Source organism: Bidens hawaiensis, unplaced genomic scaffold, assembly GCF_021521415.1.
Source record: "Bidens hawaiensis isolate Kalapana, Puna unplaced genomic scaffold, B.hawaiensis_p1.1 tig00017944_1, whole genome shotgun sequence".
In the NCBI taxonomy this organism is placed as follows: domain Eukaryota; kingdom Viridiplantae; phylum Streptophyta; class Magnoliopsida; order Asterales; family Asteraceae; genus Bidens; species Bidens hawaiensis.
The window spans coordinates 1-520,806 of record NW_027492709.1 but is presented as its reverse complement, the minus strand read 5'-3'; the positions used below and the strand labels follow the sequence as shown (position 1 = coordinate 520,806).

Here is a 520,806-nt window from a genome sequence, read left to right as displayed (position 1 = left end):
GTTCAAAGCAGGAAGATATTTGTCGGTCCTTGTTGGTGCAAGATGTCAGTAGTTCAGTGTCAAGTGTCTGTAATCGTGTTAGTTAGATTTATGTTTTGTATGTAAGCGAAGTTGCTAACAAGTTCGCTGATATGGGCGAACTTGTTAGACAAGCGAAGTTAGGAACAACTTCGCCTGAACTTACTAGGCGAAGTTGTCGCCTATATATTCAGCTAGGTTACGGCTGAGAAAAAAGTTTTTAGAGAGTTCATTCATTCAGTTTGTTATTCGTGTATTCGAGTCAGAGAGTTTGTATTCAGTGATCCTTGTATCACGTGTTTACGGTTGCAATATAACGTGTTTGTGTTTATTGTAACGTGTTTAATCGTATAGTCTTCTACGCTTGTAACGTCTTACGTAGGGATTCCGCACCTACGTAGAACGCGATATCTCGTGTAGATCCGGCTGGGAACCTACAATTGGTATCAGAGCTTTTGCTCGATTGTGTTGTTCGGGATTATCACGCGGGTGTAGAAATCGTTCCGTTCGACTATTCGCGTGAGGAGTTTTCTGAGTTTTTGTGTCATACTCATCTCCTGTAATCATAAACAACCCATAGCACCTTCATAAACCTCGTAAAATCCAGAAATCAAACCTGCATATTCATCGTGTTCATCAGGCGAAGTTGCCGTCACTGTTCGTAGGGTTTCTGCGAAGATATAAGGTTAAGCGAAGTTATCCAAAACTTAGCCTACCTTCTCAAGTTCGCTTATCTCAAGCGAAGTTACCCATAACTTCGCCTACCTCTCAAGTTCGCTTACCTTAAGCGAAGTTATACACAACTTCGCCGAACCAGGCGAATTTAAAAAGGAAGCGAAGTTCAGAATCAGCGAAGTTCAGACTTAAGCGAAGTTATCCACAACTTCGCCTACAGTACTGTTTAAAATAAAATTTTTATTTTTCGAGTTTCTTTGGGTTTCGTGAAAGATGTGTTCAATAAACATTACGGAACTAGTTAAGATGAAAGTGGAAGCGGGTTCGGCTACAAAGGCACCGAAGATGCTTAAGAAAACCGATTATGTAGCGTGGAAAGATCGTTTTGAACAATATGTCAAGTACCAAGATGCTAAGATGTGGGTGTGCATACAAGATGGTTACATTCCACCTACTGCTGAGTATGAGGGTCGTGATCAGATCAAGAAATACAAAGAGATGGAAGAAGAAGAGAAGAAAATGTATGTGGCCGAAAGCAAAGCACATGCGGCAATTACAATGGCTCTTCCACAAGAGATTCTGCACACTTTCAGAAAGTATAAAACTGCCAGAGAGCTTTGGGAAGCGCTTGAAAACCGGTTTGAGGGGAATGTGGGGATTCGTGCATCAAAGATTAAACTTCTTAAAACCCAGTTCTCGGTCTTCAAGTATCTGAAGAATGAATCACTGGATGATATCATCACTAGATATTATCATCTGATGACCGAACTCAACAATTATTCAATTGCTTACAAAGAAGATGAAATTGTTGAAAAGCTTCTTGATGCTCTCCCACCGAAATGGGAGATGTACACTGTGTTGATGAGAGAAGACAAAGACTTTGCTGACTATGACCTGGAGACAGCAGTTAACAAGCTAAGAACGTTTGAACTGAACATGGTACGAAAGGAGACACCTACCGATCAGGTTCAAGATCCGGGTATGTATGGTGCAAAGGTTAACTCAGGATCAAGTTCGAAAACTGAATCATCTGCTTATTACTCTAAGGGAGAGTCAGGCGCTAACTCAACACACGAAGGACATGTATCTCTCAACATGAACGGTGATGTGTGCTTTGTAGCTGGAGGATCAAATGCTTCTCAACCTCAAGCGACCAAGAGTAGTTTTTCCCCAAGTGTTTCAAACAACAACTACTTGAAGATGCCCATGAGTGTTAAATCTGCTGAACAGCAGTTTGCTCTCTATGCATCTTTTATTGCTTCGTATGAGAATTACATTCAGGGTAAGATTGTTGATCCTGCAATTTTGGATGAAGACTATGATCAGATCGATGCTGATGATCTGGAGGAGATGGATCTGCAGTGGCAGATGGCTATGATTGTGAGAAGGGTTAAGAGGTTCATGAAGAAGACTGGCAGGAAGTTTGTCGGTGAGATGCCAGGGTTTGATAAGTCGAAGGTTCGCTGTTACAACTGTCAGCAGAATGGCCACTTTGCAAAAGAGTGCAAAAATGAACGTGTAAAACGCAGTCAAAACAGGTCTACACAGCAGAGTGGTAGTGGTAATGATTATAGAGCCATGATTTTCAGACAGAACGGGGAGTACAACTGGAATCTGCATGTTGAAGAAGTATTTGAACAGGCCAATTTGGCAAACATCGAAACTGCAGATAGTGAGAAGGGAACTGGCGAAAATGAAGCTTACATGGCAGATGTGGCAGACCAGCTCTCCGAGGTAAGTACCGAACTCCCTTGTACTTAGTGTGAACATCTGTCTGAACAACTGACAACTATAACTGATCAGTTTGTTAGTTTGGATGCGCAATTTAAAACATTAAAAGAAGATCATCATTTCACTAAAGCTAGAGAAAATAGTTACAAAGTAAAAATTAAAGCTAGTGAGAAAGATATTAAAAGTCTTAAAGCAAAGCTTGCTGAAAAAATTCAAGTGATTGATCTTAGCTATGAAGTGCTAGAAGAGAAAACCAAACTAATAGCTGAAAGGGATAAACAGATAGCTGATCACCAGGTGAAAGTGGTGGAACTTAACAGGAAACTTGAGCAATTCAGAAATTCCTCCGCTATACTTGATCACCTAGTTAGTGATCAAGGTTTCTCAAAAAGGGGAGGAATTGGTTATCATGAAGTTCCACCACCTTTCAATCATAATTACACTTATGACCCTAGTAATCAGAAATCTGTTGATGTTGACTATGGTCAGACAGTTCCGGTTAAGGTAACGATTAAAGAACCAGAAGTTAGTAAAGGCGAAACAAGTAAGCCTGTTACTAGTGTTAAGATTTCTGCTCCGAGTCCTGTCTCATCAAACTCAGACAAGTCATCAGAGTCGAGTGAGACAAAACAAGAGGAAGTGTTACCAAAAAGTGGAGAGAAAAATAAAACACCAGAAAAGAAGTCTCCACTAAACCCGTATGTCCCACCATATGTGAGACAAACGGGCAGTAATACAGCCTCAACATCTAAGACAACTTTTGATAAGAAAGTTGAACACAGGAGTTGTTTTAGATGTAATCAATTATTACACCTAATTGCTGATTGCCCTCTGAAGCAGAGATTCAGAGGTGTGAGGCCTTCGAGAACTGAGAATAGAACTAACAGAAATGTTAAAACTGAAAACCCATCAAAATTCAGAAATTGGTCTAATTCAGGTTTTCAAAGAAATAGATCTCAGTTTTTCACTGCTAACAACCAAACCATAAGTAATAATTCATTTAATTCACGACGGTTTGGATGGCCTCATAGACAATCCACAAGAAGGTATCCTGTTAGCACTCACAGAAATTATTATGATACTAACTTTGGACAGCCAAGGTACGGGATGTATCGACCCAAGACCAATCGGTCTTGGGTCCCCAGATTTTAATCATCTGCTTTAATCGTGCAGGAACAGTTGAACAGGGCTGCCAACAATCAATGGGTTGTGGATAGCGGCTGTTCCCGGCACATGACGGGTAACAAGAAATTGTTACACGACTGGAAACCTGTTCAAGGAGGAAGAGTGAGTTTCGCAGGAGAGAGTGGTGGAAGGATCACAGGAATTGGGAATGTGACTAACGGGAAGATGACGTTAGAGAAAATAAATTTCGTTGAAGAACTGAAGCACAATCTGCTGAGTGTTTCGCAGATCTGTGACAAAGAGTACACCGTAGATTTTACAAAGAATGAGGCGATCATGCTATATCCTGGTTTCAAGATACCAGAGGATTGGATTGTTATGAAGGCTCCAAGAGTGAAGAATACGTATATCATGGATATGAGGTCGACTGAGATGGCCACAGAAGAATCGTGTCTTCTGTCAAAAGCAACTGAATCGGAGTCCGAGTTATGGCATAGGAGAATGGGGCATATTATTCTTCGGAAAATGAACTACCTTGTCAAAAATGGGCTTCTGCTGGGTGTTCCCTTGAAGAATTTCAACTTTGAAGACAAATGCTTATCATGCAAAAAGGGAAAGCAACACAAGAAATCCCATCACACCAAGAAGGTCAATTCAATTGTCAGTACCCTAGAATTACTTCACATGGATCTCTTCGGTCCCGTGAATGTAAAAAGTCTAGGTGGAACTTCATACTGCTTGGTGATCACTGATGATTACTCTCGATATTCTTGGGTGTATTTCCTGAAGTCAAAGGATGAAACAGTGCAGATGGTAAAGAATTTGATTACCAAGATTGAGAATATCATGGGGGAAACGGGTTAAATTCATCAGGAGTAACAATGGAACTGAGTTCAAGAACTATGAGATGGAGATCTTCTGCTTACAGAAGGGGATAGAACACCAATACAGCGCACCGTATACTCCGCAACAAAATGGAGTGGCTGAGAGGAAGAACAGAACGTTAATTGAAGGAGCCAGAACCATGCTGGCTGATTCGAAGCTTCCTGTGGTGTTTTGGGCTGAAGCTGTTGCAACAGCCTGTTATATCCTTAATAGAGTGTTAGCTGTTAAAAGATTAAATAAAACATGTTATGAACTTATGCATGGGAGAAAGCCCAACTTGAGTGGTCTTAAACCATTCGGATCCCCGTGTTCGATATTAAAGACAAATTCTAAATTTGGTGAAATAGCCGACGAAGGAATTTTAGTCGGATATGTTGTTGGGACTTTCAACAGACGTGTCTTTAATACATCGACCAGCAAGGTTGAGGTGGTGTGTAACACTGATATCACAAGTTACAAATCACCAAAACCAAGCACGGGACCCGCTGGGGTTTTCGACTATGATAGACTTTTTAAATCTTTTAACATACCTTATCTAGATTGTGCAGAAGTTGAGGAAAGAATTGCTACGAAGATGATTTACGATGAGGAATACAATGTTGTGCAAAGACCGCTGTATGATGAATGTCAGCCTTCCTCGTCAAATGCTGTCGATACCCCTGCTGCCTCTACTGAAGAGGAATTCATCAATCCGTTTCACTCTCAACATTAATCACCCATTGATGAGTTATCTTCGAACCTGGAAGACAATTTGCAAGTCAGTTCGGTTCCGACTACGAGAATTCACAAAGATCACCCTTTGGAGAACGTGATAGGTGATCTATCCGCCGGTGTACAAACAAGAAAAAGCTTGAATGAGCACACCTGTGTTTACACAAGCATTAAAGACACGGGCATTATCAACGAATGCTTGTACACCTGCTTCATCAGCCAGATTGAACCAAAGAACTATCAATTGGCTCTTAAGGACAGCTCGTGGGTCGAAGCCATGCAAGAAGAGTTAGCTCAGTTTAAGAAAATGGAAGTATGGAATTTGGTTGAAAAACCAAAGAATGTGCATGCGATAGGCACGAAATGGGTCTTCAAATGTAAGAGAGATGAGAAAGGGATTGTTATCAGGAACAAGGCGAGGCTGGTTGTAAAAGGTTTTAATCAGCAAGAGGGGATCGATTACAATGAGGTGTTTGCTCCTGTGGCTAGATTGGAAGCCATTCGACTGTTTTTGGCATTTGCTGCTCACAAGGAGATGAAGGTATTCCAGCTAGACGTGAAGAGTGCTTTCCTTAACGGTAAAGTCGATGAGGTTGTGTACGTTGAGCAACCTCTGGGTTTTCCTGACCCAGACTTTCCCGATCACGTGTACAAGCTAAGTAAAGCACTGTATGGACTACATCAGGCACCTCGTGCCTGGTATTCAACTTTATCAGATTACTTGCTTACGAATGAGTTTGAAAGGGGTAAGATTGATAGCACGTTGTTCTTCAAGAGAAAAGGAAGTGACTTTCTGCTGGTGCAAGTCTACGTGGAAGACATTATCTTTGCTGCATCAGACGTCGCCATGTGTCAGGAGTTTGAGGCCGTCATGAAGAAGAGGTTTGAAATGAGTGCTATGGGTGAACTAACTTTCTTTTTAGGATTGCAGGTTGATCAGAAGAAAGATGGGATGTTCATTCATCAGACGAAGTATGTCCATGATGTTCTCAAACGTTTCAAGATGGAGGACAGCACTCCATATGATACTCCAGTCTGCGTCAATCACAAATTGGGTGCTGATTCAGACAACGATGCAGACGTGGACCCAACCCAATATCGGGCTATAATAGGTTCTTTAATGTACTTAACTGCTTCTAGGCCTGATATAATGTTTGCTGTTTGTCTTTGTGCTCGCTTTCAGGCAAACCCAAAGGAATCTCACTTGAAGGGTGCGAAGAGAATATTGAGGTATCTCAAAGGAAAACCTAAGCTGGGGTTGTGGTACACAAGAGGAGGAGACTTGGATTTGGTCGCCTACACAGATTCTGATTATGGAGGGTGCAATCAGAGTCGGAAGTCTACAACTGGTGGATGTCAGTTTCTTGGTGGCAGACTAGTGTCCTGGCAATGCAAGAAGCAGACCTCAGTCGCAATTTCAACCTGTGAAGCAGAATACATGGCAGCATCCAACTGCTGCTCCCAGGTTCTTTGGATTCAACAACAGTTGCGCGATTATGGTCTGAATTTTACTCTTACTCCTATTTGCATTGATAACACTGCTGCTATCTCAGTAACTAACAATCCCGTAAAGCACAGTAAAACTAAACATATTGACATCCGTCATCATTTTATACGGGATTGTGCTGAGAAGAAACTGATTGTGCTCGAAAAGGTTGACACGTTAGATAATTTCGCTGACTTGTTCACGAAAGCGTTTGACAAAACTAGATTTCAAAACCTTGTTGAGCTGAACGGGATGATCAATCCCGAGTAACTGTGTCGTGTATTTTTGTTTAAAAAAAAAAAAAGAAAAAAAACGTCGCTATCGCTTAGAATTATGTCGGTTACTTCAGTTTGAAGGACATATCTTCGGATATGTTTGGTCCTCATTTCTACTTGTAGAATATGAGGATAGCCATTAACCAGATGACTGAAAGTGATTGGGGCGGTTTATGATGTGTTTTTATTCTTTCGCTGAAAATTAATCGATCATACTTAGTTAGAAGGACACATACTTGTATGTGGTCGGTCCAGCTGATCCATTGGATCTTCGGGATAGCCGATTACCTGAAGACTTTGATTTGGTCGGGGCGATTGAAGTTAAAATTTCTTTTTTTTTCTTTCCGGGAGATGAAATTATTTTTCAAGTCTACTACTTCGTAAGAAGTTTCTTTACTATGTTAACAGAAAATTGATCCAACCTTGGAAAGTGATAGATATACTGATTCTGTGTTCTTAACTAGTGAAGTTATTAGGCCTAAAAGACTTTAGAATAGTCATTGTATGTCATGGTAGCTTTTTATGGTGCGTAAAAGTAGAAGTGATACTAACTAAATCTACTCGATTTTATGTGGAAACTCCTTAAGAGTTGTGCATGTCTTCATACATATCTTTCCGAATGATAGGCAGAAAAGCGATTACCCAGTCATACACGAGCCCGTGAGTGTTCTGATTCCCGTGAAGATAGCGTGTCAAGACACTGCAGTGATCCAGATTCGGGACTTGCAGTTGTTTTCTACTTGAAGTTGTGTATATACATGTAAAAAAAAATGTATTCTAGAGTTCATAATGTTAATGATTCTCAATCAAGACGCAAGAAGGTGAACGGGAAGCAGAGTCTAAGATCGAAGAGTAAATACTACTTAATCAGACACTACGGGTCGAGGTCAATTCGGGGTGACTTGGGAAAAGCCAAATATGCTTTGAGAATAGATAGGAGACATCATAATCTCTGAGTAGTTGCCCACTTAAGTTTTGAGCTTAATTGAACCTAACTCGTATCACAGAAACGATGAAAACCATTTTAAGTATATTACCTGCTTACAACCTGTTTCCTTATGTCATAATACAGCTGAACACGTATCTGTGTGACAGTCACGTAATACGTATGATTCCTGTTCGGATCTTTTCTAAAACATGGTAGTCCCTGTCAAGACTGAAATTTGATCCCGTGTACTTTATTTTAAAAGTTTTTCTACTTATGTAGTTGTATTATTTTATACGTGGTTACTTGGTCTTGATCGTATCATTTAACGCTTTAAAGGAAGTTTTTAAAACTTTATTGAAAATTGTTCAAAGTATAGGGGTTTGTTTTGTAAATACCGGCGAACTTGTTCATAACTTCGCCTGGAATAGGCGAAATTATCGATAACTTCGCCTGTACTAACTTTGACCCTATATAAAGAAGTTTTAAGGTCAGACGATTCATTATTTTCCAAATTTCAGCGAACTTATCTCCGTATAACCTAAGCGAACTTATCGTTCTTCAATCTGTGTTAATCTTTTTCTCGATTCTATTCCGATTCAAGGTTTGTAGTGTTGATTTATCATATATCCTTTGTCAATCAATGTTAATCAGTGTGTGTTTCGAGCTGTTTCGTGACCTCGTCTGTCGATACCTTAATTTTCAAACTTGTTATTACGTGATAGTAATTTACTTGAACGTCTAAAACTTCATAAAATCATGTGTTACAGAGTCCTCGATCTCCAATTTCATCATCTACACGTTGTTCGATAAACCTAACTGTTGCCGATTCAAATTCGGCGAAGTTACAGTTAGGCGAAGTTATCCGTAACTTCGCCTGAGGTCTAACTTCGCCTGATAATTAATTTTGAAACAGTTTAGGAGGCGATGTTGTGGTTAGGCGAAGTTCTCTTTAACTTCGCCTGGACCATTTCACTTAACAGTTATCAGACGAAGTTCAAGGTGAAGCGAAGTTGTTTCCCAACTTCGCCCCACCTTTAACTTCGCCTGTACATAATAGATCACAACTTCGCTCATGGTAACAGGCGAACTTGTGATTTGCTTTGACGTTTATCTAACTTAGCCTGTTTGGTGCAGATATGGCTGCTGTTGCTGGAGCAGGTGGTGCAGGCGTTGATGACGGAGGTGATAACCAAAGACAGTTCTTCCCGGGTCACAACATGTATATAACATTAGACCCGGAGGCGAGCGGAGTTGATGATTTCCGCGAAATCATCACGTTTCTGTTATGCTCGCGTATATTCCACGCGATCACTACAACACTGCCGATATCCTTGCCCAACATTGAGGATTTTTGGCAGACCGTGGAATATGACTGTAGTGTCGAACCCTCGGTGATGCGTGCAACAGTCAACAATCAGATTGTTCAGTTCTCTTCTGAACAAATCCGGGCGGCTTTACGGTTTGGAAATGAGACAAGGGATGACCCGACAGAGTTTGTGGCTCCTTTCCGTGATGGAGCATTTTTGAGGATGGGATACTCTGGTCCCTTGGGGGATACGCAGAGAATGAAGGGATTTTTGCTTGACCAGTGGCGCTTTCACATGCATGTCATGATTGTATGCATGTCAGGGAGAAAGGCGGGCACTGATGGCATGGGCGCGACCATGCAGTCGGCGATGACTGCTCTGACTTACAACAAGCAATACAGCTTTAGTCAGATGGTCTTCTATGAAATTGATCGTCAGAGAAGGGCGATGGCGCGTGAGAGATTCCTCATGTATCCAAGATTCCAACAAATGATCTTGAATCATGTTGCTCCAACGTTACCTCAGCGCCGTCCGATCAGATACGTTGAAAGTGTGAATAAACGGATCAATGTAGATCTTCTAGTGAGAGGAGCAAACCTCAGCTCCGTCCTCGCCATACTCCACTGTTTGGGTACTTAATCAACCCAGGGTATGTGCCTGTTCGTGGGGACGAGTTTCGGGACCTGGCACCACAACAGGCAGGAGCACCTCAAGTTATACCTGCTGCACCTGTTGTGTCACCGGAGGAGAATGTGGACCTTGATGCTAAGTTTGGAGGTCAAGGCTACTTTGATATGGAACGGGTGGACACTGGAGAGTATGTGCAAGTCTCTGTTGAGAGGGTGTCGACTGTGAATGTTAATAGGACAGCTGCTACGGTGGCTGGTTCAGATTCTGATGATGAAGTGGCCGAAGCAAGACGGATTTTGGTAACACATGAACGGACTCATGGGAAAAGAAAGAGAGCTGATGATGACAGTGAGTCAGATTATGAAGAAGAGATACAACAGTTGATCCGGAGGTCAAGAAGGGAACGGATAGGTGCAGGATCGGGAGCCGGTGAGAGCTCTAGGGTGGTACGTTTCACTCCACCCGCACTATCTGGTATGACAATGGTTCCCTCATCATTACAGGTTACAACGCCAAGCGCTACGGATGTTCCCGTGGTGGCTACCTCCTCATCATTTGGCCTCCCACCCACTACTTTCCAACTTTCGGCTCCTTAGATCGTTTCGTTGCCGCCTCCGACTGTTACTCCAACGGAGGTCGTGGCACAATTTATTGAGTCAACTGTTGTGGCCACTGCAGGGTTATCGGTGACGATACCACCTGCGGTTACGTCTATTTCTACTTCTGAGGTCCCGGTGACATCGAAAATCCCTCCTCAGTACACTCAAGATATATCACATATGAGGTTCGATTTCGATGCAACCTTATCAGACTCAAAACGAATAGCAGCACTTGAACGGGTCGTGGCAGAACAATCAAGGATAAATCTTATCCAGACCCAGGCTATTCAACGCCTAGTTGCTGAGAATCAGATGCAGTCGTCCCTGCTGGTAGAACATGGAAAAATCATAGATGCTCTAAAGGAGTTCTTGGCATCTCAGGGGAGACGAGCTGTAAAGGCGATGAGTTGAGGACCAAGAGACGAAATGATAGAGACGATGATCCCAATGCATCGAAAGATGCAGGTGGTGAGTTGCCAAGAACTGATCAAGCTCTTGGAACTTCCACAACTCAGGGGGAGTCGACAACTGCAGCTGGTGATGATGATGTGGTGGTAGTGGAAGTTGAGGAGATGGATGATGAGTTGGTTGGTGATGATGATGTACTATCGAGTGATGAGATAGAGAAGATTGGAGAAGAGATTGTGATTGATAATGAGATTGAAGAGGGAGAGATAGTAGAAGAGAATGTGGAGCACGAGATACCAGAAGTGGATAAGGCAGATATGAGTCAACAGATTGGAAGTGATGAGACGGAATGGGAAGAGCAGCCTAGATGGAAAGAAGGCTACGCTCAGTGGTTCGTCAAAACGAAGAAACCGGCGGTCCCTACTATGTTTAAGAAGACTTACAACATTAGAGGCTATGCTGAAGCGAGAAAAGGGATTATTTGCTGTATATATGATGAGCAGTTGAGGTTCTTCGTGATTAAGAGATATGACGGTGTTCAGTATTTGAAAAGACTGTTAAGATCGTTGAATACACTGCCAGAATGTGAAGTGAAAGACTTAGCCAGATTGGGGTTGATTAACCGAAGTGATGATAATATGGCTAGAGTTATTGGGAAAATTGTGTGGAAAGAGAGTATAAAAGAGAAGAAATATGAGCTGTTGAAACCACAAAAGGGAAAACTTGTTGAAGACAAGGATAGAGGTTTGAGAGCAGATGGAAAACCTTGGATGATTATGAAGTATAAGCCGATCCGGTGCCTTAAAGAAGTGCCGATGAAACAGATGCCCATGGATGTGCTCAAAGATCTAAAGTGGTGGTATGTTGATTGTGAAACAGCTGAAGCAGTGATGGAAGACGAAGATAAACAAGATCTGCTAAGAGTTTATGATCCGATGCATCTAGTGAACTTGTCGCAAGCTAATCTGCAGGTGCTGAATGAGAAGAAAATCTTTTATATTCCTGCTTGGAAAGACGAAGAGAAGAAATATCAAAGAATTGTATCAGTTTGTGTACGCGAAGGAGTTCATGCTTGAAGATGAAGATGCAAGATCGTTGAAGATTACAAGACACATGTTTGAAGCTAAAGAGTTGAAGCTACTGCCAAGGGGGAGTCTGTTGGTGCAAGATGTCAGTAGTTCGGTTTCAAGTTTCTGTAATCGTGTTAGTTAGATTTATGTTTTGTATGTAAGCGAAGTTGCTAACAAGTTCACTAGATGTAGTCGAAAACCCCAGCGGGTCCCGTGCTCTGATACCAATTGTAGGTTCCCAGCCGGATCTACACGAGATATCGCGTTCTACGTAGGTGCGGAATCCCTACGTAAGACGTTACGAGCGTAGAAGACTATACGATTAAACACGTTACAATAAACACAAACACGTTATATTGCAACCGTAAACACGTGATACAAGGATCACTGAATACAAACTCTCTAACTCGAATACACGAATAACAAACTGAATGAACGAACTCTCTAAAAACTTGTTTCTCTGCCGTAACCTAGCTGAATATATAGGCGACAACTTCGCCTGGTAAGTTCAGGCGAAGTTGTTCCTAACTTCGCTTGTCTAACAAGTTCGCCCATATCAGCGAACTTGTTAGCAACTTCGCTTACATACAAAACATAAATCTAACTAACACAAATCTGACTCTGATGATTCATGTGTTAATATTCCATCCACGTTTGCTTGCATGGCTAAGATCAATGAGGTTAGTTCTTCTATCTCTGCTAAAGTAAATTGTGCTGAATGTGAAACTAACAAAACTAAGTTAGAATCTTTGAAAAATCACAATGATAGTTTAGTGAGAGAAATTGCTTCACTAAAGGATACTTATCAATAATCTCTCGAATCTCAAATGAGATCTCGAGAGAAGATTGAAGCTTTGTTGACAAGTAACCACGATCTCAAGGCTGAGTTATCTGTTAAAATGACAATTAATGATCAAAAGTTTCAAGAAATCTTGAAACATCGTTCGAAGATAACCGAGCTTAAGAATGAGGTTCTTGAGTTAAAGAACAAGTTGGGAAAATTTAGAAACTCTTCTATTTTGCTAAACGAAATAATTGAAGTATCTAGTAAGCAAAAAGATTCAAAGAAAGGTATAGGTTTTTTTGAAATTCCACCACCTTTTCACAATGATTATAAAGTAAATCCTTTTGCTAAAAGAGAAGAAGATGTGATTGTGAAAGAACCTGTGATTTCTGAAAAATCTAAATCAGTTAAACCTGAAACTATTAAAGCCCAATCTGCACCTCAAAAACCTCATGTTGAAAGCAACAAAGTTTTTGTTGAAAATGTTGACAAAGTAATTATTAAGGACGTGTTTGAACCAGAGGTGATACATAAAAACGAGAACATTCCAAGTTCTAATCACATTCTTTGTGAACCTCATGAATTTGATGAAGATGTGTATGGTTCACACAAGCCTCATGTGAAAAAGGAAGAACAAGTGATTGTCAAACCTGTGAAGGCAAGGAAATCAGAAAAACCAAAAATTTCTGATGAGGACTTGATGCGTTTCATCAATCCTACTACTTCTAAGCCATCATCTACTAGGCTTTTTAAGTTAAAGGGTATGAACACGATGTTCACTGAAAAAGACATTCCGATTAGTATTATCAAACCTGAACTGATCGAAAGCATCTTTTACAATGAAAATGACAAGTTAAAAGATCTTGAACGTCAATATGTTTGTGCCAAAACATCGAACTCATCAGACCCTTTAATTAAAGCAAAACAATTGTTAAAACATGCTAAAATGGTCCAGTTTGTGAAATCAACTGGAACAGATACATTGCAATGTTTTTCCAACTGTTCTAACCTTGACTTTTATATGAAAAAGAAGTCTGTATCTTTTGATGATTTAGCCAAACGTTTCACTGAAAATGTAAGTTATCAACCTTCTGCTGCATCTGTTTTTGCCAAACCTCAACATGACCGTGTGGACATGCGAAGTTGCTTTTTGTGTGGTCAAAAAAGGTCATATGGTGAGAAACTGTGGTTTGCAGAAATCTCAGAATCTTCATCCATTTGTCAAGGACCATTCGAAACCGATTCCTGTGATAAAGGAGATTCTAAAATGACCTGTGTCGTGTGATGATGATACACACATCATGTTTTCAAACGTGAAACCACGTAAGGTGATTCATGTGAATGAAACACATCGTCACGTGAAACTAAAATTTGTTCCAACTGAGCCCATATGCAAGAACGTGAATTCAAATGTCGTTCAAGTTGCTTATCTAAGACGAAAGTCTAAGAAGCCGGTAACTTATTCTCAAGTTGCTGAACAACAGTTGAAATTTGGTCAAGTTAATGATCCAAGAGAACTCAAAAGGTGCCCAAGACTGAGGCCTGGGCTGCCTTTTTGAACTAATCACTATTACTTTGTGTGTAGGGCACATCAAAGACCGTGTCTGGTGAAAATAAATATTTCCTACACTTTTAAGAGTTTTGAGATAGATGTTTATTGAATATCACTATGAATTTATTCGTATTTGAATTTTAGTGGTCCATAAAGACAACAAACTAATATGGTGTATCTATTTTAAATCTTTGCCTAATTAGTGAATACTCAAGTAAATATTCAAATAAAATAATAATTATTATTGTCATAAACGTTTAACATGCAGCATCCTGTAGGAATTTTAAATCACTAATAATTAATTGTTATGATGAGTTCTTAATGTTAATTTGGTTGGCACAAACAAATCTGATGGAGTAAAATTGAAGGCTCATTATTGGAAAACAATACAAGAACAAAATTTTAAAGAAGCCCAGATAATAACAAGTGGTGGAGGCCCACATCCATAGAGATAAGGGTTTATAAAAGATAGGCAGAAGGAATACGCAGCCAAGGGGGTTTGGACGGCTGATTGGGGGGCACCCCTGGCTCGACCAGACTAGAAATCAAGCAGCCAAGCTGGTCAAAATCTCACGGCTCAAAAAGAAAGAAGCAGGCAACCACGCAGGTGAATTAATTTAAGCTACCAGAAACACAGCTCAATTAATTTAAGCTCACAGGCTAGTAGCTCAACTATATTAATTTCTTTTTCGATGAACCGCACTTTATTTTTTATTCTTGTTTCATTGATTATTATGGTTGGCTAAACTGTTATACTGCCTGGGTTTGGATGAATACTTTTTAGACTCATTATATTTTTGGTATTGGATTATTATTGATTGGTTCATGCTTTGGTAATGTTTTTATTGTATTTGGTTGTGATGCATATGCGTATTTGGTGTTAATTTATGATCAATTTATTGTTCCATATGCGTTTTTGTGAATGTCTTTCAAGTATGGATGCATATTAGGTTGTTTACTGTGTGTTTTCAACTAGTTTATGGCTTATTGTTAACGTATTCCATAGGAGCGGTAATTGAGAGTTAGAGATACCTTATATTCTGCCACTTGAGAGACCGGGAGGTAATTTAGTGTCGTCTGTTTTGGTCTTTTGCGGGTTTGGGTAGTGATTTCACGGGAGTGAGTTACCCTAGATTCCTTTAGATTCTTACAGATCCGATTTATAACCGAACTAAATAAGAATGCCCCTTTACGCCTTAGAGTATATTGTGATTAGAGAAACCGGGAGGTGATTTAATCTTTGGGTACCTTAGCATAGTTAGGTAAGGTGAGACCGGGAGGTGATCTGAACCATTAAACCGTTAACCTTTACATGATATTTAGGGTTCTTAGGTATTGTTGGTGAGACTGGGAGGTGATCTAGCTTACTTTAGTTATTCCTTAAATTTCATATTTTTAGAATACGGTACCAATCATAAATCCAATTCCGAGAGTTTACGAGTTAACTAGTAGGATTATTTACTTAGGTAGTTGTTTCACCCTATTTGAGTTCTAAACCGATTTGTCCGTGTCTAATTTAGAGTAAGTATTATTTAGTTTATATTTAATAATTAAAAAACATAAAAATCAATTAAATCTATTTATTTAAGTTATTAGTCAAAGTCTAGTTTAGGTGTCGCTAGTGTCCTTTGGGTTCGATATCCGGACTTCATTAGGCTTTACTACAGTTGATAGGTACACTTGCCTGTCTAGTGGTCTAGCATTAGGAGAGTCTAGGTCTATAAATTTAAAACTAGAGTGTCTAGGTTAGTTTAATATTTTAATAGACCGTTTTGCACATCAAGTTTTTGGCGCCGTTGCCGGGGATACTTAGGCGATAGCGAAACTAGCGTTGATTGATCCTAATTGATTAATTGGTCTTTTGTGTCTTAAGTTGTGGTTTGTCTTGTGAGTCAGAGTCTTAGATTAAGCGTGTCTAGTCGTGTTTAGGATAATTTAATTTGTCTTTTATTTTATCGATTTAGTTAATATGTTTAATAGATCGAGTCAGTTTATGAGTATTTTATATCGAAGATGTTGGAAAGAGATGACGTTGGAAAGAGCCGAACAAGAGGAACGTGAAAGATTCCAAAAGATTAAGGATTTGGAAGTCAAGCTTGATAAGTTGATCGAAAGAGAATGACTCCGTAGGATAGAGGAACTCGAAGCTAGGTTAGAAGAGATAAGTGCTAGAATTCAAAATGAAAGTTTTTCTTACAAGGAGCAGGAAGCCTTCTATGAAACAGATGATGAACTCTGGAATAATGATGATGAGGGCGTGATAGAAGAGATGGAGTTTAAGCTACCTAGTTACACGGAGTTGAGAGAATATGCTGTTGAGGAGCCACTTGACCAGATGGAAGATGACGAAGAGAAGGAGAATGTACCATCTTGGGAGAATGAGTTTGCTGTTGAATTGGTGGGTTTACCAGTTTTTGAAGAACATGAAGAATCTGACCCTGTTGGCGATCTTATCTATTTAGAAAAACTAATCATGGGGAAGCCAACAATGGAGATTAAAATGTCATCGGAAGAAGAAAAAGAAGAGGAAGTGGTAAAAGAGGATGAGGAATCATTAGAGTTAGTTGATTCGTTAAATCCTATGAAGGTTAACAAGTCTGTGGAGGAATTAGAAAGTGGATCGCCACCGAAATCGACAAAGCCACAGAAGAGGGAGCGAAAGTGCTTGGATCAACACACTTTGAGGGTTCAAAAATGGTACATTAAGAGTTATAGGACAACACTAAAATACAAGAATTACCGTTTTCCTCATTATATGTCACGTATTAGGTTTGGTCCAGGTAAGTTTAAGTATTGGTGGCCTGACCCGTTTGAATCTTTTAAAATTCTTTTTAGTTTCACTATGTGCTTTGTATTTAAATATGTTGGACGGGTGGAATTAAACGGGTTAGACCGGGGTTGGATAAAAGAAAAGCCTCCTGATTGAAATTTCGGGAGAGAGTCTGGCTGAAGACTCTTCTATAAACTTAGCGCTTCCCGGGAGGCAACCCAGTAGTATGTTTTTATTTTATTTTATTTTTATTTTTGGTGCTTCTTGCTTTCTTGTGCTGGCTGTTTCTTGGTTTGCTTTCAGGTTGCTTCAGAGATGCTATTGGATGATTGATGATACATGGTTTGATTCAAGTGTGGGAAGACTATTTGCTTATAGATTGTCGCTTTCATTCGTAAGTGACATCTTGGTAGAGAGCATTGGAGTATGAGGCTTTCGTTCGAACTGGAGGGCACGGAACACGACTCGTAAGGCAGTATCATCAAATTTACCACGGGAGTCTGTTCCACTTTACTTATATTTGAATGTGCTTTAATTTTTGTCTTTTTCCTGTCTCATTGAGGACAATGTGACATTTAAGTGTGGGGATGGGAAACTGACATTTTTATCTAAAAAAAATAAATCAAATTCAAAATTTTAAAAAATAATAAAATTAAAAAAAATTCGAAAAAAGTCTAGAAAATTTTAACGAAAATTTTTGCAAATAATGAAAAATGATAGAAAAATTTGAGATTGGTTTTTAAAACTACTATTATATATGAGATTAAATAAAAGATAACGCACTAAGCTTGGGATGTCTCGGTAGGCCCAACTAGCTTTGATAGTCCTCTTTAGCAAATTTTATATATATCTAATAACCTGAAAAATGGTGAAACCGAATTTCGATACTTTGGGAGGATTACCATAATCTAAAAACTTTGAGATGATAAGACTTAGATGCACTCAAACCAGCACACCACCACATGTCCATCTTTTTACGAGCTTAGAAAATAGGTATATAATTTAGGGTGATATAAAAAAAGAAAAAAAAAGAAAAGAATAAAAAAAAGTATGTTATGAAAGTTATAAGTATTCCAAAAGTTGGTCCGAAAATCAAAAGAAAGAGAAAGTTATGTATTGTAAAATGCCAAAGAATCATTCTCAATAATAGAAAAAGAGGCCAAAGATGCACATACTAGATGAGACTTAGAGTTTACGTGTTACCAAGGGGATAGTGACTCTGAGGATACACTATTGGTGCTCGAAGGTTTTTAGTCAATAAATATATTTTTTTATTAGGAATATATAGGACAAAGTCCATTAGTATTTAGGGTATGCTCGTACAACCTCCACATGACCATTCATCCATCAAATTTCACCGAGGGCATCTAATTAGTATCATCAACGAGTCCTTGGCTTATGGTGATTTGTCAAACCAGTTTGCTTTGACTCTAGTTTTTCTAGCTCTCTTTGTCTGAGATGGGGTAGGTGTAGCCGTGGTTTTTGAACTTAAAACGCTTAATGCAATTGTGGGCTTGTAGGTTGGTGGCTGGTTTTAAGTGGACAACAATATCGGCAATCGCAGTTTTTGTGTTTATCTGTGCTTAAAAAAATTACCTATATGTTTTAAAGATCAGTTATGAATTATGATTCCATTGCAAAATAATTTTTTTTTCAGGGACGAAAAAGGTTTAAGTTTGGGGATATTTGATATGGTCTAAATTATACATATTATTAAATAAATATTTCCTACACTTTTAAGAGTTTTGAGATAGATGTTTATTGAATATCACTATGAATTTATTCGTATTTGAATTCTAGTGGTCCATAAAGACAACAAACTAATATGGTGTATCTATTTTAAATCTTTGCCTAATTAGTGAATACTCAAGTAAATATTCAAATAAAATAATTATTATTATTGTTATAAACGTTTAACATGTAGCATCCTGTAGGAATTTTAAATCACTAATAATTAATTGTTATGATGAGTTCTTAATGTTAATTTGGTTGGCAGGAACAAATCTGATGGAGTAAAATTGAAGGCTCATTATTGGAAAACAATACAAGAACAAAATTTTAAAGAAGCCCACGATAATAACAAGTGGTGGAGGCCCACATCCATAGAGATAAGGGTTTATAAAAGATAGGCAGAAGGAATACGCAGCCAAGGGGGTTTGGACGGCTAATTGGGGGGCACCCCTGGTTCGACCAGACTAGAAATCAAGCAGCCAAGCTGGTCAAAATCTCACGGCTCAAAAAGAAAGAAGCAGGCAACCAGGTAGGTGAATTAATTCAAGCTACCATAAACATAGCTCAATTAATTTAAGCTCACAGGCAAGTAGCTCAACTATATTAATTTCTTTTTCGATGAATCGCACTTATTTTTTTATTCTTGTTTTATCGATTATTATGGTTGGCTAAACTGTTATACTGCCTGGGTTTGGATGAATACTTTTTAGACTCATTATATTTTTGGTCTTGGATTATTATTGATTGGTTCATGCTTTGGTAATGTTTTTATTGTATTTGGTTGTCATGCATATGCGTATTTGGTGTTAATTTATGATCAATTTATTGTTCCATATGTGTTTTTGTGAATGTTTTTCATGTATGGATGAATATTAGGTTGTTTACTGTGTGTTTACAACTAGTTTATGGTTTATTTTTAACGTATTCCATAGGAGCGGTAATTGAGACTTTAGAGATACCTTATATTCTGCCACTTGAGAGACCGGGAGGTAATTTAGTGTCGTATGTTTTGGTCTTTTGAGGGTTTGGGTAGTGATTGCACGGGAGTGAGTTACCCTGGATTTCTTTAGATTCTTACATATCTGAGTTATAACCGAATTAAATAAGAATGCCCTGAATGATTTGTGCACGGGAGTGAGTTACCCTAGATTCCTGTAGCAAAAAGATTTGTGCTTCATTATTCCAACATATTCGTATGAGAAGTATGGGTAACACCGCTGAAAGCAAAAAGGTCATGCTAAAGTTTCAATTCAGAAACTTTAATTTATTAAAGGGTGAGACTGTTGAAGAGATGACTACAAGGTTTAATCATTTGATAGCTGAGATGGATAAAATGAAGTTGGAAACTTCTGAAGTTGATAAGATTTATGAGTTCTTATTCTACGTTTTCAATGGTTTTGAAGGAGAACAATTACTTCAATAATGAAGACTTGACTGCATCCAAATTTATGCAAATGATCGAAGCAAGAGAATACGACCTTAAATGTCAAAAGTCTTTAAAGGATAGTCAATATCCTACCTTTTATGGTGTAGCATGCCTCCGAGTTCAACAATTTCACCAATCACTGCATTTCTTACACAAAATGCAAGTGAAAATGCAACAACCATCTAGAGTGATCCAAGAGCATGTTTCTACGATGCTGGAAATTCTGGTTCACCAAATGTTTCGAGTTCTTCTGGAGGATCTTGAAATTCATCCACTACCAATAAATTCTCATCACAACCGACTGTCAACTTGAAGGAAGCTGAACAAAACTTTGCTTTCTTGACAACCTTCATGTCTTCCTATGAGAATTTGGTGAGTAGTAAGATAGCAACAAGTGATCTGACTGATGAGGATATGATCAAATTGATCCGGATGACTTGGAGATCATGGACTTGAAATGGAATATGGCGATGATTGTTCGTAAGTTTAAGAGATTTATGCAAAGGACCGGCAAAGATTTTCCTGCTTTGAACAAGAAATTGGGATTTGATAAGTTAAAGGTGAAATGTTACAATTGCCAAGAGTTTGGTCATTTTGCAAAAGAATGTGATAAGCCGAAAAAGGAGTATATTGGTCCTCGTGGTCAAAACCAAAGTACTTCTACACCACGAGGTAATGATGCTGAAAAGAAACCGTCGACTTCTGGGTCACAAGCAATGTTAGCTGATGGAACCGATTGGTCACAAAGACTGTTGTGTAATGATGACCAAGCCAATTTGGTCATGTTCAAGACAAATGATGTATTTCAAGATGCAAGCGGAAGTGAGCTATCATCTGATATGACACTGAATCTGACTCTGATGATTCATGTGTTAATATTCCAACCACGTTTGCTTGCATGGCTAAGATCAATGAGGTTAGTTCTTCTATCTCTGCTAAAGTAAATTGTGCTGAATGTGAAACTAACAAAACTAAGTTAGAATCTTTGAAAAATCACAATGATAGTTTAGTGAGAGAAATTGCTTCACTAAAGGATACTTATCGATAATCTCTCGAATCGCAAATGAGATCTCGAGAGAAGATTGAAGCTTTGTCGACAAGTAACCACGATCTCAAGGCTGAGTTATCTGTTAAAATCACAATTAATGATCAAAATTTTCAAGAAATCTTGAAACATCGTTCGAAGATAACCGAGCTTGAGAATGAGGTTCTTGAGTTAAAGAACATTTTGGGAAAATTTAGAAACTCTTCCTTTTTGCTAAACAAAATAATTGAAGTATCTAATAAACAAAAAGATTCAAAGAAAGTTATAGGTTTTGTTGAAATTCCACCACCTTTTCACAATGATTATAAAGTAAATCCTTTTGCTAAAAGGAAGAATCTAAATCAGTTAAACCTGAAACTATTAAAGCCCAATCTGCACCTCAAAAACCTCATGTTGAAAGCAACAAAGTTTTTGTTGAATATGTTGACAAAGTAATTATTAAGGACGTGTTTGAACCCGAGGTGATACACAAAAACGAGAACATTCCAAGTTCTAATCACATTCTTTGTGAACCTCATGAATTTGATGAAGCTGTGTATGGTTCACACAAGCCTCATGTGAAAAAGGAAGAACAAGTGATTGTCAAACCTGTGAAGGCAAGGAAATCAGAAAAACCAAAAATTTCTGATGAGGACTTGATGCGTTTCATCAATCCTACTAGTTCTAAGCCATCATCTACTAGGCTTTTTAAGTTAAAGGGTATGAACACGATGTTCACTGAAAAAGACATTCCGATTAGTATTATCAAACCTGAACTGATCGAAAGCATCTTTTACAATGAAACTGACAAGTTAAAAGATCTTGAACGTCAATATGTTTGTGCCAAAACATCGAACTCATCAGACCCTTTAATTAAAGCAAAACAATTGTTAAAACATGCTAAAAATGTCCAGTTTGTGAAATCAACTAGAACAGATACATTGCAAAGTTTTTCCAACTATTCTAACCTTGACTATTATATGAAAAAGAAGTCTGTATCTTTTGATGATTTAGCCAAACGTTTCACTGAAAATGTAAGTTATCAACCTTCTGCTGCATCTGTTTTTTCCAAACCACAACATGACCGTGTGGACATGCGAAGTTGCTTTTTGCGTGGTCAAAAAAGGTCATGTGGTGAGGAACTGTGGTTTGCAGAAATCTCAGAATCTTCATCCATTTGTCAAGGACCATTCAAAACCGGGTCCTGTGATAAAGGAGATTCTGAAACGACCTGTGTCGTGTGATGATGATACACACATCATGTTTTCAAACGTGAAACCATTTAAGGTGATTCATGTGAATGAAACACATGGTCAAGTGAAACCAAAATTTGTTCCAACTGAGCCCATATGCTAGAACGTGAATTCAAATGTCGTTCAAGTTGCTTATCTAAGACGAAAGTCTAAGAAGCCGGTAACTTATTCTCAAGTTGCTGAACAACAGTTGAAATTTGTTCAAGTTAATGATCCAAGAGAACTCAAAAGGTGCCCAAGACTGAGGCATGCGCTGCCTTTTTGAACTAATCACTTTTACTTTGTGTGTAGGGTACATCAAAGACCGTGTCTGGTGAAAACTGGATAATGGATAGTGGATGTTCTCGTCATATCACTGGAAATCTCGACCTCTTAACCAATGTGAGAAATATTCAAGGGGGTTATGTGGCGTTTGCTGGGAATTCTGGGGGCATTATAACACAAGAGGGTGAAGTTTCTAATGGTCACATTACATTTGAAAAGGTCAATTACTGTTACAAGGTGGACCATAATTTATTGAGTGTGTCGCAAATCTGCGATAACAAGTACGCCACGGTATATACTGATAAAAAGTGTCTTATTTTAAAACCGGGATACGTGATTCCCAAGGACATGGTTGTCATGCGATCACCTCGATCAAATGATATTTTTGTCTTAAATATGAGTTCTAAAGTATCAACGTCTATGAAAACATGTTTTGTCTCAAAAGCAACCGAGAAGGACTCTATTCTATGGAATCGTAGAATGGGTCACATTCATGTTCGAAAGATGAATTATTTAATGGAAAATGACCTAGTTGATGGTCTTTCTCTGAAGAACTTTAAGTTATCTAATCACTGCGTTGCGTGCAAGAAAAGCAAGCAGAAGAAAACGTCACATCCATCTAATTTATTAAATTCCATTGATACTCCTCTTGAACGACTTCATATGGATCTTTCTGGTCCTGTGAATCGTGCTAGTATCTCTGGAGACTGGTATTGTCTTGTTATCACCGATGATTATTCAAGATACTCATGGGTCTTATTTATGAGCTCAAAAGATCAAACACCTATTTTGGTACAAAAGCTAATCACTAAGATCGAATCATAATACAAGCACAAAGTGAGAAGAATTCTAAGTGATAATGGTACTGAATTCAAGAACACTGTATTAGATTTCTTTTGCATTCAAAAAGGAATTCACCGAGAATACAGTGCACCCTATGTACCACTACAGAACGGTGTTGCTGAAAGAAAGAATAGAACTTTGATTGAAGCTGCAAGAACTATGCTTGCTGATTCTAAGCTTCATGTCCAATTCTGGAATGAGGCGGTGAATACAGCTTGTTATACGCTTAATCAGGTTCTAACTATTAAACGACTCAAGAAGACAAGTTATGAGCTTTTAAACAATCGAAAGCCTAACTTAAAGTACCTGGAACCATTTGGTGTCCTTGTACGATGTTGAAGAAGGATGTGGGTAAGTTTGAAGAAAAAGCAATCGAGGGATATTTCTTGGGGTATGCTTCTCCAAAGAAGAGAGTATTTAATGTCACTTCTGGTTGTGTTGAGGAATGGTATCATGTGGACTGTCAAAAGTACACCACACCACACCAGATGAAGATTAGATTCTAGCATACTTTGACGATTATTTAGCCATTCCAAGATTTTCAAGTTCCAATGATGTTGAAGCTCCAACTGATGCGCCAACTGAAGATCAATGTGCTGCTTCTCCAGCTACTCTTGATAATATTTCCACTTCTTCTGATGATGATCAAGTTGATGAGCAAGTTATTGAACTTGACAGTGATGTTTCATCTCCTGAGCTTGGTGAACATTACACTAACTTATTTAATAGTGTTGTTGTTCCTGAGAATCCCACTCTTCAGATTCATAACAATAATCCACAGGAAAAAATCATTGGAGAACTTGATGTGGACGTTCAAACACGTCATCAAGTTGATTCGTCAGGTGAGAATAACGTATTGTGTGCTTATGCAGATTTACATTCTTCTGGAATTGTAAATGTTGCTAAATTCACTTGCTTTCTATCCCAAGTTGAGCCAACGACACCTCGTATGGTGCTTCAAGATCCTTTTTGGGTATAAGCCATGCAAGAAGAATTACAACAATTGGCATGTTTGGGTGTTTGGGATTTAATCGACAAACCCGCTAGAGTCAAGAAAGCTATTCCGACTAGGTGGGCATTTAAATGTAAGAAAGACGATCGTGGGGTGATAGTAAGAAACAAGGCACGATTAGTGGTGCAAGGTTTTCATCAGCAAGAGGGTATTGATTACACTGAAGTATATGCTCTGGTCGCAAGATTAGAGTATATTCGAATCTTTCTGGCATATGTTGCTTATAAGTATATCAAGGTCTATCAAATGGATGTCAAAAGTGTTTTTCTCAATGGTGAACTACACGAGGAAGTGTTTGTTTTACAGCCTCCTGGTTTTGAAGATCCTGATCTTCCGGACAGAGTTTACCGATTAAACAAGGCCCTGTATGGTTTACATCAAGCCCCGAGAGCTTGGTATGGCATGCTCGCTGACCATCTGACAGATAACGGCTTCAAGCGAGGGATTGTTGACTGTACTTTATTTCATAAGACTGTTGGTGATGATCTTCTCCTAGTTCAGATTTATGTCGTTGACATTATCTTTGGGTCTACAAACGACATGTTGTGTAAGGAGTTCGAGAAGTCAATGCAAACGAAGTTTGAAATGAGCTCGATGGGAGAAATGAATTTCTTTCTAGGGTTGCAAGTTCACCAGTCTGTAAAAGGAATATTTATTCACAAGACCAAGTATGTGAACGATGTATTGAGCCAATTCAAGATATCTGCCGGAAAAATCCCTTGAACTCCTCTCCCGTGGGTCACAATTTATTACCAGATGAATTGGAGGATACCGTTGATCCTACCTTCTATCGTTCTATGATCGGATCTTTAATGTATCTAACGGCTTCTCGCCCCGACATTATGTTTGTTGTTTGTCTTTTGTGCTAGGTTTCAAGCAAGTCCACGAGTGGCTCACCTAGCTGCGATCAAGCGAATTCTTCAGTATCTGAGGGGAAATCTAGACATCAGGTTATGGTACGCCAAGGACGATAACTTTGAGCTTACTGCCTTTTCAGACTCGGACTACGGAGGTTGCAAGATCAACTTCAAGTAAACCACGGCAGGGCGTCAATTCTTAGGAAACCGGCTTGTTTCCTGGCAGTGTAAGAAGCAGACAACGGTCTCTACTTCAACCGCTGAGGCAGAATATGTTGAAGCCTCGAGTTGCTGTTCCTAGATTTTGTGGATTCAACAACATCTGCGCGACTACAGTTTAAAGTTTCTTACTACTCCTATTTTGATTGATAACTCTGCCGCCATAAGTATTACAAAGAATCCCGTACAACATTCTAAAACGAAACATATCGAAATTCGATATCATTTCATACGGGATTTCTTTGAAAAGAAATTAATTGACCTTGAGAAAGTACATACTGATTTTCAGAAATCCGATCTATTTACCAAAGCCTTTGATAAAACTCGTTTTCAATTTTTGCTTGGTTTAAATGGATTGAAGACCCTTGTTGATATCTTGAAACAAGGATAACTATCTTTCTTTTCTGTTAATTTTTTCATTTTAAAATTTATTTTGTTTTAGGTTTTAGGAGGTGAAAAATAGAAAATACAAAAATATTGTGCTTTTCTTTTGTATAGATAAAACCCAAAAACATTAAATATTTTAAAAACCAAAAACATTTGAAAATTTTGAAAAATCAAAAATATTGTGATTTCTTTTCTTTACTTCATTTCTTTAAAATATTTTGAAAATCCAAAAACATTTTAAAATCTGAAAAATTCAAAAAGATTGTGCTTTTTAAGTTTGTACAGAAAAATCCGAAAATCCAAAAAGATTGTTAAGTTTTTATGTTTATAAGAAAACTGAAAAAGACAAAAAGATTGTGTTCTCTGAAAAGTATGTCAATTACTCATATTTGAAGGACATGCACTTGTATATGTTTAGTCCTGTTATTTACTTGTAAATTTTCGGGATAGCCATTCACCTGATAACGGAAAGTAGTTGGGGCGTTCGTTATGCGTTTTAGTTTATTTTCTTGCTGAAAATTATGTCAGTTATTTAAGGTTGTGAAGCATGCTTGCATGTTTTGGTTCTTTATTCACTGGTGAATTGATAGGTTAGCCATTTATTTATAGACTTAATGTAACTGGGGCGATTAAATTTATTTTGATTTATGCTCCTCAAAATTTTTTGAGTTTTTGAAGCAAAAAGAGAAAGTGATAGTACATTGATTGTTTTGACCCCATATCCAGCAAGAAATAAGCTTAAAATACTGAGTGCTTAATTGTATTGGCGCATTGATAGGTCTTAAACAAACAATTAGAGTAAAGTATGTGATATAAACATAAAGAAATGCCAAATTGAAAGAGGTGTTAGTCTCTAGCAAAAATCTCGGTGAGGATGGAAGAAATGTAATAACCTATCATACTCAAGCCTTATACTTGTTTGATCACCCAAAAATAAAATAAAGCAAATAACAAGCGTTGAGGTTCTAGAAACTGTGAGTCTTTATGCGGCTTAATCATCTGGGTATTCATATGCATGGATATTTCACTCGCTTTTAGAGCAAACCCAAAGTCATTAATATTGATCACTGCTGTACTTCGTACAAATCTAAATTACTGACTTGATCAAAATCCGTTGTTAGTCATACATTGTTCCTCCCTTGCGCGCGTCTCAATACCATTAAGAAACGGACCCCAGGGGATACAGTGTATGTAAGCCGACAGATGGACTCGTGCATACTCACTCATAGTAAAAGAAATTCAATGCATTGCTCATAAACTTTTATAAAATTCAAGTTTTGATCAACAATATAATGGTTTAAGTCAAGTTGGGGTGATCTGGCAAAAATCAAATTAAGCTTGAACCGAGATTAGAGGATGATAGTTTCTGATATTATGTTCTTTAATTGAATCATTAATCATATCACAAAAACGCTTGAAGGTTTGTTATAAGATTTAGGTGGACAACAATATCGATGACCAAATTAATGCCAGTTACAATATCGCTGAAATATAAAACTGTGATGGAAGGGCAATTTGGTCAATATGATTCTCTGCTCAAACTCGTCAAAAAAATCCAAAAATATGTACTCTTTTGAAAAATCATACAAAAACACAAAAATATTTTTCTGTTTTTACATTTTAATTTTCGGATAATTTAAATATTTCTTATTAACAAAAATTCAAAATTACAAAAAGATTTTATTTTTTATTTTTATTTTTTAAATATTATGTAATTTCTTTAAGTTAAGTGTTTTTAAGAGAAAAACACGTTAAGGTATTCAATCATCGAGATATGGGTTCTTCGGTGATTTTTTATTGGTTTTATAATTTAATTAATATTTAATTTAATTGATTAATTCATTTAATTATTTAAGTTAAAATTAAATAAGGTATTTCGTTAATATATGCATAACGAATTAGGTCATTCTAACGAATTGCATATTAATTCGTTAACCTAATTCGCTTCCGCCACTCTGTAACGAATGACTGTTAATTCGTTAAGCATATTTACACGAACTAAGGCTAATTTGTTAAGCCTATATCTTAACGAATTGGCTCGAATTTGTTAAAGCCACGTGTTAACTTAAGATAACGAATCACCTGATTCGTTATTTCAAATTTCAAACGAATCAGACGATTCGTTACCTTGGAATTCGCACTGTGTCAATATATATAGGGAAACGTGAAACGATTCGTATTCACTATTCATTGTCTTCTTCTCCATATTGTACTGTTACTCTGCTCAAATTTTCAAGAATTTTGGACCTTCGAATTTCGTTGTTTTGTTTATATCTTTGTGATCCTAAGGTATAGATGATTAAACAGCAATACATTTCGTCAAATTTGATCATGATTTGATGGGCTAATTATGTGTTTTTGCAACCGGGTTTTAAAGGTTTTTATAAACCTTAGTTTAACCTATTTTTATTAGGTTTTGAGACACCAAATCAGTATCATTGTAATTGTAATATGATTCCGAGATCTTTAGTGATCATTGCTTTGGTTTGGTATTGCTGATTATAAGTGTATTGATTTCCAATTACATATTTGACTTTTTATGTCTTGGTGATTTTAACCTTGACCAAATAAGTCAAAGATTAAGCTTAATTGGCTATTCGTTAGTGTGTAACTAATTGGAACTCATTCATGTCCAATTCGTTATATTTTTGCACGAATCAGGATAACGACTTGTATTGATAACGAATCAGATTTGCATTCGCTATTTATAACGAATTAGACCATAATTCGTTAACTTTTAATAGTTATTCGTTAGTTCTTATTCGTTAATTATTTACCTGATAGAGAAGTAGATTATTCGCTAAAATGAATTATCAATTCGTTATAACGAATTAACATATTTAACGAATGACATTTTAATTACTTTAAAATTAAAAGTTTTATAAATTGATTAATTTTAAACCTTTAATTAGATATTATATGAGTATTATTATTTATTATTTATCACTAATTCTTAGTTTATTTTCATAGTAAAATGGCCGATAACATGGAACAAGATCCTCCGGTTGCTGATCAACAACAACAGCAAGAACAAGGGTTACCATTACTTCCGTACGACACTAGGCATAACGTTTTTGCTTTTGTTGGTACGAACTTTGCGGATGAAGACTTATTTGGTGCCTTATTGACGTTCATTCGACGTTCGGCTATACACTTTGATGTGAGTTCTCGGCCGAAAGTTTATCTATGTATTATACGTCAATTCTGGAACATGGCCAAGTATGTTGATGTTGAAAACCATATTGAGGCTAGAATTAACCAAACGCCTATCACTGTTGACACTGATGTGATCCGACGAGTACTTCGGTCTGGAGATACTATTGATCACCAGTGTGAGTTTGATAAACGATTGCTCAAGGGTTTGTTTCATATATTATTCTATGGTGGTGAAATTGAAGCTTCCATGTATAACAAGAATGGATTATGCCCTACGTACAAGAACTTATTGCATGTACTAATCCATTGCTTAGGAGGACGAAAAGGTGGCTTCAATGAACGCCGGATTATGCTACAATCGGCATTTTTCGCGTTGATTCTAAATAAGCCATTCAACTTCTCAGAAATGATCTTTTATCATCTTAAGGAACAATGCCTTCAGACAACTCAACGAAAGAGATTTTTAATGTATCCTCGATTCCTCAAGTTAATTAATGAAGATTTGATTCCTAATCTTGTTATTGATCAAACATTGGTGGATGATGTGTTATCTTTGGAGCATATGTCCGCTGATACTGTACAACGGATAAAGATCTATCGGAAAGAGTCACCTCGGACCAAACGTTTGATTGGTCATCTAGTGAATCCTGATTATGTATGTCCTGAAAATGATCGCTGGTTCCACGATGATTCGGATTCCAAGCATGAGGAAGGAGAAGGTGGGAACGAGGGTGATGATGATAATGGTGATGATGGTGGTCATGATGGAGGTAATGGTGCCGGTAATGCTCCTGTCTTACAACCTGCTGAGGTTGAAGCTTCTTTAGCTGGTGCTATAGCTTCTCATCATACACGGAAAGGGAAAGGGTTGGTGAAAGAAGGATCGTCTAAGCGTTGAGTGTCGGCTGGCGCTGGCATCTCATTTGGAGTTCAACCTCCAAGGCCGTCTATTCCTCAACGACCAACGGTGCCGCTTACTACTAGCACCCCGTATCTTACATTGACGACCACGCTTACGACGGATCCAAGGCTTGGTATGATTCCTCAATCAGTTTTATCTACATTACCAAGGCCTTCAACTGCAATGTCGGTGATTTTTCTTACACCGATGATGATGCCTCCATCACCAATGTACTTTTCATTTTTTAGGCTTAACCGAGCTCAAGGTCCAGTTTAGCCTATCCCTGCTTCGTTCCATGCTATGACTCATGATCAGCAAATGGGTATGGTGTTGAGTTTCCTTCATTTGTATGAAAATCAAATGTCGGCTGATCGAATGAATCAAGAACGCTTGATGGAAAATCAAAAGAAGCTTCTAAGTTATATACCTTTCTGTCAAAAGGAAACAAAGGCCCTTCGTGAGATTGTTGAGTCTCAGGGGGTGAAAATAAAAGAACAAGAAGATCTCATTTTACAACTTACATGTAAGGATGATGAACTAAAGAAGCTCAACAATGATGACAAAGATCCAGATGCTTCGGGTACTGGAGGAAGTGAGCCTAAACAAACTCACGGCTCGACTTCTGGTGCTGGTACAAGTGCAGCTGGTGACTCGGGAAAACAGATCATCGCTTCTCATGACTATACAGCTGCTACACCCAATGAGATGATTAAGGCTGATACTGTTATTTGTGTGGATGAAAAGGGGGTGATTAGAAGCATGGTTAATGCATATGAGATTGCAGTGGGACAGTTTGTTGAAAAGTCACTAACACATGAGCAGATTGCTATTCTGCTTGGTCTGAATGATGACGAATTAACCGCGTTAAAGGCTGAGGAGGACGTTGAGGTTATGTATGATGAAGAGATCTTTATGATCCGACTGTTGAGATGAGAAAGGCGTTTACATATGAGGATGAGGAAGTTGAGATCAAGGACATGACTCCTGAGGAATACCCTGATCTGTTTCAACACACCAATGTTGATCAGGGTGCTCCATTATTTACTGAAGAAACGGTCAAAGCAGCAGAAGATCTTTTGAAGAAAATTTCCAAGGGAAAGAACGTCGTTGACACGAGATTTGATTCAAATCCTAATCCTTCTGTTGCTGATATTCAGAGTTGGTTCGCTCATCGAGACAAGAGGGCTCGTAAGATTATGTATGCACATCGATACGTTGATCATGAATTAAAGGTAGAAGCTATTGCACGTCCCAAAGCAAATAAGATGACATCTTTCAAGGCCGTGTCTAAAGTTCAAGGTGATATCATTTCTTGGCTCTTTGATTCTGAATTAAAAGTATGTATTATTAAATGGGAGAAGGGCGTTTAGTACTATGAAAGGATGTCTGATGTCCTCTCTTTGCCAAGATGGGATGTACGTACTCTTGCGTATCGTCCGTTCATTAATCATGGTGAGAACCACCACGCAAGTTGGTTTCACCAACACTTGCTGTTCGAGGTGAACAACGGTTTTAAATTTTTTAAGCCACAAATTCCCATCTGCAAGTGTATCGATGAGATCTATCAAGAACAGGTTGGAGTAAGCTGGTTCTTAAGGTAAAGCCGCCAAAGACCATGAAGCGAGTGCCGGTGAAGACTCTGAATCAACACATGTATTTATCCTTCAATCGTTGGTACTACGACAACAAGACTGGCGAGGCCGTTATTGTGCTGGTAAAGGATTAAAGATCGAGCTGATAAAGATCATTGATCCGATGTGGCTCGTAAATTTGACAGAGACCGAAAATGACGTGCTATTTAAGAATAAGATATTGAGAGAGCGTCGTGAAGACTATGACCTAGCAATGCAATTTCAACGCGTTGTTAGGGTGTGTCATGAAAATGGTATTCACGTCTACAGAAATTGGCAGACTCAGTAATTTAAAAGACAAAGAGCTCAAGACGAGGGGGTGCCTGTTAGTGCATGGTTTTGCGTCTCGAGTCTTTGTAACTATGGTTAATGTATTTATCGTTTTATATATGTAATAATTATTAAATACTTTAATGTAGTTCGTTAAGGTAGTCATCTAGTTCGTTAAGGATGTTTAATGAACTAGACTTAAGGTATGTTCCCTCCTGATTTGTTAAGGATGTTTAACGAATCAGGGGGTTTTTCGTTAAGTTTATTTCGTTTATGTATTGTAACGAAGTCGGTGTCTGGTTTGTTATGGAATGTTAACGAACCAGACCCGTCTTCTATATATAATGGTAGTTTCCACTGTTTAATTTAAGCATTGAGTTAAGATTATCGAACCTCTGCCCAATTGTTCACTCAATCTTCATCTTAATATTATACATACACATATATACAATCAATACTAATAGATATAACATGAATACATAATCATTAATATATAATCAATAGCATAATGAACTAGATCCGTTTAGTTATTATAATATATCAGATCTGAGATCTGGTTAAGGTATTCACAGGTTTATTAGTACCAAAAACAGGCAAATAATAATCCTTCACATAGAGAAGGTCTTCCATCTTGCCTTTTCAAACATGATAATTAGAACCATTCAAATTCACCATCCTACCTGTATTAGCTTCCATCGTTTAAAGAAGCCTTAACCCAAGAAAAAGAGTCGAATCTCTGATACCACTAAGTTGGGAAAAACGACCACCTAGCCACAAATGGTAAACAAAAACCGTGGAATTAATCTTCATTTGGCTAAAAATTTTCCCGACCCGAATGAATTAATGAGGATGCAAACAAATAGGGTAATTTAAAAGTAACAATGACACAATAATTTTAGTGTGGAAAACCTCTCAAGGCTTGAGTAAAAACCATGGGACTACTAGAGCCGCTTCAAATCCACTATCACCAATAATGAGCAATACAAAGTCTTCTCTAGATAAAACTAGAGGCGTACACAAAACATCATATACTTGGAACAAACAATCTTCAAGTATATGGAATTAAACTAAAAAAGAATACGAGTAAGAGATAACACCAACGAGAAAATACCCGGTCTCTAGAACGTTTCTTATCTCTTCACAAACACCAAAACTTAAGCACCCAAAAACTTCTCTTCGTCACTTGTTTTGTCGACAATAGAGAACAAAAAACCTTAAGTCTTTTCGTATTTGTGTGTAACGGCAGAAAATTTGCAATCGAAAAAACAAAACCCTTTAATTTTGCATACGGGAAGTAAAAAAAACGAAATATATATTTTTTTCCTTTTTTTTTATATTACCAAACAATAATACATGTAATAAACCCATGTATAATAATATATGTTGGGCTTTCTCATGGGCAAAAAATACCCCAACAATCAACTGGTTAGATGATGGCTAAGATAGTAAGATGGTTCAGAAGACAATGCTATGTCCACCGTAATATCAAAACTATAATAAATTTTGGCGAGAAACACTATTTACCTTCTTGTAGTCAATTAATGGTGAAATGATTCTTAAGAGTGGATGGCGTTCTTTTAGAGTGCGAGAAGGGGAGGGGTGTAATTTGGTTGAGTTGGCAGAGTGTGGGAGGGAACGAAGTGGAAGGCCGATGAAGCATGAATAAATTTAAATACTAAGTACTAAACGTCTCATACAAACACTACCTAACTCTAACCACCAGGGTCAGACCTAGGGTAGTGCGAGTCGGAAAACCGTCTTAAATATATTGTGGTTCAAACTTTCTTTTTATTCATAATCCATTTAAGTTATTTGATCTAAATTAAATTAAATTTAAAAAACAAAGAAAGTTAAAATCAAATAACACGTTAAGGCCGACGGGCCTTCCTATTTCAAGTCGATCGAAGTATTTAAATCTTTGGGACTGGCCCTGCTAACCACCACTTCTCATATCCCCGACTCTAGTCTAATGATTAGTGATGTGGGCTAAATTATATATAAATATTATAGATATTTCCTACATTTTAAATAGCTTTTGACTTTGTTTTTATTTAATATTACTCTCAATTGACTCATGTTTATAGTTTAAAGGTTTCATGAGACAACGAGTTTAAAACTAAATAAATGATTGTGTGAATGCATTGTAGGTGTCGAAGTCTTGGACTTCAAATTTTACAAGACATATGGGCTGGGCTTACGAGATAATCGAAAGAAATAAAGGAACCGTGCCCAGAAAATAAACTCATGTGGGCTTTATGATTTGTAGGAGCTAAAAATAAAAAACCCTAATATATTATAAATATAAAGAGAGCGGCATGAAACATGAGATAGGAATATATTGGAGGGTTTTTGGTTTAGACGTGGAGCTCATGGGAAAAAAGAAAGAAAGCAAAAAATGAAACACAAGGAATCAAAAAAATAATAATTTGTTTGTAGTGGCAGAAGATCGAGAAGGTGAAAAAAAAGAGAAAACCCTACACATTAATAATATTGGTGGGAATAGTTTTTGGTGTCAATTATTGGAAGGGGTCACGTGAAGCCAGAAGTAGATACGGCTACTGTGGGAGGAAGTCAACGAAGCCAAGAAGGAGATATTATTATTTTCATGAGGTGGTTACTGTCTATCTTTTTTATTTATTTTTCAATGAACAACAATAACATATATTTTATATTTGTTTCATACATTATTATGAGTAGCTAAATATTATACACTGTCTAGGTTTTGGTTGAGTACTATGTTAGATTAATGGTTTGACGAACTATTATTTGATGTTGGTTGATTTGATGTTTTGGTAAAAGATTTTAATTGGTTTGGTCATGGTATTGTTGAGTAATAAAATTTGATTATTGCTTTAATAATTAATCCACTTGTGTTTAACAGTTTTTGGTGATTGTTAGAAGCATGATTATGTTGTCTACTTTTTGTTTTCAACTTGTTTGCGGTTTATGGTCGAAATAACCGTAGGAATAATTTATAAAAGTTTATTAGATTTTATTGTCCTTTCACTAGAGAGGCCGAGAGGCAATTTAATGTTGTGTCATCTTTGTCTTTTGTGTGTTTGGGTAATAATTGCATGAGAGTGAGTTATCCTAGGTCTCTTAGATTATTGTGATACAAGTCGTGTTCAAGATAATTATTAATACCCCCTTTATATTAATATATATTGTATTCGAAGAGACCGGCATGTGATTTGGGTTTTGGGGTACCATAATATTATTAGGTAAGGTGAGACCGGGAGGTGATCCAAACCTTTAACAATTGAGCTTCACATTGTCATTAGAGTTCTAGGGTGTCGTTGGTGAGTCCAGGAGGCGATCTAGCGTACTTTAGTGGTATTTAGTGTCATATATTTAAGATATTGAATTTCAACCAAGTCAAGTTCGTTAACTATTAATTTAACTAGTAGGATTTCATTACCTAGGTAGTCGTTTCTCGCATATTAGTAAAACCCGATTTAATAATTAGAGTTTACCCATAGTGTCCTAGGTTCGATAACCGTTCTTACTTGCTAGCTACATTGTGACCGATACTCTTGTCGATTGTGTGTGGTTTTTTAGGTGAATTCGGTAAAACTTGGTTTTTAATATTATATACGCTTTTCACACATCAAGTTTTTGGCGCCGTTGCCGGGGACACTGGAAAATTCTTTGTTTAAACCGAGTTGATTATCTGATCTGTTTATTTGCTTTTTAGTTGTCATTTTTCCTTTAGGTTCCTTTACTTGCTATTTGTGCCTTTAGGTTTAGTTTTCCTTAAAAAAATAAAATAAAAAAAATAATAACAAAATAAATTAATTAAATAATTTTTTGTTTTAGTATATGCATAATACCCGTTCTCAAGACCCACCTTTATTCTCTGTGTCAAAAGATCCTGAGAGAGAGTTTCACGAGCGACTTAAATAGCCTGCAGATAGCGAGAGCGATTCACCCGACATCCAGGTACACGTCTCTACTCCTAGAATAGATATGGGCGACGTCGTTGCACCGCCGAGACAAACCGTTCATGCTAGAGCTGTTAGTGCATAGTGTCAGTAGTTCAGTATCTTGTATTTTGTATGTGCCTGTAATCGTCTTAGATTGTTTGTTTTGGGTTTGAATATGGTTTTACACAAGTTCGCCTGGGATGTAGGCGAACTTGTAGTCAAGCGAAGTTATGACAACTTCTCCTAGTATGTTAGGCGAATTTTTCGAGGTTATATAAACCTCAACTTCGGCTTGTTTTGTAGAAGTTTTTCCAGAACGTGTATTTGTGATTAGAAATCACGTGTTGAAGTGTTGCAATACAATCGCGTTTATTAGTATTGTAACGTGTGTTTGTGTTTCGGTTCAACGTATAATATATATTACGCTCGTATCGTATTACCTGGGGATTCCGCACCCTCGTGTTACGAGATACTCCTGTGTAGATCCGGCTGGGAACCTACAATTGGTATCAGAGCTTTTGCTCGTTTGTGTGGTTCGGGATTATCACACGGGTGTTAAGATCGTTCCGTTTGACTATTCGCGGAACGAGTTTAAGTTGAAATACCTATTTTTTGTGTCTTACCCATCTCCCACCATCAAATATAACCCAATACACCTTCGCATACCTCGCAATACGTCCAATTAAAACCTGCAAAAACTTGTGTTCATCAGGCGAAGTTGCCGTCATCGTTCGTAGGGTTTAAGCGAACTTATAAGGTTTAAGCGAAGTTGAGTTAGAAGCGAAGTTATGAGGAAGCGAAGTTAGGTTTAAGCGAAGTTATAGTGAGGCGAAGTTAAGAACAAGCGAAGTTGAGTGAGTGAAGTTGAGTCCAAGCGAAGTTATCATCACAGCGAAGTTAACAGGCGAAGTTGTTATAACTTCGTTGTCTGGACACTGTTTAAAAATTAAATACTTTCTTTGTTTTTCGAGTCGTGTTTCTTTCAACTATGACTTCATTAAACATTACAGAACTGGTAAAAATGGAGGTTGAAGTCGGTTCAGCAACTAAAGCTCCAAAAATGCTTAAGGGTACCGATTTCGTTGAATGGAAAGATCGGTTTGAACAGTATGTGAAATATCAAGATGCTAAGATGTGGGTTTGCATTCAAGACGGATACATTCCACCAACATCCTTGTTTGAAGGTCGTGACCAAATTAAGAAATACAGTAAGATGGAAGAGGAAGAAAAGAAAATGTATGAGGCAGAGAGTAAAGCTCACGCAGCAATAACAATGGCTCTTCCACAAGAGATTCTTCATACCTTCAAGAAGTACAAAACTGCTAGAGAGCTATGGGAAGCCCTAGAAAATTGATATGAAGGTAATGTGGGTATACGTGCTTCCAAGACAAAGCTACTAAAAACCCAATTCTATGTATTCAAGTATTTGAAAAATGAATCACTTGATGATATCATAACAAGATATTATCACTTGATGACCGAACTCAGTAATTACTCCATTGAATACAAGGAAGAAGAGATAGTAGAAAAACTTCTTGATGCTCTTCCACCGAAATGGGAAATGTACACGGTGCTGATGAGAGAGGATAAAGACTTTGCCAATAATGATTTGGAAACAGCGGTCAATAAGTTATGAAATTTTGAACTTAACATGGTTCGGAAGGAGACACCAACTGATCAGGTTCAGGATCCGGAATGTATGGTGCGAAAGTCACTCCAAGTTCAAGTTCAAAACCAGAATCCTCTGCCTACTACTCAAAGGGAGAATCAAACTCAAACTCAACTCGGGATGGTCATGTGATTCTCAATATGGATGGCGACTTATGTTTCGTAGCTGGAGGTAGTAATCCTTCAAAACCTCAAGCCACAACTGGAAATTTCTCGTCAAATGTTCCGAGCTACAACTACTCACAGATGCCCATGAGTGTTAAATCAGCTGAACAGCAGTTGGCTCTCTATGCATCCTTCATTGCATCTTATGAGAACTACATCAAAGGTAAAATAGTCGACCCTACAACATTGGATGAAGACTATGATTAGATTGATGCTGATGATTTGGAAGAGATGGACCTACAGTGGCAGATGGGTATGATAGTAAGAAGGGTAAAGAGATTCATGAAGAAAACGGGTAGAAAGTTCGTTGGAGAAAGAACAGGGTTTGATAAATCAAACGTTCGATGTTACAACTGTCAACAGAATGGTCACTTTGCTAAGGAATGTACAAATGAGAGAGTCGAATGAAGTCAGAACAGGCCTGCACAACAGAATGGGGGTAGTAGTGAAAATAGGGCTATGGTATCTAGACAGAATGGTGGATACAACTGGAATATACACGTTGAGGAAGTGTTCGAACAGGCTAATTTGGTAAACATCGAAACTGGAAGAAGTGAGAGGGAGACGGGAGAAAATCAAGCATATATGGCAGAAGTGAACAATCAGCTCTCTGAGGTAAGTTCTGAACTTCATTGTATAAAATGTGAAAATCTGTCTGAACAATTGAAAACAATAACTGATCAGTTTGTTAGTTTGGACGCACAATTTAACACGTTAAAAGAAGATCATCACTATACTAAAACTAGAGAAAACAGTTACTCGGTAAAAATAAAAGCTAGTGAAAAGGATATCAGAAGTCTTAAAGCCAGTCTAGCTGATAAAATACAAGTAATTGATCTTAGTTATGAAGTGTTAGAAGAAAAAACCAAACTAATTGCTGAAAAAGATAAACAGATAGCTGATTACCAAGTAAAAGTGGTGGAACTAAACAGAAAAATTGAACAATTTAGAAATTCTTCAGCAATGCTTGATCACATCATAAGTGTTCAACGTTCCCCAGTTAACAAAGGGGGAATTGGATTTTTTGAAGTTCCACCACCGTATAACAATAACTATACTTATAATCCTAATAATCAGCAATCTGCTAATGTTGAGATTAGTCAGACAGTTCCAGTCAAAATTTCGACTAAGAACCTGAAGTTAATAAGAGCGAAACAAGTAAGTCAATTTCTAAGGTTGAGATTTCTGTCCCTAGCTCTTTCTCATCAAATTCGGACAAGTCATCCTAATCGGGTGAGATAAAAGAAGAGGTAGTGTTACTAAAACGTGGGGAGGAATATAAGCCTGATGAAAAGAATTCTTCCCTAAACCCGTTCGTCCCACCATATGTTAGACAAACGGGTAGTAATGCAACCTCAACATCTGCAACAACTGTTGAGACGAAAGTTGAACACATAAGTTGTTTCAGATGCAATCAAGTAGGACACCTTATTGCTAATTGTCCTCTAAACCAGAGAAAATTTAGAGGTATGAAGCCTCCGAAAACTGAGATTAAAAGGAATATTAATTATGATACTGGTAAGAATGCGAACTCACCAAATTTCGGACATTGGACTAATCCAATATTTCAAAGAAATTGGTCTCATTTTTCCCCAGTTAACTACCAAACCAACAATTACAATTCAGTTAATTCACTAAGGTTTGGATGGCCTCATAGTCAATCCTCGAGAAGGTTTCCTTTCAGAACTTACAGAAATCATCCTCAAACTGACTTTGGGCAACCAAAGTACTGGATGTCGGTCATCAAATTTAATCGACCCAAGACCAGTAGGTCTTGGGTCCCCAGATTTTAATCTTTTTCTTTAATTGTGCAGGAACAGTCGAACAGGGCTGTAAACAATCTGTGGGTTGTGGATAGTGGCTGTTCCCGGCACATGACTGGTAACAAGAATTTGTTACGTGACTGGAAACCTGTTCAAGGAGGAAGGGTTAGTTTCGCTGGAGAAAGTGGAGGTAGAATCAGTGGTATAGGAACAGTGACAAATGGAAGAATGAAGTTAGAAAAGGTGAATTTTGTAGAAGAGTTGAAGCATAACTTGTTGAGTGTATCTCAGATTCGTGACAAAGAATACACGGTGCATTTTACTAAAAACGAGGCAATCGTTCTTTATCCTAGTTTCAAGATACCAGAGGCATGGGTGGTAATGAGAGCTCCAAGAGAAAAGAACACGTATGTAATGGATATGAGGTCAACTGAGATGACAACAGAAGAATCATGTCTTCTGTCAAAGGCAACTGAGTCTGAGTCAGAGTTATAGCATCGAAGAATGGGACATATACATCTTCGCAAAATGAATTACATTGTCAAGAATGGGCTAGTGCTTGGTGTTTCCTTGAAGAATTTTAACTTTGAAGATCAATGCTTGTCGTGCAAGAAGGGAAAGCAACACAAAAAACCTCATCACTCCAAGAAGGTTAACTCAATTGTTAGTACCCTAGACCTACTTCACATGGATCTCTTTGGTCCCGTGAATGTAAAGAGTCTAGGTGGAACGTCATACTGCTTGGTTGTAACCGATGATTACTCTCGATACTCTTGGGTATACTTTCTGAGGGCAAAAGATGAGACAGTTCAGTTAGTAATTAACTTGATTACCAAGGTTGAAAATATTGTTGGGAGAAAGGTTAAGTACATCAGGAGTGATAATGGTATAGAGTTCAAGAACTATCAGATGGAGATGTTCTGCTTACAGAAAGGGATAGAACATCAGTACAGCGCCCCGTATACTCCGCAACAAAATGGGGTAGCTGAGAGGAAGAATAAACGCTAATGGAAGGAGCCAGAACCATGCTGGCAGATGCTAAACTTCCCGTGGTGTTCTAGGCTGAAGTTGTTGCCACAGCCTGTTATATCCTTAATCGTGTTTTAACTGTTAAAAGATTAAATAAAACCTGTTATGAACTCATGCATGGTAGAAAGCCAAACCTGAATGGTCTTGAACCTTTTGGGTCCCCATGTACGATATTAAAGACAAACTCAAAATTTAGTGAAAAAGCCGACGAAGGTATTTTAGTCGGATATGTTCTTGGGACACCCAACAGAAGAGTCTTTAATTTATCGAACAGCAAGGATGAGGTGGTATGTAACACTGACATTACAAGTTACAAATCACCAAAGCCTAGCATGGGACCCACTAAAGCTTTCAACTATGATAAACTGTTCAAATCTTTTAATATGCCTTACTTGGATTTTGCAGAAGTTGATGAGAAAATTGCTTCACAGATTCTGTATGACGAGAAGGAAAATATTGTGCAACGTCCTCGATACGACGAAAGTCACCCTTCTCGTCAAGTGCCATTGATACTCCTGCTGTCTCTACTGAAGAAGAATTCTACAATCCATTTCACTCTCAACATCAATCGCCCATTGATGAACTCTCTTCGAATTTAGAAAACAATCTGGAAGTCGGTCCGGTTAAGACTACTGGAGAACGTGATAGGTAATCTGTCTGACGGTGTTCAAACAAGAATGAGTTTGGATGACACGGGTATCATAAATGAATGCTTGTACACCTGCTTCATCAGCCAGATTGAACTGAAGAATTATCAAATGGCTCTAAAGGATAGCTTGTGGGTCGAAGCCATGCAAGAAGAGTTAGCACAGTTCGAGAAGATGGAAGTATGGAAATTAGTTGAAAAACCAAAGAATGTAAATGCTATTGGTACAAAGTGGGTTTTTAAATGTAAGAGAGATGAGAAAGGGATAATCATACGGAACAAGGCAAGGCTGGTAGTAAAAGGGTTCAATCAGCAAGAAGGAATCGACTACAACGAAGTGTTTGCTCCTGTGGCAAGATTGGAGGCAATTCGTCTATTTTTGGCATTTGCTGCACACAAAGAGATGAAAGTGTTCCAGTTAGATGTGAAAAGTGCTTTCCTTAATGGAAAAGTCGATGAGGTGGTGTATGTTGAACAACCTCCGGGATTCCCTGACCCAGATTTTCCTGATCATGTGTACAAACTGAGTAACGCTTTATATGGGCTGCATCAGGCCCCTCGTGCCTGGTACGCAACTTTGTCCGATTACCTGCTTGAGAATGGGTTCGAAAGAGGAAAGATCGATAGCACGCTGTTTGTCAAGAGAAAAGGGGGAGATTTTCTACTAGTTCAAGTCTATGTGGACGATATCATTTTTGCTGCATCAAAAGTCACGATGTGTCAGGAATTTGAAGCAGTCATGAAAAAGAGGTTTGAAATGAGCGCCATGGGCGAATTAACTTTCTTTTTGGGATTGCAGGTAGATCAAAAGAAAGATGGGATGTTTATTCATCAAACAAAGTATGTCCATGACGTGGTCAAGCGCTTCAAGATGGAAGATAGCACCCCATTTGATACTCTAGTTTGCGTCAACCACAAACTGGGTGCTGATTCTAACAGTGATGAAGACGTTGATCCCACCCAATATCGAGCAATCATAGGTTCTTTAATGTATTTAACTACATCTAGACCTGATATTATGTTTGCAGTTTGTCTTTGTGCTCGTTTTCAGGCAAGCCCGAAGGAATCTCACATGAAGGGAGTAAAGAGAATATTGCGGTATCTCAAAGGCAAGCCTAATTTGGGATTGTGGTACACGAAAGGGGGAGAACTGGATTTGGTAGCTTACACAGATTCTGACTATGGAGGTTGCAATCAGAACAGGAAGTCAACAACCAGTGGATGTCAGTTTCTAGGAGGAAGATTGGTGTCGTGGCAGTGCAAGAAGCAGACCTCAGTAGCCATTTCCACCAGTGAAGCAGAGTACATGGCAGCATCAAATTGCTGCTCCCAGGTTCTTTGGATACAACAGCAATTGCGCGATTACGGTCTGAATTTCACTCAAACTCCTATTTGCATTGATAACACTGCTGCAATCTCAGTAACTAACAATCCCGTCAAACACAGCAAAACTAAACATATTGACATTCGTCATCATTTTATACGGGATTGTGCTGAGAAGAAATTAATTGTGCTTGAAAAGGTTGATTCTTTGGATAATTTCGCCGATCTTTTTACTAAAGCGTTTGACCGAGTCCGTTTTCAAAATCTTGTTGAGCTTAATGGGATGATCAATCCCGAGTAACCTTGTTTTCCGTTTTATTTAAAAAATAAATAAATAAAATAAAAATAAAAATAAATAAATAAAATAACATCACTATCGCTTAGAATTATGTCGGTTGCTTCAGTTTGAAGGAGACATCTTCGGATATGTTTGGTCCTTACTTCTACTGGTAGATTATGAGGATAGCCATTAACCAGATGACTGAAAGTGACCGGGGCGGTTTATGATGGGTTTTTATTCTTTCGCTGAAAAATAGTCATTCATACTTAGTTAGAGGGACACATACTCGTATGTGGTCGGTCCAGCTGATCCATTGGATTTTCAGGATAGCCGTTTACCTGAAGACTTTGCCTTGATCGGGGCGATAGAATTTAAAATTTTTTTTGGGAGATGATATAATTTTTCAAGTCTATAACTTCATAAGAAGTTTCAATACAATGTTTAAAAGAAAATTGATCCAACCATGGAAAGTGATAGGAAAACTAATTCTGTGTGCCTAACTGGTGAAGTTATTAGGCCTAAAAGACTCTAGAACAGCCATTGTAAGTTATGGTAGCTTTTTATGGTGCGTAAAAGTAGAAGTGATACAAACTAAATCTCCTCGATTTAATGTGGAGAATCATTCTGAGTTGTGCATGTCTCCATATACATCTTTCCGAATGGTAGGCAGAAAAGTGATTACCTAGTCATACACGAGCCCGTGAGTGTTCTGATTCCCGAGAAGATGGTGTGTCAAGTATCTGCAGTGATCCAGATTCGGGACTTGCAGTCGTCTATTATTTGAAGCTGTATTAATATGTTTATTCAAAAAAAAATGTTGTTAAGCCTTCTGAAGCTTATGTTGATTCAAATATCAATCAAGAGGCAAGAAAGAGAACGGGAAGAAGACTCTAACGATCGATATGTACTTACTGTTTAATCAGAAACTACGGGTCGAGGTCAACTCGGGGTGACTTGGGGAAAGCCAAATATGCTTTGAGAATAGATAGGAGGCATCACAATCTCTCATGTGATGTCCATCTAAATTTTGAGCTTAATTGAACCTAATCCGTATCACAGAAACGATGAAAACCATACTAAGTTTTATACCTGCTTACAACCTGTTTCTTTATGTCATAATACTGCTGAACTTGGATCTATGTAACAGCCACTTAATTAGTATGATTCCTGTTCGGATCTTTTCTAAAACATGCAGGTTCTCGTCAAGACTGAAATTTGATCCCGTTTATTTAATTACTAACATTTTCATTGCATATTTTGTTTAATGGTTTAAAACTTGGTTACTTGGTTCTTTGATCGTAAAGTTTAAATCTTTATCGGAGAATTTTAAAAGACTGTTGCATTTTGATCAAATTATAAGGGCCTGTTTTGTAAATAAAATAGGCGAAGTTACTGGTAAAGTAAAAGGGCGAAGTTGTTCAGGGGCGAAGTTAAGGGTAAGAGAAGTTAACCTTAACTTCGCCTGAGTATTTTCAACCCTATATAAGGTGTCATCTTGGTCAAACACTTTACAAATTTTCAAACACCCAGCGAACTTATATCACAAATAACCCTCGGCGAACTTAAAACTCGAATCGAACCTCATTATTATCTGTTTCCAATCCGTGTTAAAGGTGTGTAGGATCGGTATAACATGTAATTCATATTAATGGTGATAATCAAAGGTCTTGGTGATCCGATTTGTGACATCGTTTGTGCTAACCTTTAAACACTCGATAAACTATTTGTTTTTACGATGTTTGTAACCCATTTGGTCCTCTAACATCTCGATAGAACTATCCTTTCATGCTTTAATTCTCGAATACTTCGGAAAACACCTTGTTCGGATCAAAATAATATGCCGTTTCAGTTGCAGGCGAAGTTAGGGTTAGGCGAAGTTGTTCTCAACTTCGCCTTAGGCTTAACTTCGCCTTTTCAAAATTATTTTTTTTATCAGGCGTTCTGGATTGTTCACAGGAGAAGTTAGGGCTTAGGTGAAGTTATACCCAACTTCGCCTTAGGATTAACTTCGCTTGCTACACCTTATGTTATTTATAAGTTCTGGTTTGTTATCAGGCGAAGTTAGAGTTTAGGGCGAAGTTGTACTCAACTTCGCCATATACTTAACTTCGCCTGCACATTAGATGTTATCATAACTTCGCTCATGGTAACAGGCGAAGTTATGATCTGCTACGTCAATGTTCTAACTTAGACGGGTTGTTGTGCAGATATGGCTGCTGTAGCAGGAGCTGGTGGTGCTGGTGGTGACGAAGGTGGTGACAACAACTGACAGTTCTTTCCGGGTCATAACATGTGTATCACTTTGGATCCGGATGCTAGTGGTGTCGACGACTATCGCGAGATCATCTCCTTCTTCGTTCGCTCATGTATTTTTCACGCCATCACTACAACTCTCCCCATTTCTCTACCGAATATTGAAGATTTCTGACGAACGGTAGAATATGACTGTAGAGTTGATCCTCCGGTTATGCGCACTACAGTGAACAATCAGGTGGTGCAGTTCTCAGCATATCAGATTAGAGTCGCCTTGCAGTTCGGGGCTGAAACTACAGATGATCCAACAGATTTTCCAACTACATTCAGAGATGGTGCATTTCTACGTGTGGGCTATTCGGGTCCTTTGGGTGACACTCAAAGGAGAAAGGGTTTCTTACTAGATCAGTGGCGTTTTCTGATTCACGTAATGATAGTGTGAATGTCTGGTCGTAAAGCTGGTACTGACGATATGGGGGCAACGATGCAATCTGCTATGACAGCCCTGACTTACAACAAGCCCTACAGCTTTAGTCAGATTGTGTTTTATGAAATTGATCGTCAGAGACGTGCGGTCGCCAGGGAAAGATTTTTAATGTACCCGAGATTTTTACAGATGATTTTGAATCATGTAGCACCTACGCTACCTCAACGACGTCCTATCCGTTATGTTGAGAGTGTAAGTAAGAGAATCTTTGCGCAATGCAGGTCGTCAAGTGCTCGCAGCAAACCAGAGCTTCGTCCGCGGCACACTCCACTGTTTGGTTATTTGATGAACCCTGCTTATATTGCTCCTCAAGGAGATGAATTTCGTGACCTGGCACTGCAACAAGCTATTGTTCCACAACCACCACCTGTGGTATAGCAATCATTTCCTGCTGATCCTGTTGCAGCTCCGGAGGAACAGGTAGATCTTGAAGCTGCTTTTGGTGGCCAAGGGTTCTTTGATATGGAACAAATTAATCCAGCTGCTGAGGTTCAAGCCCCAGTAGCTGAGGTTTCAGGTGTAAATGTTTCGATGGTAGCTACGTCTGTAGCAGATTCTGAGTGAACCGACTCTGATTCCTCCGCTGATGATATTGCTGAAGCACAACAGATTCTGGTCAGACAAGAAAGAATACATGGAAAGAGAAAGAAAGACTCGGATGACAGTGAATCTGACTTCGAGGAGGAGTTAGACCAGTTGATACGACGATCGAAGAGGGTCAGAATTGGTGAGGGTTCAGGAGCTGGTGAAAGCTCACGGGTGGTTCGTTTCTCTCCACCCTCTTTATCTGGTATGACTATGGTTCATGCTTCTGTATCTGTGACAGTACCGATAATCTCCAGTGTTCCCGAGGTGACAACGTCATCATCATTTGGTATTCCACTAACCACGTTTCAGTTTTCAACTCCGGAGATTGTTTCCTTGCCACCTCCTACTGTTACTCCATCGGAGGTTGTTGCAAGATTTGTTGAGTCAACGCTGGTTGCTACTGCGGGGTTATCTGTCACAATACCACCCGCGGTCACTATTCAGCCTGCTTCTAATACTCCAGCCAGTTTGGTAATACCTCCACCTTATGCTCAAGACGTTTCTCACATGCGTTTTGATTTTGATGCTACCTTGTCTGATTCTGAAAGGATAGCTGCTCTTGAACGGGTGGTTGCTGAACAGTCAAGAATCAATCTAGTCCATACTCAAGCTATCCAGCGCCTTGTTGCAGAAAATCAGATCCAATCGTCCCTCCTTGTTGAGCACGGTAAACTTTTTGATGCTCTAAAACAGTTCTTAGCATCTCAGAGGGAGACAAGCTGCAAGGGCGACGAGTTGAGAACAAAGAAGAGTCATGATATAGACGATGATCCCAATGTATCGAAAGGTGTAGGTGGTGAGTTGCCAAGAACTGAACAAACTCTTGGGACTTCCACATCTCAGGGGGAGTCAACTGGTACGGAAGGTGGATCAGGTGGTGAAGACGTCGTGGTTGTGGATGATGAGGAAATGGTTGATGATGATGATGTGGATGATGATGATATGTTAACTACTGAGGAGATTGAAAAGATAGGAGAACAGATTGTGATTGATAGTGAGATTGAAGAGGGAGAGATTGTGGATGACAGTGTAGAACATGATATTCCAGACGTTGATAAGGTGAATGTGAGTCAAGATATGGATGTGTCAGATGAGTCTGAGTGGGAAGAGCAGCCGAGATGGAAAGAAGGCTACGCTCAGTGGTTTGTAAAGACAAAGAAGCCAGCAGTTCCAACCATGTTCAAAAAGAGTTACAATATCAAAGGGTATGCTGAGTCGAAGAAGGGTATTATTTGCTAGCTGTATGATGAGCAGTTGAGGTTATTTGTGATTAAACGCTTTGATGGGATTCAGTACTTTAAGAGGATGTTGAGATCTCTCAATACTTTGCCTGAGTGTGAGGTGAAGGATTTGGCTAAACTGGGATTGATTAATAGGAGTGATGACAATATGGCCAGAATAATTGGGAACATTGTGTGGAAAGAAAGTGTGAAAGAGAAGAAGTTTGAATTTTTAAAGCCGCAGAAAGGGAAGTTAGTTGAAGATAAGGAAAGGGGAATGCGAGTTGATGGCAAACCTTGGATGGTGATGAAATATAAGTCGGTTCGGTGTTTGAAAGAAGTGCCGATGAAGACAATGTCCAAGGATGTCTTAAAGAATCTCAAGTGGTGGTATGTTGATAGCCAAACAGCTGAAGCTGTTATGGAAGTTGAAGACGAGAAGGAGATTCTGAGAGTGTATGATCCCATGCACTTGGTAAATTTGTCTCAAGCCGACTTGCAGGTGCTAAACGATAAGAAGATATTCTATATTCCTGCATGGAAAGATGAAGCCAAGAAGTACCAGAGGGTGGTCTCTGTATGTGTAAGAGAGGGCGTTCATGCTTGAAGACGGGTGACATGAGATTTTTGGGATTACTAGACACGAGAATGAAGATAGAGATATGAAGCTACTGCCAAGGGGGAGTCTGTTGGTGCATAGTGTCAGTAGTTCAGTATCTTGTATTTTGTATGCGTCTGTAATCGTCTTTGATTGTTTGTTTTGGGTTTGAATATGGTTTTACACAAGTTCGCCTGGGATGTAGGCGAACTTGTAGTCAAGCGAAGTTATGACAACTTCGCCTAGTATGTTAGGCGAAGTTGTCGAGGTTATATAAACCTCAACTTCGGCTTGTTTTGTAGAAGTTTTTCCAGAACGTGTATTTGTGATTAGAGATCGCGTGTTGAAGTGTTGCAATACAATTGTTTTTATTAGTATTGTAACATGTGTTTGTGTTCCGGTTCAACGTATAATATATATTACGCTCGTATCGTATTACGTGGGGATTCCGCACCCTCGTGTTACGAGATACTCCTGTGTAGATCCGGCTGGGAACCTACAAGAGCCAACGATGGCATCGTGGGAGCCCGATCTGCAATTGTCCGACCTGCTGCGACTAATACTCAAAACTAGCAAATTCCCTCTCACGTCATGAATTCTATCTCCAATTCTGTTCAGTTCAACGGCTTGGATGACGAAGATGCTCTGGGGCACCTGTCCCGATTGGTGCGGATCTGCGAAACTTTTAATATTAATAATATCTTCTGACGTCATTCATCTTAACTTATTCCCATTCTCACTTTCCGGTCGTGCTGCTACATGGTTTGACTCTCTTCCAAATGCCTCAATCTCCATATAGGCCGACTTTCAATCCAAGTTCCTTAGGAAGTATTTCCCTCCATCGAAAGTCGGGCGTCTACGCGAGCAAAACCGTTCTTTTCATATGGACCCCGATGAGTCCTATTATTCCGCGTGGAAGCGTTTCCAAACTCTTATTATTCGTTATCCTCAGCATGGCCTAAACGATTGGGATGTGGTTGAAAAGTTCTATAACGGTCTTACTCCCGAAACCCAACAATGGTTCAATACCGCCGTCGGAGGAAACATGCTCGATAAACTCACCATATTGGAGGCTGAAGAAATGTTCGAGAGCATTGCATTAGGGGGATCAGCATACACCGAGTAGAAGGTCTGTCTCAGTTTCCAAGGCCGCAGCCATCTCAGCATCACGTGGAGTGCATCATGTTGATCAGAATGCGAGTGTGTCGGTAGATGTGGAGGCATTGAAGAGGGAGATCAAAGAGCTTAAGTTGCAAGCTCGTAGGTGCGAGATATGTCGTGGAAATCACGAGACAGCCGATTGTTCCGTTGATTCGCAGGAGGAGGTAGATTTTCTTGCTAATCAAAACCGTTTCTTCAATTCAGGGAGGCGGAACAATAATTCTAACTCTAATTGGCGGGCAGGTATCTCCGGTTATCAGCAACGTCAGAATCTGTTCGAAGAACCCGCCCCCGAACATGCTCCTGTACAAAATAGTACTTCCAAGATCGAGGAGATGTTGGCTATCCAATCTCAATTGTTAAATCAACTCTTACAAAATGATGCCAACACCAAATCCACTCTTTTGCAGCATAGGACATTTATGAAGAGACAACAGGTTGCATTTCATAATCTTGAGGCTAAGTTTGGTGAGTAGACTGCTAATATTGATTAATGACCCTCAGGGAGTCTTCCAAGTAACACCGTCCCTAATCCCGGTCCCACTTAATCAAAACCATTTCAAAATGCTCAGGCTAATGCGGTGACCACCCGAAGTGGGCGAGGTGTCGTTAGCGGTACACCAAGAGAGGATGAGGAAGTTGACGAGGAGTTGGAGTTAGAGACACCGCCTGATAAGGTGAACCAGAGGCGAGTCTCAGCAAGTACCTCACGGTCAGGCGGTGCGTCAGTTGAGAAGGAGATGCAGGTTGAACAGGAACCGGTGAGCGTCTATAAGCCAAAACCGCCATATCCCGGTCGTCTGGTGAAGAAGAATGATTCGGAGCAGTACTCTAGGTTTGTCGACATGCTTAAGAAGCTCCATGTGAACATTCTGTTTATTGAAGCTCTCGCGAACATACCAAAACACGCCATGTTTCTGAAAGATTTGCTCACTAATAAGAAGAAACCTGAGGAGTTTTTTATTGGTACTCTTAGTGAGGAGTGTTCTGCCGCCGTACAGAACAAGCTTTACCATTCCTTTCTTGATTGGTAATCTTCATGTTAGCAATGCTTTACCCGACCTCGGTGCAACCATTAACCTCATGCCCTATATAGTGTTTTCCAAACTTAACATGGGAGAGCTGCTCCCCACCTGAAAGAGTATCCAGCTGGCAGACCGATCTGTGAAGTTCCCAAGGGGCATTGTGGAGAACATGTTGGTGCAGGTGGACAAATTCATCTTTCCGGTCGACTTTGTCATTCTCGATATGGATGAGGACTCGAAAGTTCCGCTCATCCTCGGTCGTCCTTTCCTCGCTCTCATCGATGTTGCCGACGGCAAATTGACTCTTCAAGTTCATGATGACACGGTCACATTCGACGTACAGAAATCCATGAGGCATACTCAGCATCATGATGACACTCTCTTCTTCATCGACACTTTCATGATGCATGTAGGCGACTATCTTGTGAAGGTCTGCGAGAGAGACACGTCCGACACCCAGATCATCGATGTGGAGAATCAATCATTCGAGATGACATAATTTGATTTTGGGTTGCAGCAGCTAGAGGAGCAGCAGTTACCTGAGACTGGAGGACACGAGCCGATCATGAGTTCCAAAATCTTTTCTAATGTCCTTGCGGTTGAAGAGCGAGATTTTCCGATCGAAAAACCATCTGTAGTGAACCCCATCCTTAGAGCTAAAAGATTTGCCATCTCACCTTGAGTATGCGTTTTTAGGGGAGGGTCTCAACTTCCCGTCATCATCTCTTTGAGTTTGGAGACGGAGGAGAAGGAGAAGTTGATGGTTGTTCTGAAATCTTATAAGCATGCCATCGCATGGAAGCTTAGGGATATGAAAGGTATAAACCCGTCATTCTATGCACATCAAATCTTTATGGAGGACGAGTTTAAACCTGTGGTACAGCCGCAGAGGAGGCTTAACCCGAACATGCAGGAGGTTATCAAGAAGGAGGTTTTAAGTTGCTCGATGCTGGTTTGATTTTTCCGATCTCTGACTCCGCATGGGTTAGTCCAGTCCAGGTGGTCCCTAAAAAGGGCGGTATGACAGTTATCACGAATGAAAGGAATAAGCTCATACCAACACGGACTGTAACGGGGTGGCGAGTTTGCATCGACTACCGCAGATTTAACGAGAAAACAGGAAATGACCACTTCCCGCTTCCATTCATCGATCAGATGCTTGAGCATTTGTCAGGACAACAGTTCTACTGTTTCCTTGATGGTTTTTCCGGTTATTTCCAGCTCCCCATCACCCTGGGTGATCAGGAGAAGACGACATTTACATGTCCTTTGGGCACATTCGCGTACCGACGCATGCCATTTGAGTTGTGTAACGCTCCAGCTACATTTCAGTGGTGCATGGTGGCCATTTTCCATGAGTTAATCGAGGATTCCAAGGAAGTCTTTATGGATGATTTTTCTGTCTTTGGGAATTCCTTTGATGACTGTTTGTGTAACTTAGATCGAGTGCTCGCTAGATGTGAAGAGACAAACCTTATGCTTAATTGGTAGAAATGTCACTTTATGGTTCGTGAGGGTATTGTTTTAGGTCATAAGATTTCTAGTGCGGGGATTGAGGTAGATAGAGCTAAGGTAGACACCATTTCCAACTTCCACCGCCCACGTCTATGAAGTATATTTGTAGTTTCTTAGGTCATTCGGGATTCTATCGCCGATTTATTAAAGATTTCTCGAAAATCTCCCATCCGATGGCCCAGCTTCTAGAGAAAGATGGGTTGTTCGATTTTAGTGAGGAGTGTTTGAGGGCCTTTGAGTTGATAAAGGAGAGGTTAGTGAGTGCTCCTATTCTTGTTGCTCCCAATTGGACTCTTCCATTTGAGATCATGTGTGATGCGAGCGATTTTGATGTTGGATACGTGTTAGGGAAGCGTCGAGAGAAACGTTTTCATCCCATCTATTATGCTAGCAAGACCCTTAACGATGCTCAGGAGAGCTACACCACGACAGAGAAGGAGCTTCTTGCGGTTGTTTTCGCGTGTGATAAATTCCGTTCCTATCTCGTGCTTTCAAAGACTATCATTTTCTCTGATCACGCGGCTCCGTGTTACTTGTTCGCTAAGAAAGATGCGAAGCCTTGACTTCTTTGTTGGATCCTTTTGCTTCATGAGTTCAATATAGAAATTAAAGATAAAAGAGGAGCTAAAAATGTTGCGGCCAACCACTTGTCACGGCTAGAATGTTCTGACATGGACAAGACCCGGGAACAAGGAATTGGTGATGATTTCCCGGGTGAGACTCTACTGTATGTAAAGGTGAGTGATGAGGGGTTTCCATGGTTTGCTGATCTTGCTAATTATCTATCCTCTGGTGAGTTAGTGTCCGGTTTGACATATCAGCAAAAGAAGAAGTTCTTTGCAGATATCAAGTTCTACATTTGGGAGGATCCGTACTTATTCCGTATTGGCACAAATTAGGTGATTCGAAGATGTGTTTTTGGTGATGAAGCTCGTAGTATTCTTCGCCATTGTCATTAGGGCCCGACTGGTGGTCATTTTGTTGTGACTTATACCGAAAAACGCGTATTTGATGTGGGATTCTATTGGCCGACTATTTTTCGTGATGCACATGAGTTTGTTCGTTCGTGTGACGCCTGTCAGAGAGCCTGTAACATCTCATCCCGAAATGAGATGCCCCAAAACCCCATCTAGGTGGTTGAGATCTTCGATATATGGGGAATTGATTTTATGTGTTTGTTTCCTATGTCTAGAGGGAACAGATACACAATCGTTGCTGTCGACTACGTGTCCAAATGGGTGGAGGCTCAAACCTTAACTAGAAATGACGCGCAAGTTGTAGTGGGATTCCTTCGAAAACTCTTTGCTCGATTTGGTACTCCTAAGGCCCTGATCAGTGATCGGGGTACCCACTTTTGTAATGCTCAGATGGATAAGGTTCTGAAACGTTATGGGGTCACCCATCGACTTTCTACGGCCTACCATCCTCATACTAGCGGTCAAGTGGAAAACACCAATTGTGGTATTAAGCGGATCTTAGAGAAAACAGTAGGGAACAGTCGCGGGGACTGGGCTGAAAAGCAAGATGATGCACTTTGGGCCTTTCGTACTGCATTCAAAACGCCTATCGGGACAACTCCCTTTCGGCTAGTTTATGGAAAGGCATGTCATCTTCTTGTTGAGTTAGAACATCGTGCGTATTAGTCTTTAAGAGCCGTAAATCTTGATTTATCTGCGGCGGGAAAGAGTCGGTTTCTTCAAATTCATAAGGTTGAGGAGCTACGGAATGAGGCATATGAAGGAAGTCGGGGGTATAAGGAGCGGACAAAGGAACGTCATGATAAACATATTAAGGGTCCCAAAGAATTTACCTGTGGGGATAAGGTTCTTCTATATAATTCCCGGTTGAAGTTGTTTCCGGGTAATTTAAAATCCCGATGGGCTGGTCCGTTTGTTGTGAATGAGGCATTTTCTTATGGGGCAGTTGAGATAGAGGCTGGCGATGGACATTCTTGGAAAGTGAATGGACATAGACTGAAGCATTATGTTGGAGGTCCACTTGGTGATCAAGAGGAGGAGGCTATCCACCTTGATCCGCCTGGAGAGTAGAGGAGGAGAGCACACTCGGGACTTTGCCCGAGTTGTAGAGTTTGTATAAAACTTAGTTGCATTGTTTTCTTTTATTTTTATTTTTATTCTTGTTTATTTTATTTTTCTTAGAGTCTGTTTTAGTCCTTAGAGTCTGTCTGATGTCTGCTTTGGGTTGTTTTGAGTTTTATATCGCAGGATTGGATTTTCTCGTTCGTACTCAATCTCCATTCGGACGAGGAGTTTCTGAGCCTATCTTATTGTAGAGGACACCCGGAAGTTGCGTCTCGAATGAAATGCTCTACGGTCGCCTTGGAACGAGACTTTTGAAAATAACTGCATTATTACTAGGGGAGTCTGTTCCACTTTATTGTTTTATTTGCTTAAATTTTTTTATTCTGCTTTATTTTCTGTCGTTTTCTATTCCTACATTGGGGGAAATGTAGATTTTAAGTGTGGGGATGGGAACTGATGTTTTCTTTTGGTAAAAAAAAAAAGATGAAAAAAAATAAGTTTCAAAATTTTCAAAAAAAAAATTACAAAAAAAATAAAAATTTAAAAAAATAAAAAAAATCCCCAAAAATATTACAAGAGTTTTGAAATGTCCCTTGCAAATTTTTTTATGCATTAAAAGGAGATGATATTATTACCGATGAATTTTGACAACACTCTTGAATGTTTATAGAAAATTTAAAAGAAAAAAGATTTTTTAAATCAACACATATAATGGGATGTGACTAAACGGGTAGACTCCGTAATTGATGTGTCATTAGGCTTAGCCCATTAAGAATGAAATGACAGTATGCTTGTAGACTTAATTGAACTTAAATTGCTTGATTTTTGTGTGATATATGTTAAAAAAAAATGGGATGAAATGTCGGGTCATACTCAAGCCTTATGTTTAGTTTGATCGTAAAATTATTGTTTTATAAAAATCTGAATAGACTAATCATACGATGCTTGGGTAGGTTTAACGTTAGGGTATGCCTACGTAGCCTGTGATATATACATAAATTTCATACTTCTAGTTTTAGTGGTTAACACTTCATAGGCGTATGGTTTTAAAACATTAAATCCAGTATTGATGGGATGCCTCAGGGCTAGGAGACCATGGGTCTATATGCAGTATATCATCTCGGTATTCATATCTCCTAAGTGGATTTATGAATATTTACAAAGAGCTAAAAGATCAAACCCGCAGTTTTTCTGCCAAACATAAGTCATTAAAATTGATCATATAGTACTTCAAAGTACAAAATACACTACTGGCTTGATTATCCAAGCTGTTAGCCATATGGGGTCCCCTTGCTCGCATCCAATTACCATTAAGAAACGGACCACAAGGGACACGCCATATGTAAGCCTATAGATGAATTCGTGCATATTCACTATGGTGATGGACTTTGGGGTATTGTTTGATAACGGGGGTATGTTATGTAGTGGGGAACACTTACTAGTTAGTTACTTAATACATACCTTAATCATATCTAAGGTTGCCTGGTTTAAGCTTGGATAGTTAAACAATATCCTTGATTGTCTTTAGCTATTCTTAAAAAAATGGTATAACATGTTTTGATTAACTAGATATAAGGTTTAAGTCAAGTTGGGGTGGCTCGGTTCCGGTAAAATCATATAAAAAAAATTGTTTCAGTTGGGGTCCCACTAGATCATATAAACTAATAAACTTGTCGCATCTTACTTGTCTCGGAAAGTATTAAAGGGCATGGGTTTAGGTGGACAGCAATACTAGCAATCAACCGAATTTATCTTATTAAGTAAATTTCGATAAGTGGATAACTACTTGTTTGTCAGAGTTTAAAGTGGATAAGTATTCGACAATCGTGATTAATGTGTTTGATAGTTTTTTAATAATGAAAAAAAAAATCAAGAGTTGTGGGTTTATATTATGTATCTCGGTTATGATCTTGTGCAGACTACTTTTTCAGGGGCGAAAAAGATTTAATTGTGGGGATATTTTATATGGGCTAAATTATATATAAATATTATAGATATTTCCTACATTTTAAATAGCTTTTGACTTTGTTTTTATTTAATATTACTCTCAATTGACTCATATTTAAAGTTTAAAGGTATCATGAGACAACGAGTTTAAAACTAAATAGATTATTGTGTTAATGCATTGTAGATGTCGAAGTCTTGGACTTCAAATTTTACAAGACATATGGGCTGGGCTTACGAGATGATCAAAAGAAATAAAAGAACCGTGACCAGAAATTAAACTCATGTGGGCTTTGAGATTTGTTAGAGCTAAAAATAAAAAACCCTAATATATTATAAATATAAACAAAGCGGCAGGAAACATGAGATAGGAATATATTGGAGGGTTATTTGTTTGGACGTGGAGCTCTCGAGAAAAAGAAAGAAAGCAAAAAGGAAACATAGAGAATAAAAAAATAATAATTTGTTTGTAGTGGCAGAAGATCGAGAAGGTGAAAAAAAAGAGAAAACCCTACGCATTAATAATATTGGTGGGAATGGTTTTTGGTTGACAATTATTGGAAGGGGTCACGTGAAGCCAGAAGCAGAAACCCTACTGTGGGAGGAAGTCAACGAAGCCAAGAAGGAGATATTATTATTTTCGTGAGGTGGCTACTATCTATCTTTTTTATTTATTTTTCAATGAACAACAATAACATATATTTTATATTTGTTTCATACTTTATATGAGTATCTAAATATTTTAAATTGCCTAGGTTTTGATTGAGTACTATGTTAGATTAATGGTTTGACGAACTATTATTTGATGTTGGTTGATTTGATGTTATGGTAAAAGTTTTTAATTGGTTTGGTCATGGTATTGTTGAGTAATAAAATTTTGTTATTGCTTTAGTAATTATTCCACTTTTGTTTAATAGTTTTTGTTGATTGTTAGCGCATGGTTAGGTTGTGTACTTTGTGTTTTCAACCTGTTTGCAATTTATGGTCGAAATAACCGTATGAATAATTTATAGAAGTTTATTAGATTTTATTGTTCTTTCACTAGAGAGCCGGGAGGCAATTCAGTGTTGTGTCATCTTTGTCTTTTGTTGGTTTGGGTAATAATTTCACGGGAGTGAGTTATCCTAAGTCTCTTAGATTATTTTGATACAAGTCGTGTTCAAGTTAATTATTAATACCCCCTTTATATTAATATATATTGTATTCGAGGAGACCGGAATGTGATTTGGGTTTTGGGGTACCATAATATTATTAGGTAAGGTGAGACCGGGAGGTGATCCAAACCTTTAACAATTGAGCTTCACATTTTCATTAGAGTTCTAGGGTGTCGTTGGTGAGGCCGGGAGGCGATCTAGCGTACTTTAGTAGTCTTTAGTGTCATATTTTTAAGATATTGTTTTTCGACCAAGTCAAGTTCGTTAACTAGTAAGATTCCATTACCTAGGTAGTCGTTTCTCGCATATTAGTAAAACCCGATTTTTTATAAAGTTTTGTTTTTAGTTTAATTTATAATTAGTTAAGTTTTATTAGTTTTATTAATATAAAAAAAATTCTAAAAATTTAAACAAAAGTCTAGGTTAGTAATCTTTTAGGTTTAATAATTAGAGTTTACCCATAGTGTCCTAGCTTCGATAACCGTTGTTACTTGCTAGCTACATTGTGACCGGTACACTTGCCGATTGTGTGTGTTTTTTTAGGTGAATTTGGTAAAACTTGGTTTTTAATATTATATACGCTTTTCACACATCAATTAGCATCCAACATCAACTGGGTCATTAATAATTATAATTGACCATGAGGCCTGCCGCTACGCCGACCCAACTATAAAATTATCTCAACAATGAAGGAGGTGATTAGAGGTGTAAAAAACCTAAACCCGAAATTACATGCGGTCAATATACCAAGAACCAAGATTTTCAATAACTATTTTTTAGTACTCGGACACAACCCTGCCCATAGGGTACAGATAGTGTATGACTTATAGTACCAAAACCCGTATCCGTAACTGGACCCAATCTTCAGCAGATCATACCCGAAACTCGGAACCGGTCTCCTACTCGGTACTGGGTTTTTCAAAAGGCTGAAGCTGGGTTTTTCAATTACCCAACTTATAACCGAAAATTACTCGGAAGATATCCGAATATGTGCAATCCCTTAAAAGAATTCACTCTATAACTGAAAAATACCCAAAAGTTATATGCAAAATACATGAAAAATGTGGCAAAAAAAAAAAACCGCTCTTTAAAAAATGCTTATTTATACCCAAAAAATACCTAAAAATAGGGTATTAACATACCCAGGCATAGGGTACTCGGTTCATATCCTACCCGGAACCGGTAACACTGGGTATGGATTTTCATGCTAATACCTGACCTGACCCGGGTATGACCAGTACCCGATTTTCCAATACCTAGCTATACCCGAGGTCGGTTCCATCGTTATTTGAAAACCCCAATTTGTGCACCTCTAGAGGTCTTATTGTTGGTCGAACCAAAATCAGTTGTGGTTTTAGTTTTGATGCACATATCATGGGTACATGTAATGTTTTTTTTCTTGACCTTATGGTGATTATGAAGATGGGGGTTTGGATCAAATACATATGAAATTAACGTGCTAATTGTGAGAATCAAGTAATGTATTTATATATACAAGTAGAGTAATTACATAATTACTCTATGATGTTATTACGTAATTACTCTACTTGATTCTCACAATTAGTGTGTTAATTTATTTAAACATATTTATGTTGATCGTTTGTCATCATGAAATCTGTTAACCATTATTTCTGATAGAGATGGTCGTTTTACTTCTCGCTTTTTGAATTCTCTTCAATCGGCTTTGGTAATTCACGTTTGGATCTAAAATCTGATGGTCCAGAATTAGTACAATCGGCTTTCTGATAGATTCTCTTCAATCGGCTTACTGAAAGATATCGGTTCCTATCTATCATCCGCAATCCGATGGTCAGTCCGAATGGACGATTCAAACTCTAGAAGACATGCTCCGCTCTTGTGTCCTCGACTTTGGTGGCAATTGGGAGACTCGTTTACCTCTCATCGAGTTCTCGTATAACAATAGTTTTCTTTCAAGCATTGGTATGGAACCTTTTCAAGCCCTTTACGGTCGTAAATGTCATTCCCCTATTTGTTGGAATGAAGTCGGAGAATCTCAAATCACCGGTTCAGAATTAGTACAAGAAACGACCGTTCTTATTGCTCAAATTTGTCAAAATCTTCTCGCCGCTCGTAGCCGCCAAAAGAGTTACGCGGATTAGAGAAAGAAACCTCTTGAATTCGATATTCGCGTCCAGTTCTACTCAAAGTATCCCCGTGGAAGGGAGTAGTTAGATTTGGAAAGAAAGGAAAACTAGCTCCGTAATTTGTTGGTCCTTTTGAAATTCTCGATAGAGTTGGTCCTGTTGCTTATAGACTTAAACTCCATCTCGAACTCTCCAATGTTCACCCGGTGTTTATGTATCAAACCTCAAGAAATATCTTGCCAAGTGTAATCTCCACATACCCCTCGATGAAGTTCGTATCAATAAGACCATGAATATTTTCTGAAGAACCCGTTGAAGTCATGGACCACATGGACAAAGTCACCAAACGAAGCTGCATACCCTTGGTTAAACTCCGTTGAGATTCTAAACAAGGCGCAAAGTTTACTTGGGAACGTGAAGACCAGATGAACTGAAGTATCCTCACCTCTTCATTACAGCTAATTCTCCAATTTCGGGAAAAAATTCTCAAAAGTAGGGGATGCTGTAACAATCTGAACTTTCATAAATTGTTTTGATAGGCGTTACCCGACCCATTTCATGTGTTTATTTAAGATTTTCACCAAAAATAAGTGTATGATTTAGTTTAGTACACATTTTTAGCATTAAAATATGTTTTTGGACCAGTTGGAAGGGTTTTACATGGTTAAACATGATTTCTTTTAATCAAACATTAATTTAAACATGTTAAAAACAAATCAAAACAAGTTCTCACCTCAAGTTCTTGGCTAGTTTTAAAAAGTTTTGGTAGAGAAAAGTATGGAGTATGTGTGTGTATAGAGATATTTTGAATAAGAATGAGTTTAGAATTGCTTAAATGTGAAGGAAAAACAAGGGTGCCCCTAGATATTTTGCAACTAGGGGTGGGTCCATTGCCCCTTTTCTATCTTTTTCTAGCTTACGTGCTAATATGATCAATTTTGAATCTATTTTAAGCACGGGTTCAGTTTTTGACAAGAAAAATAGTTCGGGTGCAGTAAACAGCGCAAAAACATGTGTTTTTGTCTAAACTTTGCTAATTAAAGAAAGTGTACTACTTTATTATAAAAAATCCTAAATATTTATATAATTTACTTAAAACATCTTGAACAAATGTTTCATAAGTCTTTTTCGACTTGACGAATGATACAACTTTTGTTTTGGTAGTATCGATCGCTTTTAATATCATAGTGTATTGTTAAGCAGAATTCCGTTTAAGTAGTTTTCCACATATTATGTGTCACACCCCGAAAATCATAATTTAAACAGCAGAAGGCTTTGACCAAATCATTCGGGTTGTGACAGACGCCGATAGCCAATCATAATAAATAAAATATTACATTAGACAAAAGTTGGACTTTTATTCATAAAGTTGCCTTTTATTCATATCAGAGCTCCACGTGTCATAGACACGGTTTTATTACATGCACAGATTTTTATACATTCAAACACCGCGCCATCTCTTTTCCCATTCTTCGTGAAGCCCTTATTTGCCTGAAAAACATATTAAAAACGTTTGTCAACACGAATGTTGGTGAGTTCTCTTTATTTTATGAAAATATCCTTTATATTATATTTTTAATAGTCCTCAACCATTATACCATAATGATTGATTCTTTATGAAAACATAGCATTTTATTTCTTAAACAAATCGTATTGTTGTAAACGAGCAAAAAATACAACAAGTGTATGACTATCAAGATTGATAACTCGAAACCTACCAAACTCAAAATATTCCCACTTTTAACCCAAGGCGATTGGAAGTGGGGGACGTCACCCTGATAGATCTACCAATATTTCTATGCCCTTATTAATTCGGTTAACAGTTATTTAGCCAGATTGACTCATCCAACTTAGCACGGTTTGTAAAATAAAATGCGTTTAAAACTTTAATAAAATAAATCAAGCAATTATCTGATCATTAGTTTAATAAAAATCCATTTAACATCAAAACCCACTTATCAAAATAATCCGTGTTCTTCCCAAATCACTAAATTATGCACAAATAGCAACAAATGCAAATCTCCAATCACCTTTAAAAATCAAGAGGGGTCCTCATCATGCGTATAATGCATGTATATGAGTTTTAAACACTCCTCACACACATGCATTCATACTCACGGCCACATACATACACACATGCATTCACCAAAGTTTAAATTTTAAGATCAATCTCAACCTATATGTGTGAAATCTCATTTATTCAAACTTGGATAATCAATAACTAACTACATTTACCTTGAATTTTGAAGAAAATAGTAAGATGATGAAAGAAATATCTTGTGTGTGGATGTTTCTTAGCTTGATTCTTGCTTCCTATAATGCTTAATCTCCCATGGTGGTGAATGGGAGTGGTGGTGGTGTCGTGAGATATATGGAGTGGGAGAGGGAGAGTAGTGTTGTGATGTGTATAATAGGTTTGAAAGGTGGATTAGGTTGGTGGTTTACAACAAATTAATCTAGTAGTAAATAGTAATAATATTAGGAGCTTCCTTGTTAGTTTAGGATTGAATGAAATGGAGGTGAGGGGGGTGAGGTGGCCGGATTAGGGGGGTGGGGTGAAAGGGTTGGGTTGTTAAACAAGGTCCCATGTTTCGTGTAACATCCCGAAATTTCAAATAATAATATTTAATATATTTATTGTAATGATGGAAAGGTTTACTTGAGTTGGTAAAGAAATAATAAAATAATAAAGATGGAAATATAAGTAGGCTAATTAGAGGGAATTAATTATGGACCAAAAAGGAAAGATGTGCTTTAGGTCCATTGGCTTAAGGGAGTATAAATACCCCTTAAACCCTAATCCTTTCCATTTTCATCCATTTTACACCATAGCCTACACCATAAAACACACACTTAAGCCAAAGACACCTCCATAGCCGGCGACCAAGATCCGAACCCAAAAATCAAGCCTAGTAAATATTAGATCTTCAATTATACAAGCAAGAAACAAGTCCAAGTTCACGTGTTAAAGCAAACCGTAGATAGAAGTGAATCGAAAAGGTACGTTTTAGCGTAAAGGTTACATTTTTTTAGTCCATTTATCCTAAGGGATTGTAACAAAGGCAAATCAGCCATCCTTATGCAATAAAAATGTGATCGTGATGATAAAAATGGACTTAAACAACTTGTTAGTTAAAGTCCTAACTAAAACGGGTTTACAATCGATAAAGGCTTAAGCTTTATACCTAAAATGGGTTAGATCTTGAGGATGTAATAATATTGGATGTAAAACGGTTAAGGAGAATGGAAGTGGTAGTTAAAAATTATGATATGGACCGTTAACAGTTGCATGAGCTAAGAAAGGAAAGTAAGATTGGAAAAGCAAGCTGAAAGCATCAGACCCTGGGTTCTCTGTTTAGAGTTCTCGGTCATGATGTTCTCAGTCACTCGAGTTCTCGGTGACCAGAGTTCTCGGTCAACATGGGTTCTCGGTCAACACGATTTGTCGGTGACCTGAGTTCTCGGTCAAACATAAGTTCTCGGTCAAACATAAGTTCTCGGTCAAACGTGGGTTCTAGGTCCTGAGGGTTCTCTGCGTTGAGTTCTCGGCCACTCAATTCTCTATTAGGCTTTGGGCCTGATCCCAGTTGGGCCAGAGGCTATAATGAATAGTGGGCCTGATCTAACCAGTTGGCCCATCTGTGCAAATTAAACAAACAAGCCTAATTTAGCAAGAACCTTGATTAACTAAAATACCAACTTAATTAATTATATGGTTAATTAACAAATATATATTTAAACAGTTAGCCGTGCATAATTAAAGAAAGGGATTACACTTGGCTCTGAGCGTAACTGGATCCAGGTGAGTTTCTAGCCCCATTTTAGTTATGTTTCCGGGTATGTGTGCATACTCGATGTGATTAGTTAATACACTTACCTTAAGTGGTAAGTGTATGTTTTATATAATTTATGTATGAATAAATGCTTGTCGGTGCGTGAATGATCTTCGGGTATTGCACGTACCGCCAGGTGATGGTTGAAGATATGAATGTTGTATATGATGAATGAATGATGTATGAACATATGAAACTTATATTTATATATAAAGAAAGGTAAGGCATGATAGTATGGAAGAAAGGGTGACCGGACCCTAATAATATCCGAGGATGGAGGGCACCAGACCCTAGTAATATCCGAGGAACAAGGGCAACCGGACCCTAATAATATTCGAGGATGAAGGGCACCGGAACCTAATAATATCCGAGGAAGAAGGGCAACCGGACCTTATAATATCCGAGGATGTAGGGCACCGGACCCTAATAATATCTGAGGTATGTAGAGGAAATGCTCTTTATAACGTATGGTTTGTTATTAATGTATATGCATGAATGATGAACATGTTAAGTATGTAATGCGTACCTTCGGGCATATGTTCATGTATGAAAAGTAGGTTAATTGATTAACTAGAACTCACTCAGCGTAGCTGACTTTTAGTATGAACGCATGTGAGTAGGATGAGGCAGCTAGCTTGAGCAGGGCACATGGCAAATGAATAAAGAAGCGGGCATCTGAAGACACAAGTTGTTTTTATGACCTTATGTTTATTTTGAAAGACAAGAATGTTTTTAGACATGTTATGAATTATTATATAATGTTTTCTGAAAGTTTTAATATTCCGCGAAAGTTTTATTCAACTATGATATTGAGAACTGTGTTTATGAGTAAATCCAACGTCCAAAGTAGGGCACTAGTAACGGGGCCTTACAAGTTGGTATCAGAGCAAAGTTTAAGAGATTTAAGCATCCTACATGCTTAGACTCGAACAGAGAATGGGATTAAAGTAAGAAAAGAAAGAACATGTGTCACTCAAGCAAGCTCTGTAAGGGTAAAGGTATGATTGAATAATGTATGTTAACGTTAACTTAATTGTTAAAGAAGGGATATGTGAATGTTAGAGATAGGATTAATTGATTATCTGATTGATTGACTGTTTAAAAGTAGAACTTAGCACAAATAGACTCATAAAGGGAAGTGTATAGGACACTGAAAGTAACGTGATCAGCTAATCACAACTGGCCATTGTTATTACCTGTTAGCCTTACTATCCTTGTACTAAATAGTTTCTTGAGTGATAACGTTTGTGTTTCCCTTCCAGAATACGATGGCTGGAGCTAGGGAAGTTGTTGGAACAGGAGGTCGCACTGGACGTCGTGGCAGGCCACGTACTGTCCGGCCACCATCTGTGGAATCAGCCTCTAACACAGGAGAGGAAGGAAGTGCAGCAGAGCGGAAACCGAGCAACAACGAAGGGCATCAACTTGATCTTGCAGTTCAAGCAGCTATTGTTCAAGCTGTAGCCGTTGCTGTGAAGAACTAGATGTAGGTTCCCAGCCGGATCTACACGGAAGTATCTCATACTACGTAGGTGCGGAATCCCTACGTAAGACGATACGAGCGTTAGATGCGATATACGTTAAAACCAAGCACAAATACACGTTACAATACTCAAAAGACACTTTGTATTGCAACCCTTCAACACGTGATGTTCAATCACAATTACACGTACTGGAATCACTCTCTAAGACAAGCCGTAACTGAGGAATATAAAGCCTTCGACAACTTCGCCTAACAGACTAGGCGAAGTTGTCAATAACTTCGCTTGTCCAAAAGTTCGCTTATATTAGGCGAACTTGTGAGACAACCTATACAAACCAAAACAAAACAAACTAACACGATTACAGACACTAGATACTGAATTACTGACATAATGCACCAACAGACTCCCCCTTGGCAGTAGCTTCATATCTCTATCTTCAATCACTTGTCTTGTAATCCCAAAAATCTCGAGTCACTCGTCTTCAAGCATGAACGCCTTCTCTGACACAAATGGAAACTACTATCTGATATTTCTTGGCTTCATCTTTCCATGCAGGAATATAGAATATCTTTTTCTCGTCTAGCACCTGCAGGTCAGCTTGAGACAAATTTACCAAGTGCATAGAATCATACACTCTCATCACCTCTTGTTCATCTTCATCCTCCATAACCGCTTCAGCTGTTTGACTATCGACATACCACCATTTCAGATTCTTTAAGACATCCTTGGGCATTTGTTTCATCGGCACTTCTTTTAAACACCGGATAGGCTTATACTTCATTACCATCCAAGGTTTGCCATCAGCTCTCATTCCTCTGTCTTTATCTTCAACAAGCTTCCCTTTCTGCGGCTTTAACAACTCGAACTTTTTCTCTTTTATACTTTCTTTCCACACGATCTTCCCAATAATCCTAGCCATATTATCATCACTCCTGTTTATCAACCCCAACTTGGCCAAATCCTTCACCTCACACTCAGGCAAGGTATTCAACGATCTCAAAAACCTCTTGAAGTACTGAATCCCATCGTAACGTTTAATCACAAATAGCCTCAACTGCTCATCATACAACCAGCATATAATCCCCTTCTTCGATTCAGCATACCCTTTGATTTTATAACTCTTTTTAAACATAGTTGGAACCGCTGGCTTCTTTGTCTTTACGAACCATTGAGCGTAGCCTTCTTTCCATCTCGGCTGCTCTTCCCGTTCAGTCTCATCACTTCCCATATCTTGACCCACATTTGACTTGTCAGCATCTAGAATTTCATGTTCTACATTATCCTCCACAATCTCTCCCTCTTCAATCTCACTGTCAATCACAATCTCGGCTCCTATCTTCTAAATCTCTTCAACCGGTAACACATCGTTGTCACCTACAATATCGTCATCCAACATCTCCTCATCATCCACTACCACCACATCATCACCCCCTGATCCACCTGTTGCACCAGTTGACTCCCCCTGAGATGTGGAAGTCCCAAGAGTTTGTTCAGTTCTTGGCAACTAACCACCTGCACCTTTCGATGCATTGGGATCATTGTCTTGATCATTTCTCTTCTTCGTCCTCAACTCATCGCCCTTGCAGCTCGTCTCCCCCTGAGATGCTAAGAACTGTTTTAAAGCATCAAAAAGTTTACCGTGCTCAATCAGGAGGGACGACTGAATCTGATTTTCTGCAACAAGGCGCTGAATAGCGTGAGTCTGGATCAGGTTGATTCTTGACTGTTCTGCCACGACCCTTTCAAGAGCTGCTATCCTGTCTGAGTCAGATAAAGTTGCATCAAAATCAAATCTCATATGAGAAATGTCTTGAGCATACGGTGGAGGGATTCCCAAGGTAGCTGGAACGTCAGAAACAGGCTGAAAAGTAACCGCAGGTGGTATTGTAACAGATAACCCTGCATTGGCAACCAAGGTCGACTCAACAAATCTTGCAACAACCTCCGATGGAGTAAGAGTAGGAGGTGGCAACGAAACAATTTCTGGAGCCGAAAACTGAAAAGTAATGGGTGGAAAGCCAAAGGAAGATGATGTAGTTATCACGGAAACACCCGAGGTGATCGAACCTGTTACAGTCATCTATGCAGGGACCATAGTCATACCAGATAAGGCGGGTGGAGAGAAACAAACCACCCTCGAGCTTTCACCAGCTCCCGAGCCTTCACCTGTTCTGACCATTTTCGATCGACGAATCAACCGATCTAACTCCTCCTCAAAGTCAGATTCACTGTCATCTGTGTCTTTCTTTCTTTTTCCATGAATTCTTTCTTGGGCGACCAGAATCTATCTTGCTTCAGCAACACCATCAGCTGAGGAGTCAGAGTCGGTTCTTTCAGAATCAGCTACAGACGTAGCTTCCATCGACACATCAACACCAGAAACCTCTGCTACTGAGATCTGAATCTCTGCCTCAGGATCAACTCGTTCCATATCAAAGAACCCTTGGCCACCAAAAGCAGCTTCAAGGTCTACTTGTTCCTTCGGAGCCGCAACAGGAGCAGCAGGCAATGCCTGCTGTACCATAGGTGGTGGTTGAGAAACAACAGCCTGTTGCGGTGCCGGATCCTGAAATTCGTCTCCGGGAGGAGCAACATACGCCGGGTTTATCAAATAACCATGTTAAGTTCAAAAGTTCGTAATTTATTGACTGCTGTTTCCAGATCAATATTGGCAAACTCTTTATCTTCTCTCATCAAAATCGTGTACATTTCCCATTTCGGTGGAAGAGCATCAAGAAGTTTTTCTACAATCTCTTCTTCTTTATAGTCAATTGAGTAGTTTCTAAGTTCGGTCATCAGGTGATAATATCTTGTGATGATATCATCAAGTGATTCATTTTTCAAATATTTGAACACCGAGAATTGGGTTTTTAGTAGCTTAATTTTGGATGCACGTATCCCCACATTACCTTCATATCGATTTTCTAGCGCTTCCCATAGCTCTCTAGCGGTTTTGTATTTCCTGAAGGTGTGAAGAATCTCTTGTGGAAGAGCCATGGTGATTGCTGCATGAGCTTTACTTTCTGCGTCATACATCTTCTTTTCTTCCTCTTCCATCTTATTGTACTTCTTAATCTGTTCACGACCCTCAAACAAGGCCGTTGGTGGAATGTATCCATCTTGAATGCACACCCACATCTTAGCATCTTGATATTTAACATACTGTTCAAACCGATCTTTCCAAGCAACGAAATCGGTACCCTTAAGCATTTTCGGAGCCTTAGTTGCTGAACCGGCTTCAACTTCCATTTTCACCAGTTCTGTAATGTTTAGCGAAGTCATCGCTGAAAGAAACACGACTTGAAAACACACAAATTTTTTTTTTTTAATTTGAACAGTGACCAGTAGGCGAAGTTATGCTTAACTTCGCTTAAGCTTAACTTCGCTTGATTTCTTAACTTCGCTGAAACTCTTAACTTCGCTTGCTGGTTAACTTCGCTTGATGACAACTTCGCCTGAGATCAACTTCGCTTGGTTACTTCGCTTAAACTTATAACTTCGCCTAAACCCTACGAACAGTGACGGCAACTTCGCCTGATGAACACAAGGTTTTTACAGGTTTTAATTTGACGTATTGCGAGGTATGCGAAGGTGTAATGGGTTATATTTGATAGTGGGAGATGGGTAGGACACAAAAACTCGGTATTTTAATGTAAACTCGTCCCGCGAATAGTCGAACGGAACGATTTCTACACTCGTGTGATAATCCCGAACCACACAATCACGAGCAAATGCTCTGATAACAATTGTAGGTTCCCAGCCGGATCTACACGGAAGTATCTCGTACTACGTAGGTGCGGAATCCCTACGTAAGACGATACGAGCGTTAGATGCGATATACGTTAAAACCAAGCACAAATACACGTTACAATACTCAAAAGACACTTTGTATTGCAACCCTTCAACACGTGATGTTCAATCACAATTACACGTACTGGATCACTCTCTAAAACAAGCCGTAACTGAGGAATATAAAGCCTTCGACAACTTCGCCTAACAGACTAGGCGAAGTTGTCAATAACTTCGCTTGTCCACAAGTTCGCTTATATTAGGCGAACTTGTGAGACAACCTATACAAACCAAAACAAAACAAAACAAACTAACACGATTACAGACACTAGATACTGAACTACTGACATAATGCACCAACACTAGAGTCCTGAAGGATCTTCTAGAAGTCAAGTAAGAACTTCTGAAAGGTCTGGTAATGATGGTAGGCGGAATGAGGAGAGCGAGAAGGGTGATTCAAGCGAAGTTCGGTCTGTTAAGGTTGATGACAGGAAGAGAGGTCGAGGTGGGTGCAACTATAAATCCTTCAAAGGATGTGACCCACCAATGCTAACCGGTTTGGGAGACGCAGTCGCTACTCTTCAATGGATAACCGCCATGGACAAGATTATTCGAATTAGCGAGTGTCGTTCTGATCAAGCTGTAGGTTATGCCACCCAATAATTCGGTGATGAAGCCATGTATTGGTGGGAATCTGTTGAACAGAGGAAGACCCGGGAGGAGATTAAAGCTATGAGGTGGGATGATCTAAAGGAATTGGTGAGGAAGAGGTTTTGTGCGGATGCGGAGGTTGAAAGGGTTGAATTGAAGTTCTTGAGTCTGAGGGCGGGTAAGATGACACACCGTGAATACACCACTGAATTCAACCGCCTGTCTAGGCTGATTCCAGACATGGTGAACACTGAGGCCAAGCGGATCAAGTGTTATATTAGGGGGCTGCCGCAAAATGTTCGCGTCTAGGTCAACGCTAGTAGACCTTGTACTTTTGATTCTGCTGTAGGGCTCGCAGAAATGGTTTACGATGACTTGTCGGCAGATGATGTGGTGATAGAAAATAAGAAGGATAAGAAGTGGGTCGCTCCTGTCAAGCGACCAGGTACCCAGTTATGGAACCCTATGGACAAGAAGCAGAGGGTTTGGGAGAGAGACATGCAATACATGTGGAAAGGTGCACGGTGGCGAGTGCAAGTAGGGTACTGGTTCGAATGTGTGTCACAAATGTGGGAAGATGCATGGTGGAGAGTGCAGGATTGGGATAAATGCCTTCTAAAAGTGTGGAAAGGTGGGGCACTATGCTAACGAATGCAATGCGAAATACACATGTTATAAGTGTGGTTAAACGGGTCATTTTTCAAGGTAATGCACTGAGGGTGAAGCTGGAGGAAGTGGGAAGAAGCATGGAGATCAAGCTAGGCCAAGGACCAGAGCCTACATGCTAACCCAAGAGCAAGCCAAACAAATTCCGAATGTTGTGACAGGTATGTTTCTAGTAAACGGCATTTCTGCTTCAGTCTTATTTGATTCGGGTGCTAATAGAAGTTTCGTAGCTGCACCATTTAGTAAATTAGCTAAAATGAAATGTTGTCGGGTGTCTGAAACTTTTATAGTAGAAACTGCTAGCGACACCTCGGTTAAAATAATGAAAATGGTTAAGGATTGTAAGATAGAGTTAGAAGGACATGAGTTCCCTGCTACTTTGTATGCTATGACCATAGGAGGGTTCGATGTGGTTTTGGGAATGGATTGATTGTCTTATTATAAGGCTCAGATAGTGTGTAAGAGTAGGATAATAAGGTTAAAGTCCTTGTATGGTAGTGCGGTGATGGTCTATGGTGACAAGGAAAGTTATGGGCTTAATGTCATTTCGTTGATAAAAGCCGAGGGTTTGATAAGGCGAGGATGTGGTGCCTACCTAGCATATGTTGTCAACGCTACGGCTGAGACAAAAGAAATGAAAGATGTTCCTATCGTGTGTGACTACCTAGAAGTATTCCATGAGGATCTTCCAGGGTTGCCACCAAAGCGAGAGATAGAATTCCAGATAGATTCAGTGCCAGGATCCCAGCCCGTCGCGAAAGCGCCTTACCGACTAGCACCCTCCGAGATGAAAGAACTGATGTCCCAACTGCAAGAACTCCTCGACAATGGTTTTATTAGACCAAGTGTTTCCCCGTGAGGCGCACCAGTGGTGTTCGTAAAGAAGAAGGATGGAAGCATGAGAATGTGCATAGACCATCGCGAGTTGAACAAGCTTGCGGTAAATAATAGATATCCTTTGCCAAGGATTGATGATCTGTTTTACCAAATACAAGGTTCAAGTTGGTTCTCACGGATAGATCGCCGATGGGGCTATCATCAGCAAATGGTGAAAGAGGCAGACATCCCTAAAACAGCGTATCGGACGCGGTATGGACACTACGAGTTTCTCGTGATGTCATTCGTTCTAACGAATGCTCCCGCAGCATTTATTGACATGATGAATAGAGTGTGACGGCTGATGATGATGGATAAGTCAGTTATCGTCTTCATTGAAGACATATTGATTTATTCAAAGAGCGAGTCTGATCATCCCGAACATCTGAGACAAGTATTGGAGACTCTGAAGAAAGAAAAGTTGTATGCTAAGTTTTTGAAATGCGCGTTCTGGTTACGAGAAGTACAATTCCTAGGTCATGTGATAAATCCTGAAGGGATTACCCCGGACCCAGCTAAGATTGAGGTGATAACGAATTGGAAGACTCCAAAGAATTCGACTGATATACGAAGCTTCTTAGGGTTAGCTGGCTACTATAGGAGATTCATCGAAGGTTTCTCCAAGATAGCTGCATCGTTGACCGATATGACCCGAAAGTCGGTAGTATTCAGTTGGAGAAAGTTCCAAGAAGAAGCTTTTGAGGAATTAAAGAGGAGACTCACGCAAGCTCCAATCCTTGCTTTACCCGACGGTGACGAGGATTTGGTTGTTTGTACTAATGTTTCGCATCGTGGGTTAGGTTGCGTGTTGATGCAACGAGAAAAGGTGATAGCTTACGCGTCTAGACAGTTGAAAGTCCATGAGAGTACTTATCCGACGCATGATTTGGAGCTAGCAGCAGTAGTGCATGCCCTTAATATATGGAGGCATTATCTGTATGGTACTAAGTGTACCATTTACACAGATCATAAGAGTTTAAAGTACTTCTTAGAACATAAAGAACTGAACATGAAACAGAGGAGATGGTTAGAGATGTTAAAGGACAAAGACTGCAACATTAAGTACTATCCTGGTAAAGGCAATGTGGTCGCCGACGCACTAAGTCAGAGGAATGAGGAAGTCATCACAACAGTGAAGTCAAACCAGTTGATTATGAATTCTAGCCTTTTTTAAGAAATCATCAAACAGCAGTCAGAAGTGCTGGTAGATGAAGTGCTAGTAAAGAGAGAGAGAGAATTTTTGGTTAGCAAGACGAGTTGATGGAAAACACTCATGGTGTTAAGACCAAGTTTGACCGTATGTGGATCCCACGCCATGGAGATCTTAGAGGTCGAATATTAGATGAAGCTCATAAGTCAAGATATTTAATTCATTCAGGAACCACGAAGATGTACCAAGATTTGAAAAGAGACTACTGGTGGCCAGGAATGAAGAATGATGTGGTAGATTATGTTAGTAAGTGCTTAACTTGTTTACAAGTCAAAGCTGAGCACCGGAAGCCTTATGGGAAGATGCAACCTTTGGAGATACCAGAATGGAAATGGGAACACATCACTATGAATTTCATAACTAAGCTACCTCGCACAGCTAAGCATCATGATACCATCTGGGTCATTGTGGACCGTTTGACCAAAAGATTTCACATTCTGCCTATACGAGAGGCTATCTCGTCAGAAATATTAGCAAGTTTGTTTATCAAAAAGGTTGTGTCTAATCATGGAGTACCGTTATCGATCGTGTCTGATAGAGATACTCGGTTTACTTTGAGGTTTTGGAAGAAGTTCCATGAAGCTATGGGGACGAGATTGAACATCAGTACGGCGTATCATCCTCAGACAGATGGACAGTCTGAAAGAACGATCCAAACCCTTGAGGATATGCTACGTGCTTGTGTTTTAGACTTTGGAGGAAGTTGGGATGATCATCTGCATCTTACAGAGTTCTCCTATAACAATAGATACCATTCAAGTATTGGTATGCCATCGTTTGAGATGCTTTATGGTAGACGATGCAGAACCTCGGTATGTTGGAGGAGAGATTAGTCAGAAAGAAATGGGAAGCCTTGAGGTTGTTCAAGAAACGTCTACAAAGTTTGATCAGATTAAGGCAAAAATGAAAGCTGCTCAAGACCACCAGAAGTCGTATGTTGATAAGCGGCAATGACCGATTGAGTTTAACGTTGGTGACAATGTGATTCTCAAGGTCTCGCCTTGGAAAGGAATTATCTGTCTTAGGAAAAGGGGAAAGTTGAGTCTGAGATACATTGGACCGTTTAAGATTATGGATCGTGTGGGTGAAGTGGCTTACAAGCTGGAGTTACCCAAAAAGTTAGAAGGAATTCATTCAACCTTCCATGTTTCTCACCTGAGAAAATGTCTAGCTGATGACACCTATCAAATGCCATTAATGGATATTGAGGTTGATGAAAGATTAAACTACAACAACCGATAGAGATTGTTGACCGCAAGGAAAAGCAACTTCGTCACAAGGTTATACCCTTAGTGATGGTGATATGGAAGCATCACAAAGGATCGGACACTACTTGGGAAACTGAGGATGAGATGCACAAGTTCTACCCTAATATGTTTAAGTAATAGTTAGGTTTCGGGGACGAACCCTCTTTAAGGAGGGAAGACTTGTAACATCCCAAAATTTCTAATAATAATATTTAATATATTTATTGTTATGATGGAAAGGTTTACTTGAGTTGGTAAAGAAATAATAAAATAATAAAGATGGAAAGATAAGTAGGCTAATTAGAGGGAATTAATTATGGACAAAAAAGGAAAGATGGGCTTTAGGTCCATGGGCTTAAGGGAGTATAAATACCCCTTAAACCCTAATCCTTTCCATTTCCATCCATTTTACACCATAGCCTACACCATAAAACACACATTTAAGCCAAAAAAACACCACCATAGCCGGCGGCCAAGATCCGAACCCAAAAATCAAGCCTGGTAATATTATATCTTCAATCATACAAGCAAGAAACAAGTCCAAGGTCACGTGTTAAAGAAAAACGTAGATAGAAGTGAATCGTAAAGGTACGTTTTAGCGTAAAGGTTACATTTTTATAGTCCATTTGTCCTAAGGGATTGAAACAAAGGCAAATCAGCCATCCTTATTGTAACATCCTACGGTTATAATAATAAAATAAATTTCGTCTATTTTATAATGGGTCGTTATTGGTTTAGATAAATAGAATATGAGTTGGGCAAGTGTTGGGCTAAATGGATATGGGTTATGGACTTGGGTTATGAAAGAAAGAAGGAAGGACCGTGGGCTTAAGCCCATGATCCCTAAATATATAAACCATAATCACCATTTAATTCCTCATTTATACATATCCCTTACACCACCCAAAACACACACTTAAGCCTTCTTTCTAGTCCACTCCTTACCTAAGCCGAAACCAAGAAGGAAACCGAGCACCGACCCGAGGTAATGATAGTATGATATTGTATAAACCCAAACCCGTTAGATATGGTCACGAAACGACGAGCCGATACCGTTAAACCATTTCAGTCAAGAGATCCAGATGGAATTGGGTATAAACCAAACCTAAGATGAGCTTAGGGATCACCCTAGCTCAGATCTCGATCGAACGGGGCGAAAAAAGGTGAAAAACAAGTCAAAACTCGTTTTTCCGGCGAAACCGCGTTTTTCCGGTGACGGCGCCGGAAAAGATACGAGGTTAAGGGAATGTTAGAGAATGTTCTGGCATTCTCTGACCTAACCCTAATTCGTTAACAGAGAGTTAACAAATTAGAGGCAATTTGTCAATGGATTCGCTAAGGAAAGATTAATGAACTAGCCTTAGTCCGTATCCAGATTCGTTAGGGAAAAGATAACGAATTAGCCCCAATTCGTTATAGTCATTCGTTAAAGGAGATAACGAACTAGAAGGTACAATTCGTTACAGAGGGGTCATTCGTTATAGAGTTCAATTCGTTATAAGGACCAGTTCGTTATGAACCCAATTCGTTAAGAACCAAGTAACAAACCAGACCATGTTGAGATAACGTACCAGATCATGAAAGATAACGAATTAACTAACGAATCAGGCTTAATTCGTTAGGGCAAATGAGTTAGCGAATTAGAAAATAATTTAAAATTCTAACCAGACCATGTTGAGATAATGTACCAGCTCAACCCCAGCCAGGGGCCCTGCCCATTGGACCCTGCTAGGGGCTGCCGCCCCTAGACCACGCTGCCAGGGGCGCTGCCCCCGGACCCCCGTTCGTTGTGGGTTATAATTGGAATAGAAATACGATATGGATAGTGATAGTAATTAATATGCGTAATTGTTATACAGTTAGTCGTGCTCAGCTCAGGAAAGGATTAACTATAAACGGTGAACATAATCGAGTCGAGGTGAGTTTCTAGCCCCACTTCGTTGTTATGTTTTCGGGGCTGTGTGCATACTCGATGTGATAGTTAATACACTTACCTTAGGTGGTAAGTGTATGCCTTGTATGATTTATGTATAATGATTGCTTGACGGTGCGTGAACGATCTTTGGATATTGCATGTGCCGTGAATGATGTATGTATGAACATATATGATGTATGAATAATGTATGTATGATATATTAATGGTACTTGAACGCTCTTCGGAGATTGTACGTATTGTCAAGGAAAGTATGTAAAGGACATGTATCTTATAGCAGTAAGAATGTAGGGAACCGGCCCTAATAGTATCGGCGAATGAAGGGAACCGACCCTAATAGTATCGGCGAATGCAGGGAACCGACCCTAATAATATCGGAGAATGTAGGGAACTGACCCTAATAATATCGGCGAAGTTAATAGAGCGAAATGCTCTTAAAATATATATGTACGAATGGAAGTATTATGTAAGTACGAAAGAAAGGACGAAAGTACGAATGTATGTACGCATGTAAGTAAATATGAAGGTGTGTACCTTCGGGTGCATATGTCAGTAATGTATTGTTTGTCATCTAATTAACTATAACTCACTCAGCATAGCTGACTTTTAGTATGCACGCAGGTGAGTAGAATGAGGCAGCTCGCTTTATGAAGACACATGGCATGGAATTGAAGATACTGGCATCTCAAGGAAATGTTATGATGTTTTAAAGACTATGTTTGATTTTAAATAACTATGAATGTTTGTTAAGACAAGAAATGATGGATATGTAATATAATGGTTGAAGTTGTATATTCCGCGTAAAGTTTTAATTAACTCTGATATTTAGAACTGTGTTTATGAGTAAATCCAACGCAAAAGTGAGGCACCAGTAACGGAGTCTTACACTTATACAATAAAAATGTGATATTGATGATAAAAATGGACTTAATCAACTTGTTAGTTAAAGGCCTAGCTAAAACGGGTTACGATCAATAAAGGCTTAAGCTTTATACCTAAAATGGGTTAGATCTTGAGGATGTAATAATATTGGATGTAAAACGGTTAAGGAGAATGGAAATGGTTGTTAAAAATTATGATGTGGACCATAACAGTTGCATGAGCTAAGAAATGAATGAAAGATAGGAAAAGCGAGCTGAAAGCATCAGACATGGGTTCTCTGTTTAGAGTTCTCGGTCATGATGTTCTCAGTCAACTCGAGTTCTCGGTGACCTGAGTTCTCGGTAAAACATAAGTTCTCGGTCAAACGTGGGTTCTCGGTCCTGAGGGTTCTCTGCCTTGAGTTCTCGGCCACTCAGTTCTCTGTTAGGAGTTGGGCCTGATCCCAGTTGGGCCAGAGGCTATAATAAACATTGGGCCTGATCTAACCAGTTGGCCCATTTGTGCAAATTAAACAAACTAGCCTAAGTTAGCAAGAACATTGATTAACTAAAATACCAACTTAATTAATTATACGGTTAATTAACTAATATATATTTAAACAGTTAGCCGTGCACAATTAAAGAAAGGGATTACTACTGGCTCCGAGCGTAACCTGATCCAGGTGAGTTTCTAGCCCCATTTTTGTTATGTTTTCGGGGCTATGTGCATACTCGATGTGATTAGTCAATACACTTACCTTAAGTGGTAAGTGTATGTCTTATATGATTTATGTATGAATAAATGCTTGCCGGTTCGTGAATGATCTTCGGATATTGCACGTACCATCAGGTGGTGGTTGATGATATTAATGTTTTATATGATGAATGAATGATGTATGAACGTATGAAACTCATATTTATATATAAAGAAAGGTATGGCATGATAGTATGGAAGAAAGGGTGACCGGACCCTAATAATATCCAAGGATGGAGGGCACCGGACCCTAATAATATCCGAGGAAGAATGGAAACCGGACCCTAATAATATCCGAGGAAGAAGGGCAACCAGACCCTAACAATATCCGAGGAAGAAGGGCAATCAGGCGCTAATAATATCCGAGGATGTACGGCACCGGACCCTAATAATATTCGAGGTATGTAGGGCGAAATGCTCTTTATAACGTATGGTTTGTTATGAATGTATATGCATAAATGATGAACAGGTTAAGTGTGTAATGCGTACCTTCGGGCACGTGTTTATGTATGAAATGTAGGTTAGTTGATTAACTAGAATTCAATCAGCGTAGCTGACTTTTAGTATGCACGCAGGTGAGTAGGATGAGGCAGCTAGCTTGAGCAGGGCACATGGCAGATGAATAAAGAAGCTGGCATCTGAAGACACAAGTTGTTTTTATGACCTTATGTTTAATTTGAAAGACAAGAATGTTTTAAGACATGTTATGAATTATTGTGTAATGTTTTATGAAAGTTTTAATATTCCGAAAGTTTTATTCAACTCTAATATTGAGAACTGTGTTTATGAATAAATCCAACGTTCAATGTAGGGCACCAGTAACGGGGCCTTACATTTCGAATTTACGTATTGCGAGTTTTAGATAATCAATCGGATCCCTTTTTTATTAATTTTTGTCAGAGTTAAAACGAAATCAAAAATTCCTTAAAGCATATGCTAAAGAAACTATTATTTTGAAAGTAGTTGGCGTCGGGTCCTTACGTTGTCTTATACTGACTTTCAGTTTATTTTCTATTTTTTGCTATTCGAATATTCTAAAATTATGTTTATATATCGACTCTATTATTCTAATGTACATTTTAATTTTTCAGGGTCATTTAGTCATATTAGGATTTTATTTGTTTTCTAGATCGTCGTCCGAGGTCATTCCACGTAATGTTCGTTGCATGGTAAAATTTTGACCGTTTGATCTTTTATCCATGACTTTACAATTTTTGGATCTTATTAAAGGAAGTTTTATTTATAAAATAATAGTTTATTGTTTAATCACTGTTACATTAGTTGTAATTTTTTTTTGACAAGTGTCACACTAGGGCTTTAATATTAGTATGTTAGTTTCTATAATACATATATCACTTATATATGCCCCCCCCCATTCCGATACATCCAGGTCATAACTAGTATCGTTCGGTTAGTCGTTTGCTTGTTACGTAATAGATTGTCAATCGTTTACTCGATATGTAATAACTAGGGTATACTTTGTTTCGTCACGAATGTCACACTAAGACCTTGTAGGTTTTAGTTAAACTAGATCTTTTGCTAAGGATTCTATGGGAGATGAGTCCCATTATATGCTTGATATATATAGGATCTCCTAGATATAAACTTCTAGAATAGAGCTTTGTTGGTTCATGTTACAAAGATGGTCAGGTGAGCTTTAGATAACACTTTCTCTGTTGAGAGTGATTTCAATGTTAGAGTTTATGGATTATAGGCTATGTTCTAAACACTTTTGTTTATATCGAAGTCTTAACGTGCTACTTTGGCGATTAAGGAGACTGCTTTTTCGTTTTATCAATAATTTTAATATATTTAGAGCTGCTTTGTTGCTTTCAGTAATAAGTTTCAACATATTTTCACGACTCTATGTTTTTATGGGAGGTGAACCATGTTTATTTCCTTGCTTTCGGAGTCTCTTGAGTAAGATAAGAGGCATAAGCTTTGGATTCTTTGTCACTTTTAGTAAACGATAAAGCTTATATTATGTGAAAACTTTCTAAGAAGCCTCTAATTATGTTCTTTCCGTAGCCCACACTTGTTTGTTATTTTTTATTTTTTTAGTTAAGCTATCAAGGCAAAGGCAAGCCGGTGCTAGAAGGTGTCTTGATTTTGGCTAAGAATCCAAATTTCTATCATGATGGAAATACAAGACAACTATCTAGGTTTGTATAAATAGCTAGCTTATATCTTGTTGGCTTTCATTTGACAGAGTTTCTTATGGAGTTGACCCTTCGTTAAGAATGTGTTGACTTGCTTGCACCTAACGATACCTTAGGTATGCAACATGCCATGGGTGGCTCTTTAAAGACTTTATGAAGGCAGTTGGGGGCTTAGTAGCTTCATCCTTTCCTCTTAGTTGCGTGAGTTGTAACAACTATTTGATGACATGCTAAGTCACATCAACTACTCAGTGGTGTGATCCTAAGCATCTGAGGTTATACTAAAAGCTTGATTATGTGCTTGGGAGTTTCTGAGGTCATGATAGGTGTGGATGTGCGAAGCTGATTTCGATTTTAGCTTCTAAGATCACCAGGACCTACGACGCTGATTTCCTTATGAGCTTACAAGGTTACCTGCGAAGCTGTTTTTCTTCTGACCTTCCAAGGTGATATGTGAAGTTGATTTTCTTCAAATTCTCCAAGGTTACATGCGAAGCTAATTTTGTTTTGAGCTTCCAATGTTATCTGTGAAGTTGACTTTTTTCTAAGCTTCCAAGGTTACATGCGAAGCTGATTTTGTTTTGAGCTTCCAATGTTATCTGAGAAGCTGATTTCCTTCCCAGTGATCAGCTTTCCTTATTAGGAAAACAAGTGGCTTGTCTTGGTAACACCTTGAGGCTGAGGGGGAGGTTTTTTTTATATATATTTTCTAGTAGATCTCTAGTAGATGAGCATGATCTTCATTCCTTTAAAGCATATTATTTAGCAACTCCTTAGCTTGAGAAGGTTTGTTTTCCCTCTTTGAAAGCGGTGTATGTAAAAGAGTTTAGTATTGTAAGGATGATTTGACATAGGGTCCATCCTTCTGTAGAAAATGATAATATGGTCCGTATAGTAACATATGACTGGGCTACCAAGATTCTAGTGTTTTTCCTTCCATGGTTTAGCAAGAAGGTTCTTAGCTTCTGACACATCGTATGAAGCTTTTGACCTTAGCTTGCTTGATTTAATCTACTTCTATAGCTTCTAGCATAGGTTGTTTTACAACTTTTGCTATGAGATGTTTTTGTAGCTTTTGTCATGTCACATGTTTAGCATTGATTTTGACCTTTAAATTCGGAGATAAGTGTAGCACTGCTTGCATGACGCAAATGTTTCTGAGGTGCCTGACACATCTTCTTAGTAGCTTGATCTCATGCTTCATGTCTATTTTGGGAAACCTTCATGGCTACTTTTAGATAGTGTAGGACTAAAACTTACCTTTATGGTGTAAGGGTTAGAGTATACTATTACGACAGAGTTGATTTCTGACCATTAGAATAATTAGTTATCCTAGTAGAACATTGATGAGCCAGAAGCTGGGAAGCTTGTGCACGTAGTTCCCGAGCTTCTTTGCTTCTCTTATGAAGGTGTTTATGCAAGATGCTTATCAGGATGTTTTGTATGTCATTTCGACTTCATTATCAAGATATATTCTTAGTTTCTTAGCTCGTTGACTATTCGATTGTGCAAGAAGCTTGGATGTTTCTTGCTTCTAAGCTTCAAGCTTCTAAGCTGCAAGCATTTGTAAAGTTGTTAAATGACAGCTAGGTTGAATAGTAAGCTATGTAGTATTTCTAACTCGAATGAAAAACGCATGTCTATGTAGAGGTGAACAGTAACATATGTACTTTTTATTAGTTGAATAGTTATAGAGTGAATATTTTGTGAAAACACATATCCATGCCATAGACTTTATTCAAATATTTTTTAGTTTTTTTCTTTTTTTTTATTTTATTATTATTGCCAAAAAAAACTAGTATTTAGTTGTTACCTTTGTTGTTGATAAAATAGATATTTGTTACCAAACGGTTTTTTGAATGAATTTATAACATAACTTGTTTCTCACCTAAAGTTAGATGTCGTAAATTAACATTAGATGACAATTTTTTTATTCTAGTAAAGTTGAGTAATATCATGTTTTGTATCCGAAATATAAAGTAAATGTTTCTACAAAATGATATGCTAATATATTGGTACTTGCTACCAAGAAAAGTTTTTATATATATCAAACCAAAGATTTATAAGTCCAAACAAGCTGTGGTTGTTCATGTATAATGAACAAAATCTTTTTAGAATAATTTAATATTGAAAATAATGTCATAGTGTAAGAAGCTAGGAAATTTGTATAGAAGCGACCTTAAGAAAGACGTCCTCCCCACCATACATAGAAGAATTTAGAAACATTTGGAGCTAAACTACAGAGAGGGAGATCTCTTAGTAAGTACCTCATCCGTCCCATTAAAAATGTTCACATTTCATTTTTTATTTGTCACATTACAAATGTTCAGTTTCAAAATTTATTAGCCAATTTTCAAGTTTACCCTTAAACACACACAACTAGCATTAACAAACAATATTGATGGACCCAATTTTCAAGGGCATTATTATCATTTGTAAAAAAAAAAGTAATCATTCAATCTACCATGAACTTTGTGTTTTTCAAACCATAACACTTAAAGCAGGACGGAGGGAGTAGTATTATGGAGATATATTATTCTAGAATATGAAAATATAGTGAGAGAGTGGGAGAGTTGTAATGAAGACGGAGTAGAGAGAATGAGATGGTAACACAATATGTGAGGGTCCCCTTTTATTTGGCACTATGGGAGTTTCCACGGGGAAGCTTAAGCTTTTATAAGATGAATAGGTCAACTCCTCCTTTTAGCTTTCTCGGACAAGCCACCCCTCTTTGATGCAACTTGTAGTCTAGACATAGTTGTTTTTCTCCGGTCTTCAGCTTTATGTCACATTAGAGGTGTGTGACTTTAGTTTTATGCAACGTAAGAGGTGAAAGCCAGATGTTTACTATAGCGAGGAGCTTCCCCTGAAAGCCCAGCTATGGTGATGAAGCTTCAAGCTTCCTAGTTTAGTAGCTGGAGCTTGTGGCTTTTTAGCTATTAGGCTTCTTTAGCTTGTGAGTGGGTAGGATTACCCACGTCATCAAAATCTATTTAGATAACAATTCTAATTGGAAAACATCTTTAGCTCCTTTTTTCAATATATAAATTACAAGTTTGAATGTGGTGTGGGTCCTATAACTTGTTATGGCCGGGTCTAGGAATACCAAGACTCGTCCCAATTAAACCAAATCATTGGCATTCCTAGTTTCTAGTCAACACGCTAAAAAGTAAAAGTTAAAAGGGTTTAAATCTTATCCTGTTTTGTTTAAAACGATTAATTAGTTTCGTTGATAGTTATTCTAGTTGGGTTATCATATAAGGTTGCAAAGTCAATGATTATCCGTATTTTATTTCAGTGTTGATTTTTTTTCTTCATATCAGAATAAGATATGTTTAATAATAATGATATTTCATTATGTCACATTTTATGTGCTTGACTGAAGTAGCTTCGTCATAATTGGATACTTTACGGCATGAATACAATAAAGTAGATCTTGCCTTTACTTATACAGTACGCTCGTACATAAATAGTCCCTCAGTTTTATATAAAGATACAAATAGTTAATGTTCATAAAAAGCTTAAATAATCTCTTGTTAAAACATAAGATTTTAGACTTTTTAAGTATTTTCTAAAACGACCAACCACGTGAGATATGTGAAAACTTCCGCAACATTTCTCTAAAACATATGTTAACTTGTTGTTTAGCCGTATAGAATGATAAGTGAACTTACTTTAAGTCAAAACACAAAACTCTAAAATCTAATATATCTTATGTGAAATCTGATTGAAGGAGAGTTATGGCATATCTTCTCCTTACTTCATATCTTAAGTGAGACTAGAATTTATAACCTTTTAACATTAGATCAAGCTAGTGGTTGTATACATGAAAAGTTGCAAATATATGATTGAATTAAACAAAAAGCAAAATTTCGTTAATAGCTAATAAGAAAAAACAATCCACACTAAAGTTTAACAAGTAAAGAATCTAAAAGAAAGTAGCGCATATGAAGAAACACGGATCCGATCCCCAGGTATGGGTCCTGGATCCAATGAGTCCACAGGGTAGGATATGGTAACAACTAACACAGTATGAGTATAACTTCCCAAAGTCCAATGACCGGAACCTTCAAAACAGACACCGTGAGTCTCGTCACGGGAAGGACAAGAAGGGGGGTCTTCCCGTAACCACCATCCGGCGTGAGAATCAGTACAGTTCGTAAGAGCGAAAGTACTAAAGTACATAGAGTAAGTGTAGTCAGAGTAAGTGAGAGTAATTGTGAATGAGTGTGAATGAATACGTCATGCAGGTTGACAAGGTATTTATAGCCAAAGGATGTAGGAAGGTGATTGGGCCAGCTGTCCCTTTCTAGAAGATCTTGATAACCACACCATCCGGCGTGAGAATCAGTACAGTTCGTAAGAGAGAAAGTACTAAAGTACATAGAGTAAGTGTAGTCAGAGTAAGTGAGAGTAATTGTGAATGAGTGTGAATGAATACCTCATGCAGGTTGACAAGGTATTTATAGCCGAAGGATGTAGGAAGGTGATTGGGCCAGCTGTACCTTTCTAAAAGATCATGATAACCACTTGGACGCGTGTCCCTTTGTGATAGGTTGGGCTATATGTCCCATGTGCATGAGCATAACAACCTGGACACGCGTCGCCTTATGATAGGATGGATCACACCCTGGCCATGTGCACGGTTTTAACAACCTGGCTAGTTGTCCTTCACTCATTGGCTGGTGAGTCACGTATTCTTCAAGTAACAATCGTGGATATTCTTCTAGGAGGTAAATAGTTATTTACAGCTTTCCTGTTGGCATTGCCTTCTGGTCATTTTAGCGGGCAGATGTCCTGTCCCGCGGATGATTTCTGAGGGTGTCTGGATGCTTCCGCGCGTGCTGTAAGGATGTTCTTCCTCTACCATGTTATGCGGGTGATCCATATGTTCCGCGGGTGGCATATGAGGGGTTCCTCTCCTACCCAAGGGTGGTACTTAAGGGTATTCGGGCCTTTTTAGTACCCTACCTCTATAAGTCCCCCCAGTCCAGTGTTTCTTCCGCATGAAGTTTTTATGCGGGTGAAATTCTGGACTTAACGTAATTGGGGGTTTTTGAATCTTGTAAGTTGTTGGGACATCTTTTATTGGAAATTGTGGATAATCATGAAAAAGGATAATCATGATTGGTATCGCGTTTTAACAATGGAACCAACGCCCATGCAGGCGTTACCTGAGGAAGCCCTTGTATGGGCAGGCATGAGCCGCCTATGGCCGTCTGAGTTTTTGGAGCCTGTTTTCATTGGGATGGACGAACATAAGTTGTCCTCTTTGATTTTTCCTTTTCTTGGAACTTTATGATTGATTTTTGTATGTTTTCTCTTTCAGGTCGGGGTTCTATGCTCAACGCTCTTTTCGAGGAGGAGATAACAAGTCCAATGCTCTTCAACAATCATCCTCGATCCTCATTCGCCTTGAAGCTTCAGGTTCTCGTTATTACGGGGATGCGAACCTAGGGGATTGTTTTGATATGTTCGTCCCTCCATGGGACATTATCAATGGGTCTCAGTTTTCTAATCCCGGGACCTGTATGATTTTTGTTAAACACTGCGTGCCGCCTGCCGAAATGGCGCACCAGCGTGAACGTTCCCGCCATGATTTTCACACCGATTTATCTTTTTCCTTGGCTAACACTTTGGCCTGTAGCCAGGAAATCTTACGCAAATGGTGTACCATGGGCGGGAAATTGGGTGAAGCTTCTAGAGCTGTTGAGGCTGCGAAGAAAGAGGCTGAGGACAACCGCTTGGCGGCCAGTGTAGCCAAATGGAAACAGATGGACGCATAGATCACCCTTAGGGGTGAACAAGATCGAAATGATGTTGCGGCCCGTCAATGGAAGGAAGTCTGTGAAAGGCAGAATTCGGTTCTTGAAGCTGCGCGGGCTGAGGCCCAAAAGAAAAAATATGACCTGGCGCGGGCTCAAGAAGCAAACTCAGCTCTGGAGAACCAAGTGACCCTTCAAGGCAATCGAATCCAAGAGCTTGAAGCGGAGCTGAAGCTGCAAAGGGAGCAGGTTGAGCTTAAAGACAAAAGTGCTGCTGAAATACAAGCTGCCTATGACTCCCTTTTGCACGCTCGCGAAGAGGCGGAATCCCGTGCCAATGCAGCCTTAAGCGAGAGGCAACAAACGGCTGAGGAGTTCCAAGAAGTCCGAGAAAGGATGGAGCGTGCGGAGCAAGACCGTCAGTGGTTCCTTACTCGAGGTCTTGACTCTGTAAGTTTTTCCTTGTTTGTTGTTCACTAGACACTTCATGCCTTGATAATTAATAAATTATGTTTTTGATTTGTCAGGTCATCCGCCATATCAAGGGGAGCACTGAGCTTACTGATAGCTTTGCAAATTTGATGACCGCCACATCCCAGCTTGGTCGCGTGAAAGGCTTTAATGAGGGTATAACCTTTGCACAAACCAGTCGTTCCTTTAGTGATCATCCACTTCATGGTCTTGATGTCAAGCAGGAACATGATATGCTAATCAAAGAATATGATAGCCTGGTGTTCCCGCTGCAAAACATGCTTTCGGAGTTTGCCTCAGCCACTAATGGCGTGCAGCAATTAAGGAACTACTTAGATGATGAGTCTGAGGACGACTCGTCTGAGGATAATTCACCAAAAGCTCTAGAAGACATGGCAGCCTCAAACCCATAGAATAGGTTTAGATGTTTAATATTTTGTAATTGTTTCTCCATATTTTGTAACCGTCTTTTGATTTAACGGAAAGAAACTTTTTGTGAATATTATTTTGTTTGAGGAAAATATCTTTGGAAGATATTTTTGAATTTTGATTTTTTGTAAGTTGGATAACTGTGATGATGTGGCGGAGAGAGGAACTTTAATGGACAACCCTATTCACACTTTCTTGAATCTTCCGCCTGACGTGTCAACCATCTGACGGTCCGCGGTTTCTCTCTCCTCTGACACTCCAACAGTCGCATTAATTGCGATGAGTATAAATAGATCACTCGTGGTTTCCATTTTACTCTTATCTCTTCCAAACTCTTCAAATATCAAGATCTCAAGAGTTCTGAAATTCATTTATTTCAAATCCTTGATCTAACATAATTGCATAATGGCTGGGAACAAGAAGAATACTCCTGCTATTCACGAGGTTGTTGTGAATCTAAAGCAAAAGGACTACAATGACGTCGTCAACGTATATGGTCTTGCACCGGAGTGGGGACAGGAACGTCCGGCCGACGGTTCAATCGCCACCAATCCTCCACCGGGGAAGATGGCCATATATACTGATTTTTTTACGACGGGTAACTTCCGGTTACCCGTAATGAAATTTATGAGCGCCATTTTTGACATCTTATGGCCTTCATTTGTCCCAGATTCACCCCTTCGGGATGCTGCGGGTTCGCCACATCGAGTTCTACTATCAGGCCAACGTCATTGAGCCTATAGTTGCTCGATTTGCTGTTTTTTACAAATTGACAAACGTGAAGGATGGTATGGTTGGGCTTCTACCAAGAAGGGTCCCATTGGTACCGAGTGGTACCGGAGCCTTTATTAGTGGAAGCCCAAGTTCTTCTGGATTCGGGAAGATGCCATTCCGTTTGTGATGACTCGTCGCAAAGCGGATGACGCTTCCCCATCCGTTGCTGCGACTATCGAGATCAACCTTCCATGGTATATTACGTTACTCCAGACACCAACGCCACTGCGGGCGATTCATGAGGGAGGCTTGGTGTTCCCGAAGATGTGCCGTTTACGGTCGTTTCCCAACTTGGAGCCATACTTCGAGAACTCTGACAAGAGTGAGTTGTTACTTTTGCTATTTAGAATTTTGTTTCAATATCCTAACAATTTTAATGACAGGTGAAGGCTCTGTTATTTCTTCCCTCCTGGACAAGGTGGAAGGAATGATGGTGCGTCTGCCCATTCATCCGAACGAGTTGCCTTTTCTTGAACGCACCCGGAGTAACTTTTTATTCTCCACTGTTCATGCGGAACTCGTGGTGTCTGAGGCCATGTATGCCAAAGGTGAGAAGATCATCGCCGAAGGTGAGGGAATTCTGAAACCTCGCCCTCTTATCGCTATGACTTCTAGCGAGGTGATAGTTCTTCTGTCATCTAGTGAGGAATCACTACCCCGTGATGGAGATGAACTTATTGAAACTATTGATTCTACAAACATCTTGCATTCATCTATAGGTTTGACCCGAAACTTGGCAAAAATCCCGCCACTGAGGGTGATGATGATGATGACGATACTATTGAGGGTAATCGTCCAACAGCTGATAACGTCACCCCTGAGGGTGGGCATCAAACTATTGATGCGGGCGTTTCCAAAGCGGTCGGTAAACGCAAGGTTAATCCTGCCAAGGCTACTCCATCAAAGAAACCAAAAAGGCAGAAGCCTGCTGATTTGGAAACGCGCCTCCACCAACTTGCCTCGGAACACATTTCCTTAGGTAAGTTTAATGTTCCTTACATTTGTTGATTATTATGGATCGAATGTATGTATCTGATCTATTATAAACGTTTGACAGTAGCCCTGAATGATTTCTCTGAAGATGTTTCAGGTCTTAAGAGCTCAACTCATCCTCCGCCACCGCCATCTCCACCTACCAACACTGTCAAAGATCCAATCGTTTTGGCGGACGATTCTCCGTTGAAGAATAAGGAAGTTCGTGACACTGATTGTTTAAATATGTCACCTTCCTTCAATGTTCATCGCTTCAGAGATCAAGGAGGTGTAAGTGCATTTTCCTACGGGCGTCAGACCTCTCCTTCTCCTAATGAGGAAGAAGATTCCCCACATCATCCGCGTTGGTGTTTACGTCGAAATTCGACGTTAAACGACATGGATGTGTGTTTTGAATATCTGCGGGAAAGCCTTCCTCCTGCAGAAAGAGAGCGACAACGTCGCCGTATTCGCCAAGAGTTATTAAACTCAAACTCCTATCATTTGGCGAATACTATTTCCACCAATCAGGAAATAACCCAGGATTGGTTGGCGATGAATGAGGAGTGGGATGAGCTGGCGGCTGCGGCGTCTGATGCTAAGGAAGAATCCTTAAAGGCTATAAATGAGGCCAAAGAAAGCTGCCAAGCTTTAGAAGCTAAGAGGGCTAACCATCTTGCTGCTGAGGAGGCTAAGAACGCCCTCCAAAAGCAGTTTGACGAGCAGGCGGAGTTGCTGAGAACTCTACAAGCTGAATCAGCAGCGAAGGACGAGCGCCTTAGCAACCTTGCCTTCAAGAATCGAGAACAAGCCTTGGAGTGCGTCGGCCACAAGATTGAACTTGTTCGCGCTAAGGCGGACAAGAAATGGTTGCTGGCCGAAAGAATTCCCAAGGTATGTATCTTGTTTTATTGTAAATAATCAAAGTACTCGTAATTACTTATATTTCATTATTTAAACAGGTCATCGCCGATGTCCGAGCGAGTGATGAACTTGGGAACTGTGTCGCCATTCTTCTGAACGCATCCAAGCAAGCTAGCCGTCAACTAGGCTTCCAGGAAGGTTAAAAATTTGGTTCAGAGTCTAGGCTTCCGGAAGAATATGCTTTGCACAGCCAAGATATTGTTGTCGTCCTTATCCAAAAAACAAAAGCTTTTGATACTTTGAAGTTTTCTCTGGCGGAGCAAATATCTGATCTTGCGGACAAGGAGGATAGCGTTGAACAACTGAAAGATCTTCTTGACCTTGGTGAGGAAGATGAAGAAGATTCAAACGACGCGGAACATGAAGATGCAGCGTCATAGATATATCTTTCTTTGTTTTTGTAACTTGTTGCTTCTGTTGTAATCCCTTTTGAATAAATAAAGAAGTCTTTTTTAATCCGGTACACTTTGTCTTATTCCATATAATATAAGTGTTTATAGGATCTTCTTGTGTGTCAATAAAGGATTACATATAAATACATTTCATATGACTGAAATAAAATTTCCATAAATGAGGCATAAGCCGAATTACAAAAGATGAAATTACATAATTTGTGAGTATCTATTTAGGCACGCAGGCCGAAAAGAAAAACGTACTATATGTAACACTTCTTTAATTGGGCCCCATTCCAAGTTCTAGGGATCTCAGTCCCGCCCAACTTTTCTAACAGGCACCTTTAGATAACACTTGTTTAACTTTGTAAGGTCCTTCCCAAGTCGGGGCCAATTTTCCCGGAGGCTTCATTGATGCGGAAGACAAAGTCTCCCATATCAAACTCGCATTTTTGGACCCGCGAGTGATAATACTTTTGCAATTGGCGTTTATAAGTGTGCTCGCGGATCGATTCTAGTTCTCTCCTCTCTTCGAGGAGGTCAAGATTCATCCGGAGTTCATGATCATTGTCATTGATCAACAAAACTCTCGCGGATGGAATCCCAATCTCGGCTGGAATCATGGCCTATGTGTCGTATGTTAAACTAAAGGGGTTCTCATAATTACTAGAGTTCTTTTGGATGCGGAAGGCCCAGAGTACATGGGGCATATCTTCAACCCAACCCGTCCGTTTAGTTCCTAACCTTGATTTGATTCCTTCCTTGATTGTCCGGTTGGTTCTCTCAACCTGACCATTCGCTTGTGGATGGGCTACGGACGTGAAGATTTGAGAAATGTGTAACTCTTTCAACCATTCCTATAGCCCATTGTCCGCGAACTGAGTACCGTTATCACTAACGAGTTCCAGCGGAAGACCAAACCGGCAGATGATGAATTCCCAAAGGAATTTCTTAACGCTTGCTGCTGTTATGGAGGCAACTGGTTTGGCTTCCACCCACTTCGTAAAGTAGTCGATTGCTACTATTAAAAACTTGACGCGTCCCCCGAGGCTTCTGGGAAAGGTCCCATTATGTCGATAGCCCATTTTTGGAACGGCCAGGCTGAAGTAACTGAAACGAGCTCATTCTCTGGTCGTAGCGTGTTTGGAGCATGACGTTGGCACAAATAACACTTTCTGATTTCATGCACAGCGTCCAGATGCATTCATGGCCAATAATATCCAGCATTCATCATCTTTGCTACGACCATGCACGGGCCTGCGTGAAGACCACAGATGCCTTCATGAACTTCTCTGATTAAATAGTTCGCGTCCTCGGCATCCACACATCGAAGTAGTGGACCGAGGAAAGAACGTCGGTATAGAACACCGTCATGCATTTGATAGTTCAAGGCTTTGTGTTTTATCTTCCGAGCCTTGGCTTTTCCTTCTGGGAGGGCTCCTGATGACAGGTATGCTATGATAGGTATCATCCAAGACTCCACTCTGGTTTGAATTACCAAAACTTGATGTTTCGGGACAGATGGGCGGTCCAGTATTTCAATGCGGATATCTTTAGCAAAATGTTCAAAATTCGTTGAAGCCAGTTTACTAAGGGCGTCCGCTGATTTGTTCTCGCTTCTCTTTATGTGAATTACTTTGCATGAGGAGAACTGAAGCATCAAATCTTTCGCCTGCAACACGAATGATGCCATTATGTCATTCTTTGCTTCGTATGTGCCATTGATCTGTCCCGCAATCAACATGGAATCCACGCGGGCTTCCAAGTGTTTCACCCCAAGCTTTTTGGCTATTCGTAAGCCTGCCAAGAAAGCTTCATACTCTGCCTCGTTATTAGTACTCTTAAAGTCTAACTTTATGGCATATGTGAATTCGTGGCCTTCGGGATTGACTAGCCTGAGGCCTGCGCCAGATCCCTCACTACTTGAAGCCCCGTCCGTGAACAAAGACCAAATCTGTCCTTGCTCAGGAGGTGCTTGGGGTTGCTGCTCAATCAAACATTCTTTCTCTTTGTGTTGTGGAACTTCAGTTTCGAAGTCCGCCAACATCTGCCCCTTATTTCTTGGCCTAGGTTTATATTCTATCACATGTTCACCTAGCTCGATGGCCCACTTTGCCAATCGCCCAAACAATTCCGGTTTACTGAGAACGTTATTGAGTTTGTATCCGGTTAAAACGTTGATGGGGTGCCCCTGAAAGTACTTGCGGATGCGTCGGGCGGCATAGACCAGTGCTAAGACAAGTTTTCCAGCATTGAATATCTAGTCTTTGGGTCTGATAATGTTCAGCTGACGTAATAAATCAGCGTCTGAACGCTTTTTCTATCCGTCAGGAGTACAGCCCCAACAACAATGTCTGATGCCGATAAGTATAACGTCAAAGGTTCCCCCGCATAAGGTGCTGTCAACGTGGGTAGTTCCATCAAACATTTTTAAACCTCCAAGAAAGCTTGTTCCGCTTCCGCGGTCCATTTGAATTGTGCTTTCTTGAAGCAGTTTCTTAGTGTTGAGACAAATGGATAGGATTTGGCTACATGATTCGCCAAAAAACAATTCAAAGCCACCAATCGACTATTGAGCATCTGAACCTCTTTGAGGGAGGAAGGAGAAGGCATGCGTGCTACAGCTGGGACTTTATCCGGATTAACTTTGAAGCCTGCACCCGTAACGATTACACCAAGAAATTTTCCTTCTTTTATTCCAAACGAACACTTAGTTGGATTCAGCTTCATGTTGATACTCCTCAAGGTTTCGAATGTCTATTCTATATCCCTCAACATTTGGTCTTCCTCAACACTCTTGATCACAAGGTCATCCATGTATACTTCTAAGTTTCGACCAATCTGACCCTTAAATTCTATATCCATCAATCGTTGATACGTGGCTCCCGCATTCTTCAGTCCGAAAGGCATCATTTTGTAGCAAAAGGTGCCTTGATCAGTTCGAAAGGCTGTTTTATCCTCATCACCCGCAGCCATGCAGATTTGATGATAGCCTTTGTAAGCATCCAATAAGCATTTGAATTTGAATGGTGCCACATCATCAACCTTGAGATCTATTTCAGGTAACGGATAACAGTCCTTGGGATACGCCTTGTTTAGATCTTGAAATCTATACACATCTGCCACGTCCCGTTGCTTTTCGGACCGATAACCGGATTGGCGACCCAGGTCTGATATTGAATTGGACGAATAATTCCGGCATGGAGCAAATCTTGTACCTGATCATTCATAGCCTTTGTCTGTTCTGGATCCATCTTTCGCTTTTTCTGGACAATTGGTGTAAACATCGGGTCTACCCTTTAACTTGTGTTCCGCAATACTCCGCGTGACACCAGTCTTGTCCGCAGGTTGCCAAGCGAAGATGTCCATATTTTTGGTCAACAGTTGTTTTATGAAGGTCCTCACTATTTCTGAAATAGCGGGTCCAATTATGACTGTCTGATCATGGAATTTCTTGTTCAAAACCCATTTTTCCGGCTTAATCCTTTGAGATTGCTTTGGAATCTTGTTGGGCTTTGAGCTTTCTGTTGCAAAGCAGTGTCGATTAACATGAATTATTGCTATACCGGTGCGGGTTGGAACCCCTACCGCACCGTGAGCCGTGGACGGGTGAGCATTAAAATCACCGATTGCTTCTCGTCCCAAGATAATGTCATGCTTCGATGTTACTGGTAAAACTAAAAATTCGACCTCCTCGATCCTTGAATGAGTTCCATCACTTAAAGTGACTGGGAAGAAAATCACCCCTCGCGGGTGCATTATCTCCCCTCCAAATCCTGACACAGGAGAATGGATGGGTTTTAGCCTTTCTTTGTCTTCCTCATCAAGTTGTTCGAAGCACTGTTCGTACATGATGTCCGATGTACTACCAGTGTCAAAGAAAACGTATTGTGAGCGATAGTGACCGAAAAGGGCAGTGATGATCAAAGGATTCTTCTTACTGGGACCTCCCTTGATTCGTGGAAAGATCACTGGCACATTCTTCCACTCTTCCTCGTCGTACTTTCGCCTCTTTCCCCCGACCCTTCGTCCGCCTTGGATCATGTGAATGTTTAAGTCCTTGACCTGCTTTTTGGATGGGCCCTGGTTATCCCGCACGGGAGCTTTACTAGTTCCGAATTTTCCATCTTTCACCAAGTGTCCAAGTTTACCGGACTTCACAGCCGCCTCAATCTCGCTTTTCAAAGCATTACATTCGTTCGTGTTGTGACCGTTGTCATTATGAAACAAACAATGTTTTTTTGTATCAAGGAATGACCTCTTTGTGAGTGGCTGCGGCTTCCGAAAATTCACATTCTCTGTGGTGAGAATTTCAGTGTGAGTTTTTGAAAGAGGAGTCCAACTATTGGGACCTCGATTCAAGGGTCCCGCTTTGTTCTTGTTACCGATGAGAGATCTTGCATATAATGGCTTTGATACCTCCGTGTTTGGCTGAAGTCTTGACCAGATTGGCCCCTTTGCCTATTTATTGGGTCGTGGAGTTTGAAACTCAACTTTGAATTTCTGTTTTGAATTGTTATTCCCCAATGTTTTTTTAGTGTTGGCAAACAACTTTGTCGCGGTCATGATATCATCCCATTCTTTCGGCGTTTCATCCCTACCAGTGAGTGTGCGGATCAACACATCACATTTGACATTTTTGCGGAAGGAACCGTGGAGCATGTCCTTGCTGATCCCACCAATGTTCAGACTTTCGTCATTGAACCTGGTAATAAAATCTTCTATGGATTCGTTATCACGGTGGATAACATCCAGAATTTCTGACTGGTCACGTGTGTGCTTCTTCTGCTGGCAGAACTGTTGTGAAAATTTCTTCACCAGATCATCCCAGCTAGATATTTGACCGTCAGGTAACTTTTCAAACCATTCTCTTGCTGCCCCTGTTAGTGTCAATGCGAACATGTGACACCAATAAGGGAGCGTCCATCCGCTCACACCACCCACCGCTACGAAGTTTTGGAGATGATCACTTGGATCAGTCATGCCATTGTATTTATCCACCGATGTAGGTATCTTCGATTTCTCCGCAAAGGCTGCCGGGCGGTATGGCTTGGTGAAATCTTCCTCAGCATCACTATGATACTCGGTGTGACGGACTACGTCCCGCGGACGACTGCTTCTTGCCCTTGAACTCATTTTGTTGTCACCCGTGTAAAAACTGTAGTCTCCCGGGTGATACGTTGAATCATAGCTGTCATATTCAACTAAGTAGGACGGCATCCGCATGTCTATGCGAGGACGAGGGCGCAACCTTCGTGGTTCGACCAATTTTTGTTCCGTTTGTTGGCTGTACCGGATTTGACTTCCTCTCACTGTCGGCGGAGGAGAAAGAGATCTCCGGGGAGACTCTTCATAAGTCAAAGCGCGGGCACAAAAACGCTCATTGCGGACCCTGCGGTCATACTCAGCTGCCAAACTTTCCTGTTGTAAGCGAAGCCATTCCTCCGGAGATAGTGGCCCTCTAGATCTGGAATTATGACAACGAGCTCTCGCCAAATCAGAATCGCATGAATCATCTTCCAAATCCAAAACTGATTGAATTCGGCGAGTGTCCCTCATAATTCGTCCGAGGTCACCCAGATTAAAACCTTCCGGAGCCGTAACACGTCCCAAACCGGTGGGAGTTGGCCCGGTTGGTGCGGTGACACGCTCAAGGATACGACCACCTGGTGTTATATCGGTAGTTCGTGAACCCGGAGCTGTAACACGTGAAATAGGTGCAGGAATTCCCATCGGCCCCTCAGGAAGTTTACTCATACTTTAAACGAACCGAAAAACCAACGAAAATTTGTGTTGTTCTAACACCAAAACGGATGGCGCCAATAAAGAAACACGGATCCGATCCCCAGGTATGGGTCCTGGATCCAATGAGTCCACAGGGTAGGATATGGTAACAACTAACACAGTATGAGTATAACTTCCCAAAGTCCAATGACCGGAACCTGCAAAACAGACACCGTGAGTCTCGTCACGGGAAGGACAGGAGGGGGGTCTTGCCGTAACCACCCTCCGGCGTGAGAATCAGTACAGTTTGTAAGAGAGAAAGTACTTAAGTACACAGAGTAAGTGTAGTCAGAGTAAGTGAGAGTAATTATGAATGAGTGTGAATGAATACCTCGTGCAGGTTGACAAAGTATTTATAGCCGAAGGATGTAGGAAGGTGATTGAGCCAGCTGTCCCTTTCTAGAAGATCTTGATAACCACCTGGACGCGTGTCCCTTTGTGATAGGTTGGGCTATACGTCCCATGTGCATGGGTATAACAACCTGGACACGTGTCACCTTATGATAGGACGGATCACACCCAGGCCATGTGCACAGTTTTAACAACCTGGCCAGGTGTCATTCGCTCATTGGCTGGTGAGTCACGTATTCTTCAAGTAACAATCGTGGATATCATTCTAGAAGGTAACTAGTTATTTACAGCTGTCCTGTTGGCATTGCCTTCCGGTCATTTTAGTGGGCAGATGTCATGTCCCACGGATGATTTCTGAGGGTGCCTGAATGCTTCCGCGCGTGGTGTAAGGATGTTCTTCCTCTACCATGTTATGCGGGTGATCCATATGATCCGCGGGTGACATATGAGAGGTTCCTCTCCTACCCGCGGGTGGTACTTAAGGGTATTCAAGCCTTTTTGATACCCTACCTCTATAGCATATGAAGACTTAATTCAAAACACGTGTATCCAACATTTAAGGAGAAGGAAAACTACTCCCTTGCTTAAGAGCCCCTTTCTAAATTACCACCCGTAGCAACACAAAATATAAACTAAGGGCTAATATCTTTTCCTTACTTTATAACTTCTATTCTTCCAACAATTAGTTGTTTGCCGTTTGAACATTACATAGTCAACACTTTTTGTTCAAAATATGAAATTAGACCAAACAATACTATTATAACCAAAGCGTCACTTACAAAGTACAATAATAACCTTAAAGAGTATCCATAATGAGGGGGTTTCCCCTCATCCGGATCTACTTGCCAAAGTGGCGCGGACAAGCATGGAATTAACCACCCCATTGTTGTGTGCGTTATTTCCATGGAGCAAGTTCATATGCATACCTTTAGGGCATGCGAGAGCGGTGGCTGGGTTCAAAATAAGTGTTTTTATTAAAGTTTGGAATCTGAGTAAGGCTAATATATGACGGTTTATCGTTCTCATTGTACAAAAAATTTATGGGTATTTATGATATACGTACAACATAGAAAATTATAACTAAGGGTCTTTATAATTATAAACTCTAAGACGATTCACTATTGGGTGTTAAAGGGGAGGTGTAGGCCTAGGGGAAATACCGCAGAGGGGCGATATTGGCTGGCTGCAAAGGATTTTTTTCTTTTTTTTTGGGGGGGGGGGGAGGAGGGGGGGTGTTTGGCTATGAAGAGTGGTAATGGGGTGTGGTGTGGGTCCTCCTTCATTTCCTTTATTGTGTTGGTTTTTTGTTTTATTTAATATAAGAAAAAAAGAGTTTAAAGCCACTCAAGGCTTCGAACCATAGAGAGAACATGGTTTTAGGGTTTCAAAGCCCACAATGCCCACATGATGATAACATGACACGACACTATGAAGTGACTTTTAAGCCCCATTATACTGAAGTTGGGATGATAATTTATCCAAAATACTCGTACTTGTACCGGTATCGTATCCGGGCATATACCTGCACCCGTACCGATCTAGCCTATTCGGTACGGGTATTGGTATTCATTTTTGTTGAATTTCGGTACAGGTACAAGCGGGTACGGTACGAGTACGAGTACATTTAGAATACATATGGGTTTAAATAAGATTCTTCATATTTAATATATGAAATAAATTTTCTGACCATGTTATTATTGAACTAGTATCAAATATTTCTTCAATGTTAAATAATATAACATTCAAGACTCGAATCAACAAACAAATTACTTAAAGTCGGCGACCGAATTGGGGTTCTTCAATACTATCGTACCATTAAATCGGCGACCAATTTGGTACTTGTACTAATTTGGAACCCGCAAAGTACCAGTGCAAGTATCATCGAAGATCGTACCGGTATCTGTTTCAAGATAGTCGAAGATTTGGAAATAAAAAAAAAACAAAGTGTATAAAAGCGGGCACCGTATCGAAATATCCGTATCATACCGAAAATTGGTATGAGTATTGATACATGCTTTTATTGATTTTTGGTACCAGTATAATTTGGTACATGTAAGGGTACGAATAAGTGTTATGTTCCAAACTCATCCCTATATTGAAAAGCCAATTAACAAGTCAGAATAAAAAACAATTAAGTGTTGGGATCATTTATTTATTACAATAATAATCTCTAAATGAATCAGATTATATATGCTAATTTGCCCTAATTATTCTACCAATGACTTGTTCATACATGTTGTCCACATTTTGTCTCACTCCACCTCGCCGGAATTCAAGACTTTTCTCCATCTCCTCCTTTCTTCTCTCTTTCCTACCATCACCAAATATATACATATATATATACTACTCAAAAAGTTCATAAATATCCGTTACTTTAATAATCTTTATTATTCTTCAAGATCATAATATACCAAGTCTTCAAATGGATCAGCAAAAACTATCATCATCATCAACAAAATCAAAGAACCCAATCATGAAGTTTCTTCCAAAGCCAACATCATCCGTTTCGTTTCAAAACCCTCCGATTTACAGTCCGGCCAGAGACAAAAGAATATCGGAAAAGCCGCACAAATCCAACCTTGGAATCGGCTTATCCGGCCCCATGGTTTCGATGATTCTAGCGGATACTCGCAGGCAAATCAGGAACAACGGGGTCGTATACGAGCCCACGTCTCCAAGAGTCTCTTGCATGGGCCAAGTAAAATGCAAAAACAGAAACAAAAATAGAAAACCCCAACCCCCTAATAAAGTTTCCCGGGTTAAATCTATAACCCGGGAAACAATTCCACATAAGGATGATGACAGTAAAGAAACAAAACCCGATGTTAAGAGCGCTAAGAAATTAGGGTTTAAGAAACTATTTAGTGGGATTACAGTTACACCCTCCGACCGAAGAAGACAGGATTCCGAGAAGAAAGACTCGGTGGCTCCGAGTTTGGGAACGATGAAGCGGTTTTCGAGTGGTCGGGATAAGTTTTCGAGTTATGATTGGACGAAGGAGGTGGCGGCTATGGATTCTGATGATGAAAGTGATTTGGAACGTTTTGTGGTCCCTTCTTCAGCACCGGTGATTATAAGGAGTTCATTAGAGTTTGATGATAATAATATTATTAAGGTTGCAGGGATCAGTACGGAACCAAGAAATGAAATTAATTTGTGGAAGAGAAGAACAATGAAGCAACCTAAGCCTCTTTCGATTACATAATATTTGATATTTTTTTGTGAGAAAGTTCGTAATTCATTATATTCTTTGATTTTTTTTATCATATGTGTAAATATTCGTAAAGTACTTGAATGTATTTCACTATTTCGTTTTGATTTACAAGAGCTCAGACTTGATGAGTTCAGCTTGTGAGTTGTTTTATTAAGCTCGGCTTGACACGTTTATTAACTTTAAATGAATTTATATAATTTTTTAATTATGTTAAAATATATTGAAAAAATCCTTTAATGACCTAAGCTTGGTTTGAACTTGTATAATGCCTTAAACAAGGTAAAGCTTGGTTGTGCAATGTATATGATAAGATATCATAATTAATTAATGATATGATTATATGTAGGGAAATTTGTGAAAACAATTGGCAAACAAACAGCTTGAGAAATTATTGTGATTATTAATTAATCATTATAATATTGCACAATTTGTAACAACATTGAACCGAATATTGTTGAAAAACACAAATAACTATCAAGTGGGAGGTTGGTGACATTTCTTTCCCTCTTAGTTTTGTCTTTTCACAAATTATAAGAAAACAAGTGTTTTAAACGGATAAAAAAAATTTGTCAACGCACGTTTTAAGAATCGGCCCAAGAAGCCGAATATTACACCACACGAGTTAGTTGATGCAACTCTAACTTATTTACATAAATAATCCCTAAATATATGAAATCATGAAAATGCGCTCATGCATGTGGATTTTTTTTCAAATCATCATCATCATCATCGTACTCAGTATATCCCACCAATAACAATGCTATGGTAGGGTCTGAGGAGGGTAAGATGTAGACAGCCTTACCTCTATCCCATAGGGATAGAGAGGCTGCTTCCGGTGAGACCCCCGGCTCGATAGTAGTTTTGCATCAAGCCTTGGACATAAGGCACATAACACTCAATCATCGGGACACCGGCTGATCGGTGCATGTGCCCTTGTCTTTCGGCTATCAACACCACCACATGATGCCTGATTAACCTTCCGCCACTTTTAACGTTATTTTCACGAGATTAGTAAAATAACGTCAAAAATTAGTGCAATTTTACTTTTGCCCACCCGAGGGTTCACACATATATACATTATATGCGCGCACCACAAGCAGGGCTTATTTTTTTATTTTTTTTTTTTCAAATAGTAGGTTTAAATAAAAAATTGATTTTTAGGTATCTAATAACGGAACGAATGGGATTTAGGTGTCCAGCCATTTGAGATGGCTGGAATGGATTCCTCTCTTCAAGTGGTAATCCACGTAAGCGATGATGTGTAACTGTATGGTAACTGGATCAGCCATCTCAGATGGCCCAACTTTATTCCTTTACACACCATTTTGTCTAATGGTGACACCATATGAGACAGGTTATTTGAGATAGCCGGATTCATTTCCAATCATGACACGTGGCAATACCGGCCATAGGAGACCAGCTATTTGAGAAAACTGGATGCATTTCCAATCATGACAACCTCTCATGGGTGTACTATTTTTTAAAGATGACAACATGATTTATGATTTGAACAATGGAGCTTGGAAACCAAAGACTATTGAATACTCATTAATTATCTAGTTTTTATGTAGGGATATCGAAGAAGATCTATCAATGATATGGGGGTTGTTGTGAACAAAATGTTGATGTTGGATTATCTCGGCATACGATGAGTGGCTTGGTTTGATTGATATATGTAAAGATTAAAAATTTTAACCGGAAAAATTGTTCACCATACATACTTGTTAAATGCAAAATTTATTTTTGATGAAAACTATCTTCAAAAGATTTTATCCATGTTGAAATATCACTTTTCATTTTCGTTATTTTTTTGCAATTTTTTGTTATTGTTTATATTTTATTATTTTTTTTTGGAGGGTGGGGGGGTTCGAAACATCCAAAAATAGAGCCTTTTTATGTATGAAAAATATATAGGCAAATTGGATTTTAATAATCCCAACCTAATACAGTTAGCCGATGATAATCCCAAATTAGAAAATAACTGTTACTGATGTCAACTTTCACACTAATTGTTTTTATTGGACCTCCGTTAAAAAACTTAACGGCGTTAAGTTTTTTTCAAATTTCAAATTGATGTTTAGGGCTTTTGATCGAAATGGGAATATTAATCTGTAAGTCCCGTAGACGAATCTTTCAATATGATATCAACACACCTCAACGGTATTGCGGAATATATCGTAAGGTGATTCAAGATAAGTAAATAAACACGTAAATAACACAATAGAATGCTTCAAAACACACGTTGTATTAACGTCGGGTGCTTAAGCACTTGATTATAATACTCGTTCAATACACCAACAAAGTGAACGGCCGAGGCAAAACCCTATACGCATATTCTATATATAGGATAGCTAACAACCAAGCCCAAAACAAAGCCCAAAGCCCATCGAGATCCCTAAAGGATCTCGGTTTACATACATAATCCAAAACCAAGACTAACTGACATAGAACTAAGTACAAACCACCAAAAGCAGACCCAACAATCTCCCCCTTGGTTTGTAGCTTCATCTAGTAGTCGTTCTCCATAATATCAACATCGGCATCCTTTAAACCACCTGCCCAAAAACCTGTTCTAACAACAGAAGCTGCCATTCTGGTGTATTCATTTGCAGCCGTTTCAAAAATTGGATCAGCAATGATTTAAAATGTGCTGAGAGTCTTGATATCACATTCTCCAAACTTGAGCAGATCTCTTGGATCAACAAACCTATACTGCCATTTACCCTTCTGTAATCGTATAACAACAATGGCAGTTTCACTGTCGAACATCCAGAACCTCATATTCTCCAGGGTCCCATTAGGTATTGCACTAGGCACGGGAATACGAGTGGTCTTGTTTGTTGTAGGCCACATTACATTGACCATGGTTTTTCCTGTCCTTGGATACTGATCCCCTTTGCTTTCTTTGAAAATGATTATGCAGTTGTCATGTTCGGAAAGCCTTTATCAACTTGGTTCCTCAGGAAGTTCCAGAAATCAATACCTCACTTATCATTTGTTGGATTGTGGAATGGTGCATCGATAAGGTTGCTGAGATCCACTTTTGTCCAAGATCCGAAGTCTTTCATTTTCTTGTAGTACTCAGTGTTCCCAGACCTTCGTTTAACCCACTACATATTCTTTTCAGCATCAAATCCCCAGGACATGACCCCAGAACAATCACCATATTTATCCGAAAAACCCTTCTTAAAAGTAACAATGAATCTATCTGGGTGATCGGAAGATTCGACATTCTTATTTGAATTCTTCATAATCATAATCTTCTTCTGAAGTCGGTCCGATTTCCCACTTGTCATTGGAGGTGCTGAAAATATTGTTCCTGTAAAAACCCTGATTTTTAGGCCTAAATTTTTTTTTCCAAAGCAAATCAACTTGCACGGGCTTTTGAGGTGATCAAATTTTTCTAATAGAAAAATATCACAAGGATTGTTTCGGTAAGTAAGAAATTATAATCATTACCTCTTAAAGTAAAACAAACACATACGGCGTATGAAACGTCGATATAACATTTATAGTTTAGAACGCGGAGTGACAACAACCATAAGGAGACTAAAAAGTTGAATATAATATCATATTTTGTTACTATCAATAACTAACATAGAGTATATTGTTGTGGTTACCTGGGTACAACTTCAAATATTAATGAGTTAGCCTGTATAAACAACTGACACCTATGCAGGTATTAGCGATGACCACTTATGCAAAACAATATTATATTAAGTGTTATGGTTAATTGTCTAATATGAATATTGCCTATCAGTATGAGTATTAATTATACGTTGTGTTATGTTAGATTAAGAGCGTGGTACAAGCCGTGACGGCTCGTAAAGCCGATTACGCGAAAATACATGTATGAATGTGCGGTACGCTTATACCGCATTTGACACACAAGAAATATATAAATATATGAGTATATATTTATTTGTTATTGAATGATTTCTATTACTAGACAATTATTTTATTAAAGCATAACAGTAGATTATGAAATTTATAAATGAGACGCATAGAGATGACACGATTTAACGGCGCGACATATTACGTGGAACGAATAAAAATATTATACAAACACTTAACTTTGATTGGGATGATACATGCGAATATTATTAACATTTATTTATCACTAAAAAGAATATATAAAATTTATCGTCTCTAGAGCGGAGCGTTAAACAAGCAACCGAGTTTGTATCCATGAGATATCCCATACTAGTTAACCTCATCTACTATACAAATGAACCCATAATTTTAGTCCCTAAATAATCCACAATTCTAAACTATAAATATCTATAATTTTACAAATTGCATTACAAGAATAAGAATGAAACTAATCCTATAACTTCCTGATCTTAGGGCGGACGGGGCACCGCGTGGTGGCCTCCCCATCACGCGTGGTGGCCCTAAGCACACCGCTGTCGCCCCCTTGTCACGCTAAAAAGAGTTGTTTGCGTGATGGTTGTCACGCGTGAGGGGGGGTGTTTTCCAAGAAGAATGGTTTCAAGAATCTTACGACGCGAGAGGCAAACGAAGTTTTACGCCGCTTCAAAAATGCACATCCGCTATTCGTCAACTAGCGACAGGTAACCCACTCGACCAATTCGATGAATTTTTACAAATGTCTGAGAGAACTTCACGTGAATGTCTACAATTCTTTTGTAACGCGATTATAAAATTGTATGTCAAAGAGTTTCTACGAAAACCAACAAGACACGACATTACACGTCTTTACGCTGCACACGAGGCTAGATGGCATTTTCCAGGGATGCTCGGTAGCATCGATTGTACACATATCGAATGGAGGAATTGTCCACGAGAGTTGCGAGGGGCGTATGTTAGGGGTGATATCAAACGACCGACCATCTCACTAGAAGAGGTTGCGTCAAATGATTTATGGATTTGGCATTCTTATTTTGGTGTTCCCGACTCAAACAACGACATCACTGTTCTGTACACATCACCGTTGTTTCAGAGCGTAACAGATGGCACCACACCTTTCTGTCCGTATTTTGTCAACGAGAGATATTACAGACGTGGCTAATATCTTGTCGACGGTATCTACCTGCAATGGTCTGTTTTTGTGAAAGCCTTTTTCGTTTCCTGTCGAGACCAATGAAAAGGCGTTCAAGAAGTTGCAATAATCAGCAAGAAAAGATGTCGAGAGAGCATTCGGTGTTTTAAAGGGTAGATGGTGCATACTCAGTCGACCGGTTCGTGCAATGAAAAAACCCACGATCTCTAGCTACGTGTATGCATGCATCATATTACACAATATGTTAATAAAAGAAGATGGAAATGCAATTTCTCCAGATTGGGTACCGGATCCTCTGACTCAAGTTCCCGTTCCCGATGATGTCCAATTAGACTTGCGGGATGAAGATATTCATCATCGGTTGAGATGGGATCTTGTTGCGCATATAGGTTCTTTAGGTTTGGAATTTCCGGATTCAGATGAGGAGTAGACGTTCGTTGTAACTTTTATTTTTTTATTTCTAAATTTTAAGTTGAATTATGTTCTATTAAACTATTGTTTTTATTTTTAAGTTCTATTAAATATTGTTTTAAATTTTAAAGTTACAAAAAAAATAATAAATAATTCCATCACACCACACCACCACCCCTAGTAAAAAAACCATCACATGTGATAGAATTTGGATTGGTAATGTGGCACAATATAATTGGGTGGGGTGTGTGATGATTGATGGCACCACATCCACTACCCCTCCCCTTGTTCAATTTATTTTCTTTGTGTAAATATTGACCAAATCCTTTAAAATCTCTGCACAATCTAACTTCTTAAAAAGTGTCAACCAAATTTACGTAACCGTTCCCCATTCCTCAATTTGGATGGCACTGTTCCCCTGCTCCCTCTCTCCCATTCGGCCATCAGATTGTAGAATCCAAGAAACATCCATATGCGATTTGTTAAAGACCACACCCTCATTCTCACCATATTGCATTCTCAAAGCCATATACTAACCTGCTCCCTCTTTCTAACTCCATAAGAATCTCACACAACCCTCTATTATCCGACACGAGGAAGAGGCAGAATGGAAATCGGCCGCCGCCATAAGTCCAGCAGCAGCGGCTGGCGGTGATGTTGGTGGTGATCAGGGGGTTGACGGTGGTGTCTTGTGGTGGTCGTTGGCAGCGAAATGATGAGGGAGGCGGCAAGCTATTAGGGTTCCGCCAGGAAGCGGCGGCGGCGACTCTCCTTTCCGACATGCGATAGGTTTTCCGGCGAGCTTCACTTTTCCGACAAGGTTTCCGGCGTGGAAAATGTCATCAGCGACGGGTCAGCTATGGCTCATGAGAGAACGTTTTTGAAATTGAGAACTATGAGAACCATTTTGGATCACAAAAAACCCAAAACTACAAAAAATCATAAAATAAAAAAAGCCCAAAAATGAAAAAAGTAAAAAAAACCAAAATTCTTATTTTAACATCACGGTTTCATAAAAAAAAACTCGGTTTAGCCAAATTATATACACATATGTATAATATAAACATATATGTACATTTATATGATTTTTTATACACATGTGTATAATTTAAGATAAATGATACTGTATATATGTGTATATTACGTAACTAAAGATTAAATAAAATTATACATATGTGTATAATATGATATTTTTTTTTGTTTTTTTTATTTTTTTTTTATTTTTTTTAATGAAACCGAAATGAAATATAAGAATTTTGGTTCTCTTAGGATCCTTACCTATATATAATATATATATATTATATATATATATATATATATATATATATATATATATATATAACCATTTGAATCACTAACGTTATTGAAGTAGAGTAATTATGCTAGTTCGATATCTGAAACTTGACAGAAACTCGGCTTACTAAAAATAGTAACTTTTTCAAAACCAGACAAATTTACATATTATGATGCTTACTTGTTGTACGTAAATTATATGATATAATATGTGATACTAATTCTGTAATCATACATGTATTAACCCGGTTTTCATCGTTTTTGATTTACGAACTATAACCCGACCCGTTTTAATATTCTGATTATTGTAATCAATAAAGTTAAGTGCGCGTTTATTAGTTAATCGTTATTTATTTAAATAAATGTATCGTATATGAAAATCAGTTATATTATTATCCATTTTATTCATCTAACCCGCTTATACTTGGATTCAAACTCAACCCGAACCCAAATTGATTAATTATCAACCCTAGCTTGTTCTTGAGCCCAAATCCATCAACCAACGTCTAATTAAGTGTTCCTAAGCCCTAATTCGCATCTAGCCGGCCCTAATCCCTCATTCAATTACGTTTAGAAGGTTCTAGAACTTGGGCCGTAGCTTATTATCCATGTTATAAACCCTAGTATCGGATTTCTATATAAACGAATCGCATAAACTCAATTGAATTCACATCCACATCCCCTCAGCCGTCGCAAGCATTAACCCTACCATCAATTATATTATTATCGTCGTTTTCTAGCCCGTTCATAAACATTTTTTTGGCCGGCAATAGATAGATCTCATTCACCACCAATCAGATCGTGTTAAGGTAATTGTTATACACTATTATGATCGCGATTTGATGACAAACAAAAGCCCCATAATTGATTTGATTAATTGTAACTGGATTAATCAAATCAATGTGTTAGGGTTCTTAATCAACTTGGTTATATCATCAGGTGTTTAATATAAATGGAAACTGTTCAATATCGCGAGTGGCTTGTTGGCGCAGCTGGTTAAACCTTTGAGTCACGGGGGGGCAGGTCGCGGGTTCGAACCCCTGCCACCCCGGATTTTTAGCAATTTTTGGTTATTTTCTTTTAAATCAATAAATTAATATGTTATTAACAATAATAATTAATTAAAACTATTTTATAGAAAACCGACCAATAACACTTGTTTTTTCGCGGCTTTAAACATAAACATATATAATAACCCGAAAACTAATGATTTAATACCTATACATATATAAACATATAACTTATAAAACTAACAAGGTTTTAAGATGCATTTTACTTTTATATGATAAAATATTTTAATAATTTAATTTAACAAACCAATAATATTTAAAAGTTGTATTTTATTAATAAACTTTATATATTTATAATTTAAGAAACTAATAATTTTACATAAAATTATATTTATTATGATTAAAAGGGTATAATATTAACTTAATTATTAGGTTTCCGAAATCGATCTAGTTCATTAAATTTAAACGTATTCGTATTCTCTTTTCCTTATTAGGCTTTATCGTCAACGCGTGATTTCCCGCATTCTTAATATTCTCACTCATCTTTGTTCGTCTATTGAGGTGAGTACCACATTCCCCTATTTTACTCGTTTTCTCACGTTTTGAGGACATATGCGTAAATATACTTTCCATATATACTTATACTCAAAAACTGCAACTTTGTCTTATGTTTTAACAACTTATACGTTACTTGTTTATGTGCTTATTTGCTTTGTATGCTTTCGCATTCGGAGAGGTCCAACATAATCTCAGTCTAGTATGATCATATGCCAGTCGTTATTGCTTTGTGCTTCTCAACATCTCAGTTATACTTGCTCATTTGGTTAATTTGTTATACTCATATGACTTTTTGCAAATACTTATTTTTCTATATGAACCTTCAAACTGGTGTGTTGCTCACTCAACCTTGTGTTGACAAAACCATTCTATTTTCAACGCATATGCAGGTATTCGTTTGATGTGAAGTACAAGATCACTTAAGGATTTATTATGGGAGAAAAACTTAATGAAACATATTGTAATTGATTGATATATGTACTTGTGTATTTGGATTTTGTATGGATGTTTGTTATTTGGAAAATTTTATTAAATAGATATCGAAACTTTTAATATTGCAAGATAGTAGCCTTTGAAAACCTGTGAGCAATCAGTCTGCCCCGGCATTTCCGCCGTAGGTTGGGGTGTGACAAATTGGTATCAGATCCGAAGGTTTAAGATAGGTCGTTAGAAATTGCCTTAGACACATGTTTAGGAACCCTATACGTGCCTATCTGTTTACCTTTATGTGTCAAATTAAATTGTTTACAACTTTCTTAGATGATTATTTATTTACTTTCTATTGTATTGTTATGCACACACGCACTAACTCCGAGGCTATGCCTCAACATTCAAAGAAAACGTTTCAAAATTACATTGCTTTTATTTACGGGAAATTCCTTAAGAATTCCCACCTGTTGTTTTCACTCGTACACCTTAAGGCTAGGTTATGTGGCATGTCCCTAAGATAAATGAAAGGGGAAGAGAAACTGTGAGTTGGGAATTGGCAAAACGGTTCCAAGAACCAAAGGTAAGACGCTATTCCTTACCTGGGTGATAACCTGACCACAGTACTCAACCCTATGGACCCGAGCGAGACCCATAAATGCCATATGACCGACACCTTAGGTTGAATTTAACCGAATTCACGGTGATTCGTGGCTTAAATTCGGTAACCTTCCGATTATGGTTTTTACGTTATTTCAAGTGGTTAGTCGGGAATCCCGACTATCCATCTGTTAACTTGTTTCGTATTTTTGTCGGATACTCCGACTACCCATATTTTGTTTTGATAGTTCGTTATTTAGTTTGGTCGGTTAAAGACGCTTATCGGGCCGAAAAACTATATTTCATTGATAATTCGTTAATTAGTTGGGACAATCAAATTGCCATGTAACGCTCATGGGATGTCCAACTCAATTGCTTTTAATCGTTAGTTTCGTTGGGCCATTCAAATTGCCATGGAAAGCTCATGGGAGTCCAACACACAATTTATATTTCGTTGGTTTAATCTAAATTTAACTTAAACAAATAAATTTTAAACTGACTTAACTCCTTATGTAGTCATCACACATTAAACTTATTGACTACATCATTTATCAACTATTTACGCAATGTACCCCCCTCATCTTATAATCTTTTACATTCAATCTTTGTGGTGCAAATCCCCCTTACTTCTTAAGACAACATTATTATTTCCACATAATTAAACATTTTACTATTCTTATGATTTCCTCAATTTATCGTTCATCTTATAAATCCTCGTTTCTCATCCCTATAGAATGTCGTCTCTAAGAAACCACCGTCGTCACCAACCTTCATCCGGTTCACGCGATCGCCGCTTGGCTACTAGAATCACAAAGGAATTTGCTGCTGCAATGCCCACAATCATCACTTAAATCCAAAGCCTCAACTCCAATGGATCTGCTACTTCGGCTGCACCGAACAATTCTGATTTTCGCAACTTCCTGAGCACTAAACCCCCATCATTTCTTGGTGAGGAAAACACCACCAAATTGCTGCAATGGTTTGAAGAGATGGAAAATATTTTCATCCATTGTGAATGTCCGGACGCCAAACGGACTAAGTTCGCCTCGAGCAAGTTCGAGGGTCGAGCTGTCATCGGGTGGAATGCCCTGAGGAATGACCAAGGGTCTAACTTGGTTGTATCAATGCCTTGGGAGGAACTTAAAGAAGCAATGAAGAAAGAGTTTTGCCCGGAACATGAGCTGTAGAGACTCGAAGCCGAATTCTGGGAACTTACGCAAATTGGTGGGGATAACTCTGCCTACTCTAACCGGTTTCGCGAGCTTAGCCGTATTGTGCCCATTTGGTAACCCCCGAGACTCGCGGTATTCAAAAGTACATTCACGGTCTTCCAATCATTTTCCGTGGTGCCGTGATGAGTCGTGACCCGTTGACCATTGAGGCGATGGACCTAGCTGCCTCTCTCACCGATAGTCATGTTAGGGATGGAACCTTGTCTCGCAAGGATTCTAAGCCAACTCCCGACAAGACTAAGACCGACTGCTCTTCTGATGCTGAAGCTGAGACTAAGCCTTCCAACAACAATCACCGCAACAACAACAAGCGTAAAGCCTATGCCGTTAATCAACCCAATAACCAACCTCCTCCTAACCAAAACCAAACTACCCCAAACAAGAAGACTTACCTTGGTCCTCATCCCTTATTTGCCAAGTGTAGCTTTCATCATTCTCCCCAAACCCCTTGCCGACTATGCACTCAATGCAACCTTTATGGCCACCTTGTGAACACATGTCGTATCCCGCTTAATGCACAAGCCACCTCACATGCTCAACCCAGTACTCCCAATACCCGTGCTTGCTATAATTGTGGAGACCCAAACCATCTTCGTAATATGTGCCCTCAAATTATCCATGCCCATCAAGCCCAAGCTATGTCTACACCTCACTACTTGACCCATGCTCACCAAATTCAAACTCAACCACCTCATGTCCTGCAAGCTCCTGCTATCAATCCAAATCAACCTTACTTAACCCAACACTATCAAGCTCCGCACCCCCAAGCTCAAGCGTACCAAACCTACTTTGCTCAAGCCCCTGCTATGCAAGCTCAACCTATTCAAGCTATTCAAAGCCAATCTACCTCAACTGCTCCTACTCATGTAACTCCTCATGGTGCTTCAAGCCAAGTCAATTAAGTTACTCAATGACCGTGAAGACTTTTTCCGTTTCCTTTATCTATATGATTAATTTATCTTTTTCTTAATTATTGTAACGCCTCTTTATGGCCTTGGATTATTTCTCATTTAGACTATTTATCTTTTATCTTATGAATGAAGTTCCTTTTGTTTAAATAGATTGTTTATTAAAGTTTACCTTTATCATATTTTACCTTCATAAGTGATGTCTTCTACAAATACTTATATTTTTACGATGTCCTTGTAACTTTTGGAATCGTTTTATACTTTGGTGATTTCCTAATTAAAACTCCTTAAAAATTTTACTTCCTCACAATCATGTTTTAATTAAACGTTTCGTAATCCACACAATGGGACGAGTCATGTGGACCATCCGACGATCTAAGTAATTATGGATGCATACATAATTACCAAAGTCCTCGCATGGAAATCATGATCCGAATAGTTGTGTGTCATAATAAAGAACCGAAAGTAGTTGAGATAACGGTACAAATGCAAAGATGATAAGGACATGGTGGATACGCCGCTGTAACATCCTATATATAAGTGTCCTTATCGGATTTTCATTTGGAGCGTTACTTCAACTTTCTAAAGTTCCGTATTATGTATTTTTATTTTATTGTTGTTACTATAGTTTTCCTTAATTACGGGACGAAATTCCCTAAAGTAGGGGAGACTGTAATAACCCGGTTTTCATCGTTTTTGATTTACGAACTAAAACCGGACCCGTTTTAATATTCTGATTATTGTAATCAATAAAGTTAAGTGTGCGTTTATTATTTAATCGTTATTTATTTAAATAAATGTATCGTATATGAAAATCAGTTATATTATTATCCATTTTATTCATCTAACCCGTTTATACTTGGATTCAAACTCAACCCGAACCCAAATTGATTAATTATCAACCCTAGCTTGTTCTTGAGCCCAAATCCATCAACCAACGTCTAATTAAGTGTTCCTAAACCCTAATTCGCATCTAGCCGGCCCTAATCCCTCATTCAATTACGTTTAGAAGGTTCTAGAACTTGGGCCGTAGCTTATTCTCCACGTTATAAACCCTAATATCAGATTTCTGTTTAAGCGAATCGCATAAACTCAATTGAATTCACATCCACATCCCCTCAGCCGTCGCAAGCATTAGCCCTATCATCAATTATATTATTATCGTCGTTTTCTAGCCCGTTCATAAACATTTTTTTGGCTGGAAATAGATAGATCTCGTTCACCACCAATCAGATCGTGTTAAGGTAATTGTTATACACTGTTATGATCGCGATTTGATGATAAACAAAAGCCCCATAATTGATTTGATTAATTGTAACTGGATTAATCAAATCAATGTGTTAGGGTTCTTAATCAACTTGGTTATATCATCTGGTGTTTAATATAAATGGAAACTGTTCAATATCGCGAGTGGCTTGTTGGCGCAGCTGGTTAAACCTTTGAGTCACGGGGGGCAGGTTGCGGGTTCGAACCCCTGCCACCCCGGATTTTTAGCAATTTTTGGTTATTTTCTTTAAATCAATAAATGAATATGTTATTAACAATAATAATTAATTAAAACTATTTTATAGAAAACCGACCAATAACACTTGTTTTTTCGCGGCTTTAAACATAAACATATATAATAACCCGAAAACTAATGATTTAATACCTATACATATATAAACATATAACTTATAAAACTAATAAGGTTTTAAGATGTATTTTACTTTTATTTGATAAAATATTTTAATAATTTAATTTAACAAACCAATAATATTTAAAAGTTGTATTTTATTAATAAAATTTATATATATATAATTTAAGAAACTAATAATTTTACATAAAATTATATTTATTATGATTAAAAGGGTATAATATTAACTTAATTATTAGGTTTCCGTAATCGATCTAGTTCATTAAATTTAAACGTATTCGTATTCTCTTTTTCTTATTACGCTTTATCGTCAACGCGTGATTTCTCGCATTCTTAATATTCTCATTCATCTTTGTTCGTCTATTGAGGTGAGAACCACATTCCCCTATTTTACTCGTTTTCTCACGTTTTGAGGACATATGCGTAAATATACTTTTCATATATACTTATACTCAAAAACTGCAACTTTGTCTTATGTGTTAACAACTTATACCTTATTTGTTTATTTGCTTATTTGCTTTGTATGCTTTCGCATTCGGAGAGGTCCAACATAATCTCAGTCTAGTATGATCATACGCCAGTCGTTATAGCTTTGTGTTTCTCGACATCTCAGTTATACTTGTTCATTTGGTTAATTTGTTATACTCAAATGACTTGTTGCAAATACTTATTTTTCTATATGAACCTTCAAACTGGTGTGTTGCTCACTCAACCTTGTGTTGACAAAACCATTCTATTTTCAACGCATATGCAGGTATTCGTTTGATGTGAAGTACAAGATCACTTAAGAATTTATGCTAGGAGAAAAACTTAATGAAACATATTGTAATTGATTGATATATGTACTTGTGTATTTGGATTTTGTATGGATGTTTGTTATTTGGAAAATTTTATTTAATAGATATCAAAACTTTTAATATTGCATGAAAATAGCCTTTGAAAAGCTGTGAGCAATCAGTCCGCCTCGGCATTTCCGCCGTAGGTTGGGGTGTGACAGATTGGTATCAGATCCGAAAGTTTAAGATAGGTCGTTAGAAATTGCCTTAGACACATGTTTAGGAACCCTATACGTGCCTATCTGTTTATCTTTATGTGTCAAATTAAATTGTTTACCGCTTTCTTAGATGATTATTTATTTATTGTCTATTGTATTGTTATGCACACACGCACTAACTCCGAGGCTATGCCTCAACATTAAAAGAAAACTTTTCAAAATTACATTGCTTTTATTTACGGAAAATTCCTTAAGAATTCCTACCTGTTGTTTTCACTCGTACACCTTAAGGCTAGGTTATGTGGCATGTCCCTAAGATAAATGAAAGGGGAAGAGTAACTGTGAGTTGGGCACTGGCAAAACGGTTCCAAGAACCAAAGGTAAGACGCTATTCCTTACCTGGGTGATAACCTGACCACAATACTCAACCCTATGGACCCGAGCGAGACCCATAAATGCCATATGACCGACACCTTAGGTTGAATTTAACCGAATTCACCGTGATTCGTGGCTTAAATTCGGTAACCTTCCGATTATGGTTTGTACGTTATTTCAAGTGGTTTGTCGGGAATCCCGACTATCCATCTGTTAACTTGTTTCGTATTTTTTTCGGATACTCCGACTACCCATACTTTGTTTCGGTAGTTCGTTATTTAGTTTGGTCGGTTAAAGACGCTTATCGGCACGAAAAACTATATTGCATTGATAATTCGTTAATTAGTTGGGACAATCAAATTGTCATGTAACGCTCATGGGATGTCCAACTCAATTGCTTTTAATCGTTAGTTTCGTTGGGCCATTCAAATTTCCATGGAAAGCTCACGGGAGTCCAACACACAATTTATATTTCGTTGGTTTAATCTAAATTTAACTTAAAACAAATAAAATTTTAAACTGACTTAACTCCTTATGTTGTCATCACACATTAAACTTATGACTACATCATTTAACAACTATTTAAGCAATGTACCCCCTCATTTTATAATCTTTTACATTCAATCTTTGTGGTGCAAATCCCCCTTACTTCTTAAGACAACATTATTGTTTCCACATAATTAAACATTTTACTATTCTTATGATTTCCTCAATTTATCCTTCATCTTATAAATCCTCGTTTCTAATCCCTATAGAATGTCGTCTATAAGAAACCACCGTCGTCACCAACGTTCATCCGGTTCATGCGATCGCCGCTTGGCTACTAGAATCACAAAGGAATTTGCTGCTGCAATGCCCACAATCATCACTCAAATCCAAAGCCTCAACTCCAATGGATTTGCTACTTCGGCCGCACCGAACAATTCTGATTTTCGCAACTTCCTGAGCACTAAACCCACATCCTTTCTTGGTGAGGAAAACGCCACCAAATTGCTGCAATGGTTTGAAGAGATGGAAAATATTTTCATCCATTGCAAATGTCCGGACGCCAAACGGACTAAGTTCGCCTTGAGCAAGTTCGAGGGTCGAGCTGTCATTTGGTGGAATGCCCTGAGGAATGACCAAGGGTCTAACTTGGTTGTATCCATGCCTTGGGAGGAACTTAAAGAAGCAATGAAGAAAGAGTTTTGCCCGGAACATGAGCTGAGGTGAGTTATATATATATATATATATATATATATATATACTAGGCACACTTGGTGGTTCTTAGCGTAGTTGCAAGCTCATAGATTATCATCCACTTACGCATATTGCATACGGACTGAGGTGAGTTTTGTGCTGCCATTTTTACTTAAAATTTTTGGGCTGGATACATGCTGGTTTTACTTATGGTGTGATATTTATCAAGAAGTGTTTTACTGCTAAATTTTGTCCCAACTTTTACACAATCATTAGCTCAAGGGAATGGGCCGGAGGCTTGTATGGGTAGTAATATTTGGGAGACCCCCACGCACAGTGACCCTATGTTGGGTAAACCACACTTAGATCTGCGGATCGTTGCGGCATATAACCTACGTGTTTGATTATTGCTGTTAGCAGGGTGATAGTCCGGGACAGTTTAACTTCTAGTATGAGTTGGGGATACTTATGCTAGTTGCAGGTTTGATTGTGGACTTGGTGGATGTGCACCATGCTTTATACTTACATACAAGAAAACTTGCGCGCTTTTATAAATTAACTCTTTAATGTGTTTGTGAGCTAAACTCACGAACTCACCAACTTTTTAGTTGACGCTTTTTAGCATGTATTCAGGTACCTTGTGGATAGCGATTTGGATTAGCATTGTAATGAGCATATGACTAAAGATAGAGCAGTAAGTCGAACAATAACGATGAAGATTAGATGCCAAGAAGATTAGTAGAACCTAATACGGGATTCTAGCAGTGTTAGATGAGCCATAGTTGTGTAGTCACACCTTGTTTTAAATGCATAGTATAAAAATTGTAGCTTATCTTTATTAATAAAATTCCACTACTTACATTGGTACCAATTTGTCCATAAAACGGCCAGGCCCCCATGGCAGGGTGTGACAGTTCCAGCGTCTCAGATTCATCTATATTGGTAGTCGGACGACCACCGGAACTGCCACCTTGATCAACTAGGGGTGTCCTTGACGTTACGTCATCACTGCTCTTGAATACATCTCCAAACTCGTGAATAAGTTTTTGTTAGAGGTCTAGGTTCATAGCAGTTAATCCTCCCATGCTGGACTGAAGCTCTTTAATCTTGGAATCTTTGTCAGAGTTACTAGATTCAAGTTCTTGAATGCGTGCATCTTTGACAACTGAGTCTTGTTCAAGCTCAAAGACTCGACGTTGTAAAGCTTGTACGTCTACGTGTTCAGCTTCCAGTACGACCCCTTTTCCTTTTTTCTGCAAAAATTGATCTTTCATGACAAGAATATGGGCAATCTTATAAGCACTCGATCTCGACTGACCCTAATCAATTGGATTAGATGATCCAGATGGTGCATCAGTATGTTGGATGTCAGCCTCAAAATCAAACTCATGAGCAATGTCGTCAAAGATTTGTTCTTGAGTTTGAGGCTTAGTAGTGGATATACTTGTATCAACATGAGTCTTAGGAACTTCCGACTCATGTTGTTGTTGTTGGCTTGTTGTTGTTGGTGTTGTTGTTGTTTCAGAAATCAGAACGTCTGGTCTTGGATCTTTCTTCCTTTTTTTGATTGGAATACGATCAGCGTCTGATACTTCTGGAATGTCTTCACCTTGAGTTTCAACAACTGTTTGAGGAGGCTTCAAAGCAGTTGACTGAAGTAATTCCTTAAACTTCTCAAAATCTTGTAACTGCTCAGCAGACGGAACAGTCTTCGTTTCACGGTGTTCAGACTCTATATGTTGTACATGATTCTCCTCATCTTCATCATCAGAACTAATATCAAGTGTAGCAGTACGCTTTTGAACTGGCGCCACATGCTCTTCAGCAACCTGAGCTCTAACTGGTACAGTCTCTGTTTCAGCAAAATGGCCAAACTTAACTAGCGCATGAAGACCCTGATAGACAACCTTTGACCCTTTTCTGGACTTCTTCATCAACCCAAAGGTGTTGGGTCTCATCGACTTCATATCCAGTATCTCGACAGACTCAATGAGATCAGTGTAATGTGAATCAAAGATCATCTGTACGAACCGAGGATACATAAGAAACATTTCTTTCTTCTTTCCCTTCAGGTTGCTCATCATCTCATAGAAAATGAACTTGGAATAGTTGAAATTCCAATCAGCCATTACTGCAACAAACGAGTCAAGTTAGCAAATGTTTACATAACTTGAATAACAATCATAAGTTTAAGGGCATAAATCTTTTGTTGTCAAACATTGAGGACCAATTGTGGCAAAAACAAGTCATAAGGACCATAAATGAAACTTAATAATGATTTCTATAATAAATTTTGGTCCAACAGACTGTTTTCTGTCCATATGTACAGATTTCGGTCAAAGATGGGAGTTCTCTGTCAAAGTTAAGATGTTCACTGTCTAGTCCAACTGAGAACAAGAGTTTTCGGTCAGTATCTGTATTCTCTGTCTAAATTTACCGAGAACAATGAGTTCTCGGTCGACAAAAGTCAACCGAGAACTCTTGGTTTGACCAAAGGTTTTCGGTCAAGCCACCATAGAGAAGGGAGACCCTTTGAATTCAGCCTAGAAACCCGTGCCATCTCCTCAAAATGACTGATATCTCCAGTCTACAATGGAACCTTCAATGGACTCCTAACATCTAATCATAACATGTTCCTAACATGTTTCAATCAGAAGTCTGACAAAAACGCATAATCAATATATGAATCATCAACAAGATTCCATTTAGCCTTGAGGACACATCTCAATCGATCTCGTAAAGATCAATCGAATCATTCTTGTGTTCGTTACCTATGATTGAATCAAAGAGCACCAAGCAAGACTGAATTCGATTAGAATATCAAGGTTAGGGTTTTCGGCCAGATGAGTTTTTTTAGAGAGAGAATGATTTTGAAAGTAATAACAATAATTGAGGTTAAGAAAGCAATTTATATTTCAAGCTCTGTGGGCCGAGAACCCACAAAAACCCAACCAGACGAGCCCAACCAGCAATATTGTGGGCCGAGAACCCATAAAGACCTAACCAGACGAGCCCAAGAAGAATCATAGAGCCCAAAAACCAGTAGACAGGATCAAAGCCAAAAAGAGTTTAACCACATCAAAAATAGCTTATTTTTTAACAATTGATTCGAGGAGAGTGGTTTCTAGATGAAAACACAAATTTGAAATAAAATAATTAAATAATAAACAAACATGAACCACAATAACACGAAACACAAGTCTTCTTGTAATTTTAACAAAAACTTTTGGTATCAAATTTCAGTTTTTGATAAAAGTGCCGCCTTTATGAAAAGATCCGAACATGGAATCCTATTGCTTAAGGTACTTTCACAAGGATTCATGTTTAACGTTATTATGACACAAAGAGACAGGTTGATAGCAGGTATAAACATTTCTAAAAAATTTATAGAAATCAATAAAAATTTTAAGCTTTAAGGTTGAACGTTGGACTTAAATGTCTTTCATTCAGAGTGTTTATGACTTATTTGAATGCCCCACCCTTGTAGTTCTAGTTTGACCCTTTAAGCTTTTGAAAAGCCAAGATTTTAACAACACAAATTATATACATACTCATAAATTTTTTTTATAACAATAAGCATAATAGCACATTATTTTTGGTGAACAAGACACAAACGGGCTCGTGTATGACTGAGTAATTGCTTTTCTGCCTATCTTTCGAAGAGATGTATATGGAGACATGCACATTTCTTCAAAATGACTCTCCACAGTAAGTTTAGCATTTTAGTTTATATCACTTCAACTTTTACGCATCATGGAAAGCTACCATACAAATCAATGACTGTTCTAGAGCCTTTTAAGCTTAATAACTTCACCCGTTAGGCACACAAAAACAATTTTTCTATCATTTTCCAAATGTTGGATCAATTTTCATTTGAAAAATGTTTTGAAACTTCAGAAAGCTGTTAACTGAATAATCATATCATTTCCCAGAAGATAGTTTAAAACTCAGTCACCCCGGTCACTCTTAGTTTTCAAGTAAATGGCTATCACGTATGTCCACATGTGGTTAACAGGACCAAACACATATGAGAATACATGTCCCTCCAACTTAGAGTTACCGACATTATTTTAAGTGAAAGAATTCAAAACATAAAAACACATCACAATTGCCCCGGATGCTTTCAGTCTTTAGGTAAATGGCTATCCTGTTAATATACAAGTAGATGACCGGACCAAACATATACACGTATATATCCCTCAAACTTGAGCAGCCGACATAATTTTAAGCAAAAGTGAATAGTAAAAGAACTTTTTGATTTTCATGAAATAAGAAAACGTGCACACTCTTTTTGACTTTTGATTTTTCTAATAAAAGAAGAATAACACACACACACACACACACACACACACACACACTCTTTTTGACTTTTTGATTTTTCTAACACACACACACACTCTTTTTGACTTTTTGATTTTTTCTCCCCTTAAATATGTGCAAATTTAGAAAATATGTACACATTTATATTCAAAAAGACTCAATCCTCGAAACGTAGCATTTTAAGAAAACTCACAAACACATTAAATCTGGCTGTTCCAACCGGTCTTGTAAATAAGTCCGACACATTATTATCAGTGTGAACTTGCTCAAGATGATTCAATTTTCGGTCGTAACGGTCGCGAATAAAATGTATTTTAATGTCAATGTGCTTGGTTTTTGAGTGTTGAACCGGATTTTTAACGATTGCAATGGTAGCATCATTATCACAAAAGATAGGGGTGTTAAGAAATTCCAAACCGTAATCCAGCAATTGATGTTGCATCCAGATAACCTGTTAGATGTGGACACCGTTTGTTGTTTCTTACATTGCCAAGAGATGAGACGATCGCCCAAGAACTGACAACCGGCATATGTGGATTTTCTGTTAATGTCATCTCCACCATAATTGCTATCAGCAAAGGCATAAAGATTAAAATATGAGTTTTTGGGATACCAAATACCTAAATTTGGTTGTCTCTTCAGATATCTAAAAATACTTTTAACAACAATTAAATGAGAAAGTTTAGGATTAGCCTGGAAACGAGCACATTGACAGACTGCGAACATGATGTCAGGACGACTGGTGGTGAGATACATCAGGAACCCGATCATCGATCGATAGTACGTTTGATCTATGGGACTCCCTTCTGGATCACTCTTGCAATATTGAAATTCAAATTTGGCCAGCATGTCCTCAACATACTTTCCTTGATGCAGCAAAATTTATGTCGAGCTCTGACGAACCTGCAACCCTAGAAACGTTGTCATTTTTCCCAACGAGCTCATTTCGAACCTATTTTTCATTACATCTTCAAATTCAGAACACAAATCGGCGTTGGTAGACCCAAAAATAATGTCATCCACATATATCTGAACCAGAATCAAATCTTTCACGACGGTTTTAAAGAATAGAGTTTGATCAATGGTCCCCCTTTTATAGGCATGACCTAGAAGATGTGCCGTCAATGTAGCATACCACACCCGAGGAGCCTGATGAAGCCCATACAGTGCCTTATCTAACTTGTAGACATGAGTGGGATTTTAGAGTCTACAAACCCCGGTGGCTGATCCACGTAAATCTCTTCTTTAACTTCGCCATACAGAAACGCGGTCTTAACATCCATTTGATACACCGTGAAACCCATGAATGACGCATAAGCCAGAAAAATCCGAATGGCCTCAAGTCTAGCTACGGGAGCATAGACTTCGGCATAATCTAAACCTTCAACCTGACGAAAACCACGAATGACTAATCGTGCCTTGTTTCTAACAATAACCCCTATGTCATCTTGCTTGTTTTGGAAAACCCATTTCGTATCTAGTGCTTTCTTCCCCTAAGACAACTCAACCAATCTCCAAACTTTCAATTTATCAAACTAATTTAACCCTTCATGCATAGCATCCACCCAGCTCGGTTCTTGAAGAGCCATTTCTACAGATTTTGACTCAATTTTATAGATAAAACAAGAAAATAAGCAATTGTTTATGTGTCATGTCTGACTTCTGGTGGACATGCCTGTTTCAAGAGGACCAATGATATTCTCAATTGGATGATTTCGTTGGGTTCTTGATGGAATCGGTTGTTCGAGAACAACTCCGGTATTAGGTAAGTTTGATTGATTCTCATCAACTTCAGAGAGAGGATTCTTCCATCCAGAAGCTGCCGTACTATGTGAGTACAAAGTGCTAACAACGTATTCATTTGGAACAACATCGGGAAATAGAGTGCTCCCGAAAATTTGACGAATAGAACCCTCCCCCTCAACTGTTGTAGGATTTTCTGAAGAAGTTGAGGACACAATTTCAGTAACTTCTTCCGGTTGATTGACGGAGACGGGCGGAGTGATATCAAGTGGTTCTGTGAGATCATCATCCATAATTAGAGCTATGTGAGATACTGCATGTGGGTCTTCTTTCTTAGCATCTAAGGTAGCGCCACCTGAAGTTTCTGTGTTGATAGCCGGAAGTACATTGAACGGTTTGAAGAGTTCTTTGTAATCGAAAAGCCAGTTAGGACCAACACGGGCATCAGTCTCATTTTTTTCCAACCAACGAACATCATATGATTCCAAAATCTGCTTGGTTAACTTATTGTAGACTCAGTAGGCGATATTGCCGGCGTAACCAACAAAATAACAATCATCAGCTTTGGCCCCGAATTTTGGAGTTGAATCAAGATTCAGTAGAGTACACGGGCATTCTAACGCTCTGAAATGCGCCATTGTGGGCTTATGACCATTAGAAAATCTCATATGGAGTTTTCATTTGAGACTTGTTGATTATCACCCGATTCTGAACATAGCATGCCGTATTAATAGCTTCTACCCAGAAGAATAATGGTAGTTTATAATCACACAACATGGTCATCGCTGCCTCGATAAGAGTCATGTTTCTCCTTTCGGCCACACCATTCTGTTGCGGTGTCCGAGCTGAACTGTACTGACGGAGCACCCCCCCCCCCCATTTCTAAACAAAAATGATTCAATGAAGCATTCTTGAACTCCGTACCACTGTCACAACGAATTCCCTCCAGCTTCATATTCAGCAGATTTTCCATAAGCACCACAAACCTCTTTATCAATTCTGTAGTTTTGCTCTTATTTGACAAGAAAAACACCCAAGTAAAACGTGAGTAGTCATCAGTAATAATAAGACAATAAGAGCTGCGAGAAAGAGTCAAAACATGAACTGGACCAAAGAGGTCCATATGCAACAATTGAAAAACTGATGAAATGGTATTAATCAATTTTGGCTTATGAGTTTTTAGATGATGTTTACCTAAGGCACAAGCCACACATTTTTCAACAGTAACGAAATCTTTAACGGGTAAACCACGCACTAAATCATTTTTAGCAAAACGGTTCAAGTTTTTCATATTTGCATGACCAAGATGACGATGCCAAAGCATGGCATTATGTTCTGACACTATTGAAAACAAACAGGTTATCTAATCAGGAAAATTTTTGTTCATGTCGATCACATAAGCATTATATTTTCTTTGTGATCGAACTAGAATTCAAGTCTTCTGGTATAATGATACCACGTTTCAAAATCAAACACTCTTTCTTAGTAAAATGAGTTGAAAAATCTTTATCATAGATTTGTGACACGCTCAACAAACTGTGCTTTAGCTCTGGAACAAAATTAACATTTTCAAATTTTAGAACACCGTTACTTACAGTACCCTTCTGAGTAATCTTCCCTTTTCTCCTCCCGCAAAGTACACACACCCACTGTTAAATATTTGAATGTCGTGTAGCTGGGAAATGTCTCCTGTCATGTTCCTGGAACAACCACTATCAACATACCAAGGTCTGATGATATTCCTCCATAGCTGTTCCTGCACGATGTGCGAGATCAGTTTGCTGGCAATATGACCAGGAGTGCCACAGTTAAAACAAGTGTGAAGTTTTACATAGAAATTATTTTGGGCTACTCCTTGTTTGGACAGGTTGTGAGGACCCAGTTCGGTTTACTTGATGCTTACCACTTGTCACATTATTTTGCCACATTGTTTGTTATTAGAGCATCCCTCTTTAACAAACTTAGGCGATGAGTACTTGTTGGAATTTTTTGAATTTTTAAACTTATTAGAAATCACATTATCAGAATTCAAAGTCTTAACGGAATCAACCACACAAGTATCTTTGCTCTTAAAAACAGAGCCCACACAAACAGTCGTAATAATATAATTCAAAACAAGTAAATTTAAAGGAACATTAGAGTCAATGTCTTTATTATTAGAAACACACGAATCATCATCCTCATCAGTCCAATCCTCAACAATTACTTTATCTGCACATGAGGCAAACACATTAGAATCGTTCACTTTTGAAGTGGACGCAGTAGATTTTACTGAATCGATCCTTTCATTGTTAGTAGGTTTACCATACTTCATATCTTTAATCTTTTCTTCCTGCTCGTTGATAAGAGGAAGACCTGTGTAGTTGTCATTATATGGTGGGGGGTGTGACGACTGTCGATCTGGTAATTACCGTAAATGTGATTAAATAGTAATTAATAAAATAAATATAATTAAAAAGTACTTTTGTCCAAAATAATATTGGAATATTAGAGATAGCATATCAACTTAATTTTAGAAGATTCGAATCGCAAAAATTAGAAAATAAGCGATCAAGAGTCAGTAGAGAACACCATAAGAGCCAACCGTCAAATTTCGCAGAAAAATCAGTTTTTAGGCTGTTACTGACTGAAATTCAATTTCGTTTAATGTCTGACAAAAATTATTAGAAAAGGAGTTCGTTTAGTCCATCAAATGCCACTTTACGTTAATTTTTACCACCGAAACTTACCAGATAAAATTTAATAACCAACCTCTCCCTCCCTCCCTGAAATTGGCGGCCAACATGCAGCCACCCACCTCCCAAACTGGCCAACCAACACTCTAGGCAATCATTGGAAAGATATCTTGGTAAGATTTGGAAGAAAGTAAATGTTTATTTAAAACTATTCCCACTTCCCCATAAACCACCCCATCCCTTCTTCTTCTTCCATCCAAGAACCGGCCCCCATCTCTCTCTCTACCACCACTTCTTTCAAAATCCAAAAACACTCATAATATACAAATTAAAAGCCTTCTATGCTAACATAATCAAAGGATAGGATCAAGAGAGCTTAGGAAAGAGTTTAAGCACATTCAAGCCCTTGTTTTCTTCTCTTGAACCTCTAATCCAAAACCCTAAGGTAATGTGGTTAAACATTGGATGTTTTTGCTTTTATGGACTAGTTAGAGCTTGATAATAATGATTTTGGTCACAAAAATGCAAAGTTCGGTTTTCATTTGTGCATGCATGCATGGCCGTGGATTTGTGTGTGTGTAGCCGTGGGTTTGTGTGTGTGTGTGAGTGATTGTTTTGCTTTATAATAGCATGGGTTATGGTCACTTGATAGGTTGATTTCACTTGATTATATGGAACTTGAATGAGTTTGCTAAAAGATTTAGTTTGAATAATAACTTGAAATGAGTTTTTGTTGTGTCTTTGGTTAAAAAGGATTGAAATAGAATTTGGTTGAACCCACCCCATGAACCATGAGCCATGGCTTAGGGTCGGGAATGCCTCTTGTTGATAAAATATGGACTACATGATACTATAATAATCTTTATTGCAAAACTCACTTGATTAAACTTTAAGAATACATGCATAAAGTTTGATGATTGTTTGAAAAGTGACTTTTGAAATATCTTGATAATGTTGGGGTCGCGATAGACAAGGTAATGAGTACATAAATTTGTTGTTGGATTAATGTAATAGATGATTTGGTTGTTAGCTAGGATATTGTCCCTCATGTGGCATGAATCTAATGACAAACATACTATTAAAGGAAACTTTAATTCGATGAAATTTGTGATTTAAGTTTTAATGGTTACTTGATACATGCAAGCATTAGTAGTTTATAATACATGTTTAGGAATATGTTGGTAAACATTGCTATGGAGAAATATTAAGTTGTTAGAGATTTGCAAAAACTGACACTTACTAAAACAAGAAACTTTATTTGGTTAACTAGTAGAAAAGATGAAACAAGCTTATGAAACAAGTTGGATTGATTGTTGTCAAACTAGTTGAATGAGATAAAACATATGATATATATTTTGATGTTTGAAAACTTGAACTAGATGAAAATATAATTTTTAACAAAGTTGCTAAAATAAGAAACTTTATTTGAAACTTGAAGCTAAGGCTTGAGCATGGATACTTGGATGATTGTTTGATGTGTATTAGGTGTTGCGTGATGATTAAATACATGTTATTATATGCTTAATTGCTGAACATGATGATTTGATTTGATAATATAGCTTAAAAAGCTTGTCGGTAACATTCACGGTCGGAAAGTTCGACTTTTAAAGTGAACCGACAAGGGGTTTTCGGGACTATTTTGAATCAGCCCCTAAAACCATAATATTCTTATACTTAACATAAGTTAAAGTATAAGAGAAGGTCAAGAAAGTAAAACTTGACTCTTGCACGATTCGTGTCGCGAAAACCGACACGAAAATGTTAAAAGTTGACATTTTTGAGAAAATAAAACCAAAAATAACAACCCTGACATTTTTAAGAATAAACTTATGAAACTTGCCTAAATCATACATAAACCGATTTTTAGTAATTTAAAATTCAAGTTTTACACGAAAAGTTAATCGGTTCGTCTTTGAAAGCAAAACCGTCAAAACTGACAAAAACCGTTTAAAAGTAATATTATGGCAAGACTTATATTTTTTTTAAATATTCCAGCAACCAAAATATTACTTTCACAATTTAAATAATATTTTATTACTTAATAAAAATTTACTAAATTAATTGTTAAGTAATTCTTTACTTGTATAATCGATAATTGCTAAGTGATTGAATAGGAATATTGTGTGCTTGTATGCTTGTGTGATCGCTTAGAATGAGGTCATATAGGGTAAATTCATCACTGAATCATTCCAACTTAAGCTATAAAAATTAACAAGCGTGTACTAATTCAGGACACGAGTTTTTGGACAATTTCTGGAAGTAACAGTGAGTTTTCTCTACGCCCCCTCTTTTTAATTGTTTTATAAACTGTTTTGGGGAAAAGCATATTTATGTTGATATATATATTTATATATATGTATTGTACTGTTTTCGTTGTATTGTTGTTGGAAAACGCGGATTGTTTTACAAATTGTTTTTATAGTGGGATGAATCAATTTGGTTAAATAATTGTTAACCGGGGTAACAGACACATAAAAGTTGGTAGATCTATCGGGGTGACGCCCCCCCCCCCACTTCCATTCGTGTTGGATTAAAAGTGGGAATATTTTGAGTATGGTATGATTCGAGTTATCAAATTGGTAGTCATACACGCATTGTACTCGCTAGTTTACAACTAACACTTTTTGTGTAAAAGGCAATCCGTTGGTTATTTGAGTACCGTGTTTGGTACTGTTATGTATACCGTGTGTGATCGGTATGGTGTGTGTACCGTGTTTGATCGGTACCGTTGGGGATATGGTAGGTTGCAAACTATTATATTCGCCTGTGTTACTATATATATTTATATATGAAAAACTGTTTTTATCGAGAAACTCACCAACATTCGTGTTGACAAAATTATTTTAATATGCTATTCAGGTAAATGAGGATTTCGCTAGGAGGGAGCAGGAACAAAGTGTCGGTGTTTGAATAAGATGTTGTTGGTAATATATTGATGTTTTAAATGACATTATCCGTGTCTTTAGACACGCAAGGCTCTGATATTTTAAATAAAAATGTTTATTTTAATATAAATAAATTGTATTGTATTGTGATTGGCTCACGACGTCTGCTATATCCCGAAAGGCGTAACCTAAGTCTTCCGCTGATTATCATTATGGTTTTTGGGGTGTGACAGAAGTTGGTATCAGAGCCAATCGTTATAGTGAATTAGAAATGTAAAAGTTTCTAAACTATAATCGAATATTCAAACACGCGCTTGTTCCCGCCTCGTGAAATAAGGTAAAAGTGTAAGTAAACAAAAATGTGTATATATTGATTTGTTTACATGGATATATTTATTTAGTATTACTAACGACCACCGCGAATTGGTTACATATTACAGATGTCGTCACCACAACCCATCACTATTCATGACTCAGAAAGTGGAACTGAAGGGGCACTAACGCCTCCGATCGTACCACTGCCAGAATTTCTCCCGGCACATCACGAGCTTGTTTTCCAAGAGACTCTCGTGGGAGAAAGCTCTAGGAAATGGACCCGTGACAGGTATGAGGGAAATAACCACGCTTACGTTCCACCCGTGATTGAAGCACCACCCCCCGTCGAAACAGGGATTGTGTGGGAAGATATCTCGGTCGTGGATGAGAGCCCGGATCAGCATAGCGAGATGTTAGCTATGCAGGATTCCGCCTTATGTGGTGTTAAGCTTCGCCTCGTGGCGATGGAATATAAGAGTGCCGATAATGACTGGGCTTTTGACCTTTTGTCCAAGTTTGTGAACACTCTTGACCATCACATGAAGTATATGGAGAATAGGATTGGTGGACTGGAGGCTAGTGTTGGTGCATAGATGTCAGTAGTTCATATGTCTAATGTCTGTAATCGAGTCTGTAATATTGTTTGTGTATTTGTTTGTAAAAGCGAAGTTGTTGACAAGTTCGCTTAGGCGAACTTGTTAACCAAGCGAAGTTGTTGACAAGTTCGCCTAGGCGAACTTGTTGAACGAGCGAAGTTATGGACAACTTCGCCTGAGGCGAAGTTGTCGTGTATTTATATAGTGTACGGCTTACTGTTTACGAGTTAGAGTTTTGGTTGATCGAGTAGTTCAGTTTACGTGTAATTCAGTGAGTCAAGTGACGTGAGGTCGAGAGTCTGTAAGTTTCACGGTTCGAGTTATTAATATAACGTGGTTTTGTTCGTATCGTGTTCGTGTGTTTGTGAGCTTGTGTTCTACGTCCGTAACGATCTACACAGGGATTCCGCACCTGTGTATATCGGGATATCTCGTGTGATCCGTCCAGGGAACCTACAATTGGTATCAGAGCGTTTGCTCGATTGTGTGGTTCGGGATATTCACGCGGGTGTAGAATTCGTTCCATTTCGGGTATTCACGGGACGAGTTTGTGGTGTTTTTGCTCATTCTAGCCTCTTACCAGTGTGTTCAAGCCTTTAAACCGTCAGAAACATCGTTAAAATCCGTTTTTCAGATCTGCAGAAAGTTCAAGTTCGTCAGGCGAAGTTGCTGTTCATCACGCGAAGTTGCCGTCAGGATACGTAGGGTTTCAGCGAAGATATAAGGAGAAGCGAAGTTATTCACAACTTCGCCTACCTCCTCAACTTCGCCTAACTCAGCGAAGTTCTCATCAAGTTCGCCTAGTTCAGCGAAGTTCTCTTCAAGTTCGCTTACTTTCTAAGTTCGCTTAGCCTAAGCGAAGTTATTCTCAACTTCGCCCAGTTACGCGAATTTAAGAAGGATCCAGCTAAGTTATTACTTAAGCGAAGTTATCCTTAACTTCGCCTACAGTACTGTTCAGAAGAAATTTTTTAACTTCGCCCTTTTCAGAATTTTTCGGGTTTCTTAGTCTTCAAGAAGGATGTCGTCGATCAACATTTGTGAGCTTGTAAAGATGGAAGTTGAAGCGGGGTCAGCTACAAAGGCCCCAAGGTTGCTGAAGGGAACCGATTTTGTCGCGTGGAAGGATCGGTTCATACAATACGTTAAGTACCAGGATGTGAAGATGTGGGTATGCATCCAAGATGGATATATTCCACCAATCATGGAGTATGAGGGTCGAGACCAAATCAAGAAATACAGTAAAATGGAAGAGGAGGAGAAAAAGATGTATGAAGCCGAGAGCAAGGCTCATGCTGCAATCACAATGGCTCTTCCACAGGAGATCCTCCATACGTTCAGAAAGTATACATCAGCTAGAGAGCTTTGGGAAGCTCTTGAGAGCAGATTTGAAGGAAATGTAGGTATTCGGGCTTCAAAGATAAAGTTACTCAAAACTCAATTTTCAGTCTTTAAGTACTTAAAGAACGAATCTCTGGATGACATTATCACTCGATATTATCATCTAATGACTGAATTGAGTAACTACTCCATTTCCTACCGAGAAGAAGATATTGTGGAAAAGCTTCTCGATGCCCTCCTACCAAAATGGGAGATGTATACTGTACTGATGAGGGAAGACAAGGACTTTCCTACTTATGATCTTGAAACCACTGTCAACAAGCTCAGAACTTTTGAGCTTAATATGGTAAGAAAAGAAACATCTATGGATCAGGTTCAAGATCCAGGCATGTATGGTGCTAAAGTAAACTCCATTTCAAGTTCAAAGACTGATTCTGCCGCCTACTACTCGAAGAGTGAGTCAGGTGCTAATTCTTCACAGGAGGGGCAAGTGTCAGTAAACTCAAATGGGGATGTTTGCTTTGTTGCGGGTGGATCAAGTGGTACTCAACAGACAGCAAGCAAGAGTAGTGGATCTTCAAGTTCCTCAAGCAATAATTACACTAAGATGCCAATGAGCGTCAAATCTGCTGAAGAGCAGTTTGGCCTCTATGCTTCGTTTATTGCTTCATATGAAAACTATATTCAAGGAAAGGTTGTTGATCCAGCGATGCTGGATGAAGACTATGACCAGATCGATGCTGATGATCTGGAGGAAATGGATTTACAATGGCAGATGGCCATGATAGTGAGGAGAGTAAAGAAGTTTATGAGAAAGACGGGGAGAAAGTTTGTTGGTGGCAGGCCAGGGTTCGACAAGTCTAAGGTGAGGTGCTATAACTGTCAACAAAACGGGCACTTTGCCAAAGAGTGCAGAAACGAGCGAGTTGAACGTGGTCAGGGCCGGCCTGCACAGCACACTGGGTATAATAAAGAAGTTAATGCCATGATGTCCAGAGAAGCAGGTGAATACAACTGGAACCTGCATTCGAATGAAACTGGTGAGCAGGCAAATATGGCTAAGGTTGAGAATGAAGAATGTGAGAAGATTAAAGGGGAAGAGAAAGCTACTGGTAAGGAAAAAGCTTTCATGGCAGATAACAATGATCAACTCTCCGAGGTAAGTTCTAAATCTATTTGTACTAAATGTGAGAATTTGTCTGAGCAACTTGCTACCATAACTGATCAGTATGTTCATTTAGATGCTGAATTTAAAACTCTTAAAGAAGATCATCACTTTATGAAAGCAAGAGAAAACAGTTACAAAGTTAAAATAAAAGCGTGTGAAAAAGATGTTAAAAGCCTAAAAACAAAACTTGCTGAAAAAATTGAAGTAATTGATCTAAGTTATGAGGTTTTAGAAGAAAAGACTAAACTGATTGCTGAACGAGAAAAGCAGATTGCTGACCACCAGGTGAAAGTGGTGGAACTGAACCAAAAACTTGAACAGTTCAGAAATTCCTCAGCTAATCTTGATCACCTTGTTAGTGATCAAGGTACCTCTGCGAAGAGGGGAGGAATTGGTTATCACGAGGTTCCACCACCTTATAACCACAATTACACTTTTAACCCTAGTGTTCAGAAATCTGTTGATTTTGAAGTTCCTCAGACAGTTCCAATCAAGGTTACGAGTAAAGAACCAAGTGTTAGTAGTGGCGAAACGAGTTCGCCTGTTTCAAGTGAGAAAATTTCTGTTACGAGTCCAGTCTCATCAGATTCGGATAAGTTGTCCGAATCAGGTAAGACAAAAGAGAAGGTAGTGTTACCCACTGGTAGAGAAAAAGATAAAACTTATAAAAAGAGTACTCCACTCAACCCGTACGTCCCACCTTATGTGAGACTAACGGCCTGTAACACTGCCTCGACATCCAAAACAACCTTTGAAAAGAAAATGGAGTATAGGTGTTATTTTAGGTGTAATAAGTTAGGACATCTTGTTGCAGATTGCCCTCTGACACCGAAATTCAGAGGTGTGAGGCCTATTAAAACTGAGCATAAGACTAATGGAAATTTTAATACTGTTAAAAATGAAAACCCTTCAAGGTACCGAAATGTAACTAATACAGGTTTTCACAGAAACAAACCTCAGTTTAACAATGCTAATAACCAAACCGCAAGATATAATACTTTCAATACACATAGGTTTGGAAGGCCTCACACTCAATTTCCAAGGAGATTTCCTAATAGGACTGACAGGAATTATCCAAATGCTAACTTTGGAAAGAAGAAGTACGGGATGTATAGATCCAAGACCAATTGGTCTTGGGTCCCTAGATTCTAATCCTTTGCTTTGTTGTGCAGGAACAGTTGAACAGGGCTGCCCACAGTCTTTGGATTGTAGATAGCGGCTGTTCCCGGCACATGACGGGCAACAAATACTTGTTGCACGACTTAAAACCTGTTCAAGGAGCGAGAGTTAGTTTTGCTGGTGAAAGTGGAGGAAGAATTACTGGAAAAGGAACGGTGTCCAATGGGAAAATGACACTTGAGAATGTGAATTTTGTAGAAGAGCTGAAGCACAATCTGCTGAGTGTGTCGCAGATTTGTGATAAGGAGTATACTGTTCATTTCACGAAGAATGAGGCGATCGTGTTGAAGCCTGGTTTTCAGATACCAGACGAGTGGATAGTGATGAAAGCTCCACGTGATACAAATACTTATGTGATGGATATGAGGTCTACTGAAATGGCCACGGGAGAATCATGTTTAATGACGAAAGCAAGCGAATCGGAATCTGAATTGTGGCACAGGAGAATGGGGCACATTCATCTTCGGAAGATGAACCACATTGTCAGAAATGGGATTGTGATGGGCGTTCCCTTGAAAAGTTTTAACTTTGAAGACAAATGTATTGCATGCAAGAAGGGAAAGCAACACAAGAAATCCCATCTCACCAAGAAGGTCAACTCAATTGCTAGTACTCTAGAACTGCTTCACATGGATCTCTTCGGTCCCGTGAATGTAAAAAGTCTAGGAGGTACTTCTTACTGCTTGGTGATCACTGATGACTACTAGCGATATTCGTGGGTATATTTTCTGAAATCGAAAGATGAGACGGCTCAAATGGTGAAGAATTTGATTACCAAAGTTGAGAACGTCATGAGTAAAACAGTTAAGTTCATCAGAAGTGACAATGGAACGAAGTTCAAAAATTTTGAAATGGAGATCTTCTGTCTTTAGAAAGGAATTGAACATCAATATAGCGCTCCGTATACTCCGCAACAGAATGGAGTGGCTGAAAGGAAGGACCGAACTTTAATTGAAGGAGCCAGAACTATGCTGGCTGATTCGAAGCTTCCGGTGATGTTCTGGGCTGAAGCGGTTGCTACAGCCTGCTATGTTCTGAATAGAGTGTTAACCGTTAAGAGACTTGGTAAAACGTGTTACGAGCTTATGCATGGGAGGAAGCCCAACTTGAGTGGTCTTGAACCATTCGGGTCCCCTTGTTCGATCTTGAAGACAAACTCTAAATTTGGCGAGGTAGCCGATGAAGGAATCTTAGTCGGTTATGTTGTTGGAACTCCCAACAGATGTGTCTTCAATACTTCGACTTGCAAGGTGGAGGTGGTGTGTAACACCGACATCACAAGTTACCAACCGCCAAAACCTAGCAATGGACCTGCTGAGCTTTTCGACTATGTTAAGCTTTTTAAGTCATTTAACGTACCGGATTTGGAAATTTCTGAAGAAGAAGAAAGAGCTGCGACGAAGATGATACTCGATGAGGAAGAAAATCTATTGCAAAGACAGCTGATTGAAAAATGTCAACCTTCCTCATCAAACACTATTGGTACCCCTGCTGCCTCTGCTGAAGAAGAATTTATCAATCCTTTTCACTCTCAGCATGAAACAACCATTGATGAGATCTCTTCTAATTTGGAAGATAATTTGCATGTCGGTTCTGTTCCGACCACGAGAATTCATAAAGATCACCCTTTGGATAATGTGATTGGTGATGTGTCCTCCGGTGTACAAACAAGAAGTAGCTTGAATGAACACACCTGTGTTTATACAAGCATTAAGGAGACAGGAATAATCAATGAATGCCTGTACACCTGCTTTATAAGCCAGATTGAACCGAAGAATTATCAAATGGCTTTAAAGGACAGCTCGTGGGTCGAAGCCATGCAAGAAGAGTTGGCTCAATTCGAGAAGATGGAAGTTTGGACTTTGGTTGAAAAACCAAAGAATGTGCATGCGATAGGCACAAAATGGGTGTTTAAGTGCAAGAGAGATGATAAGGGGATTATTATAAGAAACAAGGCGAGGCTGGTCGTTAAAGGTTTTAATCAACAAGAGGGGATTGATTATAACGAAGTGTTCGCTCCTGTCGCCAGGTTAGAAGCCATAAGATTGTTTTTAGCGTTTGCTGCTTATGAAAAGATGAAGGTGTTTCAGCTAGATGTGAAGAGTGCGTTTTTGAATGGGAAAGTTGATGAGGTTGTGTATGTTGAACAACCTCCGGGTTTTCCTGACCCAGACTATCCAGATCACGTGTACAGGTTGAGCAAGGCGTTGTATGGATTACATCAGGCACCTCGTGCCTGGTATTCAACTTTATTGGATTACTTGCTCGAGAATGGTTTTGAAAGAGGGAAAATTGATAGCACGTTGTTCTTCAAAAGAGATGGAAGCGACTTCCTGCTGGTACAAGTCTACGTGGATGACATTATATTTGCTGCATCAAAAGTCTCCATGTGTCAGGAGTTTGAAGCTGTCATGAAGAAAAGGTTTGAAATGAGTGCTATGGGTGAACTAACTTTCTTTCTAGGATTGCAGGTTGATCAGAAGAAGGACGGGATGTTCATTCATCAGACGAAGTATGTTCATGATGTGCTCAAGCGCTTCAAGATGGAGGATAGTTCTCCATATGATACTCCAATATGCGTCCATCACAAATTGGGTGCTGAAGTAGACGGTGATGCAGATGTGGACCCAACTCAATATCGGGCAATAACAGGTTCTTTAATGTACTTAACTGCATCTAGGCCTGATATAATGTTTGCTTTTTGTCTTTGTGCACGTTTTCAGGCAAATCCAAAAGAATCTCATTTGAAAGGTGCAAAGAGGATACTGCGGTATCTCAAGGGCAAGCCGAAGCTGGGATTGTGGTACCCGAGAGGAGGAGACTTGGAGCTGGTCGCTTACACAGATTCTGATTATGGATGGTGCAATCAGAGTCGGAAGTCAACAACTGGAGGATGTCAGTTTCTTGGTGGCAGATTGGTGTCGTGGCAATGCAAGAAGCAGACTTCAGTCGTAATTTCAACCTGTGAGGCAGAATACATGGCAGCATCTAACTGCTGCTCTCAGGTTCTTTGGATACAACAACAGTTGCGACTATGGTCTAAATTTCTTACTTACTCCTATTTGCATTGATAACACAGCTGCTATCTCAGTAACTAACAATCCCGTGAAACATAGTAAAACTAAACACATTGACATACGTCATCATTTCATACGGGATTGTGCTGAGAAGAAACTGATAATACTTGAAAAGGTGGATACGCTTGATAATTTCGCTGATTCATACACTAAAGCGTTTGACAAATCCAGATTTCAAAACCTTATTGAACTAAATGGGATGATCAATCCCGAGTAACCATGCTTTTCTTGTGATATTAAAAAAAAAAAAAAAAAAAACGTCACTAATCGCTTAAAAATATGTCGGTTACATCAGTTTGATGGACTTGTCTTCGGATATGTTTTGGTCCTCATATTCTACTTGTAGATTTTGAGGATAGCCATTAACCAGATTACTGATAGTGACTGGGGCGGTTTATGATGAGTTTTTCGTTCTTTCGATTAAAATTAGTCGATCATACTTAGTTAGAAGGACACATACTGGTATGTGGTCGGTCCAGCTGATCCATTGGATCTTCGGGATAGCCGTTTACCTAAAGACTTTGTTTTGGTCGGGGCGATAAAGTTAAAATTTTGAAAGAACAAGGGAAATGAAATTATTTTTCAAGTCTGTTACTTCGTAAGAAGTTCGTTAGCTATGTTAAACGAAAAATTGATCCAACCTTGGAAAATGATAGTATACTAATTCTGTGTGCTTAGCTAGTGAAGTTATTAGGCTTAAAAGGCTGTAGGACAGTCATTGTATGTCATGGTAACTTTTTCTGGTGCGTAAAAGTAGACGTGATACAAATTAAATCTACTTGATTTTACGTGGAAACTCCTTAAGAGTTTTGCATGTCTTCATATATATCTTTCCGAATGATAGGCAGAAAAGCGATTACCCGGTCATACACGAGCCCATGTGTGTTCTGATTCCCGTGAAGATAGCGTCTCAAGATACTGCAGTGATCCAGATTCGGGACTTGCAGTTAATTACTACTTTGAAGTCTATGTTAAAAAAAAAATAAAAAAAAAAATAAATAAAAAAAATAAAAAATTTGGAGTTATTGAAACATTTAAGAGATGACAAAAAATCAAGACTTCTCAATCTTAGAGCAAGAAGAAGAACGGGAACCAAAAGAAGAGTACTTACATGTTTAATCAGACACTATGGGTCGAAGTCAATTCGGGGTGACTTGGGGAAAGCCAAATACGCTTTGAGGATAGATAGGAGGCATCAATATTTCTGAGTTGTTGCCCACTTAAATTTTGAGGCTTAATTGAACCTAACTCGTATCACAGAAACGATGAAAACCACTTTAAGTTATACCTGCTTACAACCTGTCTCTATATGTCATAATACAGCTAAACACGGATCTATGTGACAGTCACGTAATTAGTATGATTCCTGTTCGGATCTTTTCTAAAACGTAGCAGTCCCTATCGAGACTGAAATTTGATCCCTTATACTTTAAATTTTTTTTTTAAGTTTTTGTACTTAGATAGTTTTATGAATTTTTAACTGGTTACTTAGAATTGATCATGTTATTTATTTCTTAAAGGAAAATTTATAACTTAATTGATAACTGTTAACATTTTAAGGGTTAAATTTTAAAATTTTAGGCGATGTTATTGAACAGGCGAAGTTAAGGATAACTTCGCCTAGGCGAAGTTATCACTAACTTCGCCTGTATAACTACGCCCCTATATAAGGATGTTCAAAGGTCAGAACTGTTCATTATATCAGCGAACTTATCCACAGCGAACTTACTTTTCCGGCGAACTTGATATTTACACCGATTTCGTGTTATTTATTCCCGATTTTCACACCGATTCAAGGTTCGAAATACCATTATATCACATACTCAATGTTCTTTCAAGCGTCTAAATGTTTGTTTCGACCAGTTTCGAACCCTCGGACCATCGGTTTTGAAACCGAGTTTCATAACTTGTGTTTTTACGTGTTGATAAACATTCTGATCGTCCACATGTCCTTAAAAAGCTTGTTTTAAGGGTCCTTAATCGTCTAAACTAGCCGAATCATCAACTGCACGTTGTTCCATAATCCTTACTGTCGCCGATTCAGATTCAGGCGAAGTTAGGGTTTAGGCGAAGTTATCCGTAACTTCGCCTGAAGCTTAAGTTCGCCTGAGGCGAAGTTATCCGTAACTTCGCCTGAAACTTAAATTCGCCTGAGGCGATGTTGTGATGAGGCGATGTTAACATTAACTTCGCCTAAGATCATTTTTACTTAATGTTAATTAGACGAACTTAAAGCTGAAGCGAAGTTGTTCCCAACTTCGCCTCAACTTTAACTTAGCCTATACAGAGTTTATCACAACTTCGCTCATGGTAACCAGCGAACTTGTGTTATTCCTTAACATTTTTCTAACTTGGTTAGTTTGTTGCAGATATGGCTGCGGTAGCAGGTGCTGGAGGTGCAGGAGAAGATGATGGTGACAATCAGAGACAATTTTTCCCGGGTCACAATATGTACATCACTTTAGACCCGGAGGCGAGCGGTGTGGACGATTACCGCGAGATCATAACTTTCCTCCTGCGCTCGAGGATTTTTCATGCGATCAAAAACACTCTGCCGATATCTCTACCAAATATCGAAGACTTCTGGGAGACGGTAGAATATGATTGTCTTGTTGAGCCCCCGGTCATGAGAGCGACGGTGAACAATCAAGAAGTTCAGTTCAATTCTGAACAGATCCGGGTGGCGCTACGGTTTGGAGAGGAGACTCGAGACGATCCAACTGAGTTTGTCGCTCCGTTCCGAGATGGAGCGTTTCTCCGAATGGGCTACTCTGGTCCATTAGGTGATACCCAAAGGAGGAAGGGTTTCCTTCTAGATCAGTGGCGCTTCCTCATGCATGTTATGATAGTTTGCATGTCTGGGAGGAAGGCGGGCACTGATGGTATGGGTGCGACCATGCAGTCTGCAATGACTGCACTGACCTATAACAAACGTTATAGCTTCAGTCAAATGGTCTTTTACGAGATAGACAGACAAAGAAGGGCGATGTCTAGGGAGCGGTTCATTATGTACCCACGTTTTTTACAGATGATATTGAACCATGTGGCTCCGAATCTACCTCAGCGTAGACCGATCAGATACGTAGAATCTGTGAGCAAATGTATCTTTGCTCAATGCCGCACTTCAAGTGCGAGGAGCAACCCTGAACGTCGTCCCAGGCATACTCCACTGTTTGGGTTTTTAATTAACCCAGAGTATGTTCCTGCTGGTGGGGACGAGTTCAGAGATCCACAACCGCGACAGGCAAGAGCAACTCAAGCTGTTCCTGCTCCTGCTGTGCCTGTTGTATCAACTGCTGAGGATATAGATCTTGACGCTGTCTTTGGAGGTCAAGGCTATTTTGATATGGATCAAGTTGAAGAGGTGCAGGTCTCGGCTGCACAGGGTTCGGGTGTGAGTATGACTAGAGCAGCTACGTCGATGGCTGACTCCGATTTGGATGAGATTATGAAAGAGGGGAGACGGTTGATGGTGTCTCGAGAGAGAACGTTTGGGAAAAGAAAGAGAACGGAGGATGATGAAGAGTCAGAAGAGGAAGAAGACATACATAAGCTGATTAGAAGATCAAGACGGGAAAGGACAGGTGCTGGCTTGGGAGCTGGAGAGACTTCAAGGACTGTACGTTTTGCTCCGGCCGCACTGTCTGGTATGTCTATTGTTCCTTCTTCTGTACAGGTTACAAGTACAAGCGCTGCGGATGATCCCGTGGTGGCTACATCACCTGCTGGCATTCCATCCACCACTACCATCCAGACGTCGACTCCGGAGATCGTGTCTCTACCACCTCCAACGCTTACTCAGTCGGTGGTAGCTGCACGATTTGTAGAGTCAACGGTCGTCACTGCTGCAGGGTTATCAGGTATGGTACCACCTGCGGTTACGCCTGCTTCTGGAGTCTCGCCTTCGCCTATGTCAGACTCAGAGAGAATAGCTTCACTAGAGCGGATAGTGGCAGAGCAATCGAAGACTTTTCAAAGCCTAGTGGAAGCAAATCAACTACAGTCATCCCTCCTGGTTGAGCATGGGAAAATTATCGATGCCTTGAAGGAGTTCTTGGCATCTCAGGGGGAGATGAGCTGTAAAGGCGACGAGCTCAGAACGAAGAAGAGAAACGACAGAGACGATGATCCCAATGCATCGAAAGATGCAGGTGGTGAGCTGCCAAGAACTTCTGAAGCTCTTGGTACTTCCACAGCTGAGGGGGAGTCTACCGACGCGGCTGGTGGTGATGATGTGGTGTTGGTGGAGGATGACGTGATTGATGCGCTGAAGGAACTTGATGATGATATGTTCAGCGACGATGTGTTGTTTGATGAAGATGTGCTGCCGAGTGATGTAATTGAGAAGATCGGTGAGCAGATTGAGATTGAAGATGGGATAGAAGAGGGAGAGATAGTAGAAGAAGGTGTTGAACACGAGATCCCTGATGTTGAGAAAGCCGACATGAGTACTGAGATGGATGAGACTGAGTGGGAGGAGCAGCCTAGGTGGAAGGAAGGCTGTGCTCATTGGTTTATTAAGACCAAGAAGCCTGCTGTTCCAGCCATGTTCAAGAAGAGTTATAACATCAAAGGCTATGCTGAGTCGAAGAAGGGAATTATCTGTTGGATATATGATGAACAGATAAAGTTGTTTGTGGTGAAGCGTTATGATGGTATTCAATACTTCAAAAGAATGTTGAGATCTCTCAATACGTTGCCAGAATGTGAGGTGAAGGATTTGGCCAGGTTGGGCCTGATAAATAGAAGTGACAACAACATGGCAAGAGTGATTGAGAAGATTGTGTGGAAAGAAAGCATAAAAGAAAAGAAGTTTGAATTATTAAAGCCACAGAAGGGAAAGCTCGTGGAGGATACAGAAAGGGGATTGAGAGCAGATGGCAAGCCATGGATGGTGATGAGGTACAAACCGATCTGATGCATCAAGGAGGTTCCAATGAAGACTATGCCTCAAGATGTGTTGAAGAATCTAAAATGGTGGTACGTTGATTGCCAGACTGCTGAAGCCGTGATGGAAGACGAAGACGAACAAGAAGTGCTGAGGGTGTATGATCCGATGCATCTTGTTAACCTATCGAAAGCTGAATAGCAAGTGTTGAATGAAAAGAAGATATTCTATATTCCTGTTTGGAAGGATGAAGCAAGGAAATATCAGCGAGTAGTCACGGTGTGTGTTAGAGAAGGAGTGCACGCTTGAAGATACAGGATTACGAGACAAGAGCTGAAAGATCAAGATATGAAGCTACTGCCAAGGGGGAGTCTGTTGGTGCATAGATGTCAGTAGTTCATATGTCTAATGTCTGTAATCGAGTCTGTAATATTGTTTGTGTATTTGTTTGTAAAAGCGAAGTTGTTGACAAGTTCGCTTAGGCGAACTTGTTAACCAAGCGAAGTTGTTGACAAGTTCGCCTAGGCGAACTTGTTGAACGAGCGAAGTTATGGACAACTTCGCCTGAGGCGAAGTTGTCGTGTATTTATATAGTGTACGGCTTACTGTTTACGAGTTAGAGTTTTGGTTGATCGAGTAGTTCAGTTTACGTGTAATTCAGTGAGTCAAGTGACGTGAGGTCGAGAGTCTGTAAGTTTCACGGTTCGAGTTATTAATATAACGTGGTTTTGTTCGTATCGTGTTCGTGTGTTTGTGAGCTTGTGTTCTACGTCCGTAACGATCTACACAGGGATTCCGCACCTGTGTATATCGGGATATCTCGTGTGATCCTTCCAGGGAACCTACAGCTAGGCTAGGAGCAGTGGAGTCTAGTGTTCACTATCATATGGGTCTCCATTGACCTATCTTGTCTTGTTTGTTTATTTTAATATGTATGTTATCTTGACCGTTTGGACCTTTTGTGTTTGTTGTAATGGTGGGAAACCAATACTATTAGGGAGTATTTGGTAGTACACCAATTTTGTTGTATTTTGGGATGATTATAGGTTTCCCCTCCTAAGACTATGAAGTTAATGGTTGTTTAAGTGTTATTATGGCCGTTTCATTTAAAAATTTGCCAACTAACCATTTATTTTATGAAATGAAAGAATTATGGCACCAAGAAGAGCCGACCCTAATAAAGGAACCAGACTACCATCATCTGAAGAGGAGTTGGAATAGTTGATCACTCAATGCGTCAATACGACACTCGAACAAAACATGAACCAAAACGCGGATCGAAATGCCCAAAACAATATTGGAGCCGGAATGCCAAGCAAGAGTGTAGTACCCGGGTGCACTTATAAAAATTTTCAAGGGTGTAAACCCAAACCTCTTACCGGGGCCGAAGGACCTCTCGAGATCATAAGGTGGATAGAAAAGATGGAGTCGGTTATGAAGATTTGTGATTGTACCCGCGCACAGCGAGTCATGTATGGAGTGTGTTCGTTTGAGGATGAAGCTTTAGAATGGTGGAACTCTTTGGTCCAAAATATGGGTGAAGATGCGGCTTACCGTTTGACGTGGGATGGACTGAAAGAATTGTTGCCGATGGAGTACTGTCCTAGGAATGAACTGCAAAAGATTGAATACGAGTTTTGGATACTGAAAATGGAAGGTGCGGATATCGGTACATATACCTCCCGGTTAAACGCGCTGGAAAGGCTAGTACCAGGACTGGTCAAACCGGAATACGTTCGGATCGAGAGATATCTTTGGGGCTTGGCACCTGAAATTCGAGGCATGGTTACTTCCTCGAAGCCGTACACGATTCAGTCTGCCAGAGAATTGGCAAAAACCCTAACTGATGATGTTGTGCGTATGGGAACACTGAAAGTTACAAGTAAGAAAACTATAGACGCTGCCCCAGAAAAGAAGGATTTTGGAGCAATTCTGAAGTCAGCCGAGCAGAAGAGAAAGTGGAACGATAACTCAAGAGGAAAATTCTGGAAGAGGCAGAATACTGGAAAGATGTTCGCAGCTAACTCAAGCGGAAACGCGAGTCAGATGACTCAGTGCAACAGGTGTGGAAGGAGTCACGTCAGTGAATGTTGGAAATGCCTCAAGTGCAATCGGTTTGGACATCAGACTCAATACTTTTTTAGCAAGGACTCATCGGCTGGTTCAGGGAAGCCGAATACCGGGTGTCTTGAATGTGGAAGTATGGGACATTTCCAGAGGACTGCCAGAAGCTTAGAAACTAGAATGCTAAAGGAAGAGCCTTCGAGTTGAATGCGAAGAAAGCTAAGAAAGATTCCTCAGTTGTCACCAGTATGTTTCTTATTAATAACAACAACGCTTACGTATTATTCGACACCGGAGCCAATCTAAGTTTTGTTTCCAATCAATTTGAGCCCCTCCTTGGCATGGAGTCCAGTAAACTAGATACCAAATATTCAATTGAGCTAGCTAATGGGAAATATTCAATTGAGCTAGCTAATGGGAACTGCAATCTTCTTTTAGAAATCATCCGTTCGATATCAACCTGTTACCCGTTAATTTAGGCAGTTTTGATATAGTTGTGGGAATGGACTGGCTATCAAAAAACCAAGCTGAGGTTATCTGTTCGGAAAAGAAAATTCGTTTGCCACTCCCTAGTGGTGAAACCCTAGTTGTGCAAGGTAAGCGAGGGAATTCGGATTTAAAGCTTACCAGTATTATGAAGACGCGTAAGATGTTATACGCAAGGGTTACCCAGCGTATCTCGTAAATTTTGTGGATACAAAAGCAGAAGAGCCAAAGATGGATGATATTCTTGTAGTAAGAGATTTTCCTGAAGTGTTTCCTGAGGATTTACCGGGTTTACCCCCATGAAGGCAAGTTGAATCCAGAATTGATCTGGTTCAGGATGCTGCACAGGTAGCCCGATCTCCATATAGATTGGCACCATCAGAAATGCAGGGAATGTCAAATCAGATTCAAGAATTACTAGATAAAGGATTCATCAGACCAATTTATTCCCCGTGGGGAGCACCAGTTTTTTTGTGAAAAAGAACGATGGCTCGTTCAGGATGTGTATAGATTACCGCAAATTGAACAAACTGACCATTAAGAATCGGTACCCCTTACCGAGGATTGATGATTTGTTTGATCAATTGCAAGGATCCAGTTACTACTCAAAGATAGATCTGCAATTTGGATATCACCAGCCGCGAGTTGCTGATGCAGATGTTCACAAAACCGCGTTCAAGTCTCGCTATGGTCATTACGAATTCTTAGTCATGCCTTTCGGTCTAACGAATGCCCCCGCCGCATTTATGGACCTCATGAATAGAGTTTGTAAGCCATATTTGGATAAATTCGTGATAGTATTCATCGACGATATACTTATCTATTCACGAACCAAAGAGGATCATGAGTAGCATTTAAAGCAAATTTTGGAGTTACTTTGAAATGAGAAGCTGTATGCAAAGTTCTCGAAGTGTGAGTTCTGGTTGAGAGAAGTACGTTTCCTTGGACATGTTATTAACGAAAAAGGTATACATGTGGACCCCTCAAAAATTGAAGCAATCAGAAACTGGGGGACACCCAAGTCACCCACGGAAGTGCGACAATTTTTAGGTCTTGCTGGGTATTACCGGAGGTTCATCGAGAATTTCTCCAAAATAGCTCAACCTTTGGCGCTATTAACCCAGAAAGAAAGGAAATACGAATGGACCGAAGAACAAGAAGAAGCTTTTCAGGTTTTAAAGCAAAAGTTGTGTAGCGCGCCTATCTTGTCTCTACCACAAGGAACCGATGGGTTCGTAGTATATTGTGATGCGTCTCGCCTAGGTCTTGGTTGTGTTCTTATGCAACGAGACAAGGTGATAGCATACGCATCAAGACAGCTCAAGGTACATGAAAAGAATTATACAACTCATGATTTGGAGTTAGGAGCTGTTGTGTTTGCCCTTAAAATCTAGAGGTGATATAATGCTAAATATATATGTTTCCCTTATTTATTTTATTTAATATTTTAATTGTTTTTGTTCGTTTTTAGTCAAGATTTGTATACTACTAAAGTTTTTGTGTGTCGTAGGTTCCGGGATTTGATCGTGATTAAAAAGGGCGAAAAACGAGCTAAAACGAGCCAAAACGGAGATCCGGAACGCGTCAGGAAGAACCAGAACAGAGAACCGGTCAGGCCGGGCCGGTCTGACCGGCCCCCTTAGAGAAGCAAGCCGCGCCGCACGAAGGGGGAAGGCTAAATGCCCTTAGCGCGGCGCCTAGGGGCTGCTGATGGGTTTTTAATTCGTTTTTGCTTATTGGCGGGCCTTGTTTTGGGTATTTAAACACCTTTAACTTAAACCTGACATAACCTGAAAGCCACCAGCCGATTTTGGAGAGTTCTTGGAGCTATTTTACGCGTTTGTTGGTGATTTTGAAGGCGAGAGAACATCCGGTGAAGAGCTACACGTTCATGTTCGAGTTTACGGGTTTTATCATCTTCGATTCCCCGTTTCTTATACTCTCACCATGTTTTCGTTATTATTTGTTTTGTTTGATTTAGATTTTAATATGAAAGGCTAAATTCCATAGATTGCCTAGGTCGTGATGAACCATTAGTTCGGTTTGATTTTATTTGGATTTTCGTTTCGTTATGGAAATTATGTTCTAAGTAAATGGTTGAGTTTTTTTTAGTTGATGCGTATGATTGCTTCGTTTTGTTTACTTGAATTTATTGTTTCACATTGACCTTGTTGATTGTTTCATAGGATAGGATTTTGTTAGGTCATTTACTGTGTGTTCTTGACTAGTTTATGATTGATATCGATTAAGATCATAGAAACAATAAAATCAATTAAACAAATAAAAGTGAGCTGCTAGTCTAAAAAGCTGTAAAGTGATAACCTATTAATAGGTCTTTGCTTGTCGGGATTGCTAGATTTAGTTCTTCGTAAGGAGTCCATCTATGTTTGATTGTCAGCTTAGTCTATTAAATTAATTTGGTTTGCTTTGATATATTTTGAATTCCGCGATGTAAGGTAGGTTTTCGTCATAAAAGATACTTAGAAATAAGCAATTAAATAACCATAAGGAAGTTTAATATAAAACTGGTGAGTCTTAAAACTTATTAGAAATCCATAGGCGTCTTCTTGAAGTTCAAGGGTCCTGTTCGGGTTTTCTGTCAAGGGTCCATCTTATGATCCAGGTTCCATAACTTGCGTTTTTACATTTAAATTAATAACCGTAACTTTGGGGATTCTGGCCTTGGTAGTTATTTTCATCATCAGATTCAATCCAAGTTTTCTTAATTGTTTTCTTTAGTTTAAAGTAATTGAGTTTAAGTTTAATTAATTAATTAATTAGTTTAAAGTATGATTATGTTTTATTATTATTTTATTTATTAGGGTTTGTTTTAATTAGTTTTAATAATTAGTTTAAATCTCCCTCAAATATTAATAAATAGTCGTGTCTTGTAGTTGAGTCTAATTTGCTAGTTTCGTAATTTAAAGAGTCTCGTGGGTTCGATGTCCGAACTTACTTAGCTGTACTAGAGTCGACCGGTTCACTTGCCGGTTAGTAGTTTAAGTTAAGTTTAAGGGTCTAGAGTATTACTTAGGTTTTAGATTAGTATAATTTTAATTATTTATTTTATAACTACTTTTAGCACATCAAGTTTTTGGCGCCGTTGCCGGGGAGACTTGGCGATTGCGTTATTAGCTCTGATTGGACTTACTTTCTATATACGTGCTATTGTGTTTTTGCTTTTGAGTTTTTAGGGTTTTAGTTAATTAGATAATTACGTGTTTATTTTTTTTATTATTATTTTTTTTGTGAGTCGTAGGTGTCTAATTGTCCGTGTCTTTTTCTTGTTTATTCTTGTAATTATGTGTGAAATTTGTAATAGACCTCACTTTACCGTTAAATGTCCATATAATAGTAACCTTAATTGTATACATGTGGTGATCCTTATTTACACTATGATTTTCCATACAAGGGTTCTCGCTTTATTAGTTATAGATGCGCCGGTTGTCATATGACTCGTGCATGTCCATATAATCGTACTAACCCTTCTGTGCAGCCGGTGCAAAATTTTTCACAAGGACCTTTTCCGTATTATTTTGATAATTCGTATCAGCAACCTTAGCAAAACCAGGAGCAGTGTTATGATCAATTTTCTAAAAGCCTTTCTGATGAGGATGTAGCTGCTATGGGTAGGATAGAAAAGATGTTGGTCCAATACATGGCTACGATACCCAAAAGATGTTCGTTGAGCATGATACCATCTTCAAAAATCACCAGGATATTATTACAGATCTCCAACGTCAAGTAGAAGAAATTTCTAGGAGACTGGATGAAGAAGATGAAATGGAGAGGTTGAGATCCTTGGAATATGTTGAGCAGTCAGATGAGAAGATCACTCAAGTAACGGAGACAAAATGGATGTTGAAGTCCCACCTCCGGTTTCAAATGCTATTATTGACTTTTGTAGTGACTCTGATGATGAGATAAACGGAGAAGAGTGGGTTGCTTATCAGATGTCGATAATGAAGAAAGAAGAGATAGAGGATGAAGTGGATTTGGTAGATTCACTTGAGTTAATGTTTGGTGTTGAGCACATGGTTAAGGTTGATAATGAGCTTAATGAGGAAGATGAATTCCTGAATCTGGAATTGGATGGATTGTCGGATTATGACGGGGGAGACACATTGGACGCTAATGAGGATGTTGCGTTTTTCGAGGCCCTACTTGTAGAGGACGTTATAGATGATGATGTGGTGTTAGAGGAAGAATACTATTGCCAGCCCGTGGACTGTGTTTTGAATGCTTATCAGGAATCAAAACCACAGGAGAAGGTCGAGGATGATAGGTTACCAGAAAACAGAAATTGCGTATATTTTAGGAGATGGTCTACGGGAGTGAAAAAGCAATTAAATGTCAAACACGACCAGTCTTCTCGATGTTTACAACACATTCGGCTCTTGCCAGGTAAGTTTAAATATAGGTGGTCTGACCCGTTACTGATTTTTAATTCTAAGTTAATTTTTTGCGGTTCCATCATTGATATATTACTGTTTGATAAATTCCGGGTGGAACTAAACGGGTTAGACAGGGTCCAGATCAAAGAGAAACCTCGTGATTAAGTTCAAGTTTGGGGAGGTTTCGCAGAGTTTGTATAATTAATCGAGTCACTAACTTAGTTTTTTGTAGTTCTTCTTTGTTTTTGTATTTTTGAGTTTCGCTAGGTAAAAGAAAGATTGAGTGAGTTAGAGAGACGATCCCCAAGGAAGAGTATATTGAAAAAGACAAGTGTGGGGATGGAGCAACCGAGCCGTATACTTTTTATTTATTTATTTGCTGCTAATTATTCATGTTTTATTTGTGGGTTGGTAAAATACTTTGAATGCATAATATCTATCATTATGATAAGATACATTTTTAGATATGGTTGTTTTGTTTGGCCGCTTACGTTCGTGGATGAGAGAAGGAGTTACTATATGCTGAGCACGTTCGTAGTTGGAGGGCATTCATGGAAAAAGACTTTAGCATCAATTTTCATGCGCATATTACCAGCTAAGTCTTTTCCATTATCTATCTTGTTAACTTTTTATTTTGCTTTTGTTTTTTTTTTGTTTTTTTTTTTAGGTTTTTAGTTTTTTGTAGTCCGACTTTATTTTTAATTTTATTTTTATTTTTATTCGTCCTTATCCTTGCATTGAGGACAATGCAAAATTTAAGTGTGGGGATAGGATATAAGAGTCGTAGTTTAATTTTGCTTTAATTTAAAAAAAAACTAATAAAAAATTTGAAAAATATTTTAAAAATATCCCTTGAGTTTAGTTTTTTGCGTTAAAGCTGGAGATGATGATATTTATCGGAAATTGGTTTTTCAAACTACTAATAATATGAGATAAATAAAAGAAAGCGCACTTAACTTGGGATGTGTCGGTAGGCTCAGCCTTGAAAATGAAAGGGCAATTTGATAAAATGGGTCGGAAATCTCTTGTGGGTAAAGCGTTTCTTCCGTAGAAAATAAGTAATGAAAGGTCAGCCATACTCAAGCCTCAATTCTTGGTATGAAAAGTAAAAATATTATAAAGTTTGAAAAGTTTAAAAAAATTGAATAATGTTATCATATGATGCTTGGGTAGGTTTAACGTTAGAGTATGCCGTGTAGTCCGTGATATAAATCTTAAACTGCTAGTTTAGTGTTTTACACCTCATTGGCATATGGTTTTATAACCTTAAATCTTGTATTGATGGGATGCTTCGGGTCCGGAGACCATGGGTCAGTATGCCGATTATTTATCTGGGTATTCACAATTCCAAATGGGGTTGTGAATATATAAAATAAAGCTAAAAAGAGCAAACCCGCAGTTTTCTGCCACTTAAGTCTCTAAACATGATCACAAAAAGTACAAAAGTACAAATGCATAACAAACTTGATCATCCACGCTGTTAGCCATGTGGGGTCCCCTTGCTCGCGTCTCATTACCATTAAGAAACGGACCACAAGGGACACGCTACATGTAAGCCCTACCGATGAAATTTTGCATACTCACCTATGGTGAAGGGTTCGGGGTGTTGCTTGATAACGGGGGTATGTCATGTTATGGGGAACACTAGCTATAAAATAATTGAACCTTAATCGTATCTAATGGCTGCTTGGTAGACTTTGATGCTTAAACTTAGGTGGATAAACAATACCCTTGATTGTCTTAGCTATTCACGAAAAAAAAAATAGAGCAACAAAAGTTTTAAATCTGCTAATTTTGAGGTTTAAGTCAAGTTCGGGTGGTCTGGTCCGGTAAAAGCTGAAAATAAGCGGGTCTTAATTGTGTAAACCACTGAGTAAAAAAAAATTGTCGGATCATATTTGTCTCGGTAAAGATTAAGGCATGGGTTTAAGTGGACAATAATATCGGTAATCGCGGTTTTTGCGTTTTTCTGAGCTTTAAAAATTAACCTATATGTTTGTTAGACTTTAATTTTCCGATTCTGATCCAACTAGATCAAACTTTTTCAGGGACGTAAAAAGAATAAGTGTGGGGATATTTGATATAATGCTAATATATATGTTTTCCTTGTTTATTTTATTTAATATTTTAATTTTTTTTGTTCGTTTTTAGTCAAGATTTGTATACTACTAATGTTTTTGTGTGTCGTAGGTTCCGGGATTTGATCGTAATTAAAAAGGGCGAAAAACGAGCTAAAACGAGCCAAAACGGAGATCCGGAACGCGTCAGGAAGAACCAGAACAGAGAACCAGTCAGACCGGGCCGGTCTGACCGTCCCCCTTAGAGAAGCAAGCCGCGCCGCGCGAAGGAGGAAGGCTAAATGCCCTTAGCGTGGCGCCTAGGGGCTGCTGATGGGTTTTTAATTCCTTTTTGCTTATTGTCGGGCCTTGTTTTGGGTATTTAAACACCTTTAACTTAAACCTGACATAACCTGAAAGCCACCAGCCGATTTTGGAGAGTTCTTGGAGCTATTTTACGCCTTTGTTGGTGATTTTGAAGGCGAGAGAACATCCGGTGAAGAGCTACACGTTCAAGTTCGAGTTTATGGGTTTTATCAACTTCGATTCCCCGTTTCTTATACTTTCACCACGTTTTTGTTATTATTTGTTTTGTTTGATTTTGATTTTAATATGCTAGGCTAAATTCCATAGACTGCCAAGGTCGTGATGAACCATTAGTTCGGTTTGATTTTATTTGGATTTTCGTTTCGTTATGGATTTTATGTTCTAAGTAAACGGTTGAGTTTTATTTAGTTGATGCGTATGATTTCTTCGTTTTGTTTACTTGAATTTATTGTTTCACATTGACCTTGTTGATTGTTTCATAGGATAGGGTTTCGTTAGGTCATTTACTGTGTGTTCTTGACTAGTTTATGATTGATATCGATTAAGATCATAGAAACAATAAAATCAATTAAACAAATAAAAGTGAGCTGCTAGTCTAAAAAGCTTTAAAGTGATAGGCTATTAATAGATCTTTGCTTGTCGGGATTGCTAGATTTAGTTCTTCGTAAGGAGTCCGTCTAGGTTTGATTGTCAGCTTAGTCTATTAAATTAATTGGGTTTGCTTTGATATCTTTTGAATTTCGCGCTGTAAGGTAGGTTTTCATCATAGATGATACTTAGACATAAGCAACTAAATAACCGTAAGGAAGTTTAATATAAAACTGGTGAGTCTTAAAACTTGTTAGAAATCCATAGGCGTCTTCTTGAAGTTCAAGGGTCCTGTTCGGGTTTTCTGTCAATGGTCTATCGTATGATCCCGGTTCCATAACTTGCATTTTTCCATATAAATTAATAACCGTAACTTTAGGGATTCTGGCCTGGGTAGTTATTTTCATCATCTGATTCAATCCAAGTTTTCTTAATTGTTTTCTTTAGTTTAAAGTAATTGAGTTTAAGTTTAATTAATTAATTAATTAGTTTAAAGTAATGATTATGTTTTATTATTATTTTATTAATTAGGGTTTGTTTTAATTAGTTTTAATAATTAGTTTAAATCCCCCTCAAATATTATTAATAAATAGTCATGTCCTGTAGTTGAGTCTAATTTGCTAGTTTCATAATTTAAAGATTCTCGTGGGTTCGATATCCGGACTTACTTAGCTGTACTAGAGTCGACCGGTTCACTTGCCGGTTAGTAGTTTAAGTTAAGTTTAAGGGTCTAGAGTATTACTTAGTGTTTAGATTAGTATAATTTTTAATTATTTATTTTATAACTACTTTTAGCACATCAAGAGGCATTATCTGTATGGGACAAAATGTACCATATTCACTTATCATAAAAGTCTTCAACACATTTTCGACAGAAGGAGCTGAACATGAGACAACGCCGATGGGTAGAACTACTCAATGATTATGACTGCGATATTCGCTACCACCCAGGAAAAGTAAATGTTGTAGCTGACGCATTGAGTAGAAAGGAAAGAGAAAAGTCTTTGCGTGTTCGTGCATTAGGACTAGCCATTAAGACGAGTCTCACTACTCAAATCTGTGATGCGCAACGTGAAGCTTTAAAGCCAAGGAATTTAAAGTATGAGAAGTTGCGAGGGCTCGAAGCTGAATTAATAGAAAAGTCCGACGGAGCATTGTACCTAATTGATCGAGTTTGGGTACTGCTCTTCGGAAATCTGCGTAGACTTGTTCTAGACGAAGCGCATAAGTCTAGATATTCAATCCACCCAGGATCAACCAAGATGTACAAGGATCTCCAAGAGCATTATTGGTGGCCCAATTTGAAAGGAGACATAGCCGTTTATGTCAGCAAGTGTCTAACATGCTCCAAAGTAAAAGTCGAGCATAGAAAGCCACCTGGACTTTTGTAGCAACCAGATTTCATAACCAAGCTGCCAGTTACGTCGCGGAGCCATGATGCCATCTAGGTAATAGTAGACAGATTGACCAAATCTGCTCATTTTATACCCATTCGAGAGAATGATAGAATGGAGAAGTTGACCCAGATTTATCAAAAGAAGATTGTAGCCAAGCATGGCATACCTATCTCAATTATTTCCGACAGGGATGGTCGTTTTGTTTCTTATTTTTGGCAATCTCTCCACGAGTCTTTAGGAACTCGCTTGGACATGAGCACCTCATATCATCCTCAGAAAGTTGGTCAAAGCGAAAGAACCATCCAAACATTGGAGGACATGATGTGAGCCTGTGTCATCAATTTTGGAAAAAGTTGGGACACTAATCTACCTTTAGCTGAGTTTTCCTACAATAACAGTTATCACTCCAGTATTCAAGCTGCACCATTCGAAGCTTTGTATGGGAGGAAGTGTCGATCTCCTCTCTGTTGGGCAGAAGTCAGAGAGAAATAGCTTACAGGACCTGAAATTATCCAAGACACCACTGACAGGGTCTTTCAGATTAAGGACAGGTTAAAAGTTACGACCGACAGATAAAAGAGTTATGCTGATAACCGCAGGAGACCGTTGGAATTCCAAGAAGGAGACCGAGTGTTGTTAAAGGTTTTGCCTTGGAAAGGAATAGTCAGATTCGGAAAAAGAGGCAAGCTAAGCCCTCGATTCATTGGACCATTCAAGATTATTCAACGTACAGGGCCAGTAGCCTACCGATTAGAGCTACCTTCAGAACTTCGTGGGATACACGACGTGTTCCACGTATCAAACCTGAAGAAATGCCTTTCTGACGAATCGCTGATTGTTCCTATTGAGGACATCCGAATCGATGATAAGCTTTGATTTGTGGAAGAACCTGTTGAGGTTATGGATTGGAAAATCCAGAAATTAAGGCGTAATAAGATTAAGTTGGTGAAAGTGCGCTAGAATTCTAGACTTGGTCCCGAGTTCACATGGGAACGTCAGGATCAAATGAAGCGTAAATACCCTCACCTTTTTCCCATAGATTCGAAACCAGTACGCAATCCTAAATTTTGAGACGAAATTTCTGAAAGGATGGGAGAATGTGACGACCATCGATCTAGTAATTACCGTAACCGTGATTAAATAGCAATTAATAAAATAAATATAATTAAAAAGTATGTTTGTCCAAAATTATTGTTTTTATATGAGTTTTAAAATATGAAGCTTGAAAACGCTGAAATTTGTCGCTTAGTGAACACTGCGCAGAATGACACTGGGTAACGACTTAGAAACGGATAAAATCATAAACATGACAAAACGACCTCGAAAAATCAAAAGTAATATTGGAATATTAGAGATATCATATCAACTTAATTTTAGAATATTCAAATCGCAAAAATTAGAAAATAAGCGATCAAGAGTCAGTAGAGGACACCATAAGAGCCAACCGTCAAATTTCGCAGAAAAATCAGTTTTTAGGCTGTTACTGACTGAAATACAATTTCGTTTAATTTCTGACAAAAATTATTAGAAAAGGAGTTCGTTTGGTCCATCAAATGTCACTTTACGTTAATTTTTACCACCGAAAATTACCAGATAAAATTTAATACCCAACCACTCCCTCCCTCCCTCAAATTGGCGGCCAACATGCAGCCACCCCACCTCCCAAACTGGCCAATCAACACTCTAGGAAATCATTGGAAAGATATCTTGGTAAGATTTGGAAGAAATTAATTGTTTATTTATAACCATCCCCACTTCCCCATAAACCACCCCATCCCTTCTTCTTCTTCCTTCCAAGAACCGGCCCCCATCTCTCTCTCTCTCTACCACCACTTCTTTCAAAATCCAAAAACACTTATATTATACAAATTAAAAGCCTTCAATGCTAACATAATCAAAGGATATGATCAAGAGAGCTTAGGAAAGACTTTAAGCACATTCAAGCCATTGTTTTCTTCTCTTGAACCTCTAAACCGAAACCCTAAGGTAATGTGTTTAAACATTAGATGTTTTTGCTTTTATGGACTAGTTCGAGCTGGATACTAATGATTTTGGGTAAAAAAAATGCAAAGTTCGGTTTTGATTTGTGCATGCATGCATGGACGTGGGTTTGTGTGTGTTTAGCCGTGGGTTTGTGTGTGTGTGAGTGATTGTTTAGCTTGATAATAGCATGGGTTATGGTCACTTGATAGGTTGATTTCACTTGATTATATGGAACTTGAATGAGTTTGCTAAAAGATTTAGTTTGAATAATAACTTGAAATGAGTTTTTGTTGTGTCTTTGGTTAAAAATGATTGAAATGGAACTTGGTTGAACCCACCCCCATGAGCCATGAGCCATGGCTTAGGTTCGGGAATGCCTCTTGTTGATAAAATATGGACTACATGATATTATAATAATCTTTATTGCAAAACCCACTTGATTAAACTTTAAGAATACATGTATAAAGTTTGATGATTGTTTGAAAAGTGACTTTTGAAATATCTTGATAATGTTGGGGTCATGATAGACAAGCTAATGAGTACATAAATTTGTTGTTGGATTAATTTAATAGATGATTTGGTTGTTAGCTAGGATATTGTCCCTCATGTTGCATGAATCTAATGACAAACATACTATTAAAGGAAACTTTATTTCGATGAAATTTGTGATGTAAGTTTTAATGGTTACTTGATACATGCAAGCATTAGTAGTTTATAATACGTGCTTAGGAATATGTTGGTAAACATTGCTATGGAGAAATATTAAGTTGTTAGAGATTTGCAAAAACCGACACTTACTAAAACAAGAAACTTTATTTGGTTAACTAGTAGAAAAGATGAAACAAGCTTATGAAACAAGTTGGATTGATTGTTGTCAAACTAGCTGAATGAGATAAAACATATGATACATATCTTGATGGTTGAATACTTGAACTAGATGAAAATATGATTTCTAACAAAGTTGCTAAAATAGGAATCTTTATTTGAAACTTGAAGCTAAGGCTTGAGCATGGATACTTAGATGATTGTTTGATGTGTATTAAGTGTTGCGTGATGATGAAATACATGTTATTATATGCTTAATTGCTGAACATGATGATTTGATTTGATAATATAGCTTAAAAAGCTTGTCGGTAACATTAACGGTCGAAAAGTTCGACTTTTAAAGTGAAACGACAATGGGTTATCGGGACTTATTTGAATCAGCCCCTAAAACCATAATATTCTTATACTTAACATAAGTTAAAGTATAAGAGAAGGTCAAGAAAGCAAAACTTGCCCCTTGCACGATTCGTGTTGCGAAAACCGACACGAAAGTGTTAAAAGTTGACGTTTTTGAGAAAATAAAACCAAAAATAAAAACCATGATATTTTTATAAATAAACTTATGATACTTGCCTAAAACGATACATAAACCGATTTTTGGTAATTTAAATTTCAAGTTTTTCACGAAAAGTTAATCGGTTCGTCTTTGAAAGCAAAACCGTCAAAACCGACAAAAACCGTTTAAAATAAATAATATGGCAAGACTTATATTTTTCTAAATATTCCAGTAACCAAAATATTACTTTCACAATTTACATAATATTGTATTATTTAATAAAGTTTACTAAATTAATTGGTAAGTAATTCTTTACTTGTATAATCGATAATTGCTAAGTGAATGAATAGGAACATTGTGTGCTTGTATGCTTGTGTGATCGCTTAGAATGAGGTCATATAGGGTAAAGTCGTCACCGAATCATTCATACTTAAGCTATAAATTAACCACCGTGTACTAATTCAGGACACGAGTTTTTGGACAATTTCTGGAAGTAACAATGAGTTTTCTCTATGCCCCCTCTTTTTAATTGTTTTATAAACTGTTTTGGGGAAAAGCATATTTATGCTGACATATATATATTTATATATATGTATTGTACTGTTTTTGTTGTATTGTTGTTGGAAAACGCGGATTGTTTTACAAATTGTTGTTATAGTGGGATGAATCAATTTGGTTAAATAACTGGTAACCGGGGTAACGGACACAGAAATGTTGGTAGATCTATCGGGGTAACGCCCCCCACTTCCATTCGCGTTGGATTAAAAGTGGGAATATTTTGAGTATGGTAAGTTTCGAGTTATCAAATTGGTAGTCATACACGCTTTGTACTCTTAGCTAGTTTACAACTAACACTTTTTTATGTAAAAGACAATTCGTTGGTTATTTGTGTACCGTGTTTGGTACTGTTATCTGTACCGTGTGTGATCGGTATGGTGTATGCACCGTGTTTGGTCGGTACCGTTGGGGATATGGTAGGTTGCAAACTATTATATTCGCCTGTGTTACTATATATATTTATATACGAAAAACGGTTTTTATCGAGAAACTCACCAACATTCGTGTTAACAAAATTATTTTAATATGCTTTTCAGGTAAATAAGGATTTCGCGATGAGGGAGCAGGAACGAAGTGTCGGTGTTTGAATAATATGTTGTTTGTAATATATTGATGTTTTAAATGACATTATTTGTGTCTTTAGACACGCAAGACTCTGATATTTTAAATAAAAATGTTTATTTTATTATAAGTAAATTGTGTTGTATTGTGATTGGCTAACGGCGTCTGCCACATCCCGAAAGGCTTAACCTAAGTCTTCTACTGATTATCATTATGGTTTTCGGTGTGTGACAGGGGGTACCTGACTATATCCTATACCTTCACCCTCATTGTCTTTCCACCATAACTGATTTTCAATCATGGAATTAACTACCTTACTAGAGCCGTCAAACTTTCTGAAATCGAGTTCAGCCCTTTTAAATTTTTCAGTTAGTTTTGAAATTTCTAACTTAGAGGTTTCCAGTTCAGAAGTTAACTCAATAAATTTCTGTTTGGCATCTAGATGGTGGCAACTTTTCAAGCTAAAGTCAGACTTTAGTTTGGAAAAGTCCTTTTTATGTGCCTCAATCTTATCTAGATAAGCCTTTTCAATTTTCTTAAGCTTATGATTTTCAGATTTTACCGTTTCCATTTCTCTAAGCAAGTTACTGTTTTGAGATTTATAAAGATCTATTTGTTCAATACAGGCTTGAGAACATAATGGAGAGCTTACCTCAGACGAACTGGGAGAAGTGAATGCCATAAATGCAAATAGAAGTTCCTTGACTTGTTCCTCAGCAACATTTTCTTCTTCAGACTCTTCAACACGAGCAAAATTGGCAGTTTGATTGTTTATGTTGAGAGCTGCCATCTGATCAGACCATGAGAACTGTTGAGCAACCAAACCCCTTTCACTATCACCTGAGCTACCCCCAACTTCTCCTCTAGCATTACCCACGGGAACCAGCGCCCTTTCCATATTTCCTTCCTTGGATGGATTGGTGCACTTACGTGCAAAATGACCCGGCTCGTGACAGTTGTAACACCTCAGAGTGTCCTTGTTAAAACCCACCTTCTGATTATTTGGCGTGTTCCAATTATTTATTCTTTTTCTCTTAGTAAATTTCTTGGCCCGAAACACTGCCATGGCGTTTTTCCAAGAGATATCCATTTCCCCTACATCATCAGGATGAATTTGATCAAGTTCAGCTGCCACTACAGGTTGAACCAAATCTCCCGCAAGGAAGGCATTGTAACAGTTCATGAATCCCGCCATTAAAGCAATGTTCTCTTGAGTTTCTTTTGAAATAGATGGAATCTGACGGGAATTCTGACTAGGAGAAAAACCAGACGATTGATGTTGAGCATTAACAGTAGGAGATTGACCAGGTTTAGCGAAGAACACTGGTGCTGGTTGGGGTGAAATAGGAGAGAATTGACCCTGACCTTGAGTGGATTTAAACATTGAGATTGGCTTGAGGCTAAAATTTCTGTTGTCCCTGAGTGGTCTTGAACATGGAGAAGTTGTCTTGTGAGATGAGTGCATTATTGGAGGCCATATTGTAACCAGCTGCGCTGTAGGAGTTTGCATGGTTTATTGCACATTGTTTATCATTCATGTCACATGTCTTGATGATAGCCATGACCTCAGACAGTGTTAGCTTGTTGAGGTCTTTCGTCTTCTTAATAAAAACAACATTCATATCCCAACTTTGAGGCAATGAGTTCACCAACTTATTGTTTGTCTCGGCAGCTGTTAAGTTGATACTTGCAGATCTCATCTCAGTCACAAGTGCTATGAACCTATGGAGTTGAGTTTCTAACGACTCTCCCAGAACATGATTAAACATATTGAATTTTTGTCGTAACAGATCTTGACGACTTCTCTTCATGTCTTCATTCCTGTCATACACCGCAATCAATGCTTCCCACTGTTCCTTAGCAGATTGCAATTCTCTAAAACCCAGGGAAATTTCAGGTGAGAGTGCCAAAGTCAACGTTGATAGTGCCTTTTCATCCTCTTCTACTTTAGCAAGATCATCATCATCATACATAGTAATAGGCTTCACAGCAACTTCAGTAGAATTCTCACGTTGGTAAGTGATGACTTGGGGACCCCTAACTATGCTTCTCCAAATTTTGGCATCTTTCATCTTAACGTATTTCTCGAATCTAAATTTCCACTTGCTAAAACCCTCATGAGACAGCAAAAGAGGTACGCGAGTAGTGGTCCCCATGATGGAATCCAGTTCTTAATGAAGAGAAGCATTTGATGATCCATTAGTACTAGTTATCTGATCCATTTCAGCTTAATCGGTTCACAAAATTAAAAGTCCAAAAATCTAAGAGTCCAATAAACAAATCCCAACTATGAAGGATCAGGACCAACGAGAGCCAAAGACGTTGACCGAGAACCAAGAACTTTGACCAAGAACAGAGAACGTTGACCTAGAACCCACAAAATTGACCGAGAATGCTTAATGATCGCCGAGAACACTTATTCTTAAGCCGAAAACAATCAAACTTGGCCGAAAACACTAGATCTTGCCCGAAAACCTTGATTTTTTACAGGAAACTCTTGTTTAAGGGCCGAAAACTATCAAACACAGTCGAGAACACCCAGAAAGCGTTAAACAAATTTATTTTGGTAACAACTAAATCCCTGATTTTATGGGATTAAAATTGTTTCCAAGGATAACGTAATCTTTGGCCAAACCAACCACTGTCCTTCTTCTCCGATCAACACTTCGCTGGAAAAAAAAATAAAGAATACCAAGAACACAAAATCTTAAATCCGTTGATATCAAACTGAGCCTCGAATGGTTCGAAAGGCTCTGATGCCAATCGTAAGTCCCGTAGACGGATCTTTCAATATGATATCAACACACCTCAACGGTATTGAGGAATATATCGTAAGGTGATTCAAGATAAGTAAATAAACACGTAAATAACACAATAGAATGCTTCAAAACACATGTTGTATTAACGTCGGGTGCTTAAGCACTTGATTACAATACCCGTTCAATACACCAATAAAGTGAACGGCCAAGGTAAAACCCTATACACATATTCTATATATAGGATAGCTAACAACCAAGCCCAAAACAAAGCCCAAAGCCCACTAAGATCCCAGATCCCTAAAGGATCTCGGTTTACATACATAATCCAAAACCAAGACTAATTGACATAGAACTAAGTACAAACCACCAAAAGTAGACCGAACATAATCAATTGATGTAAAACTTACTTCGAAACGGTGGTCCAAACAACTTGCTTTTTGTTAATTAAAAGTTTAAACACCAGAATTGAAGCATCCTTTAGTCTTTTTGACCACTATTATGATGTTAGTTTTACATCAATCGACTAGTATTCTCATTTTGGTCAAAGATCCTAAATATCTTTTTGAAATTTGGAAAAAACTTGACATCGTCAAGTTATTTTAGCGGCTGTCCAATGAAAACAAATGGTGTAAAAGTTGAGACCGGTGATAGCTATTTTTTAAGTTTGTATTATTATCGGCCAACTGCATTAAGTTGAGATTATTAAAATTCAATTTGACAAATACAAATATACATGTCTTTTAATTTGAAAATTCTTATATTTGAGAAATTTGATTCGACATATATAGGAAATGATGGTACATTGACTTAACGTATCTAGAACATGGACAAATTACACTAAAAATTGGCGTAAGCTCAATTGTATGATATATTTGATAGGATTAACAAATCATATAAGTGCCGCTAAGATATAAATTTAAATGTTTGCCAAATCTTTGGTACAACATCTTGGTGCATAGTTAATATATGTTTTAAGTATCAAAACATTTAAACATTGTTGTGCGTGCATGCGTTCATTTTCAAAGAAATTTAGTTTAACTTTTCTTTTTATTTTGTAAAGGAATCCAATATTATTTTTTCTTTATTTTTGCTCAAGTGTTTGATCTTCTCTACGTGTAGTAATACCAATCTGAGGGTTAAGGAATAAGTGTTCTGCTTTATTTACTGGAAAAGCCTAAGATCTTCTCCGCACGATAATACGGAATTATCCGAATTGATTGTTTAGGATTTATACGACTTCAACTTATTTTATCTTTTTTATTTTTTTAAAATGGAACCTTATCTACGTGTAGTAATACCAATCTTAAGAAACAATTTTAGCCTTCTGCTTTATTTTACTTTTGTTATTTTTGCATGGGTCACAACCAAGGTTGCAAAACTCGTTAAGCGGGCCATAGGTGAATGACTGGGGAGTAGGGTGTATTCAGAGTACTTAAAGAGTACTCAGAAATGGTAATTATAAAGAAAATTATTTTTTATATATTATATATATGTAAAATATCATAAGTATACTAATATTTTTAACAAAATAAGTGAATACCAATCTAAATAATAGCAATACATTTTAAAATACAAAATTAGTTTAAAATTTTCTAATCGTTAATTGAAAAAATGATATTCTCTTTTAAATATTGTAGAAATATGAATTATGTTTTATTTTATTTGTCACAATTAGCCCAAGTTGACCCACTAGATGTAATTTTGGCTGATGTTGACCACATTTGATCGATTCTTTGTAACTAGGCGGAGTTGAAGAAACTCTCTTCGGCGTTGTACCTTGTCGCAAGTACTCGGGGAGTACTCGACCTTGGAGACCTACTTTTACAACTAATCATGTTAAGAATGTAAAAAAAAAAAACATGTGAAATTCACTGTATAAGATATAAAAATAGTGTTTGATAGGTGGGGTCCATATAAGATTTGTGCTTAATTGAATCTTAAACGTATCTTAAAACTACTGAAAGATTTGTGTAAATTTTAAAGAGGACAACTATATATGCAATCATCATTGAATTTTGTGCATAATACTGTTGAAATGGAAGTGTAGTTTAGGACGTCACAAGTCAATACGATCCCATGTTGCGATCTTTCTCACAAAAATATAAATTATTTTTATTGCTTACGTTTACTACTTTAATTTCTTTTTGTTATTTTGAGGAAAAAAAATAAAAAGGATTTAGATGTGTTTTGATATAATATTTTAAAAATCAAAAATATTTTGGGTGTGTTTTAGCATAAAGTTTGTAAAAGCCAAAAAGATTTTTCTTTCCAATTTATTTTTGATCTTCCGAAAAGCGATATACATTTTCAAATTGTTTTTCCGAGTTACAAATATGGTTTCACCATTACACATTTTTATTCATACATTTTTGTGATCAAATGCTAAATCAAGATAAACTTTATGTTTAATTGATGAAATGTGCTAACTGACGGTAGTTATGACAAGAGTGGTGATTATTCAATCCTTGTATCTTTCTCAAGATGGTGAATTAAAGTTACGGCAGAGTGTTCGAGTTAAGGGGGGTTAAGATGCTGATCATGTGTACAAGTTTGACGTTGATTAAATTTGGAGACATAGTTAATTCCAAGGGAGAGTTTGTTAGCGCATTTTCTGCATGGCATTAGCTATATAAAGACACACGTGAAGATCAATTGAAAGAAAAGTGACAAAGAATAAAGCTTAACGAACTCCAGCAATTGTCATGGGGGAGTATGTTAGTACACTTTTGGTGTGACAAGTGCTGAGAGTTGAACCAATTAATTGTTCAGTCTTTGTATAAGATGCAACGTTAAATAATGAAGATGTAAAAGATAGAGAATGATAAGAGTATGAGGAGCGAATGATAGAGAATGAGGGTAAATATAGAGTATGATAGAGTATGAGGAGCAAATTATAGAAAATGAGGAAAGATAGAGGATGAGATAAATGGAAAAAATGAGAGTTACTGTAGTGTATGTGAGCAAATGAGAGTGTCATCACTCAACAGTAGCGAATATGGGATGTACTATGTATATATTCAGTTTGTTTTAGTTTGTAACCGTTCATTTTTACGAGACACATTGTAATGTTACTCTGCCGAAATTTGTATACAAGCTTCAATGTGTTATTATTTACATCTTGTGAACGTACTCGGTCGTTTTCATTCATCGATTAGTACCGAAACAAACACCATGAGTCTTCGGTTACATAGATCAATATCGAGTTCATCGAGACTCATCGGGAAAAACAAGTCGTCTCAGAGCTTAAACTTAAAAGGAGTTTATACATGAAAAACATGTGGTTTTTGAAGAGGGTGTAATTGTTGAAGAGTTAGGGGCTGTTTGACAACCTCTGTGCCAATAAGTGCTGAATGATTAAGAGGTCTGTCTGGGTAAGTGGCTCTGAGCCAGTAAGTGCTAAACCATTAAGAGCTGTTTGGTTGGACATCTGAATAACCATCCCATTTTAACTATTTTACCCATATGAACTGTTTTGTACCAAATGAAATGTATTTGTTTGATCAAAATACTGAATGATGAATAATTTTAAAGGAAAACTACAAAACATCATAGAAATCCAAATTACACATAAATCCTTCAAAATCCATGGAAACATACTAAAATTCAAATAGAGATTAGTACTTTGCATAAAATTCTAGTTTTAATTATTTGAATTTAGTTGACTAGCTATATGGTTACGCAAAGCAGTCATATCACTTTCTTGTGAACCGCATTCTATAGAGCTCTCGTCATAGTTCATAAATATCTGATCATAAATATTGCATTTCCTTATAAAATTGTGGACAGCGAAACAAGCAATCACTATGTCTCGTTGTTTTGGAAAAGGAAAGGGTGCCATTTGCATTAGGATTGGGAATCTCGCCTTCAAAACACCATATGCGCGCTCAATAACATTTCTAAGTTGTGCATGGGCATGATTGAATCTTTCTTCCTTAGTTAGCGCACGTTGTCGTCGAAAATCGGCTAACCAATATTTATCTGTAAATATTTATCTGTAAGTTATTATCAAAACTATTACAAAAAAATAATCTATTTAATAATCAAAGTTAAAGAAAGATTAAATACCTGGTGGTGGGAAAGGAAAGCCGGAAGTTGGGTTAAATGCAACTTCTTTTAAAACTCGTGAATCATGTGCAACGCCCTCCCATCCGGGCCATACGAACGTGAATATCATATCCCAATCACAAATTGCTAAGACATTTTGAAAGCATTCACCTTTACCTCTTCCCCTGTAACGAGTCTGTTGATCAGCAGGCACAACCGCATGTAATAGAGTTCCATCTAGCGCACCTATTGCTCCAGGAAATATTAGTTTTAACCTTCTATGACGTTCTGAGGTATTTGTGATTGCATTAGAAGACGTTGGAACTATAACTTCTCTTGCGAAATTCATCATTGCATTTAGGACCTCATGAAAATATCTATGAATCGTTTCTGTTGAGTGTTAAAACCTTCGTTTAACCATTCGGAAACGTTCATTATGTCCTAAGACAGTAAAAAACATAGCCAACTTTTCTTCAACGCTTATTGCGCTACTACTTTGCAACCAACTTTTTTGTTTAAAATGATTGCACAATAGTACAAATGCATCACGCGAAAGGCGTATAATCTCATGACATTGTGTAGAAGATCCATGCAACAATTCTTGCGTGTATGCATGACCAGTCAACGCCGAATTAAGGTCTCTAATCCTTTCAATTCTTCCTGAGGCTAAATGTAGCCAATGCCAACAAAGGAAAATGAAAACTATAATCTCATCGTCTGAATCCATAAGCTAACTGTCATAAAAATAACCTAAATTCAAGATGGAAAAACCATAACACCCAAATATATATGCTTATTACATAACATAGCATAAAAAAACATTTATAACATACCATAACACCTAAATAAACATTCATAACATAAAATCCAAATAAACATTCATAACATAACATCCGAAACCTAACATCCAAAAAACATCTTAAACATAACATCCACAAAATCCAGTCTAACACAAATCAAAACAATCCATAACATAGCAACCACAACCTAACATCCAAAAAGCATCTTAAACATAACACCCATAAAATCCAATCTAACACAAATCAAAACAATCCATACTTCGCTCCCGCATTCTTAACCCATAGCTCACAAGTGTGTGGCATAAGTCGTAACCACACTTTTCTAATATCAGCACTTTCACCAAAAAGCAAAATCGCCGATTGATATTTTGCATCTAACTCTCCCCATTCCAATGCCTCCAACTTCTCCATGCATGCATCCATGTCATTAGAAAGATTGTGTTTCTCAATCAACATCTTCGCCACCTTGCTAATTTTCACACCAACTTCTATTAGCTTTGAATTTATAGTCTCCTTATCTTTTCGTTTCTCTCCTCTTTTTTTAGACGGCTCGGGCGAATCCTCACTAACAACTTGAGTTGGGGGGGGGTCCATTTGAGTGAATTCAATATGCTCAATACCATGTGAATGGTGATCAGACACTTCCTCAGAAGGATGAAGAAGTGTAGAAGATGGCCCCCAACTGTCAAAGCCATTCGATGTAGAGCCCTCAAACAATTGAATGCAAAGCTCGGGATAAGAAAGTGGTGTACTTTTCAAAGCTTCTATATATTTGTTCGACTGTAAGGAAATATTATAAATACTATAAGATTATTAACTTATAATAAAAACTAGTATTACAAAAATAAACAAATACCTTCATCTCTATTTTCCATTCTTCTTCCGACAAGTTAAAATTGTTTGTTATGGGATTATAAACATTGCCGGTTTTGTTTTTGAGCTTTGACCAGGCTGCAAATTTTTCTTTTATATAATCATATCGGTTCTTCATTTGTTTTTGATCAACTATGAGATTGTATTCCGCTTTCAACTTTTCAGCCACATTCCTCCATGATATTAGTTTAAGGCTACTTCCTTCACGTCCATGGAGTGTTATTTGCTCAATACAAGCTTCAAGAAATGTTTTCTCAAGACCATCCTACTTCCAACTAATCCTACCCCTTTTTTTGTGCCATTTCTTTGAAGAAATAAGTAAAACACAAGTCAAAAGTACAAATATATAAACACAAGTTGACTATGAAAATATTAAATTCAACCTCTCTATATTGTTCTTGACTATGAATCTGTCATATTTGTACATATTTATATACACTCACACAGAAACATATATGAGTACAAATATACAATATAAAGAAACAAACTTTAAAACAAACAAATATATGTGAATTGAGAACATTATGTCATGTCTATCTATTATTTTATTCTACCACACATTACAGATTATACATATTATTCTTCTATACCAACCACATATTCTATCAAACAAATTAAAAGCATATATGTGTATTAAAAGTGTTGATGGACTGCATGTACTTTTATAGAGTAGTACTTTTATAGAGGAGTATAGCTACTCCTATATAATATTAGGTATTATCTTATAATACAACAAAAGATTACAACACATACACATGCAAAAGTCAGTTTATAGTATATATATTATGTCATGTCCATTTGTTCTTTTACCTTATAATATAACAAAAGTCACTTTTTAACATCCTCTTCCTTCTTCGCCTGATAGTAGCACACATGATAGTAGCACATACACATGAAAAAGATTATTTATATACACAGTTCAAAACTATCATATATGAAGCCCAAATTATTGATATCATACCAAAATTATGTATAAAAGCCATACCTAAACCCTAAAGGTTTGAAGCAGAAACATATATGCATTCAAACCATACCCAAACCTTACTTTGAAAATAGAAATCAACGTGGATAGGGATTAGAATCGAGCAGAGATAGTACCTGGAGGCCGAAAATCAACTTGGAGACGGCCGCTGCGTGCGTAGTAGGCCGGAAATCGACCGTCGACCTACTCTTAATTGCGTTCGAAGAGAAAGAAATTGATCTCGACCTTGTGCCGTGGAACTGCTATGGAGTTTAATAAAGATGGGAAGGGTAAAGGGCAGACATGGTATGAATGTGTGAATGAAGATGGGAATGGTAAAGGGCAGGGTATATTAGGTCTTATTTTCATTCAGCGTGCTTTTGAAGCTGAATGGTTAAGAGGCCCATTCAGATATTTTTTTTATGAACCAAACACTCTTAACTCTGAACGATTAAGAGGTAACCTCTTAATGGGAACATTTAGAGGCTACCAAACACACCCTTATTTGAAAATATTGAGATTAAAAAGAACAATAACATACTAACAGAGAATCACATTTTGTGTGAGCCTATTGATACAAAAATTCAACTAGACAATTGTCTCATGTACAGGTTGAAAGGGTATGATGTGTGGTATTCTGACCCATTGCACCTATCATATCTTATTTGATTGCCTAAACTTGTTATGTGATTGATTCTTGAAAAATGGCAAATGTGTCAAATTTGTGAAAACTGTTAAAATCAAGAAAGAAAAGAGTGTTAAAAATGGGAAACAATTTCAACACTCCAGATTTCAAAATTTACAACGTTAAAGACATATTTTGAGAGATATACGGGGAGTGATGACAAACATTAAGAGGTTTAGAACCAATCAAATATTGATTTCGTTTGTTAAAAACGTTTTGAACCCTTTGTTCATGGACACTGTTCATCATCTCAAACCTTCGCGTCTAAGCCTGTAACAGAATCATCTTCTACGCATGTTGAATTAAGAAAATGTTTCTATTGCAATGTCAAAGGAAATTTAATTGTTGATTGTTCTCACAGGAGAAGAATCAAATTTCTAGATAATTTTAACAAGGTTTCATTAACTTTTGGGCGATTTGAGACACTTAAACAAAAAGCTAAACAACAAAGAGTTTATATGAAATCATTGTTAAAATCTCTTGAAAAGTCTCACTGTTCATATGATTTTGATGTTTTGAGACACTAAGCTGATAAACCATTACCAGCTTGGAAACCAAAGATCCCATCAGTCGTTACTGATCACGTTGAGGATACTGGTCGACCTAAGACTATGGTTTGCGTTCCAGTCTCTCATTAATTATCTAGTTTCGTGCATGGATATCCAAGAAGATCTATCAACGATAGATTGTTGTTATCAAAATATTCATGGTGGATTATCTTAGCATATGATGGGTGGTTTGGTTTGATTGATAATTGCAAAGATTAAAAAATTTTAAAAAAACAAAAATTGTTCACCATACAAACTTTTTAAATACAAAATTTCTTTTTGGTGAACAAGATCTTCAAAATATTTTATCCATGTTGGAAGATCACTTTTTCGTTTTTTTTTTTCATTTTTTGTTAGTTTTCAGCAAATTTTTGTTATTGTTTATATTTTTAGGGGAAGAAAATTAGAAATCCCCAAAAATAGTGTGTGTTTTGTATAAAAAATATAATATATATATATATATATATATATATATATATATATATATATATACATGTCTTTTATTTTGAAAAATCTAAAACTTGAGAAATTTGATCCGACATATATGGGAAATGATAGTACGTTGACTTAAAGGTCTATGATTGACTCCCTAATGTATCTCACGCCAAGCAGGCCGGACATCGTGTTCCCTATTTTTCAGTGTACTAGATATCAATAAGATCCTAAGGAGCCTCATGTAAGGCCCCGTTCCCGGTAGCCCTACTTTAGCGTCGGATTTACTCATAAACATAGTTCTTACAAATCAGAGTTAATTAAAACTTTCGCGGAAACGTTAACTTAAAGCATTTGTTACAAAACATTAAATCTTTTCTTTAAAACGTAATATACAACTTCATATTTAAAACATCATTTCTTCCGTCTTCAGATGCCAGCCGTCCAATCCATGCAATGTGCCAACCTCATGCTAGTTCTTTAATCTGATCACCTGCGTGCATACTAAAAGTCAGCTACGCTGAGTGAGTCCTAGTTAATCAAGCAACTTTTCATACAACCACTACATGCATCGTATACGTATCCGAAGACATATAACCCACTGTCTAACCTGCTACTGCTTATCCACTTAATTACCCCTACAGCTTAGCCTCTTAATTTCCCCTACAGCTTAGCCACTTATGCCACTTTATGCCACTTCATGCCACTTTAATAATGAATAACGTTATGCCACTTTAATAACGAAGTCACGTATAGGCTTACCCTACCACGTACTATCATCATGCCACTAACACTCTTACTAGACCCTTGCCACTTCTATCACACCCTACTTCTACTTGTCTACAACACACTTTATATTATCACGTCATTCATATAATAATCAAGTTACATCACAACATTTATATACACACTGATAACCACTTGACAGTCACTATCCTTGACGATACGTGCAATATCCGAAGATCGTTCACGCACCGACAAGCATTATATGATAGCTACTTGTACAACATCTACAGCATACACTTACCACTTAAGGTAAGTGTATTCACACTTCACATCGAGTATGCACACAGCCCCGAAAACATAACAACCAAATGGGGCTAGAAACTCACCTGAACTCTGTTATTCTTCTGTTAATGGTTATTCCTTCTCGAGCTGTGCGTGTCTTCCAATCTAGCCACTCTTATTGCTACTTAACTAGTCTTACGCGTCTAAGCCGGTTTTACTTCATTGAATCGTTACCCGGTTAGTTAAATCGTTACTCGTTAACCTTTATAGGTATCTTTCATCAATTATCAAAGTCCAAGGGCTAATTTGCAATTATATCAATCTTTCTAAGTCATGGACTAGTCTGTAATTTCGCTAACCTTCTAGTCGTTACTTGGTGATATAATGCTAAATATTTATGTTTCCCGTGTATATTTAATTTGTATTTTAATTGTTTTTGTTCGTTTTTAGCCAAGATTTGTATACTACTAACCCTTTTATGTTTCGTAGGTTCCGGGTGTTGATCGTGATCAAAAAGGATGAAAAACGAGCTAAAACGAGCCGAAACGGAGATCTGGAACGCGTCAGGAAGGGTTAGAACAGAGAACCGGTCTGACCGGCCCCTTATATGGAGCACGCCGCGCCGCGCGGAGGGGTGCCCATATCCCATCGTGCGGCGCCTAGGCAAAGCCGGAGGTTTTTTAATTTCTTTATTTTATCACTTGTTGGGCCTTGTTTTGGGTATTTAAACATCTTTAACTTAAACCTGAACATAACCTGAAGCCAACAGATGAATTTGAGAGTTCTTGGAGCTATCTTTCGAGTTTCGTGGTGATTTTGAAGGCACGAGAACAACCGGTGAAGAGCTTTACGCTCAAGATCGAAGACTACGGGTTTTATCGCCTTTAATCTTTCGTTTCTCATTATTTCACCATGTTTTCAGTTTTATTTTCTTTGTTTGATTTAGACTATATGATGCTAGGCTAAACTTCATAAACTACCTAGGTCATGATGAACCTTAGTTTGGTTTGAATTTGTTTGGATTTCGTTTCGTTATGGATTTTATGTTCTAAGTAAACTGTTGAGTTTTGATTTAATTAATGTGTATGATTGTTTGATTTTGTTTACTTGGATTTATTGTTTCACATTGCCCTTGTTGATTGTTTCATAGGATAGGGTTTTGTTTGGTCATTTACTCTGTGTTCTTGACTAGTTTGTGATTAATATCGATTAAAATCATAGAAACACTAAAATCAATTAGACAAATAAAAGTGAGCTGCTAGTCTAACAAATTGTAAGGTGATAGGCTATTGATAGATCTTTGCTTATCGTGATTACTAGATTTAGTTCTTCGTAAGGAGTCCGTCTAGGTTTGATTGTTAGCTTAGTCTATTAAGTTAATTGAGTCTGCTTGGCTGTCTTTGAATTCCGCGCTGTAAGGTAGGTTTTCGTCATAAAGATACTTAGACATAAGTTATTAAATAACCGTAAGGAAGTTCAATTAAAAACTGGTGAGTCTTAAAACTTGCTAGAAATCCATAGGCGTCTTCTTGAAGTTCAAGGGTCCTGTTCGGGTTTTCTGTCAAGGGTCTATTTTATGATCCCAGTTCCATAACGTGAGTTTTTCATTTAATTAATAACCGTAACTTTGGGGATTCTAGCCTAGGTAGTTATCTTTATCATCTGCATTAATTTAAGTTTTTTAAGAGTTAATTATATATAATTAATTAGGTTTTAAGTAATGATTAGGTTTTATTATTATTTTAATTAGTTAGGGTTACTTTTAGTTTATTAATAATTAGTTTAAAAACCCCCTTAAATATTATTATTAAATAGTCGTGTCTTGTAGTTGAGTCTAATTTGCTAGTTTCGTAATTTAAAGAGTCTCGTGGGTTCAATATCCGGACTTACTTAGCTATACAAGAGACTACCGGTTCACTTGTCGGTTAGTAGTTTTAGTTATGTTAAGAGCCTAGAATTATTACTTAGTGTCTAGATTAACATAATTTAGTTAATAATTATTTGACTACTTCAATCACATCAAGTTTTTGGCGCCGTTGCCGCGGACTCTTGGCGATTGCGATATTAGCTTTGATTGGACTTACTTGCTATATACGTGCTATTGTGTTTTTGATTTTGAGTTATTAGGGTTTTAGTTAATCAGATTTTTACGTGTTTATTTTTATTTTTTTATTGTGAGTCGTAGGTGTCTAATTGTCCGTGTCTTTTGTTTGTTTAGATTCCTGTAATTATGTGTGAAATTTGTAATGGACCTCACTTTACCATTAAATGTCCATACTACAGTAACCTTAATTGTGATACGTGTGGTGATCCTCATTTACACTATGATTGTCCATACAAGGGTTCTCGCTTTATTTGTTATAGATGCGCTGGTTGTCATATGACTCGTGCATGTCCATATAATCGTACTAACCCCTATGTGCAGCAACAGTCTTATCTTTCACAGGGGCCTTTTCCGTATTATTTTGATAATTCGTACCAGCAACCTTAGCAAAACCAGAAGCTGTGTTATGATCAATTTTCTAAAAGCCTTTCTGATGAGGATGTAGCTGCTATGGGTAGGATAGAAAAGATGTTGGTCCAATACATGGCTACAGATACCCAAAAGATGTTCGTTGAGCATGATACCATCTTCAAAAATCACCAGTATATTATTACAGATCTCCAACGTCAAGTATAAGAAATTTCTAGGATACTGGATGAAGAAGATAAAATGGAGAGGTTGAGATCCTTGGAATATGTTGAGCAGTCAGATGAGGAGATCATTCAAGTAATGGAGACAAAAATGGATGTTGAAGTCCCACCTCAGGTTTCACATGCTATTATTGATTTTTGGAGTGACTCTGATGATGAAATAAATGAGGAAGAGTGGCCTGCTTATCAGAGATCGTTAGTGAAGAAAGTAGAGATAGATGATGGCTTGGATTTTGGGGATTCACTTGAGTTGATGTTTCGCGTAGAGGAAGAGGTTGTGAATGAATTGAGTGACGAAGATGAATTCCTTGATCTGGAGTTGGATGGATTGTCAGAGTATGACGAGGGGGTACATTGGATGTTGATGGGGATATTGCGTTTTTCGAGGCCCTACTTGTAGAGGAAGTTGTAGATGATGATGTGGTGTTAGAGAAAGAACACCATTGCCGGCCCGTGGACTGTGTTTTGAACGCTTGGAATCAAAACCACGGGAGAAGGTCGAGGATGATAGGTGTCACACCCGGCCCTGAGCGGCGGAAACAGCCGGGCGCGCGCGAGTGGGGATTGATAATTAAGCACGGGCCATTGCAAACATTCATAGTAAGATTTTCATTGCGCATGAAATGTTTAATACAAATACATTACATTGTTTAAAAATTACATAAAAACATCCAAGTATAAAACTGTTGAAGATTTCCACGCCCTATCCCCTTGCGCGGCGGGAACAACCACGCGCATCGAAGGGATAGAACTAAAATCTTCCAAAAAGCTAGTTTTAGATGTTCAGCGTGAGGTGCTCTAAGTGTGACTCCATGCGCTACCTAGTTATCTCCTGAAAGACACGTAAAAACATTTGAATCAGTATAAACTGAGTGAGTTCACAAGTTTTAGTAACTAAATAAATCGCATTGCATCATAGTCTTGATAACATCATATTGAAACACATTTCTGATTTCATGTCTAAACATATACTTGGGAATCCGTATGAAAACATAGATCTGACACATATTTCTGATAAAAGTCGTTCAGCGGCTACGCGCGATCATTACTGGAAGTGTGCTCGTCCATGCAAAGTGGCGCTGCCACTACGAGCTAAATAATATAATGCCGTCCCGCGGTTTACGCGTGGACATTTCTGAAAAACCGTGCTCGTCTATGCAAAGAGGCGCTGCCCCTACGAGCTAATCAATAATTCCGTCCCGCGGGTTACGCGCGGACGTTGTGCCGGAAAACAAGGCGCTCGTCCATGCAAAGAGGCGCGACCCCTACGAGCGGGCTCAAACCCATAGTACTGCCCCATGACCATACTAGGCACTCGTCCATGCAAAGAGGTGCGACCCCTACGAGTGGGTGGATCAAACCAGCAGTCCCTACCCTTAGAGTTCCAATGGTAAAGTGATCACTTACTCGAGTTCTAGCGCACATACATCGAAAACCTTAGATAACCGTTCGCATTGCTCATCATGAAATATAATTTAAACACATAATCGCTTGCATAGCTTGTAAGTAAACCATGATAAAACATTATTTAAGTACGTGTCCCTCGCCCCGAAAACAGTTTAAAAACAGTGAAAACAGCGAGAATAGGGGCTGTGAGACTCACCTGTGGTTCTTGTTAAGGGATTAATCGAGATTCGGGTTTTCTTGGTGTTGGCCTCGGAATTGAAGGTCTAGAATGCGATTAAATAACAAGAAGTATATATATTAAGATCAAGAATTAGGAGAATATAAGGGTTGGAAAGCAGATCTCAAGGTTGTATTCTTGGCTTACCTGGTAACAGGATCGGAAACGAAAACAACGGATGCTTGGGAGATGATTAGTGCAAGTTGCAGTTCTTAAGAGAGAAGTTTGAAGTGTGTTTTGGGTGATAATTTAGGTTACATATTTATAGGCAAACTCAAGGGAACACAATCCCTTGCTTTAGGGGATTGTAATCTCTTCATATCTAGGTGTAATGATGATAAAGTATGGAAATTATTATTATTTATTTAAGAGTGGAGTAGTGGATAAAAGATTTTGATTTGATTTGGACAGGACATGCAGGTCTGTGGTTGGTGGAAGTAGGGTGGCGGACAGTTGACTTTTCATGTTACAGTGTGCTTTTTCAGGTACTTTGTCAGTGTACAGTAAAAAGTGGAAAATCTCTGAAACACGCTACTGTTTCCCTTTGGGCGGGAGTAATCTCCTTACAACTGGAGAATAGACTAAGTGTTCTGCGCGTATTACTTTGTGCGCATAGCTTTCTGCGTGAAGGACATTTCTTTGCTGCGGGTAGGTGCGTGACCTTCTCGCAGTCAGGGACATTTGAGTTTCATTTGTAGATTCTCCAGGTGGTCTTGGTATTTCAACATAGTGATCAGTCATGTTGAAGTCAATTCCATCTTGGAGCTTCAGACAAACTAGTTCTCAATGTTCCCGCCATGCGGGAAGGTTAGTTCCCCTTCCGCACGCGCATAAACGATTTGGGATGCACCCGCCTTAGCATCATGCGAGACGGTCAACCCATTAGACAACATTAAATTATAGAAACATAAAACCAATACTCTTAAAAACATATGCCGCACGCGCATATAACATATGCCCACGCAGGTTCTTAACATGGTGCGCTCGCGCAGGGTGCTCATAACAAATACCCGCGCCGATTCTAACATAGCGCGCTCGCGCAGGGCGCACATAATATGCCCGCGCTGACTAATATGGCGCGCTCGCGCAGGGTGCTCATAACAAATACCCGCGCCGATTCTAACATAGCGCACTCGCGCAGGGCGCACATAATATGCCCGCGCTGACTAATATGGCGCGCTCGCGCAGGGTGCTCATAACAAATACCCGCGCCGATTCTAACATAGCGCGCTCGCGCAGGGCGCACATAACGTGCCCGCGCTGATTCTAACATAGCGCGGTTAATATTTACAACCACCTAATTATTAGGTTGATTACTTAGTTTATAGGATTGAGAAATTTACCGGGTGTCACAATAGGTTACCTGAAAACCGAAGTTGCATATATTTTAGGAGATGGTCTACGGGTGTGAAAAAGCCATTAAATGTCAAACACGACCAGTCTTCTCGATATTTACAACGCATTCGACTCTTGCCAGGTAAGTTTAAATATAGGTGGTCTGACCCATTATTGATTTTTAATTCTAAGTTAATATTTTGCGGTCCCATCATTGATATATTACTGTTTGATAAATTCCGGGTGGAACTAAACGGATTAGACAGGGTCCAGATCAAAGAGAAACCTCCTGATTAAGTTCAAGTGTGGGGAGGTTTCGTAGAGTTTGTATAATTAATCGAGTCACTAACGTAGTTTTTTCTAGTTCTTTTTTGTTTTTGTATTTTTGAGTTTTGCTAGGTAAAAGAAAGATTGTGTGAACTAGAGAGACGATCCCCAAGGAAGAGTATATTGAAAAAAACAAGTGTGGGGATGATGGAGCAGCTGAAACGTATACTTTATATTTATTATTTGCTGTTAATTATTCATGATTTATTTGTCGGTTGATGTGAAACACTCTAATTTCTTAATATCTATCATTATGATAAGATGCATTTTTAGATATGTTTTTTTTTGTTTTGCCGCTTGCGTTCGTGTGAGAGAGAATGAGTTACTATTTGCTGAGCACGTTCGTAGTTGGAGGGAATTCATGGAAGAAGACTTTGGCATCATATTTCATGCGCATATTACCAGCTAATTCTTTTCCTTTATTTAGCTTATTAACTATTTATTTTGCTTTTGTTTTTATTTTTTAGATTTTTAGTTTTTTGTAGTCCGACTTTATTTTATTTTATTTTATTTTTATTTTAAGTCGTTCTTATCCTTGCATTGAGGACAATGCAAAATTTAAGTGTGGGGATAGGATATTTGAGTCGTAGTTTCAATCGAGTTTATGTTTAAAAAGTAAAAAAAACTAATAAAAAAAATTAATAAATGTTTTAAAAATGTCCCTTGAGTTTAGTTTTTGTTGGGTTGAAGTGGGAGATGATGATTTTATCGGAAATTGGTTTTTCAAACTACTAATAATATGAGATAAATAATAAGAAGACGCACTTAACTTGGGATGTGTCGGTAGGCTCAGCCTTGAAAATGAAATGGCCAATTTGATAAAATGGTTAAAATGGAAATCTCTTGTGGGTAAAGCGTTTTCTCCGTGGAAAATAAGTAATGAAAGGCCGGGCCATACTCAAGCCTCAAATTTTGGTATGAAAAGGTGGAAATGTCATAAAATTTTAAAAATCTGAATACGTTATCATATGATGCTTGGGTAGGTTTAACGTTAGAGTATGTCGTGTAGCCTGTGATATAAATCTTAAATTTCTAGTTTAGTATTTTACACCTTATTGGCGTATGGTTTTATAAACTTAAATCTTGTATTGATAGGATGCTTCGGGTTCGGAGACCATGGGTCTGTATGCAATTTATTCATCTGGGTATTCACAATTCCTAAGTGGGGTTGTGAATATTTAAAATTATGCCAAAAAGAGCAAACTCTTATAAGTCTATAAACATGATCACAAAAGTACAAAAGTACAAATTCACTACAGACTTGATCATCCACACTGTTAGCCATGTGGGGTCCCCTTGCTCGCGTCTCATTACCATTAAGAAACGGACCACTAGGAACACGCTACATGTAAACCCTACAGATGAGATTTTCCATGCTCACCTATGGTGATGGTTTCGGGGTATTGCTTGATAATAGGGGTAATTCATGTTGTGGGGAACACTAGCTATTAATTAATTGAAACTTAATCGTATCTAATGGCTGTTTGGTAGACTTTGATGCTTAAGTTTAGGTGGATAAACAATACCCTTGATCGTCTTAACTATTCATGAAAAAAATAGAGCAACAAAAGTTTTAAATCTGCTAATTTTGAGGTTTAAGTCAAGTTGGGGTGGTCTGGTCCGGTAAAAGCTGAAAATAAGCGGGTCTTAATTGTGTAAACCACTGAGTACTATTATTGTCGGATCTTATTTGTCCCGGTAAAGATTAAGGCATGGGTTTAAGTGGACAACAATATCGGTGATCGCGGTTTTTGCGTTTTTCTGAGCTTTAAAAATTAACCTATATGTTTGTTAGACTGTAATTTTCCAATTCTGATACAACTGCATCAAACTTTTTCAGGGACGAAAAAAGAATAAGTGTGGGGATATTTGACATAATGCTAAATATTTATATTTCCCGTGTATATTTTAATTAATATTTTAATTGTTTTTGTTCGTTTTTAGCCAAGATTTGTATACTACTAACACTTTTATGTTTAGTAGGTTCCGGGTGTTGATTGTGATAAAACAGGATGAAAAACGAGCTAAAACGAGCCGAAACGGAGATCCAGAACGCGTCAGGAAGGGTCAGAACAGAGAACCGGTCTGTCGGCCCCTTATATGAAGCACGCCGCGCCGCGCGGAGGGGTGCTTATATCCCGTCGCGCGGCGCCTAGGCAAAGCTGGAGGATTTTTAATTTTGTTTTTTTATCACTTGTTGGGCCTTGTTTAGGGTATTTAAACATCTTTAACTTAAACCTGAACATAACCTGAAGCCAACAGACGAATTTGAGAGTTCTTGGAGCTATCTTTCGAGTTTCGTGGTGATTTTGAAGGCACGAGAACAACCGGTGAAGAGCTTTACGTTCAAGATCGAAGACTACGGGTTTTATCGCCTTTAATCTTTCGTTTCTCATTATTTCACCATGTTTTCAGTTTTATTTTCTTTGTTTGATTTAGATTATATGATGCTAGGCTAAACTTCATAAACTACCTAGGTCATGATGAACCTTAGTTCGGTTTGAATTTGTTTGGATTTCGTTTCGTAATGGATTTTATGTTCTAAGTAAACTGTTGAGTTTTGATTTAATTAATGCGTATGATTGCTTGGTTTTGTTTACTTGGATTTATTGTTTCACATTGCCCTTGTTGATTGTTTCATATGATAGGGTTTTGTTATGTCATTTACTCTGTGTTCTTGACTAGTTTGTGATTAATATCGATTAAAATCATAGAAACACTAAAATCAATTAGACAAATAAAAGTGAGCTGCTAGTCTAAAAATTTGTAAGGTGATAGGCTATTGATAGATCTTTGCTTGTCGTGATTACTAGATTTAGTTCTTCGTAAGGAGTCCGTCCAGGTTTGATTGTCAGCTAAGTCTATTAAGTTAATTGAGTCTGCTTGGCTATCTTTGAATTCCGCGTTGTAAGGTAGGTTTTCGTCATAAAGATACTTAGACATAAGTTATTAAATAACCGTAAGGAAGTTTAATTAAAACTGGTGAGTCTTAAAACTTGCTAGAAATCCATAGGCGTCTTCTTGAAGTTCAAGGGTCCTGTTCGGGTTTTCTGTCAAGGGTTTATTTTATGATCCCAGTTCCATAACGTGAGTTTTCCATTTAATTAATAACCGTAACTTTGGGGATTCTAGGCTAGGTAGTTATCTTTATCATCTGCATTAATCTAAGTTTTTTAAGAGTTAATTATATTTAATTAATTAGGTTCTAAGTAATGATTAGGTTTTATTATTATTTTAATTAGTTAGGGTTACTTTTAGTTTATTAATAATTAGTTTAAAAACCCCCTTAAATATTATTATTAAATAGTCGTGTCTTGTAGTTGAGTCTAATTTGCTAGTTTCGTAATTTAAAGAGTCTCGTGGGTTCAATATCCGGACTTACTTAGCTGTACAAGAGTCTACCGGTTCACTTGCCGGTTAGTAGTTTTAGTTAAGTTAAGAGCCTAGAATTATTACTTAGTGTCTAGATTAGCATAATTTAGTTAATAATTATTTGACTACTTCAATCACATCAAGTTTTTGGAGCCGTTGCCGGGGACTCTTGGCGATTGCGATATTAGCTTTGATTGGACTTACTTGCTATATACGTGCTATTGTGTTTTTGATTTTGAGTTTTTAGGGTTTTAGTTAATCAGATTTTTACGTGTTTATTTTTATTTTTTAATTGTGAGTCGTAAGTGTTTAATTGTCCGTGTCTTTTGTTTGTTTAGATTCCTGTAATTATGTGTGAAATTTGTAATGAACCTCACTTTACCATTAAATATCCATACTACAGTAACCTTAATTGTGATACGTGTGGTGATCCTCATTTACACTATGATTGTCCATACAAGGGTTCTCGCTTTATTTGTTATAGATGCGATGGTTGTCATATGACTCGTGCATATCTATATAATCATACCAACCCCTATGTGTAGCAACATTCTTATCTTTCACAGGGACCTTTTCCGTATTATTTTGATAATTCGTATCAGCAACCTTAGCAAAACCAGAAGCTGTGTTATGATCAATTTTCTAAAAGCCTTTCTGATGAGGATGTAGCTGCTATGGGTAGGATAGAAAAGATGTTGGTCCAATACATGGCTACAGATACCCAAAAGATGTTCGTTGAGCATGATACCCTCTTCAAAAATCACCAGGATAATATAACAGATCTTCAACGTCAAGTAGAAGAAATTTCTAGGAGACTGGATGAAGAAGATGAAATGGAGAGGTTGAGATCCTTGAAATATGTTGAGCAGTCAGATGAGGAGTTCATTCAAGTAATGGAGACAAAAATGGATGTTTAAGTCCCACCTCCGGTTTCACATGCTATTATTGATTTTTGGAGTGACTCTGATGATGAAATAAATGAGGAAGAGTGGGCTGCTTATCACAGATCGTTAGTGAAGAAAGTAGAGATAGATGATGACGTAGATTTTGGGGATTCACTTGAGTTGATGTTTGGCGTTGAGGAAGAGGTTGTGAATGAATTGAGTGAGGAAGATGAATTCTTTGATCTGGAGTTGGATGGATTGTCAGAGTATGACGAGGGGGGTACATTGGATGTTGATGGGTATATTGAGTTTTTCGAAGCCCTACTTGTAGAGGACTTTGTAGATGATGATGTGGTGTTAGAGGAAGAACACCATTGCAGGCCCGTGGACTGTGTTTTGAACGCTTATCAGGAATCATAACCATGGGAGAAGGTCGAGGATGATAGGTTACCAGAAAACCGAAGTTGCGTATATTTTAGGAGATGGTCTACGGGAGTGAAAAGGCCATTAAATGTCAAACACGACCAGTTTTCTCGATATTTACAACGCATTCGGCTCTTGCCAATAAGTTTAAATATAGGTGGTCTGACCCGTTATTGATTTTTAATTCTAAGTTATTATTTTGCGGCTCCATCATTGATAAATCGTTACTCGTTAACCTTTATAGGTATCTTTCATCAATTATCAAAGTCCAACGGCTAATTTGCAATTTTCTTAATCTGTCATTTCGCTAACCTTCTAGTTCGTTACTTGGTCCTTAACGAAATGAGATTCATTCGTTACTCCAGTCTCATGACGAATTGCTAGCTCGTTACTTCTTAACGAATCGACCTTTATAACGAACTGAACCCTATAACGAATTGGACCTTTAACGAATCGGTCCTCTTCAGGAACTGGCCCTTCTGTAGCGAATTGAACCTTAATGAACTACTTAACGAATTAGGTTTAATTCGTTATTAATTCCTTAACGAACCAGAGCTGGTTCGTCATACCTTTGTTGACGAATCAGTTCACGAATTAAGGCTAGTTCGTTGAACCTCCGTTAACGAATTACCTTTAATTTGTTAGCTTATCATAGCGAATTAGGGTTAGGTTTTGTCAGGGAATGTCAGAAACATTCGTTAACGTCCTTAAATACCCGCGCCGCCTTTCCGGCACCGCCGTGCCGGAAAACCGTGTGGTGGCCGGAAAAACCTATTCCAGCACCGTTTTCAACGTTTTTCGTCCCGTTCGATCCAGATCTGAGCTAGGGTGACCCCTAAGCTTATCTTAGGTTCGGTTTATAGCCGATTCCACCCAGATCTCGTGACTTCAACGGTTTACGGTGTCGGATCATCGTTTCGCAACTAGATCTAACGGTTTTGGACCTCTACAATATAATGCTATCATTACCTCGGGTCGGAAATCGGTTAACCTTCTTCTTCTTCTTCTTGGTTTTGGCTTAGAGAGAGAAAGTAGGATGAGAGAGAGCTAAGTGTGTGTTTTGGGTGGTGTATGGAGTATGAGAAATGAATGATAATTGGGTAATTAAGGCTTTTATAATTATGAATCATGGGCTTAAGCCCTTGGTCTCATCCTTCCTTCCTTCATGACCCAAGTCCATAACCCATATCCATTAACCAACACTAGCCCGACCCATAATAGCTCCTACTCTATTTTATTATTTCTCCGCTTACCCGAGTAAACTTCTCACAAATATTAAATAATATAAATAATATCATCTTAGAAATTTCGGGATGTTACAAGTCTTCCCCCCTTAAAGAGGTTTCGTCCCCGAAACCTAACTTATTCCTTATAAAAGGAATACTTCTTATATTTACACACTTTATTGAGTCGCCTTCGCTTTCTGGGTTGTCCTTCTTACTTCTGACTTGCAGTCATCGAGTGGTGATCATGTGTTTTAGCTATTAAGGTAGCTTGTTCATGAGGCCCTCGACGTACCAAGTCTCGTCTTGTCTTCTCAAGGAACCTTGTCTTATATAATAACGCTAACTCCTAAAGCGACACTTTACCACTACACCACTATTTATCATAACCAACATGCATTCAAGATAATTCATAAGTCATTCATACAAAATCACAAGAAGTCACAAGTAGTTCATAACATAAAAAGGAAATCATTCATAGGTTCAACTATAACATAAAACACTCTTTAATAGTATTAAACATAAGACAACTGGCATGCCACTTATTCTCCTGCAACCTCCTTAGCAGCTAATAGACCATCGTTTCACACGTCTCCTATACTTTCCCCCACTGCCATGGCTTCTCCACACTCCCTAGCTATGTGACAAGACTTACCACACTTGTAACATTTCTGGTCATCGGTGCATTCACGAGAGATATATCCCTTCTTCCCGCATCGGTAGCACTGGTTTGGACCAGCCTTGCATTCTCCCCAGTGCATCTTCCCGCACACTTTGCATGTTTCTCTGTCTGCCATCTTCTGTGTCTTCTTCCCCGCATACTCCACGACATCTGCAGGCCGTTTGTTTCCTTTCCCTCCTTCCTTATCTCCCACTTCCACATCATCCGCCGCCAGATCATCATAAACCATCTCTGCTAACTCAACTGCGGACTCAAAGGTAACAGGTTTGTTGGCCCTGATTAACATGCGGACCTTCTGGGGAAGTCCCCTGACGTAGCACTTGATCCATTTCACCTCAGTGTTCACCATGTCAGGCACCAGCCTAGACATACGGTTGAATTCAGTGGTGTACTCACGGTGTGTCATCTTGCCCGCCTTCAGATTCAGAAACTTCATCTCGGTTCTCTCCACCTCGGCATTAGCACAGAACCTTTTCAGCACTAACTCCTTTAGGTCATTCCACCTCATTGCCTTAATCTCTTCTCGGGTCTTCCTTTGTTCCACAGTTTCCCACCAGTAGATAGCCTCATCTTCAAATGACTGAGTGGCGTAACCCACTGCTTGGTCGGGACGACACTCACTAATTCGGATAATTTTTTCCATAGTGGTTATCCATTGGAGAGTAGCGATTGCGTCTCCTAGACCAGTCATCTTTGGCGGGTCACGTCCTTTGAAGGACTTGTAGTTACACCCACCTGGGCCTCTCTTTTCATCATCAACTTTCACAGATCCAGCTTCACTCGAATCACCCTTCTCTCCCTCACCATCCTTCTTACCCTTCTCTCCTGATCCTCCAGCAGTCCTTCCAGCAGATCTTTCGGGATTCCAATTCTTCATGGCAGTTGCCACGGCTTGTCCAATGGAAGCTAGAACAGGAGGGTCGAGTTGGTGTCCTTCGTTGTTGCTCGGATTTCCCTCACCAGCACTTTCTTCTCCCCGGCTTTAGCAGCCGATTCAACAGAGGGTTCTCGGACCACCCGTGGCCTACCACGACGCCCGGTGCGACCTCCAGTTACAACAATTTCTCCAGCTTCAGCCATTAGTATTCTAAAAGGGAAAACACAAACGTCATCACTAAAGGAATTATTTAGCACGTCATTCGTAAGGTAAGTAGCTAATGACATTAATCAAGTGTAATTAACTATTTGCATTACTCCTCATGTTCTACATACTTCCGTTCGTGATTTCACTTGTGCTAGTTTCTACTTATAAACAGTTAATCAATCAAACACTTAAGAAATCCTATCCCTAACCTGCATATATCCTTTCTTTAACAATTAAGCGAACATCTTTATACAATATTTAATATACTTTACCTTTACTGAGCTTGCTTGAGTGACACGTGGCTATCTTGAACTGGCATCTTCTTTCTTTTCTTACTAAAATATCATTCTCTGTTCGAGTCTAAGCATGTAGGATGCTTAAATCTCTCAAACTTTGCTTTGATACCAACTTGTAAGGCCCCGTTCCCGGTAGCCCTACTTTAGTGTCGGATTTACTCATAAACACAGTTCTTACAAATCAGAGTTAATTAAAACTTTCGCGGAAACGTTAACTTAAAGCATTTGTTACAAAACATTAAATCTTTTCTTTAAAACGTAATATACAACTTCATATTTAAAACATCATTTCTTCCGTCTTCAGATGCCAGCCAATCCATGCAATGTGCCAACCTCATGCTAGTTCTTTAATCTGATCACCTGCGTGCATACTAAAAGTCAGCTACGCTGAGTGAGTCCTAGTTAATCAAGCAACTTTTCATACAACCACTACATGCATCGTATACGTATCCGAAGACACATAACCCAATGTCTAACCTGCTACTGCTTATCCACTTAATTACCCCTACAGCTTAGCCTCTTAATTACGCCTACAGCTTAGCCACTTATGCCACTTTATGCCACTTCATGCCACTTTAATAATGAATAACGTTATGCCACTTTAATAACGAAGTCACGTATAGGCTTACCCTACCACGTACTATCATCATGCCACTAACACTCTTACTAGACCCTTGCCACTTCTATCACACCCTACTTCTACTTGCCTACAACACACTTTATATTATCACGTCATTCATATAATAATCTATTTACATCACAAAATTTATATACACACTGATAACCACTTGACAATCACTATCCTTGACTATACGTGCAATATCCGAAGATTGTTCACACACCGACAAGCATTATATGATAGCTACTTGTATAACATCTACAGCATACACTTACCACTTAAGGTAAGTGTATTCACACTTCACATCGAGTATGCACACAGCCCCGAAAACATAACAAGGAAATGGGGCTAGAAACTCACCTGAACTCGGTTACTTCTTCTGCTAATGGTTATTCTTTCTCGAGATGTGCGCGTCTAACTGTTTAATAATTTAATATCAAATACCACTCTAGCCACTCTTATTGCTACTTAACTAGTCTTGCGCGTCTAAGCCGGTTTTACTTCATTGAATCGTTACCCGGTTAGTTAAATCGTTACTCGTTAACCTTTATAGGTATCTTTCATCAATTATCAAAGTCCAAGGGCTAATTTGCAATTATCTCAATCTTTCTAAGTCCAGGGACTAGTCTGTCATTTTTCTAACCTTCTAGTTCGTTACTTGGTCCTTAAAGAAATGGGATTCATTCGTTACTCCAGTCTCATGACGAATTGCTAGTTCGTTACTTCTTAACGAATCGACCTTTATAACGAACTGAACCCTATAACGAATTGGACCTTTAACAAATGGTCTTCTTCACGAACAGGCCCTTCTGTAGAGAATTGAACCTTAACGAATTAGGTTTTATTCGTTATTAATTCCTTAACGAACCAGGGCTGGTTCGTCATACCTTTGTTCACGAATTAAGGCTAGTTCGTTGAACCTCCGTTAACGAATTACCTTTAATTCGTTAGCTTATCATAGAGAATTAGGGTTATTTGTCAGGGAATGTCAGAAACATTCTCTGACGTCCATAAATACCCGCGCCGCCTTTCCGGCGCCGCCGTGCCGGAAAACCGTGCGGTGGTCGGAAAAACGTATTCCAGCACCATTTTCAATGTTTTTTGTCCCGTTTGATCCAGATCTGAGCTAGGGTTACCCCTAAGCTTATCTTAGGTTCGGTTTATACCCGATTCCACCCAGATCTCGTGACATCAACGGTTTAACGGTGTCGGCTCATCGTTTAGTAAGTAGATCTAACGGTTTTGGACCTCTACAATATCATACTATCATTACCTCGGGTCGGAAATCGGTTCTCTTTCTTCTTCTTCTTGGTTTTGGCTTAGAGAGAGAGAGAGTAGGATGAGAGAGAGCTAAATGTGTGTTTTGGGTGGTGTGTGGAGTATGAGATATAAATGATAATTGGGTAATTAAGGCTTTTATAATTATGAATCATGGGCTTAAGCCCATGGTCTCATCCTTCCTTCCTTCATGACCCAAGTCCATAACCCATATCCATTAACCAACACTAGCCCGACCCATACTAGTTCCTACTCTATTTTATTATTTCTCCGCTTACCCGAGTAAACTTCTCACAATTATTAAATAATATAAATAATATCATCTTAGAAACTTCGAGATGTTACACCTCACTTAACCGCTGTCAAACGTATCTTCCGGTATCTCAAGAGAAAGCCTCGTTTAGATCTTTGTTATCCAAAAGATTTCTCCTCTGGTGTTACATGCTTACACTGTAACATCTTGGATCTTTCGTAACTGGATTTATATTCCTTTACCCGAATCGGGAATATATTTTGAATATTTCATGTTAAGGAAAACTTATACTTATTATTATTTAAGTTGGTTGAACTAATTTTATATTTTAATAACTTTTAAACTTGTCAAATAACCCTAGGAAACTCTTAAATTGACCTAAAATGGCTAAAAAATGCATTTTTGTAACTACAGAGACTAAAAATGACAAGTTGGAAAGGTTCTGGACACCCTCCCACGCCATGCCGTGCGGAGAGGATTGCCCAACATGGCCGCGCGATACGGACAGATACTTGCAGAGTTTGGTCCATTATTTTGGTTCGTTAATTCGTTTTAAGTGCTAAATACTTCTTAATCAAGCCCAAATCACGAGTTTGAGCCCCAAGAAAAGTAATCTAGTATAGTATAATGTTTAGGTTCATTCCCCACTGATTCCCTGAGATTATATTGATCAAAAGACCCGATTTTGGTCATTAATGCATAATTCAGTTTCCTTAATCGATTAAATGCTTAACTAAACCCTTAAACATCTGTATTATTCATCATATTACTTCCCCTAAACCCTAAAGAATCTGTCTTAACCGTCATCAAGCTTTCTCCCAAGAACTTCCTCCTTCAACTATTGACTTTGAGGTTCAAGACATGATTGACCTCGATTTCCTAATAGTTCCCCTTCTCGTTTGGGTAAGTTTTCTTTTGTAACTATATTGATTTTCATTGAATAAACAAAAGCTCCCAATAAATTTCACTGATTGAGGGAGTTTCGGTGGTCAATTTGCTCCCGGACGTTAAGGATGTTTTAGTCAAGCTTAATTGACTTGTCAATATTTCTATCTTCTGGTACGAACTAGGTTTCGGCCCAAAATATTTTTTTTTTCAAAATCAAACTTTAAGTGTATTGACCAAAACCAAACTTCTGACTCGCTATTCGGATTCTGGTCAGTACCAGCTCCCTTAAACCTTAAAAATCTCATAACCGGAGTTCTATATGCTCGTTTTGATTGATTCCAACGGCTATATTATCGGTTTTAATTTTAGTTTATTATCTCAAAGTTTCAGGTCTGTTTGGACTATCTCAGTCAGTGCGTTAAAATTTCGATTTCTCATTATTCTAATTAATTTGTAATCTCGCTTAAGTAATAGGGTGAGAAATCACTCCCCCTTTTAATTTATTGTTTTCAAACATATTTTGGTGACGTATGCGTATTTGCAATATTTATGTATTATATTATACACACTAGCAAACTGTCATATATTGTGTGTGTATTCAATTAAATGACTAACTTTTACTTGATTCTAGTAATTCGGAGGGGTCCAATATAATCACATTATAGTATGATCATACGACTGTCATAGTAGCCATAGTCCGTGAGACTTGGTCAACTGACACTTTTATTTTCTCATGGTTTGATTGTTTTACATTCACAATAATAGTTTTGCCTTTTTATTATATTTACTATTGTATCAAATCTGGTGATTTTCTCACTCAACCATGTGTTGACAAAACTATGTTATTTTCTACGCATATGCAGGTTACCAGATGGTTTGAACCTAAGGTGAAGGACACTTACAGATACATTAAGATTTACAATTTAATAAAGACTATTGATTTTATTGTTGAGATATTTGGGTTGAATTGTATTTCTTTGAATTTGATGTACTTGAATGATGTTTTGATTATATACACCGACAAGGATTATGTCCCGGCATTTCTGCCTTAGGTTGGGGTGTGACATACACCGACAGTGATTATGCGGGCTGCAACTTAGATATAAAGTCAAGAGGATGTCAGTTCTTGGGTGATCACTTGATCTCTTGGCAATGCAAGAAGCAGGTCACAGTATTCACCTCCACCGTTGAAGCTGAATACATTGCCGCCTCCAGCTGCTGTTCACAAACGATTTAAATCCAATATAAGCTGCTAGCTTATAGTTTGAATTTCTTTAACACCCAAATCAAGTGTGATAACGATGCACACGATGTGTATTGTCAAAAACCTGATCCAATACTCAAAGAAAAAATATATTAACATCCAAATGGATTTTAGTTGTGACTGTTATGACTATAAACTTGTCAGTTTTGAAAATGTCCTCTCATAATACAACTTTGGAGATCTTTTCACAAAAGCACTAAATCGTGCGTGATTTGAATATCTTGTCGAATCGCTTGGCATGATAAATTTTGATTAAACTTTAAATGACTATCTTTTTGTAAATAAATTAGTAAATGTTTTCAAATATATCACAAATTTAGAGGTTGAAAATGAGTTAATATACCTCACCAAAAAGATTTTATATTTAAATGTTCAGAAAAACAAAAAGGAGTCTTTATCTCACTAAAAAGATTTCATATTTTATCTATTAAGAAAATCAAAAAATGTCTCAAAAAGAATGTTCTTCCGTTTAGAAGAAGTTGGTGTTAAAATTGATCCAACCTTTGGAAAATGATAAAAGATTGATCCTAATGATCCTAGCACATGAAAATAGTATATCAAAAAGCCAATAAGTTCATTACTTGATGTGTAGATAGGCTTGACAATTGAGTAAGTGTCAGTGTGATATAAATTACCTGCTTGTGCTAGTGATTATGCATTCATGATACAGTTGTGTTAGGACATAGATATTTTGTGTTGACGATATGTTATCCTTGCGTGACTTCTGGATCAATTATCCTTAATATGTGTTCCAGGTTATGTTAGGATCAAGGATCCTTGGTATTTAATTTATACTAATGATTTTTTTCTTTGTATGGTGTTATGTTAGTAGGTATAACGGCGAAGTGACTCGGTCTACCCACTAATTCGTAGTCCAAGGGAAATAGCATGTGGTCAAAGTGGTTGCAACGTTTCTATGGAGTAGTGGCGGATTTGTAGGGCTAGTAGGTGTCATCTTTTTTGTATTTATAAAGAACTATAATCAGTTAGGAAACACACAACACATTGCACATAGCTGATAGCATACGCTTTACTCTAACAATTAACACACACACATAACATGCTTTGTATTCACTGATCATAGCTTCCAACCTTGTAACCTCATTTTCATGATTAATATAGTGGCGATCGACAATTGTCATCACCCGGGGAATTTGTCGGCAATCAAAATCCAATCAAGGGCTTTTACTCGTAACAAATCTTGTGTTCGTTCGTATTTTATTCACATAATTACCATAGTTATTCAAGCACCTTACCTCACTAAACAGATTTAGTTACATTATATTTAAACCGATTTTTTACCAAAACAAGTTTTTCATGTTTATACTTAAAGTAACATCTATGAAGGCAAAAATGTAAATAACATGTCATACCCAAGCATCTATTTACCTGATCACAATTGCCTTATCATGTTGCGTGTTTGCACTATAAGACTAAAAAGGGAAGAACAATAAAAAGAAAAGAAAAGGAAAAAATTAGATTATTGAAAAAAATTTCTATTTATTTTTTCTTTATTTTGATTCAAGCCTTGGACTTTCAATATTTGTAGTCATACAAGATCTGATTGTTAAGGACCTGAATCTTCTGCTTTATTTTATTTTCTTTTTTTGTTCAAGCCTTAGACTTTCTCTACGCGATAATATGGGATTATCCGACTTGATTGTCATGACCCTGAACTTCAACTTCATTTTAGTATTTCTAGATGAAATAAAAGGTGCAAAAGTATGTCTATAAGAGTATTGTGATCAGTTAAGACATTTTTAAGTCAAGTTGAGGTGATATGTGAAAGCAAATTAAGTCTGAGATTTGATGGAGTTTGTAATTTATCTGATTAAGCGGGACCACATAAGCACTTTGCATGATCCTTATCTTAACATATCGTTGCGACACCAAAATACTTGTTGAATTTTAAGTTGACAAAATATATCTACAATCGACTTTGGGTTAATGACACACAAATGTTGAAACAAAAGTGTGATCTAGGACATTAAAGGTCATTGTAATTCCATGTTGTGCTCCTTCTCGGAAAATTATAAATTTGTTGTTCTTATTGTATATACTCTATCAGTGTGTTTTAGCTTTGTTTTATTGTTAAATTTGTTTGCTTTATTTATATTTTTGTGTTAGTTTAAATCTTAACTTAAATCCCTTTTTAAGTTAAATTTGTTTTATTTTTTAATTATTTAATTATTATTTTTAGTTACTTTAACTCTTAATCCTTTTAGTGTTATATTTGCTTTACGTCAAGGTCCATCGTGCAAATGATGCCAACTGTTTAGACAAACAAAATATTTTTTGTATATATTTTGAGTGTTCGGGTTCGGTGTCTAAATAATTTTCGGACTAAAAAGGGTAAATATTTTCAAAGTTCAAGGGTCGAGAGTGTAAATTATTCAAAATATCGAGAGAATTTGACCCTATCGCAAGAGGTTGATTCTATATAAAGGGAAATTCATTTTCTCTTACATTTATCACTTTTCAAAACAACCAAACACTCTCAACTCTATATCTGTATCTCTAAAACCGATTACAAACCCTAAAAACTTCCGATTAGAATTTGTATTCACACTTGATTCTCTCACATTATCATCATTATGGAATCCTCATCAAAGGTAATTCATTGATTCGAGATGAATCAATCTGTTCTTGGTCCGACGGTCATGATCGAACCGATCAAAAAGGGCTATATATGTTGTTGTTTATAAAAACCTTGATCTGGTACCTGTTATCGGCATCACAAAGGACATTTGTATTGATTTTATTTGATTATTGTATAGATTTCATAGAATTTCAAATTTCTTAGGGTTTCGGACACATTGTTGTCAAATTTATTATAGTTAAAGTGTTGGTTATACAAAGAAACTATACAGAAGTGGTATTTGGGTTATGAAACCTAGGATCTTCAAGGAATCAAGTTTTTAACAAGATTGGAATTTTGTGATTCACATTCGCATGTGAATCGTATTCACATTCTTTTTCATAATCACATTCCTGTTACAATCAGAATCGCATCTCTGTTTGCGATTGTGATTGCTACACTGATGCGATTACGATTTACAACACTTCGAAAATTTTTCAAAAAAAAATTAAAAAATGTTTCCAGTTATAATTTATATTTTTCATTTTAATTTATGTTTATATAACAGTACTAATGTATTCTTGTGCTTTTGTTTTACAGAAACACAACATGCTTACTCCCTTGGATATTCTTACAAATCTAAAGCATAAATTCTTTGTATCCACGATCAAGGGATTGAAGAAATGTCTGCTTTCCTATGCCATATCAGCAGATTCAGAGATAGATACCTGCTGGGTATAAGAATTCAAAAAAAAATGCAAATCCAGTTAAGGACAAAGTCAGGAAGTTAACTATTACTACAAAGGTGGTCGGGAAGATAGTTATTGATGAGGCTTATATTAGACGAGCATTGAGATTTTTGATAAGCTGACAAACTTTTATGATAAGTTCAAGAAGGAGGATATGTTGGAGTCTGTAAAGCAAATGGTGTATGATATAGAGTTGGGGACATTTGAGAAGAAGTATCTTCCACCATTCTGGAAGTAATTGTCTCACATTGTTTCCCACTGCTTGTCTGACTTAAAAGGCAATTAATAGTTTAAGGATTGAATGGATGGGGCTGATGGTTTGGTTGATATGCGAGCAAGCGGGTTGTTGTGGAGTCAGACAAGTTCGGTATATTTGCAAAGACATAACAAGTTCATTTGCTCGAAGCTCTTTATCTTGTGATTGCATACAAACACGGTTTTAGATAGTAGATGGCTGATGTCCCCGAGGTTTGTACAATTGTTTCTTGATGACATGATGCTAAAGTACCATGACCTGTATTTGAGGCAGATTCTGATGAAAAGGAACCAACTAAACCTCATCATGCAGCGATGGTCAAGGAGTTTGTATTAGACTCTTTGTTGAAGAAAGGTTCAAAAAGAAGTTATCAGTATACATGAAGTTTTCCGTGGAACAAGTTCGGTATATTTGCTGAGACATAACCGATGAGTGAGAAGAAAGGATATGCGGGCAAGCGGGTTGTTGTGGAGTCAGACGATGACGAGGAGACTGATTTAGATATTGAGATAAAGAAGGCCACCGAGAAGAAAGCTAAGAAGAAACAGAGGAAGACCTCTAGAAAACTTCTTGCTAGTGAGCCTTCCCAACATGATGAAGAGGAAGCAGAGTTTGAGCAACCGCTCAAGAGATTAAGGTTGGGGACTCCAAGAAGGCCCCAACCTTGAATATAAAGATGCTCAGGATAGAGGCTTCCACACCTAAGCCCAAACCATCCCAACGAGACCCACACGTTGCCTCACTCACATCCTTACCGTGAGATCGAGAAAATGAAGGGTAAACAAGTCAAAATACTTAGAACCAAACCCCAACCCAAACCTTCAAAAGTCATTCTTTTTGACCTTCCCCTCTTCTACCCTGAACCTTCATCCAAACCATAAGCCTCACCAGTACATATAACATCCTCACCCGATCAAATCGTTACCTCACCCCTTGTACTCTCCCCATCACACTCACCTCTTAGGTTTCCCAGTTCCACAACCTCACCCACTTCCCTACCACTTACCATATCCTTTCCAACATCTTCCCAACCTCAAACCCAAACCTTATCGTTAACCTGAGTTACAACCTTTACATTCTCAACTTCAACTACCCTTTCCCAAACCACTTCCTATAAAACACAAACCATAACCATGCCCATCCAATCAATCACTCAACCTACCCAATCAGACACTCCACCCTCAACAACCATACCAAAAATCCTAACCCCTACCCCTCAGTGATCATGGATCCAATTCTGCAATTGTAACATCCTAAAATTTATAATGTTGAATAAAGAAAGTTATGTTTAGTAATTTCACGTTTTAGTTATTTAATGTCGAGTAAGGAACGGGTCTTGGGCTTAGTTATTTTATGAACTCGGCCTGTCTCAACCCGTAGGAAGCCAACCCGAGCCTAACCAAACCCGTAGTATATAAACGAAAGTTCTTGACACTTCCACCATTTTCACCATCTTCCTTCACTTACACCCACCCAAACACTCTCATTTCTAGAGAGAGAAGCTAGAGAGAGAAAGTTCTCAAATCACAAATCCGAGTCCACAATCTTGTTCCTAATCGTTTTTGGTAAGTCCCTCTCGAAAATCATCCGTTTTCATAACCATTTCGGCCTCAAATCGAGCAAAAACGTAACTTGAGTTTTCGGGTCAAAAACCGCCTTGTTTTGGTGTCAAAATGCAAGCTTTTGTGTTTAAAAGTACTAGGGATCGATAGCCCTTTCAATCCCGAGCATTTCCATGTCAAAAACTTCGATTTTGGGTCAAAAATCTGGAAAATCTGGAAAACCCGTGGGTTTCTCCGTCGCCCAGCTTGAAGGAGTCGAATCAGACTCATTCGATCGAACCAGTCGATCGAATCAGTCCATTCGATCGAATGCGTAGATCGAACAAGTCCAGTCGACCGAATAGGGAAGCAACCGAATGGTCTCCAACTCATTCGATCGAATGAGTTTTGTATTCGATCGAATGAGTGTTGTATTCGATCGAACGTGTTCCTATTCGATCGGACGTGTTCCTGTTTGATCGAACGTGTTCCTATTCGATCGAACGTGTTGTATTCGATCGAACGTGTTCCTATTCGATCGAACGTGTTCCTATTCGATCGAACGTGTTCCTATTCGATCGAATCAAGCCAGAACCAAGCTGTTTCCAAGTTCGCCTAAGGTTTAACTTCGCCTGAAGCGAAGCTCGTCTATAAAATAAATTAAAAACCTAATGGAAAATGTGTTAAGGCGGTTATCGAAAATGAGTAGTAGTAGTAGTAGTAGCTAATTGATACGTGTAAATATTATACAGTTAGCCGTGCGCAGCTCAAGAGGGGAATAACTATTAACGGAGAGCGTAACAGTATTCAGGTGAGTTTCTAGCCCCATTCCTTGTTATGTTTTCGGGGCTGTGTGCATACTCGATGTGTTGTTAATACATTTATCCTAAGTGATAAGTGTATGCCATATGTGATATATGTGATGGATATGAATGGTTGCTTGTCGGTACGCGAACGATCTTCGGATATTGCGCGTACTGTCAGGTCAAAAATAAAGGTACGAATATTATACATCGAAGATGTATGAACATTACAAATGAATACTTGTCGGGGCGTGAACGATCTTCGGATATTGCACGTATCGACAAGAGGTATGGTTGTTAAATGAATGATGTAAAGAACGCCTAGGGTGTTCTTATGCTATGATGTAATTATTGTATATGTGAAGTAGGTGTATGCAGTTACACGAATGGTATGTGAGTTCTACGTTCGACATAGTAAGTTAGGATGGCAAATCCCTCTAGCTTTTGTCGGACATAGACTCGGCTGGTGATGGCGTAGTTAAGGACTGCGGGCCTTATACGTAAAGTTGATGATAGATGTAAACGTAGTTAAGGACTGCGGGCCTTATACGTAAAGTAGATGATAGACGTAAACGTAGATAGGGACGGTGGGCCTTATACGCGTTACAGATAATAGACGACAACGTAGTTAAGGACTGCGGACCTTATACGTATTATAGATAGGCATCAGCATAGGAAAGGACTGTGGACCTTATACGTGCTGTAGTTGTATTGTGGTAGCATAGGGGAGGACTGCGGACCTCGTACGTGCTATGGTTTAGGTTGCAACATAGGGGAGGACTGTGGACCTTGTACGTGTTGTGGATGTAGGATGGTATAGGGAAGGACTGCGGACCTTGCACGTACCATAAAGGGTGAACATAGGTAAGGACCGCGGACCTTTTACGTGTTCACGACCTTGAGTACAGGTATAGACGGCGGACTATGAACGTACTCACGGTAGACTGAGGTTAGTGGTTATAAATATGTGTGTATGTATGGTAGTAAGTGTGTATGTAGAACAGAAGGGTAACTAGTGAAGTATGGATATGTATCTACGGATATGTATGTATGTGTATGTATTGTATGGCGTTCGATTAACTAGAACTCACTCAGCGTAGCTGACTTTTAGTATGCACGCAGGTGAGCTGATTACAGAGTTAGCATGAGGACGACACACGGCATGGATTGAACGGCTGGCATCTGAAGAAAGAAGTAAAGATGTTTTAAATATAAAGTTTTGTGTTATGGTATCAAAGAAAAAGTTTAACGTTTTGTAATAAATGATTGATGTTTTATATTCCGCGAAAAGTTTTAATAAACTCTGATTGAAGAACTGTGTTTATGAGTAAATCCGACGCTAAAGTAGGGCTACCGGGTTCGGGGCCTTACAAGTTGGTATCAGAGCATAAGTTCGAGAGATTTAAGCATCCTACATGCTTAGACTCGAACAGAAAATGGGATTTAAGTAAGAAAGGAAAGAAGATGCCAGTTCAAGAATGCCATGTGTCGCTCAAGCAAGATCAGTAAAGGTAAGGTATATGATTAAATGATATATGTTAATGAGAAAGGAAAGATATGTGAACGTCAGGGATAGGAATAATTGATTGTTTGATTTGACAAACTGCTTAAGTAGAACCAGCACAAATAGACTCATAAAGGGAAGTGTATAGGACACGGAAAGTAACGTGATCAGCTAATCACAACTGGCCACTGTTATTACCTGTTAGCCTTACTATCCTTGTACTAAATAGTTCCTTGAGTGATGATGTTTGTGTTTTTCCCTTTTAGAATACGGATGGCTGGAGCTGGAGAATTTGTGGGAACTGGGGGTCGCACAGGACGTCGTGGCAGGCCTCGTCTTGTCCGGCAACCCTCGGTAGAAGAAGCTTCCCACACCGAAGATGAAGGAAGCGCAGCTGGAGGAGACCAGAACAACAATGAAGAAGTTCAACTTAGCCCTGCAGTTCAAGCAGCCATTGTTCAAGCTGTAGTTGCTGCTGTGAAGAACCTGAATCCCGAAGGATCTGCTGGAAGCCGTGAGCGAACTGCTGAAGGGGCAGGGGGTGATGGTAAGGAGGTTGGGGAAGGAGAAAGAGGGGCCTCGAGCGAGGATAAGTCTGTGAAAGTCGATGATATGAGAAGAGGACAAGGTGGGTGCAGCTATAAGTCCTTCAAAGGATGCGACCCACCGAAGCTGACTGGGTTGGGAGACGCAATCGCTACTCTCCAATGGATAACCACTATGGACAAGGTTATCCGCATTAGCGAATGCCGTCCCGACCAAGCTGTGGGTTATGCTACTCAGTCATTTGTGGAAGAAGCTATGTATTGGTGGGAAAGTGTGGAGCAGAGAAAGACTAGGGATGAGATCAAGGCGTTGAGATGGGACGATCTGAAAGAGTTGGTGATGAAGAAGTTCTGTGCAGATGCAGAGGTTGAAAGGACGGAGATGAAGTTCCTGAATTTGAAGGCCGGTATGATGACGCATCGTGAGTATACTACTGAATTCAGCCGACTATCTAGATTGGTGCCTGATATGGTTGACACTGAGGTCAAAAGAATCAAATGTTATGTGAGGGGATTGCCACAAAAAGTCCGCATGTTGGTCAGGGCAAATAAACCTGCTACTTTTGACTCTGCTGTTGAACTCGCAGAAGTGGTTTATGCTGACCTGGCTGAGGACGATGTGGTGGTGGGGGAAAAGAAGGAGAAGAAATGGGCTACCTCTGCTAAGCGGTCTGGCGAGATGGTGACAACAACTGATGAGAGGAAGGCCAAGGTTGGGAACAAGGATGCATGTAAGACGTGTGGGCAAGTGCACCTGGGAGAATGCAAGACTGGGACAGACAGGTGCTATCGGTGTGGAAAGAGTGGGCATTATTCTCGAGAATGCCCTGATCGTCCAAAGTGCTTCAAATGCGGAAAAGCTGACCACATGGCTAGGGATTGCAAGGAATCAGGGGCGGTAGGTGCGAAAGGATGAAGACTTTGGGAAACTGCAGAGAGGAACACCTGATGAAGGAATAATTGCTCATGCAATGGTTTTATTAAATTACATTTGCTTAAGAACTTGTTTTGTGTTAAGGTCTAAAACTTATGTTTATCTGTGGCGTGTAATTATTTTGAGTTTGGTTAAGAATGATTATTATGTTATGGTGAAATGTTGTTTTAGACAATAATGTTAAAAGTACTAATCGAAACCCTTAGAAGGATGAGATGAGTCTTGGTGCATCGAGGGTCTCATGGACAAGCTACCTTAAATAGCTAAAACACATGACCACCATTCGATGGCTGTAAAGTCGGAAGTAGGAAGGGTAACTCAGAAAGCGAAGGCATTTCTATAAAACGTGTAAATGTAAGAAGTTTTCCTTTTTAGGGAATAAGTTAGGTTTCGGGGACGAAACCTCTTTAAGGAGGGAAGACTTGTAACATCCTAAAATTTATAATGTTGAATAAAGAAAGTTATGTTTAGTAATTTCACGTTTTAGTTATTTAATGTCGAGTAAGGAACGGGTCTTGGGCTTAGTTATTTTATGAACTCGGCCTGTCTCAACCCGTAGGAAGCCAACCCGAGCCTAACCAAACCCGTAGTATATAAACGAAAGTTCTTGACACTTCCACCATTTTCACCATCTTCCTTCACTTACACCCACCCAAACACTCTCATTTCTAGAGAGAGAAGCTAGAGAGAGAAAGTTCTCAAATCACAAATCCGAGTCCACAATCTTGTTCCTAATCGTTTTTGGTAAGTCCCTCTCGAAAATCATCCGTTTTCATAACCATTTCGGCCTCAAATCGAGCAAAAACGTAACTTGAGTTTTCGGGTCAAAAACCGCCTTGTTTTGGTGTCAAAATGCAAGCTTTTGTGTTTAAAAGTACTAGGGATCGATAGCCCTTTCAATCCCGAGCATTTCCATGTCAAAAACTTCGATTTTGGGTCAAAAATCTGGAAAATCTGGAAAACCCGTGGGTTTCTCCGTCGCCCAGCTTGAAGGAGTCGAATCAGACTCATTCGATCGAACCAGTCGATCGAATCAGTCCATTCGATCGAATGCGTAGATCGAACAAGTCCAGTCGACCGAATAGGGAAGCAACCGAATGGTCTCCAACTCATTCGATCGAATGAGTTTTGTATTCGATCGAATGAGTGTTGTATTCGATCGAACGTGTTCCTATTCGATCGGACGTGTTCCTGTTTGATCGAACGTGTTCCTATTCGATCGAACGTGTTGTATTCGATCGAACGTGTTCCTATTCGATCGAACGTGTTCCTATTCGATCGAACGTGTTCCTATTCGATCGAATCAAGCCAGAACCAAGCTGTTTCCAAGTTCGCCTAAGGTTTAACTTCGCCTGAAGCGAAGCTCGTCTATAAAATAAATTAAAAACCTAATGGAAAATGTGTTAAGGCGGTTATCGAAAATGAGTAGTAGTAGTAGTAGTAGCTAATTGATACGTGTAAATATTATACAGTTAGCCGTGCGCAGCTCAAGAGGGGAATAACTATTAACGGAGAGCGTAACAGTATTCAGGTGAGTTTCTAGCCCCATTCCTTGTTATGTTTTCGGGGCTGTGTGCATACTCGATGTGTTGTTAATACATTTATCCTAAGTGATAAGTGTATGCCATATGTGATATATGTGATGGATATGAATGGTTGCTTGTCGGTACGCGAACGATCTTCGGATATTGCGCGTACTGTCAGGTCAAAAATAAAGGTACGAATATTATACATCGAAGATGTATGAACATTACAAATGAATACTTGTCGGGGCGTGAACGATCTTCGGATATTGCACGTATCGACAAGAGGTATGGTTGTTAAATGAATGATGTAAAGAACGCCTAGGGTGTTCTTATGCTATGATGTAATTATTGTATATGTGAAGTAGGTGTATGCAGTTACACGAATGGTATGTGAGTTCTACGTTCGACATAGTAAGTTAGGATGGCAAATCCCTCTAGCTTTTGTCGGACATAGACTCGGCTGGTGATGGCGTAGTTAAGGACTGCGGGCCTTATACGTAAAGTTGATGATAGATGTAAACGTAGTTAAGGACTGCGGGCCTTATACGTAAAGTAGATGATAGACGTAAACGTAGATAGGGACGGTGGGCCTTATACGCGTTACAGATAATAGACGACAACGTAGTTAAGGACTGCGGACCTTATACGTATTATAGATAGGCATCAGCATAGGAAAGGACTGTGGACCTTATACGTGCTGTAGTTGTATTGTGGTAGCATAGGGGAGGACTGCGGACCTCGTACGTGCTATGGTTTAGGTTGCAACATAGGGGAGGACTGTGGACCTTGTACGTGTTGTGGATGTAGGATGGTATAGGGAAGGACTGCGGACCTTGCACGTACCATAAAGGGTGAACATAGGTAAGGACCGCGGACCTTTTACGTGTTCACGACCTTGAGTACAGGTATAGACGGCGGACTATGAACGTACTCACGGTAGACTGAGGTTAGTGGTTATAAATATGTGTGTATGTATGGTAGTAAGTGTGTATGTAGAACAGAAGGGTAACTAGTGAAGTATGGATATGTATCTACGGATATGTATGTATGTGTATGTATTGTATGGCGTTCGATTAACTAGAACTCACTCAGCGTAGCTGACTTTTAGTATGCACGCAGGTGAGCTGATTACAGAGTTAGCATGAGGACGACACACGGCATGGATTGAACGGCTGGCATCTGAAGAAAGAAGTAAAGATGTTTTAAATATAAAGTTTTGTGTTATGGTATCAAAGAAAAAGTTTAACGTTTTGTAATAAATGATTGATGTTTTATATTCCGCGAAAAGTTTTAATAAACTCTGATTGAAGAACTGTGTTTATGAGTAAATCCGACGCTAAAGTAGGGCTACCGGGTTCGGGGCCTTACAGCAATGGATCGTGGCATTTGAGGAATCTAACAAAAAAAGAGGGCATAAAGAGAAATGATTATGATTGAAGTGGGAAGAAGCAGAAGGAGAACATGGAGGTGGTTGCTAGGGAGAGGGCGTAGGATAATAAAAATATTGCTAGACATGAAGTCTTGATCACAACCCTTCAGCGGAAGTTAGCAAATCAGCAAGTCTTAATGAACAAACAATCGTTGTCACTTGCTGAAAGAACTACAGAGGTTGAAAGACTCGAGTTCCGGGTTGCGATGTTCGAGAATGATCTTGAGTCATCGAACAACATTGAAGACTAGTTAAGGATTAAGATCGCCTAGCTCAGGTCTGAGATCGAGAGATTAAAAGCTGAAAACAAGGATAAAAATAGAATGAATGAAGCTCATATCAAGATCAATTAAGACCTCTTTGCCAAGTATAAAGTTGCTTCTAATCTCATTTCTTTATTAGACCAACACCTCCTAGTCTGAAAAGAAGAGTCAAAAAAGTGTTTAAAATCTAGGAGGATTCTGATGAAGAAGAAGAATGTGAGAAGAAAGCTGGACAGCTGATACGACTAGTCCTAGTGGTGGTGCTGGTTGTGACATTCGTCAATTTCGGGTCCTTTTTGTATTGGTTTTTGTATTCTTTTATCATGTAAACCGATCCGTTTTGTAAACCAAAACCTTCGATATAATCAAAATGATGGATTTTATGTTACATATTTGTTTTATACTTGTCGGGTCTCGAAAACACCCTTTTCGGTCCCTAAAATGCTTTAAAAACGCTTGTCAACAACTCCAGAGGCCAAAATTGCCAACTTTGAAAATTCAGGATTTCCACCAGGCACACTTAGCGCCGTGTTAACATCTATACCCTGGTCAGTTAGCTCCGCGCGAAGGGGAGTCTGCACGCAGCTCTTTTTTGGCTTTTTATGCTTTCTTGTGCACATAACCAACCCATTTCCATGCATAACACTTTATAAAAGACTTGTTCAAATTACCTTATATATACATGACCATATCCTTCATTTTACACTTTCTCATACTCCAAATTTTCTCTCAAATTAAAAGATCTTAAGGTTGTACTTCATGAATTCTTGCCGGACCATGTTCTTTTATTTTAATTTATCTGTTAAGTCTTATTAATACTTGAAGCTTATTATACAACATATATATAGTATACACCCCATGTTACCTTTGGTGTTCACTTCTCCGGTCTCGGTCGATGGAGTGTCGGGCCTCGTAAGGTAAGGCTTCATGGAGGGCTCACGTGGTCCTTGATATATATATAATTATATAGCTTGTTATGCTTACTAACCATGCTTAACTTCTACTCATTTTAGTTTGTATTTCATATATGTTGAGTTCTGTCACACCCCGACCAAAGGCGGCGGAACATGCAGGGGTGCAACGTGATTGAACAAATACACAAGACACTATTTAAAGTGACAATATTTAATCAACTCATTTATTTCATAAATCAATAATCAACACCTCTCGTTCACACAAACAATTTAATACAAGTAACATTTATATTGTTCGTTTTACTAATACCCTAATAGTCTTGGTAACGTTTCTCATCAAGTCCTCGAGTCAACAAAAGTCAAACCTGTAACATTTCATAAAATAAAGTTTATCAACACAAAGGTTGGTGAGCAATTCATAAGTTTGAGCATATAAGTATATAGTAATAAAAAGCCACAACACTTGTACACAAAACAATAAATAATAGCAACAATTTAGATTTGCAAACGATAAATAGTTCGGACCCGTTCTAAATGATTACAACCAAGTATACTCGGATCATAGTGTCCATGAGGCTACCCGCCTCATGCTAAAAATAGTGTCCATCATGCTACCTGCCTCATGCTAAAATAGTGTCCATGAGGCTACCCGCCTCATGCTAAAAATAGTGTCCATGAGGCTACCCGCCTCATGCTAAAATAGTGTCCATGAGGCTACCCGCCTCATGCTAAAATAGTTATCGTTAATAAGAATACATTAACGACACCCTCCATAAGAGAATACCAAATGGACTCGGGATTTCGATTCGGATCGCGATACCGTCTATAAGGGGATGCCAAATAGATCGGATTTTGTGAGGCCAACCTGCCTTAGCTTTCTATGTTTAGCATTCAAGTGTGGCTACCCGCCAAAGCAATAAACATTTAAGCATGTAAGCATATAGCACCAAATTGAGCATTTATTTAAGTAAAGTATACAATCACGTTTGTGGGTTTAAAGATTCAAGTAAATAAAGCATTTAGTTTGATAAGTATGAAATGTCACCCCAAAACGGAATATGGAAAAAGGGGTATGAAAGTACTCATCTTGATTGACGAATCGGGAAATAATAAATGATCGACAAATAGAAAGCTTGTAAACGAAACGAAAAAATCTGACTTGAAAGCTAATTGAAAATGAATAAATAAAACATATTAATGAACTTGAACTTTAGTTGAAACTTCATTCGAAACATTGAACAAGAAGGTTCTGTTGTTAATCGGACTACCGGTTAGTTTGTTAATGATTGGGGACTCATACTTAATTAATAATAATATTATTTTATGGAGCTTTTAAATAACTAACCCAATATTGAATAGAAACAAGACGAGTTTTAACTCGAGAGTTCGGTTTTCATAAAAATGAATTTATAATAAAGCTTATAATAATATTGTTAATGTAAAAGATAGAAATGATAATAATGATTCTAAAATATGTTATATAGATGATATATAAGATGAAGATGATAATAATACATAGGAATATTTCCAATTGAGAAATGTTGTTAAAACTAATAATAGTAGCAATAATAATAAATATAATAATTATTACTTTGATTGTTGAAGACGGGATAAATAGATTTATGAATTTTAATAATAATAATTATTAATATTATAATAATTATATGTGCCATATTAATAATAACTAATACTTATAACATTTTAATAATTGTAGCATTAGTGATAAAATATAACTCGAGTGACGGTGACGTTAAATGGCAACTAGGTCGACATGGGTTTCGGTTTAATAAAACTAATGGATAATATTCACAATAATATAATTTAATAATATTACTTAATATTCATGATAATAATAATAATCTAGCGTTATGAAAATAATGGTAATAATAATAGTTTTGTCAAAAGATAATAATAACAATAATAATGATTTATAATCTCGTTAATAATAATAATAATAATGATAATACTAATAATAATATTAATAATAGTATTAATAACTTTGAAAAATATGTCTTTTATATATATATATATATATATATATATATATATATATAATGTTAATAATAATGGTAATAATAGTAATATATAATAACAATAATAAAACCATAAAACCTAGATAATAAATATAATGTTAATAAAAAAATAGTAATATTAACTTGAGTAATTTGTTAACAAAACAAACCAAAGTTTGTCACGGAGAGAATCGAAACCCGTGACCTCAAGTTTAAACGTACCAACACCAACCAACTACTCTAAGCGACCATTTAGTTAGGATTTAGGAAAAGTTAGTTTTAATCTTACACTTAAACATCATCATTCCCAAAATCGATTAAAAACCAAGATCCACTTAGCTCGATTAATACCTGATTCGATGTCGGAGAGGAGGAAAGGGGGGTCACCGGAGTTGATTCCAGCCGCCGGAAAAAACGTAACAGAGAGAGAGAAGAGGGAGAGAGAGATGGGGAGAGAGAAGTGAGAGAGTGAGAGAAGAGAGAAGCCACGAGAGAGAGATGGAGGCAAAATAGAGAGAAGCCGCGAGAGAGTGAGAGAGATACGAGAAAAAGAGAGGGACAGTGGCGGAGCACCGACGGTACACGGCGGTCGGATCTTTGGTCGCCGGAAAAAACGACAGAGCAGGGGAAAAACGGGGTGGCCGGCATCGGGTTAGGTTACAGGGAGGCGGAGAGTGGTGGTGTGCGGTGAGAGGTGGTGGTTGTGGCCGGAATCGGCATCTCCGCAAAAACGAGCCGGCATGGGGCGGCTGGATGTTTGTGGGTGTGTTGGAGGTGGTGGCCGGAGGCAACGGTGCTCGCCGGAGGCGGGTGGCGGCGGCCGGGAAACAAGAGAGAAAGAGATGAGGCTTGATGTTTATGTTAGGGTTAGGTTTTATATTGGTGGTATATGTAATGCATATTTTCAAAACAAGCCCTCCAAGTTTCAATCGTTGTTTAACACAAGTTTAAAGGTTTCCAAAGTTTATAACGAGTTTACGAAAATCCGTTTGAACCTCTTATGTTTTTCTTAACAACACTAAATTACGACAAACATCGGTTTATTTAAGATTGAGGTCTATAATAATATTATATAATAATTTAATAAAGTTCTATAAATGTTGGGTCTGGTTTACAATATGAAAGTTTACAAAACAAATATTAATCGAGACTCAAATTTGAAGAATGTCACAGTATCCCCAACTTTTTAGAAATTTCGTCCCGAAATTAAAATAACTTAAAGAAAAGTTATTATTTACGAAAATTGTCTTTAGTAGGATAATTGCGTGAACAAATTTTAAGCAAACGAATAACGTCAAATCCTTGCATGATAAAAACGCTACAAATGAGAACATAATAAAGGCACTTATATATAGGAAGTACCGGCGGCGTATCCACCATGCCTTTATCATGATTCGCATTTCCATCGTTTTTTCTGCCATCATCCTCGGGTCGGAGTTATCGCACACAACCGTACTTACCATGGCTTCCATACGGGGATTCCGATAATTAAGTGTGCACCCATAATTATTTCGATCGTCGTATAGTCCACATGGTTCGTCCCATTGTGTGGTTTAAAAAGACATGTTTATATTTATATATTTTTTTTTGGAATCTTAAGCATGTGAAACATGCATAAATCTGTTGAATTTTAATGAGAACTCTGATAGAAGGAAATGGGAAATCCAATAAAGGAAACGAGAATCCAAATAGTGAAAAAAAATGAGAAACCCGATAGGTGTAAATGAGGAAACCCAAAAGTGAGTACATGAGGTAGGGGTAAACAACGTTACAGTTATCGATAATGTCGTACAATGAGTTCCGTATGTGTACAAACTTGAGGTTATAAGGATTTGAGGATATGATTACATGAAATATGATAACATGAGAATGAGGTGAGTTTCTTTGGGGTGACGCATACGTGCATCAATATAAATAAAGTAGTATTTGATTAACAACCAAAACAATTGATGAAATGTGATAAAACGTGAATACGGCCACTATTGTGAAACCATTTATATAATCGTCATTATAATAACGGTTTCTAATAGCGCCAAACCTTGTAGACAGCCACACATAGGCCATTAAGAGATTAGATGAAATGATATAGAATAATGTATAGGATCGTGTTTACATAAATGCTCAAATATAAATAACATAGTCATGATAATATCGTTTAAAAGATAAGCGAGATTCTGGCGAAGTTAAGGTTTTGAAAGTATTACACAAATTGTTATTGAATAGTTTGCACTCGGTCACGAAAATCAAAACACAAAAATGAAATCTCCTGTGCATAATGTTTTCATCGAAACATCTCATCAAATGAAAATAAAACCGCAATAATTGTGAGACTTGAATTAATGTCGAAATACGTAAATCGCGTAGCGTATAATAAAATAAAATTGAAAATGAGGTCTTAAGTAAGGCATTTTTATTGTTTCTAAGAAATGTACATAATAACAAAGCATCGCGGTAACGCATTGCTAGGGAAAATATTTAAAGCATTATTGAATGCAAATCTTGTAACCCAAATTGTTAAAGGAGTTTGTATACATAAAGTTATTGTGATGAGAATAAATCATATGGTTGCGATACTAAGAGGTAATAGTTTCGTAAATCGTTATTGAACAAAATTCAGGTCATAATACGAAGCATAAAGTATTTGTAAACGCGTCCCAAAATATTTGCAAAGCCATAGTCATTGAGTTTATGCAATATGGTGAAAGTTTAAATTTGTTATTAAATAAATCCCGCATTCAACATTCAAAATGAAACCTCGTATTTAATAAAGTTCTTAAGAGACTTATCACTTTAGGTGACAATATTTAAAATCTTGAAATCATACACATAATCGTTTAATAATTTTTGAAAACAATTCCTTATAATAAAATTCTGTTGTCATGACAATACCATGTATATATGTATACATATTTTTAGAGTTTATAAATTAAAAGTGATTATTTGGATACATGAGGTTGTTATAAATACACTAGTTGTATGTAGGTATACATATATATATATATATATATATATATATAAATTTTAAGGGTAAAACGAAACTTGCGTGTGTATGGAGAGGTTTTAGGCTTCGAATGGTGAATGGTTTGGAAATTTGGTGAAGAGTGAGTATGTTTCGGTTGGCTTGCGTAGTTGGGTTTTTCTTGAGTTGGATTTATGAGGTTTGTTGAGTTTAGGTCGTTTGAGTGGTTTAGGCTTGGATGTTTGTGTGAGTAGTGGTTGGGCTAATAGGTGAAGTTTGGCTTATTTGAGCTCGGGTAAATTGATGGGTTGGATAACTTGATTTTGGCAAGTTTGGGTTGAGATTCGGTATATACATGTATTTAGTAAAGAGTGTTTGGGTTACTATTTTGACATCAACTCTATGGTTGGATGGAAACGGCGTAGCGATATGGTTCGGTGAATTGACATAGCATGGGTCGAATAATTTGAGTCATAGTTGGGTAAGCTTTGGTTTGTATATGTTCAAGGCATTCGTGAGTGTGTTTGTCGGTGTTCTTGAAGTATTAGGATGGTGAGTTTGATAGGTTTTTGTGGCGTAGAAGTGTCGGTAGTTAGGGCCTTTTATTGGGTTGATTTCGTATATCTTGGACTTGCATGGGGTTTGGGTAGGTGAGGGTATACTTTTGGATGTTTATGTTTCGTTTATATTGAGGAAAGATTTGAGTGCTCGGGAAAACTTTTGAAGTGAAAGGGTGGTTTGATTTAGGATGGTAGTTTGAGACTGGAATACGGGTTTTTGGGAACTTGTTGTTGCATTCAGGGAGATTTTTCTTGACTAATAATAAGTATTAAATTGAAAATATCATAATTTATAATTAATGTTTAAAATGTCCAAAAGAATTTTGATAATTAAAATTACATGTTAATATATATATAAATATATATATAACTATATATTATATAAATAGAATTTTTGAGATCCGATCGTGTGAATCACACAACAAATTATTTTTTATTTGCTTATGAGGAAATTTAAAATACATAAATTGAATGTCGAAATATGTTATGAGGTCTCAGTATTAAATGATGAATGTCGTTTTTGGGAAATCCAAAGTTGCGAAAAGAAATTTTTTTTTTTTACTAAGTTCATTATTTAATATCGTGTAACGAAAATACCAATGTAAGTTAAATGACCGGCATTGTAAATCGAGAATTCACAAGTAAACGATTTTTGGTTTTTGAATTAAAATTCCTATGAAGTTTTGCATGAGAGTTTCAAGAAGATTACAACTTATAAGTTTGTGACTTTCTTGAAAGATCATGGCAAAACTATCGTAAGAAGTTTTAAAACACCAAAAATCATATGATGTAAATTCTTTTATTTGCGAAAATTTATAATGAACCAAAGATTGTATGATGAAAGTTGTCATGGAAATAAATTTGGGTAGTGAAATTTTACCACGTGTATTATATAATATAGTATAATTAAAATGTTATGCGATGTTTAAATAATTAAAATTTTGAAGTGATCGTCCAAAATAAACGGAACAGTTATAAAAATAATATTTTATAAAATTTTGTACGAAGACTTTAAAGACAATTTAAAGTTTATACAATAGGAAAATTTACTTGAAAAGTTGAGGTGGAATTTATCATAAAACCTTCTTAATATGATAAAATTTATATAATAAGATCTTTGTATGTAAATAGACTTAATAAAAATAAATGGCATATTAATATCATTACGAACATATCGAACTAGCTATATATATACATACGTATATTTTTAACTTATATCAAAGAGATCATGATGAACGAAACTTGTAATAAAAATCATTGTGAAATCAAAATGAGAAAATTGGTGTAAAACTTTACCATATAAAATCGAGCAATAAAAGAATTATTAACAATGTAAGAAAAATATAACATTTATAAATAAAGACTTATGATAAGAATTTATAACAAAATAAAGGAAAAATGGTTTAAATTTATCGAAATGTAATAATAATGTTTTAAGATTTAAAGGCGGAGAAATCGTGCATGAACCACCATGACTCGATATTCCGACACTAAAACCTTTAATACAAAAATACCATGTCGGAGTCTAAACGTGTGCACGTACCACCGCATCTTTTTCATGTCTTCGACTCAAATAACAATTGGAGCATAAATAATAAATCAGAATACAACGTCATGTTAAAACACTAGTCCACGAAATCACCGTAATTCTATTTTCTTACACCGAAAATTAAGATGGAGGGCGGAACGCTCGCATTCGACTACTTAAAGTGGTCATCTCATATGAGACGATCTTTAAGGAGATTTGAAACAACAGGATCCAAGTTAAGCTCGTGATCCATAAAACACAATAAAAACTAATGTTTTTGCGTTTTAAGGTAAGGATACCTTGGAGTTCTATGAAAGTGTGTGTATGTGTATATTTATGCTTTGATAAAATAAATAAGTATATAAATAAACAAGTGTATTTGAACAATCAAGTAGGGTAAACACGTATAGGCAACACGTATAAGGACCCTAAAGTAAAGACTATTCTAGGTCGTTACGTCTAACCACCTATCTTATAGTCTTGTGGCTCTGATACCAATCTGTCACACCCCGACCAAAGGCGGCGGAACATGCCGGGGTGCAATGTGATTGGACAAATACACAAGACACTATTTAAAGTGACAATATTTAATCAACTCATTTATTTCATAAATCAATAATCAACACCTCTCGTTCACACAAACAATTTAATACAAGTAACATTTAGATTGTTCGTTTTACTAATACCCTAATAGTCTTGGTAACGTTTCTCATCAAGTCCTCGAGTCAACAAAAGTCAAACCTGTAACATTTCATAAAATAAAGTTTATCAACACAAAGGTTGGTGAGCAATTCATAAGTTTGAGAATATAAGTATATAGTAATAAAAAGCCACAAAACATGTATACAAAACAATAAATAATAATAACAATTTAGATTTGAAAAAGATAAATAGTTTGGACCCTTTCTAAATGGTTACAACCAAGTATACTTGGATCATAGTGTCCATGAGGCTACCCGCCTCATGCTAAAAATAGTGTCCATGAGGCTACCCGCCTCATGCTAAAATAGTGTCCTTGAGGCTACCCGCCTCATGCTAAAATAGTGTCCTTGAGGCTACCCGCCTCATGCTAAAATAGTTATCGTTAATAAGAATACATTAACGACACCCTCCATAAGAGAATACCAAATGGACTCGGGATTTCGATTCGGATCGCGATACCGTCTATAAGGGGATGCCAAATAGATCGGATTTTGTGAGGCCAACCTGCCTTAGCATTCAAAGTTTAGTATTCAAGTGTGGCTACCCGCCAAAGCAATAAACATTTAAGCATGTAAGCATATAGCACCAAATTGAGCATTTATTTAAGTAAAGTATACAATCACGTTTGTGGATTTAAAGATTCAAGTAAATAAAGCATTTAGTTGGATAAGTATGAAATGTCACCCCAAAACGGAAGATGGAAAAGGGGGATGAAAGTACTCACCTTGATTGACGAATCGAGAAATAATAAATGATCGACAAATAGAAAGCTTGTAAACGAAACGAACAAATCTGACTTGAAAGCTAATTGAAAATGAATAAATAAAACTTATTAATGAACTTGAAATTTAGTTGAAACTTCATACGAAACATTGAACAAGAAGGTTCGGTTGTTAATCGGATTACCGGATAGTTTGTTAATGATTGGGGACTCATACTTAATTAATAATAATATTATTTTATTAAGCTTTTAAATAACTAACCCAATATTGAATAGAAACAAGACGAGTTTTAACTCGAGAGTTCGGTTTTCATAAAAATGAATTTATAATAAAGCTTATAATAATATTGTTAATGTTAAAGATAGAAATGATAATAATGATTCTAGAATATGTTATATATATATATATATGATATATGAGATGAAGATGATAATAATACATAGGAATATTTCCAATTGATAAATGTTGTTAAAACTAATAATAGTAGTAATAATAATAAATATAATAATTATTACATTGATTGTTGAAGACGGGATAAATAGATTTATGAATTTTAATAATAATAATTATTAATATTATAATAATTATATGTGCCATATTAATAATAACTAATACTTATAACATTTTAATAATGGTAGCATTAGTGATAAAATATAACTCGAGTGACGGTGACGTTAAATGGCAACTAGGTCGACATGGGTTTCGGTTTAATAAAACTAATGGATAATATTCACAATAATATAATTTAATAATATTACTTAATATTCATGATAATAATAATAATCTATCGTTATGAAAATAATGGTAATAATAATAGTTTTGTCAAAAGATAATAATAACAATAATAATAATGATTTATAATCTCGTTAATAATAATAATAATGATAATACTAATAATAATATTAATAATAGTATTAATAACTTTGAAAAATATGTCTTTTATATATATATATATATATATATATATATAATGTTAATAATAATGATAATAATAGTAATATATAATAACAATAATGAAACCATAAAACCTAGATAATAAATATAATGTTAATAAAAAAATAGTAATATTAACTTGAGTAATTTGTTAACAAAACAAACCAAAGTTTGTCACGGAGAGAATCGAAACCCGTGACCTCAAGTTTAAACGTACCAACACCAACCAACTAATCTAAGCGACCATCTAGTTAGGATTTAGGAAAAGTTAGTTTTAATCTTACACTTAAACATCATCATTCCCAAAATTGATTAAAAACCAAGATCCACTTAGCTCGATTAATACCTGATTCGATGTCGGAGAGGAGGAAAGGGGGGTCGCCGGAGTTGATTCCAGCCGCCGGAAAAAACGTAACAGAGAGAGAGAAGAGGGAGGGAGAGATGGGGAGAGAAAAGTGAGAGAAGAGAGAAGCCGCGAGAAAGAGATGGAGGCAAGAGAGAGAGAAGCCGCGAGAGAGTGAGAGAGATACGAGAAAGAGAGAGGGACAGTGGCGGAGCACCGACGGTACATGGCGGCCGGATCTTTGGTCGCCGGAAAAACGACAGAGAAGGGGAAAACGGGGTGGCCGGCGTCGGGTTGGGTTACAGGGAGGCGGAGAGTGGTGGTGTGCGGTGAGAGATGGTGGTTGTGGCCGGAATCAGCATCGCCGGAAAAACGAGCCGGCATGGGGCGGCTGGATGTTTGTGGGTGTGTTGGAGGTGGTGGCCGGAGGCAGCGGTGCTCGCCAGAGGCGGCGGCGGCGGCCGGGAAACAAGAGAGAAAGAGATGAGGCTTGATGTTTATGTTAGGGTTAGGTTTTATGTTGGTGGTATATGTAATGCATATTTTCAAAACAAGCCCTCCAAGTTTCAATCGTTGTTTAACACAAGTTTAAAGGTTTCCAAAGTTTATAACGAGTTTACGAAAATCCGTTTGAACCTCTTATGTTTTTCTTAAAACACTAAATTACGACAAACATTGGTTTATTTAATATTGAGGTCTATAATAATATTATATAATAATTTAATAAAGTTCTATAAATGTTGGGTCGGGTTTACAATATGAAAGTTTACAAAACAAATATTAATCGAGACTCAAATTTGAAGAATGTCACAGTATCCCCAACTTTTTGGAAATTTCGTCCCGAAATTAAAATAACTTAAAGAAAAGTTATTATTTACGAAATTTGTCTTTAGTAGGATAATTGCGTGAACAAATTTTAAGCAAACGAATAACGTCAAATCCTTGCATGATTTGAAAAAACGCTACAAATGAGAACATAATAAAGGCACTTATATATAGGAAGTACCGGCGGCGTATCCACCATGCCTTTATCACGATTCACATTTCCATCGTTTTTTTCTGCCATCATCCTCGGGTCGGAGTTATCGCACACAACCGTACTTACCATGGCTTCCATACGGGGAATCCGATAATTAAGTGTGCACCCATAATTATTTCGATCGTCGTATAGTCCACATGGTTCGTCCCATTGTGTGGTTTAAAAAGACATGTTTATATTTATATATTTTTTTTTGGAATCTTAAACATGTGAAACGTGCATAAATCTGTTGAATTTTAATGAGAACTCTGATAGAAGGAAATGGGAAATTCAATAAAGGAAACGAGAATCCAAAGAGTGAAAAAAAATGAGAAACCCGATAGGTGTAAATGAGGAAACCCAAAAGTTAGTACATGAAGTAGGGGTAAACAACGTTACAGTTATCGATAATGTCGTACAATGAGTTCCGTATGTGTACAAACTTGAGGTTATAAGGATTTGAGGATATGATTACATAAAATGTGATAACATGAGAATGAGGTGAGTTTCTTTGGGGTGACGCATACGTGCATCAATATAAATAAAGTAGTATTTGATTAACAACCAAAACAATTGATGAAATATGATAAAACGTGAATACGACCACTATTGCGAATCCATTTATATAATCGTCATTATAATAACGGTTTCTAATAGCGCCAAAACTTGTAGACAGCCACACATAGGCCTTTAATAGATTAGATGAAATGATATAGAATAATGTATAGGATCGTGTTTACATAAATGCTCAAATATAAATAACATAGTCATGATAATTTCGTTTAAAAGATAAGCGAGATTCTGGTGAAGTTAAGGTTTTGAAAGTATTACACAAATTGTTATTGAATAGTTTGCACTCGGTCACGAAAATCAAAACACAAAAATGAAATCTCGTGTGCATAATGTTTTCATCGAAACATCTCATCAAATGAAAATAAAACCGCAATAATTGTGAGACTCGAATTAATGTCGAAATACGTAAATCGCGTAGCGTATAATAGAATAAAATTGAAAATGAGGTCTTAAGTAAGGCCGTTTTATTGTTTCTAAGAAATGTACATAATACAAAGCATCGCGGTAAAGCATTGCTAGGGAAAATATTTAAATCATTATTGAATTCAAATCTTGTAACCCAAATTGTTAAAGGAGTTTGTATACATAAAGTTATTGTGATGAGAATAAATCATATAAAGTGATGATGGTTGCGATAATAAGAGGTAATAGTTTCGTAAATCGTTATTGAACAAAATTCAGGTCATCATACGAAGCATAAAGTATCTGTAAACGCGTCCCAAAAGATTTGCAAAGCCATGGTCATTGAGTTTATGCATTACGGTGGAAGTTTAAATTTGTTATTAAATAAATCCAGCATTCAACATTCAAAATGAAACCTCGTATTTAATAAAGTTCTTAAGAGACTTATAACTTTAGGTGACAATATTTAAAATCTTGAAATCATACACATAATCGTTTAATAATTTTTGAAAACAATTCCTCATAATAAAATTCTGTTGTCATGACAATACCATATATATATGTATACATATTTTTAGAGTTTATAAATTAAAAGTGATTATTTGGATACATGAGGTTGTTATAAATACACTAGTTGTATGTAGGTATACATATATATATATATATATATATATATATATATAAATTTTAAGGGTAAAACGAAACTTGCGTGTGTATGGAGAAGTTTTAGGCTTCGAATGGTGAATGGTTTGGAAATTTGGTGAAGAGTGAGTATGTTTCGGTTGGCTTGCGTAGTTGGGTTTTTCTTGAGTTGGATTTATGAGGTTTGTTGAGTTTAGGTCGTTTGAGTGGTTTTGGCTTGGATCTTTGTGTGAGTAGTGGTTGGGCTAATAGGTGAAGTTTGGCTTATTTGAGCTCGGGTAAATTGATGGGTTGGATAACTTGATTTTGGCAAGTTTGGGTTGAGATTCGGTATATACATGTATTTAGTAAAGAGTGTTTGGGTTACTATTTTGACATCAACTCTATGGTTGGATGGAAACGGCGTAGCGATATGGTTCGGTGAATTGACATAGCATGGGTCGAATAATTTGAGTCATAGTTGGGTAAGCTTTGGTTTGTATATGTTCAAGGCATTCGTGAGTGTGTTTGTCGGTGTTCTTGAAGTATTAGGATGGTGAGTTTGATAGGTTTTTGTGGCGTAGAAGTGTCGGTAGTTAGGGCCTTTTATTGGGTTGATTTCGTATATCTTGGACTTGCATGGGGTTTGGGTAGGTGAGGATATACTTTTGGATGTTTATGTTTCGTTTATATTGAGGAAAGATTTGAGTGCTCGGAAAAACTTTTGAAGTGAAAGGGTGGTTTGATTTAGGATGGTAGTTTGAGACGGGAATACGGGTTTTTGGGAACTTGTTGCATTCAGCGAGATTTTTCTTGACTAATAATAAGTATTAAATTGAAAATATCATAATTTATAATTAATGTTTGAAATGTCCAAAAGAATTTTGATAATTAAAATTACATCATATATATATATATATATATGTATATAACTATATATTATATAAATAGAATTTTTGAGATCCGAGCGTGTGAATCACACAACAAATTGTTTTTTATTTGCTTATGAGGAAATTTAAAATACATAAATTGAATGTCGAAATATGTTTTGAGGTCTCAGTATTAAATGATGAATGTCGTTTTTGGGAAATCCAAAGTTGCGAAAAGAAATTTTTTTTTTTTTTACTAAGTTCATTATTTAATATCGTGTAACGAAAATACCATTGTAAGTTAAATGACAGACATTGTAAATCGAGAATTCACAAGTAAACGATTTTTGGTCTTTGAATTAAAATTCCTATGAAGTTTTGCATGAGAGTTTCAAGAAGATTACAAGTTATAAGTTTGTGACTTTCTTGAAAGATCATGGCAAAACTATCATAAGAAGTTTTAAAACGCCAAAAATCGTATGATGTAAATTCTTTTATTTGCGGAAATTTATAATGAACCAAAGATTGCATGATGAAAGTTGTCATGGAAATAAATTTGGGTAGTGAAATTTTACCACGTGTATTATATAATATAGTATAATTAAAATGTCATGCGATGTTTAAATAATTAAAATTTTGAAGTGATCGTCCAAAATAAATGGAACAGTTATAAAAATAAAATTTTATAAAATTTTGTACGATGACTTTAAAGACAATTTAAAGTTTATACAATAGGAAAATTTACTTGAAAAGTTGAGGTGGAATTTATCATAAAACCTTCTTAATATGATAAAATTTATATAATAAGATCTTTGTATGTAAATAGACTTAATAAAAATAAATGGCATTTTAAAATCATTACGAACATATCGAACTAGCTATATATATACATACATATATTTTTAACTTATATCAAAGAGATCATGATGAACGAAACTTGTAATAAAAATCATTGTGAAATCAAAATGAGAAAATTGATGTAAAACTTTACCATATAAAATCGAGCAATAAAAGAATTATTAACAATGTAAGAAAAATATAACATTTATAAATAAAGACTTATGATAAAAATTTATAACAAAATAAAGGAAAAATGGTTTAAATTTATTGAAATGTAATAATAATGTTTTAAGAATTAAAGGCAGAAAAATCGTGCATGAACCACCATGACTCGATATTCCGACACTAAAACCTTTAATACAAAAATACCATGTCGGAGTCTAAACGTGTGCACGTACCACCGCATCTTTTTCATGTCTTCGACTCAAATAACAATTGTAGCATAAATAATAAATCAGAATACAACGTCATGTCAAAACACTAGTCCACGAAATCACCGTAGTTCTATTTTCTTAACACCGAAAATTAAGATGGCGGGCGGAACGCTCGCATTCGACTACTTAAAGTGGTCATCTCATATGAGACGATCTTTAAGGATATTTGAAAGAACGGGATCCAAGTTAAGCTCGTGATCCATAAAACACAATAAAAACTAATGTTTTTGCGTTTTAAGGTAAGGATACCTTGGAATACTATGAAAGTGTGTGTATGTGTATATTTATGCTTTGATAAAATAAATAAGTATATAAATAAACAAGTGTATTTGAACAATCAAGTAGGGTAAACACGTATAGGAAACACGTATATGGACCCTAAAGTAAAGACTATTCTAGGTCGTTACGTCTAACCACCTATCTTATAGTCTTGTGGCTCTGATACCAATCTGTCACACTCCGACCAAAGGCGGCGGAACATGCCGGGGTGCAACGTGATTGTGGCCGGAATGCAACGAGAAGAGGGAGAGAGAGACGGGAGAGAGAAGAGAGAGAGTGAGAGAAGCCGCGGGAGAGAGATGGAGGTAGAGAGAGAGAGAAGCCGCGAGAGAGTGAGAGAGATACGAGAAAGAGAGAGGGACAGTGGCGGAGCACCGACGGTACACGGCGGCCGGATCTTTGTCGCCGGAAAAACGACAGAGAAGGGGAAAACGGGGTGGCCGGCGTCGGGTTGGGTTACAGGGAGGCGGAGAGTGGTGGTGTGCGGTGAGAGGTGGTGGTTGTGGCCGGAATCGGCATCGCCGGAAAAACGAGCCGGCATGGGGCGGCTGGATGTTTGTGGGTGTGTTGGAGGTGGTGGCCGGAGGCAGCGGTGCTCGCCGGAGGCGGCGGCGGCGGCCGGGAAACAAGAGAGAAAGAGATGAGGCTTGATGTTTATGTTAGGGTTAGGTTTTGTGTTGGTGGTATATGTAATGCATATTTTCAAAATAAGCCCTCCAAGTTTCAGTCGTTGTTTAACACAAGTTTAAAGGTTTCCAAAGTTTATAACGAGTTTACGAAAATCCGTTTGAACCTCTTATGTTTTTCTTAACAACACTAAATTATGACAAACATCGGTTTATTAAAGATTGAGGTCTATAATAATATTATATAATAATTTAATAAAGTTCTAAAAATGTTGGGTCGGGTTTACAATATGAAAGTTTACAAAACAAATATTAATCGAGACTCAAATTTGACGAATGTCACAAGTTCCATGGTTATGGCTTTATAGAGACTAGCCTCGGTTTAACCGTAAATAGCTCCAAACCGTAAACCGAACTTTGTTTACTAGTTTTGTTAAATAAATATTGTATAAACATGCTTTATGTTAGATTTAAGTTTCTAAAATAATTTTTATGAGTTTCATGGTTATGGGTTTGTAGAATCTAACCTCGGTCTTAACCGAAACAAGATCCGAACCGAAAACCGAACTTTCGTTTAAAGACTTTATTGTTGACTTTTTGGTTGTAAAACTTAAGTATCATCATTTACAAATTATTATACAAGTTCTTTGATGTTTGGGCATGAAGTAACCATTTTTGGTCTTATTCCAAGATAAAAACCGAACCAAACCGAACTAAACCGATTTCACTCGCTTAAGACACACAAGTGTGTTTCTAGCTATCAAGACTTGCATATTTCTTTAAAAATATTTTAAAAACTGATTTTAATTATTTTCTTAAAGTACTTGGATTGTTGAATCCAACTTGATCTTATAACAAAGTTTGGACCGACGAAACCAAACATTCGCTTAACGGACGTTGTTAGTTCTAAAACAATAGAACTACATATTTGGTTCAGTCTTCTTAAAATTTATTGAGTTATCTCATACAATTTATTACTTTGGAAAGCTGACTTCGGGTTTGACCAATTACCAAGACCCGAACCAACAACCCGAACACTCGTTAAAACCCGTTTTAGTATGATCTATATTACAAAGGGACTCGCATTCTTGCATTTTTACCCACCTTATTACTTAACATAGGTTGAGTAAAATTAAGGGCTAGAAACTTTAACCCGGTTTCGAGCAAACTTATATTTTTAAAGGACTATTATTATAATTTCTTAAATATTTACATTTTAAACCTTAAACTTTAAATTGTTAGCATTCCTTATCATTTATTTTAAGATTTCCTAGACAACCTCTCTAATACAAGACTTCCTTTCATCTAGGATTTGCTCGTTAAACCTCATCCTTCCGGATACTCGTCATTTTACCAATCAAGTTTATTACTTGAACGTGAGTACTTTCATCCCCTGTTTTTCAATATTTCGTTTTGGGGGTGATATTTCATACCTATTCAAACTAAATGTTTTATACTTGAGTCTTAAACCACAAACTTTAATGTATACCTTACTTAAATAAATGCTCGATTTAGTGATATATGCTTACATGATAAATTGCTAATGTGTTTACCGCTTTTAGTTGGTTGATTTATAAATCCGAGTATATTTGGCATCCCCTTATAGAAAGGTGTCGTAAATGTATTATTATTAACGATTTCATATAAATCCGAGTCTTTTTGGCATCCCCTTATAGAAAGGTGTCGTTAATGTATTTTTATTAACGATTTCATTATCTAAATTGTTGCTATTATTTATTGTTTTGTATACAAGTTGTGGAATTTCCTATTATATACTTATTGTTCAAAACTATGAAATCGCTCACCAACCTTTGTGGAATTTCCTACTATATACAAGTTGCTATGTTTGAATTCGGTTATTGTATCAACATGTTATGTGACTCTTTATGATATTATGAATTTAAATGAGTTGATTAAATATTGTCACTTTATTAGTGTCTTGTGTTCTTGGGCAATCCGTTGCACCCCGGCATGTTCCGCCGCCTTTGGTCGGGGTGTGACACTGGTGTTAGTGGTGATGGTGCTGGTGTTAGTGGTAATAATGATAAAGATGGTGACGATAATATTGAAGATGATGAAGATAATGATGGTGATCAGGAGGAGGAGGAAAATAAGAATGAGGAGGATGAGTCAAATGATGATGATGATGACTAAGATGATGGTGATAATGGTGGTGATGGTAAAATTGGTTGTGGTGGTGGAGCAAGTGATCAATCTGCTCCTGATAATGTTGATGAAGCTGCTCATGATGATCCTTATGTTGATGATGCAGCCAAGGACATTTAGAACCTTGATGATGAGCTGGAAAGCAGTTTTCACGATGTTTATTTTCCTCTATGACTGCAGGTACATGATTGCATGCCATAGGTGATGGTAATTGGGACTCTGATTATGAGGTTGACGACCTGTTGAATACACTAGATTCAACGAAAAATGATCCTGCTTCAATTACTACTGATGATCCAATTTCAACCATTGATGTCGTTGTTGTTGAGCCAAACGTACAAGCTGATGCTGAAGCTACCCCAAGCCAGATGCCTATGAAGAGTAAGTGGCACGCTTGAAAAGCGTCACAACAGACAATGCAAACGAGTCAACTATCATGTAGTGCAAGTGGCACGATGATAATGGGAATTGGGACATTAGACGTCAAAATGTTGATCTGACTTGTTGAATCACAGGCAGATGCACACATTGTCACATCTTAACATGGGCTTATTCTCAAGAGCAATAGGGGATGGTGCCGGTGAAAAGGGGATCGATGGTTGTTTAAGAGGCACATCAAGAAACAAGCTAACAAGGATTTTCCCAAATATATGCTCAACATGGAAAAAACCTATAAGCATCCAACCGAGATTGATGCAACAACGAAAAGAAGACATCATGAGCTTATACATGTCTGCATACACTCGAAGACCCGACACGGGGGACACTGACCGAATAGTTTAAAGGTTCAACAAGTTTGTTCGATACCTTGTTGATAATCAACTAATTGATACCCCCGAAGCCTTCAAGTATGAGACAGACGAGAGGTGTAAGAAGATAGAAATACTAAAGACTAGAGGGAGATTGTAGAGCTCATTTCTTGTGTAAGTCTTTTGTATTTGTTAGTTTAATTCACAGTTGTAATTTATATGCTTTCGTTTAGTTTGTTTGTATTTGGGTCGAGGCCTCTTTTATATGTTAGCCCATTGGGCTTTATGAATGGAAGATGCCCGTCATAGTTTGCACTATAAATAGTATAAGCAAGGCCATGCAAAACAACCTTTTACAAATTCAAACTTCTTCTATCTCTCTTTCTACCTTATCCTCTCAACCACTCTCTGTTTACCATTTATGGTAAATAATAAAACACCAACAAGATTTGAGATCCATAGTGTTGTTAGTGATTTCCGCTAGCTAACAACACGGATTGATCCAAGAATTGTTGTGAGATCTGGGTATAAGAACCTACACTGGGAAATGTTTATATAATTATTACTTCAGTAAACCAGAAGGGGGCATAGGACTCATGGAAATGGTTGGGTGATAGCTCGAGCGGTTTCTTAGTTTGTTAAGTTAGAATGTCCCCTTTGCCTCCCAACTCCAACTCTAATCTCCTAACGACAATCTGGTGTAAATGAGTTATGTGGAAGTATAATATTTTTGCTTGGAGGGTGGTACAAAACCAACTTCCATTATATGAAGCCCTTAGCAAGAGAAATGTAGTGGTTCCTTCATCAAGATGTATTTTATGTGATTCGGGAGTGGACTTGGTTAACCATATATATCCTTACCGGTTGTTTCTAAGCCACAATGGTGTGGCAACAAATAAGCTCGCGGTGCATAATTTCCCCGATTTTGTGTTTACAACGGAAGACCTTTTCTTGTTACATGCTAGTTTGAGAATAGACGAGTTCAAGAAAATAATTATTCACGAAATTTTGATTATTGCAAGTTGGAGGATATGGAAAGAAAGAAATAAGAAACTATACGAAATTAAAGAGGCTTAAATGGAAGAGGTTTTAGAGGATGCTATAGCCTTTGGGTATGTTTGACAAAACTAGCTGGTAGCTGTAGCTGGAAGCTGTTGGCTGGTAGCTGTAGCTGGTAGCTGTAGCTTTTAGATAAATTTATATGTTTGGCAGAGTAGCTGGAGCTTTTAATAAAACGTATAAAATTACTAAAATGGGCATAATTAAAAACAATAATAGTAAATGTATTTATTTTGGAAGGTTATTTAAGTAAATTAACATACTAAAAGCTTGTAACTCTTTCTAAACACTACTAGTAGAAGTTTTAAACTTTTTCTCCTGACCTAAAAGCTTCAAGCTCCTTGAACCAAACAGAGTTTTTAATTGAATAAGAGTTTTTTTTAAAAGCTTGAAGCTTCAAAAAACTTCCTGTCAAACATACCCAAACACAAAAATACCCAAAAATAGGAAACTTTTAGGAGCTTTAACTTACTTATGGCTCAATAATATATCTAAAAGTTATTATGAGAATGGGTCTAATTGGTGAAAAAACGTTATTTAAAATTTTCTAAAATACGATTGTTATTGTTATAGACATTGCCACGTGTCAGTTCATTATTATTTGTTCCTCCTAGTATCGTTCAACCACCTTCTCATCTGTTTGTTACCCGCCATTGGAAAATGTCGTCGGAACTCCAACGGCATCATACCCGCCGCCGGCAGATAACATAATAATAAATTATTATTAAGTTTGTAAATGCAAGAACAATGACTAGCGATGATGAATCATATTCAGATCCCATCGTTTACCTTCACGATAACCTCGAAGTCACCATCGCCGAAGCTCAATGCCTACCCAACATGGACTTGTTAACGCAGCGCGTCCGACGCTGCCTAAACGCCTTCGACCCTTCCAAACCACCCAAACGCTTCCTCCGTAAATCCACCCCTCGTCGACGTAAATTCGTCACATGCAATCCCTACGCCACCGTCTGCCTCGCCAGCGCCACTGTGGCTCGAACCCGCGTGATCCCCAACTCGCAGGACCCCGTCTGGGACGACCATTTTATCGCCCCGGTCGCTCACCCTGTCTCGCATGTTGAGATCCAAGTTAAAGATAATGACGGGTTTGGTGCCGAGCTTGTTGGCGTGGCGATGATTTCGGCCGAGAGGCTGTTATCGGGTGAGGTGATTGAGGACTGGTTTCCCATAATCAGTCTTTTTGGGAAACCGCCTAAACCTAACTGCGCCATCAGGCTACAGCTTAGGTTTACGCCTTGTGACGATATGAGCCAGGTCAGCATATCGTCACAAGGCGAGGAGTCGTTTTGCCTGATGGACAGTTACTTCACTGTGCGGAGCGGGGGGAACGTGACGCTGTACCAGGACGCGCACGTGATGGGCGGAGAGTTGCCGGAGATTGAGCTGGAGGAGGATAAGGGTGGGAGGTGTAGGTATTATAAGCAAAGAGGGTGTTGAGAAGATATATGCCATGCCATATTGGAAGCACATCATTTGGTGTATGTGGTTGGGTGGTCAGTATATGATAAGGTGAGGCTTGTTAGAGAGCCAAATAGGCCATTGCCAAATGGTGGAGATTTTAGTCTTGGTGAGTTGTTGAAGTATAAATCAGAAGAAGGGGTTAGGGTTTTGTTGCTTGTTTGGGATGATAAGACTTCACATCACAAGTTCTTCATCAAAACGGCATTCAGATTCAATCTTCTTTTCAAAATAGTACTTCATGCTCATTAATTGAATATTTCATTTTCTTTTGGTTCATTGAAGATTTCTGTTTGTATGTGTTAAACTGTTAGGGAGTTGTTTGGTAGCCACTTAATAATTCTATTAGGAGGATACCTTCGAATTGTGTGTTTGGTTCATTTTAAGAACACATTTTAATGACTCATGGAGCCTCTTAATTAATTGTTCAATTTCGTAAACTTGTTGACTCATTGAGATGCTACCTCTTAATCAATTAGCCCTCTTTATAGTCGGCAAAAATATTATCAAACAGGTCCTTAGAGCATTCACTATGATTGGATTTTAGTCATTTTTGACACTTATTATTGTAAAAGTTGTTTTTGAAGGATGATTTTATCAACTTATTCTTGGCCGAGAACCACCAAAATCAAGTTGGTGATTGGCCCATGTACTATAGATATATGAAGAGCAGGGCGTGCCCACATTAAGAGAATGGGAGGAGTTGCCCTCTATTTATGTGTTTAGTATTATTTATACCTGAAAATTCTGATTGCCCTCATAAAATTTTGGTTAAGCACCCCAATCGCCCCTCATAAAAAGAAATCATTGGTCCACCATTGAGAGAGAATGAGCGGTAGGTCTGTAAACGAACTGAAAGTTCAGTGAACTGTTCGGAAGAAATATGTTAACGTTTGTTTAATGAATTTCTATTTATTTATATTTTGTATATTCTGTTAAATAAACGAACATTACAAACATGTTTTGTTCATTCATTTATGTTCGTGAGCGCTCCTTCATTTTTGCTCTTTTAAGTTCGTTTGTTTACGTTCACTTAGATGGTCTTATGAGTAGTAATTCTTCAAATGGTTCTCTGTGCAGGATGGAGTTATGCAAACTCATGATGAAGACACTAGGAGATTTTTTAAACACTCGTCTGTGCACTGCGTGTTGTGTCCACGATATGCAAGTACAAAGCTTAGCATTATTAAGCAACAGGCATGATTTATGACCATCATGTGATCATTGTTTACTTATTCACAGTATTTTCTATCAGATTATTAATAATGTGCAAATTTGTAAGGGTTTATATATATGATCATTGATTTTTGGTACTTTTGCATGACACAGGTCGTTGGGACACTATACACTCATCATCAGAAATGTGTTATAATGGATACAGAATCCAATGGAAAATACAGGAAGATATCTGCTTTTATTGGAGGCTTGGACCTCTGTGATGGACGCTATGACACACCAGAACATCGTTTATTTTGTGATCTCGATACTGTATTTGAATCCGACTTCCACAATCCTACCTTTTCAGTAAGTACAAACTATTTGAACTAGCTAGAAATAAAACTAGTCAAATATGCAGAAATTTGCCAAATGTATTTTTAACACATCGAACCTCCTAAATACTCGCGTCACATTGATTAGATATTATTGAATCATATAGTTCTTGCCATCATGCTTGACTCACTAATCCTTTACATATAAAAATGTAAATTCTTGAACAGAAAGGGTTTTGACTATTGAGTCATTTGGCATACCTGTTCAAATAATTACTCGTTTTGAGACATTGCCCAACCCGTTCATTATGATATTCTTTCGAGCATATATCATGAAAAAACAATATACTTCTGTTGATAGTCTGTTTTAGTAACTGTGACTTTCTCTTTCCGCTTTTTATTTACAAGTTTTTTGGCAGGCCCTCTTTCCTTATTATAGCGTAAAATATGCAAAAATATAAATTACCAAATTTTATATACCAAGGCTGGCCTACCAAAAAATCTTATAACTACCGTAAGGAATTTGATAAAAACAGCCTAAAGGATTGTGTCTAAGAGCAAATGACATGTATTATTTATTTTACTTTAAACATACTTAAAAGTGGCTGATGGTAACTGATAAGTGGTTTAAAGTGCAACAAGCAATGCATGTATTTAGCTCTTAACCACTACCGGTATACTGTTATTTTACAACATTTACCCTCTTCTTTCAAATATTATTGTTATGCAGCTGTAAATTTTTTTGAAAAAAATGTATGCAATACCTGATTTTGTAACAATAGTCAGGTACAAGTGCTCCAAGACAACCATGGCATGATTTACACTGCAAAATTGATGGTCCCGCTGCATACGATGTCCTAACAAACTTTGAACAAAGATGGAGAAAAGCCACAAGATGGTCAGAACTCGGAAGGCGGTTTAAAAGAATGTATCACTGGCATGAAAACGCGTTGCTCAAGATAGAACGAATTTCATGGATACTAAATCCCTTGTCTCATCTTCCAAATGATGATCCAGCTCGATGGGTGACAAACGAGGATGATCCTGAAAACTGGCATGTTCAGGTTTATTTTTCAGAAATTTTTAACAAATAAGAAAAGGTTAATTGCATGAACATGTAACCAATCTTGCCCCCATTTCTTTTCCTCAGGTTTCTATTTCAGGTAACTAAACCTGACATGTTGGGCAGGTTGGGCACTGGTCAAAACGTGTTCTAAGTAAAATGAATTTGTGTCACTATGGGCCGTCTAAGAAAAATGAATTTGGGGTCAAAAAGGGTTTGGTCTAAATGGATTCGGATTAAAATGAGTCACTTAAGTTAACGAGTTTTATAATCTTTACCCATTTTGAGTCTTTTGACCCGTTAACTAATTATCTAAAGTAACCCAATCCAACCCATTGACTACTTTAACGAATTCAACCCATTTTCACTCCCCAAATAAATAAACCAAATATTTAGGATACAAACCATGTTGATTTTTAATGTGCTGTTGAATGGTCACTCAGATATTGGTTGACAACTAACCTGTTTTCAAGACCTTGAACCTGATTGATTTTTTGTTGAATTTTACATCAAGGTTTTCCGCTCAATCGATTCTGGTTCTTTGAGAGGATTCCCAAAAGATGTTCGTGACGTTGAACTTCAGGTTTGTTTTGATTATATAAAGATAGTGTTGTGTTTAAATCAGAATTGATCATTCAAAATTTGAGAACCACTTTTTTAAACAAGAACTGCTATATCACCATTTGATTTGTGAATCATAGCAAACGAACAATGTACCTAGCAGTAGGCTTGTAAACAAACTGAATGAACGGTAAACACATGTCTTGTTCGTTCATTTGCGTTCGTGAACGTTCGTTTACGTTCAATTATGCTCGTTAGTTTACGTTTTCTTAAATTCCTTCATTTACATTGGTTAATTATATTCATTTAAATTATTTAGGCACATTACAATATAGTCTAGTTATGTTTGTTCACCTATGTTTAGTTTCGTTCATGTATACTGTTAACAAACGAACATAAAAGAGCACAAACCCGTTCATTTTCTTAACGAACATACACAAACAAGATAACCTTGTTCGTTTAATTGCTCTCATTTGAACTCACCACTATAAAGAAATTTCACGAGGATTGAAATTGTTTTCCAGGAGTGTTACATATTAATGATTTTTTGTTGCAGAATCTTGTTTGTGCAAAATATCTTTTGGTTGATAGGAGCATTCAGAGAGCATATATTCAAGCCATAAGATCCGCCGAGAACTTCATCTATATTGAAAATCAATATTTTCTTGGTTCATCATATGCATGGCCTTCCTATAAAGATGCAGGTTAGTTTTTGCATCAGTTTCTTCCCTTAACAATGTGGAATGACATAATATTTTTTGATGACATAAAAAGTGACAGATTACGATACATTTATCAGACAATTTGTATCACATAAACGAGAACAATAAATTTCATCTAACATGTATGTTCATATAAATTAATATATAGGTGCTTAATTCTGCTGACTATATACTAGTTATTTCATCTAAAAATATGTGTGTGCTAAAAACAGTTTTATACCACCATTATATGTTTATTGATTACTTTTACAATTGTTTGAATGATAATTATGAAAGTATGAAACTATGATGACCTAAGTGTTTTACAGGGTGTGTTTGAAAGTAAGTTCTTTACTAAAGAGGGGCTTGTATTCTTTTTGAAAGCGGTTACACGATTATAATGAGAATTAGTTCATGTTTGGATTTGCTTTTGTTGTCTGTGTTTCTAATAATCAGATATTATCTTTAGGTGCTGATCATTTAATCCCAATGGAGATTTCATTGAAGATTGCTAGTAAGATAAGAGGACACGAAAGGTTTTCGGTTTATATTGTCATTCCAATGTGGCCTGAAGGTGCTCCCAACTCTGCTCCTGTTCAAGAAATATTGTTTTGGCAGGTAGTTATTCAACCAATTTATTTTATAACATTCATTAGGGTGTGCATTATAATTTGTGTACATTTGGGTCATCTCAAATCGGTCCACAGGTCAAGTTGGGTCTACTTAAATTAGCTAACGGGTCAAAACGGGTAATTCTTTTACAAAGGTCCAAATGGTTTGGCACCACCCATGACCATTGTTTGTTTCCACCATTATATGTTGTCTGCAAAACTATCACCGCCGTCACTGTCATCACTAGCCACCATAAGAGAATATACTGAATGAACATACTTTGGTAATCTTTTTTAAAACAACTCATTTCAATCTGACTATATTTTGGCCAGCGACCCGTTTTGACCCTAACCAAATTAAATGATTTCTTAAAACAACCTGTTTTGACCCAAAATCACAAAACTCGTATTGGACTAAACCTATTTGACCCAAACTCACAAAACTCATATTGAACTAAATCTGTTTTGACCTGTGAACCGAAACCACTCAACCCACCTAGCTTGTCAGGCCTAGTCTAGACCAGTAAAACCAATGAACTAAAGTGGGCCTAGTGTACTGCCTATGTTCGGTTCTTTTCAAGTTTCGCTCATTTTAAAAACCATGTTTCAGTTAGGTTAGCTTTTTTTTCCAGAAATCAGATCTTGGTTTGGAAACTTGAAAGTTGAAACACTGTTGTATTATGCTTGTGTTTATTCAGAGTACTGAACCAGTTTTAAACTAGTTCCGTTATATATATATATATTTTTTGTTTTATTTGTTTACTGTCATTAGAATGTTTAATGTTGATGTAACATGATGGCATTTGTTTAATCATTGTTGTTCGCCAGGCACAAACTATGCAAATGATGTATGAGATTATTGCTAAAGAGTTGCAGGCTCAACAACTTACAGACTCACACCCACAGGATTACTTAAATTTCTACTGCCTTGGCAATCGTGAACCGTGCAATGAAGAAGACTCGGCTTCAGGCACTCGCTCTTGTAGAGGTGGTTCGGTAATTATGCAAATTTTATCTTCTCTTATTGAGAGTTAATTACACAGATGGACGAACGGTCCTTGTGGTTTTGCCCAAGTTATACTTTTAGATACTAAGGTTTAAAAGTTACAAGTTTGGGGTATGTGGTTTCATTTTTGTAACGAGCTTCGGGTGTAAGACCAACTTCTGTTAATATTTTTGTTAAATTTTGGTAAAATTATATAAACAGGCCCTAAATAGAGTTAACTACATAAATGGTTATGTGGTAAAATAGTACGGGGGTATTTTGGTCATTTTACTAAAAAACTAACAGAAAATTTAGCAGAAGTTTGTCTTAGACTGCAAAATTGTTGCAAAACTGAAACATAAAAGTGTTACTTGGGCCAAACTATAGGGACCATTTGTGTAATTAACACAAAACATATTTAATCTATGAATATATATACACACTGTATTGTTTCACTTTCACACAATTTGCAATGCTTATTGTAGAAAAATAAAAACAAGATGGTTTAGGCTTTGCTTGTACATACTTTGGTGTTGTTTTCTGCCTTCTATGTGGCCCAATAACCAAGAGATTGTTGCGGCCGGTTGCCTTAGTTCGTAGTCAAACGAAAAGAACAATAAGAAGTGATGAGGGTATTAGAACTTTGATTTTATTGTCTTTCAGGTTTCATCTTCTTATAAAAATGGGCGGTTCATGATATATGTGCATGCTAAAGGAATGATTGTAGATGACGAGTATGTGATTTTGGGATCGGCTAACATCAACCAAAGATCAATGGCTGGTTCAAGAGATACAGAAATAGCTATGGGAGCTTATCAGCCTCATCACACATGGGCTCAGAAGAAACATCATCCCCGCGGTCAAGTTAGTATTTGTATTCTCACTCTCCAAACACTGATAAATATCATATTGACACAACAAAAAACTCATAATATCAAATTCGTATACACACTACCAAATTTAGGACATTTATACCCCCTCCCTTAAAATTTGTATTAAAATACGCTAGCTTGAAGTGTAAGAAGAAATAGAAGGATATGCACAAATATGAAAATTTAACTATCTGTCTATCTTAAATGTGTATATATCATATTAATGTTTTTGGTAAATATGTATTAAGTCATGCAAGTTTTCAAGGATATATATGAACTTGCTTCAAAATTATATTACTTAATAATAATGAATGATGCAATGAACAAAATACAAGCTTGTACAAATTAACAGTACACTACACTTTGGGTGGCTTTTGACCAATTACCATAACACAGAAAAACATAACCCATTTCATATGTAAATGAGGTCGAAAATGTGACTTTTAAATAAACGATTTTCAGGTATACGGGTACAGGATGTCACTATGGGCGGAACACATGGGAACAGTAGAAGATTACTTCAAGGAGCCAGAAAGTTTAACTTGTGTGAAAAACATAAACATGATAGCAGAAAGTAACTGGATAAATTTCATCTCGGATGATTTCACTCTCTTACAAGGCCATCTTCTTAAATACCCGATCAAAGTAAGCGCGTTACCTGACCAAGAATATTTCCCAGATGTAGGAGGGAAAGTTCTTGGCTCTCTATCCAACCTCCCTAGCGCGTTGACCACGTAACACTTTTGACATTTTGAGTTTAAAATTGACAAAGTGTCGTATAATATGCATATCCTTCATTTTAGGATGATATAGATTAGTGAAATCTTATGTATTTGTATTTTTTAGTAGGTGAAGTTTTATTGCTGAAACTTTAGAAATTCAGGCTGGTAGATATTATGTTTATCATTTTTTGGATTCGCGGTGAATAAATCTTATATAAAAGAGACCAGAATGTGAACTATATTTTTTACAATGTCAATATGACCCTAGATAAATCTAACTCGGGTCGTGGGCTAAAGACAATTAAAAACCCTAATAACCTAATAAGTATTTAACACGATACAGGTTTTTTTTTTTTAACTGAATTCTGGTTTATATATTTAAGACAGAATTACAGAGATTGTCCTATATGTTTGTATCAAATTTCACTCATTGTCCTTTATCTTTAAAATTAATATGTTTTGTCCTTTACGTTTAAAAATCTAACAGTGTTTGTCCTTTAACCCTAACCTCGTTAGTTTTTCTCGTTAAATAGAGGTCAAATTGGTCATTTTACCAATTTACTTAAAAATATTTTAATAAATAAACAAAAAACAAATTAAATAACTTAAAATATATAAATCTCTCCAAGCAACCCCTGTTTTGATTATCAACAATCCCCTCAATTATAAACGAATTCCTCTCTGGGTTTTGGTTAATATGCTTAATTGGGCTTATTAAATCCATTTCAAAATAAAATGCAACAATCAAAGTGGACATTGGGGGGTTATACGATCGGGGTCCTCAACAACTACCGCCATCACACGCACAATCCACGCAACCCCAACCTTCACCGCTGTACAGCCACCCTTGCATCTTGCCGTCGTGGTTGCATCATCTGAAAATCACACTCAACCACAACCACATGACGAGATTCGGTGTAGATCTGGACCTACGAGATCAAACCAGATGACGAAGAACCAGACGCGAGGTCGTGTTTGTAAAAGGAAACCATGGCTCTGAGCCGACGCCAACGGAGACGGTGGTCATCCTCCTCGCAAGTATCTCTCTCTCACGTATGTGACGGTGAGGGCATGTGGTGGTGGTGACTGATGAGGAGTGAGAGTGACGGTGAGGGGTGTGATGGTGGCAGCTGTGCTTATGTGTGAGAAAGATTGAAAAGGGGATGATGATATATTTGGTTTGTTTTTTGTTTTTTGTTTTTCTTGTGTTTAATAAGGAAAATGACTAATTTGCCTCTCTTGTAATGAGAAAAAATAACGAGGTTAGGGTTTAAGGACAAACACTGTTAGATTTTTAAACGTAAAAGACAAAACATTGATTGTATGCACTGGGCTTGGAAAAATGGTCCAATTGCATGGAAAGGTCAATACACACGAGGTGACCATGGATACCCCCACCATCATGCTAGAGGCTGTTGCGTCATACGACCTTTGGATATGGCATGCATATTTTGGAGTAGCAGGCTCTAACAATGACATCAATGTTTTAACCAATCTCTCGTATTCAACCAAGTCTTACAAGGTAATGCTCCACCATGCAATTTTATTGTGAATGGAACTCCATACACGACAGGATACTATCTTGCGGATGGTATATATCCAGAATGGGCTACACTAGTGAAAAGCTTTACACATCCACAAACTAATAAAAAGAATGAATTTAAGAAACGTCACGAATCTGCAAGAAAGGATGTCGAGAGAGCCTTTGGTGTCCTCAAAGCTCGATGGGCAATCATACATGGTCCCGCAAGAGCTTGGAGCTTGCAACAGCTTAGCGATATCATGTATGCATGTATTACAATGCATAACATGATTGTAGAGGATGAAGGTTATGCTATATGTGATTGGTCGTGTGACGATGATGAAAGTGAGCCAATAACTTATGAGCACGGAGCCCCAATTGGATTTCAAAGTTATTTGCAGAGGTTCAAAATTTTACGCAATCAAGAGGCTCACCGTGCACTTCGAGATAATTTGGTTGAACACATCTGGTCTATTAAAGAATAAATATTATTTTGTTTAGTTTTTGTGATGTTTAACTAATGTGATATTGTTTTAATGTGTTTCTATGTGATGTCTGATTAATGTGATATTGTTGTATTGTTTTTGTATGTAATGTTAAATTAATGTGATATTATTGTAATGTATTTTTTTATTTTTTTTGAATTCAAGTTTAACTTCCATTTTTTTAACTTTAAATATTTTATTTTTAAATTTTGGTTTCTTAAATTTCATATTATATATATTTTTTTCAAATTCAAATTTCAAACGTTTTTTAGACCCCCCCCCCCCCACTTTTACAAATTTCAAATTTAAATTTTGTATTTCCCCTTGAAAATTCCCTCCAAACGTTTACGAATTTCAAATTTAAAAAATATAACTCCTTCCTCTCTGCTATTATAAATATAACTCTATTTCTTCATAAATTTCATAACCTCAAACCATTTATATCTCAGAATTCATAAGAATCATGAATTTTAACATGAATTCATTTTCACAAATGCTTAATGATTGCAATTCAGATGAAAACCCAACCCCAACCCCAAACCTGAATCCAAACTTAAACCAATACCCATATCCAAATCTTGGACATTCCCAATTCCAAGGATACCCAAACCAACAATTCCTAAATTCAGGCTTTACCCAATTCCCAAATCCAGGATTTTCCCAATTCCTAAATCCAGGGGTGTCTCAATTCTCAAATCCCGGATTCTCTCAATTCCCAAATCCCGGTTTGTCTCAATTCCCTAACGTCGGGTACTCTCAATTTCCAAATCAGGGGTTCTCTCCATTCACTTATATCCCTATGACTCAGTTTCCAACTAGCATAGATTCTCCAACGATTTCAACCACCCAAACATCCACACTAGCACCACATAGTGGTAGTGTGGATGAATCTCCATCCCCACAGATCAAGACCACCAAAAAGAAGAAAAGCAAAGTGGTGGTTGCCTCCTCAGCCCAACCAACAAAAAAAACATAGTCATCCGAGGAAGAAGAACTACTCACAAAGGCATGGTTACACGTTTCAAATGACTTTATTATCGGGAACTCCCAAAAGAATAACGACTTTTGGGTGAGGGTCCACGAATACTACGTCAAGGGTGGCAATTTCGTGCGAAAAGTTAGCACCATACGTTCTCACCGGCATATGATGAAAAGAAAAGTGACTTTATTCAACAACTTCTGTATTCACCTGCGGAAGCAAAAGATAAGTGGTTGTTCTGATGACCAATTGCTTAGACATGCCCGTCAGATGTATGAATCTGTAGAAGATGCAAACTTTACGCACGATCATGTTTGGATCCTTGTCGAAGATGAGCCGAAATGGTTAGAGCAAACGAGTCTTGAGCATAGCCAAAGTCTAAGTGGTAAGAGATCTGCTGATAATATTTCATCTGATGCTAACAATTACTTTGACCTCAATGATGATAACGAAGTGACGGTTGAGGATTATGGGATGAAAGTTAAAGAACTTCCCCGTCCAATGGGCACAAAGAAGGCTAAGGCAATGGCTAAAGCTAAGGCTAAAGCTGACTCGTCACAATTAAATGAAGCCATTGGACGCTTTCAAAACATAACAGAAATAAGAGAATCCACCATTGCTGAGATTGAAACCAAAATGCATGAATATGTTGATATTAAGCGGAAAGATGTTGAACTACGTGAACAAGAGATTGCACTGCGTGAAAAAGGTTTTCTTTTGAAGGATACAACGTACATGAATCCCGATCAACTCGTGTGCCACAAAAACATCTGTGACAAAATCAAGGCAAAATATAATCTCTAGGTAGTTTAAATGTTTTAATGTTTAAGTTATGTAACGTTTAGGTATTGTAATATTTAAATTATGTAATGTTTAGGTATTGTAACGTTTAATTTATGTAATGTTTAAGGTTCAAGTTTCAATATTTAAAATTTTATCTCATGCGAAAAGTATATATATTATAATTTTTTATCCCTAACACAAAATATTAAAATTTTAATATTTTCCTCCAACGGAAAAAAAAATATCTAACTTTTAAAATTTTTATTGTTAAAATTTTTCCCTAAAAATGAATAAGATATAAATACCATTCTATATATTAAAATAAAATATTGGTAGTTTAAATAAATGTAAAAGGTGGTGATGATGCGAAAATGTTTTTGGGTGTTTATGGGTTTCCTTATTGGGAAGGTGGTTTAAGATTTTGAAGAATATGTACTTTTCTGATGTGGCAACTGACTAGGCATGTTTTTAAAGATTCTTATAGTTCCTTACTGGTGATGGTCTAACGATTTGATTTTAACCTATCACCTGAGCTATTGTCTTCCCTTTAGACTTGGTAATGTCTTGAAGAACGTCACATTCCATGACACAGTTGTGTCTCATGTGGTGAATTGATAATTAGATTATATACGATCTGATCTTTTGGAATAACTCTCCAACATGTTTTTATTAATCCAAGAAAAGTAACTCAAAAACTTAGATTACAATCCATACCATAACTCGATATTTATAACCTAACCTATATGTGTTAGACTATAACGAGGATTGCTAATAAAAAATTAAAACAGATAATTAATCCAAACTTGATAATTATCTCTGATCCTTAATGTCACACCCCAAGCTACGGCGGAAATTCCGGGGCGAACTGATTGCTCACAGCTCTCAAAGGTTACTGTCAAGCAACATTATAAGTTTTAATATCTATTTAATAATTTTAAACAAATATTCATGTACATCAATGTTATAAATAAACAATTACATTAAACATCCAAAATTAAGTTCTTGTATCTCTTCTCTAACATGCATCCTAAGTTGCTTCAAACAATCTTGATAATCAAATCACAAGATAACCTGCATATGCGTTGAACATAATATAGTTTGTCAACACAAGGTTGAGTGAGCAACACACCAGTTTAAATGTACATATAATATATAACAAAAATATGTAGTTGCAACAAGTCATATGAAAATAACAAATTAACCAAATGAGCAAGTATAACTGAGATGTCGAGAAGCACAAAGGCTAACGACTTGCGTATGATCATACTAGACTGAGATTATGTTAGACCTCTCCGAATGCGGAATCATACAAAGCAAATAAGCACATAAACAAGTAAGGTATAAGTTGTTAACACATAAGACAAAGTTGCAGTTTTGTGTATAGGTATATATGAAAAATATATTTACGCATATGTCCCCAAAACGTGGAAAAAGAAGTAAAATATGGGAATGTGGTACTCACCTCAAAGAGGAACAACGGTGATTAAGATAATGAGAGTGCGGGAAAGTCACACGCGAACGTTAAAGCCTAATGAGAAACGAGAGCAAATGTATACGCTAAGTAAATAATTTATTATGAACACTAGTTGAACAATATTAAATTAATATTATATTAATATAATAATATATATAAGAATTTATTATATAAAATAATTAGTTACATTAATAAAACATATCTTGAAAAATATTACTTTTAACTTTTATAAATATAAGTATATATATAGTTTACTTGATTTTACATATAAATATTACATTTTTAGTTAATATATATATATATACACACACATGCTTATATACGTATATACACGCAAGAAAACGTGGGTTAAACGAGTGTCATAAGGTTGGTTTTCGTTAAAATAACTTTATGTTGTAATTATTATTATTAATATAATTACTAAATGATTAAAAAAAAGAGCTTAACAAAAATTAACGAAAAAGTTGGGGTGCAAGGGATCGAACCCGTGACCTCTGCCACCAAAGTACCATGTGTTAACCAACTGGCCCCAACGGCGACTTGCGATATAAGTCCAGCTCGTTTAATTATAAACACAACAGATTCTGGATTAAGAACCCTAGAAATTCAAATCAATTGATCCCGTCCCTGATAATCTAATTGATGTTGGGGCTATTGATCTACATGTAAACGCGACTCTATACATATATTTAATTACCTCTTGCGATGATCAGTGATGGGTTAACGAAGAACAGCAAGTGACGGCCAGAAACTGATCACGAACGGCTATGTACTGAGTTTGTACATGCAATTAGGGTTAGGGGTTTGAGTATCGACGGCTAGAAGATGCAGGTGATGAGATTAATTGAGCTATAACATCCTGATTATATAGATTTGGGAATTAGGGTTCATTACGTGAATAATAAGTTAAGGCCCAAGTTCTGGATCCTTCTAAACGTAATTGAACGAGGGATTAGGGTCGGCTAGATGCAAATTAGGGTTTAGGATCACCTAATTAAACTTTGGTTGATGGATTTGGGCTCAAGAACAAGTTAGGGTTTATAATAAATCAATTCGGGTTCGGGTTGGGTTTGGATCCATGTATAAACGGGTTAGATGAATAATATGGATAATAATATAACTGATTTTCATATATGATACGTTTATTTAAATAAATAACGATTAACTAATAAACGACACTTAACTTTATTGATTAAAATAATCCAAATATTAAACGGGTCTGGTTAAATTAATAAATATTAGTTTGGAGAAACCGAGTTGTTACAGTCTCCTCTACTTTAGGGAATTTCGTCCCGAAATTAAAGGATACTATAACAACAACAATAAATTTTTTAAGAAATGAAAATTTTAAACTAAGATTTTTTAAAAAATTTATCATATCGCAGAACTTTGAATAGTTAAAACAACGCTCCTAATGCAAATCCGATAAGGGCACTTATATATAGGATGTACCAGCGGCGTATCCACCATGTCCTTATCATTTTTGCATTTGTACCGTTATCCTAACCACTTTCACTTCTCTATTATGACACACAATCTTACGCATCACGCTTTCCATGCGAGGACTTCGATAATTATGTTCCGGACCATAATTATTTTCATCGTCGGATGGTCCACATGATTCGTTCCATCGTGTGGATTTACAAAACATTTGATTAAAAACATGACTCTAAAGAGTTTTAATTTAGAACACTAGAAAATCACCAAATGTATAAAACAATATAAAAAGTTGTGGTGGGTTTTAATAAAGTAAGGAAATTTCTAAAACATCTTTTTATCATAAAAGTATGAGTATTTAAAGTTGGAAAAGAAATAATTTATTAATAGTTGAGGTGATTGGGTTGTGATAAGTGAAGGTAAGGAAACAAGATAGAAGATAAATAGTTCAAATGCGAAAAATAATTCAAAGCCATAAAGAGGCATTACAATATGTAATTAAAAAAAAAGACAAAAGAAATTAAGATAGATAAAGGAAACGACAAAAGTATTCATGATCGTTGAGTAGATTAATTGACGTGTCTTGGAGCACCGTGAGGAGTTGCATGAGTAGGAGCAGTTGAGGTAGGTTGATTTGAGGTAACTTGAATAACGTGAGCTTGAACAGTTTGTAAGAAGGTTGTTTGGTGGAAATATGTCTGGTAAACTTGAGCTTGTGGTTGAGAGGTTTGGTAGTGTTGGGTTAAGTAAGGTTGACCTTGATTGATGGGAGGAGCTTGAAGGACATGGGGTTGATGGGTTTGAGCCTGGTAAGCATGGGTCAAGTAATATGGTGTAGTCGTAGATTAGGCTTGATGAGCTAGAGTAAGTTGAGGGCACGCATTACGGAGGTAATTAGGAACACCGGTTTGAGCAAGAGGGGTAGATTGTTGCGGAACGACTTGTGCAGTAGGTGGGACACGACAGGTGTTAGCAAGATGGCCATAATGGATACATCGAGTGCAGTGACGACATAGGGATTTAACCGAGTGATGACGGTTACAACTGGAGCATGAAGAAAATGGGCCGAGGTAAGGTTTCTTATTTGAGGGTGGGTAGGATTTGTTACAGCAAAGTTCTTACGTTTCTTGTTGTGAGGATGAGTGGAGGTAGCTGTTTTGTAGTCACCAGGAAAGGAATTTGTGGGAAAAGTTGAATCGGTTGCATTGAGGTTCCGAATTTGAGTTACTATCCTAGGGATCGCAGCAATTAACTCTTTGGAGATACAGGCAGCCATACGGTGGTCACGAGAGCTAGACAATTGATATCGAGGATAACGTTGGTTTCTTGAATGAGGCATTCTATAGGGACCAAAAATGAGGATTTAAGATGAAGGATTAACTGAGGAATCATAAGAATAGTAAAATGTTTAACTATGTGGATAACTTATGATAACGTTGCCTTAAGAAGTAGGGTGAACTGCGCCATGAGGATTAAAAGTAAAAGTTTATAAGATGAGAGGGTACATAGCGTAAATAGTTGTTAAATTATGTAGTCAATAAGATTTATGTGTGATGACTACACGAGGAGTTAAGTCAGTTTAAAATTTAGATTTTTATTAAGTTTACAATAAACTAACAAAATATAAAATGTGGATGTTGGCCTCCCATAAGCTTTCCATGGCAATTTGAATGGCCCAACGAACTAACAAAAAACAACTGTGTTGGACAGCCCATGAGCGTTACATGGCAATTTGATTGTCCCAACTAATTAACGAATTAACAATGCAATGAAGTTTGTCGGCACAATGAGCGTTACATGGCGTTTTAACCGACCAAACTAAATAACGAACTATCGAAATAAATATGGATAGTCGGAGTATCTTGTGAACCACCACGTCTGATTACTCCAACAAAAATGCGAAAACAAGTTAAAGAATGGATAGTAGGAGTGCCCGTGGGTTCCATGGATTTTCCACCCAACTAACCATTTAAATAACGGAACACAATATTCAAGAAAACCGAGTTTAGCCACGAACCACCGTGAATTCGGTTAAAATCAACCTAAGGTGTCAGTCATATGGCATTTATGGGTCTCGCTCGGGTCCATAGGGTTGAGTACTGTGGTCAGGTTATCACCCAGGTAAGGAATAGTGTCTTACCTTTGGTTCTTGGAACTGTTTTGCCAGTGCCCAACTCACAGTTTCTCTTCCCCTTTCATTTATCGTAGGGACATGCCACATAACCTAGCCTTAAGGTGTACGAGTGAAAACAACAGGTGGGAATTCTTAAGGAATTTCCTGAAAATAAAAGCAATCTACTTTTCAAAAAGTTTTATTTGAATGTTGAGACATAGCCTCAGAGTTTGTGTGTGTGTGTGTGCATAACAATACAATAGATAATAAATATTAATTATCTAAGAAAGCTGTAAACAATTTAATTTGAACACATAAGGTAAACAGATAGGCACGTATAGAGGTCTAAACATGTGTCTAAGGCAATTTCTAACGACCTATCTTAAACCTTCGGCTCTGATACCAATCTGTCACACCCCAACCTACGGCGGAAATGTCGGGGTGAACTGACTGCTCACAGCACTCAAAGGTTACTATCAAGCAATATTATAAGTTTTAATATCTATTTAATAATTTTAAACAAATATTCATGTACATGAATGTTATAAATAAACAATTACATTAAACATCCAAAATTAAGTTCTTGTACCTTTTCACTAACATGCATCCTAAGTTGCTTCAAACAATCTTGATAATCACGTCACACGATAACCTGCATATGCGTTGAAAATAATATAGTTTGTCAACACAAGGTTGAGTGAGCAACACACCAGTTTAAATGTACATATAATATATAACAAAAATATGTAGTTACAACAAGTCATATGAGAATAACATAACCAAAGGGGCAAGTATAACTGAGATGTCGAGAAGCACAAAGGCTAACGACTGGCGTATGATCATACTAGACTGAGATTATGTTGGACCACTCCGAATGCGGAAGCATACAAAGCAAATAAGCACATAAACAAGTAAGGTATAAGTTGTTAACACATAAGACAAAGTTGCAGTTTTGTGTATAGGTATATATGAGAAATATATTTACGCATATGTCCCCAAAATGTGGAAAAAGAAGTAAAATATGGGAACGTGGTACTCACCTCAAAGAGGAACAACGGTGATTAAGATGATGAGAGTGCGGGAAAGTCACACGCGAACGTTAAAGCCTAATGAGAAACTAGAGCAAATGTATACGCTAAGTAAATAATTTATTATGAACACTAGTTGAACAATATTAAATTAATATTATAATAATATAATAATATATATATAAATTTACTATATAAAATAATTAGTTACATTAATAAAACATATCTTGAAAAATATTACTTTTAACTTTTATAAATATAAGTATATATATTATTTACTTGATTTTACATATAAATATTACATTTTTAGTTAATATATATATATATACACACACATGCTTATATACGTATATACACGCAAGAAAACGTGGGTTAAACGAGTGTCATAAGGTTGGTTTTCGTTAAAATAACTTTATGTTGTAATTATTATTATTAATATAATTACTAAATGATTAAAAAAAATAGCTTAACAAAAGTTAACGAAAAAGTCGGGGTGCGGGGGATCGAACCCGCGACCTCTGCCGCCAAAGTACCATGTGTTAACCAACTGGCCCCAATGGTGACTTGCGATATACGTCCAGCTCGTTTAATTATAAACACAACATATTCTGGATTAAGAACCATAGAAATTCAAATCGATTGATCCCATCCCTGATAATCTAATTGATGTTGGGGCTATTGATCTACATGTAAACGCGACTCTAAACATATATTTAATTACCTCTTGCGATGATCGATGATGGGTTAATGAAGAACAACAAGTGACGGCTAGAAACTGATCACGAACGACTATGTACTGAGTTTGTAAATGCAATTAGGGTTAGGGGTTTGAGTATCGACGGCTAGATGATGCAGGTGATGAGATTAATTGAGCTATAACATCCTGATTATATAGATTTGGGAATTAGGGTTCATTACGTGAATAATAAGTTAAGGCCCAAGTTCTGGATCCTTCTAAACGTAACTGAACGAGGGATTAGGGTCGGCTAGATGCGAATTAGGGTTTAGGATCACCTAATTAAACTTTGGTTGATGGATTTGGGCTCAAGAACAAGTTAGGGTTTATAATAAATCAATTCGGGTTCGGGTTGGGTTTGGATCCAAGTATAAACGGGTTAGATGAATAATATGGATAATAATATAACCGATTTTCATATATGATACGTTTATTTAAATAAATAACGATTAACTAATAAACAACACTTAACTTTATCGATTAAAATAATCCAAATATTAAAACGGGTCGGGTTAAATTTATAAATATTAGTTTGGGGAAACCGAGTTGTTACAGTTAACTAACTTTACTTGCGCTCAAAGACTTCTTTTTTGTGCCGCAAGCCACATATAATTAAGGACGGTTTGGTAATTAATTTCAACAATCACCCCCTAATTTTCGCACCGGAATAGGGAGATCTTTAACACCGAGCAAATCCCGCATTTCTTTGAACTTAATCCTTGCAAGAGCTTTCGTTAGTATGTCGGCCCGTTGCTCTTTGCCATTAATATGTTCAACTTCCAATTCACCATCTTGAACACAGTCTCGAATAAAGTGAAAAAGGGATTTGATATGTTTGGTTCGACTATAAAAAACAGGATTTTTCACAAGTGGTATGGCAAACGTATTATCGATCTTTAATACCACCTTCTGCAATGACTTTTCAGTAATCTCGCTTAACAACTCTCGAAGCCAAACGGCTTGACCCGCGGCTGCTGATGCCGCCATATATTCTGCTTCACATGAAGATAAAGCAATTGTACTTTGCTTTTGAGAACACCATGTAATAGGAGCATCACCATAGTAGAACACGTGACCCATGGTGCTCCGACCGTCATCTTCATCAATATTGTGACTACTGTCACTAAACCTAAGTAATAAATCGGTTCCACCTCGACCATACTTAATGTCATAATTTAACATGCCATGTATGTATCACATAATCTGTTTCGCCGCCACTGAATGAGGAACTCTTGGGCTTTGAATATAACGACTCACCACTCCAACCGAATACGCGAGATCGGGTCGAGTATGTACCAAATACCGAAGGAAACCGACTTGTCACCGATACTTCGTTGCATCTACTTCCAAGTCTGACTCGAACTTTGACATCTTGTTAGCGGGTTGCATCAGACAATAAGTCAGATTACATGATTGCAAATTAGCCTCTTTCAAAATCTTCAACGCGTAGGCTTCTTGTTTAATTGCAATCCCGTCTGCCATTTGATTAACTTCAATCCTCAAATAATAAGATAACTTACCCAAATTGCTCATCTCAAACTTTTCCGCCATTTGTTTCTTGAACTCGTTAATTTCGGTCTTATCCAAACCCGTCACCACCAAATCGTCCACATAAACGCCAATAATTAGGACCGATTTTGGCGTGTGTTTCTTGTAAACCGCTTGTTCGTTTTCACACCTTTGGAATTTTAGACCTTTAAGAATCCCTTCTTGCTTGGTATTCCAAGCTCATGGAGCTTGTCTTAGACCGTAAAGAGCCTTAGACAGTTTATAAACTTTTCCCTCATGCCCCGGTTTTTCAAATCCCTCCGGTTGTAAAACGTATACTTCATCCTTGAGCTTGCCGTGTAAAAATGTAGATTTAACATCAAGATGATGTAAATCCTAACCGTTACTAGCTGCAAGGGCGATAAGTAATCTTACGGTTTCAAGTCGAGCTACGGGTGCGAATGCATCTTAGAAATCAATCCCGGGTTTTTGCACGTAACCTTTTGCAACGAGTCGGGCTTTATACTTGTTAATTGTCCCGTCGGCATTTCGTTTGATCTTAAATACCCAGTTGAGCCCAATAATTTTTGCACCGTTTGGCGGGTTGACAAGAGACGACGTTTTATTTTTCTCAATTGACTCGATCTCTTGTTTCATGGCCCGTTCCCAATTAACGTTTCCTTTCGCTTTGGAATACGAACCCGGTTCTCCGTCAGTGGTTATCAAATGAACTTCATCACCTCTTACCACCCCATATTCGATCATGTAGTCGTTTAATCGTAACGGAATCGCACGTGTTCTGGTGGACCTGCGGATCAGATTTTCTGTTGAATTTGGGCTGTACCGGGGCTGTTTTCAACTACAACTGGGCTGTTTTGAGCTGCAAATGGGTTGAGTTGGTGATGGGTTGAAGACTGAGTAGTACCTGATCCCGTTAAGTTGCTGCTCCGGTTCTGTAACTGAACTGACCCGGTGCTATTTGGTGTTGAATGGGCTGAACTTTCAGAATTTTGGGCTGCACTAGAGGCATCATCGCACTGGTTTGATTCATCGACCTCCTGTGATGGATCAGCTTTGACTTTTAGAACAAATTCTGCTTCTTCAGCCTCGGGTTAAGTTTCTGATTTTACCCAATGCCAGCCTCGTTTTTCATCGAATCGAACTTCCCAACTTACATAAATTTTTCGGTGAGTCGGGTCATACATTCGGGATGCTTTTGTGCCCGGTTCGGTTCCAAGATGTACCATCGGTCGACTACGATCATCTAACTTCTTTTGAATCCGTATGGTTTCTTTAACGTAACCCAAATATCCAAAAAACTCTAAGATGATCAACAGTCAGTTTACGACCGAGTAGAGCTTCATATGGGGTTTTTGAGATCACGGCTCTCGTTGGTGATTGATTTAAAATATAAACCGCATGTCTCACGGCTTCTCCCCAAAAACGTTGTGGAACTTGCATCGCTTTTAACATACATCGTACGGTCCTGATTACCGTCCGGTTTCTTCTTACCACAACACCGTTTTGCTGTTGTGCATGCGGTGCAGTTAAGTGTCTCCTGATGGCATTACTTTCACACAAACTTCTAAACTCATTTGATATGAACTCGCCTCCCCGATCGGTCCGAAAAACACCAATTTTAACACCAGTTTCAGCTTCTATTAACACTTTGAATTTCTTAAAGACCTCAAATGCTTGAACTTTCGTTTTTAGAAGATAACACCACATGTAACGGGAAAGGTCATCAACGATCAAAAATATGTACCTATTTCCGACGGGTGTCGGTGATGTTATCGGGCCACATAAATCTCCATGTAGTAGCTCGAGTGGTTTTGTGGCCCGGTATTTGCTTTGATCCGGATATGGTAACCTTGATTGTTTCCCAACTAAACAGGCATCACACAAATTACTAGCATGAGAAATTAAAGGAATTCCACGTACCAATTTTTTTTACCTAACGCCTTCATTGACTCGAAGTTTAGATGGGCCAGTCGGGGTGCCATAGCCACGCCGGATCGTCTAGTCTCGATAATAGGCAAACTGGAGCTCCCATGGTTAATTTAACCATATACAACATGTTCCTTGTTCAAAACACATTCATCATTAGTTTGCCCTCGCCATCGTACAAGAGTAAATAACTCTACTTCATCCTAACCTCACACCCGTTCTCGGTTGCTTGACTGATGTGGTGAAAACAGTCAATTAAATATTAACTAAATTAAACAAGTAATAAAAACTAGACTTAAGACTCAACTACACAAAACACCAGCAAGTGAACCGGTCAATTGTACTAAAGCTAAGTAAGTCCGGAATATCGAACCCACATGACTCTATAAATTACGTTAAGTAACTAATTAGACTCGACTTACGACACGACTATTTATTGTAATGTTTTAAGGGGGGTTTTTAAACTAATATTAAACTAAGAAATCGAATAAACAAGTAAAGTAGAAATAAGCAATAAAACACAAGATTGAAACCAATAAGAGAAGGAATCTACCTAGGTAAGAATCCCATGTATCAACAATAATCAAGCAATGGACAACCAATTATGATATGGAAACTGATTTCTAAATATATTCATCTAACAAACCCTAGAGGACCCTCAATCGCATCAAGTAAAATCCTAAAGAATGAATATTAGATTATTAAGCAATTAGTTGGATTGATTTCTTCACAGTCATTAATTAAGGTTAATTAATAGTATCTAAAGCAAGCAATCTTACGAAACACTAAGCCCTAGATAACTTGATAATCTAAACACGACATCATGAACAATGATCAACACAATAAGCAAGAATATTGTCACTAATCTATCCTAGCATGCAATTGACCAAGACACATGAACAACTCCTCACCTTACAGCTATTGGAATTTAGCAGTACATTTAAAACCCTAACTAACTATCAACTAGCTTCTATGATCTAATAGGCCTATTCAAACATAATAATCAAAACACCAAGTAATGATTAAACATGAACCTTAAATCTAAAGAAAAACATCAAGAGATAAAAGATCTATGTGAAGCAATAATTAACAATCAACCAAGGTAACAAATACTCATATGCATCAATCATCATGAAAGCAAAATCAAGTCTTTACTATTACATAACAAAACCATAATCAAAACAATTGTCCAAAGCAAGAATCAAGCGTCAAACATGTTCATCAAACCTAGGTAGACATGAAGTCTAGCCTAGAATCATTATTAAAAACAATCCTAAACAAGTATTAAAAACAAAGAAGAAAGACATGATAATGAACAAGGAATCAAAGTTAGAGTGATAAAACCCTTGGTAATTGATCCTTGAACACCTCCGTAAAAGCCTTCTTGATCCTCTTTGATTCCTAGCTTCAAAGCACCTTCAAGAAATTGGTTTTCTCTCCAAAAACGGTTAGGATTAAGTGTTCATTCGTTTGGGTTTATAAATATGTTTATATAGGTCATAACGGGCTTGGACTTGCGAAAATAGGCTGACCAGGGGACCTAGGCGCCGCGCGGCGTGCTTGGAAAGGAGCATACGAATTTTCTTTTTATTTCTTGCTTATTCATGTTAGATCTTGATAAATTTTTTCCTTGAACCCCAAGTAACAATTAGAAACTTATAGAATTTGTTTTCCTTAACTCTCAAACCATCATCTACATGAAACCAAATCAAACACTAAGTGGAGTAATCATGTAATCATTCAACAGAGCAAAACGAACTCAAACTTCTTATGAAATGATAGAAAGATTTAGATTTAACATGCAAGACATCAAACGATTTAAAAAATGATACATATAGATAAACTTGACTCAAGACCTAAATTAATAAAAGATGAACGAAATACGAACTAAACCGAACTCAAAACATTAAATAAACATAACTTTACAAGGGATTCGAGATGAATAAATAGATTTATATCAAATATCCCCACACTTACTCTTTTTTCGTCCCTAAAAAAGTCTGATGCAGCTGGATCAGGTTCGGAAAATATGGTCTTAAAAACATATAGGTTAATTTTTAAAGCTTAGAAGAATGCAAAAACTGCAATTACCGATATTGTTGTCCACTTAAACCCATGCCTTAATCTTTACCAGGACAAATAAGATCCGAAAATTATATTACTCAGTGGTTTACACAATTAAGACCCGCTTATTTTCAGCTTTTACCGGACCATACCACCCCAAATTGACTTAAACCTCAAAATTAGCAGAATTAAAGCTTTTGTTGCTCTATTTTTTCATGAATAGTTAAGACGATCAAGGGTATTGTTTATCCACCTAAGCTTAAGCATCAAATTCTACCAAGCAGCCATTAGATACGATAAGGTTCAATTAATTAATAGCTAGTGTTCCCCACAACATGACATACCCCAGTTATCAAGCAATACCCCCGAACCCATCACCATAGGTGAGCATGCAAAATTTCATTTGTAGGGCTTAGATGTAGCGTGTCCCTTGTGGTCCGTTTCTTAATGGTAACGAGACGCGAGCAAGGGGACCCCACAGGGCTAACAGCGTGGATGATCAAGTCTGTAGTGTATTTGTACTTTTGTACTTTTGTGATCAGTTTAAAGACTTATAAGGGTTTGCTCTTCTTAGCTTTATTAAAATATACACAACCCCGCTTAGGAATTGTGAATACCCAGATGAATAGATTGCATACAGAACCATGGTCTCCGGACCCGAAGCATCCCATCAATACAAGATTTAAGGTTAGAAAACATATGCTAATGAGGTGTAAAACACTAAACTAGCAGTTTAAGATTTATATCACTTGCTACACGACATACTCTAACGTTAAACCTACCCAAGCATCATATGATAACTTATTCAAATTTTTAAAACTTTATAATATTTCCACTTTTCATACCAATAATTGAGGCTTGAGTATGGCCCGACCTTTTATTACTAATCTTCCAGGAACAAAACGCTTTACCCACAAAAGATTTTCGTTTTAACCATTTTATCAAATTGCCCTTTCATTCTAAAGGCTGAGCCTACCGACAAATCCCAAGTTAACTATGTTTTCTTTTATTTATCTCATATTATTAGTAGTTTGAAAAACCGATTTCCGATAAATATCATCATTTCCCACTTTAACGCAAAAAACTAAATTCAAGGGACATTTTTAAAACATTTTTCAATATTCTGCTAAATAGTAACCAAGTTTTGGAGTTGTTCTAATCAGGTCACTGATAAAATAATTTGTTCCAATCAAGTCACTTAATTTTTAAAATTGTTCTAATCCTAGACATTTTACCTGAATGACAGGTCATTTAAGCACTCTTTAAAGTATTTTACCTGAAAAATAGGTTATATAGTTTCACTAAAATTTATAAGATAAATCAAACATTTAATAAAAAGAGATAAATCACAATATGATTCAATTAAGGCCTCATCCATGTTCAGATCACAAACCACCACCCTTTAGCAACTCAGCCATTCACCACCACCAGAATGTACACACCACCGGACTAAATCGGCAACACCACCACCTAGTCTACCAAGTTCCTCAACTCCAACACAACTGGCATATTTATTTTCCGGCATCGATTTCCGAAATCGATTTTCCGGCCAACAATCATCACCCTCAACAACCAATTCAGGCGATAAAAATCGAGGCGGTGTGAAGCCCATATCAGAAAAACGAAGTGGTTAAGGGTTGCGATCAGAGAGACGAAGGGGTTTGTATTCTTGGGTTTTGAAACCCTCGTCGAATATGGTTTGCGCACTTGGGTTGACGAACGGTCGAATCTTGTTCATTTACCTACGGGACTTGGTGAGATTCTAGAAGTGCAAAGATGTGTTTGGCGGTCGGTTTGTGGTCCGATGGTGTTTTGTTCATCAATTACATCCAAACACCACCGGAGATGGAGCAAAAGGTTGAGTGTAGAGTCAAGGTGGTCGGTGGTGGCAAGCTGTTGGAGTGGTGGCGTGGTCCGGTGTTTGAAGAAAGAGAGAGAGTAGAGTGAGAGGTTTATATTTATATGTTTTTTAAATATTAAAAAAATGTTAGATAACTTGTTTTATAGGTCAAATATCTAGGATTGGAACATTAAAAGAACCTTGAGTGACCTGATCGGAACAAAGTATTTTATCAGTGACCTGATTGAAACAACTCCAAAACTTGGTTACTATTTAGCAGAGTAATCCCTTTATTTATTTATTTATTTGTTTAAAATTAAATTATGACTCATAGAAGACTACGAATCAAATATCCTATCTCCACACTTAAATTTTGTATTGTCCTCAATGCAAGGATAAGGACGACTTAAAAAAAAAATAAAATTAAAAATAAAGTCGGACTACAAAAACTAAAATCTTAAAAAGCAAAAGCAAAATAAAAAGTTAATAACTAGATAATGGAAAAGACTTAGCTGGTAATATGCGCATGAAACATGATGCCAAAGTCTTCTTCCATGAATGCCCTCCAACTACGAATGTGCTCAGCAAAACAGTAACTCTTTCTCTCACACACGAACATAAGCCATAAAAATTCAACAATATCTAATAGTATATCATATCAAGCTGATAGATATTATGCAATTAAAGTGTTTCACATCAACCGACAAATAAAACATTAATAATCAGAAGCAAATAAATAAATATAAAGTATACGGCTCCACTGCAACTCCATCCCCACACTTGTCTTTTTCATTAAATTCTTCCTTGGGATCGTCTCTCTAGCTCATACAATCTTCAAACTAGCAAAACTTAAAAACGCAAAAACAAAGCCGAACTAAAAAAATTACGTTAGTGACTCGATTAAATATACAAACTCCGTGAAACCTTCCCACACTTGAACTTAACCAGGAGGTTTCTCCTTGATCTGGACCCTATCTAACCCGTTTAGTTCCACCCGGAATTTATCAAATATTAATATATCAATAATGGAACCGCAAAATATTAAATTAGAATTAAAAATCAGTAACGGGTCAGGCCACCTATATTTAAACTTACCTGGCAAGAGCCGAATGCGTTGTAAGTATCGAGAAGACTGGTCGTGTTTGACATTTAATGGTTTTTTCACTCCCGTAGACCATCTCCTAAAATATACGCAAGTTCGGTTTTCAGGTAATTTCTCATCCTCGACCTTCTCCCGTGATTTTAATTCCCGATAAGCATCCAACACACAGTCCACGGGCCGGCAATAGGGTTATTCCTCTAACATCACATCCTCATCTACATTGTCCTCTACAAATAGGGCCTCAAAAAACGCAACATCCTCATTAACGTCCAATGTGTCTCCCCCGTTATAATTCGACAATCCATCCAACTCCAGATTCAAGAATTCATCTTCCTCGTTAAGCTCATTATCAACCTTAACCATATCCTCAAAGCCAAACATTAGCTCGAGTGACTCTCCCAATTCTATCTCTTCCTCAAACACGGGTTTCACCATAACTAATCTCAGATATGTAGCCCACTCCTCCTCATCACAATCATCATCGGAGTCACTACAAAACTCAGTACAATTAGCAACACATACCTGTGAAACCTGAGGTGGGACTTCATCAGCCACTCGTGTCTCCGTTTCCAGGATGAGCTCCTCTTCTTCATCTATATATTCCATGATTGGATTTTCCCTTCTTCTGGAAACGTCGGGAACAACTCGCCCAACCGATTCATGTATCCCAAATCGTTGCCTTCCGCATCATACTTATAATCAGGTGTCGGTTGCTGCTCTTTTTGCATGCTCTCCTCTTTGGTTTCTTGAATAAAATCTCTATTTGACTCGTACATGCATTGTTAGATCTGCTTTGACTGTTCTTCCACCTTTTTCAGTTTTCTAGAGATTTCTTTAACTGCATCTTGGAGACCTGCAAAAACAAATATTTGATTTCTTAGTATAGTATCATGTTCAGCTAATGTTTGTTGGTACTGGGCATCTTTCTCCAATGGTCAGGCCAACAACTCCTCGATCTTATTCAAATATGCCTCGTCACCCCTGTTGGGGTTGCTCTCGAAATGTTGACCATAATCTTGCCTATGTTTGTATTGATATCCCCGATCCGGTTCGTTATAAAAATATGGCAGGGACCTGTGAAAGAAAATTTTTTTGCTGCACATAGGGGTTAGTACGATTATATGGACATGCACGAGTCATATGACAACCAGCGCATCTATAACAAATAAAGCGAGAACCCTTGTATGGACAATCATAGTGTAACTGAGGATCACCACACGTATCACAATTAAGGTTACTATAGTATGGACATTTAATGGTAAAACAAATTTCACACATCATTACAAGAATCTAAACAAGCAAAATACACGGACAATTAGACACCTACGACTCAAAGCAAAAAATAAACACGTAAAAATCTAATTAACTAAAATCATAAAAACTCAAACGCAAAAACACAATAGTACGTATATAGCAAGTAAGTCCAATCAAAACTAATAACGCAATCGCCAAGAGTCCCCGGCAACGGCGCCAAAAACTTGATGTGGTGAAAACAGTCAATTAAATATTAACTAAATTAAACAAGTAATAAAAACTAGACTTAAGACTCAACTACACAAAACACCGGCAAGTGAACCAATCAATTGTACTAAAGCTAAGTAAGTCCGGAATATCGAACCCACATGACTCTATAGATTACGTTAATTAACTAATTAGACTCGACTTACGACACAACTATTTATTGTAATGTTGTGAGGTGGGTTTTAAACTGATATTAAACTAAGAAATCAAATAAACAAGTAAACTAGAAATAAGCAATAAAACACAAGATTGAAACCAATAAGAGAATGAATCTACCTAGGTAAGAATCCCATGTATCAACAATCATCAAGCAATGGACAACCAATTATGATATGGAAACTAATTTCTAAATATATTCATCTAACAAACCCTAGAGGACCCTCAATCTCATCAAGTAAAATCCTAAAGAATGAATATTAGATTATTAAGCAATTAGTTGGATTGATTTCTTCACAGTCATCAATTAGGGTTACTTAATAGTATCTAAAGCAAGCAATCTTACGAAACAGTAAGCCCTAGATAACTTGATAAGCTAAACACGACATCATGAACAATGATCAACACAATAAGCAAGAATATTGTCATTAATCTATCCTAGCATGCGATTGACCAAGACACATGAACAACTCCTCACCTTACAGCTATTGGAATTTAGCAGTACATTTAAAACCCTAACTAACTATCAACTAGCTTCTATAATCTAATAGGCCTATTCAACCAAAATAATCAAAACATCAAGTAATGATTAAACATGAACCTTAAATCTAAAGAACAAAATCAAGAGATAAAAGATCTATGTGAAGCAATAATTAACAATCAACCAAGATAAGAAATACTCATATGCATCAATCATCATGAAAGCAAAATCAAGTCTTTACTATTAAATAACGAAACCATAATCATAACAATGGTCCCAAGCAAGAATCAAGCGTCAAACATGTTCATCAAAACTAGGTAGACATGAAGTCTAGCCTAGAATCATTATTAAAAACAATCCTAAACAAGTATTAAAAACAAAGAAGAAAGACATGATAATTAACAAGGAATCAAAGTTAGAGCGATAAAACCCTTGGTAATTGATCCTTCAACACCTCCGTGAAAGCCTTCTTGATCCTTTTTGATTCCTAGCTTCAAAGCACCTTCAAGAACTTGGTTTTCTCTCCAAAAACGGTTGGGATTAAGTGTTCATTCGTTTAGGTTTATAACATGTGTTTATATAGTGCATAACGGGCTTGGACTTGCGAAAATAGGCTGACCAGGGGACCTAGGCACCCCCCCATTGGTGCAACCGTCGCGCGGCGCAGCGTGCTTGGAAGGGAGCATACGAATTTTATTTTTATTTCTTGCTTATTCATGTTAGATCTTGATAAATTTCTTCCTTGTATTCCAAGTAACAATTAGAAACTTCTAGAATTTGTTTTCCTTAACTCTCAAACCATCATTTACATGAAAACAAATCAAACACTAAGTGGAGTAATCATGTAATAGTTAACGAGCAAAACGAACTCAACTTCATATGAAATGATAGAAAGAATTAGATTTAGCATGCAAGACATCAAACGAGTTAAAACAAGATACATATAAATAAACTTGACTCAAGACCTAAATTAATAAAAGATGAACGAAACACGAACTAAACCGAACTCAAAATATTAAATAAACATAACCTTACAAGGGATTCGAGATGTATAAATAGATGTATATCATTGACCAAGACTAATTATAATATTATATTGCTTTTTAAACTTGGTATAAAATAAACGTCGGATAAAACCCGGTGAGCTCCGGTTTTTGAAGTAAACAAAATTGTTCCTTTACCGACTATATCAACACAAGATCTATTCCTGAATTTAACATTACCCGTTATATTATTGTTGAGTTTGGAAAATACGACTGGTTACTTGTCATGTGGGTCGATGCTCCGTTGTCGAGATACCAAGTGCCTTCTTCAACTTTCTTGGCTTCAAAGCTTTTCGGGTTGACTTGTTCTTCGTTCAAATAAACAATCTCGTGAAGGTTTAAAAAACCAGCCGAGTCACGATCGGCTGGTTGGTTTGTTTCGGCTAGGTTTACTTCCTGATTTGCTCGTCTTCGTTCCGGACAAGAGGACGCGAAGTGTCCCATCTCGTCACAACGAAAACATTTGATCTGAGAACGGTCCTTCTTTACCTTCACCTGTCCTTCGGTTTGGTTCCAAGTCGTTCCTCTTCCTCCGGTTTCCCGGCCCTGTCCACGCCCCCATGAACTCGACCCGCCTCTACCTTGCCCTCTCGGTGTGTTACTCGACTAACCACAGTTCGAATACTCGGCTTTATGGAACATCAGCTTTTCTTGACCCTCGGATTGACCTATCTCTTCCTTAATCCATTCTTCATAAGCTTTTAAGCGTCCAACCACATCATCAAAACCAACTGTCTTTAAGTTAACGAGTTGTTCGATCGAGGCTACCGTATGTGTAAAATTTTTCTTTGGTAGCCCGTTAAGAAATCGCTTAACCATCTTAGATTCTTCAATTATTTCAACAAGAGAGGCTGCTTTTGAGGCTAGAGTATTTATTTGGATTGCAAATTCATCGACTGTACTTGATTCTTTCATCTTCAAACTATCGAATTCGTCCATGAGAGTTTGAAGTCGTGCTTCCCTTAACCGATCAGCTCCTAGATGTCGGGCCTTAATCGTGTACCACATCTCCTTAGCGGTCGGTAGATTCCCCACTTGCAAGGTCATTGCTTCCGGAATCGATTGGAATAATAGAGAAATAGCCATGTTGTTGTTCTTGGCATCTGAACTCGTTCCGGGTCGATCATCTCCCATACTCCGTGAACATTAAAGATAGCCCGTAACTTCATTGCCCAAATCGTTTAATTCGTAGAGGTTAGCATCAGACAAATTAGCGATGTCAAGCTATTCTCTTTCGTGTTTCGGTTACTGTTACTTGCGTCACCCATGGTATTCGATCTTCTTTGTCTATTGTATTTGACTGGAAACCTTGAATCTTGTTCCAGCCCTATATGACTCGTTAACCGAATAGCAAATAAGTCAACCAGACCTTTGCCAATAATCAATTGGAGCTGCCGCAATAAATTATCAAACTCCTCTGTATTAACAAAGTTAGACTTTTCTGTGCAGAAATCGATCGTTCCTTTGATCGAGTTGATTTGAATCTTGATCAGAATCTTGAATAGGCCCGTCAGCTTTTTTGAACTGCTCCTGCAGATCTTTGATTTCAGCTCCTCGAACAAATTCCTCCCGGTTCTTGAGGCTTGCTCTTCTATGATGATGAAGATGATGGATGGACCTGATCTATTTGCTCTGATACCAATTCACATGGTGAATTGATAATCAGATTATTAACGATCTGATCTTTTGGAATAACTCTCCAATGTTAGACTATAACTAGGATTGCTAATAAAACAATTAAAACAGATAATTAATCCAAGAAAAATAACTCAAAAACTTAGATTACAATCCATACCATAACTCGGTATTATAACCTAACCTATACATGTTAGACTATAACTAGGATTGCTAATAAAACAATTAAAACAAATAATTAATCCAAACTTAATAATTATCTCTGATCCTTAACTAACTTTACTTGCACTCAAAGACTTCTTCCTTGTACCACAAGCCACATATAATTAAGGACGGTTCGGTAATTAATTCCAACAGTGTCCCCATGTAGTACCGAATGCACCCAAAGGGGAGTAACCCGTAAGAAGAATATCGTTCTTTTTGTAGAATTCGTTAAGTTTCTTCGGTTGCTAAAGCGGATTCATCTCAACCTGAAAACAAAATGAAATTAGCTAAAAGATAATATTAAAAATGACTAAACTCGAGTGAAGAGTGGATAATCACGTGGTTGACACCCGGCGTGATTTGAGCAAAGGAAATGATTGTTCAATTTGTCGAGGCAGTGGCGACGCTTGGACTTAGTCACGGATTAAAAAAATTTCGGGTCAACAATTCGGTTCGTGTCGGTGGTTCGGGTCGGGTCGGATCAAACAATATGACATCTATATATCTAATTTTTCTTCAGTTATTCAAACGATTGTTCTTACAATAAAAAAAAGAAAACAATTATTTTAACAACAAAGACATACAATATTCATCATAATGCGAGAGGAAGGGTGAGTAGGGATAATCAGATTCGGTATTAGTACCGGTACCGGTACCGAAATCGGTACTGCTTTGGTACCGAATAGGTACCAAAGTTTTGAGTTTCGGTACCGGTATTTCCCAAATTTTACCTTCAACACCGGTACCAAATCGAATATTTTGGTATCGGTATTGGTACCAAAAATTTGTGATTTTTGGGATCATGATTTTGGTACCGGTACGATACCGATCTCATCCCTAAGGGTGAATACCTAGAAGAAGAATTGCAAAGACCCAAAATATTTTTTTAAAAAAAATATTTTATTATTTGACTACTATTTTGTAAATTTTGATTATATATACTGTGAGATTTTTTGAAAAAAAACCAAACGATGGGTTATTATATTTAAACAAATTAGTGGTGACTGGTAGCATTTTGGAAAAATACATCGGGGTGACCGCGATTAATACCTATAAAAATTTTCGGGAAAAATCACATAATTTACCCTACTAATGGAGAAAACGGCAGTGGCCGAGGCGACCCTGGTCCCCAAAGAGTTGTGCGCCTGAGTCGAGGAGAGAAATTTCTTACACCAATCGATTTGGTGAATCCAAGATTCTCACACTTCTGATCCTTGAGATTGATAGCCGCTATGCACTCTTTTGTAACTGGACTTCTGACGTCAGCTCGGTTTAGCTTTAGTGGCCAATGTATTAGATACAGGTCTACATACTCTAGTCCTAAATCCCTATGTCAAATAATAAAACTTCAAATGTTAATATCTAGTTTAAGTTTTGCATATGGAATCTTGTGTAAACGAGAAACGTATCATGGAACTGAATAACATAACACGAATATTGTTTTCCGAGAGGTTTATGGTACGTGAAGGTTTTAGCCTTCACAACATTCGATAAAATTCTCCCAACGTGTAAATTCGATAAAATTCTACTAGCGTGTAAACTTTCTATCACTTAACTTTTAAGTAAGTAAAATTATGATTTGCCATTGGTGTTGTCCTAGTTGTCATATCGTATATGTATAAGTTTATCTGTTTAGTTAGGCGTGTGAATTTGTGACACGGAAAAAACGTAGCTAATACAAAACTCCTATCTTTAGGTGAATTTTAAATAGGTTTGGGTTAGTTTCTTGTTGACAGATTTATTTTTGTAATTTTGTCATAAAAACGTAACATAATTTATGTTAAATTTTAAATGTTAAAAAAATGTGACCAAGCTAGGTAACTTAAACTCTATTGTACTATAGAAAATAACGTTTTTTTCTTGTAAGTTAAAAAGTTGCCAAGAAGTGATAAAATATGAGTAAATTAGTTGTGCTTTGTTTATGTCTAACATTATTTTTGAGTTTATTTTCTTACTAGAGAACACGCCTGTTCAATGGCTGCGTCTTTTATATATCAGTTACTAGGTTAAAAAATTCATTTGTTACGTAAGTTGAATAAAGAAAATATTAAATATCTAATTATGAGGTTTTATGAAATATAAAACGATATTTAGAGATAATTTATTATTATTATTTGTCAATTAAATTAACTTTTTAAATTAAGAACATAGTATAGAAAGGGGTGAAATAAGAGAAGCGGTAAAAATAATCTAGACAAAATTTGCTAGACTATCCACAATGTAAGGTGGCCCTTACCATGTGCGCTTCTCACCTACCCAATGCCATATAAGCTACCCAACATCAAAACTCCTCCTTTGCAAGTGACCATTATCATATGGGTCCCTCATCTCCACTTACAAACATCACTTTCTTCTCTCTTTTTTAAGCCTTTGCTAAGGGCTTTTTTCACTCTCTCTCATTCATATCATCAATCCACAACATTAAAGCCATGTTTATTTTTCTTTTCGCGTGAAAAGTTTAAAGCCCTACTTGTAAGTCGCCAAGCGTGCCGTCCAAAACAATAATTGCTATTTGCTGCTACACTTTCTCTTTTATTTTTTCCTTGTGTCCGTCCCAAGGCCCAAATCAACTTAAGTTTTTTCATTGCAGCCATACATTTTCGTAAAATCCCATGAATGATTCGTTTGTGGGCCTTTGTGTTATTTTTTCTCTTTCAACATATGTTCAATAATCCTTGTACTATTATTATTTTCTTCTTTTAAAATCATGTGCCATCAAATTTACGTTTGAATTAAGCATTAATATCAAATCAATGTCAACCTCGTTCATGTACAGTACCTAATAATTTTGTTGGATGTGCTATTAATGGTATTAGTACCTGCAGGATTATTGTGAAAAATATTCATGAGAATGTGGTGTTTTCCTTTCTTGCAATTCAATATCTCATGTGACATACTAATATTGGTTTTATTTGTTTGTGTTATATTCTATGTCTGGATTATTCTAGTGGGCTGTTGGGCTGAGTTGCTATTGGGCTGGAAGCTGAAGATTGGCTATTGGACTGTTGGACTACTCTTAAGCTGCTAATGGGCTTTGATGTGAGCTTCACTAAAAGGCTGCTCATGAGTTTAGAAGCTATATAAAAAGGGATTTTGTTAGAGTTTTTCAGATCGAACACACACATATTGTACCTTCTACTTCGTCTTTTAATATTCTCTGTAAACTCTTCTCAAGAGCGATCTATGGTTAGATTCGTATAGTTTTTGAATCAATAATCTGTTAGATAGTATGAGAGGTGTAAAGATCATTGTGTTTATCATCTTGTGTATTCAAGAAGTGATAATCTTCCGCTGTAATTGTTGGTGATTGATTTGTTGGTGAAATAAAAGATACACGTATTTATGTTATCCATTTTTTACATGGTATCAGAGTACAAAGGTGTATTGGATCTTCGCTCGGTTACGATTGGAAAAGTTAGGGTTTCAAGATCAAACCCTGGTTTCTGGAATTGGGGTTTTTTTCTCATCCGTTGAAAGTAGTATTGTGCCGTATCTTTTGTCAAGATTTGTAACCCTAAGTGAAGGTTACTGATTTTGATGACTTTGAAGGAATACCCTAACTTGGGTGCCCTACTGGTGAGATCTTTCCTATTCTTTCTTCCCTGGTTGTATTTGTGATTCCTTCTTGTTTCTTTAACTGTGCCTGTGTTCTTTCTTGATTGATTATTTGTCAAAATGGGTGATCAACAAATTGTCAATACTTTGGTTAGTAAGCTTGAGGCTAGTGATCCTTTATATTTGCATGCAAATGATTCTAGTAGTCTTACAATTGTTAGCATAAAATTAAAAGGGACTGAAAATTACAAAGTTTGGTCTAATGCTATGATGCTTGCTTTACAAGTAAAAAATAAAATTGGTTTTATAGATGGTACTTGTGTTAAATCTGCTACTGATGTAGTTCTTGCTATGCAATGGGATAGATGTAATTATGTGGTTCTTACTTGGTTATTGAAATAAGTGTCTGAAGAGTTGTATTTAGGGCAAGTTTACTCTAAATTAGCTACTGAGGTATGGAAAGATTATAAAGAAACTTATGATAAAGTGGATGGATCTGTAGTTTTCAATTTGTATAAAAAATTTAGTATGTTCACTCAAAATAATCAGTCTGTTACTGAATATTATCACAAGTTAAACATAATGTGGAAACAACTGGATCAAATTTTGCAATTGCCTTCTTGTACTTGTGATGCTTCTCAAGAGTTTAATAACTTTAATCATTTAATCAAACTAATGCAATTTTTGATTGGTCTTGACAATAGTTATGAATTTGTTAGAACTTCTTTGTTGTTAAAAGATGAGCTTCCTACTGTTAAGGATGGTTTTGCTATTGTTTCTAGAGAAGAGTCTCATAGGAATGCTAGCAATGTTTCTTTAAAGGGACAAACTCAAGGATTTGGATTTGCCTCTAAGTCAAATCAAGGGTTTGATTATAAAAGGAGCAGTGTTAGAAATCCTAATAAAGGTGTTAAATTCTCATTGTAATAAAATTGGTCATAGTGTTGCAAAATGTTTTGAGATTGTTGGTTATCTGTCATGGATGAAACCTAGGAATAATGTAGGGAAAAAAGTGGTAACAAATAATATTGCTGCTATTGATAATCCGGGATCCTCTAATAGTTCTTTTGCTGCTGGATTCACTCCTAATTAGATTACTAGGCTATTAGGTCTCTTGAATGATAAGCCTGGTGACAATGCTCAAAGTTGCAATGTGTCAGGTAACTATTGTCTTTATAGTTTTGACAGTGTTAGTAGTAAAAAGTCTAGCCCAAGTTAGGTAGTTGACACCGGGGCTAATCAACATATGGTTATGTATGATAATAATTTGATTAATCAGATTGATGTGTCTAATCTTAATATAAAAGTTAGACACCCAAATGGAACAAGTGCTATTGTAACGAAAATTAGTAACATAAAATTAACTGATAAGGTTAGATCGTGTGATGTGTTTGTTGTTCCTGACTATTGTGTTAACTTGATGTCTGTTCATAAATTAACAAAAGATAGTAAGTTGACTGTATCCTTTAATGAAAGTAATTGTTATATTCAGGACTCTTTAACAAAGAATGTCCTGGTGACTGGTATACAACTTGATGGTCTATACTTTTGTGGTGGTTCATCAATATCTGATAAGGTGTGTTACAATAGTTGTAGTAGTATTAATCTTTGGCATGCTAGGTTAGGGCATCCTTCAGATATTGTGTTAAATGTCTTGAAGGATATTTTGAAATTAAACAAAGTTGTGAATGATACCTGTCACACCCCCATCTTAGGCCTAGGCGTGCGATTAATAGTTGGTACCACATTTGTAAATAAATCAGAGTTGCGGGTTATTAGCGGAAGACTTTATGAAACATGTGGATTTAAAGTTAAAAATATTTACATTACAAAAGACGAGACAAAAGGTCTCGTTTAGTTTACTTGTTTATAAGTTATACAAAAGCATTATATTTTAATATTTAAACAAAATTATCCGAGCCATCGGATTCTTGAACCCTTCGTCCTTTGAGCTCTAATATTGGTTACCTACAAAGTATTTGAAAATACGTCAGCAACGAATGCTGGTGAATATTCTGACGCAAAAATATTTTTTTTACTTAATCACCCCTCGAGACCACGTAAGTCTCGGCCCATCTTGACTTAGGAATAAATAAGTTAAAACAAACATCATTATAAATTCGAGTCTCTACACTAAGTCACCCCAGCAAAACACCGCAGTGTTTCGACGTATTTAGGTGCCATAAATATACACATGGCCATTCTCACTCGAACGTACTTAGGTCCGGCCCATCGTGGCTGGAGGTCGTAACCAAGAGTGGTGCGACGTGCCCACCGCATTTAACCACATATGTAAGGATATTTGGTAGGTATCCGGTTGGGTAGTACTGCAGCACTTGTGATGGTTGGTATGTGGGGATCTCCGAGGGATGCTACGTCGGTACTTCACTGGGTTGATACATGGGTATTGTTGGTGGATGGTAGCTTGAGTGTCTTGGTGGTTCGATTCTTTGTTTTGGTGGACTATCGGGAACGTCTATTAGATAGTGTCTACTTCCGGGGTAGTACACAGGTTTGGTTAGATCATGCTCTACATCTTGGTCAAAGTAGGCTTCATAGTAACCATCACTCATGTTGTCTTCAGGGAATGGTTCGGCGATACCGGCTTCTTTTGCCTTGCGCACAAAGTTTGCCATCATATTATTGAATGTCATCTAACAATTTGGGTGGTTTAGAATGATGATGGAAAGAAAAGGTTACCAGCCTATCTTATCCCTAAGACAAATAATCAATTAATTCTTATACTTAGATCGAAGCTTGGGTATTGTTTTATGATACCCAATTCGCTAAGATCGATGGCTTTGATACCAACCTGTAACACCCACATCTTAGGCCTAGGCGTGCGATCAATAGTTGGTACCACATTTGTAAATAAATCAGAGTTGCGGGTTATTAGCGGAAGACTTTATGAAACATGTGGATTTAAAGTTAAAAATATTTACAATACAAAAGACGAGACAAAAGGTCTCGTTTAGTTTACTTGTTTATAAGTTATTCAAAAGCATTATATTTTAATATTTAAACAAAATTATCCGAGCCATCGGATTCTTGAGTCCTTCGTCCTTTAAGCTCTAATCTTGGTTACCTGCAAAGTATTAGAAAATACGTTAGCAACGAATGATGGTGAATATGCCGACGCAAAAATATTTTCTTTACTTAGTCACCCCTCGAGACCACGTAAGTCTCGGCCCATCTTGGCTTAGGAATAATTAAGTTAAAACAAACATCATTATAATTTCGAGTCTCTACACTAGGTCACCCCAGCAAAACACCGCAGCGTTCCGACGTACTTAGGTGCCATAAATATACACATGGTCATTATCACTCGAACGTACTTAGGTCCGGCCATCGTGGTTGGAGGTCGTGACCAAGTGATATAATGCTAAATATATATGTTTCCCTTGTTCATTTAATTAATATTTTAATAGTTTTTGTTCGTTTCTAGTCGAAATTTGTATACTACTAACATTTCTATGTTTCTTAGGTTCCGGGATTTGATCGTGATTAAAAAGGGCGAAAAACGAGTTAAACAAGCCGAAACGGAGATCCGGAACGCTTCAGGAAGAACCAGAACAGAGAACCGGTCAGACCGGCCCCCTTGAAGAAGCAAGTCGCGACGCGCGAAGGGGGAAGGCTAAAAGCCCTTAGCGCGGCACCTAGGCAATGCTGATGGGTTTTAAATTCGTTTTTGCTTATTGTCGGGCCTTGTTTTGCTATTTAAACACCTTTAACTTAAACCTGACATAACTTGAAAGCCACCAGCCAATTTTGGAGAGTTCTTGGAGCTATTTTACGCGTTTGTTGGTGATTTTGAAGGCGAGAGAACATCCGGTGAAGAGCTACACGTTCATGTTTGAGTTTACGGGTTTTATCATCTTTGATTCCCCGTTTCTTATACTTTCTCCATGTTTTCGTTATTATTTGTTTTGTTTTATTTAGATTTTAATATGCTAGGCTAAATTCCATAGTCTGCCTAGGTCGTGGTGAACCTTAGTTTGGTTTGATTTTATTTGGATTTTCGTTTCGTTATGGATTTTATGTTCTAAGTAAACTGTTGAGTTTGATTTAGTTGATGCGTATGATTGCTTGGTTTTGTTTACTTGAATTTATTGTTTCACATAGCCCTTGTTGATTGTTTCATAGGATAGGGTTTTGTTAGGTCATTTACTGTGTTCTTGACTAGTTTATGATTAATATCGATTAAAATCATAGAAACAATAAAATCAAGTAAACAGATAAAAGTGAGCTGCTAGTCTAAAAAGCTGTAAGGTGATAGGCTATTAATAGATCATTGCTTGTCGGGATTACTAGATTTAGTTCTTCGTAAGGAGTCCGTCTAGGTTTGATTGTCAGCTTAGTCTATTAAGTTAATTGAATCTGCTTGGCTATCTTTGAATTTCGCGCTGTAAGGTAGGTTTTCGTTATAAAAGATACTTAGACATAAGCGATTAAATAACCGTAAGGAAGTTTAATATAAAACTGGTGAGTCTTAAAACTTGTTAGAAACCCATAGGCGTCTTCTTGGAGTTCAACGGTCCTGTTCGGGTTTTCTGGTCTATCTTATGATCCCGGTTCCATAACTTGCGTTTTTCTATTTAAATTAATAACCGTAACTTTGGGGATTCCGGCCTGGGTAGTTATTCTAATCATCTGAATTAATCCAAGTTTTCTAAATTGTTTATTAGATAAATTAAATTAGGTTAAGTTTAATTAATTAATTAAGTTTAAGTAATGATTATGTTTTATTATTATTATAATAATTAGGTTTAGGGTTTATTATTATATTAATTAGTTTATTAATATTTTAATTAAAGTAATCATTAGTTAATATTAGAGTTTTAATTAATTTGTTTTAAAATCCTCCTCAAATATTATTAATAAATAGTCGTGTCTTGTAGTTGAGTCTAATTTGCTAGTTTCGTGATTTAAAGAGTCTCGTAGGTTCGATATCCAGACTTACTTAGTTGTACTAGAGTCAACCGGTCCACTTGCCGGTTAGTAGTTTTTTGTTACGTTTAAGGGTCCAGAGTATTACTTAGTGTCTAGATTAGTTTATTTTTAGTTATTAATTATTTGACTACTTCAAGCACATCAAGTTTTTGGCGCCGTTGTCGGGGAATCTTGGCGATTGCGTTATTTGCGTTAATTGGACTTATTTGCTACATACGTGCTATTTGTTTTATTTTCGTTTGAGTCGTAGGAGTCTAATTAAGTTTTAGTTTATTTTTGTTTTAGTTTTTAATTTTTAGTCTACTTACTTGGTCTGTTGCGTTTTTCAGGTATATGCCACATTTTCGTTCGCAAGGACCACCCCTGGTTAATCTGGATTTTTCTCAGTTCAAGGACGAGACTAGTTCGTCAGCAGAGAAACAACCGTCAGAAGCTACTTCTACACAAAAATCGTCACCGCACAGTTCATCACCAGAAAGTCCGAGAATTAAACCAAACGTTCAAATGGCCGACGATACGACAATTGCTGCTCAAGCCTTCGATGGTTTAACCGGAAACCAGTCATGCATCGTTGTCCCCGCGATCGACAACCCCAACTAGTGGCAGATTCCGTCATACGTCATGAACAACATCGTTCAAACTAATCAGTTTCATGGGAACGATGACGAGGATGCGCCGGCTCATATTAACCGACTTTACCGCGTTTTGAAAACTTTTAAATTGCAAGGTGATACTGAAGATGCAATTTTCTTACATCTTTTTCCTTTTCACTTACAGGTAAAGCAGCTATTTGGCTTGACACGCAGCCACCTGGCACGTTCACCACTTGGGAAGCACTACGTTCTGCATTTATCAAGAGATACTTCCCACCGGCTAAAGCGGCTGGTCTTCGCGATCAGATTCACTCGTTTCACATGGAGCCGAATGAGCAATATTGTCATGCTTGGGAGCGTTTTTAGAGTTTGTTGTCTCGATACTCACAGAATGGTCTCACACCATGGGCTCTCGTGGAGAAATTTTATAATGGGTTGAACTACGAAACCCAAGTACGATTGGACACGGCCGCAGGAGGAAGTCTACTAGCCAGGAAGAATATCGCCGAATGTAACGAGATGTTTGAGAGCTTCGCTCAATAGGACCTCGCCAAAGGGCCACGACGCAGGAATTCCACTCTCGTTAACAGTACATCCTCATCTTCTCGAGGTGTACACCAGGTTAATCTGGATATTACTATGGCTTTTGCTTTGGAATCATTAACCCGAGAGGTGAAGGAACTCAAGACTAACGTGGATAAGTGTGAGTTTTGTAGAGGTGGACACAACACTTTGGAGTGCCCAGTGATGAATCATCAAGTCGATTATGTTGGTGCTCAGAATAGGTTTCCCAACAACAACTTCAACAACAATCAGAATTGGAACACCTACAAGAACCCGAATCAGAATAACTCCAACGGGCGTCCGTCAGGCGCACCACCCGGCTATCAAAATTCTTACAATCAAGGACAAGGCCAGTATAATAATAACAATAACAATGGTACTAATGTTCAAAATAATGTGCAGGATCCTAATGGAAGCATGGGACGTCTAGAAGAGATGATGAAGCAAATCTTGGAGAGAGATCAAGTCACACAGAAAAAGTTGACCGAACACGATATGCTCATCAAGAATCAACAATCTTCTATTCTTGATATTCAAAGAACCGTTGGTGATATTGCTCGTCGTCTCGAAGAAAGGCCTCAAGGACAGTGTTCGGGTTCTACTCAGACTAATCCGGCCGCTCAATTGAAAGCGATTAATACTCGTAGCGGAAGGGTTTTGGGTCCCGAGGTAGTTAAAGAAACGGGTGGAGTTGAATAAGAGGAAGCGGTTGATGAAGAGATCGAGTTGGAGGCTCCGGGTAAGTCGCATAGTAAAACACCAATTATTGAGCCACAAGTTGAGAAAAACCCGGTCGTATTTCGGCCACCACCCGATATTAATATTGCCCATGTTCCATCTCCCGCTCGTCTCAAGAACCAAAAATACACAAGGGAATACAATCTTCCATTTGTTGAAGCTCTCCAACACATACCAAAGTATGCGAAATTTTTGAAAGATTTACTCAAGAAAAAAGATCGGTTGGGAGAGATTTCGTCTATTCCACTTAACGGGGATTGTTTGGCGGTAGTGTTGAACCTGGTTCCGGAAAAGTTGTCAGATCCGGGTGTGTTTACAATCCCGTGCACATTCGGAAGTGATATGATGAGTCAAGCGTTGGTGGATTTGGGTGAGAGTATTAATCTGATGCCGTATTCGTTGTTTGAGAAGTTGGAGTTGGGTGAGCTTACACCGACTCGTATGTCGTTGTCGTTGGCGGATCGTTCGGTTAAGTATCCGCGAGGTATTATTGAAAATTTATTAGTAAAAGTTGACAAGTTTGTATTTCCAGTTGATTTTGTAGTACTTGACATGGAGGCCGACGAGAAAGTCCCCATTATTCTCAGTCGGCCGTTTTTTAGAACGGCTAAGGCTCTTATTGATGTATATGAGGGGCGAATTACACTTCGGGTTGTTGACGAGAATGTTACTTATGATACTGCAAAGTCGATGAAGCACCGGGATGATATTGACGATGTTAGTGGTCCATGCCATTCGGTATATTTTCTCAATTCTTTTATTCCGGGTTTTGATAAATGTCTTGATTATATTTGTGGAACCGATTTGGTTGGGATGGACGAGGAAAACGAGTTGACGGAAATTATGGCGGATGATGAGGAAGACGTGGTAAATGATGTATCGTGTTCGGCGGAGATTATGGAGCTTAGTGAGATTATTTGTGAAAAAAGGCGGAAAAACCTCTCCGTTGGAATTGAAGGTACTTCCGTCACATTTAGAGTATGCGTATCTTGAAGAGGGCTCGGATTTTCCCGTTATCGTTTCGTCCAAGTTGAGTGAGGAAGAAAAGTCAAAATTGATAGAAGTATTAAAGATGAATAAAGGGGCGATTGCATGGAGACTTTCGGATATTCAAGGTATTAGCCCCGCTTATTGTACCCACCGGATTTTGATGGAAGATGAATATAAACCGGTGGTTCAACCCCAAAGGCGTTTGAATCCAAATATGCAAGAAGTTGTCAAGAAAGAGGTTCTTAAGTTGTTGGGTGCCGGGGTGATCTATCCGATTTCGGATTCTCCATGGGTAAGTCCGACTCAAGTTGTTCCGTAGAAAGGGGGGATGGCGGTTGTCATGAACGAGAAAATGAACTTATCCCTTCGCGTACGGTTACCGGTTGGCGGGTTTGTATTGATTACCGGAGATTAAATGATGCTACTCGCAAAAACCACTTCCTGTTGCTGTTTATTGATCAAATGTTGGAGCGTCTCGCGGGTCAACAGTTTTATTGTTTTCTTGACGGTTTTTCAAGTTATTTCCAGATTCCAATCGCACCGGAAGACCAAGAGAAGACGACTTTACGTGTCCTTATGGTACATATGCGTATCGTCGCATGCCGTTTGGGTTGTGTAATGCTCCGGCTACCTTTCAGCGTTGTATGGCGGCAATTTTTCAAGATATGATAGAGACGTCCATGGATGTTTTTTGGATGATTTTTCGGTTTACGGTAACTCTTTCGATAATTGTTTAGTTAACTCAAGAAAATGTTGAAGAGGTGTATCGAGACGAAATTGATGTTAAATTGGGAAAAGTGTCACTTTATGGTGACGAAAGGGATAGTTTTAGCTCATAAAATTTCAAGAGATAGTATAGAGGTGGATCGAGCGAAGATTGATACGATTAGTAGGCTTCCTCCACCGACAAATGTTAAGGCTATAGGAAGTTTTCTTGGTCATGCGGGTTTCTACCGACGATTTATTAAAGACTTTTCAAAGATTACCCGCCCGATGACCCGGTTATTAGAGAAAGATGTCCCGTTTGTTTTTGTAACATCCTAAATTTTAATTATAAATAAAGAAAGTTATGTTTAGTGATTTCACGTTGTTAATTATTTAATGTCGAGTAAGGAGGGAGTTGGGCTTAGATTGCGTAAGATGGGTTAAATGAGAATGGGCCTCGGGTCCGTGGGCTTAGAGGGATATAAATATCCCATCCCAAACCCAATCTTTCATTTCCACCTTCTTTCTTCACACACTCAAAACACACACATACTAACCGATCAAGATTTGAAGCCGAGACCCGAGATTTTGTTGATAGATCTGAGTTGGTAAGGTAAGAACAAATCCACCAAAGCTTATATTACTGAAAATGGTTAGGATTTGATGGGTTAACCGAACCCGAAACCCAAACTGCCCAAATCGGACCCCTAAAACGTCGATTTTAGGCCGATTTGATGGTTGGGATTTGTAGGCGCCGATCATACGATTCCGTGGGTACCAAAATCGAGTTATTTGGCTAAGAAACGAAGGATTTATGGGCAAACAGATCTGCAGCGCGATAACTTCGCCTGCAAGATTAAGTTCGCCTGATGAACTTCGCCTTCAAGCGTAACTTCGCCATCAAGCGTAACTTCGCCTAAGGATAACTTCGCCTACGGCCAAGTTCGCCTAAGGTATAACTTCGCCTGAAGCCAAGTTCGCCTAAGGTTTAACTTCGCCTGAAGCCAAGTTCGCCTAAGGTTTAACTTCGCCTGAAGCCAAGTTCGCCTAAGGTTTAACTTCGCCTGAAGCCAAGTTCGCCTAAGGTATAACTTCGCCTGAAGCCAAGTTCGCCTAAGGTTTAACTTCGCCTGAAGCCAAGTTCGCCTAAGGTTTAACTTCGCCTAAAGTGAAGTTCGTTTATAAAATAAATTAAAAACCTAATGGAAAATGTGTTAAGGCAGTTATCGAAAATAAAATTTTTCCAAGCTGACCTGGCAGCTTAACCCCAGCCAGGGGCTCTGCCCCTTGGACCCCGCTAGGGGCTGCCGCCCCTAGAACCCCGCTGCCAGGGGCGCTGCCCCCGGACCCCCGTTCGTTGTGGGTCATATATAGATAGAAATACAAAACGAGTAGTAGTAGTTAATTGATATGTGTAAATATTATACAGTTAGCCGAGCCCAGTTAAAGAAAGGAATTACGATCAACGGCGAGCGTAACAGGATCCAGGTGAGTTTCTAGCCCCATTCCTTGTTATGTTTTCGGGGCTGTGTGCATACTTGATGTGTTGTTAATACATTTATCCTAAGTGATAAGTGTATGCCATATGTGATATATGTGATATGTATGAATGATTGCTTGATGGTTCGTGAACGATCTTCGGATATTGCACGAACTGTCAGGTTGTAACGTTATAAAGCCATATGTGATATATGTGATATGTATGAATGATTGCTTGATGGTTCGTGAACGATCTTCGGATATTGCACGTACTGTCAGGTTGTAACGTTATAAATATGGCAAGTATGATATGTATGTTTATGTGTATGAACGTAATAAAGTTAATAAAAGAAGGAAATGACGGTTGTATGGTTGTATGGTTACGAAAAGGGTACCAAGCCCTAATAATACTCGAGGTATGTTGCATGGTTGTATGGTAACGAAGAGGGAACTGAACCCTACTAATATTCGAAAGCAAGGGACCAGACCCTTATAATATCTGTGATGTTAGGGACCAGACCCTTATAATATCTGTGATGTTAGGGACCAGACCCTTACAATATCTGTGAGGATAGGGACCAGACCCTTCATAATATCTGTGATGTTAGGGACCAGACCCTTATAATATCTGTGATGTTAGGGACCAGACCCTTATAATATCTGTGAGGATATAGGGCGAAAGGCTCTTTAAAACGTATGATTATAAACGTAAAGAAAGTATGTAAGTAAGAAAGAAAGTATGTAAGTAAGAATGAAGGTATGAGTACTTATGTGTGTATAAAAGAAAGTTATGAGGTTAAGTACGTATGTATGTAATAAGGTATTGTATGGTATTGTATGATTAACTAGAACTCACTCAGCGTAGCTGACTTTTAGTATGCACGCAGGTGAGTAGGATGAGACAGCTGGCTTGAGTGGAGGACACATGGCAGAAGACTAAAGCCTGGCATCTAAAGATCTGATATGTTTTATAAGTTATGTTTTAATTTTGGAAAGACAAAAGGAATGTTTTACGACATGATTATGAATTGATATGTAATGTTTTATGAAAGTTTTATATTCCGCGTAAAGTTTTAATTAACTCTGATATTTAGAACTGTGTTTATGAGTAAATCCAACACGAAAGTAGGGTTACCGGTGACGGGGCCTTACAGTTTTCGATGAAGATTGTTTGAAGGCGTTCAAGTTTCTGAAAGATCAACTCGTAAGTGCTCCTATTCTCGTATCACCGGATTGGAATTTACCTTTTGAGCTCATGTGTGATGCGAGCGATTATGCGGTTGGAGCGGTTTTGGGGAAAAGGCGTGATAAACTTTTTCACCCTATTTATTATGTGAACAAGACTTTAAATGATGCCCAAGAAAACTACACCACCACCGAAAAGGAACTTTTTGCCGTTGTGTTTGAATTTGACAAGTTCCGGTCTTATCTCGTACTTTCAAAGACCACCGTTTTTACCGATCATGCGGCGTTGCGTTTTCTCTTTCACAGGAAAGACGCAAAGCCCCGTCCCATACGGTGGATTCTCTTACTTTCCGAGTTTGATATAGATATTGAAGACAAGAAGGGGGCGGAAAATGTTGCGGCGGATCATCTTTCTCGTTTGGAAGATCCGAAGAGAGAAGAGATCCGCGAAGAAGAAATTAGTGATGATTTCCGCATGAGTCGATTGATTTTGTTACGGTCGAAAAGCAAGGTTTGCCATGGTTCACCGATTTTGCTAATATTTTATCCATGGGCCTTGTGTTGAAGGGGATGACTACTCAACAAAAGAAGAAATTTTTCCGGGATGTTAATCGGTATTTTTGGGACGATCCTTATCTGTTCAAGATTGGCGGTGACCGAATTCTTAGAAGATGTGTGTCGAAAGAAGAAGGGTTAAATATTTTAAAGCATGTTCATGAAGGTTTAACGGGCGGTCATCATGGAGCGCATGCCACAACTCAGAACGTATTTGATTGTGGTTTTATTGGCCATCGGTTGTAAAAGATGCGATGGAATTTGTTAAGACTTGTGACGCTTGTCAACGCACCGGAAATATTTCGTTGAAAAACGAGATGCCTCAAAACCCCATACAAACTCTTGAAATATTTGACTTTTGGGGCATCGATTTTATGGGACCGTTTCCCGTTTCCGGTGGTCACAAGTATATTTTGGTGGCGATAGATTACGTTTCTAAGTGGGTTGAAGCCCAAGCATTAGCCACGAATGATGCTCGAGTAGTTGTGAAGTTTTTAAAGAAGTTGTTTACTCGTTTTGGAACTCCACGGTAAATTATTAGTGATCTGGGTACCCATTTTTGTAATTACGTCATGGAGAAAGCGTTAGCTCGTTATGGAGTTACACATCGCACCTCTACCGCTTACCATCCTCACACGAATGGTCAAGTCGAGAATGCTAATAGAGGGGTGAAGAGAATTTTGGAGAAGACGGTTGGGATAAGTCAGAAAGATTGGTCGGAGAAGTTGGATGATGCGTTGTGGGCATTTAGAACCGCGTACAAGACACCGTTGGGTACTACACTGTTTATGTTAGTTTACAGTAAAGCATGTCATCTTCCCGTGGAGATGGAACATCGAGCGTTTTGGGCGTTAAAGACGGTAAATGTTGATCTTACTGAGGCCGCTAGAAAGAGGTATTTTCAAATTCAAGAGTTAGAAGAGCTTCGTGATGCGGCATATTCTCGATCGTTGGATATCAAGGAAAAGACGAAAGTGTTGCACAATCGACGTTTAAAGGGAGGTAAAGACTTCAAGAAAGGTGATAAAGTATTGTTATATAATTCTCGTTTAAAGTTATTTGCAGGTAAGCTGAGATCCAAGTGGACGGGACCTTATTTGGTGAAAGAAGTATTCCCGTATGGAGCGGTGGAGTTAGAGAATCCGAGCAACGGAACTTCGTGGAAATTGAAAGGTCATCGTCTGAAGCATTATCTTGGAGGGCCGGAGGAGTCAACCAAGGTGGAGGAAACTCCCCTCGATCCATCGAACTAAATCATCAAATCGGGTTCTTGAGTGAAAACTCAAGTGTAGAGTTTGTATAATTCTTTTACTTTATTTTCGTTTCGTCGGGTCACTAACTTTCGTTTTTGTAGTTTAATTGCGTCGTCGAGTCATTGCAAGAGATCATCACCAACTAAACAAGAGGTTTTAAAAGGTTTCAAAAGATGCCAGGTATGTTTTGCACGTAAAATTAACATACAATAGGCATAAGAATTAGTGGGTAATTCTCTAAAACTTTTCTAAGGAAAAATGAGGTCCCAAAATTTTAAAACTTTCTGTTAAAACACCCCGTCGCGCGCGCGACGGGGGTCTTTTTTTGCCATGGCGCGCGCGAAGGCAGAACAAAAAAAATTGTGCCCAGCTATGCCTAGGCGGCCCGCGACTGCAATGGCCATAGGCCTCCGCGCGGCGCGTCGCCCCGACTGCACACACTCCGAATTTTTTTTTATTTTTTTATACCATTTTACATCGAAATCTTCATCTTCTTCAATACCCTTCTTTCCTCCTTCATAACCCTAGCCAAAAATCACCATATTCTTCACTAAACCCATCAATTTTTCACCATTAAACCACCAAATTAAACCTCCTAATCACTTACATATCATCCAAACATCATAACCCACCATTAATTTCACCTTAAAACTCACTAAATCTCTCACCTGCACACACTTTAGTTCTTCATTTTTTGCAAGTTCATCCAGGTTTCACACTTCAAAAGGTATGATTTCTTGCAATTTTGTATTATTTGTATATTTTAATGTTAGTTTTAGCTTAGTTTTTAAAAACTTTGCGGTTAGATTTTGTTCAAGTTAGTTGTTTAAGTTAGATTATTGGGGGCGGGTTGAAGGGCTGGCAGTTTCGTTGTGATTTTTGGGTGCGGTTGTTAGGTTGGAATATGTTGAAACCTTGTTTTCGGTTGCGGTCGGGTTGTCGGTTTGGGGTTTAAACGGGTTATTTAGTGTTGGATTGTTGGTTTAAGATGTTGAATTTTAGTGTTTTAGTAGTTAAAATCGAGCCGGAAAACAAGTTTTAAGCAATATATATTTTACCAAAAGTGTGGTTTTTCGCTCATTTTCGACTCAACTTTTCGGGTTTTTGGCACTTGGGTTTAATTGGGACAATTAATGTGCCAGGAGGAGGTGATGTTTGTTGAGTCGGTGTGATCGTTTTCGGATTTTATAAGTTAGTAAATGTCTATAACAATTTGGTTTTCCGTTAGCTTTTAAGCAAATATTTAAACCACTCGTAGCTACTTGTTTTTCATTTAAATGAGTCGGTTTAAAATGTTTATAACCCGAATTTCCAAAATTTATTTTATTTTAAGTTTTTATTTGAAAAAAAAATTAAAAAATCCGAAAATTAAAAAAAATATACTTTGTTTTGTTTTTTTTTAGTTTATTTACTTACTCCCATGTTTGTTTGCTTGTATAAATGTGTTTAGATGTCTAAAGAGGCGGGAAAGAGGAAACAAGGTCCGACCGCACGACCACGTGGCGAGCCGAATCCGGTTATTTTCATAGACCCGAGGGCTCGGGTGATCGAGTATCAACCCGGACAGATTGTGTTTAGAAAAGTTTCCAACCTTAAGAAAAGCTCGTTGCTTAAGTTTGATGTTAATTCACCCAAGTACGATCAATTATGTAAGTTAGTCAACTCGGATCTCCTCACATTTAAAACGATAAATTGGGAATTGGTGGGTTCGATTGGTCAAAAAGAGCGCATTGAAGAGTTATTGGGCCCGAAGTTTAGGGAGATGTTAGATTTAAACGAACCACAGTACCATGAGCTGACACTTGAGTTTTTTAGCACATTTCAATATAAAGATGGTAATTTTGCTCAATCAAATGTGGTATCGTTTTCTTTGGGAAGACAATTGCACAATATGACTATCGCACAGTTCACGATAGCAAGTGGTTTTTATATGAATGCGGAGGTGAGAGAACCGGGGTTTGTGACGGGTCTACGGGGTACGTTTTTGAATAAGCATGATATGAGTATCGGTTCGGACGAGTTGGCCACTTTTTGGAACAAAATTTCTATTTGTTCGTTTTCGGGAGCGAATGTGGCGTCGGATATTCGAGATCCCGTGCTTCGGTTTATCCAACGGGTTTTGGTTAATACTTTGATTGGTCGCGGTTCGGGCGACAATAAGGTAAATTGGTTGGATATTTTCTGTTTGATGGCGATGGTTGAGAAGGTTTCGATAAACTACGCGAGTCTTTTGGCGTGGTCGTTTCATCGGAAGAGACGTGGGGGAACAAAAAATAGGTCAAGGTTGGATATGGGCCCGTACGTTACACGGATTGCTAGATATTTGGGTGTGTTTGATAGGTTTAAACCGGAGATTTTGACAGAGGGACCCGTTAGAGAGTTTTTGGAGGTTAAGGATTTGAGGAATGCTGGAATTTTGAAGGGGTCCGATCCGTTAGAGTGGGAGGATGTCAAGTCGGGCCCACAGATTCATCCATCGGTGAGGACTGCGGCTGCTGCGGCTATGCGAGCTGGCTTACCATCCCGTCACCAGAGGCCGCTTCACAGGTCAGAGAGACCGGGTGTTCAGTTCCCGGTCACAGAGCCTCGCCCCGAGGAAATTACTTTGGATTCGTTATATGACCGGATGGAGTCCAGTTTTGATCAGATCAGGGGTTATGTGACTGAGAGTCGAGAAGCGTTGAGACAGATGATAGAGGCGAACCAGCGGAGGTAGGATGAGCACATGAGGCATATGATGAGTGCAATGCGTATTGATTTGCCTGCTTCTCTTCGACAGCCAGCCGATGCGGGACCGAGCGGGTCGAGCGCCCCGGGTGGTTCGGGATTTGGTCATGGAGTACCTTTTTATAGGACGTGTTACCCAGAAATTGATAATGCTGAGCTATACCATATTCTTGAGCAGGAGTCGGAGTCGGAGGAGGAAGAAGATGAGGATTGAGTTGACGAGCTGACATGGGAGTTTATGTTTTATGATGTTTTTTATTTTGTTTTTCTTTTATGATGTTTTTGTTTTTATTTAGTCTGTACGGATATTATTTTAGACTTTTTGGTTGGGTTGGCGGGTTGGAAGTTGGTGGATGCTTGAACTTTATAAGTAACCTTTATGTTTTAGTTTCTATGTTTGATGCTACTTAGGTTTGTCGAGAGGAGAGGCCGTGTCCGTTCAAAAAGAGGGAATGAGTTACCAATTCATGTTGAGCGGTCGGTGAGGAGAGCACCCATGGAAATAGACTGGCACATTGACAGTCTCGCATATTACCAGCTAAGTCTTTTCCATTGTACTTTGTTTTTATGTTTTTATTTTTATGTCTTTGTTTTTATCTTTTTAGGTTTTTGCTTTTTATTTTTATATTTTTTAGTTTTGTTTTAAATTTTCGAGTCGTGTTTCCCGTGCCCACATTGAGGATAATGCAAAATTTAAGTGTGGGGATGGGACACAATTGTTTTAACTAATTTTAGTGTTGTTTTCGTTTTCGTATTTGGTTTAAAAAAATAAAAAAAATGATTAAAAAATGTTTTAAAAATGCCCCTTGAGTTTAGTTTTGTTGCGTTAAAGTGGGAGATGATGATTTTATCGGAAATTGGTTTTTCAAACTACAAATAATATGAGATAAATAAAAGAAAACGCACTTAACTTGGGATGTGTCGGTAGGCTCAGCCTTCAGAATGAAAGGGCAATTTGATAAAATGGTTAAAACATAAATCTCTTGTGGGTAAAGAGTTTTGTCCGTGGAAAATAAGTAATGAAAGGTCGGGCCATACTCAAGCCTCAATTATTGGTATGAAAAAGTGGAAATATCATAAATTTTAAAAATCTGAATACGTTATCATATGATGCTTGGGTAGGTTTAACGTTAGAGTATGCCGTGTAGCATGTGATATAAACTTAAAACTGCTAGTTTAGTGTTTTACACCTCATCGGCGTATGGTTTTATAACCTTAAATCCTGTATTGATGGGATGCTTCAGGTCTGGAGACCATGGGTCTGTATGCCGACTATTCATCTGGGTATTCACAGTTCCAAATGGGGTTGTGAATATTTAAAATTAAGCCAAAAAGAGCAAACCCTTATAAGTCTATAAACATGATCACAAAAGTACAAAAGTACCAATTCACTACAGACTTGATCATCCACGCTGTTAGCCTTGTGGGGTCCCCTTGCTCGCGTCTCATTACCATTAAGAAACGGACCACAAGGGACACGCTACATGTAAGCCCTATAGCTGAAATTTTGCATACTCACCTATGGTGATGGATTTGGGGTGTTGCTTGATAATGGGGTTATGTCATGTTGTGGGGAGTACTAGCTATTAATTAATTAAACTTTAATCGTATCTAATGGCTGCTTGGTAGACTTTGATGCTTAAAGCATTACTAACCGACAAACTACTGATCAAACAAGGAATGGTGAAACTTCCTGGATCGGTCATTTTTTTGGGCAATTTATTCTGAAGGACTGCGAAACACTCCTCATTCAAAGTAACGCAAGAAAGCTCCTCCAACTTCTTCTTATTCGAGAGGACCTCTTTCAAGAATTTAGCATACTTCGGCATTTCTTTCAAGGCATCAAGGAACGGAAGATTAATGTGTAACTGCTTAAAAAGCTCTAAGAATTTCCCATACTGCTCTTCCATCTTCTGCTTTTTCAAACGGCCTGGGTATGGAATTGGAGGAACATAAGTCCTAACTGGCTCACTGGGTTGTGCGGTACTTGCTGGGTCTAGCTTCGATTGCACCTCACCAGGAGTCTCAGTCTCGATCTCATCAGTAATCAGATTTGGTGTTGAAACCGATGCGTCAACAGGAATGGTAGTCCTACCACTCCTCAGGGTAATAGCCTTAGCCTCAACATTTGGATTCCTTTCGGTGTTACTAGGAAGGCTACCCTGTTGTCTCTCATAGAGGAGTTGAGCAATCTGTCCAACTTGTTTTTGGTGGTTTGCATGGACGCTTTCTGATTCCTCAACTCAAGATCGTGCCTCTGGAGAGTCTCATCAATTTTCAGGTTCCTTTGCTCAGTCAATTTTTTTGAGGTCTCGGTCTTAGCCAAAAGTTGGGACAAAAGGCTTTCAACACTAGTCCCTCCACATGACTGATTACCACTGCAGGAACCTTGAAATTAAGGCTTTGCTGGTAAGATTGATTTTGGGTTTGACTTTGATAATTTGGCTTTCTATCAAAACCCGGTGGCATTTGATTTTGATTTCTACCACCATCTTTCCAAGTGAAATTGTTTTGGCGGCCTACAAATTCAACATCCTCCACCACCATGGCCTGGTGGCACTGACTGGTCTGGTGTTTTCCATCACACACCCCAAAACAAGAACTAGATTTGACAAGATCGGATGGCATTTGGTCAAATCTTTTAATAAGAGCTTCTAACTGGGCGGAGACAAGGGTGTTTGAATCAACGTGATGAACACCCATAGAGGAAGGCATACTACGAGGCGGATTATACACAAAACTCTTCTTAGCGGCTTTCTCCAAGATATCAAGCGCCTCATTTGGGTTACACCTACCGAAATCTCCTCCCGCAACCTGATCGAAAGCCTGCTTTTGTGCCCCAGATAAAGCGTCAAAGAATGTACGACATTGAAGCCCGCGAATCAAACCGTGATGAGGGTATTTTCTCAACAAGCTCTTGAACCTCTCCTGTCACATCCCAACCTAAGGCGGAAATCCGGGGCGTAACAAATTGCTCATAGTTTTTCAATGGTTACTATTATGCATTATTAAAATGGCAATATCTATTAATTAAATTAACTTTTAAAATAAATTAAATACAAACAAAAACATAATCCATAATCATACAACATTACAACTTATATCACAAATGATCTTGATTAGTTATTTTCTAACTTAAATTCTTCACTAAGTTTTCACCAAGTCTTCACCAACCTGCATTAAATTTCTATGATAACCTGCATATGCGTATAAAATAGAATTTTGTCAACAACACACGTAGAGTGAGCAACACATCAGTTTAGTTGTACATATAGTATATATAACAAAATACGTAGCTGCAACAAGTCATATGAGAATAACAAATTAACCAAATGAGCAAGTATAACTGAGATGTCGAGAAGCACAAAGGCTATAACGAATGGCGTATGATCATACTAGACTGAGATTATGTTGGACCTCTCCGAATACGGAAGCATACAAAGCAAATAAGCACATAAACAAGTAAGGTATAAGTTGTTAACACATAAGACAAAGTTGCAGTTTTTGAGTATAAGTATATATAAGAAATATAACTTACGCATATGTCCCCAAAACGTGAGAAAACGAGTAAAAAGAGGGGAATGTGGTACTCACCTGATCAAATAAGCAAAGCGGCAACGAATACGACAAGAAAGCGATAAACCACGCTCAGCGAGGTATATCAACAAGCGAATTTCCTAAGTAATATTAATTACAGAAATTAAATAAGAATTCAATAACGAAACTAAAACTAGATAGAGGTTCAGGTTAAAATGATCGAGTGAAATCTTACAAAAGCTATTTATTTCATTAATTTATTATCAAGTTTTATTATAATAAATATGATTTAATTATATAAAATTACATAAAAATACTTATGTAAATATTTATAAAATTGTTGGATAAATTATATAAAGAGATTTGTTTTAAATGTTTATTTCAACTAAAAATACGTTTAATGTATTTATATATATATTTTTATTGTTAATAAAGATTTATTTTTTTTAAATAAATTTTATAAATAATAGATATGAAATAACAATATCTTTATCAATCCTTTAATACTAGTATATATGCTTAAATGTATATACACGAACGAAAATGTGAGTTAAACGAGTATCATAAAGTCGGTTTTTATTAATATGAATATTCTTTTTATTTTTTTTCTTTATTTCTATTTGATTTATGATTGTGTTTCTTTTATCAATTCTATGTTTCATTTCTTCTTCTGCCTGTGAATAATTTGTGAAACCTGTAGATCGATTTTGACTAAGTGATTCATGAATTCTCGGATTACTTATTATAGAATCCTTTTCTATTCAGTTTCATTTGATTTGTATATTTCTCGCGGTATAAATAATGGAATTTTCTTTCCTTTTAAAAGTTCTTTTAGTATTTGTTTTTAAAATAAAAATGCTTTTTCTTCTTTTTTTTATTTTTTTTAAAGCTCTTCGAACTCTAAAATTAAATTTTCTTATTTTGACTTTATAGTCTATATTATCATTATTAATATAATTAATAAAAAATGATTTTAATAAATGTTTACCAAAAAAAGAAAACGGGATGGTAGAGGTTCGAACCTGCGACTTCCAAACAACCGGGCTATCCAACTGGGCTATCCAGCAACTTCCAAACAAATTTAGTTTCCATTAATTATAAACACAACAAAAACAACCAGTTTTGATTAACCAAACCCTAGAATCGATTTGATCAAATATTTTATAACTGATCAAACTAAACATAGGGTTAATGATCAGCACCAAATCGCGATCCCAAACATGTGTTTAATTACCTCATACGAAGATCAGACGTGGGGTAACGAGAAATAACATGGTCGGGGGTGGTGAGATGATGAACGAACAGGTAGCGGCTGATTATGATAAAATTAATTAGGGGGTTATGAACGGCTAGGGTTAGATGATTGTACACACAAGTTTAATTGTGTTTATATGACTGATTAGGTGCATAACGACATAAGGTTAGGGTCGGCCAAGAAACAAGACGAACTGAACATAAAAAAGGTTGTTATAATCCAATTAAGGTTGGGGGGAAAAGTATGCGACGGCTAAATTGTTGAATGAATATATTTAACTGTATCAAGACATCCCGTTTATAAGGGATTATGTAAGGCCCCGAACCCGGTAGCCCTACTTTAACGTTGGATTTACTCATAAACACAGTTCTATATATTAGAGTTAATTAAAACTTTCGCGGAAACGTTAACTTTAATCATTCAATACAAAAACATTCAATCTTTTCTTTAAACTGTAATATACAACGTCATATTTAAACATCAATTCTCTTCTGTCTTCATATGCCAACCTTTCAATCCATGCCATGTGCCTCCCTCATGCTAGCTCAATAAACACATTCACCTGCGTGCATACTAAAAGTCAGCTACGTTGAGTGAGTTCTAGTTAATCTGGCAACATACAATACATACACGTGATATACATGCATACCGAAGATACATATCCATACTTAACCAGTTACCCTACTACCACACATACATACTTACAATCACTAACCTCCGTCTACCGAGAATACGTTCATAGTCCGCCGTCTATACGTGTACTCAAGGTCGTGAACACGTAAAAGTTCCACAGTCCTTACATATGTTCACCAATTATGGTACGTGCAAGATCCGCAGTCCTTCACTATACCATCCTATATTAACAACACGTACAAGGTCCACAGTCCCTCCCTATGTTGCAACCTAATTCATAGCACATACGAGGTTCTCAGTCCTCGCCTATGCTACCATAACACAAATACAATTACAGCACGTATAAGGTCCACAGTCCTTTCCTATGCTAACACCTATCTACAATACGTATAAGGTCCACAGTCCTTATCTACATTCACCAATTATCTATAACACGTATAAGGCCCGCCGTCCTTATCTACGTTCACATCTATCCTCTATATCACGTATAAGGCCCGTATTCCTTAACTACGCCATCACATATCAAGTCTATGTCCAACAGAAGTTAGAGAGATTTACCATCCTAACTTTCTATGTCGGACGTAGAACTCACATGCCTTTCATATACCTGTACACACATACTTCACATATACAATGAGTACATTGTAGCATAAGAACACTCTAGGCATTCTTCACATCATTCATTTAACAGTCATTGTCGATACGTGCAATATCTGAAGATCGTTCACGCCCCGACAAGTGTTCATTTATAATGTTCATACATCATCCATACGTTACATATATCATCCATATCTTTATTTCTAACCTGACGGTACACGCAATATCCAAAGATCGTTTGCATACCGACAAGCAATCATTCATGTCTAGCACATATATATCATATATGGCATACACTTACCACTTATGGTAAGTGTATTAACTAATCACATCGAGTATGCACACAGCCCCGAAAACATAACAAGGAATGGGGCTAGAAACTCACCTGAACTTCGGGTTACGTTCACTATTTATGGTTATTCCTTTCTTGAGTTGTGCACGGCTAACTGTATAATAATTACATGTATCAATTAACTATCACTACTCATCGTATTTCCAGTATAATTATAACCCTCAACGAACGGGGGTGCAGGGGCAGCGCCCCTGATAGCGGGTTTCTAGGGGCGGCAGCCCCTAGCAGGGTCCAAGGGGCAGAGCCCCTGGCTGGGTCGAGCTGTCTTAACACACTTTCCATTAGGATTTTATATTATTATATTATTCGTCATCACATTTTCTATAACGAATTAAGCTTAATTCGTTATCAGATCACATTCTAATACGTTATCTAGCACATGATCTGATTCGTTATCCAGCTTCGTTGTCCTGATTCATTAGCTGATTCGTTATCTTTCCTTAGCTGATTCGTTATTCTAGTATGTCATCTTTCATGATCTGATTCGTCATCTGGTTCGTCATCTCATTATAACGAATTGGACCTTTATAACAAACCGGTCCTTTAACGAACTGAACCCTTAACGAACTGGGGGTTCATTCGTCAGTTCTTCCTTAACTAACTACTTAACGAATTGGAGTTAGTTCATCATTTATTCCTTAACGAAAGGCTTAACGAATTGTGTCTACTTCGTTATCTCCCCTTGACGAATGACATAATGAATTACCTTCTAATTCGTTAAGTCTCCGTTAACGAACTAGTTTTAGGTCAGAGAATGTAAGAATATTCCCTGACATTCTCTTAACCTCGTACATCATTTCCGGCGCCGTCATCGACGGAAAACCGGAATCTCGCCCGAAAAACGAGATCTCAGTTATTTTCCACCGTTCTTCACTGTTTTTCGTCCAGTTTGATCCAGATCTGAGCTAGGGTGATCCCTAAGCTCATCTTATGATCGTTCTATACCTGATTCCATGCGGATATCGTGACTTTAACGGTTTAAGGTGTCGGCTCGTCGTTTCGCGACTAGATCTAACGGGTTTGGACCTCTACAATATTATACTATAATTACCTCGGGACGGAAATCAATTCTTCTTCTATGTTTCGTCTAGAGAGAGAGAGAGTAGGATGAGAGAGAGCTAAGTGTGTGGTTTGGGTGGTGTATGGAATGGAATGGAAATGAATGGATTAAGGGTAAATTATAGTATTTATATTATGGGTCATGGGCTTGAGCCCGTGGTCCATCTTCCTTCCTTTCTAATCCAAGTCCATTACCCATATTACTTAACCCACACAAGCCCGACTCCTAATAACTCCTACTTTATTTTACTATTTTCCCACTAACTCGAGTAAACTTTCCCACCAATAATAAATAATATAATTAATATTACTTTTAGAAATTTCGGGATGTTACAGATTGAGATTTGGGTTCTTAGTCGGTTCGTTAAGGTCTTGGCCCATGATCTAGAATCATCCAAATCGCAATTAAACGAGAAATTAGAGTCGGTTTTAGATATCTTGAGATATTATAGTATAAATTTTAATTTATGCCCGAGAATTAAGGCTCAAGATATTCAATTGTAATCGGGTTGGAAAAAAGGGTGTGGATTATGGATTTGGGTCATGGGTATCCGTTTGGTGAAATGAGTTATAACAATATTTGCAAAAAGCACCCTGGAGTTAGAGAATGGGTACAAAGGAGGATAAAACATGTTTTGGGTTAAATATGTCAAAATATAAAAGATATAACTATAAATAATTAATTATTAATGAATAATCAATTTAAATTCGATAAAGGCAATATATTTTTAAAATAACCCGAACCTCGAATCGAGTCGGGTAAAAACATAAGTTTGAAAACCCGAGTTGTTACAGTCTCCCCTACTTTAAGAAATTTCATCCCGAAATTAAGGAATTTTATAACAACACTATTAAAGTTTGAGGAAAAGAAAATTTTAAAATAAATTTAAAAATTTATCATAACACCGAACTTTTAATAGTTAAAATAACGCTCCAGATGCAAATCCGATGAGTGCACTTATATATTGGATGTACCATCAGCGTATCGATCATGTCCTTATAATTTTTACATTTGTACCGTTATTCAACCACTTTCAATTCTATATTATGACACACAATCTTACTCATCATGATTTCCATGCGAAGACTTCGATAATTATGTTCCAGACCATAATTATTTAGGTCGTCGGATGGTTCACATGGATTGTCCCATTGTGTGGGTTACAAAACATTTAAAGCACATGATTTTAAGAGGCCAGTAGGCAAGCCTTGTATACAAAACCCCACAATACGAGTAGTAACCATCCCGTAAGTCTACAGAGACTTAATCACTGTAATGTATTTAAAATACTTTTAAAAATATAATTAAAACATTTAGACCATCTGTCATGAGTTTTATTGGTTTTGAAATTATCATGACAGTGCCGGAAAAACAGTTGTCTCACGTAAATGTGAGTGGTACAAAAACTCAAATGTCTCACCTTGCAAGTTTATTGTTTATGATCTTCCTGGTATTAAGAACCTAGTGTAGTACATACATGTATTAGTATAAACCGATAAGCTTTAACGATAATCACGAGATCAAAAACTTTACACGATGGCACAAAGTTTCACCTTGTTCAGGCCGAGCTTTAGATTCGTGTGCTAAAGTCTCGATCAATCGGAAAAGGTATCGTTGTAGCTACTCGAGGTATTATACCAATACAAATTTATCAGGTATTGTCCCGTAGTCCTGTTACAAGTTAAGGTAAGTTCAGGTTAAGTGATGTTAGGCATGACTAGTCATAACTGTGATCGGCTTTGAATAACCCAACTTAGTTTAAGCATGGGTGATCAGTCCATGCCTACACCATGGTCGAGTTACTCAACGCCTACCTTGGCTATAACCCTTAGCCCCACTCTAATATTATAAACTGTTTATAAATTAAACTAATTTGTATTAAATTTTATATTAAATTTATATAATAAATAAACAAAGTAAAAATCTAGAGACATACCTCCGTTTTATTGCGAGATAGATGAAAGAGTTGTTTGTATGCTAGAACTAACTTACATATATCTAGATGTGAACTGAGTCGGCTTACTATAAAAAAATTAAATAAATGGTATGTGGATAATTTCTAATTTTAGTGCACATGAAGCTAATGTCCTAAAAGGAATTGTTATATCCCTTCATGGCTATATTCTATCACAAGTACACAAATATATTACAAAATATATTATTATACTTATACTCATTATTATTATTTTATTATTTTTGATTCACATTTACACCAGCATATGTTTCTTTCATCACAATATTTATTTTATCACATTTAATCTTTATTATCAATTGTTATTAAAAGGTATTTGTAATATATTTCTAATAATTATTTTACTCGTTCGGTAGTTATTTTGTAAACTTAGCCATACGTATTCCATAAAAACGGGTGTTACAATCAGGTTGAGCATGAAGGGTAGGTTGTTGCGGAACAGCTTGTGTAATAGGCGGGACACGGCAAGTGTTAGCAAGATGGCCATAACGGTTACATTGGGAGCAACGACGGCATAGGGATTTAAATGGGTGATGATGGTTACAAATGGAGCATAACGGAAAAGGATAGAGGTAAAGTTTCTTGTTTGAGGAGACTTACGGGTGGGTATGTTTTGTTGCAGCAAGGTTCTTACGTTTCTTGTTGTGAGGATGAGTGGGTGGTAGATGGTTTGTAGATACCATCAAAGAAATTAGTGGGAAAAGTTGAATCGGTTGCATTGATATTTTGAATTTGCGTCACTATCCTAGGGATCGCAACAGCTATCTCCTTGGCGATACTGGCAACCATTAGTTAGTTGTGAGAATTAAACGATTGATGTCGAGGATAACATTTTTAGGGGATTTGCGTCATAAGATTAAATGTGAAATATTATAAGATGAGGGGAGTACATAGCGTAAATAGTTATTAAATGATGTAGCCAATAAGATTAATGTGTGATGACTACATGAGGAGTTAAGTCAGTTTAAAATTTTGATTTGATTAAGTTTACAATAAACTAACGAAATATAAATTGTGGATGTTGGCCTCCCATGAGCTTTCCATGGAAATTTGAATGGCCCAACGAACTAACGAATAAAAACAACTGAGTTGGACAGCCCATGAGCATTACATGGCAATTTGATTGTCCCAACTAATTAACAAATTAACAATAAAATGAAGTTTGTCGGCCCAATGAGCATTGCATGGCGTTTTAACCGACCAAACTAAATAACAAACCAACGAGAGAAATATGAGTAGTTGAAGCATCCCGTGAACCACCGCGTATGATGAACTCCAACTAAAAACACGAAAACAAGATAAGAAATGGATAGTAGGAGTGCCCATGGGTTCCATGGATTTTTCACCCAACTAACCATTTAAATAACGGAACACAATAATCGGGAAAACCGAGTGTAGCCACGAACCACCGTGAATTCAGTTTAAAATCAACCTAAGGTGTCGGTCGTATGACAGTCGTGTTCCTCTTTGGCCGAGAGGAACTTGTCATGCTACCTAGCCTTAAGATGAAGGACTAAAATCAAAAGTAGGGAATTCTAAAGGAATTTCCCAAAATTAAAAAGGCAATCTAATTTTGAAAAGTTTTATTTGAATGTTGAGGCATGGCCTCGGAGTTGTGCGTGTGTGCATAACAATACAATAAATAATAAGTAATTATCTAAGAAAGCTGTAAACAATTTAAAATTGAACACATAAAGGTAAACAGATAGGCACGTATAGGGCTCCTAAACATGTGTCTAAGGCAATTTCTAACGACCTATCTTAAACCTTCGGCTCTAATACCAATCAGTCACACCCCAACCTACGGCGGAAATGCCGGGGCGTAACTGATTGTTCATAGCTTTTCAAATGTTACTATTATGCATTATTAAAATGACAATATCTATTAATTAAATTAAGTTTTCAAATAAATAAAATACAAACAAAAATATAATCCATAATCATATAACATTACAACTTATATCACAAATGATCTTGATTAGTTATTTTTTAACTTAATTCTTCACTAAGTCTTCACCAACTTGCATTAAGTTTCTATGATAACCTGCATATGCGTATAAAATAGAATTTTGTCAACAACACATATTGAGTGAGCAACACACCAGTTTAGTTGTACATATAGTATATATAACAAAATACGTAGTTGCAACAAGTCATATGAGAATAACAAATTAATCAAATGAGCAAGTATAACTGAGATGCCGAGAAGCACAAAGGCTATAACGACTGGCGTATGATCATACTATACTGAGATTATGTTAGACCTCTCCGAATGCGGAAGCATACAAAGCAAATAAGCACATAAACAAGTAAGGTATAAGTTGTTAACACATAAGACAAAGTTGCAGTTTTTTAGTATAAGTATATATAAGAAAAATAATATACGCATATGTCCCCAAAACATGAGAAAACGAGTAAAAAGAGGGGAATGTGGTACTCACCTGATCAAATAAGCAAAGCGAGAATGAATACGACAAGAAAGCGATAAACCACGCTCGACGAGGTATATCAAATTCATAAATTACTCAATTAAGTACTAAATATAACGAATTTGTATGAAGTTTTACCAAAATAAAAGGAAAATTTGATGCTAAAAGGTGTACACTTTGTGTTACATCAGTTGGTTATTCAAATAACAAAAAAGGTTACAAACTATGGAGTTTAGAGAAAAAACATTTCCTTTTTTCAAGAGTTGTAAAATTTTGTGAAAATGTTTTTCCTTTTAAAGATAATGAGAATTTACAAGAAAAATATATTAATCATAATATTACACATTTAAATTTTTTTGACTTATTTGATGTCTTAGAACCTGAACAGTCTATGAATGATATAATACCCAATTATGAGAATTCAAGTAATGATTATTCTCAAGGGTCTGAGCAGCCAAAATCAGGTTCTACAACCACTGTGAGTAGGGCTAGTCATTGGGAACCTAGTGGAAGTGAACCTGAGACTGGCGTGGTTCAGGGTAAGAATAGAAATGACCGGTTGTATGAAGTTTCTGAGGAAATTGATATTAGTGAAAGCATTTCAACTATTCCTAGAAGGTCTACTAGAAATGTGACTTTCCTAGAACCCTAAATGATTATGTGATTGAAGGAAAAGTAAAATATGGGTTAGATAAGGTTGTAAATTACTCAAATTTATCTGTTCGTAATTTGTGTTTTGCATCCTTGTTGAGTAAAAGTAGTGAACCTAAAATTTTCATGAGGCTATTAATGATCCTAATTGGGTAATTGCTATGAATAATTAGCTTGAAGCTCTTCATAGAAATGATACTTGGGATCTTGTAGATTTACCTCATAATAGAAAAACCATAGGTTGTAAAATAGATTTTTAAAATAAAATATAAATCCTCAGGGGAAATAGAAAAATATAAAGTCAAACTTGTGGTTAAAGGTTTTAGTCAAAAAGAATGTGTGGATTTTTTTGAAAGTTTTTCACCTGTTGTAAAAATGGTTACTATAAGGTGTGTTTTGTCTCTAGTTTTTCAAAATAATTAGTCAATATGTCAATTGTACATCAATAATGCTTTCTTATATGGTGAATTGCATGAAGATGTGTATATGAATATGCCAAAAGGTTATCTTTCTAAAACTGATTCTAGGGTTTGCAAATTAAAAAAATCTTTATATGGTTTAGAGCAAGCTCTTAGAATGTGGAATGAGAAACTTGTAAATGTCTTACTTGAACTTGGTTTTGTGCAAAGTATTTGTGATTATTCTATGTTTGTTTTGTCAAAAGAGTCTGTGATTGTGGTTCTGCTCGTGTATGTGGATGACATTGTGTTAACTGGTAATTCTCATGTTGAGATTTCAAAAGTTAAAGAACATCTTAAAACTAAGTTTATGATTAAAGATCTTGGTGAGCTAAAATACTTCCTTGGTATTGAAGTAGTTAAAAGTGATATGGGTTTGTGTTTATCACAAAGAAAATATTGTCTAGATTTGCTTGCAGAGTATGGCATGTTAGAGTGCAAACCTGTGAACAATCCTATTGAGCAACATTTTATTATTTCCAATATAAGAAAAAAGAATGATGATGTTTTGGTTAATATAACAGGTTATCAAAAGCTTGTTGGAAAGTTAATTTACCTTTCACACACAAGACCTAATATTGCATATGATGTGCATTATCTAAGTCAATACATGCACAAACCTTGTAAGTCTCATTTGCAAATTGCTATAAGATTACTTAGGTGTCTAAAACGGTCACTAAGATAAGGTATTCTCTTTAGTAAAAGTGATGTGTTAGAATTGAAGGCATATTTTGATTCTGATTGGGCCAAGTGCTTAAAAACCAGGAAATCTGTTAATGGTTTTTGTGTGTTTTTAGAAAACTGTAACATCCCGTTTCCTGATTTCAGTTAATAAACGAAAAATGAGTTGTTATGAGTTGGGCTAGTGTTGGGTAAATGGGTATGGGTTATGGACTTGGGTTATGAAAGAAGGAAGGAGATTCCATGGGCTTGAGCCCATGATCCCTAAATATAAATACCATTAATCACCATTTAATCCTCATTCTCACATATTCCATACACCACCAAAACACACACTTAATATTTCTCTCTAGTTCTTCCTTATATCTAGCCGAAATCAAGAAGGAAACCGAGCACCGACCCGAGGTAACGATAGTTTAATATTGTATGAGCTTAACCCGTTAGATATAGTTGCGAAACGACGAGCCGACACCGTTAAACCGTTTAAATCATGAGATCCGGAAATGCGGCGCTGGAAAAGTTAACATGAGGATAGAGGTGTCAGGGAATGTTCTGACATTCCCTGACCTAACCCTGGTTCGCTATGGGAACTTAGCGAATCAGAGGGTGATTCTTTAGCTGATTCGCTATGGGAACTTAGCGAATCGGAGGGTGATTCTTTAGCTGATTCGCTAGGGGAACTTAGGGTGATTCTTTAGCTGATTCGCATAAGGAAGCCTAACGAACTAGGCTTGATTCTTTATCCGATTCGTTAAGGGAAAAGGGTAACTAATTACCCTTGATTCGTACCATTCCTTAACAGAGATAACGAATTAGAAAGTCCAATTCGCTAAGACCAAAGTAACGAATTCGAAGTTTAACAGAAGGACAGAATGGTCCCTGAACTTAGAAAAAAATGAATTAATTACAAATAAGCTAGTGATATGGCTAGTAATAGATAACTGATACGAGTAATTATTATGTAGTTAGTCGTGCACAGCTCAAGAAGGGGTGAGTTCTAGCCTCACTTCCTTGTTATGTTTTCGGGGTTGTGTGCATACTTGATGTGATAGTTAATACACTTACCCTAAGTGGTAAGTGTATGCCTTATATGATTTATGTATGATGATTGCTTGACGGTGTGTGAACGATCTTCGGATATTGTATGTGCCGTCAAGTGGTAGTTATAGGCATGATTGATATGTATGATGTATGAATGATGTATGTAGGAATATATATGATGTATGAATAATGTATGTATGATATGTTGATGGTACGTGAACGCTCTTCGGAGATTGCACGTATTGTCAAGGAAAGTATGTAAACGACAGGTATGTTATAGTAGCACGAATGTAGGGAACCGCCCCTAATAATGTCGGAGAATGAAGGGAACTGACCCTAATAATGTCGGCGAATGAAGGGAACCGATCCTAATAATGTCGACGAATGAAGGGAACCGATCCTAATAATGTCGGTGAATGAAGGGAACCGACCCTAATAGTATCGGCGAATGTAGGGAAACAGCCCTAATAATATCGGCGAACGTAGGGGACCGACCCTAATAATATCGGCGAAGGTTATAGGGCGGAATGCTCTTTAAAACGTATATGTATGAATGAAATATGTAAGTAAGTATGAAAGAAAGAATGAAAGTGCGTATGTAAGTAAGTGTGTAAGAATATATGAAGGTATGTACCTCCGGGTGCATATGCTAGTATGTGAATGTTTTGAATGTTGTATGATTAACTAGAACCCACTCAGCGTAGCTGACTTTTAGTATGCACGCAGGCTAATCGACTGAGGCAGTTGGCTTGAGGAAGACACATGGCAGGATCCGAAGAGGCTGGCATTTGGAGATTGTCGTGATGTTTGAAATGCTATGTTTTATGTTATGTTTTTGAAAGACACGTTATGGATGTTGTAATGAATGGTTGACTTTTATATTATTCCGTGAAAGTTTTTATTAACTCTGATATTTAGAACCGTGTTTATAAGTTAATCCAACGTTAAAGTGAGGCACCGGTAACGGGGCCTCACAAGTTGGTATCAGAGCAAAGTTCGAGAGATTTAAGCATCCTACATGCTTAGAATCAAACAGAGAATGGAATTAAAGTAAGAAAAGAAAGAAGATGCCAGTACGAGAATGTCATATGTCACACAAGCAAGCTAAGTAAAGGTAAAGTATTTGATTAAATTCACATGTAAAGTAGAATAATGAATAAATGTTTGCGTAGTAGCTAAATAAAGAATGTATGAATGCTAGCTTAATTGCTAGGGATAGGGTACGTGATGATATGAACTGTTTGAATGTCTAACTGTTAGAAATAGAACTAGCACAAATAGACTCATAAGAGGAAGTGTATAGGACACGGAAAGTAACGTGATCAACTAATCACAGCTGGTCACTGTTATTACCTGTTAGCCTTACTATCCTTGTACTAAATGATTCCTTAAGTGATGACGTTTGTGTTTCCTTATAGAATACGAATGGCTGGAGCTAAGAAAGAAGCTGGAAAGGGAGGGCGTACAGGACGTCGTGGTAGGCCACGTGTTGCCCGAGAGCCGTCAGTAGAGGCCGCTACTAACAATGAAGGAGAAGGAAGTGCAGCCAGTGGAAATCCGAGTAACAACGAAGGGTATCAACTTGACCCTGCTGTTCAAGCTGCCATTGCTCAAGCGGTAGCAGCTGCTGCGAAGAACTGGAATGCTGAAGGGTCTGCTGGAGGCCGTGAAAGAACCGCTGAAAGGGCGGAAGGAGATGGTAAGAAAAATGATGAAGGGGAGGGGGAAAAATCAAGCATGGTTAAGTCAGTGAAGGTTGATGATAAGAAAAGGGGCCGATGTGGGTGCAACTATAAGTCTTTCAAAAGTTGTGGTCCACCGGAGCTAACCGGCTTGGGAGACTCAATCGCTACTCTTCAATGGATAACCGCGATGGACAAAATTATCCGAATTAGCGAATGTGACCAAGCTGTGGGGTATGCTACCCAATCATTCAGTGAGGAGGCGATGTACTGGTGGGAGACAGTTGAGCAAAGGAAGATTCGAGAAGAGGTCAAGACCTTGAGATGGGGCGATCTGAAGGAGTTAGTGATGAAACGATTATGTGCTGATGCAGAGGTAGAAAAGGTTGAGATGAAGTTCTTATGTCTGAAGGCGGGTAAGATGACGCACCGAGAATACCTCACTGAATTCAACCGTCTGTCAAAGTTGGTTCCAGACTTGGTGAACACCGAGGCCAAGCGGATCAAATGCTACCTTAGGTGACTGCCCTAGAATGTTCGTGTCTTGGTCAAGGCTGGTAGACCAGGTACTTTTGATTCTGTTATAGGGCTCGCGGAAACGGTTTATGAGGACTTGACAGATGAAGTGGCTATGGATGAGAAGAAGGAGAAGAAGTGGGTCGCGCCTGCCACACGAACTGGTACTCAGATGTGGAATCCCAAGAACTAGCAACCGAGAGTGTGGGAGAAAAGGTCATGTAGGACGTGCGGAAAGATGCACGCCGGAGAGTGCAAGTGGGGCACTGGGTCTGAGGTGTGCCGCAAGTGTGGGAAGTCCCATGGTGGGGAGTGTAGATCAGGGTCAAATGACTGCTACAAATGTGGTAAGATGGGGCACTTTGCCCAATATTGCTATGCGAAGCCCGCGTGTTATAAGTGCGGACAGACAGGTCACTTGGCGAGGACTTGTACTAGTGGTGAAGCTGGAGGGAGTGAGAAGAAGGATGCTGATCAAGCGAGGCCAAGAACTATAGCCTACAGGCTGACCCAGGAGCAAGCTAGACAGATTCCTGATATTGTGACCGGTACGTTCCTAGTAAACGGTATTTCTGCTTCAATATTATTTGATTCGGGTGCGAATAGAAGTTTTGTAGCTATGACATTCAGTAAACGAGCTAAAATGAAATGTTTTTCGAGTGTCTGAAACCTTCATAGTAGAAACTGCTAGTGACACCTCGGTGAAAATAATGAAAATAGTTAAGAATTGTAAGATAGAGTTAGAGGGACATGAGTTCCCTGTTACTTTGTATGTCATGACCTTAGGAGGGTTCGATGTAGTTTTGGGAATGGATTGGTTGTCCGAATATGAAGCTCAGATAGTATATAAGAGTAGGATAATAAAGCTAAAGTCCTTGGATGGTAGTGCCGTGACGGTTTATGGCGATAAGGAAAGTTCAGGGTTTAATTCAATGATAAAAGCTGAAGGATTGTTAAGGCGAGGGTGCGGTGCCTACCTGGCGTATGTTGTCAAAGTTACGGCCGAGACGAAAGAAATGAAAGATGTTTCTATAGTGCGCGATTACCCAGAAGTATTCCCTGAGGATCTTCCGGTGTTACCACCGGAACGTGAGATAGAATTCCAGATAGATTTAGTACCAGGAGCCCAGCCCGTCGCGAAAGCGCCTTACCATCTAGCGCTGTCTGAGATGAAAGAATTGATGTCCCAACTGCAAGAACTCCTGGACCAAGGTTTCTAAGACCAAGTGTTGTTCGTGAAGAAGAAAGATGGAAGTATGAGAATGTGCATAGACTATCGCGAGTTGAACAAACTTACGGTAAAGAATAGATATCCTTTGCCCAGGATTGATGATCTGTTTGACCAACTGCAAGGTTCAAGTTGGTTCTCACGTATAGATCTCAGATCAGGCTATCATCAGTTGAAAGTGAAAGAGGCAGACATCCCTAAAACAGCGTTTCGGACGCGGTATGGACACTACGAGTTCCTCGTAATGTCATTCGGTCTAACGAATGCTCCTGCAACATTTAAGGATATGATGTATAGGGTGTGTCGGCCATTGTTGGATAAGTCGGTTATTGTCTTCATCGACGATATATTGATTTATTCCAAAAGCGAGTCTGATCATGCTGAGCATCTGCGAGAAGTAATGGAGACTCTGAAGAAAGAGAAGTTGTATGCTAAGTTTTCGAAATGTGTGTTCTGGTTGCGAAAAGTGCAATTTCTTAGTCACGTGATCAATCCTGAAGGAATTACCGTGAACCCAGCTAAGATTGAAGCGATAACGAATTTGAAGACTCCGTAGAACCCGACTGATATACGAAGCTTCTTAGGGTTAGCTGGCTACTATAGGAGATTCATCGAAGGTTTCTCCAAGATAGCCTCACCGTTGACCGGTATGACCCGAAAGTCGATAGTATTCAGTTGGGGTAAGTTTCAGGAAGAGGCTTTCCAGGAGTTAAAGAAGAGACTCACGCAAGCTCCAATCCTTGCTTTACCCGATGGTGACGAGGATTTGGTTGTTTGTACTGATGCTTCGCATCGTGGGTTAGGTTGCGTGTTGATGCAACGAGGAAAGGTGATAGCTTACGCGTCTAGACAGTTGAAAGTCCATGAGAGTACTTATCCGACGCATGATTTGGAGCTAGCAGCAGTAGTGCATGCTCTCAAGATATGGAGACACTATCTGTATGGTACTAAGTGTACCATTTACACAGATCATAAGAGTTTAAAGTACTTCTTCGAGCAGAAAGAATTGAACATGATACAGAGAAGATGTTGGAGTTGATAAAGAATTACGACTGCGATATTAAGTACTACCTTGGTAAAGCTAACGCGGTCGCTGATGCGCTAAGCCGTGAGAATGAGGAAGTCATTGCAGCAGTAAAGTCATATCTGCTAATTATGAACTCAAGCTTATTTGAAGAAATCATCAAGGTGCAGTCAGAAGTGCTGGTAGATGAAGGACTAGTAAAGAAAGAAAGGATTTTCTGTCACCAGGACGAGTTGATGGAAAACACGCATGGTGTTAAGACTAGGTTTGACCGTATGTGGATTCCGCGCCATGGAAATCTCAGAGGTCGAATCTTAGATGAAGCTCATAAGTCAATGTATTCGATTCATCCAGGAGCTACCAAGATGTACCAAGATCTAAAAAGAGACTACTGGTGGCCAGGAATGAAGAATGTTGTGGAAGATTATGTCAGTAGGTACTTAACTTGTTTACAAGTCAAGGCAGAGCATTAGAAGCCTTATAGGAAGATGCAACCTTTAGAGATACCAGAATGGAAATGGGAACACATCACCATGGATTTCATAACTAAGCTACCTCGTACAGCTAAGCATCATGATACCATCTAGGTGGTTGTAGACCGTTTGACCAAGAGTACTCACTTTCTGCCTATACGAGAGGCTATCTCATCATAAACGCTAGCAAGCTTGTTCATTAAAGAGGTTGTATCTAAGCATGGAGTGCAGTTATTGATTGTGTCTGATAGAGATACTCGGTTTACTTTGAGGTTTTGGATGAAGTTCCATGAAGCCATGGGAACGAGATTGAACATCAGTACGGCGTATCATCCTCAAACAGATGGACAGTCTGAAAGGACGATCCAAACCCTTGAGGATATGCTACGTGCTTGTGTTTTGGACTTTGGAGGGAGTTGGGACGATCATCTGTATCTAGCAGAATTCTCCTACAACAACAGCTGCCATTCAAGTATTGGTATGCCACCATTCGAGATGTTATATGGAAGACGTTGTAGAACTCCGGTATGTTGGGGAGAGATCGGTCAAAAGCAGATGGGAAGTTTGGAAGTTGTTCAAGAAACTTCTTCAAAGTTTGATCAGATTAAGGCAAGGATGAAAGTTGCTCAAGACAGACAAAAGTCGTATGCTGATAAGCGGCGACGGCCGATTGAGTTTAACGTTGGTGACAATGTGATGCTCAAGGTCTCGCCTTGGAAAGGAATTATTCGTTTTAGGAAGAGGGGAAAGCTGAGTCCGAGGTACATTGGACCGTTTAAGATTTTAGATCGTGTGGGGGAAGTAGCTTATAAGCTGGATCTACCCGGTGAGTTAGAAGGAATTCATTCAACCTTCCATGTTTCTCATCTGAGAAAATGTCTAGCTGATGACACGTCGCACGTGCCATTAATGGACATTGAGGTTAACGAACTGCTGAACTACATTGAGCAACCAATCGAGATAGTTGACCGCAAGGAAAAGCAGCTCCGTCATAAAGTTATTCCATTAGTGAATGTGATATGGAAGCACCGCAAGGGATCGGACGCTACATGGGAAGCTGAGGAAGAGATGCGCAAGTTTTATCCAGATTTGTTTATGTAATAGATAGGTTTCGGGGAAGAAACCTCTTTAAGGAGGGAAGACTTGTAACATCCCGTTTCCTGATTTCAGTAAATAAATGAAAAATGAGCTGTTATGAGTTGGGCTAGTGTTGGGTAAATGGGAATGGGTTATGGACTTGGGTTATGAAAGAAGGAAGGAGAGTCTATGGGCTTGAGCCCATGATCCCTAAATATAAATACCATTAATCACCATTTAATCCTCATTCTCACATATTCCATACACCACCAAAACACACACTTAATATTTCTCTCTAGTTCTTCCTTATCTCTAGCCGAAATCAAGAAGGAAACCGAGCACCGACCCGAGGTAACGATAGTTTAATATCGTATGAGCTTAACCCGTTAGATATAGTTGCGTAACGACGAGCCGACACCGTTAAACCGTTTAAATCATGAGATCCGGGTGGAATCGGGTATAAACCGAACCTATGATGAGCTTAGGGATCACCCTAGCTCAGATCTGGATCGAACGGGGCGAAAAAACGGTGAAAAACGAGTTATAACTCGTTTTTCCGGTGAGTTTGCGTATTTCCGGCGGCTTTCCGGTAATGACGGCGCCGGAAAAGTTAACATGAGGATAGAGGTGTCAGGGAATGTTCTGACATTCCCTGACCTAACCCTGGTTCGCTATGGGAACTTAGCGAATCGGAGGGTGATTCTTTAGCTGATTCGCTATGGGAACTTAGCGAATCGGAGGGTGATTCTTTTGTTGATTCGCTAGGGGAACTTAGGGTGATTCTTTAGCTGATTCGCATAAGGAAGCCTAACGAACTAGGCTTGATTCTTTATCCGAATTGTTAAGGGAAAAGGGTAACGAATTACCCTTGATTCGTTAAGACCATTCGTTAACAGAGATAACGAATTAGAAAGTCCAATTCGCTAAGACCAAAGTAACGAATTAGAAATTTAACAGAAGGACATAATGGTCCTTGAACTTAAAAAAAAATGAATTAATTACAAATAAGCTAGTGATATGGCTAGTAATAGATAATTGATACGAGTAATTATTATACAGTTAGTCGTGCACAGCTCAAGAAGGGAATAACCGTAAACGGTGAACGCAACCGCATTGAGGTGAGTTTCTAGCCTCACTTCCTTGTTATGTTTTCGGGGTTGTGTGCATACTCGATGTGATAGTTAATACACTTACCCTAAGTGGTAAGTGTATGCTTTGTATGATTTATGTATGATGATTGCTTGACGGTGTGTGAACGATCTTAGGATATTGTATGTGCCGTCAAGTGGTAGTTATAGGCATGATTGATATGTATGATGTATGAATGATGTATGTAGGAATATATATGATGTATGAATAATGTATGTATGATATGTTGATGGTACTTGAACGCTCTTCGGAGATTGCACGTATTGTCAAGGAAAGTATGTAAACGACAGGTATGTTATAGTAGCACGAATGTAGGGAACCGCCCCAAATAATGTCGGCGAATGAAGGGAACCGACCCTAATAATGTCGGCGAATGAAGGGAACCAATCCTAATAATGTCTGCGAATGAAGGGAACCGATCCTAATAATGTCGGCGAATGAAGGGAACCGACCCTAATAGTATCGGCGAATGTAGGGAACCAGCCCTAATAATATCTGCGAACGTAGGGGACCGACCCTAATAATATCGGCGAAGGTTATAGGGCGGAATGCTCTTTAAAACGTATATGTATGAATGAAAGTATGTAAGTAAGTATGAAAGAAAGAATGAAAGTGCGTATGTAAGTAAGTGTGTAAGAAGATATGAAGGTATGTACCTCCGGGTGCATATGCTAGTATGTGAATGTTTTGTATGTTGTATAATTAACTAAAACCCACTCAGCGTAGCTGACTTTTAGTATGCACGCAGGCTAATCGACTGAGGAAGTTGGCTTGAGGAAGACACATGGCAGGATCCGAAGAGGCTGGCATCTGGAGATTGTCGTGATGTTTGAAATGCTATGTTTTATGTTATGTTTTTGAAAGACACGTTATGGATGTTGTAATGAATGGTTGACTTTTATGTTATTCTGCGAAAGTTTTTATTAACTCTGATATGTAGAACCGCGTTTATGAGTAAATCCAACGTTAAAGTGAGGCACCGGTAACGGGGCCTTACAAAACTCTTTGGTTTCCTGGAAAAGTAAAAAAAAGACATTTTGTCTAGGTATTATGTTGAAGCAGAATATAGGGCAATGTGTCTACTACTTGTGAAATAATTTGGATTCTGAATTTGTTAAGCGAGCTTAAGGTGAAAATTAACTTACCTGTAAGTTTGTTTTGTGACAGTACTGCTGCAATTTCTATTGCAGCCAATCCTGTTTTTCATGACAAAACTAAACATTTTGAGTTGGATTTGTTTTTCTTAAGTGGGAAGATTGCTAGTGGATGTATTAAAACTGTGAATGTTTAGTCTAAAAGCCAAGTGGCTGATGTGCTCACCAAAGGGTTGTTAATAAGTGATCATACTAAAATGTGCAAGTTGCTTCATATGTATGATGTTTTTGGCTATTGATTTAAGGAGGGGTGTGAAAAATATTCATGGTAATGTGGTATTTTCCTTTCTTCCAATTCAATAACTCATGTTACATACTAATATTGGATTTATTTGTTTGTGTTATATTCTATGTTTGGATTATTCTATTGGGCTGTTGGGCTGAGTTGCTATTGGGATGGAAGCCGAAGATTGGCTATTGGACTGTTGGGCCGCTATTGGGCTTTAATGTGGGCTTCGCTAAAAGGCTGAGTTATTATAACCCATATAATAACTCGGGATTTTAGAAGCTACATAAAATGGGGTGTTGTTAGAGTTGTTCAGATCGAACACACACATATTGTATCTTCTTCTTCGCCTTTTAATATTCTCTGTAACTCTTCTCAAGAGCAATCTAGGGATAGATTCATATAGTTTTTGAATCGATAATCTGTTAGATAGTAGGAGAGGTGTAAAGATCACCGTGTTTGTGATCTTGTTTATTCAAGAAGTGATAATCTTCCGCTGTAAATGTTGGTGATTGATTTTTTGGTGAAATAAAAGATACGCGTATTTCTGATTTTTTGATCGATTCAGATCGAACACACACATATTGTATCTTCTTCTTCGCCTTTTAATATTCTCTGTAACTCTTCTCAAGAGCAATCTAGGGATAGATTCATATAGTTTTTGAATCGATAATCTGTTAGATAGTAGGAGAGGTGTAAAGATCACCGTGTTTGTGATCTTGTTTATTCAAGAAGTGATAATCTTCCGCTGTAAATGTTGGTGATTGATTTTTTGGTGAAATAAAAGATACGCGTATTTCTGATTTTTTGATCGATTCAGATCGAACACACACATATTGTATCTTCTTCTTCGCCTTTTAATATTCTCTGTAACTCTTCTCAAGAGCAATCTAGGGATAGATTCATATAGTTTTTGAATCGATAATCTGTTAGATAGTAGGAGAGGTGTAAAGATCACCGTGTTTGTGATCTTGTTTATTCAAGAAGTGATAATCTTCCGCTGTAAATGTTGGTGATTGATTTTTTGGTGAAATAAAAGATACGCGTATTTCTGTTATCCATTTTTTACAATTATTAAGAGTACTGAATGTTAATAAATTCCAAAATCAATTTCGTCGTCCAGTAACAACAACTATAGTTTTTATTGGTCCTGCAGTGGCCCATTAATGGTGTGTTGTTGCAACATTACCCATTGATAAATCTCTAACTTTAGGTCTTTTTTAAATTGATTCAATTATGAAATAAAATATCATAACGTATGTATCTAGGGAACAGTCAGTCGCTTCAAAGTGACATACATACTAACATACATAAAAGTGAATGACAATAATAATATTTCAAAATGGTTTAAGTCGTAATCGAATGGTAAATTCTTTTTATCTCATATAGAATAAAATTGCATCGTCTAAGCACATTTTTTTATTCTTAATCTACCTAATATAAGAATGAATAAAAGTAGTAGATTTTATAAGTATATCGATGCATTTATCATACTCTTTTAATAAAAAAAAGCAATTGTGACACGTGTTGCTTTGTGGTTAAACCTTACAACATTTTTCCTCCTAAACTAGTATCTTTAATTGATCTTAATATGTGTTATAAATAAATAATTATTCAGTTTTCTTTTATACTCTATTTGTATTATATCTATACATTTTTATAAAAATAAATATTAACATATTATATTACTATATATTCCAAAATATACTTGGTGAAATCCAAAAATTAACAACATACCATATTTATTAGAGATTAAAAAAAATATAATTTCAAATGTTATCATTAACATATTATACTACGTATATTGTTGAATATTGTAAAGGAAACAAAACTCGGACGTGCTTTAATTTTACAGATTAAAAAAGTTTAATCATTAAATTAAAAATATATATTTAAAAGTCGATCATTTTTTTAATCGATCTATTTATATATTAATTTTTTTATTTGTTATATAAAATTAAAATTATAAATATTTGCTTTATATATGTCCATTTATTTTTTGATAATTTAGAAAACTATATACATGTTATAATGTAAGGATAGTATATACCAGTCACTTTCATATACAACAAAGTTTATCATATTTATTTCTTGGTTTTTTAATCAATGATTATTTCGTGTCTTTTATGGAATATAAATTTGATTGTTACCAGTCGAAAGTTGGTAAATAGATTGTTTAGTACAAGTTAACTATATTTGGCTCAAACTTTGTTACGAGTCAAAAATGGGTAATTTGAGTATTTTTAAAAGTTTGATAATACAAATAGATTTATTGTCAAATTTGTTACGGGTTCAAAGTGTTGACATCAAAATGTCAAACGAATGAGAGTTAGAATTTAAACATGATCCGAGTTTCAAATTTTTTTCAAGGTTTGGAAATACTCAAAAGATTCGGAATTTGGCAAATTGACTATTTTCACTCGACTATTAAAATTTAAGAAAAAAGGTAGCAACACTTCCGGCATGCCACCCCTAGACATGTCAATGATTCTAACTTTTATCAAATTTGCTTTCAACTTTTATTAAATTTGAAACATTTGTGTCAATATTAATTTTTTCTTTAATTGTGATCAGAATGTTGTATGGTAGCATGTCTGCAAAACTATGCTCAAATGAAGCAAAATATTCACAAATTGAACGGGTAACATGTTTATATTGTCATTATGAAAAAGTCGAGAAGTCCCCTCAAACTAATCAAAAATAATTTGATGGTATAGCTCAGAAAAACATACTTCTTTAAGAGCATTCGTCGTTACAATTTAATGTTCTTTCATTCTATGGGTGGTAAATTGATAAATTATCAATGAATGTAACACTTTATCTATATTTTGGTTGAGTGGTCAGAACATCCATTATTCCTTTGTATGAGAAGTCTTATTCACGAAATTGGTTCATAACAAATTTCTTTCAATTATACATATATGATACTAAGAATGAAATTTCCAATATAAGAAGCATTTTTGGGTATGTTTTTGCATGTGCGTTCTTTTTTATTAAGTTCATTTTATTTATTTTTTTGAGAAAAAAAATCATTTCGCGATATAAATAAAATCAATTTATGTACACATAGTATATATGCAAGTATAGATGTAATACATTTTTTCATATATGTTATGTAATTATTTGCTTTATTTTTAATAATTTGGTTCATCACGTGTGTACAAAATATAAGCTGACTAGTGGTACAAAATGCTAATATACAAAATATACTAGTGGTACAAAATATACAAATCAAATGCCAATATCCCCTACATTTGGCCTAGTGGTAGGAGGCTTGGGTTCTTCAGTGGAGACTCAAGTTTGAATCTCACTTGTGTCACTTTTGGGTGGATATTGGCAATGAATGTTATGCTATGCAAAGGTTGTCAGTTCGAACCCTTAGCATACTCAGTTTTCGTCCCACCGTGTGTTATTCCAGAGAGTTTAGCTAAAAATAATGACCGGACCCGTTCTATACTTCTCTATTTTGGCCCCTATTGACGAGAAACTTTGGACAATGACAACAAAACATCCGTGGAGTTTTAGTTTAGTTTTCTTTCAGTTGACAAAGCACGTTGTTTTTCAACGGTTAGGAATTCAGCTTTAACTTAGTAGTATTCCAGAGTTTAGAATCAAAATTCTTAAAATATATCTTCTTCTAATATCAGCATTTATATCAAAAGACGAAAATCACGATTAAGTTTTGTTAAAAATCAATAAATATTAAAAATATGTTACTTCTATCAAGGTATCTACATATTCTAATAAAGTAAAAAAACTGTTGACACTTGTCATCTTTTGGTTAATTCTCACAATTATTTTTCCTCTAAAACTAATATCTTAATTTACCCTAACATATGCAATAGATTAATAATTATTTACTTTCTTTTTATGTTACACCCCAACCTACGACGGAAATGTCGGAACGTGAGCTGATTGTTCACAGCTCATAAGGTACCATCATGAAATTATAAAGCACATATGGGGCTCTTAATCATGTTACTAGGGCAACACTAACGACCTATTTTAAACTTTCGGCTCTGATACCAATCTGTCACACACCTACCTACAGTGGAACTGCCGGGACATGAGCTGATTGTTCACAGCTCATAAGGTACTATCATGAAATTATAAAGTGACAATATCTAATTAATTTATTTATTATCAAACAAAATTTAAATACAACAAAAATAAAGAAAATTACAAATACAAAACCAACTATTCTTGTATATGTTAATAAGCAAGCCCGACCTCAAGCTTCACTTGTCAAGCTTAAGCTGGGCTCATGAGCTACTAGAGTCGTGCTCAAACGAGCTTGAAATAAGCCTATTCAATAAACAAGACCGGACTTGAGCTTCATGTATCAAGCTTAAGCTGGCTTGCGAGCCTAAACAAGTGCAGCTATTTCCTAAAGTCATCTATACGTGAGCTTCAGTTCGATTAGCAATCCAATCTATAACCTGCAAATGCGTACAAAATATATATCTGTCCACAATACATGTTGAGTGAGTAGATCACCAGTTTTGACACAAACAAAAAATGGTAATATATAATGATATAAATGAATGAATAAAAATAAGCAAAACTGTTATCTGTGAGTATAAACAATGAAATCGTTAAGCAAGTAATGAGTTTCGGTAAAACCATTGCCAATGCGATCGGGCTCCGGCCACTACGACGGCCATATGATCATACTATAATGAGATTATGTTGGACCTCTCCGAATGCGATTCAAGTAAGCAAGTAAGCAAATAGCAAGTAACAGGCAGTCATTCAATTGATACACAGCACAAAGATCACAGTTTGCGTTTGAGAAATAATAAGATAAATAATTTGATAAATGGTACACAAGTGTCCCCTAAACATTTGAAAACAAGTAAAATAGAGGAGTGATTACTCACCTTAGGGATTAAGCAAGAGATAGTGATAAAATTAGAAACCGGCAAGTCAAGCTCTTCGGGATTACCGACGAGAAATCATAAGTAACAAATAATTGCGGAATAAATACGGATTGAATAAAGAATCTAAAACTACATAAAAGTTCGGGATTTGATGATCGGTGTGTTCTTGCTAAAGTTATTTATTACCTAGATTTATCAAGTTTATAATAAATAGTATATTTTTTATTCATCTAAACTTATATTTATAAAATACTTAAATAAATAAATATTGAGAAATTATAGAACGGGTGTTCGCGAAATAGTAATTTAATTAAAGTTTATAAGTAATGATTACTTATTAATTAATATTGTAAATAATAATTTATATAAAACAGAATCATTTATAAAAGACTTTTATTTATAAGTTTATTTTTATTTAAAGTTGTAATAAATAGTATATTTAAATATTTATATATAAAAAAATACATTTGGTTTATAAAATACTTAAATAATAATTATGTAAAATAATAGGGTATATTATATATTTTCATTATGCATTTTAAATAAACAAACTTTTTTAAATAAAAATCTTTATCAACTTTTAATAACTAATATATATATATATATATATATATATATATATATATATATATATATATATATATTCAAATATATACATATATATGGTTTTATCCAAGGTTTGGAAAAATGGCTAGTAAAAAATTCGGTTTTCATATAGTTCCGATTAATTATTATATTTATAAATATTGTAATATAAATCAAATTGATTAATTATATTAATAAAATGTTTAAATTGTTTAATAACAAAAACATAAATAAAAAACCGGATCTGCCGGGACTCGAACCCACGCAGAAGGCCGACTCAAAGTTAACACACACACACCCAGCCAACTGAGCTGGGTGTGCCAGTTGGTTAAGAGTCAGAAACAAAACTTTAAATCCTATTACAGATTAACCAAGGTTAGATCATAAACCATAAATATCAAAATTGATCAATCCGTTCAAAAGTCGTTCAAATATTGTTAGGGCTTTTAATCGAGACTCAAAGACGACCAGAAGGAACCCATTAATTACCTGTAAAGTTAACGAATTGTTGGATAACGATAAAGAACCTCCGACGGCCAGAATATGATAACGAATAAGGTGATGAAGGCTGTTACAACTAGATTAATTATGGGGGTTTGATAGGCGCTGCTATTAGGGTTATTCCTGTAAAAATTTTAATCGAATTATTATAGCTTAGAGGATGTACCAACGAATTAGGTTAAAGCCGGTTAGTTAAATAGCAAATTCTTATATCAATTGATTGTTATTATCTGATTATCTAGTTGGTTAGGCCGTTTAAAGGATAGAGGATAATATGCATAATCAAATTTTGAATTATTCACGAAGATTAAGGTGCAAGAAAGTTCATCGGGTCGCGAATACGGGTATACGGGTTAGGGTGATTGGGTAGATGGGTTTGGGTATTGTAATAATATAATAACAATACAGATCTTGCAGTTTGGTCCTTACAGTTTGAGGATGGAAGCATATTAAGGTAATAGTTTAAGTTTGGGTCAAAACTGCCAAAATGTGAAAGTCATAAATATATAATATATAATTAATTAAATAATAATATAATAATAGTTTATTTACTCAATAAATTCGGAAAAATTTCCCGAACATCGAAATGGGTCGAGTATATAAATTTTGAAAAGTCTGAGTTGTTACATTTTACACTCTATTTATCTTATATATATACATTCTTATAAAAATAAGTATTAACATATTATTTTACTATATATTCCAAAATACTTTGTGATATCAAAATATCAATGACAAACCATTTTTCTCAAATATCGAAAAATAATATAGTTTCAAATTTTATCATTCACATATTATACATGTATATTGTAAAAGATTGTAAAAAACAAAACTCGAATATGCTTTCATTTTACAACGTAATTTTTTTAATTATTAAATTATAAATATATGCTTAAAGTCGATCCATTTTTTAAAATAAATCCATTTATCTTTTTTATTATTATTATTATCATGAATTGTCATATAAATTTATAAATTATAAATATATGTTTTAAATATATCCATTTATTTTCTTGGTTAATTTACTAAACTATATATATGTTAATATGTAAGGATAGTATATAACAAAGTTATCATATTTAATTTCTTAGTTTTTTTTATCAATGATTGTTCCGTGTTTTTTGTAGAACTTAAATTTGATTTTTATGGGTCAAAATTGTTTCGGGGTTTTTTTTTTAACTTAAATTTGTTTTTTATGAGTCAAAATTGGTAAATAAATTGTTTGGTACAAGTTAACTACATTTAGGTCAAAATGTGTTACGGGTCAAAATGAGAAATTTTGAGTATTTTTAAAAGTTTGATGATGCAAAAAGATTTATCGTCAAAATATTTTATGTTGTCATTATGACAAAGTCGAGAAATTCTTTGAACTTATCAAAATCTTTTTCATTGTGTAGATTAGAAAAACATAGTTCTTGAATAACATATGTCGTTACAATTTAATGTTCTCCTTTCCTTCGATAAGTGGTAAATTGATAATATGTCAATAAAGTTAACTCTCTTTCTGTATTTAGGCTGAGTGGTTAGAACTTATATCGTATGAGAAGTCTTATTTCTGAAATTGGTTGATAAATATAACAATAAAGGCAACTCTCCTTTTGTATTTAGGCTGAGTGGTTAGAACTATTATTGTATGAGAAGTCTTATTTCCGATATAGGTTCATAACCAAAACTCTTTCAATTATACATATATGTCACTGAGAATGAAATGTTCAATAGAAAGAAGTAGGGGTGTACACGGACCAAACCGAACCGGACAAGAGCATGTCGGTGTCCATTCATTAAGCTTTTGACGAACAAACGGACGGTTCACGAACACTCTGTCAAACGAAATTTCATGTTCGTGTCCGTTCAGTAAGAAATTGAGTTTGTCTCTGTCCGTCCATGTACGTCTGTTAGTATTGTAAACGAACGTTAACGGACAATAATGAACAAACAAACATGTGAACATTAATGGACAACAGATACTAATGGACAAATATAAACGCTTACATATTAATATTAAGCATAAATCTAAACAACTTCACCTACAAATTTGGAATTACATCATATAATATCCAAATATACTTAACACTTAATATATTAGCATAAAGTGGGTCACTGTAAGAGAATCAGACGTATGTAGTAATACAAAAGTGTGATTAATAACACTAGAAATTCCACAATTAAATTATAATATTGGATAGATCTAAACACTTACAATGCCGGACGGTCTTTACCAGACGTAATCAAACGAACGTTACCGGACGTTCACGAACACTATCAAATGGACTTGACCCTTGTCCGTGTTCGTCCGTAAAACTTACCGAACAAAATTTTTTGTCCATGTCCGGTTCGTTTATTAAATGGACAAACATAAACGATCTTCTTGTCAAACGGGCGACCGGACGTCCGGCTTTACAGCCCTAGAAAGAAGCATTCTGGAGTACGTTTTTGCAGGTGCATTTTTTTAATAAGTACATTTAGAAAAATGATTTTGTGATATAACTAAAATCAAAATTTATGTACACATAGTATAGATACAAGTATAGATGTACTACATTTTTTCATATACGATATGTAATTATTTGTTTTACTTGTAATTTTATAATTTGAATTATTACGTGTGTGACACGAGCTCTAAAATTAGTATATTGAATATAACATATGACAAAAATGTTTGTTTCTTTTCACCAAATGTAAAAAGATGACTACTATACACGGCCAAAATCTAAAACATATGTTTCTTTATGCTTGTTAGCGACTTAACATCATATATACAACAAGCTTCGTAGTTCATATTGATCAGTCTCTCCCGACCTTTAATAAGTATTAGTGGATACGTATTCTTAGAATTTAAAGATGCCCGCCGATTTTGGATCGACTAGCATGTTGCAAGGTCCAAAGAAAGCATCATATATTGTGACCATAAACACTAATACGTGTTACATCCATGAACGAAAATAAAAAAAAACTTTTAAAAGTATATTATTCCGAAGAGGATAGATCATTTTCATCATTATTTTTATATTTTATATAAAACTAGGTAACTACACGTCGTGTTGTGGCGACATAAAGATGCGAATTTTATCGGTATCGATTAAGCATGTTATGGTCCCGACACTAAATCCAATAAATAAGGCCCAAAGCGTATCAACACACGTATAGTTGTGATCAACGCAACACGAATTCAATCGGTAGGTTTGTTACGTAACCGACACTAAAGACGAAAAACAATATTTAAACAAAAGGGTAACAAAAATAGGATCTTTAAAATAAAAGTCTATATAACTCAGTCGTTGGAAACCCAGGCTTTGTGGTGTCTAGTTGATGCGGGTATCGGTTAGGTTCATTACGAAACCGAAATTAAACCTAAAAATAAATTCATAAGATGAACATATTTAAAAAAAACAAACAAACAGTAAAACCGGGCGTTACCACAGCTAGTCAAACGTGAATTTGATCGGCACTGATAATGCTCGTTACAGTATCGTACTAAACGAATTTATTCAAAATCGATAATGTTTGTTACGGTATCGAACTAAGTTTAGAAAGTAACGTCGGGTACTCCGTACACGGCCCCCATTGGCTAAAGGTAGCCCGAGCCAGCCACTAGTCCGGACGGAGGGAGCCCCTAGCGGTCCACCTGTTGAGAGATTCACCGGATAAAACCCGACCCCCTAATGTAACATTTCGGTTTTTCGTTCCCTTTCGGTTTTGTAATCGTTACCCGACCCGGGTTCGGGTTCGGGTATTTTATCAATAAAGTTCGTTATTGTTTAATATTTTATTTATTTATTCATTTTCATTTTATTATAACTATGTGTCATGCACAAAATTAACCCCTGAACTAACTTTAATTCACTTTTGAACCCAAGCCATAGAACAGGGATCAAAGTGCAATTAATATACAAAACATCTTCCCTCTTCTTCTTCCCCTCTCACTGTCGGCGCACCCCCCCAACCTTTCTTGAACCTTAATTCACGGAATAATCAAGGAAATTGACTTTACCAAATCGTTTAGTTACCTTAAACGTGTCTACTGACAGTTTATACTTGGTAATTTATTAACTAGACAGCTATGACTCATCAATGAACAAACCGCGGCTACCAAACCTTCAAAACACTATAAGTACTCGACCATTTTACAATTAAACTCGCCCACACCACCCTCTTTACATTGCGACACAACCCCCTAAGATAATTACAGTATACAAGGCCGTCTAATACTCGTTTAAGATCATAACAGGGCCACACACTCCTGTTCTTCGTTCTTCCTCAATTCGTTAATATCCAAAGTAACCTGATTATGCATATGGTTCGTTTTTAACCGATTGTCAATAACACTAACCTAATTTGAATCAATAACAATCAATTAAATGGTTTTGAGTTCTAGGGTTTGTATTGGGGAAGAACCATAATATGAACATATGTTTATTTGTTTTCGCGTCCAGTAAATTAAACGTGTTAAGGCGCTGGCTTGATGGCCAGCGCGTGTTTTGTTAAACCTTGAGAACCGGCTTGGGACCCGGGTTCGAGTCCCCAGGCCCGGTTTTGCTTAATTTTTTTTTTTTGGTTATTATTTTCTTTAGCATTTTCTTTATTGTTATTTTTGGGGTTTAAAACATTAAATAATCATTATTTTGAAAAAACGAACTCCGAACAACTCGTTTCCTTTCATATTTCTCGTTTAAAAAATACATATATATATATATATATATGTATGTATGTATAACTATGTACCTTATACCCATACACTTAATAAGTAAGATGTATACGTATATATTTTACGACTCTCGTTAACAAACCGAATTATATTAGATATTCAAGATTTTTCCGTTTAACTTTTCCGTTAATATATAATATTATTTTACTTATCAAACCCAAATACAAATCAATAAATATGATAATTATAAGAACCACATCGAAACCCGTCATAATACTTAACTTTTCGTTATGACCCTATTTAACTCACTTTATCATTAACAACTAGAAATATTTGTCGGTGAACCTCGAGAAGCTTGATCGTTTCCCATCCTTGCCTTTCTTTTATTATCTCGTCCTCGTTTAGCCTGCATTATAAGGTAAGTATATTCACATCCCCCTTTTTACCGCTTTAAAATTTTGGGGGCGTTATGCGTTCAGAATTAAATCATTGTTTTCACTACGATTCCACTATATGCGTAATCGAAATTGCTCGATTAGTTGATATGTGCAAATGTGACTATGTGTTTACTTTATTTTGGTTGGTATCCTCATCCTCATCCTCATTAGTATGATCATATGCCGTCGAATTAGCTCGTTATCAAAATGATTCGAGTGAAAAGAAAACTTTTATTTATTGTTATACTAGTTGTAGTGATTTACAATTATCGCATGGAATTGTCATTTTATTATTATATATACTCAAAACCATGGTTTACTTGCTCAACTTTATGTTGACAAAGTATATATTTTCACGCATGGCGCAGGTAGCTTTATCGGATGATTCAAGTATTGGAAGTAGATGAGACCTTAGGTTGCTTGATGATTGAAGAACACTTTTTCTTGTTTCAAATTATTGATTATTGATTTGTAACGTTATTATTAAGACGATGTATGTGCTTTTGAAAATTGATATATGAATGAATAATTTAGATATTGACACGTGTATTTTACTTAGTGTCTTTTGAGCTATGATACAATCAATGTCTCGCCCCGGCATGTTCCGCCGTAGGTTGGGGTGTGACAGATTGGTATCGGAGCCGAAGGCTATAAGATAGGTGGTTAGACGTAACGACCTAGTAGCATGCATATGGTCCCTATACGTGTTCCTATACGTGCACCCTACTTGTTTAAATTTTTGTACATAGCTTAGCATATTTATATTGTTCATCATATACAATTGTACACAAAAGCACACACCTAATCCGAGGCTATGCCTCACTCTCAAAATTGTTTTCAAAACTTTAGGACGATTTTTTTTATCGGGAAATTCCTTTGGAAATCCCAATTTTTTGCTCCCCTCTCCTTGAGGATGATTCGTGGGACGGATATGTAGTAACTGGAAGAGGGACACACTTGTTTACCAAACCCTTGACACCAAGGCTTGCGAGCCTAAGGAAGTGCAATGCGCATATATCTCAATCAACCGCGAGACCTGGTTGCCTTCCTGGAGTGTTCGGTAAGGGTGTGGAACTTATTAGGCCAAAGCATATCACACCAAACGTACCCGAATCTACTACACTCATTGTATAAACGTGGTCATGTGACGATCACATCCTTAAATTTATAACCGAATTCACGGTGATTTCGTGGCTAAACTCGGTTTTTCCGTATTGTGTTTTGTTGATCAGATGGATGAAGTATGTTCAATGGGGTGGTTCCCGAACTACTTCAATCATCTACCTCAACACCCCCCTCAAATCCGATTTTCGATTGTTTTTGTTTATTTGGTGTTTGATATTTTTCATTTGTTGGAAAGACCCATGGTGGCTCAAGAAGCCCTAACCGACAAATGAACCCATGTATTTTAATGTTGTTATATATATGTATTTATATTTTTTTTAGATGATAAAATGTTATATAATCAAGTCTCATAAGTAATCAAATTCTTAACCTCAAACACGACCCCAACCTCAATGCACGACTTCTATATTTCATCAATTATTTATACTTGCTACATTCACCTAAGTCTTACGAACTTTACACCTTTTACCCCTGCAGTATATCTTCTCGCCTCATCAACCGTAGCCGTCGCACCGGCAACTCCGGCCGCCACATGTATTCCCGCATTGCTAAGGGCATCGTGGAAGCCCTCCCAACCATCATCACTCAATTGCAAACAGTGAATGCTTCTTCATCATCCACAACTCCAAACCCAATTGCTTACCCCCTCAAACAATTCAAGAGTGCCAACCCGCCCGAATACCACGGTATCGACGGTGCTACCGTTCTCCTCCAATGATTCGAAGAAATGGAGAGCATATTCCTCCAATGTGAATGCCCCGAAGACAAGAAAACCAATTACGCCTCGAGCAAGCTTAAGAAGAATGCCCTCAATTGGTGGAATGGTGAGAAGCGCACGCTTGGCGCTGAGGTTTCCATGGCCTTGCCATGGGATGACCTCAAGAAACTCATGCTCAAGAAGTTATGCCAGAAAAATGAGCTTCGGAGGTTGGAAGAAGAGTTTTGGAACGTGAAACAAGAAAGTGATAATGACACCTTCTACAACGACCGCTTCCATGAACTGAGCCTTCTCATTCCCCACATGGTCACTCCCCTTGAACGTGCAATCGAAAAGTACATCTCGGGTTTGTCTTTGAAAATCCAAGACTCTGTTCTAAGTCGTGACCCTCAAACCCTCCATGATGCCATCACCCTAGCCGGTACCCTCACCGAGAACCACGTTAAGTCCAGGACCTTAACGCGGAAGAATTCTAAGAAGCCCAATGATAAGCCCACACCTGAGCCCACTAAAGAGTCTAAGCCCGAATCCTATAAGCCCGAGTCCTCCAAGAATAACAACCACAACAACTCATCCCACTACCGCAAAAACAAGAGAAAACCCAACTCCCAAAATTATGTGTTAGCCCAACCGCAAGCCCAACAAGCCCCTCCAAGAAAAAAGCCCTACACCGGCCCACACCCGTATTGCAACACTTGCCAACGCCACCACCCGACCCAATCCACTTGTTGGGTGAGCACCAATCGCCACCGATTCGGCCACATTACCCAATATTGTCGAGAAACACCTCATGTGCAAGCCGCTCCACCGCGGTTCTCACCATCAAACCAACCCAACCGAGCCATCCCTCGTGATCCAACCATTAATACCGCAAGGGCTTGCTACAATTGTGGTGACCCAAATCATCATCGCAACGCGTGTCCTCGACTCGCCCAAGTTCACCAAGCCTATGTTGCACCACAACCTTACTGCACCTCCCAAGCCTATCAAGTGCAAGCTTACCAACCTCAAGTACCCCAACTCATGGCTCCTCCAACTCTTCAAGCTCAACCCATGGTCATGCAAGCCTATCAAACTCCAGCCTCTCAAGCTTCAACTTCTCAAATCCAAGCAACCTCCGATCCCCGTTTGGAAATGGGAAGACATAGCCATGGATTTCGTTACAAAACTCCCCACTACTCAAAGCCGCAATGATAGTATTTGGGTTATTGTCGATCGTTTGACCAAGTCAGCTCACTTCATACCGTTCAGTGAGAAGACCTCCGTAAGCGAATTAACCCGACTCTATGTCAACAACATCATTTGCCGCAATGGAACGCCTTTGACCATTATTTCTGATCGTGATGGTCGGTTTACCTCTCATTTTTGGAAATCGTTGCAAACCACTTTGGGTACCCGTATTGATCTAAGCACCGCTTATCACTTGCAAACCGATGGTCAATCCGAGAGAACTATCCAAACTCTCGAAGATATGCTCCGCTCTTGCATACTAGACTTTGGTGGAAATTGGGATACTCACTTGCCACTTGTAGAGTTTTCCTACAATAATAGTTTTCACACTAGTATTGGCATGGCACCTTTTGAAGCTCTCTATGGCCGAAAATGTCGTTCCCCGATTTGTTGGAACGAGGTTGGTGAATCGCAAATCATCGGTCCTGAGCTTGTTCAAGAAACCTCTGATCGAATCGCTCTTATTCGTCAAAATCTTCTTGCCGCTCGTAGCCGTCAAAAGAGCTATGCCGATAAGCGCCGTAAACCTCTCGGGTTCAATGTTGGTGATCGAGTGCTCCTCAAAGTATCTCCTTGGAAAGGGGTAGTTCGTTTTGGCAAAAGAAATAAACTATCTCCTCGTTTTGTTGGCCCGTTTGATATCGTCGAAAGGGTTGGTAAAGTTGCTTATCGTCTCAATCTCCCCGAAGAGCTCTCCAATGTTCATCCAACTTTTCATGTTTCCAATCTCAATAAGTGCTTAGCCGAGGGTAATCTCCACATACCCCTCGACGAAGTCCGAGTTGATGAGTCTATGCGTGTTATCGAGAAACCCGTTGAAATAGTGGATCATATGGACAAAGAGACCAAGCGCAGTCGTATTCCACTTGTCAAAGTTCGTTGGGAATCTAAACGTGGTCCCGAGTTCACTTGGGAACGTAAAGATCAAATGGAGTCCAAGTACCCGCACCTCTTCGTTACGGCTTAATTTCTAATTTCGGGACGAAATTTCCTAAAGTAGTGAATGCTGTAACATTTCGGTTATTCCGTTCCCTTTCGGTTTTGTAATCGTTACCCGACCCGGGTTCGGGTTCGGGTATTTTATCAATAAAGTTCGTTATTGTTTAATATTTTATTTATTTATTCATTTTCATTTGATTATAACTATATGTCATGCACAAAATTAACCCCAGAACTAACTTTAATTCACTTTTGAACCCAAGCCATAGAACAGAGATCAAAGTGCAATTAATATACAAAACATCTTCCCTCTTCTTCTTCCCCTCTCACTGCCGACGCACCCCCCCCCCCCCCCCCCCGCCTTTCTTGAACCTTAATTCACGGAATAATCAAGGAAATTGACTTTACCAAATCGTTTAGTTACCTTAAACGCGTCTATCGACAGTTTATACTTGGTAATTTATTAACTAGACATCTATGACTCGTCAATGAACGAACCGCGGCTAACAAACCTTCAAAACACTATATATACTCGGCCATTTTACAATTAAACTCACCCACACCACCCTCTTTACATTGAGACACAACCCCCTAAGATAATTACAGTATACAAGGCCGTCTAATACTCGTTTAAGATCATAACAGGGCCGCACACTCCTGTTCTTCGTTCTTCCTCAATTCGTTAATATCCAAGGTAACCTGATTATCCATATGGTTCGTTTTTAACCGATTGTCAATAACCATAACCTAATTTGAATCAATAACAATCAATTAAATGGTTTTGAGTTCTAGGGTTTGTATTGGGGAAGAACCATAATATGAACATATGTTTATTTGTTTTCGCGTCCAGTAAATTAAACGTGTTAAGGCGCTGGCTTGATGGCCAGCGCGTGTTTTGTTAAACCTTGAGAACCGGCCTGGGACCCGGGTTCGAGTCCCCAGGCCCGGTTTTGCTTAATTTTTTTTTGGTTATTATTTTCTTTAGCATTTTCTTTATTGTTATTTTTGGGGTTTAAAACATTAAATAATCATTATTTTGAAAAAACCGAACTCCGAACAACTCGTTTCCTTTCATATTTCTCGTTTAAATAAATACATATATATATATATATATATGTATGTATAACTATGTACCTTATACCCATACACTTAATAAGTAAGATGTATACGTATATATTTTACGACTCTCGTTAACAAACCGAATTATATTAGATATTCAAGATTTTTCCGTTTAACTTTTCCGTTAATATATAATATTATTTTACTTATCAAACCCAAATACAAATCAATAAATATGATAATTATAAGAACCACATCGAAACCCGTCATAATACTTAACTTTTCGTTATGACCCTATTTAACTCACTTTATCATTAACAACTAGAAATATTTGTCGGTGAACCTCGAGAAGCTTGATCGTTTCCCATCCTAGCCTTTCTTTTATTATCTCGTCCTCGTTTATCCTGCATTATAAGGTAAGTAAATTCACATCCCCTTTTTACCGCTTTAAAATTTTGGGGGCGTTATGCGTTCACAATTAAATCATTGTTTTCACTACGATTCCACTATATGCGTAATTGAAATTGCTCGATTAGTTGATATGTGCAAATGTGACTATGTGTTTACTTTATGTTGGTTGGTATCCTCATCCTCATCCTCATTAGTATGACATACGCCGTCGAATTAGCTGGTTATCATAATGATTCGAGTGAAAAGACAACTTTTATTTATTGTTATACTAGTTGTAGTGATTTACAATTATCGTATGGAATTGTCATTTTATTATTATATATACTCAAAACCGTGGTTTACTTGCTCAACTTTATGTTGACAAAATATATATTTTCACGCATAGCGCAGGTAGCTTTATCGGATGAATCAAGTATTGGAAGTAGATGAGACCTTTGGTTGCTTGATGATTGAAGAACACTTTTTCTTGTTTCAAATGATTGATTATTGATTTGTAACGTTATTATTAAGATGGTGTATGTGCTTTTGAAAATTGATATATGAATGAATAATTTAGATATTGACACGTGTATTTTACTTAGTGTCTTTTGAGCTATGATACAATCAAAGTCTCGCCCCGACATGTTCCGTCGTAAATTGGGGTGTGACACCTAAGTTAATAAAATAAAGATATTTAACGACACGAATATTAAACAAATATAATTTAAACAAAATATTCTAAAAGTTCTTTTGCGCACCGACTTTTGATTACAATCTATAGTATAATAAAATATATAATAAAGTGATCACTAATTTTGCAACTCTTTTACTGAATTGGTTTTCTTTACTTTGGGGGCCATGAACCATCAACATTCAATGTTCATGCGACATTTCTTTCCTACTATTTAGTATTTACACCTTAATATCATCATTCGTATCTTGGATTTGTCTATTTTACCTTTTGTTTTTGTGTTTTTAATTTTTTTATTTTAATGAAAAGGGAAAATAGCAAGTAGCTATCCCAAACTACATCAGTTTGTTAGGATAAATAAATTTACACCAATCACACAAAGGAAATTATTAATCTTCGTCCCAGTCTTATCCAAAGGAAAGAGGATTGGATATCTTCAAAAACTTTATTTGGGAAAATATCTTTGTTTGAAAAAAATATATTATTCCGGTACATATAGTATATATGTACCATCACATGTAAGTAAAAAAGATAATAATAATAATAATAATAATAATAATAAAATAAAATACCATGTAACACTTTGCACTTCGAGGCTATGCCTATGGGGGTGGTAGAGAACGGGTGGTTCAGGTTTTCGTCTATAAAGTGTAGTAGGATATTTGGGAGGTGAGATCATTGTTGAACCCATACTTTGTCAAATTAACTCTTTGTTTTTGTGTTTTAATTCAGGTCTAACTTTGTTGTTTCTTCGCATTATCTTGCATATCGAAAATATGTAAGAATTTGGTGGAGTGATAAAATGGTTGAGACGTGAAATAGGAGATTATGGATTCAAACCCTATAGAGCATTAAAAAATAGTCGTTAAAAAATTGCGACTTTAATTTTTCTAAAAAAAATTACGTAATAAAAGTCATAAAAAAATATTAAAGTTTAGACATTTTCTTTAAAAAAAAATTTTAACAGTCACATATCTACATGTTAAATCAAAGTTCATATAGTAAGTTTAGATATTTCAAAAAATTAAAAATAAAAGAAAAAAGAAAAACATATCTACATGTTCAATCAAAGTTCATATAGTAAAAGTGAAGGTGCGATTAAATTAGTTTTTTTTTTTAATGTGCTTTGTGAAATTACTTTTACTTTGCTTTTTTTTCAATTTTTAGAACTTTAAAAATACTTTATACAAATATTTATTTTGTATGAATAATAATTTTATTAGTGAAAGTAAGACATGACTTAAAAAAGTTGCTTAGTTTAGTATTACATGATTTGTTAAGTACAAAACCAACTTTAAATAGAGAGTTATGAGAACCTTATAAAGTATGTTTACGGGGTATTTGAAAGATACTCCAAGAATAAAAAAATCTATCTATACTAATAAATAAATAAAACTTCCCTCGTGCCACGTGTCATCTCCTTACCACATTATTCCTCATCACTTCCCGCTTTCAAAAAACATCTTTTCCAAACCGGGTATCCAACCCATTTTATCTCACAAAACATCCATTTTATCTTTTCCAAACCCTAAATTTATCTTCATCATCAAATTGTTTTCATCATCTTCTTCATCGTGTATCTACAGCCCACCACAAATTCCGCCATCTTATCATCATCTTCGCTGTCATCCACGTCTCATCGTTACCGCCTCCCACCACAGATCCGGCCATATTCAAAATCACCTTCCAGTTTCCTCTCCTCGCCATCGTTACTATTCAATCGGAACTTTTATGTCGGTCGGTATGCCTTTCTTCGATTACTATCACAGTTTAATTTAAATATATAGGTTTAGCCATTATAGGTTTAGCCGTTATTTTTTTTAATTTGGATTCAGTTCATAATCATTTGTTTCAGTCGATTAGGTTGCTTTACTCATTTATTTAGGCATACTTGATTCTACGATTTGAAAATTAATCTTTTTTTTTAATTTAAGTTGTGTTTGAATTTTCAAATTGAAGCCTCTGTTCATTTAACGCTTTAGCAAATTGGGGGCTATTAGTATTGGGGTTGGTTTTCTATTTTTCAATTGAGGATTTCTATCACAGTATAGATATCTAAACAGTTGTTTAACAACCATTATAGGTTTAGCCGATTTTGATTCCTGTGTGGATCTATGCTCACAAACGAATCACTATCTTCAAAACCCAAAATCGTTATCCTTCATTTTCTTGTGTGGATCTATGCTAAAAAACGAATCAGTATCTTCATGTTTCCAATCATCATTGTTTGATTGCTTCAGGTATTTTGAAATTTCTTTGCAAATTTTCATATATTGGTTTAGATTTGTTGTATTTCTGACTTTATTGATTATTAACTTGTGACATTAGCTTGTGATCTAGAGTTTGTTCCATATTGTTTATTAGAGTTTGTTTCATATTGTTGATTATTATATGTTTTTGTTAAATTATATCGGTAGTTCCAATATGATACATATGAACTCCAAAGTTGATGTGAATTATTGATTTGTAGATATAAGCATTTTCAATTATCACAGGCTACTTACAAATTTTTGTTATTTTCCTCATTTCTATGTTCTTGATTGCTGTAAAAAAGTTGATTATATTTTTCAATCTTTTAATCATGTTTGATTCAACTTGCATATTGTCGATAATTGTGCTAAGTAATGACTCGTGTTGTTTTTTTTATTGGTGAACATTCTATGTGGTTTTACTTAAACGAATGTCTTCATGTTGTAATTGGTGAGCATCTCATGTATGACTAAAGAACAAAAAAGTTATTTAAAAGGATTGTTTATTATAACTTGATTGATGATACAATAACTAATTTTTTTTCTTCTTAAAATAACAGTCAAGATGATGATAAAGTGATTGTTTGAAGTGTTGCAGATCATATAATGATGATTAAGGCATCCACCAGATCGCTATCGATCTTCTATGATGATTTTAATTTTAACTGCAAGTGTTACAGATCATATAATGCTGATACTAATCTCCCCTGCTTTATATCAGGTATCATCACTTCCTGGTTCAACTTATTTATGTTAACTCCATAATTTTTTTGACATAGTTATGGAATTTATTTTAAATATGTAATATTTTAAATTGATTGATTTATGCTCAATCAAATTATTCTGTTACCAAAATACCATTAAACTCATTATGTACTTAATTGTACATAATTTTATTTACAAAACGCCTTTATGTAGTTGCATGATGGTTGTTTTCAATTTAACTTAATTTTAATTTTTTGTTTAATTCTTCTTAAAATCGCAGGCGTGCGTAAAGTATTGTAAAAGAATCAATACATTTAACATCATGGGTGCGAAACAAGCTAAATAAGGAACCTGGATGCGTTTCGTCATGCAGAAGATCATTTGTCACAGATTGTTGGTAAGTTTTTCACACTAAAAATCCCTTGATCTTTGTGTGGACCAGTCTTAGTGAGCATGGCCTTGCATTGTAGGTTCCCTGGACGGATCACACGAGATATCGCGGTCTACTCAGGTGCGGAATCCCTGCGTAGATCGTTACGAGTGTAGAAAGCAAATCAAACAAACACGATACGATAAACGAACACGTTATATTGATAACGAACACGTGATACGATATCACTGATACAGACTCTCGTCGACTCGATCGACTAACTTCTTAACTTACTGAACTATTAACTGATTAACCTAAACCAAGCCGTAACATCTAATATAAATACACGACAACTTCGCCTGATATGTTCAGGCGAAGTTGTCCATAACTTCGCTTGTTCAACAAGTTCGCCTAGGCGAACTTGTTAACAACTTCGCTTTACACAAAAACATAAATAACATTACAGACTCGATTACAGACACTAGACTATGAACTACTGACATTCATGCACCAACAGACTCCCCCTTGGCAGTAGCTTCATATCTTGATCTTTAAGCTCTTGTCTTGTAATCCTGTATCTTCACGCATGCACTCCTTCTCTAACACAAACTGATACGACTCTTTGATACTTCCTCGCTTCATCCTTCCAAGCAGGAATATAAAAGATTTTCTTCTCATTAAGCACCTTCAGATCAGCTTGCGATAAGTTAACAAGATGCATCGGATCGTAAACTCTAAGGAGCTCTTGTTCATCCTCGTCTTCCATCACCGCCTCTGCTGTCTCACAATCCACGTACCACCACTTTAGGTCTTTAAGTACATCCTTGGGCATTAGCTTCATCGGTACTTCTTTCAGGCACCGGATCGGTTTATACTTCATTACCATCCAAGGTTTTCCATCAGTTCTTAGACCTCTATCCTTGTCCTCAACAAGTTTTCCCTCTTTTGGCTTCAACAACTCAAACTTCTTCTCTTTTATACTCTCTCTCCAAACAATTTTCTCAATGACTCTAGCCATATTATCGTCACTTCGATTGATTAACCCCAATCTAGCTAAGTCTTTCACTTCACATTCCGGCAGTGTATTCAACGACCTTAACATTCTTTTAAAATACTGAACGCCGTCATACCGTTTGAGCACAAAGAGCTTCAACTGCTCATCATAGATCCAGCAAATAATCCCTTTCTTCGCTTCAGCATAGCCTTTGATATTATAATTCTTCTTGAACAAGGTTGGAACAGCAGGCTTTTTAGTCTTAATAAACCAATGAGCATATCCTTCTTTCCACCTAGGCTGCTCCTCCCACTCTGTCTCATCATTCTCCATCTCAGTACCAATATCGGCTTTCTCAACATCTGGGATCTCGTGTTCAACATTTTCTTCAATTATTTCACCTTCTTCAATCTCATCTTCAATCACAATCTGTGCGCCAATCTTCTCAATCTCCTCAATCGGCAGCACATCATCATCAAACATATCATCATCTTCTAGCATATCATCGTTCAATTCTTTCAACGCATCGATCACATCATCATCATCATCAACCATCACCACCTCATCACCACCAACTGCACCCGCAGACTCCCCCTGAGCTGTGGAAGTCCCAAGAGCTTGAGTAGTTCTTGGCAACTCACCACCTGCACCTTTCGGTGCATTGGGATCATCGTCTCTGTCATTTCTCTTCTTCGTCCATAACTCGTCGCCTCTACAGCCTGTCTCCCCCTGAGATGCCAAGAACTCCTTCATAGCATCTATAATACGCCCATGTTCAACCAGGAGGGACGACTGTAGTTGATTCTCTGCTACAAGGCGCTGAATAGCCTGGGTCTGGATAAAGTTTATCCTCGATTGCTCAGCCACGACCCGCTCAAGTGCAGCTATTCTCTCCAAGTCTGTGAGGGTTGCATCGAAATCAAACCTCATGTTAGATGTATCTGGAGTATACTCAGCAGGGATCTCGAATGTAACCGGGACGTCAGAAGCAGTTGTGGACGTAACCGCAGGTGGTATCGTGACCGACAACCCTGCAGTTGCGACGACCGTCAACTCTACAAACCGTGCCACCACCTCTGAAGGAGTAAGCGTTGGAGGTGGTAACGACACAATCTCCGGAGTCGTCGTCTGTAGTGTGATGGATGGGATGCCGACAGCTGATGTAGCCACCACAGGAACATCTGCGGCGCTTGTAACCTGTACAGAAGTAGGAACAATCGACATACCTGACAGTGCGGATGGAGCAAAACGTATAACTCGTGAAGTCTCTCCAGCTCCCATACCAGCACCTGTCCTTTCACGTCTTGATCGTCTGATCAACTTGTGTATATCCTCCTCTTCTTCTTCTGACTCACTATCATCCACTGTCCTCTTCCTCTTCCCCAACGTCCTCTCTCTAGTCACCAACATCCTCCTCGCCTCATCCATAACATCGTCAAGATCTGAGTCAGCCACCGTCGTAGCTGCTCTAGTTACACTTACTTCCCTAACCTGTGCAGCAGAGACCTGCACTTCTTCATGTGAATCAAAACGATCCATGTCGAAGAATCCTTGACCGCCAAATGCAGCATCAAGATCAACATCCTCCGCAACCGATACAACAGGCACAGTAGGTACATCACGAGTTGCTCCTGCATGTTGTGGTTGAGGGTCTCTGAACTCATCCCCCCGAGCTGGCACATACCCTGGGTTTATTAAGAACCCAAAGAGTGGAGTATGCCTTGGACGACGTTCAGGCTTGCTCCTCGCACTCGAAGTACGGCATTGAGTAAAGATACGTTTGCTCACACTCTCCACGTATCTTATTGGGCGTCGTTGTGGCAAATTCGGAGCCACATGATTCAAGATCATCTGGATGAATCTTGGATACATTATGAACCGCTCACGAGCCATCGCCCTCCTCTGTCTATCGATCTCGTAAAAGACCATCTGACTGAAGCTATAACGTTTGTTATAGGTCAGTGCAGTCATTGTGGACTGCATGGTCGCACCCATACCATCAGTGCCCGCCTTCCTCCCAGACATACACACAATCATGACGTGCATGAGGAAGCGCCACTGATCGAGCAGGAACCCCTTCCGTCTCTGAGTATCGCCCAATGGACCAGAATAGCCCATTCTTAGAAATGCTCCATCACGGAACGGAGCAACAAACTCCGTTGGGTCATTCCTAGTCTCCTCACCGAAACGTAACGCCACCCGAATTTGTTCAGACGAGAACTGAACTACTTGGCTGTTGACGGTTGCTCGCATAACCGGGGGCTCAACACGACAATCGTACTCCACCGTCTGCCAGAAGTCCTCGATATTGGGTAAGGATATCGGCAGTGTCGTCGTGATTGCGTGGAATATCCTCGAGCGTAGGAGGAATGTGATTATCTCGCGATAATCCTCCACACCACTCGCTTCCGGGTCTAAGGTGATGAACATGTTGTGACCCGGGAAGAATTGTCTCTGATTATCTCCTCCGTCATCTCCTCCAGCACCTCCAGCACCGGCAACTGCAGCCATATCTGCAACAAACGAACCAAGTTAGATATACGTTAAGGTTTAACACAAGTTCGCTTGTTACCATGAGCGAAGTTGTGATAAAAACTGTATAGGCGAAGTTAAAGTTGGGGCGAAGTTGGGAACAACTTCGCTTCATCTTTAAGTTCGTCTTATAATTGTTAATTTAAAAGGATCCAGGCGAAGTTAAAGTTGGGGCGAAGTTGGGAACAACTTCGCTTCATCTTTAAGTTCTCCTCACCACAACATCGCCTCAGGCGAATTTAAGCTTCAGGCGAAGTTGAGCATCAGGCGAAGTTACGGATAACTTCGCCTAAACCTTAAGTTCGCCTGAATATGAATCGGCGACAGTGAGTTTGATTCAAACTCGAAAATCCGATGTTTCGATTAATTTTGACGATTGAGGAGGCTAAAACACATGATATTAAGGATAACTAAACGACCAGGTTGTACATGACCACGTGAAAACAAGTTTTGAAATCGGGTTTAAGGATCGGTCGTCCGAGGTTATTACCCGGTTGTCGAAACAACCTTAGATTAACATCAATGAACGGATAATACGATGTAATAACCCAACCAACCTTTAAATCGGTTTGAGAACGAAGAAAGAAAACAAGTATGGATCTGTATATAAGTTCGCTGTGAAAACGGAGGATAAAAGTTCGCTGAGTTGAGAATAATGAACTGTTTGACTCTTGAAAATCCTTATATAGGGGCGGAGTTATACAGGCGAAGTTACGGATAACTTCGCCTAGGCGAAGTTATCCACAACTTCGCCTGTTCAACAACATCGCCTATATTTACAAAATTTAACCTTATAATTTTAACATTTTTTCAATCAAGTTATAAAACTTTCCTTTAAGAACTAAATGACACGATCAAGTCCAAGTAACCTATTATATAAAAAAAATATAACTACATAAAAAGAAAACTTTAAACAATTTAAGTATAAGGGATCAAATTTCAGTCTCGATAGGGACTGCTACGTTTTAGAAAAGATCCGAACAGGAATCATACTAAGTATGTGACTGTCACATAGATCCGTGTTTAGCTGTATTATGACATTTAGAGACAGGTTGTAAGCAGGTAAATAACTTAAGATGGTTTTCATCGTTTCTGTGATACGAGTTAAGTTCAATTAAGCCTCAAAAGTTAAGTGGGCAACAACTCAGAGATTATGATGCCTCCTATCTATTCTCAAAGCGTATTTGGCTTTCCCCAAGTCACCCCGAATTGACTTCGACCCTTAGTGTCTGATTAAGTTAGTAAGTACTCTTCATCTCCTTCCCTTTCTCTTTCTTACTCCATGATTAAGAAGTCTTGATATGTTGAACTCTAAAATGTTTCAATAACTCATAAGTATTTTTTTTTTTTTTTTATTTTATGATAAACATTTACATAGACTTCAGAGTAGTAACCAACTGCAAGTCCCGAATCTGGATCACTGCAGTTTCTTGAAACGCTATCTTCACGGGAATCAGAACACTTACGGGCTCGTGTATGACTGGGTAATCGCTTTTCTGCCTATCATTCGGAAAGATATATATGAAGACATGCAAAACTCGTAAGGAGTTTCCACGTAAAATCAAGTAGTTTTAGTTTGTATCACATCTACTTTTACGCACCATAAAAAGTTACCATGACATACAATGACTGTCCTAAAGCCTTTTAAGCCTAATAACTTCACTAGTTAAGCACACAGAATCAGTATATATATCATTTTCCAAGGTTAGATCAATTTTCTGTTAAACATAGCTAACGAACTTCTTACGAAGTAGTAGACTTGAAAAATAATTTCATTTCCCTATATAAAAAAAATTTTAACATTAATCGCCCCGACCAAAACAAAGTCTTCAGGTAAACGGCTATCCCGAAGATCCAATGGATCAGCTGGACCGACCACATACAAGTATGTGTCCCTCTAACCAAGTATGATCGACTAATTTTAAGCGAAAGAATGAAAACTCATCATCAACCGCCCCGGTCACTTTCAGTCATCTGGTTAATGGCTATCCACAAAATCTACAAGTAGAAAATGAGGACCAAAACATATCCGAAGACAAGTCCTTCAAACTGAGGTAACCGACATATTTTAAGCGATAGTGACGCCCTTTTTTTTTTTTTTTAATATAACATGAAAAGCATGGCTACTCGGGATTGATCATCCCATTCTACTCAATAAGGTTTTGAAATCTCGTTTTGTCAAACGCTTTAGTATAAAGATCAGCGAAATTATCAAGCGTATCCACCTTTTCAAGCACAATCAGTTTCTTCTCAGCACAATCCCGTATAAAATGATGACGTATGTCAATATGTTTAGTTTTACTATGTTTCACGGGATTGTTAGTTACTGAGATAGCAGCTGTGTTATCAATGCAAATAGGAGTAAGTAAGAAATTCAGACCATAGTCGCGCAACTGTTGTTGAATCCAAAGAACCTGGGAGCAGCAGTTGGATGCTGCCATGTATTCTGCTTCACAGGTTGAAATTGCGACTGAAGTCTGCTTCTTGCATTGCCACGACACCAATCTGCCACCAAGAAACTGACATCCTCCAGTTGTTGACTTCCGACTCTGATTGCACCCTCCATAATCAGAATCTGTGTAAGCGACTAGCTCCAAGTCTCCTCCTCTCGGGTACCACAACCCCAGCTTTGGTTTGCCCTTGAGATACCGCAAGATCCTCTTCACACCCTTCATGTGAGATTCCTTTGGGTTTGCCTGAAAACGAGCACAAAGACAAACAGCAAACATTATATCAGGCCTAGAAGTAGTTAAGTACATTAAAGAACCTACAATAGCCCGATACTGAGTTGGGTCCACATCTGCATCACCGTCTGACTCAGCACCCAATTTGTGATTAACGCAGATAGGAGTGTCGAATGGAGTGCTGTCCTCCATCTTGAAGCGTTTGAGCACATCATGGACATACTTGGTCTGATGAATGAACATCCCATCCTTCTTCTGATCAACCTGCAATCCTAAAAAGAAAGTTAGTTCACCCATAGCACTCATTTCAAACCTTTTCTTCATGACGTCCTCAAACTCCTGACACATGGAGACTTTAGATGCAGCAAAAATAATGTCATCCACGTAGACTTGCACCAGCAGGAAGTCACTTCCTTCTCTCTTAACGAACAACGTGCTATCAATCTTCCCTCTTTCAAACCCATTTTCAAGCAAGTAATCTGATAACGTTGAATACCAGGCCCAAGGTGCCTGATGTAGTCCATACAGTGCCTTGCTCAACTTGTACACGTGATCAGGAAAGTCTGGGTCAGGAAAACCCGGAGGTTGCTCAACATACACTACCTCATCAACTTTCCCATTCAGAAACGCACTCTTCACATCCAACTGAAATACCTTCATCTTCTTATAAGCAGCGAACGCCAAAAACAATCTAATGGCTTCCAACCTTGCGACAGGAGCGAACACTTCATTATAATCAATACCCTCTTGTTGATTAAATCCTTTCACAACTAGCCTCGCCTTGTTTCTTATGATAATCCCTTTCTCATCTCTCTTGCACTTAAACACCCATTTTGTGCCTATCGCATGCACATTCTTCGGTTTTTCAACCAAATCCCATACTTCCATTTTCTTGAACTGAGCCAACTCTTCTTGCATGGCTTCAACCCACGAGCTGTCCTTTAAAGCCATTTGATAATTCTTCGGCTCAATCTGGCTGATAAAGCAGGTGTACAAGCATTCGTTGATTATCCCTGTCTCCTCGATGCTTGTGTAAACACAAGTGTGCTCATTCAAGCTACGTCTTGTTTGTACACCGGAGGACACATCACCAATCACATTCTCCAAAGGGTGATCTTTATGAATTCTCGTGGTCGGAACAGAACCGACATGCAAGTTGTCTTCCAAGTTAGAAGAGAGCTCGTCAATGGTTGTTTCATGCTGAGAGTGAAATGGATTGAAAAATTCTTCTTCAGTCGAGGCAGCAGGGGTATCGACAGCATTTGATGAGGAAGGTTGACATTTATCGATCAGCTGTCTTTGCAATAGATTTTCTTCCTCATCAAGGATCATCTTCGTAGCAACTCTCTCTTCTTCTTCAGCAATATCCAAATACGGTATGTTAAAAGACTTAAAAAGTTTAACATAGTCGAAAAACTCAGCAGGTCCGTTGCTTGGTTTTGGCGGTTGGTAACTTGTGATGTCGGTGTTACACACCACCTCAACCTTGCTGGTCGATGTATTGAAGACACGTCTGTTGGGAGTCCCAACAACATAACCGACTAAGATTCCTTCATCGGCTACTTCACCAAACTTAGAATTTGTCTTCAAAATCGAACACGGGGACCCGAATGGTTCAAGACCACTCAAGTTGGGCTTTCTCCCATGCATAAGCTCATAACAAGTTTTACCAAGTCTTTTAACAGTTAAGACTCTATTCAGAACATAACAGGCTGTAGCAACAGCTTCAGCCCAAAACACCACAGGAAGCTTCGAATCAGCCAGCATAGTTCTGGCTCCTTCAATTAATGTTCTATTCTTCCTTTCAGCCACTCCATTCTGTTGCGGTGTATACGGAGCGCTGTATTGGTGTTCAATCCCTCTCTGAAGACAGAAGATCTCCATCTCAAAATTCTTGTACTCCGTTCCATTGTCACTCCTGATGAACTTAACCCTTTTATCTATAACGTTCTCAACTTTGGTAATCAAATTCTTCACCATCTGAGCCGTTTCGTCTTTTGATTTCAGGAAATACACCCACGAATATCGTGAGTAGTCATCAGTGATCACCAAGCAATAAGAAGTTCCTCCTAGACTTTTTGCATTCACGGGACCGAAGAGATCCATGTGAAGCAACTCCAGAGTACTGGCAATTGAATTGACTTTCTTGGTGAAATGGGATTTCTTGTGCTGCTTTCCCTTCTTGCACGCTATACATTTATCTTCAAAAATGAAATTCTTCAAGGGAACGCCCAGCACAAGTCCATTCCTGACAATGTTGTTCATCTTCAGAAGATGAATGTGCCCCATTCTCCTATGCCACAACTCGGACTCTGATTCACTCGCTTTCGTCATAAGGCATGATTCTGCCGTAGCCATTTCAGTTGATCTCATATCCATTATATATGTATTTCTTTCACGTGGAGCCTTCATCACAATCCACTCGTCTGGTATCTGAAAACCAGGTTTCAACACGATCGCCTCAGTCTTTGTAAAATGAACGGTGTACTCCTTATCACAGATCTGCGACACACTCAGCAGATTGTGCTTCAATTCTTCTACAAAGTTAACATTTTCCAATGTCATCTTTCCGTTTGACACCGTTCCCCTTCCAGTAATATTGCCTCCACTTTCTCCGGCAAAGCTTACTCTCCCTCCTTGAACAGGTTTCAAATCGTGTAACAAGTATTTGTTACCCGTCATGTGCCGGGAACAGCCGCTATCTACAACCCAACGATTGTTGGCAGCCCTGTTCAACTGTTCCTGCACAATAAAGCAAAAGATTAGAATTTAGGGATCCAAGACCAATTGGTCTTGGATCTATACATCCCAAACTTTGGCTTTCCAAAGTTAGTATCTCGATAATTCCTGTAAGTTCCATTAGGATATCTCATTGAAGATTGATTGTGAGGCCTTCCAAACCGTTGTGAATTGAAAGAATTGTAGCTTGTGGTTTGGTTATTAGCAGTGTAAAACTGAGATTTGTTTCTATGAAAACCTGAATTATTCACATGTTTGAATTTTAAGTGGTTTTCATTTTTAGCAGCATGATAATTACAATTAGGTTTATTCTCAGCTTTAGTAGGCCTTACACCTCTGAATCGCTGCTTCAGAGGGCAATTTGCAACAAGATGTCCTAATTGATTACATCTAAAACAACACCTATGCTCAACTTTTTTATCAACCGGTGTTTTAGATGTCGAGGCTATATTACCGCCCGTTCGTCTCACATATGGTGGGACGTACGGGTTTAGTGGAGTACTCTTTTTATTCATTTTATCTTTTTCTCCACTCTTGGGTAACACAACCTCCTCTTTTGCCTTACCAGACTCGGATGACTTATCCGAATCTGACGAGACAGAACTTTGATCAGAAATTTCAACACTTGAAACAGGCGAACTTGTTTCGCCTCTACTAACATTAGGTTCTTTAACAGTTACTTTAATTGGCACAGTCTGAGCAACCTCAAAATTAACAGATTTTTGAACACTAGGGTTAAAAGTGTAATTGTGATTGTACGGTGGTGGAACCTCATGATAACCGATTCCTCCTCTCTTAGCAGAGGAACCTTGATCACTAACAAGGTGATCAAGAATAGCAGAAGAATTTCTGAACTGCTCCAGTTTTCGATTCAGTTCCACCACTTTCACCTGGTGGTCAGCAATCTGTTTCTCTCTCAGCAATTAGTTTGGTCTTTTCTTCCAAAACTTCATAACTTAAATCAATCACTTCAATTTTTTCAGCAAGTTTTGTTTTTAAACTTTTAACATCTTTTTCACAAGCTTTTATTTTAATTTTATAATTATTTTCTCTTGATTTAATAAAGTGATGATCTTCTTTTATGGTTTTAAATTCAGCATCCAACCTAACATACTGATCGGTTATGGTTGCTAGTTGCTCAGACAAGTTCGCACATTTTGAACAAGTTGGTTTAGAACTTACCTCGGAGAGCTGGTCATTAACGTCTGCCATAAGAGCTTTTTCCTCTCCGGTAACCTTCTCACTTCCTTCAGTTTCTACCTTTGCCAAATTTGCCTGCTCAAAAGTTTCTTTAGAAAGCAGGTTCCAGTTGTATTCACCATCTGCTCTGGACATCATCGCACTGTAATCTTTTCTACCCTCACTTTGCTGTGGAGACCTACCCTGACTTCGTTCCACACGCTCATTCCTGCATTCCTTTGCAAAGTGACCGTTTTGTTGACAATTGTAGCATCTCACCTTTGTCTTGTCAAACCCCGGCTTTCCACCGACAAACTTCCTTCCAGTCTTATTCATAAACCTTTTCACCCTCCTCACAATCATGGCCATCTGCCATTGTAGATCCATTTCTTCCATATCGTCAGCATCAATCTGATCGTAATCTTCATCCAACATAGCTGGATCAACAATCTTCCCTTGAATGTAGTTCTCATAGGAAGCAATGAAAGAAGCATAGAGACCAAACTGCTCTTCAGCAGACTTGACACTCATAGGCATCTTGGAGTAATTGTTGCTCGGAGAACTTGGAGAGCAACTACTCTTGCTTACCTGGGGTTGAGAACCACTCGATCCAGCTGCTACATAGCAAACATCCCCATTGGTGTTAACTGACACATGCCCCTCATGTGATGAGTTGGGGCCCGACTCTCCCTTTGTGTAGTAGGCAGCCGATTCAGTCTTCGATCCTGAGCTAGTGTTGACTTTAGCTCCATACATACCTGGATCTTGAACCTGATCCATAGGTGTCTCTTTTCTGACCATGTTAAGCTCAAAGGTTCTGAGCTTGTTGACTGCCGTTTCAAGATCATATGTGGGAAAGTCATTGTCTTCCCTCATCAGCACAGTGTACATCTCCCATTTTGGTGGGAGAGCATCTAGAAGCTTCTCAACTAATTCTTCTTCTCGGTAGGAAATGGAATTGTTGCTCAATTCCGTCATCAGATGGTAGTATCGAGTGATAATATCATCTAAAGATTCATTCTTCAAATACTTGAAGACTGAAAACTGGGTTTTGAGCAATTTTATTTTTGAAGCCCGGATTCCTACATTCCCTTCAAATCTGCTCTCAAGAGCTTCCCAAAGCTCTCTTGCTGATGTGTACTTTCTAAACGTATGAAGGATCTCTTGTGGAAGAGCCATAGTAATAGCAGCATGAGCCTTGCTCTCAGCCTCATACATCTTTTTCTCTTCTTCTTCCATTTTACTATACTTCTTGATTTGGTCACGACCTTCATACTCCATAATTGGTGGAATATAACCATCCTGGATGCATACCCACATCTTCGCATCCTGGTATTTGACGTATTGTATGAACCGATCCTTCCATGCAACGAAATCGGTTCCCTTCAGCAATCTTGGGGCCTTGGTAGCTGACCCTGCTTCAACTTCCATCTTCACTAACTCAGAGATGTTGATCGACAACATCTTTCCCGAAAAGTAAGAAACCTGAAAAATTAAGAAATTTTTTTTTTTTTTTTAAAGTACTGTAGGCGAAGTTACGGATAACTTCGCTTAAAGTAGGCGAAGTTGTAGAGAACTTCGCTGAAGAACTTCGCTGACGAACTTCGCTGATTAACTTCGCTGAGGTAAGCGAACTTAAGAGGTAGGCGAAGTTGTAGAGAACTTCGCTTGCGTTAGGCGAACTTGAGAAGGTAGGCGAAGTTGTGGATAACTTCGCTTAACCTTATATCTTCGCCGAAACCCTACGAACAGTGACGGCAACTTCGCCTGATGAACACGAAGTTTCTGCAGATCTGTAAATCGGATTTTAACGAGGTTTTTGACGGTGTAAAGGCTTGAACACGATGGTAGGAGGTAAGAATGATCAAAAACACAGAAAACACGTCCCGCGAATAGTCGAAACGGGACGATTTCTACATCCGCGTGAATATCCCGAACCACACAATCGAGCAAATGCTCTGATACCAATTGTAGGTTCCCTGGACGGATCACACGAGATATCGCGGTCTACTCAGGTGCGGAATCCCTGCGTAGATCGTTACGAGTGTAGAAAGCAAATCAAACAAACACGATACGATAAACGAACACGTTATATTGATAACCGAACACGTGATACGATATCACTGATACAGACTCTCGTCGACTCGATCGACTAACTTCTTAACTTACTGAACTATTAACTAATTAACCTAAACCAGGCCGTAACATCTAATATAAATACACGACAACTTCGCCTGATATGTTCAGGCGAAGTTGTCCATAACTTCGCTTGTTCAACAAGTTCGCCTAGGCGAACTTGTTAACAACTTCGCTTTACACAAAAACATAAATAACATTACAGACTCGATTACAGACACTAGACTATGAACTACTGACATTCATGCACCAACATGCATGTATGGCTGCAACATTCATATCACGTAAACATTTCAAGAAAGTTAAATGCGCTTTAATTTGAGGAACAATTGGAAACAATGTTGTAGCAACTATGTCACTTTTTGGTTATTGATCGGGTTTGGTTCTGACCAAAATGGAGTTGTGTCAAAACGGGCCAATGTTTACATTCAGGTAGATCTTAAGGTAAGATAGGGTCAAACTTCTCATTTTTATTAAACGGGTCAAACTTATCATTTTTAGTCAACGGGTCAAAATATATAATTTTAGCAAGCGGGTCAAAATGTTGTTTTTAGTAAACAGATCACACATCATTTTCAATTAACGTGTCAAATTTATCATTTTCCAGTGTAGATGTTCCAAAGATATTACTGGGTTATCATAATTTTAGCTTACAAAGAGATTTGATGTTTTCATGTCTTGGGTCATAGAAATCTTTTTGAATTATTGGGTTATCATAATTTTAGCTTACAAAGAGATTTGATGTTTTCATGTCTTGGGTCATAGAAATCTTTTTGAATTATATTTTGTTGGATCTGCTTTGGTACTTGGTGTTTGCTTATATGCATATTAAAATAAATATTGTTTCTTTTTTCTTTTCTAAAACGGCCTGTTTTGACCTGAAAATTTTGGTCATGACCTTAAAATGAATTTAGCCATGACCAATTATGACTTGAACATATTTTGGACATAACCCGTTTTGACCCTAACCAAATTGAATCGTTTTCAAATTGGCCCGTTTTGACCCGAACCCAATCTGAGCCGAACACCGTATGACCTGGGATACTTATTCGACGTGACTCACCTATTTCGCTAGGAATGGAAAAGATAGACTGCATGCTCGGTAACTTTCAAGCCATTGGACTTTTTTTTTAATTTAGTTAAATATTATTGCATAACCCTTTTGACATTTAAAAATAAATCATAAACGGAAACGGCCCATTTATATTTATGTAATTTGAAATTACTTAGCATATTCATCATATTCTTCTAAACTCACAAAGTTTTCATTTCATTACTTTAAATCTATGATAATGTGTTTTGTGGTGTAAATATAAGATCGGGCAAGAGCTTGGAACCGAATTAAAACAAGTTTCTCTACAAATCTATGGCGTCGTTTATTATTGTTACTCCTGAATAAAACTTGATTTTGGTGGGTGGTCTTTCCATTTTTAATGTATGCTTTGACATTTTTGTTGCCACGGGTAACCTAAAATAAGAATGTGTTTGATTTATAATGATTTTTGTTAGCTTTGCATGTGTTGGGTTTCTTGATTAATGATGAACTGGGTGTGTATTTTTTCGGTTTAATTAATATTACTGAAGTTTGACTTTTGTTGGTGATTCTTTGCTATCTAAGCTTCAACATTGACAAGCTAGCATGTTTTTGTGATGTTTAGTTCTCTACATTTAGCGTAATGGAGAATGGGATATTGCTAGGCTCTCTTTAAAAGAAGTTGACGACATGGCATGCCAAATGGGTATTAATTGTTTAGCTTTGAATTTCTCTTATTGTCTACACTATTTTTGTTTGTAAGACTATATGGTTATTTATGTATTTTTAAGACTACATGGTTAGAAGACAACACCTTTTTTTTCGTGTGTGTGATTACTTTCACCATATTTCTTGATCATCAATTGGGCTGGTTTTGACGGTTTTATGGTTCAGTTTAGTTGGTTGTGGTTTGATGGTTTTGAACAAATTGTTTACTGAATGCATAATTTTGCCTTAATTTTAAAAAGTTGAAAATGATAGTTTATGACTTAATGATATAATGTATAATAACTTTATAAATTTAAAATGAGGAGATAATATGATAATGAAGTTCTCACATTGATTATTTTTTAATTCTCAGCTCCGTGTAGTACACGGGTTATAACCTAGTAATATATATAAACGAATATCCAAAAATCCTAGATGTCGCGATGTGGTCGCTTCCCCCTTTTTTGAAGTCACCAGATTTGCTTGATTTTTAAATGGATGATTCTCATGCATTTGACCCGAATTCATGGGTATGGATCTTACCAAACCCAGATATTCCTTAAACGGGTTATAACATCTCATTAAATAAAAAATTATTCTCACAAAATTAATGATGTAAAAATCCTATAAAATAGGATATACTAAAAATTAATATCTTATTTATTTTAAAAAAGATATATATTATTTAAATTAAAAAAACAAATTTTATAGTAAAAAAAATAAACGGGTCTTGGGTCTCATCAAACCATATGTATATTATTAACTTTCATAAATAGTATTTATAATTAAAAAAACAATTTTATAGTAAAAAAAAAATAAACGGGTCTTGAGTCTCATCAAAAGCATATAAATTTTAAACCGGGTTATAACATCTCATGTGAAACAATTTATCATCAAACCATATGTATATTATTAACTTTAATACAATAAAAAAATATAAATTCAAAAAATAAATAAATATTAAAACAAATAATATAAAACAACCCCGTAATACGGGGGATAAAAACTAGTTAATATATAAAGTAGATTTTGTAGCAAAGATATAAAATTTTCATCATTCTAATTGTTAAGATGAATAGTTAAAACAAGTCGTAGCCCAAATAATTGGAGTTAGGTATTTAAAGATTTCAATTTAAAAATGGGAATATCTTTGGTTTAAGTTCAATCTATGACAAAAGTAAAAGGAGGTTTCTGGTTAGTTTAAGATGCTTTCTCATATGTTATCGATTTCTTTCTGAGAATAGAATGAAGATGATCGGATAAGTAATTATCTTTAAGTAATTTAAATGGTTGTTAAAAAAACTATTAAGATGAAGCCTAGAAAATGATTTTGTAGCAGAGATAATATCTATATCATATAAGTGACTTAGGGTTGTTCACGAGTCGAGCCGAATCGAGCGAGGGATGCTCGTTGCTTGGCTCGTTTACAACCGAACCGAACGGCTAAAATTCGAACCGAGCTAAAACCCGAAACGAGCCAAAATCGAATCGAGCGTTTTTTTTGATCGAAAATCGAGTGATTTCAAGCATTATTTATTTCTTTTTCACTTTAGACTTTCAATAAGAAACAAGTTGAAGGTTGTAAATTATATTTTCTAAAAATAAAATTAGTCGTGTAATAGATTGAAATTTTTATAAAAAATAAGTTTGAAGTGAGATATAATGATCATCTAAACAAACTTATAATATTCTAAAAACTTGAAGCGAATAAATAAAACTATAAAATTGACGGAATAAGAAAATTTTAAAGGGGTTAAAATAATGATAAGCTTATATTTATGTGTTTTGTCTCTATATTTTTATATTTGTTCATATTTAATTATATATATATTAAATTAAAAATATTCGAGCTGAACCGAACCAAGCAGACCTTTGCTCGTTGCTTGGCTCATTTACAAACCGAACCAAGCAGAGCGGCTCGTTTACAATCGAGCGAAAAAACAAGCGAGCATTTTCTGAGCAATTTTCGAATGAGCGACAAACGAGTTTGAGCGACGAACAGTTTGAACGACCCTAAATAAAACTGAATCCCAAAAAATGATTTTGCAGCAGAGATATAATATCTATATCATAAAAGTGAAACTTTAGCAATGGCTTGAATAGAATAATTGCAAAAAATTCGTTGTGTATATGAATAATAATTAATTAATATAACCTGCCCTCACGTGGATATTTTTTTAATTGATAAAAATCTCTTGTATCCTCATATTGACTACGTGTCCCGCAAAAGTACAAGTTATAACTTATGGCATTGGTTGATGGTAAACAACTAAACATGTACATAAAATATTTTAAATAATCAACTTAAAATTGAAATTTAAAACTCTTTTATGCGAAATTATGTGAAGTCACCTAGCATTAGTTTTTCTTTTAATATACAGAAATTAAGAATTCCCAAAGCTAATTTTGATGAGATTTAACTTTTATAAGAATTAACTACTTGTTTGAAAATTCAAGCCTGAGTTGACTGGAGCCGAATACCACATATGTTTTTAGATTATGTGTTGTCGTACGCGAGTGGAACCATGAAAAGGGAGGCGCGAGCCAGTAGATAGCGCACACCACAACGGCATTTTGTGAGTCGCGACGCGAACGCGCCGTGAGCAGGGTCGCGGCTAGTTGATTGCTTGGTTTTTTTCCTTTTTTTTAATCCCTACAAATTTATGGTGTGTTTGAGATTGCTTATTTAAGTAGAAAGGGACTTTTTGTTAAAAGAGAAAATTACCGTTTGCGTCCCTGGAAAATATCGTCGTGAGATGGATTAACCACTGAAAAAAAATTTGTGCATGTTGTACTATTGGATTTATCGAGCGGGTTTTTTTGACTCCCACCGTTAGTCAACATACTGTTGATTGTTAATGGTGAAGGGTAAAGTCGTCCTTATACACATTTTGCTATCCGATCGATTATAACCTCCCGAATTAGGATTTTGGCATCAGACTTCAAATTATCATCCTACGATAATATCATTGCACCCCCTAATTTTGCCGATCGGACTTCAAATCTTTTTCCGTGGAACTGATTGGAACTTGCAATGCAGCTCGTATTCTATTAGGCCCGAAAATGAGTTTTGTGACCCGGAAGACTTGTATGGTAAGGTTCTACTGTTTGCTTAGTTTTGGTTTTTTTCTTGTATGTTGCTAACGGGCTGAACGGATGTTGGTTGTTATAGGTGAAAATTATTCAGTGTTCACTATAAAGCTTTTCCATGGAGGGTTGTTCACTACCGAGCCAGATAGAAGATACGAATGAGGAAAGATAACTTATGTCGATGAAGTTCAAGTTTCAGAATTTTCTAAAAGTTTGTTGGTTGGAATACTTTGTAAGTTACAATACGGTTGTGGTACAGTTTGTTCTTTCCATTACAAACATTCGCGTGTCAGTTTGGATTTGGGTTTAAAGCCATTGATTGAATATTATCATTTTCAAGATGTTTGTGCTATGGTCAAAGGTAGTGATGGTGTAGGTAGGCACATTGTTGAGATTTTTGTAGAACAAGGCAGAACTAGTGATAGTGATATTGTGGTATATGATTCTGGATTTGTACCTGGTTTTGAAAGTGTTCATGAAGTGAGTGGTGAAAGTGTTCATGAGGTGAGTGTTGATGAAGAGAGTTCTAGTGAGGGTAATGAAGAGGATTATTATGACAGTTATGATAGTGATCGATCACATGAAAGTGATCCCGATTATACGTCTGTCTTTCAAACACCCTTGGAGGAGGTAGAAGTTGACATGAGATTGTATAAAGCTATTGTAGATTTTGATGTGGATGAGGCAGAAGGTGATCATATTAGTGATTATGGTTTAAATATTTGCATGGATACCCATGAGAGCTCTGATGATGAGAGCTTGAGTGTCTTGAATTGTATGCTAAGAAAGTTCAATGGGAAAGAAAGGAATAATGATGATGAGCGTCCATTTTTTGTTGGTCGTACCATCCTAGGAAACATTGAATGAGATGGTTAAGAGTTATGCTCTTCATGACGGAAAAGATTTGTATATCAAGAAGAATAAACCTTTAAGGTTTAGGGTGATTTGTTTGGGGACCAATCCGAAATTGGTTGCTGGTGAGGGGTCAAATGTGACTAGTCAGGAAAATGGTCAAGGTAAAAAAAAGGAATATGGAGCCCACTTTCCTTTGGACTATTCACATCTCAAGATCATCTGTTGAGGATAATTGGTGTGTGAAGGCCATTCCATAAAAACACGAGTGTCTCAAAAGTAGTTCAATTGGTCTGTACACAATGTCTACTATTGCCAAAGAGATTGAGGTTGAACTACAAACTACCCCCAACATAGCAGCCAAGGAATTGAAGAAAAAATTCCAGCAGAGGCAACAAATACAACTTTTTGAAGCCAAGATCCGAATAGCTAAGACAATAGCTCTGAAAAGGAAGGATGGTGACCACACCAAACAATACAGCCACCTGGGATTCTATATTGATGAGCTTCTTAAAGCAAACCCAGGTAGTTCCATTAAATTAGATTTTGAACCATGTGCTAACCCTAACCTTAAAACTAGGCAATTTAGAAGAATATGTGTGTGTTATGGTGCTTTGGTTAGAGTATTTAAATTGCTTGGTAGAGAACTTCATGGGTTGGATGGTTGTTTTATGAAAGGGAAATACCCGGGACAGATTTAGACTGTTGTCGGGATGGATGGCAACAATTGCTTGTATCCTGTTGCCTTTGCAATAGTGGAAGCTGAGTGCACACAATCATGGAAATGGTTCTTAGATAACCTTGGAGATGATCTTGACTTGCCTCATGATGCCAATTTCACTTTCATAAGTGACCGACAAAAGGTATATACACTTAGCATATATTTTTATAGGGAAACTCATGTACACTAATTATGTTGATTTGACTGTTATAGGGACTCATTCAAGCAGTTGAGAGTGTTTTCCCTAGGGCTGAGCATCGCTTTTGTTGTAGACACATCCATGAGAACTTGAGGAAAACCTGGAGGGTAGATTTGTATAAAGGCTTGTTTTATCGGGCAGCATCTGCCACTTCTGTCCCATACTTCAACATGGCAATGAAGGAGATTAAGAAAACAAATGTTGATATGTTTATGTGGCTTAGTGACATCCCGACAGCAAGATGGTCAAGATCACATTTTTCAAACAGGGCAAAAAGTGATATGCTGCTGAACAACCTTTGTGAATCTTTCAACAAGCACCTTGTTGGAGCAAGAGACGAGCCGATCAATACATGTTTGGAGTATATTAAAGAGTATTTGACCATGAGGATTGTGAATGTGAAGAAGATGCAAGCCACTTCCAGGGGCCCATTAACACCGCAAGCAACAAAAGCATGGGATGAAATCCAAACAGAAGCAAGCAAATTGTCGGTTATGATGGTTGATGAAGTGACTTACCAGGTATCATTATTTGCCTTATTATGATATTACAACCAAACATTTGTTAATATGCCATTATGTTCATAGGTTTAAAGTCTGAGAAGCCAATGTGTAGTGAATGTGGAGAATAGGACATGCACAAATAGGAGATGGGACTTGACAGGTATGCCATGCAAACATGCGGTGGCAGCTCTATTTGACATGATAGAAAATAACATGTTTGTTGGTCCATTGGAGAAGTGGGTTGATGAAGCATACTGGTTAGACACATGGAAGAAGGTCTAAAACCACCAAATCAGGCCCATCCCAGGCCCTGATATGTGTACACCATCAAAATGCCCAACAATATTAACTCCACCTAAACATTATACTCAGATTGGCAGACCGAAGAAGAGTAGGAAGAAGGCACTAGGTGAGAAGAAGAAATTGGCTGCTAGCAAGAAGAGGAAGATGAAGATTGAAGAGGTTCAGGAAATGTTTTCCGCAGGAGGCAGACTCACTAGAGTGGGTCATGAAAAGAGTTGTGGAAGATGTGGAGGTTTCGGACACAACATCAGAACTTGCAGGGCACCAAGTCAACCCTAATGATGTCACCTGGGTGTGTTTGAGTAAGATTGATGGTGTGTGTTTGAGACAATTTAAGACTTTGTTTGAAACAATGTGTGTGTTTGTGTTTGAACTTGCTGGTACCATGTCTGTGTTATCATGGTTTGTGTTTGAAACAATTTAAGACTTGTAGCATGTATGTATGATTTAGGATATGATGGTTTGTATGTTATTTTGATAGCTTGTGTTTAATGCTTTTCAAAACTAGTAGTATCCAAACATTAAAATACATTAAATCATGTCAAATTAAAGTACAATTCAAATGCAAATAATACTAGAAACCAAGTACAATGCTACTTCCAATGACAATCATCATTTGTCCAGTCAGAGTCGCACACTGGATCGTCTTTATATGGATCATGATAGTAATCTTCCTCCGGCTCACTGGTGTAGTCGAAAGCTGCTTTCACAACCTCAGGGTCATAATCATCACCAGGATCCATTTCATATTCTTCACTTGGTCTAAATAAGTCATCTTCTTGCACCAAATAAGCCATCAACTCATCTTATCCCAATTGACATTCCTTGTCTTCCATTTGACTTTTGTCTTGGTCAAACTGCACATTCTTAATTTCATCCTTCCCAAACTCAACATTCTCAGTTTCATCATGGCTGCAACATGACTGATAATGTGGAACATAAATTTAAAGTAAATAGATGAAACAAGAAACTCTAAACATTTAACATAAACTAGAATAACAACAACAAAGATTACATTATCTGATACTACAAATACAATGTTAACAACTAATCAATAAACACAAACATAAACAAAGAACAAAAATCAACTAATTCCTAGCAACATCTTCAAGCTTGTTACTTCTTTGGTTTTTATTCTTGCAAACTCATCTTTCTTGTTCATCATCTTCACCATTGCTTGAATTACCTTTTCACAACTAGGGCATGTGGAATCATCAGCCCATTTTAGCCATCCACAACTCCCCTTCTATAATGGACTTAATATATCAACAAATAAACAACCTAACCAACTATAACATCAGTATTGCATTTAACAGAATCAGTTACCCCTAAAATTGACCTAAGCCAAATTTAAGGATTCAACATCGATTAACAGACAAGAACCCTAATTCGTGAGTAATTAAACACTTACACAGCACAAGAATCAACGACCCGGGTTTGCATCAGTCCTGGATATCCGGTAACATGTCCCTGCACCACATTGGCATCTCACACAAGAGTCGTCTACACGGGAAGGTGACCTAGAGGAGTATTGACTTGATAGACATCCGGTGTTAATCGATAAAGAAGATAATACGCCAGAGATATTAAGGGAAACAACGATCGCCTGAGTTAATACGGGGAAAGAAGGAAGATAGTGGGAAAGTGGGTAGGCTATGTTAATAATTAAAGAAGGGTAAGATAGTAAATTCGCACAAATTTAACGAGTCAACGGTATGTTGACTAATGGTGGGAGTCAAAAAAATCCACCTGAGAAATCCAATGGTACAACATGCGCAAATTCCTTTTCAGTGGTTAATCCATCTCACGACGATATTTTTCCAGGGAGACAAACGGTAATTTTCTCTTGTTAAAAAGAACTTGTTAGCTTATGATTTTTTAAAAGAAGTTTTTAAAAAATTGATTGAATTATGTGCTGTGGAAAACCAAAATGACTAAAAATGACACTATTTTTTAAAAGGAGTGTAATGGGTTTTGATGGTTAAAGATGTGTAATATGTAAATCAAACTCATTAAGTTAATAAGTTACAGATTCCTAACTTTTCAAAACTCATTTATTTTGCTTGTTCCATAAGTTAAAATTCATAAGGCCTTATGGTTTTGATGACCGTCGTTTGAGTCATGCGAAAACCTAAATAACCTAAGTAGATATGGTAAATAAGGTATCGTATCCACTAGGAGTATGTGGTCAATGCAAATCGTGTAAAAGTTTCAATATTATGAAGTAACAGATTTTAGTGCTGATTACACAAGCAATAAATTGAATTTAGAATTAAGCAAATAAACGAGTAAAAAAGTTTCAATCAATTAATAAAAGTAAATCACACCCGGAACTTTAAGTAAGCAACCTACAGTAATCTCATGCAACCTAACAGATTAATCATTAACGGCTAACTACAAACTGATCAACTAGACAAAACCTTAGACATTAACAATCACTTTACACACGGCACTGGTTATCAAACAATCCCTGCCATTGTGACTCAGTTAAGGGCAATCATATGTTTTATCGTATTCAATCTAATCAAACAGTCCTATGATCAATTATTATAGCAACCGGTAACTAATCGTTCAGATCAACGTAAACCTAAACCGATTAATCACACAGAAATACAAAACATCAATAATCATATATCAACCATAAACAATTATACATAAGTGTTCTTAGTCACATGAGAAAACTGAAAGAGTTACAAACTATACATTCCCGGGTGAGATTCTAAGAGATTAGCCGAGCCTCGACATCGTAAGATCTTCAATCTGGATTATATGAATTATGTATGAACTCTATGATCGATTGAGAATGGTAGAATCGCCTTGCAACAGCTCTGGAAATCACCTTGATTGATAAAAGCGAAGTTAGGGTCGTGTTTGAAGAAAATTTGCTTAAAACCCTAGCTGTCCGTCTGCATACCCCATCGCGATATGCGATGGGGTCTTCACTGGTCCATCGCGTATCGCGATGGACCAGAAGTCAACATCATTAAAACATCCCATCGCGATACGTGATGGGTCCTCAAGCAAGCCCATCGCGTATCACGATGGGTCTTGTCACCAGCAAACTTTATTAATCTTTCTCGTTATGCGTGCTGGACGTCCCGGGTCTTCAATACATGCATCAGAAGGTCCAAAATAAGTACTTTAACGCCTGTGACCTGAGATACAATAATACACATATGAAGTATCGAAGTTCCTACAATAAACGATTAAAACTAATAAATAAACGAACTAAAACATATTCAAATTAACCAACCATCACATCCCCACACTTATCTTTTGTTTTCCCTCAAGAAAACTCTAAAGCAAACATCAACCTCTTTCATAGGTATGTAAATTATCGCCATTAATACTAGTAAGGTTTAAGGTCATACCCAGTTTCCCAGACTGACATTTTCTAGATTGACATCCCACAAATAAGTTTAAATGATATAATAAAAACAATAGAGCCGCCCAAACGAGTGTACTTTGTTTCCGATTAAGGCACACATGCTCATACCACTCATAATATAACAACTCTCTTCTCGGTTTAATATCTGGACTAGCAAAAGATGTGCTAGTATCACTCTGCTCTCAGTACCAAGTATTAACAACTGTCCACACCTATAACTGCTTTGACACAAACGCAAATCAAGAGGACTTAAAACGAGTTGTAACGGGGCTAGGTTTAAGGGTATGGAAGGGAATTTTTCAAGTAGCTCAAACGATCCGATCCGGCTTATTACAAAACAACTAAATAAACAATAATAACGTAAACACTGATTTCATCTTCTTTTTTTTACTAAACAAACTTCTAATTACATAACTGAATATAAACATACATATTTTTGGCCTTTTTTTAGCATAATAGCGTGATGCTTAATACTAGAACAAGTACAAATATAAATACTAAGAAACCTATTAAGCCGAATCGTCTCGCAATATAACATCGGGGTTAATCGAATGAAATAATAGGTCCAAAATGTTTTCTAAGGGAACCAACCCCCCGCCCCTCACATTACCCACACTCATATATATAACGTATGAGGCCCAACCCCCAATACCCACACTCTCACTCGCCAAGACGAGGCTTATCCTAATTGCCTCTATCGCTTTTGCTTTCATGCCAAACTAAGATCTCGAAACCCAAGAGACAATCAAGTTACTGTCGATGAAGGCACTCAAATGACATGTGTGTATACTATGTATACTATATATTATATGTGTATTATATATATGAGGTCAAAATCACACACGTACCGGAGGAATTAGGTTACCGACATAAACATGTGTACATGTCCCCATGACTCGTTATCCCAGCCTTAATGACCCCATTTTCAATTTCTCGTTTTGAAAACATTTGTGAGTAAGACTATCGAGAAGCTGAAAAACCAACCACGACCAGAAACCTATAACTTGGCATTAATGGCAATAATTAACATTTAACAACTTTGGTTTTCGAACACTCTTCGAGATACTGTCGGGCTAAAATTTTCAAATTCCCCCATCCTCACACTTAAGGTTTACATTGTCCTCAATGTTAAAATATTTAAACAACTAATGAAAATTTGAGGGACGGGGTTGAAATTGACTTTTTGACTATTAAACAATTTTAAAACTCGGGGCTCAAATGTGACGGTTCTACTAACAATTATCAATTACACTTTTAACATCTAAACTAATAAAAAAAATAGATTATGAAACTGAAATTACCTGATATCAACTGGAATGGACCAGTCGGCTAGCGAACTCTCGTAAACACTCGTATACTCTCGTCTCAACCAATAACCAAAACTGACAACCGAACCTGCAAAATCTCGAGACATGTAGAAGCGAGCTTCTCACAAGTGTAAGGCATAGGTCTTTAAGAGTTATGAAAATGATTTATGTTAAATTATTAAAACAATTGCCGAGCCGAATTAAATCATTTCATAATAAATTTTATTAAACTAATTAAAAATGTTAAAATGCCTAACTCACTTTCGTATGAATCACGATTGCATTTAGCGATGCAACAAGCCCTTTTAACCTCCCGGTAGCCCGGGAGGACGAGTGGGGTCTCGTGAGGGTTTATAGTGAACAACACCCACAAATTTAGGTTACAACATAATATACAAATTAATCAAACACATCAGACATCAAAAGATATATAAATATACGCCCAACTAGTTACTCAAACAATATTCCCAATATAATATTAATATTATAAAAACCATGAGAATAAAAACAAAATAAAGCACAAAGGGTAGCAAAAATCTACTGTGCTGGCGGAGTGTCATCTGCATCATCCTGCAAGTCCATCGACTGCTCCACTGTGATAATTATTGAAGGTGGGAGCGGTACCTACATAGCAACAAAAAACAATAAAAAAATACTCGTCATGGCGGGCCAGGTGGGCCCGCTGTGCCATTTGCTCCTGCTGCATCGCCAGCTGCTGATATATCATGTAAAGTGTAACAGGCGGTTGCTGTGGTGGTGGCTGTGATGATGAAGTAGATGCCTGCCTCAACGGATGTTGCTGCTGAGGGCGCATAATGTGAGGGATCGGAGCATGCTGCCTATGTGTCGGGATCCCCCTCTGTAATGAAGCGGTAGTAGCTGATCCTGTAGACGGTGGTACCTGCGGTCCCTCTCTCACCGGGACAAAGGCCACTGGACCATAAAGGTCAAGGATCCCGGCCCGACGAGCCTCCACCAATCCAAAGGCCCCTGTAGCTGGCTCGAGAGTAAAAAAACCAACCGGATAACAGTCGAACACCCCGAGTCGTTGGGCGATCCTCGTGATGTTTGGCCATAAAGATAAGCGTGCTGAGGATCCCTGTAAACTGCGACCTCGTGCGAACGACGAGAGCAGGAGCATCACCACATTGGCCTCTCAGCGACCAATGATGGAAAGAAGACACAGTAGATCGAGTTTGCTGCATTTCTCGTGACCCGAATGTCGGCCCACGATAATACAAGCAACGATCTTGTGAATGTAGCGATGGACGGGGTCCCTGATGGGTGACTTCACAACGGTGCTGGAGTGGGCTCCCTCAGCTATCTCCGCCCAAAACTGGCCGAGCTGGTCCTCCGTGAGCCAGTGCTCATGAGGCTGCAAAGTATGTGGCGTGTAACCATGAAAACTCTGCAGGAAGACCGGATCCTGAACCTGATCGGCCGTGTAAAATCCGGTGGCTACAGCGAAGTCAGGAACGAACATCTCATATAGATGTCGTCCCAGCGAAAATGACACCGCATGTGGCTCATGAAAATTGGTGGGCGTGAATGTAAAAGTAGAGTAAAACTCGCGTGTGAGCTTGACATACGGAATCGAGTCACACGCGAGCACGTCAGCCCACAGACCGTCAATAACGCACGTACATGGACGTCGATGCCCAAATCTCTCAGCAACGTCCAATCAAATGAGCGGTGGTGCAAAAGCTGCATCTGCCGAATCCTGTCCAACCGCGTATATTCTGTTGGAATTACGTATGCCCGAGACACATACTTATATTAATGTGGCTAACTGTGTTTGATCCAAGTCGGGTCATACCCAATAACAAGCTAGACGACACCAAATGTATTCTTTTAATGATTTGATCATTTAAATGAATACCAAACACTACGTGTTTAGAAAATTGATTTTCTAAACAAACACACTTGAGGATTTAAATAAATTATCTGGATAATTTGTTTATATAAATTAATTATTTAATTGGTTAAATAATTATATAAATGTATGTACATTTTATAAAAATGAGTTTTATAAAATGAATGGAGATGTTTTAAATGGTTAAAACAAAATACAAAACAAAAAAAAAAAAAAAAAAGGAAAACAAAACAAAACCGGCCACCCATGTGGGGGTGGTGGTTTTACCCAATCAAAAACAAGATGCTCTTTGTAACTTGTCATGGGTTCCTTTTAATCCTCCATTCACCATACATGCATTAGGGTCTTGTTCTTTTGTTAATTTCAAGTGTGTAAAGAATTCAAAATATCTCTCTCTTCCTCTCCAAAACTCACGGCCACTTTGGCCAAAGAAAGGGGGTGTTTTGTGAGCTTGATTCAAGTGTTCTAATCCTAGCAACAAGTTGGTGTTGTTGTTTAAAAGCTTGGGGTATCAAAAGCTTGAGGGTTTCTCCTTTGCAACCTTGCCATTTGAAGACATTATCTTCTTCATCCACCTACATCTTCTCATAAGGTATAAGAAGGTACAATTTACTTTTGTGAGCATCTTGTTCTTGTAATATTGATCCTTGTTCTTTGGGTTTTAGTTTTAACATAATGGTATGTTCATAACAAGTTTTAAAATCTAAGCTTCCGTTGCGTTTTCTAGTTAAATATGGTTAACTTGAACTTTGATAATCTTGTATAAAACCCAACAATGGCATCAAGAGCCGGTTACAAGGACTTATGCTCCTTACATGTTCCTAAATTTCGGGTTTTTTCATGGGTGAAAAAGGGGTCCGAAAATTTGATGGATTTTACCCCTCATGGTTTTGTAAGATCTTGACATGCATGGAAAGATCTTAGGAAACCATTATTAACATTTGGATGTTGAATATAAAAAAAAAAAAAAAAAAATTGGCCGTAGCCTTTTGGGGGGGGGGGGGCCGATTCTTTTTTGGGGGTATTTGGGCATTGGTTGCTTAGGTTGCATGCTTAGAACATTTGGTATGTTTGATTGTGTCATAACCGAAACCTAGACCTTGGATGTGTTGATTGTTGTTTGTGTATGTTGATTATGTTTATTATTCAATATGGTTGTAATAATTCATAATCTTAGGCTTGTGTAATTTATTTATTCATAAATTGGTATGTAATAAATAGATTAGTTGCATTTTCCTTTTTTTTAGAAAAATATGTATTAGGATACATTTTGTAAAAATTGAAGATGCAAGAATTGGTGGATTTGGGCCTTGGACCGAAATTTTGGGCTTGTTGGGCCTCACCGGCCCATCATGGGATTCAAGCCCATTAGGCCCATAAATTTCACTCTTGGGCCCAAGAAGACTTTTGGAACTTTGGAGCCCATTAACAAGCCCAACAAGAACACAACAACTTGGAAAGGATACTTGAAGCATTTGGATGCAAGATCAAGTGGGAGTCAACATTCCATCCTTGTGTCATGTTTTGTCCCTTAGGTGTGACTTATGACCTATACTTGTTTCGGCTAACAAGTATGGTCAAATTTAGCGGTTTTCGGTTATGACTATATTTTGCATGTGTATGCTTGGTTGTTTGTTTTACTTAATGTAATGTGTGGTTGATAGATATTAGGATATCCAAACCGTCACATAGGAACGACAACAAGCATAAAACGGGTTCTAATATATTTTGGTAATATCGCGTCAATTAGTTTAATTAAATGGGTTTATTAAAACTAAGCGATCACTCACCTATAATAAAATTGGTTTTATTATAACTAGAACCTTGAAAATTGGTTTTCAAAATCGCCATATTTCTAAATGCATGTTAGGATATGGCATAATGTTTTTCAACTAGAATATTTGAAAATTTAAAATCCCTTTTTCATAATTACCAAAGAAACAAGTCTAACACCATCCTTTTGTATGACACTTAACGTATTAGGGAACTTTAAATGGGATAAAGGTCACCTAACCATTTTGAGCAAACTAATATACTTAGGGTAATATTAACATATTTGTGGGATAAAGGTCACCTAACCACTTGTATGTTAATCTTACATGTTTATACAAGTAGGACGACTTGAATTGGAAACCATGTGATAAAGGTCACCTAAGCATGGGATCCAATGGTGTTGATGGGATAAACATGCCAACACGAAATAAGGATTTCGAATGGTCCCATACCTCTAGAAGTTGCAAAGGGTTGCAATTGTCAAGGTTGACTACCTTGTTAAATCAAATAACGGGATAAAGGTCACCTAACCGAAATTTGATTTATCGTTGGATTCTAGAATTTAATTATTATTTTAAAATCTGGAATAAAAGGGTATTAATAATTAAATTAATTATAATACTAAATAGAACTTTGTTAAATTTTGTAGATGGCCGCTAACAATGCAAACACCTCTACCCATAACACCCGTAACCTATCCTTAAGAACCATCCTTGAAAAGGATCGTCTAAACCATAATAACTTTATGGATTGGTATCGCAACTTGAGAATAGTTCTCAAGCAAGAAGAGATATCATATGTCTTAGACGATCCCATTCCCGACGAGCCTGACGTGGAAAATGAGGAGGCTTATAACGATTGGGTCAAGTACACCAAAGATTCGGTGCAAGCCTCTTGCCTCATGTTAGGGACTATGATTCCCGAAATCCAAAAGGATTTCGAGCATCATGGGGCATACGACATGATAACTCAATTGAAGGAAATGTTCCTTCAACAAGCTAGAGCGGAACGTTTCGAAACGGTTCGAGCGTTTCATGCATGTCGTATGGAGGAAACCCAAAGCGTCTCATCTTATGTCCTAAAGATGAAAAGCTACATCGAAAAGCTTCGTAGGTTGAATTGTCCCGTGTCTAATGAGTTGGCTACGGATTTGATCCTCAACTCTTTGACCAAAAGGTTTGAAACCTTTGTCATGAATTATAACATGAATGGGTGGGACAAAAGCATTGGTGAGCTTCACGCAATGCTAAGAACGGCCGAAGCGGGAATGGGTAAAAGGGTTTTACCCGTTCTAACAATCAATGAAGGAAAAAGGGGACATAACTCCAACCCCAAAGCAAGTGTTGCTAAGGGCAAGGGCCACGTCCAAGGAAAGGGAAAGAGGAAAGCCATCACGCCCACCAAACCGAAGGAAAAGAAGCAAAAGATTGCGGCGCAAGATCCATGCTTTGAGTGTGGAGAGATAGGTCATTGGAAAAGAAATTGTCCGACCTATCTCAATGCGTTAAAAGATAAGAGGGATGCGGGGCATACCTCAGGTATTATCTTTACTATACATATTGAACTAAATGTTATTTCTTCAAATACATGGGTACTTGATACCGGATGTGGAACTCACATTTGCAATTTGTTGCAGGGGTTCAAAAGAAGTAAACAACTCAACAAAGGGGACATTAGTCACTTTATGGGCAATGGAGCAAGAGTTGAAGTCCAAGCCCAAGGAGACTACTTGTTAAAGCTTCCAAGTGGTTTGGAAGTAATTTTGAAGAATGTTTTGTATGCTCCTAAGTTAAGGAGAAACATTATTTCCGTGTCTCTTTTAAAACAATGTGGCTTTGATCTTAAATTTATAGATTATGATATTCATGTTTTGATGAATGGCATGTTTTATTTTAAAGCTATACCCATGAATGGTATATATGAAATAGATCAAAGTGGTATGTCACATAGTAGTTCAATGTACAATGTCAGCACCAAGAAACTCAAGAAGGACTTGGGTGATTCCTATCTTTGGCATTGTCGCCTTGGACATATAAGCAAGAATCGCATGCAAACTCTTCGCAAGAGTGGTATTCTAGAAACAAATGAGTATGATTCATTTGATGTATGTGAATCTTGTTTACAAGGCAAAATGACAAAGCAACCCTTTAATAAAACTTTTGAAAGGTCAAAAGAATTATTGGGTATCATACATTCGGATGTATGTGGTCCTTTTAGACCAATGACTAGGAATGGTGAAAGATACTTCATTACCTTTATTGACGATTATAGTCGATATGGTTATGTGTACTTATTGAAACACAAAGATGAAGCTTTTGAAATGTTCAAAGACTTCAAAACTGAAGTAGAAAGACAACTCAAGACCACAATCAAAGTACTTCGTAGTGATAGAGGAGGTGAATACCTAAGTGGTGTTTTTCAAGATCATCTTAAGAATTGTGGAATTATTTCACAACTTACTCCACCTGGAACACCACAACATAATGGTGTGTCTGAAAGGAGAAATCGTACCCTATTAGATATGGTTCGATCGATGATGGCTAGAAGCACTTTACCTCTATCATTTTGGGGCTATGCTTTACTTTCCGCTGTTCGCATATTGAATATGGCTCCAACCAAGAAAGTGGAGAAGACACCTTTTGAAATATGGCATGGAAAGGCTCCATCGCTATCATTCTTAAGAGTTTGGGGTTGTGAAGCTTATGTAAAGCAATACACCCCAAACAAATTAGAAGTCCGATCCACTAAGTGTATCTTTATAGGTTATCCTAAAGATGATTTAGGATATTACTTTTACGATCCTAGTGAGCAAAATGTTATTATTGCTCGAAAGGGTAAGTTCTTGGAAACTAAGTTCCTTAAGGAAGGAACTAATAGTAGAACAGTGAAACTTGATGAGGATCAAGAACCACAAGATGATACACAATTGGTTGATACTAGCACTCAACAAGAGGTTGTTGAAAGTAATCAAGTGGTTGATCAAAACACACAAAACGTTCGCAGATCTGGTAGAGTTAGCAATCCACCTGAAAGATATGGATTTTTTGTAGAAGGTTGCTACGTGGTAGATTCGGATGAACCAACCACATACCGTGATGCAATGTCCAAGAATGATTGCGACAAGTGGCTTGAAGCCATGAACGTTGAGATGCAATCCATGTATGACAACCAAGTTTGGGAATTGGTTGAACCACCACTCAACTCCAAAGCTGTTGGAAGTAAGTGGGTTTTCAAAAGAAAAACTGATATGCATGGAAACTTGGATACTTATAAAGCAAGACTTGTAGCTAAGGGTTTCACTCAAACTCAAGGGGTTGATTATGATGAAACTTTTTCGCCTGTGGCAATGCTAAAGTCTATTAGGATATTATTTGCCATAGCTGCACATTATGATTATGAAATTTGGCAAATGGATGTCAAGACCGCTTTCTTAAATGGATATCTTGAGGAAGATGTCTATATGGTTCAGCCTGAAGGTTTTGTCGATCCAAAACATCCTAATAAAGTATGCAAGTTAAAGAAATCAATCTATGGATTGAAACAAGCATCTAGAACTTGGAATCATCGTTTTGATGAAGAAATCAAAAGTTTTGGGTTCATCAAAAACGCTGATGAGGCTTGTGTGTATAAGAAAGCTAGTGGGAGTATAATTACCTTCTTAGTATTGTATGTCGATGACATTCTACTATTTGGAAATGACATTCCAACCATGGAAAGCGTTAAGGCTTGGCTTGGAAGTAGATTTTCCATCAAGGATCTTGGTGAAGCTGCCTATATTTTGGGAATAAAGATCTATAGGGATAGGTCAAGGCGCTTGATAGGTTTGAACCAAAGTACATACATTGATAAGATCTTGAAAAGGTTCAAGATGGAAAACTCCAAGAAAGGTTTTGTACCTATTCAAAGAGGGACCATATTGAGTTCAGCTCAATGTCCAAGCTCAAAGGGTGAGCAAGAGATGATGAAACAAATCCCATATGCTTCTGCTATAGGATCCATCATGTATGCGATGATATGTACTAGACCGGATGTGTCATGCGCTTTGAGCATGACAAGCAGATACCAACAGAATCCAGGAAACAGTCATTGGATGGCTGTTAAGAACATATTGAAATACCTTAGGAGAACTAAGGATATGTTTCTGATATATGGATCTGGTGAGGAGGAACTCGCTATAAAAGGTTACACGGATGCGAGCTTCCAAACTGATCGAGATGATTCTCGATCACAATCTGGGTATGTGTTCACTCTTAATGGAGGAGCTGTCTCTTGGAAGAGCTCAAAACAGGAAGTGGTAGCATTGTCCACTACAGAATCAGAATACATCGCCGCTTCATTAGCAGCTCAGGAAGCTGCATGGTTGAAGAAATTCATTACTGATCTGGGGGTGGTCTCTACCATTCAAGACCCCCTAAAAATCTTTTGTGACAACGAGGGTGCGATTGCACAAATCAAGGAACCTCGTTCGCACCAAAAGACAAGGCACATAGAGCGGAGATTCAACTACATAAGGGATGAAGTTGAAAAAGGAAAGATATGTATTCGCAAAGTTGGAACTGATCAAAATCTTGCGGATCCATTCACGAAGCTCCTAGAAAGACCGAAACATGAGCGTCATGCGAGTGGCTTAGGACTCCGATATTCTAGTAATTGGATTTGATCTATTTTGTATTTACGTTTAAAAGACTTTTGTAATTTAACTCTTTTATATGATTATGGAATCTTGAGTTAAATTCTAATTTTGCATGTTTAATCCATGAATAAGTTATCTTATTCTAAAAGTCCGTAGTCGATCACATTTGTGGGAACAAATATGAAGCAAGACTATTATGAACTAGGATTGGTGGATATTCATAAGGAATGAATATGGAGCATAGGTTTGCTGCCAAGGTTCATAGATATTTGTGGGATACGAATATTGGACTGACCCGCTCTCAATATTACTACATGGAGTCAATGGACCTGATCATTAGTAATTTTGAGTAAAGGAGAATTTCATATTATCCTTAGACCTGAGATGTATACTGGGTCTTGATTTTCACCAAGTATTACACTTTGACTCTGCCCTTCGCTATTCGTAAAAGATGGTACATAAGGATGAGCTCAGGTGGAGTATAAAGTGATAGTGAGAGGCGTATACAGTCAAGATGGAATTTGTTCCTCTTATGTGTTGAGAGTTTAGATGTCTAAGGCCTGATAAAGTTGAATTGTAAAGAGAATGATCGCCTATGTCTCTTAGATCCAACATGACATCTAGTAACAAAGGGATATAATGATAGATTCACCTAAACCATATCAAGTAAGGGACTTGAAGGGATGATGTTATTGAATGGCACTTCGTCAAACACATTAGGGGTGGTGAACTGTTGTTAGGCGGTATTCACCACTTGCATTAATTTTCTATGTATCTCGTGCAAGTGGGAGATTGTTGGAATTACGTATGCCCGAGACACATACTTATATTAATGTGGCTAACTGTGTTTGATCCAAGTCGGGTCATACCCAATAACAAGCTAGACGACACCAAATGTATTCTTTTAATGATTTGATCATTTAAATGAATACCGAACACTACGTGTTTAGAAAATTGGTTTTCTAAACAAACACACTTGAGGATTTAAATAAATTATCTGGATAATTTGTTTATATAAATTAATTATTTAATTGGTTAAATAATTATATAAAAGTATGTACATTTTATAAAAATGAGTTTTATAAAATGAATGGAGATGTTTTAAATGGTTAAAACAAAATACAAAACAAAAAAAAAAAAAAAAAAAAAAAGGAAAACAAAACAAAACCGGCCACCCATGTGGGGGTGGTGGTTTTACCCAATCAAAAACAAGATGCTCTTTGTAACTTGTCATGGGTTCCTTTTAATCCTCCATTCACCATACATGCATTAGGGTCTTGTTCTTTTGTTAATTTCAAGTGTGTAAAGAATTCAAAATATCTCTCTCTTCCTCTCCAAAACTCACGGCCACTTTGGCCAAAGAAAGGGGGTGTTTTGTGAGCTTGATTCAAGTGTTCTAATCCTAGCAACAAGTTGGTGTTGTTGTTTAAAAGCTTGGGGTATCAAAAGCTTGAGGGTTTCTCCTTTGCAACCTTGCCATTTGAAGACATTATCTTCTTCATCCACCTACATCTTCTCATAAGGTATAAGAAGGTACAATTTACTTTTGTGAGCATCTTGCTCTTGTAATATTGATCCTTGTTCTTTGGGTTTTAGTTTTAACATAATGGTATGTTCATAACAAGTTTTAAAATCTAAGCTTCCGTTGCGTTTTCTAGTTAAATATGGTTAACTTGAACTTTGATAATCTTGTATAAAACCCAACAGGTTTCACCTTCGTAACACTTACGATTGTTCTTGTCCGTGCAGGCAAAGTATCATGTCCTTCCACAGCTGTCACTTACCATGGACTCATCTTCATTTGACTTCTATATAATGGTCCCACTTTCATCGGTGTTGCCTTCATTATAATCAACTTCTTTCCTTTCAAAACCTCGATGTAAACCGAGTATCTAGACTTATGAGCATCATCTAAGATTTTGTCTCAAAGATCTTCATGACGTGAAATCCTCAGGCTACCAAATCTGATTTTTGCATCATAAGTATTCTCTTCCAAATCTCGCTGTAACCCGAAAATTCGTCCCTTTTTCATCTTTCTCTCATCCTTTATAACTTCTACTGCGCCTCGTGGATCTCACTCATTAAATCAAAAGCGTTAATTACTTTATACGACTTAATTGTCACGATAACCTATTCACATTCATGGCCTAGTGTGTCAGCGACCACATGTAAGGCCCCATTACCGGTGCCTCACTTTTGACATTGGATTTACTCATTAACATAGTTCAAATATCAGAGTTAATTAAAACTTCACGGGGAATATAAAACTTTCATAAAACATTACATATATAATCATAAACATGTCTTAAAACATTCCTTGTTGTTGGTGCATTATGTCAGTAGTTCAGTATCTAGTGTCTGTAATCGTGTTAGTTTGTTTGGTTTTGGTTTGTAAAGGTTGTCTCACAAGTTCGCCTAATATAAGCGAACTTGTGGACAAGCGAAGTTATTGACAACTTCGCCTAGTCTGTTAGGCGAAGTTGTCGATAACTATATATGTTTGGCTTACGGGTTGTTTAGGATAGTTTTTTGAGAACGTGTAATTGTGATTTGTATATCACGTGTTAAAGGAGTTGCAATACAACGTGTCTTTTGAGTATTGTAACGTGTATTTGTGCTTGGTTATAACGTATATCGCATCGAACACTCGTATCGTCTTACGTAGGGATTCTGCACCTACGTAGTACGAGATACTTCCGTGTAGATCCGGCTGGGAACCTACAATTGGTATCAGAGCTTTTGCTCGTGATTGTGTGGTTTGGGATTATCACACGAGTGTAGAAATCGTTCTGTTCGACTTTTCGCGGGACGAGTTTACGTTGAAATACCGAGTTTTTGTGTCCTACCCATCTCCTACTATCAAATATAACCCATTACACCTTCGCATACCTCGCAATACGTAAAATTAAAACCTGCAAAAACCTTGTGTTCATCAAGCGAAGTTGCCGTCACTGTTCGTAGGGTTTAGGCGAAGATATTAGTTTAAGCGAAGTTATCATTAACTTCGCTTGTCTCACAAGTTCACTTGAATTAAGCGAAGTTGTCTATAAGCGAAGTTAACATCAGGCGAAGTTAAGAAGCAAGCGAAGTTAAGGTTTAGCGAAGTTGAGTATAAGCGAAGTTAAGCTTGAGCGAAGTTAAGCATAACTTCGCCTACTGGGCACTGTTCAAAATAATAAAAAATTATTTTATACTTTCCTCGTGTTTTGAGTTGTGTTACTTTCAGCAATGACTTCGATAAACATTACGGAACTGGTGAAAATGGAAGTTGAGGCCGGTTCAGCAACTAAGGCTCCGAAAATGCTTAAGGGTACCGATTTCGTTGCTTGGAAAGATTGGTTTGAACAGTATGTTAAATATAAAGATGCTAAGATGTGGGTGTGCATACAAGATGGATACATTCCACCAACGGCCTTGTTTGAGGGTCGTGATCAAATAAAGAAGTACAGTAAGATGGATGAGGAGGAGAGAAAAATGTATGAGGCAGAGAGTAAAGCTCATGCGGCGATCACCATGACTCTTCCACAAGAGATTCTTCACACCTTCAGGAAATACAAACCGCTAGAGAGCTATGGGAAGCGCTAGAAAATCGATATGAAGGTAATGTGGGGATACGTGCATCCAAAATTAAGCTACTAAAAACCCAATTCTCGGTGTTCAAATATTTGAAAAATGAATCACTTGATGATATCATCACAAGATATTATCACCTGATGACCGAACTAAGCAATTACTCCATTGTATACAAAGTAGAGGAGATAGTAGAGAAACTTCTTGATGCTCTTCCACCGAAATGGAAAATGTACACGGTTTTGATGAGAGAAGATAAAGAGTTTGCCAATATCGATTTGGAAACAGCAGTCAATAAATTAAGAACTTTTGAACTTAACATGGTTCGGAAAGAGACACCAACTGATCAAGTTCAGGATCCGGGAATGTATGGTGCGAAAGTTACTTCAAGTTCAAAGTCAGAATCCTCTGCTTATTACTCAAAGGGAGACTCACACTCAAATTCAACTCAGGATGGTCATGTGACTCTCAACATGGATGGTGATGTATGTTTCGTAGCTGCAGGAAATAATTCTTCAAAACCTCAAGCCACAACTGGTAACTGTTCATCAAATGTTCCAACCAACAACTACTCACAGATGCCCATGAGTGTTAAATCAGCTGAACAGCAGTTTGCTCTCTATGCATCTTTCATTGCATCTTATGAGAATTACATCGAAGGTAAAATAGTCGATCCTGCAACTTTGGATGAAGACTATGATCAGATTGATGCTGATGATCTAGAAGAGATGGATCTGCAGTGGCAGATGGCTATGATAATAAGACGGGTTAAAAGATTCATGAAGAAAACGGGTAGAAAGTTTGTTGGCGAAAGACCAGGTTTTGACAAATCAAAGGTTAGATGTTACAACTGTCAACAAAATGGTCACTTTGCCAAGGAATGTACAAATGAAAGAGTCGAACGTAGTCAGAACAGGCCTGCACAACAAAATGGGGGAGGTAGTGAGAATAGGGCTATGGTATCTAGACACCATGGGGGATACAACTGGAATCTGCAAGTTGAGGAAGTGTTCGAACAGGCTAACTTGGTAAACATCGAAACTGGAGGGAGTGAGAAAGAGACGGGAGAAAATAAAGCTTATATGGCAGAAGTGAACGATCAGGTTTCTGAGGTAAGTTCTGAACTCCCTTGTATGCAATGTGAAAATCTGTCTGAACAATTGAAAACAATAACTGATCAGTTTGTTAGTTTGGACGCTCAATTTAAAACGTTAAAAGAAGATCATCACTATACTAAAACTAGAGAAAACAGTTACTCAGTAAAAATAAAAGCTAGTGAAAAGGATATCAGAAGTCTTAAAGCCAGTCTAGCTGAGAAAATACAGGTTATTGATCTTAGTTATGAAGTGTTAGAGGAAAAAACCAAACTAATTGCTAAAAGGGATAAACGGATAGCTGATTACCATGTAAAAGTGGTGGAATTAAACAGAAAAATTGAACAGTTTAGAAACTCCTCAGCAATGCTTGATCACATCGTAAGTGTTCAACGTTCCCCAGTTAACAAAGGGGGAATTGGATTTTCTGAAGTTCCACCACCATATAACCATAACTATACGTATGATCCTAGTAATCAGAAATCTGTTGATGTTGAAATTAGTCAGACAATTCCTGTCAAAGTTTCGATTAAAGAACCTGAAGTTAGTAAAGCGAAACATGTAAGCCTGTTTCAAATGTTAAGATTTCTGCTCCTAGTTCTGTCTCATCAAATTCGGACAAGACATCCGAATCAAGTGAGATAAAAGAAGAGGTAGTGTTACTAAAACGTGGGGAGGAATATAAGCCAATTGAAAAGAACTCTCCCCGAAACCCGTTTGTCCCACCATATGTTAGACAAACGGGTAGTAATGCACCTCAACATCTGAAACAACTGTTGAGAGGAAAGTTGAACATAGGATTTGTTTCAGATGCAATCAAATAGGACACTTGATTGCTGATTGCCCTCTAAATCAGAGATTCAGAGGTATGTGGCCTCCGAAAACTAAGAATAAAATGAATAGTAAGTACTATAATGGTAAGAATGCTTACTCACCAAAGTTCAGATATTGGACTAATCCAAGATTTCAAAGAAATCGATCTCAGTTTTTCCCAGTTAACAACCAAACCAACAATTATAACTCAGTAAATCACTAATGTTTGGATGGCCTCATAGTCAATTCTCAAGAAGGTATCCTTTCAGAACTTACAGACTTCACTCTCAAACTGCCTTTGGGCAGTCAAAGTACGAGATGCCGTTTAACAGATTTAATCGACCCAAGACCAGTAGGTCTTGGGTCCCGAGATTTTAATCTTTTCGTTAACTGTGCAAGAACAGTTGAACAGGACTGTAAACAATCATTGGGTTGTGGATAGTGGCTGTTCCCAGCACATGACTGGTAACAAGAATTTGTTACACGAATGGAAACCTGTTCAAGGAGGTAGGGTAAGTTTTGCTGGAGAGAGTGGTGGTAGAATTACTGGTATTGGGAAGATCAATGCTTGTCGTGCAAGAAGGGAAAGCAACACAAGAAACCTCATCACTCCAAGAAGGTTAACTCAATCGTCAGTACACTAGACCTGCTCCACATGGATCTCTTTGGTCCCGTGAATGTAAAAAGTCAAGGTGGAACATCATATTGCTTGGTAATAACTGATGATTACTCTCGATACTCTTGGGTATACTTTCTGAAGGCAAAAGATGAGACGGTTCAGTTAGTAATTAACCTGATTACCAAGGTTGAAAATATTGTGGGAAGAATGGTTAAGTACATCAGGAATGATAATGGGACAGAGTTCAAGAACTACCAGATGGAGATGTTCTGCTTACAAAAAGGGATAGACCACCAGTACAGCGCCCCGTATACTCCGCAACAAAATGGAGTGGCTGAGAGGAAGAACAGGATGCTAATTGAAGGAGCCAGAACCATGCTGGCTGATGCTAAACTTCCCGTGGTGTTCTGGGCTGAAGCAGTTGCCACAGCTTGTTATATCCTTAATCGTGTTTTAACTGTTAAAAGGCTAAATAAAACTTGTTATGAACTTATGCATGGTCGAAAGCCAAACTTGAATGGTCTCGAACCATTCAGGTCCCCATGTACGATATTAAAGACAAACTCAAAATTTGGTGAGAAAGCCGACGAAGGTATTTTAGTCGGATATGTAGTTGGGACACCCAACAGAAGAGTCTTTAATTTATCGAACAGCAAGGTTGAAGTGGTATGTAACACTGACACCACGAGTTACAAACCACCAAAGCCTAGCATGGGACCCGCTGAGGCTTTTGACTATGTTAGACTGTTCAAATCTTTTAATGTGCCTTACTTGGATTTTGCAGAAGTTGATGAGAAAATTGCTTCATAGATCATGTATGACGAGGAGGAAAATATTGTGCAACGTCTACGATACGATGAAAGTCAACCTTTCACATCAAGTGCCGTTAATACTCCTGCCGCCTCTACCGAAGAAGAATTTTACATCCCTTTTCACTCTCAACATCAATCACCCATTGAAGAACTCTCTTCGAATTTGGAAAATAATCTAGAAGTCGGTCCGGTTCAGACTACTACTATTCACAAAAATCACCCTTTGGAGAACGTGATAGGTGATCTGTCTGACGGTGTTCAAACAAGAAGAAGTTTGAATGAGCACACTTGTGTTTACGCAAGCATTAAAGAAACGGGTATCATAAATGAATGCTTGTACACATGCTTCATCAGCCAGATTGAACCAAAGAATTATCAAATGGCTCTCAAGGATAGCTCGTGGGTAGAAGCCATGCAAGAAGAGTTAGCCCAGTTCGAGAAGATGGAAGTCTGGAAGTTAGTAGCAAAACCGAAGAATGTGCATGCTATTGGCACAAAGTGGGTCTTTAAATGTAAGAGAGATGAGAAAGATATAATCATAAGAAATAAGGCGAGGCTGGTAGTTAAAGGGTTAAATCAGCAAGAAGGAATCGACTACAATGAAGTGTTTGCTCCTGTGGCAAGATTGGAAGCGATTCGACTATTCTTGGCATTTGCTGCACACAATGAAATGAAGGTGTTCCAATTAGACGTGAAAAGTGCCTTTCTGAATGGTAAAGTCGATGAGGTAATATACGTTGAGCAGCCTCCGGGTTTTCCTGACCCTGACTTTCCTGATCGTGTGTACAAGCTGAGTAAAGTGCTATATGGACTACATCAGGCCCCTCGTGCCTGGTACGCAACCTTATCAGATTACTTACTTGAGAATGGGTTCGAAAGAGGAAAGATCGACAGAACGCTGTTTGTCAAGAGAAAAGGGCGAGATTTTCTACTAGTTCAAGTCTACGTGGACGACATCATATTTGCTGCATCAAAAGTCGTCATGTGTCAGGAGTTTGAAGAAGTCATGAAAAAGAGGTTTGAAATGAGTGCAATGGGTGAATTAACTTTCTTTTTAGGATTGCAGGTTGATCAGAAGAATGATGGGATGTTCATCCATCAAACTAAATATGTCCAAGACGTTCTCAAACGCTTCAAGATGGAGGACAGCACTCCATTTGATACTCCGGTTTGCGTCAACCACAAACTAGGTGCTGAATCGGACAGTGATGAAGACGTGGAACCCACCCAATATCGAGCAATCATAGGTTCTTTAATGTATTTAACTGCATCTAGACCTAATATTATGTTTGCAGTTTGTCTTTGTGCTCGATTTCAGGCAAGCCCAAAGGAATCTCACATGAAGGGGGTGAAGAGAATACTGCGGTATCTCAAAGGCAAGCCTAAGCTGGGATTGTGGTACACGAAAGGGGGAGACTTGGATTTGGTCGCTTACACAGATTCTGACTATGGAGGTTGCAATCAGAACAGGAAGTCGACAACCGGTGGATGTCAGTTTCTGGGAGGAAGATTGGTTTCATGGCAGTGCAAGAAGCATACCTCTGTAGCCATTTCCACCTGCGAAGCAGAGTACATGGCAGCATCAAACTGCTGCTCCCAGGTTCTTTGGATACAACAGCAATTGCGCGATTACGGTCTGAATTTCACTCAAACTCCTATTTGCATTGATAACTCTGCTGCAATCTCAGTAACTAACAATCCCGTTAAGCATAGCAAAACTAAACACATTGACATTCGTCATCATTTCATACGGGATTGTGCTGAGAAGAAATTAATTATACTAGAAAAGGTTGATTCGTCAGATAATTTCGCTGATCTTTTTACTAAAGCGTTTGACAGAACTCGTTTTCAAAATCTTGTTGAGCTTAATGGGATGATCAATCCCGAGTAACCGTATTTTTCGTTTGCTTAGAATTATCTCTTAGAATTATGTCGGTTGCTTCAGTTTGAAGGACATATCTTCGGATGTGTTTGGTCCTCACTTCTACCAGTAGATTATGAGGATAGCCATTAACCGGATGACTGAAAGTGACCGGGGCGGTTTATGATGTGTTTTTATTCTTTCGCTGAAAAATAGTCGTTCATACTTAGTTAGAAGGACACATATTCGTATGTGGTCGGTCCAGCTGATCCATTGGATCTTCAGGATAGCCGTTTACCTGAAGACTTTGACTTGATCGGGGCGATAGAATCTAAAAATTTTATTGGGGAGATGATATAATTTTTCAAATCTACAACTTCGTAAGAAGTTTCAATACAATGTTTCTAAGAAAATTGATCCAACCTTGGAAAGTGATACAGAAACTATTCCTGTGTGCTTAACTAGTGAAGTTATTAGGCCTAAAAGACTCTAGAACAGTCATTGTATGTTATGGTAGCTTTTTATGGTGCGTAAAAGTTAAAGTGATACTAACTAAATCTTCTCGATTCAAAGGGAAGACTCATTAAGAGTTGTGTATGTCTCCATATACATCTTTCCGAATGATAGGCAGAAAAGCGATTACCCAATCATACACGAGCCCGTGAGTGTTCTGATTTCCGAGAAGATAGTGTGTCAAGTACCTGCAGTGATCCAGATTCGGGACTTGCAGTGATCCAGATTCGGGAAGCTATGTAAATCTTTATTATTTAAAAATAATAATAATAATAATAATAATAATAATAATAATAATAATAATAATAATAATAATAATAATAATAATAATAATAAAATGATGATGTTTAGCCTTCTGAAGCCTATTATGTTATAATTATCAATCAAGAGGCAAGAAAGAGAACGGGAAAAAGACTCTAAAGATCAAGATGTACTTAATGTTTAATCAGACACTACGGGTCGAAGTCAACTCAGGGTGACTTGGGGAAAGCCAAATAAGCTTTGAGAATAGATGGGAGGCATCACAATCTCTGATGTGTTGTCCGTTTAAATTTTGAGCTTAATTGAACCTAATCCGTATCACAGAAGCGATGAAATGCATACTAAGTTGTTTACCTGCTTACAACCTGTTTCTTTAAGTCATAATACAGCTGAACATGGATCTAAGTGACAGCCATCTAATTAGTATGATTCCTGTTCGGATCTTTTCTAAAACATTCTGGTCCCCGTCAAGACTGAAATTTGATCCCGTGTACTTTATTTCTAAATTTTATTTTACATATGTCGTTTTATGGTTTAATACTTGGTTACTTGGTCTTTGATCGTAACATTTAACTCTTTAAAGGATGTTTTAAAAGTTAATTGCATAATGTTCAATTTTTAAGGGACTGTTTTGTATGTTTAATATTTAAGCGAAGTTGTTAAGGGGCGAAGTTAAGGGTAAGCGAAGTTAACCTTAACTTCGCCTGGGCATATTCAGACCTATATAAAGGTCAACTTGGTCAAACTCTTTAAACTTTCCAAAAACCAGGCGAACTTATCCTCTCATAACCCTCGGCGAAGTTATATCTCGAATCAAAACTTGTTGTTTATCTCCATTTTAATCAGTGTTAAAGGTGTGTAGGGTCGAGATGACATATAATTAATGTCAATGGTGTTAATCAGATGTCGTTTTGGTCCGATTTGAGACCTCGTTCATGTATACCTTAAACACCCACTTTTCAAACTCGTTTTAACGTGGTCGTAACCAACTTGATCGTCTAGATCTCCATAAAAACATGTTTTTTAGAGTCCACAATCATCAAATTCTCCAAAAGACATCTCGTCTGGCCTTCTAAACCTTTGCCGTGCAGATCAGGCGAAGTTATAGTTTAGGCGAAGTTGTTCTCAACTTCGCCTTAGGCTTAACTTTGCCTGCTACTTAAATCTTTAACAACTCAGGGGCGAAGTTGTTCAAGGGGCAAAGTTATGGGTAGGCGAAGTTATCCTTAACTTCGCCTTATACCTAAATTCGCCTGGTTCTTTATTTTATTTATAAGCTTATCTGTTATCAGGCGAAGTTATAGTAAAGGCGAAGTTGTACTCAACTTCGCCCTTTCCTTAACTTCGCCTCCACAACAAATTCTATCTGAACTTCGCTCATGGTAACAGGCGAAGTTGTGATCTACCTTGACGATTTTTTAACTTAGCCCGTTTGTGGTGCAGATATGCCAGCTGTAGCAGGAGCCGGTGGTGCTGGTGGTGACGAAGGTGGTGATAACAACCGTCAGTTCTTTCCGGGGCACAATATGTACATCACACTGTACCCGGATGCTAGCGGTGTTGATGATTATCGCGAGATCATCACTTTTCTTATTCGCTCACGTATCTTCCATGCAATTACTACAACTCTGCCCATTTCTCTGCCGAACATAGAAGACTTCTGGCAGACGGTTGAGTATGATTGCAGAGTCGAGCACCCAGTCATGCGCGCCACAGTCCACAATCAGGAGGTGTAGTTCTCATCGGAACAGATAAGGGTCGCCTTGCAGTATGGGAATGAAACAAGGGATGATCCTACGGACTTTGTTGCTCCATTCAGAGATAGGTGCATTTTTAAGAATAGGATATTTTGGTCCATTGGGTGACACTCAGAGACGAAAGGGATTTTTGTTGGATCAATGGCGTTTTCTCATGCACGTGATGTTCGTATGCATGTCGGGTCGTAAGGCTGGAACGGACGGTATGGGTGCCACGATGCAATCGGCAATGACAGCACTGACTTACAACAAGCGTTACAGCTTCAGTCAGATGGTGTTTTATGAGATAGACCGTCAGAGACGTGCGGTAGCTCGTGAAAGATTCTTGATGTATCCAAGATTTTTACAAATGATCTTGAATCATGTGGCACCTACGCTACCTCAGCGCCGTCCCATTCGATATGTAGAGAGCGTTAGCAAGAGGATATTCGCACAGTGCAGAGCGTCGAGTGCTCGAAGTAAACCAGAGCTTCGTCCATGACATACTCCGCTTTTTGGTTATTTGATCAACCCAGCGTATGTTGCTCCTCGTGGGGACGAGTTTCGGGATCCGGCACCGCAACAGGCTGTTGTTTCCCAACCACCACCTATGGTACAGCAAGCTTTGCCTACTGCTCCTGTTGTGGCACCGGAGGAACAGGTAGACCTTGAAGCTGCTTTTGGTGGCCAAGGATTTTTCGATATGGAACGAGTTAATCCTGAGGCAGAGATTCAGGTCTCAGTTGCAGAGGTTTCCGGTATTGATGTGTCGATGGTAGCTGCGTCTGTAGCTGATTCTGCAAGAACCGATTCTGACTCCTCAGCCGATGATGTTGCAGAAGCAAGACAGATTATGGTTGCCCAAGAAAGAATTCATGGAAAAAGAAAGAAAGACACGGATGACAGTGAATCTGATTATGAGGAGGAGTTAGATCAGTTGGTTCGTCGATCGAAAAGGGCAAGAACGGGTGAAGGATCGGGAGCTGGTGAAAGCTCGAGGGTGGTCCGTTTCTCTCCACCCGCTTTATCTGGTATGACTATGGTCCCTGCATCCTTAGCTGTGACAGGACCAACCACCTCGGATGTTCCCGTGATATCTACATCATCTTCCTTTGGCATTCCTCCCACCACTTTTCAGTTTTCGGCTCCAGAAATTGTTTCCTTGCCACCTCCTACACTTACTCCATCGGAGGTTGTTGCAAGATTCGTTGAGTCGACACTGGTTGCCACTGCAGGTTTATCTGTTACAATACCACCTGCGGTTACTTTTCAGCCTGTTTCTGATGTTCCGGCTACATTGGGAATCCCTCCACCGTATGCTCAAGACACTTCTCATATGAGATTTGATTTTGATGCAACTTTATCTGACTCAGACAGGATAGCAGCTCTTGAGAGGGTCATGGCAGAACAGTCAAGAATTAACCTGATCCAGACTCACGCTATCCGGCGCCTTGTTGTAGAAAATCAAATTCAGTCGTCTCTCCTGATTGAGCACGGTAAACTTTTTGATGCCTTAAAACAGTTCTTAGCATCTCAGGGGGAGACGAGCTGCAAGGGCGATGAGTTGAGGACGAAGAAGAATAACGATAGAGACGATGATCCCAATGCATCGAAAGATGAGGTGTTAAGCACTTACTGACATAATCTACTACATCATTCTTCATTCCCGGCCACCAATAATCTCTTTTCAAATCTTGGTACATCTTAGTAGCTCCTGGATGAATCGAATATATTGACTTATGAGCTTCATTGAAGATTCGACCTCGGAGATCTCCATGGCGTGGAATCCACATACAGTCAAACCTAGTCTTAATACCTTGAGTGTTTTCCATCAAATCGTCTTGCTGACCGAAAATCCTTTCTTTCTTCACTAGCCCTTCATCTACCAGCACCTCTGACTGCACTTTGAAAATTTCTTCATAAAGACTTGAATTCATAGTCAACTGGTATGACTTCACTGTTGCAAGGACTTCCTCATTCTTACGTCTTAGCGCGTCGGCGACCACATTAGCTTTCCCAGGGTAGTACTTAATGTCGCAGCCGTAATCCTTTATCAATTATAACCACCTTCTCTGCCTCATGTTCAATTCCTTATGCTCGAAGAAGTACTTTAAACTTTTATGATCTGTGTAAATGGTACACTTAGTACCATACAAATAATGCCTCCATATCTTGAGAGCATGCACTACTGCTGCTAGCTCCAAATCATGCGTCGAATAAGTACTCTCATGGACTTTCAACTGTCTAGACGCGTAAGCTATCACTTTCCCTCGTTGCATCAACATACAACCTAACCCACGATGCGAAGCATCAGTACAAACAACCGAATCCTCGTCACCATCGGGTAAAGCAAGGATTGGAGCTTGCGTGAGTCTCTTCTTAACTACTGAAAAGCCTCTTCTTGTAACTTACCCCAACTGAATACTATCGACTTTCGGGTCATACCGGTCAACGGTGCCGCTATCTTGGAGAAACCTTCGATGAATCTCCTATAGTAGCCAGCTAACCCTAGGAAGCTTCGTATATCAGTAGGATTCTGTGGAGTCTTCCAATTCTAAACCTTCATTGTACAGCCATCCAAAGACTTCAACCTTATCAGCTTACTCTTACATGCTATATGAGCCTCAAACTCAAACAGCAAATCCATTACCAAACGACATTGAACTCCTAAGGTTAAATAATAAAAGTAACAAGGAACTCACGTCCCTCTAGTTCTACCTTACAATTCTTAATCATTCTCATGTTTTAACAAAAGTATCGCTAGTGGTCTCTTCCATAAAGTCTCGGGTACTCAACTACATTCTTCTTAGTGTCTTACTTTCATATTTGCTACACTATGTAGCCTCATCTTTTCATCCCTTTTCGATTAGGATACCTTGGCAATCACCCATCCTTCTCGATCATCTCTGCTTTCTCATCATTCGCTTCATTACTCATGATCCCAGCAAGTTCCATAATGGAGTTAACTATTGAAGGCATGCTATATGTCTTGAGTCATTCATGTTGGCTTATCTCTGTTTCTTTCATGTTTCTTCCACTTGGATTTCCCAGTTTGGGCTGCCTTTTATGCTCCAACGACTATTGAGCAAATCCCATAGTGTATTTGACTACAAGTTGCACGTTTTGACAAGAAGATTACGAGTTCTGCTTTTGTGAAGAATCAATGAATATTAAAGGCGGAATCAATAATACTCAATTTGTTGCTAAACAGACAGAAATGTAACAAACACACAAATTACTCAAAAGATTTCAATTTATATTGTGAAGGATACAATGAAAATCGATTAGGGTTTCTAGGTGGAATGTTTGTATTTGTGGTAACTTTTTCGTACAAAGATATTCTTTTCAGGAAATAGAGAGTTGTCAAATCACAATGTTCTCTCCGTGTCTGTTGTCATAAACGTGCCCCAAATTTTCTTTAAATAGGCATGTCCTAACACCTTCTAGAAACCCTAATGATTGATACTTCACATATTAAAACATATTACAAAATATTACAGGTGTAAACAGGTTTTCGAGTAAGCTTGTAAGCTTTTATCCTTGTCGAGCAAACCTGATAACCATTTAGTGTGCTTGGAACAGTTCTCTGAGTAAGATTTACTCAGGATATTTTCCTTATAAAATATCCTTCAAGTAGACTTCAATCTTTATGATAATACCAAAATTTGCTCAATATATATCCTACGAGCAAACTTGTTCTTCTTGGATCCATTCATCCTTTTGTTACTTAACTTATTTGAACAAGTTAAGTATGCTGGTGACACTGCAGGTTGCTCGAGACTGAACCTTGATTGATGGAAGTCCATGGAATAATTTCTTCGATAACTTCCTGTAAGTGTGCTTGGACCAATTTTTATTAATAAACCTTGCTCAATTCACCAAAATACTTGGTTTTAGCTTGGTTTAGTCAAGTGTTTGCTCTAAAACAAACCTTTCTCGACTTGATGAACAACCTTTCTTGATGAAGTGTAGCTTGCTTGAGCTAACACTTAGAAGACTTCTAGAAGATAACTTTGCTCATTGAGTAAAATACCTTGCTTGAATTAAGTTTAGGCTTGCTCGAAGGCCTAGGTTTGCTCGATTCCATACTTAGCCATTTTCTAAGGAGGTTGAGAAGATTCCAGTCTTCCTATGTCATATTCTTATCCCAACAATCTCCCCCTAGATTGGAATAACCTCAGCTGCACCAAAACACTTGTACGTTACTTACACTTTTTCAAAATACACGTCAAATTTGTAAAAGCAAAATTACATTACTAAAAGAAAACTACTTAATCAAAAATGCTGTCTCATGGACATTACAAATCAAAATTAAACAGAAAATAAAGGAATTCATCTTTTTGAGCTTCCAGCCCTTTTACTTCTATCAAATTTTACAGTAGCAACCTTTTGTTGGAATAGGGAGATCTCTCTGTGGTGTGGATGTTGAGACGGCAGATTCCATCTGATTATGTCTTCAAGATCCTCCACATGCAGATACTCCAGGTCTGTGTCATGCTCTATGATGCCTAAGGCTTGTCCATTAGAATTTCTCAATATGAAGGATTGTGATTTTTCTTCAAAGACTATCTTGGTTATTTTCCCATCCTTTTGGACTTCATAATTAGGCCTCATCATTCGCTGCTTCATACTTATGCACTCCTTCGTTGTAGCCAGAGGATTTGAGGATCTTTTTTTCTGCTTGTAGGATAATTCTGTCATCCTGATATCACTCATCCCCCTCTGTCTTTTTGTCCTTTCTGCCTGAGTGAGATCCAACTTTCTTTTCTAGTTTAGTAAAGGAAATCCCTTTCTATATTGTTCTTTTAAGAACCTAGAAAGTTCATTTGTTTGTTATCCAACAAACCTTTGTCTATCTTGATAATCATACAGATTCAGTCTGGCCATTTCTTTAAATTGCTCTCTCTTGTAGTCTTGAAAGTCATCTTGGAAAACAATATTATTCAATTCTCCATTGGGCATAATTACTTTCAAGGTCTTAGTTATGAATCAAAGTAAAGTTTCTTTGGTAGGTCCACATCAGAAGGTGGCCTTTGTTGTCTCTGTAGAGTTGACCTTGTTGTTGGAATGGGGAACTAACAGTGGAGACCCTTGGAGTATATTGCCTTTTGGACTGAGATCTTCAGACTTTTTCATCATGATTAATTTTATGTAGTCTCTTCCTTCTTTAGACAAGATTCTGATCATCTCCATTGTCTCTCTATCCATTTGTTCATGTGACAATCGTCAATTTCAGGTTAACTCCGTTAACGCAACTCCGTCAATTCAAACTTTAGATTATTGAATCTAAACGCAAACCTCATTACATTTAAACTAGGGTTTAAATGACGCTTAACACTTACTACATGTGTAGTAGTCTTTCGGGATTTGCACCGAAACGCAAACGATTGATGAATAAACGAAAAACACTAAAACACTAATTATGTGATAATTATGTGTTAGGATTATGTGTTATGTGATAATATTATTGTCATGTTAATTTAATGTGCAAGTTATGATAGAATGTTCTAGAAAAAGTAATACTTAATGTTAACTTAATGTGCAAGTTATGATAGAAGGTTCTAGAAAAAGTAATACTTAGGAGTTGAGGGGCCAAAGTGTAACATATTCCTTTATAAATACATGGTAAACCTAAACCCTAACCTCATACCTATTCCCCTACAAAAATTGGCAGCCATCCCCTCCCTTTATTTCCTTGAGATCGATTAATATACACACACACACAATCAAGATCTTTCAAGTTTGATTGAAGATTAAGGTGCTAGGAAGGTATACACAACTATTCTATGTATCCTCTATGTTTAATTGTTAGTTTTATTGGGTTAATTGTAAACCTTTATGGCTGATTTCTTGGTATTATGATATTCATGTGATTCTTGATTTAATTGATGATGATTGATAACTAGTTTGATAGTATTGCATGTTAATTGTTGTGTCCTTGATTGTGAGTTCAAATAAAACCCTAATCTTGTATGTATGGTGTGATTGATATGCATGGATAGTAGTTATAGTGTCTAGAGGGTTATATGGATGCATGATAGTTCATAGATTGTTATTATGATGAGTTTTGATGTGAACAGATTCTGGACAGAACGTATATACGATGTTTAACTGACTGTAACGAACTGTAAACGTGAAAATTGATTGAGATTGTGGGTACTGCAGTAAACTAGGTTGAGTCTAGTTTCTGTGAAGTATAAATTCGTAATTTTTGGATAAGTGGAAGTATACTTTTATGATTTTACAAAAACGTGATGCAAAGCTGAGCTGTTAGACCTGCTGTTAGGTTATGTTGTAAATGTTATATCTCATGAACTACGAGACCAATTGGGTTGGTTCCAATTCTGGACGTTGACTCACTGAGTTAGGAACCAAACCCAAGTGGTCTTGCATTTATTGGATTTTTCGTTTAACAAGAATTGTAAATAACATTCTGTTGCGCATGAATCTGACTGATATGAGTTTGCTGTAATGTTTTGGTCATTATAAGAAAAATATGTGGAATAAAAATAAGATGAAATATGTTCTGTAAACCTAAGATATGTATGCTTCTGTGGTGATTTTTGGTGAATTAATTGAGACGTTATGATCGGTGAGCTAGTGCAATCTTTCAAGTAGAAATTCTGTCATAACGAAACTAGCTGCTGAGTTGTATAGGAATGCATGAAATATGATAGTTTTTATAAAATTGTTGTATTTTGACCAAAATACCCTTGCAGGGAATAGTTGTTAGTTGATTGCCATGAATTGACCAAATTGCCCTTATGGGGAATAATGGTTAGTTAGTCTTTGTTTGTTGACCAAAATGCCCTTACGGGAATAATTGCTAGTGATATACATTATTAGTACGTGACACGAAAGTAATTGCTCACTCATGTATCGTATCACAATTTTACTTGTTTAAGTCACACACGATTCACAAACGAAACACGAAACATGTTACGTGCATAGGTATTATGTGCCGAGTCTAGAGACTCGGTAAACATTCCGATACTTAGAAAATCTCTTTGTTATTTTAGAACGCTAGAGAGTTTTCTACGACGCGCATCACTCGGTGATCTAGATCGGATATTCTTCGCAAACAGTGAGTTCACTTACCCCACTCTTAAACTGTTTTCAAACGTTTTTCACTTGGGGGAGATAACATACTCCGATAAACATATTTTCTGAGATAAACGCATATGAAAGATTTTGTTATAAATTATATATCACTTGTAAAGGCTAAGCGGCATACATAACATTTGAAGTCCCACACATCGGACCGGTTAATATTTGGAATAGCGAGTCACTTTTGGGTAGTACTACTGGGTTTGACAAACCCCACCCGACGCTAAGCTCAACTGGAGGTTGAGTGGGTGTAAATTTTGGCTAACACTTACCATGGTCTGGAGGACCTGGTGACGGGCACTTGATAAACAGTCAGCTTCGGTCGCGAACCACTTAGCGATACTTGTTGTATAGATTAGCTACCTATCGATATATAATTTGACATAACACTATCTGGTAATGCAAAACACTTAAACGCTGTAACGTGGTTACACACTTAAACGCTGTAACGTGGTTACACACTTAAACGCTGTAACGTGGTTACACACTCAAACGTCGTAACGGGGTTACGCAACATTTAAACGTCGTAACGAGGTTACGCAAAACGCTAAACGATTTATCTTATTTTACTTGTGAACTCACCAACCTTGTGTTGACACTTTTAGTATGTTATTCTCAGGTAGCCGAGGCGGGCGCGCGGTTTAGGAGCATGCATTAATGAAAACACTTTTATTCTGCAAACTTAATTTTAACAGTTACATTTGGTTTTAAGTCGTCCTGCGTGACGCAACTTTTGAATTAAGGTTTTACGCTTCCGCACTTACTTTCATTTAAACGTTTTTCCTTGGTTTGATTATAACTAATGATTCCGATCCTGCCAGTTCACACCCTCTGACGGTAAAACTCCGTTAGTGGATTTTGAGGGTGTGACAGATTGGTATCAGAGCCATTGGTTATAGCGAACTAGAAGCTGCATGCATACTAGACTATAACCGCGACGACCCATTAGTTATAATGATACGCACTGCATAGGTTTGTGTAGTCTTTGTTGTCTTATCTCTTTACCTCTTTCACTCATACTCGCGCATACACGGCATACCTGTAGAGATGTCGACGCCATCCTCATCATCGTCCGATCTGATGACTCATGCTCACGGAAAGGAACCGCAATTACCTACCGCATTGCCAACCCGAGTAGTCCCGGAACTCGAAACACCCGCACCAAAGAGGTACCCGCCTATCCGGAGGCATTTACGAAAACGACGTTAGTTGGGATTGGTACCCTAACATGATCAGACGTATGGTCTATCGCGAACAAGTTCCCCCGTTACCTCACCCGAACCACCCTGCTTATCCCAACACCCTACCACCCATAACCGAACCTGTGGAGCGAGTTCTCGCAGCTGTCGTTTCTTGTTGGGAGCGTGATGTGGGTTACATGCGCTACACGAGAGAAAATGTTTCCAGACTGTTTAAAGACGGAACCGAGACTCAGGAGGAGATTGCCCGCATGGCAGCGGCAATGAAAGAAATGCAAGAGACTAGTGAGCAACAAACGAAGGTTATGATGAAGATGCAAGCCGAGATGATAGACTTGCAAGAGCAACTCCAAGAAGCAAGGACCCGAACCGAGATAGCACTCGAGCGTTGCGATGACCTACAAATGCAACTTGCTCAGAACGCAGCCGAACCCGAGGCAGAGTCTGAGGCCGAGCCTGAGGCAGATCCTGAAGAAGATCCTGAAGAGGAACCTGAGGAGGACCCCGAGGAAGATCCCGAGGAGGAGCCTGAAGAAGAACCGGCTGAGGAGGAGGCACACTCAGAGGTGTCCTCAGACGATGTGCAAATGTGCAAATTCTTGGATTGGAACTAGCTAACGCTATGAACTGAGAGGAGTTCAAAGACTTGATGCGAGAAGAGTATTGTCCGAGGGAGGAGATTTCAAAGTTGGAGCCGGAATTTTGGTCATTGAAGATGGTGGGTTCGGAAATCGAAGCCTACACTACCCGTTCTCACGAGTTAGCGGTGATGTGTCCACGGATGGTAGATCCGCCGAGTAAGAGGATTGAAATGTACATTGATGGGTTAGCACCGCAGATTCAGGGCATGGTGACGTCTTCCAGACCAGCCGCGATACAACAAGCGATCCGGTTAGCTCACAAACTGACGGATCAAGCAGTGGCCCAAGGTGCGTTACCACCTAGGGGTTCAACCACTAAGGCCCGTGACAACCCGAGTAATGACAACAACAGCAACAGCAACCCGAGCAGCGGAAAGAGGAAGTTTGACAACACCAGATCCTCATCCTCGAACCTCCCACCGCAACAACACTACCGTAAGCCCGAATTCACTCGGAGCTTTAACAATCAAAGTCACAACAACAATAACAACGGTAGCGGGCAGGGTTCGAGCGGATATGCTGGGAGATATCCAAAGTGCAATAGGTGCAACTATCATCATGTTGGTCAGTGTGACCGTGTCAAGTGTCAAAGATGCGGAAAGATAGGTCACCAAGCGAAGGAATGTAGAGTTGACCTTGCGGCGAAGGGTGCTCCTAAGCCACCGATGACGACTAAGGGATGTTTTGAATGTGGACAGGAAGGTCATTTCCGGAAAGATTGCCCCAAGCTGAAACAGAATGACAATAATAGGGGTAATGGAAGTGGCAGTAACGGTGGAGGAAATGGCAAAGGAAGAGCGTTTGTGATTGGATCAGGTCAAGCCCGCAGAGATCCGCATGTGGTGTCTGGTAAGTTCCCTGTAAACGATTGTTTTGCTTCTGTTTTGTTTGACACTGGAGCTGATAGGAGTTTTGTGTCAAAGGCCTTTAGCCAACTTTTAAACCTTACTCCAACCCCGTTAGACGCTAAGTTTCCTGTTGAATTAGCTAACGGTAAAACTGTAGTAACAACTCATATACTTGCGGGATGTAAGTTGAAACTGTCAGGTCATGTCTTTGACATCGACCTTATTCCTTTTACGCTTAGTAGTTTCGATGTCGTTGTCGGCATGGACTGGTTATCCGAGAACCGAGCGGAGATTATATACCATGATAAGATAGTCCATATTACCACCCCTTCTGGCGAGATCATTCCGGTCCGAGGCGAGAGAAGCGGCATGACCACCAGCGTCATTACCCTTATGAAGGCACAGAAGTATTTACGAAAGGGTCATCCGGCAGTTTTGGCGCAGATTGTTGAGAAACCCGCGGAGGAGAAACGAATTGAAGACATACCGGTTGTGCGAGACTTTCCGGAAGTTTTCCCGGAGGATTTACCTGGACTCCCTCCTATTCGTCAAGTCGAATTTCAGATCGAGTTGACACCCGGTGCAGCACCCATAGCACGAGCCCCGTATCGGCTCGCACCGGCGGAACTTCAGGAGTTGTCCACCCAGTTGCAAGATTTGTTGGATAAAGGTTTTATCCGACCTAGCTCATCGCCATGGGGAGCCCCTGTCTTGTTTGTCCGAAAGAAAGACGGGACTTTCCGAATGTGCATCGACTACCGGGAATTGAACAAGGTGACGGTCAAGAACCGTTATCCTTTACCCCGAATTGATGATTTGTTTGACCAGCTTCAGGGATCGAGTTACTACTCGAAGATCGATCTACGATCCGGTTACCACCAGCTGAGAGTGCGCGAAGATGATATTTCAAAGACGGCTTACAGAACACGGTATGGTCACTACGAGTTTTCAGTTATGCCTTTTGGCCTAACCAACGCACCAGCCGTATTTATGGATCTCATGAATCGAGTATGCAAGGCGTACCTCGACAAGTTCGTGATTGTTTTCATCGATGATATTCTCGTCTATTCCAAGAACGAGACTGACCACGAAGAGCACTTAAGGATAATTCTGGAACTACTGAAGGAGGAACAACTGTATGCTAAACTCTCGAAATGTGAATTTTGGCTTCGCGAGGTTCACTTTTTAGGACATGTGATCAACGAGAATGGTATCCATGTCGATCCCGGTAAGGTAGAGGCCATCAAAAACTGGGAAGCACCTAAGACTCCGACTGAGGTGCGGCAATTCCTAGGACTGGCCGGCTACTATCGGCGTTTCATCGAGGGATTTTCAAAGATTGCTCAACCCCTCACCGCTTTGACTCACAAGGGCACTAAGTACAACTGGGGTGACGCGCAAGAAACCGCTTTTCAACTGTTGAAAACCAAGCTTTGTAGCGCCCCTATTTTAGCCCTCCCCGAGGGAACGGAAAATTTTGAGGTACACTGTGACGCATCTATACAAGGTCTCGGTTGTGTGCTGATGCAACTCGAGAAGGTTATAGCCTACGCCTCTAGACAACTACGGGTTCACGAGAAGAACTACACGACCCACGATTTGGAACTCGGAGCTGTAGTGTTTGCTCTAAAGATATGGAGGCATTACTTGTACGGTACCAAGTTTACCATTTACACCGACCACAAGAGCCTCCAACATATCTACGATCAGAAAGAGCTGAACATGCGACAGCGTCGTTGGGTCGAGCTGCTTAAAGATTATGATTGTGCCATCAAGTACCACCCTGGCAAGGCCAATGTGGTGGCCGACGCCCTCAGCAGGAAAGAAACAGATAAACCCAGACGAGTGAGAGCATTGCAACTCACGATTCATGCCAGCTTACCCGATCAGATTCGCGATGCGCAACTGGAAGCTTTGAAAGATGATAATCTTCCATCGGAACTCATGCGGGGCATGAGCAAGCAACTTGAAACCAGATCGGACGGGGTCCGATATTTTGAGAACCGGATTTGGGTTCCACGATACGGAGAGTTGAGAACTCTAGTGATGGACGAAGCTCACAAGTCCCGATATTCTATCCACCCTGGCTCAGATAAAATGTATCATGATTTAAAGGAACTTTACTGGTGGCCGAACATGAAAGCCGACATTGCCACCTACGTGAGCAAATGCTTGACTTGTGCCAGAGCCAAGATAGAATACCAGAAACCATCTGGTCTACTGCAACAACCGGAACTCCCAATGTGGAAATGGGAACAAATCTCAATGGAATTTATTACGGGTTTGCCTAAGACACCGACGGGATGCGATACCATCTGGGTGATCGTTGACCGGTTGACTAAATCGGCACACTTCCTAACAATTAAGGAAACGGACAAAATGGAAAGACTGGCTCATGTATACATGAAAGAAGTGGTGTCTAGACACGGAGTGCCTGTCTCGATCATTTCCGATCGAGATTCTCGTTTCACCTCGCACTTTTGGAAGTCGCTGGAAAGCGCACTGGGCACCCGTCTCGATATGAGTACAGCATACCATCCTCAGACGGATGGGCAAAGTGAACGGACTATTCAGACCCAGGAGGACATGTTGCGTGCATGCGTGTTGGATTTCGGAAAAAGTTGGGAACCCCACTTACCTTTGGTAGAGTTTTCGTATAATAACAGCTACCACGCAAGTATTAACGCAGCACCGTTTGAAGCACTAGACGGACGGAAGTGTCGATCACCGCTCTGCTGGCAGAGGTGGGTGACAGCCAAATCACTGGTCCAGAACTGGTACTCGAAACTTCGGAAAAGATTGTTCAAATCCGAAACCGCATGGCAGCAGCACGTGATCGCCAAATGAGTTACGCTGACAAGCGCCGAAAACCTCTTGAATTTCAAGTAAACGATCGAGTGTTACTCAAAGTCTCACCTTGGAAAGGTGTGGTTCGCTTTGGAAAACGAAACAAACTCAACCCACGATATGTTGGTCCTTATCGGATAACGGAACGCGTTGGTCCAGTGGCGTACCGACTGGACTTACCAGCAGAACTCAGTAGTGTACACAATGTTTTTCACATGCCTATCCGATGAAACTCAAGTAGTCCCTTTGGAGGAACTACAAGTTGATGAACAGTTACGCTTCGTTGAAGAACCAGTTGAGGTTTTGGATTGGGAAACCAAAACGCTCAAGCACAGCAAAATTCCAATTGTTAAAGTTCATTGGAACTCGAGACGTGGACCGGAGTTCACGTGGGAACGCGAGAATCAAATGATGAAAAAGTATCCTCACCTTTTTGAAGGGCTGACCAAACATAGAAAACCGCGAAACCCGGAAAACCGTCAGAAATCACCGGAGGTATGAATTAAATTTCGGGACGAAATTTCTTTCTACTAGGGGATGATATGACAAACTGAAAATTTTTCTTACTTTTTCAGACACTCATCACGACTTGACTCAAATTTTCGGGACGAAAATTCTTTAACATGGGAATGATGTGACAATCGTCAATTTCAGGTTAACTCCGTTAACGCAACTCCGTCAATTCAAACTTTAGATTATTGAATCTAAACGCAAACCTCATTACATTTAAACTAGGGTTTAAATGACGCTTAACACTTACTACATGTGTAGTAGTCTTTCGGGATTTGCACCGAAACGCAAACGATTGATGAATAAACGAAAAACACTAAAACACTAATTATGTGATAATTATGTGTTAGGATTATGTGTTATGTGATAATATTATTGTCATGTTAATTTAATGTGCAAGTTATGATAGAATGTTCTAGAAAAAGTAATACTTAATGTTAACTTAATGTGCAAGTTATGATAGAAGGTTCTAGAAAAAGTAATACTTAGGAGTTGAGGGGCCAAAGTGTAACATATTCCTTTATAAATACATGGTAAACCTAAACCCTAACCTCATACCTATTCCCCTACAAAAATTGGCAGCCATCCCCTCCCTTTATTTCCTTGAGATCGATTAATATACACACACACACAATCAAGATCTTTCAAGTTTGATTGAAGATTAAGGTGCTAGGAAGGTATACACAACTATTCTATGTATCCTCTATGTTTAATTGTTAGTTTTATTGGGTTAATTGTAAACCTTTATGGCTGATTTCTTGGTATTATGATATTCATGTGATTCTTGATTTAATTGATGATGATTGATAACTAGTTTGATAGTATTGCATGTTAATTGTTGTGTCCTTGATTGTGAGTTCAAATAAAACCCTAATCTTGTATGTATGGTGTGATTGATATGCATGGATAGTAGTTATAGTGTCTAGAGGGTTATATGGATGCATGATAGTTCATAGATTGTTATTATGATGAGTTTTGATGTGAACAGATTCTGGACAGAACGTATATACGATGTTTAACTGACTGTAACGAACTGTAAACGTGAAAATTGATTGAGATTGTGGGTACTGCAGTAAACTAGGTTGAGTCTAGTTTCTGTGAAGTATAAATTCGTAATTTTTGGATAAGTGGAAGTATACTTTTATGATTTTACAAAAACGTGATGCAAAGCTGAGCTGTTAGACCTGCTGTTAGGTTATGTTGTAAATGTTATATCTCATGAACTACGAGACCAATTGGGTTGGTTCCAATTCTGGAGGTTGACTCACTGAGTTAGGAACCAAACCCAAGTGGTCTTGCATTTATTGGATTTTTCGTTTAACAAGAATTGTAAATAACATTCTGTTGCGCATGAATCTGACTGATATGAGTTTGCTGTAATGTTTTGGTCATTATAAGAAAAATATGTGGAATAAAAATAAGATGAAATATGTTCTGTAAACCTAAGATATGTATGCTTCTGTGGTGATTTTTGGTGAATTAATTGAGACGTTATGATCGGTGAGCTAGTGCAATCTTTCAAGTAGAAATTCTGTCATAACGAAACTAGCTGCTGAGTTGTATAGGAATGCATGAAATATGATAGTTTTTATAAAATTGTTGTATTTTGACCAAAATACCCTTGCAGGGAATAGTTGTTAGTTGATTGCCATGAATTGACCAAATTGCCCTTATGGGGAATAATGGTTAGTTAGTCTTTGTTTGTTGACCAAAATGCCCTTACGGGAATAATTGCTAGTGATATACATTATTAGTACGTGACACGAAAGTAATTGCTCACTCATGTATCGTATCACAATTTTACTTGTTTAAGTCACATACGATTCACAAACGAAACACGAAACATGTTACGTGCATAGGTATTATGTGCCGAGTCTAGAGACTCGTTAAACATTCCGATACTTAGAAAATCTCTTTGTTATTTTAGAACGCTAGAGAGTTTTCTACGACGCGCATCACTCGGTGATCTAGATCGGATATTCTTCGCAAACAGTGAGTTCACTTACCCCACTCTTAAACTGTTTTCAAACGTTTTTCACTTGGGGGAGATAACATACTCCGATAAACATATTTTCTGAGATAAACGCATATGAAAGATTTTGTTATAAATTATATATCACTTGTAAAGGCTAAGCGGCATACATAACATTTGAAGTCCCACACATCGGACCGGTTAATATTTGGAATAGCGAGTCACTTTTGGGTAGTACTACTGGGTTTGACAAACCCCACCCGACGCTAAGCTCAACTGGAGGTTGAGTGGGTGTAAATTTTGGCTAACACTTACCATGGTCTGGAGGACCTGGTGACGGGCACTTGATAAACAGTCAGCTTCGGTCGCGAACCACTTAGCGATACTTGTTGTATAGATTAGCTACCTATCGATATATAATTTGACATAACACTATCTGGTAATGCAAAACACTTAAACGCTGTAACGTGGTTACACACTTAAACGCTGTAACGTGGTTACACACTTAAACGCTGTAACGTGGTTACACACTCAAACGTCGTAACGGGGTTACGCAACATTTAAACGTCGTAACGAGGTTACGCAAAACGCTAAACGATTTATCTTATTTTACTTGTGAACTCACCAACCTTGTGTTGACACTTTTAGTATGTTATTCTCAGGTAGCCGAGGCGGGCGCGCGGTTTAGGAGCATGCATTAATGAAAACACTTTTATTCTGCAAACTTAATTTTAACAGTTACATTTGGTTTTAAGTCGTCCTGCGTGACGCAACTTTTGAATTAAGGTTTTACGCTTCCGCACTTACTTTCATTTAAACGTTTTTCCTTGGTTTGATTATAACTAATGATTCCGATCCTGCCAGTTCACACCCTCTGACGGTAAAACTCCGTTAGTGGATTTTGAGGGTGTGACAGTTCAGCAGGGGGGAGATCTTTGTCTTTGAATATATTTCCCTCTTTGTCCACATTAGAATGATAATACTCTCCTTCGTTCTTTTTACAATTTCTCCCAATGTTCCTTTTCAAAATATAATAGTTCTTTAAGTTGAGCTTGGACAAGGTTATCAAATACTCTTTCAGACATCCCCTTACTCAACACGAGTTCTCTTAGAGTCCTGATCCTGAACTTATCTTCCCACGGAATAAATTCACTCTTGTACTTATTTCAGCCGGTTCTTTTTTTACTACTGTAACCAGAGGAGGAGCTTGAATTGGTTTTGCAGACTGATCTTTCTGCTCCTCCCTGTACTTTGATAGTTCAGATTCATAATATCTTTTCCTTTCACCATTATTCATATTTTTCACTTTGTCTCCTTTACCTCTAGCATCCAATAATATTTCTACCAAGATCCCTTTATCTTTAAGTAGTTTCCCCATTTCTCTTCAACCAATCCTATTTGTTTTGATTTTTCTTTAACAGTACCAGAATCAGATTGGATTTTCTTTGATATTTTCTTGAAATTTTCCTCCACTTCCCTTTTGCTCATGGCATTAACAAGTTCATAGTTTAATCCATGATCAATTAGGAATCCACACTTCCCTCCAAACCTTCTATATAATTGATTTGTTCGTTCTTGACCATCAGCAAATTTCTTTTGAATTCTTTTCATCTTCGTGAACTCTTTCTTGTGTAGACTTGTAAGCAAACTCAAGATCATCATAAATCATCTGGCTTAATTGTTTGTCAGAGAAGTTGTGAAGACTCAGATAAGCAGGATATCTTTGAGTATTTCTATTCTTCTTATCCCTTAACTTTCTGAGTCCTTCTCTCTTCCTTTCATGTAGAGAGTCCAACTCTTCATCACTCAAAATTTCCAATTCTTCAATTCTATGATCATTGCTTATCAGGTTTATGATTCTTGGATGTTCCCTTTTTATTTCATCAAGCCTAGCTTGGATATTTTCTCTGTGTGTCTCAGTTAGATCCACATGAGGAAAATCATGATTTTTTTCTATGTTTTCACCAGTCTCATTATCTTCAGCATTGGATAAATCATTAAGGGCATCAATCTGTGGTTCATTTGTAAAGTCATCTTGTTTCACAGTTTGAACAGGTACAACATTAATCACACCTTTCATTCTATTAGGTGCTGCCTCATCAGGGATTTTGTTCAATCCAAATCTCTATCTCATCCTCACATATTTTAACAAATAGGATGGCCAACTCTTTTCTTCTTTGCTTATTTCATCAACCAGACTTTGATTCATTATTTCACTTGCTTTTTTTACAATTTTAGCTTGAATTGTTTCTCCATCCAGATCAGTGACCAGCTATCTAACAGGTTTTATTCAACTTCAGGTTCAGCAGTGGGAATTGTCACATCATGTTCAGGGGATTTGGGTAGTGGTGTTGGTATCACATTAGGCTCAGGGGATTTGGGTCGTGGTGTTTTAGGTTGTTGGAATTGACAGATGACAATAGCAAGAGCATTGTTAGCATCTTCTGCTTGCTGCAATCTCAACAACCCTTCTATTAATTCTTGTTCAATTTCATCTTTATCTTCCTCAAGTTTCTTTTTCATCTCAAACTCCTCCATCATAACCCTCTGTTCATCCAATTCTTTATCAGACAGAAATCTGTTTATCATCTCCCTATGCATCCATTCTCCTACAATCTTGTCATGCCTCTTAATTGCTTCTTCAGCTGATTCATCAATAAAGAGGACCTCTTCACTAGACTCAATCTTCTTTTGTTTCAAGGGTTACAGCTGGCCTTCATGTTCAGCCACTTCCTTCCTCTTGAATCTCCTTCTTTCATCTTCAATATTTTCAAGTCTTGATGTGCCTACTTCCCTCACCACTGTGGGTTGGAAGTCTTCTAGAAAATCATCAATTTCTTTGAATACTTCATTCATCTCATCATCAACCTCCTTTTCCTTTCCAACTACAATTAATGATTCAACATACTCAAATTCTCCATATAGTATATCAAGATCCAAATCATCTTGATTTTTATCATTATTGTCTCCAGTTTTTACAGCATCATCAGCTATCACATTTTTTACACTATCTTTAACAATTTCATCGTTATTCACTTCATCCTCATCATCCACACTCACTTCATTTTGTTGCATATTCATATCAACTTCAGTCTCATTCTCATTTGCATTTATCACAATATCATCATTATTTCAGTTTCTTTTTCTACCGCATTCTCAATAATCATATCCTCATTAATTTCAGGCTCATCAACATTCTAATCTTGTACTACTTCATCTGAAATGTCAGCCTCATTTCCACTACTTTCATCCTCCTCATTTCTCTCATCCTCCTCTTCATGACTACCATACAATTCTCCCAATTATTTTAAGATATCAACATCATTAGCATCAGCACAAGAAACATGCATTTCTCCCCCTGTTTTGATGCAGCTGGGGTCTTCTCAACCTCACTGACCAGGGTTTGAATTTTCAAAAGAGAATGTTCTAGTTGGGATTCCAAATCATAGTTTTTCTTCTTTAATGCCTCATTTTCCCTTCTTAAATCTCAATTTTCAATCAGCACATTCATGTATCTATCAAGGAGTCTCATTCTGGCATTATGGGATGGTGAGTTTATAGGTGAGATAGGAAATGGATCAGGGATTTGAGTTGGCTGAGTGTCATGGGATGGGCTTTCAATGATATTTTCACTAGTGCTTGGTAAAGGGTTTCTAGTTTGAATTGTAGGTGTATGTGTACGTATGATTTGGAAAGTTGGTGTGTGTTGTTGCTAGTCAAAGGTTTGGGAATGTGTTGGTGATTGGTAAGGAGTGTAAGGTTGGTTTCTGAGGTGGGATGGAATGTATTCTGGTATGTATGGTTCAGGTTCAGGTTGGGTTTTGGTTTGGGTTTGGGTTTGGGTTTGGGTTTGGGTTGGTGATGTAGGAGGTGATGGGATATATAGCTCATATGTTTGGTCATGGTGAGGTGGTGAAGGAATATATGGTTCGTGGGTATGGTAATGGCGTGGTGATTGGTGTTGTGGTGAAGTGGGTGGTGTAGAAACAAGTTTATCATCATGTGTTGACTCCCCCTGAACTTGTGTTATAACGTCATTCACAGCCGCATCCAAAACACCATTAACATTAACAATATCCTCCTCTCTCCCTGCATCATGTTCAACAACAAGATCATCTCCCCTATCCATCATTTTCTTCATCATTATTATCACCATCAGAATCCGACATGTCATATTTATCATCACTCTCACTGCTATCCTCATCACTAGTCACCCTGGTGACTCAGGTACTTCCATAATCTCCACGTTATTGTCAACAAACCAAGGGAGAATATCATACTCCATGTACGGATTGAAATGGCTTGTTGGTCACAACCTAGCAATTATTCTAAAGACATTTGGGTCTTGCAGGACATAAGTTATACCCAAATTTGGAATATCAGGACTAAGAATATTAAACATGATCTGCAAAAATCTTGGATACATCAGAAATCTGTCTTCTTCCCGCTTCTTTAAGTTTACCACCGGGCCATCAAAGATAATTCTTTAAAAGTTGAAAGGCCTATTATATACAACAGCAACTGTAGATGTAGAAATCTCTCTGCTCATGAGGGTCCAAGTACCCCTCCTTGGTGTAAACCCTTGGATTATGTGGTGTATTAGAAATCGGTATAAAACAAGGAACATTCCCTTTTGGAATTGCCCTTCATGCACATTCCCTTGGTACCCCATTGTTTCTTGGAAAATCCTCAACAATCACTGGGTAGAATAAGATAACTGAGCATCCAGATTATCATTCAACTGTACACTCACCCATATTAGATTTTCTGTGATTTCAATTTCACAACCAGCCACAGTGGTTTCAATCCTCCGTCCATTCACATCATCTTCCAACTATGCTGTCCTCCATAAATCAAAGTGATGATTTCTGTAGATTATTAAAAGGTGAGAGAAAACCGAAGATTAGATTGAATAAGCCACTGATCATTAGCTCCACCGGCCTGTTCTCCTCAGTAACTTGGAAAAGGCGCACATGTTGTGCTTCTTCTCAAACGGATATACCATTTCAGCACAATCACAGACAAAGACACATTCAAAGCAAAAATTAGTCATTAAAGTTCATTGCTTTATCATGTATCAAGTTAAATTAGAAGAAGAATTAAAAGGATAATCTTTATGAACCTGTTCTACAAATTTATAACCTACATAGAAAACAGAGATGTCAGTAAAGATAAAACTGAAACCCTAAACTTATACAATGAGTGTCGGAAATCATTCAATTGAAGCTTACTGAGTCGGAATTTGAAGGATGACTCGTTTTGGAAAAGAATTATGAGCAACATTTGGGTATCTAGGTTGCGAGCAAGCGGACAATAATGCAAGTGTGAAAGAGGGAAAAAGGTGAAATGAAAATTTTTCTATGTTCCCCTTTTATAGTGTATGTTGTGCACATTTGAAAGTGAGTTTTAAATGATTTTTGTCATTTAGTGCATGAATACTGCCAAAAACCCAATTTTAAATACACATGCATAAAGCTTGCTCGATAAAGTATATTATCCAAGCTTGCTTGTCCCAGAGTTTGCTCAGGTATTAAATTTATTAGAAATAAACTAAGTAAATTAAATTAAAGAAGCTTACTCGAATATACAAGATTGCTCGAGAAATTAATCACAAGTTAAATAATCAAGTATATTTGATCAAATAGGCAACCTTACTCGAGATCAATAAAGATCCCCAAAATAGTACTTTAGAGATATTTATAAATGTCAACCTTACTCGAATACCTTATCAATGCTACTCTTACTCTAATCTATTTAGAAAAGGAAAAAGTTAGCTAACTTTTAGAAATATACATCCAGGTATATTCCAAAGCAAAGTTTACTCGACAATATTTCAAAAGTGCAAAGTGTGCTTGAGAAGACTTGATATATTAATTTTAATATACAAGTGTGCTCAAAGCGTACAGTGTACTCGGAAAGTAAAGTTTGCTTGAAAATCTCCTGAAATATGCAAGTATGCTTGAAGAATGCTTGAACTATTATTGTAATATACAAGTGTGCTCTAAGCATGAAGTTTGCTCGATAAACAAAGTTTACTTGAAAACACTTGCAGTTTCTGACATAAACAATATTAAATCAATATTAAACAAGTATGTTTGAAAATGTACCAAGTTTACTCGATAAAGATAACAACATGTAAATAGTCAAGATTACTAGAACAATATTCATTTTGTTCAAATTCAATTCATAGTCATGAAGTATGCTTGACAAACACAGATTTCAAATAGGATATCCAAGTTTACTCGAAACAAGTGTTAACAGCATATTCTGTTTAAACGCTATTACGAGCCAAGATCTAGCCACTAACATCAATACATCAATACGATAAACACGCGATCGATACGTTAAATAAATACTTTATTAATAATTTAGGGACGAATACATTATGGTGGATAATAACTTATGGAGAGAATCCGGCATGGTAATAACATAGAATAACTTAGGCTCGGATCTCTCTTACATTCAATGAATAGGATTAGCGTATTTATAGGTATATACCCCATTCGTTATACAATGCTAACGAATGGGGTGATCCTTTTCACGAATGGCTTCCCATACGTTAACCTAATCTCATTCGTTGTGCTTCCATAACGAATGAGGAATAACTTAACGATTAAGTCTCCATTCGCTATACAGTCCATAGCGAATGGGCTTATACCTTAACGAATAGCTAGTCTATAACGATGGACCTCATTCACTCTACAATCCATAGCGAATGGGCCATTTTACATTAAATAAACAGACTAGACTATCTCTAACTTATTCGATCGCTACGGACACCAAATCGTGCACTAACATATTCCGACATTAATATCACATATTCATCAAGTGTGCTTGCATGAGATGACCTTCTAAACAACCAAGTTTACTCGAAAGTGCATAATCATCAAAGTGTACTCGATAATACATGAATAATCGTATTCAAAGCAAATAAGTATCAAGTATGCTCGAATGAGTCAAACTTAAAATAAAACACCTAAGTTTATTTAAAAGTTTAAAAACATCAAAGGTTACTTGAAATAACATATGCAGACATATTCAAAGTGAAAATGCAACACTTTTTGACTTGAACTTCACATCAAATAGTTTTCTCATTAAAGTTCAAAGTTTAAGAGCAAATGGTGTATAATGAGATCAAATTTCAGTGTAATCCTTTCAAAACCTATTCTCTTTTATGAAAAGATCTCAACATGGGATCATATTGATTTAGTTACCTTTCAATACTTCATTCTCAACATTATTATGACATAGTAGGCAGGTTAATAGCATGTATTGACTTAGCATGAATTTCATTGATTTAGTGACATGCTTAAAGTTCAATTAAGTGCATAATAAAAAAATGGATAACACTTATTGCACTATGATGTTCCATATCTCTTTTCAAGGCTTATTTGGCTTTCTCCAGATCACCCCAATTTGACTTCAATCCCCTGATATTTGGTTAAAATATTTTATGACTATGCATTTAAACTTTCTTAATTAATTTTTCTTTTCAATAAATTTTAAACATTTGAGGTTGAACGTTGGACTTACATGCCACGCAGTTCGGACTTATAAGCCTTCCATTCAAGGTGTTTAGGACTTATAATGATACCCCACCTATGTAGTTCTAGTTTAAACCCGCATGTTTGTTTTCTTTAAAACTTTTGAACATTTATCAACTTTTGGTTGATGTATAATCAATTTTCACAAACTTGTTCTTTGTCATATTCATAAGTTGATTCATTTTGAGTAATCAAATACCAACAGGCTTGTGTATGACAGGGTAATCACTTTTCTGCCTATCATACGGAAAGATGTATCTTGAAACATGCATATTTCAACAATGTATCTCCACATTAAGTTTAGAAAATTCATGATGTTTATATCACCTCAGTTTTTTACACATCATGGAAAGAAACCATACTTATCAATGACTGCACTAATAGTCATTTTAGTCTATTAATTACATATGATTGGCATAAATAATCAATCTTCTATCATTTCCCAAAAGGTTGGATCAATTTTCATTAAAAACCTTTTAAGCTTCTAAAATGATTTGAATTGAATAATCTTATCATTTCTCAACACCATTAAGTTGCTCAACTTGCCAAAAATGGTTTTTTTTTTTTGAAAAAATTCTTTGTAAAATATTCATTTAAGAACATCATATTGATTTTCAAAGCACATTTTTTGACACAAGCATTCAATAACATATTCAAGAATAATCAATAACGAATGGCATGCATTAACACAATCAGACTAACATAAGGTACAACCAAGACTAATTGTCTATCCTTTTCTAAGCATATCATCATTTCAGATCATTCAACAGCAGCAAGATATCTGATAAGTATGTAAATTCTACAATTCAAAGCATATGTAAACGTAATTATCAAGACCTCATGATCAGTCACTAAAAACAAACCTAAGCATCATAGATACCTAAGTCAAATATATAGTCAACTAAAGGTTATATCAGTTTGACTAGATTCACATATTCAAGCATAAAAACACAACTTACTTACTCAAAACCTTTTAAGAAATAGTCAGTTAGCACATTGAGCACACATCATCAATTAGACTTCATCAGACTTGATCATGCCTAATGCTTTTAATAGAAAGTGAAATCTTGTTTTATCTAGTGGCTTGGTAAATAAATTTGCCAAGTTGTCACTAGTGTCAACTCTTTTCATTTCTGTTAGTCCTTTTTCACTGCAATCTCTAATTATATGGTGTCTGAGTTCAATGTGCTTGGTGTTTGAGTGTTGGACTGGATTCTTAACTATGAACAGAGCAGCAGTATTATCAATATAAATAGGACTGTTCAAGTAGTAAAAACCATAGTCCAGCAGTTAATTCTGAATCCAAAGAACTTGTGCACAACAAATAGATGCAGAAATATACTCAGCTTCAGCAGTAGAGATTGAAACAATTATTTGCTTCTTACATTGCCATGACACTAGCCTGTCTCCCAAGAATTGACATCCACCTGATGTAGACTTCTTACTCATGTTGCAGCCATCATAATCACTATCTGTATATGTAAGTAGATCAAAGGCATGGTTCTTAGGATACCATATACCCAAATCGGGCTTTCCTTTCAAAGATCTAAAGATTCTCTTAACAGCAGTCATATGAGAAACTTTTGGACATGATTGAAATCTTTCACAAACACACATACAGCAAACATAATCTCATCCTTGAAGCAGTTAAGTACATTAAAGATCCAACCTTAACTCTATATTCATGTTCATCAACGGGCTCCCCCTTTTCATCAGATATCATCTTATCATGTGTGTCTATTGGATTAGAAGCAGTCTTCAAGCCTTGACATTTTAACATGTTCAAGATGTATTTTACATATTAAGATTGACAAATGAATATACCATCTTTATTATGTTAAACTTGCAAACCCAGAAAGAAGTTCAGTTCTCCCATTGAGCTCATACAATACTTAGACTTCTTAACTTCTTCAAACTCCAAACACATATGTTCATTTGTAGATCCAAAGATGATATCATCAACATATACTTGAACCAGAAGCAAATATCTTCCCATTATCTTGTAGAAGAGTGTCTTATCAATGACTCCCCTTTGAAATCCATTAAAAAGTAGATGGGTTGACAACTCATCATACCAAGCTCTTGAAGCTTGATGTAGCCCATATATAGCTTTATTTAGCTTATACACTCTATTTGGAAACTCAGGATCCTCAAAACCTGGATGGTGAGTGATATACACCTCCTCTTCTATTTTTCCATTTAAGAAAGCAGATTTGACGTCCAATTGAAACACTTTGATGTTCTTAGAAGGAGCATTGGCTAAGAATATTCTGATAGCTTCTAGCCTTGCTATTGGAGAGAATATTTCTTCAAAATCTATTCCTTCTTTCTGTAATCATCCTAGTGCAACTAGTCTTGCTTTGTTTTTCATTACAATGTCTCTTTCATTCTTTTTATTTCTGAAGACCCATTTAGTGCCTATTTCAAACTTTCCTCTTAGCTTATCCACAAGTTCCCAACCTTGCAGATTTTTGAATTGAGCCAACTCCTCTTTCATTCCTTCCACCCAGCTATTGTCTTTCAATGCTTGAACAATGTTCTTGGGTTCAATTTAGGATAAAAGCACGAGTACAAACAAATGTTTGCAGATTCAGATGCACTTCTTGTGACTCTTTCATGTAGATCACCAATTATGTTTTCAGCAGGATGATTTCTTTCAACAAAAGAAGTTTAAGGAATTTGATTTGAATAAATTGTTGAATCAATATTTGTGTCATTGAGATCAGGTTCGTCAATAATAGAATATGATGCTGCATTGTTCATATCAGATTCTTCTTCAACATACTATTGTGATGTTGAAGCAAGATCACTTCCAATGTTTAAATTTTGAAACAAAGTCTCATAGGTTGACTATCTATCAGCTTGATCTTGATCTTACTGGTTGTCAGGTTGCACATCATTCATGATAAGATTTTCTTGATCTTGTGGTTGATCAAGATTATCGTATTTTTCATCTTCATGTTCAACTTTAGTGACATTCTTATTAAAAGAATATTCAATGTTCTTTTCAGCAACCTTGGACCATAATCTGTCCAAATCAACCTCCTTTTCTGCAGTAGCTTCAGGGACACTTGTTCTATATAAAATATCATGAAAGTCCTTAGGGTAAAGTTTGAAGGATTTGATTAACTTTTCTAGATCAAATAGCCATGATGCTCCATCAAAAGTGTTGAATTGATTTTCATTTAGTATTACATCTGAAGATTCAATTACACTTAAATGATCTTTCATATAGACTCTGTAAGCTTTTGAGTGTGTGGAATATCCAACAAAGAAACAATCTAAAGATTTACATTGAAATTTTTTCAAATAATCTTTGGTATTTAACAAGGAGCACTTGCATCCAAAAGGCTTATGGAACTTGATGTAGGGTTTTCTTTTGAACAAAATATCATAGGGAGTTTTGTCTTGACTTTTGTTGAGAAGGACCCTATACTGAACATATCAAGCAGTGTTTATAGCTTCTGCTCAAAATGTAACAGGCATATAAGCATATGCTATCATGGTTCTTGCAGCTTCAATCAATGTTCTGTTCCTTCTCTCTTCTACCCCATTCTGTTCAGGAGTTCTAGGGGCATTGAATTATTGGAGAATTCCTTTTTCTTGACAAAATTAAGTCATCACCCCATTCTTGAACTCAGTCCCATTATCACTTCTCATGACCTTCACCCTTACATCTAGTTGATTCTCAATCCTTGTTACACAACTTTTAATTAATTCAACAGCCTCATCTTTTGAGTTTAGAAAATAGAGCCAAGTATATCTTGAAAAATAATCAATGATCACTAAACAATATCTCTTCTTACCAATACTTGGAGCACTCACATGACCAAAGAGATCCATGTGAAGCCTTTCTAGTATTTGTTCAATAGAGTTTAAGAGCTTTGTTTTGTGTGATGATTTGCGTTGCTTTCCCTTTTAACAAGAGATGCACTTGCCATCCAGCTTCAACTCTCTTGTGGGTAAACCAATGACATGTTCACATTTAACAAGTTTGTTCATATTTTTCAAATTTACATGACAAAGCTTTCGGTGCCACAATTTTGTTTCATTCTTAGTGGCTTTTGACACAAAACAGGTACATCCTCTCGAAGTGGCACCTTTCATTCTTAATTCATATAAGTTTCCATTTCTAGGGGCCAACATCATTATCATGTCAGGAGGAATTACAAATTCAGGTTTTATGATGAAACAGCAAGAATCATCAAATCCAACCTTATAACCTTTATCACACATCTTGGATATGCTCAAAAGATTATAATGTAATCCTTCTACATAAAACACATTGACAAATGACACTTTTCCATTTGTAAGAATGCATTTCCCCACAATTTTCCTTCCATTTTCATCACTCCCAAATGCAACTGGTCCTTCAAATTTTTTATCATAGTTGACCAATGACCTCTTGTCACAAGTCATGTGCATGGAACATCCACAGTCTAAGTACCATACATCATTCATTGGAGTGGACTATTCCTGCACAAATCAAAGAAAAATGAATTAGTTAAGTGATGAAATACAAGCTGATTTAGCTTGCAAATCATCAGCAACATTATCAACTGTTGCATTTTGTATGGGGTCCTCATAAACAAGCTCACAAGAATCATCAGATTCATAGCTAGTTTCATATGAGCTTCCAACACAGTGTACTATGCTTGTACATTCTTCAATGACAAATTCTCTTTTCTTGATTTTCATTTGTGCTTTGGCTTTGGTTTTCATAGAAAACCATATGGTTCAAAACCATTTTTCAGTATAAATTTCTCATCTTCATTGAGTACATTTGATTTCTTTTTAGTGAGAACTTTCTTTTTATACTTTCTCTTCTTTTCACAAACTGTTGACTTATCAGATCGAGAAGACTTTTCTGAAGTTTGTGACATAACAGATTGAGATCGATTGAGTTTCTTCAATATTGGAGCCTTTTTCTTGTTAGTCACTTCAACTTTCTTCACAACTGCTTCTTCATTATTGACTTGATTTTCTGCCATCTTCTCACCCCTGCTCAAGTATTCATAGTATCTTTTTGTATAGAATGCAAAGTCTTCTCTAAATTTTGTGTGATCAGGAACATGAAATGGTTCAGGAATGAACCTTTCCTGGCATGAATCAGTGTGATGACCATAGATATCACAGACTTTGCACAAAAATTGTCCTTTGAACCTTTCACCTGAGTTTCCCATCTTGTATCTTTCACTAGGTCTAGGTGGATCAACACCAATAGTCTTCTGATGTGTGATGTGACCATTGAAGTTGATTTCAAATTGCAGAAATTGTTCAATCTTTGTTTCCTCTCTTGACATAGTGCTCTTCACAAATTTTATCTTTTCCATTTTGATTGGGCTATCTTGTTTATCACTTCTTTGTCTTGACCATCTTCTAATGTAATCATCCATGCTTTTCACTTTTCTAACACCAAACAATTCTTGGTTAGAGAAACTGGGTAAACTGGAAAAAAATGATTATTGTTGTTGATGGTATCTTCATTCTTCTTAATACTTTTCCTTTTAGGTGACACTTTGTTTGTTGGTATTTCATTGTTCTTTCCCTTGGATTCACCATATAAATCAAATGATTTATGTTCCCTTCTCATTTGTTCATGATGTTTCTTCATTTTGGGAGTAATCTTAGGTAGCAAAGGGATCTTGTCCTTTAACTTATGTCTATCCGTTTTTTCTTCTTTTAAGCTTCCACAGCTAGAACACTTTTGGCTTGAGTCACTCAAATCATCCCTATTTAGTAAATCACAATGTTGATCATCCAATAATACTTGTAGACCAACAGACTTTTCTGTTAGTCCCCCCGGGGCGTCGCCGATCGATACGAGACCCGCACGAGGTCTAGGAGTGCGGAATCCTCCTAGACTCGTTTATTGGTGTACAGCCGAATAACCAAACACGTACACGATCAAATACACAAACAAATACAAGAACGGAATAAACAAATCTGCAGATTCATATATAAAATAATCACGTTACAAACCGTAACAAAACAGAAACACGACTAACCCGAGGTGAGCTCTACCTCGGGTCGTCTTACACGACTCTAGTCTCTTACTCTCTCTCAATAAACAAGCTGCTCAAACACACACTGATTTCTGGATACCTAAAACTAAACAAGACACAACTATATATAGACAAAACATTCACGGGCCTGGGCTTCAGTAGGCGAAGTTGTGCTAACTTCGCCTAAGGCGAAGTTGTGATAACTTCGCCTAAGGCAGAAGTTGTTCTAACTTCGCCTAAGGCGAAGTTGTGCTAACTTCGCCTGTGGCGTTCCGCTGGTCAGAATTGCATAGCGACGGTCACAAAATGCACCAACAGTCTCCCCTTTGACCGTTGCTCTCAATTCTAACAAACACGAAAGATCATCTGTTACAAAACATGCACCAACAGACTCCCTCTTAACTGATGATCTTCTGTTTGCAGTCAACCAGCCGTGTCAGAAACTGTCCTGTAGCTTCACAAATCTACCAATCACCCAGCGTCTTCCATATCAGATCTCCTCTTCAGTGTAAGCTTCTCCGACTATAACGATTGAGGTCTTTGTAATGCATGCATCCTCGTGCCAATATATCATCTCAACCAATCACGTGAGTCCATCTGACTTCACCAACACATGAAGTTGGGCTTCCTCCACAACTTCACCAACTCGTCGGCATACGATAAGGTTTAATCTTCAACTACTCAACATCAGGTGATCAATTTCATCACAAAACCACCCTGACAGAATCTAACACATGACCATTAAAAAATCTGAAGCATCTTCAATCACCAGGGATAACGATCAGGAACATAAACACTTTAATTCCCGGTTAAATCCAACTTGTTCCAGAATCTTCACTCTAATAAATAAGCATCACGTTTCAGGATCCAATTCTCGAACGCCTTGAAGATAACATAAATAATATGCTCTGACCGCAATCCAGTAATGACGAAAAACCTTCAGTTCAATTTGACTTTTTTCGGTTGGTCACCACGAACAACAACAATTTCCTTTCCCACAAACACCCGAATATGTGTCACTATCCAGTTTCAAACAATAACCCATTCACAACCTCAACTCCAAATCAGAGTTGACACGTATTTGTTCACACGTAAAACCAAAAGATAACAAGATCACTCGTTGACGGAACAACATCTTCGGTCTCACAATAATCGTGTACACCTGGCCATACAGACGGAAAATTCCAAAATACTTTTTTTTTTTTTTTTTTTTTTAATCTCGTTAACTTCGCCGAAAGTTAACATCGCCTGGCTATAACTTCGCCGGGCTATAACTTCGCCGGGCTATAACTTCACCGAGAAGTCAACTTCGCCTAAAGTCAACTTCGCCTGTTCATAACTTCGCCGGACCTTATATCTTCGCTGAAACCCTACGAACAGTGACGGCAACTTCGCCTGATGAACAATAACTTCGCCTGAAGAACTGTTCGGCCAGAAACGCACAGAAACGTGCCAGAAACACCAAAACGCAGATCTCGAACCATAGCGTAAGAGCCTAAGGCTCTGATACCACTTGTTAGTCCCCCCGGGGCGTCGCCGATCGATACGAGACCCGCACGAGGTCTAGGAGTGCGGAATCCTCCTAGACTCGTTTATTGGTGTACAGCCGAATAACCAAACACGTACACGATCAAATACACAAACAAATACAAGAACGGAATAAACAAATCTGCATATTCATATATAAAATAATCACGTTACAAACCGTAACAAAACAGAAACACGACTGACCCGAGGTGAGCTCTACCTCGGGTCGTCTTACACGACTCTAGTCTCTTACTCTCTCTCAATAAACAAGCTGCTCAAACACACACTGATTTCTGGATACCTAAAACTAAACAAGACACAACTATATATAGACAAAACATTCACGGGCCTGGGCTTCAGTAGGCGAAGTTGTGCTAACTTCGCCTAAGGCGAAGTTGTGATAACTTCGCCTAAGGCAGAAGTTGTTCTAACTTCGCCTAAGGCGAAGTTGTGCTAACTTCGCCTGTGGCGTTCCGCTGGTCAGAATTGCATAGCGACGGTCACAAAATGCACCAACATTTTCAACAGATCTTACCTTGGTTCAACAGCCTTCATCACAAACTCACCATTTTCATCAACCTCAACCAATTTATAGTTTTCTACGAACTCCTTCTATCTTCAAAAACTTCTCTAAATAGATCAAGATAATCACTTCTCTTTTCCTTATCCACTTTTAATGAGTAATTGTCAATAAAAGGTGGAGGAACAACGTTATACTTATCCTCCTCCTTGATCTTCTTTAACTTTCCACAAATACTTCCAGTGGATACCAAATTCTTTAGAAAATCAATCTCAACTTGAAGTTGAGTATTCTTCAACTTCTAATCAAGATACATTTTCTTCAACTCTTCAGTTTCTGTGACATACCTTGACTGTATGTTGTAACTATCCATACAATCCTGTTCCAAACTTTTAGTTTGGTTCTCATATGTCAGATCACTCATTTCATACACATTTATTATGCTTTGTTTCTTAAAGCATTCACTTTGAAATTTACCAACTGTCTTTCTCAAAGAATCATTCATTTCAAGTAATTCAAGGTTTGTGAGATTTGAATGTACCTGAGATGAAGAGGACTCAGCTTCATTCATAATTTTTGCCATGAATGCCACATTTGCTTTCTCTATATCCTCAGAATGGTTACCCCAGTCAAACACACCATCTTGTTATGGTTGTGCTAAAGCAACATTTCCTTGATTTCTTGGCTGATTGGCATTATTCCTATTCTGATTGGTAGCAACTTATGGAGGGATTTGTTGGTTTCTATGAAATGGTTGTTGTGGGATGATTTGTTGATGATTTATCGTTGAAAGTAGTTGTTGTTGTTGTTGTTGTTAAACTTCCTTTGTTGACCTTGATTCTGATTTTGGAATTGAAACTGGTTTCTTTGTTGGTTGTTGTTTTGGAATTGTCTTGGATGGTTGCATTCGTTTACAAAATGCCCTGGTAGTTGAAAGTTGTAGCAAATTGCTTTGGACTTGTCAAACCCAATTCTGTCATTTGGTCCAGAAACCAAGGACCTACCAGTTCTATTGTATAACCTTTTACTCCTCACAACTAACATTGAAGCTTGCCAACTTAAGATCCATGTCTTCCAAATCATCGCCATCAGTCTGTTCAAGATATTTTTGCATTACACTTGTATGAAATAGATTCTTGGCCACAAATGCATTGTAAGACTCAGGGAACATAGAGAAGAAAGATTGATAATCATTTCCATGATTCACATTTCTAGCATATAGGGTGCTTGCCTGCAAGCCATTGATGATGTATCACTATCATCCATCAATTAAACATTGCATCTTGACTGCCTACCTTGATTGATAGACTGACCAACAACAAACACTCTTGGGGTCAGCACCATACTCAGTTGGTTCTTCAATTATAGGGACTTGTTGTTGATTCTTAGTTGACAAATTCCCTATAGGTGCAACAAGAGAATTTGCCACTTGGAAGCTTGGCTTGTCTTCCTTTATCATATGATTTTCAATCATTTCATGCTCATCAACTTGCAAAAAGCAGGTAACATCATCAAACTTGAGTGTGGGAAGTTAGCCTTTTCTTTGATGAACTTGCTTGCAGTGTACCATTCTTGAGATAAAGATGATAATAGTTTCCTGTTTAGATCAAAATCTGTTATTGCAAGGTTAGTGGTTCTAATTTTAATGACAATAGCAACAAACCTTTGCAAAACAGATTACAATCTCTCTCCCTCATTGAACTTGAATCTATCCAGCTGTTTCTTTAATATGTCTTTCTTGATGTCTTTAAGCTCAGTGTTTCCTTCAAACGTCTCCACTATGGCATCAAACATAGCTTTTTCAGTAGTGTGATGAGACATACTAGTCAGAATCTATCAAGACAGACCAAGTTACAGCATAGACAATGCCCTATCATCATTCTTTTTTATTTGTCTTTCCACGGTTTGATTGTTTGATGTGCCATCAAGAACATATGGACCTTTTTTAATTGAATTCCACATGTCAACATCGTTATAGCACACAACTGCTTCAATCCGAAACTTCTACTAAATGTAATTTTCCTGTCCTAACAATCTCAAAAGTTTGTTAGTTGATACTTCTTGTTCATCCATTACTCCAGACATGTTTTTGGTATTTTGAAAAGATTTTAGAAATGAAAAATTTCTTAAAATTTGGCATAGTTTTGAAAAACAACCAGATCTGTGGATTAAATCCTCAGTTCTGATGAATCTGGATGGATAATATCAAGATCTAGAATCATAAGGAAAGAAACCAATGTAAATCTGATTAAAGAGCACTTTTGAACCTCAATAAAACAGTAGATCTGAGAAAATGAAAACAGAGCAGCTGACGTCACAAATAAATGGAACAGCTATCAGCTGAAACCATTCTTCATCAAAATCAACAATATTCAACAACAAATCAGCAACAATTCTTCACAAATGCAGAGACACAAGATCTGATACCATTTGTCAGGTCCCGATTTACTCACTCAAACACACAACAATCAGTCTTGTAACCAACACTGACGTGTTGACAAGACGATTACGAGTTCTGCTTTTGTGAAGAATTAATGAATATTAAAGGCGGAATCAATTATACTCAAATTGTTGCTAAACAAACAGAAATGTAACAAACACAAAATAACTCAAAATATTTACATTTATATTGTGAAGGATACAATGAAAATCGATTAGGGTTTCTAGGTGGAATGTTTGTATTTGTGGCAACTTTTTTCCGTATAAAGATATACTTTTCAGGAAAGAGAGAGCTGTCAAATCACAATATTCGCTATGTGTCCGTTGTCATAAACATGCCCTAAAGTTTTTTTAAATAGGCATGTCCCGACACCTTCTAGAAATCCTAATGATTGATACTTAACATATGCAAACATATTACAAAACATTACAAGTGTAAACAGGTTTTCGAATAAGCTTGTAAGCTTTTATCCTTGTCGAGCAGACCTGATAACCATTTAGTGTTATCAGAATAGTTCTCCGAGTAAGATTTACTTATGAATTTTCCTTAGAAAATATCCTTCAAGCAGACTTCAATCTTCATGATAATACCAAACTTTGCTTGATATATATCCTACGAGCAAACTTGTTCTTCTTGGATCCCTTCAACCTTTTGTTACTTAACTTATTTGAACAAGTTAAGTGTGTCGGTGATACTGTAGCTTGCTCGAGGCTGAACCTTGCTTGATGGAAGTCCTTAGAATAATTTCTTCAATAACTTCCTTAAGTGTGTGACATTCGTCATTTTCCGATTCAATTCGTATTCACCCTTGTATTTGTTTTTATTATGAAAACCAACCCGTTTTGTATTCCGAACCTTTCAATAACATAAAAACGATGAAATTTATGTTACATATTTGTTTTGTGGTTGTCAGATCTCAAAAACACCTTTTACAACCCTTAAAATGCCCCTAAAACGCTCAAAACGAACTTCAGAGACTAAAATTGCCAAAGCTGAAAAATCAGATTTTTTCTTTGTGACACTTAGCGCCGCGCTAAGGTGCTCTGCAGCAGCAGTTTCGATTTTTGTTTTTTGTGTTTGTTTGACTCATTTTTCTCTACCCATTTGCATGTAAACACTTGAACTAAACCCCATGCATGACCCATTCAACTTACCTTATAAATACAAGCCTATTCTCTTCATTTTTCCCTGCTCATTTCATCAAATCTCTCTCTCAATCTAAGATTGCTAAGGTTATTATTCAAGTTCCTGGCAGTTTGACTTTCCAAAGTCAAACGAAGTTTAATCTTACATTCTAACTAACTTCTTAGTAATTAAAGCTTGTTGTTGCAACATATGTATAATACATACCCCTTGTTTTCCTTCGGATTTCACTTTTTCGGTCTCGTTCGGTGAAGTGTCGGGCTTATAAGGCAAGGTTACATAAAGGATTATTGCAATCCTTGATTATACTATATTATGTCTTAATGCTTATTAATCTTGTAGTTACTATTTATTTCAGTTTCTAATTCATATTTATTGAGTTCCATGGTATTGGGTATGTGGTGACTAACCTCCGTTGCATCCCGAGTTGAGAACCGAAACGAAACCGAACTTTCGTGTAAAAGATTTATTATTAACATTTTGAATGTAAAACTTAAGTATTATTATTTATAAGCTATTTTACAAGTTCCATGGTATTTGGGAATGTTGTAACCATCCTCGGTCTTATTCCGAGTCAAGGACCGAACCGGAACCAAACTGAACCAACTTTACTCGCTTAAGACACACACGTGTGTTTTGGGCCACCGAAACTCATCTTTTTCTTCAAGATTATATTTTAAACTAATTTTAAATTATTTTCTCAACATACTTGGCATGTCAGAATCGAACTTCATCTTATAACAAGTTGGGACCGATAAAACCGAATACTCGCTTAACGGGCGTTAAGGTTATTCACAATAGAACTATATACTTGGTTAAGTCCTTTTGAATTTTATTGAGCTATCTCATAACATTTATCACTTTGGAAAGTTGACTTTAAGTTTGGTTAATTATCAAGTCTCGAACCGAAAAATCCGAACACTCGTTTAAAACCTCATTTTGGTATTTATATAACAAAGGGTCTTGCAATAGTGTATTATAACCCACATAGTTAATTAACATAGGTTGAGTAATACTAATGAATAGAATCCCAAGACCCGTTTTCGGACAAACTTATTTTTTCAAGAACCATTTCTTTAATTTCTCAAATATTTACATTTTAAACCCTAAACTTTATATACTTTACTTGTCATATAATTTCCTTTAAACCTTCCAAAACTATCTACTAGCTCAAGACCCATTTAATCTAGGTACTGCTCGTTAAACCAATCGCTCCAATTACTCACGTAACAATCCTTCAAGTTACTTAGTTAACGTGAGTACTTTTTCATCCCCCATTTTCCATCTTACGTTTTAGGGGTGGCATTGCATACTTATTCAAATTCAAATGATTAGTACTTTGTGTCTCAAACCACAAACTCTTTAATATACGTTACTTAAATAAATGTTCTATTTGGTGTCGTATGCTTTACATGATTACATGCTATATGTTTATTGCTTTAGGCGGGTTGGCCTCTATGAAACTATTAAGTATGATCATACGCTCCCCAAACTATTTTATCTTAATTTCTAGTAGCATAGGGCAACTATTATCCTACTATATTTGGTTGTTACCATATAGAAAGGAGTCTCAAACTATTTACTATTTGCATATCTAAATCATTGCTATTATTTATTGTTCCATATACGAGTTGTGGATTTCATCTATTATACACTTATTGTTCAAACCCATGAAAATTGCTCACCAACATTCGTGTTGACAAAGTTTATTTTATGCAATATTATAGGTTTATTACTTGGTTGATTTGGAGACTTGAAGAACTATTATCTTGTGACCGTTTAGGTTATTAGACATAAATGAACAATTTATTTGTTTGACTATCTATTTGGTTATTTGTATGAACAATGTTGTTTTTTATGACACTATGAATTTAAATGAGTTGTTTAAATATTGTCACTTAATAGTGTCGTTGTGCAATGGTAAATTGGTCGTGCCCCGACGTTTATGTCACTTTTGGTCGGGGTGTGAAAAAGTGTGCTTGGACCACTGTTTATTATTAAAACTTGCTAGATTCACCAAAATACTTGATTTTAGCTTGGTTTAGTCAAGGGTTTGCTCTAAACAAGCCTTGATCGACTTGAAGAACAACCTTGCTCTATCACACATTTCTTCAAAAGGTGTTTGGTTGACACGTGTCTTATCACAGCGTCCAGTACGACCTTCTCGTGTTGGTCCCTTTGCATCATTCATCTATCTTATCTCTAAGGAAACACAAACGTTATCACTCTGTGAATTATTTAGCTCATGATTCGTAAGGTAAGTAGTTAATGACAGTGGCATTCCCTTTATGATTTCACTTGTGCTAGTTTCTACTTCCCACACAATCACACGCAATCATGTAAACATACATATAACCTACATTCTTATCCCTAGTAATTAAGCTAGCATACACACATTCTTTCCCTAACAATTAAGCTAGCTTACAAACATTCTTTCTATAACAATTAAGATAACATTATCTATTATTCCACTTTCATTTAACATGAGTATACATTTATTTCTAAATCTTTACATGAACTTAATCATGCAATTTATCATTACCGAGCTTGCTTGTGCGACACATGGCTTTCTTGAACATTCATATTCTTTCTTTTATTACTTAAGTCTCATTCTCTGTTCGAGTCTAAGCATATAGGATGCTTACTTCTCTCGAACTTATGCTCTGATACCAACTTGTAAGGCCCCGTTTCCGGTGCCCTACATTGACGTTGGATTTACTCATAAACACAGTTCTAAATATCATAGTTAATTTAAACTTTCACGAAAATAATAAAAGTCAACCATTCATTACAAACATTCAATACTTGTCTTTAAAACATAGCATAATGTAACTTATTAAAACATCCTGACAAATCTTCTTTACATGCCAGTCCCTTCAAATCATGCCATGTGTCTCTTTCTCTCTCAAGCCACCTTGGTTGGCCGGATTTTGATCGTTTATAACACAGTTAGCATTGCGTGGTCCAGATCCAAGCTAAGGTGACCTTTAAGCTCATTTTTGATTGATTAAACACCTGATTTAAGCTAGATCTAAATTTAAATGGCTCATTTGGCATCCCGGGGTTGCAGTGTCAGGTATAAAATGTTGGGTCAGCTGAGATAAATGATTTCTACCAAGTTTCATGCAAAACCGATTTTTTTACCCGTCCTTTTCATGAACCGAACACTACTCGTTTTACACGAAACGAACCAACTAACCCGTTTACTATCAAGTTCATTACTTTATCAATAATCATGGCCCGTTCTATCATCCTAACAAATTTCATGCAAATCCGTACATGAAAAGTAAATCGTTTTAACAAAAATGTACCTTTGAGGTTTATGTTCGAAATCACTAGAATAGACCAAAACCATATCAAACGAACTCGAAATTGAGTGATTCAAGTGGCCACGGAACCGCCTCGCCTCGATCTACAAACCCATCAGCTCGCGTTCTCTGGAAAACGCCGTAACAGTCGCCGAAAAAGCTGAACAGTGGCCAGAAAATTCCATTTTTAGCTGTTATGGTTTTGCTTATAAAAACCGGACTTCCCCACCTCTGATCGAATATTTGATCAGTGGAAATCTTCATTTATATGCCATGAATACTCAGTTTAAATTAGAGACCGATCCGACGGTTAGATCATAGGGAATCATCTTTTCTTTGTGGGTTATTTTCTCAAAAACTAGAATTGGTAAAGTGTGTGTTTTTTTCTTGAGGTGTGGAGGTAATGATGGTTATGAATGAGATGGTGACTATATATATAGGAAGAGGGTATGGTTTTATGTTTAACTTTTCATCTAATGACAGATATTCAGCTCCTACATTTATCTTCTATAATTTAATTAAACCTATTTCTTTAAAAAAATATTAAACGAAATTTGGGATGTTACAATACCACTTGTAACATCCAGCCCCTCGCACCACCAATATTGTCCGATTTGCCCACGAAAAGCTCATGGATTTGTTTTTGGTTGCCCTGGTGGAGACTTCTCAGGAGGTCACTCATCCTGCTACTACTCCCACATGAGCACGCTTAACTGTGGAGCTCTCCTCTCGTCCACTACCGTTAAGCCCAAAACGCGTTGGTGATTTAAGAGGCATGACATTTACTTATGATCCAAGGATCTCTCTTGTCCACGGTCGATGTGGGATTTCCTAGGATGGTACAATGACCTAATTGGAACAATTTTGAAACTTGATTACTATTCTATAAAATTGCCCCTTTTATACATCATATAGTTATCTTACTATACTAATAAAAGAAAATGTTGAAGCTTAGGTGTCAAGCTTACATTCATCATAATTCCTAATCTCTCATCTTATCCATTTTAGCTATCCATAGGTAATGGATCAAAACCATTTTGTCACTTGGGTGATAACATAGTGTGGATTTTATAACATAATGTCATTTTCCTACTTGAAATTTGAACAACTACGCAACTTTAATACATTTTTTAAATTTCTTGAAAATCAACAAGTGAGTTTTAAAAATCGTTCTATTATAGTACTTTTCATTAACCTGTTTTTTTTTCATTTAGTCTACATTAAGTTAATTTATAAGTATTTTGAGAATCACAATTGAAATAACATGCCTTATTTATTTTTATCATTTGACAAAACTTGTATAATACGCGGGTTCAAAAGCTAGTTACTTAATAAAAAAACTTATTTTTTTCTTTTACATATTAATTTTTTTTTCTTTTATTAGTCTTTCAAAAGAAAATGAAAATTCTCTATATAATCAAAATTATTTCCGTTAATTACATGTGAAAGAAAAATAGATCCATCAAAGTATATTAAATTTTAAAATATCATTATTTATTTAAATGTCATTAATACCTAAGAGAATGATTAGTTGGATTAAATGTCACTAATACCCATTTAGCTAAAAAAAGTTTGCATTTTTATAAATATTCTATTGGTTTATAAAGTGTAAAGCCCGGTCCCAGTGTCCTACTTTTGCGCTACATTTACTCATAAACACAGTCTAAATATCAGAGTGAATATTTTTCTTAAAACATCACAAATTATCTCAACATAAAACATAAAAGTGGAACATCATGTCTTCCTTCTCTAGATGTCATCCACTCAATCCATACCATGTGTCATCTCCAAGATAGCTTCTTTAACCTTGTTCATGCATGCATACTAAATGTCAGCTACGCTGAGTGAGTTCTAGTTAATCAGACAACATACATTACATTCACATACTACATACTTAACCTGCTTTACTTTCTTTTGTAGATACATAAGTATGTACCTTCATTCTTTCTTTCATACTTCTTTCATACATTCATCTTTTATCTTACTTTACATACTACATACTTATACGTTTTAAAGAGTGTTTTACCCTATAACCTCACATATATTATAAGGGTCTACCACCCTCCATTCATATATATGATTAGGGTCTGTCACCCTCCATTCACAGATATTATTAGAGTCTATCAGCCTCTTTTCATAGATATTATTAGAGTCTACCACCCTCATTTCACAATATTATTAGAGGATGCCACCCTCATAACGTACAACCATACAACCATATATACATTTCTTTATACATATTTATATATACTTTCATACATAACATTTTCTACATCATTCATAAAACATTCACATATCATACACTTACCACTTAAGGTAAGTGTATTAACTATCACATCGAATATGCACATAGCCCAGAAAACATAACAAGTAAATGGGGCTAGAAACTCATATGTGTCTTGTTCTTTTCTGAGTTAACGATAATACCCATCCGTAGCTGTGATTGACTAACTGTGTAATAATTATACGTATCAATTAACTACTTCTACTATATCATACTTCTAGGTTAGTAAAACCCCTAGTTAACGGGGGTCCGGGGGAAGCGCCCCCGGCAGCGGGGTCTAGGGGCGACATCCCCTAGCATGGTCCAAAGGGCAGAGCCCCTGGCTTGAGTCGAGCCAAATGGGATTAGATACCCTAGTAGTCCTAGCCATAAACGATGGATACTAGGCGCTATGCGTATCGACCTGTGCAGTGTTGTAGCTAACGCAGGCACGCACAAGCGATGGAGCATGTGGTTTAATTCGATGCAAAGCAAAGAACCTTACTAGGGCTTGACATGCTGTGAATCCTCTTGAAAGAGAGAGGTGCCTTCGGGAATGCGGACACAGGTAGTGCATGGATGTCGTCAGCTCGTGCCGTAAGGTGTTAGGTTAAGTCCCGCAACGAGCGTAACCCTCGTGTTTTGTTTCCATCATTGAGTTTCAAACCCTAAACAGACTGCCGGTGATAAGCCGGAGGAAGGTGAGGATGACGTCAAGTCATCATGCCCCTTATACCATGGGCGACACACCTGCTACAAAGGCCGGGATAGAGGGTCGCGATCCCGAGAGGGTGAGCTAACTCCAAAAACCATCCTCAGTTCAGATTGCAGGCTGCATCTCGCATGCATGAAGTCGTAATCGCGAGTAATATTTGGTCAGCCATACGGCGATGAATTCGTTCTCGGGCCTTGTACACACCGCCCGTCACACTCTGGGAGCTGGCCATGCCTGAAGTTGTTACCTTAACAACAAGAAGAGGGAAGCTTAAGGCAGGGCTAGTGACTGGAGTGAATTCGTAACAAGGTAGCCGTACTGGAATGTGAGGCTGGATCACCTCCTTTTCAGGGAGAGCTGATGCTTGTTGGGTATTTTGGTTTGACACTGATTCACGCTCAAAATAAGGGAGCTACGTCTGAGATAACTTTGAGTTTTCGAACCAATCGAATCGAGTTTCAAGCTAATCGAATCGGGTTTTCAAACTAATCGAATCGAGTTTCACTTAGAATTCGATTCACTTACAATTTGATTCTATTCGTTATATAGGCTTAAGTTCAAGAGAGAAGTCATATTAATGCGAGAAGTGCGAGAAATCAATACAACCAATCAGATTTTTTGTTTTTCTTTTTCCATTTAATTAAATGTAAGGGCATAACGGTAAAGATTGTAATTTTATATATGGTAACTTTTAATGTTATTAAAAGTTTCAACTTTTTTTTCTTATTAATTTTTCAATTTGTTATCTAAGTAAAAAATAAAATCATTAACATTGTTTTGGTTTCATTTGTACATAATTTGTATCATATTGGTTTACTTTTTCTTTCCGTTTTAATATAAATATTAATAGTTAAATAAAAAAATGGTTTAAAATTTAATATACTATATTTTAAAATAATAATGGTTACATTATATCAATTAATATGATCATATACCAATATCAATTTTTTTTTCTCAAAAAATATTAAACACATTGTTTTACATTCATTTTGTATGTGTGTTTTAATTAATCATAAGATTTTAATAATGATTAAAATTCACATCCATTTATACACGTTGTGAAGAATCATTTTTTTTTGTAATTTTATGATCAAACTATGAAGTACTAAATATAAATATGTGTTCCATGGCGTAGATGATTACAAGATTGACAAAGTGTGAAAACTACAAATAACTGATGCAAAAACATTCACCTACATTTAATAGAAAACAACCTACACATGAAATCAACCATTAAATAGCATATTACTACACAACCAACATATACATACACATTGTTTTAACAACCTACACAATATATATGTATTTAGAGAACGAGATTAACATATACATAAACAAACTTTTAAGAACCTACACAACGAATATGTATTTGGTGAACTATATCATAATATACATACACAAACTTTTAGCAGCCTACACAACTAAATTTGTCTCTACATATTTTGGTTGTTAAATCCCAATGTAGTTAATAGTTGTTTTTTTTTATTATTTTTTTCTAATAACTATGTAGTATGTTAAAAAAAATATGTGCATGACTGGTGGTTGTGCAGGAAAAATTGTTTCTTCCGTGTAGGTTAATAAACCAATTATAATATATATACATTTGTATTGTGTCTGAGATTCCTTTGATAGTTCCGTTAACAGTCACATCGCATGTCTTTATTCCTACATAAATTATGAGTTTGCCCACACGCATATTTCCAATTAAGTGTAGGACTTTATCTGGTTCGTGTAGGATAGTATACATATACAACAAAACACCAACACTATATGTGTAGGATTATATCAAATTATGTACAATATTGAATAATTCAAATCCTTTGTATCCAACATAATTCGATCAAAAACCTTCGTAAGAAAACTTGAAATATATAATTCAAATCTGAATAAACCAGAATCAACTCTTTTTATGGTATCTTAACTTTTGTAAGGTTATATCTTTTGTTTGTTCATATTTTTGCCTAATGTAGCAACTTTACAGTAATTTTTAAATTTTTGTAGTCAAATAAAAATGCACTTTTTTCTTATCTAATTATTTTTCACATCACTTTTCTTTATTTGTTTGGTGCTCAGTAGGAAATTGAAAATGTTTAAATGTCAAACAATACACATTTAATAAGTTCAATGCTACAACTTGAAATATTATAAAACGTTTTACACTAAATTGGGAATCCAATTAATTAGAGATGAACATTTCATATTTTAACTATTACACAATATAATACTAAACTAGCCTTTTTTTTAAAAAAAATCAATTAAATACAAGACATAAATTTTGCATATTTGCCATTTTAATTACTGGTCGTAGATCAAACACAATCAAGGGTCAAGATTAATTTCTCGCACTTCTTTCTTGAAACATCCTATATATATATATATATATATATATATAGGATCATCTGAGAACTATTTTGAAATTGAGAACTTTGAGAACCATCTTGGACCACAAAAAATCCAAAAATAAAAAAATCATAAAAGAAAAAAAAACGCAAAAATAAAAAAGTAAAAAAACCAAAATTCTTATTTCTGATCCCGGTTTCATATATAAAAAATGTCTCGGTTTAGCTAAATTATACATATATGTATAATATGTACATACATGTTTTTTTATTATACACATGTACAATTTAAGGTAAATGATAATGTATATATATGTACATTATGTAGCTAGAGGTTAAATGAAATTGTACACATGTGTATAATACGAAGTTTTTTTTTTAATAAAACCGGAATGAAATATAAGAATTCTGTTTTTTTTTTACTTTTTAAATTTGTTTTTCTTTTTTATAATTTTTTCAATATTTTTTCTAAAAGTTGTTTTAGTTGTCCAAAATAGTTCTTAAAGTTCTCGATTTTCAAATGGTTCTCTTAGGATCCTTACCTTATACATACATATATATATATATATATATATACATATATATATATATATATATATATATATATCACAAAGTTTACAACTTTGCCATTTTAATTAATGGTCGTAGATCAAACATAATCAAGGGTCAAGATTAATTTCTCGCACTTCTCTCCTGAAGCATTCGATATATATATATATATAAGCACACACACACATACATATATATATATATACATACATACATACATACATATATATATATATGGTGAGAATCCTAAGATAACTTTTTGAAATTTAGAACTTTGAGAAACATTTTATACCACAAAATAACCGCTTAGGAATTATAAAACAAAAAAAAATTTAAAAAGTAAAAAACCAAAAAAAATTATTTTTTATCCCTATATCATTAAAAAAATAATTATACACGTATGTGAACCTTTGTATTAGGAGTAATACCCCTTTGCCATTAGAACAAACTAATTGTTATGTAATTGTGTTCAAACACTAACTATACAAATTGTTTTAATAAAAATACATATAATTTAAAAAAAAAATGGACCTACGGGGTGTCGAGCCTGTGGCCGTCGACCACCCGGCCAAACCTTATGGTCGGCCCTGTATGTGATGTATATAAAAATATACATCTTTTTAGCATCAAACAATCTCTAAAAATTGCAACTTCTATCAAATAATATAGTTCGAATAACTACTTATCATGTTAATGCATTTTCAGGGATATCCAAGCCTCAAAAAGATAAACGAATGAAAAGGCAAAGAAGAATCAAAGAAAACCCAAGAAAAAAACAAAAAACACCCTCATGCTTTCCTGAGCAAGAAAAGACAAAATACATGACAGCTGGACACGGGGCCGTGCTTCAGAGAAAATACAACAGACACCCAAAAACACGGGGTAGGGGCGTTCCTCATAGAACACGAGGCCGTGCCTAGGCTCTCAGACATCCTATAAATAGAGGAGCATGTTGCATTCACTTGGTGTGATTGAAGAGAGTTCTATACGGGTTTCACTTATAAAAACACTCACTTTACATTCATATTGAAGATCTTGTGGACTGTTTGAAGGCTTGGAGGTTATCATCATCATCATCCATCATCATCATCATCATCATCATCATCCATCACCATTAAAAAAGTGAGATTCATACATATTTGATTAGATTGTTCTAGTTTAATCATGTGTTTGTTATCTTCATTTCCTTTTATGTTCATAACCATGCTCACTATGAGCTAAAACTTCATTTACCATCTAATTTCTATGAAGAAGATTTTTTTTACTTGATGATTATATTAAATATGTGATTTAATTTTAGTAAAGTACATATTTATTTTGCAATTATCCTTTGATGAAAAATGTTTTATCACTTTAACTCAACAAATCAAGGTTGATGATTAACAATCATTCATAATTCACTCATGTTCTTGGAGACTAGAAATGGTAAAAAGAATATCTTGATAATTTATCTAAGATAAAACATGGATCCTTATATTGTACTTAGAAATAATGAGATATAAGCTATGATCTATTTCTCTAGTTTTGGTAATTCTGAAATAACATTCCTAACACAATTGCTTAGGTTATCATACTAGTTAAAGAAATCATATGTTAAAGGAATGTGTAATTATAACCTACTTAAATCAACCAAAAGGAGGTTGTGTGACTAAACTATAACCACCCGAAGTTGTTAGAATTGGTATTTGAGAAATCGAAGTCAATCCTAATCTTTATACTTTACTAAAACTATTTGCTTACTTAAATTGACATTCTCGTGGTAGACATGGAGTTATGCATGCTACTTTCTTTAATGTCATAGGATATTCTCACTTAGAAACGAGGGACTATTCTATAATACATTATCAAAGCAAGTTTATCACATATTTACTTTATAATCATCAAGGAAGAATGAAGTGGATTCTTGATCTTAGATGGTAACCTTCATATAATTTATTTACTCATTTAGAATTCCTCTTCTTGTTCACCTATATTTCTAAAAATTTTAAAAAGCACCCCAAAATGATTATCTACTCCGATGAAATTCAAATGAAGATTTATTATTAAAAATATTTTTGTCCACAGATCGACACTTGGTTCATACCAATTCTATTTTACATATATGATAGGTACACTTGCCTATTTTGTGTGTGTTTAGTCTTAGTAGATATCAGTTTTATAAATTTAAACACGATCATGTGCGGAAACTAAATCCATTATATTTTACCACACCACACACACAACATCAAGTTTTTGGCGCCGTTGCCAAGAACAGGGTATATTTCTAAGAAAGATCCAAGTTTTAATTTAATCATTACTTATAACTGTATAAATTTTTTATTTTCTTCTTCTACTAATTGTTAGATTAGATTTTTCTTATTTTAAGGCTAGCCTAGCCCTTAGTTTAAATTTAAATATTTTAAATTTGATTTAATCCCATGTACGTCCTCTACATTCGTACCTGAGCTTATTTCTCCAATTTATGAACCGAGCGACTTTTTCACCGAATAATTCCCAAACAAGCAACCAAATCCGCTGAAATAATAAAAGACTAATTAGTAGACGCGACAACATCAGAAGGAAATCAAGCAGAAGAAATGATGGCAGCATCAAACGATTAACCAAACATGAGCCAGTATGCCAGGCTAACCCTCGAAGGCTACGACAATGGAGGGGCTCCTCCTGCAATCACCGAAAATTTCAAAATTAAATCAAGCACCATTCATATGGTGGAAAATTCAGCTCAATTTCTCATATATCTCCTCGACGAAGACCCTCTTTCTCATATATCTTGATTCTTACGAATCTGCGGAACCTTTAAAAATTAAAACTGTTCAGAAGATCATATCAAACTTAAACTCTTTCCTTTTTCTCAAAGGGGACACGCCTTAGAATGGATAGAATCTCTTCCTTCTGGTTCCATCACCAACTGGGACCAGATGGTTGAACATTTTCCCCTTAAATACTTTCCACCTAATAAAACCGCAAAATATCGAGCCAGCATCATCGGATTCTGGACCAATGATGATGAGTCATTACACGCAGAATGGGAGAGATAAAAAATTCTTCTGAGAGGATGCCCGCATCATGGACTGAGCGTATGGTTACAAGTACAAACTTCCTTTGAAGCACAATCCAGTCAAAATAAACAGGCTATCGACCAAGTCGCTGGTGGAGACCTGGGATCTAAATCACCTAACGGAGCATTTGAAATCATGGAGAAGGCAGCAAAGAAAAGTTTCACTTATAAACCACCAAGATCTACACCAACACATAAAGGAATGAACCACGTTGGTTCCTACTCTCTTGTCACTTCACAGCTTGAAGCACTCTCTAAAAAATTCGAGCAACTTACAAGCCGAGCTATCAAAAACCAAAATTACATGTGACACCTGTGGAGGAACACATAAGACAAGTGACTACAAACAAGTCTTTATGACCATGGAAGAAGATGATTTCATTGCCTGTCAAAACAATGCTTTCAGTGACAACTACAATCCAGGATGGAGAAACCACCCGAATTTCAGTTGGAAGGACGGAGGTAACACTCAAACCCTACCCGGATTCGAAAAGAGGCCGATGAATCAATATTTCCAACCTAAACCTCAATTTCAAGAACAAAGGTCCAGTAGCCTTAAAAATTCGAACTATTCAAGAATTACAGAAACGTTGACCCAAATCATGACCAAAACAAATGAAGCAGAAAAGAAGGCCAACTTAAGATTCGTTGACATCAGCGGAGTATTGTTAAAGCACAAAGCTGACCTAAAAAGCCAAAAAGCATCATTACTAAATCTTGAAACTCAGATTGGACAGATTGCTCGATAATTGTTTGAAAGACCACCCGACGTTCTTCCAAGAAACACAATAACAAACCCAAATTCAACAGCAAACACGGTTACATTAAGAAGTGGCACAACCACTATTGCCTCACCAACTTCAGAACTAGTTATGAAGAAGGAAGTTCCTGATAAAACTAAGGAAAGACTGATCCCAGGAGGCACTGTACAACTTAAGGAACCAGTCGGAACTTATGTTCCACCTATTCCATATCCTGGACGGCTAAAACATGAGATATTGGAGCTCAGTACGGGAAGTTTTTAAAACTCTTAAAACAACTCCACATCAACCTTGAGTGAAGAATGCTTAACTGTCCTCCAAAACAAGCTGCCACCAAAAATGACTGATCCATGGAGGACTATTCCTTGTCTCATAGAAAATTTATCTGTTAGCAATGCACTGGCTGACCAAGGAGCTAGTATTAACTTAATGCCTTATGAGGTTTTTGAAAAACTAGGGATAGAAGAAACAAAGCCCACCCGCATGAGCATTCAGTTTATTGACCTTCCGTTAAATATCCTCGAGGCATTGTTGAAAACTTGCTTGTCAAAGTTGACAAGTTTGTTTTCCCATTAGATTTTGTAATTCTAGACATGGAGGAAGACAAAGGTGTACCTCTGATTTTAGGAAGACCTTTTTTAGCCACTGCAAAGGTTATTATTGAAATTTGCACCGGCAAACTCACTCTCAAGGTCAATGACAAGGCAATAACGTTTGATATAGTAAAATCTATGCAACATCCACAACATCACGATAACACTTTATACTGTGTCGACATCATCGATTATATCATGAGTTGCTATATGAGAGATTCCTCCATCAGTAACACACTAGAAACACAAGTCTTAACCGAAACCATCATTAAACCCATTTTAGAAAACGAAAATCTCGATGCTAACAACTATCAAGAAACATCAGAAATAATATGTGAGATCACCAAGTGTAATGAAAAAGCAAAACCAAGAATCAAATAACCACCAACCTTGGAGTTAAAAGAACTCACGAACCATCTTGAATACGCCTTTTTAGAAAAAGAATCTCAACTCCCAATTATTATTTCATCTCACTTTTCTAAAGAAGAAAAAGATGAACTTCTTAAGGTTCTAAAAAACCATATGAAGGCTATCGCATGGAAGATCATGGATATCAAGGGCATCAGTCCTTCCTTTTGCACTCACAAAATCCTCATGGAAGAAGAATACAAAACCATGGTCCAACATCAAAGACGTCTTAATCCCAACATGCAAGATGTGGCGAAAAAAGAAGTAATCAAACTTTTTGATGCCGAATTAATCTACCCAATCTCATATTCACCTTGGGTTAGTTCAGTTCAAGTAGTACCCAAGAAGGGAGGGATTACAATAGTAATGAATGAGAAGGACGAGCTAATACCATTGAGGACCATCACAGGCTGGCGAGTTTCTATTGATATTGACTAACGGAAGCTTAATGACGCCGCAAGAAAAGATCATTTTCCACTTCCCTTTATCGATCAAATCCATGAACGGTTATCTGGAAAAATGTTCTACTATTTACTTAATGGATTCTCCGGATAATTTCATATTCCCATAGCTCTTGAAGATCAGGAGAAAACCACCTTTACATGTCCATATGGCACATTTGCCTACCGAAGAATTCCATTTGGACTATGTAATGCTCCGACCACCTTCCAGCGTTGCATAGTGGCCATCTTTCATGAAATGATCGAACACTCTATGGAAGTTTTCATGGATGACTTCTCAATCTTTGGAGACTCCTTCAATCATTGTCTAAGAAACCTAGACAAAATGTTAACTAGGTGTGAAGAAGTGAACTTAGTACACAACTGAGAAAAATGTCACTTAATGGTCAAAGAGGGCATTGTTCTCGGTAATAAGATATCCCAAGCAGGACTAGAAGTTGATAGAGCAAAAACTGAAACCATATCCAAACTTCCACCACCAACATCAGTCAAAGGCATTAAAAGTTTTCTAGGTCACGCAGAATTCTACCGCCGCTTCATAAAAAACTTCTAAAAAATGGTTAGACCTATGACCAAACTTCTAGAGAAAAATGCACCATTCGTCTTCTCTGAAGAATGTGTTGAGTTATTCAACATATTTAAAGACAAACTTATCAACGCACCAATCATGACTACACCCGATTGGACCCTTCCATTCAAAACCATGGGCGATGCAAGTGATTTTGCAGTTGAAGCCGTACTCAGAGAACGCAAATAAAAGCATTTTCACCCAATTTACTATGCTAGTAAAACTCTTAATGATGCACAAGAAAATTTCACCACAACATAGAAAGAGTTATCAGAAGTAGTTTTTACCTTTGAAAAATTTAGATCCTACTTAGTTCTCTCCAAAACAATCATTTAAAACCGACCATGTCGCCATACGATACCTCTTCAACAAGCAAGATGCCAAACCTAGACTTATCCGATTGATTCTACTACTCCAAAAATTCGACATTGAAGTCAAGGACAAAAAGGGAGCAGAGAATGTAGCTGCATGCCATCTTTCACACTTAGAATGCCTAGCTTCAGAAGAACTTCACAAGGAAATCACCAATAATAATTTTCCACACGAGGTTCTCATGCATATCCAAGCATTCATGAAAGAGGAGGATGGAAGTCCTTAGTTTTCCGATTTCGCGAACTATCTAGCTTGCGGAATCCTAAGAAAAGAGTTAACTCATCAACAACAGAAGAAATTCTTCTCCGACCTTAAGTTCTACTTCTGAGAAGACCCTTACTTATTTAGGATAGGAGCCGATCAGGTTGTTCGTAGGTGTGCGCCAGGAAAGGAAACCGTAGATATTCTCAAACACTGCCATGAAGGACCAACTGGTGGACACCACGGTACCGCCACCACAGTCGGGAAAGTGTTTGACGCAGGATTCTTTTGGCCCACCATATACAAAGACACACATACTTTGATCCAAGCATGCAATGCTTGTCAAAAAGCCGGGAACATCTCAGCCAAAAATGAGATTGCACAGATAGGCATTCAAATTCGTGAAGTCTTTGATGTACGGGGAACATATTTCATGGGCGCATTTCCTAACTCATTGGAAATAAATACATCCTAGTAGCAGTCGACTACGTGTCAAAATGGGTAGAAACACAAGCTCTTCCCACTAACGATGCTCGGGTTGTTGTACATTTTCTGAAAAAGTTATTTTCACGATTTGGTACTTCAAAAGCTTTAATCAGCGGTAGAGGTACTCACTTCTGCAATACCCTATTGGACAAAGTCTTAGCACGATATGGAGTTTACCACCGTTTGGCAACACCATACCATCCGCAGGCTAGAGGGCAAGTGGAAGTCTCGAATTGGGGGATAAAAAGAATCCTCGATTGAACTATTGTGATGAATCACAAAAATTAGGCAGAAAAGTTAGATGACGCTTTGTGGGCCCTTAGGATGGCATACAAAACCCCCATAGGAACAACACCCTTCAAAACTGTTTATGGGAAAGCATTTCATCTACCCATAGAACTAAAGCACAAAGATTATTAGGCTCTTAGAGTAACGAAATTTGATCTAATGTCCGCTGGTAAAACTGGGAAGATCAAAGTCACAGACTAGAAGAACTAAGAGCATTGGCCTACGAAAATTCCTGGTCTTATAAAGAAAAGACTAAATGCCTGCACGACGCCCACTTAAAAGGTAACAAAAAGTTTCCAAGTCGGCGATCGTGTACTGTTATATAACACCCGTTTACGTCTTTTCCCAGGAAAGTTGAAATCTCGTTGGACAGGCCCATACATAGTTGAAACAGTTTTTGACTATGGGACAGTTGAGATTTCAAATTCTGATGGCCACAAATTCAAAGTTAATGGACATCGATTAAAACCATACATCGATGGATCATTCGAAGCCATCTCAAAGGTAGTAATCCTCCACCATAACCGATGAATATACTGGAAGTAGGGTATGGCCAAAACCCTCATTAAACTAGGCCTTATATATATATAGATATATATGTATTACCTAAAAAATAATATAAATAATAACCAAAACATGGGGGCGTGCTTCTGTTAGCACAGACCCGTGACACAAATTGCGAGCCAGAATCTTTGCCGCAAAAATCTCAGTCAGTCTGACTCGTAATAGAATTGTCAGATTGAAGCACGGGGATGTGTTCCCTGAAACATGGTGCCGTGTTTGGCTATAAATCGAATCTCTTTCCAATGCATTTCTTGCACCAAACCAAACACCAATTCTCACATCTGAAAAATCACAATGCCTACTGAGATGAGCAATGAAATTCAAGTTCCTCACCAACCGAGATAAAAAACCCGACATCCTTCCAAGACTGAGCTACTACTCAAACTTCAAGAGCTCATTAAGGAACTCACTTAAATGAATCTCCTTATAAAGATGCATCTCAGTCAACTCACCGAGTCGATGGAAAGTATGAAGATGGAATTACGGGACTTCAATGAACAACTGTAGTTTCAAGTCCTCAGCTTCACCTACTTTCCTCCACCATGGCCGTTCGATGGAGGAGACCCATTCAGTGGAATCTAGAGTCATTTTTTCATGTGTAATCAAGTGCAGTAGCCACAAGTTTAGGACTTTCGGGTTAACCAGACTTAATTTCATGTTTTAGGATATTCGGGCTAATCCCGTTTTATGTTTAGGACCTTTTAATTAATGAAAGAAATTTTTATGTGTTCAATTAACATCTTAAACATCGTTACAAAAAATCCTGCTCTCGTGTTTTACAAAAAATCAAGATTAAATATCCAGGGGCAAGAAACACGGGCCGTGTATTAGTGTACATAGGGCCATGGTCACCCTAGAATCTTCAGCATGATACGCACTGATGCCGTACTATTCTCTGAATCAGAAACATTTATTCCCTCAAAAACATGGGGTCGTGTAACAAGTTACACGAGGTTGTGCCCGATGTCCAGCCTCTCTATATATTGCCAACACACTTCACTATTTCTGTAAGGCCCCGGTCCCAGTGTCCAACATTTCATGTCGAATTTACTAATAAACACAGTTCTACAAATCAGAGTTAATTAAAACTTTCGCGGAATATAAAACTTCAACCCATCATTACAAAACATTCAAGTTGTCTTCAAAACATAACATAATACATTATTTCTTCCATCTTCATATGTCAGTCGTTCAATCCATGTCATGTGCCATCCTCATGCTAGCTCATTAAACATATTCACATGCGTGCATACTAAAAGTCAGCTACGCTGAGTGAGTTCTAGTTAATCAAGAAACATACAATACTTTCACATATCATACACTTATACGTATCCGAAGATACATATTCATACTTAACCTGTTACCTTCTTTACATACATTCATATATACGTATCCGAAGATATATAATAATACCTTGTCCTTAAATATCCATAAGAGGAATATTAAACAACATTCGTTATAGGAATATATCTACTTAAGTCCATAGAAGGAACACTATATATTATCCATAGAAGGAACAACTTGCATTATCTATAGAAGGAACACTACTTATTATCCATAGAAGGAACGATGCATACTATCCATAAAAGGAACACTATGTATTATCTATAGAAGGAACAACGTTTATTATCCATTAAAGGACCATATACTCAATCATATAATATCTATCTAAGGAACTCTAATGGGATCCACAGTCCTTATCTACGCTGTTACATTCCACGTCTATGTCCGAAGGAAGTTAGAGGAATTTGCCATCCTAACTTACTATGTCAGACATCAAATGTACCCACGTAAACAAGTATACCACATCATAACATACAGATGCATTGGGCATCCTTCATATTAATCTTCTGACGATCACCTTCCCTGAAAATACGTGCAATATCCGAAGATCGTTCACGTACGGACAAGCATTCATTTATATCTTCAATAACATTCACATAAATCATATATGGCATACACTTACCACTTAAGGTAAGTGTATTAACTAATCACATTGAGTATGCACACAGCTTCGAAAACATAACAAGTAAATGGGGCTAGAAACTCACATGTGAACGATTCCTTTCTGAATTTACGGTTATGCCCTTCTTGAGTTGTGCACGGTTAACTATGTATTAATCATAGGATCAATTAACTACTTCTATATATCCATACTTCTAAGTTATCGTAACCCCTAGCTACAGGGTTCCGGGGGTAGCGCCCCTGGCAGCGGGTATCTAGTGGCGGCAGCCCCTAGCGGGTTCCAAGGGGCAGAGCCTCTGGCTGGTTCAAGTAATATGTCTTTACTAAAAACCTCATCAGAAAACTGAGGTTCAATTATTTAATCAAATAAAGTCTTTACCTTTTATTATTAATTAATTACTTATTCATATCTTAACCATCATATAAGTACATATCTATCGTTTGCGTACGTATACGTTTTTTACCTTTCGTTTATTTCATAACATCATTTTCACGTATAAGTCCAACTGGCGTATAAGTTTTCCATCGTATAACTTGTCCTAGCGTGTAAGTTAGAGTTGGTGTATAAGTTTCATTAGGCGTATAAGCTATATATGGTGTATAAGAACTTCCGGCGTATAAGAACTTCTTGCGTATAAGTCTTAACGTATAAGTTATACATACACGGAGCATGCATACATATACACTATATACATATACGTGGTATACTTATGCACTACTTGCATACTTATGCGGCCTTATCTACTTATGTGTTATCCTCACTTATACGCTTCCTACTTATACACTACCTTACTTATACAGACGTATATAATTATACGCCGTATAAGTACTGTTCAGCGTTCGTTTACGTGTTTTTGGGGTTTTTCTTCGATTCCGGCGCCGTCAGCCACCGTTAACCACCATGGTTGATCAGGTTTGATCGTGTATGGCCTAGGTAGCTTCGGGTGTCCAGATCTGAGCTAAGGTGACCCTTAAGCTCGTTTTTGATTGATTAAACACCCGATTAAAGCTAGAGCTAGATCCAAACTGCTCATACAGCATCACGGGGCTACGGTGTAGAGTTCTACTATGTTGGTACAACTAAGATAAATCATTTCTTACCTTCGTTTGGCCTCGGATCGTTAAAAGGATTAGTTTAGAGAGTGTTTGGCTTAAGTGTATGTTTTTGAAGGTGTAGGCTATGGTGTAGAGATGGATGAAAATGGAAAGGATTAGGGTTTAAGGGGTATTTATACCCCCTTAAGGCCATGGACCTAAGGCTCATCTTTCCTTTTCGGTCCATATTTAATTTCATATATTAGCCAACTTAACTTATCTTTATTATTTTATTATTCCTCAACTAATTCAAGTAAACTTTTCCATTATAATTAAATAATATATAAAATATTATTCTTAGAAATTTCGGGATGTTACAATTTTATTCATACCAAACCAAAAGCATCAAAAATGTGAAATTCATCACATCTTGAACAAGAAATCACAAGGCTCCAAAGTGTGGTGAGGGACCAAGTCGAAAGCAACGTTCAAGTGGAGGGTCGCTTGATTGAACAGACAAACAAAATCGAACTATGTCATTGAAAGCCACAATAAGGACGGGGACTTCAAGCTCAACTTCCTTAAGCGAGAAATCGGAAAGCTCGGAAAAAAGCTTTCCGAGCTTTTGGAAGCCAAGAGAGCCCCACCACACATTCAAGACTTGTTCAGGAATGGTGATCGTTAGTAGTTTCGAGTAGGAGAAGCCTTGTTTTTGCTTCCTTACGCTAGTTTTATGTTTTCGGTTCGCTTTATTTTAGTTTCGGTTTAATGTATAAGAAGTTAATGAATTTCGTAGGATTTTTTATGTTTTTAGAACTTTAATCTTCAGTAAAATCAGTTATAAATGACCCAGCTCGTGAAATAAACAAATAAACAAAAATTACCTGACTGCACACTGCAGCACGGGCCGTGCTTCGTGAAGCACGGGGCCGTGCCCCACTTCACAGTTCAGTTACGGTAATTTTTATAAAACACCCATTTTCTCATAACTCAACCCTAAAAACATATTCTACCTCCATCCGAGAACCAACGACCAAACACCCTTCCTTTCAATCTTAACTTCAATCTCTCACATTCAACATAAAGGTATGTCAATTTAATGATTCTAGGGTTCTAATTAACCATTATAAGTCAAAATCGGGTTGCAAGAAAGCTCCAAATCTGAATACATACTAATTTCATTGTTGAATCAGGTCAAGACCCGACTAATAGGATACTTAATTATTACTATCTAGGGTTTTGCTTTGTTGAAAAGGGTTTGACCAGGTTAGGGCATAGGATTGAAGGATGTTTTGAAAGAAAATCACTCGGGTTCGGGTTTTGAGCAACCCATATTATATAAATCAAACCTGGATGATATTTCTTAAGAACCGGGTTGAAATGCAAGGTCAAATCATGACATTTTTGAAATTCAGATTAAAAACACGGGCTGTGTTTCTGCAAAACACGCCCCCATGGTTAACTGAAGATCAACCTATGTCAGGTCAAATAGTCAAATCTGTCAAAATCCCAAAAACATGGGGTCGTGTTTCTTGAAACATGAGGGCGTGCTTTGGCTTCTGTTCCATATTTTCAGTTTAAACTTTGTGATTATTTGGCTAATCTTGTTATATTTTCATGGGGTCGTGTTTCTTGAAACATGAGGGCGTGCTTTGGCTTCTGTTCCATATTTTCAGTTTAAATTTTGTGATTATTTGCCTAATCTTGTTATAAATTTCAGATGGCCGAAATTGGAGATGATGTCCACGCTTTCCTCATCTTTCAAGAGGGCACGAGATGGGATGCAACTGTCACACCCCAACCTAAGGCAGAAATACCGGGGCGTGAACTAATTGCTCACAGCTCTCAAAGTACTATCATGCAAAAATTAAAATTTATACTATCTATTATTCCAATTTAAATAGTATAACAAATTCAAATAATAATAGTATATAAAATTCATAATTAAACAAGTAAATTAAACATCCAAAATTAAATTCTTGTATCTAAATCTCTATCATGCACCCTAAGTCGCTTCAAACAATATTGATAATCATAGCATGCGGTAACCTACAAATGCGTCAAAAATACAGTAGGTTTTGTCAACACGAGGTTGAGGGAGTAAAACACTAGATTTTGTGAATATATAATAAGTAAAGATATGCAAACTGTATCAAGTGAGATAAGAAATTCAACCAATGAGCAAGTAAATGAGTTGTCGATAACCTCGATGCCAGATGAACTGGGCGATGGCTATTACAACGGTCGTATGATCATCTATTGTGAGATTATACTGGACCTCTCTGAATGCGATTCAAATAAAGCATATAGGCATATAACATGTAATGTATAAATTGTTAAATACACGTAAAAAAAATTTACAATTTGCGTATTAGATAATAGGAAAATATATTGTAACGCATACGTCCCAGAAACGATAAAAATGAGTGTAAAAAGGGGAAATGTCATACTCACCTAATCGGATGAACGAAATATAAGTGATAACGTGAGAAAGATAAATCCTTCGGGATATATGTCAATGATTTCTAGTTAAATAATATAATATTAATTAATGGCAAATTATATAATACATATCAAGGATTTTAGGGTTTCGATTAAATTAAGTTTGGTTGTAATTAGAACGTTACTGATTGAATGATTGAACTCTACGGTTATTGTTATTGTAAAATCTTTATTTAGATATAATTGAGATGCATTTATGATAATTTTAAGTATATATATATAACTGAATAGATAAATAAAATAAGTTTGATTAAATACAACATGAGATTTACATATAATATTAAATATACACAATAAAATTGTATATATATATATATAGGGAAAGGTTCATGTACATTTTGATCTTAACATGAGTACGTAGGAAATAATGCCAATTTTTATTTAAAAATGCGAATGTAAGAAACAATACCAACTACAATACCGATCTATATAAACAATGACTTATTAACAAAGAAAAAAACCTAAAAATTACAACAAAGGAATCAAAATCAAGAACAAAATAATAACAGCATATACCAACAAATACTTATAACAACAAAAGAAAACATCTAATAATAACAACAAAATATAAATAAGCAAATACTTATAACGTCTCATAATCGAAAATTAGCAAATACGAACAAAAAATAGCAGCAAACACCTATAAAAATAAACAAAATCATAACAACAAATTGGTTCACACCGTTTTCATGTTAAGAATAAAATGTATTTGATCATGTTTCTATATATATATATATATAAGTATTTTAAATACATAGATATAATATGTATGATGATAATAATAATAATAATAATAATAATAATAATAATAATAATAATGAAATATAGTTTAATTTTGAGTCTTGGAATAAATAAAATAATACATATATACACCTGACGAGTTTGTAAGGACGTTCAACGACGAGGAACGTGAATTTAAAGGTCGAGTTTTAAATAAAAAGAATAAGCTTTATTAGTAATATATACTTTTAATACTATATATATACATATATATATATATATATACATATATATATATATATATATATATATAGTATGAAAGCTTGCACCTGGTTTATTTGACAAGAAAAGTCAATTTAAAAAGTGGCGGTCTCACAAAATAATATTTGTTTACTATTAATAGTAGTTACATTTTGATTATAACTAATTAAAAACATAATTTAAAAAAAACTCAAAACCGGGTTGGAGGGTGCGAACCCGCGCCTCCAGCCGGTTCAAATGGTTTAACCAAACATGCACCTACCATCAAGGCAGGTGTTTAACTCGTTAAATGAATAGAACCGATTTTTTATAACACCACAACCAGATTATACCCAATTCAAACCAAAACCCTAGATGTATAATCCATTAAATTGGTACATGATTTCTAATTAGTGTTAGGGTTATTGAAATACATGTTAAAATGACTTAGAATCATATAATAATTACCAGAAGCCATGACGAATTGATGAATAACGGTGCACAAAGGGTGATGGCCCAAGACACGACCGAGATCTCCATTGCAGGTTGCCAAACTTCAATTACTCTTAGGGTTTAAATCGCGAGATCATGGAGAAGGTGTAATGTTGTTTAATTGTATTATTATTATGTATATATGGGCTAACCCGAAGTGGTTATAGGGAGATTGTTAAAAACATAAACAAGATCAATCTATGATTCATATTACCTAATTACACTGTCGGTATAGATTGTTTTGATCTTATACACGATTTTGTAAAATCAATTTTTGGATACATTCGTAAATTAAGGAACAAGCAAACATTCAGGTCACGATTAGGATATGGATAGGGGTTTGGTATGGGTTTGGTTTAAAGATTATAATATAATCTATTGAATCTTTGCAGATTGGTCCATGAGCTATAAGTATGGATACATTAAAGGTTAAAACTTAAGTTTTATGCTAAATTTGTACATATTTGATAACATAAATAAATATAATACACAATAATAACAAATTATTATTAACTCAATAAACGCGATGTCTTGTTAATTAAAAATTTTCCTGAAACGATAATGGGTGGGGTAATCAAAAATGGAAAACCCGAGTTGTTACAGAAACCGCCCATCAAAGAATGGGATATCTAGACAAAAGAAAACCCGAACCAAACTTTTACGCATGTACTAAAACGTTGCAACAAGTGAACCTACTAGGAAGGTATCAAAGGCTTGTATAAGGGCCATGGGCACGTGTTTTTGGCCAAATGGGAAAATCAGTGACTGAACTGACCAAAGAGTTCCTGGCTTCGTTCGCAATTAAGAAAAAGTATTTGGATATGTGGGACAACACTGCTATCCAGTTCCGAATCAGGGGAGAATGGTATTGTAAAGCCCCGGCCTCGGTGCCCTGATTTATCATTGGATTTACTCATTATTAATTAGTTCCATGTTCTTAGCGTATGCACGGTATAAGTCCATACTATTTGTTTACATACGTATACGCCGTATATCATTCTTTTATCTGGAAATTCACCTAAGCCCGTATATGTTTTTGGGCGTATAAGTTATCCCCAGCATATAAGTCATTCTATCGTATAAGTCATTATAGTGTATAAGTCATTTCCACGTATAAGTTAGCGCATAAGTTATTATGCATAAGTCGTCCGTATAACTTATACGGCCGCATAAGTTATGCGCCCGTATGAGTCCTTTGTGGACTTATACACCGTATAACTTATGCTTTCATACATATGCGCTGATACATACATATGCGCTTCATATACGGTCATGCATACATATATATTATACATACATAAAAGGCCATACTAATGCTTCGCATATGTTCAGATCAGGTAGCTTTTTGAGGGGTTTTCCTCGATTCTGGCGCCGTCAGCCGCCATTAGCCACCATGGTTGGTCGGATTTTGATTGTTCATAATCCAGGTAGCTACGGGGTGTCCAGATCAAAGCTAAGGTGGACCTTAAGCTCGTATTTGGTTGATTAAACACCCAAATAAAGCTAGATCAAGATTCAAACAGATCATTCGGCATCACGGGGTTGCGGTGTCAGGTTCTAAAATGTTGGGTCAGTTGAGATAAATGATTTCTTACCTTCGGTTAGTCTTGGATAGTTGAATAGAATAGTATAGAGAGTGTTTGGCTTAAGTGTGTGTTTTTTATTGTGTGGGCTAAAGTGTAGAATGATGGAGATTGAAAGGATTTAGGGTTTAAGGGGTATTTATACTCCCTAAGCCCATGGATCTTATGCTCATCTTCATTCTAAGTCCATGACCTAATGCCATCTATTTTAGCCTACCATCCTTTTATCTTTATTATTATTTTCCTACTAACTCAAATTAATTCTTCCAACGAAATTAATATTTTACTATTATTCATGGATATTTCGGGATGTTACAAGTCTACCCTCCTTAAAGGAGGTTTCATCCTCGAAACCTAACTATTACTTAAACAAACTTGGGTAAAACTTGCGCATCTCTTCTTCAACTCCCCAAGTAGTATACGATCCTTTACGATGCTTCCATGTCACTTTCACTAAAGGAATAACTTTATAACGAAGCTGATTTTCCTTACGGTCAACTATCTCTACAGGCTGCTCGATGTAGTTTACTATTCATCAACCTCAATGTCTGCCAGTGGCACTTGAGGTGTGTTATCAGCAAGGAATTTCCTCAAATGAGAAACATGAAAGGTAGAGTGAATCTCTTCTAACTCTTCAGGCAAATCCAACTTGTAAGCTACTTCAGCAATACGATCTATGATCTTAAACGGTCCAATGCACCTTGGACTTAACTTCCCTCTCTTTCTGAAACGAATAACTCCTTTCCTATGTGAGGCTTTGAGCATCACATTGTCACCAACGTTAAACTCGATTGGTCATCGCTGCTTATCAGCATACGACTTCTGACGGTCTTGAGCAGCTTTCATTCTTTCCTTAATCTGATAAAACCTTGAAGAGGTTTCTTGCACAACTTCTAGACTTCCAATGAATTCCTGACCAATGTCTCCCCAACATATAGAAGTTCTACAATGTCTACCATATGACATTTCAAACGGTGGCATACCAATACTCGAATGGTAGCTGTTGTTATAGGAGAATTCTGCAGGATACAAATGATCATCCCAACTTCCTTCAAAATCTAAGACACAAGCACGTAGCATATCCTCAAGGGTTTGGATAGTCCTTTCAGACTGCCCCTTTGTTTGAGAATGATACGTCATACGGATGTCCAGTCTTGTTCCCATAGCTTCATGGACCTTCTTCCAAAATCTCGAAGTAAAGCGAGTATCTCTATCAGACACGATTGATAACGGCACTCCATGTTTAGCCACAACCTCCTTTATGAACACATTGCTAATGTTTCTGACGAGATGGCCTCTCGTATAGGAAGAAAGTGAGCACTTTTCGTTAAATGGTCCACAATAACCCAAATGGTATCATGATGTTTAGCTGTATGGGGTAGCTTAGTTATGAAATCCATGGTGATGTGTTCTCATTTCCATTCTGTTATCTCTAATGGCTGCATCTTCCCATAAGGTTTCTGATGTTAGGCTTTGACTTGCAAGCAAGTTAAGCACTTACTGACACAATCTACCACATCATTCTTCATACCCAGCCACCAGTAGTCTCTCTTCAGATCCTGGTACATCTTGGTGGATCCCGGATGAATCAAGTATCTCGACTTGTGAGCTTCATCTAAGATTCGACCTCTAAGATTTCCATGGCGTGGAATCCACATACAGTCAAACCTAGTCTTCACACCATGAGTGTTATCCATCAACTTGTCATGTTGTCCAAAAATTCTTTTTCTTTTTCATTAACCCTTCATCTGTAAGCACCTTATACTGCACCTTGATGATTTCTCCGAATAGATCTAAGTTAATGATCAACTTATAAGACTTCACTATTGCAATGACTTCTTCATTCTTACGGCTTAGCGCGTCAGCAACCACATTAGACTTACCAGGATAGTATTTGATATCACAGCCGTAGTCCTTTATCAACTCTAACCATCTCCTCTGTCTCATGTTCAACTATTTCTGCTCGAATAAGTACTTTAAACTCTTATGATCTATATAAATAGCACAATTAGTACCATACGGATAATGTCTCCATATATTGAGAGCATGCACTACTGCTACTAACTCTAAATCATGTGTCGGGTAGGTACTCTCATGAACCTTCAACTGTCTGGATGTATAAGCTATAACATTTCCTTGTTGCATTAGTACGCAACCTAATCCACGATGCAATGCATCAGTACAAACAATCTAATCCTCGTCACCATTGGGTAGAGCAAGGATTGGATCTTGTGTGTGTCTTTTATTTAGTTCATCAAAAGCCTCCTCCTGAAACTTACCCCAATTGGATACTATAGACTTCCTAGTCATTCCGGTCAACGGTGCGGCTATCTTGGAGAAACCTTTAATGAATCACCTATAATAGCCAGCCAACCCTAAGAAGATGCTTATATCAGTCGGGTCCTGCGGGGTCTTCCAATTCATTATCGCCTCAATCTTAGTTGGTTCCACAGTATTCCCTTCAGGATTGATTACGTGACCTAGAAACTCTACTTCACGCAACCAGAATGCGCACTTCGAAAATTTAGCATATAATTTCTCTTCCTTCAAGATCTCCAACACTTCTCTTAGATGTTCCGCATGGTCAGACTCACTCTTTGAATAAATCAATATATCATCAATGAAAACGGAAACTGACTTGACTAACATCGGCTGACATACCCTATTCATCATGTCCATAAATGTTGCAGGAGCATTCGTCAGACCAAATGACATCACGAGGAACTCATAGTATCCGTACCGCATCCGAAACTCTGTCTTAGGGATGTCTGCCTCCTTCACCTTCAGCTGACGATAGCCTGATCTAAGATTTATTCGTGAGAACCAACTCGAACCTTGTATTTGGTCAAACAAATCATCAATCCGTGGCAACGAATATATGTTCTTCACTGTAAGCTTATTCAACCCACAATGGTCTATACACATTCTCATACTTACATCCTTCTTCTTAACAAACAACATCGGTGCACCCCCACGGGAAAACAATCGGCCTAATGAAACCTATGTCGAGGAGTTTTTGCAGCTGCGAAATTAATTCTTTCATCTCGGACGGCGCTAGGGGTAAGGCGCTTTCGCGATAGGCCGTGATCTTGGTATTAAGTCTATCTGGAATTCTACCTCTCGCTCCGGTGGCAACCCCGGAAGATCCTCAGGGAACACTTCTGGGTAGTCGCGCACAACAGGTCCATCTTTCACATATTTCGTCTCGGCCGTAGCTTTGACAACATACGCCAGGTAGGCATTGCACCCTCGCCTTAACATCCTTTCGGCTTTTATCATCGAAATGACATTAAGCCCTGAACTTTCTTCATCACAATAAACCATCGTCGTACCACCATCCAAGGACTTTAGCCTTATAAGTCTACTCTTACAAACGATCTGAGCCTCAAAACCAGATAACCAATCCATTCCCAAAACCACATCAAACCCTCCTAAGGTCATGACATACAAGGTAACAGGGAACTCACATCCCTCTAACTCTATCTTACAATTCTTAACCATCCTCATTATCCTAACCGAGGTTTCACTAGCGGTTTCTACTGTAAAAGTTTCAGGCACATGACAACATTTCATTTTTGCTAAATTACTGATTGTCGTAGCTACAAAACTTCTATTCGCACCTGATTCAAACAATACAGAAGTGAAAATACCATTTACTAGAAACGTACCTGTCACAACATCATGTATCTGCTTGGCCTGTTTCTGAGTCAACATGTAGGCCCTCATCTTTAGCCTTGATGGTTCAGCACCTTTCTTTCCGCTTCCTCCAGCTTCAGTGCACTTCCTGGCCATGTGACCTGTTTTGCCACAGCAGAAACATGCTGGTTTCTCACTGCACTCATGAGCATAGTGCCCCCCCTTCCCGCACTTATAGCAGGCATTTTATCCAACTATGCACTCTCCTCCATGCACCTTCCCACATTAATGACAAACATCCGTTCCAACACCCCACTTGCACTCGCCACTGTGCAACTTTCCGCATGTCTTGCATGACTTCTTTTCCACACTTTGTCTCTTATCCTTAGAGTTCCACAACCGAGTACCAGGTAGTTCAATAGGAGAAACCCATTTCTTCTCTTTCTTCTCTTCCACTACCACATCGTCCACAATCAGATCATCATAAACCATTTCTGTGAGTTCAACGGTAGATTCATAAGTAGCGGTTTTACTTGTTCTGACTAAGGTGCAGACATTCTGTGATAGCCTTATGATGTAACAATTGATTCGCTTTGCTTCAGTGTTCACAATGTCCGGCACCAACCTCGACATGCGATTAAATTCAGTGGTGTACTCGCAGTGTGTCATATTCCCCGCCTTCAAATTCAGAAACTTCATCTCTGACCTTTCAACCTCAGCATTAGCACAAAACCTCTACATAACCAACTCCTTCAAGTCATCCCACCTCATAGCCTTAATCTCTTTTCGAGTCTTTCTCTGTTCCACAGTCTCATCACCAAATGAATGGGTAGCATAACCCACTTCTTGGTCAGGACGGAACTCGCTAATTCGGATAACCTTGTCCATTGCGGTTATCCATTGAAGAGTAGTGATTGCATCCTCCAAACCAGTCAGCTTCGGCGGGTTGTAACCCTTGAACCAGTCAGTCAGCTCCAGCCATTCGCATTCTATAAGGAAACACAAACGTCATCACTCAATGAACTATTTAGTACAAGGAAAGTAAGGCTAACAGGTAATAATAGTGGCCAGCTGTGATTAGCTGATCACGTTACTCTTCGTGTCCTATACAGTTCCTTTTGTGAGTCCACTTATACTAGGTTCTACTTTTAAAAGGTTAAACAGTCAATCACAATCCACAAACAATCAAATAATCTTATCTCTAGAAATTAATCTAACTTTCCTACATTGCACCCGAAATTTATCATATACTTTACCTTTACTTAGCTTGCTTGAGTGACACATGTCTTTCTTGAACTGGCATCTTCTTTCTTTTCTAACTTAAGTCTCATTCTCTGTTCGAGTTTAAGCATGTAGGATGCTTATTTCTCTCGAAATTATTCTTTGATACCAACTTGTAAGGCCCCGGCCTCGGTGCCCTAATTTATCGTTAGATTTACTAATAAACATAGTTCTAAGTATCAGAGTTAATTAAAACTTTACGCGGAATATAAAACTTCAACCATATATTACCTAACATTTTAAATCCTGTCATAACATCATTCAAATTCGTCTTTCAAATAAAACATAAACAATTATAACATCATAACATTCTTCTCAAGATGCCAGTATCTTCAGTCCAATGACATGTGTCTTCATTCAAGCTAGCTGCCTTAGCCTATTCACCTGTGTGCATACTAAAAGTCAGCTATGCTGAGTGAGTTCTAGTTAATCAGGCAGCATACAACACATTCACGTGCTTGCATATATACGTATCTGAAAATACATAGTACATACTTAAACTGTCTACCTTTCTTTCATACATTCATACATACTATCATTTTTTCTTTCATATTTTCATTCTTTACACATAACTATCTATTCGTTTTAAAGATCATTTCGCCCAATAACCTTCGCATATATTATTAGGGTATGCAACCCTGTAACCTACGCAGATATTATTAGGGTCTACAAACCTGATACACTCGCAGATATTATTAGGGTCTGCAACCCTTTAAGTATATAACCATACAACCATACATTACCTTCTTTATACTTATATTTATATATATCTGTACTTTCATACATACTTTTAATCTTTTCTATATCATTCATATATCATTCATACATCATTCATAAAATAATCACATATCATACACTCAATACTTAAGGTAAGTGTATTAACTAATCACATCGAGTATGCACACAGCCCTGAAAACATAACAAGGAGATGGGGCTAGAAACTCACTGGATTTTGTTATGTTCAGAGCTAATCGTAATCCCCTTTCTTAGTTGTGCACGAATGACTGTAATAAGGCACATAAGTTACCTGCTACTCTAGTGTTGCTTTGTGTCCTTAGCCCTTCTTTCTAGGTCATTCTCATTTTAAATATTACCATTCATTATTAATTAGTTCCTTGTTCTTAACGTATACATCGTATAAGTCCATACTCTTTGTTTACATACGTATACGCCGTAAATCTTTCTTTTATATGGAAATTCAACTAAGCCGTATATGTTTATGGGCGTATAAGTTGTCACCAGCGTATAAGTCATTCTATCATATAAGTCATTTCCACCTATAAGTCAGCGCATATGTTATTACGCATAAGTCGTCCGTAAAGCTTATACGGCCACATAAGTAATGCGCCCGTATAAGTCCTTTGTGGACTTATAGGCCGTATAACTTATGCTTTCATACCTATGCGTGCATACATACATATGCACTTCTACATATACGGTCATGCATACATATATGTTAGACGTACATATACGTCATACATACATATACAGCCATACTTATGTGTCGCATATGTTCAGATCAGATCGCGTTTTGAGGGGTTTTCCTCGATTCTGGCGCCGTTAGCCACCATGGTTGGCCGGATTTTTATTATTCATAACCCAGGTAGCTTCGGGGTGTATAGATCCAAGCTAAGGTGGCCCTTAAGTTCGTTTTTGGTTGATTAAAAACCTGAATAAGCCAAGATCTGGATTCAAACGGCTCATTTGGCATCCCGGGGCTGCGGTGTCGGGTTCTAAAATGTTGGGTTAGTTGAGATAAATGATTTCTTACCTTCGGTTAGTTTTGGATCGTTGAATAGAATAGTGTAGAGAGTGTTTGGCTTCAGTGTGTGTTTTTGTTGGTGCATGATGCCAGTAGTTCATTTATCTCGTGTTTATTTGTGTCCGTAATCGTTATACTGTTCTGATTGTATTGAACTTGTTAGTTTGTGTTTGTGTTTAAGCGAACTTGAGGAAGCGAAGTTAGGACAACTTCGCCTAGCATTTTAGGCGAAGTTGTCGTGCTATATATTCCTAACTTCGGCTTTCGTTGACGTAACTTTTGGACGGCTGTTTTGTAACACCTTAGTGTTACGTGTTTGGTTTACCTTTGCAATATAACAAGTATTATCTCACTTACTCGTGTTCTTTGCATGTGATTTACTTGTTCATCATCTTAACACTCGTATCGTATACGTGGGGATTCTGCACCCTCGTGTTACGAGATACTCCGGTGTAGATCCGGCTGGGAACCTATAGTTTTTGATGGTGTAGGCTAAAGTGTAGAATGATGGAGATGGAAAGGATTTAGGGTTTAAGGGGTATATATACACCTTAAGCCCATGGACCTTAGGCCCGTCTTCATTTTAAGTCCATGATCTAATTCCATATATCAAACCATCCTTTTATCTTTATTATTATTTTATTATTATTTTTCTACTAGCTCAAATTAATTCTTCCAACTTAATTAATATTTTAATATTATTCATGGAAATTTCGGGATGTTACAGGTATACCACTTTAGTAACACAGTTATGGATTTACATGGGAATCTACACGGCCAAGGAAACCGAAACTGCTTTATGGTATGAAGCAGGGACGATTTTCTTAGACGAGGATGATCAAGATACGGGTGAACTAGGGAATACTAGATTAGAGGCATGGGAACAATTAGGCTATGGGGATGAACAGTATACACCAAGCATCACCAAAAGCACCGCTTTACGCGACCCATTGATGTGTTACATTCACCGCTTGTTGAGCCACACAGTCGCACAGTGTGGCCAAAGCGAGGGTGTCGTGGGTTTGAGGGATTTATCAGCCTTATATTGTATCAAGAACGAGGTATCGTGCAACATTACTTACCTGTTTTGTCAGCTGTTCAAAACAAATGGGAATGCAAAAAGGCCCACCACCCCCGATTTTTTATGGTGCTTGGATTTATAAGCTTTACAAAGCCTATGGTGTCGATCGCGAAAGAACACGGAGCCCGAAGCCAATGACACTTGATCTAGGCCTCTATATTAGTATGTAAATGGTCCAACAAATTGAACGAGACCCACCACCGTGGAGGTTACAAGATGCCTACAACCAGATTTGGGATCTTGAGGACCCAACAGAGATAACCATTCAAGACATACTGGAAAGGAGGACAAGATCACCGCCACGACAGACCCGCCGCCGCACATACTCTCAGCAGGACGGCCCATCATCATCAGGCGTCGGCCCCATCTCATCACATCATACCAGTACTCCTTTAAGGGACTATATGGGTTCATTGGCCACTTTCAGACTCACACTACCACTTAATTTGACAAGTTATCATGACCAGATCGCTGCATCCGATGCACAGCGTGCCACAGAGTATGCAGAGATGAGGTGGGAGATTCATCAGCTAGGTGAGCACATTGATCGTCATTAGGGACCCTTTGACCCGGAACATCTGGGAATCTGACGAGCAGCGGTGATGGTAGGTATGGCCATGGGAATGGGTGGTAGTATTTGATGACATTATTATTATCATGGTTTTTTGAGACAATTTTATTTTTTTTGTTGGTTGCTTGATATGGCCGGTTGTACCAAGCCATCTGACTTGACACTTATTTGGCCCGTGTGGGGCGGGGTATGGATGATTTCACACCCAATTTTAAGTATTATTATGCTTTGGATGTTTGTTGGTTGTGTGCAGTTTTTAACATTTAGGTACACTACAGGATAACGGACGAAAAACAGGGGACGCTCTGTCGAAATTTCGTTTACCCATCATACTTCAATTTGAATCTTTTTTATAAACCTTTTTATGAATCTTTTCACATAGAAGACAATGTGAGATTCAAGTGTGGGGAGGGGAATTACTTGACCAATTTTTTGCTCAACTAATTATATATTTCTCTGATAACAAAATTTTTTGTAGCAAACAAAGATTGTTTTTTAAGACAAAACCAAAAGAAAATCCAAGAAATATTTTTCAAATAACCAACAAAAAATCTACTATAACCAAAAAGTGAAAATGGTAAAAAGAAGTTTTGTAATAGTGAGAAGAAATTTATGCAAAACATGGCGTTTATATCCAATCCCACTGTGACTATGAGATAAACCTCATGCCACATAAATATTTTTTCGGAAACATTAAGTGAGTCATGTGTTTCGTGTGATTTAGAACTTGTCTCAAGTATTCTTTTAAAGACGGCATGAAGCCTTGTATAAAGAAGAATGTAATATTATCAAAATTCCCTCAAACCATTCTCCAAATTACAACACAAAAAACAAAAACCTTACCACTTTATCCCTCTCACCGGTAAAATATAACACTGGTCTTTTACCGGCAGACCCTAAAGAACTGGAATGCATTCTTTCGATTTCAATTTCCTTGCTGCATACATTTCGCAAAACCTTGGTTGCCTCCAGAACTTAAGGAGTGAATTTTTCTCTTTAGCGATGAGGTGAGGAAAAGGTGGCGCCAAAACGAACAAAGGCCACCATTTTGTGGAGTTCCAAAAGAGCAATGAAAAGAAGAGCAAAAAATATACGAACGATGCTTAGGATGCGGAAATTGGTCCCACGAAGGAAGATGTAGAAAAAGTAAAACTCGGTCTCAATATGAATATACCGAACTAGTGAGGGTGGGGGCTATTAGGCTCAAATCCCAATGATCTATTAGAGTTGGGAGTTATGTTCAGAATAGGATTGAGGAAGAACTGATTCACATCCTCGACAAAACTGGTCTTGATGATCTGACCTTAAAAGAGTCACTAGGTTTGTAAAAAAAATGTTACCTCAGAAATCGGGAGCTAAGGAGCTAACCATTGAAGACATTTTTGAGACTCCCGATAATTAGCAGAAGTTGTATTTACCATCCTTACCATCATTAATCATAACCCTTAAACCACCACAAAATACCAAATCCTTACTCACATAAAACCAACCGATATTACCTTTTGATTTATGCAACCCTTCATAAAGGGGGACATTTGAACTCGTTACAAGCTTATTTATCACAGGTCACATTTTGGCTAAGAGTTTTCACATACATACATCAAAGGTATGATCAGATATAAAGCCTAGTGTGAGTGAACATTGTGAGAACGTGACGTTTTGCATAAACAGAAGCTCGTAAAAACAACTCGTCTTTTTTATATATAACTACATATATTCCTATGATTTAAGGTTGGTTATTTTGTTACCATTTTCTTGGAACTCTTTTGGGGATGTTTAAGCTATGGTCCTAACTTGCTATTTTTAGAGAATATTTATAAGTAGATTGCTTGAGGACAATCAAGGTTCAAGTGTGGGGATGTTTGATGTATATAAAAATATACATCTTTTTAACATCAAATAATCTCTAAAAACCGCAACTTCTATCAAGTAGTATAGTTCAAATAACTACTTATCATGTTAAAATGCATTTTCAGGTATATTCTAGCCTCAAATGAAGAACGAATGAAAAGGCAAAGAATAATCAAATAAAACCCAAAAAACGGCAAAACACACCCCCCCCCATGCTTCATGGAACACGCCCCAGACAAAAATCTGCAAGAAAAGACAAAATACTGGACAACTGGACGCGGGGTTGTGCTTCAGAGAACTTGGGTTCGTGGTCACCTTTTAGAAAAGACAAAAGAAAATATAACAGACATCCAAAAACATGGGGCCGTTCCTCATAAAGCACGCCCCCGTAGTGAGTCATCATGTACGATCTGATAGAGCATTAAATGCGAGTGAATAGCTGGACACGGAGAGCGTGCCTCATGGAACACGGGGCCGTTCCTGGGCTCCCAGATAGCCTATAAATAGAGGAGCATGTTGCATTCACTGGGTGTGTTTTAAGAGAGTTCTATACGGGGTTCACTTATAAAAACACCCATTTTACACTCATATTGAAGATCTTGTAGATAGTTTGAAGGCTTGAAGGTTATCATCATTATCGTCGTCGTCGTCATCTATCACCATTAAAGAAAGGAGATTTATCCATATTTGGTTAAATTGTTCTAGTTTAATCAAGTGTTTGTTATCTTCATCTCCTTTGATGTGCATAACCATGCTCATTATGAGCTAAAACTCCATTTACCATCTAATTTCTATGAAGAAGCTTTGTTTTACTTGATGATTATATTAAATATGTGATTTATTTTTAGTAAAGTACATGGTTATTTTGCAATTATCGTTTGATGAAAAATGTTTTATCACTTTAACTCACCAAATCAAGGTTAATGATTAACAATCATTCATGATTCACTCATGTTCGTGGAGACTAGAAATGATAAAAAGAATATCTTGATAACTTATCTAAGATAAAACATGGATTCTTATATTGTACTTAGAAATGATGAGATATAACTATATAAGTTATGATCTATTTCTCTAGTTATGGTAATTCTGAAATAACATTGTTAAAACGATTGCTTAGGTTATCATACTAGTTAAATAAATCATATGTTAAAAGAATGTGTAATTATAACCTACTTAAATCAACCAAGGGGAGGTTTTATGACTAAACTATAACCACTCGAAGTTGTTAGAATTGGTATTTGAGAAATCGAAGTCAATCCTAATCTTTATACTTTACTAAACCTACTTGATTACTTAAATTGACATTCACGTGGTTGACATAAATTTACGCATGCTAATTTCTTTTATGTCACACCCGGCCCTAAACGGCGGAAACAGCCGGGCGCGCTCGAGTGGGAATTGATAATCAAGCACGGGTCATTGCAAACATTCAAATAAATTTTCCATTGCGCATGAAATGTCTAGTACAAAATACATTACATTGTTTAGAATTACATATAAAAACATCCACATATGAAAAACGTTGAAGATTTCCGCGCCATATCCCCTTACACGGCGGGAACAACCACGCGTGTGGAAGGGATAGAACTAAAATCTTCCAAAAACCATTTTTATAGATGTTCTGCGTGAAGTGCTCTATGTGTGACTCCTTGCGCTACTAATTATCACCTGAAAGACACGTAAAAACATTTGAATCAGTATAAACTGAGTGAGTTCACAAGTTTTGGTGACTTGATAAATCGTATTGCATCATATCCTTGATAAAACTATATTGAAACACATTTCTGATAACACCATTAAAACATATGCTTGATAAAACCGTCCCGCGGGTTACGCGTGGACATTTCTGAAAAACCGTGCTCGTCCATGCAAAGTGGCGCTGCCACTACGAGCTAAAACAATACCGTCCCGCGGGTTACGCGCGGACGTTGTGCTCGGAAAACTAGGCGCTCGTCCATGCAAAGAGGTGCGACCCCTACGAGCGGGCTTTACAACCAGTAGTACTACCCCATGACCATACTAGGCACTCGTCTATGCAAAGAGGTGCGACCCCTACGAGTGGGTTGATCAAACACAGTAGTCCCTACCCTTAGAGTTCCATTGACGAAGTGATCACTTTCTAAATCTTGCGCACTCACATTGAAAACCAAGATAAACACCATGAACAGATAATCGTTTGCATTGCTTGTAAATATACCATGATAAAACATAATTTAAACACGTGTCCCTCGCCCCGAAAACAGTTTAAAAACAGTGAAAATAGGGGCTGTGAGACTCACCTGTGATTCTTGTTAAGTATGGTTTAGAGAGAGATTAAACGAGATTCGGGTTTCCTGATGTTAGCCTCGAAATTGGAAGTCTAAAATATGTTTAAATAACAAGAAATATGTGTATTAAGACCAAGAAATCGAAGAATATAAGGGCTGGTCAGAAAAGTAAATCTCAAGACTAAAGTTTCGGCTTACCTAGCGATGGAACTGGAAACGGATGCTTGGGAGATGGTTAGTGCAGAATTACAGGTTTAAGAGAGGAGTTTGAAGTGTGTTTGTGTGATATTTTTATTTAAGAATTGATACTTATTTATAGGCAAATTCAAGGGAACACAATCCCTTGATTTAGGGGATTGAAATCTTATTTATATTGGGTGTAATGATGACAAGGTATGGGGTTTATTATTATTATTTATTTAGGGATGGGGGTGATGGTCCTAGGGAGTGGTTATAAAGATTCTGATGGATTTGACAGTACATGCAGGACTGTGGTTGGTGAGAGTAGGTGCGGCTGACAGCTGACATTTCGTGTTACAGTATACTTTTCCTGGTACTGTTGTCAGTGTGCAGTCAAAAGGTAAAAATCTCTGAAACACGCAATTGGTTCTTTCTGGGCGGGGGTAATCCCCTTACATCTGAAGAATAGACTAAGTGTTTTGTGCGTGTAGCCTTGCGCGTATAGCCTTCTGCGTGAAGGCCATTTCTTTGAACGTTGTGGGTCCGGCGGCTTCAGTTGGTCTTCGCGCAAGCGTCCTTGTAACGAATCCTGCGCGTATCACTGCGCAGGCGTCCTTATAAGGAATCCTGCGAGTCCATCTGGCTCTGCTGGAACCAGCGTTCTCAGAGTTTATTAACAGGGTGAACTTTTGGATTTAAGCGAAAAGGTGGTTGGTTTCTGTGCAGACGTTCATGCGTAAAGGGTTTTAGTTTTAAGGTGTCCCGCGGGGATTCTTCCCGCAGGTGTCGCACATAACTCCGGGTATATGAGTAACCTTCTCGTAGTCAGGGACGTTGAGTTTCATTTGTAGATTCTCCATGAGGTCTTGGTATTTCAACATAGTGATCAGTTATGTTGAGGTCAATTCCATCTTGGAGCTTTACACAAACTAGCTCTCAATGTTCCCATCATGCGGGGAGGTTAGTTCCCTTTTTCCGCGCGCGCATAAATGATTTGGGTCCTAATTAGGAAATTAGGATATTGTTTGAACATAGTTTTACTTATTGATCATTGAAGAGGTATGCAACCCATTAGACAGAAACGACATAAAATTAAGTTGTCATGAAAACTCAACAAAAACCTGTGCGCGTGGCGCATATAACATATGCCCGCGCTGATCCTAACATGGCGCGCATCGCATCCGCGCATGGCGCATATAACATATGCCCGCGCTGATCCTAACATGGCGCGCATCGCATCCGCGCAGGGCGCATATAACATATGCCCGCGCTGATCCTAACATGGCGCGCATCGCATCCGCGCAGGGCGCATATAACATATGCCCGCGCTGATCCTAACATGGCGCGCATCGCATCCGCGCATGGCGCATATAACATATGCCCGCGCTGATAATGGCGCGCATAACATTCACAATCTCCTAATAATTAGGTTGATTACTTGGTTTATGGGATTGGGAAATTACCGGGTGTCACATTCTCCCCCCGTTAGAAGAATTTCGTCCCGAAATTTAGGAGGTGTCGCTGGTAGGAGCTATTCTTTGGAAGAGGTATGGGTACTTTTTGCGCATTTGGTCTTCTCTTTCCCAAGTGAATTCAGGTCCACGCTTTGAGTTCCATTGAACCTTTACTAACTTGATTCGGCTTCTTCGCAACTTTTGTTCTTTCCAATCGGTTACTGCTATAGGCTCTTCTACGAAGTGTAGCTGTTTGTCGATATGAACCTCGTCCAATGGTAAAATTAATGTTTCATCAGATAAGCACTTCTTGAGGTTGGACACATGAAACGTGTCGTGAACTCCACTAAGTTCGGCGGGTAAATGGAGTTTATAAGCAACTGGACCGATCCTTTCCAGGATCTCAAATGGTCCGATGTATCGCGGATTTAACTTTCCTCGCTTGCCGAAACGGGGGACTCCCTTCCATGGAGAGACTTTCAAAAGTACTCTATCCCCTACTTGAAATTCCAACGGTTTTCTTCTCACATCTGCATAGCTTTTCTGTCTGTCGCGCGCTGCCTTAAGGCGATCCCGTATCTGGAAAATTTTGTCCGTCGTTTCTTGGATCAATTCTGGACCAGTCATTTGCTTGTCACCCACTTCAGCCCAACACAGTGGGGACCTACACTTGCGCCCATACAAGGCTTCAAATGGCGCAGCCTTGAGGCTTGTGTGATAACTGTTATTGTATGAAAATTCAACCAATGGGAGATGAGTATCCCAGCTACCCCCGAAATCGATTGCGCACGCGCGCAACATATCTTCTAATGTTTGAATGGTTCGCTCGCTTTGTCCATCCGTTTGGGGATGATAAGCCGTACTCATGTCAAGACGAGTACCTAAAGCCCCTTGTAACGATCTCCAAAATCTTGAGGTGAAACGACTATCTCTATCAGAAATGATGGATACCGGAACTCCGTGTTTTGAAACTACTTCTCGAATATACAATCGGGCTAACTTTTCCATCTTATCGGTTTCCTTGATCGGCAGGAAGTGTGCTGACTTAGTTAGCCGGTCTACAATAACCCAAATCGTGTTGTAACCCCCAGGTGTCCTTGGCAGTTTGGTAATGAAGTCCATGGAAATTTGTTCCCACTTCCACATGGGAATTTCTGGCTGTTGAAGCAACCCCGACGGTTTCTGGTATTCAGCCTTCACCTTCGAACACGTCAGGCACTTACTGACATACGTCGCGATGTCGCCCTTAAGATTGGGCCACCAATACAGCGCTTTAACATCTTGGTACATCTTGTCTGCGCCAGGATGTACGGAATACCGCGTTTTGTGAGCTTCGCTTAACACTTGCTCGCGCAATCCTCCTTTGAGAGGGACCCATATGCGGTTAGCAAAATATCGAGTATCGTTCTCTTTGAGCTCCAAATTTGTAACGATTCCGGCAAATCCAGGTATACCCTAGCCGGAATATACTATTTACGTGTTATTTAATATTGATTATATGAGTTATAGCACGTTGATACGAATATATATGGTTCACAGTATGAATCATACTCAATTATATAGTGAATCGTATTGGAATTACAATTAATCAATGATCGGTTATTGAAACCCGAACGAATCGGGAATTTCACCATAGACGAAGTATATAATGTTTAGTGATGTTTACGAAGTATTAATGCTTCGGGATAAGTGAATTATAGCACAGAAAAAGGATTTCGATTTGTTAGTACGTCGGTACGATAAACGAAACCTTTAACACCAAACCAAGCAAGAGACGATCAATCAAGCCGAAAAAAAATGCGTAATTATTAATAATATGATGTTTTAATGTCATGGGTTAAGTTTTTAAAGTTTTTAAATCAGTTTTATGTAAATTTCATTTTAACCCGAAAAACGACCATTTTAATTTCGTTTCAAGCCGAATTACGAGTTTAAACGAGAAACGAACTGAATCAGACTATCCACAACATTATCCGGATTGTGTAATCCAAATGTGTGGCTAATATTGAACTTGTGGGGCCCCCCCAACACCTCCATTAGGCCGGCCCTTTACACACCCCTTATACATTTCATTTCATTTTTTTTACATCAATTCTCTCCCAAATCCTCTCAAACTTCAAGTGTCCAACAAATTTCTTGATCTCCAACCAAAGATTTGAAGGTATAAAACATGTTTTTATGCTTGATTCTTGTTTCTAACTCTATAATCTTGAGAAAAGGAAGTTTCATGTGAAAAATGGGTGAAAACCCGAGATGGAACCGATTCTCGTGTGATCAAGGGATGTATACAAGTTATACAAAGGATCTTGATCCAAGTGATGAGTTAAAAGTGTTTAGAACGAAATTTTACGGTTGAAATCGTGTAAAATGAGTTTTCCATGTGAAAGACGGGTAAAAGTCCGAGATGAAACCGACTCTTGCATGATCAAGAGATGTATACATGTTATACAAGGGATCTTGGTCCAAGAAATGAGTAAAAAGAGTCGAGAACGGATTTTTACGGTTAAAACCTTTGTTTTTGCATAAAAACCGACACTTTGAAAGAAATGGTTTGATTGTTGGTATAGTTTGCTTGGTATAGTGTTATTGTGCTTGTAAGTGTTGTATCTAGCGGCTAGCAAAGGCTAGAAACCGAGATCCTTGCGATCTAAAGCTAGAAAACACAAGATAGTTCGGTTTTCGTGTGTATATGAAATTTGGACAGATTTTCGTGTGCTTAGAGTCGGGTCACGAAATTTCACAGAGATGATCTACACATGAAAATATGAGATCTGTGAATTTTTGGTAATTTTTGGATAAAAGATGAATATTTGGTGAATTTAATGCTCGGTTTTGGCCAAAAATAGTGAAAAATAGCTAAACATGGTGAAAAGTTCTGGAAAATTTAAGATAAGCTTTCTATAACATATAAAAGTCACCCACAAAATTTGAGCTCAGTTGGAAAAGTCTAAGTAGGCTTTTCGGTGAAACGAGTTCTAGGGCTTTCTAGCTCGGTTTTGGGTGAAAATGGCTTGAAAAATGAGTTTTAAATTCTGGAAAAATTCCAGGGAGTTATGAGGATGGCAAGGATCATCCCAGAAAAATTTGGGATTTTTCTAAAGTCTTTTGGTATTTTTGACATATTTAGTGTTTTAATAAGGTTTAAAAATAGATAAATAAATGTAAATATAAGAAAATAAATCTGGAAAATTTTTGTAAAATTTTCTTTCTGTCAAAATAAGTTTTGTGCAAAATTTCAAGACCCGAGACTAAACGGGTAATTATTTGTGCTAAAATGAACATAAAAACAAATATTTAAAGCTTAAAACGTGTAAACCGGCAAAACTCGCATAAGCGAGCTGACTGGTATTTAAAAACCTAAAAATGGACCATTTTCATAAAACTAAGTAAAATAAGTAAAAATAAATCATCCGAAAATAATTCGGATGATTTGGGTAATTTTACCCGATTTTACTGTTTCCGGCACCTAAATGACGGAAACGGGCCCCGCGGCCAAACGGGGTGTCAAACCGAGCTCTAATTTCATCACTTTAACTAAAATAACAGTCAAACACCATTTTTGGGTTAAGTGTGAATAAACTCATTTTTGAAACTAAAAACGGATGACCGTGCTAGGCACGCAAATCAAGGAAAACATAAAAATGATAATTTTGACCGTCCGACTCTAAGTAATGGCACAATCTGAGTCCTTAGAAGTGTCACGGGGTTAACATTGTCCCCGGATCGAGTACAGTACTGGGTTAACAATGTCCCCAGATGTACCGATTAATACGGATTTAGTTTATGGGAATTATATAGTAACGACTAGATATTATATTACAGATCCAGGCACGTAGCTGTTCATTGTATTACCCACAGACTCACAAAAAGGTGAGTTTTCACGAGCCCCTTTTAATGAACTGTTTTGAATATTTTCCCGGGGCGGAAAGCATGATTGTGTTAAATTATCTAAGTACATACCGATCGTATGGAAACACTTGTATATTTATATATATATATATATGGTATGATGCATAGAATAGATAATTTGTTTATCGGGTGGAATTGTTCTGGGGTAACTTAGTTCCCAGAGGGGTATTGGATATATTTCTGGGTTAACAGTGTTCCCAGAGGGTATTGGATATGTTTCTGGGTTAACAGTGTCCCCAGAGGTTATTGGATATGGTTCTGGGTTAACAGTGTCCCCAGAGGGTTATTTGATATGTACTGGGTTAACAGTGTCCCCAGGGGTTATTTGATATGTACTGGGTTAACAGTGTCCCCAGGGGTTATTTGATATGTACTGGGTTAACAGTGTCCCCAGGGGTTATTGGATATGTTCTGGGTTAACAGTGTCCCCAGGGGTCATTTATTGTGTTTTTGGGATTAATAGAGTTTTCATTAACGGGCTTAGCATAATTTCATCATTAACATATGATTTTTATACTGATCTATGGTTTATTTAAATTAGTGAAACTCACCAACTATTCGTAGTTGACCCGTTTTCTTTACATGCTTTCTAGGTATGCCCAGGTTGGAATGATTGATATGTGCTTAACTATCTGTGCTACCTGTTGGAAGCTTGCTGCTCTGTATTTTGTAATGAATATATATTAATGTCTTATTGGTAATATATGTGTGTAACACCTAGACAGTAACGCAACTCGCAACAATGTAATATGTTATAAATTAATGTAGTGGTATTTTCTTTATAAGCAATGCTGTTGATATCAGATGTGTCTGTTGCATCCCGTGTACGTTTCCGCTGCGGTTACGGGGTGTTACAAAATTCTTAATCATACCCCCAAGGGATTCGTTCTTGACAAACTCTGATTTCAAGGCTTCTTGTTGAGCTTCTCGGATGCGGGTAGTGAGGTCTGCGCGAATGGTCAATCTTAGAGCCTTAACTCGTAGCGTCTTTGCTCGCTCTTTCCTACTTAAAGCGTCTGCTACCACATTCGCCTTTCCAGGATGATACTTTATTTCGCAATCATAATCATTCAATAATTCAACCCATCTTCGTTGCCTCATGTTTAAATCCTTTTGATCAAATATATGTTGAAGGCTCTTGTGATCCGTAAAAATCAAACACTTTGTATCATAAAGATAATGGCGCCAAATCTTTAGCGCGAAAACAACTGCTCCAAGTTCCAGATCATGCGTTGTATAATTCCTTTCATTGGCCTTGAGTTGACGAGAGGCATACGCTATGACTTTGTTTCTCTGCATAAGGACACATCCGAGTCCTTGATGTGAAGCGTCGCAGTAGACGACGATGTCGTCCGTCCCCTCGGGTAGCGACAAAATTGGCGCACTACATAACTTTTGCTTTAACATTTGAAACGTTGCTTCCTGGTTTTCGTCCCAATCAAACTTCTTATCTTTCTGAGTTAGCGCAGTCAGAGGTAAAGCTATCTTGGAGAAGTTCTCAATGAAACGTCGATAGTAGCCAGCTAGTCCTAGGAATTGCCTCACCTCAGTTGGTGTTCTTGGCGTTTCCCAATTCTCGATGGCTTTGACCTTGGAAGGATCGACGTGTATTCCTTTCTCGTTTACAACGTGACCGAGAAAGTGAACCTCTCTAAGCCAAAACTCACATTTAGAAAACTTTGCATACAACTTTTCTTCCTTCAGCAACTCCAAAATTAATCTCAGATGTTGTTCATGCTCAGCTCTGGTTCGGGAGTAAACCAGAATATCATCTATAAATACAATCACAAACTTATCCAAGTATGGTTTGCACACACGGTTCATCAGATCCATGAATACAGCCGGCGCATTAGTTAGCCCGAAAGGCATCACTAAGAACTCATAATGGCCGTATCTAGTTCGGAAGGCTGTCTTCGGCACGTCTTCCTCATGGACCCTAAGTTGGTGGTAACCTGACCGTAGATCTATCTTCGAGTAATAACTGGATCCCTGCAACTGATCAAATAAGTCGTCAATCCTTGGTAAGGGGTACCGATTCTTGACTGTCAGCTTGTTCAGTTCCCTGTAGTCAATACACATTCTGAATGAACCATCCTTCTTCTTTACAAAAAGTACTGGAGCTCCCCAGGGTGAAAAGCTTGGGCGTATGAAACCCTTATCCAATAGTTCCTGCAACTGATTGGATAGCTCTTGCATCTCGGATGGAGCTAGTCGATAGGGTGCTCGAGCTACTGGTGCAGCTCCTGGAACCAAGTCGATTCGAAACTCGACTTGTCGCGGTGGCGGTAATCCGGGCAGATCTTCAGGGAAAACTTCCGGGAATTCGCGCACCACTGGTAAGTCTTCAATCTTTCGTTCATCTCCTTTCTTCTCTACTACGTGCGCCAGGAAGGCGTAGCATCCTTTCCTCAGGCACTTGCGCGCCTTTAGACACGAAATGAGTTTTATCGCAACTCCACTTCTTTCCCCTTGAATTACTAAGGTTTCCCCGCTCAACAGTGGGATCCGAACCTGCTTCTCATGGCAAATAACTTCCGCGTGGTTCTCGACTAACCAATCCATGCCTACCACAATGTCAAAGCTTCCCAAGTCTATTGGCAATAAGTTAATATTGAATCTGTGACCTCCCATGACCAATACACATTGCTCAGTCCTCTCGTTCGCGCGTATCTGCCTTCCATTGGCTAGTTCTATAGTATAAGGCGTGTCTAGCCTACTGGTTGCTAAGCCTAGGGAGTTTTTAAACTCAGTGGATATGAAACTTAGGTCAGCGCCAGTATCAAATAAGACAGATGCAAAATGGTCGTTAAGTAGAAACGTACCGGTTACCACATTCGGTTCTTCCTTTGCTTCGCCCGCGCCGATCACAAAGGCTCTCCCGCGAGCTTGGTTTCTCTTTTGCGGGCAATCCCGACTGAAATGTCCTGGCTTCCCGCATGCGTAGCAGTTGTCGTTTGCTCCAGCTTCCTTATGGCAGTTTATCGCCTTGTGCCCTGGTCTGCTACATTTGGCGCATACGATGCTTGCGCATTCACCCTCGTGGTGATACTTGCATCTGCTGCACCATGGGCGAGGCCCATTGTATCCTTTTCGTGATGGCTCCAGGGCTTGTATCGCGTAAGCCCTTACGCTCTCCTGTTTCTTGAATGGAGGTTGCTTGGAGTCGGACCCTCGGTGGTGAGAGTTCCATTTTCTCTTGGGGTCAGAGGTTCGCTGCTCGTTCCCGCGCGAGGTCAACATGCCCGCACGGACCGTATCTCTTGTAAGAGTGATGGCCCGCGCCACTGCCTCATCAAAGGTTGGAGGCGCTGCGGCATTGAGCGGAACTCTGATAACATGGGGTAACCCAAAGATATACCTCTCGATCTTTTTCTCCTCCGTGTTCGCCATATCCGGCACCATCTGGCAAAGTTCGTTGAATCGGTTGTTGTAGGCGTCGATATCAGTTCCTATCATGGTGTGGTTCCAAAATTCCTGCTGTAGACTCTGAATTTCGGCGCGAGAGCAGAACTTTTTCATCATCATTTCCTTCAGCTCCTCCCAGGTCTTGTGGAGAGCAACTTCTCGTTCCAATGTTTTCACTTGAAGCTTCCACCAAGACGAGGCCGCTTCTTGAAACATGCAGGTCGCGTAAAGGACCTTTTGATTTTCACTACACCCGCTAATGGAGAGAACCGTCTCCATTTTGTCGATCCAGTTGTAGAGCCCAATGGCCCCTTCGGTGCCCTTGAATGGCCAAGGCTTACAGGCCATAAATGTCTTATAGGAGCATCATTTGTCCAAAGCTCCTGATTCGGGTTCTGGGGTTCCGGTCTCTTGACGACCCTGACTTGATTCGGCCTTGCTGGCCTCATGCGTTGCGATCGCCTGTGCGATTATTTCTGCGAGTTCCTCGGGTGTCATGGTAATTCCCTTGGCTCTGGTTGGAGGCATTCTCGTTTTTCTTAAAAGAGAACGAAAATATATCAACTTAGCGCATGTACCCTGAGCACATAATGTTCTTATCCTTAGTGTTCACTAGACAATGTGTGACCCGTGTTCCTAAGTGTGTGTGTGGTTTTTCTTTTGAAAATATTTTCTTTGCAAAATATTTCATGCGATTCCCCTACGGTTATAGTCTAGGTTAAAACTTCTTTCCTAGTTCGCTATAACCAGTGCTCTGATACCAATCTGTCACACCCGGCCCTAAACGGAGAAAACAGCCGGGCGCGCGCGAGTGGGAATTGATAATCAAGCACGGGTCATTGCAAACATTCAAATAAATTTTCCATTGCGCATGAAATGTCTAGTACAAAATACATTACATTGTTTAGAATTACATATAAAAACATCCACATATGAAAAACGTTGAAGATTTCCGCGCCATATCCCCTTACACGGCGGGAACAACCACGCGTGTGGAAGGGATAGAACTAAAATCTTCCAAAAACCATTTTTATAGATGTTCTGCGTGAAGTGCTCTATGTGTGACTCCTTGCGCTACTAATTATCACCTGAAAGACACGTAAAAACATTTGAATCAGTATAAACTGAGTGAGTTCACAAGTTTTGGTGACTTGATAAATCGTATTGCATCATATCCTTGATAAAACTATATTGAAACACATTTCTGATAACACCATTAAAACATATGCTTGATAAAACCGTCCCGCGGGTTACGCGTGGACATTTCTGAAAAACCGTGCTCGTCCATGCAAAGTGGCGCTGCCACTACGAGCTAAAACAATACCGTCCCGCGGGTTACGCGCGGACGTTGTGCTCGGAAAACTAGGCGCTCGTCCATGCAAAGAGGTGCGACCCCTACGAGCGGGCTTTACAACCAGTAGTACTACCCCATGACCATACTAGGCACTCGTCTATGCAAAGAGGTGCGACCCCTACGAGTGGGTTGATCAAACACAGTAGTCCCTACCCTTAGAGTTCCATTGACGAAGTGATCACTTTCTAAATCTTGCGCACTCACATTGAAAACCAAGATAAACACCATGAACAGATAATCGTTTGCATTGCTTGTAAATATACCATGATAAAACATAATTTAAACACGTGTCCCTCGCCCCGAAAACAGTTTAAAAACAGTGAAAATAGGGGCTGTGAGACTCACCTGTGATTCTTGTTAAGTGATGGTTTAGAGAGAGATTAAACGAGATTCGGGTTTCCTGATGTTAGCCTCGAAATTGGAAGTCTAAAATATGTTTAAATAACAAGAAATATGTGTATTAAGACCAAGAAATCGAAGAATATAAGGGCTGGTCAGAAAAGTAAATCTCAAGACTAAAGTTTCGGCTTACCTAGCGATGGAACTGGAAACGGATGCTTGGGAGATGGTTAGTGCAGAATTACAGGTTTAAGAGAGGAGTTTGAAGTGTGTTTGTGTGATATTTTTATTCAAGAATTGATACTTATTTATAGGCAAATTCAAGGGAACACAATCCCTTGATTTAGGGGATTGAAATCTTATTTATATTGGGTGTAATGATGACAAGGTATGGGGTTTATTATTATTATTTATTTAGGGATGGGGGTGATGGTCCTAGGGAGTGGTTATAAAGATTCTGATGGATTTGACAGTACATGCAGGACTGTGGTTGGTGAGAGTAGGTGCGGCTGACAGCTGACATTTCGTGTTACAGTATACTTTTCCTGGTACTGTTGTCAGTGTGCAGTCAAAAGGTAAAAATCTCTGAAACACGCAATTGGTTCTTTCTGGGCGGGGGTAATCCCCTTACATCTGAAGAATAGACTAAGTGTTTTGTGCGTGTAGCCTTGCGCGTATAGCCTTCTGCGTGAAGGCCATTTCTTTGAACGTTGTGGGTCCGGCGGCTTCAGTTGGTCTTCGCGCAAGCGTCCTTGTAACGAATCCTGCGCGTATCACTGCGCAGGCGTCCTTATAAGGAATCCTGCGAGTCCATCTGGCTCTGCTGGAACCAGCGTTCTCAGAGTTTATTAACAGGGTGAACTTTTGGATTTAAGCGAAAAGGTGGTTGGTTTCTGTGCAGACGTTCATGCGTAAAGGGTTTTAGTTTTAAGGTGTCCCGCGGGGATTCTTCCCGCAGGTGTCGCACATAACTCCGGGTATATGCGTAACCTTCTCGTAGTCAGGGACGTTGAGTTTCATTTGTAGATTCTCCATGAGGTCTTGGTATTTCAACATAGTGATCAGTTATGTTGAAGTCAATTCCATCTTGGAGCTTTACACAAACTAGCTCTCAATGTTCCCATCATGCGGGGAGGTTAGTTCCCTTTTTCCGCGCGCGCATAAATGATTTGGGTCCTAATTAGGAAATTAGGATATTGTTTGAACATAGTTTTACTTATTGATCATTGAAGAGGTATGCAACCCATTAGACAGAAACGACATAAAATTAAGTTGTCATGAAAACTCAACAAAAACCTGTGCGCGTGGCGCATATAACATATGCCCGCGCTGATCCTAACATGGCGCGCATCGCATCCGCGCATGGCGCATATAACATATGCCCGCGCTGATCCTAACATGGCGCGCATCGCATCCGCGCAGGGCGCATATAACATATGCCCGCGCTGATCCTAACATGGCGCGGATCGCATCCGCGCATGGCGCATATAACATATGCCCGCGCTGATAATGGCGCGCATAACATTCACAATCTCCTAATAATTAGGTTGATTACTTGGTTTATGGGATTGGGAAATTACCGGGTGTCACATTTTATGTCATAGGATATGTTCACTTAGAAATGAGGGACTATATTATACATTATTAAAGCAAGTTTATCACATATTTACTTTATAATCATCAAAGAAGAATGGAGTGAATACTTTATCTTAGATGGTAACCTTCATATAATTGATTTACTCATCTAGAATTCCTCTTCTTGTTCACCTGTATTATATATTTATATAATTTCTAAAAAGTTTAAAAATCACCCCAAAATGATTATCTTCTCCGATGAAATTAAAATGCAGATTTATTATTAGAAATATTTGTGTCAACGGATCGATACTTGGTTCTTACCAATACTATTCTACATATACGATAGGTACACTTGTCTATATTGTGTGTGTTTAGACCTAGTAGAAATCACTTTTATAAATTTAAAACACGATCTTGTGCGGCAACTAAATCAATCATCCATTATATTTTACCACACCGCACACACAACATCAACAAGTATATTTTTATTTAATCTCGGTTTACATAATGTACACATTTGTACATTATCATTTATCTTAATTGTACATATGTGTATAAAGAATAGCTTTATTAAATTAATGCGTATTATACATATATGTATAATTTTGCTAAATCGATATTTTTTTATGAAACCGAGATGAAATATAAATATTTTGGTTTTTTGACTTTTCTATTTTCGTGTTTTTTTTAAAAGAAAATTTATTTTTCTTAAAAAAACATTTTTTGGTCCAAAATGGTTCTCAATATTCTCAATTTCAAAATGATTCCCACATAATCCTATATATATATATATATAGGGGATGGATCTTGCAAGAAGTGATATTACAGCGAGAAGTGAATGTATAACTTCATTAATCCCTAATTTCACTCATTTTCATATGATGTTACATACATATATGTAGGTTGGTTGTATTTATGTCTTAATTACACATTCAAACCAACCTACAAACATATAAATGTACCAAGCCACATTTAAACATATGTACCTACACACATACAAACATACGTACCTACACACATACATATGCACCTACACAACGCACCTACACATAAGAAAGGGAGTGAAATTATGGATTAATGGAGTTACACCTTCACTTATCGCACTTCTCGTTGTAAAAAAAACTTCTGAAATGATCCAATACCTATATATATATATATATAAATGTTTTTCTAATTATTTTAAAACAACCAAAAACGTTTTTTTCTTCTTCTTTAAACCGTTTTTTTTTCTTTTAATTATCGTTTTTTTATAAATTACTATAGAGATAACTTACATTAAAAAAAAATTGTATTAATTTTTAATATATAAATAATATTAAATAATATAAGACTTGATCATGTTGTTTTTTATCCCTTTTTTGTGTGGGGGAAAGAGACTTATTAAAAATATATATATAAAAAATATATACAATACGTTTGTATCGTTTTCATAAAGACATTATAAATATGATTATTTTTAAATCATATTTTATAAAAATTAAGAAACTAGCTAGATAAATATAATTAAAGTACACTTAAGTTTTTTTTATAATTAACTATTTTATTTAGTTTAAAAAAATATTTTTTAAATAAAAATAAAAACTTTATAATTTTGATTTAATAATATTAAATGAGACTATAAATGAAAAACAATGTTAAAGTTGATTATTATAACAAGTAAAATTGTTAAAGCAATTGAAATTGTAGAGGAGGGATATAACAAGTAAAAAATGGGGGATACGTTTAGCCTAACCCTATAATTAAGACAAATATATTCTTATTAAATTGATTACAGAAGTTGGTATACCCCCATAAAGTTTTATTTTTTATGTATGTACATGACATTTGGGTAGCAACTCTAAAGAAAGTAAACTAATTTTGCACTAAATACATAAGTCCATTTTAAACTAAACCCAATAGCCAATCAATCCAAACACCAATAACTATTTTAAACAATTAGATACATTAATTAACAATCATCAAACAAGTAAACTCATTTTGTACAATTAATAAGCCCATCTTAAACTAAACCCAATAACAAATCAAGCCTAACACCAATAACTATTATAAACAATTAAACTCAGACACTATTTAACTTATTATCTTTAAGAATACAAAATTAACTTAATAAAAGGAGCCTAATAACGGCCTTTTTGATTAATCACCTCAACCAAAAGTCGAATTTCTAACCAAAAACTTGATAATGATTTTGGCGAGACAACTACTACCATCAATTATACGGGTGTGCATTAGTCGGTTTTGGGTTTAAAACAAACCAAAAACCAAACATTTGGATTTAATAAAAAAAACACATTTAAAAATATGAATTTAAAAAACGATTATTTTTTAAAATCGTAATTAAACGATTTCTCAAAATAAAAGGTGTGCTGAAAATTTGCTTTTGTAATCTTGTTATGTTACCCGAAACAAAAAAAAATATTATACTTATTAATAGCCAATATGTCAAAAGTTATCTAAACCTCTTGTGTAACATTTTCGTGTCCACTAATGTTGGCATATTAAAGCGTTCATATTCAATCCATCAAACTTTGTGATTGAGATTTTTTATAATGTAGCGAGTGGTTTATAGTGTTGTGAGTATATGAGAAAGAAAATGCAGTGATTTTTTGTATATTTAAAAAGCTACTGTTTATTCCCTAAAATTTATTATTATTTTCTTAAAGCGATTGTGAGTGGAGGAAATAGAAAATGTAATGATTAATGTATAAAAATGTATTATTGATTGAAATGGAGAGAAAGAAGATAGTGATTATAGAGTAATTTTGGATTTGAAGATAGAAGATGAGTTGTGAATGCTCTTAGTTTACTTTTGATGATAACAAGTACATCAAACAACACTTTCTAATATTGAAAGTTAATATCACAAATAATCCTTGAGTTTGATTCTAGTCACATGCTTAAAGTTTAATTTTAAAATTGTTAATTGCAAATATGGTCCCATGGTGGTATTTCAAACGCGAGTTTCATCCCCCATGGTGTCATTTTTGTAGATATGGGTGATGTGGTTAGTATTTTTTTGCAATCGGGCCCAACCGTTAACTAACGGTTGATACGTCTGTTAGTTTCAGGAATATAATCGTATATTCACTGTTAGTATAACCCAAGCCCCATTTAACACCCCCCCCCCCCCCGCCTTCGCAGCTTCAACCCTAATTTAATCATCTCTTCTCTTGTCGTCGTCTCCCACAGTCGTATCACGCCTTCCCGATCAAACAGATTGCTTGGATTTTTGATGCAATCATTTATGCCACGTTTTTAATAGGTATCGAAATTCACATTTTTCACTTAACTTCAGTTTTCGGTCGATGCTCTGTAATTGAGACAATTATGTTATTTCTTTTATAGCCTTTATTTGGCTGGATGTTATCTTTGACCACCTGGAACTTGAGTTGGTGGTTTTGGTGAAAACTCGACCATACCGGATCTACAATTTCTAGTTTCAAGTAGGTGGCCATGATCAAAATGAATAGGGCAAGTAGTTAGTGGTTTTGGTGTTCTGTATATTATTAACTGAACTGGTAATGGCCTATACTAGTAATCATGTATTTTGTATTATAGTAATTAGGGAATTTTGTATCAACAACTCAACTGGTAATATGTTTATGCAAGTGCAATGTTGTATTAACTTATGTATGTTTGTTTTTTTATTTGTTCTGTATCTATGTATCAATGTATTAACATATGTAGGTGCAATGTTGTATTAACAAATGAAACTAAACTAATGTGATTGTCTATGTATTTATGTATATATGTATTCTTGGTTTTGTGTATATGGATTTGTAAAATTATGTGTATATGTATGCTTATATGTTGTATGCATAAGTAGATGTGTGTGACTGTATTAAGGAGGTTAGGTGCTTTGTTAGATTTTATTATGTGTATTTATGTATAATTCGTATGTAGAATTAGATGCATTTGTTGACTTTGTAGAACAATAACAAACTAAGCATATAAGGAATCAAGTGCTTACAATGTGTGTGTATGTATGTATGTATGTATGTATGTATGTGTGTATGTATGTATGTATGTAGAATTAGATGCATTTGTTGACTTGGTTTGACTTTGTAGAACAACAATAACAAACTAATTATGTATTAATGTATGTATGTATGTATACGTATATAATTATGTATGCATAGATATATATGTGTATGCATATATATAGCGTATTTGTGTACAACATTGGCTTATGTGTACATATATGTGTGTGTGTGTATGCATATGTGTGTGTGTGTATTTATGTGTATATGTATTGTATGGATTTGAATGTAAGTAAAGTCACAATTGACATTGAAAAGTCAAACTGTGCGTAGTGTGTATTGTATGGATTTGAATGTATATACGTGTATGTGTGCACCTTGTGTTTCAATTGGTTAAGGTTGTGTAAAGTCAAAGTTTGACTTCGGAAAGTCAAACTATGTAAATCTTTGATTTCATGTCAATTTGGTTAATTTTATACAAATAATCAGTTTAGATAGTCAATATTACGATTACTTATGTTTAGTAGATTGAAATATGCAGCTTAAATTAAAGGTCAACGAATCAAAGATGGTCAACCATAAAAAGTCAACATTCAGTTGGTTAAATGTAACGTACTAAATATTATAATATTAAATAAAGGGGGTTGTGTTAAGTTGTCGAGCGTTAAATAATATTAGCTAGTGTTTAATAAAGAAAAGATCATGGACTTGGATTAATTAAGATAGATTAAAGGGTAATGGGCCTTAGGTCCATGGGCTTTAAGGGATATAAATATCCTCTTAAACCACCCTAAAACCCTAATCCTCATTTCTTTCCATCTTAATCTCTACACACTCAAGAACACACACACACACACCACCTTACATACGGCCGCGAGAGAGAAACGGGATTCGAGTCCAAAATCAAGCCAACTATTATTAGATCTTCAATACACGAGCTAGATACGAGATAACCAAGCAAACCGCGACCACACCGAACACATAAAGGTATGTCTTTTACCTTAAAGTTTATGTTTTTAGGATCGGTTAGCCTTGAAACTTAAACATAAAGTAAATCGGGTCTAAACGAAACGTAAAGTAGCAAACTTGACGTTGGAAACGAACTTAACGAACCTATGGCTATGTATGACGACTTGTATTGAACGTTTTAAGCTTAAAGGCCCAAGCTTTATAGTATATACGGGATATATATGAACGAAAACGGTTAAGAAACGTTAGTGGGTGATGTCGAACCATAAAAGGGTATTAAAATCGCAAAAATGCTTGTTAAGATTGATAAAAACCAAACCCGTAGCCACTACTTTATAACTTCGCCTGCTGACTAAGTTCGCTGGCTATAACTTCACTTGTTGATAAGTTCGCCTATCAACAAGTTCGCCAACTGACCAAGTTCGCCACTGATAAGTTTGTTGTTGTTTAAGTTCGCCACTGGTTAAGTTCGCTTACACGTATGTTCGCTTACATTGTGACTGCTTGCGAATACAGGAGAGTTATAATAATAATTTAAAATCCTAATGAAAAATACGTTAAGACAATTAACAAAAATAAAATTTTTCCAAGCTGACCTGGCAGCTTAACCCCAACCAGGGGCTCTGTCCCTTGAACCCCGCTAGGGGCTGCCGCCCCTAGAACCCCACTGCCAGGGGCGCTGCCCCCGGACCTCCGTTAGTTGCAGGTAATAATTGAACTAGAAAGACGATATGGGTAGTGATAGTTAATTGATACATGTAATTGTTATACAGTTAGTCGTGCACAACTCAAGAAAGGGATTACTGTAAACGATGAATGTAACCGCATTCAGGTGAGTTTCTAGCCCCACTTCCTTGTTATGTTTTCGGGCCGTGTGCATATTCGATGTGATATTTAATACACTTACCTTAAGTGGTAAGTGTATGCCTTGTATGATTTATGTATGATGATTGCTTGACGGGGCGTGAACGATCTTCGGATATTGCATGTACCGTCAGGTGGTAGCTAAAGATGTGATTGATATGTATGATGTAAGATAATATGTATGTATGAATATATATGATGTATGCATAATGTGTGTATGATATGTTGATGGTACGTGAACGCTCTTCGGAGATTGCACGTATTATCAAGAAAAGTATGTAAGAACAGGTATGGTACAGTTGCATGAAACAAAGGGACCAGACCCTAATAATATCTGTGATTGTAGGGACCATAACCTAATAATATCTGTGATGGTAGGGACCAGATCCTAATAATATCTGTGATGTTGGGGACCAGACCCTTTATAATATCTATGATGTTAGGGACCAGACCCTTATAATATCTGTGAGGTTATAGGGCGGAAGGCTCTTTAAATAGGATGGATAGTTATGTATGTAGAATAAGTATGATTAATGTACACCCCTTCGGGCACGTGTGCAAGTATGAGGACAGATTGTATGTTGTATGAATAACTAGAACTCACTCAGCGTAGCTGACTTTTAGTATGCACGCAAGTGAGTAGATTGAGGCAGCTTGCATAAGAGGAAGCACGTGACATGGACTTGAAGAAGCTGGCATCTCAAGAAATGTTATGTTATTTTAAAGACAGTGTTTTATGTTTAAATAATCTGAATACCCGTTAAGACAAGAAAGGATGATTATGTAATATAATGGTTTGAATGTTTTAATATTCCGCGAATATTTTAATTAACTCTGATATTTAGAACTGTGTTTATGAGTAAATCCAACGTCAAAATTGAGGCACCGGTAACGGGGCCTTACATTAAAACTATTGGAGGGAATATATGTTAACATACAAAGGGTCCAAATTGTAGTTACTAAAACCATAGGGTTGCAAATTGCAAGGTTAGAACGGTCTTTTCGTAGAAAACCAAACTTTGGGTTCACGGCGAGGTAGCAATTGAAAAACATTCCTGACCACATGGCCCATATCTTCAAAAATAGCACCATGGGTTAGAAACCTGCGTTTAGGGTAATCACAGAGACCGTATTTGCAATTTACTCATTTTAAAATATAAAATATAACTTATGTTATTTTTCATTGTGGGTGTATAGGTTGTATCTTGTCTAGCTTCTTGCTAGCTTTGTTCACATTCATTCAATAAAATTAGCTGTTCAAGATAAAAACTAATAAACTAATATTATTTTTATATTTAAACTCCACCTTGATATGCAACTTCTCATCCCCATCTTCTTCTTCTCCCTTTCTCTTTGACTCTCATAGTCTCATCAAAACCCTTAATTTTAAGCTTTGAAATATAGTAAATTTCACCGCCACCGCCGGTGTTTTTATCGTGGAAATTTCGCCGCTTTCTTTACCGTTGGACAACACCAAGAAGGGAGGGACGGTGTTTGCCGCCGGTGCCGCTGGCAATGTGTATTTTTGGATGGCAAATCGATACCCCCCCCCCCCACCCCACCCACACACACACACACACTTTGGTATAGTCTTAATGTAACACAAGCAAAAACTATGAACTATTTATGTGGTTATTGGTTCACTCTAAGTCTCTAATAGTTAAATTAACCATTTAACCCAATTAGTCATCCACATTTCTATCAAGTTAAATAATAGCTGGTAGAGATAGCCCTTTGCGGTATAAGATTAATAACAATCATAACTTTATAAAATATAAAAAAAATCTTGTAACATAAACTACGTGTTATGGCGGAAGCATAATCCAACAGTCACATTGATGTGGTCATGCATGTAAAGATAATTTGACACGATTCGGTTTTAAATAAAATTTATGCCAAAACGATCGGCTCGGTCATGGATATAACTTATTTGAAAACATAGAAAAATTAAGTATATCGCCACAATGCGTTCGGAGTGTACATAAACGTGGTATTTATATATAAAGTTATAAGAGGAAAAAAATTATATATGTAAAATTATTTATATGGATTAAACACTAAAATAAAATAAAAATAGTTAAACAGGTTAAAAGACCAAATAAGAAATCACAGCCGTATTGTTTATTATATATCTGATGATTATAGATATAAATTGGTATGGGTATGGTTCGACATTACATTAAATAACTTGGAAAAAACTCTATTCAAAAAACCATACCCGGATCCGGAAACCAAACATCTACTATTCTTATTCTCATTCCCTCGTTCACAAACCCCAGATCCAAACACACCCTGCTTTTTTTTCGGTTTAGAGACCAACTGTATTCCAGATTTTGGTTTTTTAATAGAGATGCTAATTTATGAGTTCCAAACCAAACAATCACAAAAATTCGACACATATATTCGAATCAACCCAAATGATTTTTGGTTTATGTTATCTTAATTAGAATCCGGTCCAACTCAACTTATGAATCCATTTCCAGAAAACCAGAAGACCAATGTGACGAACACACCCACTACAGCGGCATATGTTGTATGCAGTAGAGATTACAATATTGACCTCTTTACTTATGGGCAGAACATGGTAACATAAAAATGTATTTAATTTAAAATTTAGAAAAGTACCGAATAAATTTGTGAGCCAGCCCAACCCATCAGCAAAGATGAAGTCTCCCTCATTGCTGCCTATACGTCATTACATTACCTAATGGTTTCAAAGATGTCAATCAAGCAAAAAGAAACTAAAACCCGAAATAAATATAGAGAGTAACCTTGTAAGAGAAAAGAGAATTACTTGAGTACCAGCTTTTACCTCAAGGTTAGTTAGTTAATAAATAGTTGCACCATTAATGTTTTCAAAACCTTGAATCTGCATATCAGAGACGGATTGCTGCGAAGGCAATGGTATTGGTTACACACCTGAGGCTGAGATTATGCTGCACCACTTTTGATTTCTTGCAACAAAACCACTAAAATAGGAGCATTATTGTAGTACCTGTATGAGAGTAAGTACCATCCTGTTAAGGACAGATTTTCTTGTTCATATGTCATGGGCTAGTAAGGTTTTGCACGCTGTATCGAACTAAACCACATGCTCCACCGCTTGTGCAGGCTCCATCAATAAATGACTGGATTCAGAATTTTTTTTTACTCTGACGGGTCAAATACGCAAAATAAAAACTTAAGTGGTTATTGATTATAAGGGTTGTAAGCAGTGTTTTCAAACCCGGCCCGGCCGGTCGGACCGGTTCGACCGGGACCCGGTCCCTATACCGGGCCGGGTCACCATATTTGGCCCGTTTTTAAAAAACCCAGCCGGTTTTGCGGGTGGCCGGTTGACCTAGCGGTTGAACCGGTAAAACTCATTTTTTCATTAAATCCAAAATATAATATGCATGCCGGGATTCGAACTTGGGTCAATTTGGAGATAAAAGCTTTAATAATTACCCATGAGCCAACCAACCAAGCTTCATTGATGTCTCTATTAATCAAACATAAATCATACATATTTAAAAAGCAATGTATAATACATAGATAAACTCTAAAGATTGTTATTATTATTTTTGGTTATCATTAGTTTTTATATGTATATGAATTATATATATATATATACAATTATATATTTAAATTATTTATGACGTTATCCGGGTCAAACACCGGTCCGCCCTCCAGGGTCGGTCCGACCTTTGACCCGGTGAGGCGTCCGGGTCGACGTTCGGGCCGGGTCTAAAAACATTGGTTGTAAGGCGCGTGAAGCATAGGTATCACGCACGCATACAACATACAAAATCACTTTTTTTAAGAATATGAACAATATTGTAATAAAATATATAACACATTTTTTTTGTACAGCCTTACAAAATTTCTCATGCTATATAAACAAGACCAAGAAATTAAAATAACAATGACCAAGACAAAAAGCATACTAATAATAAAAATACACGCTTGTAATAGGCTGTATATAGCTAAACAAACACGATCAACTGCCGTTATACCAAGCACGTATCTGATAAGTGTACATCACCAAAATATTGATCATGTCGTTACAGACTATTGTTGACTTATTCGCTTGCTCGATAAGATGCGCAGCGTTGTCTTTCAATATCCAAAACAACATGAACACTTAATAGCCTGTAAGTTTACATTATGTTGTAGCAAAGCACAAAGATATATGAAGCTTGGAGGGCCTTGTAAATTTGTAATATGATTATTACAGCTAACAAATACTTGACTTACTCAATATCAAAGAGGTAACCCATAACATCATGTCATGTAAATAAGTTAATAAATCATACAAGGTGTACCAAAAACTAGAAACCAAAAACAGTAAATTGTCACCAATAATCTCCACAAGAACAGACTCCATTTTCAAAATGATGAAACCTCTTAGCATCACGCGCAACGATTAATCTTCCAATGAGCTTAGAAATAATCTTTAACGCATTATGACAATCACCACAAACACGAAGATTTTTTATTATTCTAACGGGTTGACGTGCCGGGCTGGTCAAAAGAGCTTGAGACAAAGCAAGCCTTTCACTATGTGACAAAAGAGCTTCCTCCTTGCTTTCTTGGTCAATATCATGAAGAACAAATTTGGTCTCAGGAACATAACCGGCTTCTTTCATGGGTTGTTTTAAACACCTAAGTTGACTATATAACTTCTCGTGCTCTGGATGTGACGTGTCACCGGCTCTATATTCATAAACTTTGGTTTTAATCTCGAGTGGATTAAAGCCCAATAACCTCTTTTTTTCCTTTTCTTTTGCAATGTCTGAAGGCTTTACGGGTATAAGCCCGGATTTTGATTGTTCATCCAAATAAGAAGGATCTAGAAGGAGGATGAGCTCGGTCAAACGGTCTCCAAGCTCGGAATCCCCATGTATCCTACACTGGTTCATCATAGTTTCATAAATTTCTATGCTCGGCTCTATAGGCATGTTTTCAATATATTCTAGGGCTTCGTTCAAATAACCTGCACTCCCGAGCATATCAACTACACTTTTATAATGTTCTAAAGACGGGGTAATGCCATAATTCTTACTCATTGAGTCAAAGTGTAACATCCCCTCGTTCATGTCTCCTAACACACTACACGCAGTAAACACGCCAAAAAACATTTGACTATCCGGCTTCAAACCAATCTTCTTAAACTCAGTAAACATATCAATCGCATCTTCCCCGTGCCCGTTTTTAGCAAGCCACGTTATCATAGTATCCCAAGAAGTCAAATTTCTCTGAGACATTTTTTCAAACACCTTGTATGCATCTTCCATCGACCCACATTTCCCATACATTTCCAATACTTTATTGCAAACCCAAACATCAAGGCGCGGCACCGATCTCGTAACATGCTCTTGAACACGTTTCGCTTCTTCAAGCGCCTGGGCCTCACCACACTCATTCATCAAAAACAAATATCTGTTCATATCAACCTCAATGTTATTCTGCTCGAGTAAACCCAATAGCTCCACCGCTTCCTTTAACTTCCCCTCTTTGCAAAACCCATCAAGCTCCTCAATTGTGCCACGTAATCGCCCGCCTTCACCCGGATTCTCTTCTGGGATTTGATAGTGCATTTTAGGGTTAGGGTTTTGGTCTAATCGATTGTAAGTTTGGGTATAATTCCAATTGTTGTTAAGACCATAATCACCACCAGGGTTTTGGAAATCAAAGGTGTCATTAGTTGCCGCAGAGCTTAGTGTGGTATAGCTTTTGAAACATGAATGGGATTTGATGGAGCAATAATAATACCTCGGTGAGGCGTTATATAAATAATAATGATAAGTGAGAGATTTAAAAGCTTGGGATGCCTTTGCTCTTGCTTGAGACATGATTAAAAGAACTTCCGGTGGGTGGCGGCGACGGAGGAGATGGTTTGGGGCTACAGGTTCTAATGGGTAGACAGACAGGTTACAGCATAGGTTAAGCTTACATATTTAGCTCACTAGTTTCGCTTATTTGAAAACTAGTTTCAAACTTTTTGCATGTGTAGGATAGTCGACTCTTCATACACACATTCTTAACACATCTTTTAAATTTTTATGAGATGATTTGTGAATTATAAGATATGGTTAAGAGCGGTTACGAGTGTAAGAATGAGAAAATTTGGGGACTCTTTTGTAAAATTTGGGTGCTTGTATTTATCTTTTACAATTTGTTGAAATTGGTTGTGCGTAGATGAGAGTGGAACTGTAATAATAAAAGTATAAAAAAATATAATTTAATTTAACAGCAAAGAAATATATAATATTTTTTAATGTAATTATAGAGATGGGAATAAACATGATGTCAGAATGAGAATGCTCTTTAAGTGTAACTCATGTCAAGATTAAAGAAGGTTGAGTCTCAACTTGAGGCTAAGTTAATGATCACTTAGTAAACGATCACAATTCACAAGTCTAATATTGGTTCACTATGATAGCACACGTGTTATACACGAGTGGAAATATTTAAAACGTCATATATATACATATATATAAGGGTTTAAATAAGAATAAGGAGTTTCCTAGAAATGGTAAGAACCAACAAATTTTTGACATTTGGCATTACAAATGATGGTGAAAGAACAATTCTAGGAAACTATGTCGGTTATTGGTGATTTTAAATCTCAACCATTGATTAACATGATTCAATTTATGATTTATTCTTAGTCTTCTTAGGAAACTACTTACTTTTAGGATAACCCTCATATATATATATATATATATATACACTTAAGTTCAAGAGAGAAATGATATTAGTGCGAAAAATGAATATAACCACTAGTTTTATTTTAGGTTTTAATTATTTAAAATTAATAAAAACAATGTAAATGCAACAATAAATGTAACCATAATAAATCTCTCTCTAATTAATATATCTAACTAATTTAACTATAATAATTAAAAATGTAAAAACACTAATTTAGTTTTATTTTTTATTTACACATTCTTCATTTTATCTAGCAAAAATACAATTTATTCATATATTACTATTTCTGTATATTAAAAAAACAATTTATTTTCACTCAATTTATTAGCATATATCAACGTGTTTTTTAACAATAAATATCAAAACATAATATATATTTTTTTCAGTTGATGTGCCTATAAAAATTATTGTCATAAATAATAATAAAAATATATCATACAAATGTGTCCAATATAAACAATTAAAATACAACATACACAAAGTTATATAACCTACACTTGTTTTGAGCAATAAAAATGTACAGCATACAAAAAAACATACAACTTACATATGTAATTCGACATCAACAATTATATAAACTTCACAAAGATACAAATATCCTACATGTGGGTAGGTTATATGTTTTTCGTATGTAGGTTATATGTTTTTTTATTCTTAGAACAAGTTTCGGTTATATATTTTTGTGTAGGTTGTATATTTTTTATTGACATTTAATGCAAACACTTGTAAGATAGTTTTTGTATTATTTATCACAATGTAACTACGTATTGATGGATATTGATATGTTGAGTTGGAAGAAACTGGTTTTTAATAAATAGAAATTAATGTATGAATAAATTGCATTTGTGTAAGATAAAATTTTCGTGTGTAGGTTATATATTTTATTGATGATGAATTTTGTGTGTATGTCGTGTGTAGGTTATATGTTGTCTTATTCTTAGAACAAGTGTAGGTTATACGTTTTTGTGTAGGTTGTCTGTTTTTTGTAGAAATTTAATGCAAACACGTGTAAAATAGTTTTTTTTTTATATTATTCATCACAATGTAAGTATGTGTTGATGGATATTAATATATTGAGTTGGAAGAAATTGGTTTTGGATATAAAGAAATTTTAATGTATGAATAAATTGTACTTGTGTAGGATAAAAATTCAAGAAACAAAAAATAAGTTATAAAAATAAATGAGTTTTTAATATTTTCTAATTATAATAATTTGATGAGTCAATCATCCACTTTGGTATCTTATTGAACAAAAATGGTGATATTGTTCCTCCATTGATCAAGAATTTCGATTTTTGGCAAGTCTCACGATCATCCAATAAGAAGGGTTTCAATTTTTTCAAATGAACGATTTGATGACCTATTGATTCTAAAAACTGTGGATCGTTCGGACCTTTCAATTCATAGATGTAGATCTCGGACCTATGAATGGGGATATTCCCGAAACTGACTAACAAAAAAGGAAGTGAGTTAGACAAAAAAATAAGCAATATTAATTAAATATATAATTATTGTGTTTTTATTAGTTATATTAACTGAAGTAAGAGAATGATTTATACTTTCTTTATTTATCTTTAAGCATTTAAAAACTAAAACAAAACTAGTGCCTCATATTCATTTCTTGCATTTCTCGTAGTTATATCATTTATCTCTTGAACCATCCCATATATATATATATATATATATATATACACATACTACTGGGAAACCCGTGCGATGCGGCAGCAGCACAACGTGAATTTCCCGATATCGTTTCGGTTCATGACGGTAATTGTATGATACTGACACACGTTAAAGCAACCAAAAGAGAGCACAATAATAAAATAGCAATATAATCCAGATGATGTTATATGATCGGCTTGATATAATGCTAAATATTTATGTTTCACGTGTGTATTTTAATTAATATTTTAATAGTTTTTGTTCGTTTTTAGTCGAGATTTGTTTACTACTGACGTTTTTATGTTTTGTAGGTTCCGGGGTTTGATCGAGATAAAAAAGGGCGAAAAACGAGCCAAAACGGAGATCCGGAACGCATCAGGAAGGAATCAGACAGAGAACCGGTCAGACCGGGCCGGTCTGACCGGCCCCCATGGAGGAGCACGTCGCGCTGCGCCTAGGCAAAAGGAAAAAAAGCCCTAGGCGCGGCCCCTAGGCACAACTGGACTAAAATTATTTCGTTTTTGCTTATTGTCGGGCCTTGTTTTCGCTATTTAAACACCTTTAACTTAAACCTGACAAAACCTGAAGCCACCAGACGATTTTGGAGAGTTCTTGGAGCTATTTTACGAGTTTGTTGGTGATTTTGAAGGCACGAGAACAGCCGGTGAAGAGCTTTACGTTCAAGATCGAAGACTACGGGTTTTATCGCCTTTAATCTTTCGTTTCTCATTATTTCACCATGTTTTTAGTTTTATTTGCTTTGTTTGATTTAGACTATATGATGCTAGGCTAAACTTCATAAACTACCTAGGTTGTGATGAACCTTTATTCGGTTTGATTTTGATTGGGATTTCTTTTCGTTATGGATTTTATGTTCTAAGTAAAGTGTTGAGTTTGAATTAACTGATGCGTATGATTGCTTGGTTTAATTTACTTGGATTTATTGTTTCACATTACCCTTGGTGATTGTTTCATAGGATAGGGTTTTGTTAGGTCATTTACTGTGTGTTCTTGACTAGTTTATGATTGATATGCATTAAAATCATAGAAACAATAAAATCAATTAAATAGATAAAAGTGAGCTGCTAGCCTAGAAAGTTGTAAGGTGATAGGTTATTGATAGATCTTTGTTGGTCAGGATTGCTAGATTTAGTTCTTCGTAAGGTGTCCGTCTAGTTTTGATTGTCAGCTTAGTCTATTAAGTCAATTGAGTCTTCTTAACTATATTTGATTTCCGCGCTGTAAGGTAGGATTTCGTCATAAAGATACCTGGACATAAATTATTAAATAACCGTAAGGAAGTTTAATTTATAAAACTGGTGAGTCTTAAAACTTGTTAGAAATCCATAGGTGTCTTCTTGAAGGTCAAGGGTCCTGTTCGGGTTTTCTGTCAAGGGTCTATTTTACGATCCCAGTTCCATAACTTAAGTTTCCCATTGGATTGATTGTCGTGACATTGGGGATTCTAGCCTAGGTAGTTATTTTCATCATCTGAGTTAATCTAAGTGTTTTAATAGTTTATTATATTTTATTTAATTAGGGTTAGGTTTAGTTAATTAATAATTAGTTTAAAACCCCCCTTCAAACTTATTATTAAATAGTCACGTCTTGTAGTTGAGTCTAATTAGCTAGTATAAGTAATTTATAGAGTCTCGTGGGTTCGATATCCGAACTTACTTAGCTGTACTAGAGTCGACCGGTACACATGTCGGTTAGTAATTTAAGTTAAGTTTAAGAGTCTAGAATTATTACTTAGTGTCTAGATTAGCTTATTTTTAGTTAATAATTATTTCACTACTTCAAGCACATCAAGTTTTTGGCGCCGTTGCCGGGGACTCTTAGCAATTCCGTTATTAGCTTTGATTAGACTTACTTGCTATATACGTGCTATTTGTGTTTGTTTTTGTTTTGAGTCGTAGGAGTCTATTTGTCCGTGTCTTTTATTTCTTTTGAGTCGTAGATGTGTGAGATTTGTGGCGGACCCCATTTTACGCTTATATGTCCACAATATGTTGGGTGTTTGGCACATCATTATGCTAACCCTTCTGTGCAGCCGGTGCAAAATTTTTCACAGGGACCTTTTCCGTATTATTTTGATAATTCGTATCAGCAACCTCAGCAAAACCAGGAGCAGTGTTATGATCAATTTTCTAATAGTCTTTCTGATAAGGATGTAACTGCTATGGGCAGGATAGAAAAGATGTTGGTCCAATACATGGCTACAAATACTCAAAAGATGCTCGCTGAGCATGATACCATCTTCAAAAATCACCAGGATATTATTACAGATCTCCAACGTCAAGTAGAAGAAATTCTAGGAGACTGGATGAAGAAGATGAAATGGAGAGGTTAAGATCCTTGGAATATGTTGAGCACTCAGATGAGGAGATCATTCAAGTAACGGAGACAAAAATGGATGTTGAAGTCCCACATCCAGTTTCACATGCTATTATTGATTTTCGGAGTGACTCTGATAATGAGATAAACGAAGAGGAGAGTGTGCAGCTGGAGGAGTAACCGACACCCGGTTATAAGTATGATGCGAAAGGCAACTATTTGGGAAACATGAATCGGTTAGGAGAGTTGTTCCCGACGTTTCCAGAAGAAGGGAAAGAGCCAATCATGGAATATGTAGATGAAGAAGAAGAGCTCATCTCGGATACGGAGACACGAGTGGCTGATGAAATCCCACCTCAGGTTTCACAGGTATATGTTGCTAATTGTACTGAGTTTTGTAGTGACTCCGATGATGATTGTGACGAGGAGGAGTGGGCTGCATATCTGAGATCAGTTATGGTGAAACCTGTGTTTGAGGAAGAAATAGAATTAGGAGAGTCATTCGAGCTAATGTTTGGTGTTGAGGATATGGTTAAGGTTGATAATGAGCTTAATGAGGAAGATGAATTCTTGAATCTGGAGTTGGATGGATTGTCGGATTATGACGGGGGAGACACATTAGACGTTAATGAGGATGTTGCATTTTTCGAGGCCTTCCTTGTAGAGGACAGTGTAGATGAGGATGTGGTGTTAGAGGAAGAACACCATTACCGGCACGCGGACTGTGTTTTGAATGCTGATCAGGAATCAAAACCACGGGATAAGGCCGAGGATGATAGGTTACCTGAAAACCGAAGTTGCGTATATTTTAGGAGATGGTCTAAGGAAGTGAAAAAGCCATTAAACGTCAAACAAGACCAGTCTTCTCGATACTTACAATGCTCGACTCTTGCCAGGTAAGTTTAAATATAGGTGGTCTGAACCGTTACTGATTTTTAATTCTAATTTAACATTTTGCGGGTCCATCATTGATATATTAATGTTTGATAAATTTCGGGTGGAACTAAACGGGTTAGATAGGGTCCAGATAAAGGAGAAACCTCCTGATTAAGTTCAAGTGTGGGGAGGTTTCGCGGAGTTTGTATATTTAATCGATTCACTAACGTAGTTTTTGTAGTTCGTCTTTGTTTTTTTTTGCGTTTTTAAGTTTTGCTAGTTTGAAGATTGAGTGAGATAGAGAAATGATCCCAAGGAAGAATATCATGAAAAAGACAAGTGTGGGGATGATGTAGCAGTGGAGCCTTATACTTTATATTTATTATTTGCTCCTGATTTTTCATGATTATTTTATATATTTGTCGGTTGGTGAAAATATTTTGAATGCTTAATATCTATCATTATGATAAGATACATTTATAGATATGTTTGTTTTGTTTTGCCGCTTACGTTCGTGTGTGAGAGAAAGAGTTACTATTTGCTGATCACGTTCGTAGTTGGAGGGCATTCATGGAAGAGGACTTTAGCATCATGTTTCATTCGCATATTACCAACTAAGTCTTTTCCTTTATCTAGCTTGTTGATTTTTTATTTTGTTTTTGTTTTTAATTTTTAGTTTTTAGTTTTTTGTAGTCCGACTTAATTTTTAATTTTATTTTTATTTTAAGTCGTCATTATCCTTGCATTAAGGACAATGCATAATTTAAGTGTGGGGATAGGATATTTGAGTCGTAGTTTAAATCGAGATTAAAAATTAAAAAAAAATAAAAAAAAATTGAAAAATGTTTTAAATATGTCCCTTGAATATAGTTTTTTGCGTTAAAGTGGGAGATAATGATTTTATTGGAAATTGATTTTTCATACTACTAATAATATGAGATAAATAAAAGAAAGCGCACTTAACTTGGGATGTGTCGGTAGGCTCAGCCTTATAAATGAAAGGGCAATTTGATAAAATGGTTAAAACGGAAATCTCTTGTGAGTAAAGCGTTTTGTCCATGAAAAATAAGTAATGAAAGGTCGGGCCATACTCAAGCCTCAATTATTGGTATGAAAAGTGGAAATGTCATAAAATTTTAAAAATCTGAATGCGTTATCATATGATGCTTGGGTAGGTTTAACGTTAGAGTATGCCGTGTAGCCTGTGATATAAATCTTAAAAATGATAGTTTAGTGTTTACACCTCATCGGCGTATGGTTTTATAACCTTAAATCTTGTATTGATGGGATGCTTCAGGTCCGGAGACCATGGGTCTGTATGCCGACTATTCATCTGGGTATTCACAATTCCAAATGGGGTTGTGAATATTTAAAATTAAGCCAAAAAGAGCAAACCATTATAAGTCTATAAACACGATCACAAAAGTATAAAAGTACAAATTCACTACAGACTTGATCATCCACGCTGTTAGCCATGTGGGGTCTCTTTGCTCGCGTCTCATTACCATCAAGAAACGGACCACAAGGGACACGCTACATGTAAGCCCTACAGATGAAATTTTGAATGCTCACCTATGGTGATGGGTTCGGGGTGTTGCTTGATAACGGGGGTATGTCATGTTGTGGGGAACACTAGCTATAAATTAATTGAACCTTAATCGTATCTAATGGCTGCTTGGTAGACTTTGATGCTTAAGCTTAGGTGGATAAACAATACCCTTGATCGTCTTAACTATTCATGAAAAAATAGAGCAAAAAAGTTTTAAATCTGCTACTTTTGAGGTTTAAGTCAAGTTGGGGTGGTCTGGTCCGGTAAAAGCTGAAAATAAGCGGGTCTTAATTGTGTAAACCACTGAGTACTATTATTGTCGAATCTTATTTGTCCCGGTAAAGATTAAGGCATGGGGTTAAGTGGACAACAATATCAATGATCGCGGTTTTTGCGTTTTTCTGAGCTTTAAAAATTAACTTATATGTTTGTTAGACTTTATTTTCTGATTCTAATCCAACAGCATCAAACTTTTTTAGGGACGAAAAAAGAATAAGTGTGGGGATATTTGATATAATGCTAAATATTTATGTTTCCCGTGTATATTTTAATTAATATTTTAATAGTTTTTGTTCGTTTTTAGTCGAGATTTGTTTACTACTAACGTTTTTATGCTTCGTAGGTTCCGGGGTTTGATCATGATAAAAAAGGGCGAAAAACAAGCTAAAACGAGCCAAAACGGAGATCCGGAACGCATCAGGAAGGAACCAGACAAGGAACTGGTCAGACCGGGCCGGTCTGACCGGCCCCCATGGAGGAGCACGCCGCGCTGCGCCTAGGCAGAAGGAAAAAAAGCCCTAGGCGCGGCGCCTAGGCACAACTGGGCTAAAATTATTTCGTTTTTGCTTATTGTCGGGCCTTGTTTTCGCTATTTAAACACCTTTAACTTAAACCTGACAAAACCTGAAGCTACCAGACGATTTTGGAGAGTTCTTGGAGCTATTTTACGAGTTTGTTGGTGATTTTGAAGGCACGAGAACAGCCGGTGAAGAGCTTTACGTTCAAGATCGAAGACTACGGGTTTTATCGCCTTTAATCTTTCGTTTCTCACTATTTCACCATGTTTTCAGTTTTAATTGCTTTGTTTGATTTAGACTATATGATGCTAGGTTAAACTTCATAAACTACCTAGGTTGTGATGAACCTTTATTCGGTTTGATTTTGATTGGGATTTCTTTTCGTTATGGATTTTATGTTCTAAGTAAAGTGTTGAGTTTGAATTAACTGATGCGTATGATTGCTTGGTTTAATTTACTTGGATTTATTGTTTCACATTACCCTTGGTGATTGTTTCATAGGATAGGGTTTTGTTAGGTCATTTACTGTGTGTTCTTGACTAGTTTATGATTGATATGCATTAAAATCATAGAAACAATAAAATCAATTAAATAGATAAAAGTGAGCTGCTAGCCTAGAAAGTTGTAAGGTGATAGGTTATTGATAGATCTTTGTTGGTCAGGATTGCTAGATTTAGTTCTTCGTAAGGTGTCCGTCTAGTTTTGATTGTCAGCTTAGTCTATTAAGTCAATTGAGTCTTCTTAACTATCTTTGATTTCCGCGCTGTAAGGTAGGATTTCGTCATAAAGATACCTGGATATAAATTATTAAATAACCGTAAGGAAGTTTAATTTATAAAACTGGTGAGTCTTAAAACTTGTTAGAAATCCATAGGTGTCTTCTTGAAGGTCAAGGGTCATGTTCGGGTTTTCTATCAAGGGTCTATTTTACGATCCCAGTTCCATAACTTAAGTTTCCCATTTGATTGATTGTCGTGACATTGGGGATTCTAGCCTAGGTAGTTATTTCCATCATCTGAGTTAATCTAAGTGTTTTAATAGTTTATTATATTTTATTTAATTAGGGTTAGGTTTAGTTAATTAATAATTAGTTTAAAACCCCCCGTCAAACATTATTATTAAATAGTCACGTCCTGTAGTTGAGTCTAATTAGCTAGTATACGTAATTTATAGAGTCTCGTGGGTTCGATATCCGGACTTACTTAGCTGTACTAGAGTCGACCGGTACACTTGTCGGTTAGTAGTTTAAGTTAAGTTTAAGAGTCTAGAATTATTACTTAGTGTCTATATTAGCTTATTTTTAGTTAATAATTATTTGACTACTTCAAGAACATCACGGCTCAAGTTAATCTTGTTAAGCGACTTTATAGTATCTTATATTAGATTATACTTGATGTAATACACCAAGTATTTGGCATAAATGTGGAGCTATGAGGACATTTAATGAGTAGAGTTGACAAAAGGAAAATTACAAGTATAGCACTTTTTTATGTTTCTAAAGTTATAGGACATTAAGATGGAAAATGGATTTGATGCATCTTTAGCTTCAATCACTTTTCTTATTTCCTTGTTACAAACAAAATAATTAACATGTTGATTGTTATTTTAGTGTTGAGTCAAGAAATTGACCTAAGGGGGAGATTGTTAAGTCAAAGACTTGTTCTATGGAAGATTGGAATCTTCTCAACTTCCTCAGAACTTGCTAAGTATGTATCCGGGCACACCTTAGACTTCCGAGCAAGCTTCTACTTAGCCGGGTACGATATTTTGTCTATCGGGCAGGGTTATCTTCTTTAAGTCTTCTTTAGTGGAAATCCGTGCAGGGTTTGCAAATTAGTGTATTATCAGGCAAGGTTCACTAGTTTATGCAAGTCCGAGCATGGTGCACTGTATCAAGCAGGTTTGTTCTTCATAGCCAAGTAAAGTTCACTTCCGAATAAACTTTAGGCTAACCAAACTCATGAAGCCAAGTAATTGGAAGACCGGGCAAGGTATTGATTAATAAGTATGGTCCAAGTAGGCTCGATGATTTAATGATATATCTCAAATATGATCGGGTAAGGTTCAACTCAAGCAAGGAACAGTGCTACCAAGCACACTTTGCTAATAAGTTATTCTCTAACAAAGAGTTAAAGGTACCATTGAAGAACAAGGTTGCTCGTAAGGGTTTGTCAGGCAAAGTGTGGCAAAGTCAAGAAGATTGAAGTCTACCCGGTGAGTATTATTTGGTAAAATACTCTTCAAGTAAAGTCTACCCGGAAACTAATCCCGAGCACACTTCTATATTACCAAGTCCTAAAGGATGGCAGAGCATACTCGAAAAGACAAGATTGATGCAAGCCTACCCGGAAGACTTGTTTTACACTTAGGATTATTTCTGAATATATAACTTGAATATGTCTTATCATTTAGGGTTTCTAGAAGGAATGACAGCTGTCATAGGGTGGCAGGCCTACAAATAGAATGTTTTAGGGCACGCCGCCCAAGACAGAGATAAACACATTAATTAAGAAAGAATATTGTGTGTGACGGCTGTCTTAATATAGTACGAATAAAACCTTCCTTCAAGAAACCCTAAATCGATTATCCACTTTGTATGATTTATATTATATAAATGGAAATATTTTGAGTGAATCTTGTTTGTGTTGGTTACCTTTGAATACTGATTAAGCAACCATATGTTTGCTATTGATTCCGCCTTTAACAAATGGTAATCTTTCTAAATATAGCAACCCATCATCAACTCCCTTGTCGACACATCTATTTGTGTGAGTTATGGCATGATTTGAGTAAAATCCACCTGAAATCGGGGACCTCACAATTGGTATCAGAGCTGGGTTACCAAATCGTTCAGACTAACTGCTGGACAGATTCATTTCGCTCTTGAATCCACCATGGACGTTAAACGATGAAGTTCGTTGAAATTATTTTTGGGGGTTTTGAAATTATTTGATGATTAGGAGAAAAGTATATGGATTGATGTTTGGGTTGATGACTCGTTTGGAGATCCAACATCAATTTCATGTTTATTTGGTCAGAACGGTCCGGATCTGATGTAACAATGTGATTTGGCTCGTTTTGGGGCAACACTGTTTATTTGATGATTTCCAGATCTGAAAAGGTTGATTATGATATGAAGATAGGTTTCTTTGATTTCGAGATAGCGTGGATATTGCTACAGTGATTTATTTCAGATTACGAAAATTGTTTCCAGATCTAAAAAATTATTTCAGATTACAAAATTTTTAAATTAAAGTAGTTCACAACTGTTCTTTGTCATTCTCTAAAGGATGTTTCATTTTGGGTAACCAAAGACCAACAGGCTTGTGTATGACTGGATAATAACTTTTCTGCCTATCATTTGAAAAGATTTATCTAGGAACATGCATAGACAACAATGTAACTCCACATAAATCTTAGCATTTTCTTTATGTTTATATCACCTTAGATTTTACATATCATGAGAAAGCAACCATACATGTCAATAACTGTACTTAGAGTTCTTTTAGCCTAATAAATCCATATGATTGGCTAAGTAGTCAATGTACTATCATTTCCCATATTTAAACAGTTTTAAATTCAGACACCCCAATATCTTCTGTTTGACTGATAAATGGTTGTTCTGTTTGACCACAAGTGGTCAGCAGGACCAACCATATATGTGAGTATATGTCCTTTCAAATCAGAATTATTGACATAGTTCTAAGTGTATGAATAGAAAACAAGTAACATATTGCCCCAAATGCCTTTAGTTTTCCAGGTTAATGGCTATCCTATCTGTCTGAAACCAGATGACAGGACCAACATATACAAGTATATGCCTTTCCAACTTGAGCAAATGACATAATTTTCAGCAAAGATAACTACCTGAGACTTTTCATTGAAAAATCCTTCTTTTAAGCTTCTTTAAAGCTTGAACTGAAGATGGGATGACAAGAAAAAGTACTTTGTTGAAACTCCAGATGAAGATGCAAGTCCAATCAGGACAATTCCACTACAAACACTACAACCAGATCAAAGAATTCCAGGTGTTCCAAATGTTCCTAATGTGCCCGATTGAACTGAACCAAATACAAAACATCCACCCTCTGATGAACCAAAGATTGATGCTATAAATGACTTAACTGAAGCGGAGGATGAATATGAGGATTTGGATGATGATGATAATCCTGATGATGATCAAGGAAAGAGTGCCAAGACTGCAAATGTTGAGACTCCACAAGGTGTAATGACTGATGAGCAGAGAGTAAACATTGAGCAGAGTTTGTTGAATGCTAAAATGAACAATCCCTTGATTAAGAAGCTAAGGGCACTTGGTGTGAATTTTGAAAGTGTGGCTCATATGAATGATAGTGAGCTGAATCAGAGGCTTGAGGAAGAAATGAAAAGATCAAAAGAGCCATGCAACAAAAGAATAAAGATGCTCAGAAACACAGAGAATATCTGAGAAGGCATGGATACTCTGAAAAGGATTTGAGTCATTTCAATCATGATAAACTCCAAGACCTTTACAACAGTGAAAGAGAAAATGTGATTGAGAAATGTGTAAAGAAGAATGAGAGGATTGAAAAGATGGAAACTTTGAAAGAGAAGTTTGGAGGTATGTGTGGATACTTGCTGAAGAAAGGTTTGAAGCTTGAAATGGTTGGGAACTTATTTAAAGAATAAGTATTGGGCCAATACAATAAACTGAAAAGGAAAGAGAAACTGAAGAGAGTCCAAACTGAGAGCTCTACTAAACAATCTGAAACATCTGTTGAGCCTCCAACAAAGAAAAGGAAAATAATGACTCCGAGGGAGAAACAGGAGATTCAAAGTGAAAAGGAAATGTCAAAGGAAGTACCTGTTGATGAAACCCCAACTCCTCAAGAAGATAAGCCTGATCCTGAAGATGAACGAATTGTCCCTTGGGAGAATGAAGAAATGATAAATATTCTAAGGGGGATAATGATAAACCAAAGGGGAATAGATGAAGCCTCTTTTGATGCATTAGAAAAGGAAGATTTGAAAAATATTTTCTACATTCAAAAGGCTGATTGGGAGAAAGCTCTAAAGGAAGGAGAAAACCCTAGAAGCTTTGTTGATGGAAAATTTGCACCTGCTGGTCTGTCAAACAGACCTGGTATGGCAAAAATGTTGCTCAATCTTAAAGAACTAGCTGGACAAGATGTAGTTGAACTAGCTAACCTTCCACCTGAGATGGTAGAGGCAATCTACATCAAAACCTTCAATTGGGGCCAAGAAAACCCATAAAGTCTATTCCATTTAGGCCTCCAATCTCAAGAATACATCCACAAGGTGGTAGAGGTGAAGGTGGAAGAGGTGAATCAAGTAGGTCTGCACTACAAAGTACATCAAGACCACAATCAGATGTGGATCTTCCTAGAGAACTCTACTATGATTCTGTATCTGAATGCTTGTGAGTGATTATGGAAAGCAGAAAGCTAAGAGAGATAGTTGTGAGAAGTGACTTTTATGATTATACTCAAGAACAACTAGAAAGAATGGCCACACTTGACCTGTATGATTTTAGAGACAGAAACAAGGTAAGCAAATGAATGATCTCTCAAAGAATTTGAAGAAAGAAGCTAACCAGGGATTCCGGTTCTTAAAAGAAAAGAGAAGTTGGAGAATGATTCAACTTCACAGATCGAAAAGGTCGGAGAAGTTGATAAAAATGGACCAAGCTGAACTGTACTACCAAATGAATGTCAGAGACAGGAATCCAGTGTCAAACCTGAATGCATGCTTAAGCCTTGGGAGAAGAATGACACGCCCCAAATACACAGTACAAAGAAATGGCATCATTACTGAAGTTGAATACAAAGAAAATGTTGACCATTACTTGCTGAAAAACTCTGATGGAAAAGTACTGGGGATAATCAAGAAGGATGAAGACTTGAATTGCTTGTATAATGAAGATCTAATGGATATAAGGGACTTAGTCATACCTGAAAGTCATACTCATTACAGAGCCCTTGATATCTTTAAAATGAGGGCTGCATCAGTGATAACAAACAAAAGACAAGCTGCCTATAATGAAAGAAGAAGACAAGATTCATAGAGTAGGATTTGATTTGTAATGTCGTTTGACAGCTTTTGAATATGTAACTGTTTATGTAATTTGATTATGTAACTTTGACTTTAATTTGATGTGTATTTTAATCCTGTGTAAGTAACTATAGATGTGTTTTGGGTCAGCTGAGGTGTTCCAATCTAGGGGGGATTGTTGAGTCAAGAAATCAACCTAAGGGGGAGATTGTTAAGTCAAAGACTTGTTCTATGGAAGATTGGAATCTTCTTAACCTCCTCAGAACTTGCTAAGTAAGGATCCAGGCACACCTTAGACTTCCGAGCAAGCTTCTACTTAGCCGGGTACGATATTTTGTCTATCGGGCAGGGTTATCTTCTTTAAGTCTTCTTTAGTGGAAATCCGTGCAGGGTTTGCAAATTAGTGTATTACCGGGCAAGGTTCACTAGTTTATGCAAGTCCGGGCATGGTGCACTGTATCAAGCAGGTTTGTTCTTCATAGCCAAGTAAAGTTCACTTTCGAGTAAGCTTTAGGCTAACCAAGCTCATGAAGCCAAGTAATTAGAAGACCGGGCAATGCACTTGACACCTATCGTAATGATAAACGGCTCGTCTCGCCGTGACCTTCTCTTGAATTCTCAAAACTTCTGTCGCTCCATCCCCGCAGGGGCAGAGAACCCGTCGCTGTCTCGGCTGTGCTACCGGAGGCTCTGGGGAAGTCGGAATAGGAGAGCACTCATCTTGGGGTGGGTATTGATTAATAAGTATGGTCCAAGTAGGCTCGATGATTTAATGATATATCTCAAATATGATCAGGTAAGGTTCAACTCAAGCAAGGAACAATGCTACCAATCACACTTTGCTAATAAGTTATTCTCTAACAAAGAGTTAAAGGGACCATTGAAGAACAAGGTTTCTCGTAAGGGTTTGTCGGGCAAAGTGTGGCAAAGTTAAGAAGATTGAAGTCTACCCGGTGAGTATTTTATTTGGTAAAATACTCTTCAAGTAAAGTCTACCCGAAAATGATCCCGAGCACACTTCTATATTACCAAGTCCTAAAGGATGGCAGAGCATACTCGAAAAGAAAAGATTGATGCAAGCCTACTCGGAAGACTTGTTTTACACTTAGGATTATTTCTGAATATGTAACTTGAATATGTCTTATCATTTAGGGTTTCTAGAAGGAATGACAGCTGTCATAGGGTGGCAGGCCTATAAATAGAATGTTTTAGGGCACGCCGCCCAAGACAGAGATAGACATATTAATTAAGAAAGAATATTGTGTGTGACGGCTGTCTTAATATAGTACGGATAAAACCTTCCTTCAAGAAACCCTAAATCGATTATCCACTTTGTATGATTTATATTATATAAATGGAAATATTTTGAGTGAATCTTGTTTGTGTTGGTTACCTTTGAATACTGATTAAGCAACCATATGTTTGTTATTGATTCCGCCTTTAACAAACGAAAATCTTTCTAAATAGAGCAACCCGTCATCAACTCATTTGTCGACACATCTATTTGTGTGAGTTATGGCATGATTTGAGTAAGATCCAGCTAAAATCGGGAACCTGACATTTAGTGTTCAATTTTTATAATTGGTCAACTTAGTTTCTTCGGGTCCAATCAGTTTTCTTATTCCAAAACTTTTGATCATTCTTGATTATGCAGTTAGTTTTGACCATCAAATGTCAACTTTCACAAACAATTCCATTGTACTAAAAGAAGTCATACTTGTCAACATGACCGGCAGAAATTCAAATGTGCATGTGGCTAACACAATTTCAACAATTCCTTTATGGGGTATATGAACATCAGAATCCAACTACAAAAAAAATAATAATAAGCATTTAACAATAATCGTAAAACGCTTATTTCAAAAAATATAACAAAAAATAAGTAAAATTACCAATTTCATTTGATTATTATTTAATTCTCTTGGAGTGTTGCATAAAAGTAAGATGATTTTGCAAAAGAGAACTAAATTTAAACCACGAACCTTTTATAAATTCAATAGCAACACCAACATGTTCTCCAGTTCTTTTCTAAATCAAGTCCCTCATTTTTTCAACTGCATGTATCGAACCTCTCAAAACTACAAGTTGTTGATGAACCGCAAGGACAATACACACAACAAATATAATGATTAAAAACCGACATCACTAAATTTGGTTTTTTGGTTTCAGTTCAGTTTCAGCTATTCAGTTTTTAGATTTGATTCAGTTATTTTTTCTATTTATTATCTCGCTTCGGTTTTAGTCTTTTCAATTTTTTATTTTGATTTTGTTTCAGTCAGATTTTTTTTGTTTTAGTTCTGTACTTTAGTTTCAGTTAGTTTCAGTTTATTTCGATTTTATTCTTTCGAGTTTAGAGCACCTACTGGTGGATTTTAGTTGCTCTATGAATTTGCTTAAACTTGAGAACCCGAAACACCTTAAATTAAGACATTGAAGCAAGAAAAATAAGCCATTCAGATGAGATGAAAGTATGAACTAATAGAACATTGAATTACCTCCAAACAAACACGAACACAAGGCATGACTCACTTAAAATCCACAAATTTAACAAACCTGCACATTTAAAAGCAATTGCAATTAAACAATAGTCAATAAAACAACTGACCTAAAATAAAAAAGAAACCTAATTATAAATTATTCATAACATATACAAATATACAATAGATTATATTTATGCGTTCTATTAGTTCAATTTTAGAGTTCTCTGTCAAATGTAAACAAAGCAAATTCTAAAATTAAATCAAATTGACAAAGCAAAAAAGGGAAACATGTCAATCAACGCAAATTCTAAAACTAAACCAAATAAACAAAGCAAATTTATAAAAAAAATAAATTAAATAGGTCAATTAAGCTCGGCTCACGAGCCTACTCAAGCTCGATAAGTGAATCTCAAACTCATTTATTTAATAAACTTATATTTAAGCTCGAGTTGAGCCCAAGCTTGTTTTAACTTAATAAAGCTCGAATTCGGCTCAATATCATTTACTTGATTTTACCATAATTTATATATAACAATTATTATACTTCAAACATATCCTTAAAACAATAAAAAAAATTATATAAATATTAGGCTCGTTTCGACTCGCATGCCTACTCGAACTCGATAAGCGATCTCGTTCTCGTTTGTTAAACAAGCTTAATTATAGGCTCGTATTGAGCCCAAGCTCGTTTATCTTACAAAAGTTCTAATTTGGCTCATTTATCATTTAGATATTTTTAACATAATTAATATACAATAAATATTATTATGATATGAACTAAAACAAATAACAATTGTAAACCTCACACCTTGGTAGCTGGATATGTAACTTTTTGGAGACTCGACCTAATTTTGTAATCTCACCCAGCCTCGATAGAAAATGGTACTTACCCTGCACAAACAAATAACATTTATGATGTTGGTAAAAGCTCTCTTGGCTCTTCTAACTTATTTTGGACCGAAATACGGCTTGCCAAAATAAATCTTCTGTTAATAAACAAATTCACATTCACAAACAACTATGTAAAGACAATGCAAAATACCTTAGATTTCAGAATACCTCAGGGCTCAGAACCACCCGATTCATCACGGGTTACCTTTTGTTTTAACTCAACTTTTTTCTTTTAAATTTAATCTCCCTGCAGCAACACATACCTCAGGGCTTGTGAGTAGTTTGTCATGCTTGAGCTCAACTCATTTATTATTTATTTAATAATTATTTATATAATATATAATTTATAATTATTTACATATATTTATTACTAATACAGTATATATTATTTAATTATTTTTTTTCATATTTTTATGTATAATAATAGTTATTACATTATTATGTAAAACAAAAAATCAATAAATAAAAAACTCGTTTAGGCTCACAAGCCGGCTTGAGAACAATATGTGAAGCTTTGGTTCGAGCTTGTTTACTAAATGGGCCTAAACAAAAGATCGAGCTTGTTTTAATCCACTAATTAGTTTCTTATGAGTGGACAAATACGTCAAGTCAATCCAACTGCACCGGTTTTGAGCCCAACGCATCTCATACGACACACCCATTTTGCAGCTTCTAAATTTGGTCATTCAACTTTCTAAAATTTGTTAAAATCAAAGCTTGAATAAGATTGTACTTGCAAATTCAGACATTCATTTCCATTCTTCACAGCCAACTTTACCAACCTAACAACTCATGATTTACGAGCGATTTAACAACAAATTATGACATAGAACATGTATAAAAAATTATTAAAAAAAAGTCAACAGCGATGAGAAAGCAAAACTCACGACAGAAGAGGATGTGTTATTATGCTTTCTTTTCATTGTTTCTGGAAATCCTCCCTGTTACAATCATAAATCTCACCCACCGATTAACAACAATGATGATTTCATAATTAGTTCATCAACAAATAGAAGAGTTTGTTTACCTTTTAGCTTTAAACTCTATCATCGCATCAAAAAACAAGTCATAAATCTCCCGTTGTCGTGAAACATGTCTTTTTTACGTCCTGAAAATATGCCAACATGTCACTGGTTTCTGCACACTACCGTCACTATCGCCGCAGTAGCAATGCCTCCACTTACCTCTCATGTTCCTTCACTGCATCCTCTTACGGCTTGGGGTCGGCCATATCTATCTATATATATATATATATATATATAAATGGAACACATATGTTATCTCATAACTAATAACCACCACATAACAATCCCTCAATACAAATCATGAACCACATAAACCATTGCACAATCAGAAGCAATGCAATAACAAACAAACATTATAATACACAAATTTTTGAAATGGAATTGATTTTACCTCAGCAAATAACTTCTGATTATGTTGCCTTAATCCACCAGAGCTTCAACCCACTAATGTTAACTTCTTATATAAATTAAGAAAATAGACAGAGAACTTGATCAAATAGATGAATAATTTATTTTTTAGCTGCAAATTAGGTTAGGGGTTTACCCAATCGATAGAACCCTAATAGTCTCATCGGTGGAACTGGAATGCACCATCAACGCCGTCACGGAACTTATCTCGTCTGAGTGCGACCTAAACCTTAGCTTGGCCAAAAAATTGCAGAAAGTTACAGATCTGGTCTTAATAGGTATTAATATACGGAGAAAATCGAACGAAGGTATACGATTTTACCTGATTCTTCCTCAGATCCTGGTCGACGGAACCAGCACCACTGAATCAAACAATCAGCTGCAAATCGTATAACTATTCAGTTGTGCCTACTATCCTCCGATCAATTTGATTTCACCAGAAACGATTTGAGAGAAAGAGGAAACGAATGAAGCGAAATGCGTTTGAATTTTGAAATGAGATTCAGGGTTTTCAAAAAGCCTGGTCTTTGGAAGAAAAAGGGATTCAAAGCTTGTAGAGTTGTACTATATGTATAAGGAGTTGTAAAACTCTTAAAATTAAGAGTTTTGTGTAAAAGACGGTTTTGCCCTTCCTATGTATTTTAATATAGTATATATATATATATATTATTAGGATCATGTGAGAACTATTTTGAAATTGAGAACTTTAAGAACCATTTTAGACCACAAAAAACACTCTTCTTAACAAAAAATTAAAAAATTTTAAAAACAAAAAAAACTCGAAAATAAAAAAATAAAAAAACCAAATTTTTTTGATTTTTCATCTCGGTTTTATAAAAAAAACTGAAAAAAATATCGGTTTAACAAAATTATACACATATGTATAATACTTATTTTTAATTTTATACACGTTTTTTATACACATATGTACAATTTAAGGTAAATGATAATGTACATATGTGTACATTACGTAACTAGAGATTAAATGAAATTATACACATGTGTATAATACAAAGTTTTTTTTCTTTTTTTTATGAAACCAGAATGAAATATAAGAATTTTTTGTTTTTTTATTTTTTTAAAATTTTTGTTTATTTTCGTTTTATGATTTTATTTAAATATTTTTTTAGAGGTTTTATTTGTAACTTAAAACGGTTCTCAAAGTTCTCAATTTCCAAGGGTTCCTTTAAGATCCTTACCATATATATTTCGGGTCCGGGCTATCTCATCAATAAAATTTTTTGCACTTATCAAGTTATTTATTTGTTTTATTAGTATTAATTAGTTACATAATTATAACTTTCATGAATTAGCAAGATTCACCCTGAAACTAAACTTTTAAATTATGTTGTAAATATCCATAAACTATAAGGGCTAAAAGTGAAGTTTAGATTAAATAATATTACTATTAATTATACTATAACAAGTTGGTCTAACTAACCCTTTAACCCGACCCATATACCCATTTCGCTATCCAGTTCCAATTTGGTGATCAAAACGCGGATTTAGTTCAAAATTTGTTTGGTAAATGGAACATTCGAGTAATATGCGACCTCACCGTCGTTATCAATTAGAAAATTACATCCAATTCGTTAATATCTTCTAATTATAATTCAAACAAACCCTAAAAATCGATTTCCTATATAAACGATTGTTTTGCTTCAATTAAAATCACACACAACACTCTCACACCATCGCCTTTAATACCCATTTAATTAATTACATTAGTCTCATCGTTTACTTGCTCATTCATCATCTCCTTTGGCCGACAAATGTCATAAGAAATACACCCCCCTCCAATCGTTGTTTGAGGTAATTGGTTAGTGTATTGTGATCGAAATTGTGTCAGTAGAAAAAGCCCTAACTTTAATTTCATCAACATCAATCGGATTAACCGATTGATGTTGTTAGAGTTCATGTATTTAATCTGTTTTGGGCCACTTATACTTATAAACATTTGTTTCCGCGTTATATCGCATGTAGCTGGATAGCCCAGCTAGTTAATACATTGGTTACGGAGTGGCAGGTTGCGGGTTCGAGTCCCTGCCACCCCATTTATATATATTTTTGGCATATAAACATCCTGTGGTGGAACCCCCGACCATGCCCTCATTCGTGCCATCGGAACCAGCCTTGCAGGTGGACGGTGATTGTGTGCTGGAATGTATTAAAACCTTCCCGAAAGGTACATCTTGTGGGAGGGATGGTTTGCGGGACCAACATATTTTAGACGCTTTCTGTGGCCAGGGGTCCCCAACCGCCTCCGGGCTCTTAAAGGCCATCACTGATGTTGCCAACTTGTGGCTTGGGAGGCTTTGTCCTAAAGTTCTCGTGGAGTTCATTGCTTCGGCACCGTTGACCCCCCTGTTGAAACCTGACAATGGAATTAGACCCATCGCAGTGGGGGCCGTTAGGAGAAGATTGGTGTCGAAAGTCGCTATGCGTAAAATAGGGAAAAAGGTGGCTGCTTATCTAGGGGATTTCCAATTCGGGGTTGGGATCCCTAATGGGGCAGAAGCTGTATTGCATAGTGCTAACAGATTTTTGAGTGCGTTTCATTCTGATGGGTCCCTGTCTATGCTCACTGTTGATTTTTCTAACGCCTTCAACGAAGTGGATCGGACGACCCTTCTCAGGGAAGTTAGCTGCATATGTCCATCCAGCTTCCCATGGGTCCAGTTTTTATATGCACGTCCCGCCCGTTTATATATGGGGGATACTCATATTGGGGCTTTTACTGGGGTGCAGCAAGGGGACCCCCTTGGCCCTCTTCTTTTTGCGTTGGTCCTTCATCCGCTCATCCTTAGGGTGCAGGGGGCATGTTCCTTGTCCTTCCATGCTTGGTATTTAGACGATGGCACTATCATTGGTAAGTCTGAGGAGGTTTCTAGTGCGTTGGGCATTATTCGCTCAGAGGGGGCGTCTCTAGGGCTTAGGCTTAATATTCGAAAAACAGAGATTTTTGGCCGTCATGTGATGATTCGAAGAAAGTGCCGGGTTTATTCCCTGGCGAGATTAGCAGGCCTGTGATGGGAGTTAAACTCCTTGGGGGAGCGGTTAGTCGGGATGCATGGTTTATTCGGTCTTTGGCAACTAAAAGAGCTTTGAGGGCGGTTGAACTTATGAAACGCCTGCCGGACCTGAGGGACCCCCAAAGTGAGCTCCTTTTGTTGTGCTCGTGCATGGGGGTTGCTAAGTTAGTGTTTGGGCTCCGGGCCTGTCAACCTGAACATGTCAAAGAGGCTGTGTCCATCTTTGATGCGGGCCTGTGGGGGGAAATTGAAGATATTGTTGTGTGTGGAGGACCGCATTTTGGGGACCTCCAGTGGAGGTTGGCTTCCTTCCCTATACGATTTTACCTGATTCTTCCTCAGATCCTGGTCGACGGAACCAGCACCACTGAATCAAACAATCAGCTGCAAATCGTATAACTATTTGAGAGAGAGAGAGAAAGAGGAAACGAATGAAGCGAAATGCGTTTGAATTTTGAAACGAGATTCAGGGTTTTCAAAAAGCCTGGTCTTTGGAAGAAAAAGGGATTCAAAGCTTGTAGAGTTGTACTACATGTATAGGGAGTTGTAAAACTCTTAAAATTAAGAGTTTTGTGTAAAAGACGGTTTTGCCCTTCCTATGTATTTTAATATAGTATATATATATATATAGGATTAGGATCATGTGAGAACTATTTTGAAATTGAGAATTTTAAGAACTATTTTAGATTACAAAAAACACTCTTCTTAACAAAAAATTAAAAAATTTTAAAAACAAAAATAACTCGAAAATAAAAAAATAAAAAAACCAAATTTTTTTGATTTTTCATCTCGGTTTTATAAAAAAAATAAAAAAAAACTGAAAAAAATATCGGTTTAACAAAATTATACACATATGTATAATACTTATTTTTAATTTTATACACGTTTTTTATACACATATGTACAATTTAAGGTAAATGATAATGTACATATGTGTACATTACGTAACTAGAGATTAAATAAAATTATACACATGTGTATAATACAAAGTTTTTTTTCTTTTTTTTATGAAACCAGAATGAAATATAAGAATTTTTTGTTTTTTTATTTTTTTAAAATTTCTGTTTATTTTCGTTTTATGATTTTATTTAAATATTTTTTTAGAGGTTTTATTTGTAACTTAAAACGGTTCTCAAAGTTCTCAATTTCCAAGGGTTCCTTTAAGATCCTTACCATATATATATATATATTTATATATATGATTGATTTCTTTTGAGAACCACTTTGAGTTTTAAGAACTCGAAAGAACTCAATGTAAAGTAAAAATTGTTACAGAAAAAAATTCAAAAAAAATTGTTACGTTTCGTTCATTCGAGTTCTTAAAACTTAAAGTAGTTCTCAAAAGAAATCAATTATATATATATTATATATATATATATATATTAATGCAAATGTCATATTTATGAAAAAAGAACAATTTTACATGAACTATAAGACATGATATTGTTATTTTAATTCAAATACAAAAACATACAAAGACTAATAAAAATAAATGAAAATTTAAACATTTTTATAACTTATACCATGAGTACAAAATAACTTATACCAGGAATATAGAATTTCTTGTGTTAATTAAAACTTAATCATCTAATGAAATCAACATTCAAAGTGTCTTGTCTTATACACATGATTAACTGGAAAAAATATATTATGTAAATTCAAAACACATATATATTAACAATAACATAAAAATTAAATAGTTTAATAAAAATAGTAATAATAATAAACACAAACCTTTTGTATATATGGACATGCTAGCAAAGATCATGTCTTCCCATTGCACATTATATGGACTAATACCTAGTGTCAAAGCTCTTAAACTTATGTCACAAAACTAAAAATAAAAATAGTTAAATTACGATTCAAACATATTAACTGAAATTGAGTTGTTGTAGGCATACAAAAAAAACTTACTATTTCAATAAATGAAATAAAGTGATAAGCCAAATATTAAACACTCTGGGCCTATCTCATTTACTCTTGTTTATGGGCACGCTAACATTGTTCTCAGCAATAGCTTGTATGCCATAGTTGGTACGCTAGTTTCACAAATGAATATTGTATGTATATATATTTTTTAAAATATAAATGCGTAATATTATAATTAATATATGTAAACATAATACCATAAAAATCAACATCCATGTTCTCGGGCTAGATTACACTAAGAGGTGATACAATATCCGTTTCACAAGTTTGACAAAAAAAATATATGGAAAATATATTCAAAAAGTGAAAGAAAAATGCTAAAACTTAAAACAAAAAAAAACATTTAAATAACCTTTTAGTGAATAAGAATTGAAAATTATGGTTTTGTGATCATTGATACCGTGTGTCTTTGCTCATTCTTTAACCTGTAGACAATCATTAAAATTTAAAAGGTTAAAATGTTCTTTGCATTATCACTTATAGTTAAGCTGGTAAAATAAAAACACATACAATTATAACCATGTCACGAAAGCGATCAACAGTCGCATTTACAATGAGCTGGAACACTATAAATCAATTTATGTACATAGTTATTATAACTTAATTGAGCAGAATGAAAATAATACATACAACTCTAATCAATACCAATCAAACATGAAGAAGAAATTGTAACAATTCGGGTTTTCTCATTTATACTTTGTAACCGTTACCCGGCCCATTTCTATGTTCGGGTTTTTAAAATATCGCATCTATCGAGTTACTATTATTTTACTATTAATTTCTTATTATATTTATTTAATATATGTAAATAACTTTCATTTATGTGCATTTTCAACCCCAAACAATACTTTAACCTCATTTTGTATCCTCATCAATAGTGCAAGGATGTATTAGCAAAATCTGCTCTAATCATATTACTTAACCAATTTACATGGATACCAAAACCCGTGACCCGTTTTAATAGCTTGAACCTTAATCTTCTCCCTAAACTAGGAATTGAATCGCGTATATCATTATTCTTGCCTAAATCGTCCTCACCGACATGAATTAGGAAACAAAGATCAATTTTGATGCGTATTGACTATTGAAAACTAATTGTCTTTAGGGTTTTGGGTATTGTACATTTTGAGATCGTATTTGTTCAATTAACTTAGTCTGCACTTGTAAGACACCGGTCTCGGTGCCCTACATTGACGTTGGATTTACTCATAAACACAGTTTTAAATATCAGGGTGAATTAAAACTTTTTGCGGAGTATAAAAACATCAAACATTTATATTAAAATCTTGTCTTTAAACTTTCAAATTATCTTAACATAAAACATAACTTTTCTTCACTAGATTTCAGTCAGCTAAGTCCATGCCATGTGTCCCCCTGAAGCCATGTAACAATTCAGGTTTTCCCACATTTCATTGTAACCGTTACCTGACCCATTTACGGGTCCGGGCTATCTCATCAATAAAATTTTTTGCACTTATCAAGTTATTTATTTGTTTTATTAGTATTAATTAGTTACATAATTATAACTTTCATGAATTAGCAAGATTCACCCTGAAACTAAACTTTTAAATTATGTTGTAAATATCCATAAACTATAAGGGCTAAAAGTGAAGTTTAGATTAAATAATATTACTATTAATTATACTATAACAAGTTGGTCTAACTAACCCTTTAACCCGACCCATATACCCATTTCGCTATCCAGTTCCAATTTGGTGATCAAAACGCGGATTTAGTTCAAAATTTGTTTGGTAAATGGAACATTCGAGTAATATGCGACCTCACCGTCGTTATCAATTAGAAAATTACATCCAATTCGTTAATATCTTCTAATTATAATTCAAACAAACCCTAAAAATCGATTTCCTATATAAACGATTGTTTTGCTTCAATTAAAATCACACACAACACTCTCACACCATCGCCTTTAATACCCATTTAATTAATTACATTAGTCTCATCGTTTACTTGCTCATTCATCATCTCCTTTGGCCGACAAATGTCATAAGAAATACACCCCCCTCCAATCGTTGTTTGAGGTAATTGGTTAGTGTATTGTGATCGAAATTGTGTCAGTAGAAAAAGCCCTAACTTTAATTTCATCAACATCAATCGGATTAACCGATTGATGTTGTTAGAGTTCATGTATTTAATCTGTTTTGGGCCACTTATACTTATAAACATTTGTTTCCGCGTTATATCGCATGTAGCTGGATAGCCTAGCTAGTTAATACATTGGTTACGGAGTGGCAGGTTGCGGGTTCGAGTCCCTGCCACCCCATTTATATATATTTTTGGTATATAAACATCCTGTGGTGGAACCCCCGACCATGCCCTCATTCGTGCCATCGGAACCAGCCTTGCAGGTGGACGGTGATTGTGTGCTGGAATGTATTAAAACCTTCCCGAAAGGTACATCTTGTGGGAGGGATGGTTTGCGGGACCAACATATTTTAGACGCTTTCTGTGGCCAGGGGTCCCCAACCGCCTCCGGGCTCTTAAAGGCCATCACTGATGTTGCCAACTTGTGGCTTGGGGGGCTTTGTCCTAAAGTTCTCGTGGAGTTCATTGCTTCGGCACCGTTGACCCCCCTGTTGAAACCTGACAATGGAATTAGACCCATCGCAGTGGGGGCCGTTAGGAGAAGATTGGTGTCGAAAGTCGCTATGCGTAAAATAGGGAAAAAGGTGGCTGCTTATCTATGGGATTTCCAATTCGGGGTTGGGATCCCTAATGGGGTAGAAGCGGTATTGCATAGTGCTAACAGATTTTTGAGTGCGTTTCATTCTGATGGGTCCCCGTCTATGCTCACTGTTGATTTTTCTAACGCCTTCAACGAAGTGGATCGGACGACCCTTCTCAGGGAAGTTAGCTGCATATGTCCATCCAGCTTCCCATGGGTCTAGTTTTTATATGCACGTCCCGCCCGTTTATATATGGGGGATACTCATATTAGGGCTTTTACTGGGGTGCAGCAAGGGGATCCCCTTGGCCCTTTTCTTTTTGCGTTGGTCCTTCATCCGCTCATCCTTAGGGTGCAGGGGGCATGTTCCTTGCCCTTCCATGCTTGGTATTTAGACGATGGCACTATCATTGGTAAGTCTGAGGAGGTTTCTAGTGCGTTGGGCATTATTTAGACGAGTTATGTGTTATGCCTTTTTGGCTAACTAATGCACCCGCGTTTTTCATGGATATCATGAACCGTCTATGTAAACCCTACTTGGACAAGTTCGTTATTGTTTTCATTATTGACATCTTAATCTATTCGAAATCCGAGAACGACCACAAAGAGCACCTCCATGCCATTCTCGACCTGCTTCGTAATGAGAAATTGTACGCCAAGTTTTCTAAGTGTGAGTTTTGGCTAAAAGAAGTACAGTTTTTGGGCCACATTGTCAACGAAAAGGGTATTCATGTTGATCCCGCGAAGATTGAGGCCGTTAAGAATTGGAAGCTTCTCCCACCGAAGTTTGATATTTTCTTGGTTTGGCGGGATATTACTGTCGTTCTTTCAAAATTTTTTGAAGATCGCATTGCCCCTCACTGCTTTAACACACAAGGTAAAACCTATGTGTGGGGGTCTAAGCAATAAGAAGCCTTTCAAATCCTTAAGGACATGCTTTGCAATGCCCCTATTCTTGCTCTTCCCGAAGGTAATGAAGATTTTATCATTTTCTGCCACGCTTCTAACCAAGGTCTTGGTTGCGTTCTCATGCAACGAGGCAAGTTATCGCTTACGCTTCTATACAACTCAAGGTTCACAAGAAAAACTATACGACTAATGATCTTGAGCTTGGTGCTGTCGTATTTGCCTTGAAAATTTGGAGGCACTACCTCTATGGTACGAAATGTGTTGTGTTTACTGATCCTAAGAGTCTCCAACACATTTTCGACCAAAAAGAACTCAATATGAGACAACGTCGATGGGCCGAGTTGCTTAGCGACTACGAATGCGAAGTTCGCTGTCATCCTGGAAAGGCGAATGTCGTGGCCGACGCTCTCAGTCGTAAGAAACCACTCAAATCCATACTTCTTACTTATGTTCTTGTCCAAAATGATCTCGAAAAGCGTGTTCTCGATGCTCAACACGAATTCGTCACCGAAGGCAATATGTATGACGATATGTCGTGTGGTGCTGAAACCCAACTTGAAACTAAACCCAATGGTCTGCTTTACTTTCGGAACCGCTTATGGATCCCTGATTGTGATGATCTTCACATATTTATTATGGACAAAGCTCACAAGTCACGATATTTCATACATCCCGGAGCGGATAAAATGTGCGCTGACCTTCGTTCTATCTATTGGTGGCCTGGAATGAAGAAAGATATCGTTTTCTATTTCTCTAAATGCCTCACATTCTCCAAAGTGAAAGACGAACATCATCGACCTTTTGGCTTACTCGAGCAACCTCCCGTCCCCGAGTGGAAATGGGAAGGTATTGCTATGGATTTTATAACTAAGCTTCCCTCTATCAGCAAGAAACATGATAGTATTTGGGTAAACGTTGATCGTCTAACCAAGTCTGCTCATTTTATTCCCATCAAATATTCGTAATCTATTGATCAATTGGCGCATATTTACCTTGAGAATATTGTTTCCCCGTTAACTATTATTTCCGATTGTGATGGTCGTTTTACTTCTCGCTTTTGAAAGTCTCTCCAATCTGCTTTGGGTACTCATTTGGATCTTAGTGCTGTCTATCATCCGCAATCTGATGGTCAATCCGAGCTTACGATTCAAACTCTAGAAGATATTCTCCGCTCTTGTGTCCTCAATTTTGGGGGAAATTAGGATATCCATTTACTGCTTATCGAGTTTTACTATAACAATAGTTTCCGCTCTAGTATTGCTATGGCACCTTTTCAAGCACTCTATGGGGCTATAGTACTGACTATGCATAGGACTACTAAGGTGAAAAGACAGGATGTATTCCGAAGAAATGCTATTGATTCTAGGAGGACTATAATGAGGGGGATGACAGATCTACTAAAGGAAAGTAGCTTGATATTGGTTCGAATCCACTTCGTGAGATGGCCATCTTGGTTATATAGATGTCTTGACACCCTTCTTTTCTTTTCTTTGCTGATTCCTCTCAATGAAATTTTCCATGTTGCACTAAGTTACTTACTGATGTGCGAAAAAATATATATAAATATTAAACACAAGTCACAACTAAGCTTTAAAAACCAAACAATCTATCCTAATTCACACAAACGGCAAGTGTACCGATCGCGTATAGCACAGATGAGGAAAGTCTGGATATCGAACTCGAAGACACGTGAAAACGTTTATAATCACTAAACTCTAACCAAGACTCACCAAAATATTTAATTGATTTTTTTTAGATTTAATTTAACTACTTAACTTAACTAAATGAAAACTTTTGACTAAACTTCGGAAACTTTGACTGCAGTGATAAAAACGTCTACCTAGATAAGAATCATATTGAAGGAGATGACAAGACAATGGATTGAAAACTCTCACGACACCGGTTCTAAAGGAATGACACAACTAAGGTTCACCGGTTAAACCTACCCAAGCATCATATGATAACGTATTCAAATTTTTTTAAAAAACTCATGATATTTCCACTTTTTCATACCAAAATTTGAGGCTTGAGTATGGCCCGACCTTTCATTGCTTATTTTCCACGGACAAAACGCTTTACCCACAAAAGATTTCCGTTTAACCGTTTTATCAAATTTGCCCTTTCATTTTCAAGGCTGTGCCTACCGACACATCCCAAGTTAAGTGCGTTCTCTTTTATTTATCTCATATTATTAGTAGTTTGAAAAACCGATTTCCGAATAAAATCATCATCTCCGTCTTTAACGCAAAAGAAACTAAAAACAAGGGACATTTTTTTTAACAACGTACGAAAACGAAAAACGAGTGAAAAATTTTTATTTTTAAAATTTTTTTAATTTTTTTTTTAAATTTATTTTTTCTTCTACAACTAAGTAAAATAAATTCCCATCCCCACACTTAGAACGAAATTTTCCTCGATGAGAACAAGGAAAAGAAATAAAATAAAAATAAAACGTAAAGCATGAAATAAAAACTTTAAAGAACAGAACTTAAAATAGAGAACGGGTTACTCCCCTGGTTTAGATGCAGATTCTTCATCAGCTGTGTATGATTCGAACGAACGACCGTATAGCATTTCATTCGCGGCCGCAACCTCGGGTGAACCAGTTCCAAAACGCCATCAGAGCTACCATGCGCATAATAATACCTGTAACAATTCAAACTCGCTCGCATGTAGCGGCGTACAAAACATAAAACAGAAACATAAGAAATAAACATATTTTTGTGTTTTTGAATTTTTGAATTTTTTTGATTTTTATTAAATATTTATTATTTTTTTGTATTTATAAATAAAAATAAAACAAATAAAAACAAATAATAAAGAGAATCATAATACAAACTCTACAACTCGGGCCGTCTCCAGAGAGTGCTTAGTTTAACGGGTCCTTAGCCTGACCCCAAATCTCAATTTCAATCAGGTGGCTTCTCCTTTATCCATTTTCCACTCGACCCGTTTCGTTTTATTTGTCTACTAGTAGTCAGGAAAAACTTACCAGAAAAATTTAAAGAGATTTTGAAAAACTGAAGCGGGTCGGACCACCAAGACTTATACTTGCCCGGACCAAACTTTATACGAGTCATGTAATGAAGGAGGATGTCATCTTTGTTGTGTGTCAACTTTTTATTTTGTTTCGTATGTTGTATCCTCACTTTCAAGTTCGTTTGATCCAAGTATACATGTTCTCTCTTCTGTGATGTCTCCCTGAAAATTAATCTTCCTATTTCTTCAATGTCACCTCCCGGGTCAAATTGCGTATCATCTAATTCCATAGAGGTATCCTCCACAAGCTCTTCATGACAACCCTCGATATCAAAGATAACCACATTCGCCTTCTTGACCTCCGTCAAAGTAGATGCAATGATAGTCGGCAGCTTCCTTTCTTCATCTAAAAACGCATACTCAAGGTGGGCAGGCGAATCCTTAATCTCTAAGGAAGAAGGAGGAATCTCGACCGAAGGTCAGTCAATCGGATCGTCTCGTACGATCTTAGCAGACACACCAGATTCAGGGTTATGCGACTCGGTGTTGTCATCAAAGGACTGATTAGTTACGGCAACCATCTCAATCTCTGGAATCTCCCTATCGATAATCTGGGTGTCGGAGGCAGATCCTACACAGATTTTGCTGAGAAACTCCCCGACATGCTCCATGATGGTATCAATGAAGTATAAGGAGTCATCAGCAGACTTAGGGTGTTTAATTGACTGTCGAACGTCAAAACTAACGTTCTCATCCCCAACTCTTAAGATTAATTTACCCTCGCAGACATCGATCAATGCCTGTGCAGTGGCAAGGAATGGTCGGCCCAAGATGAGTGGGACACTATCGTCATCGTTCATGTCCAGGATGACAAAGTCCACCGAGAAGATGAACTTGTCGACACGAACAAGCATGTTCTCGACCACCCCTCGGGGGTATTTCACAGAACGATCAACAAGATGGATACTCATACGGGTAGGCCTCGGTTCGCCTAGACCCAACTTGCGATACACGGAATACGGCATGAGATTAATACTGGCACCAAGATCTGCCAGCGCATGGACAACCGTATTATCACTCAAGATGCAGGGAATTGTGAAACTCCCAGGATCGGACATCTTTTCAAGTAACTTTCTCTGTAAGACTGCAGAGCAACCAGCACTCAAAGGAATGGAAGAGACTTCGGCTAACTTCTCTTTGTTTGAAAGAATATCCTTAAGAAACTTTGCGTATTTGGGCATTTGCGTAAGTGCCTCAAGGAAAGGAATATTAAGATGAAGTTGCTTCAAAAGATCAAGAAATTTGGAGTTTTGCTCCTCGTTTCTATCCCTACGGACTCTCCCGGGAAATGGGAGTCTAGGTTTGTAGACTCTCGGTGGTGTGCTGGGTAATGGCTGGCTCTCGGCCTGTGCTGAACTTCCTAGGCTGTGCCTCTGATGCACCCTGGCCGGTGGAGATTCCAACTGAATCTCTTCGTCTACCTACTCCTCTACATCTACCGCAGGCTCGTTAACGACTCCTCTCGTCGCCTCTTGAATCACGGGCTCGTTACGTGCCCATGCACCGCTCCTTGTCGTCACAGCCTTCGCGAACGCCTTTGGATTTTGTTCAGTGTTACTTGGAAGTGTACCTGGCGACCTTTCATTTAGACGACTTGCTATCTCTCCCATCTGACGCTCAAGATTTTGAATTGACGCTCCTTGATTTCTCATGAATGACTCGTGCTCCCGGAATTTCTCTTGAGTTTCTTTGTGACGGGAGTCCCCCGAGTCATATACTACGACAACATCTGTGTCTGCTGTGCCATCATCTCCTCTAACGTGGGCTTCTTCTCCCCACTACTCGTTCCCTCACCGGAATCCTGGAATAGGCTCTGACGTTGCTGGAAGCCGGACTGATGTTCCTCCAGTTGGAATTTTGGTTACCTCTCCACCCCGAATTATAAGAATTGAAAGAATGTTGATTTCGGTTTGGATTATTGACGAAGTCGACTGCCTCCTCCTGGAAACCTACGGGGCATTGAACGGTATCGTGTCCCCCTCTACAGATCTCGCATAACTTACTTTTCACATGCAAGTCCTTCATGATCTTTGCTAACGCTTCAACTTGTGCCGCAAGTGCGGTGCTCGTGTCGACCGAATGCATGCCGCATGATAGGGAATCGACGGTTTTGGTGCTCTTAACTGGTGGTCGCTGGTATCCACTCATGGCTAAACTGTTAAATAAGGCAATGCACTCATTGGTATCCTTTGTCGTCAATAAGTTGCCTCCTGCAGCAGTGTCAAGCATATTCTGAGTCGCGTAAGTCACTCCGTTATAGAACTTTTCAACAACCGCCTAGTCCTGCAAGCCGTGGTTCGGACATAAAGCAAGTAGGTTTTTGAATCTCTCCCACGCCTCGTAGAAACTCTCAGTGTCCTCCATCTGGAAAGAATGAATCTGGTTACGCAAACGAGCGGCCTTAGCCGGAGGATCGTATTTTTCCAGGAACTGGGTCTGCATGGCGGCCCAAGTAGAAATGGATCCCTGTGGGAGGGACTCAAGCAACAGACTCGCCTGATCAACGAGTGAGAACGGAAAGATTCGGAGTTTTATGGCGTCTTCGGATACGCCGGCAAGATGAAACGTGTCGCAGATACGTGCAATACGAGTGAGATGAGAATGCGGGTTCTCGTGGAGCAACCCGTGAAACTGAGCAGAATGAGCAATCATGTTCAGAACGTTAGATGGAATCTGCCAAGTCGTTTGAACTCCTATAGCTGGTGGAGCAATGCTGGATCTCGCGCCAGCATCGACCGGACGGGCCCGGTCCGCAACTGTCCTCCTCGGTAGTGGATTCGCGTCGCCCATAATCCTAACCCTAATGACGGGTTCAGAAAAAGTAGGAGAAGAAAACGTATTACCGACGGATGTAGATGAACTGGAAGACGGTTTTGTACGACATCTCTCAAGAAGCTCTCTCTCTGGTTCGGGAAATCCTTCAACTTCTGGTGGTCCTAGAGATCGAGTACGTCGCATACAACTATTAAAATAAATAAAAGAAGTATTAATTAGCTAAACTATTTTAAACTAACAAACAAAACAAATAAGAAAGACAAGTAGTAAACAAGGCAAGTCTTAACTCGAGTCGTTCTTAATACGCCTCTAACCGTGTCCCCGGCAGCGGCGCCAAAAACTTGATGTGCGAAAATATATATATATAAATATTAAACACAAGTCGCAACTAAGCTTTAAAAACCAAACAATCTATCCTAGTTCACACAAACGGCAAGTGTACCGATCGCGTATAGCACAGATGAGGAAAGTCCGGATATCGAACTCGAAGACACGTGAAAATGTTTATAATCACTAAACTCTAACCAAGACTCACCAAAATATTTAATTGATTTTTTTTAGATTTAATTTAACTACTTAACTTAACTAAATGAAAACTTTTGACAAAACTTCGGAAACTTTGACTACAGTGATAAAAACGTCTACCTAGATAAGAATCATATTGAAGGAGATGACAAGACAATGGATTGAAAACTCTCACGACACCGGTTCTAAAGGAATGACACAACTAAGGTTCACTCAGGAAGCTAGATTACCTCTCGGTCTCACTAACAAGCCCTAACCTACACTTAGTTGATTTTAAGAACAAACCGGGGTGACGAATTGTTAACGTGCTCTAATGCCGACTCTCCTCTCGGTCTCACCGACACACTACCCTAATGGAGACGAATACTACGCAACCAAGGATAGAGGAACAATTCAGTTTAACTTAAACTAGGTCAACTAATCGCTCACAAACCCAAACCCGACAAGAACCGAACCCGCTCTCGCGCGATCCTAATCCTAACAAGTAAAAGCTATGAGACGAGTTTACTTCCTATCACCTCTCGGTCTCAAGGAAGGTGTCTACCCGCTGATTTTAACTAATTAATATACCCAAACTTACCCTACGGTTGTACACCCCGCAAACAATCTCTAAACACAAAGTAAAGAGTTCAAACAAGCTAAAATCAACTAAAACCGATTCAATCAATCAATGCAAGAGGTAATTGAGTATTATTAATCAAAACACAGCCACTAAACACAACCTAATTCAATGTTAAACCAAACTTTACATTAACAAATCAAGTCATGATCATCAACAATCCAAACTACTTACTAAAACCTAACAACAATCATCTAACCTAGGTAGAACTAACTAGTTTAGCCTAACATTGATTTTGGACAGCAGCATATAGTTAAGATAAACATCAAATAACTCAAACAAAACATAATAAAACTCATTCAATGATCAAGAACAATCAAACACAAGTCAAACTTCAAATTACTTGCAAAACAATCCAACAAAAAGCTTAAACTTAACAAGTTAGGGTTCTTGAACAAAGGACAAAGTTTATGGATGATTACTTAGGGTTATATGGCTGAGATTATGAATGTATATGACCCGTAGCTGCTGTCCACAACTGTCCTTAGCCTCCTCCTTCTTCCCTTGGCTCAAGAATTGCAAAAAACGAATTTTTCCTCTTGAATGGGAGCTTTTAGGGTTATTTTTTTACTAGTTGGGGGTGATTTCGGGATTGATGGGCTGAATAATGGCTGGTTACTCCTTCAATTAACTTTTATAATATTATATAAGGCCTTTAAGATGTGGGCTTGGGTTGGGCCTTGACTTATAAGTTTGAAAATTGCACAATTAAGCCCCTAAACTCTTCAATTTGACTCTTTTTTCCACCAAACTTCACAACCTACAAGTAAACAATTATATTTGTAAAATCAAGCATAAACAAACCATAAAACTTAGTAATTAAACTAAAAAGCAATTAAAACATGATAAAAATGATACAGAAAGTAAATGTGTTTCACTACACATCACTTACGGATGTATGCATGCAGTCCGAGAACACTTTGGAGTAAACACCCATCCAAACAACTCCAACAAGAAAAGGTCAAAAGATGAAAACTTCTCTACCATTTAGATCGGAGAATTTATGGAGGAAATCCGGTTTTAAATTCCCAGAAACCACACGATTATTTAGCCAAAGGGAATACGCCACGCCTAAAATCATCCCAAGCGCCGCTAATGTGGCTACTAATGACCTAAAGTAGCTAAATAAGTAGTGAAAGTAAGCTCCTGGCTAAAATGAGTCTTGGTTCTACCCACCGACAATCATTTTTCGACTTGATTAAAAGTTTGATTGTAGATTGGCTATTTCGGGGTTCCATGCCCATGGATTGCCTTATTCTAGCTTTTTTGATTCGTCGGGTAGGTATGCTGGCTAAGAGAATCGCTTCTCGCCTTGCTTGCAAGAGTATAAGAAGTAGACTTTGACCCTATATGAGATAGAACTCTTTCAATTCATGAGAGACCTCCAAGATGACATGATTTATTTTTTTACTTTTCCCGATATAACATAGGATTTAACCAGTGATAATTGGTGTCTTTACCTATGGAATACATATATACGATTAGATGGCGAGCATGGATACAACTAGGGCTTTTCCCAGTTCTATACGGGTGTCTTACCCTGGAATTAGAACATTTAATTGAACAACCTCAGCTATGAGAGGTTTCTCTCGCTGGGAGTAGAAACATTAGCTGGGACAGGCAAAGAATCATGAAAGAATCTAATCGTGTTAAGCATTTTGTGAAAAGAAAGATAGATCTTTTTTTGATTTTGGGATTTTCCAAGTACCACACCCTTCTAAATATATATCTAAATTCCCTCTAGTATAGACTAGAGACAGACATGTTTATATCTATAGGGTAATAGTCATAAGTGTCATTCCCTGATTTGTTGGAATGAAGTTGGGGGGTCTCAGATCACCGGTCCGGAATTAGTTCAAGAGACAACTGACCGTATTGCTCAAATTCGTCAAAACCTCCTTGCTGCTCGTAGGCGTCAGAAAAGATATGCTGATAAGAGATGTAAAACCCTAGAGTTCAGTGTTGGTGATTTTGTTTTACTCAAAGCATCCCCTTGGAAGGGAGTCGTTCGTTTTGGAAAGAAAGGAAAACTAGCTCCTTGTTTCGTTGGTCCTTTTGAAATCCTTGATAGATTTGGTCCTGTTGCTTACTAACTCAAGATTCCTGTTGAACTCTATAATTTTCACCCAGTGTTTCATGTTTCTAATCTCAAGAAGTGTCTTGCCGAAGGTAATCTCCACATCCCCCTCGATGAAGTTCGTATTAACGAGACTATGCATTTTGTTGAGCAACCCGTTGAGATCATGGATCATAAAGACAAAGTAACCAAACGAAGCCGCATTCCCTTAGTTAAGATTCATTGGAATTCTAAACAAGGCAACAAGTTTACATGGGAGCGTGAAGACTAGATGAAACTCAAATATCCTCATCTTTTTGTTGTTGCAAATTCTCTAATTTCGGGACAAAATTCCCAAAAGTAGGGGATACTATCATAATTCGAGTTTTCCCACATTTCATTGTAACCGTTACCCGACCCACTTATGGGCCCGGGCTATCTCATCAATAAAAATTTACGCACTTATTAAGTTATTTATTTGTTTCATTTGTATTAATTAGTTACATAATTATAACTTTCATGAATTGGCAAGATTCACCCTATAACTAAACTTTTAAATTATGTTGTAACTATCCTTAAACTATAAGGGCTAAAAGTGAAATTTAGATTAAAAATATTATTATTAATTATAATATAACAGGCTGGTCCAACCAACCCTTTAACCCGACCCATATACCCAATTCGCAACCCGGTTCCAATTTGGTGTAGCATCCTGGATTTTCAAAGAATAATATTTAAATATATTATTTATTTATGGCTTTAAAATTTCTCGGAGTAATAGAGAAATAATAATAATAAATAAAAGAAGTATATGATTTCGTTGTGTTAATATTTAATTGGTATTAAATAAAGAAAGAAAAATGGACTTAGATTAATTAAGATGGAATAATGGGTTAGATGGGCCTCAGGTCCATGGGCCTTAAGGAGTATAAATATCTCCTTAAGCCATCCTAAAACCCTAACTCTCCATTTCCATCTTTCCATAATCTCTACACACACTTAAGAACACACACACACACCTCCACTACTATATATAAACGCGAGAGAGAAAGGAGACCCGAGACCAAAAATCAAGCCAAATATTATTAGATTTTCAATAACAAGCTAGATACAAAATAATCAAGCAAACCGCGACCACACAAAGGTATGTCTTTTACCCTTACAGTTTACGTTTTTGAGACCGGTTAGCCTTGAAACTTAAACATAAAGTAGATCGGGTCTAAACGAAACGTAAAGTAATGAACTTGATGTTAAAACGAACCTAATGAATCCATAAACACGTTCGACTCATTAAAGAAAACTATAGATCTAGTTTTAAACGTTTAGCCCTAAAGGTTCATGCTTTGTGTTATAAACGGGCTAAGATTCGAGCCAGGGACGTTTAAGGAAGTGAATACGGGTATTGTAGAACCCTTATAAGGTGTCGGGGTTATAGATGGGTGAAATACGAGCCAAAACGAGGTGATAGGATTGATATGAGTGGTTATAACCAAAACCGAGACCCATTAGTTCTCACCTGTCGCATACAATTGAACTCGGCTACATGGTGCAGCGCCTGGCTTACAGTCCCAAATTCGCATACGATCCAATTCGATTACAATACTACATCAGTTACAAATAAATAAACTCGCATACAAGCTAATTTGATTACAATAAACTCGATTACACGTCACCTGATCACTTTGAGCAGCCCAACAGTTTGGTCGATTACATTACAGCTGAGCACAGGTCCAAATCGATTACTAGCTGAAGTTTATCTGCTGAATGACTCGCTTACAACAGAACTCTATCACTTTGATAGACCCGATTACATCAAAGACTCGCTTACAGTAAAGACGACACACTGGGTTCTATCATATATGTATATATCGTATACATTCAGACTCGCGTTCAATCCAACCCGAACACAATGAAATTCGCTTACAATAGAACTCAATTAGACTGAAATCGTTTACAAAGTATACTTATATGTATACTCGCTTAAGCTGACTAATCGATTACAATATGGCCGATTACAAGGCCTAATCGGCTGCGGGATGAGTCGATTACAATACGGGATCGATTATACTGTAATCGATCGCATTGGAGACTCGATTACAATAAAGGATCACTTACAGCTGCCAAATCAATGGTATTAGGGTCACATACAATAGAATTCGATCACATTAGAACTCGAATACAATATAGAAAGCTGCTGCCACAGCTCGCTTACAAAGACCCGATTACAATATGTATACACATACTCAGATACACCTGTCAGACTCGTTTAAAAAAAGAGAAAATAAATGAAGGAGGAGGACGGATAACAAACCAAGAAAACAGATGGGTTCTAAACCACAAGCCCAACTGATGGATTAGAAAGATTGAGCCTGGTTCTTAGGCTTGATATAATCTAGTTACTTGTGGGCCTAATCCATGCTAACTAATTTGATCCAATGAAAAATAAACCGAACTAGCCGACCTTGTCAATTCCATTAAGTTTCATAACTAAACCCGCTATACTTTATAAATTTAAAAGGCATAGTTAACCCCGTTAAAATTATATAACAAGATACGAATAATAAATAAGAAGGGTTTAATAATCATCTTGTTAAATCTAGTTAACTACGATTAACTTGGAAAGAAAGTTGGATGAATCAAATTAACATAATTTGTTACCTACCTAACCTAGCTAATCTCGTTAGCTCGATTAAGTTAATTTAACAATCTTCGTTAAATAAGGTGACCCCACTAGATCTGTGAGACTTAAGTAATGAGCTAGTTTATCAAGTACGCTTAGTTAACCTCATTAACTTATTTAACTTAATTCACTAACTTGGATAGCTATGTTAGTCAGTAATATGATAAACTAACACATATATATGTTAATAGTTAGCCGAGCTCAATTAAAGAAGGGAATTACGATAAACGGAGAAAGAAACAGAATCCATGTGAGTTTCTAGCCCCATTTCTTGTTATGTTTTCGGGGTTGTGTGCATACTCGATCTGATTAGTTAATACACTTACCTTAAGTGGTAAGTGTATGCTTTATATGATATATGTGATAGATATGAATAATTGCTTGTCGGTACGTGAACGATCTTCGGATATTGCACGTACTGTCAGGTTATAAATAAAGGTAGGAATGTTATATGTAATGTATGGATATATATATGAACGTTATAAATGAACACTTGTCGGGGCGTGAATGATCTTCGGATATTTCACGTACCAACAAGGAGTATGATTGTTAAATGAATGATGTGAAGAACGCCAAGAGTGTCCTTATGCTACAATGTAATTATTTTATATGTGAAGTATGTGTATACAGGTATATGAATGGTATGTGAGTTCTACATCCGACGTAGTAAGTTAGGATGGTAAATCCCTCTAACTTCTGTTGGACATAGACTTGGCAGGTGACGGCGTAGTTAAGGACCGCGGGCCTTGTAAGTGATATAGATGATACATGAGAACGTAGTTAAGGACTGTGGACCTTATACGTTCTTTAGATAGGAGCCAACATAGGAAAGGACTGCAGACCTTATACGTGCTGTAATAGTATTGTGGTAGCATAGGGGAGGATTGCGGACCTCGTACGTGTTATGATATAGGTTGCAACATAGGGAAGGACTGTGGACCTTGTACGTGTTGTTAATATAGGATGGTATAGGGAAGGATTGCGGACCTTGCACGTACCATAATTGGTGAACATAGGTAAGGACTGCGGACCTTTTTCATGTTCACGACTTTAAGTATAGGTATAGACGGCAGACTATGAACGTACTCTTGGTAGACTGAGGTATGTAATAGTAGGTATGTATGTATGTTTGATTGTAGGGTAACTGGTTAAGTATGGATATGTATCTTTGGATATGTATGTATGTATGTATGATATGTGAATGTATTGTATGTCGTCTGATTAACTTGAACTCAAGCAGGTGAATATGTTTAATGAGCTAGCATGAGGAGGGCACGTGGCAGGGATTGAACGGCTGGCATCTGAAGATGGAAGAAATGATGTTTTAAATATAATGTCTTATGTTATTGTTTTAAAGAAAAGATTAATGTTTTGTATCGCATGATTAAAGTCAACGTTTCCGAAAAAGTTTTAATTAACTCTGATATTTAGAACTGTGTTTATGAGTAAATCCAACGTCCAAAGTAGGGCACCGGTAACGGGGCCTTACAAGTTGGTATCAGAGAAAAGTTTGAGATATTTAAGCATCCTACATGCTTAGACTCGAACAGAGAATGAGATTTAAGTAAGAAGATGCTAGTTCAAGAATGCCATGTGTCACTCAAGCAAGCTCAGTAAAGGTAAAGTGTATGACTGAATAATGAATATTATGGTTAGCTTAATTGTTAAAGAAAGGATATGTGAATAGCAGGGATAGGATTAATTGATTACTTGATTTGATTGACTATTTGAAAGTAGAACCAACACAGATAGACTCATAAAGGGAAGTTTATAGAACACGGAAAGTAACGTGATCAGCTAATCACAGCTGGCCACTGTTATTACCTGTTAGCCTTACTATCCTTATAGTTCATTGAGTGATGATATTTGTGTTTCCTTATAGAATACGAATGGCTGGAGCAAAAAGGTTTGTTGGAAAAGGAGGTCATACTGGATGTCCTAGTAGGCCACGTGTTGACCGGGGGTCTTCTGAAGAACCGATTACTAAAACGGGAGGGGAAGGAGGCACATCTGGACGAGATCTGAGTGACAACGAAGGGTATCAACTGGATCGTGTTGTTCAAGTTGCCATTGCTCAAGCTGTAGCTGCTATAGTAAAGAAATTACGTCCTGGCACGTGTGCTGAGAGCCATGCAAGGACCACTGGGAGGGCAGGGGAAGACGGTGAGAAAGGAGATGACAATTGGGGGGGGGAGCGAAAGGACGGTCTGCAGATGTCATGGAGTATGTTGGAAGGAAGACACCAAAGATTGCGGACAAGGAACATAAAGTGTGGGAGAAGAAGTTGTGTAAGACTTGTGGAAAGATACACGGTGGTGAGTGTAGATGGAGTAAGGGTTCGGACATTTGTCATAAGTGTGGTAAATCTCATGGTGGAGAGTGCAGGCTTGGATCGAATACCTGTTATAAGTGTGGAAAGGTGGGACATTATGCCCCAGATTGCACTGCAAAGCCCGCGTGTTACACATGTGGTAAAATAGATCACATGGCAAGGGAGTGCAAGGATCATTATAGGTGTCACAACTGTGGAGGACGTGGACACCTAGCAAGGGACTGCAGGAAACCGAAGGAAGGGAATGAAGCGGAGAAGAATGCTTGAGGTTTAACAGTTTCCTCTGCATGCTTGGAAAAGACCATTCAAGAAGGCTAGCTACTAGCCATAAGTTTATTCTATGTTTGACTTATTAATGACTCAATGCGTGTTGTTTATTATTGAGGTTTAGACCGATGTTTGTTAATTGTGATACGAATTGTCTTGAATGCATGTTGGTTATAATAACTCGTTGTGTTGTGATAAAGCGTCACCCAGGGCGTTAGCGTTAATATACATAAAACAACGCCCCGTGGAAGGACGAGATGAGACTTGGTACATCGAGGGCCTCATGGACAAGCTACCTCGAATAGCTAAAACCCATGAACATCACTCGTTGACTGCAAAGTCACAAGTAAGAAGGATAACCCGGAAAGCAAAAACAATCCAATAAAGTGCGTGAATATAGGAAGTGTTCCTTTGCAAGGAATAAGCTAGGTTTCGGTGATGAAACCCCTTTAAGTAGGGAAGACTTGTAACATCCTAGATTTTCAAAGAATAATATTTAAATATATTATTTATTTATGGCTTTAAGGACATAAACCTCTTTAATGAATCCATAAACCCGTTCGGCTCAATAAAGAAAACCATAGATCTAGTTTTAAACGTTTCGCCCTAAAGGTTCATGCTTTGTGTTATTAACAGGCTAGGATTCGAGCCGCGGACGTTTAAGGAAGTGAATACGGGTATTGTAGAACCCTTATAAGGTGTCGGGGTTAAAGACGGGTGAAATACGAGCCAAAACGAGGTGATAGGATTGAGATGAGTGGTTATAACCAAACCCGAGACCCATTAGTTCTCACCTGTCGCAAAGAATTGAACTCGGCTACATAGTGCAGCCCCTGACTTACAGTCCCAAAGTCTCATACGATCCAATTCGATTACAATACTACATCAGTTACAAATAAGTAAACTTGCATACAAGCTAATTCGATTACAATAAACTTGATTACACGTCAACCGATTACTTTGAGCAGCCAAACAGCTGGTGGATTACATTACAACTGAGCACAGGTTCAAATCGATTACAAGCTGAAGTTAATCTGCTGTATAACTCGCCTATAACAGACCTCGATCACTTTGATAGACCCGATTACATCAAAGACTCGTTCACAATAAAGACGACACACTAGGTTCGATTACATTTATATGTCGTATACATTCAGACTCGCTTACAATCCAACCTGAACACAATGAACTTCGCTTACAATAGAACTCGATTACATGGAAATCGTTTACAAAGTATACATATATTTATACTCGTTTACGTTGACTAATCGATTACAATATGGCCGATTACAAGGCATTATCGGCTGCAGGATGAGTCGATTACAATACGGATCGATTATATTGTAATCGATCGCATTGGAGGCTCGATTACAACAAAGGATCACTTACAGCTGCCAAATCAATGGTATTAGGGTCACATACAATAGAAAGCCGCTACCACAGCTCGAATACAAAGACCCGATTACAATATGTATACACATACTCGCATACACCTGTCAGACCCGTTTAAAAAAAAGAGAAAATAAATGAAGGAGGAGGACGGATAACAAACCAAGAAAATAGATGGGTTCTAAACCACAAGCCCAACTGATGGATTAGAAAGATTGGGCCTGGTTCTTGGGCTTGATATAATCTAGTTACTTGTGGGCCTAATCCATGCTAACTAAGTTGATCCAATGCAAAATAAACCGAACTAGCCGACCTTGTCAATTCCGTTAAGTTTCATAACTAAACCTACTATAGTTTGTAAATTTAAAAGGCATAGTTAACCCCGTTAAAATTATAAAACAAGATACAAATAATAAATAAGCAGGTTTTAATAATCATCTTGTTAAATCTATTTAACTACGATTAACTTGGAAAGAAATTTGGATGAATTTGATTAACATAATTCGTTACTTACCTAACCTAGCTAACCTCGTTAGCTCGATTAAGTTAATTTAACAATCTTCGTTAAATAAGGTGATCCTGCTAGATCTATGAGACTTAAGTAATGAGCTAGTTTATCAAGTACGCTTAGTTAACCTCGCTAACTTATTTAACTTAATTCACTAACTTGGTTAGCTATTTTAGTCAGTAATATGATAAATTAACACATATATATGTTAACAGTTAGCTGAGCTCAATTAAAGAAGGGAATTAGCCGAGCTCAATCCAGGTGAGTTTCTAGCCCCATTCCTTGTTATGTTTTCGGGGCTGTGTGCATACTCGATGTGATTAGTTAATACATTTACCTTAAGTGGTAAGTGTATGCTATATATGATATATGTGATATATATGAATGATTGCTTGTCGGTACGTCAACTATCTTCAGATATTGCGAGTACTGTCAGTTTATAAATAACGGTAGGAATGTTATATGTAATGTATGGATAATATATGAACGTTATAAATGAACACTTGTCGGGGCGTGAACGATCTTCGGATATTGAACGTATCGACAAGGAGTATGATTGTTTTATGAATGATGTGAAGAACTACTAGAGTGTCCTTATGCTACAATGTAATTATTTTATATGTGAAGTATGTGTATACAGGTACATGAATGGTATGTAAGTTCTATATCCGACGTAGTAAGTTAGGATGGTAAATCCCTCTAACTTCTGTTGGACATAGACTTGGCAGGTGAAGGCGTAGTTAAGGACTACGGGCCTTGTACGTGATATAGATGATAGATGAGAACGTAGTTAAGGACTGTAGGCCTTGTACGTACTTTAGATAGGAGACATCATAGGAAAGTACTGCGGACCTTATACATGCTTTAATAGTATTGTGGTAGCATAGGGGAGGACTGCAGACCTCGTACGTGCTATGATATAGGTTGCAACATAGGGAAGGACTGTGGACCTTGTACGTGTTGTTAATATAGGATGGTATAGGGAAGGACTGCGGACCTTGCACGTACCATAAGTGGTGAACATAGGTAAGGACTGCGGACCTTTTTCGTGTTCACGACCTTGAGTATAGGTATAGACGGTGGACTATGAACGTACTCTCGGTAGACTAAGGTAAGTGATAGTAGGTATTTATGCATGTTTGATAGTAGGGTAACTGGTTAAGTATGGATATGTATCTTCGGATATGTATGTATGTATGATATGTGAATGTATTGTATGTCACCTTATTAACTAGAACTCACTCAGCGTAGCTGACTTTAGTATGCACGTAGATGAATACGTTTAATGAGCTAGCATGAGGAGGGCACGTGGCAGGGATTGAACGACTGACTTATGAAGATGGAAGATGTAATGTTTTAAATATAATTTCTTATGTTATGGTTTTAAAGAAAAGATTAATGTTTTGTATTGCATGATTAAAGTTAACGTTTCCATAAACACGTTCGGCTCATTAAAGGAAACCATAGATCTAGTTTTAAACGTTTAGCCCTAAAGGTTCATGCTTTGTGTTATAAACGCGCTAAGATTCGAGCCGGGGATGTTTAAGGCAGTGAATACGGGTATTGTAGAACCCTTATAAGGTGTCTGGGTTATAGATGGGTCAAATAAGAGCCAAAACGAGGTGATAGGATTGAAATGAGTGGTTATAACCAAACCCGAGACCCATTAGTTCTCACCTGTCGCATACAATTGAACTAGGATACATGGTGCAGTCCCTAACTTACAGTCCCAAATTCGCATACGCTCCAATTCGATTACAATACTACATCAGTTACAAATAAGTAAACTCGCATACAAGCGAATTTGATTACAATAAACTCGATTACACGTCAACCGATTACTTTGAGCAGCCAAACAGTTGGTGGATTACATTACAGCTGAGCACAGGTCCAAATCGATTACAAGCTGAAGTTAATCTGCTCTATGACTCGCTTACAACAGAACTCGATCAATTTGATAGACCCGATTACATCAAAAGCTCGCTCACACTAAAGACGACACACTAGGTTCTATTACATTTATATATCGTATACATTCAGACACTCTTACAATCCAACCCGAACACAATGAACTTCGCTTACAATAGAACTCGATTACACTGAAATTGTTACAAAGTATACGTATATGTATACTCGCTTACGCTGACTAATCGATTACAATATGGCCGATTACAAGGCCTAATCGGCTGTGGGATGAGATGATTACAATACGGGATCGATCATATTGTAATCGATCGCATTGGAGAATCGATTACAATAAAGGATCACTAACTTGGTTAGCTATGTTGGTCAGTAATATGATAAATTAACACATATATATGTTAACAGTTAGCCAAGCTCAATTAAAGAAGGAAATTACGATAAACGGAGAAAGAAACAGAATCCAGGTGAGTTTCTAGACCCATTCCTTGTTATGTTTTCGGGGTTGTGTGCATACTTGATGTGATTAGTTAATACACTTACCTTAAGTGGTAAGTGTATGCTATATATGATATATGTGATAGATATGAATGATTGCTTGTCGGTACGTGAACGATCTTCGGATATTGCGTGTACTGTCAGGTTATAAATAAAGGTAGGATTGTTATATGTAATGTATGGATAATATATGAACGTTATAAATGAACACTTGTCGGGGCGTGAACGATCTTCGGATATTGAACGTATCGACAAGGAGTATGATTGTTAAATGAATGATGTGAAGAACTCCTAGAGTGTCCTTATGCTACAATGTAATTATTGTATATGTGAAGTATGTGCATACAGGTACATGAATTGTATGTGTGTTCTACATTTGAAGTAGTAAGTTAGAATGGTAAATCCCTCTAACTTCTGTTGGACATAGACTTGGCAGGTGACGACGTAGTTAAGGACTGCGGGCCTTGTACGTGATATAGATGATAGATGAGAACGTAGTTAAGGACTGTGGGCCTTATACGTACTTTAGATAGGAGCCAGCATAGGAAAGGACTGTTGACCTTATACGTGCTGTAATAGTATTGTGGTAGCATAGGGGTGGACTGCGGACCTCATATGTGGTATGATATAGGTTGCAACATAGGGAAGGATTGTGGACCTTGTACGTGTTGTTAATATAGGATGGTATAGGGGAGGACTGCAGACCTTGAACGTACCATAACTGGTGAACATAGGTAAGGACTGCTGTCCTTTTTCGTTTTCACGACCTTGAGTATAGGTATAGATGGCGGCATATGAACGTATTCTCGGTAGACTGAGGTAAGTGATAGTCGGTATGTATGTATGTTTGATAGTAGGGTAACTGGTTAAGTATGGATATGTATCTTCGGATATGTATGTATGTAAGATATGTGAATGTATTGTATGTCGCCTGATTAACTAGAACTCACTTAGCGTAGCTGACTTTTAGTATGCACGCCGATGAATATGTTAAATTAGCTTGCATGAGGAGGGCACGTGGCAGGGATTGAACGGCTGGCATATGAAGATTGAAGAAATAATGTTTTAAATATAATGTATTATGTTATGGTTCTAAAGAAAAGATTAATGTTTTGTATTGCATGATTAAAGTTATCGTTTCCGCGAAAGATTTAATTAACTCTGATATTTAGAACTGTGTTTATGAGTAAATCCAACGTCCAAAGTAGGGCACCGGTAACGGGGCTTACATTTGGTGATCAAAACGTGGATTTATTTCAAAATTTGTTTGCTAAATGGAACATTCGAGTAATATGCGACCTCACCATCGTTATCAATTAGAAAATTATGGCCAATTCGTTAATATCTTCTAAGTATAATTCAAACAAACCCTAAAAATCGATTTCCCGTATTAACGATTTTTTTTTGCTTCAATTAAAATCAAACACATCCTTCACACTATCGCCTTTAATACCTCTTTAATTAATTACATTAGTTTCATCGTTTACTTGCTCATTCTTCATCTCCTTTGGCCGAAAACTGTTGTAAGAAATACACCCCCTCCGATCGTAGTTTGAGGTAATTGGTTAGTGTATTGTGATCACAATTGTCTCAGTAACAAAAGTCCTAACCTTAATTTCATCAACATCAATCGGATTAACCGATTGATGTTGTTAGGGTTCATGTATTTAAACTGTTTTAGCCGCTGTTACTTATAAATTCTTGTTTCCGCGTTATATCGCATGTAGCTGGATAGCTCAGCTAGTTAATACGTTGGTTAAGGAGTGGCAGGTCGTGGGTTCGAGTCTCTGCCACCTCGTTTATTTATATATTTGGTATATTTTTGTTTTAAAATAATTTTTAACAAATAATAACTATAATAATATCTAATTAAATTATCCTTTTATAAAACCGACTATGATACTTGTGTTTTCCCACATCTTTATTAAACATTCGTTCATGTATAGATGCATATGTGTATATATAATACCACGTAATTAATATCTTGGATTTATAGATTTATAGATGTAATATATTTAAAAAGATAAACTTATTTTTACAATATAATTAACGAATCATTTAATGATTTAAAAGATATATTTTATCTTTTATATAAAATTTCTATATAATAAAATATAATATTAAGTATGATTAAAAAGATTTCCAAACAAATAATATATAATTTAATAAACTATATTTAACCATAAAATCCGATCTACTTCATTTATTTAGTATCTCCGCATCCCATCTTCCTTTATAGGCTATATCATCAACGCGTGATCCGCGATTGCCATTCTTATATAATCTATTCACTTTTGCTTGTCTATCAAGGTGAGTACCACATTCCCCATTTTTACACACATTTTATATCATTTTTGGGACGTATGCATTCTATATTATTTCCCTACTACTTAATACACAAACTGAAACTATTGTCACTTTTGTTAACAATTTTGTACCATACTTGTTACGTGCTTACATGCTTATTGGGAATCATATTCGGAGAGGTCCAAAATAATCTCATAATAGTATGGTCATACGACAGTCGTAATAGCCATCGTGCTTATCGACAACTCATTTATTTTGCTCATTGGTTTAATTGCTTATCTCATTTGACTTGTTGCATATTTATTTATCTATTATATATACTTCAAAACTGGTGTGCTACTCACTCAACCTTGTGTTGACAAATCTACTTTATTTTTAACGCATATGCAAGTCATCGTGTGATGTGAAGTTAAGTCAAGATTTGAAAGAGAACTAAGGATTCAAGATAAAGAAATAAACAAGACTTTTGATTTATGATATATGTTTGGTTGGTGAATTATTTGATTTTGGATATTGTATTGAATATTTGGTTTTAATTGAATTGAATTTAATAGATATTGTCATATTAAATATTGCATGATTGTAACTTGAGAGCTGTGAGCAATCAGTTCACGCCCTGGCATTTCCGCTATAGGTTGGGGTGTGACAAGCCAGCTCCTTCATCTTATTTTCCAACGTGTGACAAAAACTATTATCCCTTTACGGTTCCACATTCATTCTTTAGGGACTGGAATGCAAACATCAATATCATGTTAATCCCTAACCTACTTAACCCAGATCTGACCCATATTTCCACATTCAAACCCGATTTCAATTCATGATCAATACGTTATCCAAATTCAACATCGTTTTGAAACTCGAATATTCGAGTATTGTGCGGTCCATCTATGAAAGGAATTAGACAAATTACATCTTATGGTTCATATTTCCTAATTTTCCTAAATCTAAAACCCTAAAGTTCGATTTACTATATAAATGGATATATATATATATATATATATATATATATATATATATATATATATATAATAGTGCCTACTTACTCAACCTCGTGTTACAAATCTATTGTATTTTTAACGCATATGCAGGTCATCGTGTGATGTGAAATTAGTTCAAGATTGGAAAGAAAACTTAAGAATCAAGATAGAGAAATAAATAAGACATTTGTTTTATGATTTATCTTTTCTTGGTGAATTATTTGTTTTTGGATATTATATTTGAATAATTTTTTTTAATTAAATTAAATAGATACTGAAATTTCTAATGTTGCATGATAGTACCTTGACAACTGTGGACAATTAGCTCACGCCCCGACATTTCCGCCGTAGGTTGGGGTGTGATATATATATATATATATATATATATATATATATATATATATTCTTTAGCAATTAAGCTAACATCATACATTCTTCTACCTTAATTTAACATGCAAACACATGTACTTCTAAATCAATACATGAACTTAATCATTTACTTTATCGTTCTCGAGCTTGCTTGATCGACACATGTCTTTCTTCAAATGGCATCTTATTTCTTTTCTTTTCTAAGTCTCATTCTCTGTTTGAGTCTAAGCATATATGATGCTAATTTCTCTTGAACTTATGCTCTGATACCAACTTGTAAGGCCTCGGTTCCGGTACCCTACATTGACATTGGATTTACTCATAAATACAGTTCTAAATATCAGAGTGAATTAAAAGTTTTTGCGGAATATAAAAACATCAAACATTTATATTAAAAGCTTGTCTTGAAACTTTCAAATTATCTTAATATAAAACATAAATTTTCTTCAATAGATGCCAATAAGCTCAGTCCATGCCATGTGTCCCCCTCAAGCCAGCTCCTTCATCTTATTTGATTGCGTGCCTACTAAATGTTAGCTACGCTGAGCGAGTTATAGTTAATCAGGCAACATACATTATATATATATATATATATCCGTAGATACATATTGCATACTTAATCTATTTCTTTCATTCATACATACATACATACATACATACATACATACATACATACATACATACATACATACATACATACATACATACATACATACATACATACATACATACATACATACATACATACGTACACTCATACTTTTATAATTTCATACTGCATTCTTTACATTATACTTTATACTTTCATACATTCATTGTTTCATACTTTCATACTTTCTTGTTTTAACTTACTTAATACATACATAACTATCTCTACATTTTAAAGAGCCATTCCCCCTATAACCTTACAGATATTATTAGGGTACGGTCCCTACATTCGCAAGTATTATTAGAGTCTGTTCCCTACATTCGCAGATATTATTAGGGTATGTCCCCTACATTCGCATATATTATTAGAGTCTGTTCCCTAAGTTCGCAGATATTATTAGGGTATGCCCAATACATTCACAGATATTATTAGGGTATGTTCCCTACATTCACAGATTTAAGGTCTGCCCCCTACATTCACAGATATTATTGGGGTCTATTCCCTACATTCACAGATATTATTAGGGTTTGTTCCCTACATTCGTTGATATTATTCATGTCTATTCCCTTCTTAACCATACAATCATACAACCATACATACATTTCTTTATATGTATTTATATATAGTTTCATACATACTCTTAACATTTTCTATATAATTCATATATAATTTGTATATCATTCATAAAGCATTCACATATCATACACTTACCACTGAAGGTACGTGTATTAACTAATCATATCAAATATGCACACAGCCCCAAAAACATAACAAGGAAATGGGGCTAGAAACTCTCCCGTGTCCTACATCTTTCGAAATTGATGGTAACACATCTCTTAAACTGAGCACGGCTAGCTGTTTAACAAGGCACATAAGTTTAACTACCACTCTCATCCTCTTACGTATCTATTCTAGCCTCGGTCTTTCTTTCTAGGCATTTATCATTTTTAAAATTACCTTTAGTTATTAATTAATTACTTATTCTTGTCTTACATGCCACATAAGTTCTTGGCGCATAAGTCATTTCCACGTATATGTCAGTGCGTAAAATATTACGTATAAGTTACTTCTCAACGTATAAGCTAGGCTAGCATATAAGTCATGGTGGCGTATACGTCATGTTAGCGCATAAGTCTTGGGACGTATATGTTATACGTCTGCATAAGTCATGCACCATCATAAGTTATGCGCCCCGTATAATGTATACTCCCAAACATATACACTTCATACATATACGTGGCCACATATGCGCTCCAGAACTTATACGTGATACATACATATACGTGGTTCATACATATACGTCCTTACTACATGTGCGCCTCTAATCATCTACTATCACACATACATATACGTACATTGTAACATCCCGTTTCCCGTTTCAGGTAATAAAATTAATAATATTAATTATTATGATTTGGGCTCATATTGGGTTGAGCAATTAAATAATGTGGGTGATGGATTTGGATTAATAAGGAAGGAAGAAAGACCATGGGCTTAAGCCCGTGACCCATAATATATAAACAATATTATTCATTAATCCGTCCATTTCCACTCATTTCATACACCACCCAAAACACACACTTAAGCTCTCTTTCTCATCTTTCTCTTTTTCTCTACCCGAAACCAAGAAGAAGAACCGATCCCAACCCGAGGTAATGATAGTATGATCTTATATGGATACATACCCACAAGATCTAGTTGCAAAACAACTAATCGACACCCTTAACCATTAAAGTCACGAGATTCAGATGGAATCAGGTATAAGCCGACAGAATGACGAGCTTAGGGGTCCCTTAGCTCGGATCCGGAATGATCGGGATGAAAAAACAGTGTAGAAACACGCTTTTCCAGCCACCTCTCGTTTTTCCGGCACGGCGGCGCCGGAAAGGCGGCGTATGATCGGGGATGTAAGGTAATGTCAGAGAATGTTTCTGACATTCTCTGACCTAACCCTAGGCGCGTGTAACGAATGAACAGCCATTCGTTATGCCCATTCGTTAAGGAAGAATAACGAATGGTCTGCCATTCGTTAAGGAAGAATAACGAATGGACTTCCAATCGTTAACAGAAAACTAATGAATGAATCCTCATTCGTTATAAAGTTCAATTCGTTATATAAAGGTCAATTTGTTATGAAGGTCAATTTGTTCTGAAGGGCCATAAGTGGCCATTCTCTATGAAGTGACAAATGAGCCTCATTCGTTACAGAACTGGATAATGAATTAGAATAAAATGGTTTAACGGCATAGAAGCCCTTGGAATTTATTAATTAATGAAAAATACTTTAAATGTTAATGAATAACGATTAACTAACCGATTAACGATCAATGAAGAAAAACCGGCTTAGACGCTTAAGGTTAAGTAAGCTAAGAATGTGTAGAACGGTATTTAATATTGTGTTTATTAAACAGTTAGTCGTGCACATCTATAGAAAGGAATAACCATTAACGGTGAACGTAACAGAACTCAGGTGAGTTTCTAGCCCCATTTCTCTGTTATGTTTTCGGGGCTGTGTGCATACTCAATGTGAATATTAATACACTTAACTTATGTGGTAAATGTATGTTATATATGATATATGTGATAGAATGTATGAATGTAATGAACGAATGCCTGTCGGTACGTGAACGATCTTCGGATACTGCACATATCGTCAAGGAGTATGATTGATAGATGAATGATGTGAAGAACGCTTAGAGTGTTTGTGTGCTACAATGTAATTATTGCATATGTGCGGTATGTGTAAGCAGGTACATGATTGGTATGTGAGATCTATGCCTGACATAGTAAGTTAGGATGGCAAATCCCTCTAAACTACTATTGGACCTAGACTCGATATGTGATAGCGTAAATAAGGACTGTGAACCTTATTAGCGTTCCTTATACGGATATTATATAATTGAGTATGTGTTCCTTTTATGGAGTACCTTCTATGGACAATAAATATGGTTCCTTTTATGGGTCAGGTATAGGGCTCCTTCTATGGATAATGTGTAGTGGTCCTTCTATGGAAAGTATGTAGGGTCCCTTCTATGGGTAACATTTAAGGATCCTTCTATGGATAATATCTAGGGATCCTTCTCTGGATAGTTTTTATAGATCCTTCTATGGATGATACAAGATGTTACTTCTATGGATAATAGTAATTGTTCTCCTATTAGATATTATGCAATGGTCCTCTTACGGATAATTATTAAGTGTTAGGAATGAAGTTCGGTATAAGTATGAATATGTATCTTCGGATACGTATACGTGAATGCATGAGAATGTATTGTATGTTGCATGATTAACTAGAACTCACTCAGCGTAACTGACTTTTAGTATGCACGCAGGTAAATATGTTTAATGAGCTAGCATTAGGATGGCATATGGCATGGGCTGAACGGATGACATCTGAAGATGAAAGAAATGATGTTTAAAATATGATGTTTATGTTATGTTTAAAAGACATGTTTGAATGTTTTTGTTACAAATGATTGAAGTTAACGTTTCCGTGAGAGTTTTAATTAACTTTGATTTGTAGAACTGTGTTTATGAGTAATTCCGACTTGAAATGTAGGGAACCGGGACCGGGGCCTTACATACATGTACGCATATACGCTGGTATACATATGCGCCTGTATAACATATACGATGCATATGTTTAGATTTGATTATCCTTAACACGTTTTCAGGGTTTTTCTTTGATTCTGGCGTCGTTAGCCACCGTTAACCACCATGGTTGGCCGGATTTTGATCGTTTATAACCCAGGTAGCTTAGGGTGATCCAGATCCAAGCTAAGGTGACCCTTAAGCTCGTTTTAATGATAAAAGAGTTATGAGCCATAACAAGTTCATTTCCGTTCTTTAACTTGGTTCAAACGTCACCCGTATTACCCGTTTCATTCCAAAACACTTATTTATGTTCAAGTTTACATTGAGTGATTCAATCGGCCACAAAACCATCTTGCCCCGATCTATAAACCCATCATCTCTCCGTTGCCAGAAACCGCCGCTAGAGTCGCCGGGAAACCCAAACAGTTGTCAGAAAACTCCATTTTTGTTATTACGGTTTCCTTGATAAAAACTAGACTTGCTAACCTCTGATCGAAGATCCGACTGGTTGAAATTTTTATTTATAATACATGAACACTTAGTTAAAATTTGAGACCAATCCTGCGGTTAGATCTTTGGGAATTATTGGATCTTTGTGGGTGGTTTTCTCAAAATCGAGAATTTTAGTAAGGAAGGAGTTTGGAGGCTATGATAGTTATGAATGACATGGTGGCTACATTTATTGGGAGAGTGTAGGGTTTCATGTTTAACTTTTCATCTAAAGAAATTTATTCACCTCATACTTTAGATAATTACATTTATCTTCTATAATTTAATTAAACTCAAATTATCTAAATACCGACGAAACTTGGCCGGATTTTGATCGTTTATAACCCAGGTAGCTTCAGGTGGTCCAGGTCCAAGATAAGGTGACCCTTAAGCTCATTTTAATGATAGATGAGTTATGGGCCATAAAAAGTAAGTTTCCGTTCTTTAACTTGGTCCAAACATCACCCGTATTACCCGTTTCAATCCAAACAACTTGTTTATGTTCAAGTATAAGTCATGGTGGCGTATACGTCATGTTAGCGCATAAGTATTGGGATGTATATGTTATACGTTTTCATAATTCATGAACCCGCATAACTTATGCGCCCCGTATAATGTATACTCCCATACTTATACACTTCATACATATACGTGGCCACACATATGCGCTCCCAAAACTTATACGTGATACATACATATGCGTGGTTCATACATATACGTCCTTACTACATATGCGCCTCTAATCATCTACTATCAAACATACATATACGTACATGTACACATATACAATGGTATATATATGCTCCAATATAACATATATGACGCATATGTTTAGATTTGATTATCCTTAACGCGTTTTTCGGGTTTTTCTTCGTTTCCGGTGCCGTTAGCCGCCGTTTGTAACACCCCGACAAAAGGCGGATTATACATCGGGGCGCCACATATTGTTTCATTACTCGTGACACTATTGCGTGTCAATATTTAATAAATATATTCATTCACGCACGCGCAACGTAAACACAAGATAACATAAATCAACATAAATCAATATATTATAAGGCAAAATATTCGAACAACAACAACTTGTCTTGATACATTTTAATCTAGGCCCAAAAGTAAAAACGTCCTACGTGTCCACAAGCTCCAAAAACAGCTACAGCAAACCTGAACATGTGTTAAAATAAACGTCAAACACTTGCGTGTTGGTGAGAAATCAAGTTTAATACAATACAATACATAGATAACAATAAATCTGCGCGCAACACGTGTATGTCTGGTGTTTAACGAGGGTGTAATCAGATTGTGATCAAGCCTAAGTAGATCATAGTTCATAGTTCAATCCGTGCTCCCAAATGAGCACAAAAACAAGAAAACATCTGTGCAAGTGTAAACAAAGAAAACCGTAAACGATAGGTCTCCCGTGTTCATCTAATGGATCCATGAAAACTTCGGAATAGGCCGAACAAAGCGGTTAATGATACACACATACAAATAAACAGCCAAGTAAACGTCCTCAACACATGGGATACTGCGCGACTAAAGTTCATAAACCAGTTTAAGACTCAAGTTTGTACGAACACATGAACATCCCAAAACATTAAAAATAAAAAGGGATTAGGTACGAGATTACTCACTTGATAAACGATGCGGTGTAAGATAAAGCAAGAACCAACTTTAAACAAGCACAAGTTAACCTAAAAATAAGATTATTGTTTTAATGATCTGTTTTAAGTCTTGATTATAAGTTAGCATAATTAATAAGTAAATTATTATATATAATATATATACCGGAAAAGCAGGGCAGAACAGGGAGGAAGACGGAGGCAGAGAGGAGGCGGCAGAGAGAGCAAGGAGCAAGAGAGAACATGAGAGATTAAGTGTTTTGTGTGTGTAGTGTTAGGAAAATATTATTATTATTTATAGAGAAACCCTAGGGAACACAATCCCTAGAAAAGGGGAAAAAGATCTCAAAAAGCAAAAGATTCCAAAAGCAAAAGATATCAAAAGATATGGCAGCAGGGAAAAAGAGAAAAAGGCTGACAGGGAACAGTAAAAAGCATGGGCGGATCAGAAAAAGGTACTGGTCAAGCATGGAAAAGCAGATCTCAAAAGATTATGTCAGTCACTTTTTCTGCCAACCAATGGGGTTGGTGCGCATGCTGCGCCAAAAGTGGCTTTTCAGACATAAGATAGGTCAGGTCAACAGCACAGAAGATAAGACAACACAAAAGCAAACGGCTAGATTCAACAGAAGAAAACTCAAGGGTTTAGCGCGAGAAGGCTAAGGCGCGCCGCGGGAAGAATCACATTTCTTAGCGCGCCGCGGGAGGAACTATAATTCCTAGCGCGCCGCGGGAGGAAATATAATTCCTAGCGCGCCGCGGGAAGAACTATAATTCTTCGCGCGTCGAGGGATGAACTACGATTCTTAGCGCGCTGCGAGAAGAACTACAAATCCTTAGCGCGTCGCGGGAAGAACTACCGTTCTTCGCGCGCTGCGAGAAGAATTACAATTCTTAGCGCGCTGCGAGAAGAGTTCGTCTCGCGTATCGCTGGAACAGGTGGTCTTCACGCAGGCTTCCTTGAAAGGAGTCTGGCGCGTGGAGCTGCGCAGACAACCTTAGGCGGGAAGAAACAAAGGACAAGCAAAGAGTTAGAAGAAAAAGAGGGAAACAAGGCTTAAGGGCGGGACAGCGACAAGAGGGAACAGAAGGCGGAAAGAGAGAAGAGGGATGGGACGGCGGAAAGAAAGAGAGAGAAAGAGGCGGGAAGGAAAATATATATTATTATTAAAAGTAAAATATAAGTATAAATAAATATTAAATCATAAAAGAAAGAGATCGGGTCAGAGAAACGGGTACCTGGGTCGGGTCGGATCGGGGCAGATGTTACAGTCTCCCCTACTTTAAGAAATTTCGTCCCGAAATTTACCTCGAAGTAGGTTGCGCAGAGAACAGGTGCGGGTACTTGATCTTCATTTGATCTTCCCTTTCCCGTGTAAACTCGGCTCCGCGCTTGGACTCCCAGCGAACTTTCACGATAGGGATACGACTGCGCTTGGTTTGCTTAACCTCGCGATCCATAATCTCAACAGGCTTCTCAACGAAATGCATAGATTCATCAACTTGAACTTCATCAAGTGGAATGTGAAGGTTCTCGTCAGCTAAACACTTCTTGAGATTGGATACATGGAACGTTGGATGCACATTACTGAGCGCGGGCGGCAGGTCAAGTCTGTAGGCAACTTTTCCCACACGCGCGAGAATCTTGAATGGACCAACATAACGAGGAGCAAGCTTACCTTTCTTCCCAAAGCGGACAACACCCTTCCAGGGCGACACTTTGAGGAGAACAAGATCACCAACTTGAAATTCGAGAGGCTTCCGCCTACGATCTGCGTAACTCTTCTGTCGGCTTCTGGCAGTCAGCAGATGATCACGGATCTTGGCGATTTTATCGGTTGTCTCTTGAACAAGTTCGGGTCCTGTGATTTGAGCTTCTCCCACTTCGCTCCAACAAATCGGGGAGCGGCACTTTCGACCGTAAAGTGCTTCAAATGGGGCCATACCAATACTGGAATGATAGCTGTTATTATAAGAGAACTCAATCAAAGGCAGGTGTGAATCCCAATTACCTCCAAAATCAAGAACAGAAGATCGGAGCATATCCTCAATAGTTTGAATAGTTCGCTCAGACTGACCGTCAGTCTGAGGATGATATGCCGTACTCATGTCCAAGCGAGTTCCTAGCGCAGATTGGAGAGATTTCCAAAAGCGAGATATAAAACGGCCATCGCGATCGGATATGATGCTCAAAGGAGTACCATGGCGGCAGACAATTTCCTTGACATAAAGCTGCGCGAGTTGCTCAACACGGTAGTTTTCACGAATGGGCAGAAAGTGAGCAGACTTAGTCAAACGATCCACTATTACCCAAATGCTATCATGTTTGCTTGCTGTCAAAGGTAACTTGGTAATAAAGTCCATCGCTAATTTCCACGTAGGAATTTCTGGTTGTTCGAGCAAACCAGATGGGCGTTGGTGTTCAGCTTTTACCTTAGAACAAGTCAGGCATTTAGCTACGAACACAGCAATATCCTTCTTCATACCGGGCCACCAATAAGTAATGCGCAAATCCTTGTACATCTTATCAGCGCCGGGATGAATAGAATACCGAGATTTATGCGCTTCACTCAGGATATCAGCGCGAAGATTCTCATCACAGGGAATCCAGATGCGATTGAGATAACAAAGAATTCCACTCAGATTGGGCACAAAATGCGCTTCCGCGCCACACGCTAACTCGGCGCGAAGGTTACCATTACTGATGGATGCGCGCTGCGCGTCACGAATACGCGATTCAAGGTTGCTTTGAATCGGCGCGAAGTGAAGCTGCGTGCGCGGCAAGATACAGTTAAGCTGGCAGGGTTTTCGGCTGAGCGCATCGGCTACCACATTAGCCTTACCAGGATGATACCGGATCTCACAATCGTAATCGCTGATGAGTTCGTTCCATCGGCGTTGCCTCATGTTAAGTTCCTTCTGATCAAAGATATGCTGAAGGCTTTTATGGTCAGTGTAAAGGATACACTTAGTACCATAAAGGTAGTGTCTCCAGATCTTCAAGGCAAATACAACTGCACCAAGTTCGAGATCGTGAGTTGTATAATTCTTTTCATGAACCTTGAGTTGCCTCGATGCGTAAGCGATAACCTTGCCTCGTTGCATAAGAACACAACCGAGACCTTGGTTAGAGGCATCGCAGTACACGACAAAATCATCATTACCCTCAGGTAGCGCAAGGACAGGAGCTTCACACAACAAATGCTTGAGCGTTAGAAAGGCTTCTTCTTGCTTCGAGCCCCAAATATACGGTTTACCTTTGTGCGTTAGAGCTGTTAAAGGCAAAGCGATCTTCGAGAAATTCGAAATGAAGCGCCGGTAATAACCAGCTAAGCCCAGAAAGGAACGGATCTCGGAAGGAGTGGTCGGCGTAATCCAGTTCTTGATTGCTTCAATTTTGGATGGGTCGACATGAATACCCATCTTGTTTACAACATGACCAAGAAACTGTACTTCATCAGACCAGAATTCACACTTGGAAAGCTTAGCATAGAGTTGTTCAGCTCTAAGCTTCTGCAACACCAATCGGAGATGTTGCTCATGCTCGGCCTTGGTCTTAGAATACACCAGAACATCATCGATAAACACAATCACGAATTTATCCAAGAAAGGCCTACACACCCGATTCATTAGATCCATGAAAACGGCGGGTGCGTTGGTTAAACCGAAGGACATGACCAAGAATTCAAAATGGCCATAACGAGTTCGAAAAGCAGTCTTCGGAACAACTTCATCGCGGATGCGCAACTGGTGATAGCCAGAGCGGAGATCGATCTTCGAGAAACAAGAGGCACCTTGGAGTTGATCAAAGAGGTCGTCAATACGCGGTAAGGGATACCGGTTTTTAATGGTGAGTTTGTTCAACTCGCGGTAATCAATACACATGCGAAACGATCCATCTTTCTTTTTAACGAACAACACCGGAGCACCCCAGGGCGAAGAGCTAGGGCGAATGAATCCTTTAGCAGTCAACTCTTGAAGTTGGCTTGCCAATTCTTGCATCTCAGCGGGCGCAAGACGGTAAGGAGATTTAGCTACGGGGGAAGCACCAGGGACAAGATCAATACGGAACTCGACTTCACGAGCGGGAGGGATACCAGGAAGATCATCAGGAAAAACTTCAGGGAAATCACGCACAACAGGGATATCGCGAAGCTTCTTTTCTTCAGCAGGTTTAACCACATGGGCTAGAAATGCAATACACTTCTTCCGCATGAGTCTTTGGGCTTCGGCGCAAGACATAAGTTTAAGACCGCGGGAGGGTTTTTCGCCGTAGATATGAAGATCACCATTTTCCCGAGGTATGCGAATCATCTTCTTGGCGCAAATAACTTCGGCGCGATTATGCGTAAGCCAGTCCATACCAATGATAACATCAAAGCTTCCAAGAGACATGGGGATGAGGTCGATTAGAAAATCGTTTTCGTTAAGGTTAAGCGTACAATCCTTAATCACAGAGTTAATTAAAACAGTTTCGCCGTTAGCCAATTCAACTGAAAAATCTTCTTTTAAGTTATCGCGCGGTCGCGCAAGCTTCTGCTCGAAGGCGCGAGAGATAAAACTTCGATCGGCGCCAGTATCAAAAAGTATAGAAGCATAAAATCCGTTAAGCAAAAATGTACCATTAACTACGTCATTATTCGCTTGCGCTTGGTGCGCGGTTATATTAAAAGCTCGTCCACGCGTCACTTGGTTTGAAATCTGGTTCACCGGATTCGCTTGCGTGATCTGAACTTGTAGCCTTGGGCACGCGTTCCGGAAATGACTGGGATCACCGCAGTTATAGCACGACCTGGGTCGTGGGTTTTGGTGGGTTGGTTGAGGGTTCTGCGGGTAGACTGGTGGTGTTGGCGCAATTGGATTGGCGGGAAGGATTCTACAGAACTCAGCAGAGTGACCAACGCGGCCACATCGGTTACATTGACGACACGGGGTTTGGGTTGGGTGGTGAAGTCTACAGGTTGGGCAAAAGGGTTGATTTCCTGTATAAGGTTTCTTAGGTGGCAGGGCAGGGAGTGCTGGATTGGTTAAGGCATAGTTGTGGACTATAGGAGGTGTTGGGTAGGCTGACAGTGGGTTAGGCGCATAAACTGGAGGTTGGTAGATGGGTTGCTGGACTATGGGCGGGTTGGTAAGCGCATAGGCCTTGCGCCTGCGCTTGAGGTTGTTACGGTTTGAGGGTTCTGGTTTGGTTTCTGTTGGTTCAGGGGCAGTCTTGGTGAGTTTGGTCTTTTCTGTTCCCCGCAGGAACAGGGTTCCTGCTCTGACATGGTTGTCGCTGAGCACAGCGGCCAACTCGATGGCGTCAGAGAGGGTTACTGGGTTTCTGGCCCATACAGAATCTTGAATTTCCATGGGGAGACCCCCAAGGAATTTCTCGATGGCTCGGCGGGAAGGGGTAACAAGGTGAGGGACAAGCAGGCTTAGTTCATGGAAGCGCGTCGCGTACTCGCGCGCTTCACCGCTGTATTGCTTCAAGTTCCAGAATTCTTCCTCCAAGCGCTTAACTTCGTTGGGAGGGCAGAATTCTCGCGTCAGAATTTCCTTAAATTCCTCCCAAAGCATGCTGGAAGCAGCTTCTGCGCCACGCGCATGAGCTACTCCATTCCACCATGTAAGCGCTCTAGATTCCAGGACACTGGAAGCATATAGGGTTCGTCTGTCTGAGGGGCATTGGGTATGGAGGAAAGTGTTTTCTATTTTCTCAAGCCACTGGAGCATCACGGTGGCTCCTTCAAGACCTGTGAACTTTGGAGGGTTACCCGCGTTAAAGGACTTAATGTTGTAACCAAAGGTGTTGGTATTGTTTTGGCTCAAAGCTTGGGCTATTGCGGCGGCCATTTCCTGGGAACGTTGCTGCGAACGTCTGCGCGCGGCTTCCTTCTTAAGATGGCGAGCTGATAGCGGAGGCATTCTATAAAAGTTTTAATTTTAGTTAATATCTTGGCGTAAAGTATAATCTTATAAAGCTTGGTTTCGCGGGGTTAGATACCATCAACAGTTAAAGTAAAACATGAATTTGAATGCAAACTTAATACAGATAACAAATTCGAATCGAGAATCGACAATTCAAGTATCACCATGACTTTCCGAATTCTCAATTTAAAATGACTAGTAAACGAGTATTGGAGATTGACGATTCATGTATCACCATGACTTTTCAATCCTCTATAAAATATACAAGAAAATGAGTATTGGAGGTTGACAATTCATGTATCACCATGACTTTTCAAGTCTCCAACCTCAGAACATAATCGTAAATGGAATTTGAAAATCAACTATTCATGTATCATCATGACTTTTCGGATTTTCAATCCCAACAAAAGAATATGTAAGTAAAATCAATAAAAATCGAAATTCAGCAAAAATCGAAATATCGCGAAATAAAACATAAAACCATACGCTGCGTCTGCGCAAGCATATTTATAAATAACGAGTAATTAACAATAAGCGCGCAAACATGAGATTTCTCTCATGCGCGAGAAGGGACTCTTAGGTATTCTAGGCCGTTACGTCTAACCACCTATCCTAAAGTCAACGAGCTCTGATACCAATCTGTAACACCCCGACCAAAGGCGGATTATATATCGGGGCGCCACATATTGTTTCATTACTCGTGACACTATTGCGTGTCAATATTTAATAAATATATTCATTCACGCACGCGCAACGTAAACACAAGATAACATAAATCAACATAAATCAATATATTATAAGGCAAAATATTCGAACAACAACAACTTGTCTTGATACATTTTAATCTAGGCCCAAAAGTAAAAACGTCCTACGTGTCCACAAGCTCCAAAAACAGCTACAGCAAACCTGAACATGTGTTAAAATAAACGTCAAACACTTGCGTGTTGGTGAGAAATCAAGTTTAATACAATACAATACATAGATAACAATAAATCTGCGCGCAACACGTGTATGTCTGGTGTTTAACGAGGGTGTAATCAGATTGTGATCAAGCCTAAGTAGATCATAGTTCATAGTTCAATCCGTGCTCCCAAATGAGCACAAAAACAAGAAAACATCTGTGCAAGTGTAAACAAAGAAAACCGTAAACGATAGGTCTCCCGTGTTCATCTAATGGATCCATGAAAACTTCGGAATAGGCCGAACAAAGCGGTTAATGATACACACATACAAATAAACAGCCAAGTAAACGTCCTCAACACATGGGATACTGCGCGACTAAAGTTCATAAACCAGTTTAAGACTCAAGTTTGTACGAACACATGAACATCCCAAAACATTAAAAATAAAAAGGGATTAGGTACGAGATTACTCACTTGATAAACGATGCGGTGTAAGATAAAGCAAGAACCAACTTTAAACAAGCACAAGTTAACCTAAAAATAAGATTATTGTTTTAATGATCTGTTTTAAGTCTTGATTATAAGTTAGCATAATTAATAAGTAAATTATTATATATAATATATATACCGGAAAAGCAGGGCAGAACAGGGAGGAAGACGGAGGCAGAGAGGAGGCGGCAGAGAGAGCAAGGAGCAAGAGAGAACATGAGAGATTAAGTGTTTTGTGTGTGTAGTGTTAGAAAAATATTATTATTATTTATAGAGAAACCCTAGGGAACACAATCCCTAAAAAAGGGGAAAAAGATCTCAAAAAGCAAAAGATTCCAAAAGCAAAAGATATCAAAAGATATGGCAGCAGGGAAAAAGAGAAAAAAGCTGACAGGGAACAGTAAAAAGCATGGGCGGATCAGAAAAAGGTACTGGTCAAGCATGGAAAAGCAGATCTCAAAAGATTATGTCAGTCACTTTTTCTGCCAACCAATGGGGTTGGTGCGCATGCTGCGCCAAAAGTGGCTTTTCAGACATAAGATAGGTCAGGTCAACAGCACAGAAGATAAGACAACACAAAAGCAAACGGCTAGATTCAACAGAAGAAAACTCAAGGGTTTAGCGCGAGAAGGCTAAGGCGCGCCGCGGGAAGAATCACATTTCTTAGCGCGCCGCGGGAGGAACTATAATTCCTAGCGCGCCGCGGGAGGAACTATAATTCCTAGCACGCCGCGGGAAGAACTATAATTCTTCGCGCGTCGAGGGATGAACTACGATTCTTAGCGCGCTGCGAGAAGAACTACAAATCCTTAGCGCGTCGCGGGAAGAACTACCGTTCTTCGCGCGCTGCGAGAAGAATTACAATTCTTAGCGCGCTGCGAGAAGAGTTCGTCTCACGTATCGCTGGAACAGGTGGTCTTCACGCAGGCTTCCTTGAAAGGAGTCTGGCGCGTGGAGCTGCGCAGACAACCTTAGGCGGGAAGAAACAAAGGACAAGCAAAGAGTTAGAAGAAAAAGAGGGAAACAAGGCTTAAGGGCGGGACAGCGACAAGAGGGAACAGAAGGCGGAAAGAGAGAAGAGGGATGGGACGGCGGAAAGAAAGAGAGAGAAAGAGGCGGGAAGGAAAATATATATTATTATTAAAAGTAAAATATAAGTATAAATAAATATTAAATCATAAAAGAAAGAGATCGGGTCAGAGAAACGGGTACCTGGGTCGGGTCGGATCGGGGCAGATGTTACACCGTTAACCACCATGGTTGGTCGGATTTTGATCGTTTATAATCCAGGTAGCTTTGGGTGGTCCAGATCCAAGCTAAGGTGACCCTTAAGCTCGTTTTAATGATAAACGAGTTATGAGCCATAACAAGTTCGTTTTCGTTCTTTAACTTGGTCCAAACGTCACCCGTATAACCCGTTTCATTCCAAACAACTTGTTTATGTTCCAGTTTACATTGAGTGATTCAAGTGGCCACGGAACCATCTCTCCCCGATCTATTAAACCATCATCTCTTCGTCACCGGAAACCGCCGCTACACCCGACGAAAAACCCAAACACTTGCGGAAACTCCATTTTTGCTATTACAGTTTCCTTGATAAAGACCAGACTTCCAGACCTCTGATCGAAGATTTGACTGGTGAAAATTTTTATTTATAAGCCATGAACACTTAGATAAAATTTGAGACGAATCCGACCGTTAGATCTCCAGGAATCATCGGATCTTTGTGGGTGGTTTACTCAAAAACGGAAATTTTGGCAAAGAAGGAGTTTGGAGGCTATGATGGTTATGAATGAGATGGGGCTTACATTTATTGGAAGAAGGTAGGGTTTCATGTTTAACTTTTCATCTATTGACAATTATTCCCCTCATACTTTAGATAATTACATTTATCTTCTATAATTTAGTTAAACTCAAATTATTTAAATACCGACGAAACTTGGAATGTTACTGCACAATCTCATATGCGTCGCCTACAAAACCCCTATAGCTAATTTCATTATAGTTTTCTGCATATACCAATTCATTAACAAGTTATAACTGTCGTTGTTCATCCATTTTAACCTGCAATTAAACATCAATATAGGTATTATTTTATATGATTCGGTTCGTCGTTAAACACTCTTCATTAACCCCAATGCTAATCATCCAAACGATTAACGTTATGGCCGATTTATTTGTTCGGGTACTTAGTTCAAACTGGTTATTTGTCTGTCTGGTTATATTATTTTTTTTCATCTTTAAGCCAACTAAAACACCAGCGCGCATGGCTGGTGTGTGTTAGGGGTAAGTGGGCTGGAGGGCGCATGTTCGAGCCCCTCCAGACCCGTCTTTTTTTATATTTTTGGTAAAAAAATGTATTTAATCATTATATGAAAAGGTTTAAATCATTTAAACTATATTATAAATATTATAAATATAATAATTAATTGATATTTTATTAAAACTCACGTATTAACTGGTCATTTTTCCGAATCTTGTTAAAGCCATATATTTACATATATTTATATATAGATATGTATATATATATATATAATAAGTATTAAGTTGTTAAAAGTATTTTATTAAAGATTTAAAAAGTTTTTTAATTTAAAATACATAATACATAGATATATCTTATTATTTTACATATTAAAAAAAATACTGGTCAACAGTTTTATAAACAAATATTTATATATTACTTATTTCAACTCTAAATAAAAATAATATTCGTAAAGAAAATGATTTATTTTGTTATATAATAACTTTTTTAAGATAAGACCTTAAATAAATTATTTTAACTTCCAAATACCCGTTCTTATCTCAAATATATATCATCCATTTATTAATTCGTAGTATTCCCCGTTATTACTCTTGTTTAAGATTTGTCTTTGCTACATCTCGAGCATGACGTTTATTTTATTACCGTTCCTAAGGCACTCATTCCTTCGTTTATTTGATAAGGCGAGTAATCACTCCCTTTATTTTTTACTTGTTATCCAAACTTTTGAGGAAAAATGCGTACTTGCAATATTTACATACTAATAGTATTCACATTAGCAACTGTTAACCTTGTGTGCTATCAATTATGTGCCTAAATTGCTATTTGTTACTTTTTTATTTGAACGCATTCGGAGAGGTCCATCATTAGAATCACATCATGTCATATGGCCGGCGTTCGATCGTATGACAATGTGTAACATCCCGTTTTCTCGTTTCGGTTAATAAAATGAACATATGAGTTATTATGAGTCGGGCTAGTGTTGGGTTAAATGGATATGGGTTATGGACTTGGGTTATGAGGGAAAGAAGAAAAAAGACCAAGGGCTTAAGCCCATGATCCATATTTATATAAATCTTAATTACCAAATAATTCATTCACTTACACATATTCCATACACCACCCAAAACACACACTTAAGCTCTCTCTCTCTAATCTCTCTCTTTTCTCTAGCCGAACCAAGAAGGAAAACCGATCTCGATCCATGGTAATGATAGTATTATATTGTATGAACTCAAACCTGTTACATTTAGTCAAGAAACGACGAGCCGACACCTTTAAACCATTAAAGTCGCTAGATCCGGGTGGAATCGGGTATGAACCGAGAATAGATGAGCCTAGGGGTTACCCTGGCTCAGATCCGGATCGAACGGGATGAAAAATGGTGGAAAAAGAGTCAGATCTCGTTTTTCCGGTGAAGTCGCGATTTTCTGGCAACGACGGCGCCGGAAAGGCATCGCTGGAAAACGACGTACGAGGATGTCAAAGAATGTTCTGACATTCTGACCTAACCCTAATTCGTTAACGGAGAGTTAACGAAACAGAGGTAATTCGTCAAGGTGATTCGCTAACGGAAGCAAAACGAACTAGCCTTAGTTCGTATCCAAATTCGTTAAGGAAAAGATAACGAATTAACCCCAATTCGTTATGACCATTCGTTAGAAGGAGATAACGAACTAGAAGGTTCAATTCATTACAGAAGGGTCATTCGCTATGAAGTTCAATTCCTCAAAGGACCAGTTCGTTATAAGGTCCAATTTGTCAAAGGACCAGTTCGTTATAAGGTCTAGTTCGTTACAAGGACCAGTTCGTTATAACAGTCAATTCGTTATAAAGTAACGAATGGGTCATTCGTTATGAACCCAATTCGCTAAGAACCAAGTAATGAACAAGAAGTTTGATAAATGACAGAACAGTCCCTAGACTTAGAAAAAGAATGATTTAATTACAAAATAGCTCTTGAACTTTATTAATTTATAGAAGATATCTTAAAGGATTGAGAGCTTAACCCCAGCCAGAGGCTCTGCCCCTTGGATCCAGCTAGGGGCTGCCGCCCCTAGAACCCTGCTGCCAGGGGCGCTGCCCCCGGACCCCCGTTCGTTGAGGGTTATAATTAGACTAGAAACGCGATATGTGTAGTGATAGTTAATTGATATGTGTAATTGTTATACAGTTAGTCGTGCACAACTCAAGAAAGGAATAACCAAAAACGGTGAACTTAATCGCGTTCAGGTGAGTTTCTAGCCTGTCACACCCGGCCCTGAGCGGCGGAAACAGCCGGGCGCGCGCGAGTGGGGATTGATAATTAAGCACGGGCCATTGCAAACATTCAAAGTAAGATTTTCATTGCGCATGAAATGTTTAATACAAATACATTACATTGTTTAAAAATTACATAAAAACATCCAAGTATAAAACTGTTGAAGATTTCCACGCCATATCCCCTTGCGCGGCGGGAACAACCACGCGCATCAAAGGGATAGAACTAAAATCTTCCAAAAAGCTAGTTTTAGATGTTCAGCGTGAGGTGCTCTAAGTGTGACTCCATGCGCTACCTAGTTATCTCCTGAAAGACACGTAAAAACATTTGAATCAGTATAAACTGAGTGAGTTCACAAGTTTTAGTAACTTGATAAATCGCATTGCATCATAGTCTTAATAAAAATCATATTGAAACACATTTCTGATTTCATGTCTGAACATATACTTGATAATCACATAGATCTGACACTTCTGATAAAAAAAAAAATCGTTCCGCGGCTACGCGCGAACATTTCTGGAACTGTGCTCGTCTATGCAAAGTGGCGCTGCCACTACGAGCTAAATAATGTAATGCCGTCCCGCGGTTTACGCGTGGACATTTCTGAAAAACCGTGCTCGTCTATGCAAAGAGGCGCTGCCCCTACGAGCTAATCAATAATACCATCCCGCGGGTTATGCGTGGACATTTCTGAAAAACCGTGCTCGTCTATGCAAAGAGGCGCTGCCCCTACGAGCTAATCAATAATACCGTCCCGCGGGTTACGCGCGGACGTTGTGCCGGAAAACAAGGCGCTCGTCCATGCAAAGAGGCGCGACCCCTACGAGCGGGCTCAAACCCATAGTACTGCCCCATGACCATACTAGGCACTCGTCCATGCAAAGAGGTGCGACCCCTACGAGTGGGTGGATCAAACCAGCAGTCCCTACCCTTAGAGTTCCAATGGTAAAGTGATCACTTACTCGAGTTCTAGCGCACATACATCGAAAACCTTAGATACCGTTCGCATTGCTCATCATGAAATATAATTTAAACACATAATCGCTTGCATAGCTTGTAAGTATACCATGATAAAACATTATTTAAGTACGTGTCCCTCGCCCCGAAAACAGTTTAAAAACAGTGAAAACAGCGAGAATAGGGGCTGTGAGACTCACCTGTGGTTCTTGTTAAGGGATTAATCGAGATTCGGGTTTTCTTGGTGTTGGCCTCGGAATTGAAGGTCTAGAATACGATTAAATAACAAGAAGTATATATATTAAGATCAAGAATTAGGAGAATATAAGGGTTGGAAAGCATATCTCAAGGTTATATTCTCGGCTTACCTAGTAACAGGATCGGAAACGAAAACAACGGATGCTTGGGAGATGATTAGTGCAAGTTGCAGTTCTTAAGAGAGAAGTTTGAAGTGTGTTTTGGGTGATAATTTAGGTTACATATTTATAGGCAAACTCAAGGGAACACAATCCCTTGCTTTAGGGGATTGTAATCTCTTCATATCTAGGTGTAATGATGATAAAGTATGGAAATTATTATTATTTATTTAAGAGTGGAGTAGTGGATAAAAGATTTTGATTTGATTTGGACAGGACATGCAGGTCTGTGGG

The 520,806-nt window shown here is 37.6% G+C and overlaps 1 protein-coding gene, 1 long non-coding RNA gene and 2 pseudogenes across 3 annotated transcripts; 2 read left to right on the top strand and 2 right to left on the bottom strand.

Moving 5' to 3' along the window:
• The first annotated feature begins 96,517 nt into the window (after positions 1-96,517).
• Positions 96,518-97,346, top strand: LOC143555034 (uncharacterized protein At1g76070-like). The gene has a single exon (XM_077044672.1). The coding sequence runs from the start codon at positions 96,564-96,566 to the stop codon at positions 97,344-97,346; it is 783 nt and encodes a 260-aa protein (XP_076900787.1). The 5' UTR covers positions 96,518-96,563.
• Positions 97,347-167,055: 69,709 nt separating this feature from the next.
• LOC143555036 (uncharacterized) lies at positions 167,056-456,285 on the bottom strand. The gene is made up of 2 exons (XR_013139133.1): positions 455,773-456,285; positions 167,056-167,285 (listed from the first exon to the last, which is right to left on the bottom strand). It is a non-coding gene; the product is annotated as an uncharacterized LOC143555036 (long non-coding RNA).
• On the top strand, positions 216,464-224,216 carry LOC143555035 (phospholipase D delta-like; annotated as a pseudogene). Its single transcript, XR_013139132.1, has 10 exons — positions 216,464-217,399; positions 218,276-218,392; positions 218,525-218,719; positions 219,468-219,749; positions 220,263-220,331; positions 220,866-221,013; positions 221,480-221,628; positions 222,450-222,617; positions 223,270-223,470; positions 223,941-224,216. The product of XR_013139132.1 is annotated as a phospholipase D delta-like (transcript).
• On the bottom strand, positions 449,706-451,014 carry LOC143555037 (pentatricopeptide repeat-containing protein At2g25580 pseudogene; annotated as a pseudogene).
• Positions 456,286-520,806: the final 64,521 nt, after the last annotated feature.

Excerpts from the sequence above, each read along its gene's own strand:
- LOC143555034 (XM_077044672.1), top strand. The coding sequence starts at position 96,564 with ATGGATCAGCAAAAACTATCATCATCATCAACAAAATCAAAGAACCCA.